The following is a 576,716-nucleotide window of genomic DNA, read 5'->3' on the forward strand; positions in this document are numbered from 1 at the left end:
CACTGTGTCTCTGTCTCCCCTTTCTCACTCTGGGGATGCCATGCTCTGTGGCCCATTAAATTATTTCTTCATTCCCTAAGTTTACGGTATATTTCTTTATTACTTCTAATTGTCAAAGTAAGCCTATGAGGTAGATGATGTCATTGCCATTTCACACCAGAAAGCTAAAATGGTTGAGTTTTTCCCAGGGTAATTCAGCAAATGATTGAGCTGGTATTTGAACCCATGTCAGTCAAACTCAGAAGTTCTGAAGCACTTTTCATACTAAAACACCTCCAGAGAAGCAGCCGGAGGTACAGATAAAGCGGGGAAGGTAGCCTGTTTCAGGAGAAAAAGCACCATGTTTTCATTATTGTCTTGTGTTTGAATCCCATTTTCTTCATTTTTAAGCTGTGTGCCATTTGGCAGTTAATCTTCCTGAAACTTAGTTTCTTCATCTGGAACATGAGCTAAAAATAAAATTTGTCATGCCTACATTATGATTTTGATTTGAGGTAATGGATATAAATACACCGAAAAATTTAAGGGACAATACAATGGAAGTTGTCCAATAATGCATTTTTAAGGGAACCAAAAGGGATCTTGGGGAGGGTGTGGATTGTCCAAATCAAATGCCACAGCATCATCACCTTTTTCTGAAATCAGCCATTCATTCAAGATAGGTCCAGAGGGTTAATTTGGGTCCTTTGGACTAGAAATATATTTATGTTATTACAAATGAAATGATCCCCAAATGTCAGAGGAATTTGAAGTTGTCACTTTTAAGATATGATTTGTTTCAAGAAGTTTTGCCCGGAAAAATAAATTTTGGAGTTATCAGCATGTAGATAATATTAAAAACTATCAGACCGTATAAGATTATCTGGAAAGTGAATGGACATAAAAAGAGAGAGAATAGTAATCCAGTACTGAACCATATGGTACTCCGTAATTAAGAGTCTGAGGAAATAAGGAGGACTCAGCAAAGAATACCAAACAGAAATGGCCAGTAAAACAAGAATGAAGAAGTAGAGGGATCAGAGTACCAAAAATAAAACATAGACCTAAATTCAGACATAATAACTCAGTTACATGTAAATGGTCGAAACTTCAAAAGCCAAATCCAGTCTACTATGTGTGGAATGCAATGGCGTGATCTCGACACACTGCAACCTCTGCCTCCAAGATTCAAGCGATTCTCCTGCCTTTGCCTCCCAACTAGCTGGGATTACAGGTTCCTGCCACCATGCCCGGCTAATTTTTGTATTTTTAGTAGCGACGGGGATTTCACTATGTTGGCCAGGCTGGTCTTGAACTCCTGACCTCAGGGGATCCTCCTGCCTCAGCCTCCCAAAGTGCTGGGATTACTGGCGTGAGCCACTGCCTCCAGCCCAGTCCACTATGTGTTTTAGTAAATAAAGTTTTATTGGAACACAACTATGCCCATTTGTTTACATGTTGTCTATGGCTGCTTTACCAATACAACAGACTTTAGTAATTGCTACACAGGATGTATGGCTTGCAAAGCCCAAAATATTTACTTTCTGCCTTTACAGAAAAAGATTGTCAGAAAAGATTTTTTTTTAATGACCCAACTATGTGCTGTCTACAATAAAGTCACTTTGGTGAAAAGTAAAAGGATGGGAAAAAATACAACATGCAAACATCAAACAAAAGAAAGATGGAGAGGCTATATTAATAACAAAATAGACTCCAGAGCAAAGAAAATTTCAAAAGATAGAGTCACTGCATAATAACAAAAGGGGTGACTTGTTACGACATTACAATCCAAAATGTGTACACATCTAAAAACCGTGAATCAGAATATGAAGCAAAAACTGGTAGAACTGAGGCAAGAAATAGACAAATTTACAATTATATTTGGTAACTTCAACACTCCTTTTTCTCAGTAATCCATACAACTAGTAGACGGAACAAATATATAGAAGAAGTGAGCAACACTATCAGTTAACTTGGTCTAATTGACATTTATTGAATATTCCTCAAACAAGAGTAGAATACACATTCTTTTTTTTCTTTCTTTCTTTTTTTTTTTTTTTTGAGATGGAGTCTCTCTGTCACCCTGGCTGGAGTGCAGTGGTGCAATCTCCACTCAATACAACCTCTGCCTCCTGGGTTCAAGCAATTCTCCTGCTTCAGCCTCCCGAGTAGCTGGCATTACAGGTGCCTGCCACCACACCTGGCTAATTTTTGTATTTTTAGTAGAGACAGGGTTTTGCCACATTGGCCAGGCTGGTCTCGAATTCCTGACCTCAGGTGATCCACTTGCCTCTGCCTCCTAAGGTACTGGGATTACAGGCATGAGCCACCTTGCCTGGCCAAATACACATTCTTTTCAAGTGCTCATGGAGCATTGACCAAGATAAACCATATCTTGGGTCATAAAATAAAACTTAACAAATTTAAAAGTATTGAAATAATTCAAAGTGTATTCTCTGTACATAATGGAATTAGATTAAAAATCAGTAAGAAGGCTGAGCACAGTGACTCATGCCTATAATCCCAGGACCTTGGGAGGCCAAGGCAAAAGGATCACTTAAGCCCAAGAATTTGAGACCAGCCTGGGAAACAGAGTGAGACCCCATCTTTACAATTTTTTTTAAAAAAATCCGCCGACCATGGTTGTGTGCACCTGTGGTTCCAGCTACTTGGGAGGCTGAGGTGGGAGGATCACTTGAGCCTGAGAGGTTGAGGCTGAAGTGAGTCGTGACTGTGCCACTGTACTCCAGTCTAGGAAACAGGGTGAGATCTTGTCCCAAAAAACACAGTCAATAAGAAAGATAATAGAAGACCAGACACAGTGGCTCACACCTGTAATCTCAGCACTTTGAGAGGCCAAGGGCAGGTAGATCGCTTGAGCCCAGGAGTTTGAGACCAGCCTGCCAACATGGCAAAACCCGGTCTCTATAAAAATTAGCTGTGGTGGTGTACATCTACAGTTGCAGCTACTTGGGAGCCTGAGGCACAAGAATTGCTTGAACCCAGGAATCTCAAGTAAATAATCTAAAATGGATTAGAGCTAGAAAAAGTATAGCAAAATAAATCCAAAGCAAAATGAATGAAGGAAGTGAAGACAACCATAGAGATCAATGAAATTGTAAACAGAAAAATAATAGAGAAAATCAATGAAACCAAAAGCTTTGTAAGTCAAAATCAATTTTAAAAAGTCGGTAAAACCAAGTTCTTTGTAAAGGTCAGTAAAATTGGTAAACTTTTAGGCAAACTGATAAGGAGCAAAAGAGAGATGACAAAAAATACCAGTGTTAGGGATGAAAATGGGAATAGTACCAGCAATCCTGCAAGAAATGAAAGAGATAAGAGAATACTACAAACAGCTATATGCACACAAATTTGAGATTATAGATGAAATACACCAACTCCTCTAAAATCACAAATGACTAAACCCACATAAGAGGAAGGAGATAACCTGAATTAGTCCTTGTAACTATTGAAGTCATAGTTTAAATTTTATACAAAAGAAATCTCCAGATTCAGATAGTTTCACTGACAAATTCTACCAAAATCTATAAAAAAAACACCACAAATTCTACACTGTCTCAACATTAGGAAGATGTCAATTCTCTCCAAATTAATTCAGATTTAACACAACTCTCATAAAAATCCCAAAAGAATTTTTTTGTACATATAGAAAAACTCATTCTAAAATTTATATGGAAAGGCAGAGGGAGTAGAATAGTCCAAATATATCTTTTAAAAGAATAAAATTTGAAGACTCATGCTAGCTGATTTTAAAAATTACTATAAGCTATAGTAATGAAGATAGAGTGATACTGGTGAAGTGATAGACAAACATATCAACTTAATGGATGAGAGATTCCAGAAATAGGTCCACACAAATATAAGCAACAGATTTAATTGGTGTATTTAGACTGTTATTTACATTTAATGTAATTATTGATATATCAAGACTTAAATTTGCCATTTTATTATTTGTTTTGTTCTTTGTTTTTTGTTCTTTTCTTCTTTTCCTGCTTTCCTGTGAGTTACTTGAACATTTTTTAGAATTCCATTTTTATTTCTGTATAGTATTTTGGAGTGCATCTCTTTGTGTAGTTTTTTTAGTAGTTACTCCATACATATATAAAATTTATGCATATGTAACAGTCCAAATACACTTAATATAATTGCTGGTAAGCTAGAATTTTATGTCTGACATTTTGTTATTGGTTTTCTGAGTGTCTTATGTCGTTTTTGTTTCTCTATTCCTCTATGAATGGCTTCTTTTGTGTTAAATATGTATTTTCTAGGCTATTTTAATTCCTTTGATATTTCTTTTACTACAGCCATTTGAGTTATTTTGTTAATGATTGCCCCAGGGATTATAGTTAACAATGTAAAACAATCTAGTTCAGATTGACACCAACTTAATTTCTATAGCAGACAATGAAAACCTGTTCCAATATGGCTTTTGTCCCTTTTCCCTCTTTTGTACTATTTTATTTATACCAATTAAATTTGTATACATTATAAACTCATCAATAAAGTTGTATAATTGTTGCTTTATGCAGTTGTCATTTAAATCAGGTAAAATTTAACAGTGTTATAAACCAAAAATTTTTTTATATTTACTTACGTAATTTCCTTTATTGGTGTTCTTTATTTCTTTGTGTGAATTCAAGTTACTCTCTAGTGTCCTTTTGTATCAGCCTAATGGACTCCCTTTAATATTTCTTATGGGGTATGTGTGCTAACAATACTTTTTCGCAATTTTTCTGTATTTGAGAATGCCTAAGTTTCTCTTTTCTTGAAGAAGAGTTTGGCTGATATCGAATTCTTGGTCAACAGCTTTTTTTCTTTGATCTCTTTGAATATGTCCTCCCACTGTCTTCTGGCTTCCATAGTTTCTGATGAGAAGTGACATGTTACTCTTATTGAGGCTCTCTTATACTTGAGGGCTTGTCTCTTACTGGTTTAAAAATTCTTTTTGAAACAAATGGAGGAACATACCATGCTCATGGATAGGAAGAATCAATATTGTGAAAATGGCCATACTGCCCAAGGTAAGTTATAGATTCAATGCCATCCCCATTAAGTTACCAATGACTTTCTTCACAGAATTGGAAAAAACTGCTTTAAAGTTCATATGGAACCAAAAAAGACCCCGCATTGCCAAGACTATCCTAAGCCAAAAGAATGAAGTGGAGGCATCACACCACCTGACTTCAAACTATGCTACAAGGCTACAGTAACCAAAATAGCATGGTACTGGTACCAAAACAGAGATATAGACCAATGGAACAGAACAGAGCCCTCAGAAATAATACCACACATCTACAGCCGTCTGATCTTTGACAAACCTGACAAAAACAAGAAACGGGGAAAGGATCCCCTATTTAATAAATGGTGCTGGGAAAATTGGCTAGCCATAAGTAGAAAGCTGAAACTGGATCCTTTCCTTACTCCTTACACGAAAATTAATTCAAGATGTATTAGAGACTTAAATGTTAGACCTAAAATCGTAAAAACCCTAGAAGAAAACCTAGGTAATACCATTCAGGACATAGGCATGGGCAAGGACTTCACCTCTAAAACACCAAAAGCAATGGCAACAAAAGCCAAAATTGACAAATGGGATCTAATTAAACTAAAGAGCTTCTGCACAGCAAAAGAAACTACCATCAGAGTGAACAGGTAACCTACAGAATGGGAGAAAATTTTTGCAATCTACTCATCTGACAAAAGGCTAATATCCAGAACCTACAAAGAACTCAAACAAATTTACAAGAAAAAAACAAACAACCCCATCAAAAAGTGGGCAAAGGATATGAACAGACACTTCTCAAAAGAAGACATTCATACAGCCAACAGACACTTGAAAAAATGCTCATCATCACTGGCCATCAGAGAAATGCAAATCAAAACCACAATGAGGTACCATCTCACACCAGTTAAAATGGCAATCATTAAAAAGTCAGGAAACAACAGGTGCTGGAGAGGATGTGGAGAAATAGGAACACTTTTACACTGTTGGTGGGACTGTAAACTAGTTCAACCATTGTGGAAAACAGTGTGGCGATTCCTCAAGGATCTAGAACTAAAAATACCATGTGACCCAGCCATCCCATTACTGGGTATATACCCAAAGGATTATAAATCATGCTGCTATAAAGACACATGAACACGTATGTTTATTGGAGCACTATTCACAATAGCAAAGACTTGGAATCAACCCAAATGTCCATCAGTGACAGACTGGATTAAGAAAATGTGGCACATATACACCATGGAATACTATGCAGCCATAAAAAAGGATGAGTTCGTGTCCTTTGTAGAGACATGGATGCAGCTGGAAACCATCATTCTCAGCAAACTATCGCAAGAACAGAAAACCAAACACTGCATGTTCTCACTCATAGGTGGGAATTGAACAATGAGATCACTTGGACACAGGAAGGGGACCATCATACACCGGGGCCTATTGTGGGGAGGGGGAGGGGGAGAGATAGCATTAGGAGACATACCTAATGTAAATGACGAGTTAATGGGTGCAGCACACCAACATGGCACATGTATACATATGTAACAAACCTGCATGTTGTGCACATGTACCCTAGAACTTAAAGTATAATAAAAAAAATTATTTTTGACTTTCAACAGTTTGATCATGATGGGTCTAAGTGTGGATCTTTTTGTCTTTATCCTGCTTGGAATTTTTTTAGCTTCTTGGATGTGCATATTAGTGTTTTTCATCAGATTTGGGGAGTTTCCTGCCTTATTTATGCAAATACCCTTTCTGTCTTTTCTTACTCTCTTCTCCTTCTGAGATGATCATTATACATATATTGATATGCTTGATGGTGACTTCACAAATATCTAAGGCTCAGATAATTTTTCTTTATTTTTTTCTTTTTTGTTCCTCAAGCTGGACAATATCAATGACCTATGTTTAAATTCACTGATTCTTTCTTCTGCCTGCTCAAATTGTCTCTTGATCCTTCTTGTGAATTTGTTATTTCAGTTATACTTTTCAATTTAATATTTCTATTTGGTTCTTTAAAAATAGTTTCTATCTCTTTATCAATATTCTCTATTTGATGAGACAGCCTCATACATTCCTTTAGACATGGTTTTTCTTTAGTTTTTTTGAAAATATTTATAATAGCTGATTTAAAGTCTTTCTCTAGTAAGCTGATATGGTTTGGCTGTATCCTCACCCAAATCTCATCTTAAATTGTACTCCCATAATTCCCACATGTTGTGCGAGGGACCTGGTGGGAGATCATTTGAATCATGGAGGTGGTTTCCCCCATACTGTTCTCGTGGTAGTGAATAAGTCTCAGGAGATCTGATGGGTTTATCAGGGGTGGGTTTTCACTTTTGCATCATCCTCATTTTCTCTTGCCACTGCCATGTAAGAAGTGCATTTTGCCTCCTGCCATGATTCTGAGGCCTCCCCAGCCATGTGGAACTGTAAGTCCAATTAAACATCTTGTTCTTCCCAGTCTCAGGTATGTCTTTATCAGCAGCACGAAAACGGACTAATACATAAGCTCTGAGCTTCCTTAGGGATAGTGTGTATTGACTGTTTATGCATGGGAGCATACTTCTTTGGGCCCCCTTTGTTTGGTAAGTTCATAACATTTTATTGGAAATTGGACATTTTAAACAATATAATTTGTCAACTTTGTAAATCATACTACTCCATCCGGCGTTTACTTTTTTCTGCTTATTGTCATTGCTGTTTGTTTAGTGTTTTTCCTGAACTAATTGTGTAAAGTTTGTATTTTTTTATTGTGTGTGACTATTAAAGTCAGCACTCAGTTAGCTTAATAGACAGCCCATGATTGGGCAGAGATTTTCTCAAATACCTGGAACATATGAGTCTTCCAGTATTCATAGAGGAACTCTGTGTGTGAGTTGGAACATACCTTCAATATTCTGGCTAAGAATTTACAACTCTGCCTTAGGCTTTACTTCCTGCATGAGGAGTACCTCAGGCTGGCCTGAGATGAGAACTTAGGACCCTTTCAGGTCTTTCTTGGGCATGTTCTCATCCCTGCACATGCATGGTCTTCTAGATTCCCAGGGATGTATCAGAACTTTTCAAAGCCCCCTATAGATATTTCGTTTCCCAGTTTTTTGTTTGTTTTTTGTTTTTGGTTTTGTTCTGTTTTGTTGTGATCAGCCTCTTGTTGGCTCTGGAGGTAACAACACCTCCAGCTGCAATATTAAACAATTGCTACTGATTGTTTTTGACAAATGTTAAGGTTGTTCACACAGAGTGAGCTCTTGAGTCTAAGCCTGGAGAAGGTAGCTTTTCAGTAAGCTGTGAGATCAAATAGTGAGTTTGGAAGGTGGGTGGAGGGGTGGAGATTTTGAGGAGCTCCAAACTTGTTCTACTCACTCCAGTGACTAGTAGGTACCAGTTTTCATAGCTATTAAGGTTGCAGGACTTTTAGGCTTCAAAGCTTGTTCTGTGGAGCTGGGGAGAGGAGAATGTATTAGAGAAGTTAAAATGCCACAGGCATTTCACCAAGATTCAGCTGTTCTACTTGAATAAATTATCTTCAAGTTGTTGCTAGCCTTCAGTTAATTTCCAAATTCTGAAAAAGTTTATTTTTGACTGTTTTCACAGTGTTTTTATGTCTTTCATAGAGGAGTGGATTTTTGAAGATTCTTACTCTGCTATTCCAGAGGTAGAAACCTTAACTCACTTTTAAGTATGGTTTGAAATCACAATATCTTTAAAAAAAAAACACCTTGCACTTTAAAATATATATATTTCTAAATATATTTCATATCTATGTATGTATATATAAGTAGAAGTATATATAAATAAACTATATATGTATTTATGACTGGTATGAAAATTGAACATGTCATCTTCTAGTACTTTTATTTCAAAATCCCCTTTCCCTGCCTGGCATGTCCAGGGACTCATCTTCCTGCGGGATGCAATTGCACTCAGAGGAATGAGACGGTAAACAATTGACAGATAAAAGTGCACATGGCTGTTAGCAGGAAGCTCCTAGTTCATAAGAATTTGGGACCTTTACTCCATGCTCCAAATTTTTAAGCTACCTTTTTAAGAGATTCCACAGAAGTGGTCTTCTTTACCATTCCCATAAGTCTTAAATAAATACAAGCTTTGTATCCCAGCTGTATCCTACATAAAAATACTTCAAATGTATTTGCCTGGATGTGTTGCTTGGCAGGTATATTTGTTACAGAATAATATAAACTAGACTTTAATCTTGGACTTCCTGAATGAATTTGTGATTCGGCCCCATATCTGCTGACACACCAGTTCTTTTCAGCCTCCCATATGCCCACAGACTGTACGCCAATTTAAACTTCCTCATGTAGCTGAACTCAGTTAGGTAAACCCGGAACCAACAGAAATGCTCCTTATTTCAGCCAAATACACATAAGACAGTCATTTCAGTCCATGAAGGAGGAAAGCCTGGTTGCTGTGAATTCCTTATTATCTCAGAGACTGAATGCCCGTCCTTGTGTAGCTGTGAAGGATTCTATGTTCTCCCTAGGTTGGGGAGATGATGTGAGTGGCCCCTCAGGAAACACAAACCTGCCCAGCCTCCTCTGGCTCCTGCCACTCTGGATTGCCTGGAGTTCTGGAGGGCTGTGTTCTTTGGGATGTGTCCTACACCTCATTCTGAACCGGGGGGAATAAAAAGAAGAGAAAAAACACTCTTGACTTTTAAAATAGGATGTGCAGGACTTCGGCCAAGGAGCTGGAACAGCAAGGCAGGGAACCGGGTACCCTGGAACAAATGGGAGACTTGGGAGATCTTCACCTGGGAAGACACCGCTGGGGTCTATGGCCTTTGTTCTGTTTCTGTTCAATCTTGGCAAGGACCTGTGACAAGTCTGCGGTGTGGGAGCTGCGTGATGGTCCATGAAACAGTCTTCTGGGCCCACCCATGAATGGGCTAAGGGTCTCTTGTTCAGAACTCTCCAGGTCAAATCACAGGATTTGTAAGGAGATTCAGGACAGCAGTAACTGGGTCCTGCCTCCTGCCTCAGAGGCCTCACTCACATTTCCTCTGTTTTCAGAGGCAGCCTTAGTGCCCCAGGCAAGAGTCCATCTTGCCTTCCACCCTCCTTTGATCTCAGCAACCCGCACACTCCTTGTCTCAAATTGTCCTCCCTGACATTCTGGAAGCCGTGGAAGGGCATTTCGTGTACCTGACCCTTCCAAAGCTGTATTCTCTGCAAGGATCAAGCACATAAAAGGCACTTGCTCAATATTCATTAAATCATTAAAATTTAAAACATTTAAATGGGTGCTGCTTTTTTTCTATCCAACAATATGAAAAATGGTGACCTTTAAGTGAAAGAGAATAAATAGGATTTTAAAAAACATTTAAGGCTGGGCGTGGTGGCTCACACCTGTAACGCCTATAATCGCAGTACTTTGGGAGGCCAAAGTGGGTGGATCACCTGAGCTCAGGAGTTCAAGACCAGCCTGGCTAATATGGTGAAACCCTGTCGTTACTAAAAATACAAATATTATGTGGGTGTGGTGGTGGGCATCTGTAATCCCAGCCACTTGTGAGGCTGAGGCAGGAGAATAGCTTGAATCTGGGAGGCAGAGGTTGCAGTGAGCCGAGATCGCACCAGTGCACTCCAGACTGGGGGGCAAAGTGAGACTCTGTCTAAAAACAAAACAAAACAAAAACAAACAAACAAAAATTTATGCCTTATCCATGAAACAACATAGATGGAGGTTATGTGTCCTTCTGCTCAGGTAATTCAAGAATTCCCCAGACAAAGGCAGAAATGAAGGAGAATGGCCAAGTATGCAGCTAGTGGTTCCTTATGCATAAGCCAGCTGCATACATGCCACCCCTTATGTGACATTCCCATGAACATCTGAGGTGTCCTCCATGGCTCTGCACAGTTCCTTCTGAGCAAGCCATACTCCTTTGTTATTTCCAAACTTGGGAATCTTAATTAGTACTAGCCACCAACTACCTAATAAACACTTCAAAACTGATCACCACACTCCAGTGGATCAGGGATTGCAGTTGAGGGCACTGGTTGCTTGAGTTGGGAGTTGATGTCTCTTAGTCAAAGACCACCAGAAATCCACATATAGTCAACAAAGTCAGGTTTACTATCTGCTGCAGCAAAAGAGATTGCATATGGGGCGGGGGCGGGGGAGGCGGTGTCTTTGTCTGTTTTCTGTTGCTATAACAGAATACTACAGACTGGGTAATTTATAAAGAAAATGTTTAGCTCATGGTTCTGGAGGCTGGGAAGTTCAAGAGCATGGCACTGGCATCTCGTGAGGCCCTCTTGCTGCCTCATACTACGGTGAAGGGCATCACATGGTAAGAGGGCAACAGCAGGAGAGCCAGAGAGAGCTCACTTCTATAATAAAGCCCTTCCCTCAATAATGAACCCACTTCTGTGATAGTGACATTAATCCATTTATGACTGCAGAGGCCTCATTAACCCATTAATCCATTCATGAAGACAGAGCTAACATTAATTCATTCATGAGGGCAGAGGGATTAATTTTCCAACACATGAACATTTGGGAGCACATTCAAACAACAGCAGAGAGGAACTGGGGAACATCTTAACAGGAGGGAGTCAGGGTCAGACAGGGCATTTGAGACCAGAGAAAGTCATAGGATGATCCTGGGAGGGATGGGTTAGATTTTGTAAACTAGAGAGTTGCTGGAAGAGTCAGTAGTACCCTTGTCTGGCTGTGTGAGTGAGTGGATGTTAGGAGAGTTTATGCTTAGATAATTTGTGACATTCATGTTCTGAATGGGTGTCATTTATGGGTTAGTTCTAGAGCAGCCATGTTGAAAAGTTGTGGCTTCTGTTTCAATTCTTAGTTCTCCCTGACAGCCTTGCTGCCAACAGAGCAATTTTTCACTCCGTTGCTGGAAAAGTGTAGCAAATGAGAGAAATGGACACCACCTTACAACTGTCTCTTACCATGCAGAGAGGGAGAGTTGCATGCAGGGATGCTAAAAGAGAAAAGACACCCTGGGCAATTTCTCAGATAGGGGGCTGCCTTGTCCTGGGAGGCATTTCTGTGGAATTCCTGTCCCTTTGTCTTTTGACTCACTTTTGATCTGGATTATAAATTTTTTCCCTTCTGTTTGTCTAAGAGGAAAAGGAAATGTAGGTCATGCATCCTGGTTCTTAGGGCAGAGCCTGACTTTAATCAGCATGCAGATGGAACCCACAGAGTCCTTCACTTGCTCTGTAATGTCACCTGAAGTCAATAAAAGCAGAGCTTCCAATTAGTTAGCCTGACTTACTGGTAGACTATAGAGGAGGGAGGCTTCCCTGACTTTACTGAGGGTGTATCTTAGTGCATTCAGGTTGCTATAATAAACTACCTTAGGCTGGGTGACTAATAAACAACAAAAATTTATTTCTCACAGTTCTGGAGGTTGGAAAGTCCAAGATCAAGGTTCCAGCAGGTTTGGTGTCTGGTGAGGACCTGTTTCATGACCAATAAATGGTGCCTTTTTGCTGTGTCCTCACATGATGAAAGGTAGCAGACACACTCTCTGGGTTTCTTTCTTTTCTTTCTTTTCTTTCTTTCTTTCTTCTTTCTTTCTTTTCTTTCTTTCTTTCTTCCTTCTTTCCTCCCCTCCCCTCCCCTCCCCTCCCCTCCCCTCCTCTCCTCTCCTCTCCTTTCCTTTCCTTTCCTTTTTTCTTTTCTTTCTTTTCTTTCTCCCTTTCTCCCTTTCTCCCTTTCTCTCTTTCTCTCTTTTCTTTTCTTTTCTTTCTTTTCTTTCCTTTCTTTCCTTTCTTTCCTTTCTCCCTTTCTCCCTTTCTCTCTTTCTCTCTTTCTGTCTTTCTTTTGAGACAGTCTCACTCTGTCACCCAGGCAGGAGTTCAGTGGTGCAATCTCAGCTCACTGTAACCTCCGCCTCCCAGGTTCAAGGGATTCTCCTGCCTCAGCCTCCCGAGTAGCTGGGATTACAGGTGTCTACCACCACACCTGGCTGATTTTTGTATTTTTAGTAGAGACGGGGGTTTCACCATGTTGGCCAGGCTGGTCTTGAACTCCTGACCTCAAGTAATCTGCCCACCTTGGTCTCCCAAAATGCTGGGATTATAGCATGAGCCACCACACTACGCCTCTGGGTTTCTTTTACAAGGGCACTAATCCCATTTATGAGAGCTCCACCTTTATAAACTAATCACCTCCCAAAAGCCCTACCCCTTAACACCATCACCTTAGAGATGAGGTTTCAACATATGAATTTGGGTGGTTGGGGGAGACATAAACATCCAGACCACAGAAAGGGGTAAGAGCTGAATCAGCTGCTGCAGGAATATTGTTAGGGAGGAGGGAGACAGCAGGCCTGGAAGAGGAGGTTTGGGAGAGGGAGTGTTTTGGATCCTGCAGATTCTGAGGAGAGAATGACTTTGATTTTGTTTGCAGTTCTCCAGGCAAATCCAGGGTTGGGATTAAGATTCCACAGTCCTTCCTATCCCTGGAGTCAATGAATCTCTTTATGAAATATGCTGATTGAGCCCCTTGTTTCGTCTTTTACTGCTGAAGTGAGTATAATCATGTCATTACTAGTTATAAAATTAGTCAATGTCTTTTTCAGAAATAGAAAAAGATTACAATGTTTGAAAATCAGCTCCCTGAATGTCCCAGTATGACCCTGCCCTCATTGCAAAATGGCTTTCCTCTCTGGCTCTAAATTTAGCTGCAATTACACTAATAAAGTCATCATCTTGCTCCAAGATTATTGGCAAAGAAAAGGATGGCTGAGCCGGGATGTGGACTTGAAGTGAAGTGACTTGTTGGCAGTTGGTGGCTGTCTATGTTCCCTAGGATGGGGATGACCCCTTTCAGCAGTGTCAGGGGACTGACCCTCAGCTGATGTTTCAAGGGGAGGTTGGGATACTACGTGTGTTCATTTCCTAGGGCTGCCAGAACAAAATACCACAAAGCAGGTGGCATTCTCTCACAGTTCCAGAGGCTACAAGTCTGAACTAAAGGTATATACAGGGCCACACTTCCTTCGAAGGCTGCAGGGAATGATCCTTCCTTACCTTTTCCTAGCTTTTGGTGATTGCCACCAATCTCAGCATCCCATTGCTGTGAAAGCATGACACCAAACTCTGCTTCCGTCTTTTCTCTCTCTCTGCATGTCTCTCTCTCTCTCTCTCTCTCTCTCTCTCTCTCTCTCTGTGTGTGTGTGTGTATGTGTGTGTGTGTTTTCACTTATGGATGCCAGTCATTGCACGATGACCCCATCTTAACTAATTACATCTGCAAAGACATTATTTCTAAATAATGTCATATTCATAAGTACTATGTTAGGTGTTAGGACATTGACTTGGTTTGGCTGTATCCCCACCCAAATCTTATCTTGAATTGTAGCTCCCACAATTCCCATATGTCACGGGAGGGACCTGGTGGGAGGTAATTGAATCATGGGGGCAGGTCTTCCCCGTGCTGTTCTCGTGATAGTAAATAAGTCTTATGATATCTGATGGTATTATAAAAAGGAGTTCCCCTGCACAAGTTTCCTCTTGTCTGCTGCCATGTAAGACATGCCTTTGCTTCACCTTTGCCTTCCGCTATGATTGTGAGGCCTTCCCAGCCATGCAGAACTGTGAGTCCATTGGACCTCTTTTTCTTTCTAATTACCCAGTCTTGGGTATGTCTTTATCAGCAGCATGAAAATGGACTAATACAGACATAAACATATCTTTTTGAGAGACACAGTTCAGCCTACAACACAAAGCCTATTAGGTTCCTCAGGCAAGAGGCTGGGACAGAGCTGAGGTTGGCCCTGCTGATTCTTCCATGATGCTGGAAAGGATATTCTAACCTCTGATGCAGGCCATTCTAGCCTGAGTTTTGCAATTTAAGAAATCAGGCTGGGCGCTGTGGCTCACGCCTGTAATCCCAGCACTTTGGGAGGCTGAGGTGGGAGGATCGCACAAGCCTGAGAGGTGGAAACTGAAGTGGCATGAGAATATGCCACTGCACTCCAGCTTGGGTGACAGAGCGAAACCCTGTCCCCCCGTCCAAAAAAAAAGGAAGAAGAAATTAATTTGGGGGGAGGGGTAAGGCAGGTGCAAGGAGTCAAATGTGACTATTCCTCAGTCCACTTCATAATCTTGCCATCCATGAGTGAGTGATCTTGTCATTTTATTTTCTCCCTTTCTGCCATGAGTCAGTCAGGATAGTTATGCTGGAGCAAAGGATAACCTTAAAATCGCTGTGACTTAAAACAACAAAGGACCATTTTTTGCTCATGCTTTTGAGGCTCATAGGTCAGCAATTCACTGTGATCACTCAGGCACCTGAGCTGACAGGGCCACCTCTACACTGAGTGGAGCCATTGGCCATATGAGAGGAGAGAGAACTCTGAGGGTCCCAGCATCTGTGAGTTCCTTGACCTGGAAGAGACTGGCACCATTTCTGAGCCAGCACTGGTCCCAGTGCCATGCGCTCCCATGAGGGCACAGAGTGCCATCCTGTCATGGGCCCAGAGGTGGGAGAGGAGGAAATATTAGGCCAAATTTGCCAATGTCTACCACAAATGCCAACTGTTTTGTGCCTTGTCCATCACCTTGCCCACAGGACAGGCTGGTACTGGAGCTGCCTCAGGGAGCATGCAGACAAGATGCCCGCTTTTGAGGAGCTGGGATCCCAACAGGTCAGGTCTGTAGGGATGCTTCTGGCTGCAAACAAGAACTCCATCTGAAACCTACTTCAATCATAACCACGTTATCTCACATAACAGGAAGTCCAGCATTGGTATGAGAAAGACTCCCCAGAGGGCACTGTTCTTATCTCCCACAGCTTTCAAGCCCAGTCTGGCACTCCCTGGGAGCTGAAGATAGGAATGAAGGAATGGGAGCAGTAAATTACCTTGCCACTCAGGGCCCCAGCAAGGCGCGAGGAGCGAACTCTTCCTATGATGGAGGTTGGCCTGGGTCAGGTGGGCAAATGAGTCTAAGAGGCAGAGATCTTTATCTGCAGAAACATGTCCGGCCACTCAGCCAACCATAAGAAAGGAAGGCAAGCTATTGTGTAAGTGCCACCCTGTGGCTGAGGTGAATCCTGGCATAAGTGAGCAAGGTATATGACAGAGCACACTTTCCCCCTAAAGAATGCATCTAAAGAGCTCCCTGAGTTAAGAAACTAGATTGCTAAGATCTAATTTTTCATTAAATGTGGTCAGATTCAGAAAATCCCATCAGCCCAAATCTAATTTTCATCATCATAGTCTCTTGTTTGCAAGTCAGCTAATATTTCTGTGGTCTGGCCAATGCTGTGTTTTGTTGGCAATCCTCTTTGTGACAAAGGGTGGCCTAAGTTTACCATTAGACTACCTCTAATAAGAACCAACTTCTCCATGAATCAAGTGCCAACTTCTCCATGAATTGGTCTTGACTCTTCCGGTGACCCCTTCCCCCCAGCCTCTGAGCTTGGTGAGCCTGCAGCACCACACGCATCGGATTTTTCACTCTGTTTCTACCACTGTTCAAAGTACCCCCTTGTGACAGATGTGGAGATCTTCTCAACTAGAGGGTAAGTTTTATTTTAGGTAGAAATCATTGGTTTGAAAAGAACACCCAAAAGAATGCATGCAAAGGAAGACTGAAAGGACACAGGGCTATCTGATGAAACCCACAGACTGGAAGCCAGGTTGCATGAGGCACTGGAAACCCGAACAGGAAACCAGGAGTGGCATGTTGAAAATACGGCCCTAAAATCCTTTGAAACCTCTCAGCTCAATTCAATTCAGTAAGTACTCATTGGCCTATGTCCACCTCCCAGGACTCAGTGGCTTCTTGAAACTGCTTTGACCAACAGAGTCTGGTGGAGGTAACAATATGTGATTGGGTCCTAAAAGGCCATGCAGCTTCCACTTTGTTCCCTGGAACACTCATGCTAGGAACACGAGCCACTGTGTTAGAAGTCCAACTACTCTGAGGCCACCTGGCTCAGAGGTGGGTTTATTGGGAGTCTAAACATGTGCCCAACGAGAGACATGAGGAAGTCAGACTCAAATGGATCACTTTCCACCAACCACTGCCTCAGCTTTACCAGGCTCTCCCTGCAGGGAGGGAAAGATGAACTTTTGTGACTCTTAGCTTGTACATATGAAATTCTCTACGTGTTTATGAGCTGCATAAATATTCCTGAATGTCTGCTGTGTTCTACACACTGTTCTAGGTGCTAAGCCACATGGAGAGCCCAAGGGTAGCTGTTCCAGTTATCAGTCCTAGTCTTTAGGTCACCCCAGCCCACATGTCACACGCAGACATGTGAGTGACCCTTAGGTAACCCCAGCCCCCAGGCATGGAGTCTTCCCAGCTGAGGGAAGCAAAGACATTGTGGAGCAAATAGAAACGATTCCCCTGTGCTCTCTCTGAACTCCTGGCCCACCGAATCCATGATAATTCATAATAAAATAATAGTTTTAAGCCACTAAGTGTTGGGATATTTTATGCAGCAATAATAAGCAGAACACAAAACTAAGTCCTATCCTTCCAAGCCCCATGGTCTATTGTTTCCTTCCTTCCCACATCAACATCATCGTTCTGTTTGTAGACAAGTTGTCTTTCCTTTGTGCCCATGAGCCCAATATGGCCATCTAAGGCTTTACATCACTACTTCATTCAAACACTCAGGAGTGATTCTGAGTCCTAAGGCCAAACTCCTATATGGGATCCAACTTTCACTGCACATGATTACAGTGTTTGCAACACCCAAGTGACGTGGATGATATACATTCGGTCCTCCATACCTGCAGGTTCTGCACAATCAACCAACTGCATATCAAAAATATTCAGAGGCTGGGCGCGGTGGCTCAAGCCTGTAATCCCAGCACTTTGGGAGGCCGAGACGGGCGGATCACGAGGTCAGGAGATCGAGACCATCCTGGCTAACACGGTGAAACCCCATCTCTACTAAAAAATACAAAAAACTAGCCGGGCGAGGTGGCGGGCGCCTGTAGTCCCAGCTACTCAGGAGGCTGAGGCAGGAGAATGGTATAAACCCGGGAGGCGGAGCTTGCAGTGAGCTGAGATCCGGCCACAGCACTCCAGCCTGGGCGACAGAACGAGACTCCGTCTCAAAAAAAAAAAAAAAAAAATCAGAAAAAAGGAATAAAAATAATATACATTTTAAAACATATACAACTATTTACACAGCATTTACATTGTATCAGATATTATAAGTAATCTATAGATTACTTAAATTACGCAAGAGAATGTGCATAGGCTCTCTTCAAATACTATGCCATTTCTGGTTTGTTTTTTTTTTTTTTTTTTTTGAGTACAGAGTCTTGCTGTGTCACCTAGGCTGGAGTGCAGCAGCGCTATCTCGGCTCACTGCAACCTCCACCTCCTGGGTTCAAGTGATTCTCCTGCCTCAGCCTCCCAAGTAGCTGGGATTACAGGTGTGTGCCACCACACCCAGCTAATTTTTGTATTTTTAGTAGAGATGGAGTTTCACCATGTTGGCCAGGCTGGTCTCAAACTCCTGAGCTCAGGTGATCCACCTGCCTTGGCCTCCCAAAGAGCTGGGATTACAGGTGTGACCCACTGCACCCAACCCTATGCCATTTTTCTATCAGGGACTTGAGCATCCATGGATTTCGGTATCCATGGGGGGTCCTGGAACCCATCCTCTGCAGATACCAAGGGATGACTCTAATTACATATATTACATATACATTTACTATATACTGACAAACCCCTTTCACTGCTTTTGTTTTTGTAGCTCTCATCCCTCTTTGACATTACATTTTTTCATTTACACATCTATTATCTATCCCCTTGCTGAAATGTAAGCTCCATGAAGTCAGTGTCCTCGGCAATCTTATCCATTGTAACTTCAGCAAGTAGAACAGCGCATGGAACACTGTAGAAATTCAGGAATATTCATGCAGCTCATAAACACTTGGAGATTTTCATACATACAAGCTAAGAGTCATAACAGTTTATCCTTCCATCCCTGCAGTAAGAGCTTGGTAAAGCTGAGGCAGCGGTTGGTGGAAAGTGAACGACCCATTTGAGTCTGACTTCCTCATGTCTCTCCTTGGGCACATGCTCAGACTCCCAATAAACACATCAAGTTTACTGTGACTCTGCAGTGGTATTTGGTTGTTGGCTTATTTTCCTTTTGGTTTGGTAGTGTTGTAGGAATAATAATTTTTTAAAAGTGATTTTTAAAACCCATCCAGAATCCTAGCTAACTTTCTACTGCTCAAGTGCCCGTGATCTATTCAGCTTTCCTCTTGTCTCTTCCTGGTGGCAGCTGACTGATACCCAGACACCCAAGTCAGGCAGGTGGGCTCACTGTAGAACACCCCTCCACTCAGGCCTCTCTGTCCTTCCAAAGGAGGGTTTGGTGGGTGGGGCAGATGGAAGAACCGGAGGTGTCACTGGGGCCTTCTTTGATTCAGGAACAAGAATGCTCATACACTGCTGTTGGGGGTGGAAAGTAACGTAATTCTTACAGAGGAAAATTGGTCCTAAAGATACAAAGGCAAAAATACCAAAAGACATATGCATACTGCTGCAATATTTTTAATAGCAAAGGGCGAGAAACAACCCAAATGTCAATTGGGAGTGACTGGTTGAATAAACAATGGTATGCTGTCATAATGGAGCATTTTATAATGGAAAACATACTATATGTTCTATGGAGTGATAGCCAATATTTTAAGCAAAATAGAAGGGTCCAGGAAAGTGTGAAATAGCATGCTGTCATTTATCATTTGTTTATGTTGCTTAAATGGAAGGATAAAAGGGGAAAATTTGGTTACAGCAGAAGGAGGAAGGGAATTGGTCAGAAGATAAACTCTGAATACATTTTGTTTTGTAGATTTGACTTTGGAACCATGTTAATAGTTTATATACTTATAGAACAAAGTTAAAATTAAAAAGCAATCTCTAAAAATTTCAGGAAAATGAAGGAGGTATAATCAGTAAATCCTGATTCTAGTTTGGAGCATGCCACAGAGAGGGGAACCATTCCAAGTAACTTTACAACAGCAAGTTGACTGTCTGTCCCTAATAGCATAAATGTTGAGGACACAAGAATCGAAGAAAAAAACAATTTTAACTGTTTTTAGTTATCACATTTGTGTGTTAAGCTTGGCATTGTTCTTATAATAATTTTTTAAAATATGTAGTTATTTTGGTGATGTTTAGAAGGAGGTTTTCAGAATGAGAGGAGGAGAACAGATAGAGGATCAACGAAGTTGCATTAAAAATGAAAACAAGGCCAGGCGTGGTGGCTACGCCTGTAATCCCAGCACTTTGGGAGACTGAGGCGGGCAGACCACTTGAGGACAGGAGTTTAAGACCAGCCTAGCCAACATGGCAAAACCCTGTCTCTACTAAAAATACAAAAATTAGCTGGGTGTGGTGGTGCATGCCTGTAATCCCAGCTACTCAGGAGACTGAGGTGTGAGAATCGCTTGAACCCGGGAGGTAGAGGTTGCAGTGAGCCAAGACTGTGCCACTGCACTCCAGCCTGGGCAACAGAGCTAGACTCTGTCTCAAAAATAAAATAAAATAAAATAAAAACACTATGAAAAATAAAAATTTGCTGGGTGTAATGGCATGGACCTGTAGTCCCAGCTACTCAGAGGCTGAGGTGGAAGGATTGCTTGAGTCCAGGACTTTGAGGTTGCAGTGAGCTATGATTGTACCACTGCACTCCACCCTGAGTGACACAGAGAGACCCTGTCCCTATGCCAATTCTCCCCTTAACACAACAAAAAACCCACAGTAGTCCTGAATTAAATTGGAAGTATCGGCATGAACTCATGTAGTGTTTTATCTTAAAAAAATACTAATAATACATATTTTCTAGCTCTAGCCACTAAAGCCAAGAAACGATGATGTAACCACTACCAATGAGCACTCTGAGCACCCAGATCTTGATATCTAATTACCATTCCCCACTAGAAAGAACGAGGGATTGTTGAGGGAAAACAGCTGATTTCAGGGCTGGGGCAGAAAATATACAAGATGAAAATCTTATCATACAAGATAATTAGGAAACTATTAAAGACTACTAGGGTCATGTCAAAAGGAATCAGCCACCTTGAAGCAGTTCCCAAGAACCAAAGATAGAACAATTGGAGCAAAAACAAAGACAGTAACTGTAATTACTATTAATACAGATGATAACACACATGATAACATCAGGTATGTTTCAACCATGAGTTCATAATGTACGCAAAGAAGAAAACAACTCTCACAGGGCATATTGGAAAGATGCCTGTGAACCACCTCATTTTGAAAACTGAAAAATAAAGGGAGGAAAGCCAAGAATCAATCCTACTTTTCTCATACAACCAAATCTCGGGGTAACCAAATAACTGATGAGAGTAAGTTTCTCCTTATAAAGTAGGTCAGCTAATAAACAAAGAAAAAATCAATAGCACTAGAATATTAATTGCAACCACTACAGAAGTAATGGATCTGTGCAATCAGTGGGTGCTAACCTCCTACTAGAAGGATCTGTCACCACCAATGAAGTAGTCTTGCCAAAATAAACCTAACTAGAATCTAACTCTCTAGATTTGTAAGAAATAGAGATGCACTCAGAAAGACTCATACTATGAGAAATTCTACAATATAAATGACCTAATATTTTGTCTTCCAACAAACCTTCAGATTATTCCAATATATGCTGAAGTGTAAATTCCACTGCTACAGATTTAAAAAAGATTTAAAAGGCGTATCAAAAAATTACAGTGCATAGACCTACTGCAAGTAAACAAAAAAATATAAGCCACTCAGAGAAATGTCAACAATGGCCGAATATTTAAAGGTATTAAGGAATTAATGTTTTAGATGTGAATGGTATTTTGGTTATCCTTTTTTTTAAAGTTATCTTTTAGAGATACATTCTAAAATATTTTCAGAGGAAATGATAGGATTGGATCTACTTCAACATCATCATGAGGTGGGGTGATAGTAAATAAAACAAGTTGGCCATGTGTTCACTGTCGAAGCCACTGATTCAGGCATGGAGTTCATTATACTATTCTCTCTACTTTTGCATATGTTTGCAACTTTGCATGATAAAAAGTCTTGAAGCCCCTCCCTCAAATAATATGAAACTATATTACCTGGAAAGGGGTACAAATGAATACTGGTTAACTACTAGCTACTCTTAGTATGGAGTGGAGCTCTGAAAGGACAAAAGAAAAGTTGATTCCATAGAGGAGAGTAGGGAGAGAGCAGATAGAGAACAAGACACTCTACAGGGAGAAGTGCCCAGCCATCATCCACAAGAGACCCATCATCCACATCATCCACAAGAAGTGCCCAGCCATCATTGTCCGCAGCCATCATCCACATCCTAAGCAGTCAGCCAATTATACTTTGGTGCTGTGGGGACCGGGGCTGGGTGCATGATTTCATCAGCGGGAAGCAGGTTTGATGATGACAGATCTTGGTGATAGAAATCGTTGCTTCAAACCGGGCTATCTGACATCAAAGTCATATCATTACTAGTTTAGAGGCTACCTGCTCCAGAGACTCCCCAAACACTCCTCACCTTCTGGGATGTGAGAGGCTTGTCCCCCTGAACTACCCCTGTCCCTAGCCCACAGCTGTGACATCTCCCATTCAGGAACCTGGCCAGACCCTTGGACTCTTCCGCCTGGTGTTGTACACATGGGACTGGGGGCTGTGCAAGCTTCTGGTCCAGCATAGCTACATTTAGAAACGGAAGTCTGTGGATAATGTTTCAACGAAGTCTTGTGACAGTAGTTTGGAGGTCCTTTTTCTGTTGTTAGAGATAGCAGCTGAGCGCATGGGAGAAGAAAAATTTCCAAAGCAACTCTTGACTGGGTCTCAATCTTTGTTCAAAAAATAGTACAAGAATAAACCATCTTAGAAACCATCTTGAGGTAGGGCTTGCTCATTGAACTAGTGACACACTTCTGGCTCCATCTCATACCAGGGCAAATACAAAGAAGATTTAAATAAAATACGTGTGACGAAATCTCACCAGCAGCTTGACATGTAATTAGATAATGACACTTTCTTACAGATTCTCTACCTCTTAAGTTTTAGCTTGAATGATCTTCCCCACCCTACCCTACACCCCTCCCTACCCCACCCCACTCAGCTCTGGCCAGTGTTTTCTCTCTTTGGTCACCTGGAGGGCGTCACCCTGTAGTGAATTCATCAGAAACAAAAGGCCATGGAATCCATGACAATTCAAGCATTTTCCTAAACTCTCCACGGCCAGGTATTGTCCTTACCCATCTCCCATGTGGTCAAAACAAATTTATATTGTGGAACAGTCCCAAACATCACCTCTGTGTTCTCTGACTCATTTATTCCAGTGTATCCAACCCAGACAGGAAGAGAGCCAGCCATCCCCTCCTAGAAGGAAGTGGGCTGTCTCATGCTCAGGGAGAAGTCAGGCGGGCAGGAAGGAGCAATTGCTTTTATTTTTCCAGTTATATTACCAGGTTATGTATTTGAGATATGATTTCTCAAAAGGGAAGTAACTCAGGCAGAATCCATGCTTTTAACAATGGGTCCTTGGTCTAGAAGGATCTGCGTGGGGGGTTTAAGGCCCTCCTGTGGCTCTCTGATGAGAAGGCAGGCAGGCATGTCACAGAGGAAAAGGCAGGTAAGAACAACGTGCTGTGGGTCACGGGAGGAGACTCCACTTCTTATGCTACATAGGCAGAGGCATGACTAGGCCCCCCGCACGACTAGAACGGCCTCATTCATAGCAAGCCTGGCTATAAAAATGCAGAAGGGCTGATAGTCATCCCACACACATTGCCAGCTTTTCTCTCCCCAGCCGTTCAAACTCACAAGGCCATTTGCACAGCATTTTGGAAAGCCCCCATCCCCTGAATGAAAAAGGTTTAAGAAAGTTAGTGCATAATCTAAGGGAAGGGCCTCAAAGCAGAAAAAAAAAAAAAAAAAAATGTGATGGCAGCAGGTTGAGTTTTGTGGCTGCTCTTCTGTGCTATTCCATGGGACACCGTGCAACGCCGGCCTAGAAGCCTGGGTGCACTGGCGAGAGGGCGGGAGCAGGCGGGAGGGTCCGCGCAGTCAGGGCCCGAAGCTGAGCCTTCGGGGAAGAGAAATGAGGTCAGATCTCCACACCCCGGTGCTCCTGTGTACCCTCAGAAGTCATAGGGGGACACAAAAATGGTGACCTTGGACACGTGGTTGGCCTGGAAGGAGCGGTCCAGGTATTCCGACATGTCGACGTCCACCTCCAGCGTCTGAGGCCCCGCCAGGGTCTGCACGAGGATGAGCTCCCCAGTCTGCCGGTCTGAGCGCTGCATCACAAAGTGGCCGCGGCTGTTGCCACCCACGATCCCAAAGCGCAGGCTGTTGGGCCCAGCTCGGCCGGGGGCAGAGGCGGTGGCCATGCGGAAGAGCGTGATGGGCGTCTTCAGGTTGGAAGGCAGAGAGAGGTAATGGAAGGAGATGGTCTTGGGCAGATGGCGGCAGGGCCTGCTGTCCATAGGGCAGGGGTTCCGCTCACACTGGCTGGAGCAGAGAGGCAAAATGGGGGCAGTCAGCCTTGGGGAGTCTCATGAGGGGCTGCTCTGACCCGGCTGCCCACCTGCCCTGTTGCAGAGGTCACCTAGATGGCCTTTCCCAGCGACGCGTCCTTCACCCAGGAGCTATGGAGCTGCAGGCGAGTGAATGTAGCTGGTGTCAGGCATGGCAAAGGAAGCGCTGCTGCTTCTGTTCCTGCTCATTGGTGCTCCCTGCCCACCTGTGTACGTGTGTATGTGTGTACATATATATTTATTTATGCTATTATCATTTTTACAGAAAAATGAAGCCTGGGAATATTAAATAACGATGGCAATGCTGATATTCAAACCAGGTGCCCTTTCTCCATGGGCTGCGACCTCCCTCAGTAATGGTAGAACCTCAGCAGTTAGTCAGCAACATCGTGTAATGCGGTGCTTCCCACACGGTATATGGTGAACTTCCTAAACACAGCAGCATGTATTTTATTTATTTATTTATTTATTTATTTTAGACAGAGTCTCACTCTGTCGCCCAGGCTGGAGCGTGGTGGCATGATCTCGGCTCTCTGCAACCACCGCCTCCCAGGTTCAAGTGATTCTCCCACCTCAGCCTCCTGGGTAGCTGGGATTACAGATGCCCGCCACCACGCCCAGCTAATTTTTGTATTTTTAGTAGAGACGGGGTTTTACCATGCTGGCCAGGCTGGTCTCGAACTCCCGATCTCAAGTGATCTACCCGCCTCGGCCTCCCAAAGTGCTGGAAATACAGGCGTAAGCCACCGCGCCTGGCCATCACGTGTATTCTGAAAGCAGGAAGCCCTGTTTTCCTTAATCATTTGGAAACAGGCTCTTGTGGAAATGCTTTTGATATTTCTCTATCTTGTTAAACATGAAAGACAAACGCAATCTAGCATATTTGGTGATTCTGTAGCATCATGATTATGTAGGTCAAATATCACATCCAGCTGTTGGTCGAATGCCCCGGAGGCCATAACAGACAGGTTCCCCATCCCTTCACCAAGTGACTCCATGAGGAAGGTTCTGATGTCTTCTCTCTCTCTCCAAACTGCCATGCTTCAGTCCCACTAACTTTCTTGCTGCTTCTAATCTGCTTTAACTCAACAGCAATTCAAATAATTAAGTTACCTTCTATGGCTGTTACTTCATTTTAAAGACAATGCTAGGGCTCTTGTGATCTCTTTTTGAGAGGAAAATGTATGTGCTTTGTGATAGTTGTAGTTATTCCCCTTAAAGGTCCATCTCTCAACTTAAAAAAAAAAAAAAAAGCTCTACTTGCTGTTTAAGAGTTGCAGTTACTAGATGTAGAATCGTCCAGTACTATTGGAAAAGCAGAGCGATATAATGCAGGTTGCATGGGATATGCAGGGTAACTCAAGGGAGTCTACAGTTCCTGGCTCTGTGAATGCTTTTACCTCCCAAATCCATGTGATCTATACCTGTCTCCTGGGCTGCTATGGGTTTATCAGGGTAATGTCACCAACAGTTTCTTCCCTCCAGTGGCCTGCCCTGGCTTTGCCATTCTGGGGTGGCAGCAACCCCATCATCCTCTATGTAGCAGGAGAGCACTTAGTACATTAGTCCCATGGGGAATGGGGTTCTTATTTCTCCAGAGCAGCAACGCATTAAATGCAACCACTGAGGGGAAACGGCAATTCAGAGAAGCCAGCCTCCCAGCCTCCGGCCTCTCATCTTTCTATGGCATAACTATACTGTCTCCCAAGGACCTCTAGGAGGCATCCAGCCCAGCCACACTTGGAGGCCTGGGTGAGGGTGTGCACGCCCTGGAGATACTCACAATGGAGACGTCTTCACGTAGCTCACATTGCCGCTGCCCTCGGGGCACTCAGGGCTGACACACTGGAAGCTTCCACCGGTGTTGATGCACGTGGTCCCCTGGGGGCACACCGGCTGCAGGCCCACGCATTCATCCACATCTGAGATATGGGACATACAACGGGTGAGCGTCTCCCTGACCTTCCCTCCATTGCAGACAGAACCACAGGAGATGCCCTGCAGGCCCTGCAACGTGGTGCTCCCTGCTCCCGGCACTTATTCCTAAAGCAGAAAGCCTGCCTTCCTGGACTGTGTGGAATCAAGGCCCTGAGGAAATGCCAGGGAGCGCCCCTCCCTGGGATCGTGTCCTCCTTCCCTGGGGCATGACAGGTGGCAGGGGTGGTGGAAAGCACCAGGTGAGTGTTACTGGTCACAACATTTCTCTCAGACCTGCCTGCTTCTCAGCCCAAATGCCCCATTACCCTCCATGGCTGCTATTTTTCATCTATATATACACACATATATTTTTTTAAATTTTTTTTACATTATAATCTTCCAGAAAGTCTCCCTCCCCAGCCTCACCCCATGCCGAATGCAGACACCTCAATATCATGATTTGTATGCGTTCTCTGCTCCCTTTGCAGACATCCAGAGAGTCTCCCCAGCTGGAGGCCATCCTTCCCAACCCCGAGCAACCCTAGGTGGCCCTTCGTGAGCACTGTGGGAGGGAGGGAGGTAGTGTGGGTGGCTATCTGGATGCCTTCTCCTGCTCCAGCCCCAGGTCACCCGCTCCTCAGAGCCCTGCAGCAGGGCCCCAAGGGGATGTCACCGGGGAGCCACCCCTCCCCTCACTTTCCCACGTCAGCCCATGGAGGAGCCCTCTGCCCCTCTCTTCTCCCATTCTCCCTTGGTGGGTCAGAGCTGTTGCCTGGAGCCAGTGGGGCTCCCCTCTGTGTCCTGTTTCCATGGGGGGAGTCCAGCTGAGGAGGTGGGCCTGTTCACCCTCCTGGTGTGAGGTGTGCCTGCAGGAGCAGAGCCAGTCCTCCCCCCGAAAGGCCCACTGCAGCACGGTGGTTTGAGGGTCAAGGGTCAGGATGATGCCGCTTGGGCTTCAGGCCTGAGATGTGTGCTCTGACTCAGCTCATGTGGAGATTCAGCATGTTTGCATCAACTGGCATCTGTATGTTCCCTAAGTGGAGGTGGGGAAACCCAGGAGGCTTCCTGTTAGGCACCCAGGGTCCCTGGGACTTGTCCTGTAGTGACGATGGTGACTGCTGCCAGGGTTCTCAGCCTCTCTGTTCTACAACCAATCCACTCTGCACACATCCTTCTTGCCCTCTTAGGTGCCTCCCACCCCTGCTGCAGACTTTCCTTGCCAACTTAAGATGCTCTTTCCCACTCTGCCAGGAATCAGCCTCAGAAACCTCAACCCGGTCCTCCAGGAAGCCACTGCTGATGGACAGGGTTCAGCACTGGGGTGCAACCTGAGCCAGTTATTTTCCATCTGCACCCCTGCCCCCCAACCCACTCTCTGCCCTCCCTGAGAGGCGGACTGGTTTTCAGCTGGGGTTGGCAAATGATAGTGACCCAGCCTGAGGAGTCCTGACCTGCCCGGATGTGGTTCTGATGGTGGCTGTGTCCTTGATGGCCACAATCTATCAGGTGCTGGTAAGCCCCCTCACTTCCTGTACCCCTCAAGCCAGGGGTAGTGATGCCCCCGACTCTTGTCCCTCCCTGGGTGCTCCGCCTCCCTTGTCCTCAGCTACCATCAAACAAGGCTGGTGCCGTAGACATAAGTGCCTGTAAGGTGCTGCCCCTTTCAGAGGTGGACTTACAGGGGGTCACACAGGGTCATGGAGCCTCATGGGTTCCTCCAGATTACATGACATGGGTGACCACCTGGCCACTCTGCCTTTAGGTCCAGCCCTAGCTGAAGGCATTGTTGAGTGGGTGGAAGTGACCAGACCTTGAACAAAAAAAAAAACCCAGTTACTGGAATAAAGTTGGAAAAGACTACTTGCCAGGATGGTTAAGGAATTCATTTTCCTATTTATGTAGATGATGATGTGGCCTGACCTTTGAGAAGCCCTTTGGTTGGTGGCTTTTTCAAAATCGAATGTATCTGAAACTGTGACTCTCCTAACCACCTCACTCCCGATTGTGAGGTCCTGAGGGTTCACCACAGCAGCAGGTGGCCGGGTGCAGGCGGCACTCTGTAGCCTCACTCACCCTCACAGCTCTTCCCGTCGGCCAGGGTTAGGTATCCGCTGGGGCAGGTGCAACGGTAAGAACCGGGGGTGTTCACGCAGGTGTGCATGCAGAGCCGGGGGCGCCCCTCCTGCCCGTAGAGCTCACACTCGTTCACATCTGCGGACAGAAGCGCTGTGACTCCACGAGCCATGTAGCAGGTGTTGCCTGCTGTGACCCAGAACAGTCATGCCTCAATTCCTGGAAGCAATGGCAGCTGCAGTTAAGTGGCTGGGCCTCCGGCAGCCGCCATGCCCTACCCCCAGCAAAGCACTCGCAAGAGGAGCAGGTGTACTTCCCTTTCTCCTAAGCCGAGGGCCCAGAGAGCTAAAAGGAGGAGTGAGAGGGAGTTCACGTGCTAGGCCCTAGAAGGGCATCTCTGTCTTAGGCTGAAGACACCTGGGGAGACTCTGCAGAGGCTGGCAAATCAAGCCTATTCCCTGAAAGCAGGGATGGGTTAACAGCCCCGTGTTAACTCTCTTTATCTTTGGGAATGGAGTAAGAGGGCCTCCTTTCTGCTGCTGTAAAATGAGGCCATTAGCACCAACTGACCAGATCTCAGATTTGAACTCCTGCTTTGCGTTGTTTGGGGAGAGAACTCTGGTAATCAGGAGAGCCCAGCAAAACTGAGCCGTCAGGAAAGCTAAGCCCAGAGAGGACCAAGGAATGAGTCCCACACCCCTACCCAGCTCCGGGCCCTCTCTACCAACACAACGACTTAAGTTCCTCCTTGCCACCCGTAGATGTGATTCCAGCCAGGACGGAGGGGATGGAGGGTCTCAAGCCTCTCCTGAACCAAGCGCGTGTGGCTTGGGCATAGGCTGGACCAGATTCTGAGGTGGGGCGAGCTCTGATTTCTATGAATTAGCAGCCTTCTAACAATCGTTAGGTCAGTACTTACCTATAATGCAAAGTGGCCAGGCCTTCTGAGACCGCGCCCAGGAAGCCACCCGTGCCGGCAGGAGGACGGTGGGTGAGAGCCCCTTCCCCGCCCCATGTCCTCCCGCTGCTGTCCCCAGTGTCCTGGCGGAGCCCGCGCCTACCCTCGCAGACGCTGTCGCCGGCGGCGCCGCTCAGGTGGAATCCGGCCTCGCAGCTGCAGTGCTGAGCCCGCTCCACCTGCGCACAGCGCGGCGCGCGGCTGAAGGCAGAGTCGCCGGCCACGCTGCCCTCGGGGGCGGCTGCGGGGAGAAGACACGCTCAGTGCCGGGCCCTGGCGCACCTGCCGTGGGCCCAACCTTGGGTAGGGGCCGGGAGCAGAACCAAGACGGAGGTACAGCCCCTTCTCAAAGAGCTTACTCTGGAGTAGGGAAAGGAAAGACAAGTAATTAACCACAAACCCAGACGACCCGTCCAGGGCCCACCCAAAGGGAACGCAGGACAGGAAGCGCACTCGAATAGAATGGTGCATGAAAATGCAGGTTACAGCTAGGGCAAGTCCACGTTTTCACTTAAAAATACTTGAATACCCCAAAATTCTAACAGTGATCACGAGTTTAAAACCGTGGGCCACTATTTTTTGTTTGTGTGTGTGTGTATTTTTTGTTTATTTTATTATTTTTAATTTTAGGTTTGAAGACCTTCAACATGTGAAGGTTACATAGATAAATACGTGTCACAGGGGATTGTATACATCACCCAGGTGTTAAGCCTAGGACCCAATAGTTACCTTTTCTGCTCCTCTCCCTCCTCCCCTACCCCTCAAGTAGACCCCCGTGTCTGTTGTTTCCTTCTTTGTGTTCATAAGTTCTTATCATTTAGCTCCCACTTATTAAGTGAGAACATGCAGTGTTTGGTTTTCTGTTCCTACGTTAGTTTGCTAAGGATGGTAGCCTCCAGCTCCATCCATGTTTCCACAAAAGACATGATCTCGTTCTTTTTTGTGGCTGCATAATATTCCATGGTGTATATGTACCACATTTTCTTTCTTTCTTTTTTTTTTTTTTTTTTTTTTTTTTTTGAGGTGGAGTCTCCCTGTGTTGCCCAGGCTGGAGTGCAGTGGTGGGATCTCGGCTCACTGCAAGCTCCGCCTCCAGGGTTCACGCCATTCTCCTGCCTCAGCCTCCAGAGTAGCTGGGATTACAGGCACCCGACACCATGCCCGGCTAATTTTTTTATATGTTTTTTAGTAGAGACGGGGTTTCACCGTGTTAGCCGGGATCATCTCGATCTCCTGACCTTGTGATCCGCCCGTCTCGGACTCCCAAAGTGCTGGAATTACAGGCGTGAGCCACCGCACCTGGCTCCATGTACCACATTTTCTTTATCCAGTCTGTTATTGAGGAGCATTTAGGTTGGTTCCATGTCTTTGCTATTTACTGCAATGAATATTCGAGTGCATGTGTCTTTATGGTAGAATGTTTAATGTTGTTCTGGGTATATACCCAGTAACAGGATTGCTGGGTCATGTGGTAGTTTTGCTTTTAGCTCTTTGAGGAATCACCATACTGCTTTCCACAATGGTTGAACTAATTTACACTCCCACCAACAGTGTATAAGGGTTTCCTTTTCTCCACAACCTCTCCAGGATCTGTTACTTTTTGACTGTTTAATAATAGCCATTCTGACTGGTGAGAGATGGTATCTCACACCAGATAGTTTTGATTTACATCTCTTTAATCATCAGCGATATGAAGCTTTTTTTCATATGTTTGTTGGCTGGATGTAGGTTTTCTTTTGAGAGGTGTCTGTTCATGTACGTTGCTCACTTTTTACTGGGGTGGTTTGTTTTCTCTTGTAAATTTAAGTTCCTTATAGATGCTGGATATTAGACCTTTGTCAGATGCAGAGTTTGCAAATATTTTCTCCCATTCTGTGGGTTGTCTGTTTACTCTTTGATAGTTTCTTTTGCTGTGCAGAAGCTCTTAAGTTTAATTAGATTCCATTTGTCAATTTTTGCTTTTGTTGCAATTGCTTTTGGTATCTTTGTCATGAAATCTTTTCCTATTCCTCTGTTAGGACGGTATTGCCTACGTTGTCTTCCAGGGTTTTGGTAGTTTTTGGTTTTACATTTAACTCTTTAATCCATTTTGAGTTGATTTTTGTCTATGGTGTAAGAAGTAGTTCAGCTTCAGCCTTCTGTATATGGCTAGCTAGTTATCCCAGCACCATTTATTGAATAGGAGTCTTTTCCCCATTCTTGTTTTTGTCAGCTTTGTCAAAGATCAGATGGTCATAGATGTGTGGCCTTATTTCTGTGCTCTCTATTCTGTTCCATTGGTCTATGTGCCTGTTTTTGTACCAGTACCATGCTGTTTTGGTCACTGTAGCCTTGCAGTATAGTTTGAAGTTGGGTAATGTGATTCCTTTAGCTTTGTTCTTTTTGCTTAGAATTGCCTTGGGTATTTGGGATCTTTTTGGGTTCCATATGCAAGTTAAAATAATTTTTTCTAGTTCTGTGAAGAATGTCTTTGGTAGTTTGATAGGAATAGCATTGAATCTATAAATTGTTTTGGGCAGTGTAGCCATTTTAATGATACTGATTATTTGTATCCATAAGCATGGAATGTTTTTTCATTTGTCTTCTCTGATATTTTTGAGCCATGTTTTGTAATTCTCATTGTAGAGATCTTTCACCTCCCTAGTTAGCTATATTCCTAGGTATTTTAGTTTTGTGTGTGTGGCAATTATGAATAGGATTGTCTTTCTGATTTGGCTCTCAGTTTGGTTGTTGGTGGTGTACAGGAATGCTAGTGATTTTTCTACATTGATTTTGTATCCTGAAACTTTGCTGAAGTTTTTATCAGCTGAAGGAACTTTTGGGCCGGCACTATGGGATTTTCTAGATATAGAATCATGTCATCTGCAAACAGAGATAGTTTGACTTCCTTTCTTCCTATTTGGATGCCTTTATTTCTTTCTCTTGCCTGATTGCTCTGGCCAGGACTTCCAATACTCTTCCAATACTACGCTGAATAGAAGTGGTGAGAGAGGGCATCCCTGTCTTGTGCCAATTTTCAAGGGGAATGCTTCCAGCTTTTGCCCATTCAGTATGATGTTGGCTGTGAGTTTGTCATAGATGGCTCTTATTATTTTGAGGTCTATTCCTTCAATATGTAGTTTGTTGAGAGTTTTTAACATGAAGGGATGTTGAATTTCATCAAAAGCCTTTTTGTATCTATTGAGATAATCATGTGGTTTTGCTTTTAGTTCTGTTTATGTGATGAATCACATTTATTGATATTTATATGTTGAATCAACCTTGTATCCTGGGGAGGAAGCCTACTTGATCATGGTGGATTAGCTTTTTGATGTGCTGCTGGATTTGGTTTGCAAGTATTTTGTTGAGGAGTTTTGTATCAATGTTCATCAAGGATGTTGGCCTGCAGTTTTCTTTTTTTGTTGTGTCTCTGCTAGGTTTTGGTATAGAGATAACTCTGGCCTCATAGAATGAGTTGGGGAGAAGTCCCTCCTCCTCAATTTTTTGGAATAGTTTCTATAGGAACGGTACCAGCTCTTCTTTGTACATCTGGTAGAATTCGGCTGTGAATCCATCAGGTCCTGGGCTTTTTTTGGTTGGTAGACTATTTATGACTAATTCAATTTCAGAACTCGTTATTGGTCTGTTCATGGACCACTATTTTTTGTTCCTGGTTTTGTTTGTTTCTTTTCTTTTCTTTTCTTTTTTGTATTTCTTCTACTTTTCTAAAGTGTTCACATATTTTATTTTTACCAAGAACATAAATTTCTCCTTCCTTCCTTCCTTCCTTCCTTCCTTCCTTCCCTCCCTCCCTCCCTCCCTCCTTCCTTCTTCCTTCCTTCCTTCCTTCCTTCCTTCCTTCCTTCCTTCCTTCCTTCAGTCTGGCTGTGTCACCCAACCTGGAGTGCAGCGGCACAATCTCGGCTCACTGCAACCTCTGTCTCCCGGGTTCAAGCGATTCTCCTGCCTCGGCCTTTGAGTAGCTGGGATTACAGGCGCGTGTCACCACACCCTGCTTTTTTTTTTTTTTTTTTTTTTTTTTTTTTTTTAAAGTAGAGATGGGGTTTCACCACGTTGGCCAGGCTGGTCTCAAACTCCTAACCTCAAATGATCCACCCACCTCAGCCTCCCAAAGTGCTGGGATTACAGGAATGAGTCAACGTGCTTGGCCAAATTATATTTCTAATCAGGAAAAAATGTTATTTTTCTGAAAGTTTTTCCAGGATTGGTGGGAATCAAACACAAGTGGACAAATCCTGCATGATTCTACTTAGATGAGGTCCCTCGAGCAGTCAGACTCACACAGACAGAAAGAAGAATGAATGGTGATTACCAGGGGCTGTGGGGAGGGCAATGGGGAGTTGTCCCATCACGGGTACAGAAGCTCAGTTTTGCAAGACAAAAAGAATTCCGGAGCTGGATGGTGGTGATGGCTGCACGACAATGTGAATGTGATTAATGCCACTGAGCTGTACAGTTACAAACGATTAAACTGGTACATTTTATGTTATATATATTTTATCATAATAAAAAATAGGGTGAATGGATTTTTAAAAAAGGAACTGGAGGGATGCTGAAAGGCATGGGCCAGCTGATGGGAAGGAAGGTGTCAGGCTGGGGGACAAAGTGAGCAAGAGCCTAGGTGTGTGATGGCTGTTCATGGAGACTATGAGGATAGGAGCTGGCTTTGGCTGTGCCTGCTTGCTTCCCCTCCTGCCCATTCCTGGGGAAGATTCTGGTCATGGGGACACTTTATAACAGGCCCCCCTGGACCTGAGCAACAATTGTCTAAAGATGCTTGGGCAGGCATGGTGGCTCACGCCTGTAATCCCAGCACTTTGGAAGGGCAAGGCAGGCAGATCACTTGAAGTCAGGAGTTCGAGACCAGCCTGGCCACCATGGTGAAACACCATCTCTACTGAAAATACAAAAATTAGCCAGGAGTGGTGGCAGACACCTGTAATCCCAGCTGCTCGGAAGGCTGAGGCAGGAGAATCACTTGAACCCAGGAGGCGGAGGTTGCAGTGAGCTAGCTGAGATGGTGCTACTGCATTCTAGCCTGGACAACAGAGTAAGACTCCATCTCAAAAAAAAAAAAAAAAAAAAAAATTCCCACAGTGGGAGGAAACCCTAAAGAGTGGGGTTTCGAACATTCAGTGACCAGGACTGGCGTATTTAGGGTGAAAGGGAACCTATTTCTTTTTCCCTCTTGTTTGTAAACAAGGGGAGGAGCCGTGAGGTATCTAAGAAGGCCCTGTCTCTGACCTCAGTTTCCATAGAAAGCAGTCCCAGGGACAGGAGCTATAAGGGGCCACTGAGCTCGGGGGGACAGCCTCATTCTGAGAAAGCGCCCAGCCAGCTGACTCAGCTGAACTGAATCAAGGCACATGAAGCAGCAAATCTCTTGGCACACTATTTAAACCTGACCTTGGGCTGGGTCCAGTGCCAGGATCACAAGTATTGATAAAGCTCTTGTCCACTGGACACTACACTGGCCCCAATGTCCCTTCCCCCCACAAATATTTCATACAGCAATAAAGACAAACAGACATCACACATCAGATTTTTTGGCGAAGGAATAGGACATCTTTGGGGCTGAATGAGATCTTGGTTGCAGCATGGTGCGGGAACCCCTGTCCATCCTCCACAGATTCCTTATCTTTGGATTTTCTTGCCATATGCAAAACCTGGCACCACGTGACTTCTTAGATCTTCTGGGTCAAGATAGGTTGAGACTCAAGATGTGAATAATCATCTCAAAACCAGTCAAATGTATAGTTATCCAGCTCTCAAAATACTTGGACCTGCATCAATAGCTGCTAATTTTGCAGGATGTGATGGGAACACTGGAAAGAAAAAGTGGTTCTGCTGGTAGAAGAAACGCTGACCAAGCAAAGGTGGCAGCAGTGAAACTTCTTGGGCCACATTCCCAGTCTAGGGGATTTTTAGGTTGGGAGTCAGTTCTTGCACTCGTGTTTTCTACTATAAGAAGGATCAGAACTCTGGTTGCATCAAAGAGCTAAGCTCTGTCAAGTGACCACCTTAGAAAACCAGAGGGATCGATGGATGTGAAACAGAGAGGAAAAGCTCCATCTTTGAGAGGGGGACCGAGCTCCCTACATGTCCGCATTCGGTGAGCTATGCCTAGGGTCCTCCTCTCCCCACAGCAGGATGTCCTCACCGAATCCCACGGTGGCTACGTACCAGTCTGGGCCTGATGCTGACAGCGGTTCCCGGTCCTTCCTGGAGGACAAATGCATCTGTACTGGTTGACTCCTTCTACACACGTACCACCATTTTGACAAGGCTGGCTGGAGCATTCACTGATATCTAGGAAGATAAATAATTTTCAAATATAAGGATGTGAGTTCTAGGTCTAAAACAAATACAATTTAAAAAAACCAATGAAGGGGTAACTTCCTTTACATTGTAGGATAACTCTCACTTTCTACCTGACGCCACCCACTCCTTCCACCCTCTGCACCTGCAAGAGCTGCCAGGGGGCCGATGGGGCTGATATGCAGCCGTGTTGCATCTCCATTCAGCAGGCCCTGCACCCAGGCACACACTGTCCACCTGAGGCTCTGCGTGCAGGAGCTGGCCTACGACCTGGCCATACTCCGCCCACAGGCACCATTTTCTAATTCGCAAAGGTGCAGTGTAGACAGCTGTAGCCAGACAGAGGTGGCATCTGCATTGCCTTTGAGTCAGGCCCTGCAACCCACGAACCCTTTGCTCCATCAGCCAGCACCTGGGAGAAACACTTTTAAACAGGAACAAAATTCAGTGCAGTTATAAAGGGGAGGGCTGGCCCACTGGAATGTCCAGGGTTGGGGAAAACGAATTCTCCGAATTCCCACCCAGAAGCCTGCATCAATACTGTGGACCTGCATCAATAGCTGCTAATTTTGCAGGATGTGATGGGAACACTGGAAAGAAAAGGTGGTTCTGCTGGCAGAAGAAATGCTGACCAAGCAAAGGTGGCAACAGTGAAACTTCTTGGGCCACATTCCCAATCTAGGGGATTTTTAGGTTGGGAGTCAGGTAAGAGTTTTTTGACATTTCTTTAACATTGGTAAAGGGAGATGTTCCTTGCTCATCTACACAGCATTTCTGTGGAAAAGGTCTTTGGAGAGAGAGACTGTTATTTTAAAAAGCTCAAAAGACTTTTCTTCTCTGAGTGGTAGGCTTACAGGCGATTTTTCTTTGCTCTTTTATAATTTTTTGTATTCTTTCCTTTTCCCATAATAATCACATATACATTTTTTAATTAGAAAAAAATGATTCTTTTAAAACCTAGAGGCCACATGTTAGCTGGGCATGGTGGTAGACGCCTGTAATCCCAGCTACTTGGGAGGCTGAGGCAGGAGAATCGCTTGAAGCCGGGAGGCGGAGGTTGCAGTGAACCGAGTTCGCGCCACTGCACTCCAGCCTGGGTGACAGAATGAGACTCTGTCTCAAAAACAAGACAAACCAACCAACCAAACAAACAAAACCCCATCGGCCACATGTGCTTGTTATGAATTCCCTAAGCCCAGTTTTAGTGCACAGAAATAGGCCATTTCCATCAGAGAGAGGCTTGTCAGTTCACTGACTTGACCATATCATCTTCAGAAAGACAACGGAAAACACTTCCTTGTTGGCATAAACGCAGCCTTTCCCGCATGTCTATCAAGAGGAAGAAACAGGTGCTTGGCTCCTAATGAGAACGACAGGCTTGTTTTGGGTGGAATGGGAAGGACTTAGGCTTTCCTTAAGCCTCCTGGAGTTTGGGATATCATTAGACTCTCACACAGTTTCTATTTGTTGCAAAAAGACAGACTGCCCGAATGCCGCTCATCCCTACAGAAGGAGTCATTTCAGCTTCTCAGTAACCTCAGCCTGGTTGCACTGTCCCTCGTACAGCCTGTTTGCAGATGACCAGTTTCTAGGAATGTGTCTGAAATGACTACACAAATGCTTGGGGTTGCTTAGGGCTCGGGGTTGCTGTTTCTTTCCATTGTTCAGCTCCATCATTACCCACCAACATAGTCTGGAGGTGGGCAGATCACGAGGCCGTGAAGTGAGCAGAGAGCCAGAAAATGTGAACACCAGTATCTTGTAGCTTGGCCCCAGTAGGGCCAGTGCTGTGGTCTCTCCTTTGCTGCCCGCCGGAAGAAGGCACTGAGCCTGACCTGTACCTGAACCGTGTGGATGGGGGTTGGGGATCATCGGCGCAGCAGAGAAACGCACAGGTGGCCCAGGACCGTGCACTCTGTCTGCCTCTCTGGATCCGCCCAGCATATTCATTTCTAGACAGGCTGCATTCAGACTGTCTTTATCTCTTATCATGATATGCAGTCAGAGGCATCCAATGGCCTGATGTCCAGCCCGGCACCCCCTGTGTGTCCTGATTGAAGTACAGTTGTCATCACACCCATGTGTGTCCCAGGCTGTGGCATTCAGTCAAGTGCATGGCAGGGGCTGGCAAGCCACAGCCCAGATGATAATCCTGCTTTCATCTGCTGTTTCGTGAGCACTTACTGTTTGCATGAAGCCTAGCTAAGGATCTTATATGTGTGACCGAACTTTTTGCTTTTATTTCTAATTCCTTCCTGACTTTTTTCTTTTATTTCTAATTCCTTCCTGGGTTCTGTCAACTCATTTCTAGTCTTCCATTTTTCCAGTCACCTCATTTTTTAGTGTTTTGTCATTTTTATCTAAACTGTTCTTTCCTTGCTTTTATCCTTTAAACATTTCTTTTGCCTGTGATACTCTAGGTTATAGTTTTTATCTGTTTTATGGGCATGCCTTTCCGGCATTTCTTTATTGCCTATAGAAATTTTACTGTTTTTTCTTATAATAGCTTCGATGGGATTTGTCAAGAATCCTTTCCATTACTCATAATTAAGTGAAATAAGTTTTCGCATATAGTTTTGCTAACTTCATGACTCTGAAATTCTCACTTCTGTTGTTTTTCCAATGTGAGCAAACACAGGGCCTCACGCTGTCTCAGCTTTGCCTCCTTCACACTTTTGTCTGGACGACCATCTCTTTCATTTGGACCTACTTTCCTTGTTGCGCCCAGTTTGGACTCTCCTCCCCTTAAAGTCTCCTTAATATTAAGACTTTGCCCTGGAAAATTTTGGAGGTTCCTATGGGGGCAGGCTATCCCAGAAACTGAAACTTCCTATTGAAAAGATGAACTTAGGGCCAGGTGCGGTGGCTCGCACCTGTAATCCCAGCATTTTGGGAGGTTGAGGCGGGTGGATCACTTGAGCTCAGGAGTTCAAGACCAGCCTGGCCAGCATGGCAAAACCTCATCTCTACTAAAAATACAAAAAATTAGCCAGGCATGGTGGTGGGCACCTGTAGTCCCAGCTAGTTGGGAGGCTGAGGCAGGAGAATCGCTTGAACCCAGGAGGCAGAGGTTGCATGAGCCAAGATGGCGCCACTGCACTCCAGCCTGGGCGACAGAGTGAGACTCCGCCTCAAAAAAAAAAAAAAAGAAAAAGAAAAAGTGAATTCTATACCTGAGAAAACTGACCCAGAAAGGCTGGCACTGAGACAGATCCTAATCAAATGACTGAATGTTAAAGAAAAAAATAAATATTTTGGGGGTGTTCAGGCAAAAAGACCAATATAATAGCACAACAGCATCAGTTTAAAACAGATGACACAGGGTGACATATTTAAGATACTCAAGAATAGAAAAATGTGAGATAGGTGTTTTATAGCCAATGAAACTAACAACCAGTAAAAAAGCTGCACACTTTTTGAAAGTGGGAAAACTCAGGAAATTGCTCTAACTAGACAGACATCAGAATGAGGATGTCAGTGACACTCGCTGAGGCAGAAGAGACGTTATCAACCAATTCTAAGTTATAAAACTGATTTGGACCCTGATTCAAAGAAAGTGTTAAAAAGTGTGAGACAATTGGGGGAATTTTTACTCTAATTAGATATTGATGATATTAAGGAATTTGCTGTGTTAATCACTGGATTTTAGGTACATAAGTTCATTCTACTATTCTCTGTAGTTTGGTGTGTTTGAAGCTTTCCATAGTGAAAAAATATTTTAAGATGCTTAACTTGGCATTATTTGTAATTATGAAAACCTGGAAACGGCCGGGCGCGGTGGCTCAAGCCTGTAATCCCAGCACTTTGGGAGGCTGAGACGGGCGGATCACGAGGTCAGGAGATCAAGACCATCCTGGCTAACACGGTGAAACCCCATCTCTACTAAAAAATGCAAAAAACTAGCCGGACGAGGTGGCAGGCACCTGTAGTCCCAGCTAATGTAGTCCCAGCTACTTGGGAGGCTGAGGCAGGAGAATGGTGTAAACCCGGGAGGCGGAGCTTGCAGTGAGCCGAGATACAGCCACTGCACTCCAGCCTGGGCAACAGAGCGAGACTCCATCTCAGAAAAAAAAAAAAAAGAAAGAAAACCTGGAAACAATAGAGAGGTCATTCAATAAGGCCTAGAATAGCCCTTACGAGGAAGTGTTTCCTAATCATAAAGAGTTAGGTTTAGAAAGAAGAGGTAATGGAGAGTTGCTCACGTTAATATGAAAGGTAATGGAGAATTGCTTGTGTTAATATCTATACACAGATGATACTAAATATGTGCGACTTGGATGTATGTGCTTAGATAAAAGACTAGAAGGAAATTCATCTTTTTTCATTCATTTAATCATTTAGTAAATCATCCAGCCAGTCAGTTACTCGGTAACTATTTATTGAGTGGCTACTATATATTTAAAAGGCAGCTCTTTCTACCCAAATCCTTTTTTTAAAGGTCTCAGGGGAAAGGCCTCATGATACAGAAGATAAGATGGACTGAAGCTCTGCTCCCTTCTCACTGCAAAATGCCCTTCCAAACACTCCATCCAGTGCCACTGGCCCTGCTTTCCTCAGCCTCCCCAAAGTCTGCCTCTCCGGGCCCTTCATGTCTCCTTTCGCCCTCCTCCTTCTCCATTTGGCTTCTCGGTGCCCTGCAGATCTCTGCCTGAGTCACATTTCTGTCTCCACCCTCTCCTTGCAGGTCCTCCTACCACTGCCCATGGGATTTCAGTACTATCTTATGCTAATAACTCCCAACTGGGTATCTCCAACCCTTCTGCTGCCTTGAGCTCCAGACGATGTCTACCCATCTAGGGTGGAATGAATGGATATCCACTAGGGTGTCTGTCGCACAGCCATTTTAACTTAATATGTCCAAAATGGAATTCTGATCCATGACCCACACACGAGTTGCTTAAAAACAAACCACATCCATCACTCAGTCTTCATTATCTCTGTAAATGATACCCTGCATGCCGTCATCCAAGCCTGAGTCTGGGAACCTTGATTTCTCCTCCTGGCTCACAACAGCAAATTCCATCAGTTCTGTCTCTAAAAATACCTAGAATCTCTGCTGCCACAATCCCCTGGACTTCTACAATAGCCACCTATGTGTCTTCCCAGCTTCCATTCTTATCATCTCCAATGCATTCTCTATGCAGCAGCGACACTTGTCTTAACCCTATTTATTTGGCTTAGAACTAAAATCCCATCACCTGCACCGCCCATGACTACAGTGCTGGCCTGCACATCTCTCCACCTCGCCTGGCTCACTCTCAGCTCATATAATCTCCAGCAACAAGGTTCTATAATTTGGTTTTTCATTTCCTCAAATGTGCCAAATTCTTCCCTTCCCTGGGGGTCTTTGCTCATGCTCCTTCCTTTTCTTTTCTTTTTTTTTTTTTTACTTTTGAGACAGGGTCTCACTCTCTCACCCAGGCTGGAGTGCAGTGGCATGATCTCGACTCACTGCATTCTCGACTCACTGCCCCCCGGGGTTCAAGTGATTCTCCCGGCTCAGCCTCCAGAGTAGCTGGGATTACAGGCACGTGCCACCACACCCGGCTAATTTTTGTATTTTTAGTACAGACGAGGTTTTGCCAAGTTGGCCAGGCTGGTCTCAAACTCCTGACTTCAGCTGATCCAGTCACCTTTTCTTTTCTTTACTGTTTTTTTAATTTGTTTTTTGTTTTTTTGAGATGGAGTTTTGTTCTTGTCACCCAGGCTGGAGTGCAATGGCGCAATCTCAGCTCACCGCAATCTCCGCCTCCCAGGTTCAAGCGATTCTCCGGCTTCAGCCTCCCGAGTAGCTGAGATTACAGGCGCCCGCCACCACGCCCAGATCACTTTTTGTATTTTTAGTAGAGACGGGGTTTCACCATGTTGGCCAGGCTGGTCTCAAACCCCTGACCTCACGTGATCCACCCTCCTCAGCCTCCCAAAGTGCTGGGATTACAGGTGTGAGCCACCGTGCCTGGCCCCTCCTTCCTTTTCTTAAAACAGTGTCTGCCTTGTGCTGTCCAACTACCTGCTCTTTGCCTGGCTAGATCCCATTCCTCTTTTCATCTCAGTGTCATTGTCCCCTGCTCAGAGGCCCTCAACTGCTCCTTGCCCCATGCTGTTGACTCTGTCCCTTGTTAGGTCATATGTGGCCCTCACCACAAACGTCAGCTCGCTTCCCTTGGTGTGTGGCTACCTGCTTTGCTTTGCCTCCTCTTAGCCTGTGCACCCCAGAGGCCGGCGTGGTGTCTGTGGGATTCGGCATTGGGTCCCTGGCATCTGGCACAGTGCTTTGTGCATGGCTGGTTCTCAGTAAAACTTGGCTGAATAAAATAATGAAGGTTAAAAATAAAGGATGGGGATGACTGACAAAGATTCCTTTTCACCAGCCTGATTATAAGTGACAACGGTATTTATATCTCTTAAATTTGTTTCTTTGGTTACCCACATTGTCAAAGGCACAAGATCTTCAGCTATGGTTCCCAGTTCAGAAAGCTTTACATCTTAAAAACATGGCCTTCAGAGAAAGAAGGAGGAAACAATGAAAATAATGGAGAAATGGAGAAAGCCAAGTGGCTGTTTTCCACTTTGGAGTTCTGGAGTCCACCTCTGCCTGCTGTTTTGTTTTTTTTCTCCCGAGACAGAGTCTTGCTGTATTGCCCAGGCTGCAGTGCAGTGGTGTGATTTCGGCTCACTGCAACTTCTGCCTCCCGGGTTCAAGCAATTCTTCTGCCTCAACCTCCCAAGTAGCTGGAATTACAGGTGCCCACGACCATGCCTAGCTAATTTTTGTATTTTTTAGTTGAGATGGGATTTCGCCATGTTGGCCAGGCTGGTCTTGAACTCCTGACCTCAGGTGATCCGCCTGCCTCGGCCTCACAGAGTGCTGGGATTACAGGTGTGAGCCACTGCTCCTGGCCTGCCTGCTGTTTTTTAATGGTGTGATTGTGTAATTTCCTTCCCTGCCAAGTTGGGTTCATCACTGTCTTTCCAAGTAGCTGACTAGGGTTGGAGTGAGGGACAATTATGACAGCACTGCCAAATTTGTCACTGGCACTGATATTTTGGGCCTTGAAATGAATTCTCTGTAATTAAGAAGATTATGCCCCCACTGTGGTCATAACACATGGTGACCACACGACTGGTGGTTTGGAACATGCAGTGGGTGTGCTCAGTGGTTGCTGGTAAGTTTCTAGGTTCGGTCACTAGACTGTTGAATTCCAGCCTGTGTCCCGTCCACACCCTTAATACTGTCACAATTGGTCATCAAACAGCAGTCAGGAGCACTATTTCTCCCTCCTGGCAGGTTTGGCTGGCACCACTTTGAGGCTCTTGCTGGAGACAACATCCATGAATCACATCAATTCCTACTGAGAACAGAAGTGTCGGCGCAGGCACCGTCTACTCACTTAGGAGGGGCCGTGGCCAGTAGCTGCTGGAGCAGCTTGATTGCAACACATGAGTATTTTTGTCCAATCACCACCATGGGGTCAATGCCCAGGCCCCATCTATGCTTCAGGAGAAGAAAAATCTCCATCTAAGATCTCATCCTGGACTGGCCACCACCTTGTTCCCTGGGTCAGTCCTTCCCAAGTTTTCAATAGCACATGCCGCCCGAGTAGACATTCCCAAGCTGGGCTGCACCATGCGGCTCTCTGGTGTGGAGGTCAGGGAAGAAGGAAAAACGGCTATGCAGGAGGCTACGGGGAGATAAGAGACAAGCACAAGGTGCATCTGGAATGGGCTGGTACATCCAAGGGCAAGACTCAGGACCATGGGAAAGGTCACTAGGCTTGCTGGCCGCCTGGCAAGTGGGACCGTCTGCCCTGCACCGTGGTCCTCCAGGCAGTCTGTCCTCTACATCTCAAGAAAGGGAAGTCTGCCCGGCAGGGCTGGGGGCTCTGATCTTTGTAAGAGTTGGGTTGGCCTTCCCAAAACATCGGGGCAAGTAGCAGTGAGCGTAACAGGTGTCTTCCCCGGACAGAGATGACACACGCACAGTCTACTGTTCTGCCTGTGGCTGGCAGTCATTCTGACTGATTTGGGCCCAAAATGCATCAGCACTTCAACATTTTCAATATATTTTCTGCTTCTGGCATTTGCAAGAACAAATCAAGTGGTACTGTTAACAGCAGTATTACTTAGGGAACATATGAAAAATGCAGATGTCTTGGGACTCATCTATAAAGGTCCTGACTTGGTAGGTCTTTTGAGACCTCAGAATCTGTCTTTTATGAGCTTCCTGGGTGACTCAGGAGCACTTGAATGTTTGAGATCACGGCACAAGCCACGATGCGGCAGAACCCTCTTTTCCATTGAGGGGGTCCCGCTGCAGCGATGGAGATGCAGAGGCATAACTAAACACCCAAGGTCAAGAAGGAAGCTGGCGGACATCCCCAGGAGCCTCTAGGAAGGTATTCGTGGCCAGTCGCTAGGATGGAGATGGACTGTGGGGAGGGCTTTGGGTCTCCACTTTTGTCAAGTAACTACTTGTTCCTTTGCTTGAGTCACTTCTTAAGACTATGTTCCTGGGCCTCCAGTGTTTTGTTATGTATCTGCCTAAAAAGGCCTTTCTGCTATCTTCTCTGATGAACTCATCTTTTGGTTTTAATCACACGATGTGCATTGTGGTATGTCGCCATTGAGGACAGAATATTTGGATAATACCTGAGCAAGCAAGAAAAAACAGCACACACATAAGTAAGATGTGCTTTCACTTGCAGCACCGCTTGGGGGCGCGTGGGCAGGTGCAGCCCTTCTGCCAGGGGGCAGGCAGTGCTCAGTTCAAAGCGAGCCGGAAGCCAGTAGGCCCCTCCAGCCACAGATACACAACCCAGAGACAGTATCGGGGGATAAGAAGGCCTTGTCGGCATTGTTTGTGGTGGCCAGGAGTTAACTGCAATCAGGTGTCCATGGCAGGGGGTGGACAGATCAGATGCGGGGGTGCACCCCAGAGAGGACGAGGCAGCTATCAGAAGCACCGGAGCGACTGCACGTGGCAATGCAGATGGGTCCTTAAAATGCTGAGGAGACCAAAAAGGAAACCAACCGGGATCTGTAACTCAATCTGTAAGTTAAAAATACTGACACCCAAAGCAATAAAAATGAAATATCTGTGTGTACCCACTTCCCCTTCCATGGCTTATCACCCAGGAGGTGCTTAACCTGGCTTGAGATCTTTCAGAGTCAAGTAAGTAAATACCAGATACTGGCATTTCCGCTGTTTTGTTTGCATGTTACATGACTTGTATTTCCTGGCTGGTTCCTAGGTGGGTCTAAGAGCTGGTCATCAACCTTTGAACCATCATCACTCTTTCCAGAGGTTAGGAAAGAGAAGCCTAAATTGTAAATGTGGTTCTGGTTGCCCTCAGCTTCTCATGGCAATCCATCCTCATCTTTAGGGATGGCATGCTTTCTGGAGTCCTTCTATATTTTCAAGTAATTTAAGCATCCAAAGTCCTCTGTTGGCCAAGTGCGGTGGATCACACCTGTAATCCCAGCACTTTGGGAGGCCAAGGCAGGCGGATCACTTGAGGCCAGGAGTTCGAGACCAGTCTGGCCAACATGGTGAAATCCCTTTTCTACTAAAAATACAAAAGTTAGCTGAACGTGGTGGTGGGCACCTGTAGTCCCAGCTACTCAGAAGTCTGAGGCAGGAGAATCACTGGAACCTGGGAGGCAGAGGTTGCAGTGAGCTGAGATTACGCCACTGCACTCCACCCTGGGCAACAGAGTGAGACTCTGTCTCAAACAAAAACAAAAACAAAAACAAAGTCCTCTCTTTACTCTGCTCTTCGCAATCTTCTTGTTTATATAATGTCCGTGTTGCTCCTTCAACTCTTTGGCTAGAACCATGGACATTCTGCCTCAGCAGATGTCCCACGAACCTTGCTCTGAAAATGACTGGTGACTGGTAGCCAAGATTTTTTTGACCATGGGTTTTTGAAAAGCCAACAGATTTTTTGTGCCAAGGCTGATTTTCCTCTATATCAAAAAAGTGCTGTTTTTAAACCTAGCACAGAGAGAAGCTTTTTCATGCCTCCCCCTCACAGTGGACTCTCCTGGAGCCTGTTGATACCAAGTCCCAGTGCAGACAGAAAGGACACCTGAGGAGTGTCTTCAGCTCCAGAGGATACCAGCAGCCTCACAGAAAGACTGCAGGCCCAGAATGGAGCAGCCACAGGAGCATCGTCCTTCAGTGCCTTCCTCTGGTCCCTTCCCCAACCCATGGACAGCTTCTTGCCCTCACATTGATAAGAACCAGTCACTGGTGTCCAAAGCAGAGAGTGGTGTGAAGGAGCGCAGACTCTGGGGTCAGAGTGTCCAAGTGTGAAGCATCTTAATAGTGCCCCCCACCCCCAGCTGTGTAACCTTGGGCAAGTTCTTTAACCTCTGTGTGCCTCAGTTTCGCCATATGCCAAACAAGACTACATTATTATGAAGATATAGTGAGCTCATATAGATAGATACCAGCGCCAACCCGGCATGGAGGTGAGTGATCGGGTACATTGGCTGCTGTTCGATGGTTGAGGAATGACTAAAGAACCAAGCAGAAAATATTCCAAGCAATGGCCCTTTCTATGCAGCAAACCCTTGCTATGCTGTGATGGGTCCAGCGCAGTGGGATGGGAAGGAGAGACGGTACCTCTACAGCGGGGCTGCTCCCCTGTCCAGGTGCCGTTGGGAAGACACACCACGCTGCTGGGCCCGACCAGCCGGAACCCAGGGTTGCAGGCAAAATGGACTTCGTGATCCACTAAGTACTTGCTTCCAAACTTTCTGCCATCTGCGGGGGCGTTCAGAGCCGGGCAGGAAACTGTAAGGAGAGATGGAAGGATTACACGCTCCTTGTCCTGGACCACTGCCCCTAGACATTACTGAGTTACAGGACTTCCCATCCTGAGGTGCCCTCTGTTGCATGCCTGCTGCAGGCTGTGCACCGTGCTGGTCACTCTGCATGCTGCGTCTCATCAAGTCCTCAAAGCTCTCTTGGGGATGAGTGGTACGATGGCTGCTTAGCAAAAGGTGACGAGACTGGGGCTCAGAGACACTAAGTGCTGTGTGCAAGGCCTGGAGGCATGGGAAGCCCGCCCTGCAAGGATCTGCCTCATCACTGCCGCCTACTCACTCTGATTTTCTGGAGCTCCAAGCTCACTGGGTTTCTTTAGGTCTCCTGAAGAGGCCGGGCTCAGCCCCAGCTCCAGGCCTGGGATTTTGCTCTTCTCTCTGCCTGGAATGTTCTTTCCTCAGAGCTTCCACAACTGGCTCCTTCTCACTCTCCAGGTCTCCACTCATATGCCACCACCTCCCGGCGTGTTCCCTGGCCACCGTGCCTAACCCAGACCTCCCCAGACACCCAGGCGCTCACTCTGCTCTCTTCTCAGTATTTGTAGCCATCCACATTTTCTTATTGACTTCTTTCTTTCTAGATGTGTTGTCAGTCCACTCCCTCAGAATACATCTGGCCTGTGTTCCTGTGTATCCCCAGCACCAGCCCACTGCCTGGCACATAGTGAATGCTCGATAAGTCATTCTTGAACAAATGAATGAATGGAGCCTTATTTATTGCATCTTTACTATATGCCAGGCACTATAGTAGGCACTTGGGCTATATCCATGAACAAAATAGACAAAACCCAACCCTCAGGAAGCCCGCCTTCTAGCAGGGGAGATAATAAGCAATGGTGGAGTGTGGGGCCGTGTAGACAATGAAAGCAGGGAATGGTTGGAGATGCCAGAGACAGGCCATCATTTTCAATACAGTGGTCAGGGCAGGCCTCACCAGAACGAGTTGAAGGTGAAGGCATAGCCAGGCAGATGTCTGGGGAGGGTGGAGGGACGACAGCTGGTCAAACATCCTGAGGTCGGGGTGTGCCTGGCAGGTCTGAGGAATGTCAAGGAGCCAACAGGGCTGGAGTAGAGTGGACGAGGTGGAAAGTAGTTAGACATGAGTCAGGCAACAGGAACAAGACGGCTCAGAGTGACACGGGGCATTGGAAAGAAAACAGAAAGGCCATGCAACTTGTTCTCTGTGTGAGATCGGGCCACTGGAGGTTTGAGCCCAGGCACGAAGCAGCCTGACTCCCAGCAGCACTCCTGCTGCGGTTTGACCATGAAGTGCCCAAACAAGAGGAAGGGGAGGGAAGCTGAGGCCAGGGTAGCAGCTGGGCGTGAAGGGCATGGTTTGAATCCTGGCTGCTCTGTGAAGATTTCCCGAAGGACTGACGTGGCTGGAGAGAGACGGGGTGAAGCTAGCCTGTTCCTCTTCTTTTTGCAACAGAGCATCATGCATGGGTGAAAAGCAAATGCCCAATGTGAGGATGGCTTGGATTTGGATTCAGTTCAGATGGAAATTCAGAGCCACTTCTAAAATGCATTTAAGGTAAATTCCAAGTGTCATTTGCCATGTTCCTATTTTAAACAGACAAAAACAGAACTGTTGCTTCAGCTGTGCAGGTCAAAGCAAGTGACAGAGTCACTGAGCATCCCCCATGAGGATGCACTGATCAGGGGTGTCCTGGACCTGAGGCCACTAAGGAGCGTGATGGACCTCCCTGTCTGGGAGGGCAGCTGGCAGGATGCTGTAGCTCTGCCTGAAATCCCACCTGGGCCGGACACAACCTGTGATCCTTCAAGGAGCAGCCATGGCAGCCTGAGCTAGGGAGGAGGGAGGTGCCGGACCCTCCGAGGGTGCTCGGTGGCCTTTGGTGATTGGGGAATATCTGCCCATTGCTGCATCGCTTTCCTTGAGTAAAGCTCCAAGTTGGTCCCCAGTGGTAATAACCTTGTGAGAAGGAAGAGAGTGAGAGCTCATGTCCCAGGACTCGGCTGCTCCCAGGGTGCTGCCTCAGCCTCTGAAATAAATTACTTTATAGTTTGTTTGTTTTTTATTTAAAAAAAAAACAACTAGTACTTTATTGTGTTAAAGGGTTTTAAAATGCATTGGGGGAAAATAGTAGGGTCTCTTTGGGGATGAAAAATCTTTAAAAACCTCAACAAAGGAAAACTACCTACAACTCACAAATACATCATACCTGAATAGATTGAACAGTATCCAGCACTTAGTAGATGCTCAATAAATGTGAATGGAGTGGATGAATGGATACAAATTAATTAAAAATCAATTTGTAGTCACATCCCAAACAGGAGCCGAAGGCCCTTCTCCAGTGACAGGAGGAGAACGTGTCCTTTGGTTCATTCTGTTCATGAGAAGCACATCCTACTGAGTGTGCAGAGCCACAGTGAAGCTCCCTGCGCCTTCCCAGGTTAAGTTAGCATGTAAGGAGTGGGATCCACAGGTAAGCAGTCTCAGCAACGTGGGAACATGAATCTGCTGAGGCTGCTCTGGAAGAGCCCTGAAGTGGATGGGTTGTGACGATGCACCCAGGAAAGAAAAACTAGGAAAATAGGAGGGAGATACTTCATATGGAAGCCAGAATGGAAGAACAAGAATTCTCCAGAACTAGAAATTATTCTTCCTGACTCGGAGCAAATTCCCTTACAAACAAACAAACAAAGGCAAAAGAGGCCTGGCACAGAGCACCTGCCTGTCATCCCAGCACTTTGGGAAGCTGAGGCTGGAGGATCACTTGAGCCTGGGAGTTCAAGACCAGCTTGAGCAACATAATGAGACCCCATCTTTACAAAAATTTTTAAAATCAGGTGCAGTGGTGTGCACCTGTAGTCCTAGCTACTTAGGAGGCTGAGGTGAGAGGATCACTTGAGCCTGGGAGGCTGCAGTGAACTAGGATCACTCCACTGCTCTCCAGCCTGGGCGACTCCGGAGCGAGACCTTGTCTCTCTTTCGAAAAGCAATAAAGTAATTTTCCCACTATGTGCCATTTGATCTGGGCAGGTGTCTGGCTTTCCTCCAGGTGCAGGCCCAACCCCCACCCCACCCTGAAAAGGGATCGTGACAGCTGCCTATGCTCTGCAGGATCAGCCTCTGCACACATAAAGTACCTATCACGGTGTCCCCCACACACTTAGAGATACGATACATGATGGCAATTTTTTAAAAAGAGAATTTGCCACTTTAAAAAATGTTGTACATTTCAGAGATGAAAGACCCTGACTCTTGGGAAGGAGGATGAATAATATAATAATAGCTGCCTTTCCATTTGTCTAGTGGGCACGGGCCTCTCACATGGGCAGGGGAATTGTATGACATTCCCTGTGGGCTCCACTGAAACTCCCAGGGACCGCAGGCAGCTCTGACCCCATGAAAACAAGGAAGGCTTTGTGGAGTCAAGCCTTGAGCAAGAAAAAAAAAAAAAAATCGCTAGATCAGGGACCTCTGACCGCTAGCTTACTTGTCTTGCTTGGCCTCAGTTTCCCCATCTGGAGCAGGAAGGAAAGATACCCTGCCTGCCCCGTGGAGTTGGGGTGTGTGGAGCCCCAGGGAGGGCTTGGGCCTCACAGTGCCTTGGAAAGTGTAAGGCTTGGCTGGTGGTTATTTCTGCAGCTGTGGCGCCAAGGAAAACAGGAACGGACTCTGTACCGTTGAGAGCTGGATTTGCCACCATCATCTCCGAGAAGGTAGGAAATCCAACGCCTTCCCCAGGAAACTTCAACTCACTCAACAAAGACAGCCCTTGATAAATGTGTCTGCAGTGAGTAAATGGTGTCAGATATTCCACAAGCTCCTGACTTCAAACAAACATGATGGCTGCCCCCTGCCCCCCAGCACCCTAAGAGACCGGAGGAAAACCAGCCGCCCATCTCTGGGCCTTGGCGGTGTGACAGCTGTTAAGGTACAAGCAGGAAAAAGTGCCCCTGTGTCTGTCAGAGTCCTGCCCTCATGGGAGGGAATCTGGGGTGCCTGCTGTAGCCTCACCAGACAAGTGGAGCTTGTCCTCAGCGGCCCTTCCCTCCCAACCGCCCTGGTACTGACGGGGACTCCCTGGAGGGTGCACTTTCACGCCTGAAGCACTGGAGCCAACCTTGTTCATGGACTGGAACCAGTGTATCGCACTGGTGCAGGCCAGGGATGTGTGTGTGTGCACGCACAGAGGGTGTGGAGGAGGTCGGTGCTTTCCACTCAACTCTGCTATGAACTTAAAAACTGCTCTAAAAAAGTATATAAAAGTCAAATCAAAAATGAAAACAAAACCAAAACTGGATCCAACTTGTGGATGGGGAAGGAAAAAGCAGTGTCTTGATCTAAAAGTGGCGCCTCGCAACAGTTTGGTCAGTACGACGACATGATAGTTGTTAAGGCCAGAATGAAAAGGCTTAAGAGGAAAAGGGGTGACATGCAGGCTGAGGGAGAAGAAAGAGGGCAGCTGCCTTTCCAATGTACTCACCCTACCCCCACTGCCACCAACCAGGGTTAAAAATGGGCCACAGATTGGCCAGGCGCAGTGGCTCACGCCTGTAATCCCAGCACTTTGGGAGGCTGAGGCAGGCGGATCACGAGGTCAAGAGATCAAGACCATTCTGGCTAACACAGTGAAACCCTGTCTCTACTAAAAATACAAAAAAATTAGCCAGGCATGGTGGCGGGCGCCTGTAGTCCCAGCTACTCGGGAGGCTGAGGCAGGAGAATGGCGTGAACCCGGGAGGCGGAGCTTGCAGTGAGCGGAGATCGGGCCACTGCACTCCAGCCTGGGCGACATAGTGAGACTCAGAAAAAAAAAAAAAAGTTGGGGGGCCACAGATGGAAGATGGAAGGTGAGGGGGGAAAGGTGAGGCGTGGCGCAGGGGCCTGCGGCTGGCAGCATCTCCAGCCGAGCGCTTGAGTGCTGCCCTGCCACCCCAGCAGTGCTGACTTGGACACCCACCTGGAGGGGCATCTGGGGCCACCCTGCTCACAGAGTTCTGCAGCGCGGCCAGCCGGCTCTTCATGTGGCGGATGCCCTCGGCGAAGCGTGTCTCCTGGCCTTTCAGCAGCTGCTGCAGCTGGCGGATGGCCGAGAGGAGCTGCTGTTTGCTGAGACAGTTCTGCGGAGAGAAGACATCGCCACCACCACCCATTGAGACTGACTCAGTCTCACATGCTCGTCTGAGCTTCCGAAATCACCAAAGCCACAGGGTCCAAACCGCGTTTGAGGCTCACTAAACACAACGTGAAAGTGACCTGCCGCTGGACAGCCCCAAGCACATGTATGGTAGCCCCAGTTCACCCCTTGACAAAAACAAAATGCAGGCAGGACGGATGACTAAATGACTGGGTGGATGAACAGTTATTTGACCCCGAAGAGCCTTATAATCACTACTCTGCCACTCTGAGAGACTCTAATTCTTCCCTCTAAGTTAATGCTCTGAAACCCCTGGGCCTTGGCAAACATTTTCTTTCTGTCACTCTTAGACATTTCTAAAAGCAAAGGGCCAATAATACATGTAAAACAGGCAAAACAGGAATGCCCAGTGGTTCCTATTCTTTAAAGACATATAACAGGGAAAATAGGAAAAACAACTGGCTAAAGTTAAAGAGACATTCAATAAAAGTCAATGTTGAGTTCTGATGATTTTTTTAAGTCATAGAAAGGCAGAAAATGGAGGATCATGCTTATCATGATAAAGGCTACCTAACTTAAAGCAGCACCCAGTATCATACGTTTTGTTTGCTTGTTTAGTTCTGGAGGCTAAAATTCCAAGATCAATGCATCGGCAGTGTTAGTTTCTAGTGAGGTCTTCTTCTGGATGGCAGATGGCCACTCTCCTGAGGTGCCAGCATTCTACTTAATGCTAAAATTCTCAAGGTTTCCTGGCTGGGTGCAGTGGCTCATGCCTGTAATCCCAGCACTTTGGGTGGTCAAGATGGGTGGACTGCTTGAGGCCAGAAGTTCGAGACCTACCTGTGCAATATAGTGAGACCTCATCTTTACAAAAAATTTAAAAATTCAGCCACGTGCGGTGGTTCATGCCTGTAATCCTAGCACTTTGGGAGGCTGAGCCGAGCGGATCATGTGAGGTCAGAAGTTCGACACCAGCCTGGCCAACATGGTGAAACCCAGACTCAAGTAAAAATATTTCAAAAAGTAGCCGGGCATGGTGGCAGGTGTCTGTAATCCCAGGTACTTGGGAGGCTGAGGCAGCAGAATCGCTTGAACCTGGGAGGCAGAGGTTGCAGTGAGCCGAGATGGCACCATTACACTCCAGCCTGGGCAACAGAGCAAGACTCTGTCTCAAAACAATACATAAAATAAAATAAAATAATTAAAAACAAAAAAACTAGCCAAGCCCGGTGGTATAGGCCTGTAGTGCCAACTACTTGGAAGGCTGAGGTAGGAGGATTGCCTGAGCCTGGGAGGGAGGTTGCAGTGAGCTGTAATCACATCACTGCACTCCAGCCTGGATAACAGTGAGACCCTATCTCGAAAACAACAACAACAACAAAACCAAACTAAATATTTCCCATCTCAATTGCCTTTAAGAATCAGGACAGGCTGGGTGCAGTGGCTCATACCTCTAATCCTGGCACTTTGGGATCACTTACATCCAGGAGTTCAAGACCACCCTGGGCAACAGACTGAGAGCCTGTCTCTACAAAAAATAAAAAATTAATTGGGCATGGTGGTGCACGCCTGTAGGCGGGAAGATCACTTGAGCCTGGGAGGTTGAGGCTGCAGTGAGTCATGATTGCACCACTGCACTCAGCTTTGGTGACAGAGTGAGACCCTGCCTCAAAAAAAAGTAATTGCCTAATTAAGAAAAAGAGCCAGAACATGAAAAGTAGTAAAGGAGGGGTGAATCAAGTGGGGAGAGATGGGACCTCGGCCTTGTGGAGCAAGGAGGTCTCTACGGAGGCCATTCACATTCACTGGGGGCTGTGTGTTGTAACAGCACAGCCTGGACTCTGCTGCCTGCAAAGGAGACAGGAGACACATCAAGACAATGATGATGGTTATCTTTAGGGATAGGCTTATGGATTATGTTTTAATTTAATTTGTTTTGTTTGTTTGTTTGTTTTTGAGATGGAGTCTCGCTCTGTCACCAGGCTGGAGGGCAGTGGCACAATCTCAACTCACTACAACTTCCACCTCTGGGGTTCAAGCGATTCTCATGCCTCAGCTTCCCTAGTAGCTGAGATTACAGGTGCCCGCCGCCATGCCCCACTAATTTTTGTATTTTTAGTGGAGATGGGGTTTCGCCATGTTGTCCAGGCTGGTCTCAAACTCCTGACCTCAGGTGATCTGCCTGCCTCAGCCTCTCAAAGTGCCAGGATTACAGGCGTGAGCCATCACGCCCAGCCTTAATTTTATTTTTTATACTTTTCTTTTTTTCTACTGAGTATCGGTTTTATAATTAAAAAAAAAAGAAAAACTGTCTAAAAGACATTGGGGCAGTAAAGCGGCAGGGAGGCGTGTGGCCCCCACAGCTGAGGTGGCTTCCAGCCTCACCAGCGAAGCACCACAACCACAACCACCACCACCATCTCGATGGGAACGGAGCCACTGCCGCTCTCCCAGGGAGACTGCCAGGCCTCTGCACCGTGGAGATTTCACCAAACAGATGACTCACTGGCCAGACTGAATGGATGCTTTTGACAAAGTTGAATCCCCAGTTGCCCCTGGAACTCGTTAATCCTGGGGGCTTCTGGGCCCCCACCATACCCAGGGCCTGAGGAGGCACAGCCCCAAACGCAATTGCTCGGAAGAGAAGTTTGGTTTGTTTTCCTTCCTCTCCCCCATTGTGGTTCCGCCCACGGAGGTCCTGGGGCACTCCGGAGCGACCTCCTGCAATCCCGTACCTGTCCAGCACCGTGCAGCCCTCCCACCCAAACCTGATTTCCCACACCCACGTTCCCTTCCTTAAAAAGGGGGGGCTCTGCTTTTATAGATGACTTCATGGCTTACATGTCAATTACATTTGTGTACAGTCTACAAAGAGCTTCTTTGCTGTAGGAAAGAATAGTTCAGCTACTGGCTGCAGCAACCCTGCGGAGAAATGGGGCTTGTCTCCATTTCATAGAGAAAGATATGGAGGCCGAAAGGCAAACACCTTGCCCCAAATCATGGGGCTTAGTAGCAGTAGAGCCAGGCGGGGAACTCTGACTCCCACCTAGCCCCACCAGCCACCCCAGTGGACTGCCTCCTTTGTTCTCACAGGCTCCTGTGTGGTGAATGATCTTAACGATGAATTTGCTCTAGGGATGGATAGGACTGAGCCCAAATGCCCTACAGTAGATTTCTAACTCCTGGGCAAAGTTCGGGTTGGCGCCTGGGCAGTGGGGGCAGGAAGCGTGAAGGGAAGGTGGAGGAGACGCCCTTGCCCACATCCAGCCGGCATGAGCTGACCAGACCCTGACAGCTGAAAGAGGGCTCTCGGAGCCGCAGCTGCCCCGGGTACATGGAGGGCTCAGTTTTGAAGCCGGGAGAAATCTGTGCCAAAGGCTGTGCTGGGAAGGCCAAGCATACTGCCAGGAACTGGGGTGATGGCCTGGGGCTCCAGGAAGTAAAGGAAGCAGGCGAGTGTGTGTGGAGGGACAGGGGCTTGTTTCCACTGGGTCGCTGGGCAGCCAAGTATTTCTAACCCCAGTGCTGCTGGCTCCAGGCACAACTGCCCTCTGCTTCCAGTGACGCTTCCTGCTCCGTGGGCAACAGGCGCCAGCTGCTTTCTCCCCGGTGCACGCTGGAGGTGAGATATGCCCAGCTTGCCAGCTGCCACTGAAAAACCTTAAACCTCTTCAAGACCAAGCAAACCAAGGCCGCATCTCCATCTCAGGCCGGGAGGGAGACCGAAAGGCTGCAGGCTGACTTGCCGAGGGAATGTCAGGAGGCTCTGGCCCATCCCAGCCTCTCTGGAGTGAGGCTAATGAAACAGAGCGTGGTACGAGGGAAGCTCCTTGCTGCTCTCGGCAAGCCAGCATGCCGGCGCTGGGGCCAGGGAGCCTGAGAAGCAGAGAGTATCCGTGCCTTTGACATGAGGTTTGAGGGTCTGAGCTGCAGCTGCTCCTAACAGGAAAGATCCTGGATGCCATGCTCATCTGTCCCCTGATTTGGCACAGGCACAGGCATCACCGAGCTCCTTTGCAAAGCTAGATGATGAAGCTGGAATCCTTACATACCAAGACAAGCACCCATGAGAGACCCGCATATGGGGACAAATGAGGTCACGTGAGGGGCCTGAGACCCCAGTGCCTCATTTTTCCAAGCTGAGAAAGCTTTATCATTTTGCTTGATCATAAAAAGAAAGCATCATATCTGCAAAACAATTCAAAATGCAGAAAAATGCATTCAAACAAAGAACAAGTCCCACAACCAGAGACAACCGCTGTTAACTTTTTGTTAGGTTTCAAGTCTCGGGTTAGACACAGGTGTTCCCTTGCACAGATGTCATCACGCAGCCCCACAGGATGCAGGTTCTGTCAGCTCTTTCCCCTCACCACTGACTGTGGCATCATTTTCACGTTAACGAGCAGAGCAACCTGTCTGTCTCTGCGTCTCAATTCTACTTCTGTTCCTCAATGCGCTCTTTTCAGTCTGGGCAGGGGCCTCCTTGTCCACAGCCACAGTTGTCTGCCATTCCCCTCCCAAACCCACCACCCTCCCCTGCTCTGAGCCATGCATAGAAGCAGGCCATTTCCTTCCATGCACACGTGGCCTTTGCCAAGGACAGGCCAAGGGTGCTGTGAGGGGCTGTGGGACGGACAGGAAGCCGGCCGGACGCTCAGGGGCTATCCACCTGCTGTTCAGTGAAGGCCTGGATTTTGGGCGGGGCTTTCCCATCTCAGGGTTCCAGGTTCCAACTGTGAAAGGAGCCCCAGGCTCTGCACAGCCCTCCAGAACTGACCTCCCGCTCACCAAGATGGGATTGGGTGAAGGTCAGATCCAGATAGGGTGGCAAGGGGAGGTCCCTGCACCCCAGGAAGGACAGAGCATGTTCCAGAGGCCATCCCCTTGAAGCTGAGGAAGCTGCCATGTCTGGGCCCTCACTTTCCCAGGCCTCTTCCCGGGCTCTTGAGGGGCCCCTGTTTTAAATCTTTTTCTTAGAGCGATCCCCTCAAATAGTGTAAATTTTCATCCCTTCAAAACCGGTCATGGCCCAGCTTATGCCACCGACAATAAATAATGACAAATAGTTTCCATTTCTTTGAGTTAATAACTTCTTGGAAATGCAACCAAGAGGAGACATTCAGTGAAACTCTTCCATCTTTGAAAAGGAGAAAAATATCACGGTTTACCGTTTTCGTTATGAAACTCTTTAAAGGGATGAGTACTTCATCTAACTTGAGACCAATGGCAATGTTTGCAGAGAACCAGTTAGAGAAGGAACAACAGATGTCACCCCAACCAGGTTTTTCCAAGGTGGAGTAGAGGCGGCATGGATGGTTCTGGAAGACGCAGGCCAGTGCTGAGAGCTGGGCGAGGGGAGGAGCTGGTTTTAAGGCTCTTGGGAGCAACAAGGCCCATGGAACGCTCCATCCACCCCTGCCCTTCTGTGGGAATTCTTGTCCATCTCCCTTCCAGCCCCTTCTCTCACAATGTTTACTCCAGCAGGTCCATGGAAGATTCCTGAGACCCCGAGATTTCCTTCCTCTGACAACCAACCAGCACTTCCAGGACTGCTGGGCCTCCCGAGACATTTCATACCCCCAGACCCCACCTCCTGGTCCAGGGGTGCACACAGCCAAAAATGGGTGTGTGTCCCCCGGCTTACCCAGTCCCCTGCCGGCAGGCCTGACCCCTCCCATCCCATCCAGACCCCCACGCTGTTTGGGTTCACCCAGAACCTGCTCTGAAGGCACCAGAGGGCACGGAGGAGCTTCAGGGGTGTGTATGAGAACATGGGGACTGGTCCTTGGGGCTTCTGTTCTCCTGTAACCTGGCTCTATGGTCTTCCTCACAGTGACAGTCTTGGTACTGTGACATCTTTTGAGAGCCTCTTTGGTGACAATAGAGCTCCGAGACCTCCAATGGCCACGGATGACCCCTAGACTTGGAGGGGCCGTCTCCCATGCTGGTTTCTCCCAAGCCACAGCTATGCGTCATGTCAGCATTTTGCTAATGGGAACACAGATGTTTTGATGCCTTAGGTCTCTGAAAGGACCGAGCAACTTGCCAAATGTGTGCCTGCTGGCCAAGGCTCGGAGCCTTCCGCGTCTGAGTCATGTCGAATTCGTGGATGTGCTTTCTCCAGAACTTATTTTTATTTTTCAACCGAGCCAGAGGCGGGTTATAAATCCTCGACTACTCTTCGTGCCAGGGACCTCTGCTCAGCACCCACATATACGAGGAAAGAAAGTGGGCGCTTCTGGGGGAAGTGAGAGAATTTCACTTGGGGAGTTGCCCGAGGCCTTTGGATTAGTCAGAACTCTTTACAGAAACAGAAGCAGTAAGAAAGAGATATATATTATATATACACACACACACACACACACGTATACATATGTAATATTGTAATATATAACATACTTATTAATATATGGAAAGAGAAAGAGAGATTTTAAGGGATTATCACGCAGTTGTGGGGGCTGGCAAGTCCAATTTTAAGGAATTTTAAGGAACCGTCACACAGTTGTAGGGGCTGGCAAGTCCAACCTCCGCAGGGCAGGAGCAGGCTGGAGACCCAGGGCCAGTTGCAGGTGATGCTACAGCTCAAGGTCAAAGGCAGAAGGCAGTGTGGAGGCAGAACTCCCTCCTGGGGGGACCTCAGTCTTTTGCATGAGGGCCACCCACATTAGGAGGCGAATCTGCTTTTCTCAAAGGCTGCTGATTTAAATGCTAGTCGTATCTAAACAATCGCTTCCCAGCAACATCTGGACTGGTGTTTGAGCAAATATCTGAAAACCATGTCTTAACTAAATTGACACATAACATTAACCACCCCAACCCTCCAGCTGGAGCCTCCCTTTGGGGCTCTGTACCCCAGGTTGCGCAGGGTACTTTGAGTTTGAACCCTGCTGGCTGCCTGTAATTCTACGTTTACACTCCATGTCCCATTCCAGTCTGGTTTTTAAAACAGCCACGGGAGCGATGACAACAACAGCGGGTGCCAAGAGCCGGCACTGTGACCACACTTCACACAGGAACCCGTGATAGCCCAGGACATGGCACCATTACAACACCCACTTGACAGGGGCAGAAGCCACATAAGTCTCTGAGCCACGGTGGCCTATCCAGGATTTAAAACCCAGCGTGCCTTCTCCAGCCCCTGTTGTGACAAGATGGCTGGACTCACCTTAGAGAGGGGTGCACAGAGAACCTTCGTGAGTCCTGCCTCGTTCATCCTCTCACTTCACAGCACCCCCTCGAAAGCCTTGGTGCCCACCTTTGGTCACCCTCCCAGTCACCGCTGCCCTGGCCCCTTGGCATTCTTGAGGACAGAAAACAAATTGTAGACAACTTGGAATCGTTGACACTGAGAATAGGATCTGAGTGTATACTAGATTCTCATCTGAATGAGGAAACGAGTGAATGAGTGAATGAGGAGTGAAGGAATGGCATAAGTATGAGCCAAAGACAATCTCTTGTTCATCTCACCACCCAAACCTATTTTCCCCATTTCACCTGCTTGCTACCCAGCTAACCTTTGTCCAGATGCCGCCTGCACCTGTGGACTGGGTTGTGCCTTTCACAGCCTCGGTATTATCTTCAGCAGGTCTCTGAGGCCCCCAGTGCCCAAGCCAAGCGAGGAGCTTGGGGTCCACACACATGGCGTCCAGAAGCTGCAATCCCCTCCTAGGTACGCAGGCCTGGAACATGAGCCTTCTCCTCACATCTCACAACCTGACCGCCTCCTACCAGCAAAAATGGTGGCACATTTTGTCTATTTCCTTTTGGGATTTAACACAATATGAATATAGAAGGGAGATAAAGTTTAGCAGATAAGAAGGAATCAAAGAAGGCAGCAATGAAAAACTAATACATTCTGTCAGTTCCATGGTGAGGAGTTTCCCTTTATTCTCAGGGGTGAGGAGACTTTTTGTGGGGTGTAGGCAGGGGCGTGATGCAGTCCGGCCTCTGACCTCTGTCTTTGGGAAATACAGATTTTACGAAAGCAAGTGAGGATGCAGGGAGGGGAGGTGGGACAGGACCGCTGTGGTACAGGAGAGGATAATTACTGTTGCACCATTGCCAGCCCACTCAGAAACCCTTGGGATTTTCCCCTAGAGAGAGTAGGAAAATCGGAAAACACACCCTACTTTTTATTTAGCCTTCATCACCATCCAGGTTAGTTACTTCAAGAATAAAGACTCCAAGGCCCAGGACCCTGACAATGTGCCCAGGCACACCACCGTCATTTGATCCTTCCCTTCCCATTTGCCCACACTGCCAGCGGGATCCAGGCCCTCTCACCGCGAACCTCCCCAAGCTATACCCACCTCGGGGCCTTAGCACTGGCTGGGTCCTCTGCCCAGGGAATCTGCCCCCAGGTCCTCTAGAGTTGAGTCCCCTAGAGGTGAATCCTCTAGATTTGTCTTTCCATTTCAACTTAGAAGTCCTCTCCTTAGACAGCCCCTGCCTGCTTGCTTAACCTGGAGTAGCCTCGTGGCCACCCTCCAATGCAGCACCCTGCTTAGGCAATTGCTGGTCCTCTGATACTTTTCCAATTTGTCTGGTTTTTCTCTTCCTGCTTGGTGAGCTAAGTGGCAGTGGGGACTGTGCCAGCTGCATCTTTCTCTCTCCTGTCACGTATTGAGCATTTGTGATGGACCTGGTCTTTGAATATGATTCATTTCCTTCAACTATGATCCCATGAGATGGGAATGTCTATTATCTCCACTGTTCAGAGGAAGAAACTGATTCACAAGGGGCAGGAACTTGGCCCACATCAGTCAACCAGGAAGGATCTGAGCCAAGACCGAGCTAGGCCTGGGAATCTTCACCACCTGCTACGCTGCCTCAGGCCCTGCTGTCTCCCAGAACAGCATCTTTCCTGTGCTAGCCTCTCAGGACATAGTTGTGGGATGACCACATTATCTTACTAGTTAGATTCTTTTGGTCATGCAATCAGAGAAAAGGCCTAAATTGCAGGAGCACTGAAGTGATACTGACCCATTCAGGTGATACTAACATGTTTGTATGTTTTTACACTGCAGTCTGATTCTTCTCTGTACGCATTTTTTTTTTTTCTTCTACTACTGCAGAGACCCCTCTCTTGGAGCTCAGTGGTCCTCTCTCTCTGTTCAAATCAGCCCAGGATTCATCTGATGCTCTCAGCTCCCCGAGGGCGGGTAAGGCTTTCTGGGCAATGCAACCAGTTGCTGGTCTTGCTCTCTGACCCCAGCCCCTCCTGCAGAGATGGGATAAGCATGGGGAAGGGCTGCTTCAGGGCTCACAGCACCCTCCCCTTCCATCTAAGGTCCAGAGGCAACTGATCTCCAGCAGGGGGGGAAATGTCTCAGACAGTGGCCAACCAGATGGCAAAAGCAGCGCCAAGGGTGGCTGGGGACTTTCCAGTTCCCTCCCAGTCACCACCAACATCCCCCATGCCTCCGGTCTTTGATTCGAAAAACTGTCATGTCTCAATCTTAGTACTTAGGAACCCAGCCCCATGCTGAGTTCCTTGGGTCTCACTTCCCATCGAGGCTGCCTCCTTTGAGAGATTCTGGTGCCCAGAGAGGAACATGTTTTCCTATGTACAGGAGGGGAGATGGTTATTTCCTTGAGATACACATTTTACTTACTTGAGTTACAAATTGTTCTTGAGACTTGTACAAATGGATGGGGTTTGGGTCCAGTCAAATTATGGGTGCTTATTTTTTCTTTAACAAAAATGTGTGTCATGTCCTTATTTTAGGTTTCAGGCAGTTACTGAAGAGCATGGGAAGTCCTGGCAGGGAGTTTGAAAGGATAAAGAAAGTTCAACCCACCCCGGGAGTCTTCCCTGGAGCCCCAGGGCTGCACAAACCTTTTCCCCTATGGATCAGGGGAGAGTGGCCGGCACAGTTAGGCCTTTGTCAACAGCTGTGCCCAAACAATGGACACTACTCCTGGCACAGCTGGCTGAGAGGCAGGTCTGAGCCAGCATATGGAGGGAGGGCTGGTACCTAAAAGGAAGGCAAGCAGCTTCAAAGGCATCTGGCTTGACCTACCTGGAATCAAGTCTAGTGCCAAATAGGATTCCCCAGGGTGAGCAGACCTGGGAGGACATCTGTTCCTGATTGAAAGACTCCAGGCTAGCCCAAGAAACCACTGAACTGGCTGGCCATGTTTGCTTTCCCAGTGAGCCATGGTGTGGACCCGGCCCTTTACACTCACTGCCCAATGCCCCCAGGGCCAGAAATGACCCCAAGAGAGCAAGGGGGCTTCTATTCTCCTCTGCAATCAGGGCTGCCCTTGACAGGACATAGATCACATTCTTGAATGTGCCAGGGAGAAGTGGAGGCTGCTAGAGAAAGCAGAAGATGCCAGGGGATCTTCTTGCTCCCCATCACCACCATGCCCTGATTCCACCCATTTGTCTAAACACAGGTGCCTGTGGGAGTAAGTCTCTGGGTCACTATGATGGAGGATTTGCAAAAATCACCCCAGATCTTCCTCCCTGTGCCAACACCATATCCAAGAAGACTGCTCTCTTCTCTCGATTTCAAAAGTTGTACTTGAAATCGAAAAGGAAGTCTGTTTTCCCATCTTTCATATCTGGGCTGGACTTGTCGCTTGCTTTGGCCAACAGGATGCAGTGGAAGTCATGCTCCAGTTCCAAGGCTGGATCTCAAGAAGTCTGCGAGCTTCTGCTCAGTCTTGGTGCTCTACGACCACCATCACCACCACCACAACCACCATGAGAAAAGCCCCAGCTAGCCTCCTGGAGGATGAGAGGCCTCATGGAGCAGAGCCTGCATGCACCAGATGAGCTGCCCTAGACCAACCAGCCCCAGCTAGCTTGGCAGCTGACCACAGACAAACAAGCAAGGCCAGTCCAGATGAGCTGAGTCTGGCCCTGACTAGCACAGCAGACCAGCTGAGCTCAACTCAAATTGCTACCCCGGCCTGCCAACTTCAGATCCAGAGCTGCTTTCTTAAAATCAAAGCAGGATCACTGTCTGTTTTGTTCCCAGTGCCTGGGCCATTGTAGGCACCAAATACCTGTTTTATGAAATACCTCATTTTAGACAGAGGTATTTATTTCCAATCAATAGATCTGAATGATTCACAAGCCCCTGCTGTTATAGCTCATCTTCATGTATTAGTATTAAAATCTCTGTTTCAGGAGGGTTAGTGAACACTCCTGGTGCTAGGACGAGGGCAGATACTCCTGTCAATCATGGTGTCCTTTCATGCCAAGCTCTAGAGTGACCGATGAGCCATCTCAACCTGGACTCGAGGCAGTCCCAGGCAATCGATCCGAATCGGCAGCTAAATTGACACTGATGGGGCGACTTCCCAGGCCACCCTAGGCCGGGAAGGAGCAAGCTTTTGTTTTCGTTTTTCCACCCTTCAGTTCATTTTTATTTTCTCAGACCAAGAAATAAGTCTTAAGTCCTGTTCCAGCGCGAGGTCTTGGTTTTCTCTGGGAAGTCAGCGGGGAGGAGAGCTGGCGGGCAGTGAGTCGGAGACAGCGCGGATCAGCTTTCCTCCTCTCACTTCCTCCTCTGGCCTTGCTCCCAACTGTAGGATTCAGCCGCCACTTTCTTGGCCACAGAAGACCCCCCACCTACAACCTGGGATCATGATGCTACTGTTGGCTGCTTTAAAGTTTCCATGTAGAAAAACCGTGATATCTACGGTAGGCAAGTGATTTGACAAGCCCAGCAATAATGAGTTAAAAATCATTTTCCTAAGGATGTGTTCAAAAAAATAAGGGAGTAAGCCAAAGAAAGAGGAAGACATGTGATCTCAAAAATGTAGACTCCAGCTAAGGATAGCAGAGAGACTCTCTCCCAAAGCCCCTGTGTAGCCGCAGGGCCACGAGCCCAGGGAGGGCAGCAGCAAGGCGGGAGTTGAATGCAGTGAGGCCTGGGGAGTCTGAGCTCCAGGGACAAGAAGCCCTGGCAGAACACTGACTGGGAAAGAGATCCTGGAAACAATTGTGCTTGTGTAGACGGCAGACTGAGGCAAAAGGGAATAAACTCTAGGAAAATTAAAAAGTTACACAAGAAAGGAAATTAATCATAGGGAACTCTTTGGCCCTGTAGTGGATTGTGGAACAAAGCACTCATCTGTCATTATAGGAAATCAATTGCGTAGAAATGCGGAGTGGTCCCTAGGGTATTTAGAAGTAGGTGCCTCAAGAGAGAGGTGCTATGGACCAGTTTCTTGAAAGATACAAACTACCAAAACTCACCCCAGGGAAGAAAAATTGCTAACCTAAATTGCTCTGTATCTAAGAAATTGAATTCATAGTTAAAACTTTCCAGAAGTCTCCAGGCCCACATGGTTTCATTGGTAAATTCTACTAGACATTGGTGCCAGAATAACTGGCACCAATTCTACACCATGTCTTCCAGAAGACAGAAAATCCACCTTATTAACAGACTAAAGAAAAACCACAGGACCATATCAAGTGAAGTAGAAAAAAAAAAGCACGTGAAAAAATTCAATGTCCATTCATAATAAGTATTGTATCAAACTAGGACAAGAAGGAAACCTTAGCCAGACAAGCGATACCTACAAAAAACCTACAGCCAGAACCATACTTAATATTGAAAAAACGAATCCTTTCTTCCTAAATTCTAGAACAAGGCAAGAATGTTCGCTCTCCTGTTAAAAATTGTATTTGAAATTTTAGTCCATGTAAAAAGGCTAAATACATAAATAAATGACACATACATTAAAAAGGAAGAAATAAAACTGCTCCAATAACATAGATGACGTGATTGTCCATGTAAAAAAAACCCCAGGAAATTTTTTTTTTTTAATTCCCTATAAATAATGACTGAGTTCCACAAGGTCACAAGATACAAGGTCAACGCAGAAAAGCCCATTGAATTTCTCCATACTGGGGATATCCACTTGGAAATGAATTCTTTAAAAAACTATTTAAAATCGCTTCAAAAATGAAATAATTAAGTATAAGTCTAACAGAGCATGTTTGTGTTGAAAACTAAAAAAATATGTACTGATGAAAGAAATCAAAGAACATCTAAATAAGTAGAAAGATATATTGTGTTCACAGATTGGAAGACTCAATACATTTAAGATGCCATTTCTCCTCTAATTGATCTATAGATTTAATGCAATTCCAATAAAAATTCCAGTAGTCGTAGTAGTTGTTGTTTTTGAGACAGAGTTTCGCTCTTGTTGCCCAGGCTGGAGTGCCATGGCGTAATCTCAGCTGATGGCTCACTGCAACCTCTGCCTCCCAGGTTCAAGCAATTCTCCTGCCTCAGCCCCCCGAGTAGCTGGGACTACAGGCATGTGCCACCACACCTTGTTAATTATGTATTTTTAGTAGAGACGGGGTTTTACCATGTTTGCCAGACTGGTCTCGAACTCCTGACCTCAGGTGGTCTGCCACCTTCTCCTCCCAAAGCGCTGGGATTACAGGCGTGAGCCACTGTGCCCGGCCCAGTAGAATTTCTTATAGGTATAGACAACTGACTCTGAAATTGTAATGGAAAGGCAAAGAAACTAGAATAGCCAAAGGAATTTTGAAAAGGGATAATGAAGTTGGAGGACTCACTTTACTCAATTTTAAGATTTACTGTAAAGCTACAGTAATCAAGATAAGTGTGTTATTGGCAGAAATTGCCCCCATACATGTATGATGAACTGATTTTTGACAAAGTTGCTACGGCAAGTTTGTGAATCAGTAGTCTTTCAACAACAAATGGTGTTGGAACAATTGGATATCCACACGAAAAAGTGGCCCTCAACATGAATCTCATGCCTTATTTTTAAAAAGTAACTCAACACGGATTATAATAAGAATGCAAAACTGGCCGGGCGCGGTGGCTCAAGCCTGTAATCCCAGCACTTTGGGAGCCGAGACAGGCGGATCACGAGGTCAGGAGATCGAGACCATCCTGGCTAACACGGTGAAACCCCGTCTCTACTAAAAAATACAAAAAACTAGCCGGGCGAGGTGGCGGGCCCTGTAGTCCCAGCTACTCGGGAGGCTGAGGCAGGAGAATGGCGGGAACCTGGGAGGCGGAGCTTGCAGTGAGCTGAGATCCGGCCACTGCACTCCAGCCTGGGCGACAGAGCGGGACTCCATCTCAAAACAGAAAAAAGAAAGAAAAAAGTAACTCAACACAGATTACAATAAAAATGCAAAACTGTAAAAATTTTAGAAGCAAATTTTCATGACCCAAGGTTAGGCCAAGAGTGCTTAGACTTGACACCCAACACACAATCCATTAAAATAAAAAATTGATAAACTAAACTTCATTAAAATTTAAAATTTTGCTCTGCAAAAGGCACTGTTAAGACAAGCTACAAACTGAGAGAAAATATTTATAACTCACATATCCAAAAAAGGCTTGTATTTAGAATACATAAAGAGTGCTCAAAATTTATTTAAAACAATCAGGATTCACCTGTAATCCCAAATACTCCAGAGGCTGAGGCAGGAGGGTCACTTGAGCTATGCTGCTGGCCTGGGCAACATAGCAAGACCTCGTCTCAAAAAATAAAAAGAAAGAAAAAGAAACAAACAATCCTTTTTTTAAATGGGCAGAAGGCTTGAACAGACGTTTTGCCCAAGAGACTATTTGGCAAATAAGCACATGAAGAGATGTTCAACATCATTAGTCATTAGGGCAATGGAAATTAAAACCACAATGAGGTACTATTACATAGTTACTAGAATGACTTGGAGAAAAACAAATTAATCTGAGAACTCTAAGTGCTGGTAAGGATGCAGTGTAGTGAGGTCTTTCATAAATGTAAAGTGATAAAACTAATACGGAATGTAGTTGGGCAGTTTCTTACAAAGTTAAACATATATTTACCATATGACCCAGCAATCCCCCTCCCAGGTATTTACTTGTAAGAAATGAAAATACATTCACATGAAAAGCACATGTGAATGCTTATACCAGCTGTATTCACAATTGCCCAAAACTGGAATGACAGCACGGGTGGGTGTTGTTCAGTGGGTGACCTGATAAACAAACAAGAGTACACTCACACCACGGAGCCCCACTCAGCAATAAAAAGGACCCTGGCCAGGCGCAGTGGCTCATACCTGTAATCCCAGCAGTTGGGGAAGCCGAGGCGGGTGGATCACCTGAGGTCAGGAGTTTGAGACCAGCCTGACCAACACGGTGAAACCCTGTCTCTAGTAAAAAACTACAAAAATTAGCCGGGCGTGGTGGCGAGCACCTGTAATCTCAGCTACTTGGGAGGCTAAGGCAGGGGAATCACTTGAACCCAGTAGGCGGAGGTGGCAGTGAGCCAAGATCACGCCACTGCACTCCAGCCTGGGTGACAGAGCAAGACTCCGTCTCAGAAAAACAAAACTAAAACAAAAAACAAAAAAATGAAAAACGAAAACAAAAACAAAAACTAAAACTAAAAGGAGCCTATGGCTTGGGTGATTCTTAGATGCATTATACGAAGCTAACCCTTTTCTCATTTAGAAAAAAAAAAAAAAAGTGCCCCTTACTGCCAGTGCTCATTTAATTTTACAGAAACATGCTCTTTGAGGCTGAAGCAAATCTGAATGGTTTTCAATGTGAAAATTAAATATAAAAACTGTTCTTGTAGTTATTTCTAAGTAGGACTAACATCAGCATTGTCTGAATCATCAGAATCATCTATTTTGGAAAAATCGGATGCATCAATTGAATCTTTGGCCAACAACTGCTCCAAAGCAATGTTAATATCACGCGTAGGAGTGCTATGTTTTCTAGGATTTGACATTTTCAGCATTCAAGAATTACTACATTTTGTAAATGGAAATACCACTACTAAGAACAGAATTCTATAAATAGAATGATGTCTGTTTTTTCCAAAGTTGATATACTAGAGCAATGTGAAAATAATAAAAGCGAGATATTTTGTGACAAAGTTATCTCGGGGTAAATGCTGCAGCCACAAGCACTGCCCAAAGCATATTCTCAGGGCAAATGAGATTAAAGAAACTAAACTCAAAAGGCCATGTACTCTTTTCCATTTATATGACATTGTGGAGGCCGGGTGCGGTGACTCACACCTATAATCCCAGCACTTTACAAGGCTGAGATGGGAGGATTGCTTGAGCCCAGGAGTTCGAGACCAGCCTAGGTAAGATGGCAAAACCCTGTCTCTAAAACTAAATAAAATAAAAAATTGTATGACATGATGGAGAAGGCAAACTTGTAATGATAAAGAATAGATAAGGGCTGCCAGGGCTGGGGTGGGTAGAGGGTGCGACTTCAAAGAGCAGCATGATGTAGTTTTGGGGACGGTAGAACTATTCTGTATCCTGATTGTGGTGGTGGTTGCCATACATAGAATATAGTTCCATGGTTAAAATCATGAAATTATACATGAACAACATTTATTTTTACTTAATTATAAAAAGCAATGTATCAAATGGGAGGAGGCAACTAAAAGAATGAACCTCTCATGGTGGAATTTGGAGACCTGTGACATCTGATCACAGGGAGAGGATCGGGGAGGGAAGCCTGCGGAAACACCATAGCAGCTCCCCACACAGACAAGGAGGTGGCTGGCAGCCTGTACCCCTTGCCCGCCCGGAGCTACTGTGGGCTGAAGGTGAGGTGAGATGATGGTTGGATATTTGTTCTGGTCTCCCCAACGAGGTGTTTCTCTTCCAGTGGGAAGGCCACAGGGTGGGCACAGTGTCCAGAAAAGGGCTCCCATTCTCTGCACACCCCACACTTCTCCACCTCCCTTCCTTCCCCATGACCACCTGCTCTTCATCAGCCAGTGACAAAACCCTGCAAAGTGACTTGGGACAGATGTGCTGACAAGAGGGACACAGTGGATAGCCACAGAGGAGAGCAGGAGAGAGATGAGACTCCATCCCCACAGGAGTGCTGCTCTGGACCCTGCAGCACACAGCCTCCCCTCCCCTGTAACACACACACAGTCACACAGACACAATCACGGGCACCCATACACAAAGACATGTGCATACCCAATCACACACACAGTACAGATAGGCACACACACATACACTTACCATCACACATACAGTCACTCACACAGACACACGCACACACAACCACAGGTACCAACGCAAAAAGGTGTGTGCACACAACTACACACAGAGACACATACATCCACTGACACATACACACACACACACACACGCTCATCATATTACCCTTGAGCTGTCTCCTAATACACAAAGCAAGCACATTTGCCAGTAAATAGGAACCCCAAACAGGGTTGTGGCCTGCCCCCATGAGGAGCACCGCAGCCTCCATCTAGAGCTCCTTGGAGTTGCTGTGTCCATGGGCCTCAGTCGAGGAAGCCTATCCTCAGTGCCTCCCACCTGACTCCTCCCATCTCCTCCATGGCAAGATATGATCCTGTGGGCACAGTTCATTCTCCAAACTTGCTGAATCTCCACCAGCCAACGGCTCTTACTGGTGGGTTCAGGAGTCCCAGGGCTCACGCTACTTTTAGGCCAGGTGTTTCCCTGCCCCTGGAGCCCTATAGTGGGAATACAGACCATAAACCTGAAACCTACCAAAAGATATCATTACAAATGACGATCGGTACTATGCCAGAGCCCTTCAGGGGGCCCAGACAGAAAATCCAGGGGCAGAGAGGACTTGTTTAGAGTAGAGAGAGGTCTGGAAGGTCTCTGCAGAGGATTGCTTATTTGAGCAGAGACCCAAAGCATGGAAGGACTCAGGTAATGCTTGTTCCAGCATGCGCCAGGCCCTGGGGCCTCCTTTGTAATTCACCCTTTAAGCTTGCCAGGACAGGGGTGAGGGTGGAGAAGGGGAGACCCCTGGCCACATAGGACTGTGGGTGAAAGAGAGTCTCACTAGATTTTTTAAATGAATATCTGTGGGCAATCTCTTTGGTTCCCTTTCCCCTCACAAAGCACCTAAGACAGGTGTTTTGTAGTTAAAGACAGTAAGGTTTAGAGGATAAGATACCTGAGAAAGCCTGGACATAGCAGGACAGGGATTGGACCCAGAAACTCCAGGTACAGAGTCCGAGTGGGCTCACTTTGCCTGTGCAGCAGCTGCAAATGTGTGACAAGTGCTTCGGTCTCACCTGGTTTCTGGGTAACCTCGGGAGGCAGGTGTTTGCCTCATTCCCTAAGCAGCAAAGGTCACACAATGGCAGGGCCTAGTTCTCAAGCATCTCATCACACATCCTGTCCACGCTGCCTCCTTGCAGCCTAGGCTGGGGAGCCGGCTTAGGGATGTAACCACCTGTGCTTCCGGCGTTGGGCTCAAGGTCTGAGGTGGGGTTTGATTTTGTTCTGTAACCCGCAAACGTGGTAGGAGACCCCATTGCTCTGTTGGGTGAGTCTAGCGTGGCCCCAAAACGGGTGTCTGCTGCCCGATCACTGAGTATCTCCCTGTGATGCCGCCTCACCACCTTCTGCACTAACATCACCAGTCTCCTCTGAGCCAAATTCTGCTGCCTGGAATCCCCTTCCTGCACCCCAGGGGCTTTTAGGTGGCCATGGGCATGCTCGCCTGGCCCGGGAAGTCCGTCTCGGGCCAGGGAGTATGGACAAGTGTCGGCAGGCAAGGAAGAAATCTTGAAGTCCCACAAGAGAGACTGGGTTTATTCCGCTCATTTCTGGTTGTGTGACCTTGAATACGTCCCATCCTCCCTGGGCCTCAGTTTCATTTATCTGCAAAATGGGGGTAGCAGTCCCCACCTCACAGGGTTGCTCCCAGAATGAAGTGACTGGAAGATACCCCGCAGGGGGCCTGAGATGCATCAGGCACTCAGGAAGCGTGCGCAGGCTCTCCGCTACCCACTGCTGTTGGCATTGTGCGGATAGGGGATTGGCAGTCCATGCCGGGCCCCTCACCCTGGCTGGCCAGGGCTACTCTGCTGGATGCGGGTTCTGGACTCGGCAATTCAAGTTCTCGCCTTAATTTTAAAAATCAGTTGCTAATGGTTAATATAAAAGCGAATCTGGTCAAGTATTAAATAAATAAATCCGGTGGGATTCGAACAAATGCCAATGGCAAGAAGAGAAAAATTAAACAGCAAGCAGCCTGTTGTATATGTGTTTAAGAAAATGTAGTCCCACATCCAAGGCCTCGCCGGCTCAGGAAGGGACTGCTTCAGAAACCTCCCGGGCCACCTCTGCCTCGGAAATGCCACAAACTGCTAAGAAGGTCTTGTGAGTGTTCTAATATTTCGGTTGGAAATTTAAATGTCGGAGTTTGGAGGGCGGGGACATTTTCTAAGCTAATTGGGTGATCCAGAGCTCTCATGGAAACCCAGGAAAGACCAATGTCTCATAAATCCCTGAGAAATCTTCTTCCTCCCGGCGGTTCTCACGCGGAGCCTCTCACCCAATGGACCGACGCTTTCGCACCCTAGCCTGGGTCCTCCCAGGCGCCCGGCCCGCGATGCATCTTAGATGACAGATGGGGGACCCTGCCCCTCTCTCTGAAAACTGAACCCCAGCCCAGGCATCGCTCCAAGCTCTCAACGCAGGCAACCGAGTGGAAAGTGGCAAGCCCAGGTCCCCCAGCCTTAGTGCTGCCTCCCCTGCGCGCGGGACAGGGGAGAGAGGCGGGAGGGACACTGACCTGGGAAGCCCGCGGCTCGGGGCAGGCGAGGATCAGGAGCAGAAGGAAGAGCGCGCGCGGAGAGCTGGGCACCATCTTGCCAATCGGAATCTTGCTGCTTGGGAGGGGGAAATAACTTTGTCTGCCTCCCCTGCCGAGTTTGTCCCAGCGATGCGGCAGCCGCCCCTGCAGGGTGCGGGGCGCCGCGCGGCCCCGGGGCGGCTGGGGCAGGGAAGGAGGCAGGAGGCCCCCGAGCGCAATGCGTCCCGCGGGGATCGGCGCCGCCCGGCCCTTGCTCAGGTCCAGGTGCGCCGTGCACCGGGTCCTGGAGCAGCGCGCCACGAGCGTCCGCAGCTGCCCGCACGAGACAGTCCGGGCGAGGCGGGGAGGCGCCAGCCCCTTGGCTAAGGCCGAGGGAGGAGGGGCTGCCCGGCCAGGAATGCGCCTGGGAGCGCGCCCAACCCGCGCGGCTCCCCGAGGAGGCCGGGCGCGACGCCGAGGACGAGCGCGGGCATCCTCAGGGCCTGGCAGGGATGGGCGGCCCGTGCCCCGCACATGTGCGGGTGACTGGAAGCCCACCCTGGGCAGGTTCGCTCCTGACTGTCCCATCTCCCAACCAAGTAGACTGAGGCTCAGTCACCAGGGACAAGTGGCCGAACAGAAACCCAAACCCAGATCTGTTCTACTTCAGAGCCAACGACACCCTCCTCCCTACAGTCCTAGAAGGGGACCAGGAGATGGGCTTCATAAGCTTGACACGGGGTGGACTGAGTTCTCCATCCAAATAAACTAGTGTCCCTTTAAATAATGCAACGGGGGTGTGAGAACAGGCACGCCCAGTGAGTAGATAGACACACAGTGATACAGTGAGTGGATCTACAGCCCTTCTAATTCACTGTCCTCCTTGCTCAAGGGAAGGAGAAACTCAGTTTAAATGGGAGGTCAGGTTCTAGAACATTGCATGCCTTGCTAAAGTCGAATCAGGAAGTGCCAGGCCGGCAGAGCAGTCTGAAGGCCCCTGCCATCAGGGCCGTGGTACAACCAGATGCTTCAGACCTGAGCTCCCGGAAGGCATGATTCACATTCTTTCTGGAAGGTTTTCTGAAGGCAGTCGCTGCAGATGTCCTGGGACACACAAGTCTGGTCAAGCCCCAGACCCCTTTTTCCTCTTCCACATTTCACTTCGTTGAGCCCACTCAGAGCTCAAGGAATGGAGAGCCCGGAAGACTACGACCGCAGAGCAGGAGCTGTTTCCCAGTGGCGGCCAGAAAGGAAAGTTGGAATCCTGGCTTAGTCCCTTCAAACTGCTATAGCAAAATACCATCAACTGAGTGACTTATAAACAATAGAAGGTATTTCTCACAGTTCTGGAGGCTGGGAGGTCCAAGATCAAGGTGCCAACAAATTAAGTGTTTGGCGAGGGCCGGAGTTCTGGTTCCCATGTCCTCACAGGGACAAGGCAGCTCTCTGGGGCCCCTTTTCTGAGGGCACTAATCCTATTTGTGAGCACTCTGCACTCATGACCTAGTCACCTCCCAAATGTCCCACCTCCTAATACCATCATCTTGGGAATGAGGTTTCCAACATATAAATTTAGGGGAGACACTAACATTCAGAACCTAGCCAGGGCCCCAAAAAGCAGGGGACATGGTTCAGGCTGGCCTCCTGGTCACTGGTTACGCAGGAAATCCTACAGTACTGCTCCCCCGACTTCCCCATGCAAAGGAGGTGGAACGGGACCCATCTAACCTTTTTTTTATTTCCGTTGAGACAGAGTCTTGCTCTGTTGCCCAGGCTGGAGTGCAGTGGCCTGATCTCAGCTCACTGCAGCCTTGCCTCCCTGGTTCAAGTGATTCTCCTGCCTCAGCCTCCCGAGTAGCTGGGGCTACAGGCATGCACCACCACGCCTGGCTAATTTTTGTATTTTTAGTAGAGACAGGTTTTCACCATGTTGGCCAGGCTTGTCTTGAACTCCTGACCTCAAATGACCCACCCGCCTCAGCCTCCCAAAGTGCTGGGATTATAGGTGTGAGCCACTGCAGCCGGTCAGGGATCCACGTAATCTTATTTGCATTCCTGGTTGAACATCCTGAAGCAAGACATGGTCATACCCCTGCTTCTCCCTGCCCAGGTGGAGAGGATGGGACAGCATGACCTGATCCAGGGCAGCCTGTGGAGATTGTGGTTCTCTGCCTCGATCTCTCATGTGTTTGCTGTCTGTACCAAAAGCCAGTGCCCTGCTCCCTCTCTGTCTCTCTGTTTTCTGCCCTATGCTTGAAAAGTTTCCTCCTGGTCAAATGCAGTCAGTGTGGCTGCATTTATTAATATTTTGTGTCCTGTCCCACCTTGTGTTTACATGACCTTCTCTGGAAGGCCAGCTCTTCTGGCTCTCAGCCTTGCTCTGGCTGTGCGCTGCGAACCAGACATTGGGCAGATGCAAGCAAGCCTTCTTTTCTCTTCTCCTGCCCTTTCTATGAAGTCATAAAGCTGGAAGAGATTCTTGATTTCACAGATGAAGAAGCTGAACTGGGGCACGGTTGACTGACTTGCCCAAGGAATGCAAACTCTGGTCTCAAGATCCCCCCTCCTAGAGCGGTGCTGTTTCTAGGACAGGCTACCTTTGACTTTATCCCACCTTTCATTTTAGGGCTACTGTGTTACTTATATTAAGTATATGATCACAGCATTTCAGGAATTTTATTTCCAGAAATAGGGGGGTTTTCTGTTTGTTTTTTCATGTGTTTTGTTTTCTTGGGCTTTTGCTTTTGTTTTTATTTTTCAAATATTTCTAAGTTTCAACAGGATTTTTTTTTTCCTATGTAATACTTTCTGTTTGTTAACCTTGCCCTATGGCTGCCTTCCCTCTAGTGTTCTGGCATCTGGTCTGAATGAACCTTCTAAGATCTGACTGCCCCAGCAGCACTGGCCTGTCTTTGTCCTCAGCTGCCCTGGATCTGCAGTAATCAAGGCAGAGCCTATCAAGTCCAGAACCTACCAAGGCTGTCTGCAAGCAGATAACCCATGAAATTCAGCTGGGTGCTCTACCTTTAAGCCCCCAACCCTCACTTAATACAATGGGCTTATCAGCCTTTTTTTTTTTTTTTTTTTTTTTTTTTTTTGAGAGAGAGAGTCTCACTCTATTGCCCAGGCTGGAGTGCAGTGGTGCGATCTCGGCTCACTGTAACCTCTGCTGCCTCACAGGGGCAAGCAATTCTCCTGCCTCAGCCTCTCGAGTAGCTGGAATTACAGCCACCTGCCACCACGCCCAGATGATTTCTGTATTTTTAGTAGAGACAGGGTTTCACCATCTTGGTCAGGCTGGTCTTGAACTCCTGACCTCATGATACACCCGCCTCGGCCTCACAAAGTGCTGGGATTACAGGCGTGAGCCACCATGCCCAGCCCTTATCAGCTATTTAATTCCTCTATTTCCCCTCTATTTAGTTTTCAAGGGAATATTCTTGAGTGTTGGGGGATTGGTTTGGTGGGGCTCAACACGTCTACAGAAAGTATTTTAAAAGTCTTTTGGTAAGATCAGTTGCCGTCCCCTGGGATCCATGCTCTGATACATTCATGTTCTCTGTGTGACATGGGCGTGCGACACAAAATGGGAAGATTTGTTGTAGAAATCTGTGTTTAAGATCCCAGCAAAGGCCAGGTGAGGTGGTTCGTGCCTATAATCCCAGCACTTTGGGAGGCCGAGGCAGGTGGATCACTTGAGGTCAGGAGTTCGAGACCAGCCTGGCCAAGATGGTGAAACGCCGTCTCTACTAAAAGTACAAAAATTAGCCGGCTGTGGTAGCAGGCACCTGTAATCCCAGCTACCTGGCAGGCTGAGGCAAGAGAATCACTTGAACATAGGAGGCGGAGGTTGCAGGGAGCTAAGATTGTACCACTGCACTCTGGCCTGGGCAACAGAGTGAGACTCCGTCTCAAAAAAAAAAAAAAAAAAAAAAAAAACAAGCAGAAGCAAGATTCAGTCTGAAATCATCCTTCCAGAGCTGTCCTGGGGGCTCCTCTGGGTCCCCCATGGTGCCCCATACCATGTTGCACACCATTTTGGGTTCGTGGACTTACTGATTCAGCTATGGCTGAGTCTTACTGTCTGCTCATTTGCAGCTGTTTCTCTCCCTTTTCATCCTTTACCCCACATTTCTCTGTGGTTCTAAATGTCATCAACCCCCATGAAGCACCTACAGAGGTCCCAGGAACAAAGCCCAGCATGTTAGCGTGACAGGATAATAGGGTAGAAACAGTGTAGGGAGAATGGTCTAGCAGGGGTGCAGTGACTTCATCCAATTCATTCATTACAAAAATATCTATCAAGTGCCAACTCTGGGCATGGCCCTGTGCCAGGCACTACATTACCACATTATATCTAGAGCTTTAGTCAGCAGAACTGTGCAGTCTTGTGCTGAACGCTGAAGACACTGTCTACTCATGTATGATATCAGGACTGCGAGTAGAAACCGTTCCCCCCAGAAAACCATTTCCAATTTTATAAGATGAAAGCCCGTGGAAAAGCAGATTTCATTGTGCTGTGATTAAAGACCAAACACCAGTTAACATCTGCCAAAAGAAGCAAAACATTGAACATCCACGAATGCCATTCCACATGCCTTTGGAAGCAGCAGAGTGGTGGATGCAGTCAGGCACACACAGCCTTTGAAATCAGACATGCCTGGGCCAAATCTTACCCCCTTCTTGCCGCCAGTTTGAACTTGTAACTCTCTTAATCTTTACAGGCCTCAGTTTCTTGATTTATATATGAGAATACAAGTATTTATCAAAGAGATTATGAGATTTCAAAATAATAAAGTGCCTAACACAATGCTGAGCATAAAGTAAGTGCTCAGTTAAAGGGACATTGCTTATACTGATGGTCCTTCATACAGGGACAACATAAGAAGGAAACAAACATGTCTCGAGCACCTACTGTAAACCGGTCACAAATGCTCTCATTTGTTCTCATGACAACCCAGTGAAATGGGTCCCATTTTTAATCCCATTTGTTCTTTTCTCTTTCCTAAGTGTCTCGGCTGGGTTGAGAAATAAAGGGAAAGAGCACAAGAGAGAGAAATTTAAAGCTGGGTGTCTGGGGGAGACATTACATGTCGGTAGGATCCGTGATGTTCCCCGAGCCGTAAAACCAGCAAGTTTTTATTAGCGATTTTCAAAAGGGGAGGGAGTGCACGAATAGGGTGTGGGTCACAGAGATCACATACTGCACAAGGTAATAAAACATCACAAGGCAAATGGAGGCAAGGTGAGATCACAGGACCACTGGATGAAGTGAAATTAAAATTGCTAATGAAGTTTTGGGCACACATTGTCATTGATAACATCTTATCCAGAAACGGGGTTTCAGAGCACACAACCTGTCTGACCAAAATTTATCAGGCGGGAATTTCCTTGTCCTAATAAGCCTGGGAGCGCTACAGGAGACCAGGGCTTATTTCATCCCTTCGGCTTCGACCATAAAAGATGGCACACCTTGAGGGGACTGTTCATAGACCCGCCCTCAGGGCGCATTCTCTTTCTCAGGGATGTTCCTTGCTGAGAAAAAGAATTCAGTAATATTTCTCCCATTTGCTTTTGAAAGAGGAGAAATATGGCTCTGTTCCGTCTGGCTCACCAGCAGCCAGTTCAAAGTTACTTCTCGTTCCCTGAACATTGCTGTTATCCTGTTCGTTTTTTAAGATGCCCAGATTTTCACAATTGCTTCAAAGAGAATAAAATACCTAGGAATCCAACTTACAAGGGATGTAAAGGACCTCTTCAAGAACTACAAACCAATGCTCAGTGAAATAAAAGAGGACACAAACAAATGGAAGAACATACCATGCTCATGGATAGGAAGAATCAATATCGTGAAAATGGCCATACTGCCCAAGGTAATTTATAGATTCAATGCCATCCCCATCAAGCTACCAATGACTTTCTTCACAGAATTGGAAAAAACTGCTTTAAAGTTCATATGGAACCAAAAAAGACCCTGCATTGCCAAGACAATCCTAAGCCAAAAGAACAAAGCTGGAGGCATCATGCTTACCTGACTTCAAACTATACTACAAGGCTACAGTAACCAAAACAGCATGGTACTAGTACCAAAACAGAGATATAGACCAATGGAACAGAACAGAGCCCTCAGAAAAAATACCACACATCTACAGCCATATGATCATTGACAAACCTGACAAAAACAAGAAATGGGGAAAGGATTCCCTATTTAATAAATGGTGCTGGGAAAACTGGCTAGCCATAAGCAGAAAGCTGAAACTGGATCCTTTCCTTACTCCTTATACGAAAATTAATTCAAGATGGATTAGAGACTTAAATGTTAGACCTAAAATCGTAAAAACCCTAGAAGAAAACCTAGGTAATACCATTCAGGACACAGGCATGGGCAAGGACTTCATGTCTAAAACACCAAAAGCAATGGCAACAAAAGCCAAAATTGACAAATGGGGTCTAATTAAACTAAAGAGCTTCTGCACAGCAAAAGAAACTACCATCAGAGTGAACAGGCAACCTACAGAATGGGAGAAAAATTTGGCAATCTACTTATCTGAAAAAGGGCTAATATCCAGAACCTACAAAGAACTCAAACAAATTTATGAGAAAAAAACAAACAACCCCATCAAAAAGTGGGCAAAGGATATGAATAGACATTTCTCAAAAGAAGACATGCATACAGCCAACAGGCACATGAAAAAATGCTCGTCATCACTGGCTATCAGAGAAATGCCAATCAAAACCACAATGAGATACCATCTCACACCAGTTAGAATGGCAATCATTAAAAAGTCAGGAAACAACAGGTGCTGGAGAGGATGTAGAGAAATAGGAACACTTTTACACTATTGGTGGGATTGTAAACTGGTTCAACCATTGTGGAAAACAGTATGGCGATTCTTCAAGGAACTAGAACTAGAAACACCATATGACCCAGCCATCCCATTACTGGGTATATACCCAAAGGATTATAAATCATGCTGCTATAAAGACACATGCACACGTATGCTTATTGTGGCACTATTCACAATAGCAAAGACTTGGAATCAACCCAAATGTCCATCAGTGACAGATTGGATTAAGAAAATGTGGCACATATACACCATGGAATACTATGCAGCCATAAAAAAGGATGAGTTCATGTCCTTTGTAGGGACATGGATGCAGCTGGAAACCATCATTCTCAGCAAACTATCACAAGAACAGAAAACCAAACACCGCATGTTCTCACTCATAGGTGGGAATTGAACAATGAGATCACTTGGACGCTGGAAGGGGAACATCACACACCGGGGCCTATTTTGGGGAGGGGGAAGGGGGGAGGGATGGCATTGGGAGTTATACCTGATGTAAATGACGAGTTGATGGGTGCAGCACATCAACATGGCACAAGTATACATATGTAACAAACCTGCACGTTGTGCACATGTACCCTAGAACTTAGTGAAGTATAAAAAAAAAAAAAAAAGATGCCCAGATTTCTTACTGTTCAAACATACATGCTCTACAAACAATTTGTGCAGTTGATACAATCATCACAGGGTCCTAAGGTGACATTCATCCTCCTCAGCTTATGAAGAAGATGATGGGATTAAGAGATTAAAGTAAAGACAGGCATAGGAAATCACAAGGGTATTTTTTGGGGAAGTGATAAGTGTCCATGAAATCTTCACAATTTATGTTCAGAGATTGCAGTAAAGACAGGTGTAAGAAATTATAAAAGTATTAATTTGGGGAACTAATAAATGTCCATGAAATCTTCACAATCTATGTTCTTCTGCCGCGGCTTCAGCCGGTCCCTCCGTTCGAGGTCCCTGGAACACCACTTTGGAAGCAGCAGAGTGGTGGATGCAGTCAGGCACACATAATCTTTGAAATCAGACATGCCTGGGCCAAATCTTACCCCCTTCTTGCCACCAGTTTGAACTTGTAACTCTCTTAATCTTTATAGGCCTCAGTTTCCTGATTTATATATGAGAATACAAGTATTTATCAAAGAGATTATGAGATTTCAAAATAATAAAGTGCCTAACACAATGCTGAGCATAAAGTAAGTGCTCAGTTAAAGGGACATTGCTTATACTGATGGTCCTTCATACAGGGATAACATAAGAAGGAAACAAACATGTCTCGAGCACCTACTGTAAACCGGTCACAAATGCTCTCATTTGTTCTCATGACAACCCAGTGAAATGGTTCCCATTGTTAATCCCATTTTATAGATTGTGCAACTGAGGCTTAGAATGCTTCAGTAGGTTGTCCAAGATCAAACTGAAATTGAGTAAATGCTAAGCAAAAAGAAAACCTGGATAAAAGGTGTAAGTGCTAATTTTGCAACTTTTAAGTCTAAAATTATCTTTAAATAAATGTGTATGTACAATTTAATGTTTTCTTTCACTTTGTCAGTTATACATTATAGTTTTCAAGGAATTTTAAAATTTTATCCAATTTGCCAAATTTAGTGGCATAAAATAGATTTATTCACTTGTCTTTTTAATGGCTGTAGGATCTGTAGTGGTAGCCCTTCTTTTATTCCTAATATTGATGATTTGTGCTCTTTCCCTTTTTTCTTAATTATTATAGCTAAACATTTATAAATTTTTTTTTCCTCTCAAAGGGCCAAATTTTTGCTTTACTAATTTTCTCAAGTGTTTGTTTGAAATTTCATTGGTTTCTGCTCATATCTTTATTTGTTTCAATACTACCTAGGATTTGTTTTAATCAGGTGTGGTAAGACACACAGACATGAAAATGATTTCCATGAAGAAAGAAGTTTTTATCATACTCACAGTCTCCTAAGAACAAGAGGGATGGTATATCAAACAGGATCACACAGGAAAATGCCAAGGTTAGATGAGCAGACAGAGAGAGAGGAAAAGAGAGAGAGAGGAATTTGGACAAGAGACTAAGGAACAACTGAAACAAGGTAAGCAAGCTAAGCAGGGTTAGGATTGGATAGTTTGAATAGTTTGGATGGGCTCTAGGCTCTAGGGGTGGTCCCTAGTTGTCCAGTACCCAGCTTTGTAGTGTTTAGGGCAAAAGGATATCATACCAGATAAAAGGAAGCAAGCAGGAGTATGGACTTGGAGTTATTTGGTTTGCATATAAAATGTATGCTCTAGAGCAAGTCATTTACTATCTTTCAGAATTTGCAAACTCCAGAGGAGCAGCCCTTTCAGGTCAGCAAGGCCCCAGATGCAAGAACATTGAAAATACAGAAAATAAGAAAATAAAGCTTATATTATTGTTTTATTGCTTTCTCTTTCTTTGGGTTTACTCACTCAGTTATATTTTTCCTAGATTATCAAAATTGAAATAATTGTAATTGACTTTATACCTTTCTTCTTTCCTAATATAAGTGCTTAAAGTTATAGCACTCCCTCTAAGTACTACTTTAGCTGCATACTGCAAATATTGATATATGGCTTTTTCATTTTCATGTAGTTCAGAATGCTTTCTAAATTTTCTCATAATTTTTTCTTTGATCCATGGGTTACTTAGAACTGTGTGGTTTAATTTCCACATATTTGGTTTCTTTCCAGACATCTTATTATTTATTTATAATTTAATTCCACTGTGGTCAGAGAAGACACTATATGTTTTCAGTTCTTTTTTTTTTTTTTTTTTTTTTTTTTTTTTTGAGATGGAGTCTGGCTCTGTCGCCCAGGCTGGAGTGCAGTGGCCGGATCTCAGCTCACTGCAAGCTCCGCCTCCCGGGTTTACGCCATTCTCCTGCCTCAGCCTCCCGAGTAGCTGGGACTACAGGCGCCCGCCACCTCGCCCAGCTAGTTTTTTTGTATTTTTTAGTAGAGACGGGGTTTCGCCGTGTTCGCCAGGATGGTCTCGATCTCCTGACCTCGTGATCCGCCCGTCTCGGCCTCCCAAAGTGCTGGGATTACAGGCTTGAGCCACCGCGCCCGGCCCAGTTCTTTCTTTTCTTTTCTTTTCTCTTTCTTTCTTTTCTTTTTCTTTCCTTTTCTTTTTCTTTCTTTCTTTCTTTCTTTCTTTCTTTCTTTCTTTCTTTCTTTCTTTCTTTCTTTCTTTCTTTCTTTCTGTCTTTCTTTCTTTCTTTCTGTCTTTCTTTCTCCTTCCTTCCTTCCTTCCTTCCTTCCTTTTCTTTTTCTCCACTGTATGTTTTCAGTTTCCTCTTCTTCTTCTCCTCCTCCTCCTCCTCTTTTTCTTCTTCTCCTCCTTCTTCTTCCTTGCCTGCCTGCCTGTCTTCCTTTCCTTTCCTTTCCTTTCTTTTTCTCCACTGTGTTTTCAGTCCTTCTTTCCTTCCCTCCTCCTCCTTCTTTCTTTCTTCTTTCTCTTTCTTTCTTTTTTTTCTTTTTCTTTTGTTCTTTCCTTCTTTTTTTTGAGACAGAGTCTCACTCTGTCACTGAGTGTGACTTTTTTACATAGCATATAATTGAGTCTTACCTTTTTATCCACTGTGAAAAATCTTTGCCTTTTAATCTGTTTGGTTTATTTAAATTTAATGTAATTATTGATATGGCTGAATTTAGGCCTACCATTTTGTCATTCGTTTTCTATTTGTTTCCTTTGTTTGTTTGTTTATTTATTTATTGAGACAGAATCTTGCTCTGCCTTCCAGACTGCAGTGCAGTGGTACGATCTTGGCTCACTGCAACCTCCGCCTCCCAGGTTCAAGTGATTTCTCCTGCCTCAGCCTCCTGAGTAGCTGGGATTACAGGTGCCTGCCACCACACCTGGCTAATTTTTGTATCTTTACTAGAGACGGGGTTTCACCATTTTGGTCAGGCTGGTCTCAAACTCCTGACCTCAGGTGATTCACCCACCTCGGCCTCCCAAAGTGCTGGGATTACAGGCATGAGCCACTGCACTCGGCCAGTTCCCTCTGTTTTTTATTCCTCTGTTTTCCTTTTCTGCCTTCTTTTAGATTAATATATTGAATTGTTTAAAATTTCATTTCAATTCTTTTATTGACTTTTAACGTATACCTCTGCATTATTGTTATAATTGTTTAATGTCTGCCACTGGATCACAATATACATTCTTAATTTATCATAGTGTTTTTTAGGGTTAACAGTGTATACAGCAGATAAAATGTAAGAAGGCCAGATGTGGTGACTCATGTCTGTAATCCCAGCACTTTGGGAGGCTGAGGCAGGTGGATCACTTGAGGCCAGGAGTTCTGGACCAGCCTAGGCAAGATAGTGAGACCCTGTCTCTACAAAAGTGAAATGAAAATTAGCCAGGCACGGTGGTGTGTGCCTGTAGTCCCAGCTACTTGGAAGGCTGAGGCCGGAGGATCACTTGAACCTGAACAGTTGAGAGGGCAGCGAGCCGTGATAGTGCCACTACACTCCAGTCTGGGCAACAGAACAAGACCCTGTCTCGAAAAAAAAAGAAGTAAATAAGTAAATTAAATAAAATGTAAAAAGCTTGCAATCAAATGGGCCAATTACCAACTCCTGTCATTTATGCTATGGTGGTCATACATATAGTATGTCCATATATTTTAAAACTCCATAGTGTAATATTATAATGTTTGCTTTAAATAGTCATATGGGTTTTTAACAAATTTTTAGCAAGAATACTCATATATTTACAGATATAGTTACAATTTCTGGTGCTGTTCATTTTGTTTTGAAGACACAAGTTCCCTTCTGATATCATTTTCCTTCAGCATGAAAAACATTCATTAGCATACTTTGTATTGTATGGTTGCTAGCAACAAATTTTTAAAAATATGATTTATCTGAAAATGTCTTTATTTTGACTTTGTCCTTGAAGACTATTTTTGATAGATACAGAATTCTGGGTTGACTGTTTTTACATTCAGCACTTTAACAATGTCACTGACCTGTTCTCTAGCATCCATTCTTTCTGATGAGAGGTCAGATTCATTTCTGTCATTGTTCATTTGTACATGATGTGCCATTTCTTCCCATTCATTGTGGTTTCAATATTATATTTGTGTCTTTGGATTTCTGCAGGTAAGGCATGCCTACAAGTACTTTTCTGCATATTCTGGTTGGAGTTCACTTAGCTTCTTGAATCTATACATTTGTGTCTTTCACCAAATTTAGGGAATTTGGGGCCATCATTTAATCATTTAATCTAGTAATTTTTCTCCTATGTTCTCTCCTTCCTGTCCTTTTAGGACTAGTTTTGCTTTAGAACTCTTACTGTTGTCCCACAAGTCCACAAGGCACTGTTTTTTCTTTTTTCTTTTTCTTTGTGTATTTAAGGTTGAATATTTTCTATTGGTCTAGCTTTAAGTTCACTGACTCTTCTGTCACCTCAATCTGTCACTAAACACATCCAGTGAATTTTTTATTCTATAAGTTGGTATCATATTTCCATTTTTTGTCATTGTTTTTGTTTTTTTAAAATATTGTTTTCTATTGAGATTTTCTATTTGGTTATTTATTATAAACTTTGCTTTCCCCTTTAGCTCCTTGGGCATAGTTATATCTGCAGTTTTAAAATCCTTTTTTTTTTTTTTTTGGTCATTTACCATCTTGTGTGCTCTGAGGCTCAATAGCTATTGCTTGTCTTCTGAGTAGGGGTCACTTTTTCTGGTTTACTAGTATGCCTAGTTATTTGGGATTGTATCCAGGGATTGTTAACGATATGTTGTAGATGCTCCTTATTCTGTTGTGTTACCCTGAATATAACTTTTCAAAATTGAGATATAATTCATTTACCACAAAATTCATCACATTATAGGGTATGACAGAGCGGCTTTTTAGTATATTCACAAAGTTGTGCCATCATCACAAATATTGAATTTAAGAACATTTTCATCATTCAAAAAAGATACCCTATGCCTATTAGCAGTCATTCCTCATTCTTTTATTCCTTTGGCACTATGAAACTGCTAATCTACTTTCTGTCTATGAATTTGCCTATTCTGGGCATTTTGTAAAAACAGAATAATAAAATATGGAGCTTTTGTGAGTGCTTTTCTTTCACTTAACGTGCTTCAAGAATCATCTATTTTGTCACATTTAACAGTATTTCATTGACTTTTACGGGTGAATAATATTCAATTGTATGGATATGTCATATTTGGGTTATCCATTCATCAACTGAATGGTTTGTTTACAATTTGTGGCTATTATGGTGAATCCTACAATGAGCATTCATGTACAAGTTTTTGTATAGACACATTTGCATTTCTGTTAGGTATATACCTAGGAATGGTATTGCTGAGTCATATGGTAACTCTTTAATCATTTGATTAACTGCCAGACTGTTTTCCAAAGGGGCTGTACCATTTTACTTCCCACCAGCAGTGTAGAAGAGTTTCAGTTTCTCCATATTCTCATGAACACTGTTATTTTCCTTTTTTGTTATTTTTATTATGACAGCTATCTTAGTGTGTGTAAAGTGGTATCTTACTAAGGTCGTGATTTTCATTTTCTTGATTAGTAATGTCTAGAACATCTTTTTATGTGCTTATTGGCCTGTCATATATCTTCCTAAAATGTGTATTCAGAACCTTTGCCATGTTTTGGTTAGATTACTTGTCCTTTTATTATTGAGTTGAAGGAGTTCTTCATACAGTCTAGCTACAACTCAGATACATGACTTGCAAATAGTTTCTCCCATTTTGTGGGTTGATTTTCATTTTTTGATAGTGTCCTTTGAAACACAGAAGTTCTTAATTTCGATGAAGTCCAATCTATCTGTTTCTTTCTCTTCTTGCTTATGCTTTTGGTGTGAACTCTAAGAATAGTTTGTCAAATCTAAGGTCATGAAGATTTACCCATATGTTTTCTTCTTAGAGATGTATGGATCTAGCTCTCACATTTATGTCTTTGGTCCATTTTGAGTTAATTTTTGTATATATTCTCAGGTAGGGGTCCAGCTTCATTCTTTTGCATGTGGCTATGCAGTTGTCCAAGCACCATTTGTTAAAGAGACTGTCCTTTCTCCATTGAATGGTCTTGGCACTCTTGTTGAAAATCAACTGACCATAGATGTATGGGTTTATTTCTAGACTCTGAATTCAATTCCATTGATCTATATATCTATCCTTGTGCAATTACTGAACCGTCTTGATTATAGTTGCTTTAAAGTAAGTTTTGAGATGTGTGAGTCCTCGTCTTAGTTCTTACTCAACATTATTTTGACTATTCTGGGTCCCTTGAAATTGCATATGAATTTTAAAGTCAGCTTCTCAATTTCTACAAAGAAGTTGGCGGGGATTCTCGTAAGGATTGCATTATCAGAATTAAGGTCAATTTGGGGAAGATTGCTATCTTAACAGTGTTAAGTCTTCTGATCTATGAACATGGAATTTTTTCAATTCATTTATAGCTTATTTATTTTTTCAACAATATTTTATGGTTTTTAGTGTATAAGTTTTGCACTTCCTTTGTCAGATTCATTCCTAAGTATTTTATTTTATTTTATTTTATGTATTTTAGAGATAGGATCTCACTCTATTGCCCAGGCTGGAGTGCTGTGGTGTGATCATCGCTCACTAAAACCTCCAAGTCCTAGGCTGAAGTGGTCCTCATGTCCTAGCCTCCTGAATAGGTAGGACCACAAATGTCTATCATCGTGCCTGGTTAATCTTTTCTTTTTCTTTTTTTTTTTTTTTGAGACAGAGTCTCTGTCACCCAGGCTGGAGTGCAGTGACGTGATCTTGGTTCACTGCAACCTCTGCTTTCAGCGTGCAAGTGATTCTCCTGCCTCAGCCTCCTGGGTAGCTTGGATTATAGGAGCCCACCACCATGCCCAGCTAATTTTTGTATTTTTAGTAGAGACAGGGTTTTGCGATGTTGGCCAGGCTGGTCTCAAATGCCTTACCTCAAGTAATCCACACACCTTGACTTCCCAAAGTGTCGAGTAATTCTTTTAATCTTTTAGTCTTTTGTAGGGTCTCCCTATGTTGTCCAGGCTGATCCTGAACTCCTGGCCTCAAGCGGTCCTCCTGCCTCAGCCTCCCAAAGTGTTAGGATTACAGGCATGAGCCATTGTATTTTATTCTTTTTGATGCTATTGTAAATGGGTTTCTTACTTTCATTTTTGGATTATTCATTGCAAGCTTAAGGAATATGATTGATTTTCATATGTCAATCTTGTATCCTGAAACCTTACAGAACTCATTATTGTTCTAATCGTTTTTTAGTGGTTTCCTTAGAGATTTTTATATACAAGATCATTAAATCTGCAAATAGAGATATTTTTATTTTTCCATTTCAATAACTTTTATTTTTTTCTTTCTTTCTTTCTTTTCTGATTTCCCTGGCTAGAAGCTCCAGTACAATGTTGAACAGAAGTGGTGAGAGATGACATTCCTGTCTTTTCCAGATCTTAGGGGGTATCTTAGTCTGTTCAGCCTGTTATAACAAAATATCTTGGACTGGGAAATTTATAAACAACACAAATTTATTGCTCACAGTTCTGGGGGCTAGGAAGTCCAAGATCAAGGTGCCAGTAGATTCAGTGTCTGGTAAGAGCTTGGTCTGTGCCTCATAGATGGCAACTTCTTGTTGAATTCTCACATGGTGGAAGGGGCAAACAAGCTCCCTTGGGCCTCTTTGATAAGGGCAGTAATCAAATTCATTAGGATGCTACCATCATGACATAATCACTTTCTATAGGTGGCACCTCTTTTTATTTTTAATCATACTTTAAGTTCTGGGATACATGTGCAGAACGTGCAGGTTTGTTACATAGGTAGGTCGCACCTCTTAATACTATTCCACTGGGGATTAGGTTTCAATATATGAACTTGCAGGGGATACAAACATTCAGACCATAACTGGGGGAAAGCTTCTAGTCTTTTGCCATTTAGTATGACATTAAGTATGGGGTTTTTTTTCTGTAGGTACCCTTTATAATGTTAAGGAGATCTCACTCTACCTCTAATTTGTTGGTAATTTTTTTTTTTAATCATGAAAGGGTATTTCATTTTGGCAAATGCTTTTTCTACAACTATTGAGATACTCATGGCATTTTTGAGTTTCTGTCCTATTCATATGATGTTTTATATTAATTAATTTTCAGGTGTTAAACCGTCTTTGCATTCCCAGGATAAATCCTGCTTGGTCCTGGTGTATAATTCGTTTCATATGTTGCTGGATTTGGTTTGCTAGTATTTTGTTGAGAACATTTGCTTCCATATTCATGAAAGATACTGGTCTGTAGTTTTCTTGTGTTGTCTTTGGCCAATTTGAGCATCAGGGTAATACTGACCTCATAAAATGAGATGGGAATACAATTTCTTTTATTTTGGGGAAGAATTCATTAAGAATTGGTACTAATTATTCTTATTCTTTTTCTTCTTTCTTCTCCTCCTCCTTTTCCGTCTTCTCCTCCTCCCTCCTTCCTCTTCCTCCTCCTTCTTTTCCTCCTCCTTCTCCTCTTCCTCTTCTCCCTCTTTCTCCCTTCTCCTTCTCCTCCCTTCTCCTTTTTTTTGAGACAGGGTCTCACTCTGTTGCCCAGGCAGGAGTGCAGTAGTGTGATCACGGCTCACTGCAGCCTTGACCTCCTGGGCTCAAGCGATCTTCCTGTCTCATCCTCCTGAGTAGCTGGGACTACAGGTGTACACCACCATGCCTGGCTAAGTTTTTAATTTTTTTGTAGAGAAGGGATTTCACCATGTTGCCCAGGCTGGTCTCGAACTCCTGAGCTCAAGTGATGCACTTGCCTTGGCCTCCCAAAGTGCTAGGATTGCAGGCATAAGCCACTGCACCCAGGCTAATTCTCCTTTAAATGTTTAGTAGAGTTCAATGGTGAAGTCATCTGGGCCTTGACTTTTCTTTGTAGGTAGTTTTTACAAATTACTAATGAATCTTATCACTTATTATGAGTCTATTCAGATTGCCTATTTATTCTTGAGTCAGTTTTGGTAGTTTTTATCTTCCTAGGAATTTGTCCATTTCATGTAAGTTGTTTTACTGACAGTGTTATTCATTATATTCCCATATTCCCTCTCTTTACTATTTGTTTTTTTTTTTTTTTTGCTCTTTGTTTTCTGTATGTCTTTTTTGTTCCTCCACTGTTGTCTCCTCTTTTGTTCAAAAAAATTAGTAGTTTACCATTTTAATTCCTTTCCCATTTCTTGTACTACATTTTTTAAAAGTTATTTTCTTAGTGTTGTCTTGCGGTTTACCAATAATGCCTTAATTTATTTTATTTTATTTTTTTGAGACAGAATTTCACTCTGTTGCCCAGGCTGAAGTGCCGTGGCACAGTCTCGGCTCACTGCAACCTCCACCTCCTGGATTCAAGCAATTCTCCTGCCTCAGCCTCCTGAGTAGCTGGGATTACAGGTGCCCACCACCACGCCTGGCTAATTTTTGTATATGTAGTAGAGACACGGTTTCACCATGTTGCCCAGGCTGGTCTCGAACTCGTGACCTCAGGTGATCTGCCCACCTCAGTCTCCCAAAGTACTCGGATTACAGACGTGAGCCACTGCACCTGGCCTACTTTAGTATTTCTTGCAGGGCAAAACTACTAACACATTCAGTTTTTATCTCAAGTGTCTATATTTTTATTCATGTTGAATAGTTTGCTTGGATATAGAATTCTTGACTGACATTTGGTTTTTCTTTCAGTACTTTAAATATATTATCCCATTGCCTTCTTACCGCCATGGTTTCTGAGGGGGAAAAAATTAGTTGTTAATGTCACAGAGGATTTTTACTATGCAATGAGTCACTTCTCTCTTGTTGCTTTCAAAACTCCATCTTTGGTTTTGGTTTTCCATCATTTGATTATGATGTTTCAGTACAAATCTCTCTGAGTTTATCTTATTTGGAGTTTGCTAATCTTTCTGCTTAGGTAGACTGTTTTTCTGTCAAGTTTCAAAAGTTTTCAACCACTATTTCTTCAAATATTTTTCTTCCTCTCTTTTCTTCTTTTGGTACTCTCACTATGTGTGTGTCTGTATGCTTGAGGTTGTTCCACAGGTATCTGAAACTCTGTTAATTTTTCTTCATTCTATCTTCTTTTTGTTCCTCACACTGAATAATCTCAATTGACCTATATTCAGATTCACTGATTTTCTTCTACCTGCTCAGATCTGCTCTTGAGCACCCTCTAATAAATTTTTTGTCTCAGTTATTGTACTTTTCAAGATAATAATTTTCATTTGGTTCATTTTTATCATTGCTATCTCTATTGACATTATTTGGTCAAACATCATTCTCATATTTTTGTTGTTTATACTTTTTTAGCTCATTGAATATTGATAAAACAGCTTACAGTTTTTGTCTAGTAAGTCAACCATCTGGTCTTTCTCAGAACATTTTGTTTTGATGCTTTTTTTTTTCTTGTGAGAGATACACTCTCATTTCTTCGCTTATGTCATCATTTTTTGGTAAAGACTAGACATTTTAAGTAATATAATGTGGTAACTCTGAAAACCAGTTCTTTCCCCTTCAATGGTTTGCTGTTGTTACTACTTGTTGTAGTGGTTGTTTAGTGACTTCTCTAAACCAATTCCGTAAAGGCCGTATATTTTGTAGTATGTGGTCACTAAAGTCTCTACTCAGTTATGTAATGCTTAGCCAATTATTGGACAGAGACTTTCTTAACTTCTTGGAACTAGTAAATCTCCCAGTCTTTGCCACGGTGCTTGTGTGTATGGTGGGGCACACCTTCAGCACTCATTCAGGCAGTTTACAACTAACTCTGCCTTAGCCTTCACTTCTTGTTTGTGGTCTTCACTGAGCATGCACAGAGGCCTATGCATGCATGTGACCTTTTAGATTCCCATAAGTATGTTGAAGGTTTTTCAATGGCCTTATAGTCACCTCATTCTTTACATTTTCCTTTTAAGGTTTTTGGTCAGTCTGTCGTCTGCTTTGAGTGTTTTTTTTTTTTTCTTTTTTTTTGCTTTAGGCAGCTGTGACATTAAAAAACATGCCTGTGAATACTTTTAATAAGCATTCCCTGGAAAGAGGCATTTAGCACTGGGAAAGCTGTGACTCAGGTCAAATAAGGACAAGCCTTTCTAGCAGACTCCACTGAACCCCAAGAAAATCTCCACTTATCAAATGAAGAAACAGAGAACTGGAATTATGACCATGTAGAGACAAGAATTTGGAAGCTGAAAAGACAGACAATGAAGTCAAATGAAATGACGTAGCAAGGGGTAACCAAAGCACATAAAATGTGTTTCAAGTTTTGATGCCCAGTCCAACTCTTCTGTGGCATCTTTTTCCCCGACAATAAGGACCAGTGGTGAGAAAAACAAACTAGGAGGCAGTCTTCGACCCTGGTGTGAGGGAACTGTAGCCAGTAAAGCTTTCCTGGTCCTCTATTTTCTCATTATAAAATGCTCTTAAAGGACATTTCCAGCGTTAAAGTTTTAAAGTATACCAAGATAACGGTTTTTCCAGGGCAGTGCTGTGTGAATTATTTTTAATTTTTTTTTCATCCCCAAGTTTGTTTCGTGGCATTTGGTAAGTAAATTTATAAAAACTGTAAAGGGAAGAATTAGAGAAAAAGATTAGAACACTTCAAGAGACATTACTTTGGCACCACCTGCTGGATAGCTTTCACATTTTTTCCTGTGCATAAACTTCCATTGCAGCTTCTTGTTACTTTTTCAAAATGATTTTAAGGAAATACTGTCAAAATTATTTACATCTGAATTCAGATATAAATGAGGTCAGCCTCTGACCAGATGTAAATATCAGGTCAGTCTCTGTTAATGTAGCTGTGAATTCCCTATCACTTAAGGGGCATAGAACTTGCCCTGGGTAACTTCATTTTAACACAAGTGAATCAATCCTGGAAGGTGTTTGAATTTCACATGCTGTTTGTTTCCGTTGAGTCTCAGTCACGCCTCAATCACTGCTGTACCTTTCACGTTAACCTTAGCTGTCTCCTGAAGGCTATGCACCAGGCACTGTAGATACATTATCTTACTTAACCTTCTCTAACAAGCAAACAGCACTTTGTCAACCAAACTCCTCTCTCCTCGGGACTTTGAGGACATTAATTCCAGGATGATTCCCACCAGTATTATACCAGCCTTGCCACCTGCCAAGAGGGTAAACTGTCAAATTATTTGACACCTCTCTCAGTTTTCTAATCTACAAACCAAGGGAAATTATACGTCATTGGCTACTGTGAGAATACAGTGGTTACCAAAGCCTGGCACTCTGCAAGTGCTCCCACGTCTCCCAAAATTGTCATCACTCTTATGACAACAGCCCTTCCTTTCCCTCTGGGACCACCCATCTTGTCCCTCTCACTCCTCATCTGTCAAAGCTGGGAGAATGTCCATGAAGAAAATTCCCCATGTCCCATCTACTAACAGCAAGATGGATTTTTTAATTAATAAGATTAAGCTGTGGCCCAAGAACACATTTCTCTAGATTTTCTGATATCTAGCCTAATTAAGGCACTATTATTTTTACATAGTTATGTTGAATATGCTTACCTTAGAAAATTAGGGGTAAAAATGAGGCCCCAGGGTATGGTGGGTCCACCAGATGGAAATAAATTCCGGGTGTCTGACGACCCTGTGGAGGAGGGTGGCCCTCCCCACCGCTATACCTACTGCAGAATGGTCACATGAGCAAGAAATAAACTATTTGTCTTATGTTTTTGAAAGGTTAAAATCAAGTTGTGACCACAGTGTAGCTAAGCCTCAACACTAACCATGTGTGCCACTCCAGTGCTTTTCTACTCAATCCTTTCCTTTTTTTTTTTTTTTTTGAGACGGTGGAGTACAGTGGCCGGATCTCAGCTCACTGCAAGCTCCGCCTCCCGGGTTCCCGCCATTCTCCTGCCTCAGCCTCCCGAGTAGCTGGGACTACAGGCGCCCGCCACCTCGCCCGGCTAGTTTTTTGTACTTTTTAGTAGAGACGGGGTTTCACTGTGTTAGCCAGGATAGTCTCGATCTGCTGACCTCGTGATCCGCCCGTCTCGGCCTCCCAAAGTGCTGGGATTACAGGCTTGAGCCACCGCGCCTGGCCTACTTTTTTTTTTTTAATTATCTTTATTTCAAAATAATAATTAAGTTACAGAAAAGTTGGAAGATATAATGCATTTTTTCTGAACCATGAGAGTAAGTTGCTCTACCTTATTTTTACATAGATAAGCATTCACATATGTGCCGCTGCATCAGTTCTTATAAGTATTTTTATTATAAATTCTTCATAATTTAACGGCTAGACAATATCCCATAAAGTAGCTGGTTAAACCATAATTCACTTAACTATGATATTGTTTATCTCTAATTTTATTTCTACTTTAATGTTATAATAAACACTTTTGTGCAGAAACTTTATTCTGTATTTTGAATCATTTTTTTAAAACATCACCAGAATTGACAGTATTCAAAGGTTATAAACACATTGTTGAACTTTTCACAAAAAAGGAATCAACTATATTACCATCATGAATAAGGGTGCTCATTTCATCAGACTTTGAAAGCAAAGGGATTTTACAAATATACCCCAGTATAAACTTAGGTTAATTTGATTTTTTAAACTATCCCCTATCTTTTGTTTTGCATTTCTTTACTACCACTGAGGTTGAACACTTTTCCATGTTTGATTAGCTGTGCCTCCTGTTTTAAGAATTTTATGTCCTGCCAGCTACTGGAGTCTATATATGTCTATATGTCCTACAGATTTATATAACCTAGCACCAATAAATACTATCAAGAATCATTCAAAATTTCAGAGCATTTTTATTAAAAGAACAAAATATTAAGGCACAAAATACATCAATTTTTCAAATGAAAACCCTTCAAATAGTTATGTCCTACATTCAACGAAACTTCTTTCAAATTACAGAATAATTTAACTTTTTAAAATAGAAAAATACAACTTCTTAAACTCCTAAAATTTCTCCCCAAATGAATGTTTCCTAGTTTTAAAGAAGTTTCTTCATGCAGTATTGAGCTCCAATATTATAATGTACGCTTCCTTAAAAATCTAGTTTTGCCACTTATATACATTCAATATGTTTAACCAGTATGTTAACCTTCTTCTAAGGCTTCGTATTTTGTATTGCTTATTACATGCTTTGATCATACAAAGACACAAGTACCAGAACTAATGATTATAAATCTAGCATAGCATCTGTCAACTTTAGTCATGTACAGCCTAGTGCAACAAACTCAATTTTTTTAAAAGGATATATAAATCAAAATGTATATGTACATTTTTTATACTTTCAGCTTGACAGTATAGTAGTGTAAACATTGTACTGTAATATAAGGGGAAAAGGTGGTATTTTCTACAGGATGTGTAAGTTAAAATACTATTTTCTTTACAAGAAAAATATGGGAACCTTCTATCATCTCTCAAGCTTAAAAAATTCACATATTCACGTTTTTCCTTATTTTTGCAATAAAATTAATTGCTGTCTAAAGAAGATATTTAAATACTAATCTAAATCAAATCATGAAAATTCCCTTTTAAGCAAATCTCACACATTATATAAACCTAATATGAATGGCATAACTAGAACACTTAGGCATTTTGCCTAGAAAAACATCAAACCAGACCCGTATCCTCAGATTCCCTCACTAACAGGGAGACCCATCCTGATGGGGGCATGCTAAAAGTAAACTGATTTGAGTGCCTCAGAGGACCTGATGGCCAGCTTCAGGAAACTTTGAGCAGAAGCAGGGATGATGAGCTGCTCAATACCCCTAGGTATAACTTCTCCTGATGTTCGTCCTGTGACCTATGGCACTAGAGCACCCCTCTTGCATATGTGAGGGGCCTAAGAAGGCCCTTCATAGAAATACTCGATCCAGGTCATCAGCCATCAAGAGGTGGCACAAATATTACTGAAGGTGACAAATAGCACATGCCCTTCTAGAAACAGTATTTGTGATGAGGCTACTAGGAGGGAATTCTGCTTTCTCTGGATGGAAGAAAAGTTTGCACGGCAGCCTGTGGCTGAGCTACAGAGGTAGCATCATTTATCCTACCAGCTGTAGAAAGACATGTTTTGGTAAACATTACTGAGGTTCTGTCAGACGCAGTTTCCCTTATTATCATACTCACCATTAACTCCTCACTCCCACTCTACCAGATTTGCAGCTCCTACTGCCTGCAAGCCCAGTATTCCACATCTTAAAATTCAACTAGAGCCACATAATGAATAGGGGGTCAATCTGTCTCAAAACTTGGGGAGTGGGGTATTAGATAATAATGTTACTGGGCTAAGGGGAGAATACAACAGAATATAAATGCTGGGAACTGTAGAGGGTGGGAACCCTTTACTGCAGCACCAACTGAAATAAGAAGCGGAATTCACAATTGTTAAATTACACTTTCTTTCTCCCTAGGAAGGACACCCCAAGGCAAGGGCATCTTGAAAAGCATGATTTTCTCAGTAATGTTTGCCAACGCTGTTCACTTTCCACATGGTCACGACTGAAAACACATTTGCCAATATCTCTCAAGAGATATGACTACCAGAAATATATCTTCTTTACTACCCTCTCTGAAATGAGTAAACAAGAGATAAATTCAGAAGGTAGGCTTTTGAAAAAAAAAAAAAAGAAAAAAATTTGCTTGCGGCTTCACAGTGAAAAAAATTGGAGTGCTTGTGCCGGTTAAGATTTTAATATTTTCTTAATCAAAATTCTCTGAAGTCATTCTCAATTTACAAGGTTAGAACTCCTTCAAAGACAAGACATACAAGATTCTAGATTTAATTACTATTCTATATGTCCACTAGCCCCTGTATCTTTGGTCATGAAAGCAGCAAAACATTCACATTTTCATCATACTACATTCAATTGCCTTTCAAGTTTAGAACATTCTACATTTTAAAAAAAGATATTAAAGTAAAAGATTTCATATTACACATTACAACTATACGATGTAACGAAATAAGGTACAAAACATGGTTGAAGGTTAAGAAACTATAAAATCAACAGTGATGTGGCATGCAAATAAATATGTTTTTATTATGAAATGTAATATGCCAAGATTATGTAAAAGATACAGTTCTAATTTCCACAAAGTTCACCAGTAATGGGTCTCCCAGCTTGCCAGGTAGGAAGTGCTTTGGGGGAGCCATGTGGCCACCACCCACCCCAGCAGACTCAGCAGCATCACACGTACACATGGCCTGAGTGAGGGACAATGAGGGTAATTCTTTGGTAGTGACCCTCAAGACATCTCTCTGTGCACTTATGTTCCCCTGAGCTCAGAGAAGACCTAACTCCATGATTTGATGTGCATGAGACTCTAACAAGGGCTTTGTACAGATTTTTATAAAGCGGGGGAGGGAGGAAACCTATAAATATGCCTATATTCAAACATTAACTGTTTTACTTAATATCAAATCACTTCAGTACAAATGTCAAAGAAAAGTACTATTGCATCTAGTAAACCCAAGACATAGAGACACGGATATACTATACTCCAGAAAATCACAATATCTACCTCAAAGGTGACTACAAAAAAGACCAAGGGTGTTCATTAAAAAACATTTTTCTGTAATCTGGAATTGTCATTTGTTCCAGAGAAAAGAGAGAGAACCCAAACCCACAGGCCTGCCACCTGTAAGCTAAGAGGCATCTGTGCAGATCTTTCTCATAATACTTTCCTCAGGTTATTTCCAAATCCAATTTATTAGATATTCAACTGACACTCAAGAGTCAGCTTTAAAGGGACTGCAGAACCCTCCTACCACCTGAATTCTTCATTTTGATACACAGACTTCCAAGATAACACAATAAAAATTCGTTATGCAATATCAAAACAAAGCTCGCTTTCAGTCTTGATGAAGGATAGTCCTTCAGACTTAACTACATTTCACTTATATGGGTTCCAATCACATTATCTTTTCTGAAGAGAACATTTTTTCAGCCATTTCAGATCTGGTCATGATTTCCTAAAGAAAAAAAAAAGAAGATATGTATCAACATGTTGATGCTACTTCCAGAATCCTAACAAAAAATTTCTAATCTTTCAACAGCCACATTTAGGGGAAGTAAATATATTCCATAATATACATGGAAATATCAGATACAGAAAATAAAAGGCCAAGTACAGTGACTTATGCCTGTAATCTCAGCACTTTGGGAGGCTGAGGCGGGAAGATTGCTTGATGCTAGGAGTTTGGGACCAGGTGAGACCTCATCCTTACAAAAAATTTAAAAATTAAAAAATAACCATATAATCTATACTCTCCAATAATGTAGAGTCAGTTATCTGCTGAGAAGTTCAGAAAACTTCAACTTCCTGCTATCTAGAAAACATGTCAAGTTCAGAATCTCCGGTGAGAGGCAGGAATGGAGCTAAAATGGATTTGTTAGGCCTAGCTCATCTAGAGATTTGCCTCACTTTACTAAATTAATGTATTATTGAAATTACAAATGAATTATTTACTAATACTTTAAATACTCTACAGAAAGATGTAGCATAAAATTACTTCTAAAGGGGCATTTAAATTACTTTTAATCTATATTCTACATCTTTCTGTAGAGTTACGAATCTTTCTGTAATGCTACATCTTTCTGTAGAGTTATAAATCTTGAAGTTTAACTGTTTTACAGTAAGGCCTTCTCAAACCTTCCTGTCCCAGTACAGTCAAATAACAGACTGATGCCAAAATCATTTCCCTTCTCTTTCAACGAATACGGCTCTGGCTCCTCTTATGTGCTACAGCCGCCATACAAGTTACTACTTAGCTACCACTGACTTCCCTCCACTCGTTCTTTTTGAAAGTTAATGTTCCGTGCATCCAGCCTTTAATTCTTACACTTCAGATTTCTTCCTGCCTTGTGCCACAACTCAACGTCCATGTGATCCACAGCTAATTTTTTCCCAAAAACTTTCCTAAATCCACATACTCTATCCAAATTTCCTGCTTAGTAAATGAAAATGAGATAGAAACTTTAATAGCTTAGCAAAAGGTCTACAAGTATCAGAGATTAGCTTAGACAAAATGCCATCTTAAAATCTTTTAAACTCCTATCTATATACAAGATTTTAGAAAGCCATAGAATCAAGATGTCATAAAATAATCCTTCATTTCTTTTATACCAATAAGTATTATCTTGTTCTTGTTTGAAATGGGGACTTTATCCATAAATCTTTCCAACTTTACCCACAAATCAATTCATAGCATCTTTCTGTCTCCTCAATTTATAATCTTAAAAAGTAGTTTTCAGAACTTCTTTCTGAAATACTTCTCTACTTTGTGAAAATATCAGCTCCAAGGAAATATGCAAAAATATATTTTACCTCATCTGAATCCACTAACACTGGAAGAGCTCTGAAATAAAAGGGGGAAAAAAGGTAATAATGTTAACAGTAAGGCCAGTGTATCCACAAAAGCCGAATACAGGCACATGCCATGGCTCACCAATTCTCACTCCTGGATATCCACAGGTGACAGAAGGGAGCACCTACGCTCGCAGACAGACATGCAGGCGAGTTTTCACAGCAGTGCTATTCTCAATAGCACTCAACTGAAAATAACCCCAATGGGTAAACCGTGGGTTATTCAGACAATGGAATACTATACAGCAAAGCAAATGGATGATCTCTTGAGGGATAAAATTTTAAAAACTGACACAAGTAATCTACAGTTGTAGACTTCAGGACAGCAGGACCTTTGGGAAAGTGGGCTCCTGATTTGAAAGGGAAATGGGAAATGGGCTTTTTAGGGCAGTAGCATTATTCTGTTTTTTGATCTGGGTGATGATTACACAAACGTGCTGATCCAAAAATTTTGTTGCAGACTTAACCCATTTATGAGTAAACACATTATGAAAGGTGGTATTTACAGAATCCAGCATTTGCTTAACTTCTGTGTCATTATGACCACTGTCTGGATGTCTGCCAGCAAAGGGTACTAGAGAGTGTCATACAACAGAACTTTTGCTCAACAAAGATAATATAGATAAAAAGAATGTAACGAATGTTAAGTAAGTTTAATCCAGCCTGAATGTGCAACAGAGATCTGAGGGAGGAGAACCTGAAGGAAATGTGCAAGTGCCAAAGTTCTGCCACAAAAGAGCCACGCACAACTCCAGAGGATGCTACCTACAGTGCGGTCCATGGTGAAGCCAGGAGGGCCAGGAGACTGACTAGGTGTGAGGAAGGAGCCAAGGCAGACTGTTTGGAGTAATACGATTAAGGAAAATATTGGGGAGAAGACGGCGTTAGAGAAAAGGTGAACCAGAAGGCAGTCTACTGCATGCCTGGTACTTTGTTTAGAGCTAAACACTAGCAACATCAACAATGGTCCCTGCTGTGACGTTAATGACTACTTAAAATTTATTAAGAATGATTCAGTGCATTAAAGAGGGAGATAAGCTAAGCTAATGTCACCTTCATGGGTTATCGAAGATGAGGAAATTCACAGCAAATATCATACCAATATCTCATAATACATATCAAATGGTTATTCATGATCTGTTTAAAATGTCCCATGACTTATAAAATTTTTGTTCCATTTCCACAGATGTATAAGGCGAACGCTTTTCTCTGTGTTTGAAGTCTAAATACTAAACTTGCTATGTAAATTGTACATTGATTTTGGATAGCACTGGGCTACATTTCTTGGGTTAAAGTTTTCGTAAGTGAAGAAGCAAAGGTTCCCAAGAACCTAAAATTTTGGAAATCATCTTAGATTATGCAGCTCTACTCATTTCACATAAATGGTTCATGAAGACATCAAATACAACAGTTTAATCTTCTACATTTCAAAGGATTTTTCATAACCAAGAAGATATTTCTATCTACAGAAAAAAAATAGTAGCGAATGGTGACTTTCTCACATGTAAAGAGAACTACCTAGGAGCCTTATTGGTTTCCAGCAAGAAGTGATGGCACAGTAGGAGGTAAGCCTGCTTACATAATTTCCTTCTAAAATGCTTAGTCATGAGTTTCCAAATCTGGAAAATAGTGGTGGCCACCTAATTTGAATCTCTCCATATAGTCTTGCTCAAAAAACCATAAAATTACTAAGGATCGCAAACAAAACCACAAAAGACACATACCTTCAGCATTACCAGAAAAACACCACAAACTTGAAATTATATGTAAATAGAGAAATAAATGTCAAATCCCAACAGATTCCCTGCTGTGACTGCAAGCTCATGGGTACCGACAGCAGGGGAAAGAGAGGTTGAGAGACTTTGGGAAAAACAGTAGAGGGGTAGGAGGACTCAGACAACCACAGACAAAAATCAACCCCTCCAAAAAAGCCCAACGCTTAGTACCAACAGATTGAATAAAACCAGTGACATGGAAGAAGTTCACAGCCCCTGCTACACGGAAGGGGCTCAAATCGAGCGGGACAAAAAGTAGCAGCTTTGAACGATCATTGTTTTCAGGAAAGGATCATACATAAAAAAGAGGACTATTCCTTGGAGATGTGATAGCATAGTTTAAAAAAAAAGAAGACAGTAAAAAGTGGGGGGGCGGGGAGTGGAAAGGTCTGCAGAAATAAAAGAAAAACAAAACAACACCAATCTCTCCTACTCCATACCATCAATGTCATCCACAAAAGAAACTACAATTCATGTGCACTGATGGAAAATGGCAATCAAACCAGGAACCTTCATCATAAAACCTCTCAGAATGGGAAAACCAAAATCAATTCCATATAATAGTGCAGGAAAGAAAAAAGAAGGAAAATGAAAATCACAACATTTTACAGTAGAAGAAAACTATAGTTATAACACACAACACTCCAGATCAAACACAGTAACTTAAAAAGAACATTTGGTAATATTAAAAACATTCTACTGTTGGGAGCAGGTCCCCCAAAATCTGGCCATAAACTGGCCCCAAGACTGGCCATAAACAAAATCTCTGCAGCCCTGTGATATGTTCATAACAGCCCTAACACCCAAGCTGGAAGGTTGTGTGTTTACAGGAATGAGGGCAAGGAACACCTGGCCCGCACAGCGGGGAAAACCGCTTGAAGGCATTCTTAAGGCACAAACAAAAGCATGAGTGATCTGTGTCTTTAAGGGCGTGTTCCTGCTGCAGTTAACTAGCCCAACCTTTTCATTTAATTCGGCCCATCTTGTCGTTTCCCATAAGGGATACTTTTAGTTAATTTAATATCTATAGAAACAATGCTAATGACTGGTTTGCTGTTAATAAATATGTGGGTCACTCTCTGTTTGGGGTTCTCAGTTCTAAAGGCTGTGAGACCCCTGATTTCCCACTTCACACCTCTATATTTCTGTGTGTGTGTTTAATTCCTCTAGCGCCGCTGGGTTAGGGTCTCCCTGACTGAGCTGGTCTCAGCATTCTACAGGAAGAAATCTAAAAACCAAGAGCAGACGTAGATAAAAACAAAGCACAAAGAAATTCAAAGAATCAATCATAATCAGAAAAAAAGTTAAAGAAAAAGACAAAAATTATTCCAGTGATGGAGAAAATTACAAGGCACCCAAGGGAGAATAAATTCAACAGAAATCTTAATGTGTGGTAGGAAAACAACAAAGAAAATGAAACAAAGAAAGAAGGAAAAAAGGGTCACAGAGAAAGTGATTGCAATACAAGACAGCAAGTAAAGGTGGACAGAAAAGGTCAGATGATTCCTTCCACAAAAAACACTGACAAAACCTGGTCAAAAATAAGTAGCTGGCTGGGTGCGGGGGCTCATGCCTGCAATCCTAGCACTCTGGAAGGCCGAGGCAGATAGATCACCTGAGGTCAGGAGTTCAAGGCCAGCCTGGCCAATATGGTGAAACCCCGTCTCTACTAAAAACACAAAATTAGCTGGGTGTGGTGGTGCCTGCCTGTAATCCCAGTTACCCAGGAGGCTGAGGCAGGAGAATCGCTGGAACCCAGGAGGCAGAGGCTGCAGTGAGCTGAGATTGTGCCACTGCACTGCACTCTAGCCTGGGTGACAGAGCAAGACTTTGTTTCAAAAAAAAAAAAAAAAAAAAGTAGGTGAAGGCACTGGAAAATGACCAAGGGACATGGATCTGAGAAGCTCAAAAAATCGCAAGGAGAATAGACAAAAAAAAAAAAAAAAAAAAAAAACAAGACCATATCTAGGTATATCATAAACACACTGCAGAAAGCCAAATATAAAGGAAAACTCAGAAAAACAGCAAAAGATAAATGTCACATCACACACATGAGAACAATACAATTAATGACTACTTTCTCCTCGAAAACAACAAAAGCCAGAAGATATTGGAAAGACATGTTGTAAGTGCTCAAACAAAAGTCAGTCAAGATTTCTACATCCAGCAAAACTATCCTTTACAAAGGAAGGCAAAGTAAATACCTTTTCACATAAATAAAATTGAGAGAATTTGTTGTCGGCAGACCTATCCTATAAGAAATACTAAAGAGAGACGTATAGGAGGAAGGTCTTAGCTCATATATAGAGGAAAGAAAGAAGAAATAGTAAACACATGGGTAAATATAAAAGAATATATACACCCATATTTTCCTTTTCTGACTGCTAAAATAAAGTATAACAGTGTATTGTTAGTTTCATAATGAATAGGCAGTTCTTACTTTGCATAGACTATTTATACATTAATTTCAGTTACCACAGTTTAAATAACACTAGTCCCCCAACAAGGCAGTTTGAATTCCAGTAACTCAAAAGCGCAATGACATATCACTTCACAGTCACTAAGAGCTAAAATCAAAAAGGTGGACAATAATAAGTGTTAACAAAAAATGTGGAGAAGTTGGAACCCTCATATATTGCTGATAGGATTGTAAAGTAATGCAGCTGCTTTGAAAAACAGCTTGGCACTTCCTCAAAATGTTAAACATAGAGTTACCACATTATCTAGCAATTCCACTTTAGGTATACAGCCAAGAGAAATGAAAATATATGCCCACGCATACCTAGAATCATCATATTCATAATGATGAAAACTAAAGATAAAGAGAAAATCCTGAAGGCAGCCAATTCCCCTGCCCTTGTCACCCAAAAAAACCTCAACCCACACAAATAAAATCCATATAACATGTGGTGGAACAAAGATAAGAACTAAAGCAGACATCTTTCTGAAACGATGAAAGCCAGAAGACATTCAAGTGACCAACCTTTTAAGTGTTGAAAGAAAAACAGGTCAACAAAGAATTCTATTCCCACAAAAGTATCTTCAATAAAGGTGAAACAAAGACTTTTTCAGACAAACAAAAATCTGACAGATCACGACCAGCATACCTGCACTACAAGAAGAAATGTAACAGCAATTCTTCAGGCAGAAGGAATATCATACTACACAGAAACTATCTAAACAGAAACCAGATGCGGGCTAGGAAGGGAAAGATCAATACGTAAAAAAAATGTTATCATACTTGGCTATTCTATTATTTACCATGGAAACAGCTATCTGGAATTCTTGTGTCAAACGGGACATAGATAAAAAGGATCCTGAATAGCTCAACGTTTCCAGAGGGGATTCCTATACTCATGTTTTTCCTCCAAAAGCTTCCTCACAATACATGGTACTGTGGTTACCTTAAAAAAAAAAAAAAAAAAAAAAAGTTTACATACGTTTGACGTTTTCCATAATAGATAAAAAATGAAATGATCCTGATAACGGCAGATCAGAAAAAGCTAGAGCTGGTTAGAGGCCACTAGTTTTAAAATGGTTGCTGTACAGTGAAAACCGAAACAAACCGGGGTTTTGTTTTCCTTGTAGTTCTGTAAGGGCCATGTACTGGTGGTAGGGGCTTACCCAGGGATATGGAAGTATGAGGTTTGAAAAGCACATGACAAAGGATGAGAACGATCCCTTTTAAACTACAGTCTAAAATTTAGAATCAAACTGTAACAGAAGATACTTACATATCTGTGAATGAAGAGGGAATATTCTCTTCTACCCACTTCAAATCTTCATCCTGTAGAAATATTTATACTTAGCATTTGCTTAATACCGCCTGACAGCAGAATTTTTAAAACAGAATATATGTAAAACTGAAGTGTTTAAATGTAAATATTTGACATTCTTTTAGTTTCTACATATGTCCTAAGTTGGCAATCATGCCATACAGAAATTATGCCACTGTTTTCTTATACACGCAAAAATTGGATTTCAGATTTTTACACTTCTTGGTTTTAGTTGCATGTATGAAGTATTATTTTTTTTGGCCTGAGAAATCACAGTAAAAACACAAAGTTCATTTGTCAGATAGAAAATACCAAGGATAATGATTTTTTGCTTTGCAACACTCATTATGCCTCCTAATTTGTTCAAGTTCTTATATAATGAGTTTATAAAAGAAAAAAAAGATGATAATACAAATATTCTCTTTTTTTTTTTTTTTTGAGACAGAGTCTGACTCTGTCACCCAGGCTGGAATGCAGCGGTGCAATCTTGGCTCACCGCAACCTCTGCCTCCAGGGTTCAAGCAATTCTCCTGCCTCAGCCTCCTGAGTAGCTGGGATTACAGGCGCCCGCCACCACATCCAGCTAATTTTTCTATTTTTAGTAGAGATGGGGTTTCACCATGTTGCCCAGGCTGGTCTCGAACTCCTGAGCTCAAGCGATCTGCCTGCCTCAGCCTCCCAAGTGCTGTGATTACAGGCATTAGCCACCGTGCCCGACCTCAAATATTCTAACTTTAGAAAAGCCTATTTATTTGTGTCACTCGTATTTATGCTTATCTCCCTACAGGAGGCAAAAAAAGGAAAGCAGGTTGGCTGAGGTAGCTATCTGTCTATCTTTATCTATCTATCTATCTATCTATCTATCTATCTATCTATCTATCTATCCATCCATCCATCCATCCATCCATCCTTTCTATACATCCCTCCAATTTATTTTATCTATCTAATCTATCTTGTTTAGCTATCCATCTGTCTAATCTATTAGAGAATTTGCCAAATCTAACAGATAAAAGTCTTCATATATTATCCTGTCAGAACTTATATATGCATACATAAATTTTTACATAGTATTAACCACAGCACATATAGCTGTAAGAAAGAACGTATAAAACTATACAATAGACATTTCCATTTTACATTGCTGTCTTCAAAAACATTCTTATGCATAAATAACATGCAGAAAATATTTTTTAGCTCATCTCTGCCCAATGTTTTACAATTTTATTCAAGCTTCCCACTTCAAACAAAAATCTGTTAATTTTGGTAACCGTGTAGGTAACACATAAAGTTCTTTACCAACAGATAACAAATGTTATTTAAAATGGCTTCAAAAATCACTTTCATATGCTGAAAAGTTAATTCAAGCTTTTATTGGAACAAAGCTTTCCCGTCTCGAATGTGCAGATGAACAGCTATGAAATCTTTTCAAAAAGCAGATTCCAATTCAGGAGCATCTGGGGTAGGCCTGAGACTCTGCATCCCTAACAAGTTCCCAGATGGGCCGGGCGCAGTGGCTCACGCCTACTGTAATCCCAGCACTTTGGGGGGCCGAGGTGGGCGGATCACGAGGTTAGGAGATGGAGACCATCCTGGCTAACATGGTGAAACTCCGTCTCTACTAAAAATACAAAAAGAATAAGCCAGGGGTGGTGGCGGGTACCTGTAGTCCCAGCTACTCAGGAGGCTGAGGCAGGAGAATGGTGTGAACCTGGGAGGCAGAGCTTGCAGTGAGCCGAGATCGCACCACTGCACTCCAGCCTGGGCGACACAGCGAGACTCCGTTTCAAACAAACAAACAAACAAACAAGTTCCCAGATGATGCTCATGCCGCTGGCCTAGGAACAGCAGGTGAGAAGTGAGACCTACAGCGAAGGTATTTCAGTGATGGACAACCAGGATTGCTACCTGGCAACGCTAATTTTTGTAACAACAAAAAAACCTTAGTAAAAACTGTTCTTCTGAGAGTCGATGAATATGACACTCGTATAGCTCTCTACAGTAGTGAAGACTAAGCAAGACTAAGATTGTACTAAATATATACCATACTCACAAAGTTCTCAGAAGTGGCAGGCTTAGCTGTTCCATTGGAAACTGATTTTGAGGCTCTTAATTTTATTCCTTCCGCTACGAGAGACATTATAAACATATATATAAAACCACAAAATAATATTTTCCTTTAGAAATTTAATAACCTATTAAGAAAAAAAATTACATCTTTTTAGAAATGGAGGGTTAATAATGGAAACTTTAGGCAGAATGCTGGATTTACCATTTGGGAATGTAGGAAAGATACATGAAAAAAGTTCACAGATTTTTGAAAACTATGTGTCAGAACCACCAGGTTCTCAAGTTTCTTGTTTGAATCCTAGTTTTAGAGGAGTTTAAACAAACAAGTATACATGCATACATATTTCCTTAATTGCAATTATTTTAAAGTTTATGGATTTAAAAATCTTCAGGATTCATGGTATATTCAAGAATAAAACACATCTTTGGGTATGCTTTACATCCCTGATGTACAAATTTTGAAATGCATGTATGGCATAAAGAAGATCGGAAAGAACAAGATTTCTTTCCTATTTGACCAAGGCTCTTCCGTATGTTTGCAGTTTCAGTGGAGCAAAGGTTAAGTGCCTGCATCCTGGAACTAGACTGCCTCACTGGAATCCTGGGCAAAACAATTAACTTCCTGTGACTTAGTGTTTCTGACTATAAACTGGGGATAGTAGTTTCTACCTCATAGAGTTCTAGTGACCACTGAACAAGTCAGCACATATAAAATGCCTGACACACAATCTATGCTCAGTAAAGTAGTCACTTTTGTTATTTAAATAATTTGCAAATATTGCTTCTCCATAAACTAGGACAATTATAACATAAGCTGTTGTAAAAAAACAAATTAGGTTCCTCAATCCAAAAATGTTTTCCTGGGACATTTGAAACCCCAACCTTTCTCTTAGAAGGGGAATACGGTGATTTTTAAACACTGAAGTGTGCACATATATATATACACACACACACACATATATATACATTACAAATTTTAAGTGTATAGTCTGAAGAAACCTGACAAATATATACACTTGAGTAACTGCCATGCCAATCAATACAGTTAACATTTCCATTATCACAGAAGGTTCTTTAGGTTCCTTTCCAGTCAATCCCTACATCACCAAAAGCAACCACTGCTCTGATTCAGATAATCATCATAGTTTGTTTTCCAGAACTTCATTTATAGAACCACAGTATATAGAGTCTACATACTTTTGTATTTGGCTACTTTTATGCAACATAAACATTTTTGAGATTCAGTCATGTTATAGAGTGTTGGTTACTTTTTATTACTGAAAAGTATTCCATTGTATGGATATACCACAATTTATCATTTCACCTGTTCATAGATAATTGTGTTATTTCCAGTTTGGGACTATTAAGAATAAAGCTGCTGTAAACATTAATGTGTTTCTGTAGACATCTGCTTCATTTTTCTGGCTAAAAACCTTAAGAGTGGAACAGCTGGACTGTATGGTAGGTATATGCTTAACTTTGTAAGAAGCTGTCACATTGCTTTCTAAAGAGGTTGTGCTATTTTACATTCCTTCAAGTACTGTATGAGAGAGCCAGCTGTTCCACATCCTCTCCAATAGTTCATGCTATCAGACTGTTTTTTATCTTTTTTTTTGGAGACAGAGTCTCATTCTGTCGCCCAGGCTGGAGTACAATGGTACTCACTATCTCCTGGGTTCAAGCGATTCTCCTGCCTCAGCCTCCCAAGTAGCTGGGATTACAGGTGTGCACCACCACACCCAGCTAATTTTTGTATTTTTAGTAGAGGCGGGGTTTCGTCATGTTGGCCAGGCTGGTCTCGAACTCCTGACCTCAGGTGATCCACCTGCCTCGGCCTCCCAAAGTGCTGGGATTACAGGTATGAGCCACCATGCCCGGCGCTATTAAGACTTTTTAATTTTAACCATTCTAGCGGATATGTGGTAGCAGCTCATTATGGTCTTAATTTGCATTTCCCTGATGACTGATTATATTGAGCACCTTTTTAATGGGTTTATTGGCCATTCCTATGTCTTCTTTGAAGTGTCTACACAAGTCTTCTGCTCATTTTTTGCAACACAGGTTATCATTTATTGATTTACAGGAATTCTACTTATATTCTGGATATAAGCCCTTTGTCAGATATATATGTATTGAGAATATTTTATCTCCCACTGTAGCTAGCCTTCTTATTTTCTTAAATTCTTCCTGATGAGCATAGATTTTTAATTCTGATAAAGTCTCATTTTTTAATTTAACGGTTAAAAAAAATGGTTTTTAATTTAATTTGTGTCCTAAGAAATTAGCCCGTCCCGTGTCATTAAAATATTTTCCCGTTTTCTTCTAGAAGAGTAACAGTTGAAGCTTTTCCATTAGGTCTGTAATCCATCTTGAATTAATGATTGTGAGATGTGCAACAAAAGTCTAGATGATTTTTTTTCTACACATTTATCCAGTTGTCCCAGTACTATTTATTAAAAAGACTATCCTTTCTTCATGTAAGCCTTGGTGCCTTTGTCAAAAATCAACTGACCACACATGCATGGGTTTATTCCTGGACTCTATTTTACTACCTTGATGGATTTCTCTATCCTTATGCCAATACCACACTGTCTGGATTGCTGTAATCTGAAATAATTATGTCTTGAAATCAGTAAAAATCAACGAATTTTATTTTATTGAGAGATAATTCACATACCATATTGAAGTACAGTTAGATTTTGAGATACTCACCACCATCCAATTTAGGGAAATTTTCATCACCGCACAACGAAACCCCAAACCCATTAGCAGTCAGTTCCTACTTTCCCCCTCCTCTAACCTCTGACAAACACTGATCTACTTTCCGCCTCTATGGACTTGTCTATTCTGGACCTTTCGTATAAACAAAATTATACAGTATGTGGTCTTTTGTGATCGGCTTCTTTCACTTAACATAATGCTTTCAAGGTTCATCCATGTTGTAACTACAAGAATGTTAAGGATCTTCTAGGTCTTTAGCTTTTCCATATACATTTTAGAATCAACTTAACTGTTGTATTTTTTAAAAGTCAGCTAGAATTATAATTGGGATTGCACTGAATCTATTTATCGGACTGGGAAACTGACAGCTGAATACTGAGAGTTCCAATTCAGACACATGTTCTATCTGTACATGTACTTATTCTACAATTTATTTCTGCGTTGTTTCATAGTCTTCATCACAGAGCTTTTACACATTTTTGATTAAACTTATTCTAAGTATTTTATTTTTGAAGGTATGGTAAATAACATTTTAAACTTCACCTTCAATTGTTTTCAGTTAATATGCAGAAAAACAACTGATTTCTGTACATTGGACCTACACCCTATGACTGTCACAGTCACTTGTTAGTTCTACTGTACTTTTTCTTTTCTGTAGACTCCTTGGGATTTTCCATACATAACCTTTTGCCTGCGAATAAACAGTTTTACTTCCTTCTTTCCACACGTTCTTTTACATTCTTTGGAGTTCTGTTTTGCCTCTCTGCACTGGGTAGGACCTCCCAAACAATGCAGAATCAAAGTGGTGTGTACATGCCCTCGTACTTTATCCCTAATCTTGAGAAGAAAGTGTTCACTATTTCACCATTAAATAGAATGTAACTGTGAAGTGTTTTCATACCATTTTAGAATTGGTTTGCTGAGGCTTTTTGTTATTTGTACCTACTTGAGATACTTAAGTCATTTTTTAATTCTTTCTTCTTTTATTTGCACTATTTTATTTATTTGTTTGTTTATTTATTTATTCATTCATTCATTCATTTAGAGATAGAGTCTTGTTCTGCTGTCCAGGCTGGAGTGCAGTGGCTTGGCTCACTGCAAACTCTGCCTCCTGGGTTCATGTGATTCTCCTGTCTCCACCTCCTGAGTAGCTGGGATTACACGCACATACCACCACGCCCGGATAATTTTTGTAGTTTTAGTCAAGAGGGGGTTTTGCCATGTTGGCCAGGCTGGTCTCGAACTCCTGACCTCAGGTGATCTGCCTGCCTTGGTCTCCCAAAGTGCTGGGATTACAGGCATGAGCCACGGCACCCAGCCTTATTTGTACTATTTTAATATGATGAATTATACTGAGTGATTTTCGGAATGTTAAAACAGCCTTGCAACCCTGGGATAAAGTCCACTGGATTATTATTGTCTTTCTGTTTTGCTAGATTTTATTTGCTAATATTTTTAAAGAATTTTTGTATGTCCAATCATTAATGATATATTGGTCTATAATTGGTCTATAAGTTTTGGTCTATAATTTTTTCTTGAATGTCTGTTAGACTTTGACATTTCAGTTGTATTGGCCTTTTAAGTACTCCCACCCCTTTCACATTCTAAAGATTTCGTGTAAAATTAGAATATTTCTTCCTTAAGTATTCGAAAGAACTCACTAGTGAATCCATTTGGGCCTGATACTTTATAGGAAGATTTTAAAATAAAATTTAAAAAAAAATTCTAATCAATCAGAGCTATTCAGACTTAGTGGCACAGAGTTAGAATTAAGATTGGGTTGTTATATGTATTTTTCAATGAACTTGTCTGTGTCATCCAGATTGCCCAATTTATTACTATAAAGTTGTTCATAATATTCCCTTATTTACCTTTTTTACCATAGTAATGTCCTATCATTTCCAACATTAGAAGTTTGTCTTACTGTACTACAGTTGACCTTTGAATAATATGGGTTTGAACTGCTCAGGTCCACCTACATGCAAGTTTTTTTTCAATAAAAGTTACACCATATATGTCTGCCTTTCCTGCCTCCCCTTTCCTTCCACCTAGTAACATTTACTTTGCTCTACCTACTTTATTGTAAGAATACAGTACAAAATACATATAACATACAAAATAGGTGATAACTATGTTAACGGTAAGGCTTCTGGTCAACAGTTGGCTATCAGTAGTGAAGTCTGGGAGAGTCAAAAGTGATAAGTAGATGTGGAACTGCTCAGGAGGTTGGCGCCCCTAACCCTACATTGTTCAAGGGTCCACTGTAGTTTCTCTTCATTTTTGGTTTAGTGTAGCTAGAGGTTGAGCCACTCTTCGCTAATCTTTTCAAAGTAATTACTTTCAGATTTGATGATTTTTTTTCTATTTATTTTCCTGTTTTCTATTTCATTGATATATTAGGGAACCAAAACAAAAAGTGAAAAAGAATGTTACTAAGAGAAGCAAAAGAGGACAAAAAAATGAAACAAAGATAAAATTACCCTCAACATCTGAGTTACTTATTGATGTTGCCTTAACAGATGCTTAATTAGATTATAATAAAATTAATAAAATGAGAAAATTCTATGTAGAATAGAAAGAATGAAAAATACCATTAAAACTAAGTAGAAATGCTTTGAGTGTGACCAGAAATTACAGGTGTGCATACTTTAAAAAGATCAAAAAGATGTAGCTCAAAGAAACTCAGCAATCAAGATGAACATTATTTAGCAGCTAAGCACAATATACATCAAACCATTCTTATGAAAAACAGTGTAACCATTTCAACACTTTACGAAATGCGTAACAAGCTCAAACGAGTAACAAAAGCTCAAACTACAATAGTCTTGAAAATTTCATCACTGACCTTTTTGTTACTGTCTACCAAAATAAGGTTTCTGAAGATAAAAGTTTTGAAAATATTTTACAGGAAGAAAACAATGTAGGTGACCATGCATCACTGGTAAGGGTACAATATTTCTGTTACAATATGTACAATGGTCATTTAAAAAGAAAACATATTACTCACTTAAATTTTCAGAAGTTACCATGAATTCTTCAATTTCATCATCAGAATCATCTATTAAGGGCATGAAGGCATATCTATAGCAAAAACAAGGAGTAGTTTTACTAGTATGTTTAAACTTGTTCAATTTTCAGTTTATATCTAAAAGCCATTGTATAAAAAATCTACATTTAAAAATTTTCTTATACTTTAAAATAATGAAAACGTGATTATTTTACTTTCAAATTAGCTAAAATCATTATGAAGAAATTGTGAAACTGGAGCTCTCAAACCCTGTTTGTAAAAGCCTAAGTGGGTAAAATCTTTCTGCAAAGCAATTTTGCAATATTTAATGTTGAGGGAAGGGAACTTTCTGCTGTTTCTTTCTCCACGTCAGGTTTACCTCTCTGCCCACCTCTTGTCAGTCTATTCCCTAAAAAAAGAAAAGTTGTCAATCTGATTGGCAAAAATAAAGCCCACTGAATGGGCCACATTTCCTATATGATAAGATCAAAATACTGCTGATGGAGCGTGAATCAAGACAACCTTTCTAGGGGGTCATTTGGCAATAGCCATTAAAGTAAAAATTCATTTACCTTACATTACACTAACAAAAGTTTGCCAAGATGATGTCCAACAGCATTCTGAAAACATTATTAACAGCAAAAAACTATTTTTTAAACAAAATGTCTAATAACCAGGGACTGCTTATATAAACTACATTACATTCATGTTATGAAATGCCATTAAACCTTTAAAAGTAATGTGGTAGATCTACATATGCTGATATGGAAAGACAGTTTTTTTTCTTTTTTGAGACAGTGTCTGGCTCTGTTGCCCAAAATGGAGTGCAGTAGCAATGGCATGATCTCAGTTCACTGCAACCTCCACCTCCTGGGCTCAGGCCATCCTCCCACCTCAGCCTCCCAAGTAGCTGGTAGTACAGGCACATACCACCACACCCAGGTAATTTTTGTATTGTTTTTGTAGAGACGGGGTGTTTCGCCTTGTTGCCCAGGCTGGTCTCGAATTCCTGGGCTCAAGTGATAACACCCGCCTTGGTCTCCCAAAGTGCTGGGATGATAGGCGTGACCTTAAACAGAAAGGTACAGAACAGTATGTACATGTATATGTACATGTATATGTATATGTATATGTATATGTATGTGTGTGTGTATATATATGTATCATTGCATAATTTTAAAAAGGACAGGAAAAACATATACTGATACAGGTTAAGTAGCCTTTATGCAAAATGCTTGAGACCAGAAGTATTTTTAGTTTTGGATGTTTTAGATTTTGGAATATTTGCATTATCCTTACCAGTTGAGCATCCCAAATCTGAAAATCTGAAATTCAGAATGTTCCAATGAGCACTTCCTTTGAGTATCCTGTTCGTACTCAAAAAGTTTTGGATTTTGGATGTGGAATCTGTACATACTTTTTCATTTTTTCCTAAAGGTTGCACAAGAACTTAAGTTCTTTCCTTGGCGCAAAGGGATAAAGCAAGGAAGCTGAGGCTTCCCATCACATGCAGGCTCAAGTACAACTTTCTGAACTTGACACTGAAGTCTTTTGTCATTTTGGCCATACTTCTCCCTTCCAGCTTGATCTCCCTCCAATATGAGTATGCGGTATTAACCAAACTGCCTGTCTCACTGGCCTCCAAAGCATCTCACGTCTTTCCCACCACCCCAGAAAATGGACATACTTTCCCAGTTCAGTCATTCACTATCCTATTCCTTTCCTCAAGGTGTAATATAAGCGCTGTCTTTTCAGGAAGTCTTCCTCAACCCTCTTCCATCTTCCCCTGGACTAGTCTATACATCTCTTTTTTCACTGTCTTGCATTTGTTTTGCTTATCTCCCTACTTGACTGTATACTCCTTAAAAGCAAGGACTACTCCCCCGGTTTCTATAAACGCGTTCTTGACACTAGAGAAAGTGATCAACAAATCCTTGCCGACCTGAAATGTCCTATGTTTGGTACCTCTGATTGTTTGCTGATGGTCTCCACAAAAACATGATTACAATAAGGATAAGCGAAAAAAGGAAGCTCCAAAATGCATCGTCAACCCAGCGTTCCATCCAGTCCTAAAATAAGGACAATTAAAGCATGAAAAGTTAATTTTCTGATAAGTATATAGGTTTCCCATTCAAATAGCGTGCAATGACAAGTACTAAAGAAATCTTTCCAACCAGTAAGTCTTCCAAACAAACAAGAATATATTTTTTCAGTAAACCTACATTGTTCAAAATGTTTCTAAAGGGCTTTTTAATGTTACAAATATTCCCTGCCACAAAATTTTGGGATTAACAGAAAGATTTCAAAATCGAAAAATGCAAAACATATACTTAGGATTTCAAGTGGCAAATACTAAGGTCAGAAGGCCCACCCTCTTCTTTTATCAAATTGTCTCTAAGGCAGCAAAAGCTCTCGATTATCAGACGGCTTTTTGTGATTATTTATGTAGCACTAGAGACTAGCTCCAAATCTCAAGAAATCCCCAAAAGAGGATCTTTCATATTCTAAGTCTAAGAAATATATCTTCTTCCAACATGGAAACCCACAGAAAACATGGCTTGACTTGGGTGGCTGAGGCAGAGAATTGCTTGAACCCGGGAGTCGGAGGTTGCAGTAAGCTGAGATCGCGTCACTGCACTCCAGACTGGGTGACAGAGCGAGACTCGTCTCAAAAAAAAAGAAAACATCACTCGAATGCCCATACTGAATACACGATCCTAGAAACATGACAGTCTTAAGATTTCCAGTCCCATCTAGATACAAACCACTCAATTTCATGGTGTGCAGGAAGAAAAGGATTCCTCTCAGGATATATAGGAAGAGAATTTATTTTCAAAATATATTTTTAAAACTTGAGAAAAGCGCATAATGGGAAAAGGAGATTTAGGAGGTACTTTTTCAGAATCACTTGGAGAGTTAAAAGTTGTTTTTTTTTTTTTGAGACGGAGTCTCGCTCTCTCGCCCAGGCTGGAGTGCAGTGGCGCAATCTCAGCTCACTGCAAGCTCCGCCTACCCGGTTCACGCCATTCTCCTGCCTCAGCCTCCCAAGTAGCTGGGACTACAGGCGCCGCCACCAGGCCCGGCTAGTTTTTTGTATTTTCAGTAGAGACGGGGTTTCACTGTGTTAGCCAGGATGGTCTCCATCTCCTGACCTCGCGATCCGCCCGCCTCGGCCTCCCAAAGTGCTGAGATTACAGGCGTGAGCCGCCGCGCCCGGCCAAAAGTTTTTATAACTCTGTAAAAAATAGTTCAAAGTAAAAAGAAAATCTCCATTAAAATCACCTCTATTTGCAAGCATAAACTAAATTCTTCAAAATTCTACAAAATAGTATAAATAAAAATAACAACTGTTTAAATAGGAAGGTTATACTTACTGACTGGCATTTTGCAATTCGAAATGTCTTAGTTGTCCACCCCATAAACACTATAGAAGCTGAAACACACACAAAAAGTCACCTTGAAGGAATATAACAATACTAAGATAATTTACTATGAGAAAAATTAAATAGCTTACCCAGCACAGCAAAGATCAGAGTATTTTTAAAGTGTCTATATAATGAAAATTTCACAGTGTTCTTTCTTAGCCTTAGAGTCTTCATAGTTTGTGCCAAACTAATAAAAATGTGAAAAAGTTAAGGAAAAACATTCCAAGTAATAATAAGTGGTTTAAAAAAAAAACAAAAAGAATCTTCTACTGTGTTTCCGAAGTCAGTACTGCTAAATACAGTTCCCAAAATTTGAAGCTAATAAAAACACAGAAAATGTTATCTTGGCCAATATTGTACAATCATTATACTTTATCACAACTTTTCTTTTACAATTTACCACTGTCTGAATTAAGAACAAACTCCAAGGAAAAAGCACGGAGGACCCATGATGCATTCCACCAATGCGACGCACCCGCAACACCAGATAGAGCAGTGCACGCGCTAAAACCCCTCCCAGTGAGACACTCTCTACAGATCACATTGTGACAGGCCATTTGGCTTGTGCTTTTCTGGCTCTATTTCTGTCTTATTTTGTTCTTTCTAGTCTATTCTCATTTTATTCTTTGAATAACCATAATTAAGAAGTTAGGTTATCTACCAATTCTATTTTATAAATTTTAAAACTGAAAAACGTCAGATAAAACAAATCTCGGCTTCGCTAAGGGCTTTATTTGAAAGACCACTGCAATGGGGGAGGATTATTGCAACAGGAAGAATACTACGACTGTAAGATCTGCAAGAGTCTCAGAGGTCGGGCAGAAAAGGGTTTTTCTTTTATACAGCACAGCAAACAAGGCTAGAAAGCAGTAGGTGTGGGGAGTGAGTGGTGGGACTAGACACATTGATCAGGGAATGTCTTTTCTTGAGGCCTACAGATTCTCGGGAGGGCTGTGTGTTGGCTCAGGCTGACAGTGTGTCAACGTTTATGGCCCCGGAGGAAGAATACTTACAGTTTGGTTCAGTCACTGTTTTGTTCAGATCGATCAGTGGATATAAAGAGTTCATCTAATCATTCATGATGCAAGGAATGGGAAATCGGAGGGTCTGTGCCCGGCCTTGTCACAGGTAGACAAGGGGGCCTCCAGGAGTCTTATCTAAGTCCGGTGGGGAAGGGGGTTCTCTGCGGTAAGTCTTTTCTCGGAACACAAATAGGGAAGGGGGTTTGGTGGGGGGTGTCTTAATCTTGGCTGTTTTCCAGGAGGACAGGGCTCAGGTAAAGTTCAACATTGCCAAGGATGAAGAAGCAAAAAGAGACTTTTCCACTGACTCCTCAGCAGTGAAACAGAATTCAAGTCAGCTCTCTCTGCTCTTAAATGAGAAATTCCTTCCTCTGGAGTAGACCAACAAGCTCGTTTACGAACCAAACACTAAAAATAACAGCGCTGAGCAACAGAATGGATGTGGCAAGTTTTAAAAATTATAAATGTCATTAATCAAAAACTTCATTTTACTATTGAAGCTACTTTAGTACTTCAGTACAAAACTGCTTTTTAATCTTCTAAATGACCAACAAATTACAAAAGAGGATCCATTTCTAAAGTAATACAATACAACCAATTCAGGTTACTATGAGAACTTTAAAAATGCAAATATACTTTATTCCTTAAACACATCAAAACATATACTTTTAAAACTTCCTGACTAAAACCAAATTTCTAGGATTAAAAAAAAATATCTGGTCTGGTTTAATAATTCAAAAAAAAATGTTTTTAAGCTAAGGAATAAAAAGCAAATTCGAAATTGCCTAAGCCTCCACTTACCAAGACACTGTTAAATTTAGGGAAAGTGTAAATATTCCTGCCATGGAAGGAAAGTAGTCATGAAAGCAAATAGCCCTTCTGATTTTGAAGTGAGAGCGCGCTGCTATGGTAGGAAAAGGATATCCACCAGCACAAGCCAGAGTCAAGGAGAGAGAGGGGGAGGCTGGCCAGAAGAACAAGATCAGAATCACGCGCCTGCAGCAAAACAGCAAAAGAAGAAAAAAAAACAAAACAAAAGAAAACAAAAGAAAAGAGAAACAAGAAGAAAAAAAAGGGGAGGAAGGGCCACAGGAGAAAGGCTAAGGCTATGGCTTTTGAATTTTTCAGCCTATTTTTTTTCCTATGACTTCAGAATTAGATTCTTAGAGGATTGGTTATATTAAGTTCATCAAAATCAAAGGAAGCAGGGTCATTTTCCAAAGCACTCAATTGTATATGTATTTAGTTCTGCTTTTTTTCCTTGTCATTTATACCATTTAGGAAATCTGCTATCTTTCTGTATAGAGAAAGCAGACGTTTCATTTTAGTGATAAAAATTACCAAACAGCAATCTGAAAGCAAACTTCACAAATTCAGGCTCATGCAGAAATAGATACTAGACTTCCCTTGTCTCACCATGAAACACTAAACAAGATCTTTTACATTCTAGATTTGACTATTTCTTGAAACATTTTCATTACAATATTCACAATTAAGCAAACTAAGTCTTTTATGTGTTTTCCTTATTTTCCTACCCCAATCTGGCTAATCAGATACTGGAATATGTGAAAGTCAGTGGTGTCCATAAAGGTAATAAATTACCCTCACTCAAATCCAGATGGATTAGAACCGTTAGAGCTGCTTTTCTTTGGAATTTTCTGCCAAGCTGCATTACTGAGTGTTTTTCCCAATGAACTACCTTGTGGATGGTTAAGAACAAGAAATTGGCAGGGCACGGTGGCTCATGCCTGTAATCCCAGCACTTTGGGAGGCTGAGGCAGGCGGATCATGAGATCAAGAGATCAAGACCGTCCTGGCCAACATGGTGAAACACCATCTCTACTAAAAATACAAAACATTAGCTGGGCGCGGTGGCACGCGCCTGTAGTCCCAGCTACTCAGGAGGCTGAAGCAGGAGAATCGCTTGAACCTGGGAGGTGAAGGTTGCAGTGAGTCGAGATTGCGCTACTGCACTCCAACCTGGCGACACAGCGAGACTCCGTTTAAAAAAAAAAAAAAAGGCCGGGCGCGGTGGCTCAAGCCTGTAATCCCAGCACTTTGGGAGGCGGAGACGGGTGGATCACGAGGTCAGGAGATCGAGACCATCCTGGCTAACACGGTGAAACCCCGTCTCTACTAAATATTACAAAAAACTAGCCGGGCGAGGTGGCGGGTGCCTGTAGTCCCAGCTACTCGGGAGGCTGAGGCAGGAGAATGGCGTAAACCCGGGAGGCGGAGCTTGCAGTGAGCCGAGATCTGGCCACTGCACTCCAGCCTGGGCGACAGAGCAAGACTCCGTCTCAAAAAAAAAAAAAAAAAAAAAAAAGAACAAGAAATCTTTGAAATAAGTATCTATAAATTGTCAGAAAAGATAGTTATTTTTTAGAAAAACACCGTCTGCAGCTTAATTAACTGAATGAAGGACCATACTCCCTAACTTGTTAACGTTCCAAGCATACACAGCTTTTAGAAACAAGACAATTCTAAATTGAATAGATATCATCAGCTCATTTTCTAAACATATAATGCCAGAAAATAAGACACTAAGGTCTAAAGATAATCTGAGGTCAACAGGCAGGTTCATCTCCACTGTAATTCTGCCTATCCCAACGCAAGGTATGTTGATACCTCCTGCCCGTTCTCAAGGCAGGAGGGCCCCCCTAACAAGCGGTCCTGTAGGACCTACAGCCTTTGTGGTGATTATTCTTACCACTGGAACACTGCTCACATGTAGAACTGAGGAACAGACATCACATATTTAGCAAATGAATGTCTTTAATTTTTTTAATATAGAAAATATGAAAATGACACCAGAGGAAGATATTTATATCACTTTCTGAGAAAATCAGATTTATTTAACTATAATTTTATTCAACAAACTTGGGATTCTAAACTAGTAGCTCTGAACAAAATAGAATATGCTTTTTTCAACAAGTTCAGTCGGAAACAACTCTTTAAATCAGTTATTATTCCCTAAGTAGGCTCCTCAGACTCCTAAGATGTCCACAGATATAATTTGGGGGTCTTTAACTGCCCTGTCATATGCAAAGCTCCTTGTGTGTGTCTGTGTTCTGTGGAGAGAGGCTCCACAGCTGTTAGCAGATTTTCCAAAGCATGTCTGATCCTAGTACCCAAACAAGGTTAAGAATCACTGCTTTGACGAGTAAGGATAATGAATTAGAAAATTTTGGTTTGTAGCACTCTTCATAGGCTTTTTAAGTTGGAAGCATATTGAGAATTCACAAACAGGGAATTCAAAGAATAGGCAGACCTGGCTTAGAAAACAACCCACAAGGGGCTCAGAAAAGCCCATGAGGAATGCTACATTTGCTAGCACACCTGAAAAATGGGAGACCTTCCTTCTAGGGCATAGTGATGAGATCCAAGCCCTCTGGCCCTTCCTATGAGACACATAGATGAGAAAATGGAAAAAGATACAAGAAAAACAATTTTTTAAAAAAATTGATGTCAAAAAGCTAAAGACACAAGTATCAAAAACAGTGGAAACAAAGAACTTGGCAAAAAATGAAACCTATCTAACAGGAAAGCATTTCCAAGAGGACATAAATATAATAGAAACAGGTCCAAAGAATGTTCTGGAAGATGCATAACCCTGCATTCCACTCTGGTCAGTCACATTTTCTCTTGAATTCCTCCCATTTCCACAAGTGCCCCCAAGGAGAAAAAAGCAATGGGGATTCCCCACACTCAACTTGAGTCATCGAATCAGAGAAGACCCTCGAGGATCCAGTCCCTACTGCCTCTAAAACTTCTCCTGCAATATGGCTGCAGCCCCTAAACCTTCTCTGAACCTGCTTCTTCCACCCATTTCCAGCAAGTCTATTGTGTGGGCTCTTCTTCCCATATCCCCTACCCTACTTCTGACCCTCACTATCTCTTCTTCGGACCACTGCAAAGGCAAAGGAATACTGACTCACCTTCCGGCCTCTAGACTCTCCTTTTCCATGTCATCTTCTTCTGTCACCAGAGTTCTCACTTACACAGGTTTCATCACATTACTCACCTGTGTAGCTTCAATTCCTCTCCAGCCCCTGCCTCCGGAAGGCACTCAGCTCTTGAGCGTGCCCTGCCACCCTTCCCTGAACCACCTGCCAAGGCTCTCCCATTGCACATCCACCCAGAGGCAGGCTTCCCTGGACATTCTGCCACTGTCCCCCGTTTCCCTGCTTCAACTATTTGCTCCCCTCCATTCTTCCTAGAATACCTCTTCCCTAATTACCTTCTTATTAATTGTAAACCCCTACTTGTCTTCCCAGTCTCAATTTAAATGCTGCCATCTCTGTTAAGTCTTTCCTGATTTTTATGCCAGCATTAACTTCTCTCTTCCTCTGTTGGCACAGCACCTCTCTAAGATGGCAACTACTACTGCTATATTGACGCTAGTTATGTATCTGTCTCCCCTACAAGACTGTGAATGCCTTAAATTTGGGGACATCTTTTTCACCTATGCCTCATCAGTATGGGGCACATACTGAGAATAAGCACTAACTGTATGCTAAACAATATAGAAAAAATAAAGATATTCCTTGTTTGGGGAGTTGCTACTTTTTTGCCTTCAAGTGAACCCTCGTATTAAGGTAACAAAAATGCATAACTATATTTCTTTCTATCGTTATTACAAATTACATGTAATCTGACTTTAATGATAAACAAACTATTTTGAAGGACACAGTAAAGGATATGAACCACACAAAAATGGAGTCAATAACTGCTAAAATAATGTCATCAAGAACAACAGCTAAATGGTTAGAACCCTGAAAGATAAAAATAGGGGAAGAAACCTGAATGTAAGAGTTTCATTGCACTATAGCAATTATCATTTGATGAAGAAAAATAATTTAGCTTATCTCTTCGATTTACAAAGCCACATAAAAGATTTAATTTCCTAAAAGGATTGTGTTTAAGCACATGGAAATGACCTGTTTTTTGATAGCAACAATTGCTAATTTATGTGATGACAGCAACATAAAACAGTATTACGTAATGGCAAATAAAAAGCATCATGTCCCCAACCTCACTAACACCAGCCATTTCAATCTCTCTCCTCCATACCAAACCGACAGCCAGGGCTATTAATGAAATGAACTCCTGATCTTTTCTGACTGTGTTGTGAAGGGACACAAAAAAAGTGAAGGGGGGATCCATGTTAGACATTTACTCTGACTAGTCATGTTTAAAAGTCACTAAGATGTTGGCTATGTAAATTTTTTTTTTTTTCTTTTGAGTCAGAGTTTTGTACTTGTCGCCCAGGCTGGAGTGCAATGGCGCGATCTCAGCTCACTGCAACCTCTGCCTCCCAGGTTCAAGCCATTCTCCTGCTTCAGCCTCCTAAGTAGCTAGGATTACAGGCGTGTGCCACCAAGCTATGTACGATTTTAAAGGAATACAATATATATAGCGTATTACATATGGGATATTTATCTTTTCTATTTCTTTCTGGCAAATATTTATTTATTATTATTATATGAATGCGGAGTTCTTCATAATTATACAAAGGTGAAAATAAATATACTCAAAGACTAAAAGAGCATCTAACACTGAATACGGGTGTATCAAAGACAACAAGGAGAAGAATGGGGCTTTTTAGCATTACTGGATAAATATTTATGATCTGATTTATACAGCTAATCCAAAAGATATTTTAGGTAAAATGACAAAGGTCTTTGGATTAGGTAAGACATAATAAGCTTCTTAATCACTCAGTCCTCAATCATTTATTCAAAAAACTGAAGCAACCATGCATGGTAACTCACATCTGTAATCCCAATACTTTGGGAGGCTGAGGTAAGAAGATCACTTGAGGCCAGCCAGGAACTCAAGACCAGCTTGGGCAACATAGTGAGACCCTGTCTCTACAAAAAATACAAAAATTAGCTGGGTGTGGTGGCCTGTACCTGTAGTCCCAGCTACTCAGGAGACTGAGGTGGGAGGATTGCTTAAGCCTAGGAGCTGGAGGCTGCAGTGAGCCATGATCATGCCACTGCACCACTGCACCACTGCACCACTGCACCCCAGCCTGGGCAACAGAGCAAGACCCTGTCTCCAAAACCAACCAACCAACCAACCAACCAACCAACCAACCAACCAACCAGACAACCAAACAAAAAACCGCACAAAATAAAAGTAAAAAAACTGAAGCTAGAAATCTAGGCGTCTTTGCAGACATAAATACTGACACTTCTCTAAGAGACTAAAGTGCTGCTGCCCACATCCAGAGTCATCTTCCCCTTGAACATCACTTCCTCTTGGCTCTTTCAATGGCGGGGTCTACAGAATCCTCAAAATAGCTAGTCCCCAAGAGTCAGAGAAAATGAATAAACAAATGAGACTTAAAAGAGTGATGAAATGTACTGTATATATACCTGAAGGGTGTAATTAACTTTCTGTTCACTGGATACATTTTAAAATCCAGGGTTAAGAATGACATTAAGGTATACCAGCTGCATAATGACAAAGACAAATGTTCTCTATGAAGAACAACCATGAACATTTCTGGGATGGGACTGATACCTGCAATGATATCAAGCGGTGCCTTCGCAATCAGTCATATCATTTTAAGAAGCACTCTGGCTAGCCTTTGCCTTTCAGGAAGTATTTTAAAAGGGAAACATTCCATAGAAGAAAAGTTCAAATTGGGCCTTTTTCACAAGTTTCTATCTAAAAATTCATCTCAGGAGATACAAAGTAAGACCACACTTCACAGCAATAACAAAAAGGGGTGGTAGAATTATGTAGTTTTTACCCCAATGACTCTCATCACGCCTTCAACAGCTGCAAAGATCAAGTAGAGAAGCCCCAATCCGATCACCCGGTGCATGACTGTTCCCAAACGAGGCCTGGAACCAGGAAGAGGAAACAGAGAAAGAAGAAAAAGCATGGGTGAGTAAAATGCACCTGAATACAGAAACCGGCACCATTTCCACCACCAGGAAGTCACTACCTAATCACATCACTCTGTTCCCAGCTCTGAGGTACTCTGTTTTAGGAAACAGGCCCAGGAACAAAGGGTCTCTTTCTCTAGGACCTGAAGCTATACTGATGCCTGTGAAGCAATATTTGCAGGCCACAAAGGTGCCAGAGGATTTTGCTGCTGAAATTCAAGCGATGGAATGAATATAATTCAGGTACTGTTTCTGTAGAATGGAAGAGTAGGTTTGATGAAATCTAGGAAGGTAAATGCCAACTTCTAAGTGCCACTGGCAGAGAGTCTAACTTAATTCTTCCCGAGGTCTGTCTTTTCAGAGATACTTATCTCATGACTTGGGCAGAGAAAGAGCAGGACATGAGGAGACACAACTCCATGACCTCCTTTCTGATCACCGGCCCTCAACCAGAACAGGAGTGCTAACAGAATTTAATTTTCATTCCTTAAACTGAAAGAGTTAAAATAACATTTTTGGGCCAGGCACAGTGGCTCATGCCTATAATCCTGGCACCTTGGGGGGCCAAGGTACACAGATCACTTGAGCTCAGGAGTTTGAGACCAAACTAGCCAACATGGTGAAACCCCGTCTCTACTAAAAAATACAAAAAATTAGCCAGGGGTAGTGGCTCCTACTCGGGAGGCTGAGGCACGAGAATCGCTTGAACTTGGGAGGCAGAGGTTGCAGTGAGCCAAGATCATACCACTGCACTCCAGCCTGAGCGACAGAGTAAGACTTTGTCTCCAAAAAATAAAAAAAAAAAATTTTTAAATACATTTTTGGCTCTTTCAAAATATAAATGAGTTGGGAAAATACAAAGATGGTGTTTTTTGCAATTAATAATTTAAAATAGAATAATTTCATGATATTTGCAAATCAGAATTTATTGCACATACATTTTAGGCTGCTCAAACCCCCCCTCTCAGAGTAATTAGAAGAAAAAAACTGGTTTAAGAAAAATATTTAAGATAGTCATTTCAAAACAAAATATAAGTAAAAAAATAAATTAATGGTCATAGCTCATATTTAATTAAGACTACTTACCTAATCTAAGGAATCTAAATTCTGACTCATTATAACCAACTAACCAGAACCTCCAAATAACCAGAACTGTTACTGCTCTCACTTTATGAGTTGAGCCAAGCAAGCTAACAGTGAAGGGATTCATTTAAAAAGGGTTTGTGTCTATACTCATTCATTTAATCTTCTGTTCCTTTCACAGTAACAACACTGCACCTGTTGGTATCTGATGTTCATAACCAGAGCTGTGAAAGGTACTGCAAGATTCCTCAGCAAAACGCCTTCGTTTCTTACACTGTACTAAGAACACAAAAGCATTTGAGAAAGAATCTCCAGTAAAAGTTCAGGGGGACAAAGGCTTCCAGGCTAAAATCCTGCTAACTCCCCAACTCCCAGCTCACAAGCAAATGGGCACACACACAGGAGGAGAGCCTAGGGGTGCGAGTCACAGAGCAGAGGCCTGAGCCTGGGCACCCGAGGGCTGGAGCTCAGGAACACAGGAGGCTGCAGCAGAGGAAGCTGGGGAGGAGTAGCCAGTGATGTGAGGGGATAGAAGATGAGCTCCCGGAAACCAGGCAAAGCTGGCACTCCTTAACTAAAGCTGCTCACGGGACAGCTGGACGAGGGCTGAGCGGGGCCATGTGATACAGCAGGGGAAGGTCATGATGGCCTTGACGAGAGCAGTCTCAATAGAGCAATACTGGGGAGGCTGAGGTACAGACTACTCATGTGAGAAGTTATGCCGCACAGGGGAAAGGTGAATGAGGCAGAAGCGGAGGAGAGGCCCATGTCGGGTGGAGGGAGGGCTTCACTTTAACAAAATGGTAGAAATAACGAGATGCTGACGGGGGTGACCCACCAGAGAGGAGAGCGGATGATGCAAGAAAAAACGAAACAGAGCACTAGGACAGTTTCCCTCACCACTGAGCGGGCACAAAGGCAGGGGCGGCCTGGGACTATCAAGAAGAGGAAAGCGGTAGATGCGGTCCAGATGTGGGGGAAACGACAAGGGCTGGGGGCACAGATGCGGTGGAATTCCCCTCTGATGGCTTCTACTTCCTCAGTGAAAAAAACCTAAGGTCAGCTGAGAGAAGGGTAGAGTCTGAGAGGTCTGAGAGAGAAGGGGTACAATGGTCTTCCGCAGACAGGAGAGTGAGAAAATAGTGGCGAGGGGATTTACTACAACTGCCAGCAGCACTGAGGGCGCACGTGAAGTTTACGGTCATGAATGGCAAGTGGGCCCCCTCAGTGTGGTCCGGGGCTCTTTTTGGGCAAATTCCCCTGCTCAGGTGGGAGCCTGAGGCAGAAGGAAAGCTGGACTTAGCAAGGCTGGAGTTCTGTCAAGAAGGTTGACAAAGAGAAAGGGATCTTTGGGTGTCAGTGTCCTACTGGACCAGGGAATCCAAGCAAAAGGAAGAAGGTAATGATACAAGATGGGGAAGGACAACGGAAGGTGCCAGGGTCAAAAGGCTGGAGGCCAAAGTACAGTCAAAAAAGACTGAAGCTGACATGTTAGAGAAAGTAACAGGAAACAGAGAAGGTGACAGTTGAAAAGTGGATTGCTTAAAATTGAGACTTTGAAGAGGGTACAGTTATACATATAATAAAGTCTAGAAAATGATACTGGGAATCAGTAGCTGAAACGTGGTGACAAACAAGAGCAGGAGAGGTGGGGAGGTGAGAGCAGCTTACTTAAAGGGTCATCCACATGGCTCCTGAGACCCCAGGGCCTTCTGACAGATGAAATGCTGAGGACGACACCTGTGAAGCCAGTGCCCACAGAGCTGAGGGATGAGGGAGGGTCTGGAAGCTCACAGTAACCACAGTAAGATGCAGCGGGTGATCCAGCCTGAAGAGTGAGCTTCTGGGAATCAGGGTTTTAGGAAAGAAGCAGGAAGAAAGTTCTGAAAAACGCAACAAGGATAGATATCAAGTTCTCCCCTAGTTGTGCCCAGTGATTCACAGGTGAGAGGAGGAAAAGACCCGCCAGAGAGGGTCCTCGGGGGACAGACAGGTTTCAGTCAGTTCTGCTGACTCAGTGTTTAATCCACTCTCTTCCAACACTCAAACAGGACCATAAAAACTTAATGGTACCATCTAAAAAACAGAAAAGGGTTGGAAAATGGTTTGAGTCACTTCAGATTTTCCATTATCCTTAAAGTTGATTATTTATTCATCTAACTATATAAAGTTATCGAAATACAAATTCAGGGTCTTTATTGGAAGATAACATAAAATAGCAAGTATGTGGAAATCTTTTAAAAATGTGTTCTTGTAGATTTTTCCCGAAGGGATTTGTACTACAATACTTAGAAGTTCCATTTTCACAAAGGTCGTAACGTAGACGGACTGAATCACTGGGCTAGGACCCAGCACCTCTCCACGCTCCCGTACTTACTTCACAATGCCATAGCCCAGGCTCACAATGATCACGAGCAGGCGAGCCAGCGTCCGCTTCATCGCAGAAATCAGCTCCGCACATATCAATAAGCCTTGGGCTGAGGAAGAAAAAAATAATTCGCTTCGTGTACATCTGGAAGCCTGCCAACCACGATTCTCAACAACATGTCCTGGGTATAACTACATTTGGACTTCAGACTAATCAGCCACATTTGATTTAAAAGTTATCGTATCCAACTGATGCTTGAAAACTTCAGTGAAAGATTCACACTCTCCTAAAGAATTCACTCCCTTTCTATCTAATCAGCTCCACTGGGCACGGCTTTCTTCTATCAGCCTGAACGCTGTCTCCCTGAGTTTCCCTCTGTTCTTGTTCTTTACAGAACTCTCTCTCTTCTTGTCCCGTAAATATTTAAAAACCATAACGTCCTCTAGAGTTCTCTTTTCTCCAGGGTCTCCTCCTCATGTATTCATTTAAAATGTACTGATATGCTCCTACTGCGTGGCTATAATAGTGAAAAAGACATCTTGATCCTTGCCTTCACAGAGCTTGTACTCCGGTTAGGCTAAGTAAACAGAACTCAGTGTGGTACGAGCTAGAGGTAACACAGCATCCCTCCAGACTTGGAAGAAGGCCAGTCTCATCTACACCGGGGGAAGCTAGAATTGGGTCCCGAAAAACTCAGAAAAAGTGACATCTAAATCAGAACGTGAAGGCTAAGTAGGAGTTAAGTTTTGGGGGGTGGGGAATGACAAAGCAAAGAACACAGCACGTGCAAAGGCAGAGAAGAAATAGAGGAAAACCAAACTATGTTGCAAGAAGTAAGTTCATTATGCCTGCAGCAGACAGTGTAATGGTAGATGTCAAGAAAAGAGGCTGGTCATAAAGGCAGGGACCAGTCATGCAGTTTGGAGCCCCTGTCATGGAGTCTGGACTCGATGTTAAGGGCAGTGGGAAGTCAACAACAATAAACAAAGGAACAAAGGAGGGACTGGTAAACTATGGCCCATGGGCCACATCTGGCCCTACATCTGATCTGTGTTTGAACATGAAGTTTTATGGGAACACAGCAATGCTCATTTGTTTGCATGTTGTCTACGGCTGATTTTATGCTTCGATGGCAAGGGTGAATAGTTACAACAGAGACCATATGACCTGCAAAGCCAAAAATACTTACTCTGTGGCCTTGACAGAAAAAACTCTGCTGACTGCTGGAATAAAATGGATGGCTTTATTTTATCAAGATTGCTCTACCTACAATGGTTTGGAGAGGAACAAAACTGCAGGCAAGGAAAATGCTCAAGAGACTATTCCAGAAAACTAAGACATGATGAGAGTACCGGCAGTGATGATGGAGAGAAGCAGAAAGATATTCAGAAAGATATTCAGAAAATATGGTGGCAAAACCAGTTGTGAATCCACCTGATGTTTTCAGTTCACATTGTTTTCAGCTCCAAAACACAAAAAACTAGCCGGGCGAGGTGGCGGGCGCCTGTAGTCCCAGCTACTCGGGAGGCTGAGGCAGGAGAATGGCGTAAACCCGGGAGGCGGAGCTTGCAGTGAGCTGAGATCCGGCCACTGCACTCCAGCCCGGGCGACAGAGCAAGACTCCGTCTCAAAAAAAAAAAAAAAAAAAAAAAAAAAAAGGAACCCACAAGAAACCTTGTCAAATGCCTCGAAGATAGATCTAGAACTACAGGCAGAGAAGGAAGCCAAGAAAGATGGCCCTGAGGTCTTTCCTGGTAGTATCATGCAGCAAGAGGAACACCTGGAAGGGCAGCAAGTGTGGACTGGGGCAAGGTCGCCATACAAAGGCAGAAAGGATGAGCTCCATTTTTGCCATACAGAGGCTGAGAAGACTGCAAGGCATTGAGCAGCTATTTAGTAGGTGACTGGATACACCTACTCTACACCTGGGGGAGCTAGAATTGGGTCCCGAAAAACTCAGAAAAAGTGACATCTAAGTCAGAAATTGAAGGCTAAGTAGGAGTTAAGTTTTGGGGGGTGGGGGATAACAAAGCAAAGAACACAGCACGTGCAAAGGCACAGAGAAGAAAAGAGGAAAACCAAACTATGTTGCAAGAAGTAAGTTCATTATGCCTACAGCAGACAGTGTAATGGTAGATGTCAAGAAAAGAGGCTGGTCATAAAGGCAGGGACCAGTTGTGCAGTTTGGAGCCCCCGTCATGGAGTCTGGACTCGATGTTAAGGGCAGTGGGAAGTCAACAACAATAAACAACGGAACAAAGGAGGGACTGGTAAACTATGTCTGTAGCTCAGGATAAGAGAGCTCCACGGGAGAGAAAGCTTCAGGAGGAAAACAATGGATGAGCTCTGCAAAAGAGTGCAGAATGTGAAGAAGGGGTTTATGATCACAAATGTTGAGGGATGCGTGTGCTGTCAATCCTTCCACAGGCTGTCTATACTCCTCTTGAGGTAATGTGACTACAACCTTTCTGGTACAGTGTGACCTGTACAGCAAGATTCTCAACTCCTTCCAGGCTCCCGCTGCAATATAAGGTTGTGGGAGCTTCTGGGAGGCAACCACCCTATTATTGCCTATGTTGAGTGTGCTTTTCATCAGCTTCAATTTTTAAATTCGTTTTAAAACTTTTCCATTGGTATTTTTGCAAGCTGTACTCTAAACCTAAGTTCAAGATCTTACCCATTAAATTTCACCGTTCTATTCATCATGTCAACTCTCTTGCCTCTCATCATGTATCTTCAAGTGAAAAAGGTCTATCTAAAATGATTCTCTATGCCTCAAAGTATTTACGACCCTGGCCGGCCTCACATCATCCACAAAATTTAAGAGAATGCTGTCTACATAGTCACACAATAAATGTTAGTTGAACAAACCAACAGATTCGCAACAAGAATAAACCAGCAACAAGGTCTAAAATCTGAGAGAGACGCCATTCAAAGCCTCCTAGCTCAATGGTTCTCAATCCTAGATGCATATTAGAATCACCTGGAAGCCTCTACACAGCCCCAATTCCTAGGTCTGCCCTAATCAGAATCTCTGGCACTGGTACCATTTTAAAGTTCTTCAAGTGATGCTGATGCAAAACTAGGGATGAGAACCATTGCTCCAGATGGGTGCTGTCCCACAGACCCTTTTGCAATGATGGAAGTGGTCTACCTCTGTGCTGTCCAATAATACAGCAGTCACTTGTCACCTGTGGTTACTGAGCACTTGAGATGCAGCCAGAATAACTGAGGAACTTAATTTTTAATTTAATTTAATTTTACTTAAGTACCCAGATGTGGCTTGTGGCTACCACAGAAAACAGCACAGGTCTAGACTGACCAGTGATTATTTCCATGAACTCTTTAGACATGGCTCCACCACCCATTTTCAGCTCATCTTGTCCACAAGAAGTCACGAGAGGCCTTGTCAAATGCCTTGAAGAAGTCAGCTATACCAAGTTCACAACATCTTCCTAACTGTCAATCTAGCATCCCAAAACAAAAAAATTAGTCTGACATGATCTATTCTTAATGTACCCATGTCGGGTCCTAACAATCAATGCTTCTCATCCTTCTAATGATTTTTCTAAATTTGATGCTTCAAGATCAATGCTAGGCAATAAAGCCCCTGTCCCAGAAATCCCACCTGGGAAAATTAGAAAGGACCTCAGTTCCTGCTCACCTCTCCGATTGGACAGGACTCCTCAAAGACCCTGACAGCGGTCTGGGTGTCTCTTCCAAGTCCTCCAGTGCCATCTTGGACAGCCTAGATTCCCTGAGGATGGCAAATGGCCTCTCATCTCTTCATGGATCTCAGGTTTTCGCTGCTCCACACTAAAGTGCATGCCACCCTTTACCCTCACCAAACAAGAGATCACCACCACTGACAGCAAAGCATCAGAACTGCCTTCTCTACGTTCCGGAATGCTTCAATTCTAAGCAGCAGACCTACCCTTCCTTCATCATCTGGTTTAGAGCATGCACACATGCACGCACGCACGCACGCGCACACAAACACCATAAAAAACTTCATACAGAGTAGCAATATTTCTAATATGCATCCTGGATGTCTGTCCTTTCTTTGTTCTTTGGTACCTGTCCTTTTAAACTTTTTATCTGGGGAAATTTCAAATATTCCCCAAAAGAGAGAAAGCAATATAATGATTTCCCATGTACCCATCATGCAGCTTCAATAATTAGCAACATTATGGCAAATTTGTTTCATCTATAGTTCAATTCCTTTTTTTTTCTAGAGTATTTTAAAATAAGTAACAGATACATAGTGCCAGCTACTCCAGAGGCTGAGGTGGGCAGATCATTTGGGCCTGGAGGTCAAGGCTGCAGTGAGCCAAAATCATACCCATGCACTCCAATCCGGGCAACAGACTGTCAATCAATCAGTGAATCAATCACAGACAAAACCATGCCCTTTGCAAATCTGCATCAAGACCATTTGTAACTGGTCACTCAGAAGTACACTCTCCAGCACCTTCAACCCCTTTGAGCACTCTCTTTCCAAGGGTTCGGTGGGAGAGTTGTACCTCTACTTCTCTGGCCTGAAATCTACTTTCTAGAAGTCTGGGGCACACATCTGAGGATGCCCAGCTGTACGGCCTCCCTGCTTCACATACTCCACTCTGTAAACTGTGATGGTGCCTCCACTGGTCATATGAAGATCTCTGCGGGAGTAACGAGGTGGGGAGAGCACAAGGAGGCTGCAGGCACCATCCATTCCAGCACCCCTGATTTTACTCCCTATGGCCAATTTCCTTTCTTTTCTTTTTTGAAGGAGAAGGAAAAGAAGATGTAGGGGGAAGGAGAAATATGTTAACAGGATTGACAGCACCTGAAGTCTCCCTGTCCAGAACTTTGTGCTGTTTTAATCCAAGTTGAACCTTAGGAAATGGGACTTTTATTTTTCCCAGGAGGAAAGTGAGGGGAAAGTTAGCAAGAAGGAAGACATAACAAAGAGAAGACACATGCTCGGCCAGATCAGAGGCCTACTCTGACATTCTTTTCTTGGCTTTCCTTCTCTTCATCTATAATATGCCTGTTTCCAAACCACTGTTCAGAGGGGGGCCTCCCACCGCTCTGCTCATAAATGCTGGGGAACTCTTAGATCATACTGTATTTACAGACAGTCAGAAAACTTACTTGACAGTCCAGTGTTGCTGATGTTTTGGTATTCACTATAAAAAACTGCTTTTTCAAGCATTCCCAGGAAAATAACAGCTGCAATCCAGAACTGGATTCTTAATATGTCTTTCCAATAACAGGCAGACCACATCAGCCAGAGTATGCCATAGAATATATAAACAATACACATCACCATGTAAAACTGCAGGGAGAGAAGCAATTTTAGTCAGTGAAGCCTTTTGATCATTTGGAAGCTGGCACTTCTACATTCAAGTAGCCAACCCTTCATTTTCCAGTCACTCTGGAACCAGAAAGAGAGGATATGTCAAAGCATTAACTACTGAGGAATTACTGCCACAAAGCTCTTAGGGTATAAAATTCATTTTTTAAAAATGAAAAAATGACGAGAAATACTCACAATCATTAGGGGCCAATCTGATGCAGAGATATATCCATGAGGCCCAATCATAGAAAGAGAAACTGGGATAGAGAAGAAGAGAGAGTTAATTGTCAGTCTTAAGTCTTTAAATGTAAGTTCATTTCCCAGAAGGCTCCAAGAATAACAAACCACACTAACAAATGTAGCACATACATGGTATTGGACAATTAGTAATTGTTTGATTATGTAACCTTACCAAGATACCTTCACTGTAAGACCAAAAACTCTAAAACTGCTAGAAGAAAACATAGGGAGAACACTACACAATACCGGTCTGAGCAATGATTTTTTGGATTTGATCCCAAAAGCACAGGCAACAAAAGCAAAAATAGACAAATGGGATTACATCAATATAAAAAGCTTCTTTGCAGCAAAGGAAACAACAGTAGACATAGACAACTTAAGACCGGGAGATAAAATTTGCAAGCCATATATCCAAGAAGGAGTTAATATCCAAAATATATAAGCTCAAACAACTCAATAGCAAGAAAACAAAAAACTCAGTTAAAAGAATGGGCAAGGGGCCAGGCGTGACAGCTCACACCTGTAATCCCAGCACTTTGGGAGGCCAAGGTGGGCGGATCACTTGAGGTCAGGAGATTGAGACCAGCCTGACCAACACGGTGAAACCCTGTCTCAACTAAAAACAGAAAAATTAGCCAGGTGTGGTGGCATGCACCTGTAATCCCAGCTACTTGAGAAGCTGAGGCAGGAGAATCACTTGAACCCGGGAGGTGGAGGTTGCAGTGAGCTGAGATCATGCCACTGTACTCCAGCCTGGGCAAGAGTGAGTTCTTGTCTCAAGGAAGGAAAAAAAAAAAAAAGGCAAGGGACCTAAATAGACATTTCTCAAAATAATACATATCAATGAGCAACAGATATTAATATATGAAAAATGCTCAACATCACTAGTCATTAGAGAAATGCAAATTAAAACCCTAATATCATTTCACACCTGTCAGAATGAGTTTTATCAAAAAGATGAAAGACAGTAAGTGCTGATGAAGATGTGGAGAAAAGGGATGCTTTGCACACTGTTGGTGAAAATGTCAATTAGTACAGCTATTATAAAAAACAGTATGGAAGGTTCTCAGAAAATAAAAACAGAATTACCATATAGTCCAGTAATCTCACTTTACTATTTATCCAAAAGATCTAAAATCAGTTTGTCAAAAAGCTGTCTGCACCCGCATGTTCACTGCAGCAGTATGAACAGCAGCTAAGTTATGGCATCAATGTAAGTGTCCATCAACAGATGACTGGATGAAGAAAATGTCTATACATACACAATGAAATACTATTCAGTCTTTAAAAAGAAGAAAATTCTGTCATTTGCAACAACATGGATGGAACTGGAAAACATCGTGCTGAGTGAAATGAGTCAGGCACAGAAAGACAAATACTGCACATTTTCACTTATATGTGGAATCTAAAGCAATCAAACTTGTAAAACGAGAGCAGAATGGTGGGTACAGAGGCTGGGGGGTAGGAGGCATGGGCAGATGATGGTCCAAGGATAAAAAAAAATCTCAGACAAGAGGAATAAGTTTTTTCTTTTGAGTTCCACTGCACAGCATGGTGAAGTTAATAGAGTACTGTATGTTTCAAAATTGCTAGGAGTACATTTCAAATGTTCTCACCACAAAAAATGTTAAGCATTTGGGGTGAAGAATATGTTAACTAGTTTGATTTAATTATTCCACACTGTATTTCTAGATTATAACATCACTTTGTACCCCATACATTTATATCATAATAATTGTCAATTTACAAAAAAAAGAATAAAAGAGATACCTTTATTTGTATCCACACTATTCTAAAAACTTGTGCCAAATCTGGTCACACACAAGAGCACAGTAGTCCCAGCTACCAAACAAGAACTCAGACTGGCCCCCTTGCTAATTCACTGATCTCACTGGGACCTTCTTCCTTGTCATAACTTGGAATAAATTACCAAACTCACAAATCTAGGTTGAGTTTTGTCTGAGACAGCAATAATAAACCAAGTGCCAAGTACAGTGCAAAACATGCAGTGCTCAGCAACAGCTCCAGCTACTAATTAGCGGGGACTCGAAACTGCCCGCTGGTGTCAGGGGAAAAGACACAATGCCTGGAAAAGAAGCAGGCACAAGGCTAGTTCTATGGTCTGAATGTCCTCAAAAATTCATTAAAGCTTCACACCCACTGAGGTGGTATTAAGAAGTGAGGACTTTTGGGAAGTGATTAAGTCATGAGGGCTCTGTCCTCAGCAATAGATTAATGCCTTACGAAAGGCCTGGAGGGAACTAGCTTAGGCCTTTCTTTGCTCTTCTGCCTCCACCCTGTGAGGGCAGACTGGTTGTCCCCTGTTGTGCTTCCTGCCCTTCCATCCTTTCTGCCATGTGAGAACACATCGTTTAAGCTGCCATCTTGGAAGCAGACACCGGGGCCCCTAACCAGACACCAAACTTGCTGGCACCTTAGTCTTAGACATCCCAGCCTCCAGAACTGTGGGGAAATAAATTTCTGTTCTTTATAAATTACCCAGTGTCAAGTATTCTATTATAGCAGCACAAACAGACTAAGACAGCTAGGTGACAGAATGGTATCAGGGTCCCTGCTCCCTCTAATTGGCACAGTCTGGCTCATGATGCCATCTCCAGAAGGAAGCCTTACCTCATACTCTTCCAGAGCAGCCACCTTGCCAGCTTCCCTCCAAGGGCCATGCAGTACACCAGACCGTGCCTCCTCTGCAGCAATGCCTACCTCACCTGATTGGTTTCTGCCTGCTGACTGGCTGAATCAGAACAGTATCAAATCCCCAGGGCCCTCACATGCTGATGGCCCAGCAGACACCCACTACGGAAAACATCAGCCAAAGTGATTCTAGAATACGTGAAAACATTCATTCTCTTGAAAACTGCTTATTGCTTTAAGTCTACTTTTGTGGCACTAAGGAACCACAGCTTAACAAGGCACAGAGGGTCTAACTTACAGTGGTGGGGGTGCCTCACAGACCATAGAAGCCACATGCTGGCAGATATGCTGCTTCTACTCCTGGGCTACAGACAGATCCTTTAAAATAAAATTTGTCAAATAATAAAAATCTTAAATCCCTGATGATGGCCATTTTCAAGAAACAGAGAACATAACCTACTTGAAATACAACTAAAATGTTGCCTACACATTTCTACATGTTAAAACATTTTTTTAATCTGAAAGAATGGGGAATTTTATATCCCACTATGAAGTTTGAAATTTTTTTTTTTTTTTGAGACAGAGGCTCTCTCTGTCGCCCAGGCTGGAGTGCAGTGGCCGGATCTCAGCTCACTGCAAGCTCCGCCTCCTGGGTTTACGCCATTCTCCTGCCTCAGCCTCCCGAGTAGCTGGGACTACAGGCGCCCGCCACCTCGCCTGGCTAGTTTTTTGTATTTTTTAGTAGAGACGGGGTTTCACCATGTTAGCCACGATGGTCTCGATCTCCTGACCTTGTGATCCGCCCGTCTCGGCCTCCCAAAGTGCTGGGATTACAGGCTTGAGCCACCACGCTCAGCCTGAAGTTTGAAATTTTAAAAATGTATCTTAACACGGTAAAAATTTCAATCTATTAAAAAATAAATAGTATCATTAAGAGAGCTTAATGTTACATTTTAAGTATCTAAAATAAATGTATGATTAACAGAAATTCATTTTTGAATGATGTATTTGAAACAGAGAATGTTGACTCAGGTCAGTGACAAAAATACAAAATACAGAAAATGCAGATAGTAAACATGCATGTAGTTTAACTATACCATTCAAATTCCAGCTTGCATCTGTATTCTCCGTTTTAATGGAAACAATAAAGATATGAAACCCATCTTTTTGTGTTCTGGCTACCACATCCTGAAATAGAGGTTAAAAAAATTCTTCATGTTATTTTCAACAAATTGCTATATAATATAGCCGAACAACTTTTTGCCATATTTTAAAATAATTGAATCGGGTTACTTTCTAAAAATTTTTTTTCTTTTTTTTTTTTTTCTTCGAGATTGGGGGTCTCACCATATTGCCCAGGCTGGTCTCAAACTCCTGACCTCATGTGATCCTCCTGCTTTGGCCTCCCAAAGTGCTGGGATTACAGGTGTGAGCCACTGTGCCCAGCTGTATTGGGTTTCTTTTAAACACACACACACACACACACACACACACACACACAACAGAAAAGGAATGGCAGGCAGTGGAAGGATAGCTATTTCTCTTATTTTTTAGACACCATCCTCCCAGACCTAAAAAGGTAAAGGAGGAAAGAAGCTTTTCTCATTCTTCAATGTTTTCTATCTTTTACATTTTTACAGGTTCCCTCTAATATTACCATTCTATATATTGTTTAATATTATCAATAAAAAACTTTTTCTAGGGTGAGCAGGGTGACTCACACCTGTAATCCCAGCACTTTGGGAGGCCAAAGCGGGTGGATCACTTGAGCACAGGAGTTTGAAACCAGCCTGGCGAATGTGGCAAAACCCTGTCTCTACTAAAAATACAAAAATTTGCCAGGCGTGGTGGTAGGCACCTGTAGTCCCAGCTACTTAGGAGGCTGAGGCAGAAGAATTGCTTGAACCCGGGAAGTGGAGGTTGCAGTGAGCTGAGATCATACCACTGCACACAAGCCTAGGTGACAGAGCGAGACTATGTCTCAAAAACAACCTTTCTTTTCTACTATTACTCTTCTCATATTTTATCCTAATATTATCAAACATTTTGTTTTATTTAAACGTGTGGTTTTTATTAATTTATTTATTGAGATGGAGTCTTGCTCTGTCGCCCAGGCTGGAGTGCAGTAGTGCGATCTTGGCTCACTGCAACCTCAGCCTCCTGGGTTCAAGCAATTCTTGTGCCTCAGCCTCTGAGTAGCTGGGATTCCAGGCACCCGCCACCACACCCCGCCTAATGTGTGGTTTTTAAATTGAATTGGGGGAAGAGGAAGTTAGATAACATTGTCAGAAATGACTCAGATTAAGTACATAAGCTAAATGATTCAAATTTCTTAAGGCACTATGTTACTTGCAATTCCACTAAGGAATAAAACTTCCCACTGTAATGCTTGTAAATTCTCCAATGCCCTCCCAAAACTGGACCACACTTTTTATACTCCACTTTCCTGAATATTTCCTATCCATTTCTTTCATTTCCTACTTCTCATCATATGACAGATTTTGTACAAAGTTTGTCCTGGCCACTGCAGAACAAGTGCCTTTCCATTATCAGACTTCTTAAAGATGGCTGAAGAGAAAACATGAAGAGTCATAGTATAAAAGCAAACATTAAGCTCTCCCAACCCTGCTTTCAGTCCCTACACATAACTCCCAACCCTTTCAACCTCTTACTCAGTCTTCTGACTTTTAGTAACTCCCCGAAATGCCAAAATTTCCCTCCCACATGCTACATTCATGGTTTCTATTTCTTTAAATCCTTAATGACAAGCACAGCCCATTGCTGTGCTGTCTTGACATTTAGAGGAAGAATTTCATTTTTTAAAGAAAAGAAAGGCTGCATAGAAATTCATCTTCAATTGCTTTAAGAATATTTTTAGACAAAGATAGAAACAGTATATACAAAATTCATAAAGACATATATAAGAAAACTTTTTTTTTGAGACAGAGTCTTGCTCTGTCACCCAGGCTGAAGTTTAGTGGTGCAATTTCAGCTCGCTGCAACCTCCACCTCCCAGGTTCAAGTGACTCTACTCTCATGCCTCAGCCTCCCAAGTAGCTGGGATTACAGGTATGTACCACCATGCCTGGCTAATTGTTATATTTTTAGTAGAGATGAGGCTTTGTCATGTTGGCCAGGCTGGTCTCAAACTCCTGGCCTTAAGCAATCTACCTGCCTCAGCCTCCAAAAGTGCTGGGATTGCAAGCAGGAGCCACTGCACCTGGCCTGAAAACATACGGTTTTAAATAATGTTTCCTTTTCCTTCTATAATTCTAATAACCCTACTATACATCACTGTCTAAGTGTTTATCCATTAGCAACCTTTTTCAGTCTTACAATAACTTAACGTATATTTGATTTAAAGACAAATCAAACTGCTTACCGTTGATCTTTCCTGGTTTGAAACATTTCTGATATTTATTAGTTCTTTATTCTGGAAAAAAGAGTAAATAATGCTATTTTACACTGCTGCATTTCTACGGAGAAAAGTTGTTTTAATAATTAAGAAAAAAAAATGTTAGAAGAAAAATGAAAAATTAAAAGCTAAACATCAAAGAACAAATCTCACTGTATCCCAGACACAAGTAACAAAGTTCTGCTTTTGAAAAATTACCCCTATTATATAAAGAGACTGAACCTATGACTCACTGATGCTCCTGAAAGAGATGGGAGAATGGAAGCAAGGTGAAAAACCTATTTCAGTGTATCATCCATGAGAACTTCCCCAACCTAGCCAGAGGGGCCAACATTCAAATTCAGGAAATGCAAAGAACCCCCACAAGACACTTTACAAGAAGATCATCCCCAAGACACATAAATCATCAGATTCTCCAAGGTCAAAATGAAGAAAAATGTTAAAGGCACCTAGAAAGAAAGGTCAGGTCACCCACAAAGGAAAGCCCATCAGATTAACACCAAGCCTCTTGACAGAAACCCTACAAGGAGAATTGGAGGCCTATACATTCTTAAAGAAAAGAAATTCCAACCAAGAATTTTATGTCCAGCCAAACTAAGCCTCATAAGTGAAGGGGAAATAAGACACTTTTTAGACAGGCAAATGCTGAGGGAATTCATTCAGACCTGCCTTACAAGAGCTCCTGAAAGAAGCACTAAATATGGAAAAAACATTACCAGCCATTTTATACTTTACCACTATAAAGTAACCACACAAATGAGTCTGCATAATAACCAGCTGACCACAATATCAATGCTAAAAGCCTCAATTAAAAGGCACAGAATATTAAGCTGGATAAAGAAGCAAGACCCAACGGTTTGCCATCTTCAAGAGACCCATCTTACATGCAATGACACCCAAAGGCTCAAAATAAAGGGTTGGAGAAAAATCTATCAAGCAAATGGAAAACAAAAAAAGCAGAGGTTGCAGGCCTAATTTCAGACAAAACAGACATTAAACCAACAAAGATCAAAAAAGACAAAGAAGGGCATTATGTAGTCATAAAGGGTTCAATTCAACGAGAAGACTTAACTATCTTAAATACATACACACCCAACACAGGGGTACCCAGATTCATAAAGCAAGTTCTTAGAGATGTTTAAAGAGACTTACACTCCCACACAATAACAGTGAGAGACTTCAACATCCAACTGAAAGTATTAGACAGATCACTGAGGCATAAAATTAACAAAGATATTCAGGACCTGAACTCAACACTGGATCAAATGGAGCTGATAGACATCTACAGAACTCTTCACCCAAAAATAACAGAATATACACTCTTCTCATCTCTTCATGGCACATACTCTAAAATCAGCCAATCAGAAATAAAACAATGCTCAGAAAATGCAAAAGAACCAAAATCATACCAACCACTCTCTCAGACCATAACAATAAAATTGGAAATCAAGATTAAGAAAATCTTTCAAAACCATACAATTGCATGGATATTAAACAACCTGCTCCTGAATGACTTGTGGGTGAATAATGAAATTAAGGCAAAAATCAAGAAGTTCTTTGAAACTAATGAGAACAAAGATACAACATACCAGAATCTCTGGGACATAGCTAAGGCAATGTGAAGAGGGAAATTTATACGCCCACATTGAAAAGTTAAAAAGATCTTGACTGGGCACGGTGGCTCACACCTGTAATGCCAGTACTTTGGGAGGCTGAGGCAGGTGGATCACCTGAGGTCAGGAGTTCGAGACCAGCCTGGCCAACATGGCGAAACCTCGTGTCTACTAAAAATACAAAACTTAGCTGGGTGTGGTGGTGAGTGCCTGTAATCCCAGCTACTCGGGAGGCTGAGGCAGGAGAACTGCTTGAACCTGGGAGGTGGAGTGAGCCGAGATCGCGCCACTGCCCTCCAGCCTGGGCAACAGAGTGAGACTCTGTCTCCAAAAAAAAAAAAAAAAAAAAAAAGAAGAGTTATAAAGATCTCAAATTAATTAACAACCTAACATCACAACTAAAAGAACTAGTGAAGCAAGAGCAAACCAACCTCAAAGCTAGCAGAAGACAAGAAATAACCAAAATCAGAGCTGAACTAAAGGAGACTGAGACATGAAAAACCATTCGAAAGATCAATGAATCCAGGAGCTGTTTTTTTGAAAAAATTAATAAGATAGACTGCCAGGTAGGCTAATAAAGAAGAAAAGACAGAGGATCCAATAAACTTAATTAGAAATGACAAAAGGAATGTTACCACTAACCCCACAGAAATACAAATAACCATCAGAAAATACTATCAACACCTCTATGCACACAAACTAGAAAATTTAGAATGGATAAATTACTGGACACATACACCCTCCCAAGACTAAACCAGGAAGAAATTGATTCCCTGAACAGACCAATAAGAAACTCTGAAATGGAAATAGCCTACACCAAAAAAAGGCCCAAGACCAGATGAATTCACAGCTAAATTCTACTAGAAGTACAAAGAAGAGCTGGTACCATTCCTACTGAAACTATTCCAAAAAATTGAGGAGGGACTCCTCCCCAACTCATTCTATAAGGCCAGTATTATTCTGATACCAAAACATAGCAGAGACATGACAAAAGAAGGCTTCAGGCCAATATCTTTGATGAACATTGATGCAAAAATCCTCAACAAAATACTAGCAAACCAAATCCAGCAGCACATCAAAAAGTTAATCTACCGTGATCAAGTAGGCTTTACCCCTGGAATGCAAGGTAGGTCCAACACATGCAAATCAATAAACACCATTTATTACATAAACAGAATTAAAGACAAAAACCACATGATCAGCTCAATAGATACAGAAAAGGCTTTCAATAAAATACAACATCCTTTCATGTTAAAAACTCTCAATAAACTAGGCATTGAGGGAACAGACCTCAAAATAGTAAGAGCCATCTATGACAAACTCATAGCCAACATCATACTGAATGGGCAAAAGCTGGAAGCATTTTCCTTGACATCAGGCACAAGACAAAGATGCCCTCTCTCACCACTCCTATTCAACATGGTATTGGAAGTCCTGGCCAGAGCAATCAAGTAAGAGAAAGAAATAAAGGGCACCCAAATAGGAAGAGAGGCAGTCAAACTATCCCTGTTTGCAGACAACATGATTATATATCTAGAAAACCCCATACTCTCTGCCTGAAAGCTCCTTGAGCTGATAAGCAACTTCAGCAAAGTTTCGGGATACAAAATCAACATATAAGAATCACTAGCAGCTGGGCATGGTGGCTTACTCCTGTAATTCCAGCACTTTGGGAGGCCAAGGTGGGAGGATCACTTAAGGTCAGGAGTTTGAGAGCAGCCTGGCCAACATGGTGAAACCCCACCTCTACTAAAAAAACATATATATAAAAATTAGCTGGACATGGTGGCAGGTGCCTGTAATCCCAGCTACTCAGGAGGCTGAGGCAGGAGAACTGCTTGAACCTGGAGGGCAGAGGTTGCAATAAGCCAAGACTGCACAACTGCACTCCAGCCTGGATGATGGAACGGGGTGGGGGGCGGGGGAACGGTGCAATCCCATAGGAATACAGCTAACCAGGGAGGTGAATGATCTCTACAATGAGAAAACACTGCTCAAAGAAATCAGAGATGACACAAACAAATGGAAAGATGTTCCATGTTCGGCCGGGCGCGGTGGCTCATGCATGTAATCCCAGCACTTTGGGTGGCCAAGGCGGGTGCATCATGAGGTCAGGAGATCGAGACCATCCTGGCTAGCACAGTGAAACCCCGTCTGTACTAAAAAAAAAAAAAATAGAAAACATTAGCCGGGTGTGGTGGCAAGCGCCTGTAGTCCCAGCTACTCAGGAAGCTGAGATAGGAGAATGGCATGAACCCGGGAGGCAGAGGTTGCAGTGAGTGGAGATTGCGCCACTGCACTCCACCCTGGGTGACAGAGCGAGACTCTGTCTCAAGAAACAAAAACAAAAAAGATGTTCAATGCTCATGGATATGAAGAATTAATACTGTTAAAATGGCCCTGCTGCCCAAAGCAGTTTACAGATTCAATGCTATTCTCATTAAGCTACCAATGACATTTTTCACAAAACTAAAAAATACTATTTTAAAATTCATATGGACCCAGAAGAGAGCCTGAGTAGCCAAGGCAATCCTAACCAAAATGCACAAAGCTGGAGGCTACCTGACTCCTATTGACTACCTGACTTCAAACTATACCACAGGGCTATAGTAACCAAAACAGCATGGTACTGGTAAAAAAACAGACAGACACACAAACCAGTGGAACAGAATAGAGAGCCCAGAAATATGGGTGAACACCTATAATAATTTGGCCTTTAATAAAGTTGACAAAAACAAACAATGGGGAAAGACTCCCTATTCAATAAATGGTGCTAGAATAACTGGCTAGCCATATGCAGAAGATTGAAACTGGACCCTACGCTTACATCATACACAAAAATCAACTCAAGATGGATTAAAGAGTTAAATGTAAAACTTAAAACTATGAAAACCCTGGAAGACAACCTAGACAATACCATTCTGGATGTAGGAACAGGTGACGATTTCATGACAAAGTTGCCAAAAGCAGTCGCAACAAAAGCAAAAATTGACAAATAGGATCTAACTAAACTAAAGAGTTTCCGCACAGCAAAAGAAACTATCAACAGAGTAAAAAGACAACCTATGGAATGGGAGAAAATACTTGCAAGCTATGCATCTGACAAAGGTCTATTATCTGGCGTCTATAAGGAACTTAAACAAATTTACAAGAAAAAAAACAAAAAAAAATTTTTAAGTGGGCAAAGGACATGACCAGACACTTTTCAAAGGAAGACATAATACGGCCAACGAGCATATTTTAAAAAGTTCAATATCACTGATCATCAGAGAAATGCAAATCAAAACCACAATGAGATACCATCTCACACCAGTCAGAATGGCTATTATTAAAAAGCCAAAAAATAACAGATGCTGGCAAGGTTGTGGAGAAAAAGGAATGCTTATACACTGCTGGTGGGAGTACAAATTGGTTCAACCATTGTGGAAAGCAGTGTGGCAATTCCTCCAAGAGCTGAAAACAGAACTACCACTTGACACAGCAATCCCACTACTGGGTATATACCCAAAGGAATATAAACCGTTCTGTCATAAACACACATGCACACAGATGTTCACTGCAGCACCATTCACATTGCCAAAGATATGGAATCAACCTAAATTCCCATCAATGGTAGACTGGATAAAGAAAATGTGGTAGATATACGTCATGGAGTAATATGCAGACATAAAAAAGGAGATCGTGTCCCTTGCAGGGACATGGATGGAGCTGGAAGACATTTTCCTTAGCAAACACAGGAACAGAAAACCAAATACCGCATATTCTCACTTATAAAGGGGAGCTAAATGATGAGAGAACGGACACAAAGAGGGGAACAGCGGATACAAAGAGGGGAACAGTGGACACAAAGAGGGGAACAGCGGATACAGAAGGGGGAACAGCAGACACAAAGAGGGGAACAGCAGACACAAAGAGGGGAACAGCAGACACAAAGAGGGGAACAGCAGACACAAAGAGGGGAACAGCAGACACAAAGAGGGGCCTACTTAAGGGTGAAGGTTGGGAGGAGGTAGAGGAGCAGAAAATATAACTATTGGGTACTAAATTTAGTACCTAGGTCACATAAATATGTACAACAAATTCCTGTGACATGAGTTTATGATATAACAAACCTGCACATGTACCCCTGAAAATAAAAGTTAAAAAATAAAAATAAAACTTACTCCTTAATGAGGATAATGTTGCCACTGGCAGGGAAAGTGTTAGGAACTAAAAGGGAGTTCTAGGTGCTAAAATGTTCTACAATTCATCAGGGTCTACACGACTGTGCTCAGTTTTTTGTTGTTTGTTCATTTTTTTGAGACATAGTCTCGCTCTGTCGCCCAGGCTGGAGTACAGTGTCGCGATCTCGGCTCACTGCAAGCTCCGCCTCCTGGGTTCACACCATTCTCCTGTCTCAAACTCCCAAGTAGCTGGGACTACAGGCGCCCGACACCAAGCCGGGCTAATTTTTTGTATGTGTAGTAGAGATGAAGTTTCACTGTGTTAGCCAGGATGCTCTCGATCTCCTGACCTCATGATCCACCCGCCTCGGCCTCCCAAAGTGCTGGGATTACGGGCATCAGCCACCGCGCCCAGCCTTTTAAAAATTCATTGAGGGGTACACTGATGTGTACTTTTCTGTGTTTATTATATTTCAACACATTTTAAAGAGAACTCCTTTAAAACTTTTACTAAAGACATTTTTACTTCAGAATGTACAAAAGAACAAAAAATAAATTTAAAGGCCCCATAATCTCACTACCCACGGCTGACTGCTGGGTTTTTTTTTTTGAGACCAAGTCTCACGCTTGTCCCCCAGTCTGGAGTGCAATGGTACGATCTCGGGTCACTGCAACCTCTGCCTCCTGGGTTCAAGTGATTCTCCTGCCTCAGGCTCCCGAGTAGCTGGGACTACAGGTGCACACCACCACGCCCAGCTAATTTTTTGCATTTTAAGTAGAGACGGGGTTTCACCATGTTGGCTAGGCTGGTCTAGAACTCCTGACCTCAAGTGATCCACCCACCTCAGCCTCCCAAAGTGCTGGGATTATAGGCTGAGCCACCACGCCCAGACGACTGCTGTTAATCATTTTAGAATCTAAGCTCCCACACTGGGAGGGAGAAAAGGCATAAAGGAGGAGGTAGTGTTGACGTGTGTCAAAAGCTGATAAGTCAAGACTTCTGGTAAGAGGAACAGACCATTGGATTTAACAACATGGAAGTCACTGTGAGCTGACTAGAGCTGTTTTGATGGGATGATGGATGCAAAGGTCTGACTGCAGCTGACAGAAGGAAGAGTGAGAGATAAATTGGAGGTAGCAGATATAAAAGACCCTTGCAAGGATGTTGCCAAAATAAGTTGCAAGGAAATGGAACGATGGTATCAGTATCCTATCTTTCTTTTTTTGAGATGGAGTCTCGCTCTGTCGCCCAGGCTGGAGTGCAGCGGCGCAATCATGGCTCAATGCAATCTCCTCCTCACAGGTTCAAGCAATTCTCATGCCTCAGCCACCCGAGTAGCTGGGACTATGGGCACACGCCACCACACCCAGCTAATTTTTGCATTTTTAGTAGAGATGGGCTTTCACCAGGCTGGTCTCAAACTCCTGACCTCAGGTAATCCACCCACCTCAGTCTCCCAAAGTGCTGGGATTACAGCTGTGAGTCACTGCGCCCAGCCAAGTATCTTACTTCTTACGTATACTATACACACAAACTAAACCTAAAAATTTACAAGTTAACCACCTTTATCAAAATCCCGAAAAACAGTACTTCCGTTGATACTTGTATTCACTGGGAATAAAATAAACTTTATTTTAACATGGCAAGTCAGATACCACCTTTATCAAAATTCTGATAAAACATTACTTCAGCTGATACTTGTATTCACTGGGAATAAAATAAACTTTATTTCAACATGGCAAGTCAGATACTCACATTCAAAGAGGGAAACACCTGTGAATCACTGTTGCAATCTAAATTCTCATTTTTTGTTGTCCAACAGTTGTCATTCTTCAAATAATGACAAAAGTCTTCATCAACACTAAGTTTATGTTTCTGGAGCAGCTCCTATATAAGGTAAAATTCTATGTTATAATTTATTCCCACACTTCTTATCCTAGAATATATATAAAAGTTAATGTCTAAATAATACCAAAAGTTATATTCAGTTTGAAATACCTGGAAATATGAGGTAGAATAAAATACCAAATAAAAACTGTTTTGAATATAATTTTAATATAATTGAGATAATCATAATCTTTTAGCCATTCCAGTGTGTTCAGATACAGTAACACACGACACAAGCATACTTACAGTAAGAAAATTGACAAAGATAGTACAAGGAAATAGTTCCCAGAGAAATAAAACATACTTTGTTCTGGGGCTACTTGTATTTTATCCCATGTGTAAGAGATTTTACAGAGAAAGAAAGCAGCATTCAACTACAAAAGAGAAAGCAAACAGTAAGATACAGCAAAGGTAGCTGAGTGCAGAGGAGGCGCTCATTTACACAACTACCTGAGGTTCCTGGCATCCTTGAAGGGATGAATGAACCAGGTTCCTTAATGGCAGCTCCCAGTCATCAAAAAAAAGTGGAGTTGGCTCCCACAGACCAAATATGGGACAATTTGAGCAAAATAAATAAAAACAGTAATAGATTATAACCTATATAACAAAGTAAAAATAATGAGTCCAACCTGATGACTGACAGGTAAGACAGATTGGTTAGGGGAGTACAGGGAGTGCATCCTTACAGTAGAATGTTAATAAATGAAGAAGAAAGTATGGAACTAGAAAATCACCATTCAGCAATCAGCATAGTAATGACTGACTCATCAGGCAAGAATCATGAAAGGATGCTAAAACAAGTGGCTGAAGGTTTGATGAAAACTACAAGATATTTACATAGTTTCAAAAGTATTTCCTCAAAAGTTGTTGTTAATAACAAAGAGAAAAGTAATAACTTTGGAATGGAAAAATCTTGCAGACACCTCCTTGACCAACTGACCAAATTAACATCACCAAAAATGAGACAAATCAGTATTCTGTGGTGTTCCTGCCAAAAATATGTAACTTGAATCTGATCATGAGTAAACATCAGAAATATTCAAATTGAGGGGCATTTTGCAAAAATAAATAGTTCGTACACTTCAAAACTATCAACGCCATGACACACCAAAAAGGGGGGAAAATCCAGATTATCAGGAACTAAAAACAAAAACAAGGAAAGGAAATGAAATGTGAACCTGAATTGGTTCCTGTATGGGGGGTGGGGTGTGTGTGTGCAGAGGGGCCTGCTAAAAAAGACAATATTGGGCCGGGCGCGGTGGTTCACACCTGTAATCCCAGCACCTTGGGAGGCGGAGGCGGGTGGATCACCTGAGGTCAGGAGTTCAAGACCAGCCTGGGAAACATGGTGACACCCCATCTCTACTACAAATACAAAAATTAGCTGGGAGTGGTGGCACGTGCTTGTAATCCCAGCTTCTCAGGAGGATGAGGCAGGAGAATCACTTGAGCCCGGGAGGCGGAGGTTGCAGTGAGCTGAGATCGCACCACTGCATTCCAGCCTGGGTGACAGAGCGAGACTCTGTCCCAAAAAAAAAAGAAAAAGACAATATTGGGACACTGGTGAATTTTTTTTTTTTTTTTTTTTTTTTTTGAAGACAAGGTCTCACTGTCTCCCACGCTGGAGTGCAGTGGTGCAATCACAGCACACTGCAACTTTGAACTCCCGGACTCAAGGGATCCTCTGGCCTGAGCCTCCCGAACAGCTGGGACTATAGGCACATGCCACTGTGCCTGGCTAATTTTTTAATTTTTTGTAGAGACAGGGTCTCACTTGTTGCCCAGGCTGGTCTTTAACTCCTGGGCTCAAGTAATCCTCTCACTTCAGCTTCCCAAAGTGCAGGAATTACAGGAGCGAGCCACCCTGCCCCGCTGCAAAATTTTAATAAGGTTTATATATAATAGCATCGTATCAGTGTTAAATTTGAATTCTATAATTATGCTGTGAAAAACATAAATGAGTATCTCTGTTCTTAGGAAATTTACACTGAAGTATTTAGTGTGAAGGTGTAAAATATTTAGAGATAAAGCCAAAAAGGCAGTGTTCAAGGAAAACGGCATGGTTCAATCCAAACAGAAATATAATACTAATGAAAATATAGAAAGCCAGCCACAATGGCTCACGTCTATAATCCCAGAGACTCTGGAGACTACCTGAGGCAACCTGCCAGGAGGGTCGCTTGAGCCCAGGAGTTCAAGGCTGGAGTGAGCCATGATTGCACCACTGTACTCCAGCCTGGGTGACAAAGAGAGATCTCATATGTATTTATATGTATATGCATATACATGTACAGGGATATGTACATATATATGTATAGGTATAGGTATATGCATATATACATATATAATTAAAAAAATAAAAATATGGAAACCCATATATTATTCAAGGTAGAAGCCAAACAGGTAACAGAGAATCTGAAAAGGAAACAATCCCAAGCAACCATCATGAGAATCATGAAGAGAAACACCTTGCTGAGAGCCCAGTGCACATCCCAGGAGGCAGAAACCCAGGCTCCAGAGCCAGGGGCAGGAAAAGCCTTCCTCGGCACAGCCACTTTCTCCTTCTCTCTCAGTCTCCTCTGCCTTTCCCCAGATACCTCTTTTCTTCTCCTCACCTCTTTCTGCGATCTACTTGTGCTCACTAAATCTACTTGTACTCAGTACAGTTCTAGGTTCCCTAGAATTTTTTTTAAAAGTGAAACATTTACACTTCTTTCGCAAATTAAGCATTTATTCGTATGTACAGCATCTTTATCAATGACTCCTACGAGCCTGAATTTAAACATTTACTAACATTTTTCATAACATACAAGGCAACTAAACGCTTGTAGTCTTCTCAGCACGTAACTTGGTTTATTGCCATAAGTCCCAAAATTGATCTGTGGCACTTCTAAAACTATAATCTCTATTTCTAGCTTCCTCACTTGATGAGCTAATAAATCTTCATACTCATAATTTTCCTTCATAGCTTTATATACATTAAAAACTTGTGTTTTACTTACTTCCAGATTAGAATACTCATTGTGACAGGTATGATACTTCAAATGCCACACTATGGTAAACTTCACAGGCCCCGAACAATGGAATGACTTAACTGTTTAGAAAAAGAAAGTCTCGTTTTACATGAATAATACATACACTCTAATATAAACTTAAGGTTTTGAGAATGCAATTAAAAACAGGCTACTTTAATGTAACAATGAGTAAAACATTACCTAATTTCTCCAAAAGGTCAGTGTAAAATGAGACAGATAAAATTCATTAAATTGTTATAGTTAACCAAAAGCTGCTGTAATTCTGCTCATTTCATCTATAAGTCTAATATTAAATAAACTGAGTGGCCTGATATGCTAAGTCACTGCTTATTTCACTCTCAAACATTTTTCTCGCTTACATATTCATTCAAAATATACTGAGTGAGCCCCATCCTGCGTGCCAGGAAGAGCTATGACAGTAAACGAGAACAATGCCTGTCTCTGACTTAAGAGGTACTGGAGCAGAGTTTTAACAACTAAACAGGCACTTTCAGTAGTCGCAGAGGCTGTGAACAGTCAAGGCAGCACTGAGCAGGTCACCTATCATAGCCCAGGAGAGCATGAAGAATGGGTTCTGGGTAAGCTAGGTGGAGGAGGAGACCTGTAACTTGAAGGAAGAGCAGGAGTTAGCCAGGTGAAGACAAGGGTGGACCATACATGTAAATGCCCAGGCTGAGTGAAGGCATGGCATGAGTGTGACCCCTGAAAATAGTCTGCTATGCTTAGAACACAGGCTGGGGAAAGGAGAAAGAGTTGAAGCTGGAGAAGAGGTGCCAGGGGAAATTCATGAGGTCTTACGCCCTGCTGAGGAGTTTGGCCTTTCTTTCGAATGATCCAGGTAAGAGGGTGATATGAATAGGCCGACTGAAAAGCATTAAGTCTGGAGTTAAGGAGAGCTCTGTTGGGAACGTCCTCACGACATGGCAGCCAGCTTACCCCAGAGTGAGTGATTAGAGAGAGAGCAAAGATGCAGCCACAGTATCTTTTATAACTTAGCCTCAGAAGGGATGTGCCATTATTTCCACCACGCTCTATCAGTCACTCAGACCAACTCTGATAAAATGTGTTAGAGGACTACACAAGATCATGAATAATAGGAAGCAAGGATCACTGGGAGTCATCTCAAAGGCTGATAATGACAAAGAGTGAAACCAAACTGAGACCAGAGATTCAAGTTCAAGAGACTGAGGCTGGTAGATTTTCTGGGGGACAGTACTCAAGAGATGGAAGCTACATAGAGAAAGAGAAAGAGAAGTCTGCTTAGTGATACCCTGGAGCTTCTGGCTGAAGGGCAGCCTGCTCATGTGTGGGAAGCCCAACAATTCTCAGAGCTCACACAGAGCTGGGAACTATTGGAGTTTCCACTAGTCAGATTGGAGAGGCCTCAGTAAATATACCAGGTATTTGGAAGACAAGCAGAAAGACCACACCACAGAAGTACTGCTAAGCTTGCCCTAGACAAAAGGCTACTGCAAAAGAACTTAACAAGAAAACTGGAAAGCATCAAACAGACCCACGAAGAACTTAAATGTCTGCTAGAACAAAGCTGTTAAAGGACTACAACGTCCTCTAGCACTCAAGAATGTAAAATTCACGATCTTGACCGACCAAACAAACAAGAGGCCTGCTTGGATTTTGATTGGGATTAAACTGAATTTATAGATCAATCTGGGGAGAACTGACAGTATGATGTTTGCTACAGATTTTTCATAGATGCCCTTTATCAGGTTGAGGAAGTTTCCTTCTATTTCTAACTTTCTTAGAGTTTCTATCATGAATGGGTGTTGAATTTTTTTCAAATGCTTTTTCTGTATACTTTGAGATGATCATATGGTACATTTCTTATATTCTGTTAATATGGTGAATTACACTGAGAGATTTTTTTAGCACAGGCTCCACATGACTTGAATGAGACAGCAGAAAAGAGGTTGCCTTTAAAAAGCCAGATATCTGATCTCCCATATGGCATGGACATATATCCAAGGGACCAGTCGTTACCTTTATAAGCACTAAAATCTGGCTCTGTGAAAACACAGATTCTCATCTCACCCTTTCCCGATGGCAGATGTACAAATAAGAATGCTCAATTACTCACTTCCAATGAACAGAAACTGTAAACTGGACTAGTAATGATCAACTCTTTCCCTTCAACATGCCTCCCTGGAGGCCCAATACGGATGAGAAGGTGATTTGGTGAGCATGGCACCAGAACAAAGAGGCTCAGGTGGATGCTATATCCACACCTGCCAGTCCCGTGTCATAGCTGTGGTCACGGTTCAAGAAAACCTCTCTCCCAACAATGCTGATGGACATGATCAGCATTTGCCTAACTCAACCCTAGTTTTATTATGCTCTTAAATCCCTCATGCTGTCCCATCCTTTCTCTAGATAAGTTAATAACAATGTCTTGATTGTAGTCTACCCATAGGTTGATCTCAGGCATGTATAATGATTTTTTAAAATCACATTCTGTGTCAGTGGCTGACATTACTTTTTTTTTCCCATATAACTTTTTGTCAGCACCAGACTGAGTTTCTTTTAAATCCTCTTTGTCTAGACTTTGAGACATGAATTCATTAAATAAACAGATGCCAAAATTTTTTTCTCACTCACCTTGGACTTCAGTTTCCTCTCACCAAGCTCTTATCACCTCTGATGATTGATATTACAGAGCTGCTTTAAACCACCTCTGCTTTCTAGCTGCTGGCTAGCCTGACTTCCCTCAGGAAAGACCCATAACAGGCAGAATCGCCCCCAACAAATGAGCAGAGCATGATCTGTTACGTGAAAGAGGAAAGAGGCATGGCTTTGGATCCTGTAGACGCCAGTTTGCTCTAGCCAGCAAAAAACTGCTCCTTATCCTGAGACTTTAACTCTGCAACCAATTTTCCTAGTTAGGTTACTGGAAACAATAAGAGGAATTGGGCCACAGGGAATACGATCCAATGTAAATCCAGTGAAATTCTTAAAAAACCTTGGTAGTTCTGGTATATCAGTACTGACACAGAAAAGACAGTCCCTACCTAATGAATATTCTAACTTTTATCAACCTTAAAACTCTAATTAAAATGTTATCTAGCAATTTTTACTTCTTACAAGGATATGTACATTTTGAAAATTTTCAAGGCCATAATGGGTTTATCATAATCATGACATTTCATATATTCATAAAAACAATTTATCCAGTTTTAAAAATCTGAGACTCAGTCAAATTTCACAAAAACCAAATGCTTTTTTGCTTATTAGACTTTAATTATAATTTTCATAAAATGATTCATATTACGTTTTCTGTAAGAGGATCAGAAAAATCCATTCTTGTGGGCCACGCACAGTGGCTCATGCCTGTAATCCCAGCACTTTGGGAGGCTGAGGTGGGTGGATTACCTGGGGTCAGCAGTTCGAGACCAGCCTGGCCAACACGGTGAAACCCCATCTCTACCAAAAATACAAAAATTAGCCGGGTGTGGTGGCGTTCAGCTGTAATCTCAGCTACTACGGAGGCTGAGGCAGGAGAATCACTTGAACCTGGGAGGCGGGGTTGCAGTGAGCCAAGATCGTGCCATTGCACTCCAGCCTGGGTGACAGAGAAAGACTCCGTCTCAAGCAAAAAAAAAGAAAAATCCATTATTGTATTTTGTTTTTGTTTTGTTTTGTTTTTTTGTGAGACAGAGTCTCACTGTTGCCCAGGCTGGAGTGCAGTGGCGTGATCTCGGCTCACCGCAAGCTCCGCCTCCTGGGTTCATACCATTCTCCTGCCTCAGCCTCCCAAGTAGCTGGGACTACAGGCACCCGCCACCACGCCTGGCTGATTTTTTATATTTTTAGTAGAGACGGGGTTTCACCATGTTAGCCAGGATGGTCTGGATCTCCTGACCTCGTGATCCGCCTGCCTCGGCCTCCCAAAGTGCTGGGATTACAGGCGTGAGCCACGGCGCCCGGCTTCCATTATTGTAAATAACCAAGTCCTGACTGAAACAAAACAAAACCTTAAAATGCTAGAACTACTTAAAAACAAAGCATTTGCTTAGTTTATTATATATGTTATATTCATTTACATGAATGCATTTGTTTATATTACATGTTATTTGTTTTTATATATATATATATATTTTATTATTCCATTTGTTTTTGAGACAGAGTCTCACCGTGTCACCCAGGCTGGAGTGCAGTGGTGCGATCTCAGTTCACTGCAACCTCTGCCTCCCAGGTTCAAGTGATTTTCCTGCCTCAGCCTCCCAAGTAGCTGGGACTACAGGCGCCCACCACCACGCCCGGCTAACTTTTTTTGTATTTTTAATAGAGACGGGTTTTCACTATGTTGGCCAGGCTGGTCCTGAACTCCTGACCTTGTGATCTGCCCGACTTGGCCTCCCAAAGTGCCAGGATTACAGGCGTGAGCCACCGCCCCCAGTCTAGTATTTTATTGTTTCATTATACTTACCAGATAACTTGATATCTGTAGAGTTAAACATAGTTTTCCTAAATATCAAAGGTCCTGATTTCTAAAATGAAAAACAAACACAGAAAGATCTTGTGAGAAAGTTTTTTTTGCAAGTGTTTTACCCCACAACATATAGAGTTCTAATCCTTGCACTCCTTTCTCTGACAAGAGTATTTTTTTAATGTAAATCTGATCACATCACTAACTTGCTTAAAACCTTGTCATGATTCTACTTTCTGCAGTTACCCTGAGGATCAGGAGAGCTCCGGCCTCTAGCAGACTTAGGGCCAGTGACACACAAGAGGTAAAAGATGCTGCCATTGCAGGATTAGTACTGCTCAGACATGACATGAACTGCCTGCATTTGCAAGCTGCTCTCCTGGTGTCAATTTGAATGTACTTTTGATAAGGAACTGTCCCCCTCTCCCAGCTCCAAGTCGTTATGGTTTACCAGTGCAATTACAACAGACCAGAATTCATACTGTAGCCTACAAGACCCTGAATAATCAAGGCCTGCCCACCTCTCAACTTTCCAGTTCCTGAAAAGCATGATATTCTTTCCTGCCCTCAGGATTAGTGGTCAACCTGAAAAACTTACTTAAAAATCCTTCCTTTCACTCTTTGTTCATCTAGTTGGATCCTTCTCACCCTTCAAAGCCCAGCTCAAAAGCCTGTTCTGCAGGAATTCTTCCATTGTGGCCCATATCAGGCCAGGCCCTCCCTTATATAATCTCCAGCACCCTTTCTTCTTCACAACCTTTCCACAACTTAAATCAAGTAATTGATTAGTTGTTTAATGTCTTCATGTCTTCTCTCCTCAAGAATAAAAATCCTGCAGTTACAGACTGTGTTAAATGTACAAGTGATTAGAAATTTAAAAAAAACAAAACACTGACAGGACAAGTGGTAACCCCTTCCCCCTGCCCAACACAGTTTCAACAACAACAATAAAATTCCCAACTTGCATCCCTCCTTTGAGCTCCAGATCCAAATACCCAACTGCCTAAAGGACATGTCCACTAGGGAACGTCCAACAGACAAGCCTGTTTTAAACCAGACACACTCCTCTCTGCTCACCAACTTTTCCTATGCTGTCCACCTTGTTTGGAGGTGGTACCATCTACAGTCACCCAAGCCATGGCTCCTTCCAGTTCCCCACTTCCATCACCCAATCCCCAAGGCATGCCTACTTTATCTCACAAACACTTATCAAATTCAGTTCTTCCTCTCCATCTCTGTCACTACTGCCCCAATTTAGGTTCTCTGCATTTCCTGCCTAATTTCCACAATAGCTTAATGGGTACTTCTACCTCTAGATCTGATCCTATAATTCATCTTTAGGTAGCAGCCATAGTGATTAGCATTATGTCTAAGATCTTTCAATGGCTCCCTCATTCACATCCTGAAGTAGCTACTGGGAGTCTGGAGGCCTAATCCAACCTATAAATAGGATTGATTGAGTCCACAAGAGGCCTTTTTTAAACTTTTTAATTGACATAATAAAAATATGGACTCCAGTTTCACTTAAAAAAACAAGGAGCTGTGGCAATTCTGTGCCCACTCTGCTAGAGCGTATGCACAGAGTAAGCTGAAGCCAAATGGCACTTGCCCTCTTCAGAATGGGCATGCAATCTGTAGTCCACAGCATTCCTCACTACCCCCTCCAGTCCTGAACCTAGCTCACTGTACTCAATGACATGACTTGCCTTGGCCAACACACGTCCTTGAGTTTGAGGCTTCTGGCCTCGGGCTCAGGGCCAAGCTCAGGCATGGAAGGTTTGTGGTGACCTAAGTCCCTCTAACAACCCTGCCAGAAGCTTCATGTAGCAGAAACACCACAAATTTCCTGCACTGCTGCTGCACTGCTCCCCTCCTCTTCTTCATCAAGGTAGTACTTACTCATCTTTCAAGACTGAGGTAGGTCTCTCCTCCGGGAAGCAGGGTTAGGTGACCCTCTTGGTGCTCCAGTAATATCTCAAGTACACCACAGTGTATATGACTATCTACTCATAAATCTGTTATTCCTATTACTGTATGAGCATCCTGGGAGAAGGCGCTATGGCTAAAATGTATCTTTGCAACAGCAATGACCAGTCTAACATATGACACACAGTGGTGCTTCAATCATTTGCTCCCTTGTACACTCAAAAGAACCATTTCTTGGCCAGGTGTAGTGGCTCATGCCTGTAATCCCAATACTTTGGGAGGCTGAGGCAGGAGGATGGCTTGAGGTCAGGAGTTCAAGACCAGCCTTGACAATATAGTGAGACCCCCCCCACCACCTCTACAAAAAATTTAAAAATTAGTTGGGTGTGTGGCATGTGCTTACAAGCCCTTGCTACTCGGGAGGCTGAGGCTAGAGGACTGCTTGAGCCCAGCAGTTTGAGGCTGCAGTGAGCTATGACTGTGCCACTGCACTCCAGCCTAGGTAACAGAGCAAGACTCTGTCCCAAACATACAAACAAAAACAAAGAAACAAAATTTCTTGATAAACCTGCAGTACAAATGAAAGAAAGCCCCACTCTCCTTTCCTGTTTCTGACAACCTGAAATGAGGAAAATAATAAGTCCACTCTCGGGAGAGAAGTGCTTTTAGACTTCTAGTGGCCCAGGGTCGCACAAGAGTAAAATGAGCCCAAAGATCATGCAGCACTCAAGGAGCAAACTTCTATTCCTCATACAGGAAGAAGTACACTTGGCAAAGGTCTTTGCAGGTATGTTCAAAGTACACTTGGCAAAGATCTATACAGATATGTTCAAGTAATCTAACAACATGTATGCAGCTGAGTCACTTCCAATATAGTTATATTGACTATTCACTATCGTCGCAGCAGGAAGCCATGAGAGCAGTTCACTGAGCTCTACTTTTTCCCGTTCAGGAAATTAAATAATGGAGATGTGCAGACTATATAACTGGCACACAAATTAGGTCACCAACCCAGAAGAATCCTGGAGGAAATGGCCGCAATAGGTCTTAATATACCTATGAAATATACACACTGGGTATATTTCTGGGTATAGGAAATATATCCAGCGTGTTCCTCCGAGTAGCTTTGCTGTTGTGGGAAGTATTTCTAGTCTTTGGAACTACTTTCTTTTTCTGGTTAAGGAAATCAAAATATAAGTCCATGCATGTGGAAAATACCCATCCCAAACAGTGCTGGATTAGTCATCTGACCCCAGAGAAGCCGGAGATAATGCCTCTTCCAGACTTCCTGTCTCTCTTTTGCAAGACTTTCCATAATTTTGCCCCTGTATCTCTCCCACATCATCTCCTCTAATTACTGGATGCCAAGTTTTCTAATAGCCTGCCTTGGAAAGAAGAGTTTCCACCCACTCATGCCTCCAGATTCGCCTTTCAAGCACTCCCTAATAACTAGTCCCGCCCCACCTACACACACACACACACACACACACACACACACACACACCCGGAACTGTGATAGGAACTGTAGAGAAATTCAGGAACTCAAGAAGAGAGAAAGAGAGATAGGGTGACTACTGCACATTTCCTCCTCATTTAAATTTCTTTAAAAAAACAAAAACAAAACAAAAAACAGGAAGCGGCAGACGCGCTTTCTAAGTTTATGCAGAAACTGAAGCGCTGGCAAGTCCTCCCTGCGGCCTCAGGGGTGTGGCCCACTGTGCCTGCATCCGGACAGGAAGAGTCGAATCCCAAAGATGCTGCTAGATGTGTAGAGATTCCTGATCCAGCCAAAACATGTCAGAGCAAAATGAGGGCCACGGCGTCGGGAATGGTGACCTTCAGTAACAGTCCGAGCGCTCGGACCGGAGGGCCGTCCCATGCGCAATCCTGACGGCTCTTCCCTGCAGCCTAGGTCGGGCCGGAGGAGGGGCCGCTCCCGGCTCCCCGCTCGTAACAGACAAAAGGCTCCGGGAGGGTATCAGGGGACCCGGTGCTGACCTGGCAGAGGCCAGGTGAACAAGCCCGGGGTCCAGCGAAGCCCCGTGACAGCCCTGAGGGCCCGAGACGTGCCACGCCTCGGTCCCGACACTCCACTTACGTCGTTGACAGTCTCTAACCAGAGCCCGAGCTCAGGGACCGCGCGCACAGCCGCCGGGGCCCAGCACAGAAGGCAGAGGGCGACGCGCAGCAGCGGGGCCCGGGCGGGAAGGCAGCGGAGGCGGCGGCACGGCAGGGGCCCCGCTACCGCGCGGCAGGAGGCGACCATCTTGACCCGGAAGCTGCACCTGGCGCTCCGAGACGCCTGCCACACCCGCACCTGGTGCAGCACCGCCCCAGGCAGGCGGGTCCGAATCCGGGACGCCGGGCTTGGACTCGGGTGTGGAGGAGGGGCTTGGGCTTGGGCTTGGGCTTGGGCCTGGGCGGAGAGGCGCGGTGCAGTTCTGGCAAACCGGGCCAGGACCGGGAGGCAGGGCTTAGGGCTCTGAGCCGGGCCCAAGCGTGCAGCAGGGGGAAGCCTGGAAGGCAGAGATAGGAGCCAGGACGTGGAGTTGGCGCCGAGACGTGGAGGCGGGGCTCAGGGCCTGGCGTGAGCGTGAGCGTGAAGATGGAGGAGGAGCCAGAGCGTGGAAGGGAGGGCTGGCAGCCGGAGCGCGGAGGCGGGGCCGGGTAGGGAGGTGCCTCCGGAGTGTGGAGACAAGGCGGGGCTCGGGATGGTGGGGGCGGGGCAGGGTGGAGGCAGGAGGGGAGGCTCGGGACCAGGTGGAGTGACGAGACAGAGCGGGGATGTAGGCGGGGCTCGGGAGTGTGAAGGCGGGGCGCGGTGGGAGGTGGGGCTCGGGGCCAGGCTGGGTGTGGGGACAGGGCGGGGTTGGAGGCGGGCTCCGGACTGGGGAGGCGGGGCGGGGCTCGGTACCAGGCCGGAGTGCTGAGACAGGGTGCCGCAGGAAGGAAGAGCTTGGGGCCAGGCCGAGCGTGGAGGCGGGGCCGTGTGGAGGCGTGGCGTGGGACAAGGCTGGAATTTGGAGGCCAGACCGGGCGGGGAGGCGGAGCCTGAGCATAAAAGCGGGGCTGGTCAAGGAGATGGGGTCGGAGTGGGGAGGTGGAGTTGAGGACCAGGCGGTAGTGTGGAGACGGGGCCGGACGAGGAGAAGGGCTTGGGGTTAGGCCGTAGTGGGGAGGCCAGGTTGGGCGAGGAAGCAGGGCTTGGAGCAAGCCCTAGTTCGGAGACTGGACTGGGCGGGGAGGCGTGTCCTAAATGTGGAGGCGTGGCCTGAGTGGGGAGGCGGGGCCTGAGTGGGGAGACGGGACCTGTCTGGTAGATGAGGCAGGGTGGGGAGGCGGGGCTGGGTTGGGGAGGTGGAGCCGGAATGGGGAGGCGGGGCTCGCCGCCAGCGAGTGCAAGTGTCAAGGTCCTGTACTCGAATGCCTAGTAAGTGCTAAGGTTGGAGTGCAGTCGAGAGTTCTTTTGCCCGGGGTGTCTCCATTTTTTGCATTCTCTACACTTGCCCCTGCCTCGACCCTCTCAGCTCTATGGAAACCGTTCTTTAAATTTAGGGAATGTGCCAGGAAAGTGCTTTGAGGCCAAGGCCAGTTGAACACAAGGCATTGTGTTGTGAAGGTTAACGTTAATAGGACAGTTAATACTTTTCAGAACAAATAGTTACCTGACTGCTTAAAGTTCGGAGGGGTCACGGCTTGGATCCGTCTTACTGTGTACCTTGCCTTGCATTTTCGACTGTAAGCTGAATACATGTTTTGCTGTCAAAGAGAATTAGTTCATTCATTATCAAATGTAAATAATATCCAACAGGGGAATAGAATCCTGTGCTAATATTGTTATTAACGTAGAGTAAGATCGATTTATATAGTCAAAAGGCCTTGGCTGCTTTACCAGTCACCAGTAATCATTGAGGACCTACTATATACACTAGAGATCACATGTGCATCTTCCCAGCAAGCAATGTGATCAGTTCTGTTTAGGTCAGAATAACATTGTAACAGGTCAACAGGGGAACGTCCACCAGAGATTTAGGAAGTGAGTCAGGGACAGAAGGAGAGAACAATACATGAAATTTAAGTTATACAAGAAGAGTTAAGGGCGAGTTACCGGTGGGAGTGAGGGTTAAGTCTGAAGTTGTTTTAGTTATGAGAGAAATGGAGGAATGGAAAGATCTTCCAGATGACTGGATGTTGGTGTGAAACAGGGAGTGGCAAAGCTGGGAATATTTAAGCAGTACCGAAACATACAGGCATTCCTAAATTAAGTTAGGCAGATGGCCCCTTTAGTGTAAGAACACTGGAGAGGCAATGATGGTTTTTTTGGTTTTTTTTTTTTTTTTTTTTTTTTTTTGGGACGGAGTCTCTCTCTGTCGCCCAGGCTGGAGTGCAGTGGCACGAACTCGGCTCACTGCAAGCTCCGCCTCCCGGGTTCAGGCCATTCTCCTGCCTCCGCCTCCGGAGTAGCTGGAACTACAGGCACCCGCCACCACGCCCGGCTAAATTTTTTATATTTTTTAGTAGAGACTGGGTTTCACCGTGTTAGCCAGGATGGTCTCGATGACCTCATGATCCGCCCGCGTCGGCCTCCCAAAGTGCTGGGATTAGGGGCGTGAGCCACCGCGCCCGGCCGGTTTTTAAGTAAGGACGAGCTAATCAGAAAGATCATGTTGGTTGTCAAATTGGGAAACAAGAGCATAGGAGAGCCAGGGTGACACCATTTTAAGAATAACTCCATCTTAAAACTAGTAAGGCACATTCTTGCCAGTCACTACCCATGGTCGTAAGATGTTTTCGGCGGCCGGGCACACCTGTAATCCCAGCACTTTGGGAGGTCAAGGCGGGCGGATAGTTCGAGCTCAGGAGTTCGAGACCAGCCTGGACAACGTGGCGAAATCCTGTCTCTACACAAAATACAAAAAATTAGCCAGGTGTGTTGGCGTGCCTGTGGTCCTGGCTACTCAGAGAAACTGAAGTGGAAGGATCACTTGGGCCTAGGAGGCGGAAGTTGCAGGGAGCCCTGCACTCCAGCCTATGTGACAGAGCAGACCCTGTCACAAACAAAAAAAAAAAAAAGGAAAATAAGGAAGGTTAGAATGAACCCTATAATGCTGGCTTGCAACTGAAGGTATCAGTGTGAACTCATTTTTAAAATTTAGATTTATAAATAGATGTAGATTGTGTGTGTGTGTGTGTGTGTGTGTGTGTGTGTGTATTTATATTTTCTTGCACTGATTCCCAGGAGGACCTAGAAGCAGCGACACCCCAGTAGTAATTGGTACATCTAGCACCAGATCTTGCTTATAAATATCATTCTCCACTAAAATAAACCAGGGATCCTTGGAGCAGTGACTGAACCCAGGAATGGAATAGAGAAATTCATGATGAACTTGAGAATCTTGTTTTGCCAGAAAGTAAGGAAATGGGTAAAAAATTATGAGGACATGTCAAAAAGGCATAGGAGCCAGTTTGAAGGAGCTCCCTCCCACTGACCAGATCTGGGACAATTTGGTCACCAAAATGATAGTAGTGGATTGTAACTCATTGACTTAAATAAGAATCCATGAGTCTATACTAACATAAATGAATACATGATTACATAAATAGGAAAGAAAGTCACTTTCTTACAGTTGGAAAACTAATAAATGCAGAAGGAATAACAAATTTAAAATATCACCATTTGGCAACTATCACAATTAAAATTGGTTCAGAAAGAATCATCAGTTCTGTTCTAAAGTTAGTTGACAAAAGTTTCATGAGGAAATATCTTCCAAAAATTACTTATTAATTTAAAGAGAAAAACAGTAGTTGTACAGTGGAGATACCTGGCAGACACCAACTTAATGATCAAGGTTAATCCCACAAGGATTGGGACAAACAGACATGATGTGTATCATGATTTGATTAACTGAAAAGAAACAGCATCACTTCTGTGATATTCCTGCCAAAAATGCATGCCCAAAATGCAAAAATGCATCTAATCAAGGTATTCAAGGAAATGAGGAAAAGATTCACATACTTAAATCTAATCACAAGGAAACATGAGACAAACCCAAATTGAGAGACATTCGACAAAGTAACTAGCTGGTATACTTTACCAAAAAAAATATATATATATACATATATATACACACATATATGCCAGGATCATGAAACAGCTGAGGAACAGTTAGAGGTTAAAGGAGACCCAAGGGACATGATAACTAAATGTGACATATAGGCCTAGCAATCTGGAGCCTATAGCAGAAAGATTGTTTTTGCTCTAAAAATTCTTTAGACATGGTCGAGCGTGGTGGCTCACGCCTGTAATCCCAGCACTTTGGGAGGCTGAGGCAGGTGGATCACCTGAGGTCAGGAGTTCGAGAGCAGCCTGACCAACATGGAGAAACCCCGTCTCTACTAAAAATACAAAATTAGCTGGGTGTGGTGGCACATGCCTATAATCCCAGCTACTAGGGAGGCTGAGGCAGGAGAATTGCTTGAACCTGGGAGGCAGAGGTTGCGGTGAGCCGAGATCGTGCCATTGCACTCCAGCCTGAGCAACAAGAGTGAAACTCTGTCTTAAAAAAAAAAAAAAAATTATTTAGACAATTGGTGAAATTTGAAGAAGGACATTACATAAGAAAATGGTATTGTCAATGTGAATTTCCTGAATGTAAAAACAGCACTGTTGTCACACTAAGAGAATGTCCTTTTTCTAGAGAAAAGCACACTGCGGCCGGGCGCGGTGGCTCAAGCCTGTAATCCCAGCACTTTGGGAGGCCGACATGGGTGGATCACGAGGTCAGGAGATCGAGACCATCCTGGCTAACACGGTGAAACCCCATCTCTACTAAAAATACAAAAAAAAATTAGCCGGGCGTGGTGGCAGGCACCTGTAGTCCCTGCTACTCGGGAGGCTGAGGCAGGAGAATGGCGTGAACCCAGGAGGCGGAGCTTGCAGTGAGCCGAGATAGTGCCACTGCACTCCAGCCTGGGCGACAGAGCAAGACTCCGCCTCAAAAAAAAAAAAGAGAAAAGCACACTGAAGTATTTAAAGGTAAATGGGCACCACATCTGAACTTACCCTTCGGTGGTTACAAAAAAGTTTTTATATATTATATATATATCAGGTTTATATATGTATAACATGTATATTATCTATCTATTAAGATAATCTAATAAAACTAATGTGAATGAAGAGTATGCAGGAGTTCTTTGTATTCTTCTTGCAACTTTTCTTTGAGTCTGAAATCATTTCTAAAGAAAAATTTCCAAAACTAAGAAGGAAGGAGGTAATCACTCTGTGGTTCTCCCTATATATATGTTAAGAAAATTTGTATGCCTTTCTAAGAAGGAGGAGGAGGAGGAAGGAAGAAGGAAGGGAGTATCTCACACCTCTCACATCGCACACAGGGATCCAACTTGGTGTCCTCCACAGCAGATGGAAAATTTATGATTACTTGGTAAAAATAGATTGATAGTTGACTGATTGCCAGAGAGCTTTTACTCATTCTCTTTTGAGTCTTACGGGATTTAGGTTAAAACAAAAACAAAAACAAAAAAAAACGCTCCCATATAATTTTTAATTTAAAACATTAAATTCTGGGGCAAACAAAAATTGCCCAAAGAACAAATAAGGAAAAATTTGTCAATAGCTGACTGTAAGCTAGAACTGAAAGACCCCCATCAATAGACCAGTCCTTCCTCTAGGGGAGTTTATTGCAGATGTTACAGAACTGAATCACAGTTTAGAGGTTGCTGTGCGGGGAAATGAAAAGGCATTTGAGAACATGAAGTGTCATAAGATCCTGAATTCAGTGCTATTAATGAGAGACTTTGGGGTATGGCTAACACCAAAAATGAATAGATGCTATTTTTGCATAAAAAGCTGTACATTGGATTTATTGCTTTTACTTAAAATATTGGATTGTATGAGAAATATTGAGAGAGTATCATATAAAGCACCTTTTCCACATACTTCCATTTGCCTTCATTTAACTTTTTCTTCCCTAAATCAAAACTAATTTTAGTTTCGAGTTGAGGCTTATGGATATGTAAACTTGAAAGTTGTTTTTCTGATAGTTCCTCTTCATGTGCAACTTATATATCACATAAATATTAATACTTTTTCTATTTGGTCGAATTCGTGTTTACTAATACTTCCTACAGAACATTTGTTATATAACCATCAAAATTCACGAGCACTAAGAAATGGATAGAATTGGCCGGGCACAGTGGCTCACGCCTGTAATCCCAGCACTTTGGGAGGCCGAGACCGGCGGATCACGAAGTCGGGAGATCGAGACCACCCTGGCTAACACGGTGAAACCCCGCTCAACTTAAAAAAATATATATATACAAAAAAATTAGCCAGGCGCGGTGGCGGGCGCCTGTAGTCCCGGCTACTCGGGAGACTGAGGCAGGAGAATGGCGTGAACCCGGGAGGCGGAGCTTGCAGTGAGTGGAGATCGTGCCACTGCACTCCAGCCTGGGCGACAGAGGGAGACTCCGAGACTCCGTCTCAAAAAAAAAAAAAAAGGATAGAATTGTTTCCACAGCAGTGGCCAATTTTCACCAGTAGGTGACACTAGCAGATTGATGATATTTTATATAAAAGTATCTTTCCTAAAGGTCTTTTAAATCTAGTCTTCAGTTTCTAACTTTAATTGGTGACACTGTATTTCTAATCTATTTATTTTCAAATTAATAAACTTTATTTTTCAAGCAGTTTTAGGTTCACAGCAAAATTGTGTGGAAAAGTACAGACAGTACCCATTTACTCCCTGTCCCCCTGCAACCTCTCCCCACTGTCAACATCCAACATCACAGTGAGTAGCCCTCATTTAAGCCATAAAAACTTTATTTGGAAGACACTATGTGCCTGAGTGCTAGGTATTGCACAGATAGCTAGTAATGCAGGCAGCAGGGGTTTTTACATTATTAAGGAGCAATTTTATTTGTTATTTAGGTTTGTTTGTTGTTTTTTTTTCTATTTGACTGTAACCAAGTTTCCAAGGAAGATTAGAACTCATGGCATTTAGTTAAGCAAATCAAGCAGCGTTTGGTATCTCCTACATCCAAGGAACTGCCTAGATAAGAAGATCCATAAAATGTAGTCCTTGCTGTCACTGGAGGGGATGTGCATGTAAACAGCACGGTGGGCAAGTCCTTAAGTGTGGATATGAGGAGTGCTTTTGGGGAAATGTGGTTCCTTTTTTCAAAAAAGTACTTACCTTTTAGAGGTTGCCTTCATTTGGATTTTCCTTAAAGTAGATCCTGAAATAAGGGCTTGAGTGGCAGTAGCTGATTTGGGAGGTAGAGTAAATGCCAGTAGGGGAGTATTATGGGCTACCCCTGTCCCTTCCACCTCCCAAGTTCATATGTTGGAGTCCTAACCTCCAGTACCTCTAAATGTGTATTTAGAGATAAGGCCTTTAAAGAGGTAATTACGGTAAAATGAGGTCATTAGGGTAGGCCCTAATCCAATGAGACTGGCATCCTTACAAGAAGAGGAGATTAGGACACAGAAATATGCAGAGGGGAGGGCCATGTGAAGATACAGGGAGAAAACAGCCATCTACAAGCCCGGGAGAGAGGAAACCAACCCTTATGACACCTTCATCTAGGACTTCTGGCCTCCAAAACTGTGAGAAAATACATTTCTATTGCCTAAATCAACCTATCTTCTGGTACTTTGTTTTGGCAGCACTAGCTAACGAATCCAAGGAAAGAGCAAATGTGACAGAGAAAGGAATGCAGACATAAAGGGGACATTATCAAGTCAGCTAGCACTGTGGGCGAATGGAACGCAATCCCACAGAGAAACTTAGGGAAAGGTGTGAGACAAATGCCAGAGTTATCTCACACAAGGGTGAGGGAGGTGGGATGTGGAGGGCTGCGCCGGGGAGAGCACCTATCACACCGGCGGTTCCAGCCCACCATCCTCAGGGCAGGGTGGCTTTTCTGAGCTTTAAGGAAAGCCTTTGAGCAAAGAGATGCAGATCATGACAACTAGAAGTCAGCTCAGGCACACTGAAATGAGAACGCAAGATAGACACAGGTGGAGCACTGGCAGGGACCCCTACAGAAACTCAACCTGAAATATTTACAGATGAGCTTACATGATGTCTGGGATTTCCTTCAAAATGCAAGAGAGAGGCTGGGCGCAGTGGCTCATGCCTGTTATCCCAGCACTTTGGGAGACCGAGGCAGGCAGATCACTTGAGGCCAGGAGTTCAAGACCAGCCTGGCCAATATGGAGAAACCCCGTCTCTACTAAAAATACAAACATTAGCCAGGTGTGATGGCACGCACTTGTAATCACAGCTACTCGAGAGACTTAGGCAGGAGAATTGCTTGAACCTGGGAGGTGGAGGTTGCAGTGAGCCAAGATTGTGCCACTGCACTCCAGCCTGGGTGACAGAGTGAGACTCTGTCTCAAAGGAAATAAATTAATAATAAATAAATAAAGCAAGAGGGAGATAAGTGAGTGGGAGATAAGTGAGTGGGAGCACAGATAAAACAAGATTGGCCCTGATTTGATCATTTTTTAAAGCTTAGAGATGAAGACATAGGCAGTCACACAACTATATAAGCTTGAAGTTTTCCCCAGTAAGACATTTGTTAACAAGTACATTCAAGACTTCTGCTAGATGTAATAATGGGGACCAAATTTACCATCCTGCCTAAAACGACAACACAAAACTAGATCAAATAGACGAAATGACAGTTCTCAAGACACCAGATATCAGGCCATGAAAAACAGTTACCCCTGAGTGAAGGGAAAAAAAAGAAAGTTGAGTCCTATGATTACCTCAACTTACTGGCTTGAGAGAATGTTCAGACCACAGCTTGTGGGGGAATAACTCTAGCAGAGCCGGGCAGATTCCCTGAGTTGAGAAGACAAAGCTGGGAGTTCAGTGAGAGCAAAGCAGCAGTGGTTCACAGGACAATATATATGGAGAGGCGAGAGTGGTACAGAGAGAGTTCCTGAGATCTGCAAAAGGTCCTCTTTAAGTCTTCAGCAGAGAAATTATCAGCCATTGTATGTGAAGAAACTACATGAAATAGAGGAAAGAGAGAAGAAGGAGGAGGAGGAGAGAAGAGAGAAGAGGAAGGAGGAGGAGAAGAAGAGGAAGGAGGAGGAGAAGAAGAGGAAGGAGGAGGAGAAGAGGAAGGAGGAGGAGGAGAAGAAGAGGAAGAAGAAGGAGGAGGAGGAGGAGAAGGAGAAACAGTATCAGAAAGGGCTGGAAAAATGGCCTTTTCTCACCAGCTAACCTAGAAAACTTCCTAATTCACAAGGCATTGGTAGAATACTCAAAAAGGTCTTGCCTCAATAGTACAGAGTAATTAGCTTTAGACTAAACAGGGCTTGAGTCTCTTTTTATTTTTTCACCTCCCTCCCAGATGAATTGAGCCTCAACAAACAAATATTTAAAGCAAAACCCAAATGAACCAAACAGTTGCCAAGTAACTTAATTATGCCCTAGAACAAAGCCCAAGAATATTTATAGGAGTACAAAAATCTCTAACACTCAACTAGTAAAATTGTAGTGTCTGACATCAGTTGGAGATTACTAGGCATGCAACGAATCAGGATACTGTGAGACATAAGGAGGAGAAAAATAATCAGTTGAAACTAACCAGAACTGACACGTATGTTAGAATGAACAAAAAAACATTAAAAATTATAACTGTATCCCATGTGTTCAAAAATTAAGTAGAAATATTAAAAGTAGAAAAAAACATGAAATCCAAATTTCTTTTTTTTTTTGAGACGGAGTCTCGCTCTGTCGCCCAGGCTGGAGTGCTGTGGCCGGATCTCAGCTCACTGCAAGCTCCGCCTCCCTGGTTCCCGCCATTCTCCTGCCTCAGCCTCCCGAGTAGCTGGGACTACAGGCGCCCGCCACCTCGCCCGGCTAGTTTTTTTTTGTATTTTTTAGTGGAGACGGGGTTTCACCATGTTAGCCAGGATGGTCTCGATCTCCTGACCTCGTGATCTGCCCGTCTCGGCCTCCCAAAGTGCTGGGATTACAGGCTTGAGCCACCGCGCCCGGCCCCAAATTTCTAAAGATGAAAAATGCAATGCCTGAAATAAATACACTGAATAGGCTTAATATAGCAGATTGGCTACTGCAGAAGATAAGATTAGTGAAACTGAAGACATAAGGATAGAAAATAACCAAAATCTTGGAAAAAAAACTTAAAAAATTAACAGACTATTAGTATTCAAATGGCCTAATATATGTGTAATTGGTGCCAAAAAAGAGTGGAGAAATAGAAAAAATATTTGAAGGAAGAATGGTTGAAATGTTTTGAAACTTAATGAAACAATAAAACCATAGATGCAAGAAGTTCAATTAAAGCTAAACAAAAGAAACATGAAGAAAACTACTTCAAAGCACATCATAAGCAAATTGCACAAATCAGTGAAAAGAGAAACTCCTAAAAGCAGTCAAAAGACATGTTTAGTACAAGGGAAAGAAAAAAGAGAAGGATGACATCAATTTGTTAGAAACAATGTAAACAAAGACGACAGTAGGGGGCCAGGCACAGTGTCTTATGCCTGTAATCCCAGCAGTTTGGAAGGCCAAGGCAGGGGGATCACTTGAGGCCAGGAGCTTCAGACCAGCCTGGCCAACACAGTAAAACTCTGTCTCTACCAAAACTACAAAAATTAGCCAGATGCGGTGACACTTGCCTGTAATCCCAGCTACTTGGGAGGCTGAGGTACAAGAATCACTTGAACTCGGGAGGCAGAGGTTGCAGTGAGCCAAGATTGTGCCACTGCACTCTAGCCTGAGTGACAGAGTTAGCCTCTGTTTCAAAAAAAAAAAAAAAAAAAGACAGTGTGGGGACATCTTTAAAGCATTGACATAGGCAACCCCCTTTGGGTCCCTTCCAATTTTATGGGAGCTCTTTCTTCACTCTATTAACTCTTGCAACTGCACACTCTTCTGGTCAGTGTTTGTTAAGGCTCAAGCTGAGCTTTCGCTTGCCATCCACCACTGCTGTTTGCTGCCATCACAGACCCACCATTGACTTCCACCCCTCTGGATCCAGCAGGCTGTCTGCTGCGCTTCTAATGCAGTGAGGTGCCCATTGCCACTCCTGATTGGGTTAAAGGCTCGCCATTGTTCCTGCACGGCTAAGTGCTTGGGTTTGTCCTAATTGAGCTGAACACTAGTCACTGGGTTCCACGGTTCTCTTCTGTGACCCACGGCTTCTAATAGAGCTATCACACTCACTGCGTGGCCCAAGGTTCCATTCCTTGGAATCCGTGAAGCCAAGAATCCCAGGTCAGAGAACCAGAGGCTTGCCACCATCTTGGAAGTGGCCTGCCGCCATTTTGGGAGCTCTAATTGAACAAGGACCCCCCACGACCCCGGTACCATTTTAGTGACCACGAAGGGACCTCCAAAGTGGTGACTAATATTGGACCACTTTCGCTTGCTATCCTTCCTTAGAATTGGAGGAAAATACCAGGCACCTGTTGACCGGTTAAAAACAATTGGCATGGCTGCTGGACTTAAGACTCAGGTGTGAGGCTGTCTGGGAAAGGGCTTTCTAACAACCCCCAACCCTTCTGGGCTAGGAGCATTGGTCTGCCTGGAACCAGCTTCCACTTTCAGTTTTCCTGGGAAAGCCGAGGGCTGACTAGAGGCAGAAAGCTGTCGTCCTGAACTCCTGGCATTAGCTGGTTGAGATCATGGCACAGCCAGAAGTCTGTATTCAACAGTCGCCCATGTGTGCACCCCTACCTTTCTTTCTGACCCATACCTCCTGGGTCCCAACCACAACTTTCTTGAAAGTGTAGCCCCAAAATTCTCCTTACCTCTGAATCTACTTCCTCTGATCCCTGCCTCCTAGATACTAATGGTTCAGACTTTCATTTCCTCTCCCAAGTATTAGAACAAGTTGTATCTCCAAAGGGATCTAAGGAAGCTCTACACTGTGTCCTTAGGCATCTAGGCTATGAACCCAGGGAGTCTTGTCCTTGGTGTCCCTCCCAATTTAGGCATATAGCTCTCGACATGGGCAGTTATGTCAGACCCATTCCCCACCACCCTTGCCAGGGCCCCAAGTTTGTAAATGGCTAGGAGGATTGCTCTCCCATTGTGTAAGATACTCTCTTCCCCCGATTTCTACCCAGCTTACCCCTCTGGAATACAATCTCCAAGCCTTGGCTCCTTGGCCAGGGCCTTAGAACTGATAACCCAGCACTTTAACTACTGGAACTGAGTCTATGGCAACATAATAGATCAGGATGAAAGTGAATTGAGTAAGTCAAGGAGAGAAGAGACAGAGAGAGAGAGAGACAGAGAAAAGAGAGGGAGAGAGAGAGAAAAGAGAGAAGTAGTAAAGAAAAAACAGTGTTCCCTATTCCCTTAAAAGCCAGGGTAAATTTAAAACCTATAATTGATCATTGAAGAGCTTCTCCATGACCCTATAACACTTCAATACTACCTTGTTGGGAGTGTAAACAAGGGCGTAGCCTGAAAACAGTGAGACCACTGACAACCAGTAACCTTCCTATCAAAAATCCTTAACCCAGGAACCCACGGATGGCCCAAATGCATTCAATCTGTAGCGGCAACTGCTTTGCTAACAGAAGAAAGTAGAAAAGTAACTTTTAGAGGAAACCTCATTGTGAGCACACCTCACCAATTCAGAATTATTCTAAGTCAAAAAAGAAAAAAGGTAGCTCACTAATTCAAAAATCTTAAAGTATAGGGCTGTTCTGTTAAAGAAAAAAACAAAAACAAAAACAAAAAAACATAATTTAACATTAACGACTGAAAATTCTCTTAACCCAGCAGATTTCCTAACAGGGGATTTAAATATTAATTACCATACAAAGGTCCAGCCAGACCTAGGAGGAACTCCCTTCAGGCCAGGACAATAGATGGTTCCTCCCCAGGGATGGAGGAAAAAAAAAACACAATGGATATTCAGTAATTGATAGGGAGACTCTTGTGGAAACAGTTAGGAATTGCCTAATAATTGGTCTGCTCGAACTTGCGAGCTGTTTGCACTCAGCCAAGCCTTAAAGTACTTACAGAATTAAAAAAAACTCTATCTCAATCCTGAACTCAAAAGGTTACCTACACCATCTGAAACGAATTTGCATAAGAACTATTGTTCATAGGAATGCATCTTGATGGGGCCGCTGGGTTGTTACGAAATACTCAGGAACCCAGTCCAGCTTTAGGACTCGCTCCTGAGCACAAAGGCAATGTTGGGCACGCTGGTAAAGGACCACTAGAATCCAGCAGCCTGGACCCCTTTCTTTGTGGTCAAGGAAGGCAGGAAAACAGGTGCAGGACTGCTACATTGGTGAGCGTAACTAATCTGATAAGCAGAAGTCCATGGGTGATTACGCACCCTGGAAAGGAATAAGCATTAGGACCATAGAGGATGCTCTAGGACTAATGCTTATCGGAAAATGAGTGGGGGTGCTGGCATCCCTATGTGTTTTTTTGTTTTGTTTTGTTTTTCAGATGGGAAACATTCCCCGCAAGGCAAAAACACCGGTAAGATGTATTCTGGAGAATTCAGCCCAGTCAGAGTATATGTACCTTTTTCCCTCAGACTTGAAGCAAATTAAAATAGACATAGGTAAATGATCGGATAACCCTGATGGCTATATTGATGTTTTACAAGGGTTAGGACAATCCTTTGATCTGACAGGGAGAGATATAATGTTACTGCTAGATCAGACACTAACCCCAAATGAGAGAAATGCCACCATAAGTGCCGCCCAAAAGTTTAACGATCTCTGGTATCTCAGTCAGGTCAATGATAGGATGACAACAGAGGAAAGAGAACAATTCCACACAGGCCAGCAGGCAGTTCCCAGTGTAGACCCTCATTGGGACACAGAATCAGAACATGGAGATTGGTGCCGCAGATATTTACTAACTTGAGTGCTAGAAGGACTAAGGAAAACTAGGAAGAAGCCTGTGAAGTATTCAATGATGTCCACTATAACACAGGCAAAGGAAGAAAATCCTACTGTCTTTCTGGAGAGACTAAGGGAGGCATTGAGGAAGCATACCTCTCTGTCACCTAACTCTATTGAAGGCCAACTAATCTTAAAGAATAAGTTTATCACTCAGTCAGCTGCAGACATTAGAAAAAAAAAAACTTCATAAGTTCGCCTGAGGCCCAGAGCAAAACTTAGAAACCCTATTGAACTTGGCAACCTTGGTTTTTTATAATAGAGATCAGGAGGAGCAGGCAGAACAGGACAAATGGGATAAGAAAAAGGCCACTTTAGTCATGGCCTCAGGCAAGCGGCTTTGGAGGCTCTGGAACACGGAAAGGCTGGGAAAAGCGAATGCCTAATAGGGCTTGCTTCCAGTGCGGTCTACAAGGACACTTGAAAAAAGATTGTCTGAATAGAAATAAGCCACCCCCTCATCCATGCCCCTTATGTCAAGGGAATCATGGAAGGACCAGTGCCCCAGGGGACTAAGGCCCTCTGAGTCAGAAGCCACTAACCAGAGGATCCAGCAGCAGGACTGAGGGTGCCTGAGGCAAGCACCAGCCCATGCCATCACCCTCACAGAGCCCCGGGTATGTTTGACCATTGATGGCCAGGAGGTTAACTGCCTCCTGGACACTGGCGTGGCCTTCTCAGTCTTACCCTCCTGTCCTAGACAAGTGTCCTCCAGATCTGTCACTATCTGAGGGGTCCTAGGACATGCAGTCACTAGATACTTCTCCCAGCTGCTAAGCTGCGACTGGGGACCTTTACTTTTTTCACATGGCTTTCTAATTATGCCTGAAAGCCCCACTCCTTTGTTAGGGAGAGACAGCCTAGCAAAAGCAGGGGCCATTATACAGTAGAATTAGGAGAAGGAAAAAGGGTAAATATATATGCAGACTCTACGTATGCTTACCTGGTCCTCCATGCCCATGCAGCAATATGGAAAGAAAGGAAATTCCTAACTTCTGCGGGAACACCAATCAAACATCAGGAAGCCATTAGGAGATTATTATTGGCTGTACTGAAACCTAAAGAGGTAGCAGTCTTACACTGTCGGGGTCATCAGAAAGGAAAGGAAAGGAAAGGGAAATAGAAGGGAACCGCCAAGTGGATATTGAAGCCAAAAGAGCCACAAGGCGGGACCCTCCATTAGAAATGCTTCTAGAAGGACCCCTAGTATGGGGTAATCACCTCTGGGAAACCAAGCCCCACTACTCAGCAGAAGAAATAGATGGTTTTCTTTTTTTTTTTTTTTTGAGACGGTGTCTCGCTCTGTCACCCAGGCTGGAATGCAGTGGCCGGATCTCTGCTCACTGCAAGCTCCGCCTCCCGGGTTTACGCCATTCTCCTGCCTCAGCCTCCCGAGTAGCTGGGACTACAGGTGCCCGCCCCCACACCTGGCTAATTTTCGGTATTTTTAGTAGAGACAGGGTTTCACCATGTTAGCCAGGATGGTCTTGATCTCCTGACCTCGTGATCTGCCCGCCTCGGCCTCCCAAAGTGCCGGGACCACGCCCGGCTATAGATGGTTTTCACTCATGTCTGTGAGAAGAGACCACCAAACAGGCTTTGTGTGAGCAACAAGGCTGTTTATTTCACCTGGGTGCAGGCGGGCTGAGTCCAAAAAGAGAGTCAGCAAAGGGAGATGGAGTGGGCTCATTTTTTAAGATTTGGGTAGGTAAAGGAAAATTACAGTCAAAGGGGGGTTGTTCTCTGGCAGACAGGGGTTGGGGGTCACAAGGAGCTCAGTGGGGGAGCTTTTGAGCCAGGATGAGCCAGGAGAAGGAATTTCACAAGGTAATGTCATGAGTTAAGGCAGGGACTGGCCATTTTCACTTCTTTTGTGGTGGAATGTCATCAGTTAAAGCAGGAACAGGCCATTTTCACTTCTTTTGTGATTCTTCACTTGCTTCGGGCCATCTGGATGTATACGTGCAGGTCACAGGGGATATGATGGCTTAGCTTGGGCTCAGAGGCCTGACAATGGGGAACCTCACGAGGACATAGTTTCCTCCCCTCAGAATGGCTAGCCAGCGAAGAAGGAAAAATACTTTTGCCTGCAGCTAACCAGTGAAAATTACTTAAAACTCTTCACCAAACCTTTCACTTAGGCATTGATGGCACCCATCAGATGGCTGAATCATTATTTACTGTACCAGGCCTTTTCAAAACTAGCAAGCAGATAGTCAGGGCCTGTGAAGTGTGCCAAAGAAATAATCCCCTGCACTGCAGGCCAAACATTTCAATCCCTGTATCTTTAACCTCCTCGTTAAGTTTGCCTCTTCCAGAATCGAAGCTGTAAAACTACAAATGGTTCTTCAAATGCGTCTCCAGATGCAGTCCATGACTAAGATCTACCGTGGACCCCTGGACTGGCCTGCTAGCCCATGCTCTGATGTTGATGACATCGAAGGCACCCCTCCTGAGGAAATCTCAACTGCACGACCCCTACTATGCCCCAATTCAGCAGGAAGCAGTTAGAGCGGTCATCAGCCAGCCTCCCCAGCAGCACTTGGATATTCCTGTTGAGAGGGGGGACTGAGAGACAGGAATAGCTGGATTTCCTAGGCCGACTAAGAATCCCTAAGCCTAGCTGGGAAGTGACTGCATCCATCTTTAAACATGGGACTTGCAACTTAGCTCACACCCAACCAATCAGGTAGTAAAGAGAGCTCACTAAAATGCTAATCAGGCAAAAACAGGAGGTACAGAAGTAGTCAATCATCTATCGCCTGAGAGCACAGGGGGAGGGACAATGATTGGGATATAAACCCAGGCATTCGAGCTGGCAACAGCAACCCCCTTTGCATCCCCTCCCATTTTGTGGGAGCTCTGTTTTCACTCTATTAAATCTTGCAACTACAAAAAAAAAAAAAAAAAAAAAAGAGCATTGACATAAAAAAATTATTTCAACCTGCAATTCTGTACCCAGCAGAAATATCTTTCTTTCTAAAGCAGATAGTGATGTCAACAAAATGGCAGACTAGAAAAATCGAAGATTTGTTCTTCACTTCAGAACATTGAAAAAACCAGCAGGAACTGTCTGAACAAACTTTGTTGGTGCTCTGGAAAACAACCCAATGTTAACAGCAATCAAGCAAATGCCCAATCAAGAAAAAGACATCTTGACTGGGCATGGTGGCTCATGCGTGTAATCCTAGCACTTTGGGAGGCCAAGATGGGAGGATCACTTGAGGCCAGGAGTTCAAGATAAGCCTGGTCAACATAGTGACACCCTATCTCATTTAAAAAAGGAAAAGAAAAGAAAAAGACATCTTCGAAGTGGTTGAAAAGTTTCGTAGTGATTTTATCTTTGCCCAGCATGACTCCATCCCCACCCACTGCTGCAGTGGCAGTCTCAGTCTTGAAACTGCAGAAGTTGGATTCCCAGTTATCTCTCTCAAAGCAGAGGGGACAAAGCAAACTTTATTTACAAATTTTTTTTTTGAGGTGGAGTCTTGCTCTGTCGCCCAGGCTGGAGTGCAGTGGCATGATCTCGGCTCACTGCAAGCTACGCCTCCCAGGTTCGTGCCATTCTTCTGCCTCAGCCTCCTGAGTGGCTGGGACTACAGGGTCCTGCCACCACGCCCAGCTAATTTTTTGTATTTTTAGTAGAGACAGGGTTTCACTGTGTTAGCCGGGATGGTCTCGATCTCCTGACTTCATGATCAATATCCTTCAGATATCCTGTAGAGAGGTTAGAACAGGTGTACATAATGAACACAAGGTGCTTCTTTCTGTTTTCCCTAACTTGGAACTCAGGAAGAAAAATGGTGGGTTTCACTCATAAAAACTGCAAGGTGACTACAGACCCATGGATGCCCAAGGCAAGAGATTATGGGTAGAGATGTACGATAGACCATCAAAGTCCTAAAGGAGAATCTGGGGTGAGATTTATTTTGGAACTTAGGACATGCAAAAGCAGCAATATATACCAAGGAATTTAGAAAGCCACATATACACCCAGGCAAAATCCATGCTTAGAAAAGACTTGAGAAGATACTAAGCATTCACTTAAGGCTGACCCTAGGCTCAGGGTGAGCCTTGCTAAGTGCTGAAGGCACGTCCCAGCATAGAGCTAACTTGCAAAGATTGCGAGAGGTGGTTGATTTTTGGTTTTGTTGTTTATTTTGGGTTTTATTTGTTCGTTTCAGCTCCAAGCATTAAAGGAACTCTCTGTCAAAACATATAAATTTAGGTTTGTGAGAATTTTTATTATGAATGAATGCTGATTTTTACAGAGATTTTTTCTGTATCTACTGAGATAATCATGTGGGTTCTTCTCCCTTTTATGCTATTTGTTTGGTGTGATCCATTATTTTTTACAATGACTTAATTAAGATATAATGCACATAAAATTCACTCTTTTTTATTTGTGGTAAAATATACACAACATAACATTTACCATCTTAGCGATTTTTAAGTGTACAGTTTTATAGCATTAAGGAAGTTCACATTGTGTGCAACTATAACCACTACTCATCTCCAGAACTTTTTCATCTTCCCCAGCGAAAAGTCTCTACTCATTAAACATTAGCTCCCCATTCCTTCCTCTCCACAGCCCCTGGCAGTCACCATTCTATGAATCTAATTACTCTGTGAACCTCATATATGTGGAATCATGCAATATTTACTCTTTCCTGACTGGCTTCTTTCACTTAGCATACTGTCTTCAAGGTTCATCCGCGTTGTAGCATGTGTCAGAACTTCCTTCCTCTTCAAGGCTGAATAATATTCCATTGTACATATATACCACATTTTGTTTTATCCATTCATCTGTTCGATGAATGCTTTATCCATTTCTATGTTTTGGCTATTGTGAATCGTGCTGCTATGAACATTTACATACAAGTTTTTGTTTAAAGACATGCTTCAATTCTTTTTTTTTTTTTTTTTTTTTTTGAGACGGAGTCTTGCTCTGTGCCCCAGGCTGGAGTGCAGTGGCGCGATCTCGGTTCACTGCAAGCTCCGCCTCCCGGGTTTACGCCATTCTCCTGCCTCAGCCTCCCGAGTAGCTGGGACCGCAGGCGCCCGCCACCTCGCCCGGCTAATTTTCTTGTATTTTTAGTAGAGACGGGGTTTCACCGTGTTAGCCAGGATGGTCTCGATCTCCTGACCTCGTGATCCGCCCGTCTCGGCCTCCCAAAGTGCTGGGATTACAGGCTTGAGCCACCGCGCCCGGCCTTAAGACATGCTTCAATTCTTTTGGCTATATAACTAACAGTGGAATTGCTGGGTCATATGGTAATTCTATGTTTAACTTTTTGAGGAACTGCCAAACTGTTTTGCAAAGCAGCTGTACCATTTTACATTCCCATGAGCTGCCTTAATAAAATAGCATAGACTAACTAGGTGGTGTAAACAACAGAAATGCAGTTCTGGAGACTGAAAGTCTAAGATCAAGGTGCCAGCAAGGTTGGTGTCTGGTGAGGGTTCTCTCCTTGGATTGCAGATGGCCACCTTCTCAGTGTGTGCTCTCATGACCTATTCTTTGTGCATGCATGCAGAAAGAATGCAATTGAGCTCTTTGGTGTTTCTTCTTATTAAGGACACTAATCCTATCAGATTGGAGCCCCACCCTTATGACCTTATTTAACCTTATTTATTTAGAGGTCCCATCTAATACAAATACAGCTGGGGTTCAGAGCTTCAAATGTAAATTTTGGAATTTAGCATAATTGGAATAATTATTCTAATTATAATTTGGAATAAACATTCAGTTCCTAATTCAGCCATGAATGAAGGATCCAATTATTCTACCTCCTTTCCAACCCTTGTTGTTGCCTGCCTTTTAGAGTATATCCATCCTAGTGGGTGTGAAGTGGTATCTTGTGGTTATAATTTGAATTTCCTTAATGACTAATGATGTTGAGCATCTTTTCATGTGCTTATTGGCAACTTATTTTTTTTTTTTTTTTGGAGACGGAGTCTCGCTCTGTCACCCAGGCTGGAGTGCAGTGGCTGGATCTCAGCTCACTGCAAGCTCCGCCTCCCGGGTTCATGCCATTCTCCTGCCTCAGCCTCCCAAGTAGCTGGGACTACAGGCACCCGCCACCACGCCCGGCTAGTTTTTTGTATTTTTTAGTAGAGACGGGGTTTCACCGTGTTAGCCAGGATGGTCTCGATCTCCTGACCTCGTGATCCGCCCGTCTCGGCCTCCCAAAGTGCTGGGATTACAGGCTTGAGCCACCGCGCCCGGCCTTATTGGCAACTTATAAACCTTTTTAGGAGAAACATATATTTGAATCCTTTGCCTATTTTTAAATTGGGTTATTTGTCCTTTCATTGTTGAGTTGCAAGTGTTCTTTATATATTCAGAAGATACATCTCTTTTTATCTAGCATGACAATCTCTGTCTTTTGACTAGAATGATTAATCCATTTACATTTACTGCATTATTTACTCCTGAATAAACAAGAAACTTCCAGAACTTGGACTATATTCTGCAAGCCATGGAAAGATCCATAAGCAAAATGTGGAAATCATACTGGCTCAAGATGTTTAAGCACAACATCTAACCAATCAATTGGCTTAGTACTAAGCTATGTTGATCCAGGGGTGCCTTGTTGAAAGTCAGGCTTAAACATTTAAAAAAGTATAATTTTTAAAAAGCAACTAAGCAGAGACATTAGTGTTGAAACACTACAGGAGAAACACAATCTATAGAATTAATTCAGGCAAATTGCTAAACAAACAACAAAAATAACCACCTCTGGGAGAGGGGTACTTTAGATTCCAGAGTTTCTGAAATCTATGATCTGAAATATCCAGTTTCAACAAAAACATACAAAATATGCAAGTAAACAAGAAAGTTATCTCATATGGAGGAAAAAAAGCCAATAGAAACTGTCTCTGGCAAGGCCTAGATATTGAACTTAGCAGATAAATACAGTAATGTGCTGCATAGCAAGGTTTTGGCCAAAGTTAAACCATATATCCAACCGTGTTGTGATAAGATTGTAACACAGTATTTTTACTGTAATTTTTCTATGTTTAGGTATATAAATACTTGCCATTGTGTCACAATTGTCTGTAGTATTCAGTAGAGTAACATGCTGTACAGGTTTGTATAGGAGCAATAGGCTATACCATATAGCCCAAGTGTGTAGTCGGCTATGCCAACTAGGTTTGTGTAAGTACCCTCTATGATGTTCTCACAATGATGGAATTGCCTAACAATGCATTTCTTAGAATGTATGCCTATCGTTAAGTGACACATGACTGTACTTCATTATAGAAAAGCATCTATTTGTAGGCCGGGCGCGGTGGCTCACGCCTGTAATCCCAGCACTTTGGGAAGCTGAGGCAGGCGGATCACCTGGGGTCGGGAGTTCGAGACCAGCCTGACCAACATGGAGAAACCCCAGCCTCACTAAAAATACAAAATTAGCTAGGCGTGGTGGCACATGCCTGTAATCCCCGCTATTCAGGAGGCTGAAGCAGGAGAATTGCTTGAACCCGGGAGGTGGAGGTTGTGGTGAGCTGAGATTGCACCACTGCACTCCAGCCAGGGCAACAAGAGCAAAACTCCGTCTCAAAAAAAAAAAAGAAAAAAAGGCCGGGCGCGGTGGCTCAAGCCTGTAATCCCAGCACTTTGGGAGGCCGAGACGGGCGGATCACGAGGTCAGGAGATCGAGACCATCCTGGCTAACACGGTGAAACCCCGTCTCTACTAAAAAGTACAAAAAACTAGCCGGGCGAGGTGGCGGGCGCCTGTAGTCCCAGCTACTTGGGAGGCTGAGGCAGGAGAATGGCGTAAACCCGGGAGGCGGAGCTTGCGGTGAGCAGAGATCCCGCCACTGCACTCCAGCCTGGGTGACAGAGCCAGACTCCGTCTCAAAAAAAAAAAAAAAAAAAAAAAAAAAAAAAAAAAAAAAGAAAAAAGAAAAGCATCTATTTGCAAATATGTTCAGAAAACTAAAGAACACCATGTTGTATGTTTTTGGATTTAAAATTAAACAGAGAATATCAATTAAGAGATAGAAGTGATTAAAATAACTGAATGGAATTTCTGGAGTTGAAAAAGTACAATAACTGAAATGAAAAACTCACTAGAGGGTTTCAATAGTAGCTGAGAGAAGAATAATAAGCAAACTTGAAGATAGATCATTAGAGATAATCTAATACAAAGTATGGATGAAAAAATTGGCAAATTACACATTTTTCTGATGAGAAACTATGTTTGTTACAACAAGCCATTAGTACTTGTGGAGTTAAATCAGCAGCCTGCATTCCCTTGAACTGCTCGGACTGTGGTATAATGGGATTTTGATTTTTAAGCCCCAGCTGATGGCCCTTTAATTTTAAGTCACATGGGGCAGGGCCTTGGAGCTTGCTTCCAGGAAAGGCATTCTGTCCCTTTTCTGGAAGTTTCTTGTAAAGTCTCTAAATAGCATCTGCAGGTGTGGCTGCTCTGCTTCACTATGCTACTAATGGACTTCAACAAAATAAGCGAGTCAGAGTATTCTGAAGAATATTCTTTAAAAGAAAATGATTCATTCAAAGCCACCTGTTCCCTCCTTTGGACTGTTATTCAAGACAGCAAGGCCTAGACTGCCTTTCTTTGCAAGATCCCAATGCCCAGAACAGGGCCTTCCTCTCAGTAAATATTTGCAAATGGATGAGTGGGTTACAGGTAACTGTATGACTGTATGACTCATATAACCTCATATGACTGTCGTTCAAAAACACTTTCTTCATTAGAATGTTTAAGTGTATAGTCTCAATAAATCCATTAATTAAAAATTATCATGTCCTTAAGAGGTAGAAAGAGTTAATATATATAATTCTCTAGTTTCTCTTTCATATATCTATACATGGAATCCCATTTAAATAAGAGAGATTGTATGTAAAAATATTCTAAAGTAGTGGTCCACAGGTTACAGTTTCTAGAAATAATTACATTTATTTTTTGAGACAGGGTCTCTGTTGCCCAGGCTGAAGTGTAGTGGCGTGATTATGACTCACTGCTGCCTCGACCTCTGTGGCTCAAGTGATCCTCCCACCTCAGCCTCTGAAGTTGCTGAGACTGCAGGCATGTGGCACCATGCCCAGCTAATTTTTGTGTTTTTTGTAGAGATGGGATTGCATCATGTTGCCCAGGCTGGTCTTGAACTCCTGGGCTCAAGCAGTCCTCCCACCTCTGCCTTCTAAAGTGCTGATATTACAGGCATGAGCCGCCATGCCCAGAATTATTGCATTTAATACCAAAAAATTAAGTAATTATACATGCCTTTTAAAGTTAAACAGAATGGGAGTTTTGCGGCTATTCTCACTTAGAGCTTTGAAAGAAAGAAAATAAAATCTAACGATAGGAAGTTGTGCATCACTGAGACATTTATTAAAGAAAACAAAACTTCCTGTTTTCTCATTTGTCACTCAGTTACTAAACATCTTTAGAGAAGTTAAGTTGCTGTTGTAGCTAGTTTATTATCGGGTCAGTTACTTTCCCATGGACTCAGCAGAAGTTCCAACTTGCTTTTGCCATTGACCAGGAAAAGTTACAAAAGTCTTGACTTTAATTAATCAGAACTGGTCTGGCTAGAATCAGCCTGCTCTGTAAAAGAAGAGACTGTGGTTTGGCCCATTTCCCAAGTGGGGAACCTCTGCTAGGTCTGGCAGACATGCAGGCAGAGAGGGAATCTCCCCTTCCTGGGATAGCGTTCTGACCCACCGCATGTCCCCAAATGCTCCTGATAAAGCAAGCCACCATTGCTTGTCATAACCACATATTGGGGAGAGGCGCACTGAGGCTTGTATCATCAGTAGCTAAACCCCAGGATAGACAGGAGGAAGGTAGTTCCAGCTCCTGAGCCCAATGGCTGTTTTAGGTGAGGACTGAGGGCCTCCTCCTCCTTCACTCTGAACTTCCCCAACTGTGCATTTCTGGCTAAGGTGAAACACTATCTCCTTCTCTTTTCAAATTATGAAGGAGTGTGTTTATTTTGGAGGGAGTTGATGAAACAATCAGGGAAAATGTGTCTTTTTCTTTTTTTTTGAGATGGAATCTTGCTCTGTCACCCCATCTAGAGTGCCATGGTGTGACTACAGCCCAGGGCAGCCTTGAGTTTCGAGGCTCAAGTGATCCTCCCACCTCAGCTTCCTGAGCAGCTGGGACCACGATTGCATGCCACCATCCCTGGCTAATTTCTTTTTGATTTTTTTATAGAGACAGGGTCTCCCTATGTTGCCCAGGCTGGTCTTGAACTACTGGGTTCAAGCAATCCTCTCTCCTCAGTCACCCAAAGTGCTGGGATTACAGGCGTGAGCCACCAGGCCTGGCTGAAAATATTTCGAATATGATAAATGTTGCTGGGTTTGCCCTGCCTAAGGAATGATGCCACGACTTCAGAACAGCCTCTTGTGAGCATAACATTCTTTCAAAGACCTTGCCTCCTCCCATTCTTACACAGGGTGTTGCAGAAAAAGGCAATGGTATGTTTACTGCACACTTGAGAAAACTGGGGCTCAGGGAAAGTCATGTGACCTGCCCCTGAGTGCCCAAGGAGATCTGGCAGGGTGAGCTCCTATCCAGCCCACCTCTGACCATACGGCCTGGCTCACAATGAAGAGTGCTTTGGTTTTTTTAGTTTTATTTTTTTCAAGAGTTGCCCTGATGCTTGAATCTCCTTTCTACTCATTAACAAAAGCAACAGAAAGGAAAAAAAAAAAAAAACCAAAACAACGAAAAAGAAAGAAAATCCTCACAAGGGAGGGCAAGTCTCAACGTGCCAGTCACGAGTGCTCCTGGCATGTCTGTTCCCTTGTCCTTTCGACCTCCTGATCCTGAGCCTCAGCATGGTTAAGACAATTACCCGACTTGTTTCTTCCTGTTTCCTCTCTCCCTCTGTTGCCTGTAAGAGCCACTTACAAAAGTAATTTGAGTTTCCATGAAAGAGAATTTGAAAGGCTGTTTTCAGTTTATGCTCAGAAGACAGTATGAGAGTTTGCCAATGATTGGATCATCTGAAAAAGTTCTTTCCGCCGGGTGCGGTGGCTCATGCCTGTAATCCCAGCACTTTGGGAGGCCGAGACGGGCGGATCACGAGGTCAGGAGATCGAGACCATCCTGGCTAACACGGTGAAACCCCGTCTCTACTAAAAATACAAAAAACTAGCCGGGCGAGGTGGCGGGCGCCTGTAGTCCCAGCTACTCGGGAGGCCGAGACAGGAGAATGGCGTAAACCCAGGAGGCGGAGCTTGCAGTGAGCTGAGATCCGGCCACTGCACTCCAGCCTGGGCGACAGAGTGAGACTCCGTCTCAAAAAAAAAAAAAAAAAAAAGTTCTTTCCAAATTTTCAAATATTCAAATGTGGCTGAGAAGAACACCAACATTCTCAGCGCGGAGATTTACATGTGAAGAACAGTATGGTAGCCCAGCTTCATTCTCATTCATCACACCACTTTTAACCAACACTTGGGTGCATCGCGCTGTGTGCTGAAGTGAATTTCTCTGCTATGTTTCTTAATGTCTCAAGAAAAGCCAGAAGCCACAGCTGGCTTAGCTTTCTACACTCTTCTGCGGCAGAACTGGCCCAGGCTCCCCAGCCCTGCTCAGACCACACAGAAGATACTGGACAGGATTTAGAGGGCTGTGGGGCATTTGATGAACAATTCATTGTACATTTTCTACATTATGCCATTAAAATTAGAAATATAAAATACAAAGTACTGTATATGAGCATAGATACTTAATATTAAGTTTATATTACACTTCCAAATAACATTTTTCAATGTTTATAATTACTTATTTTGCTCATAGCGATAAGCATACCTTTCTATATTGGCTTTTTTTGTTGTTGTTTGAACTAGTCACCATCAGGTCCTGATCCAGACTTTAATGATCAGTTCTTCAAATTCTTGCTACTTACCATCAATAAGAAACTGTTTGTACAAGTAGGGGATAAATATTTTTTATTTATTTTTTATTTTTATTTTTATTTATTTATTTTTGTTGAGACGGAGTCTCGCTTTGTCGCCCAGGTTAGAGTGCAGTGGCCGGATCTCAGCTCACTGCAAGCTCCGCCTCCCAGGTTTACGCCATTCTCCTGCCTCAGCCTCCCGAGTAACTGGGACTACAGGCGCCGGCCACCTCGCCTGGCTAGTTTTTTGTATTTTTTAGTAGAGACGGGTTTTCACCGTGTTAGCCAGGATGGTCTTGATCTCCTGACCTCGTGATCCGCCTGTCTCAGCCTCCCAAAGTGCTGGGATTACAGGCTTGAGCCACCGCTCCCGGCCAATCTTTTTTATTTTTTAAGGACAATTCAAAAATTTTCAACAGTATAAGTAATCTTCATAGGAGCTACAGCTTGTTTTATTTCATGAATAAAATGTAATGGTGGCATTTTACAGATTCTTTTCAAACCCTCAGAACTTTTTTTTAAATTTAATTGTTTAGAGATACAGTCTCGCTCTGTCACCCAGGCTAGAGTGCAGTGGCACAATCATATCTCAATGTAACCTCAAACTCCTGGGCTCAAGTGACCCTCCTGCCTCAGCCTCCAGAGTAGCTAGGACTGCAGGCACGCATCACCATTTCTGGCTACTTTTTTTCTTGTAGATATAGGGTCTCACTAGGTTGTCCAGGTTGGTCTTGAACTCCTGGGCTCAAGTGATCCTCCTGCCTTGCCTCCTGAAGTGTTGGGATTACAGGTGTGAATTCCCACATCTGGACAGAACTTTTTCATATGGAGCACTTCACAGTAACAGAGGAGCCGGCTCACCCTGGAGATTGGGTGCCTGGGTGGGCAGCTGGGACCAGAACCTGGGTGAGAGCCACACTGTTGGACCCCATGTAGATTCCGAGTCTCGAAGGCTGTGGGAGAGGCCTGGGTGAGGCTGCTCGCTGGTGGGGAGTAAACAGGCCTGAAGATGCCAGGGGCCTGCTCAGCTGCCCTGACGGCTGGGAAATCAACAAATTCAACTGACTGCATCAGTCTGCTGCCCTGACTAGCAGCATGTTAGCCTCTTCCTGCCTCAGTCTGCCCATCTGTGAAGTGGAGATAGTAGTAGTACCTATCTGGTGGGGTTGTTATGAACATTAAATGAGTGCCATGCCTGGCACAGAATAAGCGATACATGTTTATTAAATAAAGTACAAAGGTTGAGAAGCTCCGGAGTAGATCTCTAATATGGTTTGGATCTGTGTCCCCACCCACATTTCTTGTTCAGTTGTAATCTCCAGTGTTGAAGGCGGGGCCTGGAGGGAGGTGATTGGATCATGGGGGTGAATTTCTCATGAATGATTTAGCATCAACCCCTTGGTGCTGTTCTCATGACAGTGAGTGAGTTCTCGTGAGATCTGGTCGTTGAGAAGTGTGTAGTATCTCCCCTTTTCCTCTTGCTCCTGCTCCTGCATGTGAGACATCTGCTCCCCTTTTGCCTTCTGCCATGATGGGAAGCCTCCTGAGGCCTCCCCAGAAGCTGAGCAGATGCCAGCACTGTGCCTCCTATATGACCTGCAGAATCGTGAGCCAATTAAACTTCTTTATAAATTACACAGTCCCAAGTATTTCTTTATAGTGATGCAAGAATGGACTAATACAACCCCCAAATCACATTCATAGAACTAACCAGAATCAGATGTTCTAAATTCTGGCTCCCCCACTGTTTAGATGTGGGCTGCAAGCAGGGTTATTCAGCCTCTCTAAGCCTGGATTTCTTGGCTCATACATGATGATGGCACTGGTACCCATGTTATAATGACATAAAGATTAAATAGGACGGTTCACATAAAGTTCCTGAAAAATAACAAGTACTCTACAAATGATGGCTATTACGAAGTGGCAGAGGCAGGATGTGAGCTCAGCTCTGCCCTGTCCCACTGCCATGCCTACCTCCCATGAGCTACGCCTCCCAAACAGAAAAGTGCTTCACCTGCCAGATTCTCCTCTTCAGCTGATTTTAAATCTTTCCATTCAGGTTTGGATTTTTCAATCCTTTAATATTTTTTGTTCCTTATCTACAGACCCTGGTGTGGTTTTACCATATCTTTAGAAAGCAATGCCAAGAATGGTCAGAGCAATTGCCCCAAGAGCCAGGCATTAAGAGAATTCCATTGCAAAGGCCACCGCCGACCACTGTCTTTCAAGTCAAGTAAGTTCAACATATCCTTCCTTATTCATATTTTATTAGGAAGCCGTATCAGAAAATTAATCCGTTATAAAACTTTAAACATTGAATGAATCATTCTTATCAAATACATCAAGACCAGAAGCCAAGTTAAATATGGTATTTCATTTTACAAATATTTTTACATTTCATAGTCATGAAAAAGAAAAGAACTTGAAAAAGCAACTTCAACTCTGTACAAATGTTAATATCAAGGAGCAGCTGAAGCTTCATTTTAAGATATGCAAGATAAGTGAAATAAGTAATGTTTTATTAAAATATCCTTGTCTTTTTCCATGATATACACATATTTTTTTCTCTTTAAATAAATATATATTATGTATTTTTAATGACAGCTTACTTGACAACATTCATCTGGTGCTTTGGGGCCATGGAGTTCACTTGGTAAGGAAGACGAATACCAAAAACATCAGGTACAATTGGATTCTCCTAGAGCAGAAGCATTGGCTTGAGTTTTGGAATGTCTCCCCACACCTCTCCTCACATCGGGACTTCTGAGCTTTCGGAGGAGTCGTCAGCAAACAAAAGTTCATCAGGCAGTGAGCTTCCCAAGGGCAGCGTGCTCGAGTGGGACCAGGGGACCCCATTCCTAACAAGTCTCTCCCCCGGTAAAACGCTGTTCTTTTCAGCTGTGACTGCAGCAGAGGCGGCAGAAGTCAGATCTTCCCATTCCTCACTGCCCCCATTCAGGATGTACCGTCCTTCATGAGGTTTGCTGTCATGAATTTCTGCCGTGACCACGCTGATGGCAGCGCGGGGACTGCAGGAGGCAATTATAGAGTCAGGGTCAATGTTCAAGTCCAGTGGAGCAAGCGTGGAGCCCTCGGCCAGGCCCTCAGAGCTCTCCAGCAACTGTGTGTTGATGTAAATGACGTCTGCTTGGTTCCGAACGTTGGGCAAACTTTCTAAGAGTTTTTCTAGCTGCAGCCTCAATACTGAAAAGGTGGGGCGGTCCAGGGGATCGGTTCTCCAGCAAGAGTACATTATTTCATACCTGAAAGTTAAAAAGAAGTGGATTATCTCCCAGCACAGCACCCATCTCTTTGTGTAATCCATGCCTTTGTTTTTACAGAATCTTTATCATATTTTAATCAGCATTCATTCTACTTTTTATAAAAATTATTGAGACTTTTTTGGTGGCCTCATATTTATACAACTTTTGTAAATCTTCCATGGTATTTGACAAAAAAGTGACTCTGTTCCTAGGAAGAGAGCACATATGTGGCAATTATATCTAACTTTGCAGACAAGGAGTATTTAGGTCTCTTTCTTTATATAGTGGCTGGCTGGCAAACTATAGCTCACGAACCAAATCCACCCCACTGTCTGCTTTGTAAATAAAGTTTTATTGGAACACGGCTATCCTTATTTGTTTACACATTGTCTATGACTTCTTATGTCACAATGGCAGAGCTGAGCAGGTGCTAAAAGGCCTGCAAAGCCAAAAACATTTGCTCTTTGGCACTTTATAGGAAAAGCTTGCTGACCTCTGTCCTATGCCATCAAACTGAGTTGTTACCAGGACAGCTGAGTTAGTTGGGGCCCTGGGGCTAGGGCTAAGAAGGTCAGGAGTAGGGGTAAAGGCAGCGGGTAGTTGTGTGCTGTGTATCACTCCATCTAGTCTTCTCAACAACCCTCTTATTGTCACTTTGTAATAAAGATGACAGTGGGCTCAGGGACATTACAGAACGTGCCATGGCCATGTGGGTAGCCAGGGATTCAGATTCAGATTGGACAACTCCTGCATCCAAGTGCCCCTCACAACCCCCTCCACTTTGTTTTATAGAGGACAACTCTCTTCTGGGTGGTTTTTTCATCCCAGTGTCTAATATAGTTAATAATTCCAATGGAGGGACATTTAATGGAGCACAGTAAGACAGATGACAAATAGGAATCAATAGGCTGAGATGAAGAGTAAGTTATACCATCATTTCATTAAAAATGTTTCTTTTCTTAAAATTGATAGACCAATATGGGACACACACACATATATGGCATATATACACACACACACACACACACGGCATATATATACATACACACACATATACGGTGCATATATATACACATACACATATATGGCATATATATACACACACACACACGGCATATATATACACACACATATACGGTGCATATATATACACATACACATATATGGCATATACACACACACACACACACGGCATATATATACACACACATATACGGTGCATATATATACACATACACATATATGGCATATATATACACACACACATATATATGCATGCCAATTAATATGCCTGGCCCTGAAATGTCAGGTCTATCAATTATAATATATACATATACATATAGATACACACACACACACATACACATACATGCCAATTAATGTGCCTGGCCCTGAAATGTGTACGTGTGTGTGTACATATATATAGATGTATGTGTGTGTGCATATATATGTATATATATAAATGTGCATATATATACACACACATATGCATATATATAATTTTAAATATATATATATATATATTTTTTTTAATAAGACAAAGTCTTGCTATTTTGCCCAGGCTGGTTGAGAACCCCTGAACTCCTGGGCTCAAGTGATCTTCTGCCTCAGCCTCCAGAGTAGCTGGAATTACAGGTGCACACCAGCATGCCTAGGCATCATTTCATTTTGATTCCTTTCTGTTTTGAGAAACTGATAATTCATATGTCACTGGACAAAAAAATGACCCAAATTTAAATCATCTGACCCATGCAATAAATGACTGGCATCTCATGAACAGAAATATGCAACTTCCATATTGACATTTAGTTACAGCCTAAATGTCAGAACCTTTGGCTAATTCTACGAACATGGTAGTTCACACACAACATGCAGCTCTCATTCACGTAGATGTATAATATCTTTTCATCTGTCCACTGGACCAGCCTTTATCAACACTTGCACATGCATCCGGAAGGTGGAGGCTGGCAAAGTGCCATGCACGTAAAGAGCTTGATCCTGAATGTAGGCCGAGACAATGGCACGGCGCCCTTCCCTGCCTCACAATCCTTGTTCTCATCTCAGGCTTGGGGGTTCGTTTTTGTTTCCCTGTCTTACCTTCTTTAGATGGTCACTTAGACTTGACAGACAGTTTCTGTTTTTATTTTTGAGGTTTTCAGGCATAAGTCAATTTGCATGACTCTATTTTCCACAGAGCCTCCTTGATCGTTTGCCATCTGAGATGAGCTTTGAGACATTCTGTTCTCGGGGACATAATCTCCTTTTCATTATTTCATCAAGAGGCTGTGGTATTTAACTTACTTTCATTTATTTCATGTCTTAGGAGAAAGTGTTTAAATAATTTATCTTTATTTCCAAGTAGAATAGTATCAATATCACTTTGAAACTTCTTTTCCTTTTATATTCAATACCTTATCAAATGTATAAAAATATAAATATGACTTTTAAAGACATGGTGAACACGTATGCTGTCTAACCTACTCCCACAAAAGGGCAATTTTACAGTAGTAGACCAAGGAGATTAACAAGAAGCCCCCATCTGGTAAGTAATAGGAAGGCTGTGATATTTAGTGATTTAGATTTTATAAAATTTTATGGATGGAAAGAAAAATAAGTTTGGTAATTGCTTTTGTAAATGGTTATTTGTGTTTTTCTGTTGAGATTTTATAAAAGATGTGATCATATAGGTTGCCAGGGGCTGTGGGGAGGACAGAATGGGATTAGTTTAATGGGTAGAGAGTTTCAGTTTTACAAGATAAGAAGAGTTTTGGAGCTAGATGGTGGTGATGGTTATACAACAGTGTGAATGTACTTCACGCCACTGAGCTGTGCACACTGGTTAGGAGAGTCCATTTTATGTTATGTATATTTTATCACAATTAAATGCAATCATGTGAATTTACAAAATTTGTCAATGTATGACTTTACTTATATTTTTCAAGCATCTGCTTTGCTCCTGGCCCTGAGGATGGCCGAGTGCAGGGCTGCAAGTCTGCACAGGGAAATGATGCCCGTCTCCTATCAGCTGTGCTTCCACTGTGCTAGCCAGTATCTACCCAGCTCTGCCACTCAGCCCACCGTGACTCCCACCTTGTCCCTTCTCCAGACCTCAGATGCCTCAGGTGGCAGTGGAGGGAGGGATAGGTCAATGGATAGAAGAGGGTTTCTGAGATGGAGAAGGTGGGTGTAAGCTGGGGTCCTTGGGGCAGACAGGCAGCAGGCAAGAGGCAGGGCCAGCTCTGTGGCAGCCAACATGCCAGGTCCTGGGTGCCAGGATGAATAAGAGTACAAGGGCAATGCTAGGCTGGTCATGTGTGTGAAGCGCAAGGGTGATGCTGGGATGGGCATCAGGTGAGTCCTGGAGAGGAGCCCCTGAGTCTGCACAACTGCAGCTTCACGGTGGCTGATGCAGGTGGAACATGACCAGCAAAGCGCCAGCTGTGTGTGGGCTGATGGGCCCTAACCATTTACTCCTCACTGCAGCCCCACGAAGGAAGAGATGCAGTTCCACTCACAGACAGGGCAGCTGAGGCCTGGAGAGGAGAGGAACTGACTGAAGTCACGCCGACAGTCGGTGGCAGTGCCAGTCCATCTGACACATGGTCCCTGCTCTCATCTGTGACCTCTGCCTCCTTCACTAAGAAGAAGAGTCACTGACCTTTCCCTCACGCTTACTATTTCAGCCATCATGTGAAACACTTTAGATTTGTTTTTTGGGGTTTTTGTTGTTGTTGTTGTTGTTTCTTTTTTTTTGAGACAGGATCTTGCTCTGTTTCCCAGGCTGGAGTGTGGTGGCACAGTCATAGCTCACTGCAGCCTCCATCTCCTAAACTCAAGCGATCCTCCCACCTCCTGAGCAGCTGGTACTACAGGCATGCCCTGCAACACCCAGCTAATTGTGTTTACTTTTTGTAGAGATGGGGTCTCACTATGTTGCCCAGGCTGATTTCAAATTCCTGGCCTCAAGCAATCCTCCTGCCTTGGCCTCCCAAAGTGCTTAGGATTACAGGCATGAGTCACTGCACTCAGCCTGAGTTTATTTTTCTTTCTTTTTTTTTTTTTTTTGAGATGGAGTCTCACTCTGTCGCCCAGGCTGGAGTGCAGTGGTGCGATCTCCGCTCACCGCAAGCTCCGCTGCCTCCCAGGTTTACGCCATTCTCCTGCCTCAGCCTCCCGAGAAGCTGGGACTACAGGTGCCCGTCACCAAGCCCGGTGAATTTTTTTGTATTTTCAGTAGGGACGGTTTCACTGTGTTTGCCAGGATGGTCTCGATCTCCTGACCTCGTGATCTGCCCACCTCGGCCTCCCAAAGTGCTGGGATTACAGGCATGAGCCACTGCACTCAGCCTGAGTTCATTTTTCAAAGGAAATGTCTCAGGAATGGAACAGAGGCCTCTTTGGGGGATGCTGTTGTTACCCAGCATGTAGATTCGAGAGGAGATGGAAGAAAGCCTGGCTCTTGAGGGCCCGAGGCCACAGCACAGCCATAGCCCCCTTAGCACACCCAGTGCATGGGCCCCACAGGAGGCGGGAGTAGGGGCAGATTTGCCCCTTTCTGCCTGACTTCCCTAGCCACACGGCGTGTGCTGACTCTGCTGCTTTGTCCCCTTAAAATGTCTCACAGAAAACCTACTCAGCATTCCCTTGTTTTGGCTCTAAAAACCACAACGTGACACAGCTTAGACCTTGCTAAGACCCAACATAATCACTGCAAATATCAACTACTTTTTGGTGGGCAAGGAAAGCCAAGAAAGAAACTGCAACAAAACTCTTTCCATAGTCAATACTGTTTGACTGAAACGCTTCCTTATTTTCAGAAGCAGGCACTTCATAAACATGGCACTTTTAAAAACTACCATGAAACCCTAGAACTAATTTTATTAGCATTTCAGGATGTTTTAAAGGATTTACAGTGCTTGTTTCTCTTCTTAATGTTATACATCTACCATCACAATAAAAACCACCAACCACTACCAACAGCACGAGGCTCTGATTAAAACAGTTGCCTTCTTTTTGGCTTAGAAGGGACCTGGGAGGCCTGTGGGCAAATGGACCCAGGCTCTCTCCCCTATGTGAGGCAGCAGGGCCTGTGTGTGTATGTGTGTGTGTGTGTGTGTGTGTGTGTGTGTGTCTAGGGAGGGTGCTGCCATGGACCCAGGCTCTCTCTCCCATGTGAGGTAGCAGGGTGTGTGTGTGTGTGTGTGTGTGTGTGTGTGTGTGTGTGTGTGTGTGTAGGGAGGGTGCTGTCCACACTCACCGGTTCCAGCCCAGGCATGGCACTCTATGACAGAGCCAGCGCAGGCCCACAGTCCTGAAATGTTGTCACTAAATATGGTGAGAATGCCCCTCTCCAAGCCCATGGCCCTTATTATACAGGGAGGAGACTCTCCATTAGGAAGGTTCAAATCCCCATCACCAAGCTACCGGAATTGCCACAAGAAATTATTTTAATAAGGTCAGCAAAGTGCTTGGGGGAGATTAATTGCCATGGCCACTCACAGGGCCAGTTAGGAAGCAGAGCCTGCGGTGGCTCAAGCCTGTAATCCCAGCACTTTGGAAGGCCGAGACGGGCGGATCACAAGGTCAGGAGATCGAGACCATGCTGGCTAACACGGTGAAACCCTGTCTCTACTAAAAAATACAAAAAACTAGCTGGGCGAGGTGGCGGGCGCCTGTAGTCCCAGCTACTGGGGAGGCTGAGGCAGGAGAATGGCGTAAACCTGGGAGGCGGAGCTTGCAGTGAGCTGAGATCCGGCCACTGCACTCCAGCCTGGGCGACAGAGTGAGACTCCGTCTCAAAAAAGGAAAAAAAAAAAAAAAAAAAGGAAGCAGAGCCTGGCTTATTAGCTCCAAGGCCTGGGTCTCCTCCCCATACTGCCTGGCCTTGAAGATGGGGGCCCTGTTAGGATGGGATGTGTGCCGTGTGTGTGTCACAGCTGGTGGTTCTTTCTCCTGTCTAAACACACGATCTCTCAGGGACTATTTTATTTTATTATTTTTTAATAAAGACAGGGTCGGCCGGGCGCGGTGGCTCAAGCCTGTAATCCCAGCACTTTGGGAGGCCGAGGCGGGCGGATCACGAGGTCAGGAGATCGAGACCATCCTGGCGAACACGGTGAAACCCCGTCTCTACTAAAAAAGTACAAAAAAACTAGCCGGGCGTGGTGGCGGGCACCTGTAGTCCCAGCTACTCGGGAGGCTGAGGCAGGAGAATGGCGGGAACCCGGGAGGCGGAGCTTGCAGTGAGCTGAGATTTGGCCACTGCACTCCAGCCTGGGTGACAGAGCGAGACTCCGTCTCAAAAAAAAAAAAAAAAAAAAATAAAGACAGGGTCTCACTATGTTGCCCAGGCTGGTCTTGAACTCCTGGGCTCAAATGATCCTCTCTCTTTGGCCTCCCAAAGTGCTGGGATAACGGGCATGAGCCACTGTGCCCAGCCCCAGGGAGCATTCCAAAACACACACTTCTGGGCCCACTTTGTACCGAAAACATCATAATTTCCGGGAACAGGGCTGAGGAATTGTATTGTTAGAATATCTCCCAAGAGATTCTGATGAGCAGCCCGATCCCAAAGTCACTGGTTTAGATTTCTCAGTTTCCTGATGAAGGATACTACTGTGAGTGGAGTGTCTGAAATGCTACATAGAAGGAAAAGGATAACTGGACCAAAAGAGGGTGAGGAATCATTCAAGGACCTCAGGCACTATAAGGCAAACCTATTCTCTGTGGATATATTTCCTGGAGGTGTGGAAGGAATTTAAGGACCGGTGCCGTTGCCTTATCTTGACAGTGCCCGTCCTTCGAGGCTGAGGCCCTTTGGATGAGTGAGCCTCAGTGGGCTCACTGGAGATACCACACACCATCTCCCACATCAGGAATGGCTCCTGGCCTGGGGTGTCTGCGGGTGCCACCCCTCTGCACATGCCCATCTGGCTAACAGCAGTCCCGTTCCCCTCCCATGGCTGTGTTTCCGAGGTCACTGCAGAGCCAAGTGGCTGCCCCATGCAGAGTATGGAAGGGAGACAGAGAAGCCCACTCACAGTTCATCCAGGCAGTCCTCGGGCTGCTTCAGCCTGTGTCCATGGAGAAGATAGTCATACATCTCATGGTTCTGGACCCCGGGATAGGGAGTCATTCCCCGCGTAGCTATTTCCCACATGGTCACGCCAAATGCCCACTGGGAACAAAGCAACAAGTTAGGATGCAAGCCTTTCCACAAAGCCTGAATGGACCTTTTCACTGGCAAAGGCCATTTCCGTAAACACTGATGATCATGCACAAAGCTGGCAATTATGTGTGAGACGCACTGCTCTCCCAACGCTGCAATAACGTGGGGTTGGAGTGTCACAGTTCCCCACTTCTACAAAAGCTGTTCTGGGAAATCTGGCAAAGGCAGAAACAGCCTCGTCACACGTCTTCTTAATGCTCTCTTCCACTGTGGTTGTGAGGTGCTTTCTTTCCCTAATCTCGGGTCAAGGGCGTAATTACACAGCACCTTTCATATAGCATCTAGGTTCCAAGAGCCATCGGATGAACCCATTCAATTTAATGTGACTATGAAATATCCTCGTTGTGGGCAATGAGTCATCCTTCGATGGCAAGGAAAAATGGGAAGAAACTAACGGCTTTTGCAAAGCACACATCTTCTGAATGTCAGGACACTTCACCAGAACCTCCGTTTCACCTGCATTAAAGTATCTGGTAAGACATAAAAGACACGTCTGAGCAAGCTCCCAATCCTCAGTTTATCAAAGAGTAAAATGTCTTGCCACACCAGCCGAAGTCATTTCTTTCAACATGCTCTCCTCTTTGCACTGTGGGGCCCCTGAATCAAAGCTGTGTACGCACCACGTCACTTTTACTCGTGTAGACTCGGTCTGCAAGACTTTCTATGGCGATCCATTTAACAGGCATCTTAGCAATGCGGCCTTGGCGGTAGTAATCGCCACTGTAAATCTTCTTAGAAAGGCCGAAGTCCGCAACACAGACAGTCATGTCATCTCGCAACCTACAGAGAGCAGGTTATGTCTTCAGCAGCGTCAGAGGCAATGCCTTAAATTACTGGTCTGTATCAAACACAGGTGAAAACACTTATGATAACTGACCAAAAGAACACAGAGACACCACCAGCCTGTGAGCATGCTGCTTTGGGACCAATGGCAGAGCAAGAGCAGGAGCAAGAGTAAGAGCAAGTGATGCAATTGTTTCTTTTCTTTTCTTTTCTTTTCTTTTTTTGAGACTTTTGAGATAGAGTCTCGCTCTGTCACCCAGGCTGGAATGCAGTGGCACAACCTCGGCTCACAGCAACCTCCGCCTCCCGGGTTCAAGCGATTCTCCTGCCTCAGTCTCCCGAGTAGCTGGGATTACAGATACACACTACCAACACCAGGCAATTTTTTTTTTTTTTTTAAAGTAAAGACGGAGTTTCGGACTCCTGACCTCAAGTGATCTGCCCGCCTTGGCCTTCCAAAGTGCTGGGATTACAGGTGTGAGCCACCACGCCTGGCCTCAAGTGATGCAATCTGGCATCACTCTGATCTGTGTGGGATGCGGACCAGCAAGGGCACCTGTGCACAGTGGATAGAAACAGCTGGAGAACATGGAGACACAGCATAGCAGGAGCAGAAAGCAGTAGCTCAAAACCAGGGCCCTCTGGTGGACTGATGGAGGACCCCAGCAGCCTTCCTCCCAGAGGTCTGGAAGCGGCACTGACCCTGTGGACTAAGTAAGCCCCCTGAGAGTTTGGAGAAGATGGGGAATTACATGCAGTAAGAACAAGATGCTGGGCTTCTTGCTAAGATGGTCAGGTGGGTGCTTGAGGAACTAACTGAGAAATTAAAGGGCTACAATTGCATTTGTAGCCCAAGCTATTAAAACAGCTCCTACACAAGAAGAAGGAAGAGGAGAAGAAAGAATAAAAGCAAGAGAAGGAAAAGAAATAGACATAAAGTGGTCTGGGGAAGGTGACTAACTTGTCCCTGTTTGCTTGACACTGACTTTTTACACTGAAAATCCGTAGTCCTGAGAAACCCCTCAGGCCAGGGTAAACTTCAAAGCTGGTCACCCTGCCTGCTGGGAAAACATGAAGCAAATAGTAAGGGAAAAAGACTTTTCATGATTTTCCCTCCATGGTGGAAAAATTAAGTTAAATAAAAACAATAACGAAACCAAAACCCCTTTAGGGTTTTCAAAAATGAGGTGAAAGGGGTAGGAGCCCTAGGGGCAGGGCTGGCTGGGAGGCGGGAGGGGGCAGGCCCTATTGTCACATCTCTGACCAAGAAAAACAAATGACAAAATCCATTGAAGGACCACTCCCTCTTCTTGCAATAAAAAACTTAAAATCAAGACACAGTTACAGTTTTTGAAGATTTATAGCAGACAATGGCTCTGCTGAAGCAGGGCGAAGAAATGGGGAGAACTTAAGTCCACATTTCTTGTATAATGAAGCCATTGTCTGCTGTGAAAGGACAGCTTCCAGGTATTCAAAGTACAAAACTTCTTCCTAAGGAAGTGTTGTGTAAACGTAGGGAAAAGCCTTTACGATTTTCACTGCTGTCTTTTAAGAGGAGCTGATGTGCATATAACTCTAGGTCCAAAGCTACCTGATGGCATGGGGAAGGATCACAGGGGTCACACCTCACATTCCTACCTGAGTGAGAGTGAAGGTAAACTGGAGTCATAAGGGAAAGCTTTGGAAGCCAACCAGACTCGCAGATGCAGGGGCAGTGAAAACTCCCAAACACCCAGCCATATTTCCATCTTCAGAGAAAGCCACACCATACCCTTCTGACTGCAGCTTCCTTCCCTATCTAAACAGGAACAGGTCATCTCCTTATCCCTGCAAAGACCAGACACCATGAGGGCCCAATCCTTCCAGGATAGCCGAGGACTCTTACATGCAGTTTCGAGCAGCTAAATCTCGATGAAGAAAATTCCTGTTGCTCAGATACTCCATTCCCAGGGCAATATCCATCATGAACTTCAGTAGTGTCTGCAGAGGAATATGCTAGATGATAGAGGAGACAAGAAGAAAGACTACCTTTTAAAAAGGAAAACTTGCAAGCAGTTTCGCCTGAAGGGGAAAGGATGCTTTAATTTATGATGGTGTAGTGATGAAATAAGGAAACAAATCTTTTATTTCCATATCACTAATATCACAAATAAGGTTTCTAAAAAGGAATGAAAAAAACCTTAAACTTCTTGGCAAACATCATATTCTCTTTCCTCATCTTTAAAAGCATTTACAGTGAATGACATTGTTTCTTTTCATAAGGTATGAGGTCGAATGTGATCCTTCCCTGTGTCCTTCAGAGTGGGACAGAGCACACACGTTGCACAGAGGAGGGAAAGGGACAGGTGATTTGGCTTCAGCAGCGGTGAGGTGCGTGTGTGTGGCAGGGGTCTAATGTTTGGGAGGGGAAAAGTCCACTTAGGATGAGCTGTTTCCAATGAGGCACCCCTATCTGCTACCATTTTACTTTGAAATGTTTTGAAAGATACTTGTTTCTTCTAAACAGAAATTAGGAGAGTCTTCACCTCTTATCACAGGACCAAAGCACTACAAGTACACATTCAGGAATTTTCATTTTGTTCCTGTAGGGTCTGCCTATAAGTTTCAACAGTCTAGTATTTTCTCTAGCTTATAAAAATCAAACTAGATTGCTGTGTTAGAAAAACCAGTCACTGTTGGAATCAGTTATGAGGATGACTGCTGATAAAACTTCAAGGTAGTAATTAAGTGTTTTAGTGCAACCATGGCCCTGCAGAAAAGGATTTGCACAAGTCCCTGGCAGTCATGAATGGGTCCATCCATTATGTACCCTCCCCAAGGCACTGGATTTGCCATGGCTTGCTTTCCATACATGATAGTTTCACAAAATGGTACTCATGAAGACATTGCATTTTTAAATGACTTTTATTTTCCAACCATGACACATGCCAATTACATAGTGTATAAATAAATGAACTGTCTTAATCTTTATCTTTAAGTAAGGGAATTGTTTAAAAATCAGGCATGGACATTTTATGCCTCTATTCTGTATTATTTGGGTATTTGGTTTTCTGGATACTGATTTCTAGGAAAGGATTTGGGTCCTAAGAAATATTACATCTTACTGTCATTCACGAAGGTGCAATGAGTATCAGGTACTATTCATTTGTGCTGTTTTTTCCTAGAACACTTCTGTTATTCCTGGAGACTGTGACCAAAAGTCACTTAAAAAATAATTGTGTAGCACAATTAATAAATGAGTTCAGCAAGGTTGTAGGATACATGATGGACACACAAAAATCAACTGTATTTTTATGTACTGGTGATGAATAATCTGAAAATGAAATTAAGAAAATTTCATTTATAATAGAATTAAAATACTTAGAAATAAAGTTAACAAGGAATTGTAAAAATTGTATTTTGAAAACTGTAAAATATTGAAAGAAATTAAAGAAGATCTAAATAAATAGAAAGATATCTGTGTTCATGGATAGGAAGACTTAATATTGTTATGATAGCAATACTCCCCAAATTGATCTAGAGATTCAACATAAGCTCTATCAGAATACCAGATGGCTTCTTTGTAGAAATTGATAAGCTGATCCTAAAAGTCACATGGCAACTCAAGGAACTGAGAATAGCCAAAACTAGCTTGAATATGTACAAAGTTGGAGGACTCAAACTTACCAACTTAAAAACTTACTACAAAGCAACTATAATTACGATAGTATGGTACTGGGATAAAAATACAGATCAATGGAAAAAAATAGAAAGTTTAAGAATAAAGCCATGTATGGTCAACTGACTTTTAGGAAGGATGTCAAGACCATTGACAATAAGGGAAAAAATAGTCTTTTCAACAAATGTTCCTGAGACAAGTGAATGGCCACCTGCAAAGGAATGAAATTGAACCTCTACCTCAAACCATATACAGAAATTAACCCAAATGATCAAAAGATGAATCAAAGACCTAGATGTAAGATCACAAACTATAAAATTCTTAGGAGAAGACATAAGGGCAAATCTTTGCGACTTTAGATTAGGGAATGGTTTCTTAGATATGACACCAAAAGCACAAGCAACCAAAGGAAAAAAAGAAAACTGGACTTCACCAAAAATAAAAATGTTTGTGCCTCAAAGAATACCACAAAGAAAGTGAACAGGAAACCCACAAAACGAAGAAAACATTTACAAATCACCCATCTAATAGGAACTCATATCTAGAATACATACAGAACTCAGGCCAGGTGTGGTGGCTCACACCTGTAATCCTAGCACTTTGGAAGGCTAGGGCGGGTGGATCATCTGAGGTCAGGAGTTCGAGACCAGCCTGGCCAACATAGTGAAACCCAATCTCTATTAAAAATACAAAATTTGCCAGGAATGGTGGTGCATGCCTGTAATCCCAGCTATGTGGGAGGCTGAGGCAGAAGAATCACTTGAATTTGGGAAGCAGAGGTTGCAGTGAACCGAGATCACGCCAATGCACTCCAGCCTGGGTGACAGAGTGAGATTCCATCTCAAAAAAATAAACAAATAAATAAAAATAAATAGAATATATACAGAACTCTTATAGCCCAATAATAAAAAGACAGTCACATTAAAAATGGGTAAAAGGTCAGATAGACATTTCTTCAAAGAAGACATACAAATGGCCAATAAGCACATACAAATATGCTCAATGTTATTAGTCATTAGAGAAATGCAAATCAAAATCATAGTGAGATACCACTTCACACTCACTGGAATGGCTAGAATTTAAAAGTCAGATAATAAGAAGTGTTGGTGAGGACATGGAGAAACTAGAACCCTCACACGTTGCTGGTAAGAATGAAAAATGATGTGGTTACGTTAGAAAACTATCTGGTAGTTTCTCAGAAAGTTAAACATTGAAGTTAACATACAACCCAGCAATTCTACAATTAGTATATACCCAAGAAAATGTAAAGCATTTACACAAAAATTTGTACCAAATATTCATACAGCATTACTCATAAAAGCCCCAAAGTAAATAACCCAACTATCCATCAACAGATAAATAACCAAAACATGGTATATCTATTCAACAGACTATTATTCAATCATAAATAAGAATAAAATACTGTCACATGCTATCACATGGAAGAACCCTGAAAACATTAGGCTAAGTAGAAGAAGTGAGTCATAAAAGATTACAAATGTATATGATTCTATTAAAATGAAATGTCCAAAATAGGGAGAGAGAGAGACTGAGACAGAGAAGTTTAATGGTTCCTTAGGGCTGGGAACAAGGAGGGTAAAAGGGATACTTCAGCTGACAGCTGAAGAGTATGGGGTCGGTTTTGTTTTCTTTTTGTTTTTAGGTGATGAAAGTGTTCTAAAATTGATTGTGGTCATAGTTGCACAACCCTGTGACCGTACTGAAAACCACTGAATTGAATACTTTAAATGGGAGAATTGTATCTCAATAAAGCTGTCATCTTAAAAAAAAAAAAAAAAAAAGCACTGTTCCAGGAAAAGAGAGGGGAGAGAGAAAGAAGAGACAAAAGAGACAAAAGGCAGGCCTCTCTCTTTTATCTCTGGAGACGGGTGTGTGAGGACGTGATGCTGGAGAAGCTGCTATCTTGTAACCATGTGAAGCACCGGCTGCAGACGAACAGAAAAAGGTGGAACACTTTGGGGCACTTGATGATGTTGAGGACAAAATGGCCAACTCTGGAGCTGTGCTACCTCTGGCCTTTATTGCATGAGATTCTGTATCTCCGCTGAAAGTCGTTTTGAGTTGGGTTTTGTATTACATGCTGGTGAAGCCATTCTACTTGTTGTAGAACCTAAACATTGACTCCAACTTCTCTTTCCTGTTTTATCACCCCTCCTCCCATCCTTCCACTGCTTTGCTGTTGCCATGTGAGACAATCTACTTTTCTCAAAACATGGGTATGTTCCCAGAGCATTTGGTCTTTGCTCATTCTGATCCTGACTGTGTGCTTCTCTTAATTTTCCACTGTACTCCTCCTACCACTCTTTTGAGGAAATCCACGATGGCAGTGTGGAATTCATTTTTTATTTTGTGAGATGAAGTCTTGCTCTGTCACCCAGGCTGGAGTGGTGCAGTGACGCGATCTGAGCTCACTGCAACCTCTGCCTCCTGGGTTAAAGCGATTCTCCTGCCTCAGCCTCCCAAGTAGCTGGGATTACAGGCATGCACCACCATGTCCGGCTAATTTTTATGTTTTTAGTAGAGATGGGGTTTTGCCATGTTGGTCAGGCCAGTCTCAAACTCCTTGAGAGGTGAAGCCAGCTGGACTTCCTGGGTCGAGTGGGGACTTGGAGAACTCTTCGTCTAGCTACAGGATTGTAAACGCACCAGTCAGTGCTCCGTGTCTAGCTAAACGATTGTAAATGCACCAATCAGCACTCTGTAAAAATGCATCAATCAGGGCTCTGTGTCCAGCAAAAGGATTGTAAATGCACCAATCAGCACTCTGTAAAAATGCACCAATCAGCACTCTGTGTCTAGCTAGCAGATTGTAAATGCACCAATCAGCACTCTGTAAAATGGACCAATCAGCACGCTGTAAAATGGACTAATCAGCAGGATGTATGCGGGGACAAATCAGGGAATAAAAGCTGGCCACCCCCAGCCAGCAGTGGCAACCTTCTTGAGTCCCCTTCCGCGCTGTAGAAGCTTTGTTCTTTCGCTCTTCACAATAAATCTTGCTGCTGCTCACTCTTTGGGTCCGTGCCACCTTTAAGAGCTGTAACGCTCACTGCGAAGGTCTGTGGCTTCATTCTTGAAGTCAGCAAGACCAAGAACCCACCCGAAGGAACCAACTCCAGACACATCCTGACGTCAGGTGATCCACCCACTCTGGTGTCCCAAAGTGCTGGGATTACAGGAATGAGCCACCATGCCCGGTCAGCAGTGTGGAATATTTTAAACATTTCTCCAGTAAGAACTCGTTTCTTCCCTGAAGCTCTAGCAGGCTGCTCACATCGCTGTGTGATGCATATGTTATTACAGACTATCTCCCTTTGTGCTATCGATCTCCATGAGACCTGGGATCGTGTCTCATCATCTGCCTGTCTGCCCTGCACAGTTCCAGCGGTGGTGTCTGCCCTGGGTAGAGTGGCACTACGGGTCCAGCACCCAAGCCCTCCTGGAGAAGCACGTTTAAATACACTGATATTGGGCCATCACAGTATCAAATACACTGATAATAGTCTTGGGCTGCTCTAGCAGGAACATGAGATATTTGTTCCAGGCAGCAAAGAAAAGATCTGAATAAAAGCTTGATTTTTCTGTTTGTCTATGCACTTTGTGTCTTCTATCTTATCTGTGGCTACTAAGTAACAAAATAGGAAACTACATTCCTTTTTATCTTTTTAATACTTGAAAGTTATTTTCCATCATTGAAAATACACTTGTATTTTTTTGCAAATGGAAACTATTCATCAGTCAGTAAAGTCTGTGTACTTGTTTCCCTTACTTGTTATTTTGTTCAAAAGGATATAAGATTACAGCAGAACTTTTGCCAGACACAGATAAGCTGATTCTAAAGTTTCAGTGGAAGGGCAATGAAACCAGAATAGTTAAAACAATTCTGAAAAAGTAGAATGAAGTAGGAGGAATCACACTGGGTGATTTTAAGATTTATAACAAATCTTCAGTAATCAAGACAATGTGGTAGGGGCAAAGGATGGGAACACAGTTTAATGAAACAGAACATAGGACTCAGAAATGTACAACCAACTGCTTTTAGACAAAGGTACAAAAGCAACTCAATGGATTAAGGATAGTCTTTTCACAAATGCTATTGGTCATCTATATGCAAAAAAAGCAAACCTTAAACTAAATCTCAAACCCTACACAAAAAATAACTCAGAATTGGTCATATACTTAAATGTAAAATGTAAAACCACACTATCTTTAGAAAAGAAATAGGAGAAAATCTTTTTACTAGAGGTTAGGCAAAGAGTTCTTAGACATGAGAGCAAAAGCATGATTCATTAAAAAATAAAACTGATAAATTGGGCTTTATCAAAATTTACATTTTTTTGCCTGTGTTAAGAGAATGCAATGACAAGCTACAAACTTGGAAAACAAGCTCTGAAAATCACATATCCAACAAAAGAATTGTATTTGGAATACATAAAGAACTCTCAAAATTTGACAATAAGGAAATCAACAACTCAATTAAAAAATGAACAAAATACTTGAACAGCAGACACTCATCAAAGAGGATATAAGGATGGCAAATAAGCACATGGCAAGATGCTCAACATCATTAGTCATTCAGGAAATGCAAATAAAAACCACGATGAGATGTCACTCTACATCAATCAGGACAGCTATAAGCAAAAACCAGAAAAGCCACCAAAAATACCAAGTCTTAATAAGAATAAGGAGTACTGCATTTTTCACACACTGCTGGTGAGAATGTAAAATGGAAGGGCTTCTCTGGAAAACAGTTTCTTATAAGGTTAAATATGCCCTTACCATATGACCCAGCAACCTACTCTTGGGCATTTACTTTAGAAAAATGAAGACTTCATCCAAAAATCTGTATGTGACTTTTACAGCAGTCTCATTCATGATTGCTAAAACCTAGAAACAACCCATATGTCTCTAAACAGGTGAACAGATAAACTGTGGTATAAGCATACAATGGAATACTACACAGCAATGAAGAAGGAACGAACTATTGATATACACACCTTGGGTGGATTTCAAAGAAATAATGCTGAGTGAAGAAAGCCAGTCTCAAAAGGTTATAAACTGGCTGGGCGCAGTGGCTTACACCTGTAATCCCAGCACCTTGGGAGGCTGAGGCGGGTGGATCACTTAAGGTCAGGAGTTTGAGACCAGCCTGACCAACATGGTGAAACCCCATCTCTAGAACAATACAAAAAAAATTGGCCTGGTGCCTATAGTCCCAGATACTCAGGAGGCTAAGGCAGGAGAATCGCTTGAACCCAGGAGGCAGAGGTGGCGGTGAGCCAAGATTGGGCCCTTGCACTCCAGCCTGCGTGACAGAGCAAGACTCTGTCTCAAAAAGAAAAAAAAAAAAAAAAAAAAAGGTTATACACGTATGACTCCATTTATATAACATTCTTGAATAGACAAAACTATTGGGGGAGAAGAAAGATGAGTGGTTACCATGGGTCAGTCACGGGGGTAGAAGGTGTTATACAGGAGTAGCAGGAGGGAATTTTGTTGGGTGATAGAACTGTTCCATATCCTGATTAGGATTATGGGTACATTAAACTATATAAGTGTTAAAATTCCTAGACTTATGTAACAAAAAGGGAAAACAGGTCAATTTACTGTATGATAATTTAAAAGAATATACATTGTTCCGCTATTTCTCCTCTATAAAGATTCAAGAAAGAGATCCTATATGAGGCTCACCATATTTACACAGGTGTCCAAAACAGGGAGGAGAGTTAAGCTTCACAAATAAAGACAGGCAATTTTGGGCCACCAAATAGCCGTGTGTATTTTTAATATTTTTGCTACAAAATGCACTCTTGTACAATAACATGAAATTCCCAGACCCGCAATAAAATATTAGAAAAATTGTACAACGGACCAGCTAGGTGTGGTGGCCTGTAATCCCAGCACTTTGGGAGGCCAAGGCGGGCGGATCACCTGAGGTTGGGGACTTTGAGACCAGTCTGACCAACATGGAGAAACCTGTCTCTACTAAAAATACAAAATTTGCTGGGCATGGTAGCGCGTGCCTGTAATCCCAGCTACTCGAGAGGCTAACGCAGGAGAATCGCTTGAGGCGGAGGTTGTGGTGAGCTGAGATTGTGCCATTGCACTCCAGTCTGGGCAACAAGAGCGAAACTCCATCCATCTCTCTCTCTCTCTCTCTCTCTCTCTCTCTCACACACACACACACACACACACACACACAAACACACAAAATTATATGACACACCATAAATTAAATGTAAGTAAAATCACCCATCAACATGAAAACAAAACCCACTGAAGAAGATGTGGTGCCACCACTCATAGGGATCTGTCTGGGCGCTGCCCTGCTGGGGAGGGGTGCACACAGAATGGGGCAGTCAGAAGAGCATTGAAGGCACACAGTGTGCAGCCTGGGGGCCAATCCTGCTTTCACCATGGCCCCCTGTGCCTCAGTTTCCTCACCTTAGATTCCACTAGTAACTACTTGCTAGCGTTGTTGTGCCATTGGTGCATTAATGCATACAAAATACAGGCTGGCCTACGCTACATGCTTGAGAAAGGTTAGCCACTATCATCCCAGGGGCAGGAGTGTATGTAGTGACGTGAAGGCCATGAGAAATGTAGGCATGGAGTGAACAATGAGAGATGAATGTCTGAAATCACCAACAATTGTACTAAGGTGTTGGGAATTGTGGGTAATTTTTTAATCCCTTACAGACTTCCTATAATGCAACCATCTTTCTTTTTGGGGGTAAAAGAGGAGGAAAACACTCAGCCCTGTCTATAATATTTTCTGTGTTGGACTAGGCCCCTCACCTCTTTGGAAGAATCTCGGTGATTTTTTAACAGCTTCCTGTCTCTACGGTTAGTACTCATGCTAGTGAAGGACAAGTGCATTCTCATGGAAGAGAACAGGAGTACGTGTGGGCGTGGGGCCGGCGGGAACTGGAAAAAAGAAAGGGGGCCCCTCTCCTGGTCACTTAGACTGTCCCTAGGAAGAAGAGAAAGAGTAAAAGGGGGGAAAAAAAGCAAAAGTCCCCTCCCCTGCATCACACACAGGCAGAAGATACCAAGAACGTCAGCTGGAAGTAGAGAAGCAGGTTCCAGCATGCGCTGACCCTAAAGTGCATCTCACATTTTTGCCTGTTTGTTTCAGCTTTCCCAAATTTTAAACAGAGGGCTGTTTCTACACATTGACCTGTCTCTTGGGATGAGCACTAGTGTTTTTCTAAGCCGACTTCCCCCAGGAAGGCCCTCAGTTGTCATTCTTGTCATCACGGCTCACTGTAACTCCATCCGTCACCTGTGACCTGTGGTTATTAAGTTCATAAGTTACTGGAGGTCAGCGCACTTCAGTCTGAGGTTCAGATTCTCCCTAGTTTCTCCGTGCTGGAAGGATTCAGGGCAGGGGTTGCTGCCCCTCTTAGGGGCACTGCTGAGGCAAGCATGCTGGCCTACCAATTCCCAACACGTCTTCTGATCCTGAGGATGGACAGACTCATGATAAACAGAAGATGAATGGAGTGAGCAAGTTGACCCTCAGTGGACAACTAGAAAGCAACTCCACGCAGCCTCCACCGGGGAACTGAAAGGCACCCTGCATCCAGAGATGTTATAAGGAACAAGCCAAAAAGAGCGGACTCCAAAAACAAGAAGCTTCTCTGACAGCACACGGGGCCCAAACATCTTTTAGAAGGAATGTGGCTTCACTGACAAGAAGATGCTCAATGACCGGGTGTGGGGGGTGGCGGGTAAGGGAACTCACATTTCTCTTCGGCAATCCCTCCTCCTAAGCGGCAGAGCCCGCAGCATATTCCAATCACCATCTCTGATCTATCTGCCAACCTTCTCCAGGTTACTGAAACAAAGAAGTCCTGGTCCTGCCACCATGAGGTTCTGCATCTGTGCACGGACACCACACCCCCCAGTCTGGTTACCTTGCACACTTCCTGCCCCTATGCTCCCGCTGGGCTCTGCCTGGCCCACTGGGCATTTGAGCCCCTGTGCTCCTGGTGCCCACAGCTCCCTCACTGTGAATAACCAATTGTCTGTCTCCTGTTCTCCCCTCACTCACCACCAGCAGGTCAGCTCCATGGGGCAGGACCCACATCTGTCATGTTCCCTCCAGTGTCCTCAGAGCTCAGTGCCCACCTCAGAGTCAGCACTTGTTCACAGAGTGAACTAATGAACTTCATAAACCTTCTTTTTTTATTTTTTTCAGATGGAGTCTCACTCTGTCACCCAGGCTGGAGTGCAGTGGCACGATCTCGGCTCACTGCAACCTCCGCCTTCCTAGTTCAAGTGATTCTCCCGCTTCAGCCTCCCAAGTAGCTGGGATTACCGGTGCCTGCCACCACACCTGGCTAATTTTTGTATTTTTTCATTAGAGATGGGGTTTCACCATGTTGGTCAGGCTGGTCTCGAACTGACCTCAAGTGATCTGCCCCCCTCGGCCTCCCAATGTGCTGGGATTACAGGCGTGAGCCACCTGGGCAGAACTTAATAAGCCTTCTTTGGTTAAGAGTTTGTGAGTGAGTCCCATGGCACCGCTTCACTTGGAAAAGTGACCTGGCTGACCCTAGGCCACTGTCACCCCAGGTTTGTAGACACATTGGAGTGTGCAGAACTCCACCACACCGGTGCTGCCTGGGACATTTTCCCCTCTGTGTTTTGTCTGCAGAGCCAGTGGGAGTGAGTTTTCGTGGTCCCTAAGAACTAATTTCCTTGCACTTTCATCCTGTGGACTCAACAGACCATCAAGTAAGAGCAGCAAGAATTCTTTCCCGCAGCCATTGCTGATGCAGTGAAGGAAGCAGTTGTTTCTAACCGCCCTACTGCACTCAGCGGTCCTGATACTGATGGCAGCTAAAGGGACAAAGGTGGGGTGTGTCTGAGAATGCCAAGGTGTAGACTGGGTGGTACGGTTCCTTCCCAGGACCTGTGGTTTCTTACGGCTGTGATTAAGGGCAGTGATGATCTGGAGTGACCTTTGCCCTTTTGCGCAGTCAGAGAATGACTGTTGACAGAGGCCAGCCACACCCTGTTCCCACATGTGTCCCAACCAGAACGCTGCAGGATTGCTGCCTTTTGCAGCAGACCGAGAAGGTGCATGCAAGGCAGGAAGGGCGTCCTGCTTAGCCAGGCACGTAGTCAGGACACACTCACACTGCCTGCTCGCAGTCCACCGTTTGTCCACAAAACGTAACAGGATACTGTTTTTGTTTCAGATAAGGAGGCCTAGGAAATGAAAGACACAACGTCCCCAGTGGCTATAATTCCTTAATGCTATAACCCTCAAAGTCAATACTGAAAATTGACCCTGAAGAAAGGCGGGCGTGCCCATGGTCCTAAATTTCCTAGATGATCTATAACTGCCTCTACAGCTACATCCAAAATTCCCAGGGCGTCACAGTACTCACGGTGGGCAAGTCAACGTAGGAAGTAAAATGTTACAAACGTTTTTCAGAACATCGGTTGTGCAGTCCTCTTGGGTCACCAACACTTTTTCAAAGGTTGAAATCCAGAATGGGCTCTGTAAAATTTCTTTTAGGAGAGCCATCTTCAATGGCCTTCCCTTGGTCTGCGAGCTCTGGGGAGTATGCGGCCATGAGGGGTGTGAAGTGCAGAATCAGGAGCCTGGGCCACCCAACTCAAGTTGGTAAAGCTTTGTCCGTAAGACTGTGCACACAGCCACTTACCTCACCATAAAGCAGGATAATAATACCTGGAGCAGGCCTGCTGTGAGGATAGACCCCACATTTCAACCCCTGGACACACAGGGAGCACTGAACAAAGATCAGCGTCCTCTCCTTCCTGGCTTCACTTTCAAGGTTAGACGATTTGGTTGTCCTGACTAAGTCACATAAGCCCTGAGAAGCGTTCAGGGGTAACACAAAGAGATCATTACCTTTGGTCCTGTCTCCAATCGGGAATAAAGTAAGTAAGTATGCAGGTCCCCGTATTTCATGAAGGGTAAAATTACCATGGGCTTTGGGATGCCTTGAGAGCTCATTTCTATACATACACCTGAAATTACAAACACAGCATCAATTACAAAGAGCCCTTGTTACTGTGACCAGAAAAGCCCTGCAGGACCACTGGCCAAACTGAAGCCACGTGTTACCAAGTTAACAGTTTAAAAAACCCAAGAGCTCCTCACTCACACCTGTTCTAGAAAATGGAACACACACACAGGGTCCACTACTTTTTTTTTCTCCCCCTTTCAGATTAATGAGGGCATGAGGGCTCTCACAAATCAAACTGTAACAACGATAGCCATCTAGAAACCCAGGAACTGCTGTTAGACTGAGTCTGAGGGGTAGTGACCCCACAAGATTTAAGGGCGAACTAGTTTCATGTGATAGCTATTTAATCATGTGAAAATTACTTATTTTCTGCAAATGCTTAAACTAGTAAACTGCAAATGCTTAAACTAGTAAAGTAACTTTGAAGGGCTGTAGGTAAAATTCACATCCCTGAATTTTAACAGTTTTGTAGAGGAGAAGCTACAATATCATTTATCATGGAATCTGAGAGCCAGAGGCTGTCACCCGATCCCAGGCTTGCAAAGCTCCTGCCCTCTGTGGTGTGATCACAAAGTGAGATTGTTCCCATAGTCGGCTAAAGCCAATAGCAGTGAATGAATAACAGTAGTGTATTTGACATAATACTGTATACAAACATTGATTTTCACATCTCTCTGCAGTGTCAATCATATAAAACTTTGAAAGATCTCAAAAGAATTTAGCGTGTATCCAGTCACAGGATGGCAAAACAAAAACAAAAAACCAAGGCTAGCAGAAAATTCAATTATTTCCAGGTTACTCTTCTCTCTTGGGACAGAGTCACTTACACAGCATCCATTCCATACTTAATCTCCTCTTTTGTAATTTTTGGGTAACGGAGCTGCAAAGCCAAATTACATTAAATCACATTCTATGGAACTGCTAAATCATATTCCATGAAATCATCAATGTACCATAATCTTAAGAAATCAGTACTTTCTTTCTTTTTTTTTTTTTTTAAGACAAAGTGTCCCTCTTGTTCCCCAGGCTGCAGTGCAATGGTGCGATCTCGGCTCACTGCAACCTCCACCTCCTGGGTTCCAGCGATTCTCCTGCCTCAGCCTCCTGAGTAGCTGGGATTACAGGCACCTGCCACCATGCTTGGCTAATTTTTTTTGTATTTTTAGCAGGGACAGAGTTTCACCATGTTGGCCAGGCTGGTCTGGAAGTCCGGACCTCATGTGATCCACCTGCCTCGGCCTCCAAAAGTGCTGGGATTACAGGCGTGAGCCACCGCGCCTGGCCGGAAATCAGTACTTTCAAATAGGTTAATAAATTATTTCTCAAAGATAACCTGTGGAATTTGTCTACTTTTTCAGCTTTATCCCACTGCTGTCTAACTCATGTATAACCTTAAATTCATAAAAATGATAACATGGCCACCTTTGTGTCTTGCCTTTGAGTAACCGAGGATGATTTAATTCATACTCTCCAGAATTCTGTAGAAAACTCAAATCATTCCTGAGCCCATCAGTGTCCAGAAAATGCAAGCTCATGATGACTATCAGCCTCAGAAAACATCATTGTGAAGAGAAGTCTGGGTGGAAACCTCAATGTTATAGGTTATGTTGGGGTTATACAAAGTGTAAACGTATCTACACCAGAGATCTTTCCCTTTGGCACAGAGCAGATCAGCAGAGCCCCTGGGCCACCCACTCCCACATTTCTCAGAAGTACCTAGAAGTCGAATGACATTTGGGTGGCTGAAGTCTTTCATGCACGCTGCCTCACTGAGAAACTCCTCGATCTCCCGCTGTGAAAAGTTGTCCACTAAAGGAGAAAAAAGAAAAGGTTAAGTATGGATAATTCACTCAATTAAGGGGAGGGGGTGGGCAACAGCAATTCTGTTCTCTAAAATCCAGGCCAGGAAGAGATGAAACTAGAGAGACAGGAAACAGATGGGTGGTTGTCAGGGGCTAGTAGGGGTAGGGAAGAGAAGACGGGGGCAAGCAGGCAAAGCACAGGGGACTTTTACGGCCAAGAAATAATTCTGTAAGATACTGTGGTGGTGGATGCATGACACCACACATTTATCAAAACCCACAGAGTTGTACAACACCAAGAGTGAACCCCAATGTAAAATATGGACTCTGGTTAATAATAATGTATCAGTATGGGTTCATCAATTGCAAAAAATGCAGCTCAGTAATAAAAGACATTAATAATAGGAGAGATTGTGTGTGTCAGGAGGGGACCTATGGGCATTCTCTGTACTTTCTGCCCAACTTTTCTGCAAACCTGAAACTGCTCTAAAAAGTTAAAGTCTAATGGTAAAGAAAAAAAATTCCAAAAAAACCCCAAAAAACCCAAAACCAAGAACAATTCTAACTGATCTGTTGCAATTATATTTGCTTTTTTTTTTTTTTTTTCTTTTTTGAGACAGAGTCTTGCTCTGTCCCCCAGGCTGGAGTGCAGTGGCAGGATCTCGGCTCCACCTCCCGGGTTCACATCATTCTCCTACCTCAGCCTCCCAAGTAGCTGGGACTACAGGCGCCCGCCACCACACCTGGCAAATTTTTTTTTTTTTTTTTTTGTATTTTTTAGTAGAGACGGGGTTTCACCGTGTTAGCCAAGATGGTCTCGAGTTCCTGACCTCGTGATCTGCCCACCTCAGCCTCCCAAAGTGCTGGGATTACAGGCATGAGCCACCGTGCCCAGCCTGTTTTTTTAAAAAAGAAAGAACCCACACCTCTCCCTTTCTGTTGGTGTGTGTCCTGCAAGTCTGGTTGCTCAACCACACCTTATAAGCCGGATGCATTTTCACACCACGTTTTTTAAATTAAATTGGCTTAAGAGAGACATTTGAAATTCCGTATTACGCTAAGTGAAATAAGCCAGTCACAAAAGGATGAACATTGTATGAAGTACCTAGAGAGTCAAAATCAGAGACAGAAAATAGAATAGCGCTTGCTAGGGCTGGGGAGAGAGGGTACTGGGGAGTCATTGTTCAGTAGGTGTAGAGTTTCAGTTTTGCAAGATGAAAAGTTTTGGGGCTGGGCGCAGTGGATCACGCCTGTAATCTCAGCACTTTGGGAGGCCAAGGCGGGTGGATCACGAGGTCAGGAGATCGAGACCATCCTGGCTAACAGGGTGAAACCCCGTCTCTACTAAAAATACAAAAAATTAGCCGGGCGTGGTGGTGGGTGCCTGTAATCCCAGCTACTTGGGAGGCTGAGGCAGGAGAACGGCATGAACCCAGGAGGCAGAGCTTGCAGTGAGCTGAGATAGCACCACTGCACTCCAGCCTGGGCGACAGAGCGAGACTCTGTCTCAACATAAAAAAAAGAAAGAAAAGTTTTAGAGATGGATGGTAGTGATGGTTGTATAACATTATGAATATGGCTCTTAATACCACTGCACTGTATACTTAAAATGGTTAAGATGGTAAATTTTACATTATGTATATGTTGCCCCAATTAAAAACAAATAAATAAAACAAAAAGTCAGGTTTGCCTTCGGGAATTTGCATTAACAGTGTATAACTACTGATTAAAATCATGCACGAGGGCATCTAATGCAGTGTCTGTACCATCCTATGGGTTTAATATATATTATTATTCTTTCTACTGAAGCAAATTTAGAAAAATTCAAAAATTTTTTTAATTAAAAAAAAAATCTATACATCTGCAAAAACTTGCCCTCACCTATTCCTTTTGCCACAAACAGCCAGGTAGGGGACTAGAGGCGCAGGGCTCTGCCTGCAGACTCTTCCCTGGGGGATTCAACCTGCAAGTAAATGTAGCTGAGCCTGGGGATTTTGAAGCTAGAGATTATTCTCTCAATCTTTGACAATTAGCAGGGGTGTAATCCCTATGCAAGATACCCTAATGAAATTAAATAACTGCAGAGCCAAGCCAGAGAAAAAGGGGGTTCCAGGCCCAGCTCCTCCCACCAGGCCTCCTAATATGCGTGCCTATATCCCTAAATAGGGATTATGGAAGGATTCCCCACAGACACACTGTGAGGCTCAAATAAAATCACGGAAGAGCAGGAATGGTGCAGAATATGGCTCAGTGCTTGGTTCAGCTCCAGTTAGTATTCTGACTTCAGGGTGCTTTAGTTTCTGGGGGCTAGTTCCTGAACCTCTCTTTCAGTTATGTTCATTTTCTCTTCTTGTTGTCCTGATGAAATGCGGGAATAACTGCAATGTCCTTTGGCTAACAGTGAGTATTGCATAAATATTAGCCATTACGGTCTACTTAAAAAGCAAAAAGCATCAGTTCATGTGGCTTGTTGGTTATTGTGGTTCCTTTTCATAACTGAATTAAGCTTCAGCCTCCAGGCCAGGTGTGGTGGCTCACATCTGTAATCCCAGCACTTTGGGAGGCCAAAGTGGGCGGATTACTTGAGGCCAAGAGTTCAAGACCAGCCTGGCCAACATGGTGAAATCCCATGTCTACAAAAAATACAAAAATTAACCAGACATGGTGGTACATGCCTGTAATCCCAGCTACCTGGGAGGCCGAGGCGGGAGAATTACTCGAACCCAGAGGCAGAAGTTGCAGTGAGCCGAGATCATGCCACTGCACTCCAGCCTAGGCGACAGAGCAATACTCTGTCTCAAAAAGAAAAAAAAAAAATAAACTTCAGCCTTTTCATTTAAGTCTCGGAACATGCTTATAATCTAACTTATGCTTTAATGTCCAGTAACCAGTGGATTTAAATTTTAGGAAGAATCCAACTTTACTTTATTCCCTGATCAAAAATAGTATTGAATAGGTACAAGGGGTTAATAAGGAAGCAACACCAAGAATATTGACAAACTGAGCACCAAACAATCTCCATCCATGATTCGTGATGAAGACTGTGGGTGAAATGCCGTATGACCACGGTCTATTTTCTAAGTTCCCCAGTGATAGGCCATGACCAGCCAGACACCCATAGAATCAAACTTAGACAGCTCTGTGTCCTTTCTGGGAGAAGGACAAGGAGAGGAAATGCTACGTTGCTCTGCCAGTGAAATCTGGTCATCTTACGGTAATGAAGAAGCCCAGCACAACCTGCCCCCTTTCTAGCTATTTCAATTAGACAAATCAGCAAGTTACTATAGTTTCCTTACCTATATAGATTTTGGGACGGGTGTGGTGGCTTACGCCTGTTATCCCAGAACTTTGGGGGGCTGAGGCAGGTGGATTATTTGAGGTCAGGAGTTCGAGACCAGCCGGGCCAACATGGAGAAACCCCATGTTTACTAAAAATTCAAAAATTTAGCCAGGTGTGTTGGTGGGTACCTGTAATCCCAGCTACTCAGGAGACTGAGGTGGGAGAATCACTTGAACCCGGGAGGTGGAGGTTGCAGTAAGCCAAGATGGCGCCACTGCACGCCAGCCTGTGTGACACCGTGAGACTCCATCTCAATTTAAAAAAAAAAAAAAGGATTTGAGAGGGCCTAGACTGTATAGATTTTAGAGTGTCCTAACTGGCATCTAGCACTATTTTTTTTATTTATTTTTTTATTATTATACTTTAAGTTCTAGGGTACATGTGCACAACGTGCAGGTTTGTTACATATGTATACATGTGCCATGTTGGTGTGCTGCACCCATTAACTCGTCATTTACATTAGGTATATCTCCTAATGCTATCCCTCCCCCCTCCCCCCTCCCCGCAATAGGCCCCGGTGTGTGATGTTCCCCTTCCTGTGTCCAAGTGATCTCATTGTTCAATTCCCACCTATGAGTGAAAACATGCGGTATTTGGTTTTCTGTTCTTGCGATAGTTTGCTCAGAATGATGGTTTCCAGCTGCATCCATGTCTCTACAAAGGACACAAACTCATCCTTTTTTATGGCTGCATAGTATTCCATGGTGTATATGCGCCACATTTTCTTAATCCAGTCTGTTACTGATGGACATTTGGGTTGATGCCAAGTCTTTGCTATTGTGAATAGTGCTGCAATAAACATACGTGCATCTAGCACTATTTTTGTCAACACTGTAATTTGTTCTCCTCCACATCGACATCAAAGTGAACTTTCTGGAATGTAACCTGCTCTGTTCTTACTTGGTTAAGACACTTTTTTGTTTGAGACTTGAGTCTCACTCTGTCACCCAGGCTGGAGTACAGTGGCGTGATCTAGGTTCACTGCAACCTCTGCCTCCTGAGTTCAAGTGATTCTCCTGCCTCAGCCATCTGGGATTACAGGTGCGTGCCACCATGCCCAGCTAATTTTTGTATTTTTAGTGGAGACAGGGTTTCGCCATGTTGATCAGGCTCGTCTCAAACTCCTGACCTTGTGATCCACCCGCCTCAGCCTCCCAAAGTGCTGGGATTACAGGCCACCCCGCCCAGCTGGTTACGACTCTTAATAGCGCTCTACTCCTTGCAGGATAAAGCAGGTTCTTGGCTATGATTTACAAGACCCTCCCTGCCCCACTGCTGGCTCTCTTCCCATCTTGCTTGGAAGTTCTAGCTTATGATAGCAACTCTTCATATGCCTTGACCAAGTATTTCTCCTCTTTCTGGGGAACTTACTTTCCAGGCAGCCCACAGCTTCCTCAGGGCCATGCAATCATCCTCAAATGAGGAAGTGGCCCCACCACACTAGACAGGTCGGCCAGAACAACCCCTGGGGTCAGATGTTGCCATCAGATCACCACTGCCTCAGCAATTCATGCTCTCCTTTGGAGTTGTTAGCTCTACTAGATGAGAGAGAGTGAGAGAGAGAGACAGTGAGAGAAAGAGAGAGAGCAAGACAGAGAGTATGTATGCATAGGCATGCAGGAGTTAGTAAAACTTAAAAAAATGTTATTGCCTTGAGTATAAAGAATATGTAGGCCGGGCACGGTGGCTCATGTCTGTAATCCAGCACTTTGGGAGGCTGAGGTGGGCGGATCACAAGGTCAGGAGATCGAGACCATCCTGGTTAACACAGTGAAACCCCGTCTCTACTAAAAATACAAAAATTAGCCGGACGTGGTGGCAGGCGCTTGTAGTCCCAGCTACTTGGGAGGCTGAGGCAGGAGAATGGCGTGAACCCGGAAGGCAGAGCTTGCAGTGAGCTGAGATTGCACCACTGCACTCCAGCCTGGGTGACAAAGCAAGACTCTGTCTCAAAAAAAAAAAAAAAAAAAAAAGAAAGAAAAAAAACCCATAAAAGAATATGTAATGCATGCATGAAGAGCTCATTATAGTAATTCCCCCTTGGTGACCAGTGTTACTCATTGCCTTCTGACCCACTGGCAACTGAGATTGTGACATATGGCCTCATGGAGCACCCAATACTGAAGCAACTGCCCACCCCAGAAGAATGGGATTCATCATTGATAACTCACACTTCATGGTCTTCACTGCTACTTTCTGAGAGGTCCCATCTTCCTGCTTAAGATTTCCTTCCATTACAGACCCAAACTCTCCTGTGAAGTGAAAGAACGCTGTATGGACACTGTGCAAATTCTCCCCTGACCACAGAAATGCTACAGTGCCAGGGCTGCTGGCTTCACGTGGTATGAGAGCATCTCACCCACGGGTAGCCAGGCAGAGCCGGCCCAGGCCACCCGCATCGCAAACCAGGGCGATGCGCCGCACTCTAGTCTCCTGCTTGTCACGAGCTTGGGTAGCTTGGGCCTACCTTTGCTCATCACTTTATTAAGCATTATAACCGATCCAAGATACTTAGAAGAGAACATGAAAAATACAGTTGAAGTTTCTAAAGCACAAACTCTGAATACCATTATCATTCATCCTAAGAACAACTTAACAAGTTAAATATGTATTTTCATTTTTGTTCCTAATTAGAAAGATGCCAAGAACAATAAACTTAAGAACTAGAGGAATAATCTTAAAGTATGTAGGAAACTACAATGAATTACATGCTTTTCAATGAAGAATGAAAATTAATATTTTTCAAGGACCTGTATGTGCTAGGTATTGAAGAGAATCTTTTCATTTGCCAGATCTGAGTTTCAAAAATCAATAGTCTATCATTTTAAATAATAAAATATAACTATCCATAGTATAACTCAGAGTCCTAAGATGGTATTTTATTTCATAAATACATGTTACCGAACTATTCTAAACTGCTTACCTTCTTGTCCCACCATTTTATTAGAATTACTTTAAACTGCTTACCTTCGCCCAGAATTTTTCCAAGAATTAGAAGATTCCTGTCAATCACAACATCTTCTAGTTTATTTTGTAGTTCCTCGCTGACTCCCAAGCTATGTACTGAAAAAGGAGTAACTTAGTATGTATAAAAATTGTCAGCATGCTTTCTTTCACTTGATAATTAAAATGAAATAAAGTCCTGTATAATAAACATTCCTGCCGGGCGCGGTGGCTCAATCCTGTAATCCCAGCACTTTGGGAGGCCAAGACGGGCGGATCACGAGGTCAGGAGATCGAGACCATCGTGGCTAACATGGTGAAACCCCGTCTCTACTAATAAATACAAAAAAACTAGCCGGGTGAGGTGGCGGGCGCCTGTAGTCCCAGCTACTCGGGAGGCTGAGGCGGGAGAATGGCGTAAACCCAGGAGGCGGAGCTTGCAGTGAGCCGAGATCCGGCCACTGTACTCCAGCCTGGGCGACAGAGCGAGACTCCGTCTCAAAAAAAATAATAATAAAATAAAATAAATATTCCTTATTTATTTATTTATTGAGCCAGAGTCTAGCTCTGTTGCCCAGGCTGGAGTGCAATGGCACAGTCTTGGCTCACTGCAACCTCTGACTCCTAGGTTCAAGCGATTCTTGTGCCTCAGCCTCCCAAGTAGCTGGGACTGCAGGCGTGCACCACCACATCCAGCTAATTTATGTATTTTTAGTAGAGACAGGTTTCATAATGTGGGCCAGGCTGGTCTCGAACTTCTGACCTCAAGTAATCTGCCCACCTCGCCCTCCCAAAGTGCTGGGATTACGGGTGTGAGCCACCACGGCCAGCCCCTTTTCTCATTTTGTATCTATTATTTCTCTCCCCAAATTGCCAGTAATGAAACTTCATACTTTATTATGATTAAACTAAGTATAATGAATCCTGCAGGGCAAGGTTAATTCTGAAGAATTACAAAAATTAGAACCGTATTTCTCTTTCTGTAGTGTGGTAGCAGCAGCCGGCAATCAGATTCATGTAGGGGTGGTTTGCCTTTGACTTAAAGGGGTAAGGAAGATAAGTCAATAGGTACTTTCCAGTGAATTCTTTACTATTAATATTATACCCTTAACTACAGTATACAAAAGAACCACACTTCCCCTACCCTCCCATGCCATGGATGGAGTCTCACAAACCACAGAAAACATCTAGAGAACAAGCTCTTATTTTACACACTGTATATGAAACCTCATTATAACAGCATAGCTAGGGCTAAAATGAGCACTTTGAGGAATTGGAGAATAAGATTTTCTATAATAAAATATGTAATATAGTAAGGTATATAATAGATGTGTTGTGTTGGCAACAAGAAAAATTAACCAGAAGGAGACCAGTTCAACAACTCCTGGCAAATGATTCAGTCTGGACCATAGTTAAGGCATCAACAAGCTCTTGAAAGAACAACAACAACAACAAAAATGTGGATAATTAGGCCACATTAGTTCTCCGAGAAAAACTTTATCCAGTGGTTCTCCAATAAAGGAAAGAAAGTGGTCTAAATGACACATTTTAAAATTTTAAATTAACAAAAATTTGAGGATATCTAAAAGTCAGAACTTACAGACTAGAAACGTAAAGCAACTAATAATATTCTACACCAAACAAGTTTCTATTTCATAGCAATCTGTATTCCGTCATTTTCATAGATTTTCTTTACTGGGGGCAAACATCCAGAAGCATGAATTTGTTAATATTTGCATGTTCTTTCTCTACTTTTTCTGAAATTATTCAGGAACACTAGTATCTGTTTAGTTCCACTGTGTAAACCAGAAGCCCCCACTCTCTGATTCAGCAAAGCTCAAACCATAATTACTATAAAGCATGTTGGCAAATCATCCTCAGAGTTGGTTGCCAGGAGAATAGGAAATGAGGCTCGAGATTATGTCCGCTAGTTATAAGTTTTCTTTAAATCCCTGACCTCTACCCATCTTCTGTCACCCCAGAAGGTTCCTCTTTTCTGCCACATTTCATGACATTAGGAGTCCTTTTAACCCCAGGTTAAGCTCCTGATTCCAGTAAATTAGCCCGCAGAGCTGTGCATAGCAGTATCTATCTACTTGTGGCTTTTAAAGACATTTTGTACATTAAAAATATCCATTCGTCTTCGACACTTTTGGCTTTTGTTAGAAATCTGTCTGTTGTTCTTTCTTTGTTCTCAACTATTTTAACTTTTGCCAAGAAGGGAAATGAAAGCCAACTTACAGGTAAGTTCAATGGCTCGCCGACAGAAGGACTTCTTTGCTACATAATTCACCACTAATTCAGAATCCTCCTCTGTGAATGCATTCCTGGGTGAATGAAAACAAAGATACTTCACTATAAAAACAGGGCTACTGGGGCAGGTGCTGATTCCACAAGGATGCTACAGAGCTTCCCCTTTTCAACGGGCTCTTCTACAACAAAAACTTTCCCCCTAGAAGAAATGTGTTTCTTTCCTTTGATTTATTTTAGACTTACTTGGCCATATTGAAACTACTCTAGCTAGGTACCAATGAGAACAGAGAATAACAGACAAGCTCCCAGTGGCCAAAGCTGTAACAATCTGAGCAAGAAACTAAAGTAATACTAGACTATGAGTATAAAACGAATATTAATGAGTCCATACTTATGAAAATGTGATTGAATGAATGAATGGAAGAAAACACACCAATATCCTGTGGTGAAGAATTCCAAATATTTTACGTAGCTGGTAAGGGGTGGAGGGAGTTAAATCCTTACGCTGTGAGTATGGGCTTGTATAGGGACTTGCTTCCAAAGAACAGTAGGGAAAGGGAGAAAAAATAACTTCATGGTAGAGAAACCCAGCAAATACTACTTCTACCAGGTGATCCATGTCAACATTAGCAGTGAAAAATCATGTTAATACGCACCCTTGATAAGAAGTGATGACAATGGCACTTTAATTCTGTGGCTCTTCCTCTCAATCACCCATAACCCCTGCTCATTATCAGCAAAACATTCAACAAATTGCAACAGAGGGGCATCCTACAAAACCCCCAACTAACACTTCTGAAAACTGGCAAGATCATCAAAGATAAGAAAGGTCTAAGAAACGGCCACAGCCAAGAGGAGCCTAAGGAGATGTGACGACTGACTGTAAAATGTGGCGTCCTGGATGGGATCCCAGAACAGAAAAGGGACATTAGGTGAAAATTAAGGAAATCTCAAAGTAGAAATGTTAGCTAATGACAATGCATCAATATTGGCTCATTAACTGTAACAAATGTATTGTACGAATTGTCAGGACCCTGAGCCCAAGCTAAGCCATCATTTCCCCTGTGACCTGCATGTATACATCCAGATGGCCTGAAGCAACCGAAGATCCACAAAAGAAGTGAAAATAGTCAGTTCCTGCCTTAACTGATGACATTCCACCATTGTGATTTGTTCCTGCTCCACCCTAATTGATCAATTGACTTTGTGACAATACCCCCTCCCCGCCCTTGCAATAAGGCACTTTGTGATATTCCCCCCGTCCTTGTGAATGTAGTTTGTACGATACATCCTCTCCACCCTTGAGAAGGTACTTTGTAATATTCTCCCCACTCTTGAGAATGTACTCTGCAAGATCCACCCCCTGCCCGCAAAAAATTGGTCCTAACTCCACCACCTATCCCAAACCTATAAGAACTAACAATAATTCCACCACCCTTTGCTGACTCCTTTTTCGGACTCAGCCCGCCTGCACCCAGGTGATTAAAAAGCTTTATTGTGGCCGGGCGCGGTGGCTCACGCCTGTAATCCCAGCACTTTGGGAGGCCAAGGCGGGCGGATCACGAGGTCAGGAGATCGAGACCATCCTGGTTAACATGGTGAAACCCCATCTCTACTAAAAATACAAAAAATTAGCCGGGTGTGATGGCAAGCGCCTGTAGTCCCAGGTACTCGGGAGGCTGAGGCAGGGGAATGGCGTGTACCTGGGAGGCGGAGCTTGCAGTGAGCCGAGATAGTGCCACAGCACTCCAGCCTGGGTGATAGAGCAAGACCCTGTCCCCCCCCCCCGCAAAAAAAAAAGCTTTATTGCTCACACAAAGCCTGTTGATGGTCTCTTCACACGGACACGCATGACACTAACAATGTAAGCTGTTAATAATAGAGGAAACTAGGTATGGAGCATATGAGAAGTCACTGTATTATCTTCTCAATGTTTCTGTAAAATTAAAACTGTTCTAAAAAATAAGGCTGGGCGTGGTGATTCATGCCTGCAATCCCAGCACTTTGGGAGGCTGAGGCAGGAGGATCACTTGAGCCCAGGAGTTCAAGACCAGCCTGGGCAACAAAGTGAGATGCCTCATCTCTACAAAAAGTAAGAAAATTAGCCAGAAATGGTAGTATGTGACTGCAGTCCCAGCTAATCGGGAAGCTGAGATGGGAGAATCACTTGGGTTCTGGAGGATGAGGCTGCAGTGAGCCATGACTGCACCACTGCACTCCAGCCCGGACGACAGAGCAAGATCCTGTCTCAAAAAAATGAATTAATTTTAAAAATAAAAACTGAAGCCTATTTTAATAATCCATTTAGTCACTGTTTTAGACTAATTGGTGGGAAAGTATTATGAATTAGAAAGTACAGATTACAGATTTAATCTCAATTTATCTTAGGTACATAGGTTATTTTAAAGAGATACACAATTTAAAAAAATACTGATGTACAAAAAGCAAAGCACTTGGAAAGATGTACGCCAAAATAGCAACCAAGACCAATTATGGGCCTGAGATGGGTCTCACTTTCTCCTTTTGACTATTCTATGTAATCTGGTTTTTTTAAAAAAACCAGATGCCGGGCGCGGTGGCTCAAGCCTGTAATCCCAGCACTTTGGGAGGCCGAGATGGGCGGATCACGAGGTCAGGAGATCAAGACCATCCTGGCTAACACGGTGAAACCCCGTCTCTACTAAAACATACAAAAAACTAGCCGGGCGAGGTGGCGGGCGCCTGTAGTCCCAGCTACTTGGGAGGCTGAGGCAGGAGAATGGCGTAAACCCAGGAGGCGGAGCTTGCAGTGAGCTGAGATCCAGCCACTGCACTCCAGCCTGGGCGACAGAGCGAGACTCCGCCTCAAAAAAAAAAAAAAAAAAATATATATATATATATAAAATGTTATTTTTATAAGTAAAAATAAAAGTATTTTCATTTAAAAATGAGCTGGAAAGTGGTTTTACAAAAGGAACAAATGAATAGGTCTTGTAGTAAGGATCCATGGGAACTGACTTTGGCATAGATAAAAATAACCTGTTACAAGTCTTTGTTTTAAGCTTCTGCTGAGCTTAAGGGTTCCTGGAAATAGTTTTATTTTTAAATATTTGAAATAGTATTGTAATCTTGTTAATATATTTGCTGTACTCAGCAGCCCCACTTTTTGGTAATGTGGCATGTGCTGCTCTTTCTGGCTGGAATGCTCTTCTTCTCTCTCGTCTAATGAATACCTGCTCTTTCTTCAGATCTTAGCTCTGGTGTCAGCCACTTCTGTACGAAGGCCTTCCCTGACTTTCTTCACGCAGCCAGATTTTTCTGACACATTCTTACCCCTTTACATAGAATTTATTACAGTTGCCATTGTTAATCTATTCTGTGACTGCTTGACTACTGCCTGACTCCCCATGAACTGTGAACCCCATGAGGGCAGGATTTTGTTCACCACTGTATTCCAGGCTACTGTAGTGCCCAGTGCCTAGCAGGCCTTTAATACATATATATATATATATATATATTTTTTTTTTTTTTTTGAGACGGAGTCTCACTCTGTTGCCCAGGCTGGAGTGCAGTGGCATGATCTCTGCTCACCGCAAGCTCCGCCTCCTGGGTTCACGCCATTCTCCTGCCTCAGCCTCCCAAGTAGCTGGGACTACAGGGGCCCGCCACCACACCCAGCTAATTTTTTTGTATTTTTAGTAGAGACAGGGTTTCACCATGTTAGCCAGGATGGTCTCGAACTCCTGACCTCGTGATCCGCCCGCCTTGGCCTCCCAAAGTGCTGGGATTACAGGCATGAGCCACCGCGCCCGGCCTTTAATACATATTAATGAGCTACTCTTGCAGCTTCTGCAGAGGTTCTCTGTACTTGTTTTATGATGAGCCCACATGTCACACCAAGATCCATCCTGGGATGTATTTTAGTCAATTATATGTTCAAGATTTAGATCAGATTTTGTCCACTTCTTTAAAATAGTCATTCTTAGAATTCACATACTAAGATATAACAAATGTAAGAATAGGCTTGTAAAGACTAAAGTAACTGACCCCTAAGACTGGGATGAACACAAATAAAGGGCAGCCTGGCTGCCAATCTTAAGCCCTTCCCACGCCTATGGCAAGTCTTAGAGCGAGTGGGATGTTCTAGTAGTATTCTGAAGGTGGAGCAATGAAAGAGGGAGGTTCAGCCCCCTCCAAAGTATAGCCATACACTCCTCACTCAATCTGTCCCACTCCAACCTGCCAACAACCCTTCTGCGTTCAAGCGATTCCTGTGCCTCAGCCTCTCAAGTAGCTGGGATTACAGGCATGTGCCATCATGCCCAGCCAATTTTTGCATTTTCTGTAGAGATGACATTTTGCCCTGTTGGCCAGGCTGGTCTCAAACTCCTGACCTCAAGTGATCTGCCCGCCTTGACCTCCCAAAGTGCTGGGATTACAGGTGTGAGCCACCGCCCTCGGCCTATTTTTAAGGCTTCTAATAAAAGTCCTCACTGAACAGCAACCCAGTTTGAGTAGCAAAGGCCTACTGATACTCTTCTCTGTAAAGGAACCCTTTTCAGGGCTGGCTTTTGCTGGCAGCTGCTTCTGTAAGCCATGGCCTAAGTCAGGAAGCTGCCTGAGCCCAGGGTATGCATAAGGCAGGGCAGCCATCTGGGAGCAATGTGAGCAGCTGGCCCAACAGGAAAGGCATAATCACTTGGTATAACAACCTGGTCAATAGCAGTGAGCAAACATTTTTAGCTGGGAGACTTACCCAAACTTTGTCTCCTGAACTCTTTTTCTGACGGCCAAGGAGATGTATAAAACCAACCCAATCAAAATAAATCCACAAAAGCAGCCAAAGATGATGAGCACAGGATCTGCGTTGCCAGGTGCTGGAGTTGAAGAGGGGGCATGATCTACCCAACCTGGTAAAATACCAATAGACTAATCATGGGTTTGAAATATATGAGAAACATTGGCTTGTAACAGGGAAGAACAAATAGTCAAAGCTTTCAGAACTCAGTTAAATCTTTTGTAATCTACAAATACCGGCTGGCCTCACTTTGTGTAAGCTGACACCATGCAAAGAGATCTTAATAACTGATGGGAAACTAGCTTGATTTACTCATTCCACAACAAGTATATATAGATCAAAATGTCACGTTGTACTCCAGAGGTATATATAATTTTTCAATTGTTAATTAAAAATAGTAATTTAAAAATCAATGAGAAAACTCACATCAGTTATACATGTACAAGAAAAATTAAAAAATTACAACTAATATTTACTTGCACTGTAGTTTAAAAATGTGAGAAACATGAAAAATTAAAGTGTCATTTCTTTGTAAAAAACGATTGAGAGGCCGGGCGCTGTGGCTCAAGCCTGTAATCCCACTACTTTGGGAGGCCGAGACGGGCGGATCACGAGGTCAGGAGATCGAGACCATCCTGGCTAACATGGTGAAACCCCGTCTCTACTAAAACACAAAAAAAATTAGCCGGGCGAGGTGGCGGGCACCTGTAGTCCCAGCTACTCGAGAGGCTGAGGCAGGAGAATGGCGTGAACTTGGGAGGCGGGGCTTGCAGTGAGCTGAGATCCGGCCACTGCACTCCAGCCCGGGCCACAGAACCAGACTCCGTCTCAAAAAAAAAAAAAAAAAAAAAAAAAAAAAAAAAAAAAAACGATCGAGAGTAGGTTGAATAGTTTGCCTTCTAGTCATGTAACTTATGATACAGAGAAAACATAGTTTCTCTGTTTAGGAGAACTGTCACATTCCTAAGTTTGGACCCGCGGCTAATACTTTATCTTTTATTCTTTCAAGGTTGTAAAATATCTCTCAGTATTCCTTCAATGTTGTTTTTTGACGGGTTCGCTTTCTCTGGGACATTTTCAACATTTTTGTCACAACTTCTTCATGTATGTGCATAAGTTCACCTTCACTAAGGACCGCTGGTTCACATCTAATGTTTATCAGCGGGGGCAGTAACAACTTCCCATAGTCTTAACATTCAATTCAAATTTTACGTTGAACACTATCACTTTGCATTTCTTTGCTGTGCTTTTTTACCTGTGTTCACCAACTCCTTCTTTCGATTACCCATTTCTGTAAAATGGCATGTGGGTTTGTCCCTGGGAGACAAGGAGGCAACACCGCCACATGTCTCCGCTAGGTGAGCCCAAAAAGAATGACAGAGGCGCAGTGACCAATCACAACAGACTTTGAAAGAAATGACGCCATTGGTCCTGAGAGTGATGTGCATCTGTTATTTCTACAGTGATTGGTGGCCTGAAGAGCCAGCCGCCCGAGTTTATGCTTTCTGCCATTATAGTCAATATAGAATGGTGACTAAAATTTGAACTATATTGTTGGGGCATGGCTGTTATTTAACTGTGGTAATTGAAATTTGTGCATACTGGAGCCATGCAAGGTAAGGAATGCCTGCATAGCCAACATGGCTTCACCATGTTGGCCAGGTTGGTCTGGGACTCCTGACCTCAAGAGATCCGCCCGCCGCAGCCTCCCAAAGTGCTGGGATTATAGGCATGAGCCACCGCGCCCAGCCTAAACTCTGATTTTTTAAAGCTGTCCCTTTAGAATCAGAATTTCATTGTCTTTGTTCTTGTTTTGTTTTGTTTCGTTTCGGAGATGGGGTCTCACTCTGTCACCCAGGCAGAAATACAATGGCGTGATCTTGGCTCACTGCAACCTCCACCTGCGGGGCTCAAGCAATCCTCCCAAGTAGCTGGGACCACAGGCGCATGCCACCACACCCTGCTAATTTTTGTTGTTGTTGTTGTTTTTGATAGAGATGGGGTTTCACCATGTTGGCTAGGCTGGTCTTGAACTCCTGAGTTCAAGTGATCTGCCTGCCTTGGCCTCCCAAAGTGTTGGAATTACAGGTGTGAGTCACCATGTCCAGGCAGAATCTCACCGTCTTTGAATTTCTACCAGGTAGACACATCTTGCCTCCCCAACACCAGTTACTAGTGTTTCCCAGGAACTGTGCCTGTGGGCTGCAGGAACGTAATATGGTTCCATTTCAGCACCAAAAGGGAGAGCAAGTTTGAGGGTCCCTGGTAAGAGACAGGTGGGAACTCAGTCATCTGCTCACAAGTTCTGTCTGCTATTGGGTACAAAGGTCATTTCTGGCAAAAACTTAATGTATAAGCACACTGATCTAGATGCCTATGCATGGACTTTATGACAGTCATTTAACATTAAACAACCTAGGGAAGGTGAGAGTCAAACAAAATGGCTCCTGGGTTATGGAGTGAGCACAGCACTTGGTTCACTTGGGGTACCACGGTGCCACCGTGCCAAAGGACATTCCAGCAACATGCAAAAGCCAACACGCATGGCTGGGCATTTAGCTCAGTGCGCCCAGGACAGTCTGAGGATGGCTTCCATAGGAAATATTTCATATTCTGTGCAGACAAAGCACAAAGCATGTTACCCAAGGCTTGAATGGGTAAAAACACGGCAAAGCAGTACTGTTTGAAACACAGCAAAACAAGCACCAGGAAATAAATTGTCCCAATTATAGACAGCTAAGGATTAGCTATATCGTTTATCTAAAATTCAGTCATGTACAGTATACATCATTGCAACTAAGTTCAATAAGTAAAGCCAAAGTTGGCATCTGAAAAGACTGATCTCCCAAGTAAGTTATTATCATTAATAGTAACTATAGGAGGGACGTATGGGTATCTGCAGTTCTATAAAGCATGTTATCATATCATATCTTTATCATTGGAAAAAGTATTTTTGATTCTTATTTTTTCTTTTTTTTTTTTTTTGAGACAGGGTCTCGCTCTCTTACCTAGCTAGAGTACAGTGGTGTGATCATAGCTCACTGAAACCTCTGCCTCCTGGGTTCAAGCAATTCTCCCATCTCAGCCTCCCAAGTAGCTAGGACAACAGGTATGATCCACCATGCCCAGCAAATTTTAAAAATACATATTTTTTTGTAGAGACAGGGTCTCACTATGCTGTCCATTGCCCAGGTTGGTCTCAAACTCCTCCTGCTTTCGACTCCTGAAGTGTTGAGATAAGCCCAGCCTTATTTTTCATTCTTTAATCAGCCATCCACCCCCCAGGTTACTTTCTGGCAATCTGTGCACTGCTTGGACCATCACACCCTATCAGCCCTTACTGGGTATAGCTCTCACCGTGCGCAGGGATAAATATTTTCACGGGGTCACTGAAGGGCCCGACTCCCCCTTTTGTGACGGCTGCAATCCTCACTGTGCACGTAGCATTGTGGACTTGAACAGAGATCTGAGCTCGGCTGTTATTCTGGCCGACTTCCTCCAAGAGCTCCTTCTGGGGACAGAGAGGAAAAGAGGAAATGAAAACACTGACAGCCAGGCAAACTGCAGGCATGTCTATAGTTCCTTCTGAGGGAAGCCGTCCTGCCCACGTCTGGGGCCAGAAGCCACACTTTCACAGCGTTCCTTCCTCACTCAGGCCACGGCCAATGCAACCAAAAGGCGGGTAGGGACAGGATGCAACCTCAAATTTTGGGGGGTGTTGGCAAGCTAGGGCCATGAGGGCATGGCACTTACAGTGGTCCTAAAGAAGCTTCTGGAAGAGAGGGAGCACGTAGTAGATGCACCCAGATGGCAGACAAGACTGACTCCTCGAGCCCTCGATCCTCAGAACGACCCACAGCACAATACACCAGTCACACTGTCCCTTGACACTGTCCTGCCCTTGAACCGGCATGAGTGGCCTCCTGTTCTTTGAAATTATAAGAATTTTGACTAAAATCTACCTGGAAGAGGGCACTGACACTTTTTTTTTCTTTCAGTGTGACAAATGTACAACTTGCTCAATTTTCAAAACTCTGGTTTTACTTTTATTTGTATGTTATTTAAAAGTCAATGTCATTCAAACAAAGGGAAAAAACCAGAACTAAGGGTTTATAGGACACCTTTCTCCCCTTTTCCAAACCTCTATAATCATAATGTTCTCTGGTGTAGGAAACTAATTTTGCGTTTGGGCTGGCTTTTCAAATGGAAATTGTAGGGGTTGTGAAAGCTGAAACGAAGTTCTAGGAACATGTCTTTATCTCTGAATTTTGGAAATTTGATTTCAGAGACAGAAAGAAGTCTCAGGTCATGTAGGTCACAGATGTCACAGGTCATCAATGAACAGCAAAGGCAGTTCTATTGGTAACTGTATTCCCTGGCCACTCACTCTCAAGCCAGTCACTTTGCTAGTGATGGTGAAGGATAGAACCATCTCAACCCTTAAGGAGAGAGCAGTCCTTCATCCATGACCAAGGGGGCACCCGGGTTGGCCATGCAGAGACTGTTTCCAAATCTAAATAGGCAGTGGACATCAGGACCCAGACATGTCCCCTGCAGAAAAAAAAACAAGCTGTTTTTTCTGCTCCCGCACCACAACAGTCAACACAGAAGGCTTCTGTGACCTCTGGTCACCAAGAAGTGTATGAGAATTTTTTCCCTACCAACAACCAGTCAGCTCCACAGCAGACACCAGCTGGGCATTCTCCAACCCAGTTCAATTCTAACGCTATCACCTGGAGATAGTGTCAGATCCCACAGGGTGAGGGCTCAGCCCCCAAGAGCCCCCCAATTTCAGATGCAAATCACAAGCCCCAGGTAGTTTGACCTGTACTTCTGACCAGCTGGCTATAAATCAGGGACTCCATGACCCCCTCCTTGAGTTTGTTTAATTTGCTAGAGTGGCACACTCTAGGAAAAGACTTTCACTGGTTTATTATTTTTTTCCTTTTTCTTTTTGAGATGGAGTCTCGCTCTGTCACCCAGGCTGGAGTGCAGTGGTGCTATCTCAGCTCACTGCAACCTCCACCCCCCAGGTTCAAGCGATTCTCCTGCCTCAGCTGCCCAAGTAACTGGGACTACAGGTGCCCGCCACCATGCCCGGCTAATTTTTGTATTTTTAGTAGAGATAGGGTTTCACCACGTTGGTCAGGCTGGTCTCAAACTCCTAACCTCAGGTGATCCACCTGCCTCGGCCTCCCAAAGTGCTGAGATTATAGGCGTGAGCCACTGCGCCTGGTCTCACTGTTAAGGGTTTCATGAGTTCCTTTATGTAAAACACGTAGTACATGATCTGGCATGCTGCAAGTAATCAGTGGTGGCTATGATTATCCTTAGATTATGTTCAAGGTGGTGCTACAGTTGGGTCTTCTTTCCCTATAAATAAATACAAAACCTTACAGAATTGACTTTGTGGTATCTTTTAAGTCTTGGTGCGTTAGAGAAAATCATCAAGGCTGTCTAGTTCCCCAAACCAAGAAGCTTATTTGACCCATTCATGGAGTTTACCTCCATGGTAGGTTTCTCCTCCAGGCAAAATGTACCCTATTTGATCAGTCCCTGGGTTTCAGAAGTGGTTCAGATCCCTGGCTGGCCATGAGAACCTTGCCTATTCCTCATACTTTAAGATCACACCAGTTCAAATGCTCTGCTCTCCTTTGACAGTGAGAAAGAGGCAGAAAAGGAGAAAGGAGGAGGCGGTGGGCACATGCCAACATCCAGGCACACAGCTCAGCTCATTAGGGGAACTTGTTAGGAGCCCAGGGTCTTGGGCCAAGTACACTGCAGTTTCCCTGAGTCTTTAAAGAAGTTGGTTCTCTGGGAAGCAGATGTTGCAGTGAGCCGAGATTGTGCCACTGCAGTCCAGCCTGAACGACAGAGTGAGACTCCGTCTCAAAAAAAAAAAAGTCGGTTCTACATATCATGCTGTCTCAAGGCTATAAGAATCTCTGCTATGAGATTCCTTCTAAGATCTATACCCTTCGAAAACGAAGAGTAAACTAGCATTGGAGCAATAAACCCAAAGCAATGAGCTCCATAAAAACCGCACGTATAAAAATGTGTCTCTGCCTAACGTTTAGGCGATTCTGGGTCAAAGTTAAACAGATTTATTTTCTGTTGAACTTCAAAGAGCCTTGAACTTGCCAGTATACATGTTGGGCCTTCAAGGTGGTATAATATGCAATATTTTATAACTCTATTTGCTCACTGAACTCTTTTTTCACGGAAGATCCACAGACACTTTATGGGAATGAGGGTGGGGTGGGAAATACTAGTCCAACTTAATAAAAGACTGTCCCATTCACAGAGAGAAATTCTTCAGCTGGTTTAGATGGTGTAGCTAGGTCCACAGACCAAATCCATAGTGCCATAAGTGCCTACAAAGCAAGGTCAAGGCCCTGTGTTCAGACAGTACAAAGACGAGCAAAACCTGCCTCCAACTTCAAAGAGAACACATTGTATTTGCTCCTTATCTTTGGATTTTAAGCTCTGATTTGGAAGGCAAGTGATTGCAAGAAAAATAGAGCAAAAAAAGTAGGTATCATCATTGAGATATAATAAATATCCATACAGTAAAGATCAAAAGATTCTTAGTCTGAAAGTGACATGACCATTGTGGGAACACAAAGCTACAGACCTGTCTGCAGTGTAACTGCAATAAGCCAAGCAAAAATGACTGCCAAGAAAGTTCTGAAATTGCATGCACACGAAGAACCCCACCCTTAATTACAGTTATAAGTGAGAAATATCTTTCAAAAGTATCCAACTGCTCTGTCCTGCGTAAGGAAGTAGCTTTAGTATCAGTTATCTAAAAATGAAAATCAAAGGATAATTTTGAGACAAGGTTTTGTCTAAGCTTTGCCCTTCTGAGATGAAGGAAATTCAAGGAAATCAAAGTGACGGATGCCAAGATCATCCCAAACTTCCTTTTGGGTGTGGATTTCAGGGCACTCCCAGGGTCCGCCTTTCTTCTCTGTTCTTATTTGCCCCCAGTTTTGGATCATAAGCTTGACACTTGGCTGCATCAGAGAATGATTTCCAAAGTCAAGTGAGGCACTGGGTCTTTGTTGTCACAAGACTGTCATGATGCATAAAGTATAGTGCAAAGCCCAATAAATGATCTCACTGGCATGATCTGGCATCCCCAAGGAGGTAAGTGACTGGAAAGGTCACGGCCCTAACTGTGGCAGTTCTGTTCTCCCTGCAGAGGGGACCGTTCTGAACAAAGGGCAATGAGAACGCACAGCCTAGCTGAGTGCTAATGGCATTTAGTGCACAAGGCTCTCCAGCCACAGTCATTCATAAGGTTTTCATCATTGCTGCCCTTCAGAACGCCTCAGCTCAAGAGGCCCCCTTCAGAAAAGTAGCTTTCGCCCATGCCAGAAGTAGAAGGAGAAAGGATGACCTGCAGCTCTTTAAACAAACTAGCTTGTTTTAGACAGCCTAAGTGTCTGCTGGTAATCACTATTTTCTGCCAAATAGAGAAAGATAAAATTCCTGCTGAACCTTTATGTTTAGTACAGCTATACCAAGCATTCAGCATTGTGAACAAAAGCCTTTCTCTCAAAGAGGCGTTTGATTCCTGCAACTCAGCCAATGGAGAAATGCAGTTAATCCAGAGGCACCTCGCACAAATGCCTTGGGACAAAAGACAAAAGGAAAGGCTGCTTCTCTCGCAGCTGTGACTTTTAAGCAGGATTGCTATTTAAAATTAATTAATACCATGATCATTTACTATGAGGCAGAACAACATGGACTTCTAAGCCTTCTTTTTCTCTACTTCCATCACCCATTGCGTCCAACAGTCTGCTTCCTGATAGGTAAACTGAGGCACGGAAATCAAAATAAATTTTAAGTGTCCTTTCAGAAAATGGCAGTTTTGATAAATGCTGGATGATATGTGGCTAAAAATGATTAAAACAAAGCTTGGGCATCATTGGTGGGTGCATCCGCTCACCCACTCACCCTGTTCATCTCTATATGGAGCATCTGTATGTGATGCTCCATATAGATGCCATTAAGAAGCTAAAATTTGGATCTATGATATGGTTTGGCTGTGTCCCCACCCAAACCTCATTTTGACTTGTAGTGCCATAATCCCCACATGTCATGGGAGGGTCCTGGTGGGAGGTAATTGAGTCATGGGGGCAGGGTTTTCCTGTGCTGTTCTCTTGATAGTGAATGTCCCGTGAGATCCTATGGTTTTTATAAAGGGGAGTTCCCCTGCACACGCTCTCTTGCCTGCCACCATGTAAGGAGTGCCTTTGCTCCTTCTCTGTCTCCTGCCATTATTGTGAGGATTCCCCAGCTATGTGGAACTGTGAGTCCATTAAACTTATTTTTCTTTAGAATTACCTAGTCTCAGGTATGTCTTTATTAGCAGTGTGAGAACAGACTAACACAATTTGTTACCAGGGTTAGATTGATCAGGAATATGGCAACACAGAAGAAGCATGCTTTCCATGATCACAGTAAAGAAGAGACAGACTTGATAATGAAATCAGTGCATCTGCCCTTCTGTGGATGTTCTGTGTCACAAAAGGAGGCAGTATTACCCTACTCTATTCCTTTCCCAGGTGGGAAGGGAACCTGTCTAGAAGCTGCCCACCTAACCACACCCAGCCATCATCACCCAGCTGCCTTTCCTGCTGCTGTATTGGGTCCAGGGCTCACATCATAGCAGTGGTCTTTAGACTTCATAGAAATCAAAATCAAATGTCCCTCTAGGTTTGACTGGAGTCATACCTAACAAAGTCATTGGAAGGGCACTGGCTGGTACTTAGGGAGGGAGCCACTATTTCACAGGTAGATTCCCTTTGCCTTTTGTTTGCCACGGTGAAATGAAACCAGTGCTTATACTAGAGAGTCTTCACTGAACTTGCCAGCTTTACAAAAATCTAAAGGATCTTGCCAGCTTTAGATTGATTATAAGGCAGGAATTACCTGACATATTGATGCTCCCTCACCATACCCCTACCCAGTTCCAAGCACACACAAGGTTACTTATATCAGCAAACTCAATGTAATTATTCATAAAAGAAGAATCATCTAGGTCATCATCATGATCTGTAAGTCTCAAGTTGTGCTCCTGAGTTCATGCTTATCATTGGCTCCCTTGCTATCAACCAATTTCTACCTGCCTTGGCCTCACTTTCAGGGTCCTGCATTTTAGGGTCAGAACTACTCAATCCAGCTTCATCTCACACCTTGCTCTCACAAAAGGGTTATGTTCCAGACCTTCAAGTGAGTCAGAATTTAAAAGTAGCCGTATTGTGCCTTCTCTCATGTTATCTTTTCCCATCTGAGACTCCTCAAACTTCATCTGCCAAGATTACTCTAAGCTGTGATGGTTAATATTATGTGTCAACTTGACTGGGTGACAGAGGTGCCCAGCTATGTGGCTGAACATGATTTCTGGGTGTGTCTGTGAAGGTGTTTCCAGTGAGATTATTATTTGAAATGGGGACTCACTAATACAGACTGCCCTCTCCAGTGTGGCTGGGCCTCATCCAATCCATTGAGGGCCTAGAAAGAACAAAAGGTAAAGAAAGGAGGAATTCTCCCCTTTTCTTCTGCCTGAATGCTTGAGCTGAGACATCAGTATTCTCCTATCCTTGGACTGAGATCTACACCACTGCCCCTGTTCTCAGGCCTTCAGACTCGGACTGAACTACATCACTGGCTCCCAGGTCTCTAGCTTCCAGAGGGCAGATCGTGAGAAGTCTCAGTCTCCGTAATTGCATGAGTCAATTTCTCATCATAAATCTCCTTCTATACATATGTGTTCGATTAGCTGTTTCTTTAAAGAACTTTGACTGACACATAAGTCCAATTCAAGGACCACCTTTTCTGGGACAGGCAGTCTGCCACAGGTTCCAAGCATCTTTGTTCATCCTTGCTGAGCGTGACAAAGTGCAAGGCCTAACCATCCCCAGCCCTGAGCCATGCCGGGGCCGGTCACATGGGCAATGAAGTAGGTCAAGGTGGCCACAGCATGACGACCGTGCAACTGCACAGAGGATCAGCTTGTTTGCTGCTCACTACACAGGGTGCTGAGCCCTTGACCCTGGTACCCTCAGGTGCACAATCCACCAAGTGGGTACATCACATTGCCCAATGGGACTTGGTGGGGCAGGGAACCTGTGCCATCTGGCTGATGCACCTGGTTGTGTGCTATGCAGTGTCAGACTGCATGTCCTGATCCAGTAAGTCTCATGTCTAATTTCGGCTTGTCTGCAGCTGTGCCAGGCTGGCCAGCGAGCTTGCTTAGTCCCCTCCTTTGGTGTCTGCTTACTTCTTGTCATTCTCTATGAGGATGAGGTTATTCCCGGATCTTCTTCTTTTGCAAAGTCCCATGAAATTTCCAAAAGGCCATGAATTGCTGGACTGCTAAGTCCTGTAGCTCCCTGACCTAATGCTACAATTTAGGTAGTCCACATTGTCTTCTAAGAGCCTAAATTCCATGAGGGCAAAAGTCAGGTGATAACAGAGGATGAAATCTATATCTATCTCATGAATAAGTGAATGAATGAATGAGTGAGGAAAGTTCTAAAAGACTCCTTAGAATTTTGTAACTGTTCAGTCACCTCTAACATTTACTGTATTCTTTATGTTCCCCTGAAAGGTGCCTCGCCTAACTCAGTCACACCAGGTCTTTTCAAAACCAGATGAAAGCTTCTAAAACCGAAGTAAACCAGCAAGTTGAAAGGAGATGATCAATCGTGCTCTTCTAGGGTTTAGACTTACGGAAATCCCTGCACTCTGCCACACATGGGATATCCAGTAGCCCACCAGTTCTCCAGCCTGCCGCTCGGTCGGAGGCTTCATCCATCTGATGTCCACATTATCTCTAGATTCATTCAGAAACACAGTGACGTTTAAAGGTGCTACTGATGGGGCTGCAAAAGAAAAAGGAGAGAAGAATGAAGAACCACAAAGCACACACAGATGCATTCTCATCTGGGTTTTCAAGTGTTTGTTTTTCAAATGCTCTGTGAAAAGCACTCAAATGAGACCAAGACTTATAGCACATTTTCACCTTCTCAACTAAGATTTTCACTGAGAAATCAATGAGTTTTAAATCAGTGAGCCCTTTTAGGTTACTGAAGCCTAGAAATCCATTTCTTAAGTAGAAAATGTCAGCCAGAACATAGTGAGACCCTCTCTACAAAACGAAACAAAAAACTAAAAAATTAGCTGACTGCTTGGTGCACATCGGTAGTCCCAGTCCCTCCGGAGATAGAGGCAGGAGGATTCCTTGAGCCCAGGAGGTTGAGGCTACAGTTAGACAGGATCATGCCACTGCACTTCAGTCTGGGCAGAAAAAGCAAGCAAGGAAGAAAAGAAGGAAAGAAAGAGAAAGAGAAAACAAGAGAAAGAGAAAGAAAATCAGAAAACGTTGGCCAGGTATGGTGGCTCATGCCTATAATCCCAGCACTTTGGGAGGCCAGAGGGAGAGGATTGCTTGAGGTCAGGAGTTTGAGACAAGCCTGGGCAACATAGTGAGACCCCCATTGCCACTAAAAATAAAAAAAATTAGCTGGGTATGATAGCACAGGTCTGTAGTCCCAGCTACTTGGGAGGCTGAGGAAAGATCACTTGACCCTGGAAAGTCAAGGCTGCAGTGAGCTGTGATTGCACCACTGCACTCTAGCCTGGGCGACAGGGCAAGACCCCATCTCAAAAGGAAAAAAAAAGGAAATTTCATGAGCACCTACAGTAAAACAGCAAAGAAGAGGAAGGCAGGGAAGGAAGGGTGGGTGGTGCTCTGGACTCCTGGGGAAGTGAAGCAGACACAACTTGAACAATGTTCTCCACGACAAACCTGTGGGGCAGAAAGTCAACATGGCCAGTTGGAGATCAGCTTGGTGGCATTTGAGATGCTCAAGGTAGGAAACACTGCTGAGCTCAGAATGCAGCCACCATTTTAAAGTCCAGAGGCAAGTTATTGACGATCTGAACAGAGCTAATCTGTCAACACATTTAAAAAGTGCATGCATGTGTGTGTGTGTGTGAGTGTGCACATGTGTGTACGTGTATAAAATAATTTGGGAAACAAGATCATTACTACAGTCTTTTTTGGGAGAGAAGAACTTAACTATATCTATTAAAATTGAAAATAATATGCTCTCTGACCAAATATTTTACCATTTCTAGGAATTTAATCTATAGGTGATATTATATTTATTGCAGCATAATAATGACAAATAGAAATAAATGCAATGCTCGGTCAATAATTATGATATAACCTGGGAGGCGGAGGTTGCAGTGAGCCGAGATCATGCCACTGCACTCCAGTCTGGGCAACAGAGTGAGACTCTGTCTCAAGTAACAATAATAATAATAATAATATAAATTTTGATACATTTTCCAATGGAATACTTAATTACCTGGCCACTGGAAAGAATTAGGTATATCACATGTATTGACATGAAAAAAAAATCCAATGGGGGAAAAAATCAGATTGTGAAAAGTATGTAGATCCATTTTAGAAATTAAAAAAATAAATCTTCTATATCTAGAAAGAATAATAACAATTGGAATAATATACACCAAACCGTTGCATGTAGTTGAATGAGGGGAGGTTAAATTATATATTTCAGATATGTGTGAAAGGATACTATAACCCTCTTTTTCTCTGCTGATCCCAGAAACAGTAATCATGAAGTTAAAATGAATTTCAGCTTAGAAAATGCCACACCACTAAAGCTGCCTATGAAATCACATTTTCAAACCTGTTGTAGAATTTGTGGATAAATATGGCCAACACAACATGTCTGTAAGTCTGCCTGCTCCCAAAACTCCTCTATGATGGCAATACAGAATTTAAAAAGATATAAACTCACAAGGCAAAGGGGAGTCAACAGTAGAAGAGAGATTTCAACACATATTTGAAAGCTGAAAAAGAGATGAAGAAGGTATCATTAACTCAGCAAGCCAAGGTTCCCCCGAAGAACCACAGAACAGCTCAGAATCTGTGGGCCCAGGTAGTAAAACAGGGACTAAAACTGGAAAGAGTGATTGGAAGTCTGATTAAGAAATAGTTGCTTCTCAAAGTCTGTCTTCTCCATGCCTACACACCTGGCAAGTATGCCCTCAAATATCCATAGGTCACAGTGATTTCTTCTCTGAAGCAGAAAGCCACTAAACTTAGAGCACCTGTAGAATGGAGGCATGATAAGGAGCCAGGCTGAAACCTGGGAAAATAAGTGAAAGTTTATACACTAAATGGCAAGGACTCTACCTACTTTTCCTCCCCCACCTGGCTACTAGAATATCAGCAGCCACGTTTAATTTCTGGGGCAGGAGACTTCTTTTCTAGAGGAAGTCAGCGGCTACAGAGGAAAGAAACCAATTTTGACACTTGGGAGTATCTGGATCAAAACACTTAAGGCACCTGATAGTGAAGCCTACAAGCTCTGCCCACGTTCCAGTCAAATCAAGGACTCTTCACTCTTCCATAGGAGCAGACAGCAGAAATTGGCAGAGGTCTGGGGAAGCCCCCCCACTGAATGTTAGGGACCAAAAAAACCACACAGAACAGAGCGCTTTAGAGGAGACAAAGCCAGCATAGGGAACTAGAGAAAACTAAACACAAACAAACAAAAAAGAATTGAGATATCCAGAAAAGGCTCTCATGATTGAGAACCAGAAAACAATTTTCAATGAAAAAAACTTGAAATTAGCAACATGATAAGTAAAATAAAATATTTAACAGAAGAATTGGAAGACAAATCAAGTACATCTCCAAGAAGGTAGAATAAAACGGCAAAGAAAATAGGACAATTTGAAAAAAGAAAATTGAGGAAGCAATCAAAGAGGTCTAATTAACAATTGTCTAACACAATTTCTGGAAAAAACAGAGATTGGAACATTTCCAAAGGAAAAACAAAAGTTTAAGGACCAAAGGACTTTCCAGATTTCCAGATCAAAGGGGCCACTGAATGCCCTTGATAATGACCAAAACAAATTGCACATCACAGCTTATCACAGAACCAGGATTAAAAAGATATTTTAAAAACTAAAACTGAAAAACAGTTCACATAGAAAACTTAAGTATCAGAATTTTCCACAGCCACCCATGAAGCTAAAAAATGATATGAAAACACCTTTAAACTTCTGAGGGAAAATAATTTCCACCTAAAATTCTGTATTTGGAAAAATTACTAAGCCAGTATTACATAAGGACATGCAAGTTCCCACAATCTTTACTTTTTATGTATACATTCTGTGGAAGCTAATTGAGAATGGGCTCCATGAAAACGAGGGCATAAACTAAGAAAGGCAAATACCCAGGAGAAGGCACCAGAATCCTTAGGATGCCTCTAACGGAAAACAGAAAAAGAACCACATGAAACAATTAAAGGTAATGGTATCCAGGCCTTGCACGGGGCAAGGGAATAGTGCCTGTTCCTATCAATCAGATTGAAAATCTAATGATTCAAGAAGCACTGAGTAGGGCATACAGAATGGTCTTGTGTCAGCCGTGGGTAATAACTGAGTAGGGCATACAGAATGGTCTTGTGTCAGCCGTGGGTAATAACTGAGTAGGGCATACAGAATGGTCTTGTGTCAGCCGTGGGTAATAACTGAGTAGGGCATACAGAATGGTCTTGTGTCAGCAGTGGGTAATAACTGAGTAGGGCATACAGAATGGTCTTGTGTCAGCCGTGGGTAATAACTGAGTAGGGCATACAGAATGGTCTTATGTCAGCAGTGGGTAATAACTGACCTGAGACTGAGCCCTGCTTGGGTTCTGCCTAATAAATCTTAAAAGCAAGACCCTACAGGATTAAACTGTTTCCCACTAGCTTAGCTGTGTCTCAAAACAAAGCTCACTACTTATAGAAATACAAGAATATCTAGCATCTAACATTGTAAAATTCTCAATGTCTGATTATCAGGCACGCAACGAACCTGAAAAATACCACCTACAGTGGAAACATAAATGAATCAGTTGAAACCACCCACACATAACATACATGTTAGGACAGCAAACAAAGACATTGAAACAGTTATGAAAAGGCTGGGCACACGGTGGCTCATGCTTATAATCCCCACATTTTGGGAGGCTGAGGTGGGAAGATCATTTGAGGTGAGGAGTTTGAGAGCAGCCTGGGCAAAATAGTGAGACCCTGTTTCTACAAGCAAACAAACAACACGCCAGGTATGGTGGCTCATGCCTGTAATCTCAGCACTTTGGGAGGCCAAGGCAGGCGGATCACCTGAGGTCAGGAGTTCAAGACTAGCCTGACTAACATGGAGAAAACCCCATCTCTACTAAAAATATAAAATTAGCTGGGCGTGCTGGTGCATGCCTGTAATCCCAGCTACTCGGGAGGCTGAGGCATGAGAATTGCTTGAACCCGGGAGGCAGATGTTGCGATGAGTCGAGATTGCACCATTGCACTCCAGCCTGGGCAACAAGAGTGAAACTCCGTCTCAAAACAAAGAAACAAACAACAACAACAACAACAACAACCAAAAAATACCCAAAACACACACACACACACAAAAACAAAAACAAAAATTAGTTGGGTCTGGTGGCATGCGCCTGTAGTACCAGCTACGCAGAAGGTGAAGGCGAAGGTGGGAGAATTGCTTAAGCCAGCAGTTCAAGACTGCAGTGAGCTGATTGGCACTGCACTCCAGCCTGTGTGACTGAATGAGACTCTGTCTCAAAAAAGGAAGATAAAGAAAGAAAAAAGAAAAGAAAAGTAATTATAAGTGCATTCTGGATGGTCCAAAAGTTAGAGATAGAAAAATGCAAAAAAGAGATAAAAATTACAGTGTATGAGATGAAGTATAAACTGGATAGGACTAATGTCAGATTAGATACTGCACCAAAAAAGATGAGTGAAATTGAAGATATAGCAATAGAAACTATCCAAAATAAAATCAGACAGAAAAGAAGGAGAAAGCAATAATAGATCATCAGCGAGTTATGGGACAACTTCAAATGATGTAATATATATGTAACTGTAGTCCTTACAAAAGAGGATAGGTGGAAACGGAAAAAAATGTAAAGAAGCAATGGCCAAACTTTTTCCAAATTTGATGTAAACAACAAATACAGAGACCCCAGAAGTTCAATGAACTCCAAACACAAAGAATATAAATAAAATTACACCAAAGTATGTCACAATTAAATTGCTTAAAATCAGTGATGAGGGTGAAAATAGGGACAAAAGACACATTACATACAGAGGAACAAAGTTAGGGTGACCACAGATTTCTTGTGGGGAAACAATGCAAGCAAGAAGATAGTGGAGCAACTTCTTTTAATGTACTGAAAGTAAAAAAAAAAAAAAAAAAAAAAAAAACCAAAACCAAAAACTAAACTAAAACTGTGAACCTACAGTTCTATACCTCATAAAAATACTTTTCAAAAATGAAGGGTAAAAATAAAATTTTACTTCAAAGGTAAAATAAATATTTTTCCCCAGACAACAGGAGTTGAATACCACACCAGCAGATACACACTACAAGAAATGATTTTTTAAAAAGTTCTTCAGGAAGAAGGAGAATGATGCCAGATAAAATATAAAGACCAAAAAAGGAAGACCGCTAGAAATGGTAACTATAGGCATAAACATGTATTTTTCCTGGTTATGTAAATCTCTCTGTAAAAGATTATTGACTGAACAAAAATAACAACAGTGTAGCAATGGTTTTTAAGACACATTAAAATAAACTCTTTGACAACAGCCAAAAATATCTGAAGGAGAAAATGGAATACATGTGAAGTGGTATAAATCGAAGGTACACTGTGATAAGTTAAATATGTATACTGTGAATCCTAAAGCAACCATTAAAAGAACAGAAAAAAAGCTATGGCTAATAAGCCAAACAAAGAATAAAAAAAAAGAATCATAAAAATATTAGTATTAAAAATATAAAAATATTTTTAAATGAAGAAAAAGAAGAAAAGGAGAACAAATTACAGATAGAACAAATAGAAAATACGATGCAATTAAACCTATCCATTTGAATGATTCCATTACATTTTAATGGACTTGTGGGTTATTTTATATGTATATATGTGTGTATATGTACACATATATAATAACCTACACACACACACGCACACGCACACAGGTTTTTGTCATGGTTTCTGGCCTACAACTTCCATAGCCCTGGTTACAATCTTTTGCTATGACGTTGGGGGCTTTACGCCTCAGGGGCAGGCCTCAGGAAACAATCTCTCTGAGTTCTTCCTGTCCTCCTTTCACATGCCTCGATGCAGGACTCTAATCCTCCCCATCTCTCTGACTGTGGGTCATAAGACCCTTATTACAAAGGGGGTCCTGACCCATAAGCTGGAGGAAGGAATGCTGACATCATGAAACTTCCACCAAAAAAGCAAGACAGCAGGGTTCAGAGAGCTTCCAGATAACTCAACACGTGGAGGTTCCTGGAGGGTGGTGCGCCCAGGGAGGACATGGAAGCTCCACGCCCTTTCCCTCTATACCTCATCCTCCACATCTCTTCACTTGTATCCTTTGTCATATCCTTTATGATAAACTGGTAAATATAAGTACTTCCCTGAGGTCTGTGAACCGTTCCAGCAAATGAATGGGACACAAAGCTGAGGTCATGGGAAACACGTGGTCAGTCAGAAGTTCCAGAGGTCAAGATTTGTGATTGGCATCTCAAGGCTGGGGTCGGGGACGGGAGGGAGGGGAGGCCCGGGGATCGAGCCCTCAACCTGTGGGATCTGAAGCTATCTCCATGTAGTGTCAGACAGGAATTGGAGGACACTCAGCTGGTCTCCGCTACAGAGCTGCTTGCTTGCTGGTGGAGAGAAATCCTCACATATGTTGGCGTCACCGAAGGCTTCTGTATTGACTATTGTGTTGGTAACATGTATTGATTGTTGTGTTGTGAGAGAGCATGTTTTAAAGTGTGCTGCTATTATCTTCTTCTATGTACAAGAAGAGATTACCTATACATAACACGGCTAAGTTTTGTCACTAAATGCTTTTAAAGTATGGAGGAAATATCTTTCCCATTTTCGTCAGTCTCCTCAATAATTTTCTCCTCCACAGACAAAGTCCACACAAAGCAAAGTTTCAACTCTCAGTCAGGGCACTGGGAAGGGTTTGTTGAATCACATGCCATTGGGGGCATTATACATTCTGAACCCCAGGAATTACCTCCTTCAGTTGTGCTGGCTAGAATCCAAGGGCTCACTGCAGACCAGCCTATTTCATTCATGCAGGAAACGCCAATGCTGTAATTAGCCAGGGCTTGCAGCTGCTTGATTTGATACATGTGTGGTGAGGCAGAGGTGTTAAAACTCATGACTGAGCCATTACTCAGTGGATCAACTTCCTTAACCTAAACGAAGAGTAAACACGAGGACCGGGCGTTAGTAAGGAGGTGGGAATGTCAGGCACGGGGCATGTGTGTATTTGGTGCATGTGGCCCTTCCTCTACACTGAGGGGAAGGACCTGCTTCCTTTCTGGGCACACACACATTTTCCCGCCAGCATCACTGTGTGTTACTCACGCCACTTGGACAATAACTGAACACCTGAGGAAAACACTTAAAATAACAATAAACAATTCTCACTGTGGCAGGTAATGGAGCAAATAATTATGATGATTAGAATTCATATTATACTATAAAATAAAACCTCTCCTCTCTTAGAACTTCTTCGATTCTTGACTTCTTTCAGCTGCTTCATGGAATATGCAACAGAGATAATAGATATAATACGTGCTGACAAACCCTGAAATATTTAATATTTTGCCTTTTAAAGGAAATATTTCCCAAATTCTGCTTTTAGAGGATGGGTTTCTTTCTTTCTTTCTTTTTTTTTTTTGAGATGGAACTTCGCTCTCGTTGCCCAGGCTGGAGTGCAGTGGCGTGATGTCAGCTCACTGCAACCTCCGCCTCCTGGATTCAAGCAATTCTCCTGCCTCAGCCTCCTGAGTAGCTGGAATTACAGGAGTGTGCCACCATGCGCAGCTAATTTTGTATTTTTAGTAGAGACAGGGTTTCACCATGTTGGCCAGGCTGGTCTTGAACTGCTGACCTCAGGTGATCCGCCCGCCTTTGGCCTTCCAAAGTGCTGGGATTACAGTCGTGAGCCACCATGCCCAGTGTTTCTTAATCTTTCTTTTTATTATGTAACCTGAGGAACGCTGCTCTTGCCTTGAGGCTAACTTTATTTTATTTTATTGTTATTATTATTACTTTTCTTGAGATGGAGTCTCAATCTGTTGCCCAGGCTGGAGTGCAATGGTGCGATCTCAGCTCACTGCAACCTCCGTCTCCCAGGTTCAAGTGATTCTCCCACCTCAGCCTCCAGAGTAGCTGGGATCACAGGTGCCTGCCACCATGCCTGGCTTTTTTTTTTTTTTTTTCAAGTAGAGATGGGGTTTTACCATGTTGGTCAGGCTGGTCTTGAACTCCTGATTTAAGGGATCTGCCTGCCTTGGCCTCCCAAAGTGCTAGGATTACAGGCATGAGCCAATGCACCCATCCTGAGGCTAATTTTAGTGTGGCCTTTATTCTTAACCCCTTCGACCCCAACAGAAATTCAATTCCAGAAGCACACACAGGAAATGTAGATTCTTGGCTTTTTTTTCTTTTTTTTTGATGGGGAGATATAGGAAAGGGTCATTTGCCCCTCCTCCAGAAAACTTTTCTCCAAATCTCCTTTAAACGTACTGCCTTATCTTTCCCTCTATAACTCCACCAGTCTCTCCACATCCCTCTCCAAATCTCTGTATGCATAGGCAAGAGAGGGCGATTCCCAGCACAAATCTAGTCCTGGGTGAAACTTCCATCTCTTTCCTTGCATACCTCCTGTCTGGGTATGGGGATAAGGGAGAGTATGGGATTCTGTTTTCCACTACATGCTTTTTCAAAATTTCTATAATATGTGGCACTTATAAAATCAGAACAGACAAAATGATATTGGGTAAAACAAGCAACTGAGAGCAATTTGGGAAAAATCCTCAGGCCACAAAATGTATTGCTGTTAATAACGGGCTTGCAGTTCTGGGCTGTGGATATACAGTACTATAATTTCAGGCTATGTGTGTTTGCATCTTAGGTCAATGAACCAGAAATAAACATTCTGGAATTCCAAATCCCCTGGCGGATAGCAGGAGTATGGTGTAGGGGCTGAGTTTCTCCTCTGACTCAGACCCCGTGGGAGACAAGAAGGTATCATTTGACCTGAGGAGCCACCAGAGGAGAAACAAGAACCCGGACGCTTGTCTTGGTGGTGGCTGTTGGCAGACATCACTTTTTGTTTGTTTCACTTTAGAGTGTGCACCTACTTCCTGGTGACCAACCACCAAAGCGAAGGTGGAGGAAACCTTTGGCTCTCCTCCCTGCCCCACTTCCGGAGACACGTGGGGAGCATTTCTAGGCACAGGGATGCTCTCTGAGAGCACGTTCCTAGAGGAAAACAGGGTTTCTATAAAAGCCCTTCTCAGTCAGTGGGTCCTCAGGGAAAAGAGCGCATGAAGTGGCAAGAAGTACGTGGGAGAGCTCAAAATAGAAATGGAGTGTGTGGCCCAAAAATGGGTGAAGAAAAGAGCTAAGATCAGGACCAAAGGAAGTGAGAGGGTGTGTCCTGCTAGCGCATGGATCTGAATCTCATCCAAAACATTCATTTGGTCCCGAGTCAGAGTTTAAAATTATAATTTTACAAAGCCATACTTGGTCCCTTCAAAAAATGGGAATACACTGTTAATGACAGAATAGAAAAGATAACTTTTAGAGCTTGTGCCGTTTAACCCCAGTAGGACTGCCAGAGAATATAAAGGACACCTAATTAAACTTGAATTTCAAAGAAACAACAAGTAACTGTTCAGTATAGGTAGGTATGTCACGAGATTATTCGTATAGTTTAACTGGGTGTTCCGTATTCTTATTTGCTAAATCTGGAAAGCCTACCAGAGATGGAAAGGAGAAAGGATGAACGGAGGCTGAGCTAGCCAAGGGGGACAAGAACAGAATCACCATATCCAGCATCACAGAATCCAAGATGGGCAAGAAAGGACTGGAATTTGGCCGTCTCAGGATGCTTTTTCATCTGTACCATGAACACCCAAAACCATGGCAGAGACAGAGCAGGTAAAGTTTGTGTGTGATCATCTTCCATCATCAGGGGTGACCTGGTGTTTTCAGACTTTTCGACTACCCTGCCCACCTCAAGTCACCCTGAGACCTGCCATCTCAAGGTGGGGTGGTACTCTTCCTGAGAGTCTCCCTGAAGCTCACCATCCTCGTGTTTCATGTCCTCTCAGGCTCTTCAAACAGCTCAGCGCTTTGGTAACAGTTTTAAAAAAGGCTGGCCCATGCTTCAGTTATGTCCCTGTTATATAAACGTCTACCTCAGCTTGGCCAACATGATGAAACTACATCTCCACTAAAAACACAAAGATAGCCGGGCGTGGTGGCAGGTGCCTGTAGTCCCAGCTACTCAGGAGGCTGAAGCAGGAGAATTGCTTGAACCCGGGAGGCGGAGGTGGCAGTGAGTCGAGATCGCGCCATTGCACTCCAGCCTGGGCGACAAGAGCGAAACTCTGTCTCAAACAAACAAACAAATAAATAAATAAATGTCTACCTCTAGGGAAAGAGGCCTGGATATTTCTAAAAACAGAGCCCCAAAATAACATGAAGCAAAAACTGATAGAATGGAAGGGAGAAATAGACAATTCAAAATAAGAGTTGAGATCTCAATTCCCCACTTTCAATAACAGATGGAACCACGAGACAGAATATCAGCAAGGCAACAGAAGACCGAAGACTCTAAACCAACGAGACCTGAACAACATGCACAAAACACTTCCTCCAACAACAGCCAAATGTACATTCTTCTCAGGCGCACACAAAACTTTCTCCAGGATAGAACTTAGGTCATAAAACAAGCCTTAAGAAATTTAAAAGGATCACAGTCATATGAAGTATATTCTGCAAACACAGTAGAATAACATTAGAAATCAGTAAGGGAAGAAAATTTGGGAAATTCATAATTATGTGACAATTTAAATACACACTTCTAAATAATCAAGAGTACAAAAAAAAATTCACAAGGAAAATGACAGAAAACTTGAAATTAACAACAACAACAGGCTGGGCGCGGTGGCTCAAGCCTGTAATCCCAGCACTTTGGGAGGCCGAGACGGGCGGATCACACGGATCACAAGGTCACAAGATCAAGACCATCCTGGCTAACACGGTGAAACCCCATCTCTACTACAAAATACAAAAAACTAGCCAGGCGAGGTAGCGGGTGCCTGTAGTCCCAGCTACTCTGGAGGCTGAGGCAGGAGAATAGCCTGAACCCGGGAGGTGGAGCTTGCAGTGAGCTGAGATTGCGCCACTGCACTCCAGCCTGGGCGACAGAGCGAGACTCCGTCTCAAACAACAACAACAACAAAACCTTATGGGATGCAGCTAAAACAGTGCTTACAGGGAAATGTAGAATGTAAATGCCTATTTTTTTAAATAAAAGAACACAATCAATAACCTAACCTCTACCTTACAAAACTAGAAAGAGAGCAAACTAAACCAAACAGAAAAAAAAGAAACAAAAATTAAGGCAGAAATGAATAAAATAGATAATAGAAAATAGAAAAAATTTGCGAAATCAAAAGTTGGTTATTCAAAAAGATCAATAAACTTGACAAACTTTTAGCTGGACTGACTAAGAAAAATAAGAGGGAAAACAAATTACTAAAAGCTGGAGTGAAACAGGAGATCTTATTACTAACCTCAAAGAATAAAAAAGGTTATAACGGAATACTATGTACTATATTGCATACCAATAAATTAGATAACTAAGATGAAATGTTCAAATTCCTATAACATAGAAACTACCAAAGCTCATTCAAGAAGTAATAGAAAATCTGAATAGATGTATACCAAGTAAAAAGATTGAGCTAGTATTGAAAAAACTTTCCACAAAGAGAACAAATTTTATTAAATATTTAAAGATTTAACATCAGGGCCGGGCGCGGTGGCTCAAGCCTGTAATCCCAGCACTTTGGGAGGCCGAGACGGGCGGATCACGAGGTCAGGAGATCGAGACCATCCTGGCGAACACGGTGAAACCCCGTCTCTACTAAAAAATACAAAAAAAAACTAGCCGGGCGAGGCGGCGGGCGCCTGTAGTCCCAGCTACTCGGGAGGCTGAGGCAGGAGAATGGCGGGAACCCGGGAGGCGGAGCTTGCAGTGAGCTGCGATCCGGCCACTGCACTCCAGCCTGGGCGACAGAGCGAGACTCCGTCTCAAAAAAAAAAAAAAAAAAAAAAAAAAAGATTTAACATCAATCTTTCACAAACTCTTCCAAGAAAAGAAGGAGTAGGAGGAGGAGGAGGAGGAGAAGGAGGGGAAAGTGGGAGGAGGGGGAGGTGGAGGAGGAGGAGGGGGGAGGAGGGGAAAGTAGGAGGAGGGGGAGGTGGAGGAGGGGCAGGGGGAGGAAGAGGAGGAGGAGGACTTTCACACTTATTCTAGAAGGTCAATATTACACTGATGCCAAAACCAGAAAAAGCTACCACAAGAAAACTACAGACAAATTAGATACAGACACAATTAGACAGTGGTAATGGCTGCACAACTCTTGAATATACTAAACACCGTTAAATTGTACATTTTAAATAATGGGTGAATATTATGGTATATAAAATATATCTCAGCTGGGCATGGTGGCTCACACCTGTAACCCCCGCACTTTGGGAGGCTGAGGCTGGTGGATCACTCGAGGTGAGGAGTTCAAGACCAGCCTGGTCAACATGGTGAAACCCCATCTCTACTAAATGTACAAAAATTAGGTGGGTGTGGTGGCACTGGCCTGTAGTCCTAGCTACTCGGGAGGGTTAGGCAGGAGAATTGCTTGAACCCAGGAGGCAGAGGTTGCAGTGAGCCGAGATTGTGCCACTGCACTCCAGCTTGGGCAACAGAGTGCGACTACGTCTCAAATTTTTTTTAAAAAAAGTACACTATATCTCAAAAAAAGGTGTTAAAAAAATCAATCACAAAAAAGGCCATTCCTGGTGAGGAACTGTAGATGCAATAAGAATTCCTAACAGTTACCAGTGCTTGGGAGGCTTACAAAAAAAAAAAAAAAAAAAAAAAAACTGAGCAAGAATTAAGAAAGGCTGGAGGCGGTGGGTGAGGGTGGAGGCTATTTTAGGGATAAAACAGGCTTTTCCTGTTCAGGGAAGGAACAGCTGTTAGATAAGAGTTGGAGGCGTTAAGAACAGAGAAATTAATTTGACTACCAAGTAAAAACATCTAGTTGTCAACACAAAATTCTTTGAGCTGAGTTGGCCTGTGTCAAGTTAACATATTTTTAACTAATGAGACCAGATATTTAGTAAACTAATTCCTGACCCTACTGTATGATTAAGTACCAGGCAGAATGCTTTCATACTTCTAGCGGATAATTCCTGCATGTTCGGTAACCTGCTCCCAAATGCGATGTCTCTCCTGAGATGGAAGAGCTGATGGTTCTGAGCGCTGCTGTAGGCATTGGAACTTCCCGGGCTTGAGTTCTGGTTCTGCCACTCATAGGCTGTGTGAGTACTCTGAGCCTGCAGTGCTGGTGTGTTTTAAGTAAGATAATGTTTGCAAAGCCCCTGGGCCATTGTGGTCCCTTAGTAAACAGTTGTATTACTGCCACCATTCTCATTTTTATGAAGTGAACACTCAAGAGCAGAGCTTACATCATGGGCAAGGTATCATTTTAGGATAGCTAATAGCACTGTTTCATACCCATTCTAGGCAGCAGTGAAAAATGTCTGAAGACTCCACAAGGCCTGTAATGCCCAGGATCCCCAGGTGACACTGGCTAAGGTGCTACACTCAATAGCACAGACGATCTATCTTGTGCTGGCCCTTCTGTCCTTCATGGCCACCAGCCCAGGAGGAGCAACACTGGGGAGTGCCTGACTTCCTCAACTCCTGGTCACAAGCATGTGTTTTGGGACCTTAAAAATGAACTCTCCCTGGTCTTGACTGAGCACGGTGGCTCACGTCTGTCTGTAATCCCAGCACTTTGGGAGGCCGAGGAGAGCGGATCACCTGAGGCTGGGAGTTCAAGACCAGCTTGACCAACATGTAAAACCCCATCTCTACTAAAAATAAAAAAATATCCGGGCATGGTGGTGCATGTCTGTAATCTCAGCTACTCGGGAGGCTGAGGCAGGAGAATCGCTTGAACACAGTGGAGGTTGCGGTGAGCCAAGGTCACGCCATTGTACTCCAGCCTGGGCAACAGGAACAAAACTTTGTCTAAAAAAAAAAAAAACAAAAGAAGAAGAAGGACTCTCCCTGGCCTCATGATGTTCTCCCTTGGAAACACATTTTGCTTCCGGTTGGGCCCTGAAACCTGCACAGAAAGGACACACAGTGTCATGGGCAGAGCATGGACATGGAATGGTGCATGTATGCTGGACACTGAAGCAGGGAGGTCAGGGGATTCTGTACAGAGATGGAGAAATGCCCTCCGTGTCCATCCTTGGAAGGAAGAAAAATCCTTAGACCCACAGAGAGCGCCAAACAGCTACTTCCCCCTTCACCATGGAGCTTTACCTGAACGCTGCAATTCCTGAACGGGGAGTATCCATCAAAACCAGGGACCCAGGAGATCAGAATGCTGTGTGCAGTGCTGTTATGGACGCTGACTTCAGTTGGTGGGGAGGGAATTGCTGCATAAAACAAAACACACACACACAAACACAATTATAGATAATGAGAGGCTACAGCTACCAAACAAATGCATTAATAAACGGAATTATGTTTTCAAGGGGAGCCTCCCTATGCCTGAGGATAATTGTACCAGCCTGCGGATAAGTCTTCCAGTGAAGGGCCAAAGAAGTGGAACGTGGCCCCACTGATGAAATGAGGTGGCCTTTGAACTGGAAAAGATGCGGAATACTCATGTCCTTTACGGAGTACATGTTCATGGACTCTACTGTGTGTACCTGGCTGGGCACTAGTGCACTAAAGGGAGACACAGTCATAGCTCTGCCCTCGTGGAGCACACGGCCTGGTATAGGAGACCCACGTTAACCAAGAATAGGAGCGCCCTGTCACCAGAAGAAAGGGGTGCCACAGGAGGCTGTGTGCACGCATAAGTGTGCACGTGTATGTGTGCATGTGTATGTGTGCACGCATAAGTGTGCATGTGTATGTGTGCACGTGTATGTGTGCACGTGTATGTGTGCATGTGTATGTGTGCATGTGTATGTGTGCACACGTAAGTGTGCATGTGTATGTGTGCATGTGTATGTGTGCACGCATAAGTGTGCATGTGTATGTGTGCATGTGTATGTGTGCACGCATAAGTGTGCATGTGTATGTGTGCATGTGTATGTGTGCATGCATAAGTGTGCATGTGTATGTGTGCATGCATAAGTGTGCATGTGTATGTGTGCATGCGTAGGGGGAGAAGCTTTCCAGGCTGAGAAAACACTAAGAGTCGGTTCAATCAAAAGAGCCAACTGCATTGCTGGGGGAGGGGAGGAGGTGCGTGTCACGAAAGGGTGTCCTACACCCTTGGCTACAGGTGGGTAAAGGGTAGCTATTTCAATTAGAATCCAAAAAGGATCTTAAATTTGGGGAATCTTATTGCTTTGTGCTGAATTTAATTCATAATAATAATTACACTCGTAATTAAAAATGAAGGCTAACATTTTGTGTGCCAGACACTTTGAGGGCTTTCTTCTATCATTCCTAGAATCCTATTAGACAGATAGTCTTACAAGCCCCATTCACAGATAAGGAAACAGGATGAGAGAAGTTAAAAACTTGGCAAAGGTCACAGAGAGGTTGTAAGCCGTACAACGGGGACTTGAACTCTGGTCTGCCTGACCCTGGAGCTTGTGTCCCTCAACAGGACACTGGAGGCCTATTACCAAGGGCAGCAAGTAGATGGTGGGAACACCAGCAGGGACTGTAAGTCTGGTCTACCCCCTGTCCTGCTGTATGGCCCCAGGCACAGCTACACGCCCTGTCTACAACTACACACAGTTCTCTCCTCTATAAATGGGGAGAGTAACAGCACCGCTGCATGGAGCTGTGGTGAGGAATAAATGCAGGGAGCTGTGGATGAGGCCGGGTGGCGGGTGGTGTGGTGAGGATGAAGGTGATGATGGAATGAGCAGGAGAGAAGGAGGAAGGTATGTTAAGACCATATCAAGCGTGCCCTGAGGGCCACATTTAGGAGTTTGGGTTTTGCTAGTAGACGCACAGCATTGGGAGTGGGGAAGAGTCAGGTTTGACTCACTTTCCTCTGCAGATTATTTGTGGAACTGCCCTAAAGCATCTGCCTTTCCAGACCAAAAGTTGACCACATATACCATAGTAATTATACATTAGAAGAAGAGAGTCTTGGTAGCTTTGATATAAATTTTACAATAAAAGAAAGCCAAAAACAGAAGTTTGGAGAATGATCTAATAGAACAAAATCTTAGCAGAGATTCTGAAGCATAAAATTGAAGAAGTGCTTTTCATTTTATATATTTTTAAATTTTAAGAAGTTTATACTTTATGAAAAAGTCTTTATAAACTCACACCCACTCATGAATTTCTGACATTCCCAACATGTCTTTTGGAAATCGTAATAATGGGAATTGTGATGAAGGAAGGAAGTTATACACTTCCTCCAGTAATAACTTTTAGTTTGGTTATTTTTTTATCCCAGTGAACTTTTAGGATATTCCCTTTCATAGCCTTTGTCCGGTTGATTTGCTGAAACTAAAATTAGCATCTTTTTTGAGCATAATTTCTTTTGTAATTTTGAATTCTCCTTCCGTATGTACCCAACCTTTAATTCATTATTAAACAAGTTCTGCTTTTTCCTTGCACTGCTTCCCTAAGGACAAGAGGAAAGGAACATGAGCCAAATAATTACGTCTCAATATTTAAACTAAGATCAAATAGTAAAACATAAAATTTGCTTGAATTTCTATGACACACTAAGGAGGATGATTTAATACGAGATAAAAAGGTAGTATCTACTTGTAGGTTTTTCTTTTCTTTCAAATTTCAAGTTTAATACCTCTGATCACACAGAAGGAGAATAAGGTAGATTGGACTGAAATGTCTCCACGAGCCTGGAGGCCTTCGAATGTATGCTTTTAATTCTATTATCATAACTCACTGCCAAGCAAGCTCAGCCTAGTGAAATCCTAGCTCAGAGGAACCAAGAGGAAGAGGGAGTTTAGGAGGAAGAGGGATAGGAGCATTGGGCTCCAAAGAGTGATCTGCTCTCTGCTTTTCCTCTGTCTCCCTGAGTCATGTCAGGCCCTGCTGACCTGGGAAGGACAGGGTCCATTTCCTAGATCATGCCCCAAGCCAGCCCCATCCCCAGGGCTCTTCAAGGGTTAATGAGTAGTTCAGGGTGGAAGAGGGAAAAGTGAAAACAGGAACTAAGAAAGAGAAAACATTGTAGCTTATTTTCTTCTGGGAGTAAGCAGAGCTAAATGAGTGAATGTTTATCAAAGACCTATATGCCAGGCACTTCTGAGTAATTTTACTTGTATTCAATCAATAAGCCTCAACAACAGGTAGGTTCTGTAATTATCTCCACTTTTCAGAGGACAACACTGACACCAAAGAGGAGAAGTGAGTTGTCCAAGGTCACAAAGAACATCAGTGAGAAAGCCAGGACCCACACCCAGGCAGCCGGCTGCAAGCTCATGCTGCGTCCTCACCAGCTCCCAGAACATGCATGGGGAACCTAGTCTTGCTGCTTACCTTTGATGTTGATCTGCACTCCCTTGGATACGGTCAGCCCTTTGTCATTGTGGGCCTCACAACTGAAGACCGCCATCTCCGTCAGGCCTGGAATGGAAGGAAACTCATGAGACCAGCAGCAGAGAAACAGGCTGCTGTTCACCACAATTCTATGGTTGTCTTTGCATTATGTTATTTCTTGGTTCATGGCTTTTGGGCATTAGGGTAAAGTTAATTTAAAAGGTGTGCTAGCTACGGAGAAACAAACCTGGGATTAAACCCAAGGCACCAAGAGCAAGGCAGCCATGGGCCCAAAAGGCAGCTGCTTTCATTTATTCAGATCCTGAATAAATGAGACATTAGGTAATAAAACAGGATCATTTTGACTTTTACTGCAAATCGCTGGCCCCAATATTAAGGAAAGTGGGTTCTGAGGCTCACTGGATAGGATAGGCTGCCTATCCCCCCAGTACATACAGTGCCACTATGCTATGCATATTTTAGAATACCAGAAATAGCAAAATAAAAGCCACAGCTTAAAAATCTCAGAAGATGTGTTGCAATGAATCATTTTTTAATAGTAAAAACTGGTCAATTCACAAGGATGTATTACATAAATGCAAGGCGTTATAACTAATCGAAGAGAAGACACTAGTGCTAAATGAAAAATTCTATCATTTCAGAGGCTTGAAGACATCTTTTAAAAATTGATTTATTAATTTTAAATAGGAAGACAAGTTACCCAGATCTTGTTTTCTAATGCCATTCTCCAATAAATGGAACCAGGGCTCTTGGAGAAATGGCTGATTCTCAGATTGGGGCAGGAAATATATGAGTCTGGAGTAAAATGTAAAACAAACACAACACACAACACACACACACACACACACACACACACACACAGAGACAATGATGCAGCATGTCAAAGAGACACAGGAGCTAACTCAAAGAGTTCCCAATGGCCAAAGTTAGAACAATTTGAGCAAGAAAATAAAGTAGCTTTGGATTATAACCCAAAGAAGAAAAAAATATCCTGGAATCTCTACTGATATCAATAAATAATTAGATAAACTGGAGAGAATAGACAAATCTTCTTGCAGAATAATTCCAAATAGTTTATTGGATATTCTGCCCTCAAAGAGGTGGAGCATAACTCCCCACTCCTTAATGGGCTGCATACAGTGACTCCTTCCAACAAGTACATTATGGAAAAAGCAAAAAAAAAAAAAGAAAGAAAACTTTTGAGTGGAGAAACTGACGAACTACCTGAGCCAGATGATCAAGTGGTACATCATGTTGACAGAGTGTACTCTTGGTAACAGGTGATGAAAATGTCACTTCACCTCTATGGTCTTCCTCCCAAGGACCAAAAAAACCCAGGCTAATCATGAAAAAAATACCAGCCAGTTCTACATTGTGGGACATTCTACAAAACACCTGACCAGTAAGACCTAAAACCTGTCAAGGTCATTAAAAACAAGGAAAGTTTGAGAAATTGTCACAGCCAAGAGGAGCCTAATAAGACATAGATGACTAAATGCAATGTGGCGTCCTGGATGAGATCCTGGGACAGAAAAAGGGCAGGAGGTAAAAAGCTAAGGAAATATCACTAAAGTATGGACCTTAGTTAATGATGAGGTATCCATATTGGTTCATCAATTGTAGCAGATGCACCACACTAATGTAAAATGCTAACAATAGGGGAAAGTGGGGGTTGGGGTTTATGGGAAATCACTGTATTATCTCCAGTGTTTTTCTATAAATTTAAAACAATCCTAAAATTTGAATTTTTTTTTTTTTTTTTTTGAGATTGAGACTCACTCTGTCATCACCCAGACTGGAGTGCAATGGCGCAATCCTGGCTCACTGCAACCTCCACCTCCTCAGTTCAAGTGATTCTCCTGCCTCGGCCTCCCGAGTAGCTGGGATTACAGGCGTGCACCACTGCACCCAGCTAATTTTGCATTTTTAGTAGACACGGGGTTTCACTATGTTGTCCAGGCTGGTCTTGAACTCCCAACCTCAGGTAATCTGCCTGCCTTGTCCTCCCAAAATGCTAGGATTATAGGTGTGAGCCACGGCACCTGGCCTGAATGGTTATTTTTTAAAACTACAACTATACAGTATATACTATTTAGTTGAATCTGGAAACCTCTATATCTGTGGCACACAAAAACATCATCTGGCACACAGTAGTATCTTCATAAAATTGTTGAAAATATGCCACCATTTGCTTCTTAGAAGAAAAACTTATTTTGTTTTCTTCTGTCTATATATGTAGGAAATTTTCCATCAGATATTTTTAAACTCAAAGCTTGTCACTAATAGAGTAATCAAATATTTGAAGAATGAAAGGGAAAAAAACCTGCTGAGGGAAGCACAGCAGGCATCAGCCTAGAAAAGCTGTTCCTGGCCGGATGCCTGTGTGGCCTCGACTGTGCCTGGGCTGTAGTCAAGCGGCCACTATGTGGCAGAGTGCTGTGACTGGGAGAAGCTGTAGAAAAAATGCATATCTGATCCCTTTTATATTAGTACTTTTCCTGAGGGGTTAAATGTGCATAAAAAAGAAAATCAGTGCTGGTGGGTTTTTGATATTTTCCATCTAGGTGGAAGGTGTCGCCAGTGTCTGCGTTTTCCTGACTACACAGGGGTCCCTCAGGGAAAAGCAAACCCATGCATCCCTGTCCTATGATTCGGTGGTAACCTTTCATTTCTTCAAAAATAACATCGTATTATACAGAGAATTTGACAGATACTTCACAGCATCTTAATTTTCCAAGATGAGGAATATTTCCCTCAGACTGGAGGAAAACCCTAAGCTGGATTGCTTAATTAAATTCTCTTGAAAATTTCAAGTGCTAAGAAACTCAAACTTAGGTCACTTCCTCTCCAGTGAGAGATGAAACTGCTACTAGTTTGTGTAGTGAATTAGAAAATATTTACTGCACTGAGGAGGAATATTTCTCTCACACCCATGACACCCACATCTGTAAAAGGATCCCTGTGATACTCTGCCTCGGGGTCTTTATATCTTGTGCTTGTATTCCTCCCAGAGAATTTTGAAAAATGTATGTGACCTCTCACACATTTTGAAGTTTGCATCCTTAAATTTTTCATGATTTAAACTGTTTCAAAGAATGTAATTTGAGGTACCTTGAATATCTTGACACCAACACCCAGTGAAACGACTGTTCCCCAGCAGCAAGAAGTTTTCCTTCTACCACCTTCTACCATGACTCTTCTACCACCCCTAAGAATTTCATCCTAATGGTACACATTTGAAAGCGGAAATGGCACACATTTGAAAGTTTTTGCTTAAACCATAGGAACTTATTGGCAACAAAAATAGACATATACCTTGAAATTGCAAAAATATTTTCTTTTGAATTGATTATACTCACTATTAGGATGCAACTGATCAAGACAATATAAGTGATTCTTAAACATAAGTGCAACTTCATTGGAAGGGCAACTCCTTCGCTGGACAAAATTTGGAATTTTCTTTTCTTTTTTTTGAGACTGAGATTTGCTCTGTCACCCAGGCTGGAGTGCAATGGCATGATCTCGGCTCACTGCAACCTCCGCCTCTCAGGTTCAAGCGATTCTCCTGCCTTGGTCTCCCAAGTAGCTGGGATTACAGGCACGCACCACCATGCCCGACTAATTTTTGTATTTTTAGTGGAGACAGGCTTTCACCATGTTGGCCAGGCTGGTCTTGAACTCCTGACCTCAGATGATCTGCCCGCCTCAGCCTCCCATAGTGCTGGGATTACAGGCGTGAGCCACCGCTCCCTACCAAAATTTGGGATTTTCTGTCTATGTGACAGTTTGGAAATTTCTTAACCCCAAGACAATGCACCCAGCAGCCATTCTCAAAATGTGGTCAAGAGACTTCTGGGGATTCCAGAGACCCTTTCAGTAGTCCTCAGAGTCAAAACTATTTTCATAATAATAATAATATATTACTTGCTCTTTTAATTCTCATTATCTCAGGAATGTATGATGGAATTTTCCAAAAGAATTTTCCAGAGGCTATACGGTACATGATGATGCCATAGCATAGATGTATTAGCCAATGAAATGTATACTTGCATATTTTTGTGTTTTAAAAGTTTTCAGTTTTAATTTCTAATTCAGTAAATACAGATAGATATGACCCACATAAACAAGAACTCTGGTTCTTGATAATTTATGACTGTAAAAGGATCTTGAGGCTAAGCACAGTGGCTCATTCCTGTAATCCCAGCACTTTAGGAGGCTTAGGCAGGAGGATCACTTGAGTCCAGAAGTTTGAGAGTTACAGTCCAGAAGTTGCCCCAGCCTGGGGCAACATGGAGAAACCCCATCTCTACAAAAAATACAGAAACTAGCTGAGTGTTGTGACATGCGCCTGTAGTCCCAGCTACTTGGGAGGTTGAGATGGCTGAATCACCTGAGCCTATGAGGTTGAGGCTGCAGTAAGCACTCCAGCCTGGGTGACAGAGTGAGGCCCTGTCACACACACACACACACAAGGATCTTGAGACCAAAGCACTGAGAACTGATGCCTCATAGTGGTGATTCCAGATAGGTGAGAGAGGTCTTTTTTCTTTTGTAATGCAAGGAAGAGATGAAAGGAAAACAGGAGGTGGAAAGGGAGAACTGGCGAAGTATCTAGACTTTGGGCACTTTGTCAAGCATTGATGTTAAGAAAGAAGATAAATACAGGATGAAGATGAAGAGACAGTGATCCCTCTAAGGGGTCTGTGCTCTGCTGATCACTGTTTCATGGTGAGGCCTCTGACACTTTGATTTTCAAGCCTTGGCATCACTTTTAACCTTCCAGATCCTAAGCTCCCAAGTGAGATGCCCATTTCATCCACAAGGCTGCATGAACTTGCAAAACCTGGCTTATATTTAGAAAAACTGGCTTTGGCTCAATCAGAAGACACAGGAAGCTACTAACTTATCCTTTTTATATATTGGAGGAGACATCTGCAGGTTAAAATTAGTCATCTGACTTCAATTATTCTTAAAAATTCTTAGGAAACCCTTGAATATAAACTACAAAATCACATTGCAAACTTGTCACAAGGGGAAGAGCCAGCCCTATGGTAAAACAGGAGGTTTATTTCACTGAGATCCATTAACCAGTTATAGATCCTATAATAGGATCCTGTAGTAGCAGAATTCAGGCCCAGTGGTCTTCATTCCTATCAGGCTTATCAATGCTGAAAGGGAAACATTATGACAGAACATGACTTCAGGTCAAATGGACAGTCATTTCTCCTGTGTGCTTCTTTTCATAGTGCACACAAGGTCTAAAAACAATCTAGAGCAAATGTCCTAGCACAAGACACCTACACCAAGTCTGAACTGCCTGGCAGTAACCACACAATGTATTAAAACAGTTTACAAGGTCAGGTGGTTAGCGCCCATATGCCGGCAGAGAGAAGAGGAAACTGGTTCAAACCAAAGGTAACTTTCTCCAAAACTAGACGGCACTTAGGCCAAACATAGTCTTCTTTGCTTAATTTTTTCTGCTAAACTTCCATGGCTTAACGGCACTGGCTTCCCAGCTAGACACTCGTTTATAAGCCTTGACTGACCATAGCAATGAGTGTACACTAGGAGAAGACAGCTCCCTCTCACTTGCCAGTTCTCTCTCTGTGGATAAACAATAACTACCAGACTGGAATAGACCTTGACCTTTTATAGCCCCAAACCCTTGTGACTTTCCAGGGAGAAAAAGCATCCACCTCCTTAAGTCTCCACCCCACCACCCACTCTATCCTGAATGGTCCCGGGCACTGGAACCCCCACAATCTCCTGAGCCAGCTCCTCTTCTAGTGGGTAGGTCGTCCCCCTTATAGTAATTTCTCCTTTTCACCCAACTCCATTATGATGGTTCACGCCCCTCTTGCTTGGTCATCTGCTGGTTTGAGAAAAGATATTTATGACACGGCTCTGAAACATATTTTTAAGGAACATTCAGTAACAGAATGTTCCCTTGAGGGAAGGACAATCGGACTGCTGAGGGAGCAACTCTTCAGAGCACAGTTGAGCCAGTTCTTTGAGTTCTCAATTAAGCAATCCTGCAAATTAACTAGATAAACAATTCTGTCCCTGCTTTCTTTTTTTTTTTTTTTTCCCCTTGTGTCCATCTTTCTATCAAAGGAAGCAACAAATGGAAGATCATGCTGCGTAAGTGAGGTAGCTTCTTAACTTGGACCTCTCTATCTGCTCTGCGTTCATCCACTTGACAAATATTTACTGAGTATTTACTACAAGCCAGACATTTTTTCCAGAAACTTTGGATATATCCACGAATAAAACAAAGATCCCCTCCCTTACAGAGCTCACATTTTCAGGGAGGGAAATGGGCAATATATAATAACCTTGATAAAAAAAGCAAGATGTATGATATATTAGAAGGTGATAAGTACTATGGAAAAATAGAAGACCAACAGAGGGTCAGGATGGGTGGGGAAGCAAGCTGTAATTTTAAATGATGGGTGGGGGGCATCAGAGGTGGTTCCTTGAGAAAGGGCCTCTGAGGAAAGAGTTGGGGTGAGGAAAGGGGCCAAGTTGATACTTGGGGGCCTGGGGAGGTTCTAGGCAGAGGGAACATGTAGGAGAGGCCTTTGCCTGTTTCTCTTGTTGGGTGGCAAACCCAGAGCTCTGAGCAGAGAGCTGATATTATCTGACTTGTATCAGGATTGCTCCAGCTGCCATATGGAGAATAGACCTTAAGAAGACTGGTCTCTTAATAGTTCCAAACGTTTTTCTAATATGTCAGATGGGTATTTAAAAATGCCTAACTAGCCTGAGCAACATAGTGAGATCCTGTCTCCACAAAAAATTTGAAAAAAGCTGTTTATCCCTGTAGTCCTAGCTACTTGGGATGCTGAGGTGGGAGGATTTGCTTGAGTGCAGGAGTTTCGAGGTTACAATGAGTGGAGATGGCACCACTGCATATCAGCCTGGGTGACAAAGCAAGACAACAACAAAACTGCCTAATTATCACAGCTTGCTCTGTGATTCAAAGTAATTCTTTACAGAAAGTACTGTGGGCATTATGAACTAATTTGTATAAATTCTAGTTATTATTACTCTTTCTGTTATTACAAGGATAGTAATAATTATATCCAACTAACTAAAACAAAAGCTAGCTTAGCTGTTTCCTAGATGTGGATTTAATTATAAAATGAGTATTTTTTTTAAAAGAAAAGCCTGAAAGATCAACGCAAGCTCACCACTGTTAACAGAAAGGCAGGTTAAAATTGGCAATGAGTTAGTAACTTATTGCATATAAAAATAAAAACAAAATATAAAAAATTTAAAAATATATGCCAGAGCTGGAGCTCTTACCTGGGTTTTGCCCATGATAAAAATTCTTTAAAAAAGAAACCTTTTATTTTGAAATAACTTTAGACTTACAAGAAGTTGCAAAAATAGCAGAGTTACTGTGCACCCTTCACCCAGCTTTACCCAATGATAAGATCTTATGTAACCATAGTATAATGATCAAAACAGGAAAGTGACTTTGGTACAATAGTATTAACTAAAATACAGGCCTCACTAAGATTTTACCAGTTTCTGCTTTGTTTTATTTTGGGGGGAAGAATTAGTGTATAGGTTTATGAAATTTTATGACAGGTACAGATTTGTGGCTATACAACTGTTCCATCACCAAAAAGAAGCTTCCTCATTCTACCCCTTAAAGGAACATCCTATCCCCAAACCTAACCCCTGAAATTGTTCTGATAAGTTCTCCATTACCAAAATTTTGTCCTTTTGAGAATGTTATCTAAATGGAATCATACAGCACACAACCTTTGAGATTGGCTTTGTTCACTCAGAATAACATCCTTTAGACAAATTACTTCTTTGCTCATGTTCCTTAAAGAAAGCTCATACAACACAGAGGAAAAATAAAAACTTGTATCGAGAGAAAAGGCATACGACCTTCCCATTCATAAACAATGCTTGCTCAAAGCAGTCCAAACAATCAGCTATTTAAACCAATTAGCATTCCCTCAGTAGAAGGGCTCGGCAAAGTTTACTTAGAGGTCAATTTCAGATAGAATGGCGTGTCCCTGCCAACACTCACTGCTTTATTTACATCAGCATGTCAGGGGCGGCTGCTCAGCACAAAGCCCCCAAAAGCTGACCTCAGCACCCACCTCCTCACATGTGAATTACTGGGAGGGACTCAGGTGTCAAACTAAAGTTTCCTCAAAATTAAAAATATATTTAATTAAAAATAAGTTTCTACATAGTTCTTTTGTAACGTTACAAAATGCAGACACAAGGGAACAGTCAGCAACTAGCTGACTTGAGAGTAACTCCTGTGAGCCCAGCACAATCCCCCACATTCAGCAGCCTGGGCCCCACGCCCTTCCTCCCCGGACTTATTTTAGCCCTTTGGGTCTACAGAATGGTCATGAAAGATCCTGTTCTATTAATTTCACAGGACCGGCTGGAGATATAAATGAGAAAAGAGGTAAGAACTTAAATGTAAAAATAATTTTATAAATACAAGTTACTTCATTATCATGATGTCCCTTTGTCCCAGTGATAGGACCTAAAACTCAGGGACTATTTGTAATTAATTTGTTTGTTCATTGGTTCATTCATTCATTCACATAGTTCTTACGTGCCAGGTGCTATGCTGGGTGATGGGGCTAACCTAACCAATAAATCATACATAATAATCACCTGATTAGTAAGTCTTCTTGGAGGCCTGACAAATAGATAGAGGGTTTGTGCTTCAATGCAATGGGGAAGAGGCCTTGTGAATACACAGACAAGGGGGTGACCAGGAAGGTTTTCAGAGGAGAACCATGATCTGTGTGTCAGGTGAACGGGGGTTTGTCAGACAATGAGAAGGCAGCTTGACAAGAAGGCACAGTGCACTTATAGGCCTGCAGAAAGCTCATCAGGCCTCACAAGCAGGTGCCTTTGCAGGTGAGGCAGGCAGAGACCCTGGGAAAGTTAGGCTGAAGCCCCAGTGGGTCTCAGACTTCAGGGGAAAATGGTAGATTTTAACCTGCATGTAGTGGGGAGTCACGCCAGGAACGAGAAGCTCTGTATTTTAGGAGAACCTCTTTAATCACAAGGTGGAGCATCACTCACTATGGTGGTGGGGTAGGGGGATGAGAACAAGAAAGCTGGGACCATAGGTAAGAGGTGACAGCAACAGTCCTGGCGATGAACCAGGAAAGCCTGAATTAAGGCCATGGTGGTGGAAGTGCAGCACAACTGACATTTGAAAACAATGTACAGGGCCGGGCACAGTGGTTCACGCCTGTAGTCCCAGCACTTTGGGAGGCCAAGGTGGGTGGATCACCTGAGTTCAGGAGTTAAAGACTAGCCTGGCCAACATGGTGAAATCCCATCTCTACAAAAATACAAAAATGAGCTGGGCATGATGGTGGATGCCTGTAATCCCAGCTGCTTGAGAGGCTGAGGCAGGAGAATCGCTTGAATCCGGGAGGCGGAGGTTGCAGTGAGCACAGATCACACCATTGCACTGCAGCCTGAGTGACAGAGCAAAACTCCATCTTAAAAAAAAAAAAGAGAGAGAGAGAACAGTGTACAAATCTTGGTGATGATTGTTGGATGGGCAAGAGAAGAATCTGGGGAAGTTTCAGGTTTCTGGCTTGAATATATGATTACTCCTCCAGACCTTCATTTCACTGTATAGCACCAGTTAGACCATCTTCACTATCAAATAGGCATTTAATAAATACTGTCACTAAGAAAAATAAAGTCAGCAGCCCCACTTTCCAAACCCTTCACAAATAGGAAAACTGCCTGAGCACTGCAGTATACTGCGTATTCATTTAGAAACTAGAATTTCAACTCAGCAGTTTAAGTAAGAGTTCTTCATTTACAGACACATTTGGCGCTACTCTGAAAACTCTAGAAAAGCTGGTGAAGTGTTAGTGAGGATTTCCACTATCATGGTTCAGTTTTTGGTTTGTGGTACCTGATGGCCCCTGATGGAGAGTGAAGTCATCACACGCACCCACATTCGGAAGCACCTTCTGATGAATGCTGCCGCAGGTGCTCTCCTACTGGGCATTTCTACAACTACCACATTTCAGGCACTGAACCAGACCCCTGAATATGTGGCCAAAAAAACCTTCAGTTCCTGCCTTCTAGAGGCCCCCTGGTCTCATGGAAACAGGTGGAGGCGTAAATCAGATATTCTGACAGATAGAGTATTTGCCATCAGACTGACGAAAAGTCAAGACTGAGTACTGTGTGTATGTGATACAGGGCACATATTACCATATTCTGCTAAAAAGATTGCCAACTTGCAAGATCTTTTTGGAGGGAGATTAGAGTGTACTAAAATTTAAAATATGCTCACTTTTCCCTTCAACTCCCATTCAGATATCCCTCCTAAAGAAATCCTGATGGTGCTCGCTTTGGCAGCACATACACTAAAACTGGAACAATAACAGAGAAGATTCGTGTGGAGCCATTGCCCTGACGGCACGTGGTACTGTGGATTCCACGAGTGTGTACGGTGGGAAAGCGCCACACTCGGTACCACCACCCCGTGCACTGGTCAGCTGGACAAACTCAGGCAGGTATCTACCCTGGATAGCCTTTGAGTTTTAGAAGACCAAAATGAACATTTTTGGAGCCTAAGTTTTGGCTCATTTGTTGGATCGGTGCATGTAAGAATTTGGTGAGATGCAAATGAACAAATAGTTCTTGCTCCTGTGACCAACAGGCTGTATGCTACAGTTCTATTCTGACTGTTCAGATTTTTAAGGATGATTGGATTAGGCTTCCCTGCTGTCTGGGTCTGTCTCCTAAACTTTTCAGATCATCGTGTAATTCCAGTGACTCTTTTTAAGGGTGCTGATGATGTGAACACTGTCAGATTGATTCCAGCTAAACCTAGTAGTCCACCTTGAGAATTTTCATGTAACACCCTGGAAAAAAATGTGAGCCCAAATCTTCTCTACCAAAGGAAAAAAAAAAAAAACTTAAAATTTTAAAAAGTAAAATTAAATTGTAAAGAACTTGAAATGCAAAACAGGTGGCCGTTGTAAGGGTAGAACTGACCTTTTAGAAATAAATCAGATCTCCAAGCTAAGACTAACTATAGCCTTGCGTATTAAAATAATTTGCAGATCTTGTCGCACAAACACACTTCTAATTTCTGAGAAAATATACAGAAAAGTTATAAACAGAGATGGACAGATTTTGTCCCTATTTTTACAAAACATATGAAAATCTGGTTTCTATTTACTAATAGTAAACAATTGGAAAATAAAATCAAATATGCTCTTTATTAGTACATAAGTGCTAAATTAATGCATTCTGATTGACTGTACACTGTTGGTGAAAATGTAAATTGGCACAGCCATTAAGGAAAACAGTTTGGAGGTTCCTCAGAAAACTAAAAATATGATTCATCAATCACCATATGATTCATCAATTCCCATGCTGGGTATATGGTATGAGGATCTCAAAGAGGTATCTATCTGTGGTCCCATGTTCATTGCAGCATCATTCACAATAGCTTAGACATGAAAACAATGTAAGTGGGCATAAACAGATAAATGGATGAAAAAATTATGATATATATATATGGGAATACTATTCAGCCTGTACAAAAAAGAAAATCCTGGCATTTACGACAACATGAATGAAACTGCAAGACATTATGCTAAGTGAATAAACCAGACAAAGAAAAGAAAAACAACGGCATGGTCTCGCTTACATGTGCAATCTAAAAAAGTTAAACTCACAGAAACAAGAATAGAACCGTGGTTAAAAAGGGTGGGTGGAGGAGGGTGAGGACTGGGCAGATGTTGGTCAAAAGGTAGAAAATTTCAGTCCGTAGGATGAATAAGTTCTAGAGATCTAATGTACAGCATAGTTAACAAAATTGCACAGTATACTGGAAATTTGCTAGGAGGGTAGATCTTAGGTGTTCTCATCCTCCTACACTCCCTCCCCCACAGCCTCCCTCCCCACCCCCCAACCCCATCCCTCCCCACCCCCACCCCGCTGCCACAAATGGTAACTATGTGAAAAGATAGCTATATTAATTAGCTTGGTTGTAATAATTCGTTCACTATGTATTTCAAAACATTACACTGTATACCTTAAGTACATATAATTCCAATTTTAAAATTAAAAAAAATTTAACAAATGACTTGTAAGACCTCTACATCAAAAACTACAAAAATTGCTAAGAGAAATTAAAGAAGACGTAAATAAATGAAGAGATATAATGTATTCATTGATTGGAAGGCTCAATATTGTCAAGACATTACTTTCTTCTAAACTTATCTATAAAAACAATACAATTGCAGACAAAAATCACAGCAGGCATTTTTGTGTAAACAATGTCAAGTGGATTCTAGGATTTTTATAGAAATGGGCCAAAAACCTGAAGTGATGCTTCACCAAAAAAGAGACGTGACTGATTGATAAGCACATGAAAAGACACTAAAATCGGCCAGGCGCGGTGGCTCAAGCCTGTAATCCCAGCACTTTGGGAGGCCGAGACGGGCAGATCACAAGGTCAGGAGATCAAGACCATCCTGGCTAACACGGTGAAACCCCGTCTCTACTAAAAAATACAAAAAACTAGCCGGCCGAGGTGGCGGGTGCCTGTAGTCCCAGCCACTCGGGAGGCTGAGGCAGGAGAATGGCGTAAACCCGAGAGGCGGAGCTTGCAGTGAGCTGAGATCCAGCCACTGCACTCCAGCCTGGGCGACACAGTGAGACTCCATCTCAAAAAAAAAAAAAAAAAAAAAGACACTAAAATCTTCTCTAAGTCTTGTCTAAAATTAGGCATCAGGAAAATGAAATGTAAACTAAAACCACAATAATCTACTAGATTTCAAATCCACTAGAATGTCTACACTTAAGACGACTGACCAAATCAAATGTTGGTAAAGATATGGATGGAGCAACTGGAACCCTCTCATCCACTGTTGCTGGGAATGAAAAGACGGTACAATCACTTTGGGAAACCATTTGGTAGTTTCTTTAAAAGTTAAACATATGAAGCAGCAATTCCTCTCCTAGGCATTTATCCAAGACAAAATAAAACCATATGTCCTGCAAAAGACTCACCCTCAAATATTCATAGCTGCTTTATTCATAATAGCCAACTGCCATACATATCCAAAATGTTCACCAAACAAATGGATAAACCAAATTAACACATTAATACAACAGAGTACTATATCAGCAATGAAAGATGATGTACTGGCAGGGCACAGTGGCTCAAGCCCGTAATCCCAGCAATTCGGGAGATGGAGGCGGTCGGATCATTTAAGGTCAGGAATTCGAGACCAGCTTGACCAACATGGTGAAACACTGTCTCTACTTAAATACAAAAAGTAGCCAGACATGGTGGCAGGTGCCTGTAATTCGGCTACTCAGGAAGCTGAGGCAGGGGAATCGCTTGAACCCGGGAGGCGGAGGTTGCAGTGAGCCAAGATCACGCCACTGCACTCCAGCCTGGGCAGCAGAGCAAGACCCCTTCTGAAAAAAAATTTTTAAAAATAAATAAAAATGATGTTACTACTGATAAATAATAACATCGTGGATGAATCGCCAAAGATATCATGTTGAGTGGAAGAAGCCAGGGAAAGTACATATGACACAAAAAAGTACATACTTTATATTCCATTTTTTGAAGTTCCAGAACAGGCAAAATTAATCTATGATGATAGACATAAGAATAGAATTGCCTATGGGAGATGGTGACCCACTGGAAGGGACCATGAAGGACTTTCCGAAGTGATGGCAATATTCTATATCTCGATTGAGGAGGTAGCTACATGGGTGTCTACACTTAGGAAAACTCATTGGGTTGTACAACTAAATTCTATGCATTTAATCATATCTCAATTTTACCTCAATGAAAATAAGTCTTTCATTACGGGATTTCAGAGTGATCATCCTATAGAGGGTAGAGTCTATTTTTTAAAATTGATTTTGAACAAAAAGTTACTTAACTAATTCCCTAGAAAAACTGAAAGAAAACTCAGATGAAGGGGAGAAAACCATAACATTCCTCCTGAAGTCACAGGTTAGAAAAGTGATTCAGAGTTAATAGCTCGGGGCTGGCATTCACTTACTGATCCATTCTAGCCATAAATATTTACTGAGTACTACTAGGAGGCAGGCATCGCTTCAGCCACTGGCAGTGCAGAGGTGAATGGGAGAGAGAAAGCCCTCGTCCTTACTGAGCATATGTTCTCTAAGAAGCTAGATGGCCAGGCGCGGTGGCTCACGCATGTAATCCCAGCACTTTGGGAGGCCAAGGTGGGCGGATCACGAGGTCAGGAGATCGAGACCACAGTGAAACCCAGTCTGTATTAAAAAAACAAAAAAATTAGCCGGTCGCGGTGCTGTGCGCCTGTAGTCCCAGGTACTCAGGAGGCTGAGGCAGGAGAATGGTGTGAACCCAGGAGGCAGAGCTTGTAGTGATCCCAGATCACACCACTGCACTCCAGCCTGGGTGACAGAGCTAGACTCCGTCTCAGAAAAAAGAAAAAAAAAAAAAGAAGAAGCTAGACAAGAAGCCCAAGGAATAAACTGGATAATTATAGGTGACAAGTGCAACAGAGGAGTACAGAGCAATATGGGATTGAGGGGACCTAAAATAGTTAGGAGTGATCAGGGATGGCCTCTCTGAAGAAGTGATGTTTGAGTTGGGTCATGGGACAAAGGGCAGATGGAAGAACACTGGAATCAGATAGAAGAGATAGTGCAAAGGTCCTGAGGCAGGAAGGCACAGGATGTGCCTAGAGAAGAGAAAGACAATCAGTGTGACTCGTATCTAATACGCAGGGTGGAAAGCACGGGATGGGGCTGGGTTGGATGGATAGGAAGGAGCTGGGACACGCAGCCCCTAGGGAAAGGGCAGGAAGGACTGGGTGATAGTCTAAGACAGCGGGGAGCTACTGCAGAATTTTCAGCAGGCAGGTGATGTCATCTGCCACTGAGGAGGGTAGATAGGAGTAGGGACAAGGCTGGGAGCAAAAAGGCCCAGTTAGGAAGCTACTGCAGAGGCGATGGCAAGAGCTGGCAGTGACAAGGACCAGGGTGCTGGCAGCAGAATGGAGAAAAGACAGATTTCAGAAGTATTGTAGGAGCAGAACTGACAGAACTGCTGATGCCAACATGAAAAATGAGAAAAAGGAAGGGTGGGAAAACGGTGATATCATTCACTAAGATGGGGAATTCTGGAGTGGAACAAGTCTGGAGTTAAGAGTTTCATTCTGAGATGCGTATGTACCCAGCAAGTGGCAATGCCAAGAAGGCAGTTGGATACACGAGCCTGCAACTCAGGAGAGGGGTCTGGGCTGGAGATGTAAAGTTCAAGGTCATTTCTTATAGATGGTGTTAAAGCCAGGGGCCCAGAGAAACTCTCCCAAGAGGGAGCATCTCAGAGTAAAAGAAGGGGGCCCAGGATTGAGCCCTGCCATTTAAAACTCCAGTGGATGACAAAGGAGGAGCAATGAATTGGTGTCATTCAATGAAAAAGAAGCCAGGACAGTGTTTCCAAAAGTCCACGCTGTGTCCTGAAGGCCTAGAACAGCCTCAGGCATACAGCAGTCCCTGGAGAAAGGAAGGAGGGAGGGCGTGTGGTAACTGCTTGATGCTGCTGAAAGATATTGCGTAATGAGAGGAGCCACGGAAGAGCCCACCAACTTCAGTGCATGGGAAACGTCAGTGGTACTAACGAGCATCATCAGTGATGTGCGGGACTAAAACCCAGCCACTTTCATTTGGATGGAAATCACGATGACCGTGGAATGTCCTTTCAGCCACAATCCCACAAGGGCTCACACTTTCTGCAATAGCTCCTGGTGACCAATCCATGCTCTTGGTGTCAAACCCACTGAGGTCTTCACATCAGTGGTTCCATAAACGCAAGACCTGACAGGCCAGCAAGGCCACAGCTGCAATGGGAGATGTGAGCAGGGCTCCTGCTGCCTGGGCTCGGGGATTCTGGCCACTTCAACAATTTAACCCTATGTATCCTCAGAGGCCCTCACCTATTTCCCCACCTCGGCCTGGGAATTCTCACACCTGTGATTCCCATCTACCTTCTTGTCTACCTGGTCCCATAACCTTGCTGCCACACCTGCACTTTCATCTGTCTCCACTGCCTGCTAGTGGTGCACAGCAAGGGTCACCAAACTTTTGATCCCTTCCACTACTAGAGAATAAATCAATCAATAAACCTATGGCTCAGACTTACCTGGAACAGTTAGCACGGAGGGGGATTTTTCAGGCTGTTCGTTAACACGGCTACTGTTTTGAACCCAGAAAATGTTGACAGGCTCAGGCGGGCCCACAGCCTGACAGGTGAGGTTGAAGGCTGTGTTTCTGGTGACATTCATGCTCTCAGGCTGCTTAGTAAAGTGAGGAAGCCCTGCAGAGAAAACGTTACATGAAAGAATGTTTCAGATCTGAAAGCAGAGACAGAGCCCAAAGGGGAGTGGAAACTGGGCTAGAACTTGGCAATAGATTTCTTTTTTGCGGGGGGGATGGAGTCTCACTCTGTTGCCCAGGCTGGAGTGCAGTGGCTTAATGTCGGCTCACTGCAACCTCTGTCTCCTCGGTTCAAGTAATTCTCCTGCCTCAGCCTCCTGAGTAGCTGGGATTACAGGCGCACACCACCACGTCTGGCTAATTTTTGTATTTTTAGTAGAGATGGAGTTTCACCGTGTTGGTCAGGCTGGCCTCGAACTCCTGACCTCAAGTGATCCATCCCCCTTGGCCTCCCAAAGTGCTGGGATTACAGACATGAGACACCACACCCAGCCTTGGCAACAGATTTCTTTATCTACTGCGTCAGTCAGGTCTGTATTCATCAGTTTTCACCTCCTTAAGTTGGATAAGAAGGAGCACAGAGGCTAATTCCTGCCAGTCTACCTTAAGCCAGCTTTCTAGGACGCTTTGCCAAAGGGGCTATAAATAGTGATTCAGAACTGGTTTTACCAGAAGGCAGGCCACAGGCAGTTCTTACATCAGGTGTTGCTCAAACTCCTGGGACTGACCAGTTGGCAGGTTTTCAGTATTTCTTACCAAAATAAACACAGAGTAAAACATGGCTATGTAACAGATCTGTCCATGGTATGAAGACATTCTATTATGTGTGTGACTTTCAGATGGGTCATAATGAATTTTAAAATCCACAGCCTTGTATAAGGCTGAGTGCTTTTCAAAGCAAATTCTCATGAAAAAACAGTATAAACATAGTTGCAATTACAGTCCTTAGATCTACTGTAATTTCCAAAATCAAGGCCCCACAGAAGCTCAGAGAAAGCCAGTCAGTACAGTCAGTACTTATTTGGGGCAGGTGTTCAAAAATATAACAAGTCCGAAAAGTGTTCTTTGGGGACTGGGAACTCACAGATCTAGTTCCAGCAACAATGATGTGGCAGTTATGTGTAATGGAATTCTTTTGTCCTGTTTCAAGGTTTTTTGAAACCCTCTTTGGACTTAATATGTTCCTGCTCTGGGCATTTTTCTGGGATTCTGACGAATAAAATCTCCTCTAAATATCTTTTCCCCAAATTAGCTGCAAATGTAGGAAACCCCCTCTTTGGCTGATGGTGACATAACCCTGAGAAAGAGCTGTTCAGCCTGGGATAGGCCCAAAGCAAAGGTCATGAAGAGATGAAGAGACTCCTCTGAGGGAGTCTCTTCTGTCTTCCCCACTCACTCCTCCTCCTTCCTTCCATCTGTGCTCCGAGGCTTCTCTCCACATTGGTGGGCATCAATTTCAGAGTCGCAAAAGAATGGGTAGCACAGCAGCCTTTCAGTGGGAGATGTTTCTGATTAAAAAGCTAATCACCTGCTCTAAAGCCTGTGATGAGGAAGGTCAGGATGAAGCAGAAAAGGGAGGTGACCTAATGGCTCTGCTATGAGGGGCACCTCAGAGAGCAGGGGCACAAGGGCCCCGGAGGGAAGTCCCCGGGGGTAGTGAGGAGTGACCACTGGGGGTGACAATAAAGATGCTTCCTCCTTGCAACCCTGCCATTGCAGAACCAGGCATGCAAACCCCCAACTCAGGGCACCAAACCTAGGACCTGGGCTCACCTGTGCATCAGCTCACATTGCCCATTAGAGTTCAAGTTCCTTGAGGGCAGAGACTGCGTTTTCCTAACCTGATGTCTCATCGCTCACCCCCACGGACCTTCATATGATGTTATGGAATTTCTCTGAACCATGCACCTGACAGATACCAGTGCCCAAAAGAAGTCTCAGGCTGAGCTGTTGAGCCAGTCCAGGAAAACCACTCACCCCCCAGGGTTTCACTGTCTGCATAGGCAAGACAGGAAAAGATGCTGAATAATAAGCCAGTAGCCACTTGACCAGGTGAGTGGTATCTGGTACCAGCACTGGAAACTGGATAGTAGAACGCATTTTGCTTCTTAAAAAGAAGTCTCCAGTTTATTTTTATTATAAATAATCTGTGGACAAGGAAGTCTGAAATCTCTTTTTATCTCACCTTTAATGCCTAGAATAGAGCTCAAACTTCAGGAACTGAATTCATTTCATTATTACTTATAGACTACAAAGAGGAGTACCTTGTACAATTTCAGTGCTGATAGATTTGCAAGGTTTGCGTACAGAGTTATAAACGGGCAGGCAAAACTCTAGAGTATTATACACAAAACATTTAACACAGGATCTAAAACAAACAGCTCTCTGGCAATGGGACTCTGGTCTGTGGACTTACCTTGCACTTCGATGTAGATGGGATCAGACACGATCTCTTCATTGTTTATTTTCATCTTACAGATATACGACCCATTGTCTGAACGCTGCACACTGGTTATGCTGCAAAGAAAAACACATAAAGATATTTACGGTGACTACCCTTTGACTCCCTATTATAGGACTGGAAACTTCTTCAACTTCTTTGTCATATGCTGTGAGAATTAATTTTATATGTCAGCTTGGATAGGCCATTGTACTCAGTTGTTTGGTCAAATCTTAGCCTAGATGTTGCTGTGAAGGTACTTTTCACATGTCACTGATATTTAAAGCAGCAGCCTTTGAATAAAGCACATTACTCTTCATGATGGGGGTAGGCCCCATCCAAACAGTTGAGGGCCTTATAAGAAAAAGACAGAGGTCCCCAGCGAAAGAGAGGATTCTGTTTCCAAACTGCCTTAGGACTCAAGACTGCAACATCAAGCCTTTCATGGGTCTCCAGCCAACACCCTGCTGATTCCATATTTGTCAGCTTCCACTGTGTGTGAGCTAATTCCTTAAAATAAATCTCTTTCTCTCTCTTTCTAGATAAAGCTGTAGATACAGATCCTATAGGTTCGGTTTCTTGGAAAAACCCTGACTAATACGTGTGCTATCACCTGTCTTGATTTTTTTTTTTGAGACAGACTCTGTCTCACTTTGTTGCCCAGGCTAGAGTGCAATGGCATGATCTCAGCTCACTGCAACGTCTGCCTCCTGCGTTCAAGTGATTGTCCTGCCTCAGCCTCCTGCGTAGCTGGGATTACAGGCTTGCACCACCACGCCTGGTTAATTTTTGCATTTTTAGTAGAGACAGGGATTTGCCATATTGGCCAGGCTGGCCTTGAACTTCCAACCTCAGGTGATCCACCCACCCTGGCCTCCCAAAGTGCTAGGATTATAGGCATGAGCCACCACACCTGGCCACCTGTCTTGATTTCTGTGGTAGACTCTGCACCAGTGGTTCTCTGGTGTACTTTTGGGGTACTGCGCCCTCAAGGCATTTTGGAAATGTGTGGAGTTGTTTTTGGCGATCACAATGACTAGGGGGGCACCATAAGTTTTTAGGGGCCAAGGGCAACTGTTCCATATCCCAAATGACCTCCTGAGACTAGAACCTAACTCCATTTTATATACACACAAAGTCCTATATGGTTTCAATATTCACCTAATTTAACAGGACTGCAATGATTATAAAAATGGAGAGCTGGTAGCCTTTGTCCTATTTAGAACTTTCTGGGGCCCCAGCCATCATTTTGTAAGGTCCCTCACTGACAGCATGACTGTATTTGCAGCGGTCACAGGTCATATGCTTGAAGGTGCACCTAAGGTGCAAGTCCCTGGGTACTTAATGCTCTCTCCTGGGGTGAACATGCCCAGTGTTTACATATTGAAATCCACATTTTTATTTTATTTTATTTTATTTGAGATGGGGTCTCGCTCTGTCACCCAAGCTGGAGTGCAGCTGCACCATCACGGCTCACTGCAGCCTTGAACTCCTGGGCTCAAGCCATCTTCCCAGCTCAGCCTCCCAAAGTGCTGGGATTATAGCCATGAGCCACCCTTCTTAGCCCGGGAACATTTTTAAATACTTTCAGGTGCTCTCCAGAGGATTTGTTTATTGGCTCAAAGGCACTGCTCTTTAAACACAGCAAAGAAGACCATGACCGGGGGAAGGAAGAAAAAGAAGAAAACATAGAAGGTCCACCTTCCTTCCTAGAAGCTTGCTCCCCTGTATAACCTATTTATCTCTAAGCAAAATAAATCTCATCCCTCAACCTGTGAAGGGCTGAGGCTTAAGGCTTGAAAGAGACCGGGAAGCTGTCAAGGGTAGAGGGGGCTCTATCCTGACCCATGGCCCCATAGGCAGGGGTGGCAGCTGCCAGGGGATAGCACGGCCTGGTCAGCATCTGGAGCAGACATGTGGTAGTGAGTGAGGTCCCCAAGTCTGAATGAGACACAGTCTCCTCAGGTTGAATTCAGTTTTCTGAACACTAAACATTTTAAATTTACTTCTTCCCAACAATACCATGTTGCAGATCCTCATTAGCCTGTGAAAAATAGAGCAGCTAAGACACAGCTCAACAATGGCATCAGTCAGAACTCGGGGGGCCAGGGGTGGGGGTCAGAGCTGCTCAGGTTAACATTACTTCCTTATTGTTCCGAGGATCCAGGAGTTAACAGTCCCCTGCCATTGCATATCCTAATGTGTAAATGTGACTGGCATCCCTTTGACTTGAAATACTCTGTCTTCCCCTTTCCCCTCCGTAGGAGCAATATAATATTGGAATGCACCTGATGAATGAATGGTGGGCATGAGGGAGGTCCCAGGGACCAAGGAAAGGCCAGATCCTTTCATGTTTTGGGGCAGTGGCTGGATGTTACAATGCCTAGAGGTTCCCAGGAGAAGATGAAAAGAGAATACACGGGACAAATATCTCCAAATAAGGAGCTAGCTGATCCTCTCCTGGTAGACCCCTGGATGTCACGGTGACAGGAAGGGTTGAAGAAAGATGGGGGAGAATTCTGTGCCTAGCATGATGCCCTGCCCATCGTGGGCAATGTCTAGTGATTGAGTGGTGACTCTGGCTTTCAGCAGTCCCTGAAGATCCTGCACAACAGATGGGCCTAGTCTTTGGAGTTCTAAGGGAAATGAAGGCTACTGAAGAGGGGTGCTTCTACATATTTCGCAAATCTACTTTAGAAGAGGCATCGTGTTCTTGAGGCAAGACCCAGGGGCTCAACAGAGTGAACCACGAGATCGGACAGACTGAGGACACTTGTGCCTTTGAAGACTGGCTCTGCCTCAAGGTCTAGGACCCGGGAGTGGCAGCAAGCTTGCAGTTGGACTCAGGGAGACAGGGACCAGAGAGAAAGTGAAGGCCAGGAGGGAGGTGGGGCACAGCCCCAGGAAGGCAGCCTGAGGGGACTGTACCCAGACCAGAGGTGCGAAGCACACCTGGGCAGAGCCCCCAGCAGCTGAGAAACTACAAGGCACAAAGGACGGTTTGGCGACACACCCTAGACTGTAGAAATCAGACTGCATAAGATGCCCAGGAGAACCTTAAGCCAACCAGCAAGGAGGATACAGACCAGAAATAGAAAAGAAACATGCAGAACACAAAGGGAACTCAATCAGAATTTTGTCTTTAGTCATTCATGGCAGGAAAGTTAGCAGTTGTCTGGTAACAATAGGCGCCTGCATTAATTAGCAAGGCCAGACCCATGCCACCTATATTACAGCAAAGATTTTCCATAAATCATTATACTTGTCGCTTTCTAGACATCCAAGCGAAAGGCTCCCACTGGGAGGGTGGGGTGTGGGGTGGGGCTGGAGACAGGAGGAGTGGCTGTTCCTGGCTCTCCTCCCTCTCCCCAGAAAAACAGGAGGCTCGGTCTCCATGGAGGCTCAGCCAGAAAGGCTCTGGGCTCAGAAGAGCAATCTAGGCATCCCAACAACCATGTAAGAGGAGCTCCAGAGGGAACACGAAGAGTGGATGCGGAAGGGGAGAAGTTCAAGAAAGTGCCCCAGCACTGAAGATATGGATCTTTCCTAACTGGGCCCCCAGCTGGGCAGCACAGTAGGAGAAAAAAGACCCACGATGGGGCTTCATCAGGGAACGCTACAACTCTAAGATGAGGTGAAGATCCTAAAAGCTTCCAGAGAGAAAAAAAGCAGATCACTTATGAATGAATCAGAATAGCATCCTGCTTCTCTAGAGCAACCCAGAACTCAAAGGGAAATATATCAATGACTTCAAAGTTAAAACAAAAAATATTTTCTTTTCGAACTCTGTACCCAGCCAAACTACCTCGAGGTGAAGGTAAAGAGAATGGCATTTTCAGGCATGCAAGTCCCAGGAAGTTAGTGAAGGATGGGCTCCTTGCCAAAGTAAAAGAGTAAAAGCCAAAGAGTGCAAGAAGCGGGGAGCATGTTGCGATGCAAGCTGATGGCTCTCGACTCCCACAACCCCGCCAGCTTCAACTGCAAAGATGAAACGGAATTTAGAAACTTCATTGTTTGGTTTGAAGACCAGAAAATCAGACACTACAAGATTGAAGACAGAGGTAACCTAAGAAACATCCACAGCAGTGACTGGCCCAAGTTCTTTGAAAAGTATCTCAGAGATGTTAACTGTTCTTTCAAGATTCAAGATCAACAAGAAGCTATTGACTGGCTTCTTGGTTTAGATGTTAGACTTGAATATGGAGATAATGCTGAAAAATACAAGGACTTAGTACCTGATAATGCAAAAACTGCTGACAATGCAACTAAAAATGTAGAACCATTGATACATTTGGATGTAAATAATCCTGATTTTAAGCCTGGTGTGATGGCTATGGCTAACCTGCTTCAGGTTCAATGTCAAGATGATTACTTGGTAATGCTTAAGGCAATTCAAATTTTGGTTCAGGAGCACCTGACACAGGAGGCAGTTGCTAAAGCAAATCAAACAAAAGAGGGCTTGCCTGTTGCTTTAGACAAACATATTCTTGGTTTTGACACAGGAGATGCAGTTCTTAATGAAGCTACTCAAATTCTGTGATTGCTGCATAGAGAAGAGCTCAGAGAGCTACAAACAAAAAATAATGAAGCCATAGTAGCTGTTCAGGCAATTATTGCTGACGCAAGGACAGACCACAGACTGGGAAAAGTTGGAAGACGAACACTTTAGGACTTCAGCTTCTCACCTATTTAGTACAAGTGGGAACGACGTACACTTCTGACACGTTTGGAAATCAATATATCACATTCTTGGGGGAGGAATCTCAGAAAATTGAGTATGTTCTAGAGGTTTACCACCATTACTTTTTTCTTTAACAAAGTTTAGGAAAGTAGAAAAAAACAAAAACAAAAACAAAAACAACAAGTAAAAGCCAAGAAAGATGACCTGGGCTCTAGGAATCAGGAGCTGGACCACAGGAGGAATAGGGGGTTCTCAGAATAGTAGTAAAGACAGCTGGACCCCAGACCCGGAGGGCAACCTGATTAGACAGAGGCAGAAGGAGGGAGCCAGGACAGGCATCTCCTAAATAAATAAATAAATAAATAAATATCAGTACTGATAATTTTGTCATGGTGGGAGAAGATGCATACATGATGCATACATTCCTTTAGAGTTTAGAGAAGAATGAGTGATTGATACTTAGGAAATTATTAAATTCAAGATAATCAAAAAGCTACTCAAGAATTGCTATGGGACTGGGCGCAGAGGCTCATGCCTGTAATCCCAGTACTTTGGGAGGCTAAGGTGAGAGAGTCGTTTGAGGCCAGGAGTTTGAGATCAGCCTGGGCAACATAACGAGAACTCATCTCTTACCAAAAAAAAATAAAAAATAAAAAATAAAAATTAGCTGGTCATGGTGGCACATGCCTGTAGCCCCCAGCTACTTGGGAGGCTAAAGTGGGAGGATTGTTTAAGCCCAAGAGTTTGAGGCTGCAGTGAGCTATGATCTCACACTGCAATCCAGCATGGAAGACAGAGACCCAGTCTCAAATAAACAAACAATTAATTAAGCGCTAAGTCCTTAAGTGCTACGGCTTGAATATTCCCTTCAAAACCTGTATTAAAACTTAATCCCCAATATGGCAGTATGGAGAGGTGAGGCTTTTAAGAGGTGATTAATCCATTAATGGATTAATAATGGGATCAAGGATGAATGGGAGGGGAACTGGCAGCTTTGTAAGAAGAGGAAGAGAGACCTGAGCCAGCACACTCAGCCCCCTCACCATGTGATGCCCTGCGCTGCCTTCCGACCCTGCAGAGTCGCATCAGCAAGAAGACCATCATCAGCTGAGGGTCCTTGACCTTAAATGTCCCGGCCTCCTTAACTGTGAGAAATAAATTTCCTTTCTTTATAATTTACTCAGTTTCAAGTATTCGTTTATAAGCAACAGAAAACAGACTAAGATAAGTAGTAAAATATAATTATAGCATATTACATGATTCAGCTGAAAACAGAATTTCCATAGCCACAAAAAAACACCATGGGTATTGATTTAACCACAGCTATGAGTAGCATTCTATTCGATTAACACACCATGCTGGAGACAAGCACACACATACAGACATACATAGGATTACATACAGATTGAATATATCTGGAAAGATACCCAAGAGATGGGTAACCTCCATTCCCCACAGGGAGAGGGCTGGAGGCTGGAGTGGAAAAAAAGACTTTTTGAATAGTCAGAATGTTTTACCACTGCTTAAGAAAAATGGCACAAAAAATCTCATCAGATTTTGGTCAAATACAAACATCTGAACGAGGGAAGACAAAAGAAATGGCACGGCCGGGCACGGTGGCTCAAGCCTGTAATCCCAGCACTTTGGGAGGCCGAGACGGGCGGATCACGAGGTCCGGAGATCGAGACCATCCTGGCTAACACGGTGAAACCCCGTCTCTACTAAAAAATACAAAAAACTAGCCGGGCGTGGTGGCAGGCGCCTGTAGTCCCAGCTACTCAGGAGGCTGAGGCAGGAGAATGGCGTGAACCCGGGAGGCGGAGCTTGCAGTGAGCTGAGATCTGGCCACTGCACCCCAGCCTGGGCGACAGAGCAAGACTCCGTTCCAAAAAAAAAAAAGAAATGGCACATACTCAGCTGCAGTGTCTAGACAGGAACCACCTGGGCACAGCTGCATGGCCAGCAGCTGCAGAAGCCCATCACCCCAGGCCAGCACAGGCTGGGTTAGCTCAGGCACATCTTACACACACACAGTATGTCTCTAACCCTCAGTCCTTACCACTGCTAGTCTGGCCTGCTCAGAAATGACTTGGAAGTAGCAGTTATGCTCTAGAGTCTTTTCAAAAGAAATACAAAAAAGGACAAATATTGTATGATGCCACCTATATGCAGTAGTTGGAGTAGTCAGACTCACAGAGAAAGAAAGTAGACTGCGGGAGGCTGAGGCAGAAGGATCAGCTGAGCCCAGGAGTTCAAGACCAGCCTAGACAACATGGCGAAACGTACAAATACAAAAAAAAAAAAAAAAAATAGCTAGGTGCAGTGGCTCATGCCTGTGGTCTAAGCTACTGGGGAAGCTGAGGTGGGAGGGTTTCTTGAGCCTGAGAGGTCGAGGCTGCAATAAGCCGTGATCGCACCACTGCGCTCTAGCCTGGGCAACAGAGTGAGACCGTCTCAAGAAAAATAAATAAATACAATACAATAAAATAAAAACAAAGTAGAGTAGTGGTTACTAGGGGTGGGGAGAGTGAGGAATGGGGGGATTATTGTTTCATGGTACAGAGTTTCAGCTTAGGATGACTAAAAAGTTCTGGAGATGGATACACAACACGTGGTGATGGTTGCACAAAAACATGAATTCCACTGAATTGTACACTCAAAACGGGCTGAAATGGGGGACTTTATGTTATGTATATTTTACCATGTCAAAAAAATTAAAAATGAAAAAAAATTATTTGAAGAAATAGGTCCACTGTAAGCGCCCTGTTTTCACCTGCCGCCGTTCACATGGTGCTGACAGGGTAACCCAAGGGCAAGGAACTCCCAGCTGAAAGGAAGTCTCGTGAACAGGACGCAAGTCAGAAAGTATCAGACATCTGTGGTTAATAACAGCTTTTCCAGCAGATGGTTAGGTTAAATAAATTAGGTTTTTATTTTCTAGATTCTGTTCTCGTTGCCACCAAGAACAGCAGAATAAAGAACCGGCAACAGGCATCGGTCAACCCCAAGGAAGGCAAGATGGGAGGGAAAAGCCCAGCACAGAGAGCCCATGGGGGCCCCAAAAACACAGCATCCCAGTGCCAAGAGCCCTGGGATGATGGGGACATCCCAGCACACAGAGATGGGGACCCCAAAAACACAGCATCCACACTGCCAGGAGCCGACACGGAGATGGGGGCCCCAAAGACACAGCATCCCAGTGCCAGGAGCCTGCACGGAGACGGGGACCCCAGAAACACAGCATCCCAGTGCCAGGAGTCTGCACGGAGACGGGGACCCCAAAAACACAGCATCCCAGTGCCAGGAGCCGACACAGAGACGGGGCCCCAAGACACAGCACCCAAGTGCCAGGAGCCTGCACGGAGATGGGGACCCCAAAAACACAGCATTCTAGTGTCAGGAGCCCACACAGAGACGGGGACCCCAAAGAACACAGGATGTCAGGAGACCCAAACTACCCACTTTTTTTTATTTTCAAGGCAGTGTTGCTCTGTTGCCCAGGCTGGAGTGGATCATGGCTCACTGCAGCTTCAAACTCCTGGGCTCAAGGGATCTTCCCACCTCAGCCTCCTGAGTAGCTGGGACCACAAGTGTGCACCACCACGTCTGCCTAATTTTTTTTTATTATTATTTTTTGTAGCAATGGGGTCCTACTGCATTGCTCGGACTGGTCTCGAACTCCTGGGCTCAAATAATCCTCCCTCCTTGGCTTCCCAAAGTGCTGGGATTACAGGCGTAAGCCACCGTGCCTGGCCCCAACTTAACATTTTTACAAAGAAAATTTAATGAAACAGTAAAATCTTTCCAGCTTTAGCCACTGGGAACTATGCCAGAATTTAAAAAGCAGTGGGAATCCCTAGACTAAACAGAAAACAAACAACAAATACCTTCCCCTCACCACAAGTCTCCCACCAGTGTTCGGTTTTTCCTGGGAGCTGGGCTTCCCTGTCTTCTGGTCTGGTGGCTGCTCCTCTTCCGGAGCGCTGCGCCGGACCAGGGCACATTTCCACCCAAGCTAGAGGGCTGTTTACATGCTATCCCAGACATCAGAGCTAATTATAATAAATACCCCAAATTACACCCTTCTTTGGAGACTCCAGTGAAAGGTCTTGGCCGAGCAGTGTCCTGGAGCCTGGACAAACGGATGTGCTAGTTTCGAGCTGATATTGGATACAGGTGAGGCAGGTTAGTGGCTACAGCACCAAGGAGGAGGCCCAGCCCAGTGACTCAAGTCCCATAAAGGAGGCCAGGTGAACGCTCTTGAGGGACCTCAACCTGTAGCAGATACTGAATGTTTTCTACACCTGTTAATCAAAGATGACTCCTGGCTCCATCAACAATAACAGACATCCAAGTGAAACAGGAAAAAAAAAGGGGGATGATTAGCATAGAACAGGCCTAGCTCAAGAGGGCACCTAGGCTAGGAGCAGAACATCAGTTATTTCTTTCCTCGTATATGCCCCAAACTCAGCATTTTAAAAAGAATTTTTCACTTATAAAAATTAAAATTATAAAATTTTTAACTTGATAATTTCATTTGCATCCTTCTATATTTGCTTTTATTTCACAACAGCAGATTACAGTGGCATGTATCAGCCTTAAAATATTTTGAAGACTTTTGGTAATATACAGAAATGTTCATAATATAAAGTGAATGAAACAGAATACGTAATCATCTATGCAATAAAAGACCTTAAAATATTTTGAAGACTTGCCGGGCGCGGTGGCTCACGCCTATAATCCCAGCACTTTGGGAGGCCAAGGTGGGCGGGTCACGAGGTCAGGAGATCAAGACCATCCTGGCTAACACAATGAAACTCTGTCTCTACTAACAATACAAAAAATTATTTATATATACTTGGAAAATTTTTCTCAGAGTTGTGATTATAAGCCATTGTTTCTTTATTTGTACTTGTTTGGTATTTTCCAAGTTTTTGACAAAATACATATATTACTATTAAAATAATTTAAACACACACGCACACACACACGAGCTAAGACCAAGTAGTTTCAAAAATCTTTCAGGGACATTCTCATGCATGATGCCAAATCTCCCTTAGTCTTTCCAGAGTACATGGGACTCGTACTTACATGTCCATGAGCTCCTCTGATTTCCATCTTTCTTCACCAAGTTTCAATTAACTGAGGTTTGATTGCTGAGATGTGGTTGCTCCTGAGTGGCAGAAGTGTACCTCCCCCAGTCCTGATGCCAGTTCCTCCTCCTCTAAATCAATACTTCAAGGACAAATCTAAAATCTGAAGGCAACAGTACCTTAGCACTGCTGCACCTGATGCTTGATTTGGCCCTTCCCCTCCACTCTGTTCACAACCACAAGCAGGAGGACACAGACCAATTCTGTCCAACTTGCCTCAATGTTCGGCCATCCATTCAGTTAACTATGCCGCCAACAAACAACGAATTGCCGGAAAACAACTTCATATGCAAGGAAGGCCATTTTGATAACTAGCGTGTACTTGCCTATGTGTATTGATTTTTATAATAGCTCTATTTCTTGGTGTCTAAAATGACATTGCCAGTGAATGTTACAGCTTTCCTTAGAGTAAATGATTTTATCACAGTCCTTTCTTCCTTTGGAAGGGAGAGAGCTATATGACAGCAGGGGCCACTATGGCAAAGAGGGTGTCAGAGCAATGGAAGGTGTGAGGAGTAACCAAAGCTCTGGGCCATTAGATACTCTAAACCACATCTTCAACTTGGACAGGTGCTGTTTTAGGACCAAAAACCAGATGCTTTCCCTTCTCTTCCCCTTAAATGTAAGACCTGAAACCATAAAAACTCTAGAAGAAAACCTAGACAGTACCATTCAGGACATAGGCATGGGCAAAGACTTCATGACTAAAACACCAAAAGCAATGGCAGCAAAAGCCAAAATTGACAAATGGGATCTAATTAAACTAAAGAGCTTCTGCACAGCAAAAGAAACTATCATCAGAGTGAACAGACAACCTACAGAATGCAACAAATTTTTGCAATCAATCCATCTGACAAAGGGCTAATATCCAGAATCTACAAAGAACTTAAACAAATTTATAAGAAAAAAACAAACAACCCCATCAAACAGTGGGCAAAGGATATGAACAGACACTTCTCAAAAGAAGACATTTATGCGTACAACAAACATATGAAAAAAAGCTCATCATTATTGGTCATTGGAGAAAGGCAAATCAAAACCACAATGAGATACCATCTCACACCAGTTTAAATGGTGATCATTAAAAAGTCACGAAGCAACAGATGCTGGAGAGGATGTGGAGAAATACGAACATTCTTACACTGTTGATGGGAGTGTACATTAGTTCAACCATTGTGGAAGACAGTGTGGCAATTCCTCAAGGATCTAGAACCAGAAATACCATTTGACCCAGCAATCCCATTACTGGGTATATACCCAAAGGACTATAAATCATTCTGCTATAAAGACATATGCACATATATGTTTATTACAGCACCATTCGCAATAGCAAAGACTTGGAATCAAACCAAATGTCCATTAATGATAGACTGGATTAAGAAAATGTGGCACATATATGCCATGGAATACTATGCAGCCATAAAAAAAGGATGAGTTCATGTCCTTTGCAGGGACATGAATGAAGCTGGAAACCATCATTCTCAGCAAACTAACACAGGAACAGAAAATCAAATATTGCATGTTCTGTCACTCATAAGTGGGAACTGAACAATGAGAACACATGGACACAGGGAGGGGAACTTTTGCACATCGGGGCCTGTCAGAGGTGGGGGCTAGGGGAGGGATAGCATTAGGAGAAATACCTAAGGTAGATGATGGGTTGATGGGTGTAGCAAAGCACTATGGCACGTGTATACCTATGTAACAAACCTGCACATTCTGCACATGTATCCCAGAACTCAAAGTATAATGAAAAGAAAGATAAACACAGGGTCAGTCTCTAGTAACTCACAATTGTGTCATATTTAAAGAATGAGTTCTGATACAAAGTATGGGGTCCTCCTCAATCTAGAGACCTCATCATTTTAAAAATTCACATAAATTCTGCCTGTTCTTTTTTTTTTTTTTTTGAGACGGAGTCTCGCTCTGTCGCCCAGGCTGGAATGCAGTGACTTGATGTCAGCTCACTGCAAACTCCACCTCCCAGGTTCATGCCATTCTCCTGCCTCAGCCTCCCGAGTACTGGGACTACAGGAGCCCACCACCACGCCCAGCTAATTTTTTGTATTTTTAATAGAGATGGGGTTTCACCGTGTTAGCCAGGATGGTCTTGATCTCCTGACCTCATGATCCACCCACCTCGGCCTCCCAAAGTGCTGGGATTACAGGCGTGAGCCACCGCACACGGCCAAATTCTTATGGGAATTTCTGTGTGTGATCCTAATACCTTTTAGAAAAAAAAGGTCCCACGACCAAACTGAAAATACCAGGTGTTTCTCTCTAGAGTCCTTTTGACGCCTGCCAATATACATCCATGTTCTCTTCCCCTAGTGATTTTAATTGCCTATTCTCTTGAATAAACATAGTCCATACAGATGTTGCTAATGGCAACTCCAGCAAAATTGCAGGCTAATGAATTTCTAATAAAATTACATATATTGAAAGCCTAAAACTATCTTTTAACTCTTCACTGTTCCTGGGAGCCACAGTAGATTTCCTTAGGGCCCAGGAGATGTGAGAAGAGAGGTCACTACAGGTGTGCAAATCAGGCTCCCTGTTTAAGTAAGACTAGCTCACTGCCTAGTGACCCTGCTCACAGGGCTCTATGTCCTCACCTAAAAAACACTGCACGTTTAGGGTCTCCAACATCATCCTCTCTTGCCAAGAAATTATATAAATATTTGTCATCTTGATTAAGTAACTATTGACAGAGCAGGAGTATTGCAATCTTGGACAAGCACTGTCATTCTAAAGTTCACCTTGATTAAAAACCGCCTAAATCTAAAGGGCATCAGCCTAATGGCTAAGGTCAGCACGACCATAAACCACAAATAACATCTCCAACCAAAAACATTCCAAACCCCTCCCCGACCAGAGACATGCCAGCCCCAAGATAAAGTCCCCTTCAGCCCAGAGAGATATCAGCCCCAAGATAACCTCCCCTCTGACCAGAGACATTCCAACCCTGCCATAAACTTCTCCCCAACATACAAACATTCCAAGCTTGTGATAAGCCGCTTACCCTAAAACTAATATATGCTTTTAGGCTATAAAAGATAATGCTCATCACTGAAATCGGCCAGAAGCCCCTCTCAGGTTTATTTCTCTAAAATAAACCCATCTTTGACTGTTAAGCTGCATTTCGTGTTTATTTCCTCTTTCTTTAACTCTTACAACTATAATTTATTTCACTGAATCGCTCTACAGTTACTGTGCCCCTGAACATTACCTTAATAAAGTTGAAGAATCATACACAGGCAAATTTGGTATCATCCTGTATGCTACCTAATTCAATGAAATGCTCATCATTTGCAAAAATTCTGATCACTAAATTTGCTTTCAGGCTTAGTTTGGAGGTCAAATAAGATTTTTCTCCTTTAGAATGAGTTTATATGTAATAAGCTGAATACAAACAGTAGAATAAATTCTACTCCAAATTTGTAAAGTTCTCAAAATAACACCCAGGTCATCTTCTGCACTCTAAAGACATGGGTCCAAAACAAGAAACTGACTAATCAAAATTTTAAAACTCTACAATTTAAGTCCTCTGAACAGCTCATGGCATCTGAGAGCAGAAGTAGAGCTGGCAGTCACATGGTCCAAGTTCATCTCTTCCTTTGGAAAATAGACCAGGGAAGATGAGGCAGCTCACCCACAGTCATGCACTGGCCAAGTCCAGAGAGACAGCAGGGTAGGGCTATGCTCCCCTCCTAGGTGACACCCAATGAGACCGATGTGCCAGCTTGCTGTTCCCGAAATCTTTAAACTACTCCTCATTCACTTCTTCTTTTTTTTTTTTTTTTTCTTTTGAGATGGAGCCTTGCTTTGTTGCCAGGCTGGAGTGCAGTGGTGCAATCTCAGCTCACTGCAACCTCCACCTCCCAGGTGTAAGCGATTCTCCTGCCTCAGCCTCCCGACTATTTGGGACTATAGGCGTGTGCCACCATGCCTGGCAAATTTTTGCATCTTTAGTAGAGACGGGGTTTCACCATGTTGGCCAGGATGGTATTGATCTCTTGACCTCGTGATTTGCCCGCCTCAGTCATTCACTTATTATTAAATGATAGTTTTACTTCTCTCTTCAGAAGCTATGTCTATATAATTGTAAGAAACCTGCTTTTTATAGTTGATGTAGAAAAAATATAGTCAAATCTCCTAAGCAGTCTTAGCCACTGGCTGAGAATGGCTGCGGAGAGACCCAGCCAGAGGAATGTGGAAGTTGCATTCTTTGCCTGGAGGCTAAGGGGTTATCCACTAACCAAGCCTACAACCTGGGGGAAAAATGTGAAAAAAAGGGCACATCTTGTGGAAGTGTTGGCACACTAACCCAAGCAGTTAGGTCTGTGGTAATTGTGAGGTGGTTTTCTGAAAAGGAAACAAAATGATTCACTAAAAGGCATGACACAGGGTGGGACGGTGCCAAGTATCATGTCAGAGAAAGTGAAAATGTAACAGATCAAAGAAGGCTCCACTCCAAAGTGGAAGAATTGCAGGAAAAAGGTTCTCCCTTCCACGCTGTGTGGCTCTGACCTCATTCTGTGCTTTTAACAACCACAGGCCAACCCAATTCTAAAACTATGTATGCAACAAAGTCCTGATGCAAAAAACAAAAACAGAAAAGCAAAACACCTCCTGGCTAAGACGAAAGGGTGGAGAATACAAAAGGGGTGGCAACAAGAGAAGCATCTACCTGCCCATCTGCAGCATTCTGAGACATGACAGCTGGATCTCTAGGAAAACAGAGTATTCCAGATACAAGTCCTGGCTTAGCTTATCCCTGTCACACACAACACCCCACCTCATCTAGCTTGCTCTTAAAAAACAAAGTGGAGTACTGAGATGATGGTCTGAGGCTTAGGGCCTCATTTCCAGAGACAGACTTTCCATCTCTTCCTGCCCCACAGTGCACGGGGCATACATCAGCACTGGGAGGCGGTGGGGAGAGGTGGAAGGCAGGGGCGGCAGGGTAACTGAAGGGATGAGAAAGCTACACTGGTTTTTATTTTTCGGGCTTTTTTTTTGAGACAGGGTCTCACTATGTTGCCCAGGCTGGGATGCAGCGGCTAGTCACGGGTGCAATCCCACTACTGATCAGCGCAGGAGTTTTGACCTGCTCCATTTCTGACGTGGGCCAGTTCACTCCTCCTTAGGCAACCTGATGGTCCCCTGCTTTTGGTGGCGGTGGGGGGGTCCCCATATTGATGCAGACACCCAACTGGCATAGCACACTGCAGCCCAGAACTCTCAAGCTGAAGTAATTGCTCTGTTTAAAAAGCCCCACGTGGCCAGGGTGATTTTGACGTCTACTCCTACCCGGTAAGAAACACGGTTCCCACTCACTGGTAGAGCTCTTGGGTCCAGCTGTACTTGATATGATATGTAGGTCAGGTGGGAAGTAGCATCCCAGGCCCAGCCCCTGAGTATCTGCTAACCAACAGTTCCGACACTGCCAAGCTCAGATTGAACACATAGTCAGCTATCCTTCAACTCTCTAAAGCGACCAGTGGGTTGCTTAAACAGAAAACAAAAGGCTTTTGCTTTTGAGGCAGCATTAGCATAACGACATTTAAAAAGAAAGGGGCTGGGCGAGGTGACTCATGCTTGTAATCCCAGCACTTTGGGAGGCCAAGGTGGGCGGATCACGAGGTCAGAAGATCATCCTGGCTAACACGGTGAAACCCCATCTCTACTAAAAATACAAAAAATTAGCTGGGCATGGAGGCAGGCGCCTGTAGTCCCAGTTACTCGGGAGGCTGAGGCAGGAGAATGGCATGAACCCAGGAAGCGGAGCTTGCAGTTAGCCGAGATTGCGCCACTGCACTCCAGCCTGGGCGACAGAACGAGACTCTGCCTCAAAATAAAAATAAAAAATAAAAAGAAAGGAAGAGGCCTGGTAAGGTGGCTCATGCCTCTAATCCCAGCACTTTGGGAGGCCGAGGTGGGCGGATCAGCTGAGGTCTGGAGTTTGAGACCAGCCTGGGCATCATGGTGAAACCTCATCTCTACTAAGAATACAACAACAACAAAAATTAGCTGGACGTGGTGGTCAGCCTGTAATCCCAGCTATGCTGGAGGCTGAGGCAGGAGAATTGTTTGAACTCAGGAGGTGGAGGTTGCAATGAGCTGAGATCGCGCCACTGCACTCCAGCCTGAGCTACAGAGTGAGACTCTGTCTCTAAATAAATAAGTAAAAATTAAAACTAAAAAAATTAAAAAGGAAGAAAGAACACATACCTGAAGGAAGCAATTATTGCTGTAACTTCATCATCTGGATAAAACTGTGTAATTGCATGATGCGCCCCAAGCAATTCCTTCCCATCTTTCCACCAAGAAATTGTGGTGTCCTGGTATATATTAGGTACACTGATTGAGCAATTAAATTTGACATCTTTATGTTCAGAAAGTATTATGTGTCCAACTGTGTGTTTGAAGGCAAGAGGTGGTAGGAGCTTTGACCCGGCAGAGGTCACCCGGGGAACGGCTACATTTCCTGTATGTGGTCTTCCAGGCTGGGTTGGTGAAAACATCAAGGCAGGCTGGTACCCACTGGCGTGAGGAAGGGATAACAACGATGTGTGGTCAGTTTGCAGGCTCCCTGGCAAAGGTCCTGGGAATAGCGGGTAAGGCTTGGCTTCTTCCCTTGCCTCAGTGATCACTGTAAAACAGAACATCCAAAATTTAGCCTTTTAAATAAGAAGAGTTTCCCAAGTAGGTTCCCAACTTCTTAGGCCATGAAGACAGAGCACTGGGGTGTCCTCTGTGCCCCAGGAAAAGATGAGCAGAATTCATTAAAACACATGCCTGGACATATTCTCATTCACCAGTTCATTCATTTGTAAACTCGCCTCTAGAAGAGTACTGAAGAAATATAACTCCTCCTACCAAAAACAAAATTTTTCTTCTTACTGACTCATTCCAAGTCCTTCATGACCAACTCAGCAGTATAAGAAGAAGGTGATGACACAGCAGGGTTCAAGGTCACTTTTCTTGGCCAGGCGTGGTGCCTCACACCTGTAATCTTGGCACTTGGGAGGTGGAGACGGGAGGGTCACTTGAGGTCAGGAGTTTGAGACCAGCCTGGACGACATGGCAAAAACCTGTCTCTACTAAAAATACAAAAATTAGCTGGGCATGGTGGCACATTCCTATAATCCCAGCTACTTGGGAGGCTGAGGCAGGAGAATAGCTTGAACCTGGGAGGCGGAGGTTACAGTGAGCCAAGGTGGCACCACAGCACTCCAGCCTGGGCGACAGAGCGAGACCCTGTCTCAAAATAAATAACTTGTCTGCTCTGTCAGAGACTATGCTGCAAATTTGGCTAATAGTCTTTAAAAAGCTGCTTTGAGAGGCCGAGATGGGCGGATCACGAGGTCAGGAGATCGAGACCATCCTGGCTAACACGGTGAAACCCCGTCTCTACTAAAAAATACAAAAAACTAGCCGGGCGAGGTGGCGGGCGCCTGTAGTCCCAGCTACTCGGGAGGCTGAGACAGGAGAATGGTGTAAATCCAGGAGGCGGAGCTTGCAGTGAGCTGAGATCCGGCCACTGCACTGCAGCCCGGGCGACAGAGCTAGACTCCGTCTCAAAAAAAAAAAAAAAAAAAAAAAAGCTGCTCAAGGTTAAAAAACAAAAAACAAAAAACAAAAAACCCAAAATTAGCCGGCTGTGTTGGCATGCACCTGTAGTCCCAGCTACTTGGGGGGTTGAGGCAGGAGGATCGCTTGAGCCCAGGAGATCAAGGCTGTGGTGAGCCAAGATCGTGCCACTGCACTCCAGCCTGGGTGACAGAGTGAGACCCTGTCTCAAAAAAAAAAGAAAAAAAAAAGTGCTGCTCAAGATCACAAAGAGATGAGTTTACAATTGCTGTGCCTTAACAACAAAAAAAGTGTGCTTAAGTTACCAGCTATGGAATACTGAAGCTTCCGGGAAAATGCTTGCTTGCTGGAATAAACCTGGAAATGTTTTCATTTCATCTGGTCCACAAGTATTTTTAGATGGTTTCTGAGCAAGGGAAGGCTCATAATAGCTGTACTTTTAGCTTTCTGAGTGGCATTTTGGACGTAAGACTCCACACTGGTTGTTATCTATTCAAATACGTTGGCAGGGAGTGCGTGAGACAGACGGGTGAGAGAGATATAGGCCAGCATTCTACATTATGGGTTGGTGGCTGGAGGTACACGGCGGGGGGCTCCATCCTTGCTCAAGGGCTGGCCTCCTGCCATGCTCAGGACATCATGCCCTCCTGGGCTCCTGAGTGTGTGTGCAGGGAGTAGGGTGTTCTCTGCTCAGAGTTGTGCCCGATTTAGCAACTAACACAGGAAGCCCAGTTAAGCTTGAATTTCAGATGAATAACAAATAATTGTTTTTTAAAGAGACAGGGCCTTCATGCTCTGTCACCCAGGCTGGAGAGCAGGGGCGCAGTAACTCACTGCAACCTCAATCTCCTAGGCTCAAGCGATCCTCCTACCTCAGCCTCCCGAGCAGGATGGACTATAGGCTCATGCTACCACGTCCAGCTAGTTTAAAATTTTTTCTTGCAGGGAGGGAGTCTGGCTATGTGCCCAGGCTGGAATTTCTTAAATTTAAGTGTTCAATTAAGTATTTAATTGGCTAATGGGAGATATAAGCAGGAAATCGTGGGCAGAAGAGAAGAGATCTGGGAATTTTCCCTCTAGCTTCCTCTCTGCCAATCCACTCTGGTCAGCACATGTGCCTCAACTGAAGGGTATACCTGTGTCTGGGGGCCCTCGCCATGCAGCTCCCTCTCCCATTCCAGCAACTGCTCCCTCCCAGGCCCCTTTGATGTTGGAGGCCAACTCTCATGGCTGTTGCCTTTGGGAACTGCCTCCTTAGTGAGTCAGGATCAATGCGAGATACGAGAGAAGAGATTTTCCTACAAGAACACAGGAAGACTTTTCCTTATCCTGAGGTCTTGGTGAGTGTGGGAGTGTAGGGCCTTCTGTGTGCTTTAGGGGAGGGCTATGTGGGTCAGCTGTGGACTGGCCTGGAGCCCAGCTCTCCAGACAGATGAATGTGCTGTCACGGGAGTGTTCACTTATGCCAGGGAGTGAAGATCAGAATGACAACAGACAGGGACCATTGCCTCTCCAGTCACCCACAGCCCACAGGCCAGGCAAACCTTCACAAGGCTGGGCCTATGCTCTTGGTGGAGGAGCTCCTTTTCCTCTGACGTGTGGATGCTTTCTGCAGCAATGCATGTTCTGGCTGTTTGTCTCATGCCTGCAGAGCTCCCTCAAGGGTGCTCTACTTACTCATGTAGGCTTTGTTTTTGTTTGTTTTCTGAGACGGTGTCTCGCTCTGTCACCAGACTGGAGTGGAGGGCAGTGGCACGATCTCAGTTCTCTGCAACCTCCGCCACCTGGATTCAAGTGATTTTCCTGCCTCAGCCTCTTGAGTAGCTGGGACTACAGGCGCACGCCACCACGCCCGGCTAATTTTTGTATTTTTAGTAGCGACGGGGTTTCACCATGTTGGCCAGGATGGTCTCAATTTCTTGACCTCATGATCCACCCACCTCGGCCTCCCAAAGTGCTGGGATTACAGGCATGAGCCACCGCGCCTGACCCTTTACTCGTACTTTGAAGCCTTGACAATTCACCTTTGCCACTTGGATGGGCACACTCATCCGTGGTTCTTCCTATTCACTGAGCTACAGAGGACTCAGGAGTCAGGGGTTTAATCCAAATTGCTTTTTTCCCCCTTTAAATATAGGTCCCTTTCTTAGAAGGCAAAAATGGGAAGTGGGAGAAGCAAATAATACCTTCGTTGGTTTAATTTATTTAAGAATATTTTAAATTTTTAATTAGAAAGCTAACAAATTCGTTGTGAAAAAATTCAAATATTTACTGAAGCATATACAATATAAAATGAAAGCCTGGGGCTGGGTGCATTGGCTCATGGGACCTTTTTTTTTCTAAAAGGTATTAGGATCACACATAGAAATTCCCATAAGAATTTGGCCGTGTGCGGTGGCTCACGCCTGTAATCCCAGCACTTTGGGAGGCCCAGGTGGACGGATCATGAGGTCAGTAGATCAAGATCATCCTGGTTAACACGGTGAAACCCCGTCTCTACTAAAAATGCAAAAAATTAGCTGGGTGCGGTGGTCGGTGCCTGTAGTCCCAGCTACTTGGATGGCTGAGGCAGGAGAATGGCAGAACCCAGGAGGCAGAGCTTGCAGTGAGCCAAGATCACGCCACTGTACTCCAGCCTAGGGAACACAGCGAGACTCCGTCCCAAAAAAAAAAAGAAAAAAAGAAAGTCTGTTTTGTAAGCCCAACCCTGCAAGATAGTAACATCTGATTACAACTTGGGGTATAATCTTCAGTTTTCCATGAGCCAAGCTGTTCACTAAACAAAGTGTTAACTTGGTTATGAGCAAGGCCACCCACTAAGGTGACACCACTGAAGTCAGAGAGCCACTAAACCCACCCTGAAATCACTCAACACTCTAGATGGTTTAAAAGATATCTGGGCCAGGTGAAGTGGCTCACACCTGTAATCCCAGCACTTTGGGAGGCCAAGGCGGGTGGATCACCTGAGGTCAGGAGTTCGAGACCAGCCTGGCCAACATGGTGAAACCCCATCTCTACTAAAAATACTAAAATGTAGCCAGGCGTAGTGGCAGGTGCCTGTAATCCCAGCTACTCAGGAGGCTGAGACAGGAGAATCACTTGAACCTGGGAGGCGGAGGTTGCAGTAAGCCAAGATTGTGCCGTTGCACTCCAGCCTGGGCAACAAGAATGAAACTCTGTCTCAAAAAAAAAAAAAAAAAAAAAAAGGCTGGGCGCGGTGGCTCATGCCTGTAATCCCAGCACTTTGGGAGGCCGAAGTGGGCGGATCATGAGGTCAGGAGATCGAGACCATCCTGGCTAACACGGTGAAACCCCGTCTCTACTAAAAATACAAAAGATTAGCCGGGCGTGGTGGCGGGCGCCTGTAGTCCCAGCTACTTGGGAGGCTGAGGCAGGAGAATGGCATGAATCCGGGAGGCGGAGCTTGCAGTGAGCTGAGATCGTGCCACTGCACTCCAGTCTGGGCAACAGAGCCAGACTCCATCTCAAAAAAAAAAAAAAAAAAAATCTGATCTGCACAATTTGATTTACCAGAAGTTGACAGAATGATTTGATTGTCAACAGGTATTTGTATAGCACCTCCTGGGTTCAAGATTTGCTACGACAGTCATATAGGATAAAGAAAGAGATTTCTTTCAGGAACAGAGCCGCAGTGGGTCCCAGGAGCTAAAGGGGAGATAGACATGGCTAACTGGGGGTGGGGAGGGGAGGCTGCCCATAGCATCAGGGAGGCCTTCTCTGACTAACCTCCTATGGTCAGCACCCCCAGGTTAGGCGCTAGGACCCTTTTGTAATACATCTTACGATTACTCATCCAGTTCTTTCTCCACAGCCAGACTAAAAGCTCCATGATACTTACCACCTACACTACAGCCAGTACATAGGAGGTGCTCAAAATAGGTTTGCTGAATGAGTGAGTAAAGGATGGATCTGAGGAGGGATGGAGAAGGTGCCTGGGGCTGCTAGGGTCAAAGGTGGTGGGAAACTGAAGAGACAGGAAGTAGCCCAACCAGTTTGCAAACAGCAATTTAGCTGAAGAATAGAGCTACTCTGCTAGAACACAAACGGGAGATAAACCAAAATTAGGCAGAATGTGGAGAGCCCTGAATCCCAGCCCAGGCAGGAGAAGTTCCTGGAAGGCGTCTGAGCAAGGGAGGGCAAGGCTCAGAGCTGGGCTTGATGAAGGGCATTCTGGCACCAGCAACTGGCTGAGTAGGAGGAAGAAGAGCAGCAAGCGGGAACCTTCCAGGAAGGCAGTGAAGACCTGACTACAGGGGCAGTCAGCAAGGAGCAGGAAGGATGCAGGAGACAGAGAAGAGGGAGCTGACAGCAACAGCATCCTCACTACCGCCAGTGTTCCACAAAGGAAAGTCAGTCTGACACCAAATATTGAGGAAAGACGCGATCCTGGCATAAAGGAGTGTTCTCAGGAGTGGACAGCTGGTGGCTCGAGGCTGCTCAGGCTCAGTTTGCTCGTAGGGAAAGTGGGGATGGTAACCACGGCGCCTCATAGGGTTGCCAATGGGAATAAAGGAGTTATGACTGTCTGGATCACAGTAAGCCCTCAATGTTAGCTATTATTTTAATTATTTTCTGATTTTATTATGAGTTAATAAAAATCTTCCATGGTCTAACCCTTGAGAACTGTTGGGACTGAGGCTGGACCCCCATGTGGCTGGTGAGATTGGTGAGGCTCGTACTGCCCAATTTTAGGGGGGGTAGTATTGCCATTCACATCGTTGTTGGGTATATAAATTGTTCTCTAGAGCTGTGCAATGCATAACCTCACCAGCCCTATGTGGGGGCCCTGGGTGATTATACAAAATGTGAAGAAAAAAAAAAAGCCAAAACAAAAACCGTTCCAAGGTTTTGGACGCAAGGGTTGGGGCAATGGTTAATTAGAAATTATATTTTAAGTTGCTAATTTTTCCATTGTTTCTATTACTTTGGTTGTATAATGTATCTTTTCCCTCTGTTTTTCCCCCACAAAAGTGGAATACTCTCAAAATTATTTTTGGGGAGTGATTACAGATGAGTTCAGACTGAAAGCCTTACCCACATCAAAGACTTAATGCAAATGTGGTCCTTTCTACACAGCACATGGAAAAGTGGGGTGCCTCTGGTTGTAATTTGGGTAGAATTCACAAGAAATCTCCACCTGATCCTCCCACCTTCTTCCAGCGTTGCTTCCTCATGTGGACAGCATAAACAGCTAGAGTGGAATTGTAACTTCACATCAACGAGTGCTGCTAAGCTGCCTTGATCACCAGCCTCTCACTCAGGTCTGAGAGTAGCCGCCCAGCTGCTCCAGCAGCTGCATTTACCAACTCCAGAGGCCACTCCATCCAGTCCTGGACTTGTGTGGTGCAGCACCCCTGCCCTGTGCCCATGTGTTTCCAATCACCATGCAGCTCTCGACCAGAGCCCTAACATCTGATTCTTAAAGTCAGCGCTTTTGTCTCCATCATCTTTCTCCAGCCCCCAGCACAGGACATGCCCAAGGGACATGATTAATGAATGTGTATTGACACACTGCCCATTTTTCTGTGTGAGTTTGCCCTGCTTTTCTGAACATACTTGTCTGTAACTTCCTTGAAGGCTGGAGGTGGCATCGTCTAAACCCACCATGATGACGGGCATGGAGTCACAGGCGGCAAACATTTCCAGAATAAACGGGTGCGACGTGCAGAGGGTCCTGAAGGGTGGGCAGGGAAGAGAGGTGGTCCAGGCAAGGACACTGCTGTGGCTGGAGGCAGAACTTGGAGAGACTGTCAGCATGCCTATGACACACAGTGACAGGGGCTCAGACATTTAGGGGCTTTGTGAATAGTCTCTTAGACTCAAAATTGGTTGGTTAGGGCATGCCAGTAAAGAACGCTGTTTTCCATGGGATCAACTAGTGAATCCTATCCTCAAATCCATGGATCCCTGCTAAGCACTTGTGAAGTGCAGTGTGCAATGGCAGACGGGCTGGCGGGCAGTGCTGCTCAGAGGTTAGCTAGCAGCTCTGCAGTCAGAGGGCTGAGGCCCACCCAGTTCCTCACCACCTCAAAGGATGGCCTCAGGAAAGCTCTATAACTTCTTTGAACTCTCATGAGGACAAGAGGATCTCAGCAGTAGGAGCTGATAGACATCCAGTCCACCAGCACACTCCAAAGATAATGGCTGACATGGCTGGTACCGGCTTGCATCTGAACCCTGGCCTGCTGGCCACCTAAAGTAGGAATTTCTAAAGCCAAGTCTGGGCCCTGCGGGGATAAGGGCTGAGTTTCATCAGTGATGTCTGTCTTGGACAATGCATGGGGAAGGGCAATACTAGAGTAGTATAATTGCCAGTCATGAGTGAGAGGAAAAAATATACATCGGGCTGGGGATGCGAAGGGCTGTCGGCCCTAAAGCATCTCTCAGTCTCTCTAGGGATGGTCTCCACAAGCCTTTCCTAACATGAGCTCCTTTGATTTTCTTGAAGCCTGGTGATCACAGCCCAAGGTGATCACCAAGGTGCATAAAGAAAGCAGCAGCAACTAAAACTGCAGGTCCCATGGTGGTAGGTGGGGATGTGGCAGCAAACAGCGTCCCTGGCCCTGGAGTCCCTCCATGCTGTGGGAAGAGGGTTGAGCAGGGCAGGTGGCAGCCCTGTGGGACTGAGGGTGCTGGCTGGTGAACCTGTTCAGTTCCACCCCACCCCAGCACTCCACCCCAGGATGCTGTGTGCCATCAGCCTGCTTTATGATCCCAGGCACCTGGGAAGAGAGGGGAATAGCTCCTCTACCGGAGTTAGAGTAACGGCAGGAGTGAGTACCAACTTGTGGGACCCATTACTCCTGCTGTTTCTATTCCTTCCCCAACAATAAAATGGGCAGAAGTATCAGCTGAGCTCTCTAAAGTTCAGCCTTAAACTCAAGAGGCCCAGGCTAGGCATGGTGGCTGCCAGCACTTTGGGAGGCCGAAGCAGGAGGATTGCCTGAGCCCAGGAGTTCAAGATCAGCCTGGGCAACAGAGTGAGACAAGTCTCTACCAAAAATAAAAATAAAATAAAAACGAGGCCCAGAGGAGGCTGCAAGAGAGTGAGGGCTTATCTTTCAGCCCCTAGAGGTTCTTTGCTTCCCACCTCAAGCACACATGGACATATGGCACATAAATGCACGGCCAAGAGGCCAAGAGGATGTACCTTATTCCAGAGGTGCACTGTTTCCTTGCCAGTCGTGCTGTCTGCTGAAGGCATTTGCTATCAGACAGCCCTACAGTCCTTCTGCAGGTGGGTTTGTGATTTAGAGAAAGGCTTTTTTTTTTTTTTTTTTTTTTTTTTTTGAGATCGAGTCTCACTCTGTCACAGCCCAGGCTGGAGTGCAGCGGTGCGATCTCAGCTCACTGCAACCCTCGCCTCCCGGGTTCAAGCAATTCTCCTGCCTCAGCCTCCTGAGTAGCTAGGATTACAGGCAGATGCCACCACGCCCAGCTAATTTTTGTGTTTTTAGTAGAGACTGAGTTTCACTATGTTGGTCAGGCTGGTCTCAAACTCCTGACTTCAGGTGATCCGCCTGTCTCCGCCTCCCAAAGTTCAGAGAAAGGCTTTTGCATCTGGAATCCTGTAAACGCTGGTATCCCTGTTTCCCTACCCTCTCTAGGAGAAAAGGCAGAACCTACACCGGTGCCCCCAACCCCCATTCTGTGCGCACACATCAGGCTGATATTTGAATCATGTCCTGAGCAGCTGCTCTGTCACCCAGGTTAAGAACTCCACCCTACTCCCTTTACCCCCACAGCTAGCTGAGGCCAAACATAGCACAAAAGGAAATTTTCTATTTAGTACCATTTATGCAATACCCAAAGGATTCCTGATTGATAAAGTGTGGCGGCCAGGTGCAATCGCTCACGCCTGTAATCCCAGCACTTTGGGAAGCCGAGGCAGACAGATCACCTGAGGTCAGGAGTTCAAGACCAGCCTGGCCAATATGGCAAAACCCCATCTCTACTAAAAAATACGAAAAGTAGCCAGGCATGGTGGCAGGTGCCTGTAATCCCAGCTACTCAGACGGGTGAGGCAGGGAGAATTGCTTGAACCCAGGAGGCAGAAGTTGCAGTGAGCTGAGAACATGCCACTGCACTCCAGCCTGGGCAACACAGTGAGACTCCGTTTCGGGGGGGTGGGGGGGAAAGAGTAGCAATACTTCATTAGAAGAGAAAAAAAAAAAAAAAAAAGAAACCTTCAACCAGAACTCACTTGACCTGAAGGATCAGTCCTAAATTTCAAATGGTAATTATTAACTTCACTGGAGTGACCCTTGGGCCACTTGGAGAATGTTAAAGGAGGAAGAAGCGATTATGCCGCCCATTTGCCCTAAGTGTAGCAAAGCCCTGCAAGCGAAAAAGGTGGCTAGCCCTGAGTCAGTGCTGGAGAGAACAGGCCTGGGGCTTGCAGGAAGGAAAGGAAGTAAATGGCTGGGCAGTGTGTGCCCCAAGAGGTCACAGCCCAGCCACAGGAGGAGAAAAGCCCAAGTGCCAGTGAAAGCCCAGAAATGCCTGTACGGTGGAAGGAACGTGAAGTTGCCTATAAAACAAGGTGTTGGCATTGGGTTGCCAGATAAAAAACAGGACAGCCCTTTACACCTGAATTTCAGATAAGCAACGAATATGGGAACACCCTGGATTTACTTAGTGGAACACATAAAACTTAGTGTCATTTAGTCAAAACCAGCCGGAGCCATAGCACCAGGGATTTCACTGTTGCCCGTCCCACAGGCTGCTTCCTGGGGCTTAGAGCAGCATGGAGAGTGGGTCTGGAGGAGCAAGCAGGGACCTGGCACACCAGGAAAGCTATCCAACCTCTCCGAGCCAAGGCTTGCAGCATGAAGGGGCTGGGACCTCTGAGCAAAAGCACCAGGGGCTTATCAGTGGGGTGACCTTCCTACTGCCCCTGGCCCCATACATTCCTTTTGGATCAAAAAAACAAAAAAAAAAACATACACACCAAAAAAATGAAATGAGCGGAGGTACCTCTCCGCTTGGCCTTGAGCACACACATTAGCAGGGCACGTGCCAAGGGCCCCAAAGGGTTTTAGGTACACTCTCATGATCCGCTTCAGCCTGTCCCCCACTTTTTCACTGGGGCAATTGCCTTTTTCTTGGTGGTGCTTCGCAAAAGAAGCTTCCCAAACAGACTGCAATGCCCATGTCCCCCAAGGGGGGCACCAATGCAACCAGAAAAGAGCCTTCCAGAATCTGACAGTGACTTTTCACTATCTGCTTCCAACTCTCCCACCATGCTCTCAAACCCAGCATAACATCAGAAGCTTCCAGGAAATGTTTTTAAGCTTTTGATGGCCATGTCCCGCCCAGGGCTCAAATGTATTGGTTCAGGGTGCAGCTTGGGCACTGGGATTTTTTAAAAAATCTCCTCTTATGATTCTAACGTGCAGCCAGGGTCAGATCCCTGCTTTAGGGAATAGATTCAGTGGCACACATCCCTCTACGGTGGGGTCAGGGGGCTGCGGAAGGCCAGGGATGGGGGGCACTGAGTGGCCTGGATGGAGCTCACAAATCCTCATGCAGAGGGCCCAGGTTTGACTGCACGTGCTTTAGGAGATGAGAAGGCTGCAGGAGGGGTAGGGTGAGAACAAGAACCCTGGTGAGAACAAGAACCCTGAAGTCAGAGGGACAAGGCATAGCCCCAGCTCAGTCACGTAAAGGCCAGGGGACCTTGTGCAAGTCACCTGTCCATCCAAAACTCACTCGCCTCATTCTGAAAAATGAGACAGTTTCCCTCCAGTCTTTGGGGCTCTGGGGTTGATTCTCCCCAAGACTCAGCTGTGTCTCCATCATGCCACTCCCAAAACATATCCTCCAGCTCACCAGTACCTGAATTCTCTGCTTCAGTACCTGTTTTCTCTCCAAGAGTGGAAAGTTGCACGTGAAATAATGCACAGTGTCTGGCATCCACAGACACGCAATAAATGGTAGCTATTATTTTCCTAACATGAAACATCGGATCTGTCTTGTATCAAAGGTGCAACTAGTCATGCCTGGACTATGAATGCCAAACATATGGAACTGATTATGCTGACTCAGACCATTCAACTCTTGCAATGAAATATGAATACTGTATACAATATCATGTTTACTTAACCAAGGGTTTCCCTCTGCTTTCTCCAGTGGCAGCATGCCAAGTGTCACAGAAAGGCTCTGAGGCAACACTTTCTGGCCAGGGTCTGAAAGCAGCTTTCCCCTCTGGGGGTCTGGGGTTGATACTGCCTGAGGCCCAACCGTGGCTTTCACAAGACCCAGATGAGATGCTCAGTTCACGTTTAACTTTTCCATCATGCCACTCCCAAAACATACTCCAGCCTACCAGTACCTGAATCCCTATTACTAAAACGCCGATCCTTAAGGAAAAAAATCATTTTCTTTTAAAATGTGAGTGTCTCTGGGAGACCAGACCCATTAGCAAGAATAGTTTAAGTCCTCCCTAAGTAACAGAGAACGAAGAATCCCCTCCCAAAACAGACTAGATGTACTTTTCCCTATTCTTCCCACTAAGTACATCCCAAAACACTAGATGTTAAAAAAGTATTTTTCAAAACGCTGACTTAGAGTAGTCAAAATCACATAGAACAGAACAAGGATGGTGACTGCCAGGGACTAAGGGGAGAAGAAATCAGGAGTTAGTGTTTAATGGTTACAGAGTTTCAGTTTTACAGGGTGAAATATTATGAATATATTTAATTCCACTGAGCTATACACTGAGAAACGGTTAAGACGGTAAATTATATGTTATGTATCTTTTAGCTAATTTCTTCTTCTTTTTTTTAGACAGAGTCTCACTCTGTCACCAGGTTGGAGTGCAGTGGTGTGATCTCAGCTCACTGCAACCTCTACCTCCCAGGTTCAAGCGATTCTCCTACCTCAGCCTCCTGAGTAGCTGGGACTATAGGTGCCCACCACCACACCCAGCTAATTTTTGTATTTTTAGTAGAGACAGGGTTTCACCAAGTTGACCACTAAAATGAAAGGGGAACAAAAGAAAGAATCGGTATACTAAAATCAAAGCAATAGAAAAGTATTCAATTTGACCAAAAATGAGAAGAGACTGAAAAAAATGAATACAGTCTCTGGGACTACGATTAAATATCTAAAATCCATATCACTGAAGTCCTGAAAGAAGAGAAGATAGAAAGCAAGGGTAAAAGAGAACTTGAAGGGCCGGGCACGGTGGCTCACGCCTGTAATCTCAGCACTTTGCGAGGCTGAGGTGGATGGATCATAAGGTCGGGAGATCAAGACCATCTTGGCTAACATGGTGAAACCCCCATCTCTACTAAAAATATACAAAAAAATTAGCCAGGCGTGGTGGCGGGCGCCTATAGTCCCAGCTACTCGGGAGGCTGAGGCAGGAGAATGGCATGAACCCGGGAGGCAGAGCTTGCATGAGCTGAGATCGCGCCATTGCACTCCAGCCTGGGTAATGGAGTGAGACTCCATCTAAAAAAAAAAAAAAAAATCAACACCTAACATAGCATTATCATATCATACATTAAATGTAAATAATCTAAATACACCTAGTAAAGGACAGAGATTGGCAGAATAGAATAAAAAATATGACCTATCTGCTATTTATTAAAAATTCACTCCAAATATAATAATATACACAAATTGAAAGCAAAAGGATAGAAAAAGATGTATCATGTAATGAATAATCAAGAGAGAACAGAATGGCTACATTAATATCAGATAAAATAGACTTCAAGTCAAAGAAAATTACCAGAGACAGAGAGGTACATTATCTAATAATAAAACAATTTGCCAAGAAGATACAGAAATTCTACATAAGCATGCACCAAAGCAAAGAGCTATAAAATGTGTGACATAAAAAGTGAAAGAACAGGGCCAGGCGTGGTGGCTCATGCCCGTAATCCCAGCACTTTGGGAGGCTAAGGAGGGTGGATCACCTGAGGTCAGGAGTTCGAGACCAGCCTGACCAACACGGTGAAATCCCATGTCTACTAAAAATACAAAAATTAGCTGAGTGTGGTGGTGCATGTCTGTAATCCCAGCAACTCGGGAGGATCACTCGAACCTGGGAGGCGGAGGTTGCAGTGAGGTGAGATCTCGCCATTGCACTCCAGCCTTGGCAATAAGAGCGAAACTCTGTCTCAAAAGAGAGAGAGAGAGAGAGAGAGAGAGACAGAGAGAGAGAGAGAGAGAGAGAGAGAGAGAAAGAAAGAGAAAGAAAGAAACTGATAGAACTGAAAGGTAAACACATAAACAATTATAGTTGGGGACTTTAACACCTCTCTCTCTCTCTCTCTCTCTCCCTTCCTCTCCCAATAATGGACAGAACAACTAGACAAAAAATAATCAAGGATATAAAAGGACTTAACACTGCTTATGAAAATAATCTAATTGGCCAGGTGTGGTGACTTACACCTGTAATCCTAGCACTTTTGAGAGGCTGAGGCAGGCAGATCACCTGAGCCCAGGAATTTGAGACCAGCCTGGGCAACATGGGAAAACCCTGTCTCTAACAAAAAGTATAAAAATTAGCCAGGTGTAGTGGCACATGGCTGTAGTACCAGCTACTAAGGAGCCTGAAGTGGGAGGATCGCTTGAGCCTGGGAGGTCAAACTGCAGTGAGCCATCAGAGTGCCACTGCACTCCAGCCTGGGTGACAGAACGAGACCCTGTTTCAAAAAAATAAAGAAAAGAAAAATATATAATCTATATTTATAGAACACTTTTCCCAATAATAGAATACACATGCTTTCGAAAATCAATGATATCCTTATAAAGCAAATCCCAACAGACTAAAAATAACTGAAATCATATAGTTTGTGTTCTCTACAATGGAAAAACCAGATATTAATAACAGAAACACAATAGAAATTCTCAATACTTGCAAACTAAACTATTTATTATTATTATTTTTTCATTTTTTGAGATGGAGTTTTTGCTCTTGTTGCCCAGGCTAGAATGCAATAGCGCAATCTCAGCTTACTACAACCTCCACCTCCCAGGTTCAAGTGATTCTCCTGCCTCAGCCTTCCAAGTAGCTGGGATTACAGGCATGCACCACCAAGCCTAGCTAATTTTTTGTATTTAGTAGAGATGGGATTTCACCATGTTGGTCAGGCTGATCTCGAACTACTGACCTCAGGTGATCCACCCGCCTCAGCTTTCCAAAGTGCTGGGATTACAGGCGTGAGCCACCACGCCCAGTGGAAACTAAACTTCTAAATAGTCCATGAGTCAAAGAAAAAGTGTTGCCCGGGCACGGTAGTCCCAGCTACTCGGGAGGCTGAGGCAAGAGAATGGCGTGAACCCGGGGGACGGAGCTTGCAGTGAGCCGAGATTGCACCACTGCACTCCAGCCTGGGGCACAGAGCAAGACTCCGTCTCAAAAAAAAAAAAAAAAAAAAAGGAAAGAAAAAGTGTCAAGAAAAGAAAATTTTTTAAATACATTGAACTAAATGAAAATAAAAACACAACATGTCAAAATTTGTGGGATACAGCTAAAGCAGTGCTGGGGGAAATTTATAGTATTAAAAATCCATCATTTAAGTTTAGAACACAGGGAAAGAGCAAAATAAACCCAAAACAAGCAGAGAGAAGAAAATAATCGATAAAAAAAGAAAATGAAAAAAAGCAATACAGAACCAATGAAACAACAAATTATTTGAAAAGAACAATAAAATTAACAAACCTCTAGCAAGACCAACAAAGAAAAAAATGAGAAGACAAATTGCTAATATCAGGAATAAAACAGGGGAAATCACTATAGACTCTGTAAACATCAAAAGGATAATAAGTGAATACTACAAATAACCACACACAAATTTGGTAGCATAGAGGAAGTGAATTAAATCTTCAAAAAACATAAACTATCACAACGTACTCCACATGAAATAGATAATTTGAACAGGGCCATAACTATTAAGGAAACTGAATTCATAATTTTTTAAACTACCGAAAAACAAATCTCCAGGCCCAGATGGTTTCATTGGAGAATTATGCCAAATGCTTAAAGAAGAATTAACATCAATTCTACATAATCTTCAGAAATTAGAAGAGACGGTGGCACTTTCCAATATATTTTATGAAGCTAGTATTGCTCTGATACCAAAACCAGACAAAAACAATACAGAAAAAACCAGATCAACATTCTTCATGAACATAAATGCAAAAAAAATTTTAACAAAATATCAACAAATAGAATTCACCAATATATAAAAATAATTATATACCACAATCAAGTGGAATTTATGCCATGGATAGAAAGTCAGATCAATATTTGAAAATCAGTCAACGTCAGCCAGGCACAGTGGCTCAAGTCTGTAATCCCAGCACTTTGGGAGGCTGAGGAAGGCGGATCACGAGGTCAGGAAATCAAGACCACCCTAGCTAACACGGTGAAACCCCATCTCTACTAAAATACAAAAAAAAAAAAAAAATTAGCCAGGCATGGTGGTGGGCACCTGTAGTCCCAGCTACTCGGGAGGCTGAGGCAGGAGAATGGCGTGAACCCAGGAGGCGGAGCTTAAGCCAAGATCGCGCCACTGCACTCCAGCCTGGACAACAGAGCAAGACTCCATCTCAAAAAAAAAAAAAAAAATCAGTCAATGTCATCCAGCATACTAACAGGCTAAAAGGAATAAAAATCACATGATCATATTGATCATTTAACAAAATTCAATATTTGTTCATGGGGGAAAAAAACCCTCTAAGAAAATTAGGAAGAAGCCAGGCATGGTGGCTTACACCTGTAATCCCAGCAGTTTGGGAGGCCAAGGCAGGTGGATCACCTGAGGTCAGGAGTTCAAGACCAGTGTGGCCAACATGGTGAAACCCCGTCTCTATTTAAAATACAAAAATTAGGCTGGGTGCGGTGGCTCATGCCTGTAGTCCCAGCTACTCGGGAGGCTGAGGCGGGAGAATGGCGTGAACCTGGGAGGCACAACTTGCAGTGAGCCGAGATTGTGCCACTGTACTCCAGCCTGGGCCACAGAGCAAGACTCCATCTCAAACAAACAAGCAAACAAAAATACAAAAATTAGCCAAGCATGGTGGTGTGTGCCTGTAGTCCTGGTTACTCGGAGGCTGAGAAAGGAATCACTTGAACCTGGGAGGTGGAGGTTGCAGTGAGCCAAGATTGTGCCACTGCACTCCAGCCTGGGTGACAGAGGAGACTTCATCTCAAAAAAAAAAAAAAAGAAAAAAGAAAGAAAAGAGGGGCACATCCTCAACTTAATAAAGATCTTAAAAAAAAAAAAAAAAAAATGAATGGGAACAAGGCAAGGATATCTGCTTTCCCCATTCTTTCTGTGCTGAAAGTTGTAGGCAATGCAATAAAGCAAGTAAAAGAAATAAGACACATCAGAAATAAAAGATCGGAAAAGAAGAAAAAAAAGGATTGCTATTTGCAGATATTATTATATTCAAAGAAAATTCCAAGGAAGGCTAGGCACGGTGGCTCATGCTATAATCCTAGCACTCTGGGAGGCTGAGGTGGGTGGATAACCTGAAGTCAGGAGTTCAAGACCAGCCTGGCCAACATGGCGAAATCCCGTCTCTATCAAAAATGCAAAAAAATTAGCCAGGCATGGTGGTGGCATGTGCTAGTAATCCCAGCTACTTGGGAGGCACAAGAATCACTTGAGCCCTGGAGGTGGAGGTTGCAGTGAGCTGAGATTGCGCCACTGTACTCCAACCTCGGTGACAGAGTGAGACTCCATCTCAACAATAAAAAAAGAAAAAAAAGAAAATTCCAAGGAATCTATAAGAAAGTATCCTTGGAACAAATAACTTATTTCATCAAGGTTGCAAGATACAAATTAATGTATTTCTACATATTAAGCAATAAACACATAGAAATCGAAATTAAAATACGAGGTCAAGAGATCGAGACCATTCTGGCCAACATGGTGAAACTCTGCCTCTACTAAAAACACAAAAATTAGCTGGATGTGGTGGTGCGTGCCTGTAGTCCCAGCTACTCAGGAGGCTGAGGCAGGAGAATCACTTGAACCTGGGAGGTGGAGGTTGCAGTGAGCCAAGATCGTGCCACTGCACTCCAGCCTGGCAACAGAGCGAGACTCCATCTCAAAAAAAAAAAAAAAAAAAAGCAAGCTGAAGAAGAAAGCACACTATATGAAATTTTATAACATTTATGAGGTAAGCTGCTGCTAGTGTCCTGCCCAGCACCCATTTCCCCTTCTTTCCACAAAGGGGACCCAATCTCATTCAGGGTGGCAACTTCCCAGTTAGCACACTTCATTCGCCACTCTTCCTGGCAGCTTGGAGGAACCAGGGAAAGGTTAGCAGAAATCCACAGCATGGGGCCTCACATCAAGTTATCACCTTTTTTAAAAACTGCTTTAATCGGCCAGGCATGGTGGCTCACGCCTGTAATCCCAGCACTTTGGGAGGCCGAGGCGGGCAGATCACGGTCGGGAGATCGAGACCATCCTGGCTAACACAGTGAAATCCCGTCCGTACTAAAAAAAAAAAAAAAAAAAAAAAAAACAAAAAAAAAATTAGCCACGGGTGGTGACGGGCACCTGTAGTCCCAGCCACTCTGGAGGCTAAGGCAGGAGAATGCTGTGAACCCGGGGGGCGGAGCTTGCAGTGAGCTGAGATGGCGCCACTGCACTCCAGCCTGGGCGACAGAGCTAGACTCCGTCTCAAAAATAAATAAATAAATAAATAAATAATTTTTAAAAACCTGCTTTAATCCACATAACTGTATATATCTATGGAGCACACAGTGATGTTGTGACACATATATAGTGATCAGATCAGAGTAATTAGCATATCCATCATCTCAAATGTCTATCATTTCTTTGTTTTAGGAATATTCAATATCCTCCTTCTAGCTATTCGAAACTATACACTATTGTTGGCTGGGCGCAATGGCTCACACCTGTAATCGCAGCACTATTTGGGAGGCTGAGACAGGTGAATCACCTGAGGTCAGGAGTTCAAAACCACCCTGACCAACATGGTGAAACTCCTTCTCTACTAAAAATACAAAAATTAGCTGGAACGGTGGCAGGTGCCTGTAATCCCAGCTACTTGGGAGGGTGAGGCAGGAGAATCGCTTGAACCCAGGAAGTAGAGGTTGCAGTGAGCGGAGATGGCGCCATTTAGATCGCACCATTGCACTCCAGCCTGGGCAACAGAGCAATACTCCTTCTCAAAAACAAACAAACAAACAAAAACTATATATTATTGTTATCTATAGTAATCCTACAGTGCTCTAGAACACTAACCTTATCCCTCCTATCTTGCTGTAATTTTGAATTTTTTAACGAATCTATTCCTATCCTCCCCTTCCTCCTACCTTTTCTAGGCTCTAGTATCCTTTGTTCTACTTTTTCCTTCTACAAAAATCAACTGTTTTGTTTAGCTTCCACCTGTGAGTGAGGACATGTGGTGTTTAACTTTGTTTCTGGCTTGTTTTAATTAATCTAATGTCTTCTAGTTCTATCCATGTTGCCACCAAGGACAGGATTTATTTTATGACTAAATATTTAATAGTATTCCATTGTGTGTGTGTGTGTGTTTGTGTATGTGTATATTTATACAAACACATATATACAGTGGTTTTTTTTGGTTTTTTTTTGAGAGACAGGGTCTCACTCTGTTGCCCAGGCTGGAGTGCAGTAAGGCAATCACAGCTCACTGCAGTCTCAAACTCCTGGGCTCAAAGAGTCTTCCCACCTCAGCCTGCTGAGCAGCTATGACTATAAGCAAGCACCACCATGTCCAGCTATTTTTTTTATTTCTGGTAGAGACTAGGTCTCGCCATGTTGCCAAGGCTTATACCACATTTTCTTTATCCGTTCATCCATGGATGATACCTAGACTGATTCCTTAGCTTGGCTATTATGAATAGTGCTGCAATAAACATGAGGGTGCAGAAATCGCTTTGACATACTGATTTCCTTTCTTTTGGATGAATGACCCGTAAAGTGCAATTGCAGGATCTATATGGTAGTTCTATCTGTAGTTTTTTGAGGAACCTCCATACCATTCTCCATAGCGTTCCTGGACCAAACCGAGGGTTGGGCTGCTTATTCTCATGGCCCAATAACGAGATGCAGATGGACTGGGAAAGAAGGGAGTTTATTTCTGTAACTGGGTACAGTGAGAAGGCCTGGAAAATATCCCCAGACCAACTCAAAATTATAAAGTTTTCCAGGGCTTATATACCTTCTAAGCTGTATGTCTACACGTAAGTGTGCATTCATTTAAAGACATAAGTGATTAACTTCTTCTAATCTATAACTAAGATCTGAGTGCTGAGGACCTTCTTCTGGAGCCTCAGTAAATGTACTTAATCTAAGTAAATCCAGGCGCTGGGGTGATTACCCTTATTATCTTGTCTCCTGCTAAATTATGGAGGTTTGAGGAGTTCCTTCAGACCCCCAATAAACTTGTTTGTGGAGGTCTGGGGAGTTTCTTCAGATCCCCAGTAAAACTTGCTGAATCCTAAAAGGGGCCTGTTAAGAATTCCTTCATTATCTTGTCATGATTCAAGGCCTAGGAAAGGCCTGGGCAAAACTTCCGGTGGGTTTTTATTACATTCCAGCCTTTGTATGGGGGCACTGGCTCCATTACTCAGTGCTGGAACAGTTGTTACAGAGGCCTGCATTAGTGAGACCTGGCCTGCCACAATAGTGGTTGTGCTAGTTTAAATCCCCACCAGCAGTGTATGAGTTCCCTTTTCTCTGCACCTTTGCCAGCATTTGTTATTTTTTGCTTTTTTGACATAGCCATCCCAAATGCAATGAGATGAAACCTGGTTGTAATTTTGATTTGCATTTCCCTGATGATTAGTGATGTGAAGCATTTTTTCATATATTTATCTGTTAGCCATTTGTATGTCTTCTTTTGAGAAATATGTTTAGATCACTTGTTCATTTTTTAATCGGATGGCTTGTTTTTTGCTGTTGAGATGTTCCAGTCACCTTCTTGATAAAAAGGACAGACTCAGCTGGTATGAGACTTTTTGTCCTTTGCCCTTCTGCTTTTTTCTGCCCGGAAAGCAAATGAAATGCCCAGAAGCACAGCAGCCATTTAAGGAACAATGTGTTCTAAAAGCATACACTACAGATGTCAGAGCAAGGAGCCAGGTCATTGACTTTATCATGGAGCCACTGTCTAATCCCAACCTGGTTGCCGTCGGACTGCTTGTTGTATGAGAAAAATACTCCCCTTTTGGTTACACCACTGAAGTAAGATTTTCTGTTACATGCAATCAAATGTAAACCCCAACTGATATGGTGCAAAACAACACTATAGAGTGTTACCAACATAATCATGTCAATCATGGTCGAAGGATAAAGAGATGCATGGGAATTGAAACACCCAGTGTGGGATAATGGTTTTCTCTGGGTGGGAGTGAGGGGATGACACTGGAGAGAGGAATGACCGGGGACTTCCACTGTGGTGCTAATGTCTGACTTCTTATGCCAAGTAGTGAGTACAGGTGAGTTTTATTACTTGTTACATCCTTTTGCGTATTCTAAATATTGTATAATAAGATGTGAGTATAAAGAGTAGGTGAGAGGAAAAAATGTAATGGTAAAAAGGGAAAGGCCTTACTATTTACTGGTTGGCCCACCTGATTAGCTGTATCTTCTTCCACCAATAGGTCCTAAAATCCTAAGGGCACTTAGCTTAATGAATCATCCAGCTCAACATTCTCACTTCGTCCAGGACTTGCTGCCTTCCTTCGATAAGCATAATTACTTATTCTTACCCTCAATGGCCAGGTTCTGATACATACCCCTCCTGGGAGGGGGTAATAGAGAAAGGCTCCCCACCACTCCCCAAGAATCAGGCATCAGACATACTGCCTCAGTGGAGTGTAATGAAAGAGGTGGCACAGAATGGCTTGGCCATACACAAGGCAGGGCCGCAGTCCCAAAGATTGAGTTCACAGGTCCTGGGAACCTGAGCTTCTACACTGTGGAAACGCTTCTAGGTGGTTCTGAAGCATACTTCTTGTTGAGAACCCCTGTCACGAATCATTGTCCTTATCCTTATCTTCCCAGCCAGAATATTTAAGAGCGTTACATTCTACCGTTTATATCACAAAATATTTTTTAAATTTCCAAATATAAAATGACATAAGATCGAATGAATAAACTTTTGAAAATGACATCATTCTCTCTGATCCTGAATATTCTGCTGTTCCCCCTCGGGAGGATATGTCCCACTCCATCCAGTTCAGAAAAAGCTTAGTCCACACCTCTGTCTCTCAGAACCCAAGAGCCCATGCTCCCAGAAGATTTAGCAGGAAGAGGTCATATGCGTTTGGGGAGATCCAGTATTCTCAGAAATATTCCTCCGTGTTTCCAGACTATTCTACTGCCCCAGATAGAATTGGAGAGGGTACTTCCTGGAGGAACAGACAGCCCAGGGGGCAGGGAATGGCAGCTGTCAACAGCAAAGAACCCACTAGCATCACTCTTTTTTTTTTTTTTTTTCCTTTTGATACAGAGTTTTGCTGTTGTTGCCCAGGCTGGAGTGCAGTGGCACAATCTTGGCTCACAGCAACCTCCGCCTCCTGGGTTCAAGTGATTCTCCTGCCTCAGCCCCCCAAGCTGCTGGGATTACAGGCATGTGCCACCACGCTCGGCTAATTCTTTGTTATTTAGTAGAGACAGGGTTTACCATGTTGGTCAGGCTGGTCTCAAACTCCTGACCTCAGGTGATCCACCCACCTCGACCTCCGAAAGTGCTGGGATTACAGGCATGAGCCACCGCGCCCGGCTGCGTCACTCATCTTTAATGAAACTCTTCACACAGCCTCCATCTCCATTTCTAGGCTGATGCCTAAGAATGTTCACACCCAGAGTCAGGCACAGGGCTGAGGGTCAAACTCAGGCTGAGACTCTGTGTCCCAAACTGCATGGGAGAAAGTATCCCTTCCCATCCTCTCCCCTTTAGATGGAATCAGTGTTCGGCCCCAAAGGGGCCCAGAATCATCTATCTGCTTTCTCATTTGACAAGTGAGGATGTGGAGTTTTAGAAGGAGGAGACACTATACCCCAGCTGTCCCTGTAGGTTCCTATCAAAGCTGGGATGCGAACTTCCATCTTTCAACTCCCAAAGTGGTTATTTTTTAAACTAAGAGTGAATCTAAAAAGCTGTTTTTTTTTTCTTTGCTCCAAAACTTTCAAAGAACATTGTTTTCATCACCAAATCTTCAAATCATGTGCCAGAATTGCAAAAAGGCTTAAAGGCTGGTTTCACTTCCTGTGTGGAGGCAGCCTGCCATTAATTGGAACAAGTGAAAAACTGGCCTCCAGGCACACACAACACTTGGGGAGTCCATGAATATTTATCACCTCACTGAGAATTCCCTAAGCAGCGCAGTGACAGAAAACAACTTTCAGTTAAGTTTGAATATTCTGTTCTAATATTCTCCACTAAGACAGCCCGTTCTTACTTGTGAAAGTGATCATTTTCAAAACCATAATGAAGCCAATCTACTATTGGTAGCTCTAACAACAAGGCCCTAAGGCTTAAAATAACAAAACAATTCCTTCTCCAAAATAAACAAGGCTTTCCTTTGTGTATCTAATGAGAGGCAAGACCACAGCTAAGGCAAGTTCTAAGATGTTTACTGTCCCTGAATGCTGAGATACCTAGATCCTCAAGGAAAAAGCAGATTACACAAAAAAAGGGATCTGTCAGGAAGCATTTGTGTAAGTGCCAACCTGAGATCTAAATCCAGAGGATGGACCCCTCCCGGAGTGACCTAGGGCAGAGCACTAACCCTGTGAGGATCGGATCTTGTTTTGAAGGAACCCACAGAAATACATGGAAGGCACAGAGTACAAGGAGAAACATGCAAGTGGAAAATGTGCTGGCACAAAAATCCAGGCATTGAGCTTCTGAAATGAAATGGGGTTTCTCTAAGCACAAATATAAATGTTCTTAGCTTTTGGTGTAATTTTGTTCCAAACATAAAGCCAACATCTGTTCTCTCTCACTCCCTCTGCCCCTTCTCCCTGCCACCTCCAAGATACATGGAAAATCCATTTACCATTGAGTGAAAGAAGCACTGATAGTTGAAGATCTAGGCAAGAAGGACGAAATAAAATGCTTTAAAATTGAGTGTAGGTTTCTGGCTGGGCACATTGGCTCATGCCTATCTAAATCCAGAGGATGGACCCCTCCCGGAGTGACCTAGGGCAGAGCAGATCCCAGATCCCAGAACTTTGGGAAGCCAAGGTGGGCCAATCATCTGAGGTCAGGGGTTCAAGACCAACAAAGCCTACACATGAAACGTTGTTTCCACCAAAAAATATGAAAATTAGCCGGCCGTGGTAATGGGTGCCTGTAATCCCAGCTACTTGGGAGGCTGAGGCACGAGAATCGCTTGAACCCAGGAATGGAGGCTGCAGTGAGCTGAGATCGCGCCACTGCACTCCAATCTGGGTGACAGAGTGAGCCTCCATGTCAAAAAAAAAAAAAAAAAAAAAAAAAAAAAGAACTGAGTGTAGGTTTCTCAATGAAATGTTCAAGACATAATCACCCTTTCTTCCTTTATCACTCTGAAACACCAGGACCTGAGGAGGTGACTTGGCCATAGCAGCCCAGGGTTTCACATGCAGGCCATGTCCCCAGATCCTGCTGCCTGACAGTGGCCCCGAGAGTGAAAATGTGGCAGCTCCCACGAAGGGAGGGTTGTCCAGCCGCAGAGTCTCACAAAACTAGGGAAGATCTAGGCCCTCCCTTCCTGTGGTTAAGAATCTTTCACCCAGTTCAACAGCCATGGTTCAGACAGAGAAAACTAAGGCCTAGGAGGGAGGAAGTGCCAGGATGGCAGGTATTCTTAGTATCCTTGTTCTCCAAAAGGGGCCTGCTGATCCTAATGGAATTCTCTGCCCCTGCCAGGCTGCATTTTTAGTATTTCAGCTGGAGGCAGGAATGGGGGACATAGAATAAAAAGAGATGGAATTGGTTTAACTCTGGTCAAGGGTTAGCCAATGCCCAGAGTGTCAGAGGGAGAGTAATCAGGGTTCCCTCCAGGGTACCTGGGGGCTGGCTCACCCATGCCATCAAGCAGGAAGCACCAGGAGCCAGGAGTGCACCTGGGGCTCATGGCCCTTTCCATTTCCTACAAGACCACCCTGCGCACATACTCACACCTGTACATGGAATCTACTCTGAGAACCAAAGACTCATTTTCTCTATGTTGCAGCCAACCGACCTCATTGGGAACACCTAGCTCGATGTGGTAAGAAGGAAAAGAATTTTCTGAGCCGGGCACGGTGGCTCATGTCTGTAATCCCAGCACTTTGAGAGGCCGAGGCAGGTGGATCACAAGGTCAGAAGTTCAAGACCAGCCTGCCCAACATAGTGAAACCCCATCTCTACTAAAAATACAAAAATTAGCCGGGTGTGGTGGCAGGCGCCTGTAATCCCAGCTACTCATGAGGCTGAGGCAGAGAACTGCTTGAACCCGGGAGGTGGAGGATGCAGTGAGCCGAGATTGTGCCACCTGCACTCCAGCCTGTGTGACAGAGCAAGACTCTATCTCAAAAAACAAAACAAAACAAAACAAAAGAATTTTCTGGATGTTCACACTCAAAAACCCTAAAACAAAACAAATACCAAAAAAAAAAAAAAAAAGAAGAAAGAAACTACACTCACTTTGGAAAAGAGTTATGTGGGAAAAGTTGAACAGGAACTGAACTTCATTTTTATACCTTCCTGAGAGGCACATGACAGGAAGCTATTCCTGTACTATGTCAAGTCTGAACGCCATCAGGGAAGGTATGGGGGCAGGGGGAGGAGGGGAGTGGCAGTCAGGGCGGGCCCTGCTTCTTTGGAGAACTGCTTGGTCCTGGGTGGGTTTTGCTCAAACTACTAGTAAACAAAACCCTAGAGAGCTGCAGCAAAGGACTTGGGCACTCTAGGGCGACACCCCAGGGCCCCTTCACCAAAGCATTCTGAACAATGGAGGGTGGACCATTCAGGAAACGCTTCAGTAAGAAAAGAACCCTCCTCCCAACACCTTTTGTCTAGGAAAAACATTTCCCCCAAACTTGAGTTCAGAAGAATGGAGGAGAGCCATTGGTAATAATGGCAAGTATATTTTAAGCACGTATCACCTACCGTTAGCTCATTACGTCCTCCTAACTATTCTATGCAATAGAGCCTCCCACTGTACCCAAAAAGGAAGAGAGGTCCTGAAAGTTAACCACCACCCCCAAAGCCCCAGAGGCCAGTCCCAGTTAACACTTTCATTCCCGTCCCCAGAGGCATAGTGTGCTTCACATAGTGTGAGCCCCCTTTCAGTTTTTCTAATAATTAACCTCTTGCTGAGACACATACCAATTCAAAGCCATATGCTTTGGGTTAAGATTAAACTAATGACAAGGGCCAAAGTCAAGGCACCAAGGGCTACCTGCCCCTGAGCAAGGAGTTGTTAGAACTGTGTTTAACATGAAAAATTACCTTCTGACATTTTTTTTTTTTCTAGTTGGGAAAGTTAGGAAAATATAAAATATGTCTGGGGTTAACACAATCCAAAAATCTCTCTTGTGTTAATTGACTAGCTCCTCCAGTAATGAAATCACGTTGGCATCACAGCAAAATAAAAGACTGTTTTCTATTAACCAAGCCCCAAATGTGAGGGCATGGGAGCTCCAGCCATTCTGTCTCTGGAAAAGCCAGTAGGAAAAGAGAAGGGTGAGGAGCACCTGGCAAGACATGCAGGGGCTTGGTTCTTTCATGCTGTGCTCTGATACTCACTGAGCACCCTATGACCTCCATGCAGTGTTAGCAGTGAAAAAGACAGCAGCCCTGCCACCAGGAGCTTACCTTGTAGTGGGGGGACAGTGGAGGAAAACGAGCAAAGAAAAAGGTAAGGCCGGGTGTAGTGGCTCACGCCTGTAATCTCAGCACTTTGGGAGGCCGAGGTAGGCAGATCACCTGAGGTCAGGAGTTCGAGACCAGCCTGACCAACATGGTGAAACCCCGTCTCTACTAAAAATACAAAAACTGGCCAGCTGTGGTGGCAGGTGCCTGTAGTCCCAGCTACTGGGGAGGCTGAGGCAGGAGAATCACTTGAACCTGGGAGGCGGAGGTTGCAGTGAGCCAAGAATGTGCCATTGTACTTCAGCCTGGGTGACAGAGCAAGACTCTGGAAAGAAAGAAAGAAAAGAAAAGAAAAGAAAAGAAAAGGAAAGGAAAGGAAAGGAAAGGAAAGGAAAGGAAAGGAAAGGAAAGGAAGAAGGAAGGAAGGAAGGAAGGAAGGCAGGCAAGCAAGCAGGGAGGGAGGGAGGGAGGGAGGGAGGGAAGGACTGATCAGGTTGTGAGAAGCATTATCAGGAAATTAAATTTAAGGGATAGTGGGCTGTATGCGTATGACACTTTGGCAGGTGGTGGTTACTGGGGAAGGCCTCTCAAGGAGAACCTCTGAACTGAAACCCAAAGGATGGGAAGAAGCCAGCATGCTGAGATCTTGGGGAAAAGGTTCCAGCCAGAGGGAACAGTCAGTGCAAAGGCTGCTCAGGCCCTAGAAAGAAGACACAGGTGGCTGGAGTAGTGGGAACAAGTGGGAAGTGAATGGAAATGGGTCAAAGAGGTTCGCTGTGAGTCTCTGCAAATTCTAGTAGGGAACAGGAAGCCACTGGAAGATTTTCAAGTGGAAAACACAATCAGATTCATTTCCAAAATCTCATTCTGGCCATGACATGGAAAGCGGCTGTTTCACATGTGTGTTCAAGGTCCCAGCTCAGTTTTTCTACCCGGCAGCATGTTCCCAATTCACAGGCATAAAAAGATTGAACCTCTTCTTGACTGATGCTGACTAGTAACTCACTGGCCCTTCACCTACAATTATCTGAAAATTCTTTCAAAAATTAAGATTTAAAAATATAATTATTGGCTGGGCGTGGTGGCTCATACTTGTAATCCCAGCACTTTGGGAGGCCAAGGCGGGCAGATCACCTGAGGTTGGGAGTTCGAGACTAACCTAACCAACATGGAGAAACCCTATCTCTACTAAAAATGCAAAATTAGCCAGGCATGGTGGCGCATGCCTGTAATCCCAGCCACTCGGGAGGCTGAGGCAGGAGAATTGCTTGAACCCGGGAGGCGGGAAGTTGCGGTGAGCCGAGATTGCGCCATTGCACTCTAGCCTGGACAGCAAGAGCGAAACTCTGTCTCAAAAACAAACAAAAAAAATTATTGTTAATTTTTAAAAAATTGTATTCAGCTGTGCATGGTGGCTCATGTCTATAATCCCCACATGTTGAGGGGCTAAGGTGGGAAGATCGCTTGAGCCCAGGAGTTCAAGACCAGCCTGGGCAACATAGTGAGACCCTGTCTCTACAAAAAATAAAAAATTAGCCAGGCGTGGTGATACGTGCCTGTGGTCATAGCTACTTGGGAGGCTGAGGTGGGAGGATCACTTGAGCCCAGGAGGTTGAGGTTACAGTGAGCCGTGATCATGCCATAGGACTCTAGCCTGGGTGGCAGAATGAGACCCTGCCAAAAAAAGAAAGAAAAGAAAAGCAAAGCAAAGCATTCCACTTAGCACTTTAATGGGTCAGAATAATTATCTAAAAAGTATTCATTTTTAAAATATGCACCACGTACTTTCAAAAAGCATTTGAAGCCTTTGTAATAAAGCCCAAAAGCAACACAACAACTTAAAAGTTCCCTCTAGGAAGATGTTTCCCATATACTGGAATACATGTTACAATATCAGTTTGGAAGAGACATATTAACATTAAAGAATCTCAAAAGCCTAATTTACTCTAAGGGTTGAGTTTAGCTACACACATAGCCTCATCATGAGCTAAGTCCTCATAATGCGTTCATTGTTATCCACATCTATATTTATCTTACTTATCTTACTCCATCCTCTCCCTGGCCCTTCAGAGAGCCACCGCTTGCCTCATTTTGCTGCTCAATGGCACCCCCATCAGAGACTGAGCAGAAAGACTGGAAAGTCTCAAAATGCTCCTGGTTTGGCAGTTCCAGTTTCTGTGTGTGCATGTCTTTGTCAGATGTGTGGTGTGTATGTGTGTTGGGGGGCAGAGGGGAATTCCTGGGTTAAAGTGATGCTTACATTTTATTTATCCATTCCTCTATACTTCTACAGTGTAGAATCTACACACACATTCTCATTAGCTCTCTCTTTCTTTCTCTGTCTCTCCTGTGTGGTCAGCAAAGCACTCAGACCCACAATGTGTAATAGGAAAATCTTAAAATTAGATGGAGCGTCCAATTTCCATTTTTAATTTCTTCATACAGCACTCCTTTGTGCTGTACTTCTGCCAGTGAGAATCCCATTCTTTAAGCTTTTCACAAGGTGAGACAGAATACTGTCAGACATCTCACAGGTAAAGTTCAAAACAAAAAGCAAAAAGTGCAAGAAGAACAATTGGTGAAACTTTTCATTCTTCCAGCTGGGTGGATTTTAAAAGGTCTTTTTATGATTGTCTGATTAAAGTTGATTGTCAGCTACAAACTTTTTTTTACAGCCTTTTAAAAATTTAGGAAAACAAAAGCACTCCAATCTTTAAGTATTTAACACAAAACTATCGTTCCCATTACTTTCTCCATAGTTCTCACCACATTCACTACCTCCAAGACTATTCATGGCCAGCCCTCACTAGTAGCAACATACAACAGATTTGCAGCAGATTATGAAAAATGGGTCTGGCAGAAATGCTGAGGAATTTTTGAAGGTTTGGTGGAGGGCGGGGGGGCCGTGGAGAACAGGACTGCTTTCGTTCTTTGCCTGGTTTTTGGCTCTTAAAGTTTGTTTCAAATTGCTGTGTTGCCCCAAATTATAATTGCTTATGTAATTTAACGTGGAAAAAGGGGTGCATTGTTTAAGAATTTTTCATTTGAGTAAATGAGCTTTCAAAGGAAAATCTCAAAGGAAAAACTTTTAAGTAACTTACTTGACTATAAATTAAGCTTTCCAGGTATTCCTAAAAAACATCTTTGACTATAATAGGTGAAGGCTAGTCAAGTGCATTCACGACCAAAAGAGATAAAATCTGCATTCTGAATGGAAACAGAAATCTTTTAGCTAAGAGAAAATACTTGGAATGTGTTTGTTTAGCATTTTCCCCCTTTCTCTTTCGGGTAAAGCCTGGTAAGTTTATTCCAGCTTCCTCAAGAAGTGCATCAGTGATCAAACTTGAAATCTGTTCATCACTCACTCCCCAAATAAGCTCTTCATGCAGAATGAAACCGGCCTTCCTTGCCTCCACTTATCAATCCAGCAACTTGTATTAAAATGCCTGGAACAAGCCGGGCGCGGTGGCTCAGGACTGTAATCCCAGAACTTTGGGAGGCCGAGGCGGGCGGATCACGAGGTCATGAGATCGAGACCATCCTGGCCAACATGGTGAAACCCCGTCTCTACCAAAAATACAAAAATTAGCCGGGCGTGGTAGCGCGCGTCTATAGTCCCAGCTACTCGGGAGCTCGGGAGGCTGAGGCAGGAGAATCGCTTGAACCCGGGAGGCGGAGATTGCAGTGAGCCGAGATCGCGCCACTGCACTCCAGCCTGGCGACAGAGCGAGACTCGGTCTCAGAAGGAAAAAAAAAAAAAAAAAAAGCCTGTAACAACACTTGGTTGCGTCCAGATAAACGTAAACGCTGTCGAGCACCGTAAGTTCTGTTCTGCCGTAACAGGAGTGAAAAGAACGCTCCCCTTTTCCAGGTCCCCACACTCTCTGGGTGCCCCTACAGAGGGATGCTAATAGTGTCCGTAAGGGCCCGGTGGGAGCAGCCAGGACTGCCGTCCCTCCCTGGCCGGACGCTCGGCCTCAGTCTATCGCGGCTCCTGGACTGCAGCTCCGACTCCCGCAGCCCGTTCGTTCGCCCCACGCCGGTCCCTCGGGAGACCGGATCTGTGGCCCCCGGAACTCCCGCCAGATCGGGGCTCCACCATGCAACTCTGTCTAGTGGAAAGTTCTCGTCGCATTCCAGACCAGACCTGCTACCTACGTTCCACTCGTAGGAACTTTGGGACTTGTAGCGCGCCCAGCGGAGCTCGATTTCCTCCTCGGCGGTGAAGAAGGAAGGCTGCAGCCCCAACCCCGACCCGGCTTCACCACGACGCGCACCCACAAGCCGGGCTGGGTGCCCTCGTGACGCTTGAGGGACCGCGGTCAGTGGACGGAAGGTTCGCCTGCGCCCCCTTCTCTGGCACCGCAGTGGGTGGAGGGTGTTTGCAAACTTGTCCAGCAGCCAGGCGCGCCCCTGTGGACGCGCTCACTCCCCGGAGCCCCCTGCTTCCTCCTGGGAGCCCCCACCCCCTCGCCTGGCCCCCAGCCGGGCGCACTCACCTCTACTCCAGAGCGCGGGGAGGAAGAGGCCCAGCAGCAGCGGCAGCGGGGCCGGCCCCATCCCGGGGCTGCGGATCTGTAATTTCTCTCCGGACGGACGGACAGATGGACGTCCCGAACCTGCCCTGTCGCCGGCTAAGCGCGCCAGCGAAGCTCCCTGTCCAGGCGGCCCCGGCAGCGAGTGGAGAGTGGTGGAGCCCAGAGGCCGGCGGGTGGTGCCGAGGGCTGGAAGGGGCGGGCCGGGGGCCGAGCCGAGGCCGACCAGGGCTAGAGGAGAGGGGCGGGCAGGGGGGCGAGTCCCGGCGGGCGCCGCAGGTTGGAGTGGGAGGGGGCGGGAGGACGAGGGGGAGGAGGGGCGTAAAGGGGAAAGGGAGGGGGTTGGAGAGGAGGGGCGGGCCGAAGGCCTTCGTGGGGCGCATGGCGGGGAGCTGGGAGGAGAGGAAGGGGAGGGGGCTGAGAGACCGAGAGGGAGCTGGAGAGAGAAGTGAAGGGGAGGTCCAGAGGAGACGGCTCTGGCCGCTGCGCGGGTCCGGTGCCCCACACCTGTGGGTGGGAGATAGGGAAGGACAGAAAGTGGCAGAGGAGTGGAGGATGCCCGAGGCAGCCCCCAGACCCAAGAGGAGGGTCCAGAGGCGCCCCCGCATTCCAGGCTTGGCTGACACAGAAAACCCTGGCAGCGCCGCTCCCAGAGGCCAAGGCCACGGCGGCAGCGCTCCCTGCCGAGCGCTCCTCCACATCCATTCCACTGGCCGCCGAGCGCCTCCTGGGTACCTGGCCCGAGGTGCGCTACACGGCCCTGGCGTCGAGGAGCTCACCGCCCCTGGGGGAGGGGTTCCTGGGGAAGGACACTTTGCTGTGGCTCCTTGACGAGCCAGAGAGAGGTGACACTCAAGGAGGGAGATGAAAGTGAATGACAAAGTGCAGAGCAGGAGTTGGGAGAGGGGAAACCACAGCACGTTACTCTCATGGACCTCCACAAGGTGTGCAGGGTCCAAGAGGCAGTAGCAGAGAGTGAATCGTAAGAGAAATGTAACTACTTATACTAATAATGGCAACAGCAACTTAATTTATATACATAGTTTCTTAAAGGTAACACTTTTAGAATGAATGTATTTTAAGGTGGTCCCTTTAACAACGTAACATGAGCCAAATCATGTCCCTCTGCTCAAATCTCCCCAAACCTATCAGTGGTTCCTGCTGTCTCTCCGCATAAGCCACGGTTCTGCAGTGATCTCCGAGGTTCTGTGTCACCTGGTCCCCTTTCCTCTTTGGCCTCACCTCCTTACGCCTCTTCCATTTACTTTGGTCTCTTGTCAAGCAGTCCCTTGACCCCTACACTGGCTAGACAATTCCCGTAGATTTGGCTACGGGAAGGAGACAAGCAGCCCAGATGGATTTAGACAGGTTATTACTTACACCGACAGCAAAAGCAAAATCAGTGTGGTGTCAACTCCATGCATCTTTAGGCCCACAGGATAACACCAAACTGGAAGGGCGATTGTTATCCTATGGGTCCACATGATTAAAAAAAAAAAAAAAAGGACAACATGAGCCCTGCGGCTGAGTAGCCAAGTCTAAACCACACCAAGCAGTTTTATAGACTTCACAGCAGCCTGGTGCTGTATGCTTGGAGGGAAGGGGGCTGGGAGGTGGAGGGAAGGATATGGGAAGTCCTGCAGTCAACTGAAACATTGGAGAAGGAAGAGAAATGGCCTTGCAGCAGTCTCCCGCAAGGTAGGGATAGGAAACTGCCTCCCAGTGGCTCCTCACCAGGCTTACCTATCCCTGCTTTAGGGGAAATCGCAGGGCAGTCCCACAAGACTTGGCTCAGACCATAGTCATACCTTGCCTACATGGCCTCTAGAGATGTGCAAGATTGCCAGGAGCACCTCAGCAGAGCTGTTCTCCTGCAATTTCCTTGCTATTGCTCACATATACCAAGTACTCCTCTGCCGAAAGGTTTTGCACTGGCTGTTCCCTCTGCCTGAAATGCTCTTCCCCCAGACACACAGCTTCCCAGTTGACTCTCCTCCAAGTCAGCTCAAATCTCACTTTCTTGTTGAAGCCTGCCTTGTACAATATTCTTCAGCTATCTACCGGTGTTTGACATACCACCCCAAACATCGTGGTGTAAAATGTCAGCCATTTTATTAGATTCCTGGATTCTGTGGATCGGAGGTTTGGACAGAGCACAGGGGAAATAGCTTGTCTTTGCTCCTCCATATCTGGCTGGGACCTTAGGCTCAAATAGTGGGGATTAGAATCATGTAAAGCAAATTATAGCCTGCGGGCCCATGGCCTCTTTTTGCAAATAAATGTTATCGGAACACAGTCATTCATGTTGGTAATTGTGACAGAGATTACGTGGCCCACAAAGCTATGCAGTATGGCCCTTTAGATAAAAAGTTGGCTAACCCCGATCTCAAGGCTCGTTCACTCACATAGCTGCCATCTGCACTGGGATGACTTGGGCACTAGGGCTGCAGACTAACTGGAGCACCTAAAGGAGGCTTCTCCATGGTGGCCTTGGAGTAGCTAGAAGTCTTGCATGGCAGCTCAGGGCTCCAAGAGCAAGCATTCCAGTAAACAAAGAGGAAGCTTCATGGGCTTTTATGTCCTAGCCTCCAAGGTCACATAACTCCACCCTACTCTCCTGATGGAAGCAGTCACAACCCCACCCTCATGGGGAGCAGCCATAGAGGTTCAAGCCCAACCTCTTGAAGAAGAAGTGTCAAAGAAGTTGCAGTTATGCTTTTAAAAATCCACAAATGCCAAAACTTAGCTAAACTGTGGGATGTCTGCTCTGCAATGTTAATTTTGTACTTGGTGTGCATCCAAATGATACTGCAATTTAATGTCCTAATTATTCAAGTGATCAGACTATGTGTAGGGAAATATGAGCAACAGACAAACAAACAAACAAAAAACAACCTGGACCCCATATTACTTAACTATTTCCAAGGCTGTTGTGCAACTTCAACAAGAAGACACTTACCTGGAACCCATTCTCCATGCCCACTGTGTCTCCTGTGTCAGCTAAGGCTCTGTGTTACAAGTAGGAGCCCCTACTGTTTAATACCTAGGAAAAAGAGAGAATGTTAAAGGCCTGCAGCAGTGTTCATCCAAGGGCTAGGGAAGATTACCCCCACTGATTCAAGTGTGAAAGAGCTGTAGCCAAGGTAAAGTGGCATTGTGGTCACAATCTATGTGTCAAACATGTTCAACATATCAGTGACAGGACTTGAGGCTTCCAATTGAAGGTCCCATAGGGGCGTGCCAGGCCACACACAAATGAAATGTGTGAAGATGTAGTCCTCAATGACCCTATTTCTAAACCCACACCTTGCTTCTCTTTGCCCTCTTACCTCTGTCCCCTACCCCTTTCAGCTCTGTCTACAGCTATACCTGTAATTTATTTCCCCCTCCTGCCTCTAGTCTACCATGTAAATCTCCCAGTTCACCTCCCTCAGAAAGCTTCTATCCCATCAGCTGGGTACAGTGGCTAACGCCTGTAATCTCAACACTTTGGGAGGCTGAGGTGGGCAGATTACTTGAGGTCAGGAGTTCGAGACCAGCCTGGTCAACACGGTGAAACACTGTCTCTACTAAAAATACAAAAATTAGCTAGGTGTGGTGGCACATGCCTGTAATCCCAGCTAAGGTAGGAGAATTGTTTGAACCTGGGAGGCAGAGGTTGCAGTGAGCTAAGATGGTGCCACTGCACTCCAGCCTAGGCAACAGGTTAAAAAAAAAAAAAAAAAAAAAAAGCGAGCTTCAGACCACTTTGGCACTTCGGATCACTTTGGTACTCACTCACCCAGCACTTAGCATCCATACCAGAATACTCTAGTAACAGCACCCTGGTTTTCCTTCGGTGAACCATGCTTCCCACACTCACTTCCCTGTCCCTGGGTCTGGATGTGAGATTCTCTTTGCCGTCTTAAGACCATTATCTGTCCCTACTCTCTAAAGTCTCTGGCTTTGACTCTGATGTCATCAGACTAGACCAGCCCTGCTTGCTGCAGCCTTGTAGAGACGCCTGAGACTCTCCTAATTCTCTGAAGATGCAGTGCCTGCATCACGGTCACTCCCTTTACACTATCCCTGCCATAACTTTTGGTAGTTTCAGTACCTTATAAATGATATTTCAACACCACAGCTTCTAAACCCCTTGACCTCTTGTCCTCCATTCAGTATTCTGAGCAATATATTAGAAATGTAAGTGCCAAGTTCTTAAAATTTGCTGGATAACTGGAATGGTGCCCATAAGAAAGTCAACTCATAATGCCGAAAATCTTGAGGGAAGTACAAGCATCTTGTAGTTTCTTGGATAACACAGATAGTGAGTGGAAGAGACCCTGTTCAGTGTGCTGAACAACATAATGGGAGTATAGGTTTATGGCCTTTGGGGGCATATATTTTAGGTAATGTAAAACATTTGAAATATTGAATCAAACACACATATACAAGTGCAGTTGTATAATTTTTTTTTGGGATGGAGTCTCGCTCTGTCGCCCAGACTGGAGTGCAATGGCGCAATCTCGGCTCACTGCAAGCTCTGCCTCCCGGGTTCACGCCATTCTTCTGCCTCAGTCTCCCGAGTAGCTGGGACTACAGGCGCCTGCCACCATGCCCGGCTAATTTTTTGTATTTTTAGTAGAGACGGGGTTTCACTGTGTTAGCCGGGATGGTCTCGATCTCCTGACCTTGTGATCCGCCCGCCTCGGCCTCCCAAAGTGCTGGGATTACAGGTGTGAGCCTCCGCGCCCGGCTTTTTTTTTTTTTTTTTTTTTTTTTTGAGACCAAGTCTCGCTCTGTCACCAGGCTGGAGTGCAGTGGCGCGATCTTAGCTCACTGCAACCTCCGCCTCCCAGGTTCAAGTGATTCTCCTGCCTCAGCCTCCTGAGTAGCTGGGACTATAGGTGTGCACCACCACACCCAGCTAATTTTTGTATTTTTAGTAGAGACGTGGTTTCACTATGTTGGCCAGGATGGTCTCCATCTCTTGACTTCATGATCCACCCACCTCAGCATCCTAAAGTCCTGGGATTACAGGCGTGAGTCACTGCGCCTGGCCAGCTGTGTAATCATTAAGTGGAAGTTAAACTGGGTTTCACCGCTAAAAAATTACTGAACAGATCCAACATCTAGAGTTTGTTACAGCAAGAGGACACAATATAGCAAAAAGCAGTAAAGTAAGAATAAGCATCTCAGTCAAAGGCTATTCATGACCAGATAGGCCAGGTGCCAGCTCCTTTGTCCTAGTTTCTGTAAGGAACATGGCAGGATGCACTTTCTCTGTTGGATCAAAAACCATTGATGTGTGCATGGAATACCTCGGAAACAGGGGCGTCCAAAATGGAGGCTCAGTTGGGGATTTTTATATTTTGCTGGTCATAGACATAGTCTTAAGGCATAACCAGCCTCAACAGCAGAACCCTGTGGCAGGGGATGGAGGGGTCTCACTGAGACCAGGTGCAAATCATTTATGTCATTGTTTTCAAAAAGCAAAGTTGATGCTAGTACAAGTTTCCCTGAAGCTCCTCAGAAAAAAGCAACGTTATTAATCAGTATGCTTCATGCCCTTGGCCAGGGGTCATTGCCACGCAGGAACGTCAGAACAGTTCAAGCTAATTTCAGGCCTGCTGGAATTAATCCTCACAGTACAATAGCTTTTATAGTTGTTGCAAAGCGAAATGGTAGAAGTAAAACACGCCATTCAGGACAGTGAACACGATAGTGGAATGAAGCATTTCCTTTAGTGGTTTCTTGGAGTGTCTTTCAAGATAATCCATCCAATAGGCTGAAAAACTCATTGGAAGTAAAATCTCACTCTCATCCCATTGGAAATGGGGCAGCACCATTTAAAGATGCTCCTCATTGAGTTGAACAAGGTACAGAACGCCAATTGTTGAGCTTTTATAGTTAGTGGGTAAGTGATAACCCATTTAGCATCCTGGAAGAGGCATGAGAAGCGTATTTAAGTGTTACAGTTTGTTAGAAAGATGAGCTAGGGTCAGGTGCGGTGGCTCACGCCTATAATCCCAGCAGTTTGGGAGGCCAAGGCAGGCAGATCACGAGGTCAGGAGATGGAGACCATCCTAGCTAACACGGTGAAACCCCATCTCCACTAAAAATACCAAAAAAATTAGCCAGGCCTGGTGGCACATGCCTGTAGTCCCAGCTATTCAAGAGGCAGAGACAGGAGAATCACTGGAACCTGGGAAGCGAAGGTTTCAGTGAGCTGAGATCGCGCCACTGCACTCCAGCCTGGGCAACAGAGTGAGACTCCATCTCAAAAAAAAAAAAAGAAAAAAAGAAAATAAAAGAAAAATGAGCTAGTGGGCTAGGCATGGTGACTAATGCCTGTAATCCCAGCACTCTGGGAGGCCGAGGAGGGCTGATCACCTGAGCTCAGGAGTTAGAGACCGGCCTGGCTAACATGGTGAAACCCTGTCTCTACCAAAAAAAATAACAAAAATTAGCTGGGCATGGTGATGTGTGCCTGTAGTTCCAGCTACTCAGGAGACTGAGGCAGGAGAATCACTTGAACCTGGGAGGTGAGGTTGCAGTGGGCTGAGATGGCGCCACTGCACTCCACCCTGGACCACAGAGCGAGACTGTATCTCAAAAAAAAAAAAAAAAAAAAAAAAGAAAAGAAAAGAGAAAATGAGATAGTGTGTTTTCTCTGTGCTGAAAAGTACAATGGAAGTTGCCTTGTCTGGCACTTGTATCTGTTACGGAATTGGGAGTTCTGTTATGATACTTCCTTTAACATGCTCACTCACATACTAGGAGGCCGAGAGCCCAGTTTTTGAAATTGTTGGGGTGTAATGATGGAGAAACTAGGACATTTCATTCCATGTGCTGAACAACAGACTGGAAATACTAGTATCCAGCTTATGTAATTTGTTGGGGGGAGGTTTCGGAGGCAAAGTCAGGTTCTGTGTTTAAAAGGCTCAAATCACCACAGTCAACTGCATATGGCAAGTACAATTATTAGAGCATGTAGCGGTTGCATTGCGAGAGGTGAACAACAAAGTGGAAGGATCTGGGTCTAGCCCTTGTAGCTTTTGGAAACTTAGTATAGGTACGAAACTCCTTTCGCTACGCTGAACAATATCTATGATATGCAAATATGTAAACATTAGGGTTCACTGGGGCACTGAAATGATGCTTAGAGGGGTCTCAAGTCAGCATAAAACCATACTGGAAATACAAAGTCTAGCACTTGAAGTTTGGGGAAAGTGAGATGGTGGATGTAGGCCAGGCACAGCGGCTCATGCCTATAATCCCAGCACTATGGGAGGCTGAGCCAGGCAGATGGCTTAAGCCCAGGAGTTCGAGACCAGCCCAGGCAACATGGTGAAACTCTGTCTCTACAAAAAATACAAAAATTAGCCAGGCATGGTGGTGCATACCTGTGGTCCCAGCTACTCAGGAGGCTGAGGTGGGAGGATCGCTTGAGCCCATGAAGTCGAGGTTGCAGTGAGCCAAGATTGTGCCACTGTACTCCAGCCTGGGCAATAAAGCGAGACTCTGTCTTTAAAAAAAACAAAAACAAAAAGAGAGAGAGAGAGAGAGAGATGGCTGCTGAGACCAGCTCGGTTGTGGAGACCCCAACTCAGCTGGGCTAGAGGAATTAGAGACACACACACAGAAATATAGGTTGTGGAGTGGGAAATTAGGGGTCCCACAGCCTTCAGACCTGAGAGCCCCAAACAGTTTGACCCACATATTTGCTGACAGCAAGCCAGGGATAAGCATTATTTCTATAGATTATAGATTAACTATAAAAGTATTCCTTCCGGGAAACAGGGATGGGTCGAAATAAAGGGATGGGTCTGGCTAGTTATCTGCAGCTTGAACATGTGCTCAAGGAACAGATCGCTCATGCTATTGTTTGTGGTTTCAGTAAGTGATTTTCCGCCCTGGGTGGGCCAAGTGTTCCTTGCCCTCATTCCAGTAAAATGACAACCTTCCAGCGTGGGTGTCAAGGCCATCACAAGCATGTCACAGTGTTTACGGCCAGTTTTGGGGCCAGTTTATGGCCAGATTTGGGGGCCTGCTCCCAACAGATGGCAGATGTAGAAGACTCCATTCAGCGTGCTGAAGAACATACCAGAAGCACAGAGGTCTAGGTTTTGTAGTTTATTGGGAAACTGCACTTATAATTTATTGGGAAACCACATAATGCTTGTAAGCAACTCCATTTAGCTTCTTGAGCAAAATACAGTAGTCTAAGTGCTTTGTCTTTGTAGTTTTAGAGGAATTGCGATGGCGCATACAAAAGGATTCCATTCTACTTGCCGAAACCATCCTGAAAATAAGTTTCTTCTTCTTGTAGTTTGTTGGAGGAATGGAGATGGTACATATAAGAGATTCCATTTGCTGCACAACATGCTGAAATTAGAGGTCTGGCTCTTGTAGTTTCCTGGGAAAGGCTGGTGATTTGGTGATCTGTCAGGTAGCAGACAACAGGAAATCAACTGATTTTTTATATATATATGTGTGTGTATATATATATATATATATATATATATATTGAGACAGAGTCTTGCTCTGCCCAGGCTGGAGTGCAGTGGCACAATCTCAGCTCACTGCAACCTCTGCCACCTGGGTTCAAGTGATACTCCTGCCTCAGTCTCCCGAGCAGCTGGGACTACAGGCACGAGCCACCATGTCTGGCTAATTTTTGTAGTTTTAGCAGAGACGGGGCTTCACCATGTTGGCCAGGCTGGTCTCAAACTCCTAACCTCAGGTGATCTGCCCACCTTGGCCTCCCAAAGTGCTGGGATTACAGCTGTGAGCCAACGCACTGAGCTCAATAATGATTTCTTTTCTTTTTTTTTTTTTTTTGAGATGGAGTCTCACTCTATCACCCAGGCTGGAGTGCAGTGGCATGATATTGGTTCGCTGCAACCTCTGCCTCCTGGGTTCAAGCGATTCTCCTGCCTCAGTCCCTCAAGTAGCTGGATTACAGGCGTTCACCACCATGCCCGGCTATTTTTTTTGTATTTTTTAGTAGAGACGTGGTTTCACCATGTTGGCGAGGCTGGTCTCAAACTTCTTTTTTTTTTTTTTTTTTTTTTTTTTTGAGACGGAGTCTTGCTCTGTAGTCCGGGCTGGACTGCAGTGGCCGGATCTCAGCTCACTGCAAGCTCCGCCTCCCGGGTTTACGCCATTCTCCTGCCTCAGCCTCCGGAGTAGCTGGGACTACAGGCGCCCGCCACCTCGCCCGGCTAGTTTTTTGTATTTTTAGTAGAGATGGGGTTTCACCGTGTTAGCCAGGATGGTCTCGATCTCCTGACCTCGTGATCCGCCCGTCTCGGCCTCCCAAAGTGCTGGGATTACAGGCTTGAGCCACCGCGCCCGGCCGGTCTCAAACTTCTGACCTCAAGTGATCCGCCCGGCTTGGCCTCCCAAAGTGCTGGGATTAGAGATGTGAACCACTGCACCCAGTCCAATAATAATTTTTGATTGTCTGTCTTGGGGGCTCTATTATCTCCTGGCATTCTTTATGGTATTTTTATTTGCTTGCCACTAGGAGCACAATTGTGTCAAAGAAAGAAAGGAGAAAAGGAAGCCAGGAAGGAAGGGAGGAAGGGGAGAAAATTTTTTAAAAATGTGGGTGCCTGTGTGTGTGTGCATGATGGAGTTGCTGTTAGACTGGTGAGTTTTTGAGTTCTGAATTTCCTTTGGACCTGTGCCTGAAGTTGTAAAACCTAAGCTTGTGGTACTTTTTGTGTGCAAAAATTAAAAATAAAAAGCCTTTTCCCTTCCTCACAAAAGCAAGGTATAGTAATTAATCTTTTATAATAGCTTGTTTGTAACTCTGTCTGTTTCTCAACTTTGGGGATAGATGACAGGTCACAAACTTTTTTTATTATGTGTGCCATCTAACGGTATCTAGTGTAGACACACAGATTTTATTTTTTTTTTTTTTGCGATGAAGTCTTGCTCTTGTCCCCCAGGCTGGAGTGCAAGGGCACCGTCTTGGCTCACTGTAACCTCTGCCTCCCAGGTTCAAGAGATTCTCCTGCCTCAGCCTCCGGAGTAGCTGGGATTACAGGCGCCTGCCACCATGCCCGGCTAATTTTTTTTTTTTTTTTGTACTTTTAGTAGAGACGGGGTTTCACCATGTTGGCCAGGCTTGTCTCGAACTCCTGACCTCAGGTGATCCACCCGCCTCAGCCTCCCAAAGTGCTAGGATTACAGGCGTGAGCCACCGTGCCCAGCACTGCACTCCAGCCTGGGCAACAGAGCAACACTCTGTCTCAAAAAACAAAAAAAACCCCCAAAAAACAAAGAACAAAAAACAAAACAGTGTGTGGATATCATTTTTACTGGAGTGACCCTGTATTGTAACCATTGCTGAATGATTGCTTTTTCTTCTGCAGTACTCCCCAGGAAATATTCTTTGTTAGCTTGCTTGATGAGATGAGCTGCTATAGTAGTCAATCCCGTTAGACTTGGACCATTGTTTGTTTGAAAAACCGGAATCTGTCACACGCCCTGAGCCCTTTATTTATTATTCCCCTTATTCAGTTCCAGGGACTTCTCCAGTAGTGACAACTTGGCGGCCGCCGCCATCTTCTGGCAGAGAAGAGCCAGCGTTAAATACAGAGACCAGCGTGTAACTTTTTGAGAACCTGTCAAACTGTTTTACCAAGTGGCTGCACCATTTTACATTCCCATCAATTATGTACAAGGGGTCAAATAACTCTAAATCTTCATCAACACTTGTTATTGTCTCTCTTTTTGATGATAGCTATCCTACTGGGTGAGAAGTGGTTTTGGCTTTTATTTCTCTAATGACTAATGATGTTGGTCATCTTTTATTGTCCTTTTTGGCCACTCGTATAATATATTTTTGGGAAAATGTATATTCAAATCCTCTGCCTATTTTTAGATTGGGTTGTCTTTTTATGTTGAGTTGTAAGACTTCTTCACATATTTTGTATAATAGACTCTTATCAGATTATTTGCAAATCTTTTCTCCCATTCTGTGAGTTCTTTTCACTTCCTTGACCATACTTTTGAAGCACAAAATTTAAAACTTTTCTCCAATTTATCAATTATTTTCCTAGGTTCCTTGTGCTTTAGGTACCATATTTAAGATATCATTGCCTAATCCAAGGTTATGAAGATTTATATCTATGTTTTCTTGTAAGTGTATAGCTTTACTCTTCATTTTTTTTTTTGAAATGAAGTCTCGCTCTTGTCCCCCAGGCTGGAGTGCAATGGCATGATCTCAACTCACTGCAACCGCCGCCTCCTGGGTTCAAGTGATTCTCCTGCCTCAGCCTCCCGAGTAGCTGGGATTACAGATGACTGTCAGCACACCTGGCTATTATTATTATTATTTTTTGTATTTTTAGTAGAGATGGGGTTTCACCATGTTGGTCAGGCTGGTCTTGAACTCCTGACCTCAGGTGATCCGCCTGCCTCGGCCTCCCAAAGTGCTGAGATTACAGGTGTGAGCCACCGCGCCCGGCAGCTTTACTCTCATATTTGGGTCTTCGATGCACTTTAATTGTTGTATATGGTATGTAGTGCAAATCAAGATTCATTTTTGCCATATGAATATCCAAATATTGCAACACTAAGTGTTGAAAAGATGCTTCCCTCCTTCATTGGCTTTTGCAAGTTTGTAAAACAACAACAACAAAATCACTGGCCTCACTCTGTAACTGAGGGCTGCACATACAGTCTTCCTTCCAAAGAGTACAGTATGGAAAGTGGGGAAATGGTAACATCACAGTAGAGAAATCTGACAAACACTATCTCAGTTAGGTGACCAAGGTTGACATCAGCAGCGATAAGCGATGCTGTTGATAAGTACCTTTGATATGATGTGATGAAAATGACACTTTATCTCTATGATCTTCCTTCCCCAAATCCATATCCCCAGGCTAATCATGAAGAAACATCAGACGAATTCCAGTTAAGGGATATTCTACAACTAATACAGTGGCTTACGCCTAGAATCTCATCTACTTGGGGGGTTGAAGCAGGAGGACTGCTTGAGCACAGGAGTTCAAGGCTACAGTGAGCTGTGCTTGTGCCAATGCACTCTAGCCTAGGCAACACAGCAAGACTCTAAAAAAATTGAACAAAGTATGAATTTTAATTACTAATGTGTTGATATTTCATTAATTTTAACAAATGCACTATACTAATGTAAAATACTAATAATAGGGAAACTGGATGTAGAAACCGGGTATAGGGTATGTGGGAAATTTTGGAACTATCTGAAATTTTTCTGTAAATCTAAACTTTTTTTAAAAAAAATTTTTAAAATATTGGCTGGGCCCAGTGGCTCACACTTGTAATCCCAGCACTTTGGGAGGATGAAGCGGGAGGATCACGAGGACAGGAGTTTGAGACCAGCCTGGCCAACGTGGTGAAACCCAGTCTCTACTAAAAATACAAAAATTAGCTGGACGTGGTAGCGGGCGCCTGTAATCCCAGCTTCTCAGAGGGCTGACGCAGGAGAATCGCTTGAACCAGGGAGGCGGAGGTTGCAGTGAGCCGAGATCGCGCCACGGCACTCCAGCCTGGGTGACAGAGCGAGACTCCGTCTCAAGAAAAACCACACACAAAAGTTTAAAATATCAATTAGGTATATTTGTATTTATTTAACTGTTTCACGAATCTTTGTTTCTATCCTTTCTCCTATAACCCATTCTTTTTTTTTTTTTTTTGGAGACAAGGTTTTGCTCTGTTGCCCGGGCTGGAGTGCAGTGACGCGATCATAGCTCACTGTGGCCTCAAACTCCCGGCTCAAGAGATCCTCCAGACTCCCAAGCAGCTGGGACTACAGGTGCGCGCCACGACGCCAGGCTAATTTTAAAAATTTTTCTTTTGTGCAGACAGGGTATCGCTATATTGCCCAGGCTAGTTTCAAACTCTTGGGCTCCAGCAATCCTCTAGCCTCGCCTCCCAAAGCGCTGGGATTACAGGCGCGAGTGGTCGCTGGGGTTCTTAACTTGGGTCTTTGAATTGCCTCAAGAAGTATCTCTGAATCTGGGAATTGCAAGCAACGTTTCTGTGAGGACCTTCACACCGTTCATCGACTATTCGAAGAAGAGCATGGACCGAAAAAGGCCTAGAGCACTGCACGTAGAGAAAATCAGCAACCCCTGCTCCCCGCCATCAACCTAGCGGTGCCTACCTCCACGTGGGTCAGGAGGCGGAAGCGAAACCAGACAGAAAAAACCTTTAGATCTATAAGGCAGTTCAGGTCCCTAGTGACATGAGCTAAAGAGAACTTGGACGCCAGGAGGATCCCATCACTGTACGGACTCTAGCAGACAGAATCCAGCTTAGGGGTTCAGATCAATCGCACGGAGGAAAGAGCCCGCCAAGTTCTAGCCTAACGCGGTCTTCCCGCAACGGCGCAGGCGCTAGGACTGCTAGGACGCCGCGCGCCTACCGCGATGCCCCGCCCTGGCGCGAGGCAGGACGGGAAAGTCAAGATGGACGCGTCCATTTGAACGTCTCGCATGCCTTCCTGCCATTAGCACTGGCGCCCGGTGCTGTTGCCCATTCTTCCTCCGGAATAGGGGAGGGAGAGGGAATGAGAAGCTGCCGCGGCCGAGGAGTCACTGTGACGGACCCCGCCGCTGCCCTAGGGCCTACTCGGCCCCTGCGCCTCCGGGGAGCAGCCGGGGCTCGCCGCGCCTGACGCGTCCCGAGTTATACAGGTGCGGGCCCTGTACCGCAGCACTTGGTGGTCTGTCGCGCGCCGCGTGACTCTTGCATCCGCCCCGAGGCCTATCCTCCTCTCGTGGCCGTAGGTCTGGGAACCCGGGGGACTGGGAACCTGAGGGAGGGCCCTGAGCGTGCCCCGGGGCTGAGGGGACTCCCGGCCTGGGGGCTGGGGTGCTCCTTCCAGCTCATTGGTTGCCAACCTCTTTTCTGAGCTGCCCGCAACATCCCATGTACAGCCTTAGCTTCTAGATTGCCCCCCAGTCCCTCTGAGCTGATTTTCTCAGGCCCGGGCTCTTAGCCTGTTTTCACCGTCCTCTAGAACGGCTGGCAAAGCTCTTCCTTTTTTGTGGAGACTGGAGACTTAAGCTCCCCTTAGTGTGCATTTGGGCCTTTTTTTTTTTTTTTTTTTTTTTTTGGCAGGGTAGTGTTTGTCTGTAGGAATCGTTGCTGAGACTGTTATTTATAGCATATGAATTTAATAGTATTTTTATATATAGCTGTTTATATTGTCCCTAATAAGTGAAAACATGTCTAAAAGTTTGGGGTACTGTAAAAGTATTAAATATGTGGCTTGGTACAAAATGATAAATAATTCTTTAACCATTCTGTGATTTTCTCTCAGTTATAAGAAAATAACATTATAAAATTACAGAACTAAAGTTTCATAAAGTCAAAAGTTTGTTGATGTTGGTTGTCCTATTGAATAAAATATAGGAAAACCAGCTCAATTTTGTTGTTTTCTTTTAAGTTTTTTTTTTTTTTTTGAAATAGAGTCTTGTTCTGTCGCCCAGCCTGGAGTGCAGCGGTGTGATCTCGGCTCACTGTAACCTCCGGCTCCCGTGTTGAAGCAGTTCTCTGCTTCAGCCTCCCAAGTAGCTGGGATTACAGGTGCCCACCACCACGTCTGGCTAATTTTTGTATTTTTAGTAGAGATGGGGTTTCACCATCTTGGCCAGGCTGATCTTGAACTCCTGACCTCGTGATCCTCCGGCCTCGGCCTCCCAAAGTGCTGGGATTTACAGGCATGAGCCACCGCGCCCGGCCCCTTGTAAGTTTTTTAAGGCACTTTTTGGTTGTGTTCCAAGTTCAAGTGTTCCCAGTACTCATTTATTTCTAGCAGGAGGAAAAACAAAACTTGTATCATGTTTTGTGACATAATTATATCAAGAATAACTTTTTTTTTCAAGATGGATTTTCTCTCTTGTCCCGCAGGCTGGAGTGCAATGGCGCCATCTCAGCGCACTGCAACCTCTGCCTCCCAGGTTCAAGCGATTCTCTTGCCTCAGCCTCCCAAGTAGCTGGGATTACAGGCGCCCACCACCATGCCTGAGTAATTTTATTTTTTTTTGGATTTTTAGTAGAGTTGGGGTTTCACCATGTTGGCCAGGCTTGTCTCGAACTCCTGACCTCAGGTGATCCGCCTGCCTTGGCCTCCCACAGTGCTGGGATTACAGGCATGAGCCATGGCGCCCAGCCAAGAATAACATTTAATTCACAGTAAAAATAACTTGTGGCTTTGGAGGAGCTGCAAAAGAACTACATAGGCTTTGGGCAGTTTGTGTAACCATATAGGTCTCTTGCCCTATAAGCAGCAAGTCAATACACGGAAACAACGGGGATTGCAGCAGATAAAGTGTTTTACTTGCAGGGCCACTGAACTAAGAGACAGGAAACTTCAAGTCAGCCTCCCCAAAGAGTTTTTTTATTTTTTTTCTGAGACAGAGTCTTGTTCTGTCACCCAGGCTGGAGTTGGAGTGCAGTGGTGTGATCTTGGCTCACTGCAAGCTCTGCCTCCCGGGTTCACCCCATTCTCCTGCCTCAGCCTCCCCAGTATCTGCCCGCCTCGGCCTCCCACAGTGCTGGGATTACAGGCGTGAGCCACCGCGCCTGGCCACCAGTCTCGAGGTTTTAAAGAGTTTGGAGGGTAGTGGGCTAAGGTATTGATTGGTCAGAGAATGAAGGATGAAGTCATAGGACAGAGAGATAAACCACATTCTCATGCTAATGTGGTTCCTTGATGGGGTCTTAAGACTAGCTTTTATCAGCTCAAAAGTCTTAGGCTCCTAACATTAAAAATACTGTCTATAGGAACATGGTATATATAAGCAGGTACAGGAAAGTGGGTCAAAGGGTAGTCTAATTATGCTTATCTGTACTTTTGTCTAAAGCCTGACTTCTTCCTAACCTTATGATGAAGGCTTTAACAGTTTATCTACTTTTTTTTTTAGTAATGTACTGTAATCGATTAATAATTAGATTAGTTAGATATAATAATTAATTAAAACCTAGTACCCTTAAATCTACAAGCATAACTGTTCCATGGCTAGAGTTATTCATGCCTCAGTTCTTTGGGTTTTGACCAATAATTGAAATTGATTGTAGTTATATATTTAGGTGGGATTGGGGGTATCACAGCTACTTACGACAATTGATAACTTATGTCTTTTGTAGATTGGTCACCTGAAAGCAGTTCAGCCTCTGATGAATTAGAGTAATATGTGATTTTTTATTGTTTTATTCCAACATGACAGTGATCCCTTAGATGTACTTTTCAGATGAGGTTCTGGCATCTAACCAGAAATGACCTTAAATGTTGAGAAGCCATGTAGTTATGGGACTATAGAATACAACTTGTCTGAATACTTCATATGTAAAGTATGGAAAAATTAGCATATAGTAGTAGGAAGCATGGGATAGGTGGTGCGGGACATAATTACTTGTCACATCTCAGTGGTTTCCTATAGTGGTAACTGTCAGTCTGTACTAAAATGTGATAATTGCAGTTGTCTGAAAGAATCAGATCTAAAACACCCTTTTATGTTATGACCACTTATGTACTTACCAATCTGATGTAATTACTTGACACTCTTGTAAGGATTAATGACTTATGTGTTTATGGTATTTTTATTCTAGTTTTGAGTCTGGAAGCTGACCAGAATGTGTTTGAATTCATACAGAAATAATGTTGATATTTGGAACCCATGTCGAACTTCTATGAAGAAAGGGCAACGATGATTGCAGCCAGGGATTTGCAGGAATTTGTTCCTTTTGGTCGAGACCACTGCAAGCACCACCCTAATGCTTTGAACCTTCAACTTCGCCAGCTGCAGCCAGCCTCTGAATTATGGTCTTCTGATGGTGCTGCTGGCTTGGTGGGATCCCTTCAGGAGGTTACAATCCACGAGAAACAGAAGGTTCCATTGAGTTTCCCATTGCGTTTTTGAAATGTAGAGTGATATAATCTACTTGTAATTTAAGGCTACTGAGAGGCAACTGAGAGATCAGTGTGATGCCACTTCTAGGGTAGAGTTAAGGTGTGGTAATTTCAGTACATGTTGAAAATAATGACTTTATTATATTGTCATAGCAACTTATTTAGATATCCTCTATAACTTGTGATTTTGTAATGTGAGGTTCAGTAGTATGATTGTCCATTTTAAACCTTTTTCTTTTCTCTTAGTATGTGGGGACCAGATTTCATGTTATTTAATGATTAAATGGTAGAGATTAGAAATAGTCCCTGCTGCAGAAGATTTACATGTTTCTAAAGGAGAGAAGAAATGCCACAAAACTAGGTAATCATTTTTTTTTTTTTTTCTTTTCTGAGATGGAGTTTCACTCTTGTTGCCCAGGCTGGAGTGCAATGGCACAATCTCAGCTCACCGCAACCTCTGCCTCCTGGGTTCAAGCGATTCTCCTGCCTCAGCCTCCCGAGTAGCTGAGATTACAGGCATGCGCCACCATGCCCAGCTGCTTTTGTGTTTTTTTAGTAGAGGTGGGATTTCTCCATGTTGGTCAGGCTGGTCTCAAACTCCAGACCTCAGGTGATCCGCCCCCCTCGGCCTCCCAAAGTGCTGGGATTACAGGCGTGAGCCACCGCGCCTGGCCGAGGCATGAGTAGTAAGTAGGGGAATGAGATGTAAGTGTGTGTCAGAAAATGTATACCTCCTGCCTTATTCCATTTTCATATCCCTTTGGGATACTAACATCTCAGGAAGGGAAAGCCTTCCTGAGTAGTTAAAAATGGAAACAACTTCTTATCCATTCATTTTGGTGGGTGGGACAAAGGAAAAGAAGGTGAATATATATGTGGCTGTGAAGCAGGAAGTCTGCCTTGTTCATAAATTTGCCGAGTGATTCCCATGTGCACCTCACTGTCCTTTATCTGCCCTACCTCATGTACTTAATATGTCCTTTTAGTCTCCCAAACATGTGATTTGACTTTTGAAACGGTAGAGAAGGTGTACTTTTTGTTCATTTTTGTTTTTGGCAGAGTAATGCAGAGGAATAATATAAAACATTCAATATAGAGAATTACTGAGTAAATTCTTCATGAAATTCTGTAATGTAATGCCTGTATCCACATCCTCTGTTAATCAGTATACGAAACTTTCTAGTTGTGCTTACTCCATGGGCAAATAAATTTTGTTCCAGATTTTTGAAAAACAGAGTGCTTGAATATGTTTTACATGTGTTAATTTTTAAGGAAAGCTGGCAGTTAAGGAAAGGAGTGAGTGAAATTGGAGAAGACGTGGACTATGATGAGGAACTGTATGTTGCCGGAAATATGGTGATATGGAGCAAAGGAAGTAAAAGCCAGGCACTGGCAGTTTATAAAGCATTTACAGTTGACAGTCCTGTTCAGCAGGTGAGTTGATTTGAATTTTAGCATTTGATTCACTATTTAATGCAATTTAAAAACATTTTTGTCTTAAAATTTAACAGAAATGGTAAAACCAGCATAATGATCTCAACAGCTGGATGTACATTGTAACATGGCATAATGTAATGTGAAGATAATGGCAGGAAAAAAAAAATTAATTTTATATATCATTACTTTTTTTACACTCTCCTTTGTCACTTTAATGATAATCTTTAAACACTCTGCCCTCAAGTAATTCAATTTGTTATTGCCAGCAAAAACTTATAAAACATTAAGGCTACAGAAATATTTTAACACATGATTACTATAATTGATTGCAAAGATTTGAATAAATAAAAATTGTGGGGTTCATAATGTTACAGAGAAAGGAAAACATCTGTTTTGCAACCATTGCAGTTGGCTATTATAACTGTTCTGAAAGTTGATAATGAAAGGGAAAGAATTAAGCGTTTGCCATATTTTTTCAGGAAGACATGCAGTTCATCTCCATTTGATGAAGGAAAACACTTACAGAAGAATGCTAGCTAATAAATGTAAAAGGAATTGTAGAATTAGAAAATCACCATTTTGTAACTTCCAGTGCAATAATTGTTTCAAACAAGGATTGTAAATGGATACTAACACTGTTGGTTGAAAGGATATTACCATGGCACCAACATACTACCCTGTGGATTACTTGGTAAATGTGAAGGAACAAATGTACCTCTACTTTGGAGTTATTTGTCACTCTCCACCTCAATCAAGTGATTGAGTTTAGCATAGTTAATAGTGACATGAAGGGATATTATGTTCTTCTAGCTGTAATGTGGAATGAAGTACATGATGTCATCTACTAAGTTTTCTTCCCCAAAATATGAATATTTAGACCTAACTTCCTGTTTAAGGAAATATAGGCACTAGAGGATTATATTTTAAAATATCATGAGATAAGGAAATAGATGAGATAGGAATGGCTAAAGCTTTAGTATTATTTATTTATTTATTTTTTGAGATGCAGTCTTGCTCTGTTGCCCAGGCTGGAGTGCAGTGGCGCGATCTCGGCTCACTGCAAGCTCCGCCTCCCGGGTTCACGCCATTCTCCTGCCTCACCCTCCCAAGTAGCTTGGACTACAGGTGCCCGCCATCACGCCCGGCTAATTTTGTTTTTGTATTTTTAGTAGAGCTGGGGTTTTACTGTGTTAGCCATGGTGGTCTCGATCTCCTGACCTCGTGATGTACCCACCTTGGCCTCCCAAAGTGCTGGGATTACAGGCGTGAACCACCATGCCCTGCCAAGCTTGATAATTATTAAAACTGGCTGATGGGGATTCATTATCCTATTCTGTTTACTTTGTATTTATTTGAAATTTTTCACTATAAAAAGCTTATAGTCTACATTTTGATTTCTTTTAAAAAGTCATGGAGAAAGAGAAAAAGGTGGGGACTGTTCTACATTGAAAGAGACTAAAGAGACATCACCAAATGCAGTATTTTTTGAACCTTGTTAAATGAACTTTGATTGAGTCCTGGTTTTAGAAAACTAGCTAAAAAGATATTTTTGGGGAAAATTTGGGAAGGTTGAAAATTACTGGCCAGTAGCTGATGTTAGAGAAGTGTTATTTTTTTCTTAGGGATGATGGTTTTATGGTTTTATAGGAGAACATCTTTATTTTTAGAAAAGGCATGGTGAAGTATTTAGGGGTGAAATGTCATGATGTGTGTGCAATTTGTTTTTAGACAGTCAGCATTCCTGTTCCAAAAATCCCATATGTACACAAATGCACACACATAAACAAATATGGCAAAATTTTCATGACTGTTGGATTTAGGTGAAATATGTTTGCTGCATTATTTCAACTTTTCTTACTCAAATTTTTATAACAAAAAGTTGGAGGAAAAACTAATGCATTTATAGTAGTTGAATTAGGATTGACAAGAGGTTTTGGAGGCTTTAACTAATGTTAAGTTTCAGTTTTGTAAATACTGAAATCTTTGTATCTGGACACTGCTTCCTTCCACTCCTCCCACCTGCCATTAACTATTTCCTGATGAGCATTGTATTCTAACTGTTTATTGGAAAGGATAAACTGAATCATTATTCCAACATTTGAGGGCGTATGTAAAAGCATTTGTCTCCTGGAGTGTTGAAGCCAGTGATCTTTTTGATAGTAATTTTTTCCCCATATAATTCATATAGTTAGTATAGATGTGAAAAGTGCATTTGATGATATCCAAGTAGTTCTTTGCTTCTATATTTTCATGTTAATTTCTCCAAGAACAGTTGCCTATTTACTAGATTCTATGGAAGTACAGTTAGATGTATTATCTCCTTTATCTTAAGATCACTTGTAAGTGTAATTGTAAGATTTGGAATTTCAGTCTTTTTATCTGGAAAATATATTGTTATTTAATCTTCTTGCTAATATGGAGAAAGATAATTTTCTATTTTGTTTGTGAAATAATACCAGGTATATGTGACTCAGATTTTATCTATTCATTGTTTTACTTATCCTGCAAGTATTTTTTTTTTTGGTTGTTCTTTTTATTTTTTCATTTATTCTTTTTACTTTTTAATAGAGATAGGAGTCTCACTATGTTGTCCAGGCTGGTCTTGAACCCCTGGGCTCTAGCGATCCTCCTGCCTTGGCCTCCTAAAGTGCTGGAATTACAGGCGTGAGCCACTGTGCCTGACCTTCTGCAAGTATTTAGTCTCACTCTGTTTCAGATTATGCTGGGGCTACAAAGGTGAATGTAGTTTCTGCCATTGAAGGACTCATAGCCTAGAAAGGAGAACAGACAGATCAACCGAAATGCTGTATTCTGAATGCTCTATAATAACTGCATGTCCACAGAGTGATGAGAGCCCAAAGGACTGCACGCCAAAGGGAGGGTTTTTCAAAGAAGATGCTATTTGTATTATAAAATGGTGGCAGAAGGGCATTCTAGGCAGAGGAAATCGCAGCAAAAAGAATTATGGAAAAAGATGACTTTTTAAACTTCAGAATGGCTGTACACAAAGTGTGGGTGTGGAGAGATGCAAGTGGATGCTGGCAGTATACAGACCAAAGGGTCTTGTATATAAACCAAGGAATTTGGATTTTAAACTGTATGCTGAAGGGAGCCTGCTAAGGATTTTAAAATGGAAGTGATCAATTTTGTGTTTTGAGAAGAGATTGCTTTGTTAGCAATATATATATAGGATTGACTGGAGAGTAGGGAGACTGCTGTCAGGGGCATTATTTTGTGATCGTTCAGGTAAAAGATTGGTGCCTTGGCAAAGTAGAGGTGATAAAGCAGAGGGAGATGTGGAAGGGGTTAGTGATCTCTTAGATATCAGGGATAAAAGAGATGTTAAAATACTTACTTTTAGAGGCTGAGAGGATGGGATTTCATGAAAGGAAGTTGAGACTGTAATAGGTGCATTGTAGATTTTGGACATTTCAGGTTGGAGCACAGCTCTCATGCATGGTTTTCTTCATGAATTTTCATTTCTTAACCATTAAAATCTCCCACGACTCAACAATAAAACAAACTACCCAATTAAAAAATTGGGCAGAAGGACTTAAATGGACATTTTTCTAAAGAAGGTGCACACATGGTCAATAAGCACATGAAAAGATGCTGAACTTCACTAATCATTAGGCAAATGCAAATTACAGCCACAGTGAGATACCACTTTACTAGGTTGGCTATTATTAAAGAAACATAACAAATATTGGTGAGGATGTCCAGAAGTTGGAACTTCTTTGCATTGCCGATGGGAATGTAACAAAGCTGCTGTGGAAAAATTTGGCGATTTCTCAAAAAGTTATACATGTAGCCAGACGTGGTGCATGCCTGTACTCCCAGCTGTTCAGGAGACTGAGGCAGGAGGGTCACGTGAACCCAGGAGTTCTAGGCTGCTGTGAGCTAGAATCATGCCTTGCACTGCAGTTTGGGTGACAGGGTGAGACCCTGTCTCTTAAAAAAAACTTATACATAGAATTACCATTATGATCCAGCAGTTCCACTTCTAGATATATGCACAATTGAATTGAGAACAGGGACTCACAGATACTTGTACACCAGTGTTTACAGCAGCATTATTTATGATAGCCAAAAGGTAGAAACAACCCATGTCCATTGACAGAGGAATGTATAAATAAATGTGGTATATGCTAACAGTGGAATATTGTTTAGCTTTAAAAAGGGATAAAATTCTGATACATGCCATAACATGGATGAACCTTGAAAACATTATGTTAAGTGAAATAAAACAGATACAAAAGGACAAATGTTGTACAGTTTCTCTTACTTGAGATACCTAGCACAGGTCCTTTCATAGGGAAGGTAGAATAGAGGTTACCAGAGCTCAGGGCTTTGGGAAATGGGGAGTTATTGTTCAGTGGGCCTGGAGTTTGTGTTTGAGATGAGGAAAAAGTTCTGGAAATGTACAGTATTTTACAGGCTCACAAGTTGTACTAAACTCGTCAATTTAATGTTGTTAATGCCACTGAATTGTCTACTTAAAAATTGTTAAAATGCTAATTTTCATATTGTGTATATTTGACCACAGTTAAAAAAAAAAAACCAAAGTGCTATTAAATAATTTAATAAGTGATTGTCAAGTATGTCAGTTAAAGTTTAATAGCTTTTCCTAGTTTATATTTTGTAAGATGGGCTTTTAAGAAAGGGAGGAGTTAGTTTTTCTAAATACTTTTTCCAAAGTCAGTCTAGAGAGAGTCTAAGAGCAATTGTTTAATCTAGAGATTATAAAGTTTGAATAATCTTTAGTTTTGTATAGGACATAGGGTTTAGTATGGTTTGAGCCACTATTTGAATTTTTGCTGGAAGGTTTCTCTCTGGCGGGTTTTTTGATTTTTCTCTTTTTGTAAAATTTATTTTTTGAATTTGAAATTTTAATTCTTAGGGATCTTTTCATAAAATTTAATTGTAAACATATTTTGTCTTTCCTTATTATATTTATCATTTATTACTGTAATTTATTTTTTCTTCTTCTTTTTGTTCCCATGATTGTACAAGTTGAGCTGAGGAGGCAAAGTTACTGCGTAGATGCTATTATTATTATTCGGATGCCATTAGTTAATAGATGATTATTTAGATATAATTTTCTTAGGTAAGCATTTTGTTTTGATTTTAGGCATTGTGGTGTGACTTCATTATATCACAGGATAAGTCTGAAAAGGCCTACAGTAAGTTTCTTTTTGAAATTTTATTTTTCTTATGATGATTCCAAATGTTTATCTCATTGTATTTTTCATTCAAATGAAGGAGCCACTAGTAATAGTGGTTTACCATAAGCATCTTTATATTGTGCATTAAATAATTTGTGCTGTAAGGATTGAACTCCTTTGGGGGAAAAAACATAAGTCTTGTTGTACCCTTTCTTTTCAGGTAGCAATGAAGTAGAAAAATGCATATGTATATTGCAAAGCTCATGTATTAACATGCATAGCATAGAAGGAAAGGATTACATAGCTTCCTTACCATTTCAGGTAAACAAGTGTTTCAAATTTTGGGGGGGTTTTGTTGGAGAACATTTTTGAATTAATTGGTTTTAGAGGGATGTCTTATGTTTCATGTTTCGTAGTAGTCAAAAATGTTATTTTTACTCAAAATAACTAAATTTTGGCAGCTTTAGTGGCTTACCATTTTTCTGTACTTCACAAAAAAATAAGTTATTTAATGAAGTGAATTAGGAAGCCTTCTGTGGTATGTGTTTGTCGGTTTAAATGATATGTAAGAACTTTTGGTTATATTAAATAAGGCATATGAATAATATTAGTCTTTTTTTGTTACTTGTCGTCTTTTTAATGCCTAGTGCTATTGTTAACACATTGTCATTTTGTTACTGATACTGGCCAGTGGCAGGAATTTCACGTTGAGCAACTCTTTATTAGATTTGATTTTATCTTAGGGTTGCTTGTTTGAATTACTTTTTAAGAAAATGCTGTATTTAATGATTATGTTACTTTGTAAAGCTATAGTGAATTGGAAAATAAAACATTCTGTAATGTTTCTTTAAAATATTTTATAAAGGGGTAGGTTCTCTTACTTCTGTCTTTTCCCACCCTTTTACCTGAAAGGTTGCCAATGTTTGGCCCACTAAATATGGATTGTTGTTTGAGCGAAGCACTTCTTCACATGAAGTACCTCCAGGTTCACCCAGGTATTCATTTTATTCACTTCAGAATATTACTGCTTGGGATTTGTGTGTGTGTGTTGGTTCTGAGGTTTATCTAAAAGTTTGAGATGATGATAATTTTCGTGCTAACAGTGTAGATATATGCCATTTTCTCTCATCTCAGTACAAGTTGAGTATCCCTGATCCAAAAATCTGAAATTCTCCAAAATCTGCACCTTGTTGAGCTCCAGCATGACACTCAAAGGAAATGCTTATTGGAGCATTTCAGGTTTTGGATTCTCAAATTAGGGTTGCTCTCATCAAAAAGATAATACATCATGATCAAGTGGGTTTCGTCTCAGGGATGTAGGGATACACAAGTCAATAAATGTGACACTTCACATAAACAGAATTAAAAACCATGTGATCATCTCAATAGATGCAGAAAAAAGCATTGGATAAAGTTCAGCATCCCTTGATGATAAAAACAAACTAGGCATAGAAGGGATTTACTACAAATTAATAAAAGTCATATACAACAAACCCACAGCCAACATCATACTGAATGGGGAAAAGTTGAAAGCATTCCCCCTGAGAACTGGAAGAAGAGAAAGATGCCTACTTTCACCACTTCTGTTCAGCATAGTACTGGAAGTTCTGGCCAGAGCAATCAGGCAAGAGGAAGAAATAAAGGACATCTAGATTTGAAAAGAGAAAGTCATACTATCACTATTTGCTGGTGATATGATTATATACCTAGAAAACCCTACAGACTCCTCCAAAAGACTCCTAGATTTGATAAATAAATTCAGTAAAGTCTCAGATTACAAAATCAATGTACACAAATCAGTAGCACTGCTATACACCAACAGTGACAAAGCTGAAAATCAAGTGAAGAACGCAAGTCTTCCTTTTTTTTTTTTTTTGAGACGGAGTTTTGCTGTTGTTGCCAAGTCTGGAGTATAATGGCGTGATCTTGGCTCACCACAACCTCCGCCTCCCAGGTTCAAGCAATTCTGCTGCTTCAGCCTCCTGAGTAACTGGGATTACAGGCATGAACCACCACGCCTGGCTAATTTTTTGTATTTTTAGTAGAGACGGGGTTTCTCCATGTTAGTCATGCTGGTCTTGAACTCCCAACCTCAGGTGATCCGCCCGCCTTGGCCTCCCAAAGTGCTGGGATTATAGGCATGAGCCACTGCGCCTGGCCAAAAATTCAGTCCCTTTCACAAGAACTGCAAAAAACCAAAACCAAAAAACCTGTAAATATACTTAACCAAGGAGTTGAATGATCTCTATAAGGAGAACTACAACACACTGCTGAAAGAAATCATAGATGACACAAACACACGGTAACACATCCCATGATCATGGATTTGAAGAATAATATTGTGAAAATGACCATACTGCCAAAAGCAATCTATAGATTTCACCGTAATTCTCATCAAAATAAGATCATTTTTCATAGAATTAGAAAAAACAATTCTAAAATTCATATGGAACCAAAAGAGCCCAAATAGCCAAAACAGTCCTAAGCAAAAAGAACAAATATGTAGCCATCACATATACTACAAGTCTATAATTTCCAAAACAGCATGGTACTGGTATAAAAGTAGGCACATAGACCAGTGGAACAGAATGGAGAACCCAGAAATAAAGCCAAATACTTGTAATCAACTGATCTTCGACAAACAAGCCTACAAAAACATAAATTGGGGGAAGGACATCATCTTGTTTAGTAAATGATGCTAGGAAAACTGACACCTTTTTTAGAAGAATGAAACTGGATTTTTTATCTCTCACCTTATACAAAAGTCAGGTCAAGAGGGATCAAAGACTTTAACAGCCCTGAAACCATAATTCTAGAAGATGGCCGGGCGCGGTGGCTCAAGCCTGTAATTCCAGCACTTTGGGAGGCCGAGACGGGCAGATCACGAGGTCAGGAGATCGAGACCATCCTGGCTAACATGGTGAAACCCCGTCTCTACTAAAAAATACAAAAAACTAGCCGGGCGAGGTGGCGGGCGCCTGTAGTCCCAGCTACTCCGGAGGCTGAGGCAGGAGAATGGCGTGAACCCGGGAGGCGGAGCTTGCAGTGAGCCGAGATCCGGCCACTGCACTCCAGCCTGGGCCACAGAGTGAGACTCCATCTCAAAAAAAAAAAAAAAAAAAAATTCTAGAAGATAACCTTGGAAAAACTCTTCTGGACATTGGCCTAGGCAAGGAATTTATGACTAAAACACCAGAAGCAAATGCAACAAAAACAATAAATAAATGGGACCTGATTAAAATAAAAAGCTTCTGCACAGCAAAAGAAATGTCAGAATAGACAGATAACTCACACAGTGGGAGAAAATATTTGCAAACTCTGCATCCAACAAAGCACTAGTATCCAGAATATATAAGGAACTCAGATCAGCAAGAAAAAAACTCAAAAAGTGGGTAAAGGACGTGAGTAGACAGTTCTCAAAAGAAGATACACAAATGACCAGCAAACATGAAACTGCTCAGCATTAGTAATCATTAGAGAAATGCAAATTAAAACCATAGTGAGATATCACCTTACTCTTTCAGGAATGGCCATTATTAAAGAGTCAGAAAAACAATAGATGTTGGCATGGATGTGGTGGAAGGGGAGTGCTTATACATGGCTGGTGGGAATGTAATCAATATGAGATCTGTGGAAAACAGTATGGAGATTCCTTAATGAACTAAAAGTAGATCTACCATTCAATCTAGCAGTCCCGAATCTAGCAGTCCCGTTACTAGGTATCTACCCAAAGGGAAAAAAAAGTCATTATATGAAAAAGACACATGCACATGTATGTTTATTGCAACACAATTCACAATTGCAAAGATAGGGAATCAGCCTAAGTGCCCATCGACCAATGAGTGAATAAAGAAAATGTATATAGTTGGGCGCGGTGGCTCAAGACTGTAATCTCAGCACTTTGGGAGGCTGAGACGGGCGGATCACGAGGTCAGGAAATCGAGACCATCCTGGCTAACACGGTGAAACCGCGTCTCTACTAAAAAATACAAAAAAACTAGCCGGGCGAGGTGGCGGGCGTCTGTAGTCCCAGCTACTCGGGAGGCTGAGGCAGGAGAATGGCGTGAACCCGGGAGGCGGAACTTGCAGTGAGCCGAGATCCTTCCACTGCACTCCAGCCTGGGCGACAGAGCAAGACTCCGTCTAAAAAACAAAACAAAACAAAAAAAAAGAAAATGTATATATACACCATGGAATACTAATCAGCCATAATGAGGAAATGAACTAATGTCTTTTGCAGCAAGTTGGATGGAATTGGAGGCCATGATTCTGAGTGAAGTAACCCAGGAATGGAAAACCAGATAACTGCATGTTCTCACTTAGAAGTGAGAGCTAAGCAAGGAGTATGCAACAGCTGTATGCAGAGTGTTATAATGGACTTTGGAGACTCAGAAGGAGGAGGGTGGGAAGAAGGTGTGGGATAAAAAAACTACATATTGCGTACAACATACACTAGTCAGGTGACGGGTGCACTAAAATATCAGAATCCACCACTATATAATTCTATGTCACCAAAAGCCACTTGTACCCCCAAAAGAATTAGGGTTGCTCAACTGTTAATGTAAGGCAAATAATCCAAAACACTTCTGGTCCCAAGTATTTCAGATAAGGGATACTCAACCTGTATGTACACTCATGAGCTCTACGCACTTGGCACTTAATTAGCCTTTTTTCCAATCCAAGTGGTAAAGTTGAACATGCAAATAAATGGCTTAAAAAAAGATTTGGACAGGTGCGATGGCACACACCTGTAATCCCACCACTTTGGGAGGCTGAGGCGGGTGGATCACCTGAGTTCAGGAGTTCGAGACCAGCCTGCCCAACATGGTGAAACCCTGTCTCTACTAAAAATACAAAAAAATTAGCCAAGCGTGGTGGCGGGCACCTGTAATCCCAGTTACTTGGGAGGCTGAGACAGGAGAATTGCTTGAACCTCGGAGACGGAGGTTGCAGTGAGCCAAGATTGCACCACTGCACTCCAGCTGGGTGATGAACGAAACTCCATCTCAAAAAAAAAAAAAAAAAGTAACAAGATTCAATTCTTAGCTCTGCCATTTTCTCATTGTGCTGGTTTGAGCAGATCATTAGTGCTTTCTTCGCTATAGTTTTCTTATATATTACAGGAATATTATCATGTACCTCTTAGGACTATCATGTACCTCTTAGGACTTATGCAAAGTTAAACTAGCTAAATGTGTATAAGCTTTGACACAGGGCCTAGTAGGTATTAAGTATGCAATAAATGGTAGATGTTTATTAGCAGTGTGTTTATCTTGTCCTGTGAATTGTGAGCACACCGAAGGGCAGCAACATACAGCACCTGTCATGTTGTGGTGCAAGAGGTAGACACTTGCTAAGTCTTAAATAAATTGCTTATAGATTTTAATCTCTTTCTGCTTTGAAAGAAAGCCTCTCTTCACTCTAAAAAATATCATTCCTTAAAAAGTGTAGGCTTTTGGCCAGGTGCAGTGGCTCACACCCGTAATCCTAGCACTTTGGGAGGCCAAGGCAGGTGGGTCACCTGAGGTCAGGAGTTCAAGACCAGCCTGGCCAACATGGTGAAACCCCATCTCTACTAAAAATCCAAAAAGCTAGCTGGGCGTGGTGGTGTGTGCCTGTAATCCCAGCTACTTGGGAGGCTGAGACAAGAGAATCGCTTGAACCTGGGAGGTGGAGGTTGCAGTCAGCCGATATCATGCCCCTGCACTCTAGCCTGGGCAACAGAGTGAGACTCTGTCTCAAAAAAAAAAAAAAAAAAAAAACAGACTTTTAATTTACTTGAAGTAGTTTTTTTCTTCCTTTTTTAAAAAAATGCACTCCTTTATCAGCAGGTGTGGGAGAATAAATTTCTTTCTTAGCTGCCAAAGAAACACTGCCAGTAAGAGAGGAATAAAAAAAAGACTGCTTTATGTACGTTACTCCATTTGTTCTGTACTGTGATGACTGCTGTTTGCAGAAATTCCCTGGGCTATATTGATTTCCCTCTGTTCGTGCATTGATAGAATTATTCTAAGGGGAGAGATTTCTAGGAGTGAAATAGAAGAGAATGTGAAAAATAGTATGTACAAAGTTTAGAAGATTGCCTTTTGAGATAGTAGGTTTCTAGTTGCTTGTGTAATCTGGAGAAGACACTTCTTTGCAAGAGAAGTGCAAAATTTGTGCACAGACATATTCATATTGTATTGGTAATTAATTGATTATTTGTTTATTGCTAGAGAACCTTTACCCACTATGTTCAGCATGCTGCACCCACTAGATGAAATAACTCCACTTGTTTGTAAATCTGGAAGTAAGTGTATTTTTATATTCTTTTAGATAAGCTCTTTTTTTTGACTTTGGTGAGGGAGATTATAAAGACGCTTATATGAAAACTGACTTATAAAAATAATGCAATGTAAACATTTTACAAAAGTAACTTCTATTTTGAATTTCTTGAGTATCATAGTATTAACTGCTCAACAGTTATTTTGAGTAAAAATAAGACATGTAAATCAATGAGGAATACTGATATATTTATTAACCTACCTGTAGATCACTTTGTTCTTTAATAATTAATAAGTAAATAAATGATACTTGGATGAAGTAAAGTTTTTTGTTGTTGTTGTTTTGGTTTTTTTTTTTTTTTTTTTTGAGAGGGGTCTTGCTCTGTGGCCCAGGCTGGAGTGCAATGGTGCGATCTTGGCTCACTTGCAACCTCTGCCTCCCAGGTTCAAGAGATCCTGCCATGTCAGCTTCCCAAGTAGCTGGGACTACAGGTGCGCTTCATCTCACCTAATTTTTTTGTATTGTTTGGTAGAGATGAGGTTTCCCCATGTTGCTCAGGCGGGTCTCAACCACCTAGGCTCAAACGATCCACCTGTTTCGGCATCCCAAAGTGTTGGGATTACAGGTGTGAGCCACTGCGCCTGGCTCAAGTTTTTTTCTGAGGGAAAAAAAAAAAATAGAGCCTTACATGTATGCGGTGTAATTTTTTTTTTTTTTTTTTTTTTTTTTTTTTGAGACGGAGTCTCGCTCTGTTGCCAGCCTGGAGTGCAATGGTGCGATCTTGGCTCACTGCAACCTCTGCCTCCCGGGTTCAAGGGATTCTTGTGCCTCATCCAAGTAGCTGTCTGTAGTCATGTGCCACCATGCTGGCTAATTTTTGTATTTTTAGTAGAGACATGATTTTGCCATGTTGGCCAGTCTGATCTTGAACTCCTGACCTCAAGTGAACCGTCTGCCTCAGCCTCCTACAAATATTTCTACATGCTTATCCCTAAATTTTTAAGTTTGGCCAAATGTAGGACAATGAGGACTTGAAGGCTGAAAAAAAATTATATTCTTTGACATTTTTATTTTAGGACTTTATTCTAAGTACATACTCTGAAATTTCACTAGGGCTTTTTATCTTTTTTTTTTTTTTTTTTTCTCCCCCGAGACGGAATCTTGCTCTGTCACCCAGGCTGGAGTGCAGTGGTGTGATCTCAGCTCATTGTAACCCCTGCCTCCCGGGTTCAAGTGATTATCCTGCCTCAGCCTCCCGAGTAGCTGGGATTACAGGCACATGCCACCGCGCCTGGCTAATGTTTTATATTTTTGGTAGAGACGGGTTTCATCATGTTAGCCAGACTGGTCTCGAACTCCTGACTTCAGGTGATCCACCTGCCTCGGCCTCCCAAAGTGCTGGGATTACAGGCGTGAGCCACTGTGACCAACCAGCTGCTTTTTATCTTCTATACTATATCTGGGCAAACTGCAGGCCATGGGCTAAATCTGGCCTGCAGCATATTTTTGTAAAGCTTGTGAACTAAGAATGGTTTTTTTTGAGATGGAGTTTTGTTCTTGTCGCCCAGGCCAGAATACAATGGCACGATCTTGGCTCACTGCAACCTCCGCCTCCCGGGTTCAAGCGATTCTCTTGCTTCAGCCTCCCAAATAGCTGGAATTACAGGCATGTGCCCCCACACTCAGCTAATTTTGTATTTTTAATAGAGACGTAGTTTCACCATGTTGGTCAGGCTGGTCTTGAACTCCTGACCTCAGGTGATCCACCCGCCTCGGCCTCCCAAAGTGCTGGGATTACATCGTGAGCCACCGCACCCAACATAAGAATGCTTTTTACCTTTTAAAGGGTTGTAGAAAATAACAAAGATTATGTGATAGAGTCAATACGTGGACAGCAAACTAAACTAGGGCCTGGGATTAAATGGCATGCAGCCTTTTTTTTTTTTTTTTTTTTTAAGTACAATTTCCCTTTTACTCTTTCCTCTGGAGAATAGTCTGTCTTCAGTCTTTTTTTTTTCCTTTTTTTTTTTTTGAGATGGAGTCTTGCTTTGTCACCCAGGCTGGAGTGCAATGGCATGATCTCAGCTCACTGCAGCCTCCGCCTCCCAGGTTCAAGCGATTCTCCTGTCTCAGCCTCCCTAGTAGCTGGGATTAGGCACATGCCATCATGCCTGGCTAATTTTTTGTGTTTTAGTAGAGACGGGGTTTCATCATGTTGCCCAGGCTGGTCTCGAACTCCTGAGCTCAGGCAATCCACCCACCTCAGCCCCCGAAAGTGCTAGGATTACAGGCATGAGCCGCCGCGCCTGGCCTTGTCTTCAGTCTTTAAGGACTCAGCTCCTTACATGGACTTTGGTGGGGGTTGTGGGGCAGCACCAGAAGATCTAAATCAGGGTGGGCGTTGTTTGGTCCTTGTGGGCTTTACGAGATGGATTCTTGACTACTTTTCTGTGAATTGCACATCTCACACAGTAATTTAGCTTCACATACAGCTTGGGGCACATAGGCATTGAAGACACTTGCTTCAGAAATGTCCCTGACTACTGCAGCCTCCACTACGTTTCGAATGATGAATTTCTTTTTTTTTTTTTTTTTTTTTTTGCGACAGAGTGTTGCTCTGTTGCCCAGGCTGGAGTGCAGTGGGCGATCTCAGCTCACTGCAAGCTTCACCTACCGGGTTCACGCCGTTCTCCTGCCTCAGCCTCCTGCGTAGCTGGAACTACAGGCACCTGCCACCACGCCCCACTAATTTATTTTTAGTGGAGACGGGGTTTCACTGTGTTAGCCAGGATGGTCTTGATCTCCTGACCTCGTGATCCGCCTGCCTCGGCCTCCCAAAGTGCTGGGATTGCAGGCGTGAGCCACCGTGCCCAGCCTCGAATGATGGATTTCTTAATGACCTTGTCCTTGGGCATGCGTCGGGTATAGTTTGTGCAATGAATAGACTGCACGTGGCTGAGCCCCTTTTTGGCACAATTATTGTTCCTTCTTTTCTTTGTCATCTTGGAGGCATGGACTGGAGAGAGGAGTGCAGCCATTATTGATCATATTTTTGAATAGCATTTAGTTAACTGGAAGTTGCTTATTTGTAATGTCAAGTAGGATACCAAACTTTAACACAGTGTGATTATAATTTTGTAAAAATGTATAAAGTGTGTATATATGTATGAAGAAAACAAAAAATTCTCTGATGTATTAATAGTAGATATTTTGATATGGTGGCATGATTTTTATTTATAAAGTATTTCTTATGATTATAAAATCATATTTTTAAATTTTTCAATATTTTAACTGAGTGGGAAACATTTCCTGTTAAATAAGGATATGGAGACCAGTCCATGGTACTTTAGATTAAAAGCTGAACTCACTGGGAAAAACCTTGTTTTACATGTGTAACTAGTAAAGCAGAAACAACAGTGTACTGTTCAGCACTGTCTGAATAGTAATTATAGAGTACAGCTTTCATACAGAAGAACAGAACCAATAAGGAAGTCAAACTTGACAGAATAGTTGAATGCAATTTATAAATAAGTAAGTTGTTGAAGAAGTCATCGACCTTTTACTTGTGGCTGATTCATTTAATGGTGAGAGTCAGCACAAGTCTTAACATTTAACAGCGTGTATGTAAAGCTGAAACTTGTAATGCTCTCATCTTTAATGTATTTTAAGGAAGTTGATGCCTAAAGTAAATTTATTAAAAATTCAGAGTTAATTATTTAAGATATTAATAGATTTTGTGCTCTCTTTGGCTTGGTTGTTAACAATTTTAAGAGCTCTGTTCATCAATATCAGTCTTGTAAAGCCCACTGTTTTATACCTGATTTTTCTATTTTATTTTTAAGGTATTTTTGGTTCATCACGGGTGCAATATGTTGTAGATCATGCAATGAAAATTGTTTTCCTCAATACTGACCCCTCTATTGTAATGACTTACGATGCCGTTCAAAATGTGCATTCTGTGTGGACTCTCCGGAGAGTCAAATCAGAGGTAAGGAGAAAGGCAAGTCACTTCTCCTTAATAGGAAGGGGTAGGCCGGGTGTATTGGCTCACACCTGTAGTGCCAGCACTTTGGGAGGCCAAGGTGAGCTGATCACTTGAGGTCAGGAGTTCAAGACCAGCCTGGCCAACATGGTGAAACCCCATCTCTACCAAAAATATAAAAAATTAGCCAGGTGTGGTGGCTCCTGTAATCCCATCTACTCGGGAGGCTGAGGCAGGAGAATCACTTGAACCTGGGAGGTGGAGGTTGCAGTGAGCCAAGATCGTGCCACTGCACTCCAGCCTGGGTGACAGAACGAGACTCCATATCAAAAAAAAAAAAAAAAAAAAAAAATATATATATATATATATGAAAGAATAGTTAATACTTCATACCCTCACTTTTTTTTTTTTTTTTTTGAAAAATCACTTGTGAATAGTTGTTTTATTATCATCATCATCATCATCACATCATCATCTTTAGAGATGGGGTCTCACTCTGTCACCCAGGCTGAAGTATAATGGCACAATTGTAGTTCACTGCAGCCTTGAACTCCTGGGCTCAAGTGATCCTCCTGCCTCAGCTTTCTGAGTAGCTAGGACTACAAGTGTGTACCACCACTCCCAGCTAATTTTTAATTTTTTGTAGAAATGGCATCTTGCTATGTTGCCCAGGCTGGTCTTGAACTCCTTGGCTCAAGCTATCCTCTTGCCTCACCCTCCCAAAGTGCTGGAATTATAGATGTAAGCCACTGCACCTGGCCTCATTTGAGAAACAGATTGAGCTGCTTAGGAAAGAAGAAATACTGTATCTTTAGTAACTGACTTCAGCTTGCATCCTTACAAGGAAATTGCTATTTTATTCTAATTATTGTCTTTTTTCTCCTTTTTCTCTTTATTTTGACTTAAGGAAGAGAATGTTGTTTTAAAGTTCTCTGAACAGGGGGGAACCCCACAGAATGTGGCCACTAGCAGCTCCCTCACAGCACATCTCAGAAGCCTCTCCAAAGGAGATTCCCCTGTGACTTCACCTTTCCAGAATTACTCCTCCATTCACAGTCAAAGTCGCTCAACCTCATCACCCAGTCTACATTCTCGCTCACCTTCTATTTCCAACATGGCAGCTCTAAGGTAGAAGGGTTTCCTGGTTTTTCTTTGTAAGCTTTCTCTTTTGTTTTGAAGGATTTAGAATTTCTGTTGACAGCTTTTTTTAGGGGAAATATATTTAGGGGAGATATTTTTTAGGGGAAATAGCCATTATCCCAATTGAACCACTTTTTTTTTTTTTTTCTTTCGAGGTGGAGTCTCGCTCTGTCACCCAGGCTGGAGTGCAGTGGCGCGATCTCGGCTCGCTGCAAGCCCCGCCTCCCGGCTTCACGCCGTTCTCCTGCCTCAGCCTCCAGCTGGGACTACAGGCGCCAGCCACCATGCCTGGCCTATTTGTTTTTTGTATTTTTAGTGGAGACGGAGTTTCAGTGTGTTAGCCAGGATGGTCTCGATCTCCTGAGTTTGTGATCCGCCCGCCTCGGCTTCCCGAAGTGCTGAGATTACAGGCGTGAGCCACCGCACCCGGCCCTGAGCCACTTTTACTAAGATAGCTAAGTTTACCATGCCACATTCTTTCAAATGTGTCTTTCCTGAGTCGTATTTGAAGCTGCCACATTCTTTCCTGAGTCATATTTTGAAGCTGCCTATGCTCGTCCTAAGATTAGTTGCCTCGTTTCTACCACTATGTGGGCAACAGTTTGATGAATATTAATTCCCAAAATATTGTGGCACTATTTTACTTTTGCCTTAATTTATGTTCGTTTTTCTTTTTTCTTTTTCTTTGTTATTTGGTACCTAAATGTATCTATCCTCTATATAGATATATATTTAAATCACCGGCTATCTATGTCTGGTGCTACAGGGACATTGTTTTGTTGATATATATATGTCTGACTATACAGGGACATAGTTTAGAGCTTTTTGAATAATCAGTTCATTTTCTGAAAAAGAAGATGATCTAAGTTTTAGTTTTAAAAGATGAGTTCTAATAAGAATTCTAAATCTTTGGAATATAGTAAAGCACATTGACATAAACCATTTAAATAGCTACTCCTTTTTGAAAAATTTTAATTTCTGACCTGGATTATGCCATGAATGCTCTTCTGTCTGTGGAATTTTGGGAAGTGTCATTGGAGTGTGTATCATATAAGCCTGCCCTGCTAACTGTGATGTACTCTCTCCTCTGTTTATTTTGCAGTCGTGCTCATTCTCCTGCCTTAGGAGTGCACTCTTTTTCAGGGGTGCAAAGGTTCAACATTTCAAGCCATAATCAGTCTCCAAAGAGACACAGTATTTCTCATTCTCCAAACAGTAATTCTAATGGCTCCTTTCTTGCACCAGAAACTGAGCCAATTGTTCCTGAACTGTGTATTGACCATTTGTGGACAGAAACGATGACTAATATAAGGTTTGTTGTATATATTATTGTATTCAAAGAAAAATCTTGCTATAAGTCTTGGGAAATATATGGCATTTTGTTTAAAGTTTCCTTTTAATATGATCAGTTGTTTTTTTTTTTTTTTTTTTTTTTTTGAGACGGAGTCTTGCTCTGTCGCCCAGGCTGGAGTCCAGTGGGGCGATCTAGGCTCACTGCAAGCTCCACCTCTTAGGTTCAAGCCATTCTCCTGCTTAAGCCTCCGGAGTAGCTGGGACTACAGGTGCCGCCACCATACCCGGCTAATTTTTTTTTTATTTTTTTATTTTTAGTAGAGATGGAGTTTCACCATGTTAGCCAGGATGGTCTTGATCTCCTGACCTGGTGATCCACCCGCCTCGGCCTTCCAAAGTGCTGGGATTACAGGCGTGAGCCACTGCGCCCCGGCCATGATCAGTTATTAATATATGTAAAAATAAATAGAAATATGTATTAAGGCCACCTCAGTTTCAACAGAGGATATTAATGATATTAAAGTGATCATAGGCTGGACGCAGTGGCTCATGCCTGTAATCCTAGCACTTTGGGAGGCTGAAGCAGGTGGATCACTTGAGCCTAGGAGTTCGAGGCCAGCCTGGCCAACATTGTGAAACCCTGTCTCTACTAAAAATACAAAAATTAGCTGGATGTAGTGGTGCACACTCGTAATCCCAGCTACTCAGGTGGCTGAGACAGAATTGCTTGAACCAAGGAGGTGGAGGTTGCAGTGAGCTGAGATCGTGCCACTGCACTCCAGCCTGGGTGACAGAGTGACACTCTATCTCAAAAAAAAAAATAGTCATCATAAAAATATTATTTTGTCATCTGATATTTCTTCCTTTATAGTAATAATCTCTCAGATTTCAGGTGTTTTTTGTTCTAGGGAGAAACAATTTCTTTTTTTTTTTTTTTTTTTTTGAGACAGAGTCTGGCTCTGTCGCCCAGGCTGGAGTGTAGTGGCCAGATCTCAGCTCACTGCAAGCTCCACCTCCCGGGTTTACGCCATTCTCCTGCCTCAGCCTCCCGAGTAGCTGGGACTACAGGTGCCCACCACCTCGCCTGGCTAGTTTTTTGTATTTTTTAGTAGAGACGGGGTTTCACTGGGTTAGCCAGGATGGTCTCGATCTCCTGACCTTGTGATCTGCCCGTCTCGGCCTCCCAAAGTGCTGGGATTACAGGCTTGAGCCACCGCACCCGGCCGGGAGAAACAATTTCTATCAATGAGGAAATTTTAGCATGTTTCCTAAGTTTTATGTTCATATTAGTTGAGTTTTTGGGAAACATAGCTTAGATCTCTGTTCTGGGTGACCTTTCTTCTTTTATATTCTCTTTAATAATTTATGTGTTAATTTATATGCCAATCAATGCATATGCTAGTTAACATAACTCACTGTCCCTGTCCTCAAAAGAGGCTGAAGGATGGTGACACCGGAGGGACTACTTTTGCTGGTAGGGCCTTGAAAGATGAATACGTATTTCTAGGCAGGTAAGTTGGGAAAGGCCACAGATGGCAGCTGAGATCAGAACAAAAGTTCTGGTGAATGCGTGGTGTGTTTAGGGAATTGTAAGTACTCCTACTCTGGTTTGTGCAGAGGGAGGGAAAAGGCTAATGAAGAGGAGGCTTCCTAAGCGCAGTGGCCCACACCTATAATCACTCACTTTGGGAGGCTGAGGCGGATGGATCACTTGAGCTCAGGAGTTCAAGACCAACCTGGTCAACGTGGTGAAACCACATGTCTACTACAAATACAAAAATTAGGTGTGATGGTGTGCATCTGTAGTCCCAGCTACTCTGGAGTCTGAGGTGAAAGAATCATTTGAACCCAGGAGTTGGAGGTTGCAGTGAGCCAAGATCATACCACTGCACTCCATCTTGGGCGACAGAGTGAGACAGTCTGGGGGGGAAAAAAAAAGGAGGCTTCAGAGATTACTGATTGTCCATTAGGCCTCTGGTCTATTTGATGACAGCGGTAAGAAGGCACTTTATAAGTGTGTTGGAAGTTTGAGAAAGAGCAGAACAATAAATGTGGAATTGTCAGCTCATAAGTGGTGATTGAGGTAAGAGAATTGGACTAGAATTGAAGAATTATTGTATTCAATAATTGTGTGTACATGTAGTATATAGACCTTTTCCCAAGGAGAGGGTTTTAACATTCCTTAGATTCTCAAAGGGATTTTAAATAGTTAAAATCCAGTGGTGTAGAATTCGAAGAGGGCTAGGAACTGAAGTCCTGGAAACTTAAGATTTGGGGAATGGAAAGAGACAAAACTGGCACAGAGAGACAAAGCAAAAGAGGTCAGATGGGAGAAGGAGCAGGAAATACAGAACACATAAAAGAGAGAGCATTTCAAGAATAAAGAGATGCCACTACTGCCAGGTACTGGTGAAGTGTGGCCCTGAGAGTTGAGCCCAGAGAGGAGGTGCCTGGGTGGCAGTGGGTTCCTTGGTGACCTTGGCCAGAGCATTTTAAGCTGGGAGGATGGCGGGGGAAAGTGGGGTAGAAAAAGTAAATGGGGACGGAGAAAATGAACATAGGCATACAGACTATTTTAAGGAGTTTGCCTTTGAGTGGGATTGAAGATACAAAATTAGAGGGAGTCTCGGTCAAGGAGAGTTTTGTTTTTGCTGAACTATAATAGAATTAGTTTTCATGACATCTTGCCCCAGTATTTTCTTTTTCTCTTGTTTTGAGACAAGGTCTCACTCTGTCGCTTAGGCTGGAGTGCAGTGACTCAATCACAGCTCACTGCAGCCTTGGCCTTCTGGGCTCAGGTGATTCCCCCACCTCAGCCTCCCAGGTAGCTGGGACTATAGGCACACACCACCATGCCAAACTACTTTTTGTAATTTTTGTAGAGAAGGGATTTTGCCGTGATGCCCAGGCTGGTCTCAAACTCCTGGGCTCAAGCAATCTGCTTGCCTCCGCCTCCCAAATTAATGGGATTACAGGTGTGAGCCACTGTGCCCCCGACCCCCAATATTTTCTTACTTAACCACAATACAAGTTTTATATCCAGTCAAATTGACAAGGTCTTTTATATACTCTAATGTTGAGTCCATTTTATATTTTAAGACTTTTAATGTGAACTAGTAGGCAAATGGACTATACTCAAGGGAAAGCACTGAAAATGCAGATGAGAGGAAATGATTGATGGAACAAGTAACCAGAAAGGTGCACAAGTGGTGAGATTAGCCTTGGGATAAAGAAGTGAAGGTTGATCAGATACGTAAGGCGGGAGGTTGAGCTCAGCTCAGAGCCTCGTTTTATCTGAAATATAAGGCAAATGCACACTCTTAGAGAGAGTGGAATCGGGGATAGGTAGTCTGAAGAAAGTAAAGATGTGGATACAACGTTGAAGTAGTCTCTGGATTGTTTCTCATATATAAAATAAAAGTATCCTACAATTAAAAATCATTTTTCTTTAAACTTATTTGTAAGTTGAATATATTATAGATTCTTATTTTTTAGATTTATGGGTCTTCTGTAGCACTTTATTTGTTTATTTTTTGAGACGGAGTTTCACTCTTGTTGCCGAGGCTGGAGCGCAATGGCACGATCTTCTCAGCTCAACACAACCCTCCCAGGTTCAAGTGATTCTTCTGCCTCAGCCTCCCGAGTAGCTGGGATTACAAGCATGTGCCACCACACCTGGCTAATTTTGTATTTTTAGGAGAGACGGGGTTTCTCCATGTTGGTCAGACTGGTCTCGAACTCCTGACCTCAGGTGATCCACCCACCTTGGCCTCCCAAAGTGCTGGGATTACAGGTGTGAGCCACCACACCTGGCCTTCTGTAGCACTTTAGAAGGAAAGGTTTGGGAATTAGAGATATGATTTCAAAAAGAGATGTGAATGAGGCCTAATCTGAGAAGGAGAGAGGGGTAGACAGGAGAAATAGCATTATGAAAGATCTGACCCTTTGAGGGATAGGAATTCAAGTTTGCATGCATTACTTTACAAGTAGTAGCTTAGTTTGCATTACTTTACAGGTAGCTAGCTTACATAGTATGTAATTTAAAAGTTCATCAGTAATTGTTAAATTTATTGTAGATTTCCCCAACAAAGCTGTCTAATGAGCTCATAATCAAAGAACTGAAAGGATCTTAGAACATGATTAGAACATAATCAAAGAACTGAAAAGATCATGAAGTTTAATTCTTAGAAATGTTTGTGTCTTCAAGATTATTGCTTGACCTAAGTAGTTTTTAGATTTCTTGCAGAATATTTTCAAAGCCTTTTTTTTTTGAGATGGAGTCTTGCTCTGTCGCCCAGGCTGGAATGCAGTGGCGTGATCTCGGCTCACTGTAAGCCCTGCCTCGTGGGTTCACACCATTCTCCTGCCTCAGCCTCCTGAGTAGCTGGGACCACAGGTGCCCGCCACCATGCCTTGCTAATTTATTTTGTATTTTTAGTAGAGACGGGGTTTCACCGTGTTAGCCAGTACAGTCTGGATCTCCTGACCTCGTGATCCCCCTGCCTCGGTCTCCCAAAGTGCTGGGGTTACAGGCGTGAGCCGCCACGCCCGGCCTCAAAGACTTTTAGTAGTTACTGTGGTAGATTCTTGGACCAGTGCTGACAGTTACTTTATTAATGTATCTATAGAGAGAAAAATTCACAAGCCTCAAAAGTGTTTATTACATCTGACCTATGTGGACAAAAGTTCCTGTGCTTTTTAGTGGAGTCCCAGCTCCAGTTACGGTAAGTGTATGTGTTTCCCATTGTTTCTGTGTAAATAACTCAGCACTGCTTTTTCTTCTTTTCTTTCGTTTTTTGTGGCTAAGTAGTTTTATTTAGAAATAATTTACATGTCATTAAATTAACATGTTTTAACTGTACAAATAAATGATTTTTAGTAAATTACAGTGTTACACAACCATTACCACAACCCCAATTTTACAAGATTTATATCACCATACAAAGATTTCCTTGTGCTTGTTTGCAGTCAGTCTTGTTCGCATTTCCAGTGTCAGGCAACTATGCTAGGCTTCGACCTTTATAGGTTAGTTTTTTCTGGACATTTATATATATATAATGTATGTACACACAGTGTATGTAGCTTTTTGTGTTTAGCTTTCACTTAGCGTGATGTTTTTAGGATCCACCATTTAGTAACATGTACCATTATTTCATACCTATTGCTATGTAATAGTCCGTTGTATAGATCTACCATGTTTTGTTTATCTGTTCATCAGTTGATGGACTTTTGGTTTATTTCCACCTCTTGACTACTGAGAATTATGACAGTATGAACAGTTGAGCAAAAGTCTTGAGCAAAAATGTGGACATACGTGATTTTATTTTTCTTGAGTAAATACCTAGGGTTGGGTCGTTGGGTTGAATGGTAAATTCATGTTTAACTTTTTAAGAAATCACCAAACTGTTTTCCAAATAGCCTGTATCATATTATTTTCCCACCAGCAAAATACGAAGGTTAATGTCTCTTTATCCTTGACAGGATTGGATAGCATCACGCTCTTTGATTGTAGCCATTTTCTAGTGGTTGTGGAGTGGTTTTTATTTGCTTTTCTCTAATGCATTCTGATGTTGATCATCTCTTAAAGTTATTAGCCATTCATTTATCTTCTTAGGTAAAATATCTATTCAGATCTTTTGCCCATTTATTTACCTTCATATTTTGAAATATGATAGATCACAGCAAGTTACAAAATAGTAAACAAGTCCTGTACACCTTGCATTCTTTTTCCCTCATAGGTAACGTCGTATATAACTATATAATACATTATCATAACCAGGAAATAGATGATCTACACACTTTATTTCAAATTGCATCAATTTGACTGTGCTCATTTATGTGTATATATGGTTCTATGCAGTTTTTTCACATGTGTAGATGTGAGTAAATACCACCACCATCAAGATACAAAACATCTTTATCTCTCTTACGTTAACTCCTTATATTCACATACACCATTACCCACCGATCCTGGCAACCACTAATTCTCTATGTTGATAATTTGACGTTTGTGAATGTTACATAAATGGGCTGATACAGTATATAAACTTTTGAGACTGTCTTTTTCTGTTCAGCATAATACTTTTAATACCCATACAGGTTGTTGCATGTATCAAGTTTCTTTTTTATTTTGTTATTTAGCTGTGTAAAGTTTCAAGAGAGTAATGATAAAACCCAGCTCATCTTTGGTTCAGTGACCAACATACCAGCAAAGGATGCAGCACCAGTGGAGGTAATGTAGGCACATTTGAAAAGTTGAAAATTATTATGCCTCATCAGATTTTTCAGTCAAAAAATCTGTTAATTTGCTCAGATTGGGAAATAAATTTTTTGTCTTTTTTTTTTTTTTTAGAAAATAGACACCATGCTGGTCTTGGAAGGCAGTGGAAACCTGGTGCTATACACAGGAGTGGTTCGGGTAAGCAAAAAATAACACTCCATGCATTTAGTAGGACTTCAGACTGCCTCTATGAATATTTTTAATGTTACTTTAGATTGATATTTTAAATTTGTTATGTTCCTGCCTGCACAATTTGGCAGAAGATTTTTGTTAATAATTCTCAGTGAAGCTTCCCATTCAGGTGGGTCCTTATTTGGAGGGTTATGGCTCACTGCTCTTAAATGCATTGGCACTCTAAACCTGTCACAGATAGGAAACCTTCAATGAGTATAGGTAGATTTTTTTTTTTTTTTAAGTTAAACTAGTTTTGAAATTGAAGCATGGGTACCTTTGGTAAGTACTAAAGTTCTGGTAAAGTTTCATTATATTAAATGTGGTATATGTTAGCTCTATTTTTTTAACATTTGTGAAATATACACAGAGAATGTACATTTTACAAATTTAAATTATGAAATTTAAATACACACATACAATTTGAATAGTAATGAAGTGAATATTCATATACCCAGTATGCTGGTTGAGAAATAGAATATTGCCAGTATCCTTATTTTTATTATGTTCTTTTCTCATTGCGTCCCATCTTCCCCTGCCCTCGAGATAGAAGAATCCTGATTTTGTGATAAATCAGTTGTTTATATTACTAGTTTTTACAGTTATGTATGTATCACTAAAAGATGAATTATTTAGTTTTCCTTGTTTTTGAATTTTTATATAGAAAAGATACCGTGTATTCTCCTCTGATGTACTTATTTTGCTCAACATTATATTTGTTTTAGATTTGTCTGTTGATGCGTAGTGTTGTTTACTCATTCAGTGTTATGTATATATTTAATAGTGTTCCATTGTACCTCGTTTTGTGCTTTGTTTTATTGTACTTCACAGATACTGCATATTGTTTTTACAGAATGAAGGTTTGTGGCAACTTTGTGTTGAACAAGTCTGTTGGTCCCAGTTTTCCAGCAGCATGTGCTCATTTTGTGTCTCTATTTCATATTTTGATAATTCTTGTAATGTCTCAAACCTTTTTGTTATTAGCTTATCTGTTATGATGATCTGTGATCAATGGTCTTTGATGTTACTATTGGAATTGCTTTGGAGCACCATGAACTGTACCCATATAAGATGAGGAACTTAATTGATAAATGTTTTGTGTGGTCTGCCTGATCATTTGACCCCTTTCCTGTCTCTGTCCCTCTCCTCCTGTCTCCCTATATCCTGAGACAAAACAATATTGCAATTAGACTAATTGGCCGGGCGCGGAGGCTCACGCCTGTAATCCCAGCACTTTGGGAGGCCGAGGTGGGTGGATCACGAGGTCAGGAGATCGAGACCATCCTGGCTAACACGGTGAAACACCGTCTCTATTAAAAAATACAAAAAATTAGCCGGGCGTGGTGACAGGTGCCTGTAGTCCCAGCTACTTGGGAGGCTAAGGCAAGAGAATGACCTGAACCCGGGAGGCGGAGGTTGCAGTGAGCTGAGATCGTGCCACGGCACTCCAGCCTGGGCGACAGAGCCAGACTCTGTCTCAAAAAAAAAAAAAAAAAAAGAAATTAGACTAATTAGTAACCCTGTAATGGCCTCTAAGTTTTCAAATGAAAGGAGGAATCACAAGTTTCTCACTTTAAATCAAAAACTAGAAATGATTAAGCTTAGTGAGGAAGGCATGTTGAAAGCCGAGATAGGTTGAGAGCCAGACTACTTGTGCGCAAGAGCCAACTTATTCATGCAAAGGAAAAGCTCTTGAAGGAAATTAAAAGTGCTATTTCAGTGAACATGGCAACTGATAAAGCGAAGCAGCCTTTTCACCGATACGAAGAAAGTTTTAGTGTCTGGACAGAAGATCAAACAAGCCATAACGTTCCCTTATGCTGAAGTTGAATCCGCAGCAAGACCCTAACTTTCTTCAATTCTGTGATGGCCGAGAAAGGTGAAGAAGATGCAGACGAAAAGTTGTAAGCTAACAGAGATTGATTCTTGAGGTTTAAGGAAAAAAGCCCTCCCCATAACACAAAAGTGCAAGGTGAAGCAGCATGTGCTGATGTAGAAGGTGCTAAGATAATTGACGCAAGTGACTACACTAAACAGATTTTCAGTGTGAATGCAACAGCTTTCTTTTGGAAGAAGATGCCATCTAGGACTTTCATAACCTGAGAGAAGTTAGTCCCTGGCTTCAAAGGACAGTCTTACCCTGTTGTTAGGGGCTGATGCAGCTGGTGACTTTAAGTTGAAGCCAGTGCTCATGTACCATTCCAAAAATCTTAGGGCCCTTAAGAATTAGGCCAAGTCTGCTCTGCCTGGGCTCTATAAATGGAGCAACAAAGACTGGTTGGCAGCATGCCTGTTTATAGCATGGTTTACTGAATATGTTAAGCCCACTGTTGAGACTATTGTTCCGAAAAAAGTTTCCTTTCAAAATATCACCGCTCATTGATAGTGCACCTGGTCATCTGAGATCTCTGAGGGAGATGTACAGGAAATGAATGTTGTTTTCATGCCTGCTGACACATCTGTTCTGCATCCTGTGAAGGAGTAGTTTTGACTTTCAAGTCTTACTATGAAATACATTATTTAACTAGAATAGCCATAGATAGTGATTCCTTCAAGGGATCTGGCAAAGTCCATTGAAAACCTTCTGAGCTGGGTTCAGTGGCTCATGCCTGTAATCCCAGCACTTTGGGAGGCCGAGGCAGGCGGATCACAAGGTCAGGAGATTGAGACCATCCTGGCTAACAGTGAAACCCTGTCTCTACTAAAAATACAAAAAATTAGCCGGGGGTAGTGGTGGGAGCCTATATATAGTCCCAGCTACTCGCGAGGCTGAGGTAGGAGAATGGCGTGAACCCGGGAGGCGGGGCTTGCAGTGAGCCAAGTTCGCGCCACTGCACTCCAGCCTGGGTGACAGAGCGAGACTCCGTCTCAAAAAAAAAAAAAAAAAGAAAACCTTCTGGAAAGGATTTACCTTACCTTTCTAGATGCCATTAAGAATCTTCATGATTCATGGGAGGAGGACGAAATATCAACATAAACAGGAATTTGGAAGAAGTTGATTCCCATGACTTTGAGGGGCTCAAAACTTCAGTGGAGGAAGTCACTGCAGATGTGGTGGAAATAGCAAGATAATTAGAATTAGAAGTAGAGCCTTAAGATGTGACTAAACTGCCAAAATCTTGTGATTAAACCTGAACACAATTGCCAGACTTGAACAGAATTGCCAGAATCTTATGATCAGACTTGAAGAGTTGCTTCTTCTGGATGAGCAAAGAAAGTGGGCATATACAGAAAACAAATATTAAATGGCAGATTTCAATCCCACTAGGCCACTAGTTAAATACAATGGTCTAACACAAATAACAGAGACTAGCAGAAGGGATTAGAAAATACAGCCCAACTATATATGTTGGTTATAAGAAACTTTCTTCAAATACAATGACATAGGTAAGTTAAAGGATGGAAAAAAGATATATTATGCAAACAATAATCAAAAGATAGCTGGAGTCACTATAAAGTGGGAAAAAAAAATGACCAGGAACAAAGAGAGACTTTAGTTAAAGGGCCAAATCACCAAGAAGGCACCCTTGAATATTTTATAAATGTCAGTTCATTCCATTTGGTTGATAATGTTGTTCATGTCCTCTCCATCCTTGGCAATTTCTTTTCTTTTCTTTTTTTTTGATACAGTGTCTCGCTCTGTCACTCACGTTGGAGTTCAGTGGTCAGATCACAGCTCACTGCACCCATGACCTTGTGACTCATACGATCCTCCCACCTCAGCCTCCCAAAGTGCTGGGATATTACAGACATGGGCCACCGCACCCAGCCTGGCAAACTTTTTATGTAGGAGTTCAGACAAGTATCTTAGCCTCTATGGGCCACACGCAGTCTCTGTTACATATTTGTCTTTTGTTTTTTTTTCCTTAACCATTTAAGTACGTAAAACCTATTCTTAGCTCACAGACTGTACAAAAACAGGATACAAGCCAGATTTGGTCATGGAACATAGTTTGCTGACCAAGGATCTAAATAGATGCAGAGAAATCGTTTGATGAAATCAAATATCTGTGATAAAAAAAATTCTCAGCAAACTAGAAATAGAAGGGGACTTCCTCAAATAGATGAGGGACATTCAAAATTTTCACTGTGCCTCCTGGTGAGGAGGAAGGGAGGGCCGTGACTTTTTTCTTGGTGTTTGCAAAGAGTAGGGCAGGTATAGTGAAAAGTTTCTGTCCTGATTGGTCACTCTTTTCCCAACACTTTGGCTGGAAAGAGTAAGAGTTTCTTAGGGCCTGTTTTGTCTGTGAACATTGGAATGTCTGTGTTGCAGACACTTTGAAAGCCTGAGCTTGAGTCAAAAAAATCAAAAACCTAGGGAATTCCTCATTAGGCCATTCCTGGGTCTCAGGTTACTAGCCAGTTGGTCTTCTTTTCTTTACTTTTTCAGAATCTTCTGTTAGTTGCATTATAAATTTTATTCAGTTTTTTTTTTCTTTTTGATGATTAATGGGGGAAATAGCATGGTATGTGCTTATCCCATCTTTTCATAAATTAGGGGTTTGAGATAGCTTTTTAAAAATTATGCATAACTAGTTCTCATTGTTATTTTTTTTTTTTTGAAGCCGAAGGATTTTATTGGTGCAACTCCTATTATTTTGTTAGCTTTTGAGTAGTGTAGTAACATGAATATATATATTGTTAAGATCTCATTTTAGTTCTGAGCATCTCCTTTTTAGTCTTATCACGTTTTCAGCCTGTACAGATGTGAATTTCTGTTTTTCCTAAGTACCCTACAGATAGCCAAAATAAGGAGTGGTTAGCATGAATTGTCAACTCATTCTTTTTTTTTTGAGATGGAGTTTCGCTCTTGTTGCCCAGGCTGGAGTGCAATGGCACAGTCTCGTCTCACTGCAACCTCCGCCTCCTGGGTTCAAGCAGTTCTCGTGCCTCAGCCTCCCAAGTAGCTGGGACTACAGGTGTATGCCACCATGCCCAGCTAATTTTTGTATTTTTAGTAGAGATGGGATTTCACCATGTTGGCCAGGCTGGTCTTGGACTCCTGACCTCAGGCGATCCACCTACCTTAGCCTCCCATAGTGCTGGCATTACAGGCATGAGCCATCGTGCCCTGCCAACTCATTTTTTTTAAGATCAAATAATTTATTCTAATTTATATAGAGTATTTTTGAGGAAGAAATAATTGAGAGTTTATTATTGAAGACAGATTGTGTACGGGAGAGCAATTTGAATTAGGTTGGATTTAATTTCTTGAGCATTACCTGACCTTATTTTTTAAGCCCCTGGGGGATAATTGGTACTCTTTCTCTCAAGGTTTGAGATTTCTAAGATTGTTGCCTATAGTCTGTGAAAGCTTAGTGTTCTTACTGTCTTTATGACCAAAAGGTAGAAGAGTGCATAGTGTACAGATTTTTATAGAATGTGTTGACTATATTAAACATTCCCCTCCTTGCCTGCACAAAAAAGTCTTCAGTAATGAAGAGAAGGAATCCAACCAAGAGAAATTACACCAAGTTGTGGGAGACCTAGGTGGGCAGATCGCTTCAGCCCAGAAGTTCAAGACCAGCCCGCATAACATGGTGATACCCTGTCTCTACTAAAAAATACAAAGTTAACCAAGTGTAGTGACATGTGCCTGTAGTTCCAGCTACTCTGGAGGCTGCGGTGGGAGGATCACTTGAGCCTGGTAGGTTGAGGTTGCAGTGAGCTGAGATCATGCCACTGTACTCCAGCCAGGGTGAAAGAGTGAGATCTTGTCTCAAAAAAACAAAAACGAAAACAAAAACCCAAAATTATACCAAAATATTTGCAGCTGGATGGTGGAATTGGATAGATTATTGACATTTGAATTGTTTCTTTGTTGTGTTTGGTGAGCATAAACTTAGAAATATCAAAAGAAATATATGTTTACATTCCTTAACATTTTATTTAAGGATATGTTGCATTAAAAACAATATTTTTTTTCCACATGTTTTTATTGCTTAAAGGTGGGAAAGGTGTTTATTCCTGGACTGCCAGCTCCTTCTCTGACGATGTCCAACACAATGCCTCGGCCCAGTACTCCACTTGATGGCGTTAGTACTCCAAAGCCTCTTAGTAAACTCCTTGGATCATTGGATGAGGTAAGAAATGGACTAGGTATTGTCAGAAAGTTAACGTTTTTTAAAGAAGCTTGGTCAAATATTAGTTCTTTCCATGGTTAACTTAATTTTAAGTTAGTACTTGAAGAATAAATGTTTTCAAACAGAAGTGATTCAGTTAACATACATTGACCTCCCCCGTGATGTGTGTGATACTTTTTGAAGGTGCTAGAGAGATGGAAATGATACATTCTTTTCCATCTAGGGGTCTCACAATTGTGTGGAGTCGATATACTGTCTGCATAAGAAATTAGAAATTAAGAAAGACTCATGACTTACGAATGAGGAAAAGAGAGTACCATCGTTGATTGACTGATGGGAAGAGAACATCCAATGGGAGGACATGGCAAAATCAAAGCCTCATCTCTGAGGCTGTCAGTCTTGGTTTGGACCTTGGGGATGAGTAGGATATCTGTAGGTAGAAAGGAACATTCAGGGCAAGGAGGAATCACACAGGCACAGGCAGGAAGGCCAGATAATGCGGAACATTTTTTAATGGATATTTGTATCTTCATCTCCTAATCATTAGTTAAGGACTCAATAAATCTGTAGAATAAATACTGATAAAAGTACAAGTAGGGTGCGGCAGGATAGAGTTTGGATAACAATAATCTTTTTTGAGCATTTTCTATGTGCTAGGCGTTGTTCTCAGTGCTTTATTAGTATTATTTCCTTAGAACAGCTTTATTGAGAAGATACTACTATGAATCTTTTTTTTTTTTTTTTTACAAATGAGAGGTTACAAATGAAATAAACCTAATAAGTGGTAAAACTGGGATTTATACTCTTACTAATGTGCTCTTAAAGGAAGAAAGGATGAAAAGGTGGTTTTATTCTGAATGCAATTGCCAGGGCCTTACAGGATTTTGAGAAAGGAGTTACGAGGTTTTGGATCTGTGTTGTAGATAGGTGTATTTTGGGATTAAAGATAAGGAGACCAGTTAGCCTCCAAGTGAGGTTGTCTGTGTCAGTGTAAGAAGTATGAAGAGGGTCTGAATATGTGTGGAAAGGAGGGAATAACATGAGAGACCTTGAGACGTAGAAATGAGTTTGACAGCTGATTGGTTTTGTGCTCCTGGGCTGGGGAAAGGTTATGTGACATGAGGCTCCGAATTCTCTGAATGACCTGGGAAGGTACCTGGATTTACTAAGTTAGGAAGCCTGGAGAAAAGTGGTTTGTATTTAAAGAACATGTGAGTGTGGATGTTTAGGGACAGTTCAAAGGGAAGGTTATTGTTATCAATTGTATTCGATAATGTCTGTGTCTTCATTATATTTTTAAACATGTGCAACATTGAATTTTTTCCTTTACACCAGCACATTTGCAGAACATTCAAAGGGGAACTGGAGAAGTGTCAGAGTGTTTTGTGTGATTCGGAAGAATTTCTTTTATAATGGAAAATGGTTTCCAACTTTTTTAGAATTCTGTAAGCCTAGCAACAATTAGTGCCTTTTTGATAGGTGTAAGGTCATGGAAATAATAGTCTAACACATTGGCTGATGGCTTTTCCACTTCTCTGGAAGATTTTGCTGGTAGACTTAGAGCCAGGACCAGTGGAGCTGAATTTTTCCTGGTGACTTTTAGAGTAGAATCTGGAATAGAATAAATACATTTTAGTCTTGATTGTCAGTGTTGACAAGATACTCACTTAGAGATATATAAATTGAATTAAAGGAACCAAAAAAGGATCAGTGGTCATAACTGGAGATGAAGATTGGAAGCATCTGCATGTAGATAATAACTAAGATCGTTTAAATTTTTTGTTTGCATATCTGCAGTAAAGCAAATACATACTGTTCCTGTATTTTTGAGTAAATAATTGCCTATAAGGGAAATGCCACGAAATACTGGTCTCATTTGCTGGCTTTTTCATTATTGTCCTTTCTTCCTGGGCTCTTAGTGCCTCAGCTGCCTCAAATCACAGTTTAGTGTTTTTTTTTTTTTGTTTTGTTTTTGAGATAGAGTCTTGCTCTGTCGCCCGGGCTGGAGTACAGTGGTGCAATCTCACCGCACTGCAGCCTCCACCTCCTGGGTTCAAGCAATTCTCCTGCCTCAGCCTCCCATATAGCTGGGACTACAGGTGCCTGCCACCATGCCTGGCTAAATTTTGTATTTTTAGTAGAGGTGGGGTTTCACCATGTTGGCCAGGCTGGTCTTGAACTCCTGACCTCAAGTGATCTGCCTGCCTCGGCCTCCCAAAGTGCTGGGATTATAGGCATGAGCCACCGTGCCTGGCCCACAGTTTAGTCTTTAGCCTTGTAAGGTTGTAACGGTGCTGCTGGCTTCTCTCCCTCTTAGCTATGACTTTCCTTGCATATTGTCAGCCTTTCCATATATTCCTCTTACCACCAAGATTTGCAGATGGCCAGAGCAGGAAAAGCAAGGTTCCCCAAGAACGCTGGCCTCCTTCCCTGCAGTTGCTTTCTTTAGGTGAGAATGTTGGCCCCCTTCCCTGCAGTTGCCTTCTGTCCTAGATCTTGGTCCCTCAAGTCCAGGTTGCTTCCACAGTTTTCCCACAGCCATCAATTAGACGTTTTCCTTTTACCTACCTTTTCTAGTTGTTTTCTGTGAGGACCTTGGTTTGCTGGTACTTCATTGTATCTGGAACCAAATTTTTTAAAGAGCCAGGGTCTTGTTATGTCACCCAGGCTGGAGGGCAGTGGCTATTCACAAGCTCACTACAGCCTCAAATTCCTAGGCTCAAGTGATTCTTCTGCCTCAGTCTTCGCAGTAGCTGGGACTCTACAGGTGTGCACTAGCATGCTTGGCTTGGAGCAGAATGTTTTTAAATCATTACATCTTATTGTTTGTTAGACCATATGCAAAAAAGAAATAGTTGTTTCCTTGTCCTTAATTTCTCAGAAGACAATTCATTTGTGTTATGTTTATGACTTTTTACAGGTTGTTCTGTTGTCGCCAGTTCCAGAACTGAGGGATTCTTCAAAACTTCATGATTCTCTCTATAATGAGGATTGTACTTTCCAACAACTTGGAACTTACATTCATTCTATCAGAGATCCTGTCCATAACAGAGTCACCCTAGTAAGTATAAACATTTGGTAGCTTTCCAAGAGGTGGGCTGGCATTTCAAATTTGACAGAATAGAAAATTTTGTCTGAAAAATGACAAACATTTCTCATGATTTAAAAAAATATTGTGTCATTTTTTGGCACTATTTTACTTTTTACTATACAGTAATTCTGCTTGTTTTCTACAGTTTCTGTATTTTTAAAAACAGTGAAAATGAAAGCTTGTTGGGTCAGTTGAATTGTATGTTGATACGATTTTTTGTCTTTTCATTAAAAGTAAATGTCCTTTTGATGATGGTGACTGACTATATAAAGACTAGACACTTTTTATTAAAACAAGCATTTTGGAAAGCATTTTGCAAATAATTACATTTAAAGTTTCTGAAATTTGGAAGTGTTCATTTCTGTTTGAAAATTGTTTTTCATTTATTTTATTGCTTTGATAGGCAAAGTCTTGTACCAGCTATTTTTAAGACATTCAAAGACTTAGAATGCACAGATTTTATTTACTTTCTCATTTGTTTTCATCTAGGAACTGAGTAACGGCTCCATGGTTAGGATCACTATTCCTGAAATTGCCACCTCTGAGTTAGGTACGACTGAGAAGTTTCATTTCTAAGACATGAAGTAATTGTGATTTACATTAATAATTGGGGTTTTAAACATTATTTTGCCATTTTTGAAGCCGCTGGATCAAGTTCTTAGCTTTGTAGAGGAGCTTTAAAGAGCTAGGGAGTGCTTTGTGATGTCTACTCTGTGTGTGCTCTAAGGCTGGAGTACAGGTGAAGGATGTGCTAGTTCTCTTCCTCTGAGATTCTTCTGTTGAGGAATATAATGCAGTGTAATAATATATGGACATGCCGACTGGGCATGGTGGCTCACACCTGTAATCGTAACACTTTGTGAGACTGAGGTGGGCGGATTGCTTGAGGTCGGTAGTTCGAGACTAGCCTGGCCAACATGGTGAAACCCTGTCTCTATTAAAAATACAAAAATTAGCTGGGTGTGGTGGCGCACTTCTGTAATCCCAGCTACTCGAGAGTCCGAGGCAGGAGAATCGCTTGAACCTGGAATGCCGTGGTTGCAGTGAGCCGAGATCGTGCCCCTGCACTCCAGCCTGGGTGATAGAGTAAAACTCTGTCTCAAAAAAAAAAAAAAAAAAAAAAAAAAATATATATATATATATATATGTATATACACACACCACATATGGACATGCCTCTTGCAAGAACATCTGGGAAACAAAGCCTAAGCAACTAGGATATTTCTTGGCATATTTAATGTTTTTTGTTTTTTTTTTTCTGTAATGTATTAGTGATATTTTTAATCTTAAATGTCTCAATTTTCAGATAAGTTGTGAAATTAGCATAATTGCCTTAATTGAATAAAACTTAGTATTATTGTCAAAATACAATCAGAATTATCTTAATAAATATTGGATTCTGCTTGAATTATTCCTGAAATGCAGTTTCAAAATGCTAGAGGAGAGTATTTCTGAACATAGAATAGTAAACAAAATATTAGAATTCAAGGGATTTGCCAACAAATGTAGGTTAAGAAAAGAATGCCTGTATGATATAAGGAACTTCGTGACATCTGTTGGTTTCAAAATCTAACTGTCAAAGCAGGACATTGGCAGACTGTAGACTAGAATGACTTTTTCATTTTCGGAATTTTCACTGGGTGGTAAATGGTATTCCAAGTTGATATACAGATTCCTTGTCTTTTAAAAGGTATTTTGTAATCACAAGGCCAGGTACCTATAAGTATTATAAGCCTAAGCAAAATGTATAAAAACAGATAATAATGGAGGAAATTAAATAAGTAAAAACAAAAAAATTTCCCCCTTTATAGCCAAATAAGCCCCATAGCTTATGTACATACGTTTATGTATTTTACCTACAAAGGGTTCTCACACACTCATGCAGCATTGGATTTACACTTATTTTGGATTCAGCTACGACATACTTGGTTATTTGGTATTTTAATATTATTTGCTTCCAATCTGTGCTGTGTGAGTGTGGATGTGTTGCTGAGGATGGGCCCAGTGGCATGACAGTGGAAAGGGAAAAAAGAATCCTGGAAGAGAGGATATGTGAATACAAAAACATTGCAGTTTGGGATTATTTACTACTAAAAGTAGATTTGGGTCTCTTCACAGTGGTAGCCCTGGCCGCTCTGAGGGGCTCATTGTATGCCAGTGTAGTGCTATAATTGACGTGGAGCCATTGAGAATGGTATAAAGCCAGGTGTGGTGGGCTCGTGCTTGTAATCCCTCCCCTTTGGAAGGCTGAGGTGAGGGGATTGCTTGAGTCCAGGCGTTTGAGACTAGCCTGGACAACATAGACTCTGTCTCTACAAAAAGAAAAATAGAATTAGCCAGGCCTGCTGGCATGTATCTGTAGTCCTTGCTACTTGGGAGGCTTGACCTGATGGACCACTTGAGCCCAGGAGTTGGAGGTTACAGTGAGCTATGATTGCACCACTGCACTCCAGCCTGGGGACAGAGGAAGACCCCGTTTCTCTTTACCAAAAACAGAATGGTGTAAATTATGTGGTATTAACTCTTAACCCTTTTAAGGCAGAGAGCATGTGAAACATTTTAGAAACTGAACAATGTCAGAAATGAAAGTTATAAAGCTTTGGTTCATAGGCATTTAGAACTCATTTAGAACATCATGTAATGCTAGCTAAGCATTGCTATTTGTGATGCATATATTGAATATTATGTATTTACTGAAGTATTTAAGCAGTATTTATATAAATGTATAAACATAGAAGTTGTATGTTTTTCATAGTGACTTTTTTTTTTTTTGGAGACAGTTTCACTCTAGTCACCCCGGCTGAAATGCAATGGCGTGATCTTGGCTCACTGCAACCTCCGCCTCTCAGGTTCAAGCGATTCTCCTGCCTCAGCCTCCCAAAAAGCTAGGATTTCAGGTGCCCACCACAATGCCCAACTAATTTTTGTTATTTTTAGTAGAAACAGGGTTTCACCATGTTGGTCAGGCTGGTCTCGAACTCCTGACCTCAGGTGATCCACCCGCCTCGACCTCGCAAAGTGCTTGGATTACAGGCATGAGTCACCGCGCCTGGCGCATAGGGACCTTTAATTTGTCACCTGAGCTAGAACATCTTTAGAGTGAAAGGGGGAGCAGTTAGTAATTGCTGAGGCAATGGATGTAAATCAGTACTGTCTCTGGCAAACTGGGCTATTTGGTCACTTTATTTCTGATTCAAAATTAATGATGGAAAAGCTGTCCTCAGCTGGGCACAGTGGCTCACACCTGTAATCCCAGTGCTTTGGGAGGCCAAGGCAGGCGGATCACGAGGTCAGGAGTTCGAGACCAGCCTGGCTAACATGTGAAACCCCGTCTCTACTAAAAATACAAAAAATTAGCCTGGCGCAGTGGCAGACACTTGTAATCCCAGCTACTTGGTGGCTGAGGGAGGAGAATTGCTTGAGCCCAGGAGGCAGAGGTTGCAGTGAGCTGAGACTGCACCACAGAACTCCAGTCTGGGCAACAGACAAGACTCCATCTCAAAAAAAAAGAAAAAAAAAAAGAAAAAAAAGCTGTCTTGAGACCTCTTTCAAGCCTTGTTGAATTCAATAGTTGGTTTTGGTTTCAGATGATTGGTTAGGTAATGTTTGCATCTCATTGGCTCTTTAGTGACAATTTTCTTTTCATAATAATTGGCCTTTACATAGTAGAAATTTAAAAACTTGATTATTGAAAGGGAAAAGAAATGCATGCAGAGTAAGAATACTAAAATTAATCTTTGCTTTTAATAGTACAAACGTGTTTGCAAGCAATTAAGTGTATCCTGCCAAAAGAAATAGCAGTTCAGATGCTTGTCAAGTGGTACAATGTCCACAGTGCTCCAGGAGGACCCAGCTATCACTCAGAGTGGAACTTATTTGTGACTTGTCTCATGAACATGATGGGTTATAACACAGACCGCTTAGCATGGACTAGAAATGTAAGTAAATACAATTGTTTTCTTTATGAGTTATTCTGTTAATGTAATGGTTGGATCATTGGTAATGTAACATTGGCATACTTCTATCATTCTATCAATGTAACATTCTATCAAAATAATAGAATAATATTAAGGTTTATTGTATCTATATATTGTAAATCAAATCTCATTTAATATTTAATATTAACGTTTTACTAGTAATTATAATTACTGAGCTTTAGAATGTTAAAGCATATATGACTATTTCTTATTTCACCTTTGTAAGATGACTGCAAGTTATGCTAGGATTAGTGATAGTCTTGGTTTTATTGATGAAGAAACTGGATCACAAAGAAATCACAGATCTGTGATTTTTTAAAAAACTATGACTAGACTGCACCTTCTGACTCCTTGTTTAACGTTGTTTTCTGAAGACAAGATTGTCTGCTTACACACATGTTGTTTGGGATGTGAGGAGGAAGGTTTGATTTGAGGGGGATTTAAAGTACTTCAGCCTGAGTATCTACTCTGTTAATGGTATAAAGCCTTATCTCTCACCCTCTTCCCCCAGAAACATCCTTACAGGCCCTTATTAGATTATTTACAAAATCAGCAGAGCGGTGTCTTCAGTATTGGTGATCTCTTTCTAGCTCTGGAGATCCCTCGCAGGACGACCTTGCCTGGGTCACTCTGAAAAAAATCACTCTAGATTGTAATTATCCTTTTTCTAGGTAACTCAGCTGTTCCATTCTATACATTTTAGCCTTGTACAGCAAATCCATTTTTAAAACTTGCTTTTGTCTCAGTTATGAAAGGAAAATGTGGAAAATGGAGGAATTAAGAAAATAATTATACTACTCAGAGATAACCACTCTAAACATTTTTGAAGTTACCTTCTGTATAAAAATATCAATGAAAATTTCCCATCTCATTAAAAAATTTTTCTAAAAAACCTCCATCATTTCATCATAGTGTAGTTTTGTCATAGTTAACCCATAGCTAATAATAGTACCTTGTGAATCTTTTGTTTTCCTTATTGTGAGTAATTTATAAACATCCTTTTTCACGAATCTTTTTTTTTTTTTTTTGAGATGGAGTCTCTCTCAGTCGCCCAGGCTGGAGTGCAGTGGCGCAATCTTGGCTCACTGCAAGCTCCGCCTCCCGGGTTCATGCCATTCTCCTGCCTCAGCCTCCCGAGTAGCTGGGACTACAGGCGCCCACCACCATGCCCGGCTAATTTTTTGTACTTTTAGTAGAGATGGGATTTCACCTTGTTAACCAGGATGGTCTCGATCTCCTGACCTTGTGATCTGCCCACCTTGGCCTCCCAAAGCGCCTGGCCTTCTTTTTCATGGCTCTTTAACCACATCTCTAGTTACTTCCCAAGAACGAATCTTAAAAGAGAGACTGTTGGGTCAAGTAATGTTTGGAAAGGGGTTCCCAGGTAACATTCTCACCAGCATCATTTACAAGTGCCATTTCCCCATAGTGTTTATTTGTGGTGTGGTGGACCTTTGCTAGCTTACTGAGAAATTTTATCTTATTTCTGTATAAGTGAATGGGAATTTTTTTTCAAAATTTCATCAGTTATTTATAGTTCTTATTTTTTGATTTGTATTTCATGTCCTTTGTCTATGCTCCAGTCTCTTCTCAGTCCAGTGGCCAAAGTAATCCTGTTTGATGAAGTCAGGTTACATTAGTCACGCGTCTGCGTAGGATCCCCCAGTGACTTCCCATGCCACTCATAGTAAAGACCATAGGCTTACAAGATGCCATGTGACCTAACCCTTGCTTACCTTCCTGGTCTCATTTTTTAATGGTTTGCACACATCATCCCAGCCACATTAGCCTCAGCTCTGTTCCCTGAGCACTGCCAGCATGTTTCTGCCTCTGAGTGTTTGCACTTGCTGTTACCTCTGTGGAGAATGCTTCCCCGCCTCTCTGACAAGACGTGCTTAGGTCTTTATTGAGATGTCACCTCAGTGCTGCCTCCTGTCTCTCTGTGTAGCGTTACACCTGCCTCCATACCTTTAGTGCCATTTACCTGTTTTTTTTTTCTTCTCACTTAAATATAATATAGTATATATTTTACTTGTTTTGTTTTGTGTCCCTCCTCCTCCAGCTGGAATGTAAATTCTAGGAAGGCAAAGATTTTTGCTTAGTTTTGTTTACTACTTTCTTTCTCCAGGACCTGTGGTATTGCCTGGCATAGAAGGATACTGAGTGAACATTTGTTGAGTGAATGCCATTTTCCATCTGAGTGAGATACTGTTTTTAAGAGTTTGTGTCTATTTCAGCACATGAAGGAATTGCCCTCTGTAATTTCCTTGAGAAAAATCTTACGAGACAATAGGGACAATTTTCTTTTCTTTTTTTTTCCTTTTTTAAGATGGGGTTTCGCTCTGTCGCCCAGGCTGGAATGCAGTGATGCTATCTTGGTTCACTACAACCTCTGCCTCCTAAGTTGAAGCGATTCTTGTGCCTTAGCTACTCACTACCTGCATAGCTGGGATTACAGGCATGCACCTCCACGCCTGGCTAATTTCTGTATTTTTAGTAGAGACGGGGTTTCGCCATGTTGGCTATGCTGGTTTCAAGCTCCTGAGCTCAAGTGATCCTCCCACCTTGGCCTCCCAAAGTGCTAGGATTCCAAGTGTGAACCACGGCACCTGGCCTTCTTTTCTTATTTTAAACAATTGTATCAACGTGACATTATCCTCAATTTTTCTGTTCTTTATTACATGTGAAAGATTAAGCCTCATAGAAACTGTAGATTTCTACATTATGTAAAAGCACGTCAGCTGTCTGTAGTTTTGTATATCATTGTCCTTGGAACTTGTTGATGACTACAGATTGTTGTGTCCTAGTCTCTGGCAGAGAACCTATGCCCCCTCGCGTTTCCATGTTTTGGGGAGGACTGAGCACCTACCTATTTTTTCCTTTGCAAAGCAGGACATGGCTCTTTGACTTACTTATTGCATGATAATTATAAAGGAAGGAATAAGGAAATCAATTCTTGAGGCCAAGTTGCTTTGCCATTTATTTATAGGACTGCATGGTTAAACCCTTGCTATCTTTTGTCCTCATAGTCAAAGCTTAGGATGAAATGGTTCTCATTGGCAAATGGTTTTCATTTTGCTCTGTTCAGATTTATTCTTTTTGTTTTTGTGGAATACAGAATTTCTGCCAACGACTAGTTATACAATTTTTGGCATTTCTTTGTGCTTTCTTTAATTTGCTGATGTGTTAAATGAGTGCATTGGACTGTACATAGTAGGAACAGTTGCATTTGGGGTTAACTTTTTGTAGCTTTTGGGCTGCTCTTTTTTTCATTAGCTAAATATTGAATCCCTGCTGTGGGCCAGGCATGATGCCAGGTTTCTCACATATACCCTAAACAAAACAGACTGTTCCTCTGGAATTGACTGTGCTCGGGGAAACAAATAATATTTGATACATGTGTTACGATAGATGAAGGGTAGGGGTCCATAGGAGCATATAACAGGGTTGGCTAACCTGAGACACATTGAAAGAATGAAGATTAAGCAGATCCATGTATGGTACAAAGAGCCATCCTTATCAGGCAGTTTCAACTTTCTTATAACTCCGGGCCTTACGAATCTGATAATTATAGCAGGGACATTCTTTTTGACTGTGGGACTTTGTGTGTGTTGTATTTTGGTTGAAGTTTTAGGTAAGATAGCTACTGTTTTATTTGTTGCTTTGATATCACTGTTATTACCAGGTTTTTTATAATATGTACGAGTTGGGCTGTTTTTTATTTGAATGCTTCACAAGCAAACCTCTCTCAATAACATTCAGTTTTAAAAATCACTTTATTGCTACCTATGTTTAGTTTTTATATAGAAATCAACTCCGTTTAGGTGAGTGAGTTGATAAATATGTAAGTTTTTTAGCATAGGAAAATAGCCATTGCCATTTATAGAGTTACAGTTTATTAGTTGATAGTGCCCATGTGAAGTAGCTGGGGCAGCAAAGATTATGCCAGGGGAAATTGAAGAAGAACAACTTGTAGAAAACTGCTTTTATGTAGTTGTATTAGTTAGAAGATAGGCTCACTATTGTAATAGAAAGGCCTCAAAAGATACAATGGCTGAAACAAAATGTCTGCCTTGCTTACATAACAGGGCGTAGCAGATAAACAAGCCACATAGTTATTCAGGAACCCAGGTTGATGGAGGATCTTTTGTCTTCGGTTCAAAGATTGCCATTGGTTGACTGCGTTCCAGTCAGGTGGAAGGGGCAAAGAGCCTGGAGGAGCAGGTATAGGACTGGACTGGTCCTGGAAGTGGTGACAGTGACTTCCATCTATAACTCTGTCAAAGGGTCACACCTAAGGAGGAGGCAGGGGTATGTGTGTAGTCTGGCTGTGGGTTCAGGAGAAAGAGGAGAACAAAGATTTTCCAGAGTAGCTGCTTGTCTCTACCATAGAATTGTTAGGTAGTTTACTGTATATGGACTATAAATAAATGTTTGCTTAGTTCTAACATTTGACTGATATTGGGCTGATCCTTTGAGACTTCTATATATATATATAGTGGATATGCCTAAAGTTTCTTTTTCTACCAAAGATGTGATGTGATCTGTGTCGTTACAGAAGTAGGAGAGGGAAGGGGAAACTACCATTAAAATCAGTACTTAGGAGCCCAGGCACCGTTCTAGATGTTTGCACATATTAATATGATTTCATTTCATCTTCACAGTAATCTAGAAGAGAGGTATTTAAATAATGACTTTCCAGTTAAAAAATGAGTTTTGATGGCTTTCCTCAGTTTCCATAATTGGCAGAATTGATTTCTGAATCCTTTAAGTTGATCAATTGACAGGAATGAGTTTATGATTTTTATCTTTTCTTTTGGGGTTGCTTTTCAGTTTGACTTTGAAGGATCACTTTCCCCCGTCATTGCGCCCAAAAAAGCAAGGCCTTCCGAGACTGGATCTGATGATGTAAGCATTTTTATTTCTTGCTAATACAAATTAATTTGTGGATGTTCATACTAGTCTCCCACTTCTTGGTATTCCTGTCAATTCCTCTATCTTTCCAACACCTTTCACTTTATTTATTTTAATACTGAGTAACAATTATTTTGAAGAGTAGGCTCTGTTACATTTTCTGTGGCCTTTAATGATTATCTAAAAATTAATGTATGTATTACTGCATGATTTCAGTTTGGGTTTGTAGACATTTTATTATCAACTGATCACCTGAAATGACAGCATTTACCTTTTTTATGCAGTGTAAATTTTTAAATTAAAGTTCTCAATCATATCAGGTTCCGTGGTATATTCTTTTTTTTTTTTTTTTTTTGAGACAGAGTATTGCTCACGTCGCCCAGGCTGGAGTGCAGTGGCGCGATCTGAGCTCACTGCAACCTCCACCTCCCAGGTTCAAGCAGTTCTCCTACCTCAGCCTCCTGAACAGCTGGGATTATAGGTGTCCACCTCCATGCCCAGCTAATTTTTGTAGTTTTGGTAGAGACGGCATTTCACCATCTTGGCCAGGCTGGTCTCGAACTCCTGACCTCAAGTGATCCGCCCGCCTCGGCTTCCCAAAGTGCTAGGATTACAGGTATGAGCCACCGCACCCGGCCTCCATGGTATATTCTTAAGTGGCCAAAATGTATTTTTAAAAATTATAGTATAATTTACAAAAATGAAATACATCTTGAGTTTACAATTTGATCAGTTTTAATATATGCACACTCAGGTAACCCACAGTCCTATAAAGACATAGAATATTGTTATAACTCCATAAAATTTCCTTATTTGGTTTTTTTTTTTTTTTGAGACAGAGTCTCGCTTTGTCACCCAGGCTGGAGTGCAGTGGCACGATGTCGGCTCACTCTAACCTCTTGACTCCCGAGTTCAGGCAATTCTCATGCCTCAGCCTCCCCAGTAGCTAGAATTACAGGCGTGTGCTGTGATGCCTGGCTAATTTTTGTATTTTTAGTAGAGATGGGGTTTTGCCATATTGGCCAGTCTGGTCTCAAACTCCTGGCCTCAAGTAATCCACCCACCTTGGTCTCCCAAAGTGCTGAGATTACAGGTGTGAGCCACCATGCCCGGCCCATGGACGTGTGTGTGTGTGTGTGTGTGTGTATTTTTTTCTCCTTCCTTCCTTCCTTCCTTCCTTCCTTCCTTCCTTCCTTCCTTCCTTCCTTCCTTCCTTCCTTCCTTCTTTCCTTCCTTCCTTCTTTCCCTCCCTCCCTCCCTCCCTCTCTCCTCTCTTTTCTTTTCTTTTCTTTTCTTTCTTTCTTCTTTCTTTTTGCTTGCTTGCTTTCTTTCTTTCTTTCTTTCTTTCTTTCTTTCTTTCTTTCTTTCTTTCTTTCTTTCTTCTTCTTTCTTTTTGCTTTTCTTTTCTTTTCTTTCTTTCTTTTCTTTTCTTTTCTTTTCTTTTCTTTTCTTTTCTTTCTTTTTTGAGACAGGGTCTCACTTTGTTGGCTGCACTGCAGTTATGCTATTGTAGCTGACTGAATCTCGAACTCCTAGGCCCAAGCCATCCTTCTACCTCAGCCTCCGAGTAGCTAGGACTACTGGTATGCACCATCATGCCTGGCTAATTTTTAAATTTTTTTGGTAGAGACAAGGTCTTACCATAATATGTTCCCCGGGCTGGTCTCAAACTCCTGGGCTTCAGCAGTCCTCCTGCCTCTATCTCCCAAAGTGCTGCGATTATGGGTGTGAATTTTAATTTAATTTCTTTTAAATTAAAATTCACATCTGTAATTTTAATTTCTTTTAATTTAATTTCTTTTAAATTAAAATTCATGCCTGTAATCGCAGCACTTTGAGGGATAGGGGCAGGAGGACTGCTTCAGCCCAGGAGTTTGAGACCAGCCTGGACAACAGATTATAGTAAGACCAGTTATCTACCAAAACAATTTAAAAATTAGGCAGGCATGATGGCGTATACCTGTAGTCCTAGCTACTCGGAGGCTGAGGTAGGAGGATGTTAAACATTCTTTCATGTGCTCATTAGCTACTTATGTATCTTTCTGTGAAGTTTCTGTTCAAATCTTTACCTACTTTTAAACTAGATTTTAAAAAATATGTAAGCTGTTGAAGTTCTTACCTGTTCTAGACATGAGTTCTTGACCATATTTTCCCTTAGAATGTGGTTTTGACATTGTCTTTGATGAGTGGAATTTTTTATTTTAGTTATCCAATTTATTAGTTTTTTCTTTTATGGTTGATTCTTTCTGTATCCAGTCCAAGAATTTTTAAGTTGGAATAACACACTATATTAAGCCTTGTAAAAACACCAGTAAGTTCCAAGGTCTGGAAATAGCATAAACCACATTCTCTGAACCAAATGCAGTAAATCACAAGTAGAACCAAAATAGATTGAATATTTGGAAAATGTAGTCTAATCAGTCTGAATGTAAAAACCAGTTGATTATTAGATTATATTACTAGCCCTGGCATCTTATACATGTGGAAAGATGAATACATCAGCTGAATGCAGGTGGACCTTCCCTCTTACCAAAACACAGTTCAGTGTAGTGGCCCACTAACCTGCCATCTACTTTTCCTATAAAACCTAGCCTGAGATAATCTTAAATTTTCTCTCTCAATCTCTACCTAAATAGTATAATTCTTCTCCCAATGTCTTTCCTAAAAGGGCATAGTAAGATTTTCTTTTAATGGATTTTAAAGGTGGCTTGCCTTAACATTTATAATTGGCATCTGGAAGTTGCTTGCTATTTTATAGTTACTTCATTCTTAGCATTGTCTTTTTTTTTTTTTTTTAATATATTCTTAGATCAGCTTAATGTGAAAATGAAACTTGAATTAAGTGAATTAATTATTAATTTTCTTTGCTAATGATACTATAAGGAGGTATTATTTTAAAAAATTAATATTCTTTTTATTCTTCTCAGGACTGGGAATATTTACTAAATTCAGACTACCACCAGAATGTTGAGTCTCATCTTTTGAACAGATCTTTATGTTTGAGTCCTTCAGAAGCTTCACAGATGAAGGATGAGGATTTTTCACAGAATCTCAGTCTGGATTCTTCTACACTTCTCTTTACTCACATACCTGCAATTTTTTTCGTTCTTCACCTTGTGTATGAGGAGCTTAAGTTGAATACTCTAATGGGAGAAGGAATTTGTTCACTTGTTGACCTTCTTGTTCAGTTGGCAAGGTAAATTTGTTTGTAGGTTAGAAACTGCCAGGAAGTCCTTAGATGACTGTCTTTTCCATGATATCATATGGGGACCTTGTAAATAAGTTTCTGAAATCTACCTTCTCAGAAAACTAGGGCATCTCCTGTAAACCACAGAGTTGTTTGAAAATACTGGTTTTATAAGGGCCTGTGAGCCATGCAGGGATTTTTAGTCTCTGTCCTGAGATTAGTGGAAGGTCACGAGAAAATGGAGATGACCTGCTCAGATTTTCGTTTTGACAGGATGGCTAGCTGTACTGTGGTGGGAGTTCTAGAATAACATCTGCTGTTTTGTATTAATATCCACATTCAAATTGTGCTTTATAGTTGACAAAATCATAATTTACATATCAAGTCTCAAACAAGGTAAGTTTCCTATTTTAGTGATGAGGAAATTTGCCTAAATTTGTTTCCAGGGATATTTGTTTGATAGTTGCAGACTCATTTTGTTATGCTATCCTTGCTGCAATCTGAGGTTGTCCCTGTCTTTGAGGCACTCAGTAGATCCACAGAATAATATGTTTCAACACCTTTCAACAGCTTTGAAGTACCTCGTGTATGGCTCAGAATTCTAGGGTCATATTTATGTGTTGTTTGACCTTTGTGACCTTTGGTGATAAAGAAGTTGAATTTGAATTGAAATGTCAACCTCTGAGTTAAGACATAGTACGTTTTCTAATATCTGTTGTCTTTTTTGAGATCTTGAAATTCATTCCTGAGACATGGCAATTTTAATCAATGGTAAATATCTCTTAGGATGTCATTACTATCATGAAAATTCTTTTGTAATTAATTTCCAAACCATAATCATGGCCCTCTGAAATAAGTAATGTGTATGTTGTTTTATATTTTATCAGTTTTTTTTTTTTTTTAACATATTTTATCTTATTTAATCTTTAAAATTTCAGAGTAAGTTAGCTGGTATTGCCCCATTTTCTAGAAGAAAATACTGAGTTTTATAAGCATGACTTATAGAAGGTCACACAGCTAGTAAATAGCAGAGGAAGAGCTAGATCACGGTGCTTTTACTGTAGTTTTACTTCCACAAAATTTAACTGGCAAGAAGAGATTGGGTTGCATTTGTCACACTGGGCACTTTAAAGTCCAAAAATATAATAAAGAGACTCTAGATTTGGTTATCTTCTTTCTCATAAGTAAGTTTTTAAATTGAAAGATTCAAGTAATGAGTCCTTCCAGCTCTGTTGGGAGAAAGTGCTGTAATACCTTCTTTTTTACATGCTCTTACTGTTTTAGGGACTTAAAATTGGGACCTTATGTAGATCATTACTATAGAGACTACCCAACACTTGTCAGAACTACTGGACAAGTGTGCACAATTGATCCAGGTAAGTGGTTGTGCTTTTAAAGATTTTCTATACAGTGCAGTGACATTTCCTTGTATCTTTCTCAATGAATAGCTGAGGATGTATTTCTTACCATTAGCTTCTAAGTCAGGGGGAATGTCTTTCCACCAAGCAGATTTTAGTTTGTAGTGCTTGTTTTCTGACACATAGTAAGCCATAATATCTACAGTGTATGGGGAAAATTTTACCCATCCCTAAGGTTCTGACATGCAAAAGCTTAGAAAGAGCTTCCAGTGCCAAGGATGCTTTTTTTTTCTTTTTTTTTTGAGACGGAGTCTCGCTCTGGCGCCCAGTCTGGAGTGCAGTGGTGCGATCTCGGCTTACTGCAAGCTCCGCCTCCTGGGTTCCTGCCATTCTCCTGCCTCAGCCTCCTGAGTAGCTGGGACTACAGGCACCCGCCACCACCCCTGGCTCATTTTTTTGTATTTTTAGTAGAGATGGGGTTTCACCATGTTAGCCAGGATGGTCTCGATCTCCTGACCTTGTGATCCGCCTGCCTCGGCCTCCCAAAGTGCTGTGATTACAGGTGTGAGCCACTGTGTCTGGCCGCCGAGGATACTTTTAACTTAGACTTGTACTGTCCAGTTAGTACCACTAACCATATGTTACTTAAATTAAATAAAGCATGTATTTCCTCAGTGCACTAGCTGCATTTTGAGAACTCAGTAGCCACATGGGGCTAGTGCTACCATACTAGACAGTGCAGATACAGACATAGAACATTTCCATCACCACTGTACCATCCTAGACGCTGAGCGAAAGGTACTGAACGTTGGGGCCCAGTTGTTGGAACAGAGTTGAATCCTGGATGATTCTTTTGTTTTTTTTCACCTTTAGGGTTAGGACAAAAATTTTGGTTGGATTCCTTTTTTTTTTTTTTTTGGGAGACAGAGTCGCACTCTGTCGCCCAGATGGGAGTATAGTGGTACGATCTCGGCTCACCGCATCCTCTGCCTTCCAGGCTCAAGCAAGTCTCCTGCCTCAGCCTCCCAAGTACCTGGGATTACAGGTGTATGCCACCACGCCTGGCTAATTTTTGTAATTTTAGTAGTGATGGGGTTTCACCATGTTGGCCAGGCTGGCCTTGAACTCCTGACCTCAAGTGATTCACCTGTCTCAGCCTCTGAAAGGACTGGGATTACAGGTGTTAGCCACCGCACCCAGCCTTTAGTTAGATTCTTTATATGCCTTGGGAACAAGAGTTTGCTAAATTTCCATCCAGGATGAGATAAAATATAAGTCATTTAAATTCTGTGTTTAATAACATAGTCACTTTTTTTACTGTGGCAGAAAATATGAAGCATTTTGGAGAATATGGAAAAATATTATTATTATTATTTTTTTGTTGTTGTTGAGACAGAGTCTCCCAGGCATGATCTCGGCTCACTGCAACCTCCACCTCCCGGGTTCAAGCGATTCTTCTGCCTCAGCCTCCCAAGTAGCTGGGACTACAGGTGTGCACCACCGGGCCCAGCTAATTTTTTTTTGTATTTTTAGTAGAGACGGTGTTTCACCATTTTGGCCAGGCTGTCCTCTTAACTCCTGACCTCGTGATCCACCTGCCTTGGCCTCCCAAAGTACTGGGATTACAGGCGTGAGCCACCGCACCCGGCTGGAAAAATATTATTCTAGTTGTTTCAGAATGACAGGTAACTGTTGATCTTCTGTTTAAAATAAAATAATGTTGTCTTAATGTATTTTTGTGTCTTTTTGAATATTTATCTAATTTTAAAGGTCAAACAGGATTTATGCATCATCCATCATTTTTTACTTCTGAGCCACCAAGCATTTATCAGTGGGTGAGTTCTTGTCTGAAGGGTGAAGGAATGCCACCTTATCCTTACCTCCCTGGAATCTGTGAAAGAAGCAAACTCGTAGTCTTGGTATGTATGAGGAGTGTTACTACCTATCTCCTTTTTCTTTTAAAATTTAGTTTTAAAAAGTGCACCTAATATTAAGTTTTTCTTCCTGTGTATAGTATTAAGTTTTTCTTCCTGTGTATAGTTCTGTGAATTTCAGTATGTGTATAGATTCATGTGATTACTGCAATTAGAATATGGAACATTTACATCACCCTCAGAAATTTCTCTCATGATTTTGAGATTCGTCCAAGTTGTTTCCTGTATCAACAGTTCGTTGCATTCTGTGACCAATTAGTAGTTTATTGCATGAATGTGCCATGTTGGTTTTCTATTCAAGATAATTGGGTTGATTTCAGTTTTTAGTAATTGTAAATGTAGATGCTGTCAGTATTCATGTTCAGGGTTTTATGTGAACGTAAGTTTTGCTTTCTTTAGGACAGGTACCTAGGAGTAGGATCGATGGGTCATATAGCTAAGTTTATGTTTTGTTTTTAAAGAAACTGTCAGCTGTTTTTGAGTGGCTCTTCCATTTTACATTTTTACCAGCAATATTTAAGAGGTCATTTACCTGCATTCTTGTTGGTGTTTGGTATTGTCACTCTTTTTTGTTTTTTTCTTTCTGAGAGATGTGTAGTTATACCTCATTGTGGCTTTAATTTGCATTTTCCTAATGGCTAATGATGTTTTGAGGGTTCTTGATATGATGTCTTGTCAGATATGTGTCTTGCAGATATTTTCGTTTAGTTTCTACCTTGTCTTGTCTCCTCATTCTCTTAATACGTCGAAGAGCAAAAGTGTTTAATTTTGATGAAGCTAGTTTATCTGTATTTTTCTTTAACGGATGTTGCTTTTAGTGTCATGTCTAATAATTCTTTGTTTAACATCAGGTTTTGAAGATTTTCTCTTGGGTTTCTTTATATGTTTTACATTTAGATCTTTAATCCATTTTGTTAATTTTTTATAACGTGTCAGGTTTTAAGTCAAGGTTTTTATTATTTCATTTGGATATCCAGCTCTTTCAGCACAATTTTTTGAAAACACTATCCTTTCTCTATTGCATTTGCACTTTTGTCAAAAGTCAGTTTGGCCACATTCTTGTGCGTCTATTTCTGGACTTTCTATTCTGGTTCATTGATCTTTGTGACTGTCTATGCTGTAATTACTGTAGCTTTGTAGTAAGTCTTAAAATTGATTAGCATTACTCCTCCCTTCATTACTCTTCTTGCCTTTTCATACTGATTTTATTTTTATTTTTATTTTTGAGACAGAGTCTCGCTCTGTCACCCAGGCTAGAGTGCCGTGGCGTGATCTCAGCTCACTGCAACCTCCAACTTCCAGGTTCCAGCAGTTCTCCTGCCTCAGCCTCCCAAATAGCTGGGATTACAGGATCCCGCCACCACGCCCGGCTAATTTTTTGTGTTTTTAGTAGAGAGAGGGTTTCACCATATTGTCCAGGCTGGTCTCGAACTTTCAACTTCAAGTGATCCACCTGGCTCAGCCTCCCAAAGTGCTGGGATTACAGGTGTGAGCCACCGCGTCTGACCCATACTGCTTTTATAATCAGCTTGTCTATAGCTACAAAAAAAATCCTGCTGAAATCTTTTTCAAAGAAACGCATCTTTATTTATTTTAATTATTTTTTGTTTACTTTGAGCTGTAAATCTCATTATTTATTTATTTTCAGAAGTTAGTTTGTTGTTACTGGTTAATACATGTCCAACATCAAACCTTCATATAGATCCAAAGGACTGTAACAGCAGGTAAGGAAAGTTTCTTGGCATACCTGTTCCTCAGTCCCCCCGTCGTGGAGCAGCCTGCTCGTAGCCCCTTGTGGGCCTTTCTAGGTGGAATCTTCCCAGGCTTGCAGGAGAACCACATGCTTTTGTCCCTTCTCTCAAATGTTGGCAGACTGTAAATGTCTTTGCCCCCTGCCCTTCTTTTTCTTTACGTTTTGCTCTGCTTCATGGTGAGAAGCACTTCAGAGTCTCCCGATGGCTCCAAAACATACAGAATGGTGGTTCTGTTTAAAAAACACAGATTTTTTAAAATGACAGCAAAATATATATAACGTAATATTTGTTGTTGAAATTGTTATTATTATTTTTTGAGACGGAGTCACTCCGTTGCCCACACTGGAGTGCAGTGGCACAATCTCGGCTCACTGCAACCTCCGCCGCTCAGGTTCAAGCGATACTCCTGCCTCAGCCTCCCGAGTAGCTGGGATTACAGGCGTGAGTCACCAAGTCTGGCTAGTTTTAGTAGAGATAGGGGTTCACCATGTTGGCCAGGCTGGTCTTGAACTCCTGACCTCAGGTGATCTGCCCACCTTGGCCTCCCAAAGTGCAGGGGTTACAGGCGTGAGCCACTGTGCCTAGCCTGAAATTATTTTTTAGTGTGTAATCCAGTGGCATTGAATACATTCACATTGTTATGTAGCCATCACCACTGTCCATACCCAAGACTTTTTCATCATCCGCAACATAAATTCTGTACCTATTAAACAGTGACTCCCCATTCACCTTCCTCCCAGGCCCTAGTAATTCTGTTCTGTTTCTTATGAATTTGTGTCTTGTAAGTACCTCGTATTATGGGAATCATACAGTGTTTGTCTCTCTGTGTCTGGCTTATTTCAGTTAGCATAATGTTTTCAGTGTTCATCCATATTGTAGCATCTATCAAAATTGACATTGTTTTAAAGGCAGTATTCTGTATACTACTCCATTGTATGGATATACCACAATGTATCATTTTATCTGATGATGGACACTTGGGTTGTTTCCACTTTTTGGCTATTATGAATAGTGCTGCTGTGAACCATGGGTGCGCAAATATCTGTTCAAGTCTCTGCTTTCAATTCTTTTTAATATATACCTGGTGGTGGAATTGCTGGGTCATATGGTAGGTAGTTCGATGTTTAACTTTTTGAGGAACTGCTAGACTCATTTTCGTAGTGGCTATACCATTTTGCATCCTTACCAGTAGTGCAAGAAGAAGGGTTCCAGTTTCTCCACAGTCTTGCCAACACATATTATTATTTCCTATTTGTTTTTTAAAAATTATAGCCATCCTAGTATTTATGAAGTGATATCTTGTCATTTTGATTTGCATCCTTAATGATTTAGTGATGTTGAACAATTTTCATGTGTTTATTGGCTATTTATGTATCTTCTTTGAAGAAATATCTACGCAAATCTTTTGTGTATTTGAAAATTGGATTTTTATTTTTGAGTTTAGGCATTTTTATGCTCTAGATATTAATGTATCAGATACATGATTTGCAAATATTTTCTCCCATTCTATAGGTTTTTCTCTGAATGTCTTTTCTGTAAAACTGGCATGAGTACTCCGTTTTTCTCTCTGGCCTTTCATCTTAGTTTTATCCTCTTGGTATTCCTTTATAACTTGTCAGCTCAGAGATCTATTTATAAAAATATGAATTGATTTTTATTTATGAAAATAACTTTTTATTTATAAAAATATGAACTTTTTTATTTTTATTTTTTTAACTTCTGTTCTTTTTTTTTTTTTTTTGGAAATGGAGTCTTGCACTGTTGCCCAGGCTGGAATGCAGTGGCATGATCTCCACTTACTGTAAGCCCCGCCCCCCAGGTTCATGCCATTCTCCTGCCTCAGCCTCCCGAGTAGCTGAGATTACAGGTGCCCGGCTAATTTTTTGTATTTTTAGTAGAGACGGGGTTTCACTGTGTTAGCCAGGATGGGCTCAATCTCCTTACCTCGTGATGCACCCGCCTTAGCCTCCCAAAAGTGCTGGGATTACAGGTGTGAGCCACCATGCCTGGCTGAATTTATTTTTGTTTATAAAAATATTCTGAAAATATCAATGGAAGCCCTTGTTGATAGGTTTTTGTTTTCATCATTATATGTTTTATTGGACTTTTTTTTTTTTTTTTTTTTCCCTAGGCAAGATCTTACTCTGTCACCCAGGCTGGAGTGCAGTGACACAATCATGGCTCAGTGCAGCCTCAGCCTCCCTGGGCTTAAGCAATCCTTCCACCTCAGCCTCCTGCGTAGCTGGTACCACAGGTGCATACCATCACACCTGGCTAATTTTTATATTTTTAGTAGGGATGGGGTTTTGCCATGTTGCCCAGGCTGGTCTTGAACTCCTGACCTCAAGTGATAAATTTGTTTTTATGTGATGTTTAGCTAATGAGACATTTGTAGTAACCTTCTAGCTTGTGGTGGCTCTTTTCTATTGAATCACTTGTATATGTGTATATGGGAGGCTGAGGCAGAAGGATTGCTCGAGGTCATGAGTTTGACACAGTGAGACTCCGTCTTTACAAAAAATAAAAATAATAAATAAAAGAATTAGCTGGGCATAGTGGTGCATGCCTGTAGTCCTAGCTACTCTGGAGGCTAAGGCAGGAGGATTGCTTGAGTCAAGGAGTTTGAGGCTGCAGTGAGCTCTGATTGTGTCACTGCACTCCAGCCTGGGTGACAAAGAGAGATGCTGTCACTGAAAAGAGAAAAATAATGTTAATTTTCTTCTTTTGCAGAGTATTGCACTGTACATACTTGGTGATGAGAGCTCAGTTTCTGATGAATCCTCACAGTATTTAACCAGAATAACTATAGGTAAGTTGGTGTAATGTTAGGCCTTTGGAAACAAATTTTTGTAAATGTCAATATCAGAATTGAAAAAAGAATTGAATTTTCCCTGTTTGCTTTAGCAGCCATGTCATACCTTTTTAGTACTGTTCTGGTCTGTTGTGGTCTGTTGTCCACAACTGATTTTCAGGTATCAGGATTACTTAAAAATCTAACAAATCTTGTATTTTCAGTGTGGGTAAAAAGGCCTATTTGAGCCTCAAGGAAATTATTATACCATTGACTCTTGAACAACATGAGTTTGAACTGTGTGAGTCCACTTACAATGAAATTCTTTTCAGCCAAATGCAGATAGAAAATGCAGTATTCTCTGATGTGAAACCCATATGCAGGTTCCGCAGGGCCTATTGCAGGACTTGAGCGTGCATGGATTTGGGTACACATAGCGTGTCCTAACCAGTCCCCTGAGTATTCTGAAGGCCTTGACTGTAGTTTTCAGCCTGCCATAGTATTGCTTATTTTATTATTTTTTTAGATGTTGTTTGCTAATGGATTCTTATTTTCAAATGTCTTTTGCATGTTACATGTTTTCTTTACCAGGATGACTATCAAAATTAAGTTTCATTTTGTTGCCTTTTAGCCCCCCAGAAGTTGCAAGTAGAACAAGAGGAAAACAGGTGACTTTTATTTAGACTGTGCTTTTATGTCAAACACTTAAAACAATATTATTTACTGTTCTGCTTAATAGCTTTATGTTTTATTATCTTATAGGTTTAGTTTCAGGCATTCTACGTCTGTTTCTAGTCTAGCTGAAAGATTGGTTGTCTGGATGACTAATGTAGGTAAGAGCGTCTTTGTTACCTCCTAACTAGGCTCTGCTTCCTCCAGACTAGCTAGAACTGGAAGGCATGAGGAGAGAGGGGCTCTGGCTTTGTGAAGAGGCCTCACAAGATTGAGATTATGGTTCTTCAAACCGTATTCTTCTTTTCTCGACAATCTCAGAAGTTCCATATAATAATATTTGGGATACCAGCTTTTTATCTTGGTGCATAAGGTATCTTTATTTGCCATTACATTGGACCATTTGAGGCTGTGGCTATGTAAGCCGGTCTCTGTGAATGGAGAACTCTAATCACCCTACATACACACCTGAAATCATTGTGATACTCAGATATCAGAAATGGGTGGTTTTGGCAAAGTCTAAAAGCAATAATATATACATTTCAGGGTATACTTTTGAAGGATAAATGCACTTTTGACGGGATTTCAGGCACCAAGATGAACATTAAACTGGGAAGAGGAAGAGGGAGGAAAAGAGTTCTATATTCCCTATTCCCCAAACCTATGCTCCTCGGTTTTAAATTAAGTAAAATCCCAAAGAAATTCTTCTTCACAAAGAACTGAAAAACACAATTAAAAATTACTGCCACAAAGACATGATTTTAAAAATGAGGATGCTATATGGGATGTATGTTAAAAAGTAAAGTTTTAATGAATATTAAAAGATGTTTTTGAAGTCTTATCTAAAGTATGTTCTAAATGACGTTTCTGACAGTTTTTTTTTCTTTCATTTCACCTTAAGAATGACAATAACTGTTGCATACTGTACATACAGGATACCTATGCTGAAAAATACTGGATGAGTTCTGTCCATTTGTATATTGCATAATATTTAATAAGTGTTATTCTCATATAAGGAACATTTTTTGCCTCAATAGTTAATCAACTTTTTAAATTATAAATAATGCATAATATTATAAAATTTAGAAAGTCATTATAAGAAAAACATGATTTAATTAACCTGAAGATAAAAAAATTTTAAATATGAAATATGGTGTACTTACAAAATAATATGTCAAACGTATATGTTTGTTTTAGAGAATGGTACAAAAGTGAGTATTGATGTACTGGTCACCCACCTCTAGAAAGAGGACATTACCCACATAGTAGAAGGTCCTTACATATCTGTTCTTGGATGGTCCCCTCCTGTCATATACCCCAGTATTATAGGGAACCACTGCCCTACCTACATTTTGTGTTACCTTACTTTTGTTTTTTTTTATAGTTTTACATCTTTATAAGTTGCTAGGTTTTATGTAGTTTTGAACATACATGGATGGAAATATATGTTCCTTTTTCTTCACTCAACTTTATTTTTTTAAAGAGTCATCTATGTTGACTCATGTAGCAGTAGCAGTGGGTCATTCATTTTCTCTGATATATAGATTACTTTGTTTGAACATATCACAATTTAATTGCTCATTCTATTGATGATAGACAATGGGACTTGCCCCTTTCTCCATCTCTTTTTTTTTCCGTAACAAAACAGTATTGCTAATGAATATTTTCATACCTGTGTCTTAGTGTACATGGGTATAAATTTCTGTATGGCTGTTGACAGATCAAATGGGTGGACCTACCTATACATATCAACTGTTTTCCAAAGTGGTTGTACCAGTTTACACTACCGTTGACTATTTATAAGAATTATTATTGTTTGGGCCAGGTGCGGTGGCTCACACCTGTAATCCCAGTACTTTGGGAGGCTGAGGCAGGTGGATCATGAGGTCAGGAGCTCGAGACCATCCTGGCTAACACGGTGAAACCCTGTCTCTACTAAAAAAATACAAAAAAATTAGCCGGGCGTGGTGGCGGGCACCTGTAGTCCCAGCTACTCAGGAGGCTGAGGCAGGAGAATGGCGTGAACCCAGGAGGCGGAGCTTGCAGTGAGCCCGAGATTGCGCCACTGCACTTCCAGCCTAGGTGACAGAGTGAGACTCCGTCTCAAAAAAAAAAAAAAAAAGAGAAAAAAGAATTATTGTTGCTCTACATAGTTGCCAACACTTGGTATTGATTGGCTTTGACATTTATATTTCTCAGTGGCTTTAATTTGCATTTTCCTGATCACTAATTAGGTAGAGCATCTTTTCATATGCATTTTGCCCATTTATGTTTCCCTTTCTAGGAAATGTCTTTTTGTCCTTTGTATTTTTCTATTAGATTGTCTTTTTTTCTTTAGGTTTTTACAAGTTCTTTCAAAGAGGCTGCTTATACTAATCCCTGATGTCAAGACATTAGTCTGGTAGTAAGATGAATAAAATGAATTTATTTGTCAGGATAGATATTGTTGCCAACTTTAGTCAGGATAATTGCGATAGTGGCAAATCTAAATTAAAATTGTTTCTCCTTTCCTTTAACTATAAAGGATTCACTTTAAGAGATTTGGAAACTCTTCCCTTTGGAATTGCTCTTCCCATCAGAGATGCAATTTATCACTGTCGTGAGCAGCCTGCCTCAGACTGGCCAGAAGCTGTCTGTCTCTTGATTGGACGTCAGGATCTTTCCAAGCAGGCCTGCGAAGGAAACTTACCCAAAGGGAAGTCTGTGAGTATCAACATGGAAAGTTCAGAGTTCCAATTTTAGCCTTAAATAAAATCATAAAGTAGAAATGTTCTTCATTTTCCTTTAAGACTTTTTCTAAGTATATATATCAGCTTGTCTTTTATATTGTATGCCAGATGGGGTTTGTAATTGTACACGTCTTATTAATTGTAAGTCGAGCATAGGAGCAGGAGATTTTGTGAATGTTCTATCTTGTGCCTGGATCTTTCTTTGCCTTGAATCAGGACAAGTCCTGAGTGTAGTCGTGGAGACTACCATGGCTATTTCTCTACTTGTACCACATTAGTAACTAACCACTTTGTAATTATTACATAAGAAAAGGGAGAGCACATATATCCTGAATTTGGATGGGTAATTATATATAAACATTTTCTACTGCATATTTTTTGATGTGTTGAATTTTTTGAATTTAACCTTTTAAATAGGTGTAAACATACTTGTTTAACCACATGAAACTATAGCCCCGGGGAAAAAATGTGTTTTTTTTTACTAGAGTTGTTTAAAAAGATGTCTTAAGCTATCCCTCCTGAAATACTGTCTTTCATCAATCTTCAAGTCTGTTTTTTTTTAAATGAGTTCTAGGAATCCTGCAAGTAGAAAGTAAAGTTATTTCATTACTCTACAATTACCTTTTTAAATCATCCTCTCTTAAAAGTTGAAAATGAAACTTTTAAAACTTATTCTAGAATTCTAGGTAACTTTAAAAAATAAACAGTAGAATCTCATCAAGGAGGATTCAGGAATAATAATTGCACTCGTGGTGACTCTTTTATGTTCATGTCCCTGAGAAGACAGTGTGGGAGTTTGGCCTTACCTCTTAGTAGCTTTTGAATCAATACATAATAATCAGTATATTGTAACTATGAGTCACCTTAGGTCTTATTACTGCTTCTTCAGAGCCTATATCAAAACTTATTCCTAACCTCATAGTTGTCTAATGAGTACCCATGCTGGAGTCAGTTTCCATGGGCATCTGATTCTCCAGCAGGGTCATCCCAGCACATCTCTCCTTTAATCTGCGTCTCAATCACAGCTCTTTGTTGAATTAGTATTTATATCCTGTTTTAAACAGAAAACAAATCTTTTTGCTTATAATACGGCTTTCCTGTGAGAGAGAGCAGTTCAGCACCATTAGCATGAAAACATTAATCTGTATTTGAATGTCATTTTAAGTAATTCTGTCTAAATACAGTTTGTTCAGTTATTTGAGGCTACATTTTATGACTAATCCCATCTAAATTTATTTTGTCACTATTTGAGACTATATTTTATAGCTAACTCACCCATTAGAATATAGTTTTTTTAAAAAATTAGATATTTTATAGGAACCAAAATGAATTTTTAGGAACTAAAAGTGATTATTTGGTCATATCTACCTTTTTTTTTTTTTCAGGCTAACCTTGTTGTTTTCATATTAAATGTTGCAAAACTTTAACATTTCAACTCGGAGTTAATCTTTTGTTAAAAGAGTATAATACTGTTTTTGAGGGAATATGATATGATTCCATGCAGTTCACATCTGTGTTGCAGTTAGGTTTAATTATTTGGACTGGGAAGCGCCATATTAAAGCACATGCTGGGCTTATGAGAACATGATGACAGTCAAGGAATTTACCCTCTTACTTGTTTTGCTGCAGTTCAGTACTTTTCCTTCTAAGAAATTTTTATTGGAAACACATTTTAAAAAAATAGTGAAAACTGGCTTGGTGAGGTGGCTCGTGCCTGTGATCTCAGCACTTTGGGGTGGCCAAGGTGGAGGACTGCTTGAGCCCAGGAGTTTGAGACCAGCCTAGGCAACATAGTGAGACCTCATCTCTACTTAAACAATTTTTAAAAAAAATTTAGCCAGGTGTGGTGGTATGTGCCTATAGTCCTGGCTATTTGGGAGGCTGAGATGGGTGGATCTCCTTGAGGTCAGGAGTTCAAGACCAGCCTGGTCAACAGGGCAAGACTCTGTCTCTACAAAAAAACAAAAAAAATTTGGATGGGTGGTACACATACATAGTCCCAGCTACTCGGGAGGCTAAGGGGGAAAGATCGCTTGAGCCCAAGAGGTGGAGGTTGCAGGGAGCCATGATCCCACCACTGCACTTCCGGCCTGAGTGACAGAGTAAGACCCTGTCTCAAAAAAAAAAAAAAGAAAAAAAAAAGAAAAAATAATGAAATCCAACTATGATCCTATCTATTTAAAGTGTAAAGTAAGAAAGTATTTTATTGTGTGACTTCCCCCAACCCTTGGTGTATATCCTTTCAGGCTTTTTTCCTTCTCCTTCTATTAATGAACAGACAGTAAATTAGCATTATTAGCAGTGACTAGTATTCATACTCTACTTGCAATAATTTGTTTCTTTTTTAAAATGATCAGGATGTAGTTTTTTTTATAGTTTATTCAGAATATTTCTCTGCTTGTGTCCAGCCTCTTGACTGTTGTCCTAAATTTAAATTTTCCCCCTCATTTCACGTAACAAATATTTCCAAGTAGGGAATATAGTACTTTTGTTTGTTTGTTTTGATTTTTGTTTGTTTGTTTGAGACAGAGTCTCACCCTGTCACCCAGGCTGGAGTACAGTGGCGTGATCTTGGTTCACTGCAACCTCTGCCTCCCGTGTTCAAGTGATTCTTCAACCTCAGCTTCCCCAGTAACTGGGACTACAGGCGCGCGCCACTGCATCTGGCAAGCTAATTTTTGTATTTTCAGTAGAGACCAGGTTTCACTGTGTTGGCCAGGCTGCTCTGGAACTCCTGACCTCAGGTGATCCACCCGCCTCGGCCTCCCAAAGTGCTGGGATTACAGGCGTGAGCCAGCAATATAGTACTTTTTAAAAAGATTTGTAGAGTCGAGTCCTGGTATACATTGCGGCCCCAACCCATCCCTGCTTTGGAAAACGTATTTTCTCTGTGCTTACTGTAGTCATGGAACATCAGCCTATATATTTTCATGTTCAGTAAGTGCATGTTGACTGCTTTTTAAATTATTATTACAATGAAGTCTGTTACTCAGGTGCTCTCATCAGATGTTCCTTCAGGAACAGAAACTGAGGAGGAAGATGACGGGATGAATGACATGAATCACGAGGTCATGTCATTAATATGGAGTGAAGATTTAAGGGTACAGGATGTGCGAAGGCTTCTTCAGAGTGCGCATCCTGTCCGCGTCAACGTAGTGCAGTACCCGGAGCTCAGCGACCACGAGTTCATTGAAGAAAAGGAAAACAGGTGAAAGAAAACACGGTGCACTATCTTTTGTCACGTTTTATTGTTACATTTGGGTCTTATTTATATTTGTTTTTCCTTCAAGTTTTTAGCATTTAAAACCCTAAAGAGATTTAAAAGATACTTTCAAGTTAAAATGTGCCCTCTGTTTTAAGCTTTCATCCAACTTCAACAAACCACGTGTGTTAGCAAAATATCTTTGGCTTTTGAGGACATAATGGTTGTATTTCAGATCTTCCTCCTCTTGAAATACATATAACAATTTACTCTTTAGAAAAAGGTGAATGTAAAACCATTTTGCCTGGTAGTTCCCTTAAGAATTTACAAACAAGGAAAACACTGGCCTTGTTTTTCTGTGTCTTGATCAGGAATAGATTTTGAGGTTAGTGGGATTTTTAGTGTAGTTTAAACTTACATCAGTATTTTTTTTGATATGATAGATAATACTCCAAATAAATAGATAAGGCAAACTAGATAAGCCTTTCTTCCGCCACTCCCCTGCACAGGATACATCCCTTGATACATTTTAAGACTCAGTGGTAAACGACATCACATGCCTGTGACATTCCAGAGCTATTCTCTTGGGACACTTCTATTTTAAAATTCTCTCCTGTTCTTTTATCTGCTTGTGTCTATTATCTGTCATTCATCTGCCACTGTTTTCTAGTTCTCCTTACTTTTTTTATGGTACTGCTTTGAGGGGAAGGGTCACCCACATTCAGCCACAGGCTGCTGAAGATCTGAATTAGTTGTGATTTCCCTATCAACTGTTTCTTCCCCACATGTCCCCAGTTATTAGTCGCCTGTGAATAAGGAGATGGAGTGACAGAAGTTGAGTTTAGAGCTAGGATTTATGAGCATGACCTCTAGAGCCAGGCGTGGCCATTCTGTGCTGGGTGACTTTGGTTAAATTACTTTACCTCTTGTTGCCTCAGTTGCCTCATCTGTAAAAATAGGCATTCTTCATGGGATGGTGCTATGTATCAAGTGAATTATTTTTACATAGCACTTAGAATACTGCCCAGTACATAGTAAAGCTCAGTGCAGTCAGCCAGTATTAGTAGTAGAGTGCATTGATTCTAAGATGCAAATTTTTTCACTTTTTAATCTCTCTGAAATCAGATGTGTATTTCAGTGAATAGGTGTAATACTTTAATTGGCAGTGCTTTTTCTTTCTTAGTATCTCATGAAATAATGATACATCTTATCAGTGGCATCTTATATTCAGGGGATATAATATTGTTCTCATTATAATTGTGTTACTTCTGCAAAGTTGAAGTGAATTATGTATATGATTTCCTCTAAAAAAATTCTATGGGCTGCAGCAGCCTCTTGACTTTGAATTTTCCTGATCCCAAATTAATGTGGCGGTTGTGTTCCCAGAGAATCTTTAAGACAGAAAAATTTTTCTTTCCAGTTAGCTAGAAAAGCAGTTATGTGTGTCCAGTTAAGGAGGGTGTATGCTTATGAATAGCTTTGTCTGCAGAGAAAATGTTCGTCACTTGTCAGCCTCTAAAGGGATGTTTCTGTGCCTTCAGATATAACTTGTGTAAGCATTTCTTAGTTATAAATGCCCTACTTCCAAAATTTCTGTTAGTTTTTTTTAAGTAGCTATATGGAACGTTAAGCTGTTTTAACATAGGAACAAGTTGAAGAGTGGTATATTAATTTCACAGTAGAGCCCACAGAAACCATTTTAACCTTGAATATACCTGATATATAATGGTATTAGTCCTATAAATCTAGTCATCATGTGAGTGAAACCAATCTGTATTTCCTGTGGAGACACCATGAAATCCATTCACCTCTAATATAGGGACCTTGTTTCTTTTCTTGTGTACAGGCCACAGAAATGGCACTTCTGAGGCTGTATTGGCAAAAGGGATGGGAGGAGGATCCCACATGTACTGAGGACAGCTAGACTGAAATTAACACAGTGATAAAAACCCCAAAAGTACTGTATTTTCCTTTGAGAAGGTTAGCATCCATCAGAGTGGAATTTTAAATTTCTTTTTTTTGAATGCCTAGAGACAGTTGGCTTGGTTTATAGGCCAGGTGGTTTTCATTCAATGTAAATATGAAACAAAACAAAGGAAATATGTCTCTCCCTTAGAGTGTAATAGGAACAAGAATATTAAAATGAAAATAATCATGTTTGGGTAGTTTACTCACATCTTTGTGTTAATTTACTTTGAGACAATTCATCTTACATAGAATACCTTTTGAAATATTTACAGATGATATTTCAATTGTGCTTTGCTTTAAAAATTTTCACATGTTGGTTTTTACTTTAATTACAGATTGCTCCAATTGTGTCAGCGAACTATGGCTCTTCCTGTAGGACGAGGAATGTTTACCTTGTTTTCGTACCATCCTGTTCCCACAGAGCCATTGCCTATTCCTAAATTGAATCTGACTGGTATGTTAAATTCTGGACTCAATGAGAAAGGAAAATGATTAAGTACATGCGTTAAGTGTAGTTCTTTAAATTAGTTAAGATGAAAGAAATGCTCCCTGTATTCCCAGTGATTTTAAATATTCCTAATAGCTGCTATAGTGGTTATCAAAGCTCAAATACCTCGTCAAACTAAATCTCGAGAGAAGCAGATTATAGCTCATTACTCATTTTTGCTTTTTAATGAGGTGATTTCAAGATATAAAAAGTCACTTGGAGAAGTTCAGAAAGATATTATTGATAATGACGAGTATTAAATTTTGAATAATCTTAAGTATAATATATAAAAATATTTAGTCTTAAAATGTCTTATGTCATAGTTTGAACAGATGATCATTGTATAAATCAAGGAATGTACTAAGCAAAAAGAGAAAAAAATGGTTACTTACAGTATTCCCACTCTTCTGCATCACTCCTTTTAACATTTTAGTATATATGTTTCCCAAGTTTATTTCCACATATTTATAATTTTGTATTTGTTTAATTATCAGAAAATTTAAATCTATTTTAGTTATTTTTCTTAAAATTTACAGTGAACATCCTTTTATATTTAACAAATGTATGTGTTTATAATTATGTGTATGTATTGTATACATACACGTGTTTTTAATTGATGCATTCATTTTTATTTGCTTCCGAGTATTTCATTCAGTGGATATACCATAGTTTACAGAAGCAGCCTGGTATTATTGAAAATTACAGTTTGTTGATATTATAAACATTGTTGGGGCATATTTGTCCTATGTACTTAGACTCAGTGCTTAGAAGTAGAACTCTTAGGACACCAAGATGAATGGTTTTAAGGAACATGTCAAATTGCTTTTCTGGTTGGCATGAGTTTTTATTTCTACCATATATAACTGTAGTTGTAGTCTTGATTACAGTGAGTTTTATAGTGCATGTCCACCTAATGCTGATTTGAATGTGTTCTGAAGGTGACAATTGCATAGTTGAAATTATCATTGAAACTCTATTATAGTATATATGGTTTTGTGAAACCTGTACAAAACGTATGTATAATGTATGTAGTAGTGTATAATATATAGTAGTATATAAAGTATAATGTAATGTATAATAGTATATAATATATGCGAACATAATCGTACAGTATTTTAAATTGCATACTTTAAAAAATCCAGAGTTCCACTCAGGTTTGTGAAAAGTGTGTGCTTTGAGCAGCATGCAGGAAATAAGACTGACTAAGTGAAGAACACATTCCCATCTCCATATCATGCTTATTCTGAGCCCTAATCTCATAAAGGGACACAGTGAGCAGAGTTGCTTTTAATATTTAAATTGTCTCAGAGGTAAAGCACCTGTGGCAAAATCGTAACAGTTATTGATTCTTGATGGAAGGCATGGTATATAGATGTTCATTTTAGTACTCTTTCCAACTGTTTATATGAAAGATTTCATAGAATAAATGTGGGTTAAAAAGAAAATCTCATGCAAAATTGGCAGATGTTAAAATGTATTCAATCTGGGTGATTTAGTACTCAAGTGATGCTTGGGTGGGTTCTAAAAAATAGATACATGCATCTTTTTTTCTGAATACATTTAATTGAATTTGCATGTTTAAAATGTGCTTATGACATTAATCCAATGTTTTATTCTTTTAGTCATTCTGGTAGGCCAAAAAGAAAGGTTATCCTGTTAATTTAGGAAAAAATATTTTCTTAAATAGTTGCTTAACCCACACTGACGTGACCTGTTGTACTTTTGTATGTTGTCATTCTCACAGAAGGAAATTTACTTCACCCTTTGCATTTTATTTTCTCTCGTGTGTGAGTGTTATGTCTTATGCATATGATGAATGAAAGTTTTAGAAAGGTTATTCAGTTTTTCCATATTGATATGTCTGCCTTTTTTGAGAAAGTGCAAGTGTAACTTGCGAACTTATCACTCATTGTGGTGCTGTCTAACACTAGCAGTTGAGTTAGCTTTTAGGTACAAAAAACGTTTAGTGAAGACAAATTAGTCTTACTTTGTGCTTTATGTGTATATGTATACATGCTACAAATAAGACACTCTACATCTACTTAAAATTTATTTTACATAACATCTTAGAACTCTTTTAAAATGGTATTTTCAAAGCTCCAGTGAACTGGATAACTTTATGCAGTAGTTAAAATATTTATGTTAATTAAGACAATATTCAAAATATATATAAAAAGATTCAATATTTGCTGTATATAATGTAGATCAAAAAGAAAAGAATCAAGAAAAAATTCATAGAGAACATATAGCATTGTGAACATATAATTTACATTGCTTTTAAATAAATGGACCGTAAAAGTAAATCTAGTGAATGCCCTTTTGAAGTTCACTGGGTGACTCAAGTCTATAAAAGGATGCTTTTTACAAAGCTATCTCTAAACATTTTAAACAATAGCATATAATTAGATGTCTGTATCTGTATGTATATATAGAGAGAGAGAAAGAAAAAGAGAGGGGGGCATATATAGGTAAGAGCTGTAGCAGATTTATTTAGGTTCGTTTTTTTTTTTTTTTTTTTTGAGATGCAGTTGTCTGTTGCCCAGGTGGGAGTGCAGTGGCATGATCTTGGCTCACTGCAACCTCCACCTCCAAGGTTCAAGTGATTCTCGTGCCTCAGCCTCCCAAGTAGCTGGGACTACAGGCGCACATCACCAGGCCTGGCTTTTGTCTCTTCTTAAGATGTCATTTTTCCTTAATGTCCATGGAAAAATATGGGATAGAACATTCGAAATTAACACCAATGTCATCAGATGTTGGGATTTATAACTTGTATAGTTTAGCAGTGATGTTAGTCTTCATTTTGGTTTCTAAGCTCTCTACTGTTTGAAAGAAAGATTTCAAAGCAGTGATTATCCCAATCAGCTCTGTGTAATGTTAAATTGGTATCAGTTATCTCATTATATAGCCTCATACATTTTAACAAAAAGGACCATGAACTGTTTAGACAGTGAAGGTTTTTCCAGTTTGCATTAAGTTTGACTCACATGTACAAAAGTTGTAAGTGGTCATAGAGACCTAACATTCTAGGCATTGATGGTTTTGAATGTATAAAATGTAAGTAATCTTGGTCTCAAAGATCTAGTCTTGGTTTTGTGAATTTTTGTTCTCTCAATGTTAAATTTTGTTTGGCTGGATAGGGCGTGCCCCTCCTCGGAACACAACAGTCGACCTTAATAGTGGAAACATCGATGTGCCTCCCAACATGACAAGCTGGGCCAGCTTTCATAATGGCGTGGCTGCTGGCCTGAAGATAGCTCCTGCCTCCCAGATCGACTCAGCTTGGATTGTTTACAATAAGCCCAAGCATGCGGAGTTAGCCAATGAGTATGCTGGCTTCCTCATGGCTCTGGGGCTGAATGGACACCTCACCAAGCTGGCGACTCTCAATATCCATGACTACTTGACCAAGGTGAGAGCCTGTGCTCCCAGTGCCTGGCTAGTCGTAGCTCCTAATTGCTCTGTTTGCTCTTCTTTCTTCATTCTTGTACTTCTAAGTCCATTTGTCTCACAGTACATGGAATGATCTTTCTAAAGCGTGAATCAGAGCATGTCACTTCCTTGGTCAAAGCCATTTAATTAATGATCTCCTATTGCTTTTTTTTTTGTTTTGAGTAAGGCGGAGTAGAATTTAATGAGTGACAGAAAAGCTCTCAACAGCGAGAGGGGACCCAAAGGTGGGTTGCCGGCCACAAGGCTGAATCTAGGGGTTCTTATAGGCGTGAAATGAGCATGCATGCTGATTGGTCTGTGGGTATGCTTGAGAAAGCACCATTTAGAAATAGGCACGATAGTGTAGAGGACCAACTGGGGAAGGACAGGTATATGTAAAGTAGGTGAAGGATAAGGACCAATCAGGAGAGAGCATGCCAAACGGGAATGAGAACCCTCTAGTCCATGGATTTATCCAGAACTTGTAGCTTGGTTTTCTGGCTTTTGACTGTCTTTGGCTTGAAGGTTGAGTTTCACCTGAGAACTTACCTGCCTCCTATCGCTATCAATCCCTGCTCTGAAGAAGTACATCTAACTGCCATTCGGATAGGTGTGATGACTGTTCTAACTGCTTCATGCTGACAGAGGATGTTGTTTTGGGAAGCAGCAGTCAGGTCTCTCTTAGAGGCCTATCTAAGGGTCCCTGGTAAAAGGGAGCCATCAACCGAGGTTCCATTTGCATGGCCATTTGGAGTTTGATGGCCTCTAGGCGAGAAAAACACATTTTACAAGGAGGTTAAGTACACATGAACCAAATGTGAGTATTATAATGAGAACACAAAGAGGAACTAAAAGGGGGAAAATCCATGCCCGTATATTAGGGAAACCTGGAAAGGACAAAAAGAAAACCTCTGAAAATGGAGTGTTCTATTCCAGGATTTTGCAAAATAGGGTTGTCATGGGCAAGCCCCCCTAGATCATTAGATATGCTACAATTAGGCATTGCAATGCCTTTAATTAGATTTCTGATCCATAGGCTGCAGAATCCAGTAATGCCCAATAATCCCCTTAGTTAGCTGAGGGTCTTGGGGAGAGGGGAAGGAGAAAGTGGGTCCAATTCTCTTCTTGCCCAGTGCCCTAGTCCCTTCTGACAAGACCAGGCCTAGGTTCTTCACTGAAGTCTGATGGAATTGAGCCTTGGACTTTGAGACTTTATGTCCTCCGTCAGTTAGAAATTTAAGAAGAGCCGTACTGCCTTTCTGAGAAATTTCCTCAGTTGGAGCACAGAGGAGAGTGTCATCTACATATTAAGACTTTAACTTGAGTTTGAAAGAACTCAGAGAGATCTTTTGACAATGCCTGCCCAAACAGGTGGGGCTGTCTTGGAATCCCTGCGGTAACACCACCCAGGTTAGCTGGGTAGTCTGGTTGGAGGGATCCCTGAATGCAAACAAGTTTTGGGAGTTAGGGTGTAATGGTATGCAGAAAAAAGCATCTTTTAATTCCAAGAATGCAAACCATTTAGTTTCCTCTGGTATCTAAGTTAACAAAGTATAGGGATTGGGAACCACTGGGTAAATTGGTTCATTACACCAGTTACTCATTAAGGAGGTAGAGATCCTGGACCAGTCTCCATTCCCTGTTGGGTTTCTGTACTTCCGATATTGGGGTGTTACAAGGACTGTTCAGGGTTTAACAAGGCCCTGCATCCTTAGGTTATTAATGATGGCTTCTAGCCCTTTCCTAGCTCCTGTTTTTGAGGGATATTGTCTTTGATTAGGGAAGGAGATGGGATCCCTGAGATGGATTTGGACTGGTAAGACTGTTGTAGCTCAGCCAGTTTTCCCCTGAATTGCCCAAACCTCTGGATTAATACCAGTCTCCACCAGAGGGAGGCAAAGAGTCTGTCCTGGAGCCATAAGGATGGTGGTTCCCTTGTGAGCTAAAATATCCCTACCTCAGAGGAGTTGGGCTTTCAGGTATGATTAAAAAGCCGTAGGTAAACAAAAGGTCTCCCTAGGTACAGCTAAGGGTTTGAGAAAAATACCTGGTCAGAGGCTTTCCTGAGACACCCCTCACAGTCGTGCTAAGGGAGGAGGGGAAGCCCGGTTTGGAGAGGAGAACAGGAATGGCTGCTCTGGTATTGAGGAGGAAGTCCATCGTCTGAGTCCCTTTGACCTCTGGAATCACCCGGGACTGGTGGATGATAATACAGCCTGAGCTGTCAGAGCTGGGGAGGAGAGAGCCCTGGGACCCAGCAGTCCTGTTGGACCATTTGAGAAGCTGGCTCTGAACCTGGAGACGTATGTCTCTGGAGGCAGTTCATCTTCCAGTGGTCTCCCTTACAGATTGGACAGGGCCGTGGGGGCTGCTTCTGATATCAAGGGCCGTCTCTCTTTTAGTACCCCCACACTGATAACAGCTGGTCATAGAAGGAGAAGCTCCCCGGGGATCCAGAGGTTTATATGCCTGTATGGCAGCTAGTAGTGCCTCTGCCTTTTTTTTGTTCCTTTTCTTCCTTTTTCTTGGGCTTCCTCATGGTCCTGATTATAAAAGACCAAGGTGGTGACTTTCAGGAGATTGTCTAGGGTACTGTCTGGTCCAATAGCTAACTTTTTGCAGCATTCTTCTAATATCTGGGGCTGCTTGGGTTATACACTTGTCTTTCAAAATTAACTGTCCTTTTATAGAGTCAGGAGAGAGATGTTTGTTTAATTAAAGCCTGTCTCAGTTTTTCCAGGAAAACAGAAGGGTTCTCTTCAGACCCGTGGTTTATGGTTGATAATGTAATTGAGAGACTTGGCTCTAGTTCTCAGTCCTTCCACTATGCATGCCTGAAAATGTTTTCTCTGCCACTTTCCTAGAGCAGTGTCTGAGTCCCATTGAGGATCTTTGGTGGGTACAGCCTGCTTGACTGTCAGAAAGGGCTCCCTAATTTCTTCCCCTTTTTGGTAGGTGCTGTAATAAGATGCAAACATTTTATCTCCAAATGTCTCAGCGACCTGTAAAGCCGTCTGCTTCTCTGAAGCTCTAAAAGTCTGGTTGAGAAGTAACATGATACCCTTCCATGAAAGCTCAAACACTTGAGTAAGGTTCTGAAAGGCTTCAATATACCTATCAAGTTTGACAAAATTTTCCTAGATTTCCTTTTATCTGCCTCAAATCTTGTGAAGAAAAGGGGACTTGTACTTTGATAGGACCATATTCACTAGGCCTTTCCTGTAAAGGAACAAGTGATGCTGGAGTGTATCCAGATAGAACTCTTCTAACAGGATGAGGGTCAAAAGGGGGCCTGGATAAGGCGGACGAGATGATCCAAGAGGAGCTGGGACCTGGGCTGGTGCAGGGGCCTCTGCCTCCTTATCTAAGGAGGCAGACTGTTGGAATAAGTCTGCCTTGCTGGATATCACTGCTATAAGTGCAGGGTCTGTTGTACATTGCTGACAGCGCTTGGGGTTATCCCGCAGGGCAAAAAAGGCCTATACATATGGAGTTTTTGAACATTTTCCTTCTCTGTGGTAGAAGAGATCTAGCTATTGGATAGTATTATAATTAATATTTTCCCCAACTGACTAGGTCTCCCCATCTTCCAACTTCTAGCTGGGCCAAGCCTTGGTACTGATAAATGCCAGGCATTTTTTCTTCAGAGTCTGAGGATCGAAGGAGTCCTAGTGTCTCAAGATGCACTTGAGAGGAGTGCAGGCTACCCATTTAGAAAGAGAGAGGGGAGAAAAACGCATCCTTAGTCTTTCCCTCTGCCGTCCTGGAGTCCAAGGCATCTCTCAGGCTTGCCTTGGTCGTGGATGTGCACGCAACCGCCATTCATGACCAGGGGAGGATCAAGCCAGCAGGAACCGTCCCGTTCACTTGCACTCAGCCTTGACCCTCCTTGTTGACTGCCTTTGATTTCTCTGTCTGAATTCTATATAAGCTTGAGACTAAGATGAATCTAGGGGGTTCCTGCATATTATTTGTCTATAATGTTCATTTGGCTGGCAGTTTATTTAGCTTCATCAGGCATAACCCAGCATCCTGCCATGAAAAGAAGCAATTTATCAAAGAGACACATAACTAAGTAACATTTCTCAGAAAAGCAGTAGGGAAAACATGATAGGAAAGATTGGAAGTCTTTGTCTGACACCGGAACAGGCTGTTGGGGACTGGGGGCCAGTCTAGGGTCCTTCGGATAACACCGAGGTACCCTTGGCCAGATACCTTTAGTTGACCCAGGACCTTATTCTGATCCCATACAATGACTGAACTTCTGTGAAGGGAAACTGGTTTAAAACAAGGCCAACATTCCCAACACCAGAGGAGAAAGAGGGATCAACCATTGCTCTTAATATACATTCTAGGAGCTGGTGTGATCCTATACACTTCTGCAGCCCTAGTTGGTACCACTGTTCTTTTTTTTTTTTGAGACGGAGTCTTGCTCTGTCACCTAGGCTAGAGTGCAGTGGTGTGATCTCGTCTCACTGCAACCTCCGCCTCCGCCGTTCAAGCGATTCTCCTTCCTCAGCCTCCTAAGTAGCTGGGGTTACAGCTGCGCACTACCACACCTGGGTAATTTTTGTATTTTTGATGGAATCGGGGTTTCACCATGTTGGCCAGGCTGGTCTTGAACTCCTGACCTCAGGTGATCTGCCTGCCTCGGGCTTCCAAAGTGCTGGGATTATAGGCGTAAGCCTCTGCACCTAGCCCCACTCTTCTTCCTGCTCCCCGACTCTCTAACCGTACAGATTGGCTATTTTAGCTCCCTGGCAAACTAAACTCTTTCACTTCACAGCCTTATTTTTTTTTTAAGGCATCTTTATTTATATAAATATATAAAATTCACATACCAAACAATTCACTGTTTAAAGTGTATAGGACAGTGGTTTTTAGTATATTCACAGAGTTGTGCATCCATCACCGCTGTTAATCTTAGAACATTTTCTTCACCCCATAAAGGAACCTTGTACCCACTAGCATTCCTCTTGTACCCACTAGCATTCCTCTTGTACCCACTCCCCATTCCTCCACCCCACCCCCACCTTCACTTCAGCTCCTGCCAACCATTTATCTTCCGTCTCTATGGGTTTGCCTTTTCTGGACCTTTCGTATAGATGGAGTCATACAAAATGTGGTCTTTTAGAATGGGCTTCTTTCACTTAGCCTGATAATTTCAGCGTTCATCTGTGTTGTACCATGTATCAGCAATTCATTCCTCTTTATCGTTGAATAAATGTTTTATTTCATGAATGTACATTTTATTCATAAGTTGATGGATATTTGGGTTATTTGTACTTTTTAGCTATTACGAATAATACTGCTATGAACATTTGTATACATGTTGTTGTGCGGATGTATGTTTTCATTACTCTTGGGTACATACTTAGGAGTGGAATTGCTGGGTTATATGGTAACTCTGTTTAACTTTTTGAGGAACTGTAAACTGTTTTGCATAATGACTGCACCATTTTACAACCCCGTCAGCTCTACATGAGAGTTCCAGTCTCTCCATATTTTTGCCAACACTTGTGTTGAGTCCAGCCTCATTCTTTTGCGTGTGTCTTTCCACTTGTCCCAGCACTGTTTTTGAAGACTGCCCTTTACCTATTGAATTGTCTTGGCACCCTTGTGGTCAGTTGATGTCAATGTGAGGGTTTATTTCTGAATCACCTCAGAACCATTTACATGCTGTTTTATCACCTGAAACAATCTTCCTCACCTTCTAAACTTGAGTGTCCCCTTTCCTGCTACTGTTCCTGGCTAATTTGTTTTCATCCTTCAGGTCCTAATATAAATTTCTTTGTATAATCTTCAGAGATTTCATCCCTAATAATCCTCTAGTCCCTCCCAATCTAAATTAAGCTCTTTTAAAATACTCTTTCATAATACTTTGTACTTTCGTATTGTACTACTTTTTACTAATATATTTGTTTATATTTTTAAATTTAACACTTTTTTTCCTATTAAGACATTAGGTCCATGAGAGCAAGGACCATGTTTGTTTAGTTTACCACTATATTCTCGGTGCCTCTCATTGTGCCTGTCAACATAAAAGTACTTCTTGAAAGTGGCAGGCAGTATTTTATTTTAAACTACATATTTGTTTTGTTTCTATCTTAGGGCCATGAAATGACAAGCATCGGACTGCTGCTTGGTGTTTCTGCTGCAAAACTAGGCACCATGGATATGTCTATTACTCGGCTTCTTAGCATTCACATTCCTGCTCTCTTACCCCCAACATCCACAGAGCTGGATGTTCCTCACAATGTCCAAGTGGCTGCAGTGGTTGGCATTGGCCTTGTGTATCAAGGGACAGCTCACAGACATACTGCAGAGGTCCTGTTGGCTGAGATAGGTATGGGATTAATAGTGCTGAATCTTCATAGGCATGCACTTTCCACTCCACATAAATCCAAGTAAAAATGATAGTAAAATTATAAAAAGTAAGGAAAGACAATAGTAGCTTTTGTGAGCAAAGAATGATCTAGTACTAATTAAAAAAAAAATTCTCTAATGTTATCCAAGGCTAATGTAACTGCAGGTTATTAACCTCCATATTTATTTGCTAGCTTATTACTGAATTCCAGTGGTCACATTTAATGAGGTACCTGTGGTTTTAATCACATATGAGTGTGCTGTTTATCCTGCTATGTCTTTACCAGCAATGTCTAGCAGTGGCCTGCACTTAAAACTCAAAGAGTAGATTGTTTTGGTCTCTGAGAGACACTAAACTAAACACATCACAGTGTTTACTGTATTGGATACAGCACTTCCAATAGAAGCCAAGTAATTGACTCCTGCTTTCCTCCTTTACATGCTGGTGGGTATGTTGGTGATGAACCTGGAAATGGTAAGGTCCACACACTCACTTTAGTGAACAGTGTCTCTGTTTCTTACTGGGTCCAAACTTTTTGGAAATCTGTATTATGTGTTGTCATCTTTTTCTGCCAAATGGAAATGTTAATGGCATTATTAATATGCTCAACAATTTCGTTACATACTTATATGTCCTATTCAAGATCTTTTCTATATGCATTTCTGAATATATTGTTAAAGATGTATTGTTTAGTATAATGGTATCAGATAGCTATTGCCACAGTGATGCTTCATACATACAGGCATAACATTGGCCCAGGCAGCTCTGCTTTAGGCTGTAGCTGTAGCCGGCTGCTCCGCTGCTGTTCTGCCTCGCCTGCCTTATTCTGGGACCCAGGCTGGAGGGTGTGTTTCTTTCGTGGTGTTGACAGAAATCTAAGAGAGAACCAGTGAAGACCGGGACCCATAATTTAGTCTACTGTAATGATAGATGAAATTATTCCCACAGTTGAAATGTTTCTGCTGTCAAAATACATAGTAGCATAAGTTAGAGATCTGAAAAACACTTATTCAGAAAATATTCAGCACTGGTTGTTAAAGCATGTTCGTCTAGAAAGTAGTTTACCATTCCTTGGCTACATCATGATGATGTCTGATGATGTCACTGCACAGTCTCACAGCTGTGGCATACTTCTTTTATAATGTATATAGAAGATTTCATCTTTAATTCATATGTATGTGCCTTTTCATAGGATTACTGTCAGAATGTACATTAAAAATTCTGCTTGTATAGATCATAGTTGTAAGTGGTTTTTAAAACAAATTTTGTATAATACTCATTGAGTTGATGGTCTGTAAAATGCTTTTTTTGGTTAACTTTTAGAACTTTTTAGATTGTTTTAATAATCCTTTATTGTTATATATAAGCATTACACTGATTACCTTTGTGTGATTTTTTTTTTTCTTTAATTTTTATTGTTTATTTATTTATTTTGAGACAGAGTCTTGCTCTGTCGCCCAGGCTGGTGTGCAGTGGCGCGATCTCGGCTCACTGCAGCCTCTGCCTCCCAGGTTCAAGCAATTCTCATGCCTCAGCCTACCAAGTAGCTGGGATTACATGTGTCTGCCAGCATGCCTGGCTACTTTTGTAGTTTTAGTAGAGATGAGATTTCTCCATGTCGGCCAGACTTGTCTTGAACTCCTGATCTCAAGTAATCCTCCTGTCTTGGCCTCCCTAAGTGCTGGGATTATAGGCAAGGGCCATCACGCCCAGCCTTTTTTCTTTTTTTTTTTAATTGCATTTTTTTCTGTCGGGATAAAATTTCAGGAGTGTGAAAATTTTTTTCAGAGGGAAGGGTTTTAATACATAGTACATTTTGTCATTTTCAACAAGGTAGCATTAGGGTTATAGGGTGCTTTTCAAAAGTATGAATTTTATATCCAGTCAGACTTCTGAGATCAATGCACAGAAATTCTGCCATAGTAGGGCTCATTATTATATAGACTCGAAGTAAATGTTGAAACATAACATTCAACAACAGTATAAACAAGTGACCTCCTTATTCATTATCATCATTTGAACATGTTTCACCACATGTGATGAGTGAATTTGAAAGTAATGAAAGCAAAATGTAAGATATTTTGTTGTAGTTGTTGTTGCGACGCTGTCTCACTCTGTCGCCCAGACTGGAGTGCAGTGACTTGATCTCGGCTCACTGCAACCTCTGCCTCCCGGGTTCATGTGATTCTCCTGCCTCAGCCTCCCGAGTAGCTGGGATTATAGGCACCTGCCACCCTGGCTAATTTTTGTATTTTTAGTAGAGACAGGGTTTCACCATGTTGGCCAGGCTGGTCTCGAACTCCTGACCTCAAGTGATCCACCTGCCTCGGCCTCCCAAAGTGCTGGGATTACAGGCATGAGCCAGCACACCCAGCCGAGATGTTTTTTAAAAAAATAAAACTTTTTTTTGAATACTCTTCCCTTTAAAAATGTTTTCTACTACTTGGTAATTTTTTTTGGTAAGACTCAAAGTTTCACAGTATTTGAATATCATTGCTTATAACGACTTAAATTGGCAAATTAAAAAGAACTATTTTGGACCCCCCCTTTTTTGTTTTTTAGGTTGGTAAACCTATATTTGTGGACACCATAGTGTCATAACTTTCTGAATGGAGTTATATTCCATTCGTATCGCCAGCGCAACTTGCTAGAAAGTTAATTCTAAGATTTTTATGAGTTGCGATTTTGAGAGGCTAGTTTGAACTGTGTCGCTTTTCTTTTTACAGGACGGCCTCCGGGTCCTGAAATGGAATACTGCACTGACAGAGAGTCATACTCCTTAGCTGCTGGCTTGGCCCTGGGCATGGTCTGCTTGGGGGTAAGCATAGTCTGTGCCTTCCCATGCTTCAGTTAGGACATCTACATGTTGAAACAAATAACCTTGACACCTAAACCTGAATACTGTCCCTTACTATGACTTAATCTGCTGCCCAGCTCTCTTGTCTTTTTGGATATTTTTCAAAGTACCAGATTTGCAAATGGAGAGAAACTGTGGTCAAGAGTGGGACTTTAAGATTTATTTTCCTCCAGCTTACAGTGTTCATGAACAAACTAAAGGGAATGAAGTTTTTTTTTTTCCCCCAAGTGTTCAAGACATACAATGAATAAGTGACAGCCCACTACGATTGGAAACAGAAAACAGTGAAAACATATATGATCGGGAGCCTTAAGAGTCTATAGTAGCTGCCTGAAACAAACCCTAACCCCCTTTTGCCAAGGGTTTTGTTCACTGTGTATCCCAGAATGTTGTCCCAGTAACATCTTCCTTGTGACAGAATGCAATATCAGATTGACCCATCTTTAACTGCATCCAAGAGATGTGTACAGAATTACCAGAAACATTTCATTAAATGATTGTTTCACTTGAAATGTGGTTCCCCTTGAAAAACCACCAATACATTGTTATGGTCAAACTAAATGATATAAAGAAAGTTATAAGGCCGAGGCAGTCGGGTCACCTGAGATCGGAAGTTTGAGACCAACCTGACCAACATGGGGAAACCCCGTCTCTACTAAAAATACAAAATGAGCCAGGTGTGGTGACACGTGCCTGTAATCCCAGCTACTCAGGAGGCTGAGGCAGGACAATCACTTGAACACAGGAGGCAGAGGTTGCGGTGAGCCGAGATCACACCATTGCACTCCAGCCTGGGCAACAAGAGCGAGACTCCATCTCAAAAGAAAAAAAAAATGTTGTAGTGGAAGGAATTTTTTCTCATGTGTGTTCTGAAAATCCACCTTGTGGTTGACCATCTGTTGGGGCCTTGAATTCACACTGGCACATGAGCTAAAGACGCTGGTAGTATAATGGAAAAGAATTGGCTGGGTGCGGTGGCTCACACCTGTAATCCAGGCACTTTGGGAAGCCGAGGCGGGTGGATCACGAGGTCAGGAGTTCGAGACCATCCTGGCTAACACAGTGAAACCCTGTCTCTACTAAAAATATAAAAAAATTAGCCGGGCATGGTGGCGGGCACCTGTAGTTCCAGCTACTTGGAAGACTGAGGCAGGAGAATGATGGGAATCCAGGAGGCAGAGCTTGCAGTGAGTCATGATCATGCCACTGCACTCCAGTCTGGGCGACAGAGCGAGACTCTCTCAAAAAAAAAAAGTAATCACACAGGAATTGCAACTTAAATTCTGGTCCTAACTAGTGAGTCAAGTCATTTAACTACATTATTGTCTATTGCTTGATCAGCTTCATGGATTGTTGATGGCCATGTTTTATATGTAGCCCTGCAACTTACTATAATAGCTGTATAACCTTGGGCTTAATCCCTCTGTGCCACACTTTCCTTATTTATAAAATGGGGTTTTAATAGTAGCTATTTAATATGGCTGTTCATTCATGTTAAACACACAGAATAGTACCTGACACAGAGCATACATTCAATGAATTACTATCATTATCATAGTTATTGTTGTTGGAAAAATTCTTACGTACAATAATGAAAGTATTCAGGTATTTACAGTTCAAGTTTCAATTATATAACTCATATTTTTCTTTATTGTTAAATGTAACTAACTCTAAAGCTCTTACGTATTTTAAGACAGTACTTAAAGTTGAACATTCATGTATTAAAACTTTTGTGAGAATTATTAAACGTTAATAACTCATGATTTATTAACTCATGATTAATGTTTGCTTTAAATTGGAAATAAAAAAACCCAAAACCTGAAATAACCTGCTTTGAGGTAAGTTAGTTCATTTTTATATTTGTTATGGGTATATGTTGTGGATCTTCCTCCATAAGATTTCTTTTGACTTGTCTCTTGTGGTCTTTTCCAGCATGGCAGCAATTTGATAGGTATGTCTGATCTCAACGTGCCTGAGCAGCTCTATCAGTACATGGTTGGAGGACATAGGCGCTTTCAAACAGGAATGCATAGGGAAAAACATAAATCGCCAAGTTATCAAATCAAAGTAAGTACACATCAAAGTAACAGATCAAAAGTCTGGAAGCTAGGAAGTTAATTGGGAAATACTGGTGTTCATACTAACACTGGTAAATATGTTAATTTTAAGCATAGCTAGTATTCAGAGGAATTTTATAATAATTCAGAACTCTTTTACATGCATAAACTCTTCTTTCAATAGGAGGGAGATACCATAAATGTGGATGTGACTTGTCCAGGTGCTACTCTAGCTTTGGCTATGATCTACTTGAAAACCAATAACAGGTATTTCTACCCACCCACCCTTCCTTCCGCCATGATAGTGTGGTATCCTCTCTCACCTTGGTTGTAAAATTCAGTTCTCTCATGTGTTTATTTCTCCTGTACTGGATTAAGCTGATTTTCCTTCTTTCAAATACTGTAAGTTTTTGAAAGGGAGGAAAACTTGCAGTATTTGAAGTTATAAAGATTTTACCTAGAAATAATATATTTGGCTATTTTAATGGTATTTGACAATATAGTTTTCAGTTTCTGTTCATTTCTGTTTTGTAGTTGATGTCAGTAACACCTAAACAATGCCCCTGTTTGTTTTCATCAGTTTAGCATATTGCTGTGAGGACTGGTTAAGTCAGAAGTCCTTATTATTAGTCTGATCTTGGTTACTTGTAAAACAATGGTTTTTGCCTACTTCAAGAGCTTTTGTAATTACCAAACCATCTACCCTCCCAACTTGCTATATTAGTGCTGACGCTTGAAAGTAGACCTTTGGCATTTATGCTTACACTTTGCATAGAAGAGTAAGTTGAGTACAGGACATTATGCCATGTATTAAGTCTACTAATTAAAAAAAAGTTCTAAGATTCAAGGAACTTTTCAGTGTTCTACATTTCTCCCTTTAGAAAAAGTAAATGTGTGCAGAATTAACAAAGTGTTTAAAAATAGGTATTTATCATTTACTGTTTGGATGAATGTATAGGGCAATGCTTCCTTGGCACTGGGGATATTTCATTGAGCAAAACTAAAAGTATCTGCCCTCATGGAGCTTATGTTATAGTAAGACATACATGTATATCTATAATAACTATTACGTTAGAAGGTGTAAAGTATTGTGAAAAATGTGTAGAGCAGTAGTGGAGTGGGAAGAAATGTTTTGAAACAGATCTTGAGATTCTTGATTGTCTTGCTCTCTACTTGAGCAGTGTCCCTTACTGTTTTCCTCCACCACCAGATCTATTGCAGATTGGCTGCGAGCCCCTGACACCATGTATTTGTTGGACTTCGTGAAGCCAGAATTTCTCTTGCTTAGGGTATGCTTTGTCATTTTTCATTTGTGTTAACATGAGAAGTCTGTTTATGGTTCTTAAACTTAGCTTGTAAGCCAGGCACAGTGGCTTATGCCTGTAATCCCAGCACTTCAGAAGGCTGAGACAGGAGGATTGCTTGAGCCCAGGAGTTTGAGACCAACCTGGGCAACATAGGCTGGTCTCCATGAATGAATGAATGAATGATTAAATAAATAGCAAACACAAATGTCTTTACAAGAGAGCCTTTTATTTTAAATTTGTTATGCATATCTAATTGGCAGTATTCATTTGAAATTTTGCAAATAGGACTTTGGGAATCCCAAGAAAGGTAACCACATTGATATATAATACTTGGAGTGACGTTTCACTTTCTCACATTATCATTCACAACTTCCTAAAAAGCAACAAATGATTAGGACTTTTTTACTGCTTTATTTTACATTTTTGGATTACTATCAGGGATGTAATAATACTGTTAAGGTTGAGTCTAAAGAAAATAACAATTTGACTTAATTGTCTAAAATTTTCCCTCTAATTCTTTTTTTTCTGATGTTTAAACTGAGCATATGGAAGCTTTTAAATTATGATGTAGATAGAGCTATGATTCTTTCCTTTGTGATTTTTTTCTTTTCCAGAGTACGTTTTAAAAAGTAGCCCCCAAGCCCTCTAAACGTTGATGATGTTCAACTCAATTTTAGTTTTTCTTTGTTCAAATTTAAATCTTTATTTTAATGAGTAGTTTAGGTTGATACTACAGATGGTTCCCAACTTAGGATTTTTAACTTAACCATAGTATGAAAGTGGTACTCATTCAGTAGAAACTATATTTCCAATTTTGAATTTTAATTTTTTCTCGTACTCTTGGTGGTATGACGCTCTCCTGGCGCTGGGTAATGGCAGCAAGCTGCAGCTCCCAGTCAGCCATGCAGTCGTGAGGATCAACGACCCATCCTCCACAGTTTACTATGCTGACAGAGAATTTCACTCAATTATAGGCTCATGTGAGTGTTCGGAGCATGTTTAAGATAGGCTAGGTCGAGCTGTGATGTTTGGCAGGCAAGGTGTATTAAATGTGTTTTGTTTTTCCTTTTTTTTTTCTTTTTTTTTTTAATAAGATGGAGTCTCGCTCTGTTGCCCAGGCTGGAGTGCAGTGACACCATCTTGGCTCACTGCAACCTTCGCCTCCTGGATTCAAGCTATTCTTGTGCCTCAGCCTCCTGAGTAGCTGGGACTACTAGCATGTGCTACCATGCTCGGCTAATTTTTGTATTTTTAGTAGAGATGGGGTTTCACCATGTTGGCCAGGGTGGTCTCAAACTCCTGACCTTCAGTGATCTGCCCGCTATGGTCTCCCAAAGTGCTGGGATTATAGGCATGAGCCACTGAGCCTGGCCTAAATGTATTTTCAGCTTAAGGTATTTTCGACTTACAATAGGTTTATTAGTGCCTGTAAGCATTAGGGCACTAATGCTTAGTGCCCTAAGCATTTGCATATACTTATTTTTCCTGTATTTGCATATACTTATTTTTCAAAATTCTCATCAGTTGGGAACTGATTCTTAAATTGTTCTGTTTATTATTATCATTGTTATAAAGTCTGTGAACTTTACCTGCTCTAATTAATTTTATCTCTGTTGCATTTTTAAGACACTTGCTCGATGCCTGATTTTGTGGGATGATATTTTACCAAATTCCAAGTGGGTTGACAGCAATGTTCCTCAAGTAAGTACATATAATAAATATTATATCTTTAGTAGCATAAAATTGTGATCTTACGGGATTTTTCAAAATTCTGTAAAATATTTTTTCTTATGAAGGCAATATTGATTATCAGGATACTTCTTAAAGACCTAAGAACTTTCAAGATTCTGTGCTGCACAGACTGCAGTCTTCTCTTTTAGCCTCAGGTCCCTAGAAATTATAGTTTTTAAAAATTAAATATGAGTATCAGTGTCGTGTGGCAGTTAAAAAATGAAAGAAAAAAACTAAACGTTTGCCAAAATACTCTAAAAAAGTGTTCTTGATGTTTTCATCATAATTAAATACACATTTCTTTTATTTATTTTTTTTTTTGAGATGGAGTCTCACTCCGTTGCCCAGGCTGGAGTGCAGTGGTGTGATCTCGGCTCACTACAAGCTCTGCCTCCCGGGTTCCCGCCATTCTCCTGCCTCAGCCTCCGAGTAGCTGGGACTACAGGTGCCCGCCACCACGTCCAGCTAATTTTTTGTATTTTTAGTAGAGACAGGGTTTCACCGTGTTAGCCGGGATGGTCTCGATCTCCTGACCTCGTGATCCGCCCGCCTCGGCCTCCCAAAGTGCTGGGATTACAGGCGTGAGCCACCATGCCCGGCCTAAATACACATTTCTAAGATGCTCTTTTACTTCATGACAATTTTAGATCTCCTAATATAATAACTCTTTTAATTACTTTATATCATGTTTATTCGATAAGCCAAGTATACTAGTTAAAAATAAATGGATTTTTTTGGTAAAAACTCAAAATTGAATATTGTAACTAACCACTGCCCTTAGTCAACTGTCCATGCCCAGTGGTCTCAGTTTCTTTATGTAGATTGTTTGTTTCAGTATTTTCAGAAGAAGAAAAATCTCAAAGGTTGAAAGAAGTTTATATGAACATCCACATCACCAATAGACTCTACAATAATATTTTATGGTATAAACATGTTTAATCACTTATCCACTTATCTATTCCTCTACCTAATCCAACATTTTTTGATGAATTTCAATGTTAGTTCCAAACAGTAATATACTCCATCCTGAAATTGTACCATACTGTAATTGATATTTACATTTTTTCCTTTTAAGATAAAATTTATATATCCTGAAATGCACCAATTTTAAGTATCCTATTGAATAAGATTTGACTAACACATAGGCCTGTGGAAACCAGCCTCTGTCCCTTGTGCCCCTTCCCGCTTTGTGCGTTCATCCCTACCCCCAGGGTAACCAATATGAATTTTGTTTTTCCCCAAAAATGTATTAATTTCCTGATGTAGAACTTTATATTAATGAAGTCACATATAGCATATACCCTTTTGTATAAGACTTCTTTCAGCATTTTCAAGATATTGAGTATATTAATAGTTCATTCTCGTTTTTATTATTAGGTGATACAGATTGAGTATTTCTTATCTGAAATGGTTGGGACCAGAAGCGTTGTTGAATTTTGGAATACTTGAAATTATACTTACTGGTTGAGCATCCCTAATCTGAAACTCTGACGTCCGAAATACTCCAATGAGCATTTCCTTTGGGCATCATGTTAATGTTCAAAAAGGTTCGGATTTTGAGCGTTTTGGATTTTGGATTTTCAGATTAGGGATCCTCAACCTGTGTATTCCATTTGCGACCCTGTTAGGTAGGGTTGGAATGACTGAGGCATAGGGTGGATGGTATATTTAGTTTTGTTAGAACTAATAAATCTTTTCCCAAAGCGGCTGTACCATTTGACACATTGACCAGCAGTGTTTGAGAGTGTTGGCTGTTGCACATCTCACTGATATGTAGTGATGTTAGTTTCTTAAATTTTAGTGCTGCTGATGGATATGTAATGATATCTCGTTGTTTAAATTTGCATTTCTCTGCTGGCTATTGATGTTGATAACTTTTTTGTTGGTTTATTGGTCCTCCATCTGTCTTTTTGTGAAGTGTCTGTGCATGTCCTTTGCTTATTTTTAAAAAAATTTTGTATTTTTATTACTGCATTGCTGGAGTTTTTTATGCATTCTGGAAACCTGTTCTTTGTCAGATTTCTTTTGCAAATATCCCTCCCAGTCTGTGGCTTGCATATTCATTTTCTTAGTTTTGAGCAGAAGATTTTACAATGTTAAATAATGTCTGATTTGTCAGTTTTTTTCTTTTATGGTTATTCTCTATTGCTATAAAAAAACCATTTGTCTAACCCCATCATGAAGATAATCTCTTCTACTTCTCTCTAAAAGCCTCCGAAGTTTTAGTTTTTATGTATACTTACATAATTCATTTCAAAGTAATTTTGATTATGATATGAGGTACAGGTTGAGGTTGCCTACCAGGGAAGCTCATCAGAGACTCAGTGCCCAAGTTTTTAATTGGGAGCTGACATGTAGGTAAGGTACCCTCTGCCTTGCATGTACTGAAGTTCCAGATTCTCAGGAGAATGTGTGTTAGCTTAAACCACGTTGTTTGTAGTTCAGGCACAGTAAACCCAGATATATACCTTTTGTTTTAAAGCAACCAATTAATTTACTTGGAATCAGATTGTCACTCTCTCTTGGTTGCTAGCTCTAATCTCGGTGCACGTCTTTATCCTGTGGGCTGTTGGAGTCTGCCCTGTGCACACATTGTTCATGGATCAGGCAGACATTTGCACAGAATTTATATACACAGAGCTTGGGGCCCTGTCTCTGTGGCTGTCTCCTTTGTAGTATTCTGTTCTCACCTCCCAATGGGTGTGGTATTTTCCTGTATCCTGGTTGTTAAGGCCAAGAAGGTTGTGAGCTTTTAATTGCAGCTTTTGTCATCTTTCTTGGCCCAGACAGACCTGCTTTCAGAGCGGAAACCATGGAAAGGAAGATGTACCTAGTGGTGTTTCTCTCTTCCATGAAGCAACTCTCCCCTCTAGAATCTGCTTGCTTTTGTTCTCACTCCAGTGCCTTGAGGTCAGGAGTTGGTGAATTAAGCCCACTTGATTTTTAGAAAGAAAATTTAATTGGATTATGGCCATGCCCATTTGTTTACTTATTGTCTGTAGCTGTTTTTTGTTACAAATGCATAGATCAGTAGTTGCTGATACTTACTATTTGACCCTTTTAGAAATAGTTTACTGACTCCTGCCATAGATAGTTTGGATTTTATATTTTGTCTAGGGTTTATACTTGTTGTATGAGTTGAATTGATAGGAGTTTATTCATCTATTATTTGAGGAAGTAGAACTCCTAGGTTTGTTTTTATTTGTTTAGTTCTTCCAGTTTTGTTAATCACTGATATGAAAGAGGTGAGGAAGAATTGTTTTAAATGACTCGCTCATTTGTTACCATAATTTTAACTGCTAGCCTATTCAGATGTCAGAGCTTTTAGTTTGTTGGAAAGTGCTCTTTAAAATGTATATTGTAGGATGAAATGCTTTTTCTTTCACTCCTTCATTCAGCACATACTCATTAATCCTCTGTAAATGCAAGGCACATGCTAAGTTCTGTAATACATTAAAGATACACCAGACATGTAGAGTGTTCTCAAAAAACTTTATTAAATGTACTAGGTTTAGCTTACTGAGATTAAACACGTATACAAGTAACTGTAATTCCAAAGTGGAAAGTATAAATTCATGTCAGAGAGTGGTCTTTTTTGTGGCCTGGTGTGGTGGCTCATGCCTGTAATCCCAGCACTTTGGGAAGCCAACGTGGGCACGTCACTTGAGGCCAGGAGTTCGAGACCAGCCTGGCCAATGTGGCGAAACCCTGTCTCTACTTAAAAAAAAAAAAAAACCCGCGAAAAACAGTGGTCGTTTTTCATTTTTATGAAAATATGGTTTTTGGACTTTTAGTATAGAATAATGTCTTTTTTTACTTTGGACTTTATAATGTTATATTTGATCTTTATTACAACAGGGATACTACAAATAGGAGAGAGAACAATTTCACAGTTTTCCTCCTTGATATTTCCTATCAGCCTCCACTTTTCTTTGGGTTCTCATCTGGAGCTACATTGATTCTGGAGCAGGGTTCCTTGTAGTGAGCCACCTAGCGTTAAAAGGAGGATTTTTTTTTTTCTTTTTAATGAAAGGTCGCTTGTAAACCGCTTGTCTGTTTGAACTTAGGGCATATGTAAAATAACAACTAGCATCTTCATAGCAATTTTTCTTTCATAAAAAACTTTACAGATAGGGTGTGGTGACTCACGCCTATAATCCTAGCACTTGGGGAGGCCAAGGAGGGTGGATTGCTTAAGCCCGGGAGTTCAAGACCAGCCTGGGCAATATAGTGAGATCCCATCTCTACAAAAAAATACGAAAATTAGCCAAGCATGGTGGTGTGCACCTGTAGTCCTAGCTACTTGGGAAGCTGAGATGGGAGGATTGCTTGGGTCTGGGAGGTAGGGCTGCAGTGAGCCGTGATTGCACCACTGTGCTCCAGAGGGAGTACGGTGACAGAGGGAGACCCTGTCTCAAGGCGACAAAAAAAAAAAAAGAGGAAAGATATTTTAAGTCTTTGATTTGGTGATATTCAGTACCTAACAAGACTGTATTGTAAGTGCCTTCTGAATATTTTTTTACTTTATTTTATTTATTTATTTTTTTTAGACTGAGACAGGGTCTCACTCTGTTTCCCAGACTGGAGTGCAGTGGTGCGATCTAGGCTCCCTGCAACCTCCACTTACCGGGCTCAAGTGATTCTCGTCCCTCAGCCTCCTGAGTAACTGGGATTACAGGCCCAGCTAATTTTTTGTTTTTTGTTTTTTTTTCAGTAGAAACGGGGTTTCACCATGTTGGCCAGGCAGGTCTCGAACTCTAGACTTCAAGTGATCTGCCTACGTTGGCCTCCCAGAGTGCTGGGATTACAGGTGTGAGCCACTGCGTTCGGCCAATATTTATTGTTGTATTGAAGAAAGCATCCTGAAATGTTAAGAAATCTAAGAAATCTCAAAAGATTAAACGAATAAATCTGAAATGCATTCGTATATTTACCAAATATATAGCTTTTATCTTTTTTGGCTTTTTTTCTTTTAGGAGAAAAGGATCAGATTTGTTCTTGGTTGTTACAGCTAGATATTCTGTATATGTTTTTTGATAAATTGTTCATTACCTATACTAAAAGGAAAAGGATGTCTTTTCTAAACAATAGTTGTAACATAGCTGATAAACACATTGACAGTTTAGCTTAGCTTGGGTAGTTAGCCTAGTGAATAACCTCACCTGTGGTAGGTATGTTGGGTTAATGCTGGAAACCTCCTGTAAAGAAGAATACATCTGATTAGAGTTCTTTCCTATTTCTCTTTTCCCACTTTTTCCCCTCACCCCTGCCCCAATTCTAAAGCCATCATCTTTGTATTTCAGTTGACTGGTATGCAATATTATGACAGTGTTATTGATTCAGAATATACTAACGTCTTCCTGTTTATATTTGTTCAGCCCTATTTAATTCTTCTTCTTCTTCTTCTTTTTTTTTTTTTTGAGATGGAGTCTCACTCTGTCGCCCAGGCTGGAGTGCAGTGGTGAGATCTCTGCTCACTGCAACCTCCGCCTCCCTGGTTCAAGTGATTCTCCTGCCTCAGCCTCCTGAGTAGCTGGAATTACAGGCATGCACCACCATGCCTGGCTAATTTTTGTATTTTTAGTTGAGACGGGGTTTCATCATGTTGGTCAGATTGGTCTCAAACTCCTGACCTGGTGATCCGCCTGCCTAGGCTTCCCAAAGTGCTGGGATTACAGGTGTGAGCTGCCGCACCCAGCCTTAATTATTATTCTTACTTAGCCCATCTTAGATTTGAAATTTGATTGCATTCAATGTGGTTAAAATACAGGCTTTTGAGTGAAATGGTTTGGTAAAGCTTACTTTATATAAATACAGCCATGATAAGCTGTGTGTTATTCTTCAGATTATTAAATATTTGCAATGAGAACGTTGATATCTAAGTATTCTTGCTTTCTATATTGACAGATTATAAGAGAAAATAGTATCTCTCTCAGTGAAATCGAATTGCCTTGCTCAGAGGATTTGAATTTGGAAACTTTGTCGTAAGTGATGTATAATGCAAATTATCTATCCTAGCATCTATCAGATAAATAAATTGAAGTATACTATGTAGGAGTCATATTGTCCTTGATTTAAGTAATTCTGAATCCCAGGCGTTTCTAACCATTTTTTATCAGATGTTCATGACGTTGGTTAAAACTCTCTGAAGTATAGAGCTCTTGCCCTCAAAAAATAATATTGGAGATTTAACTTGTACGTATTTCTCTTTTATCCTCTCCATTAAAACAAATTGGCAACAATTTTAAAAATTGTTTTTGCTGCATATGAAACTGTAGGCAAGGGGCAAAATTCACGAGTAAGGGTGACCCGATGCTTCTGAAAAAAAAAAAAAGATCTGGAAAAAAAAAAAAAAAAAAAGAAATCTGCTGACTGAGTAGAGGCACACTTGATCATTCCCAGAAAGACGTAAACTAGCTTAGAGAACTGGAATATTTATTGTTACTTATTTCAAGTTAATTTTAAGGTAAAATAATGACTGTTAAATTTCTTGTCACCTGTTTTCAGGCAAGCACATGTCTACATAATTGCAGGAGCCTGTTTGTCTCTGGGTTTTCGATTTGCTGGCTCAGAAAACTTATCAGCATTTAACTGTTTGGTAAGAAGTATTTTAGTTTACTGTATTCTTTTTTTTTTGTTTTGTTTTAACAAAGCCTTAAGATCTTCTTTTAACTTTGAATTTTTTCTTTTGTTTTTCTAGCATAAATTTGCAAAAGATTTTATGACTTATTTGTCTGCACCTAATGCTTCTGTTGTAAGTCTTTTTATCATTCTCCTTGGGAATAAAATTAAACTTGAAAAAAATCTACTGATAATCCAGTTACTTATATGTTATCAGATATTGCTGCTGTTTGTTTGAATGTAGAATGAGAGATTTGAAGAACCATTAGCTCATCTTTTTATTTTTGTTTTGGAATATTAGTGAGAATATGATTACACTGGAAGGACGCACAGGTATCTAGTTCTTGTGACAAGAGAATAAGAAAGGCCATAATATTCATGGATTGTTGTACCTCATGTAATTCTGTCTCAGTATTAAATACTGGGAATTTCCTTTTAAAAAAATATTAGTACTTAGTAAGGATTCAGTTGCTTTTGAGGCATTGCTTCTCTGATGACAAGACTAAGATATTTTATTTCCTGGTGAAAACTACATAGATTTTTGCAACACTGTTTATAATATGGAAAAGTTGGAAACATCAAAAACGTCTAAAAGTAGTTAATTAAATTTGATTATGGCATATATATGCATTCTTATACAGTAGAGCTACCAAAATTATGTTATACAAGAATTTTTTATGGCTGGGTGCAGTGGCTCACTCCTATAATCCTAGCAACTTTGAGAGGCTGAAGCAGGAGGATCATTTGAGCCCAGGAGGTTGAGATCAGTCTGGGCAACATAGGGAGACCCCATCTCTACAAAAAATAAAAAATTAGCCGGGTGTGGTGACACACACGTAGTCCCAGCTACTTGGGAGGCTGAGGTAGGTGGATCCTTTGGCCCCAGGAAGTTGAGGCTGCAGTGAGCTGAGACTGTGCCACTACACTTCAGTCTGGGTGGCAAAGTGAGAGACCCTATCTCAAAAAAAAAAAAAAAAAAAAAAAACCAAAAAACCCCCACTTTTTTTGTGTGTGAAGCTTGCTTCTAATAGGTTATTTAAAAGGTTAAAAATATTGTGTAGAGTAACATCTCCATTTCATTTGGAAAAAATATGTGTAGATAAAGGAAAAATTCAGGGAAAAAGCCAAAATGTTAACACCAGTTACCTTTGGGTGTGACATTCCAAGTGGTTTTTGTCTTCTTGATATTCAGTATTTGAAATTATCTCCGTTGAGCTTACATAATTGGGGAAAATATTTGTATTTACAGATTATTTTTTTAGTTCCAAACGTTTGTAGTCTTCTTATGATGGCTAAGTTAGCTCTGATAATAAAGAAATGTAACACAACAGTTACAGTGACGTCATCTCTTCACCTTACAGACAGGTCCTTACAACCTGGAAACTTGTCTGAGCGTGGTGCTGCTGTCTCTCGCCATGGTCATGGCTGGCTCGGGAAACCTAAAGGTTTTGCAGCTTTGTCGCTTCTTACACATGAAAACGGGTGGTGAAATGAACTATGGTTTTCACTTAGCCCACCACATGGCCCTTGGACTTCTGTTTTTGGGAGGAGGAAGGTAAGTGAATATGTATTTTTTCCAATGAAAAGATCTCATTGGTGAGATCTATAAGGGTGACTTGCTTTAATCTTGAAGATACATGAAAAATTTCCATTCTGACTCGCTCTTAGCTTATCTAGCAGCATTATTCCACTTGATGGGCTTCCTTGTAGTTTAACCATCAGCTTATGGTCTAGTCAGTAGAATTACCTTCCTCCCTGACACACTGAGCATCACTGTTATTTCTCAGAATACTCTGTGCTCAGTGCTTCAGTACATCACTGCTTGTGCCCAACTGGTTAAAAATTTTATCGCTCCACTAAACTACTTTCACAGAAAGGTCACAAACAAAATCATATACAGATCCTGTGACATTTTCTTAGTTTTCAACTTTCTTGATCTTTTTCCAACATCTGTCATTCCTGACTATGTCCTTTATAAGACTGCCCTGGCTTTAGATGATCCGTAATGATTAAAAACACATACAAAAAAGTCTACACATCATAGGTCAAAGAGCTGTCTACCATAGAAAAATCTCTTTGTTATCGTGTACATCAAGATTCCGTATAGCACTTGCAACTTACGACACCTGTCTCTGCTTCTGCCATGCACCCCTCTCAATCACTATTATCTTCCTTTCCCCAAAGATAGCCACTGTCTAGTCTTACAACACCTTAGATTGGTTTTGCCTGTTTTTGACATTTAAATTGAATTATACATGATGCATCCTTTTGCACTTTACTTTTGCTCAACATTATGTTTGTAAGATTCATGTTGTATGTAGCAATGGATTATTCAAGTTTCAGTTTCTTGTATTACAAGTTTCAAGTTGTAATACAAGTTGTATTTCAAGTTGTAATTGTAATTCGAGTTGTATTACATTTCATTGTATGATTGTACCACATTTTATTGATCTCCCCCATTGATGGATCTGCTTCTTGCTTCTAGTTTGAGGCTGTTGTGAACAATGCTGTTAGGGAAAGTTGTACGTGTCTTTGATTTTGTTGTATATAGATCTCTGTGTGGAATTGGATCATAGGTTATAGGTGTGTATTCACCTTCAGTGAATAATACCATCAGTGCTGCAGTGCACTTGTACCATTTTACATACTCATGGGCAGGATGTGATATTCCAGTTGTTCCATATCCTTGTCAACTCTTATTATTGTTATAGTCTTTTTAGTTTTAGCCAACTAGTAGGTATATAACAGGGTCTCATGGTAGCTTTAATTTCTGTATTTCTGAATCATGTTCTTGAGTACCATTTTATACTTTTAATAGCCAACGGCAAAACCTCTTTTGTGATGTCCAAGTCTCTTGCTACCCAGTTTTTGTATTTATTTTAAAATTTTTATTTGTGGTAAAATACATATAAAATTTATCAAATTTTAAGTATGCAATTAAGTAGTGTTAAGTATATTCACATTGTTGTGCAACTAATCTCCAGAAATTTTTCATTTTGCAAAACTGACACTCTATACCCATTAACAACTCCCTGTTTGCCCCTCCCACTAGCCTCTGGCAGCCACCATTCTACTTTCTGTTTTGATGAGGTTGACTGCTCCGCATTGGTTTAGCTTTGTATTGATTTCTGTGGATTCTTTAAACTATGTCCTAAGCCCTTGGTCGGTTTTGTTTGTTGCAGTTATCTTTGCCACCCCAGGGCTTGTTTGCCTTTTAACTCTCTCATTGGTGTCTTTTGATGACGTAATTATTAATGTTTTTCTTTTATAGTTTTTACTTTTTTGTCCTGCTTATGAAATATTTTCTTGCCCAGAGAAAAGGAGATATTCTCCTATTTTATCTTCTAAAAGTTTTTAGCTTTTCCATTCACATTTGGATCTAAAATCTACCTGGTACGGATTTTTCTCCGTGTTTTTTTTCCCACTGCTATTGAAAAGTTTATCCTTCTCCACTGCTCTGCAGTACCACCTCTATTATATAAGTTAAGTGTCTATACACCTGTGTTTATTTCTGGGCTATTAGGGTCTACTGGTCTGTTTTTCTGTACTTGCACCAGTACTATACTGTCTTATGAGTCCTTGGTATCCAGTTGAGTAACTCCTTCAACCTGAGTTTTCTTCTTCAAAAGTGTGTTTTTCTCTTGGCTCCTTGCATTTTCATATAAATATTGGCATCTGTTCCATGCTATATAACCTGATAAAATATTGATCAGAATTGCCTTGATTCTATGTGTCTGTGTTAAGATTCTATGTGTCTGAGATTAGAACCTGTTACAGTATTGTCTTCCATTCTGTGAATATGGTATACCCCTGCATATATTTAGCTCTAGTGTGTGTGACCTTGATCAATGGCCACAATGTCTACATAGGCTAATTTTCCCCTCTTCTTTAAGACTGAGCTCACCATTGGAACTCATCTTTTCAGAAGTACAAAAAGTAAAGATGATCAGAAAGGTGTGCATTTCCTCTCAACATGTTTTGTGGAATTGTCTTTCTTTAATTGTCTAGAATTAATAATGGTTAAAGAAATATTACTATGAAAATTCTTACTTATTTTATTCTATGATTTTTGAAATTTTTTTCCTTTCAAAATGAGCCTCTCCATGTCTCTTACTCCACATCTTTCATTGTTCCAAACTGTATGACTCTCATTGCTCTTCTTTCATATCGAATAGATTTTTCTACCATTCTGCTACTGCTTTGCTAGTGATTTTTGGTTTTTAGATGGTCATGTATGTTCTCTAACAACATTTAAACTTAGCATAGCTACACCATTATGTTTCTACCCACAATTTCTCACATTAATATCTTAATGTTTATCTTTGAATTTTGGTTTACCAAAATGGTACAAAGAAAATGGCTTATTCCATGTACATGCCAAAATAGATGTATTTCTTTGCTTAAAATTTGAAATCTCTTCTCTCTAATCCATTAAATACATAAGCATATATAATGAATTATAAGTTCTTATTTAATACTCCAATTATTTTAAAAGACAGGGAAAGAGATTTGGGTATATGTGTGTACATGTTTGTGTGTAATAAAAATATTTATATTTAATAGTTAGAAGTGGTTTTATGTGATGTCTTACACCATCTTTATTTCAAAATACTTTTTTAGAAAAACTCTGGGACTTTAGATTAATTTGCCAGTTTGCTATACTGAATTTGAGCAACAATAAAGTAATTTAAGGAAAATTTTAATAGACCCTTTACCAAGAGAATATTTTAAAAGTCTATAAAACTTTATCTTAAAAGTGTATCATATTGGTGAGAAAAGAATTTGCATTCAGAGGAATAGTTGTTTATACAGTCACTGTGTTTTTAGTGATAACTTTTGCCTTTTCATTTAGTCAGTCATTCTAAAGGAATCCTCATGCTTTACAGAAATAAAAAAAAAACTGTTTACATACCAACTAAAACATCCTGTATTTTTAAAAATGAGATTTATAATTGTATAAATAGGCATATATATTAATAAAATTGGATAAGAAAGTGGCATACTTGGTACATGAGTCTTCAATATTTATCATTTCTAGGACTGCATTCATGGTCTTCACTACTGTGCTATTGTATGTTAAAACCTTGCTTCAAGGGTTGAAATTTAACATTTATGGGATATTACTTTGGCTTTAAATAGTGATGATCTTGAAATGGCCTAAGGACTAAATGAAAAGTGGAATGTTCACACCACTGACACTCTTGTATTATGAGGGCATCTCATCAGTATGCCTTACTATACCCCAGTTTCCTGATTCTCAAGAATGCCTTGAAAGTATGTGCAATGTAATCGATAACATCTGTCCCCACCAAACTTGCTTTGCAGGTACTCTTTGAGCACATCAAATTCTTCCATTGCTGCTCTTCTCTGTGCCCTTTACCCACACTTCCCAGCTCACAGCACTGACAACCGGTGAGTCTAGTGATTCTGTCATCAATGTGATACTTATTAAGTTCTCTAAGGGGATCATTTGGTTGTATTTTGGTTTCATGGAATTATTTCCAAATTAGCCTTGTTCTGTTCTTCAACTTATATTCATGGCTAAATCTTTTAAGAAAATCATCTCACGAAGTATTAGACCAGAGGATAACTTGAGACACCTGATGACTGACCAGTGTTCCGCCATTCTCAGATCTGTAGAACTGCTCTCAATCCAGAAGGAGATTAAGTAAAGTTGTCTTTAGGGAAAAAATCATCAGGTAAAGGATAGTTGCCAAAGGAAGTTCAAGATACTTTTTTGTGCTGTAATTATTTAATTCCAAGAGAAAAGTTTGTCTGATTTAGTGGCAATGTCTGTATGAGTTCCTTTTTTCCCCTCTTTCACATAAATGATGAGAAATATTGTATAAATGACATAGAAGGGACAAGAAAAGCAAAATACAGCAAAAAGCCAGAGACAATTTAGAAGTGGCAGTGAGCAGTAGAACTTCAAACCATGTAGAAGCAGTTAAAAGCTCTGCATTTTAGGGTACGAGGAACCACCAACACCTCAGTTTCCCTAGATATAGTTTGAGATATAGCAGATCTCTTGCATATGGGGGAAGGGAAGAAAATAGCCCCTTGTAAGACACCTGAGCACTGTGCTCAACTGAGGGCATTCTCTGTTGTCTCCCCAGAGACAGGTCAAGAGCCCTTTATTGTTTATGAGAGAAGGGTCAGGAGCACTTATCACAGTAACATAATTCATCATTTTAAACTGCACTATAATGTATAATGAATGACAGAAGAAAGATAGCTGTTTTACAAAAGTACCCTAATCTGAAAACCACACTCTGATGGTAGGTGCAGCACAAGAATATTGTTGTGAATACACCTCTGACATGTGGCCTCATGTCTGTCATTTAGGAAAGATTTTTTGAGTTGTTTAAAGCCAGTTATTGGCTAGGGTACAGTGGAGAGCTGCACTCCCATGCTGCTGGTCATAGCTATTTGGCTTAGCTGTTGTAAACAAAGCCGTTTGGTGACAAGAATCTTTTTTTTTTTTTGGCGGGGGATGGAGTCTCGCTCTGTCGCCCAGGCTGGAGTGCAGTGGTGCGATCTCGGCTCACTGCAAGCTCTGCCTCCTGGGTTCACGCCATTCTCCTGCCTCAGCCTCCCAAGTAGCTGGGGCTGCAGGTGCCCGCCACCACGCCCGGCTAGTTTTTTGTATGTTTTAGTAGAGATGGGGTTTCACTGTGTTAGCCAGGATGGTCTCTATCTCCTGACCTTGTGATCTGCCCACCTCGGCCTCCCAAAGTGCTGGGATTACAGGCGTGAGCCACCATGCCCTGCTGGTGACAAGAATCTTTATGTAATTTATTAGTGTCAGTTTTTTCTGATCTTTATTTTTACTTTTAATAGATATATAGAAGTGAATGTATTTGTGTAAGAAGAGGGAAATTATTGTCTATAAAGCTTTTTAAAATTGAAGTCTCATTTTATCCTTTTTTTTTTTTCTTTTTTTTTTTTTTTAATTAGAGTCTTGCTCTGTTGCTCAGGCTGGAGTGCAGTGGCGTGATCTCGGCTCACTGCAAGCTCTGCCTCCCGGGTTCACACCATTCTCTTACCTCAGCCTCCTGAGTAGCTGGGACTACAGGTGCCCGCCACAGCGCCTGGCTAATTGTTTTGTGTTTTTAGTAGAGACGGGGTTTCACCATGTTAGCCAGGATGGTCTCGATCTCCTGACCTCATGATCCACCCATCTTGGGCCCCAAAGTGCTGGGATTACAGGTGTGAGCCACTGCGCCTGGCCAATTTTTTTGTTTTTTCTTCTGAGAGGGAGTCTTGCTCTGTTGCCCAGGCTGCAGTGCAGTGACATGATCTCAGCTCACTGCAACCTCTGACTCCTGGGTTTAAGTGATTCTCCTCCCTCAACCCCCCGAGTAGCTGCGATTCCAGGCATGTGCCATCAGGCCTGGCTAACTTTTGTATTTTTAGTAGAGATGGGGTTTCATCATGTTGGCCAGGCTCATCTCGAACTCCTGACGTCAGGTGATCCACCTGCCTCGGCCTCCCAAAGTGCTGGGATTACAGGAGTGAGCCACTGTGCCCAGCCTGTCCTTCTTTTATGAGATCTTAAAATATGAAAACTTTTTTGCTTTTACATTCTAAAATAGAAATCTTAAAGTTTAAAAAACTTTTTGAGAACCCCAAAGAAAAATATTGCCATAGCCACATAGATGTTTGATGTACTGTATTTCAAGGACGTGTGTGTGTATGTATGTGCAAGTTTGTACATGTAGAAGAACTTTGCTGTCTGAGATGAATTGACATCCTGTCTTTCCCCTTCTTCCCTATCAATCCTTAAGGAAAAAGAAAAAAAAAAAAGAACTGGAAATAAATCTCTGAGAAGATAAAAACAGATGCCTGTGTTGAGTAGAAAGAGTTTTTTGAGAGTGATTGATTTTATAAGTGGTCAGTTTGATAGTAAATATTTTCATGTTATGACACTTTTTACCTCCCTGTAAAACCTCTTCACTGTGAAGACTAAAGTAAAGAATTATTGGGTCAAAGATCAGTTGTATAAAATGTTTAAAAGATAGTTTCTCCACTACTTTTTACTAGAATCTTATCGGCTTTTAAGATTTCTGTTCATCTGAAGATATTACCTGAGCTTTTGTCCTGTCTTAGCTCATAGGCAACAGCAGATTGCAGAGCTCATATTGTCACAGTCGTTTGTTACCCACTCTCTGTCTTTTTTATGACCAGGTATCATCTCCAGGCTCTCCGGCACCTCTATGTGCTGGCCGCGGAGCCCAGGCTTCTCGTGCCTGTGGATGTGGACACAAACACGCCCTGCTATGCCCTCTTAGAAGTTACCTACAAGGTATCTCTCCCTATCATTTACTTGTAATTTTATTACCACTCATCCGTCTTTGCAGGTCATAATATTTCAAATGTGTTGTCCAGTAAAAGGTGACAAGTAGTCAGTTGAACTTTCATAAAAATGGAAGCTTCCAAAGTTATTGTATATCCTGCCAGGCCATTCATGTTTGTTTGTATTCTCTGGGTGTCACTTTTTGGGGATCATCAGCTACTCTTTTGTCCTTAGAGCTTATAGTTTGAAAATGTCCCTGTTAACTTTACATCACTGACAGTAGTGTTCTATAAAACGAATTGAGTTAGACCCATTCTTAGATTTGTTAACTGAATACTTGAAAACCCAAAATTGTGTATTTGATGACAGCTTTCATTTAGATGAACAAATAGATTACAAGTTTTATATCCTTCTTTCATTCAGCAAATTGTTAAGTACCTTCTGTGAATCAGAACTGTACTAGGCTCTGGGGTACAAAATGAGATGACATTGTCATTTTCCTTAAGGAACCTCTATCCCCTGGGGAGCCAGGCATGGATACAGTGAGAATAGAGTGTGATAATTGGAGATGTGTGTGGATTGCAGGGGAAGCAGCAAAGCACCCTCACTTAGCTGTTAGCTGTGGGGTTGAGGGGCCTGTCACAGTGGACGGTGTTTGGGCTAGGCCTGGCCCGCTGCGTGGAGCTCCTTCCGAACGGAGAAGGCAACATGCAGAAACCCAGCGGCACTGGAGCATGGCCTTTGGTCCTGCTGGCCTGTGGGGAGCAAGGCTTGAAGTGGTGGGAATGACACATACCCTGTGGGGAATTTCGACATCAGTCCTTCAAGATTTGAGTACCAGAGAGGATTTTATGGCATTTTAAGGTCTCTGTATGAACTGCAGGGTTGGAGGGAGGTAGAGCGTGGAGATGTTTCTTCTTTGTTGTTTCCACTGACTACCTAGTGAACTGTAGCTGGACTTTTACGTTTGTAAAGGGCACTCAGTGGTATGAACAAACGAAAGAAGAATTGATGGCTCCTACCCTGCTTCCAGAACTCCATCTTTTAAAGCAGGTAAGTTGGGCATGGTTGGGAGATGGGTCCAAGGGATCAATTCAGTAGAACAGCATAGCGTTAAAGACAGCTAAATAAAAGCCTCTGCTTTCTTCATGTATTGTAGCAGATAAGAAAGCTGGAGCAAAAGGAAAAGTCAGAAAGAACAGAGCAAGTCTTGTCTTAGAGATCTTTATTGATAGCTTAGGTGGCCTCAGATTTACATTAATTTTTTTGTCTGGAAATGGAGCTTGTTAACCTCCAGATGCCTCTTTCTGGCTGTTACTGTTTCCTCTGAGAAACATAGGGTCCAGTTTGTCAAATGAATATATTTTTCAGCTTTGGGTTGACTATGTTTACGTTTATCTTGGCAGATTAAAGTTAAAGGCCCAAGATACTGGGAACTGCTCATAGATTTAAGCAAAGGAACACAACACTTGAAGTAAGTACATTAAATTTCTCCGATTTACCTTTTAGGAAGTGAATAGAAGTATATAGGAAGGTATAAATTATAAATTATTATCTGGAATGTGACTCATCACCCTTTAATCTCATTCAAGACAATATGTAGGGTATGTCTTCTGTAAAACAGTCTGTATTTTTGAAACAGGACTTGTGTTAGAAAATGAAAGTTTTGGCCGGGTGCGGTGGCTCACGCCTGTAATCCCAGCACTTTGGGAAGCCGAGGCAGGCGGACCATGACGTCAGGAGATCGAGACCATCCTGGCTAACACGGTGAAACCCCGACTCTACTAAAAATACAAAAAATTAGTCGGATGTTGTGACTGGCACCTGTAGTCCCAGCTACTCGAGAGGCTGAGGCAGGAGAATGGTGTGAACTCGGGAGGCGGAGCTTGCAGTGAGCCGATATTGCGCTACTGCACTGCAGCCTGGGCGACAAAGTGAGACTCCGTCTCAGAAAAAAAAAAAAAAAAAAAAGAAAGAAAATGAAAGTTTTAATTTTAAACTCCATCCCTAAATATTTATATTCATTTATTGAGAAACTTGCACTGACTTCCTTGTGACAGTAATGGACTTGTCTCTTCGTATATTAACATAAGATTTAGTTTAAGAAAGTGTGTTAGTCCATTTTCACACTGCTATAAAGAACTACCTGAGATTGGGTAATTTGTAAAGAAAAGTAGTTAAATTGACTCATAGTTTCGCCTGGCTGGGGAGGCCTCAGGAAACTTACAATCGTGGCAGAAAGCGAAGGAGAGGCAAGATATGTCTTGTACGGCGGCAAGAGAGAGTGAGAGAGGAGCTACACTTTTTAAACCATCAGATCTCCTGAAAACTCACTATCATGAGAACAGCATGAGGGAAATCCGCCCCCACGACCCAATCACCCCCAACCAGGTCCCTCCCGTGACACGTGGGGATTACAGTTTGACATGAGATTTGGGTGGGGACACAGAGCCTAACCAGGTCAGAAAGTAAAGCTGATTTGTACATCCACAAAAGGAACTTTATTATATCAATTAGTGTTTGTCACACCACATCTTTTGTTGCATCTCTTTACCATTCTTCTGTTAGAAAGTTCTCCTAAATTTAAGATTATTGTAGATAATATATACTACTCACCCAGTTTATTTTGGGTGGAAATAATCACATGCAATTATTTTAGAGTGTTGATAATTTTATACTGAAAGTAGCATGTCAATTAAGTCTTTAAATTTCAAGGAAGTTTAACAAGCATGTAAAAGTTTCTATAATTTGGTCCCAATGTGAATTTTTCCAGACTATCTGTATATTAGCTGCTTTCTGTATTGTTCTGTCCTTAGATTTGCAGCATTATGTTCTTTCTGCTGCAAACCAATTAATAGATATTTAGTACCTCATGTACCCCAGACATAGAGCTAGGGGATATAGGGAATACAAAGAAATGTTAGGTAAAATGCTACCATTGAAACTCATAATTGAGCCAGTAGTCAAAGTGACTTCTCATTTAACAAGTTCCATGAATCTAGACACCAAAGAAAAACAGAACTTTATTCTAGGCTGTCTCATAGGGACTGATTTAATCTTAGACACAGTAAATAATCTTTTACCTTAATGGAAAATGGTAAAGGCTTCATCTCCCGTGAACATGGTATTAGAAGATACTATGTTTCCAGCCAAGAACTGCCAGTAATACCTTATATTAAATTCATTCATTTTTCTTTCAGGTCCATCCTTTCCAAGGATGGGGTTTTATATGTTAAACTCAGGGCAGGTCAGCTCTCCTACAAAGAAGATCCAATGGGATGGCAAAGTTTGTTGGCGCAGACTGTTGCTAACAGGAACTCTGAAGCCCGGGCTTTCAAGGTAGTATTATTAATTGGTAAAAACGGAAAGAAATAATTCTAAATTTGCGGGCTTCCTTGCCCATTTCTGTAAACTTTAAAGGTGGATCTGCTTCCTTTTTTATTGATGCAGATTGTAAAGACTGCATGCCCGTGACTCCGTTTGCTTTTTATGTGATGGGCATAATAAAATATAAATACAAAATACTCTATATAATAAATAATACATATATATAATAATATATATAATAAAGTAAAATACTCTAAGATTTACATTCAGCAGCAAGGACAGTCACACCATATCCTGACACTACAACAAATACTTTAGTAATTTTATTATTAATCCTCAAATCGGTGAAGATTTACTTAATTTCATAGCAAAAATAGAAAAGGAGTTTTGCAAGCTAGCAATTATTAGCTCCATTTAAAAACCACCATTTGTTTCCTTCATCTTGGTGAGGATAAACTAATGACAGATTGAGACTTCTTTTATTAGTTTGCTTTATTATTTGCACTGTACTTGACTGCCAGTACAGTAGTGTTTGAAATAAGCAAATAGTTACGATAAATGAGGGTGGGAAACAATCTCATTCCCATGGCGGGGTCAGCACATATTTTGCTCGATATTCTTGACTCAGGTAAGTTTCCAACACTAGAAATTTGTTCCATAATCAGGCATTAAGACTTCTGAATTTAACTTCAGTTTTCTGTAATTCCATGAGCAAATGTGTCCCTGTTGGTGATACATAGTAGAGTAGTCTGAAGTAGTGAGGACCCTAAAGGATAATTAGACAGCAAAAGTGGGCCAGGCGGACCGGATGAGTGGCAGCCAAGGACTGAGTTAGCATCCTTTGTTCTTCCAAGTACGGAGACAGCAGTTTATTTTAATTCAACTCATATTTCATTTTAGGTCAGTTACTCATGACCAAGCCTTTATCATGGTTCCCAGGATTGAAATGAATAAATAGTTCTCAGGGTTGACATTGGTGAATTTTGTTTGGCAGTATTCAGTAAGTTGTTTATGAAATATTTTTGAAAGATTTTTTGGACACGGTTTAACTTAAATTTGTAGTATTGCTTCTTCTAAAAATCAGAGCATATCCCAAAGACTCTAACCCAATTTGTAAAGAAAATAGGTAACTTTAGACTTGAGTTCGAATGAAGAAAATATATAAAAATTAAAAGCTATCTCAATTTCCTGCCTACTGGAAGTTCAGAAATAAAATATAAACCTCAGTGGAAAATAGTAATACCTTCATATTTCATTTTCAGTCTTGAACCTTGAATGATACTGTTTTTTCCCAAGTTTAAAAAATTGTAGGCCGGGCGCGGTGGCTCAAGCCTGTAATCCCAGCACTTTGGGAGGCCGAGACGGGTGGATCACGAGGTCAGGAGATCGAGACCATCCTGGCTAACACAGTGAAACCCCGTCTCTACTAAAAAATACAAAAAAAATAGCCGGGCGAGGTGGCGGGCGCCTATAGTCCCAGCTACTCGGGAGGCTGAGGCAGGAGAATGGCGAAAACCCGGGAGGCGGAGCTTGCAGTGAGCTGAGATCCGGCCACTGCACTCCAGCCTGGGTGACAGAGCGAGACTCCGTCTCCAAAAAAAAAAATAAAAATAAAAAAAATAAAAAAAAATAAAAAGTTGTGGTAAAATGCACACAATTTATTGTCTTAACCTTTTGCAAGTTACAGTTCAGTAATATTAAGTGCATTCATATTGTTGCGCAACCATCACCACCATCCGTCTCTAGAACTGTTTTATCTTGCAGACCTGCAATCTATACTTGTAACAATAACCCCTCATTCTACTTCCCCTAGTCCCTGGCAACCACCATTCTATTTTATGTCTCTGATTTTGATTATACTAAGTACCTTATATATATGGTTTCATACACTGTTTATCTTTTTGTGGCTGGCTTGAGTGATATTCTTTTTTCCTTACCATTTCAGTAACAATTCTAGTTTCTGGTAGGCTTTTTAGTTAGTCAGTGAAGGAGGGAAAAGCCTTTTGTGGATGAGTTGTGTAAACAGGAAGACCTGTTTGTTATTGGCCTTTTGATAATTAGTAGCTCATGTTAACTTGTGCAAAAGCTTATTGTAACTTCTTAGCAGAACAGGTTGATGAGGCAAGTTTGCACCATCTGGGTTTTTTTGGGAATGTTGTGTGACAAAGGGGAGGTAGAGTTGTTAGAACTGCATGTATTACAGTTTGAGCAATAAGGAAAATACTGTTTTTTTAATCTTATACTGTTGTGGTTGTTTGGTTTTTTTTAGCCAGAAACAATCTCAGCATTCACTTCTGATCCAGCACTTCTGTCATTTGCTGACTATTTCTGCAAACCGACTGTGAACATGGGTCAGGTATATATTCTATGGTTTGCTGAGCCCCAGGACCAGCATTCGTTATTATGTCTATGTATGGGTCACCCAAAACATCTGTACTATCTATATCTGTCTTTGAGATTGATGACATACGTGAGTCACATGGGATGACTTTTGCTTGGCACGTGTAGATTTGCATAGTCTAAAACTATTACATTTAGCAACTTTCTATCTTGATAGAAGAAACAACATTTGTAAGACATTAATTTTGACGGATGATAGTTTCTGTCACCTACAAGAATGATGCCCATTTATATTCTGCTTTGTTTTCAGTGTTTACTGCCTTTCTCTTATTTTTTTGTAATTGCATTAACTGTTTCATCTGTATATTATAACCCTTCTTTTTCTTGTTTATATACCTGTTGCCTTCAAGATTCCAAGGCTGCTTAGCAGATTTTTCTTTATTTTTTTTGTTTTTGTTTTTTGAGATAGGGCCGATTTTTTCTGTTGCCCAGGCTGGAGTGCAGTGATGTGATCATGGTTCACTACATCCTTGACCTCCTGGACTGAAGCCATCCTTCCACCTCAGGCTCCTGAGTAGCTGAGACTACAGGCGTGTAACCACCATGGCTAATTTTTTTTTTTTTTTAAATTTTTGTAGAGATGGAGTCTCAATATATTGCCCAGGTTGGTCTTGAACTCCTGGGCTCAAATGATCCTCCCACCTTGGACTCCCAAAGTGCTGGGATTATAGGCTTGAGCCATTGTGCCTGGCCCAGATCTTTGTTTTAATCCGCCATACAGAGAAGGAAAGATTGGATATAGAATTAGATATCTAGGATTGATAGCCTATTGTCTACAAGTGTATATGGCCTTCAGAAAATTTCTCAACCTCTCCAAAGTGTAGTTTCCTCATTTCTAAAAGTGATAATAATACTTTACAGTATTGTTTTGAGGATTAAGTAAAATAACCTTCCCCTCTCTTACTTATTGAATCTTTACTATATATTGGATAGTCTGCTAATACTTAAATGTCATTTAATTATGACCCTGAGGATAGGTATTTTATCATTCTGGGCTTACAGATGAGGAAACTGCCACTGAGAGATGTTACATGCCCAAGATCACACAGCTAGTAAGAGCTGGGCTGTGCACTCAAGGTCATGGGTCTCTAATAAAGCCCATGCCTGCCCTTAACCCCAGCTGGACTTGGCTCTGCTGCCTCCCCTAAACTTGTTCTGGTCAGTGTTTTTTTCTTGCAGCTTTGTTACTCTGTTTCCTTTCTGGATTCTACTCTTCCCAGCCCAACCCAAGGCATAGCTCTGTGATGTCCTATCTACTCATTTTATCCTAGTTTGGTCCATTCCTCTCTTCTGTAGCACTTACTATCCTTAACTGTCTCTTGGGACTTAATTTTTTTAATTGTTTAATGTTACATGTGCTATGGCTTTTTAAAAAGATTGTAGTGTTACTTTTATGTGATTCATTATAGAACTTAAGAATGAGCCATAGTAGTACTATACAATTGGTTTTTGAATTGATTTTGGAATATACTTTGTGCTACAAAAAGCTTCTGATTTTCTGCAGAAACAGGAAATTCTGGATCTCTTTTCTTCAGTACTCTATGAATGTGTTACCCAGGAGACCCCGGAGATGTTGCCTGCATACATAGCAATGGATCAGGTACGGATCCAAAAACCTATACCGATTCTGGTGAAATTTGTCCTGTAGTTCAAGTAACTCACTGAATAGTGTGGTAAGGTTCCTAGTGTCCTTCCTTTTAGTTTCCCATTTGCTTTTGGAAATTTAAGAAAGGAAACCATATAAAATTTGAAAGCTCTCAAAAATCCAAAAAGCTTGGGCTTTATGTTGACAGGAGTGCCCCTTGGGAAGCTGTCTTCCTCTAAGGGTTCCCCTTCCTCCCTTTTATCTCCCCTGACTGAGAGAGGAGGAGAGCACTCCCTCCCTCTCTCCCATTTTATTTTTGCCTTCCTCCTTGCACTGCCTCTTTGTAGAAGTCTGCATGTGAGTAGTTAGTGGACAAACAGAGCCCTAGCGATGGCAGTACTATGAAATTAGACCTATGTGATGGGAAGCTTGCAAGAGGTTACAGAGTGTATATGTAGTTATCTAGGGCATTGGAGTTCATTTTTAAATTTCTCTTGTTATTGATGTTTTAAAAGAGCCTAAAGGGGTAATGCAGAAAGTAATGCTTAATACTGTTCTTAAAGGATCAGACCAATTTATTCACTTTAGGCAAATTAGTAATACATATGCCTTTTCATTATCATCATATCTTTCAGACCCAGATTTGCAGTTAAGCCAAGCCAGTAGTTTTCTAACCTGGCAAAAATTTGCCTTGGTATCTTAAAAATACAGATCCTCTAATTCCATGCCTCATCTATTGAATCAGAATTTCTGGGGTGAGATCCAGAATCTAGTTTTAAACAGCTGTTTAAGTGAATATAATAAGGTCACAGCTGAGCATCTGAGACTCAGTGTCTAAGAGAAATTACCTTTAGTGGTAAAATAATTTGCTAGAAAGCTGAATGGAGAAACATTCTTAGTCAGAGGATAATTCCCCCAAACCAGAAAACACACAGTGTTAAGTAACATTGTTAATTAAAAGCCAAGTTCCAGTATAACTAAATAGGCCCAGAATGCTATTATTGTCTGGAATCCACCCTTTTTTGGTTGGAAAATATGGATATGTGGCATCCGCGCTGGCACTGCTTCTCACAGTACTTCTCTGTACAGCAGCCAAATAACAAGTCGTGTTTTTAAGTTGCTGGCTGAGAATGTGTCTTTTTACTCTCTGAACCCTCACACCTTCGCAGTCATGGGTGGCAGGTCTTTATGCATGAATGTCTCCTCTGGTTGCAGCTGTAGTGACTTGCAGATGGATCCCAAGGGCTCTATTATTAGTAGTGTTCCTTTGCCCTCTGCCCCCCTGGATCCCTGCCATGTCATTGTACCCGGCTTGAGTTTTCCAGAGGTGACTGGCTGTGACCTTTTGGGTCTTGGTTATTCGGAGCTGTTGAGCCAAGAATGAGCTCATTCACCTTTGTTACTTTTCCCTGCAAGCTGCTCATGTAGGGCCATATTGAAGGAGGTGAGCCGCGCACCTGTACCCAGTGACGGCTCCTCTGTGGGCAGACCGCCTCAAAACACAGAATGGATCCCCCACCACCCTTTATAATTACGAGCCACATTTAAAGAATACTCAGTCTACAACTCTGATGAAGAGACAGAGAACTCTTTGATTAAATGGATTGTTGTCCTCTTTCCTCTTCAAGGCAATAAGAAGACTTGGGAGAAGAGAAATGTCTGAGACTTCTGAACTTTGGCAGATAAAGTTAGTGTTAGAGTTTTTCAGCTCCCGAAGCCATCAGGAGCGGCTGCAGAACCACCCTAAGCGGGGGCTCTTTATGAACTCGGAATTCCTCCCTGTTGTGAAGTGCACCATCGATAATACCCTGGACCAGTGGCTACAAGGTAATAGTAGCATCGTAGCATGGCGCTCCTGTGCTTTTGAGATACATTCGGTTCAGGCTTTTCTGTTGTCACTTTTTTTTTCGTTGATAAGCAAGATAAATCTGAGTATAAGCAAGAATGGCTATAGATTTAATGTTTCCAGCTAGATGAATTAGGCTTTGATATCTGCTTCAGCTTCTTTGGAAAAATACATCTGACCCAGGCAGAGAATATTTATAGCATTTTAAATACCACTTGGTGCTCAGGACCTTGTTCTCTCTTCCCTAGCATCAGATCACATTTCCTTTCCGGTGCCTCTGTCTCCCGTTTCCTAGGTGTGTGGCCTGTCGCCTACCTGAGGCCAGCAGCCATCCCGTTTTTGTACTGGCACCCTAGGTACATGTAGAACTTGACGTGTGCTTGCTGAGTGAGCTTGTTGTACCAACTCAGTTTTGAAAACCTGGGACGGCACGGCTGTGTGGTGTCACAGTGGTGGCTTTCCGTCAGCAGGATTTGTGATTGCAAGGAAATGGTAGTTACTCGTTAACAGTGTGGAAGTGGTTCTGACTTACATGAGGCGAGTGATGAGGCCTTTAGATTTACGGAAATGTATCTTATGTGTTCGATACACCGGAAACTGATTTTCAGGAGTAGACTTCTTGATCTTTTCATTCTTTTTAGTTCATCCAAATGCTCCCAGTAAATATCTGACACTTGCTTGCTTTGGGTTAATACTAACCTTAGTAATAGTAGTAGAAACAATTCTTGCTTTGATTAGTGAAAGCTATTAGTAATCAATAGACACCAAGTGTTTGAATATAATTCAGTTTATCCACCTGTAACGCTAGGAAATAAACTTCTGAAAAAAATTAAATTGTAAACCAGGTTGTGAGGGATATACTTGGAAAGCCTAATTTCAGACTCTCCATGTTTATATTTAACAGCTGCATTCTATTTGTCATTTCCTGTTCAGATTCAAAGATCATATAGCTTCAAAATTTTTTTGGTAGTCATTTTTATCCTCACTTTTGGGGAAAAACATGTTATTTCATAGGTTTTAGTGTTTCGTTTTTATTTAATTTAACATTTGATCACCTATGGCAGACCTTTGCTATTGATAAAAAATACTTCCTTCAATCTTTGCAGATTCCCTTATTTGCACATTTCATATAATGTATGGAACTTTGGCAGTGACTAGAACATTCTCTAAAACAGGGCCCTGATTGTCTTGTTGCTCTTTAGTGCATTTGGTGGTTTCTATTATTGCTGTGAGCCTCCATTGAATTTGACTTGCCACTCAGATTTATCAAAAATGTGTTTATTTTCTAGTGAAAAACTAGAATTTTTTTTAAAAACACCTCTTAAATATATGATCTCCTCTCTTACAAGCGCTAGCAGTGGCATTGGGGTAGAGAACAATCAATTAAGTGAAAATTGGAAATTGCATTCGTATTTGTGTGTGAGTAAAAATCACAGATGCATATGTGGACTTTCAGGGTCATTCACTAATAACTCATTAGATCTGAGATAACCCATGAAATCACAACACTAATCTGAAAATGCAGCCAATTAATATTACATAAATGTCAGGTTTTTGTTTTGATATGGAGTCTTGCTCTGTCGCCAGGGTGGAGTGCAGTGGCGCGATCTCAGCTCACTGCACGCTCCGCCTCCTGGGTTCAAGTGAGTGTCCTGCCTCAGCCTCCTGAGTAGCTGGGATTACAGGCGCCTGTCACCACACCTGGCTAATTTTTATATTTTTAGTAGAGATGGGGCTTCACCAAGTTGGTCAGGCTGGTCTCAAACTCCTGACCTTGTGATCCATGTGCCTTGGCCTCCCAAAGTGCTGGGATTACAGGCGTGAGCCACTGCACCTGGCCTGTATAAATGTTTTGTACAGTATTTATCTCCTCAAATTACAGTCTTGGGCAAAGAAAGCGGGTTTCAAGTTTAAAAACTTTAAAAAGTTTTATTAACTTTTTCATATTTTGTTACGGAAATTTAAAGAATATACAAAGTAAGTAGACTAGTGTAATAAACCTCAACACCAATTTTAGTAGTTCAGCATTCTCCTGTTTTTGCATCATCTGTACCTTCCCCCACTGCCACGCTCAGTTTTCCCAATTGTGCCATTTTACTTTCCCACCAGCAGTGGAATGCAATGCAATTTTTGGTATTGTCCTTTTTTTTTTTTTAAGACTTGTCAAGTGCAGTAGGAAAGCAAAATAAACCCAAAGCAAGCAAATAAAAGCAGAAACCAATGAAACCAAAAACAAAAACAATAGAGAAGAAAATCAGTGAAACAAAATGCTAGTAGGCTTGAGAAAGTCATTGAAGAGAGGCTGAACCATGATGCTCTCCTTCACGATGAGCTGCTCAAAGAAGAATCTCATCTGTTCTCCTTTGATCTTTCTCCCTCTGCTGCCTCCCCCAAACCTAAACGTTTCCCCCCTCCCAGTAGACTGACATCCTCGCAACTGTATTCAGTGGAGTCTACAGTTTTCATCTCACTCCATCTCTATAATGGTGAGGCTTTTAGCTACATTTTGCTTCTTGAGATGGGCCTTCCTTGACTTCGTCACAGCACACTTTCCCGATTTTTAAAATAATCCTATTTTAAAATTCTTTCTCAGTATTTGTCACCATTTCACTGTCATTCCTTTGTTGACCCTTTTGGAAGTCATCCTTGCTCCTTTCCCTCCTTCCCTTCTCCCCTCCTTTGCCATGACTGACCCATTGCTGAAGCCTTCAATCCTCATCATAGGTATTTCTTGAATTTGTCCACATTTTACTGCTTCTGCCTAGAACAGAATGATTATTTTGTGCCTGGACCACTGTTATAGCCTCCTAAATAGCCTCCTTGCTTTTCCTCATCTCCAGTCTAATCATCTCAAGTTAACTGACAGAACAGTCTTTTAAAGAATAAACTGATCTAACACTCCTGCTTAAAGCTTTTCAAAGGCTCCTGATTCAGCTATGAAAGAAATCCCCACTGTGTGGCACCAGGACCTGTGTGACCTGCAAGGCACCTGTTTTCCTCAACAAAGCCTCTTTTACACCACTTGCTCCTCACACCACCCTGGCCCCTTCCACTTCCTCAAAAACACTGAGCTCCTTTTCACTGTGGGGCCATTGAATATGCTGTTTTCCCTCCCTAGAAGCTTTTCCTCTCATTCTTCACCTGTCCAACTCATATTTATCCTTGCAGCTTCAGTTTTAATGACCTTTCCTCCCAGGCCTTCCAAGGCCACTCTACCTCAGGCAGCTTTCCTGCCATCTTTTGCCTGCCCGCTCTCGCTCTCAACTTTTTTTCTACATCTAAATGCCTTTGTTTGCAAGTAACAGAAGACCTGACTTAAGCTGTCTTTGAACGGTAAGGACACAAATATGCTTATGTTATTAGAAGTCCACAGGTAGGGCATGTAAAGGGTCATCTTATTCCATTGTCTTCAACTCCGTTTCTCTGAGGTTCCATCAGCTACATTCTGTGCCATGACTTTATCTTCAGTGCTTTTTTTGGATGGTAATCAAATGGCTATGACATGTTCACCTCTAGCTCAGTATGATGCCCAGAGGAAGAATAAGAGTTGCTTCTAGGAGCTTTGTGATGAGGATGAGGGGATTTCTTTCCCTAGAGCCTCCAGCAAGCATGTCATTAAGTACCTCCTCAGGTTTCTGGCTCGAGTTGCATCTCATGCACACCCTCAATCTATCCCTGTGGCAGAGACTGTCTCTTATTGAAAAAATGGCCTGGGTCTGCCTGTCTCTGAACTAACACTGTATCAGGGGAATGGGATTGCCTTGATCACCCAAGACCAGTGATTCTCAAAGTGTGGTTCGTGGAGCAGCATGACCTGGGAACTTGTTAGAAATGGAGTTTTTCTGGCCGCACCGCAGACCTACTGAATCAGAAACTCTGTGCTCTGTGCTCTGGTTAGGGGGAGTGGGGCCCACTCATCTGTGATTTAACAAGCCCTCCAGGGGATTGTGATACATGGGAAAGCTTGAGAACCCCTGGCCAAGACTAATAAGGATCTAGTTCTGGAGCTGAAGTCTGTCCTATCAAATATTCTAATACATGGTGGAGGGTGGGGTGTGACAAGGGGTATTTTGGGGAGACAACCACAGTGACCACTGCACCTTTATAGCACTCTCACAGTTTGTAATTATGCATTCGTTTGTGTCATTATTTGTGTAATATCTGTCTTCCCCAACAACACTCTAAACTCTACAATGACAGGGATTCAGTCTAGCTTGTCACCGTAGCCTCAGTACCAGCTGTAGAACCTGCTTATAAGTTCTTGATGAAAAAGTAATAGAAAGAAGATATTTCTTGTGCCTCTCAGTTCTGTCATCAGTTGGTTCAGTTCCGTTTGTTTCTCTCCCAGCCGGGGGTGATATGTGTGTGCATGCCTACCTCAGCGGGCAGCCCTTGGAGGAATCGCAGCTGAGCATGCTGGCCTGCTTCCTCGTCTACCACTCTGTGCCAGCCCCACGGCACCTGCCGCCTATAGGACTAGAAGGTAATCGCGTATCTGAGTCCTCTCTTCAGTACCTCTCTTACCTACCCCTTTATGTTCTAGTTTCTTGGTAGGAAGAGTTTCTAATTAGTTATTGTCCCTAGTTTGACTTTCCTCTTCATTAATGTTGCAGTGTCATTGCTAGGAACTGTTTTGGAGCAAAAAAGAAAAAAATTAGCAACTTTTTACATGAATAATTTGCATTTTTATTCAGAAAAGGATGGATTCTTCTTCACAGAGCCCCAAACACTGGTCTAAAAATTTTTTTAGTATATACTAAAATATATGCAAAAAAAATTTTTTTTTTTGAGAAAGGCAGAGATTGTTCCATTTAATCATTTAAACTTGAAGTTTAATTACATTACTAGTTTTTTGCTGTTTTGAAAGCCTCTGATAAAAGTTTACTATCTAGGGACTTCTAGTTATGGCCATGATGGAATTGCTTGTATTGGACTCACTTGCCCTCCAAAACAAGTATAAAAGCTAAAAAAAAAAAAAAAAAGCAAAAACACAAACAAACAAACAAAAACCTTAAGAAAAGGGAAGTACAACAGGGAGAGCTTTCTGTTCACTCTAGCTTCTCCCCCAAAGGCATTTGCCAGTTCATAGCACAAGAAGTAGAGTCCCAGCAAAAAGCAGCAGTGCTGCAGGGCTGAGGAGCCAGAGGCTGGGTTTGTGATTGCCCAAGAGCCTAGAACTTGAGGAACAAAATCTCAGGCAGGAGAGAACAATAGGAATCATAACTCAAAATCTGGATGTACCTTTCCCTTGAGTTACTTATGACATTTTAGCCTTCATATATATGGGATAAGACTTCAAGAGATCTAGCAGAAGCCACAAGGCCAAAAATGTAAGCAAAAGTGTCCGCAGCAGCATAGGACCAAGGAGACAAAGGGTGGAATTCAAGACTTGTTGAAGTGAAGTGGCTCTGATCAGCATCCCAGCTCCTCAGGTGAATTAATAGCTTGGCCAGGCCCTAAGCCTGCTCTAGCCTATTTTTAGACATGGTCTGCTTCAGTTTCACTCCAAGCAGACTAGACCTACAATTAACCTTGAGGAGAACTGAGGTGATCTGCATGCTTTGTCCGCACCTAGCAGAAGAAAACGTAACCTTCATAGGAGAAAGAAAACATACCCAGAGCCTCTGCAATTTCTGGTCTACAGGATTCAGTGTTGAATAAAAAATTACGAGACATAATAAGAAAAAAAAAAAACAGATAATAATAGAAACAGACCTATGTGTGATTCAGATATTGGGGTTATCATACTGGGACTTAAAATAACTATGACTAATATTTCCAGGAAAATAGAGGGAAGGATAGGGAGTCACCAGAAACCTGGAATCAATAAAAGAGAGTTAAATGGAAAGTCTAGAACTGAAAAATGTAATAACTGAAATGAAGATCTCAGTGTTGGGTTATTTGAAGTGAACTGGAAGACACTTGTCTTCTGGAAGACGAGTAGAAAGTAAACAGACTGAAGCACAGAGGGAAGAATGGGTAGGAAATACAGAGAAGAGTACAAGAGATGTGTGGAAACCGTGGGAAAAAAAAATCAAACCTGTATGGAGTTGGAATAAGAGAATAAGAGGAGAGAGAAAATGAGTTAGAAGCAATATTTGAAGAGACAGAAGCTAAGAATTTTGAAAAATGGTGTTAAATATTAACCCACAGTGAACCCTAAGCAGGATGAATACAAAGAAAACCATACCTAGTCACATTAATAGTCAAACTGCTAAAAGTAAAAGGAAGACATTTTAAAGCACAGACTTTCTCTTCAGGCCAGGATGGACAAACAAGGTTGTTCAGTGGTCAAGTGCACTAGAACCAGTAAAATACCACTTAGATAGTAATTGAAGGTAGACAGGCACTTTTGCTCATTATATTTGAAGAATTATATATATATATATATACACACACACACTTAAACAATATTAGTAGTTTCACATATAGTTATAGGTCACTTTCTGAAGTCTAGAATGGGTAAATTCTTTCAAATTATATTCAGGTTGAGTATCCTTAATCTGAAATCTGAAGTGTTTGAAATCGAAAACATTTTGAGCGCCAACATGATGCTCAGAGGAAATGCTCATTCCAGCATTTTGGATTTGGGATTTTCGGATTAAGAATGCTCAGCTGGTAGGTGTAATGCAGATATTCCAAAATCCAGAAAAATCCAGAATCCAAAACACCTCTCTTCCCAAGCATTTTGGAAAAGGGATATTCAACTTACATTACAGTGTATTAGGGAATTATATGATTTTAAATATTGTCTTTGGATAATCATTTTCAAAGGGGAAAAATGCCTGTTTTCAACGTGACTGTGTTTCTGAAGCTTCCTTGAAAGGAGAGGTACGGCTGAATTCATTTAGAGATGTGACCCTCCCACCCATTTCCGTTTTAGGGAGCACGAGCTTTGCTGAACTGCTCTTCAAATTTAAGCAGCTAAAAATGCCAGTGCGAGCTTTGCTGAGATTGGCTCCTTTGCTTCTTGGAAATCCACAGCCAATGGTGATGTGACCGTGTCTGGTGGTGAACCTACCCTGAGACGTGACTTCTGCACAAAAACGTGACCAAACATCAAAGCTAAAGCAATGTTTATAAAGTTTTATGGTATAACTAGGGGGAAGTGAGCTGCACAAACCTCAGTGTATTTTAAATCTGTTGCTGCCATCATTAACATTATATGATACATAAAAGCAAGTTACAATTTACTTTTGTAAATAAAGTTTTTGGTTTGTTTTCAAAACTCGATGATTGCTTTAGTTTTGGACTTAGAGAATAGAGCAGTGGGTGCTGGAGTGAATATTGATTTTTAAAGTCTTTGAACTGTGGTGGTACAGGTGAAGTGACTATGTTCAAAAATGCAGTTTTAAAAGAAGCCATATCATAAAGTTGTACTTTCTGTGGCAAAAGTGCGTGTTAGCATTTCCTCAGATGTCACAGTTGTCCCATCTAAAATAAGTTTGTACTTCCGGTGACAATGCCAGACATTCTCATGATGTGATCACCTTAAGCAGGAGAAGGAGATTTTTGCCCTCAGTTGCTCAACATGAAGTACTATGGACTGAATTGTGTCCTCTCAGAACTGTATATTGAGGCCCTAATCCCCGTGTGGCTGTATTTGGCAATGGGGCATTTAGGAGATACTGAGGTTAAGTGAGGTCATCATAAGGGTGGGGTCTTAATTCAATAGAATTGGTGGTCTCCTAAGCAGAGGAAGAGAGATTTTTCTTTCTCTCTCTGCCACGTGAAGATGCAGTGAGAAGTCGGCCATTCTGCAAGCCAAGAAGAGCTCTTACCAGGAACAGACTTGACTAGCACCTTGATCATGGACCTCCAGCCTCCAGAATTGTGAGAAATACATTTCCCCTGTTGAAACCACCCAGTCTGTGGTGTTTTGTTATGGCAGCCTAGGCAGACTAATACATGAAGCCTGCTCTAAATAGATAAAATAAGAAATTACTACAGAGGGCTCTTTAGAAATTGTATTTAAAAACAAAACAATCCATATTTACCCAAGATATACAGAATGTACGTCTGTACACGGGAGGGATTTCTGGACTAGTGGATCATGAAAAATGTTCATATAAAGGCACCTCCAGCTTCGAGTTGCCAACACAGGAGGAAGAATGCTCTCTGTTGTTCAGATGCTGATGTGTGTCCTCTGCTTCCTGGACGGCCAGTGGGATCATAAGCTGGTAGAAGCAAGATCTTCATCCACTGACTTCATATTTCTTCCACATCCTGAGCTGTGTTGTCTGACTTTAAAAATAAATTAAAGCAAATAGAAATGTTTCCATTGAGATTTTGGCAAAACCCCACGTGGCATTTGTCTCTGCGGGCTAGACTTGGAAGGCATGCTCCTGGAGGCCAAGCGGTTTTCTCTGGCCTCTCCGTGTCCTCCCATTTGCGTGCCTGCCCCAAGGACTCGCTTATTCCCGGATGTGAAGCGGAGGCACGAAAGGGCTAACTGAGAGGCTGAAATGTGCTTCTCTTCACACTTACATAGTTTTCTTCTAATTAAAAATAAATTTTAAGTGGTAGATTATGAAAATTCCTTTTGAATCCAGATTTTAAAAATTCAATATCAAACCAGTTGTTACTGTCTTCACTCTCCATTGTTTACGATTGTGCGCTTTTCCCTGAATAAAGAATGACTGGAGAGACATCTAGTTGTTTGCACACATATTAACTCATACTTAAGGGAGAACAGCTTTTAGAACATTGTCGACGAAAGCAAATATCGGCTTTAAAAGAGAGAGGACAGAAAGACTGCAGATGGTCTGGAAGCAGCGTTTTTAGGCCATCTGATTAGCTGGGAGGTCAGCCCTTGAGTAGGCCTGCTGGATCATCAGATAAATCAATTTCAGCTATTTCTGGGCCCTCAAAAAATCCTGAGGGTATGGCTCTCACCATCCAGAACCTGCAGCCTCCTTAGAGCCATGGCTGTGAGGGAAGAGCTGCAGAAAAACATTTGGCTGTTAAGTGTTTTGGCCCAGAAATGGCACAAATCATTTCCTGTTAAAGCCTGTTGGCTGGAAGTAGTCACACTGCTCTATTTCGTGTGCCCAGGACTGGGAGGAGAGGCAGATGCTGGTGAGGATGTTATGCCAGTTACAGCCCGGTTCCGAACTTACTAATTCCCTGTGTCCATCTTTTCTACTTAGATAGATAGAAGTAGGTATCACTGCTTCCATAGACAGAATTAAAGAAACCATACAATTTACACATACGCTCAGAGCGCTTGTTCTTTCCCCAGTAGACGCTGACATCTGTGCTCCTCCCTTGTGGGTCTTCTGAAGGACCTAGCAGGAGACCCAGGTTGAAACCCTACAGAACCTTGCCGTGTGCTGCCCAGTCTTCCTTGAATAAGGCCATTTTCTCACCCTCTGTCTAGTAACTAGCTGACTCCACAGCTCATGGTGAGGGGCATGTCTCAGCTCAGGGGGTCCCCTGACATCCCAGAGGAAGCAAGAAGGTGGGGGTCTTTCCCCTCTCAGCCTGATGATCTGTGCACACCCACTCGGTGGGAGGCCAGGGTGCCTGTGGGCAGATGGGTGAGAGTGTGGGCCAGGATTTGGAGTAGAAGCCAGAACATATGAAAGTCCAAACCAGGAAGACTTTGTTGCCTCCCCCATGTGGGGTTGAAGGCCTCTCTTCTGAGGTCCCCCATCCTCATGCTGACCAGATTTGGGGGGAAATGTCTCACTGTGTGAGGATCATCCCAATTAAGCTGTAGGGGAGGACAGAAGATCTGATCCCCTCTGTATCCTTAGCGCATGCTATCTCCAGCCAGCAGGGGAAGGAAGCAGAGGTGAGGTGGGAGAGGTGGCCACTCTGGACAGTGTACCTGGGCTGGCTGCCTCTCAGCGCCCACGAGCACCCCACAGATATCCACGCCCGTGTACAAAGTTTCCCAAGTGGTGGCCTTTTCCTGCTTTCAAGGGCTGCCCGGGTTCCCCCCTCTCTGAAATAACATTGGTTGCTTCTCATTACGTCACAAGCTGCAGGAAAAAAAAATTGAAATAAAAACCCTCTACAACTGTATTCTTAACTCTTACCTGTGGATAAGGATGGACTTGCCTGCCCAGCATCCTCTGTCTTATGTCTTTGGGTGAAAGGGAAGCTGGAATGGGCAGGAGGGGCTGCTCAGGGCAGTCAGGACCTTTAGGTTTCAGGCAGGGAGACCCACTGATCAGACACTTGCATCAAATGTCAGTGCTGACAGATCCCTTAGATGGCACCGGTCCTGCCCCTCCTCGAGTGAGATCCCTGTGGCTCAGGGAGGGAGGTTGACTGCCCCAAAGCACCCTTCACAACTGTGATGAAGCTGGCTTTCAACCATGCTTTCTATACCCCACCCTGAACCTGGTCCAGTACTGCCTGCATTTCCAGTCCAACAGACTCTTAGGAGGAAGCAATGATTAAATGTAAGTGAAAAGGACTTGGCACCAGGAAGAGTTTACGAACACATTTGAAAAGCAGACATACTAACTCTTCTTTACACCTTTGGAAAAACAAAGGCTTTGTGTATCTTGGAATTTGATTAACTGAATTAATCTGTGTGTTGCTTTCTTGGTCACATAACAAGCACCTTGATTTAAATTTTTTTTCTCATAGCTAAAAAGATTTCTTCCTAATTCGTATGGTACATTATTATAATATGAACTCTTAAAATAAGTTATTGATTGATTGAGACAGTCTCCTTCTGTTGCCCAGGCTAGAGTCAGTGACATGACCATAACTCATTCCAGCTCACTGCAGGCTCAACTTTCTGGATTCAAGCAATCCTCCAGCCTCAGCCTCCTGAGTGAATGGGACTGCAGGTGCATACCACCACACCGAGCTAAATTTTTAAAATTTCTGTAGAGATGAAGTATTGCTATGGTGCCGTCTGGTCTCAGACTCCTGGCCTCAAGTGATCCTCCTGCCTCAGCCTCCCAAAGTGCTGGGATTACAGGTATGAGCCACTGCACCCAGCCTAAAATAAAAATTTTATACTGAATTCAATACAATTTATAAATAACTGGAAAGTCTTAATTCTCAGTGCTTGTCTTGTCTCTGTAGTTAAGGGATCTGTCACACCCAGGCACTCTTCCTTGTGACGCGCTAGGCCACGTGCTTCAAGAACTCAGGCGCACTAGCTCGTGATCCACATGGTTACATCATTAGGGGAGCTTAACATAGGGTGGAGGTTGGAAGTCACTCGGGTTTCTTTCATTTGTCTTATGTTCACTTTTGTGTGTATCAAGAATATTTTAGGCCAGGCATGGTGGCTCACGCCTGTAATCCCAGCACTTTGGAAGGCCAAGGCAGGCGGATCACCTGAGGTCAGGAGTTTGAGACCAGCCTGGCCAACATGGTGAAACCCCATCCCTACTAAAAAAAAAAAAAAGTTAGCCAGGTGTGGCGGCACATGCCTATAATCTCAGCTACTCAGGAGGCTAAGGCAGCAGAATCTTGAACCAGGGAGGCAGAGGTTGCAGTGAGCTGAGATTGCGCCATTGCACTTCAGCCTAGGCAATAGAGCAAGACTGCATCTCAAAAAATAAAAATAAAAGTAAGAATATTGTAAGTGCTGCTTATTGTACCAGTTCAGAAATTAAGGCAGTTTCATCAGCTGGAAACCTTTCTCACTCCATGTTCTGTGCAAATTTCTGCAAATCCACAGAGCAGGGCAGAGGTGGTGTCTCCAGCGTCACTTCCCTCCAAACTCCCTGCTGTCTTGCACTAATTCATTTGTGGCTCATCTCACTGCGCCCCATGGGTGGGCTGGATGTCAGTCAGCTTGGCGTCTTCACTGCCTCCTTTTGTCTCTCCTCAGCTTCCAGCTGTTTTTCACATGTAGTGCCAGATGAGAGTGTTCCAGTGGCAGGTGCCTGTGCAGGGCCTGGAGGATAGAGGAGGAGGTAAAGCCTTTACTCTCCTGCACTGGCTACAGCAGACACAGGGCAGATGGCACACTCCTGGCTGCAGGAAGCTAATACCAGCTGTGGCAAGTGTCACCACTCCTGAGTTTCTGGAGGTTTACAGGAGCTTCTCTGTCCTCTGCCTCCTTCATTTCCTGTTTGGATCTCTGAACAAATGCCATGATCCCTTGAGGGATGCAATGACTCAGATGTAAACTCGTTCCCATCCCTGAGTCCCACCAAAACCACCCACTGCCACTCAGGGACTAGGCTTTGCTTCTAGAATTTCTAGCCCCCTGGTTACCTCCCCCAAGCTTCCAGTGCTGTTCACTTTTCTTTTCCAGTCTCAAATCCTCAGTTGCTCTCTAAAATGCCAAAATTTCTTTGCAATTTCCTAACCCCTGCACAGACTCACCTGGGTGGCACTGATCTCACAGCTGCAGCGGTGGGTCTCACTGTGCTTTCAGTACAGCCTTACATAAGTGTTCAGAGAAAGCCTGGACCGAGGAAATGAAAACCTGCCTTGCTACTTATCAGGCTGGTAATTCTTTATACAATCCACCAGTGGCGGGCCCCTGGGTTTATTCCATGTCTTTGCTATTGTGAATCGTGCTGGGATGAACACGAGTGCATGTGTCTTTTTGATAGAACAATTTCTTTTCCGTTCGATAGATACACTCAGTAATGGGATTGCTGGGTCAAATGGCAGTACTCTTACGTTCTCTGAGAAATCTCCACACTGCTTTCCACAGTGGCTGACCTGATTGACATTCCCACCAGCAGTGTGTAAGTGATCCCTTTTCTCTGCAGCCTTCCCAGCATGTGTCCTTGTTTGACTTTTTTTTTTTTTTTAAACAATAGCCAATCTAACTGGGGTGAGATGGTCTTTCATTGTGGTTTTGGTTTGTATTTCATGGATGATTAGTGATTAGTGATATTGAGCATATTTTCGTATGTTTGTTGACTGCTTGTATGTCTTCTTTTGAGAAGTGTCTGTGCCTGTCCTTTGCTCACTTTTTAATGGGGTTGTTTTTTGACTTGTTGATTTAAGTTTGCCGCTTCTTTGTCAGGGGAGGGGGGAGATGGGGGGAGGGCGGGAGCTACAAGAAAAGAGAAGATCAGAGCACAGTGAAGGCAGACTCTTGAGCATGGCATCCCCTAGTGCCCGTCAGAGGAGAGCTTAGGTCAGCTGTCTCTGCCCACTGCTCTTACAAGCAATGAGACCCATGGGGGGGCCAACAACTGCTGTTTTTCTTTGGAGTTTTGAGATCTCAAATGAAAAGCATGTGGATGAATTGAACGTTATACCCAACTTGGTTTATCTCAGAGCACACTTTATCTGCCTTCTTCTCTCCCCATTTCTTTTCTCCTGGGGACAGAATAGGTTCCATCACAGCCTGCAGTGTGGCAGGCTGTTCACAAGATTATTCTTTTTTTTTTTTTTTTTGAGACGGAGGCTCTCTCTGTCGCCCAGGCTGGAGTGCAGTGGCCGGATCTCAGCTCACTGCAAGCTCCGCCTCCCGGGTTTACGCCATTCTCCTGCCTCAGCCTCCCGAGTAGCTGGGACTACAGGCGCCGCCACCACGCCCGGCTAGTTTTGTGTGTTTTTTTTTTTAAGTAGAGATTTCACTGTGTTAGCCAGGATGGTCTCGATCTCCTGACCTCATGATCCACCCGTCTCAGCCTCCCAAAGTGCTGGGATTACAGGCTTGAGCCACCGTGCCCGGCCAACAGGATTATTCTAATACAACCGTGTGCCCAGGCAGAGTGTTCCTTATGCATTTCACTAGAGGTCTCCCCTCCACTTCAAGTAAATCCAAAGATTAAAAACTAAATTTAAACCAAAGGAATCAGGTGGGCACGGGTGGCTCACACCTGTAATCCCAGCACTATGGGAGGCTCAGGCGGGTGGGTCATTGAGGTCAGGAGTTTAAGACTAGCCTGGCCAACATGGCGAAACCCCGTCTCTACTAAAAATACAAAAATTAGCTGGATGTTGTGGTGCACGCCTGTAATCCCAGCTACTCAGGAGGCTGAGGCAGGAGAATCACTTGAACCCAGGAGGCGGAGGTTGCAGTGAGCCAGGATCACACCACTGCACTCCAGCCTGGGTGACAGAGTGAGACTGTGTCCCCAAAAAAAAGAAAAGAAAGAAGGAAAAGAAATCACTTCTAAAGGGTGTGATGCTAGACAGTGGGTGATTGGTTTCTATAAATGCCTCATCTTTTGTGTCTATCCTCACAGTTTGGTATGTGTGCTTTCTTCCATTTTGTTGCTAGTGATCCAATTTTTTCAGAGACCAGAGAGCCCTGGTTGTTCCTTCGGCCCATGAGAAGTGAGATCCTTCAAGGGCCTGGCTCAGCGTAGCTTGCTTCCCTGGGAGCAGCACACACACAACAGAGCAGGGAGTGCCGGCGTTCATCTTTCTCTTTCCTCCCCAGAACCACCGTGGTGATGGTCCCTTTCCCGCAAAGGATGCATCTCAGTGTGTTTCATGTATTTATGTTTGAAAGTTTAACCTCAGATCAAAACCCTGCAGAGGTTATTACCAAGAACAGCATTTACAAGAGTTTTTCCCTAAAAAATTGACCTGCAGGTTGAGACCTGGTATTGCAGAGCACATGATTCCATAATCAAATTCATTCGGAGAATATAACCCTTTCTTACCGCAGGAGTTCTCAAAGCCCTCTCTGTGCTAATATGCACGAAGAAACTCTACAATAGGATACAGGAGGGCCTCTGCATGCCCCCTAGCCCAGGAGAGGCCTTCAGGAGTACAGAGGAAGGAGCTGGCTCGACTCTGCGCAGCCCCAGGCCAGGGCTCACACGCACCTGGACCGTCTGCAGACCCGTCCACGCCCCGCTGGTCATTCCCTGGGAACCTAGGGGGCGTGCTGGCACACCCAACTCCAGACCCAGTGATGTGGATTCTGGTCCCGGATCTGAAAGAGAGATGCAGGGGAGTGAGCACTGGATGGGGGACCCAGACCTGCTCTCATCCCTCCACCTCCCCAGCTGGCCAGCATCCCCTACACACCTCGCACACCACTGGGGTAACCCAGGCTCGGAGCCCCATTGCATGGAAGAACTCTGTCTTCAGCGGCAGGAACTCCTTGTAGAGGTCTGGCCAGTGCTCCTTGCCCAGCAGGAACTAGAAGATGCTCTGCTTGGACGTGGGGTTGTCCTCCTCCATGTGGGAGGCGATGTAGCTGTTACAGGAAAAGACGGGAAGCTCACCTGCCCCTTGAGTCATGGCTGCCAGCCTCAGGTGGGACAGGAGGGAGAGGTGACATAGGAAGAACCATGAGCCCAGGCAGAGTGCATAGAGGAGAGAGGGTCTGGGGGAGCCTTCTCTGCCAGGTGACCCGGATCTATAGGGGCCCCAGGGTGTCCTCAATACCGAGCCTGTGGGGCCCGTGCTGTGCCCAGCCCGAGACAAGGTCCTGGGATTGTCAAGGTCATTTCCTAGCGACTTTTGTCTTCAGGTAACTCAGTCTCTGGGCAGCAAGTGGTGTTTTCCCCACTGCTTCCATTATCTCAGGACCTTACTCATTGCCTTTCCTTCCCCACCACCTTCACGTGGCCTCTGAAGGTCTCGTCTGCTCTGTGACCAAGAAGAACAAGTGCAACCCAAGCACATGGGCATGGCTGAGCTGCCCGGACAGGCTGAGGGAAACACGGGATTCGGGGATCTGGGAAGGTTTCAGAGCAGGTCCCTGAGGAGGTGCTCACAGGGCCAGGAAGAAGTGGATCCGGTTGTAGCAGTGCCCAGGCAGCCCGACGCAACTGAAGTACTTCACCACCGTGGACAGCAGGTACTGCCGGAGACAGAGGCTGGTGAGGGAGGCCAGGGAGGAGCAGCGGGGGGTGTGTGTGGCATGGGCCATGGGACCTTCCCCACCCGAAGGACAGGGTGCAAAACAGCTCAGGGCGGGACTTGCTGTGGGTCTCACATATCTGTGCCACATTGAGATGAGCAATGGGAAGGCAGGGAGGGGTTCCCAGTAACTCCAGGCAGGGCAGAGACGGGCAGCGTGCTCTTCCTTCTGGCATTGAGCGTGCATTTCTCCAGGGCTTCTCCTGCCCAGATGGAAATTCGACTCTCTCTGCCTGTCCCCCATGGGGCGGTGACTCTGCAGACCCCTTGTCCCTGTCACTTCAGTGCTGTTGGTACCTTGTCAGACACTTTGAGGAAAATGTCAGCTTCCAAGAAGCTGTGGATAACGGGATCCTCTGCAAAGGAAGGAAGAAGTCATGAGGCCTTGGAGAGGCCCTTCAAGGAGGACTGAGTGTGTGGCTGTGGGATGTTTCAGAGGAAAGGAGGAAAACCTGAACCTCCTCTGAGTTCCTCTGTCATGGTAGGGGACCCAGCTGCCTTTCCTCCAGGAAGTGCTGGGCTTTGCCTCAGCAACAGCTGCTACTCCCCGCATTGACACACACAGGTTCGGTTTCAACTGCAGACGTGAATGTTGCTACTGTTACTTAACCCTCAATAGGGTCACGATGGGATGTGATAAATTCGTTCACTGCACAGATGTGACTTGGGTCTCAAAGTGTAACACATTTGCCTCAACTGAAAAGCTTGGATGTGGCCTTGGGTCTCTGTTACCCCACGACCTTTCACTGCATCATACTGTGGCTATGTCAAGCTCCCTGTCCCACTGCCACTGAGCACTGGGGCTGTGGTGGGGAAGTTCATGGCCCCTGGGCTCACTGGACTTTGCTGCCTTCCGGAAGATGTGACCTGGCCTCTGCTCCTCTGCAGGAGGCCCATCTTTGATTCGAGGTCTCCCCTGGAGGGGCCATTTCCTAGAGAAGACCTGAGAATGCCAGGTCCCGTCTGTCCCTGCCCCAGGATGATGACCCTGGCACAGCAGGGAGGGTGGGTGGCTCACCGTCATCCTCTCCCTGCCTCTTCTCCAGTAAGCCTGGCCCTCGGAAGAGCCCTGTCCAGCAGCACTGTCTGTGATGATGGAGATCCTCTCTACCTGGGCTGTCCTCTGTGGCAGCCGCCAGCCTCATGTGGTTGTTGAGCTCTTGAAATGTGGCGAGCGAAACTGATAAACTGGATGTTAAAAGTGTGTTTAACTCATCTAAAATTAAACATAAGTAGCTACATGTGGCTGGTGATGCTGTAGTGAATGGCATGACATCCATGTTGTCCCCAACCCTGCCACACTCATCCCGCCTCTGGTCCTGATGCCACCTTCTCGGACAGACCGTCTCTGAGTTTCCCATTTCATTAATGTCTCTGGCCTTACTCATGCTCCATCTGCAGTCGTCATGGCCTTGAAATAAATTTCCTTCTCTGCCTGTATCACTGGCTGAGATCAACTGATTTTTCTATATGCTGTTTGCTTTTTGTCTCCTCCCACTCTGAGCACAAAGTGAGCATGATCTCGTCTGGCCTTTCCTCACTAATCTCTAAAATCTTGACCGGTGGGGAATCACTGACTGGGTTTCTGTGGGAAGGGGGTGCAGCCCTTGGTGTTTCAGCCATGAGCCTCTTTTCCTTCCCTCCAAGAACCTGGAGGAAGGAAACCCCCATCACACCGCATTGGAAGAGGGGCGGCTCTGTGTACCGGCCTCCTGGGCTTCTCGGAGCCCCCGGAGGTTTGCGCATGCGCCCAGGGCCCTGGGCGCTCCACCATCTTGGAGAACACACCAAGCAGTCGATAGAAGGCTTCTTGGTCCTCAGGGCGGTAGCTGGGTCTTCTCCTCTTGTTCATCCTGACTTTTGTTTCCTCAATATAGTTGACAGTGCATATGTTCCTTTTGTGGTCCCTCCTCCGCCTGGACTTCAGCTGGGTGACAGCTCCTGAGGAGGCTGAGCCGGAGGCGGGAGGGCTGCCATCAGGCGGAGCTGTGGAAACGACAGACTCCATTGAGCACACACGTGACCCAGCCGGGCACCCCTGGGCCTTCTGTACTGCTCACCCTGAAGACCAGCCCCTGCCTCGTGTGGACAAGGGGACAAGTGCTTACACACCGGTAATTGACCCTTCGTGTAGGGAAGGTGCAAGGAAGTGGAGGGATGACGGAGGACACACACCTGCCTTGATAGCCCCCACATTCCTCATCTTCTGGCTCCTCTTTCCCTGGGTTCTCTGCTCAGGAACAGCCACTGATGAGGCAGAAATGGCAGCCAGAGGACCTGAAGAGAGAGAGGACCCCATGTGATCATGGATGGGACCCACGTGGTAAACGCTGGGCTCCTCCCTTCTCACTCACCTTCGGAAGTTTGAACGTGACATGTGAGGGGATAAGGGGAATGACCCTCGTCCCCTTTGCATTTATCTACACATAATGGTAGGAATCAAGTTACCTACTTACCTTTCTCTGCCAGACAAAAGCTGCTCTCCTCTGCCTCTTTCCGTGTCTTTTTCTGCCTGGAGGACTCCTCTATGGAGACAAATGTGGAATTATCTGGTCTTCTGTCTTCCATAACTACAAAAGTGAGCAGGAAAGTGACCTCCTGACTCCCCTGACACCCTTCCCCCTGTGGAATCTGACTAAGGAGAGTTGAAGGAAGAAGGAGATATGATGCTGGGGCCATGGTGGTCCATCGTCCTTCATTCATTCGGGGACCATGGGCTAAGGGCAAACCACCGCACACACCTGCCTTCCCTTCCACGCATGCCCTTTCTTCCAGCCCTTCTTTGCTGGGTCTTGTGGGCTTGGAGCAGTCTCTGAGCAGCTGATGTGCACCTCACAAAGATCCTGTCTTCTCTGGCTACCAAAAAATGTAAGGAACCTAACATGATTCCAACCAGGCCATGTCTTTCTGCTTAACCTGCTTTTTGTGAAACATAATAATAATGAAAAATTGCAATAATAGTAACTAACCGTTATTGATTGCTTACTAAACACTAGATGTTGATCTGTGCACTAAGAATTGCCTCAACTTAATCTTTATAATCTATGAGGTAAGGTTGATAATGTACCTGATTCATAGATGAGAAAATGATGCCTTAACTTGTCTAGAGCTTCTTCTGTGACCTTGGTTAGTGCACTTCGGATTTGGGATTAGGACTTGTGTTTGACAAATACTTATGGTGGTGACACTTGAGCCTTGGTCTCATTTCCAGTAGGATCAAACTGATGACCTGACATACTTATTTTCTATGCTCTCAGCTCTGCCTACATATCCCTGTGAACCACTGAAAATTCATGGGCAATCAAGCCTGGCCCAAAAATATGACCAGAGTGGCACAGACCTTCCTACAATAGCCCTTGAAGCTGACTGAGGCAGTGCCTAGTGCCCCGCAAGAAGGCTGGTGACACCTACCCCAGTCTGAGGCGTCTTCCTCATGTCTGGTAGATGCTCTGTTCCTGCTCCTCCCGCATTGTCCCTGTGGCTCCCCATGGCTCTCAAGGCAGCCACTGATGGCCAGGTTCTCTGTGGGAGTTGGCTCTCCTTTCAGCCCTCCTTCCTTCTGTCTTTTGCCCACATGCCCTCCTCTCGTGTCTTCCCCCAAAATTCAAAAACTGTTTTTGTTCCTGCTGCATCCCCAGTCATTCATCTGGAGACTCACAGGTGGCCCCTTCCCCATCCCCTGAGACTCCTTGGGAGAAGATAGTTCAGGATCCGAGGCTTGGTCTGTTACAGGAATGAGTGATAGCTGTCCTGAGTGAGTGCCTTCATGGCTTTCTGGAGTTCCAGGCCCTTGAAGCGGAGCTTACACTTCCCCAGATCACAGCCCCATGATAGTGTGAAAGAGCATTGGCTATAGCCAAGCGTTAGGGACCAAATGCTTCCAAGATTCCAGAGCATTGGTCTAGATTCACTGATGACATCACATCATTCCACCAGGAATGGCTCTTTGATTTATAAAAGGCACTCAAGAAAAAAGTGGTGAGCCTCACAGGGAAGGGGGTTACTGTCCCAGCCTGAACACTGGAGTCACCTGCTCTTACCGCAACATGACCTTCATGTGGGTGTTCAATCAAATCCGTTAATGATTTCAAATGAAAATGTTACATTCACATAGCAGAAAATTGAGACTATGCAAAATTAAAAGTTGATTAATCTCTCATCTATACTAAAAAATTATGAATATTATTTTTATTGCCTTGTGTTTAGTATCATATTAAAATTTAAAAATGTAAGCTTTAATATTTTGAGATAATCACAGATTGACATGTAATTGTAAGAAGTAATACAGAGAGGTTCTAGATAACCTTCGTCAAAATTTCTCCAATGGTAACAACTTGCGTAACTATAGTTCAATATCACAATAGGAAATTGAGTTTGGTACAATCCACTGACCTTGTTCAGATTTCATCAGTCTTACGTACACTTGCTAGTGTGTGTGCATTTTGTTCTATGCAGTTTTATCTCACGTGTACACTTGTGTGACCACTACCAAGATACAGAACAGTTCTATTATAAGAATCCTTCCTATTACTTTTTTATAGTATTTCCTCTTCCCTAATCCCTGGCAACCATTAATCTCTACAACTTTATAATTTTGTTATTTCAACACTATTGACCAGGCATGGTGACTCACACCTCTAATCCCAGCACTTTGGGAGGCCAAGGCGGGTGGATCACTTGAGCTCAGGGGTTTGAGACCAGCCTGGGCAACATGGTGAAACCCCATCTCTACGAAAAATACAAAAATTAGCCAGGTGTGGTGGTGTGCACCTGTAGTCCAAGCTACTTGTAGGGTTGAGTTGGGAGGATCTCTTGAGCCCAGGAGGTCAAGCCTGTAGTGAACCATGTTTGTACCTTTACTGGTGGTGAATCCACCTGGGTCTGCAGCAACCTCAGTTCTTGCCTTCTCAGAAAAAAGAATTTGACTGGAGAGCATAAGGCAGAAGAAGAGACTGGGGCAAGTTTTAGAGCAGGAGTAAAAGTTTATTAAAAAACTTTAGAGAAGGAAGAAAAGGAAGGACAGTACACTTGGAAAGGGCTTCAAGTGAGCGACTTGAAGGACAGAAGTGCAGGGTTTGACCTTTTAACTTGGGAATTTATATGCTGGTATACTTCTGGGGTTTTGTGTTCCGTCTCCCCTGATTCTTCCCTTGGGATGGGCTGTCTGCAGCACAGTATGCTGACTGGAGCTGTATGCATGCTCACCTGAGGCATTCTTCCCTTACCAGCCGAATGCCCCTAGGAGGTCATACACCAGTTAAACTCTGCCATCTTGCCCTTAGTCTGTGTGTGTGAATCTACTTGTTCAACTCCTGAGATTTTAATGGGAAGTTGCTGATCACCAGGTTCAGGTGTTTTCTATTTATCAGGAAAACTGCCTTTCCCTGGCGCTGGCTCTAACCAATTACTATTTTAGAGAGACAGTTAACAACTGCTTGACCATCACCTGATGGTCGCTTGACATTCCTGGTTTGGGGTTGTGGGGGGCCCTCTCCTGCCCTGCTCAGACCTGACCAGCTACTTACTGTAACAGCACCACTGCACTCCACCCTGAGTGACAAAGTAATCCTGTCTCAAAAAAACAAAAACAAAAACAAAAACCCCCCATACCTGCCATACTTTGTACTAGAGTGGTCCTGCCATTGTATATGCCTGCCAGCAGTGTCTGAGTGATCCATTTTCTTTGCATTGCCAGTGTTTGGTGCTATCATTATTTTCGACTTTAACCATATAAGACTTGGTTTTAACTGAAATATACTTTCAATAACATCACACAGATGGCAAATAATGTGTTTATCCTTTGCCCATGTCTTCTAATTATTGAGCCATCTTTTTTTTATAGTAAATGATATTTTATTGGGTAAACGTGTTTACATAACAATAAATGCCTTGTCTTTGTATATTCTAAATATAACTTCTTTATCATTTATATGGCTTGCAAATATTTTCTCCCATTCTGTGTTTGTGGTTTTTTTTTTTTTTTTTTGAGATGGAGTCTTGCTGCCTGGGCTGGAGTACAGTGGTGCAATCTCAGCTCACTGCAACCTCCGCCTCTGGAGTTCAAGCAATTCTCCTGCCTCAGTCTCCTAAGCAGCTGTGATTACAGGTGCATGCCACTACATCCAGCTAATTTTTGTATTTTCGGTAGAGACGGGGTTTCACCATGTTGGCCAGGCTGGTCTTAAACTTCTGACCTCAAGTGATCTGCCTGCCTTGGTCTCCCAAAGTGCTGGGATTACAGGCATGAGCCACTGCACCCGGCCCTGTATGTTGCTTTTTCTCTTGATTTTTGCGATTATGATCATGAGAGAGATGTGTGGAGGTTTTACTTTGTCTCAAAAAGGCTTTCTAACTCTGAGGTGCTGTGTTTTGGGGGGATGGTGGTAGGAATCCATGTCTGTGTGTGAGTCAAGTTGAATAAGGGGGCCAAATTGCCTTTCTCTCTCATTTCAAGCAGACCAGCTTTGTTTGTGTCATTTTATTCCCTGGAGATCAGTGGAGAAATTTGTTTGAAAAAAGGAATAATTTAGTCATGGTGTATAATTAAGAAAAAATATATATTGCTGGATTCTATTTGTTGACATTTTGTTAAAGATTTTTATACCTATTTTCATAACAAATATTGGTCTGTAATTTTAAAAATACTGTCTTTATCTGGTTTTGGTATGAGGGTAATATTAGTTTCATAAAATAGGAAGTATTCTCTGATTTTTTTTTGTAAGAGATTTTGTAAAATTGGTGTTTAAACTTTTAAAAACATTTTTTAGAATTCTTGAGGGAAATTATCTGAACCTAGAGATTTCTTTTTTGTGAGTTTTAAAATTACAGATTTCTTTAATTCAAATTATTTCATCTTGAATGAGTTGTGGCAGTTTGTTTCAAGGAATTGGTCCATGTTATCTAAGTTGACAAATTTATGTTTGTAGAGTTGTTTCTAGTATTCCCTTATTATTTTAATGTTTGAAATATCTATATCTTTATCCCCTCTTCCATTCATGATATTGGTAATTTGTGTCTTTCTGTTTTCTTTTTAGACTTGCTAGAAGTTTATTAATTTTATTACTCTTTTAAAATAATAAACTGTGTTTCATTGATTCTCTACTGTGTTTCTGGTTGCAATTTTATTAATTTCTGCTCTTTACTATTTCCTTCCTTCTTTCTGTTTTGGTTTTCTTATATTTATTTATTTTAGAGACAGAGTTTGCTCTGTCATCCAGGCTGGAGTGCATGATTATAGCTCTTCATAACCTTGAACTCCTGGGCTGAAGCAATCCTCCCACCTCATCCTCCTGAGTAGCTAGGACTCCAGGTGCATGCTGCCACACCTGACTAATGTTCTTTATTTTTTGTAGAGTTGGAGTCTTGCTATGTTGCCCAGTCTGATCTCAAACTCCTGGACTCAAGCAATTGTCCCAGTTCTGCCTCCCAAATCACTGGGATTATAGGTGTGAGGCACTCTGTTTTGGTTTTATTTTTATCTTTTTCTAATTTTTAAAGGTGGAAACTTAGATTATTGATTTGAGACTTTTCTGATACAAGCATTTAATGCTGTGAATTTTCCTCTTAGCACTGCTTTAGGTACATTTCACAAAATTTTATGTGATAGTTTCATTTTCATTCAATTCTATGTATTTTAAAATTTTCTGAGAAATTGAGGACTTTCTTTTTGACCCAGGGATTACTTATAATTGTGTTGTATAGTTTTAAAGTGTTTGAAGATTTTTCATATGTCTTTCTGTTATTGATTTCTAGTTTGATTTCATTATGGCAAGAAAATATACTTTGTATGATTTCAATTTTAATTTTGTTGATTTGTTTTATGGCCCCGGATATGGTCTATCTTGATAAATGTTTTGTGGACATTTGAAAAGATAATGTGTGCTGTCTGATGTCATTGGGGGAATGTTCTACAAATCTCAATTAGATTCTTTTCATTGGCACTGTTTTTGTGTTCCTCTAAATCCTTGCTGATTTTCTGCCTAGTTGTTCTTTTTTTAATTATTTTTTTATTTCTTTATTTGATGGTTTTGCCTAGTTGTTCTATCAGTTGTTGAGAGAGAGTGTTGAAATTTCCAGCTATAATGTGATTTCTCTCTTTCTCCTTTTGGTTCTATCAGTTTTTGCTTTACATATTTTGCAGCTCTGTTATTTGTTGCATATACATTTAAGATTGCTATGTCTTCCTGGTAGATTGACTCTTATCATTATGTAATATTCCTTTATGTCTCTGATAATCTTTTTGCTCTGAAGTCTTCTTTATCTGATATTAATGTAGCCACTCCTCCTTTGTTTTGACTGATGCTTACATGGTAACATGGTATATATTTTTCTGATCCATGTACGTTCAACCTACTTATATTCTTATATTTGAAGTTAATTTCATATAGATAGCATATAGCTAGGTCATGATTTTTAATCCACTCTGCCAGTTTTTTAATAGGTCTATTTAGACAATTTACATTTAATATTAATATTGATATATAAAGGCTAAGTCTGCCATTTTATCTGTCTGTGCTTGTTTGTGTGTTTATCTCTTTGTTTTTTTTCTCTCTTTTATCTTCCTTGTTTTCCTGTGGATTGTTTGAAAATATTTTATAATTTCATTTTGACTTAGTGTTTTTCGAGTGTATTTATTTGTATCAATTTTTTAGTGGTTGCTCTAGGTGTTACATTCTGTGCATGTAACTCAGGAAAGTCTATTTGAGTTGATGTTTTATCAGTTTGAAAAGTGTAGAAACTTCATCTCCCTTAAGGTACATTTACCCTGTCACATTTATAATATAATTATCTTAAATAGTTTCTCTCTATATCTTGAGAAGTGTATTAGACAATGTTATAATTTTTGCATCAACCATCATAGTTTAGAAAACTTGAGAAGCTAAGTGTAGCATATATTTACCCATATTTTTTCTCTTTGTGTCCTTTCTTCCTTTCTGCTGTTAGAAGATTCTGTTATTTTCTTTCCATCTCAAGAAATTTCCTTAGTTATTCTTTTAGGGTAGGTCTGCTGGCAATAAATCCTGTTTGTTTTCCTTTATTTAACAATATGTTGATTTCCCCTGCATTCCTAAAGGATATTTGTACTAGATATAGAATTAGGGGTTGACAGGTCTTTTCTTTCATTACTTGAAAAAAATCTGTCACCTCCTCTGCTCTCTGTTGTTTCTGATGAGAAACACATTGTCATTTGAATTGTTTTCCTTTTATAGGTAAAATGTCATTTCATTGTTTTCAAGATTTCTTCCTTTAGTTTCAGAATTGTGATTATAATATGTCTTAGCACGGATTCTTTTGAGTTTGGGGTTTGGAATTTGCTCAGCTACTCGAATCTGTAGCTCTTTGCCAAATTTGTCATTTTTCAACCATTGTTTCTTTGAATACTTTTTAAGCCCCATACTCTTTCTCCTCTTTTTCTTGGTCTTTGATCATGCAAATGCTAGACCTTTTAAAAGTAGTCCCAGGGATCCCTGAAGCTGTTTCCCCCTGCCTTAGTATATATTCTTTTTCTGACTCAGATTGGGTACCTTCTATTTTTCTATATTCAAGTCCATTAATTCTTTTCTCTATCCTCTACTTTCTGCTCTTCAGCCATATTGCTAAAATATTTATTTTGTTTATTGTATTTTTTTCAATTCTAAAATTTCTATGTGGTTCTTTTCAGTATCTTTTTTGCTGAGACATTTTTATTCTTTCGTTTGTTTCAAGCATTTTCATAACTGCTTACTGAAGCTTTTCTATTTCAGCGAGTGTTCTCTGACATTGTGTTGGCAGAGGGGAAAAGGGCATTGCCTTCTTAGTGCCAGATGGGAGTGGAAGTCCAGGTTTACCCACATGGCACCAGTGACACCTATACTGGGAAGGGGTTCCTTGCTACTGTTAGGTGGAGATCAGAGTCTAAGATTTCCGTGTAGCTTTCACCAACACTACTGAGGGGGAAGGGCATGCTTCATTAATGCCAGGCATGAATGAAATTCCTGGATCTCATTTGACTTGGTCCAACACCATTCTGGCTGGCATGGGATGAAGTAGGGTGCTTTGTTACAGCCAGGAGAGGTTGCAAGTCTAGATTCTCCACTCAGCCTTTGCTAACAAGTTTGGGGCTGGAGTCACATTTTTTTCATGGTGTTTGACTGGGGTGCTTATTTTATAGACAAAAGTTTTCTGTGTTGTTAGGCTGACCTTTTTCTGGTCCTTTGGCTAGGGAGAGCAAGCTTTTCTTGGGCCTTTCTTTTTGTCTGTGCCTGTTGGTATTTCTAGGTTGTTGGTTTCTCTGGCACCCAGTTTGAGACATAAGAAGCCAAAAAGAGGCCAGGCACAATGGCTCACACCTGTAATCCCAGCACTTTGGGAGACCAAGGTGGGCTGATCACTTGAGGTCAGGAGTTCAAGACCAGCCTGGCTAACATGGTAAAACCCCATCTCTACTATAGACACAAAAATTAGCCAGGCATGGTGGCAGGCACCTGTAATCTCAGCTACTTGAGAGGCTGAGGCAGGAGAATCACTTGAATTCAGAAGGCAGAGATTGGAGTGAGCTGAGATCATACCACTGCTGCACTCCAACCTGGGCCAGGGAGTGAGTGAGACTCTGTCTAAAAAAAAGGAGCCAATCAGAGAACTTATGACCATATCATTCATTTCTTATGTCCTGGGATCCTTATTCAGTTTGTCGTCTTCTTTCCGTATTTCAAAGTCTTTCATGCTTCATATATAATGTCCAGTGTTTTCACAACACTTAGAAGGAGGAATAGAAATTTATCTACTCCATCTTGTCCATAACCAGAGGTTCAAGAGAGTAATTTTATTTTACCATTAAATTTTGAGTGTCTAGAGGCCATTACTGTTAGCAAACTTTCTTCAACAGAGGGAGTGTTTACCCTGAAAGCTGCATTTATATAAAAAATAAGGTACCAACAAATCAGGAAGAAAAATGCAAACTGAGAGTATATGAGAACTTCATGTACACCTCTTTTCTCTTTTATTTGTTCACTTTTATACTTAAAAGTTATGAGAATAGAGAATAACATTAATAACGTTCTGACAATCCTTGAAATTGTAAGAGAATATAAGACATCCCTCTCTCTTTTAAGAAAGCATGGAATACTGATCAGCAAAAAAAGAAATGACTTGGGTGGATCTCAAGGGAATTATTCTGAGTGAAGAAATCTCTGAGGGTTATATGCTGCATGATTCCATTTATATAGCATCATTGAAGTGACACATTTATGGAGATAGAGAACAGATGTGTAGTTGCCAGTTTAGGGAAGAGGGTAGGGAGAGGGATGGCTGTGGCTATGAAAGAAATAGCGTGAGGATTCCTTGCGCTATGTTATCTGTGGTCGTGTTCATACAAATCTACACATAATAAAACCGCATAGACACACACACACACACTGGAGTGCATGTAAAAGTGGTGAAATATCAATAGAGAAAAGGATTGTATCAATGTCAATTTTGTAGTTGAGGCCAGACACTACCCAGAGACTTCAGTGACCCTCCCCTGCTGGTGATATTGTCCTATAGTCCTGCAAGTTTTCACCACTGGGGAAACTGGGTGAAGGGTGGATGGGAGTCTCTCTAGTATTTCTTATAACTGTATGTGTCAGTCTACAATGAATTCAAAAGAAAAAAGTTTTAAAAAACAAAGCAAAGCATTTTGCTATTTTGTACTTTCTTCCTCTGCAGACTGCCCTACTCACTTCCCTGGTGCAAACAAAGAGGAAATGGACAGTCTAATGTGGCTTCTGCTTAATCATCTCTTGTGTGAACAGAGAACCTGTTTTTCCCAATTGTATAAGAGTCAGTTGTTCTTTTCTCCATGAGCTGTTGTTTGGGCTTTGAGTGAGTAAGGGGCGATTTGGTCCTCTTCTGGAGTTACAAGAGGGAGACTCTGACTTATGTAGGCACAATTGCTTTCCACTACTGTCCTTAATGGCCTTCTGAATAATCCAGGTGATTTTCTCTGCACAGTCCTGAGGCTACATCCACTGAGACTGGCTCTGTACAAAGACGCTAAACGCCAGACACTCCCCAGAGAACTCTGTGTCCCCTCCCCCATTGATGGAGAGCAGAAGCGATACGAGGCTTTCATGGAGGCTGACATTGCATGCAGACTTTGGCCTCAAGTCTTTGTCCCGTGCCAAGGACAGAAGAAATACTGTGAGCTAGAAACCTTTTGTGAGTATAAGGAGGAGAGAAAAATTAAGCCAGAGTTGCAAGATGCTTTGTGTTGTTTCAAGTATGTTCCCTTCTCTAAAGGTAAACTATAGGAACCACCTGCTGGGGCAGGTAGGTGAGATAATCCTGCATTAGTGAACTATAGCATCTGACTTTCATAGAGAATGGTTTTCATAGTAGAAATTTAGGTGCAAAAAATGCAGTTATGGGAACTTTGCGATGAGATGCAAAATATCTGGGTAGAAAGCAGATAAATTACCCTCATTATGTATTTTAGTGTAAAGCAGACCTGATTACTAGGTAAAATGCACAGAATTTCTCCATTTTCATTGACTGTATGAAATGTCTCACACTCAAATGTCAGCAAGGGCCACAAAAAAAGTGTAAATATAAGGAGTTAGTGGATAAATAATAATAGAAAGTATGGGGCACTTTCAGTAAACTGGAGATCTTGGATTCAATATGAGTGTTTTCAAATTCAAATTTTTAAACATTGTGATGGCTGGATAATCACATCTGACCACAAATGGTCAGCAGCCGCTTCAGTGTAAGTTGTGCTTGGCTTTTCTACATTATGAACCCAGAAATTAAGCTTTTCTGTATATAACAAAAGCACAAATATCAATGGCTTAAACAAGATTAGGTCACCTGCTTCTCGTTAGGATGTAGAAAGACACGAATGCTTTCCTCCCATGGTGATGACAAGAATGAACCATATAAAAATCATATGTTCATGGGGCTTTCAACGATTGGAAGATGTAAGGAAGCTCTGATGAACTGAATTGCAGAGGGTGCACCCTGTGTAGGTGAGCAGAGATCCTGGAGCTCTCTGGGGCAAGTGCCTGAATGAGTTCAGGTGGGAAAAGTAGCAGCTGCCTCCAGGCAGGAGGCTTTGCAGGGTAAGAAGGAGCATCCTGCATCAGGGGCAACATGTGGGTCTGGAGGAATTCCAAATGCAAAAATTCATCTCTCAGCCCAGCAACTCTCTTCCTTCCCTGGAATTTTGCTGGGAAAGTGGTTTGGAGACGGGGTTGGTAACAGGGAGAATACAGACAGCCTCATACATCTCTGTGAGGCTTGGGTTCTGGAGCCCAGCAGGTGGTGAACCTGAAGGTGAATCCAAACTGTCTGAAACAACAGCCACTCCCCAGCTTCCGAACACAAAGAAAAGGTAAGAGTCCTTTAGTTACAGCAATGCAAGAGGCTGGGGTTGGGCTACCAGCGTTTCTCACATTAGATGTAAAGTGGTATGATGTGAATTCAAGGTAGAGATTGCCAGACTGGATAAAAAAGCAAGATCCAACCATATAGAATTTACAAAGACACACTTTAAATATGACACAGATACACTGAAAGTAAATGGATGGAAAAGGAAAAACATGGTAATGTCCAGACTCAATGTGAGAGGGAACTTACACAGAGGCGTGGTTGATTCTGGTATTGGGGGCTGTGACTCATTGGCATTGGGAGACATGGGCCATTGGCACTGGGAGGTATGGCCCATTGGTACTGGAAGGCATGGACCATTAGGACTGGGAGGTATGGCTCAATGGCACTGAGAAGCATGGGCCATTGCTGGGAACCATGGCTCACTGCACTGGGAGACATGGATCATTGGCTGGGAGGTGCAGCTCGTTGCCCTGGGAGGTGTGGATCACTGCACTGTGTGGGCGGGGTGGGGGGGGGTGCAGCTTATTGCCTGGAAGGTGTGGATCACTGCACCGGGAGGTGTGGATCATTGCACTAGGAAGCATGGACCATTACACTGGGAGGTGCAGCTCATTGCCCTGGGAGGTATGGGCCACTGCACTGGGAGGTATGGGCCACTGCACTGGGAGGTATGGACCACTGCACTGGGAGGTGCAGCTCATTGCCCTGGCAGGTGTGGACCACTGCACTGGGAGGTATGGACCACTGCACTGGGAGGTATGGACCACTGCACTGGGAGGTATGGGCCACTGCACTGGGAGGTGTGGACCATTGCCCTGGGAGGTATGAACCACTGCACTGGGAGGTATGGACCACTGCACTGGGAGGTATGGACCACTGCACTGGGATGTATGGACCACCGCACTGGAAGGTGTAGACCATTGCCTTGGGAGGTGCAGCTTATTGCCCTGGGAGGCATGGATCCTTGAACTGGGATGCATGGACCATTGCACTGGGAGATGTGGGCTATGGAGGCCATGTGGCATTTGAGTTATGGCAGAATGGGTCTGGGGAAGAGAATTCTGGGCTCAGAGAGTCTTCTGTTCTTTCTTGCTTTCTCCTCTGGAAATGGCTGCCTGTTCTTCCCCAAAGGAAGCTGAGGAATGTCTGCAGCAGGCGGGCTGTGTGGGGACCTCTAGACCACAAATGCCTGTCTCTTTCTGTGAACGCTTAGGCCTGGCGGGGTGTTCTAGCCAGCGGAGAGAACATGGCTGTGGTCTTTACCAGCCCTCCATTCCTCTTCCCCTCATAGATCTGTGAGAGAAAAGGAAAACGGATGTGTTCCTTCGTTTTAGATGGAAGGGCTTTGAGGACTGGAGAATACCCAGGGAGAAAGGGGTGATCAAAATATACCATTGTTCCGGGATGTAATTATAAAAAACTTGGGCACCGAATATGAATTCGGGAATCCTTGGTCCCCGTGCCAATGCAGCCAAACGCCTGCACAACGCGGGAGCAACTCCTGGGGTTGGTGGGAGGCCTGGCTGATGCATGATGGGTCTGAAAAACGCTCAGGCTTTGCCAGGTGTGTATCAGGCACTGATTGCAGCGATCGGATCGGCGTAGGCTGGCTTAGCGCGCCCTCTAGTGGCAGAAGGTCTAAAGAGCAAAATGCGAGCGTCCTTGCCACAGGGCAGATGATGCTGAACATGCACGCCACAGAAATGATGCTGGACATACATGCTTAAGAGACTTGTACTTAGCAATTATTGTGATTAGTCCGTTCTCACGCTGCTCTAAGGACACACCTGAGACTGGGTAATTTATAAAGGAGTTTTAATAGACTCACAATTTCACATGGCTGGGGAGCCCTTATAATCATGGCTGAAGGTGAAGAAGCAAAGGCACGTCTTACATGGTTCGTGCAGGGGAACTGCCCTTTATAAAACCATCAGATCTCGTGAGACTTATTCACTATCATGAGAAGAGCGTGGGAAAACCCCGCCCCCATGATTCAATTACCTCCCCCCCGGGTCCCTCCCATGACATGGGATTGTGGGAGCTACAATTCAAGAGGAGACTTGGGTGGGGATTCAGCAAAACCATATCAGTCACCATCTTAAATTGTTAATACATTGGAATTTATTTATGTCTGTAGTAAAAAAGGCCAGTCGCTTAGCTATTTCATGGGGGTTTTGAGGAATTACCACCATAACTTATGGGAGAGTGTTTTGGTAAATGGTTACATAAGTATGAGGAGTTTTAATGTTTTCATTAGAAATAATGGGTGGAATTTATAGGACAATTTATTAAGAAGCTTAAATGTATGTATGATCATTGATTAATCTAGGGCCATTTCTCACTTAGAGAAGTTGCTAAGCATTTTTGATTGCTGTCAATAGAGATTGAGTCTGTGGTAAAGCTTCCTCCTTGGTGGGCCTTTTGGTGATAGGATGGTCAGGGGAGGAAGGGCTGTGCTCCTGCAGCTTCTAATTCTGAATTACATTTATCAGGCCATGCAGTCTGGTTAGTGCCTGAGTTTACGTATAGGAAATGAATTCCATTTCTACATGCTGGGTTCTTATCAGAGCAGAAAAAAGAACCCACGCTATGCAGAAACATAAATGTCACCCATATGAACAAGGCACTGTCTTCAATATGGCAGGAAGGGGGCAGTGGTAGACGGGCAACTGGAGAGGGGAGTGTGTTCAGATGAGGCAGGCTGGTGCAGACATCTGGGGTCGACCACAGCGGATACTAAAATTCAGTGGGGGCTGTGGTGAGGGGGATGGAGGGGATGTGGGAGGTGAGTGGGAGCTGAGGCAAGAGGAGTGGCTCAGAGTGCAGCGGGGGGTCTTCGAGAGGACCAGAGAGGGAGGAAGCCTCTCCTTGGGAAGAATTGGGGGCAGGTCAGGAGAGGTTCCAGGCAGAGGCAGAGGTGGCTGGGCTGGGGTGGGGAAAGCTGCCCTTATCCTCCTTGTGACTCTCAGGGTCCTTGCACTGCTTTTCTGCTTCCAGATGAGATGGAGTAGCAGGGACGGCGTTTATTCTTCCACCTGACATAATTAACACAGGACAAAATAGACGAGGAAAAAAACAACAAAGCGAAACAGTTGCCACCAGACAGTGCAGAGCTGTGGTCCCTGAGAGGGAGAGACAGACGAGAGGAGCACTAGGATTTCCCCAGACAGTGTGGCCTGGACACCTTCCAAGCTGTGGCCCATGGATGTGGCTGCTGACATGGTGGGGTCCCTTCTGGGAAAGCACTGTATCAGTGAACAGCGACGTCCTTTTCTGATTGTTCTAGTACCACGCATTGTTTTCTCCCACTGTCCAACAAAGGAGGCAAGAATGCAGCGTGCCGCGTTCCTCTTACAGCAGCGCTCGGGGGGCACACCTGAACCTCGCTTTGGTTTCTCATGTGTTGGCTGAGTCAGCGAGTGTGCTGTGCTGTACCTCTGCCATTTGTAGCTCCTCAAATCTTTTCAGCACCCTCTTCACAGTTTGATGGTTCCCCACGGTGTACATCCTACCTTCTGATGAATCTCCAAATATTCCATTTCACAGCCATCCTTGCTTTTGAGGTGCAAACATATGATTTAGGTCCAGTGATCATAGGCACCTACTGAAGGCTTTGATCCCAAAGATCTCCTACAGCTGGGGCAGATTGCGGTGGAGGGGCAGGGGCAGGGGCTGACAGCTGTGACAGTGACGTCCTGATTCAGCAGCCTCCAGATGGGGCTGGAGCGGCTGCCCCTCACTGCATTAGTTCTATGGTGTGGCACTGGGGGTCTCTTTCTCCAGCATTCGATTTGGTTTTTTTTTTTTTTTAATCAGCTTTTCGTTATCTCTATTCACAAGTCATTATGATATTACTATTTATCAGTTTAATGTAACACATATGATAAAAAGTATCATATTAACAATGAGAACATTATTGGCTGGGCGCAGTGGCTTATGCCTGTAATCCCAGCACTTTGAGAGGCTGAGGCGGGCGGATCACCTGAGGTCAGGAATTCGAGACCAGCCTGACCATCATGGAGAAACCCAGTCTCTACTAAAAATACAAAATTAGCCAGGCGTGGTGGTGCATGCCTGTAATCCCAGCTAATTCAGCAGAATTGCTTGAACCCAGGAGGCGGAGGTTGAGGTGAGCCAAGATCACGCCATTGCTCTCCAGCCTGGGTAACAAGATCGAAACTCTGTCTCAAAATAAAAAAAAAGACATTATTTTATATAACCAATTTGCTGAATATGCAACCTTTTGCAACAGTAACTTAGTGGACCCAACTCTACCCTCTGAACCGACCAATTTTATGATTCTCCTAAAAAGTTTTGAGTTGGATATAGTTTCTTGTTGCTTCTTTCTGTGATCTGAGACTTAAGAATGAATCCCTGGAAACCAGCAATTGGAACCAGACCTCCCCAGGATCAGAGAGGACAGGAGTGGGAGAAAGGACACGGGACACGACTCCCACCATCTCCAGTACTGCGCCGTATGCTTGACCTCAGAGCATCCAGGCACTCAAAGTCACGTGTGCAGCCATGTCTATATCCTGCATCTCAGTGCCTGCAACTGTGACAATTAGCAGGATATGGGAGAGAGGACGCATGTCGTGGAGGAATGAGTCAGTCCCCAAAATTACATGAACATTTCTGAAATTTCAATACCAAGGGTTAACTTCTAAAACCCAAGTGTATAAACAGAAGCCATATAGCTAGCCATGAACTGAAATGCATGTGCAATACAGTGAAGGAGCTCGTGTGCATACAAAACCACACACATCTCATTCATCTCTCATTTTCACATAATTCGTTGTCTTGCTGGGTATGCAAGTGAGTGGTGGGGAAAGTGGTGCATCTGCAAGGCCGGCTGGGGCGAAGGATTTCAATGCTTCCAAAAGACGTGGGCTACAGAACTTTATTCCTCACTAAAGGGGATTCTCCCTTCTCAGCCAAGATGGTCCCATTTAAATCACTTTTTGAATTTCCTTTCAAGCTTTGATTGTGCAAATTCTAGTTTTTTGAGTTATTCCTTGGATTCTTCCTTTTTCTACTATGTCTTCATGAATAATTCTTGAATCCATGTTTACATCCAGCCCAAGGCTTCTTTCCTGTAGAGGTTTGTGAGTTTCAAAGATCTGATCATACTGTTTAAAAACAATAGCCTTGGGAGTCCACATGTCAGCTTCTCAGATCCATTTTCACAGTCTGATGGTGTCTGCTAGCAATGACCAGCGCCTGATCCAGAAGCAGTCTATTGCACCTCAGCTTGGAGGAAGAAGTGAAGGTACATGCAGTCTGGGAAAAAAAGAAAGAAAGAGAAAGGAAGGAAAAGGCAGGCAGGCAGGCAGGCAGGAAGGAAGGAGAGAGAAAGGTGATAGGTTTGTATGTGCTGGGTTGGATTTGTGTACTGTGTTCCCCAGGCAATTCTAATCCAGACTGCATTCCCCTCAATGTCTCTAAAGCTGTCACCTTTTAAAATGCTTGCTGTAGAATTTTCTTTTTCTTTTTTCTTTTTTTGAGATGGAGTCTCACTCTGTCACCCAGGCTGGAATGCAGTGGCATGATTTCAGCTCACTGCAACCTCCACCCCGAGGGTTCAAGTGATTCTCCTGCCTCAGCCTCCCGAGTAGCTGGGATTACAGGTACCTGCCACTGCACCCGGCTAATTTTTGTATTTTTTTAGTAGAGACAGGGTTTTACCGTCTTGGCCAGGCTGGTCCTGAACTTGTGGCCTTGTGATCCACCTGCCTCGGCCTCCCGAAGTGTTAGGATTATAGGCATGAGCTACCGCACCTGGCCCAAAGAATTTTCTTAAATGAATTTTTAAGTTGTTTCATATCAAAAAGGTCAACATCTTCACTTGGTCCTTTACTCATCTGAAAAGCATCCCAAACTTTCTTGTGCTGATGAAATTGAGTATAAACTGTGTTTCAAAGGGCTGCGTCATAGGAATTTGCATGCTTCTCCTCACACAGCAGAACCAAGTGCTGAGCGAGAGAGTCCTTTCTGTGCTGGAAATTTACAGTCTGCAGTTGATTTTTAGACAACAAATCCAAGGCTTTTAGGATTGTTGTCATTTCTATCATGAGGATTTTCTTTCTCTCTCTTTCTTTTCTTTTCTTCCTTTCTTCCTTTTCCTTCCTTCCTTCCTTCCTTCCTTCCTTCCGTCTTTCTTTCTTTCTTTCTCTTTCTTTCTTTCTTTCTTTCTTTCTTTCTTTCTTTCTTTCTTTCTTTCTTTCTTTCTTTCTCCTTTCTTTTTCTTTCTTTCTCTTTCTTTCTTTCTTCCTTCCTTCCTTCCTTCCTTCCTTCCTTCCTCTCTTTCTTTCTCTTTCTTTCTCTTCTTTCTTTCTCTCTCTCTTTCCTTTCTTTCTTTCTTTCTTTCTTTCTTTCTTTCTTTCTTTCTTTCTTTCTTTTCTTTCTTTCTTTCTCCTTTCTTTTTCTTTCTTTCTCTTTCTTTCTTTCTTTCTTCCTTTCTTTCTCTTTCTTTCTCTTCTTTCTCTCTCTCTTTCTTTCTTTCTTTCTTTCTTTCTTTCTTTCTTTCTTTCTTTCTTTCTTTCTTTCTTTCTTTCTTTCTTTTTCTTTCTTTCCCTTTTTCTCTCTCTCTCTCTTTCTTTCCCTCCCTCCTCCCTCCCTGTCCGTCCTTCCGTCCGTCCTTCCTTCCTTCCTTCCTTCCTTCCTTCCTTCCTTCCTTCCTTCCTTTTTCCTTTCCTCCCCTCCCCTCCCCTCCCGTCCCCTCCCCTCCCCTCCCCTTCCCTTCCCTTCCCTCTTTCACAGGGTCTTGTTCTGTCACTCAGGCTGCAGCACAGTGGTGCGCTCTCAGCTCCCTGCAACCTCGACCTTGCGGACTCAATCGATCCTCTCACCTCAGCCTTCTGAGTAGCTGGGTCTACAGCATGTGCCACCATGCCTGGCTAATTTCATTTTTTGTAGAGATGGAGTCTCACTATGTTGCCCAGGCTGGCCTTGAACTCCTGGGCTCAAACAATCTTCCTGCCTTGGCCTCCCAAAGTGCTGGGATTACAGGAGTGAGCCATGGCACCCGGCCCTGAGGACGTTTGGGATGATCCTCTTAAACTCAGCAACAGTCTCATCCATCTCTCTGTCACGGCCCACATCTTCCGCCACCTCTCTCCTCCTGTGTGCTACCTTTGTCCTATAATAAATTGTTTACTCCTTAAACCTGGTAGAGGGGATTCTGTAGTCTATAACCCCCACCAATGCATTTCTATCTAGCTGTTAGGAAAACCTTGACCGGGCACAGTAGCTCACACCTGTAATCCCAGCACTTTGGGAGGCCGAGGCAGGCAGATCACTTGAGGCCAGGAGTTTGAGACCAGCCTGACCAACATGGTGAAACCTTGTCTCTACTAAAAATACAAAAAAATGTAGTCGACTGTGGTGGCGTGTGTCTATAATCCCAGCTACTTGGGAGGCTGAGGCAGGAGAATTGCTTGAACCTGGGAGGTGGAAGTTGTAGTGAACTGAGATCACACCATTGCACTCCAGCCTGGGCGACACAGTAAGACTCTGTCTCAAAAAAAAAAAAAAAAAAAAAAAAAAGTAAAGAAAAGAAAGGAAAGCTCCCAGCTAAACACTCAACACATGCTCATAACAGGAGACACAGGGGAGGTGGTCCAGGGTGGGCAAGTCAGCCGTTCAGCAGCGACGTGAAGAAGCCAGTTCCTTCCACCTTCTACTCCTTGTTCTGTGGCTTCTTCCCCTTTGCAGTCTGGAGCTGCATTCCATTTCTAGTCTTCCAGGATCACTACTTTTCCCCATGGTGCTCAACAGGCCGTACAGGGCAGCTCTGATGTTGGCCAAGAATGGAACTGATGAGGTTAGGAGACACAAATCCATTCAGAGGAGGAAGCTTCTCCTTGGAAGCAGAATCTCCCTTTTTATATCCCTGAAAAACAGCCAGGAGAGCAGGAAGTCAAAGGCTTTCTCCTTTTCTGTGGCATGCCAGCGCCTGCTTTGGCTATGAACAGCAGGTCTCTCTCCCTTCACCACTGCGTTTGGATGAGACTCAGAGGCTGCTTTTGCTGTCATCTATTTGGCTTAGTTGGTAAGTTTCTGTGATTTGAGGCTTGTCACCACTTGTAAAGTTTTTGCTTGATCGTGTATTGTTTGTCCAGCTTTGGTTAAGGCCGCTTAAAACCCCGACTGTTGGAGACTTTGTGTGCAGGTTTCCCGTTTCATCATCATCGTGTTTTGTTGCAGAGTCAGGTTTGCATCTTGGAGAGTTCTGGTCCCTCTTCCTGAGTTTTGTGCCCAGTTCTGTTGATGGTTTCATCATAAATCTTATGGATGGAATCTTCTAGTTGCTTCTGGACTTTTCTGTTCTTTTGCTTTGCCTGCGCAGGGAGAGAGGGAGAAGTCCAATATTAAATGAGCCCTATTTTTACTCAATGTCTCTTTCTCCCTGACCACTCTATGTAAAATGTAATCATAACTCCTCCTTCCTGACAGGCACTTCTAGTCCTCTTTATCCTATTTTTCCTTTTGTCATAGCACTTGTCACCCTTTCCTATGTCATCTCTGCCTCAAGCTCTGGAATATAAAGTCCTCAATGGGAAATACCTTTATCTCTTTTGTTCACTGAGGTATTCTAATTGCTCAGAATGGTACTTAACACATATTAGGTGCCCAATAAATACTTTGTGAATAAATACTCAGGATTTTTAACAAAAGCCACCAAAGAAAACCTGCTTAACTTATTCAGAAGTGGAAATCTTGGGTGGGATTAATTCCTTATGAGACCTGAGGGAAGTGCAGGTGATAGTTTGTGTGTGTGTTCATTGTGCATTTTTATTGATACAAGACAGAAGCACTGGGAAGTGCACATGTCATGAGGATGCAGGTCCTTTGCTGGCTTGTTTATTTCAGGGGTGGTTAGGCATTATCACCCTGGGGTGGAGGGGTCAGCGATGAGCCCTCTGAGGCCATCCTGTGACATCCCGGGGGCACCTCCTAGTGTTTGTCATTCCCGACACCCCAGTGCCAGTGTCCTTGGCCTTGGAGACCTCAAGCTCTGCTGGTTTTCCCACCTCCCTAGCTGTCCCCTTCTAGTCTTTTCCCACCTCCTGACCAGACACTGAACGTCCTTGGGGCTGGTCTCCTTCATTTCTTGCTATATTCTCTCTCTCGCTCTTTCTTTCTTTCTTTCTTTTTTTTTTTTTTTTTTTATGGAGTCTCGCTCTGTCACGCAGGCTGGAGTGCAGTGGCGTGATCTCAGCTCACTACAACCTCCACCTCCTAGGGTCAAGTGAGTCTCCTGGCTCAGCCTCCCAAGTAATTGGGATTACAGGTACGAGCCACCATGCCCGGCTAATTTTTGTATTTTTTAGTATAGATGGGGTTTCGCCATATTGGCCAGGGTGGTCTTGAACTCCTGACCTCAAGTGATCCTCCCGCCTCAGCCTCCCAAAGTGTTGGGATTATAGACGTGAGCCACCCGTGCCCAACCGCTATATTCTCTTTCGATTCAATGTCATTCTTCCCTGTGCCTCTGCTTACCGTGGGGCACCCACTTGCAGAGGATGCCTGATTCCATGCCCTGGCTCCCTCCTTGGTGGTCTCATGCATCTCAAACTCACTATGCCCAACGCTGTGCTCAGACCTTCCAGCTCAAATGCGCCCTGTCTCAGACATGCTGCAACCATCCTCCTGGGAGTTGACACCTCTCCCCCGTGTCCCCTCACATCCAGTCTCTCAGCATGTTCCCTTGATCCTAACTTCTAAAGAGTCCTTGAAACTGCTCATTTCTACCTCCCGTGTGCCCACCAGACCCAGCCCCCACCACTTTTCCCTGAGGTAACCTCAGTAGAATTTACGCTAGTCTCCCTTCATTCTCTCATGCACACGACAAACCATTCTCTACCCCGAGGCTCGTGTGGTTTTTGGAAAGCTCAAATTTGATTGTGTCTATAATGAGTTCCCATTGCTCTGAGCTCAGTGTGGCATCTTTCATGGAGAAGGTCATGGCCAGCCCCCTTCCCCTTCTCTTCCTATCTTCCGGCCACCATGACCTACTGTCCAGTGGTCATGAGCTGAGTCTCTCATACCCAAGGCTTTTCCAGATGCTTTTTCTCTGCCGGAACACTCTTCTTGCCTTGCATCACTAGCAAAGATCCGCATGTTCATCAAGTACCTCTTAAATGTGACCTCTCCAGGGAAGCCTCCTCCACTCCCATTGCCCATTGCCCTGGCTCAGTCAGACCTCTCTGTGTCCTCCTTGTTGGTGCTCTCTCCTCTTGTCGTTGAATCGCTCCATGTTTAATGTCTGGATCCTCCACTTGACTGTGTGCTCTACAAGGGCAGGGTCTAGGCTGGCTGGGATGTTATGCTGCTGAATCTACAGGGCGAAGCATAGGAGGTGCTCAATAAACTCTGAATAGATTCTGAATAGATGTTTCACTGAGGGTAATACTGAGGAGTGGGTTGTTCTCAATCCTTACTGTAGACTCCAAATGCCAGTACTGTTGGGTGTTGCTTCCTCTGAAACACTCCTTGAAGCTCTGAGTGTCCTTTGGATGGTTTTATCCAACTCCACTCATGCCTCCATCCCTTGCTGCCTCTCCAAACACCTGCCTTCCCTGTGACTCTCAGGCCGTCAGCTGCAGTGACTGGGAGTGTGTGCCGCTTGGCTCTCACACTCGCCTCTCACTGTCCTTTCTCTCTCATGGGAGTTTATCATCTACTCTTCTCATTTCCTTGCCTTCGTCTCTGCAGCACCAATAAATGATCAATTTGACCTGAACTTCAGAAAGAAGCCATTCCTTAATTTTGGCAGAAGCACGATGGAGTAGAAAGTGACCAAGGAGATTGACTTCTGATCACGTCTCTATTGTGGCATGCCTTCACGGGCTCCCATTGTTCTTGTGGTTAAGGCCTTTACTATACGTTACAAGGGGTTGGAATCACTCTGGGGAAATGACCGAAACTCCCTGAGCTTTGTTTCCTCAAGAGGAATGTGAAGGGGATTGGATTAGATTCCACCCACAAGCATTTCCGTCTCTTACATTGCCGGAATTTGTCCCAGAATCGTAGAAGCAAACCTTGTTCAGAGAGGCCATATCCAGCTTTACAAAGAAAAAAAAAAAATCACTGTGCTGGTGAGGTAGGCCTCAGTCCTGGTCACATTTCTCTCTTGCCTCCAGATACCTGTGCTTCCTCCCTCTCCTGCCTCTCCGGAACATAAACAGCCCCCTGAAGGTTGAGGATGTTCCTTCTCCCCACTCCCAACCTGTCACCCCAACTTCCAGATTTCTTTAAAAGTCAAAGAAAAAGGAAATTTTCAGGAAGGAGATCATGTCTAAGAGCTTTTTATTAGTCTCATCTTCCAATTTCCTGTAGATTCAAGCTTCTTTCTTTCTGTCGTGCGGGGCTTAATATCCAGTGGCTGTTTGACAACAGCACCAGGAAATGGAATTTCCATCCTGATTCTGCCTGGAACCTTGGGCAAACTGCCCAAACCTGCCTCGCTGTCCTCCTGAGAGTAGCAGTCCCCACCCTACAGGCTTCTGGGGCGAGCAACAGAGACCTAATATGAAAATGGAACCAGAGAGCTCTGAGATGGATGTAAAGTGCTCAATAAATGTATGCAGGTATTGTTTATTAATTTCTGCCGTAGGCAGATTGCAGCCCCCAGGCAAACTCTGAGTAGAAGGATCCTATAAAAACAAGCCTCCTGCTTCTCTCTCTCTCTGGTTTTTTTTTTTTTTTTTTTTTTTGAGACAGAGTCTCACTCTGTTGCCCAGGCTGGAGTGCAGTGGCGTGATCTCGGCTCTTTGCAAGCTCTGCCTCCCGAGTTCACGCCATTCTCCTGCCTCAGCCTCCCGAGTAGCTGGGACTACAGGCACGCACCACCATGCCTGGCTAATATTTTTGTATTTTTAGTAGAGACAGCGTTTCACTGTGTTAGCCAGGATGGTCTTGATCTCCTGACCTCATGATCTGCCTGCCTCAGCGTCCCAAAGTACTGGGATTACAAGCGTGAGCCACCGCGCCCGGCCGCCTCCTGCTTCTCTCGTGAAGCCTGGGTTCTGCTCTGGTGTCTCCCCAGCTCATTGCTGGTGGACTGCACACTGGGCCCTGTCTCAGCCAGGTTGGCCATGTGAGGAGGAGTCAGTGTGGCACTGCTTCCTGCCAAACTGAGGCTGCCCTTCTTGTAATAAGGAGGTGAGCCTGTCTCAGGGAAGCTTCTTTTCCTAAATTTCAGGGAGGGATTCTGAACAGGATGCCACTGATTTTTAAAAAAATGAACCTAACAAGACATGCATTTTCGTGGGTGTAATCCTGTTTGAAGTGGTCACATTTGGGGTTTTTACGTACTTGCACCTATTACTGGTGAAACTTCTGTGAATGGGCTTCAGAACATGAATAGCCTCAGTGGTGGCAGAGTCTCATGATTTAAAGTTACCTTATAGTTGAGAAATGGCCCCGCAGCGTAGGTGATGGCGTAGTCCCCACTTGCCATTCTATCTGGAACCTGGAAGGTGGTCAATCCATATTCACTGAAATGAACCAAGAAACGAGACTGTGGCTATAAGGTAGAGGATATTCATTTGCTTGTGAAGCTTCTAAACAAGATCTTCCAAACGGTTAAGAGAACACTTGGATATCTTTATGATGGCGTGTTTGCTTTGAAAAATAAACACGAAAGAGATCCATTATGTTATAGTTCTCTTTCTAGCGAGTACCCCATCAAGGCATCATATCCCTCTGTGTAGCAATGGAAAGGCATTTAACCCATTGATTGAACCTCTGTGCCTCAGTTTCCTCATCTCTAAAATAATAATAGAACCTAGCTCATATAACTGTTAAGGAGGACCAAAGGAGGCAAAATGTTGTGACAAAAGTTGCAGAACACAGTGGAGTGTATTTCATTCATTCCCAAGTCTGAGCTCACGTATAGAATAATGCCACAGTCTATGGCCCTGTGTCCTGAAATGCTCTTCCTCCAGGTCTTTTTGGAGCAAGAGCTCCAAGGGGCTGTTCCCTCAGACAATAGCCTAGGTGATTGGAGCCCTTGGCTAGGGAGAACAGACCTGGAGGTCGGTTCCAGTGTGGGACAGTTGGTCATATTTCCCAGTCACCCTCTGCCAAGCAAAGTGGGTGAGCCAGTGGCAGTCTTTGGCATTGGGTGTGTGATACCATCTGTGGCCAGTAGGTGGCACAAGTTGCCCATCACTGCCGCCAGCTTCACTCCATTGGGTGCTTTCTCAGAAGGGGAAGATCTATTTCTAATCCAGTCCTGGCTTTATGGCAATGCTTAATCACATGGCAGGGAACATGCAGTAACTACTGGTATTTCTGTAAACATGCATGCTAAGAAGCAGCTGCCAGTTGGAAATGAGGATGGAGGGAACACTCACTGAGAGGTCTCCCGAGGACAATCTAAAAAAGGAAAACCCTGAGGGTTTTAAAATTGTAGAGCCAGTTAACCTTTGTGACTCATGGAGAGAAACGTTTAGAACCCAGAAGGACAATGAGACTACATCCTGTGGATTGTAACCTGGTCCAAGGTCCACCCTGTCCCCTCCACCTTCCTTCAGCTATGAAGTTGAGGAAGGAGAGACAAGATCACCTTGCACGGAGCCAGCTTATCCACCTCACGACCCCCAGCAGGGCCAGGCTGCACCTTCTGGGCTGTTTGCTTATTTTTTTACTCTTTTGTCCTGGCAAGTTGCCTGCTTCTTGGGTTTGTCGTTTCCCTGGAGGAATGTTTATTTGAATCTCATTCTACCATTAATAAAATTGGCACCAGATAAATACGAAGCGGATGAAGAGACACATCACGGCAAAACAAAAAGTGGAATGTGGTCAACAATGGGGCGATGAGAATTTTAACACATGTGGACACTTTTTAAATAAAAATTTTCATTGTAGTAAAATACACATAACATAAAATTTACCATCTTAGCCATTTCTAAGTGTACAGTTCAGTGGTGTCAAATACGTTCACACTGTTGGGCAGCTAATCTCCAGGACTCTTCATGTTGTAAAACAGAAACTCTCTACCCGTTATACAACAACTCCCTATTCTTCTCTCCCCCAACCACTGACAGCCACCATTCTACTTCCTGTCTCTATGAATTTGATTACTGTAGTGTCAATGAAAATAAACTCTGTAAGATATTTGAAGAGATTTATTCTGAGCCAAATATGAGTGACCATGGCCCCTGACACAGCCCTCAGGAGATCCTGAGAACGTGTGCCCAAGGTGTTTGGGGCGCAGCTTAGTTTTATACATTTTAGAGAGGCATGAAACATCAATCAAATACATTTAAGAAATATATTGGTTTGGTCCAGAAAGACGGGACAACTCAAAGCTGGGTTGGGTGGGGAGTGGGGCTTCCAGCTTATAGGTAGATTAAACAATTTTCTGGTTTACAATTGGTTGAGTTTATCTAAAGACCTGGGATCAATGGAAAGAAATGTCTGGGTTGAGATAAAGGATTATGGAGACCCCAGTTTTTGTTTTCCAGAGGAAGCCTTCAGGTGGTAGGCTTCAGAGGGAACAGGCTGTGAAATATTCCTTATCAGACTTAAAGTCTGTATTGACGTCAATGCTGGAGAGGTATCATGAGGCTTGTCTGAACCCTGCTTTCCATCATGGCCTGAAACAGTCTCTCAGGTTAAATATTAAAAGAGCCCTGGCTGAGAAGGAAGCCCTTTCAGATGATTGTGGGGGCATGGGGGGATGGTTAGAATTTTATTTTTTGTTTACACTAGGTACCTCGTATAAGTGGAATCACACTATTTTGTCTTTTAGTGACTGGGATATTTCAGCATAATGTCCACAAAGTTCATCCATGTTGTAGCACGTGTCAGAATTTCCTTCCTGTTTAAGCTGAATAATATTCTATTGCGTGTGTGACGGTTAATTTTACGTATCAACTTGACTGGGCTAAGAGGTGTCCAGATAGCTGGTACAACATTATCTTTGGATTTGTCCGTGAGGGCGTTTCCAGAAGAGATGAGCATTTGAATCAGTAGGCTGAGTAAAGAAGGCCCGCCTTCGCCAGTAGGTGGGCATCAACCAATCTGTTGAGGGCCCAAGTAGAATTAAAAAAGGCAGAGGAAGGGTGAATCCTCTCTTTCTCTTCTTAGCTGGAGTATCCATCTTCTCCTGCCCTGGGGAATTGGAGCTCCTGGTTCTTGGGCTTTCTGACTCAGGAACTCATCACCCTTAGCCCTCCAGGTTCCCAGGCCTTCAGCTGAGTAGTGGTCACTCCAGTGGCTCCCCTGGTTCCCAGGCCTTCAGATTCAGCCTGAATGACACCACGGCTTTCCTAGTTTTCCAGCTTGCAGATGGCACAGGGTGGGCCCCTTTGGCCTCCTTAATTGGATGAGCCAATGCCTGCAATAAATCTCCTCTTATGTATCTGTATATATTCTACTGGTTTTGTTTTTCTGGAGTACCCCGGCTAATAGCGTATGTACATACCACATTTTGTTTATCCACCCATTCACCAACGGACACTCCAGCTGCTGCCTTCTGGCCATTGTGCATAATACTGCCGTGAACATGTTGTAAAATGCCTCTTCAAGACCCTGCTTCCAATTCCTTTGGGTATATGCCCAGAAGTTGAATTGCTTTTTCATACAGAAATTATTGTTAATTTTTTGTGTGGAACAGCCATACTGTTTTCCATGGTGATTGCATCATTTTGCATGCCCGTCAGCAGTGCACAAGGGTTCCCGTTTATCCACATCCTTGCCAACATTTGTTATTTTCTGTTTTTCTTTTTTCTTGATGGTAGCCATCCTAATGAATGTGAGATGGTGTGTGGACACTTTAAGTTTGCTCTTTCTAGGACTTCTTCTGGAGCGGGCAAGGCTCCCTGATATCTTCCTATGAAAGTAGTGTTACTGTAAAGATGGCATTTTCCTGCTGGTCACGGTGGCATGCACCTGGAATCCCAGCTATTCGGGTGACTGAGGCGGAAGGATTGCTTGAGTTGAGGAGTTTGAGGCTGCAGTGCACTATGATTGCTCCTGGAAATAGTCACTGCACTGGAGCCTGGGTGACATAGTGAGACCTTGTCTCAAAACAAACAAGCAAACAAACAAACCCACCCAGACATTTCCCCTTCTGCCCTCCCCTCAGAGCTCTGCCTAGAGAGCCTGCTGAGTGTGGTTACTTCTGGGTTGGTCTCTCCACCCTGGGAACCCACTTGAGAGTGACTTTATTTGGAACAATCTTCAGTCACAGGAATCTTCTGGGATGTCACCAGACCATTGTTTTGAAGAGTACACAGCCTCGAACCCTCTGTGGACAGAAGCAAGGCAAGCTGATTCATTAACCACACTGCGTCACCCTTTTGCCCTAGAGGTTAGATGGTCCCAGGAGCCCCCCTCCCCAAGACGCTCCTCAGCGTGGGGGTAGGAGAGTGGGAAGTTCTAGATCCTCAGCTTGGCCTTCAAATATTCCATTACATTGCCAGGGTCATGGCACACCCACGTTTATCCAAAGGGGACAGGGGTCTTCAGAAATGTCTGCCCATAGTATCCTTTGGTTACCTCAAACACATTCTCTTGAAGCTGTTTAACTGCCATACATGGTTGTGGGCTGACCTTTTCTTCCCAGATTCACGTATTTAAACAAAACAAAACTCTCGAGCATCTCTGAAGAGAGAGGTTATATGGCAGAGGCAAGTCAGCAAAAGGCAGAGATCTGAGAGTGATGGGGAGGGAGACACAGGGCTCACGGTGTGACAAGCTTCTTGGTGAGTGGTCAAGTGCGTAATGGCCAGGTAGGCGGGTGGTGGGATGTGCTCAGGCAGATCTGCGTCTGAGTCCCAGGCTGGTCACTAGTTTGCTCCGTGTCCTTGGGCAAGCTCCTTCCCTTCTCTGTGCCTCGGCTTCCTCATATACTAAATGACAGTAGTGAGAGCTAGCTCAGAGCTGTCGGGAGGTTTCAGTGAGTGGATGATGTAAGTAGAAGTGTCTGGAATAGCGTAGGTGCTCTTTAGTGTTCACTCACTGCTGTGGTTTGAGTGTGTCCAAAGTTCGTGTTGGAAACCTAATTCTCAACGCCAAAAGTATTGAGATGGGGGACCTTCAGGAGGTGATTACGTCATGAGGGCTCTGCCGTCGTGAATGGATTAATGGTGTTACCTCGGGAGTGGGTTAATCATTGAGGGAATGGTTTCCTGATTAATGGATAAGTTCAGTCCCCTTTCTGTATTGTTCCCTCCTGCTATTTTGTCCTTCCACCTTCCCCCATGGGATGACACAGCAAGAGAAAGTCCTTGCCAGATACAGTCTCCTTAACCTTGGACTTCCCAGCCTTCAGAGCTGTAAGAAATAATTTTTTTTTGTTGTTGTTTTTAAAATAAACCACCAGTATGTGGTATTCTGTTATAGGCTAAGACACTTTCTTTCTCCACTAGCCACTTGCTCAGTACAAGTTGAGAGAAGAGTGCTGTGAAACTCAAGTTTAGGAAGAGAGGAGAAGGTTAGGGCAAGTGAGCAGGCAGGGCTTGTCTTTCACCCACCTGCGTTTAGCCAACAGCCAACAGTGGCAGCTGCCGGACTGGTGGACATGTTCCCTGCCATGGAGAGAGGGGGGTGGTCCTGCTGTAAGACTCTGGTTATGGGATCCTTTCCTCTCCCTGGCAAAGGGATAAGTCCCACACAGTAGCTGCCATGGTGATTCTGACTCCAGAGGGCTCATCTTTGCAAGTGAAGGCCCTACCCAGATTTTTTATTTTTTTGAAATGGAGTCTCGCTCTGTTGCCCAGGCTGCAGTACAGTGGTGTGATCTTGGCTCACTGCAACCTCCACCTGCCAGGTTCAAGTGATTCTCCTGCCTCAGCCTCCCAAGTAGCTGGGACTACAGGTGCCCACCACCATGCCCGGCTGATTTTTGTATTTTTAGTAGAGACGGGGTTTCCCCATGTTGGCCAGGCTGATCTGGAACTCCTGACCTCAGGTGATCTGCCTGCCTTAGCCTCCCAAAGTCCTGGGATTACAGGTATGAGCCACTGTGCCTGACCTTTTTCTTTTGTCCAGATTTCATTTCTTTTCTTTCTTTCTTTCTTTTTTTTTTTTTTTGGAGCCGAGTTTTGCTTTTGTTGCCCTGGGTGGAGTACAATGGGGCAATCTCGGCTCACTGCAAGCTCCACCTCCTGGGTTCGAGCAATTCTCCTGCCTCAGCCTCCCGAGTAGCTGGGATTACAGGCGCCTGCTACCACGCCCTGCTGATTTTTTGTATTTTTAGTAGAGACAGGGTTTCACTGTGTTGGCCAGGCTGGTCTCGAACTCCAGACCTCAGGCGATCCACCTGCCTCGGCCTCCCAAAGTGCTGGGATTACAGGCGTGAACCACCATGCCCAGCCGAAATTTCTATTTTATTCTTGCACTCAACCAACAGCCTGGCTGCCCAGAGGCAGGTACAACTTATTCAAGAGCAGGAGAATTCCAATTTTATTATTTAAAAAGTCACATAATTAACTGAGTATCATAAGCTTTGAGAAGTTTGTTGGTTAATAAAGATGAATGGGCTATTTGAGGTAATGGCTTTTGATTAAATGGAATGACTTTGGTAAGGTTGTCCGAGTAGTAATCTTGGCTAACAGTTTGAAATTTTGTACAATAATCTTGGCTAACAATCCATAGCTTACCTTTCACTGATTTCATAGCATTCATTCTTTACAACATGCAGAACACCCACTTTACAGATAGGAAAATGGAGGCTGAGGTTAAGGGCACAGGAAGGCTGCTGGGGGATTGCAGTCCACAGCAGCCCTGGGGGTGTCAAGGGCATATTCCTTTTAATCATGGCTTCCCACACAACATGCATCCCTAATTCTGTTCAGTTGGCCCCTGACTAAAGCTCAGCTTTAGGGCAGGAGATTGAAAATACCTCATCTGCTGGTGTGGGCTGCAGGGAAGACTTGGAGATGTAAAATGCTCCTTTGATGCCATGTAGAGAGAGGACAGACTGCATGCAGACCTGGCTCTGCTACTCACAGCCTGTACAACCCTGCACATTTTATCCCTGCACATTTTATTCCAGAGTTTAAATCTTTTCCCTTCTCACAGCTCTTCTTCTGTTAATGGACCTAGAGCAGGACATAATCGTCTGTTCTGATGGAGGGGCTAAGGAACAAGAAAAATGATAAGGAGCAAAAAATGGGGCCAGGTCATTTGACAAGGAACCCTGGGAAATGCAAAAGTTGTATATTCTTTGCTGAGCTGGAGCATTAGTGACCTTTCTCTATTTTCCTGTGAATTTACAGGAGTTGCAAAGGCCTGGTACCTCCCTGTGGCTTTTAAAACCAGGTATGTGGGCAATGCTTAGCAGAGATGAGGGCCATGGCCGGGGTGCCCTGCAGCCCTTTGGTGCCGGGCAGCTGCAGCCTTTAATTTGGGGACTATTGTGGTATTGTTGGTGTTATTCAGAGTTTGGGCTTCAAGAGAACCTGTGATGATTTGTTTGTTATTTCACAGAAATTGGTCTAAACGGTTGGCATGTAATGTGGTGGCACTGGTTCTCCTGTGTTTGCCCAATACCTTGCCAGGCGAACCAGGCAGTGGACGGGTGTGTGGTCAGCGTGGTAACCTGCAAACACCACTGTCCACACCTCATGTTCTTGCTCAAGAATTTTCCCAGGCTCCGTGCATGTGTAAATTTGCAAAAATAACAAAACCAACCTTCATTGTTTGTCCTCTAAATGAGAAGAAGCTTTGTGGTTTGTTTTCGAGTGAATTTTGATCCTGTGGAATCTGGCCAGACCTTACAGGGATGAGGGGTCTCTGCACTCACATTTACCGTGTTCCTGTCCCTCTGCCTCTCACCTTTGAATGTCTCCCTGGGGCAGATGCTCCCAGCTCCTCCTCAGATCCTTCGTGTGATTTCTCGCAAATTTCTTTTTTTTTTTCTTTTTTCTTTTTTTTTTTTTCAGACTGAGTTTCGCTCCTGTTGCCCAGGATGGAGTGCAATGGCGCGATCTCGACTCACTGCAACCCCCACCTCCCGGGTTCAAGCGATTCTCCTGCCTCAGCCTCCCGAGTAGCTGGGACCACGCCCGGCTAATTTTGTATTTTTGTAGCGACGGGGTTTCTCCATGTTGGTCAGTCTGGTCTCGAACTCCCGACCTCAGGTGATCTGCCCTCTTTGGCCTCCCAAAGTGCTGGGATTACAGGTGTGAGCCACCGCTCTTGGCCGATTTCTTGCAAATTTCTAAAGCTCACATAGACCTTCCTTTCACGGTCCAGGAACCCACAGGGTTGATCCTCAAGGCCTGGGCCACTCTCCGGCGCCCGTAACACCCTGCACCGTCTTTGCTTCACCTTGGAGTGATTGCTTACCTCACCTCATTGTCTTCAGGGGCTTATGTTTTGTGGGTGATGGAGCACATCATCTATGAGGTAAAATCTTTTATGTGTGTTTGCTTATTCCGGGATGCGTTGGTGGCCAGGCTGTGCTCATTCTGGCTCGCTGAAGGTATGTTATCCTGCCAGGGACCAACCTGTTCTAGAAGGAACAGAACATCAGGGACTCCCTCCCAGCCCCCTGTTCCAGGTAACCACAGCATTCTGCAGAAGCAAAAGTGCAGACCGAAAGTAAGGTAAAGGATAGGGCCGGGACCTATACATAGATTTTTCAGAGTAAGGCAGTGGGCGCTTTTGAATATATTGAGATATAATTTACATAATAAAATTTATGGCTGGGCAAGGTGGCTCACACCTGTATTTCCAGCACTTTGGGAGGCCGAGGTGGGTGGATCACCTGAGGTTGGGGGTTCAAGACCAGCCCAACATGAAACCCCGTCTATTAAAAATACAAAAATTAGCCAGGCGTGGTGGTGTGTGCCTGTAATCCCAGCTACTTGGGAGGCTGAGGCAGGAGAATTGCTTGAACTCGGGAGGCAGAGGTTGCAGTGAGCCAAGATCGCGCCACTGTACTCCAGCCTGGGTGACAAGAGCGAGAGTTTTGAAACTCTGTCTCAAAAAAAAAAAGAAAAAAAAGATAAAATTTACCTATTTTAAGTGCACACAATGAATTTTGATAACCGTAGGCATTTGTATAACCACCCGACAATGAGATGCATAACACTCCATCACCCCCAATAGTTCCCTTGAGCCTCTTTGCAGTTGCTCGCCTCCCTTTGGCCTCTATAAATCTAGTTTTGTCTTTCTAGTCTTTCATATAAATGGAATCAATAAGTGTGTACTCTTCTATGTCTGGCTTCTTGCATTCAGCATATTTTGGAGCCTTGTCCATGTCACTGTGTGATTCTTCTTTATTACTGAGTAGTAATGCGTCGTACAGAGGTAGCACAATTTGGTTTTTCATTATCAGTCGGTGAGTATTTGAGTTGTTTCCCGTTTTGGGCAACTAGGAATAAAGTTGCTGTAAACATTCATGTACAGGTCTTTGTGGGGAGTTCTATATTCATTTCTTTTTGATTCGTATTCAGGAGTGGGTTTGCTAGGTCACAGGATAAACATACGTTAAAACTTTGTAAGATACTGCAAAACTGTTTTCCAAGGTGGCTATACCATTTGTATTCAAAATCAACACTTTAAGCCTAGAGCATGTAACTGGCCTTCCTGAAATCCATGGATATCTATCTGTGCAATGGTTTTAGAGATGTTTTATTGACTCCCACATGTAATTAAGTTACTTGGCTTTTAGGCAAAAGATGATACCATGCCTGTGGATGAGATGACGCGAGTGTTGAACTCTGGGTTTTGTAGAAGAGTTTGCGTTGTCTTCCTCCTGATACATCCGCCACGACGCATGTGAGTCAGGCCTCCTGCATGTCCTCTGAATCAGTTTTGCGTATGTGCCTCTAATGGCAGTTTCGAGTTCATCCTGTGTGGAGATGGTGCCTGAAGGCGAGAGGAAAAAGTATCTGTGGTTGTCCAATCGGGTGGAAAGTGATTAATCATGGAGACATTTACGGCATGCTGAACTGTTTCGTTTCCTGACCTTTATCCCACATGCATCAGGGGCAGGTGAGGTCAAGTTTAAATCCAGGATGACAAGTGTCTGAGGCTAAGGAAGGTTTCAGCTGAATACTTGGCTTAGAGTCAATGGCTCTGTGTCTCACACCTGGTGAAAACCGACTCTCAATTTAAAGAAACAGCATTAGAGTGAAACACTTGCTGACTTGGCCTTGGGCTAGAGCTTCTTGCAAGGGTTTTAGAACTGACACATCCTTTGGATGTGTTGGGGGCATCCTGGTTTTTGGCAGTCCCTGGGTCACAAATCCTGGAATACGTTTGCCTACAGTGTTTCTGTACCATTGGAAGTGCATTATGACTGCTTCTCTCAGAGTCCATTAACCTCTTCCTCAAGAGTCAGCTTTGTCAACTTGATATATCTCATGGCAGGCATGGACTCATGCCTGTGTGTCCAAGGTGGCTATACCATTTGTATTCAAGGGCCTCTATTTTTTCATTTAGAGAAGTGACTAAACACTAGAAAATGTCACAGAATAAACGTGTGGACTACAGCTTGTTTTCTGAAAAGGTCTGGGGATCCCGTATTAGTGTTGGAAGACCCTTTGAGGCCTCGTCCCCTCCACTCCAGCCTGGGGACAGAGCAAGACTCCATCTTTAAAAAAAAAAAAAAAAATCCATCTCTCGAAATCCCTACAAGAGAGCAGCCTGCAATATTACCTAATTTGTCTTTAATCTGGTATTCCTAGGATAATCCCAGAGAACAGAGCGGCTTACTATACACACCCTGGATTACTCAGTAAAGAACATGATGGGAAACGGCAGTATTTTTCTCTTCTAAAATAAGTAGGTTTGGAGAGAGCTGGGAAACTGCGGGCTTTAGTTACAAAATGACTATCATTGTGGGAGATATATTTTCTTCCAATGTTGAAATGCATTGGACAGGATATATAACTTAGAAATAATTTACAGTTAGAGAAGGGCTGTTTCATCTGAGAGGGGTCGCATCTCCTGGTTGGAAAGGATGGTCCCAGGGAATGAGGGATCAGGCCTCAGGTGAGCTTAGTCTTTTTCTCTTCCAACTTCAATGTGGCCAAACAGAGTGGAAAGTCATCACGTACGAGGACAAAGTTCGTGTTTTTTTTCTCTCACGAGAAGCAGGCAAGTGCTGCCTGAGAAGGTGAAGGCTCACCCGTGGCAGGCTTGCTTCAAGCTGGCTGCAGACCAAAGGCCACACGGGGGCTTTGATCACTGAGGGTGGCACGAGGGGTGGCCTTCTCCTTGCTCATGCAGCACTCATCCGCAAATTTCTACCGAATGCCCGCTCCGTGCAGGATACTGTGCCAAGCACGAGGGATGCCGGGACCCAGAAGAAAGAGTCCTGTTAGAGAACCACAGCTGATAGCTGCCAGCCAGCAGTAAAGGTCCAAAGCTTGGCCTGGCCTAGGAGGAGCTATCATCGAGGGCTCTGTGGTGCAGGGTCTTGGATGGCGTAGTGGGAGTGTGTCAGTGGAGTGGAGGGGTTGGGAGAGTGGGCCCAGGTATGCGGGGGAATGGGTGGCCCAGGAGCCTTGGGCCTGGCCTGGCTGAAGGCTGTCCTGATGAGGCACTGGCAAGTGGGCTCTGGAGCCAGAGGGATGACCGAACATGGCCCCACAGAGATCAGCCCAGAGTGCGTGGACCCAGGGCATCTGGGATGGTTCTTGAGGTGAGTGCATGAAGCCTTCTTTCAGACATATGTGCTAGAGGGCTCCAGCCTCCCCGCAAGCCCTGCTCCTCTCTCTCTCCTCACTGTTGAGGCAAGTGCTGTGTCTGCCTTAGGTTCCTTCTGCAGGCTTCTGTCTGTCTGCCAGCAGATGCCTCTATGTCTGTCAGCTCTCAGTGTGTCGGGCACATGCACTACCCCCTGTGTGTGTGGGGTGTGTGTGTTTGTGAACATGTCAGATACCCAAGGCAGGCTCTCCACTGTTCAGTGTGTCTTCAGCCCGGGACCTGAAAGTGCAAATAGTCACCGCCTACCTCCATCTTCTTCTGCTTCTCCCTTAGGCATCCCCAACTCGACATACACCAGCCTGAACTCTTTATCCACATCTCTTTCCAGCATGCTCTTCCTCCAGCCCCTACTGACCCCATCACAGGAAAAAGCCATTCCATTCTCCCAGTTACTCAGGGCGATGGCCTCGATGTCTTTTTCCTCTCACACCTGACACCTGACCTGTGGCCATCCTGTTGACTCTCCCTTTGAAATTCATCCAGAATCCAGCCCCTTGTCCCCACTCCAGCACTCACAGTCACAGTGCACCTGGTCTGGACCCTGGCAAGTGCTGCCCAGTAGGACATCCTGCTTCTCCCCTTGCTCCACACTGTCTATTCTCTGTGGCCTTTAAGAACAAGTCAGGCCATTTCACTGTACTGCTCAAAACCATCAAATCGTTTCCCGTTTCCTTCAGAACGCCATTCAAAGCCCTTTCCATCACAGCTCTGCGTGGCCTGTGGTACCTCTGTATCTTCATCTCTGACTTAGTTTACTCCACCCCATTCTCCTCCTTCACCAGACTCCCGGGTACTCCTTCACCAGCAGCATACACCTGCCCCAGGACCTTGGCACCAGCTGCTTTCCCTACCCAGAACACTCTCCTTCCCACATCTTCACGGCCAGCTCTTTCCTTCCCTCCAAGTCCCTTATCAGAGAGGCTTTTTCAGTCACTTTGAATAAAACAGAAACCTACCTTTCCATCATTCTTGACCCCTTAACTAAACCCGCTTGAGTTTTTGTTGTTGTTGTTTGTTTGTTTTTTACTTATTTAAAACTTCTGTGGGATTCCCCTTGTTTTTATGGAAATATGTAAGTGTAAAGAACTTCGTCTTATTTTCTGATTATCCCCAGGTCCTAGAACAGTGCTGGTATTTGGAAGCTGTTCAGTAAGTATTTACTGAATCAATGAAATGCATTATGCTGTGATTCATTTTGTGTTTGGAGGTGTTTGGAGGGACTGGCATGGGAGGATTGGATTTTATGGTGGTAATAGTGACATGGCATGATAAAGGCATGGAGTAGAGAGGCGGCCACAGAAATGCAAAGGAAGGATGACTGAGAGAGAGGCCTGTAGCTCAGTTGTTGCAGAACAGGGATGCTTGCCTGGCAAGGCTTTGGATGACTCATTATAAGAGCGATCCTCCAGACTCAGGATCTGCTTTAACCATAGGTTTTCAGATTCCTCCTGGGGTCCAGTCAACTCCCATGCCAGTCCCTTGTTCCATGATCCCAGGCCCTGCCCCAATTCCTTAACTCTCATTCTAGAACTGTAACCCAAATGGCTAAACCTGAGGTTGCAGGCTGACCTTTAGAGAAAAAGTTGAACTTTCTCTTTAAAGCTAAGTGGGAAAAAAACAATGATGGATAAAATGTAAAGATGTACAAAGGTACCAGTTTGTACCTGGGTGTTCGAATTTCTTTAAATTTTGCTCTCTGTGGTACATGGCCGTTTGAAATGAGTAATTTAATAGTCTGCTTGGTTTTAAATACGTAGATCATTTTCACGGCACTACATAGTAAATCTGTGCTTTGCTTGTCTGCATGTGTTTAGGTTCACATCAGTTTTGGTCATGAAGCTATAGCTCAGGCATTTATCATGGACTTCCTAGAAGCTGCCTTGCCAGCAAGGAGCCTAAGAAGTGTTTGGAAAAATTATCCAAAACTTGGAAATAAGGAAAGAGGATGACTCTATGTCCTTTAAAGTCCAGATCAGAGCATTGCCTATTAGATCCACTCAAGGATTATTTAAATCTCAAGGGGAATGTAGCTTTGCTTCACATACTGTTTGCTAGTAATTCGCTGCCTGTCAACTTGTGGGAGATAAACTGGATACAATTTTGTCCAGTACAGATTCAAATGATTTCCTTCCTTCCCTTCCCTTTCCCTCCCTTCCTTCCTCCCTCCCTCACCCTTTCCTCTCTCTTTTCTTTTTCTTTCTTTCTTTCTTTCTTTCTTTCTTTCTTTCTTTCTTTCTTTCTTTCTTTCTTTCTTTCTTTCTTTCTTTCTTTCTTTCTCTCTCTCTCTCTCTCTTTCTTTCTTTCTCTCTCTCTCTTTCTTTCTTTCTTTCCTTTCTCTCTCCTTCCTTCCTCCCTCCCTCTTTCTCTTTCCTTCCTTCCTTTCTTTCCTTCTTTCTCTCTCCTTTCTCTCTCTCTCTCTCTCTTTCTTTCTTTCTTTCTTTCTTTTCTCCTCCCTTCCTTCCTTCCTTCCTTCCTTCCTTCCTTCCTTCCTTCCTTCCTTCCTTCCTTTCTTTCTTTCTTTCTTTCCTTCCTTCCTTCCTTCCTTCCTTCCTTCCTTCCTTCCTTCCTTCCTTCCTTCCTTCCTTCCTTCCTTCCTTCTCTCTCCTTCCTCCCTCCCTCCCTCTCTCTCTTTCTTTCTCTTTCCTTTCCTCTCCTCTCCTCTCCTCTCTCCTCTCCCCTCCCCTTCCCTCCCTCCCTCCCTCCCTCCCTCCCTTCCTTCCTTCCTTCCCTCCTTCCTTCCTTCCCTCCCTCCCTCTCTCCCTCCCTCCCTCCTTCCTTCCTTCTCTCTCCTTTCTTTCCTTTCTTCTTTCTTTTCTGGGTCTTACTTTGTCACCCAGGCTGGAGTGCAGTGGTTTGATCTCAGCTCACTGCAACCTCTGCCTTCCGGATTCAAATGATTCTCCTGCCTCAGCTTCCCAAGTGGCTGGCACCACTGGTGTGCACCACCACGCCTAGCTAATTTTTGTGTTTTTAATAGAGGTGGGGTTCTGTTATGTTGCCCAGGTTGGTCTTGAACTCCTGAGCTCAAGCAATCCACCCACCTCAGCCTCCCAAAGTGCTGGGATTATAGACATGAGCCACCACATCCAGCCAGCTCTTTTATGTTTAAATCGGCCAAGTGTGGTCGATTTCCTTCAGGTTCAGAAGATTACCCAAACATTACAGAGTATTGTGCCATAGAACATTAACCAGTTTTGAATGTAACTTAGCAAACTTTTTTCAGCATTCTTTCTGACATACGATACATCTGTGTTCCTCAAATGCTTTGTGAATCAGCTTTTCCATCCTATGGGTTCACTCAGTAATGAGTTAAAGAATTGTGCTTGCTACCTGTATGAGGGTATGAGACCCAAGTTCCTAATATTTTGAAAATGATGTTTTGACAGAGGAGATAAAAAGTCTTCTATGTTACCTATATAAACCCAAACCTACAAAATGATGTCGAGTACCATAGAATGTATACAAAAGACATAACCTACTCCCCCCACCAATTTCTATTTTATTAGCGTGCATTTCTCAGGAAAGACTGTTCATTCTACCATTCTACCATTCTGCCAATTCAAGTTAAACCAGCCATTTATCTCTGCTTATTCATTTCCTGTTTTCTCTTAATAAATGTATTTGAAGACAATTTATTAGAGAAAAAGTTGTCTTACAAATGCAAATTGTAAGTTGTCTTACTGATGTGATCCAGCACTACGTCCTGGCCGGCACCCTGCCAGGTCTGTAATTAAGACTGGGGGTTTGCTCTGCAGGGACATGTTCTCCACCTTTGTCTGGGGGGTCTGTACTCAATCTTGCGGTTTGTCTTGGGGCTGAGGTGCTGATTGGGAATCAGGAGACATCAGTTCCGGTCTCAGCAAAACTGCTGCGAGGTGCGAGGCAGAGGCCTGGTTTACCTGGTATACCACATGCCCTTGACTTCCCTGTGGTGGGTGCCCCTAATTCCGCTCCAGCCCTTGCTTTGTGTGCAATTTACACTGAGGTTGCAAACAACTGCTTATTCCTGTGGGACTTAGTTTATTCCTTAGGGCCAATCTGAAAAACTTACCTGCTTAGTTATGTCCTACAGATTTGCAGACAAATAGGAGAAATAAATGGAAGAAATAAGGGAGAATGTTACTCAAAGTTGGAAATAAGAATAGAAGATGACTCTGTGTGCTTTCAATGTCATACTAGAAGGAGCTGCTTTATGTAGCACTATTATTCTGGATGGAGAAATCTGGTGGCTTTGGTCGTGGAGACTACATCACAACTAGGGTTGTCCTTTTACTTTTGAGATGGGTGTGATGGGGGAGGATGAGGGTACATCATTCTAGAAATGGCCTCATTTTGCATTTCCTCAGATCCAAAGTTGAAACAATTTTCTGTTCTAAGAACCTTCAAAAGTGGTTCATGGGCCGGGCGCGATGGCTCACACCTGTAATCCCAGCACTTTGAGAGGCCGAGGCAGGCGAATCACCTGAGGTCCAGAGATTGAGACCATGCTGGCCAACATGGTGAAACCCCGTCTCTACAAAATATACAAAAAGATCATCTGGGCATGGTGGTATGTGCCTGTAATCCCAGCTACTTGGGAGGCTGAGGCAGGAGAATCACTTCAACCCGGGAGGCAGAGGTTGCAGTGAGCCGAGATTGTACCACTGCACTCCAGCCTGGTGACAGAGAGAGATTCCATCTCAAAAAAAAAAAAAAAAAAAAAAAAAAAAGGGTTCATTTCTTTCTAAAATCATTAATTGAACATTAAAAACATCGATAGGAAAAATTGAACCAAGAAGGTTTTGGGTTATACTCTAGGTCAGTGAGCTTTATGTTTCTGTGGCTCTGAAGCTGCATGGGTGGACGACAGCAGAAGTCAGTGCTCTGAGTGAAGCTTGAAGAGGAGCTGACGGATTTTTCTGGTGAGGAAGGACTGCGGCTGCACTCAGAGAGAGCTGGGCCAGGCCGGGTGAGGCACAGTCACCCTGAGTTCACAGACCCACTCAGATCCTTGAATGAGTCTGTCCTGAAATAATGGGGAATCCTGGAACTTGCTGCTTTGCGTAGACCCCTTTTTCCTTTTTAACTTGTAAAGGTATTTGTCTCCTGGGTTTCATTTTGAAATGCCTTTTTTTTTTTTTGGCCAGATGCTTTCACTAGGAGCAATATCCAGAAAGTTATGTTTCTTGTAATCCCAGCACTTTGGGAGGCCGAGGCGGGCGGATCACAAGGTCAGGAGATCGAGACCATGGTGAAACCCTGTCTCTACTAAAAATAGAAAAAATTAGCCGGGCGCAGTGGTGGGCGCCTGTAGTCCCAGCTACTCGGGAGGCTGAGGCAGGAGAATGGCGTGAACCCGGGAGGCGGAGCTTGCAGTGAGCCGAGATTGCGCCACTGCACTCCAGCCTGGGCGACAGAGCGAGACTCCGTCTCAAAAAAAAAAAAAAAAAAGAAAGTTATGTTTCTAGCCTACCTTATTGTTTGCCTCCTGGGCAAATGGGTTTGTTTACATTATTGACTCAGTTCAGTGGAAAATATTACCCTGATTGGGATGGAGATGGGGCTGCCGTTCTGAAATAACTACGCAAGTTTACCTGTTCAGGTGGGACACGGCTTCTTGTGTTAGCCACAGATGAATTTTGAACATTTATACGTAGTGCAATAAATGCTGGTTTCTTTCTCCTTCCTCACTCCTTCCTGGGGCCTATATGTGTGTATCTCTTAACACACATACACAAGCAGGCACATACATGTGCACACACACATAAGAGGATACGTTGCATATACAACTCAATGCTACAAAGAAGCCCTTTTAACAGAAGAGCACACAGGAACCCCGCTGACGTTTGACAGTGTGATTGTCTTGTGGCTACTCTACCCTGAGACCACTGTCTGAGCACAGTGAGGGCCTCCCTCCTGCCCCCAGCCACACCAGAGAGCGGGCAGGGGGTCACAGGGAGCAGAAGAGGAGCTTTTTGCCATCACCGTGAGAGGGTGACCACAGAAACATGGCTCGAAGGTGAGGGTGAGGTGGTGACTCGTGCCTGCGGATTCCGGAGGGGTCGGCATACACAGCCTATTGGGAAGTAGAGCATGGTCCCTGTGGACTCCGAGTGCGCACCATGGTTTGGAAGGTCCACTGAAGGCAGAGTGCTCAGCGACATTGCCAGCCAGCTGGATGCGTGTAAACAGCATTGTGAATGGAGAACATCCTTTCACCTTACTCTAGCACATTCTTCTCTCCTACTTAGCTTCTTATCCTTCCTATCTACTCATCTATCTAGCAATCCCTAAAATTAAATCCTTTATAAATGAGTCCGATGAGGGTCTTTTCTTGAAAACTGGATTTAATGAATAAGGCAGACCCCTGTGTTTGGACAGGGCTTTGCTTCTTGTTATTCTGAAGGAATAACTTGTTTCCAGGTTGGTTGATGACTCCAGCTGAGGAGGAACGAGTGGCAGATGAGTCCCAGGGAAGACCCCTAGGGGGAATGACTGGAGGTGGCTGTACCAGGGATGAAAAGAGGGGGGTGGTGACGAGGGGAACGCAGCCCCTCATGCAAAGAAGTGGGTGTTTGAAATCAGTGGGTGACTTTTTTTTTTTTTTTTTTTGGGCAATGTTGACTCCTTAGGTCATACACAGTGGCCTTAGAAAGCCAGCCCTGCCTCTCTTCCCTCAACTGATTGTGGATTTGTGTAATGAGAACACAGTCTTCTTGAAAAGCATTTCCAGGGTAGCTCATTACAAAGCTTCGTGCGGTCTTCAGAGCAGGGCGAGCTGCAAGGCCCCGGGCTTTCCATTCTGAAAGAGCTGTGGGTGTCGGGGTGGCTGCCAGTTGTGAGCGCTCCGTGGGTGGGGACTCTGTCCCTCAAAGCCACGCACTCAGGCTTGCCCATTCTGGTGTCTCTGTGGGAGACACAAAGCTGAGGTCTCTCCAGGAATGGGGAGCTCCAGCTGGAAGGACATGGAATTTGAACGCAGGATCTGCCTTTAACTCAGCCCTGAAGGGAGTCAGACAGACTGTGGTGAGAAGGAGGCCACTGAGTGATCTGACGTCCCCTCATCTGGCCTGGATCATTTTTAAAGTGAAACTCAGCCCAGCCCTCAGGTTCATCCCCCAGCATCCCAGTCACCTGTGAACTGTGATTCCCTCTCAGGGCTTCAGGTAAGTGATTCAGTGGAGACAGCCAGCAATTAAAAGAAGCAATTAAAGATCTTTTATTAAAAGATCTTTATGACAGGCTGCGCAAGGTGGCTCACGCCTGTAATCCCAGAGCTTTGGGAGGCTGAGGAGGGAGGATCACTTGGGCTCAGGAATTAGAGACCAGCATAAGCAACATACTGAGACCCTCTCTCTACAAAAAATGAAAAAAAATTAGCCAGGTATGGCTAAAAAAAAAATTTATGACAAGTTGTTACGTAAAGAATGTAAGTGATGGAATGATATATGTAGCAGATTTTTATCTATATGTATGCAAATATATAAAGTTCTGTAAGTTTGCACACTAAACCGTTGACACAGATGGAGAGTAAAGAACTGTAATGTTTTACTCTATAGGCTTTCCCTCCACAACATTTCAGATATTCTTTTTTTATTTTTTGAGACAGGGGCTCGCTCTGTTGCCCAAGCTGGATTGCAGTGGTACCGTCGTAACTCACTGTAGGCTTCACCTCCCAGGTTCAAGCAATTCTCCCACCTCAGCCTCCCAACTAGCTGGGACTATAGGTGGGCAGTCACCAGGTCTGGCTAATATTTTATTTTTTGTGGACAGAGGGTCTCACTATGTTGTCCATGCTGGTCTCAAACTCCTGGCCTCAAGCGATCCTCCTACCTCGGTCTCCCAAAGTGCTGGGATTACAGGCGTGTGCCACTATGCCCAGCCAGCAGATACCCTTGAAAACGTGATTTATCATATAATACAAGCAATATATGCTCTCCTTGCTATTTGAAATGCCTCTGAAAATGAAAACCTAATTCTACACTAAAAAATTCTGTTGCGGCCGGGCGTGGTGGCTCATGCCTGTAATCCCAGCACTTTGGGAAGCTGAGGTGGGCAGATCACGAGGTCAGGAAATTGAGACCACCCTGGCTAACATGGTGAAACCCCATCTCTACTAAAAATACAAAAAATTAGCTGGGTGTGGTGGTGGGCACCTGTAGTCCCAGCTACTCGGGAGGCTGAGGCAGAAGAATCGCTTGAACCCAGGAGTCGGAGGTTGCAGTGAGCCGAGATCATGCCATTGCACTCCAGCCCAGGAGACAGTGCAAGACTCTGTCTCAAAAAAAACCACAAAAAACAAAAACAAAAAAAACCAAGAATAACAAAAATAACAACAAACAACAATAACAAAAATAACAACAAAAACCCAATAAACAATAAAAAACCCAAAAACCAATAACAAACAACAACAACAAAAATAACAACAAAAAAACGCAAAAAACAACAAAAACAAAAACAAAAATTTCTATTGCATCTGACATGAAAAGGGCACATAGTCTTCAAATGTCAAGGTTTCTCCGTAGCCTCCCACTCTTCCTTGGGCTGTAACTCCTTATTCCAACCATCTCTCTTTGCTAATTCCTTCAGTCATCATGGGCTTCATTATTGTCAATTCTTAAGTTTCAATTTTACAAACCCAGCCTTTACATTTTGGTGAAGCAATTTTGGGAAATTTCCCACAATTCAGGAGAAAGCATCTGGAACAATTCAAACTCGAAGAACAAAGAACACCAGAGGAGTCTCATGATGTTTTTGATTTTTTCTTATTTCTTTTCTTTGTCACGATAAGCTTTTTTGTTTGTTTGTTTTCGACTGTGCATTGCCTTATTCTCATATACTTGGATTACAAAAATATCAAGTTACTAGATTTGTGTAAGACTGTCCTGACTGCAGAGATTCTCTTGAAGTAGTTTCACTACTTAACCATTCTGTGTTGATAAACTCATCACAGCCAAGTTCTTCTATCAGAGGACTGGTAGCTTCAGATGCAGTCAGAGCTGTAGTCAGTGTTAAAACATCAGAATCCATCCTCCGAGGATTTCTGTGTTGTTCGGCATCAAACGCCGCTTCCCTTGCTCTGCAGGCCTCCGCTAATCGCCTGCGGCCTTCTGCAAGTTCCTGCATTCTGCTCGGGGCAATTGGGTAATTAATTCCTAAGACGATGACAAGTGGGTGTTGGAGTTCAGGGGCCCAGACTTGGGCGTGGCCTCTGCACCCTCCTCTTTGGCTGCTCTGATAACAATCGGATGGCCCCGTCCTTGTCATCGGGCCTTCCCTGGCCTCCTCACGCTCTACCACCTGGGCTCCCACCTTCCTTGGCCTCACTCTACCTGCCTGCCCAATGTTAGACCACGGGGTCAGCTGAGCCTCTCCTAGGAAAACTGGAATAACAACAGCACAGCTGAGTGTGCACACACCCTCACATATCCTGCAGACTGTTGTCCCCATGTAGACATGTTCCCATGAGTAAGGTCTTATTATCTGAATACTTAATACATTTATAAAAAGAAAACAATAGTGCAAGAAGAAAGAGAGAGTGTGTAGCAGGCCCCAGATGCCTCTTCCCAGCCTGGTCTCTGGCATCTGGGAAGGCTACTCTGCCTTAACTCCTACTGGAGACACTTGGCTCACAGCTGCTGACAATTTGATGCTCAGTTTTCACTGTGACTGTGGCAGATGTCCTGGATCTCACTGAGGAGTCAGAGGAGGGTTGTTCCCTAAGGCATCTCTCCTTTTCTTCCCCAACTCATCCACCAAAGCAGGGGTGGCCACTCTGAGAACGCAGTGAAAGCATTGGACCTGCTACCAATGCCCACGCAGATACTGCACACCTTGCATGACATCCTAGGGCCAGGGGGTCTGGGTTGGGAGCTTGTGCCATAGGGACGTGCTTGCTCCTTTAGCAATGAGTTCTATTCCCTGCCCTCCTTCATCTGGGGGCATGCAACCGTGAGCTGCCAGCAGCCAGCAAATGCAGGACTAATGTTCAGGGGGAAGGCAAGATGGTCCTGGGGCTTGAAGGTGTCAGGGGCTGCAGGTGGCTGCTACGGTAGGACTCTAGGAGACCGCTCAGTCATGGGGGAGCCAAGAGCATAGCTGGGGGCTCTGCGTGTCCAGGCATTTCCTAAATACACTAGTCACTGTTGCGAAATCTCCCACACCTGAAGGGGCAACCAGTCGACTTACCCTGGGCAAATCACAGCTAGGGGCAGACTAGAGATAATGTCTGCCCTGTCCTCACCACCCTTTCCCCTCTCCTTCTCCATTTTCTCTCTCTCCTGCCTAACTGTGGTTGCATCGCAGGAGTTATAGCTACTGTTTGTTTTGCCCTTAACAAAGTCCATGAGGGTCTCTGTTGACATTTTGGCAAGAGGGGCCTGGAATGCACCTTGCGCGGTCCACCTCCATCCTCAGCCATGTCACTGACATTTTGGAGTGAAGAAGCCCTTTGGTGAGATGCCAGTCCAACTTGGATTTTGCACAGTGTTGAGCCTGGGCACCGGGCCCATTCCTGCATTCACTGCACATTAGGATGTGGCTGTCGGCTGAGACATTTCAGGAGAGTAGGGGTGATCCTGAATGGAGTTGGCCTGCCTGGGCTCAAATTCCAGCCCTGCCATTGACCTGCTGGGTGACCATGGGCAGGTTTCTTTTCTTTTCTTTTTTTTTTTTTTGGGATGGAGTCTCGCTCTCTTCCCCAGGCTGGAGTGCAGTGGCTCGATCTTGGCTCACTGCAACCTCCACCTCCCGGGTTCACGCCATTCTCCTGCCTCAGCCTCCCGAGTAGCTGAGACTACAGGCGCCCACCACCACGCCTGGCTAATTTTTGTGTTTTTAGTAGAGACAGGGTTTCACTGTGTTCGCCAGGATGGTCTCCATCTCCTGACCTCATGATCTGCCCGCCTCGGCCTCCCAAAGTGCTGGGATTACAGGCGTGAGCCACCGCGCCCGGCCTAACCATGGGAAGGTTTCTTAACCTTTTTGGCACACAGATTCCTCGGCCATCAGTGGGGATAACAGTGGAAACCATGTTATGAAGTCACTGAGAATGAAATGAGATCTTTCTTACAGAGTTTTGTTTGCATTATTATGCCAGGCACATGAGAAGTACTTGGGAGTCATGACTTTCTATCGTGTTTGGCACCAGAGAGAGGGATTGTGGTTCTGAACCACTTCTCTGAGTAAAATAATCTCTCAGTGTCTCTCCTTCTTCCACATCACTGTGCACATAGTTTTTCTTTAAAACTTTGAATATAAAATTAGCTTGGCATGGTGGTGCACACCTGTAGTCCTAGCTACGCAGGAGGCTGAGGCAGGAGAATCGCTTGAACTTGGGAGGTGGAGGTTGAGTGAGCTGAGATCCGAGATCACACCACTACTCCAGCCTGGGTGACAGAGCAAGACCCTGTCTCAAAACAAAACAAAACAAAACAAAAAAAACCCCAAAAAACTTTGAGATGTGTTTTTTGCTATTAGGGACTTGAGTCCAATGGATCAGTAGATGTCTTTGTGACACACAGTGATGGAGATGAACCATGGTGGTTCATTCATTCATTCATTCATTCATTCATCCATTCTTTCAGCAATGACTTCTCTAACTGCACATTGCTGGCTGGGCCTTCACTTCTGCACAGAGTGTGCAGGGGAGCAGATATTTCAGTCCTGAGTGAAACAGGCCTGAGACTTGTGCTCCCTCTGGGGAGAAGTTTGCCTGCCCTTTTCAGCCCCGGGAAGGGGTGGGGTGAGTGGTCGCTGCCAAAGGGCCATGTTAGGACTCATTTAGGACTCATGTGGCCTGGATGGCTGCCCACTCACCTGGGGTATGAGCTTTTCCTTTTCCTGGAAAGTTCTTTTCAAGTGTGAGGGGTGGGATGAAGACTTTGTCCACATGTTTTCTCCCTGCCCTGACTCACTTGTGGTTTTCGTTCCCAGAATCTCCTCTGCCGTGTTTTGGTTTTGAGGGAGTTGTGTGTGTGCCTTGCTTCTCTCCACTGGTCTCGCCCCCTTCACCACACCAGACCTTCCAAGGAAACATTCTGGATGTGCAGTTTTCTAGCAGTTGAGAGAAGAAATGGTGAGGGACATGCTCTTTTGCACCATTTTGTTCTTGAACATTTTTCGTTCAAGAAAAACAATAGTGCCACACCCAAACTAGCGTTCCATTGCACTCACCTTTTGGAAACATGAGAGAACCTCTTGAGCTTAGCTGTTGTGGTCCACCTCCAGCCTCTGCCCAAGCAAGCTCTGCTCTCGCCTGGCCCTCAGCCGGTCTTACCTGCACTGTTGCATCCTCCCCAAGCTGCCAGGCCACAGGGCTTATTTTCTTCCTGTGTGGCGCTTCTTCCTGTGAAAAAAGGTGAAAAGGGTGGGCTTTTCACCTTTTCCTTTTCATTAGCTTCTGGCACATCACCCCAACTTGATGGTGAACCCCTGAGGACAGGGATTAAGCCCTGACTTTTACAAAAGGTTTCTGTAAAATCAAATCATAATCACTGTAAATTAAAATCATGCAAACAAAACAAAGGTACAAGGAAGAAAGTCAGTGTCAGTTACAATCCAGCCCCCCAGAGACATCCGCTGCCCATGCTGGCTGCAGCGTCCCTCTGGCTAGCTCTCTCTACACCTATGTCAGGTGCTGATTACGGAGGATGTAACAAGAGTGGGATGGTAAGAGGCATTGCTGCTGTGGGGCTGACCAGCACTACACTGCTTTGTTATTTATTTATTTATTTATTATTTATTTATTTATTTATTTTTGAGACGGAGTCTCACTCTGTCACCCAGGCTGGAGTGCAGTGGTGCGATCTCAGTTCACTGCAACCTCCGCCTCCCGGGTTCAAGCGATTCTCCTGCCTCAGCCTCCCGAGTAGCTGGGATTACAAGCACACGCCACCACGCCCAGCTAATTTTTTGTATTTTTAGTAGAGACAGGGTTTCACCATGTTGGCTAGGCTGGTCTTGAACTCCTGACCTTGTGATTCGCCTGCCTTGGCCTCACAAAGTGCTGGGATTACAGGCGTGAGTCACCGCACCTGGCCTGCTTTGTCATTTTTTGCCCTTTGTCATCTCTTTCCCTTCCTAACCCAGGGGACCCATTTTTAGCATAATATTATGTAAGAAATAGGTCTAACAAATCTCGATTGATGGCCTTGACTGATTATTCAACACACATTTCTTAAGAGATGGAATGACACATGGTCAAGAACACAGCCCAGTAGCCAAACTGCCAGGTTTCGAGGCCTGCCTATATCTGGCTGATCCTGGACAAGTGACATAAATTCTCCATGCCTCAGTTTCCATATCTCTAAAATGGGGATTAGAATAGGATCTACCTCATATGTTTATACTAGTACTTGATTGTGTTCTAAACAGCACCTGCCTTGTGGCAAGTATTTGGTGAGAGTTCTATTGACCGTCTATTAATGTGCAAAGTCCTGGGAATATGGGGAGTGAAGGCTACAGCAGCTCTCACGAGCCGTGCCATGCATGCAGTGAATGACACCATAAGGGCCGCTGGAGGGCAGTCAACTTGGGATCTCTATCCACGGCAGCATTGAGGAAGGGTGCTTAAGTCATCCTGGGAGGGGCAGGAGAGCATCCTCCTGCAAGGGTGCCCTGGCCTTCCTCACCTCCCTGCCCATGCAGAGAGTAACATTTGCATCACTTACACTGGGGGGTGCTGGTGGGACAAGGCTGCTCATGGCTGAAGGGGACCTGCAGGGCTCTGCATGCTCTGAGCATCCTGGTCTCCCCTGCACAGCCTCCGTGGCAGGGGTGAAGGACTCTGATGGTGTTTGTCACACCTGAGCAGCTTGGGTGGTGAGACAGGGTTTCTTGGCCTCGTCTCTTCTCTTCTGTTGCTGTGTCCTTGATTTCAGTCCAGCGATCCTATGGGCCCTGTGTCCCCTCCTCCTGTGTTCTTCACCTCAGTGGCTGGTGATCTCCAGCTTGAGGACCACTGCAGAAGCAACAAGGAGCTTGGAAGTTTATTTCTATCCAACAAGAAAAGATCATGACTCTCTTTGTTTTCTGGTCTGGCTAGTAGAAATGAGAGATCAGGGAGAGGAGAGGCTACAAAGACTTTAATTATTCTCAGGCAAATTTCTAAAAAACATTTACACTAACCTGCTGTCTTCTGAGGGTGCTAAACAAACCCCTCTCATCTGAGGCTTGCCCTTGGCCCTGGGCTGCAGCGGGAGTTCACTCACATCCCCAGTTGTAGGGCTGCCTGAGTCTTGCTGTGAGCCAGGGGTGTGATTGATCTAGGGTTTTGTGAGATGGGAGCGAGAAGAGATTCTGCAGGGGTTTCCCAAGTCCACTGTTTTGGTTAGATTCTCTTGTTCTTTCAGTTCCCCAACAGACTGCACCATCACATAAATCAATGCTGAAGTGAGCTGAGGCATGAGTAGTTCCAAGCAATCCATGATCAATATGAACCTTTAGCACCGGGGCAAGTGACTCAGTTTCCATTACAAAATTGACCTTCAATCATGCCAGTTTGGGGTGATATGAAAAGGCAGTCTAACTGAAGAGAGCATAGTTGGGGTGTTGGTGTAACTGCCTAGTGGGTTCTCCTTGCCCCCTGCCCAGATACAGCCAATTTATCAAGACAGAGGAATTGCAATAGAGAAAGAGTTGAGTTCACACAGAGCCAGCTGAACAGGAGACCAGAGTTTTATAACTCAAGTCAGTCTCCCTGAGAATTTGGAGGCTAGAGTTTTTCAAGGATAGTTTGGTGGGCAGGGGCTAGGGGAATGGGTGCTGCTGATTGGTTGGGGATGCACTCATAGAGGTGTGGAAAATGGTTCTCATGCTCTGAATTCACTTCTGGGTGGGGGCTTCAGGAGCACTGGAGCCAAAAGTCATGGGTCTGGGTGGGCCCACTTGGTCATAAGAAATGCAAAAGCCTGAAAGGACATCCCAAAAGGCCGATCCTAGGCTCCCAAGAGTTGTGTTATCTGTGGGACTTGGTAATCATTTATGCCTACATCTTAGCAGAATTCATCCTCCCCTCATCCCCTAACTTTGTGGTCTCTCATCAGTTTTACAAAGGTGGTTTAGTTTTGGGGAAGGGCTATCATCATTGAAACTATAAACTAAATTTCTCCCAAAGGTAGCTTGCTCCAGGTCCAGGAATGACCAAGAAGAGTCTGGAGGTTAAAAGCAAGATGCGGGTGGTTAAATCAGATCACTTTCACTGTCATAATTTTCTCACTGTTAGAATTTTTGCAAAGGCAGTTTCATTGGGAGGTTACCCAGAGGTGGCAGGACACCTGTGCACAGGTGAGTCTGCAGGGGACTAGGCGTTGGTCTGGAACTGCTTCTGACCTTGCGTACGCAGGTCACGTGACCTCAGGCAAATCCCTTGACGTCTTAACTTTTCTTTTTTCTTTTAAACTAAGAGCAGTAAATTGTGTTCCAGATGCTAGTGGGTGTCTCACCGAGAAGGTTCCATAGGCAAGTACGTCTGGAAAAAGCTGGTCTTCCACGTCCTCTCAATTACAACTTCATTAGCATATTAAAGGCTCTGCCAATACCTGCAGGAAGAAAACTGTTTGGTGTTCAGCAAGCACTTTCTCCTTGTTTTCTGACCACAAAACCTCCTCTCTGTGGTGATGGTGGTGATGGGGGGATACATTTTGGGAAATATTGGTCTAGGGGTTCTTCCTGCTCTCGAACCTTGTGATGTAAAAATGTTTGCCTGCAAAGTGCATGTTGTTGACCTTGGCCTTGGCAGCCTCCGCTGAGGCCTACTTTAGGAGGGAAAGGCTCGGGCAGCAGAATGATAGAGCTCAGCCCTACCACCAGCTTCCAAAGCATGGCATCCAGAAGAGCTTCAGTTCAAAACCAAACCTCACTGTAAACTTGCAACTGAAATTGTTGTAAGTTCCCTGTGGGTGAGGAACACAGGGCAGCGTGTCTGCATTCTCCCCTGTCATGGAACCTGCCATGTCCCAGCAGCCACCAAGGTGCTGGCCCTCCCCTCTCGTTTCCCCTGGGCCACTGTCATTAGCCCAGCTGACTCCCAGCCCCCTCCCTTCCTCTGTGCCTTGTGACCTGGTTCTGCTTTTAGAGGAGCCAGGCTTGGCTGAGCAGGTGGCCAGCACTGGGAGGGAGCAGAATAGCTCCTGTTATTCCCTCCCTTCCTCAGCTTGGAGCAGGAAGCATCCACCTCTTGCCTGTAAGAGTCACCAGTGACTATATCTAGAGACTTATGGCTTTCTGTGGCTTGAAAACAGCTTTTTAAAACATGAAAATCACTTGCATTTACATAGCTTTTTCACTCTTCGAAGGCTTCACTCATGATCTGGTTTAGTTGTCTTCAAGCCCCATGTCTGGAAAAGCAGTGGGCAGAGACATATTTTATAGACCCCGCAGCCCACAGAGCAGAAGAGGCTGAGGGAGTCCTTCACGTTATCCTGGCAGTGGCAGGAGTTCGAAGCAGTCTCCCTCAGGACTCCCTGAGCTGTGATGGCCTGGCTCACTCTGTAGATGGAAGCTTACAGGCCGGCTGGAATGCTGCCCCTTCCCGTGGATTTGGGTTGATTCCTGGGCTGACCACAGAAAGAAACGTCCCTTACCTCCAGAAGCTCAGGAGTGAGGGGTGCAGAACACCCTTCCTGGGGGCTTCTGTAGCAGCAACAGGGGCTTTCGTGCACTGTTTTGTCAGGATATTTGGGGGCATGCATGAGTCTAAGGCCAAATTCCTTGGCCTGCATTGGAGAAGCCATTTCCTTATCTAAACTTGTGAAGGGCAAGTGGAAGCGCCAGGTGGGAGAGCTCTAGGGGCATGCGCACGATTTTGTAGAGTCAAAAGCACCCATGTCAGGGACGTGTTGGCAGTGCTGCTGGGCTTCTTACTAGGGAGCACACTCTTTTTTTTTTTTTAAGTTTTTAATTTAATTTAATTTACTTATTTTTATTATACTTTAAATTCTAGGGTACATGTGCACAACATGCAGGTTTGCTACGTATGTATACATGTGTGCCCTGTTGGTGGGGAGCACACTCTTTGCTGCCTCCATCAGGGACGTGCTGACCAGTCCCTGGCCTCCTGTCTGCCGCAGCCATGGGGCTTCAGAAGCCTCAACCAGTGCCCCCGGGTGGCCAGAGATGTCCTGTGAGACGGCAGCTGTTGCTTTCCTCAGGCTCCACACTGGGTGGATGAACCATCAGTAACTTTATGTATCCTGTGGCTTATACCTGACACTTTTTGTTTTCAATCTCTCAGTGTAAACAGAGTAATTATATAACCCTTTCCTGCAACCCATTACAGTGGTTAAAAAAAAAAAAATCTCAAAAGAGGCTGTCCTAAGTCAGGTGTACTGAGATATTTTGTTTTGAGTTTCCAGAATTATTGCCATCCTTTGCTGTTCACCCTTGGCCCCTGCCCCATTTTGCTCTTGGGAACAGGAACCAGAGGCTGGCACTGGGTACCAGGCTCAACTCTGCAAGAGCAAAGCCAGACCAGGACAAGAGCTGTTGATTTTTACAGCCATGTTGAACTGAAATTCCACATAGAACATTTTCTAAAAATCCAAACTTTGAACCATTGACTATGGAACATTTTTTTTTCTTATAATTTTTGGTAGAAATTTCTTTTCAGTAGCTTTTTAAAATTATAAAGTCAATATATAGAAAATAATAAAGGGGCAAAGAGAAGATAAAAATGAACCATAATCTCACCATCCAGAGATACCCACTTTTGATATTTTGTTGTATTTCTTCCCAGTTCTCTGTATATATGTGTACATATATGTGTAATTTTATTGTTGTTTTGGAATCGGCTGTGTTTAAATTTTGTACTATAGCTTTTCACTTTGCATCATATAACTATGTTTCTGCATTATTAAATAGTCTTGGAAAACACCATCTTGAAGTTGCTACAATAGATTCCATCTTCTAGCAGTGCCATAATTATTTAACTGTTCCCATATTGTGGGACAAATACACCGTTGCCATTTTTTTTACAACTATATATAAAGCTTCAATGAACATCTTTGCAAAGAAGACCAAGTTTCTGATTCCTTCCTTTCCATGGTTTGCCAGAAGGGTTATTGCCAGGTGGAGGGATATAAACTCCTTTACTATAAAGGCCTCAAATCCAGATTGCCAAATTGTTTTCCAGAATAGTTCTTCCAAAGACAGATGCCCGAGGCTGCCAGCAACTGCCAGCAACCTCAGCTGGGAGCCGTGGAGGTGAGAGGAGGCCATTTATTCATTGCACATTCTTTCTGTGATTTCTGAGATGAAGAGAGAGGTTGAGATTTGACTTGTTGCTTACAGAGCCGTAGGCCAAAATGGAGGAGTGGAATGAATGAGTGCTGAGAAAGCACCTGTGTGAGATCCGGTGGGAGCCATAATGACCCAATGCCTGTCACCCAAGCTGTGGTGAGCCGTAGCGTCCAGCAGGTGTGTGGACTCCTGAATTCCCGATGTTTCTTCTGACTTTTCTCTGTAACTAGTTAACAGCCGGCACGTTCCGGGCACGCTCAGGTCAGACTGGACTCTCTCTCTGAAGTACATCAAAATTGTCACTTTGCACATAATTCTAAGTACACAGACTCTGGGAAGGCAGTCCTTAAGGTGTCCCAAGAGGAAGTGCTGGCTTTCTGCAGTAACGTTTCTCTTTTGTTCGGGTTCAGAGGCTACTTCTCTTGCTAACTGCTGAGTTCAGAGCCTCTTGAGTGAAGTAGATTCTGAGTGCCAGAGAAGCAGAACAATGATCCTCAAATTTAGGTTTTTTTGTTTGTTTGTTTGTTTTTTAAATAACCAAAAAAAAAAAAAAAAAAAAAAAAGATTTGTAGAAAGGTCTTAGCTAAAAACACAATGCCTGGAGCCAGCCATACACTCAGCCAATGTTCGTGATGCTGAAATGGAATGAAGTGACGAATGTTACCCCAGGAGGTGTCCAAAGAGCACCCTCCAGGGGTCAAAACCTCCGCCAGGCATCCACTGCCACCTCTTCCCAAGACAGCTGAGGGGCCTGGGACCACCAGGACCAGGGCAGAAGGTCAAGCATTAGACCTTCCAGGCGCCTTCTCCCCCCAGGCTGGCATCTGCCCGGTGCCAGGTGCCAGTAGGAATGTGAGAAACAGTGTCCTGCTGCAGGTGTGTGATGACACCACAGAGCCATGGGCTGTCATGGCTGATGTCCATGGGCTTGAATCTGGGCTCCAGTGGCTCTGCAGACATTGCTTAATCTCACTCATCATCACATCCTTCATCTATAGAATGGGCTAACAGGCTGTCTGCCTTTTGAATGGTTGGGATCACTGATGGAAAAGTCGATATTGGAAGTGTACCGAAAAACTTAGGAGGGCTGGGCATGGTGGGTCACGCCTGTAATACCAGCACTTTAGGAGGCTGAGGAGGGCAGATCACTTGAGGCCAGGAGTTCAAGACCAGCCTGGCCAATATGGCGAAACTCCATCTCTACTAAAAATACAAAAATTAGCTGTGCATTGTGGCACACGCCTGTAATCCCAGCTACTCAGGAGGCTGAGGCAGGAGAATTGCTTGAACCCAGGAGGTCGAGGTTGTAGTGAGCCGAGACTGAGCCACTGCATTCCAAACTGGATGACAGAGCAAGATTTGGTCTCAAAAAAAAAAAAAAGCTGGGGAGGTGCTAAATGAATGTTACCTTCCATGTGCCTCTTCCCACAGACTCAGCAATCCAGGAGCAGAGGCAGCGACCCAGAATCACTAGGGGTGATTCTCTTTTTTTTTTTTTTGAGATGCAGCCTCGTTCTGTCACCCAGGCTGGAGTGCAGTGGCCGGATCTCGGCTCACTGCAAGCTCCGCCTCCCGGGTTCACACCATTCTCCTGCCTCAGCCTCCCGTGTAGCTGGGACTACAGGGGCCCGCCACTACGCCCGGCTAATTCTTCTGTATTTTTAGTAGAGACGGGGTTTCACCGTGTTAGCCAGGATGGTCTCGATTTCCTGACCTCATGATCCGCCCGCCTCGGCCTCCCAAAGTGCTGGGATTACAGGCATGAGCTACCCCGCCAGGCCTAGGGGTGATTCTCATAAGAGATTTTCAGTATGCAGGGGGGATCCTGGGGGAGATATTTTCCCTCGAACCGAGGGAGGTCTTCTTGTGTCTTCAGGTGGCGTTTGTCCCAGGGGCAGGATGCACAGGATCCTACACATGCGGTTTGGCAACCCTGTCTCTCCTCACCCTGGTGCCCTGGCAGTTCCTTCATATTTCTGTCCTTTGCATCTTCTCTGAATTCCTGAATTCCTAGCTGCTGCCTTGGCAGCATGGCCTGAACACTGTGCCCATTGGCGGGCATTTAGGGGGCAGAGGTGTTCCCTGGACTCATAGGGAGTCCAGTCAGGCTCAGGGCACAGCACTTGCAGGTGGATGGAGGCTCAGGAGGCACAAGGGTATTGCGGGCAGATGAGGTGGGGCTGCCCCTCTCCTGCCCTTGCTGAGAAGGAGACACTGGTGGGGCAGAGGGTCCCAGTCCCCAGCAGGGCAGCCTAGTGGGTACCATTTGGGAACAGGCAACTCATAGCCCACTGGCGCCTGTGCGTGGTTCAGCCTATAGAAGGCAGCCTTGGCTTGCAGCCCAGTCCCAGTTCTTTCCAGGTGTGACCACAAGACCTGAGTTATGTGACACAGAGCGTGACAACTTTCACGCGGGCCACCTCTTCCAGAATGGCTATGGGGCCTGGCAGGTCCCTGTGCCCCTTGGACAGCTAGACTTGTGACAATAAGGGACAGGGACAGGGCCTGGTGTGTGACCATCCCTCTGCCCATAGGAGGTTACCAGGTCTAGGCTGAGCTGGAGCCCCATAGCACTGGTTTCTAGAATAGTGCAGATGCTGGGCCTATCCTGGAGACTACACTTAAAATGAAAAAAGAACAAAAAATCTTTCTTAGGGTGTAACTCTTCACAGTTATTCCTAGTTCATAGGGGAGCAACCGTTTGCGACGTTTTCTGGAGGCTTCTTAAAGGAAACCTCTCACCCTCTCGGGTGTGGCACTTGGCTGCTGGGAACAGACAGTTTATCTTGCAGAGAAAACTGTTTTGCAAGAGGTTTCCCACCATTATGGTCTTAGGGAGGGTCCCTGCCAGCTTTTCTTAGTCACTTGGGCTTAGAGGGAAGGTGGTTTTCGTTTTTTTTTTTCTCTGTTCTTTTTTTTTTTTTTTCTGAAGGCAAGAGCCATCTGGGGGCAGGGCACACATGGGTAATTACCCTGACTTAGGGAGACAAAAGGACTGCTGATCAGCAGTTCTCAGGGCCGCTGCAGGTGGCTGATGCTTTTGGTGGAATGTCACAAAGTACCCAAGCTGGGGGTGAGTCAGAAATCCTTAGGTCACTTGTGGTTTTCTTTCATGGTTTTGCTGTGACTATTAACTTGTTTTGACTTAACAAGAAAAACAGGTGTTTGGGTGTCTGTTTGAAACAGTGCTGCCCTGCTGTTAGCAACTCACTATAGTCATGAGGCTGTCCTGGCTTGGCGACACTGAATACCTACCTGGAATAAGGAGTGAACCCTGGAGGAAGCCGGAAGCCAGTCCCCTGAGAGGGATGGGGCATCCCTGAGCGCAAATACAGAACCTGGTTGTTGTGAATTTAAATCGAACTTGGAGTCAATCGACCAATTCATTAATCTGAATTGTTTACTTACTGCGCCAGCCCCCAGCACCCTCCCGGACACCTTTGGAGATGAACTTCCACCTTGGAAGGAGCGTGTGTGCTTGGACCGTGGCTTTGCTTTTATACATGTAGCCAGGTGAGCCGGCAGCTCTCACCTGAGTTCTGTTGCTTTCTGGAGGGGAATAGAGGTAGTGCATTTGTCCACATGCTGCTGTGGGTTTTCTTTCCACCTGGCCAGGCAACCAGATGCTGCAGCTTTTTAAGTCTCACTAACGTCAATGTGTGCACTGCCCGTTACCAGCACCAAGACACTGACAAGAACGCTTGCCTCCAGCTGCAGGTGCTGCAGGCTTCCCTCAAGTCCTCAGGCCTTAAAGGATGAGTTTCAGGCTTTTTTGCAAAGAATATCAGAAATGAGAATCTGGCTCAAAGCCAGTCTGCGCAATTCTGCACAGGGATCAAAGGAAATGGAGGCGCCGGTTTGAGTCCTGGGTCTTGGGCCTGGACATGGCTGGGATCTGCCAGAAAAACAGACCAGGAGCTCTTTTATTTTCTTTTTTGTTTTGAGACAGTTTCTTGCTCTGTCACCCAGGCTGGAGTGCAGCAGTACGAACGCACTAGCTCACTGCAGCCTTGACTTCCTGGGCTCAAGTGATTCTCCCACCCCAGCCTCCCAAGTAGCTGAGACTACAGGCATGTACCGGCTAATTTTTCAATTGTTTGTGGAGATGGGATCACACTATGTTGCCCAGGCTGATCTCTGACTCCTTGGCTCAAGTGATCCTCCTGCCTCGGCCTCCCAAAGTGCTGGGATTACAGGCATGAGCCACCACGCCCAGCCTGCTGTTTTTTTTTTTTTCTTTTAAAAAATTTTTAAAAAGAAAATTGGGTGGAGAAAACCAAAGTGTTTAAAAAAAAACCCAGGAGTTAAAAGTGACCCAAATGTCCTCCTTTAACCCCGTGCTTATTGTACTTGCATCACGACTTATGTCTGTGACCTGTAGACACACGGCTCTGCAGGATTGGGGCTGTATTCTGCAGCTTGGAGCACAGGTGACTGGAATGCTGAATAGCGATTGCTCAGGGCATAGCCTTCCCCATCCCCTGCCCCCAAACCAGACCCCAGGATTGTGGGAATTCCTAGAAATCATGAGGTGCTTGAGCTCCGTCCTGTATGGCCGGGAGCTCCAAAGATTTTCTGCCTTGCTGTGCCACTGTGGCTGGCAGGGAAGAACCAGAGCAGCCCGTGAGTCAGACACTCCGGGTTACTGTCGCTGAAGTCATTTCTGAGGGAGATGGCCAGCACCTCGCTGCAACCAGTTGCTCTCCAGGAGGCACCAGTCGCAGAGGTGGGAGAACGCAGTCGTTGCGGGTAGACTTTGCTCTGTATCTTGCTGTGTCCGCTGTACCATGGACATGCCCAGATCCCAGCAGACAGTTCATCTGTTGGATTAATCTGTTTTATTCTTTTTGAAGAAGAGGCAGTCCAGGGTGGGAAGCCTGTCAGTGCATCACCCATCACTTCAGGAAACATTTTCGCCTCCTATTCCTTATGGATATCAGATGGGGTGTTCGTGGGCCCTTGCCTGGGCCTCCCTGAGGTGTGGATTGCCTGTAGGAAGGGAAGTTGAAACTGATGGCTTGTAGGTCCCCTCACAATGGCTGCAGGTGACCCCTGAGCCATCTGGGCAAAGCCAGCTGTCATAAATGACCAAGCAAGTCGGCTTGTGGCTAACGTGAGGTCTTCACCAGCATGTCCTTGCCAGAAGGGTGAAACATCATCAGGGCAGGCTGCACGCCAGTCGCAAGCTGCCCTCGAGGCAAATGAGAGACTCCTTCCATCTCTGCAATTCCCACACTTGGGGAGTGCCTGTGCTTTGCAGAGGCCCGTGGTGAAGAGATGAGGGTGGCTTACTGCCTGGCTGAGGAAGCCCAGGGCTCAGGGCTCCTGGCACAGGGAAGGTGCTGGGAGCCCATAGGCTTCCAAGGGCCTGAATGAGGATGGCTGGCGGATGTCTGCCCTGCTGGCCACGCTCATCACTCACCGAGGCAGAGTTGGCTCTGCTCAGCCTCTGAATGCCTAGGAGGCATTTGTTGCCTGTGCAGGGACAATGAGAATCCAGGATTAGAAGGGGACAAGGGTCCTAAAATCCACACAGGCCACTCCTAAGGTTTCTTGATTTGATTAGCATGAATTGAGTGCCTACTGTACACAGGGAACTGTGCCAGGTCCACAGGGATGTATCTGTGGCTGGTAGTGGATGAAATGAGGCATCGTCACAGGAGCTACTGTCAAGCTTCCTGGAGCCTGAAGGTTCTTAGGGAAGTGGAGATGGGGATGACAGGGGCATTCAGGAACTACCAACAGAAGAGAAGCATTTGCTCTTTTTTCTCTCTCTTTTCTCTCTCTCTGTCTTTTTTTTCTTTCTTTCTTTCTTTCTGTCTTTCTTTCTTTCTTTCTTTCTTTCTTTCTTTCTTTCTTTCTTTCTTTCTTTCTTTCTTTCTTTCTTTCTTTCTTTCTTTCTTCTTTCTTTCTCTTTCTTTTTCTTTCTTTCTTTTCTTCCTTTCTTCCTTTTCTCCTTTCTTTTCCTTTGCTTTCCTTTATCTCTTTCCCTCTTTCTTTCTCTCTCTCTCTCCCTCCCTCCCTCCCTCCTTTCCTTCCTTCCTTCCCTCCCTCCCTCCTTTCCTTCCTTCCTTCCTTCCTTCCTTCCTTCCTTCCTTCCTTCCTTCCTTCCTTCCTTCCTTCCTTCCTCTCTCTCTTTCTCTCTCTCTTTCTTTCTTTCTTTTGACAGGGTCTCACTCTGTGGCCCAGGCTACAGTGCAGTGGTGTAATCATAGCTCACTGCAGCCTCAGTCTCCCAGGTTCAAGTGATCCTCCCACCTCAGCCTCCCGAATAGCTGGGACTACAGATGCACACCACCACACCCGGTGAGTTTTTGTATTTTTTGTAGAGACAGGGTCTTGCCATGTTGCCCAGGCTGATCTCGAATTCCTGGGCTCAAGCGATTTGCTCACCTCAGCCTCCCAAAGTGTTGGGATTACAGGTGTGAGCACTGCTCCCTGCCAGCTTTTATATGTTTAAAATCCAGTCCTTGGTTTTTGTTTATCCATCTGGCTGTGGCTCCAGGAAGACAATCACCCCAGCATGTCTGCCATTTACTTGCCCAGTCCGATCTTCCCATCTATCAGACGTGGGCACAAAGTGTTGCGGGGTGGTGCCCAGAAGAGAGACCAGGAGGAGGGGAGACCACACAGAGCAGTCTGGTGCCCCTCCTCCTCTGCTTACCGGCTTCCTTGGAAACCAGGACCATGCTTTACTGCCTGTGCTCCATTGTCCTCTCACTTCCTGGAGATGGACACTGAGTCCCTTTTTCTCTCTCCCGACATCGAATGACCCTGACCTTTCCTTCCTTCACAGTCCGCACTTCACCAGAACATGATCTCGCTCTGTGCGAGGATGCATGTGGTCCGGGGATGGGGAGCCCGGCCCGGCCTGTCCTCCAAGTCTGCCTTCGGGAGAGAGCGAGAAGTCCGTGGGCTCAAGCTGAGCGCCTCTCCCCGAAGCCACTGGGAGTCCCCCAGCCGTGGACACGTGGGAAGCGTTCTTCATTCTTGGCGCCTCCCTTCCTTTGTGCTCACTCTCTGAGGAGAGAGGGAGCTGTGAAAACTGCTCTAACACAAGTGCCTGGGAGAGAAGGTGGACCCACCGCACCTTTCGCCTGGTGTGGGTGGGGCATTGTCTTTCCTTGCCCTCAGTTCACGTGGAGGGCATTTCCTCTCCCCTACCACGGAGGGGCAGTGTTGGGCTGAACAGTTTGTTTTTCTCCACCCGATTTTCTGACTTGCTCCACCCCAGGGAGGAGCTGTGTCTTGTCTGACCAGGGAGACTGCTGAGGGCCTGATGCATGTTGGCTCAACTCATGAGCATCCGTGGCCACCATGTTGCTGTCGTGAACTTTTCCCCCTTCTCTCTCCTCCTCTCTGTCTCTCTCACCTACCACGCATCTCACCACCGGGAAGAAGTGCCAGGGCCCTTCTCTCTTTTCTTTCTGAGGGAAAAGGACATCTGTGGCAGAACCAGTCTCTTTTGACAGCCTATTTCTTGCCTGCCGTCTGCTGGACCTTTGGGCCGGGGCATAACCTTCCAAACGGGACTTGGCAGACCCCATTCTCCCCCTTGGCAGTTCCAAGTCCTAGACTTGAGGGTGATATTAGGAGCCTCCAGTTCGCCCTCTGGGACCAACCACGTTCTCGAATCCAGCTTTTCCACAGAGTGGTGAGCTTTGCAAGTCTGGGCCTATCTAGTCCTCATGTTCACCAAGTGTTTCACATGAGTTGTAAGATTTCAGGGAAATGTAAGTTTTCTTGAGCACTGGCTAATCACAAATACTCTTACAAGTGTCTCCACTCATTCATGAGTGTCATCCATGTCCTTATTGCAGTCACATTTTACAAGCTGCCCTGATCTCATTGGCCAGTCTCTGCTCCATGGTGTCCAGGACCTCATCTGGTAAGGCGCAAAGTGTCAGGTGAGGTGCAAAGGCTGAGGCCTGGAGTCCTCCAAGGCTGCCTTGCACCTGTGGTCCTTCATGCTGGTTATCAGCTGGGACTTCGGTTGGAGCAGTCTGCCAGCACACCCGCGTGTGGCCTGAGTTTTCTCTCAGCACCGTAGCCCCAGGGCGGGAGTGGGTGTCAGATTTCTTTCTTTCTTTTTTTTTTTTTTTGAGATGGAGTCTTGCTCTGTCACCCAGGCTGGAGTGCAGTGGCGGAATCTTGGCTCACTGTAAACTCCACCTCACGCCATTCTCCTCCCTCAGCCTCCTGAGTAGCTGAGACTACAGGCGCCCGCCATCAGGCCTGGCTAATTTTGTTTTTGTATTTTTTAGTAGAAATGGGGTTTCACCATGTTAGCCAGGATGGTCTCGATCTCCTGACCTCATGATCTGCCCGCCTTGGCCTCCCAAAGTGCTGGGATGACACGCATGAACCTCCGCACCTGGCTGGGTGACAGATTTCTTACTTGGGGCTCAAGATTGCAACTATCAAGGAGGAGACTGCATTTCATTTTATGACCCAACTGTGGAAGACATACATTCTTTTGGTTGCAAGCAAGTCCCAAACCTTTCCAGATTCAAGACAGGGAATTAGATTGTAGCTCTTGGTGGAGGAATGTGAGTTTCTAGAAGAGCATGTGGGATGGGAGGTATTCTGAGGTTACCTTTGGAAACACAATCTGTCATAGACAGACAGGGAGAAGGAAACGATAATGCTTCCTCTTTCATCTGCCCAGTCTTATTGGTAGACACATGGTTGAGAAGGGCAGAGCCTAGGCCAGGTGCGGTGGCTCACACCTGTAATCCCAGCACTTTAGGAGGCCGAGGTGTGCAGATCACTTGAGGTCAGGAGTTCGAGACCAGCCTGGCCAACATGGTGAAACCCTGTCTCTACTGAAAAGACAAAAATTAGCCAGGCATCATGGCGGGCACCTGTAATCCCAGCTACTTGGGAGGCTGAGGTGAGAGAATGGCTTGAACCCCGGAGGCAGAGGTTGCAGTGAGCCAAGATCACACCACTGCACTCCAACCTGGGCAACAGAGCAAGACTCCATCTCTAAATAAATAAATGAATAAAGCAAAACCTGGCAGGAAAGCTCCCATGAACAACCAGTAATGGAAACGGTTGCAGATTTCTCATGCATTTGACCAGGAAACAGCCACATGGAGGACAGGGCACCTCTACGTGGTTGTCCAGCTCCACGGGCTCTTCTGTGCCTTTGAATCTGAGCTCTTGCATTATGCAGTGAAGCAGCTATTTCCTTGTCATTTTGGGCCAAAAATACTACCACAAAGCAGGGATGATAGCTTTCTGTAAACGTGCTTTATGCGGTGCCTGGGACCTAGCACATGCTCAACAAACAAGAATATTATGATTCTTGTCTGGCTTTCTCATAATCATTAATGCATGCTCCGGGAGGAATAGTGTATCCTTTCTCTCCTCCTCCTCCTCCTTCTTCCTTCTCTCTTCTTCTTCTTCTTCTTTTTTTTTTTTTGAAATGGAGTCTCGCTCTGTTGTCCAGGCTGGAGTGCAGTGGCATGATCTCTGCTCAGTGCAACCTCTGCCTCCCGGGTTCAAGTGATTCTCCTGTCTCAGCCTCCCGAATAGCTGGGATTATAGGCGCCAACCACCACACCCAGCTAACTTTTTTGTATTTTTAGTAGAGACGGGGTTTCATCATGTTGGTCAGGCTGGTCTCAAACTCCTGACCTCAGGTGCTCCACCCACCTTGGCCTCCCAAAGTGCTGGGATTACAGGCGTGAGCCACTGCACCCAGCCTCTCTTCTTTAGTCCAGAAGATGGACTGTGTGAAGAAGGTCTCCATCTAGCCACTGCCCTGAGGGTTTATAAAAGTCCACCTCACCCTTACCAGCTCGAGTTCCCAAGAGGTAAGGAACTCTGTGGTAATAATTTGAACATTACAGTATCTATTCAAATAGGTAGAAAACTGCCTTATTCTATTTATTTTTTATTTTTTTTTTAGATGGAGTCTTGCTGTGTCACCCAGGCTGGAGTGCAGTGGCACTATCTCGGCTCACTGCGACCTCTGCCTCCCGAGTTAAAGCCTCCCAAGTAGCTGGGTCTACAGGCACCATATTAGCCAGGATGGTCTTGATCTCATGACCTCGTGATCCACCCCACCTGCCTCAGTCTCCCAATGTGCTGGAATTACAGGTGTGAGCCACCTCACCCGGCCTAAACTGCCTTATTTTAAAGCTTTTAGATTGTTATGTGTTTTGGGCATCTAGTGCCTATTGAATGAGTCTTATGTGTGGTGAACATAATTATTTCAAAACATCTGTGATCCAATAATTCTTTAATATTATCTCCTTGAACTTGCATGGTGGCTGTCTATCACTGTTCAGGTGGAAAAGAAAGTAAATTTCTTCTTTAAATAAGAAAGGATCACAGTAACGTTTGTTGTAGGGCTGTGTGTGTGTGTGTGTGTGTGTGTGTGTGTCTATCTATCATGTTTTGATATTTAGATGCCTAGACTCAGAGCAGTAGCTCTGCTGGGGACGTAGTGAGTGACGGAATACCAGCAAATGGCCACACGTGGGTGTGCGTTCTCCACGTATGGATCAGAGACCCAGAGCACACAGAGGTTCTGCCAGCTCACACACCAGCATCCGGCAAGCAGATGGTCCTGGCAATATTCGCAGCCATTGAAAATCATGTTTTCCAAGAATATTTAATGACAGAGAGAAATATGATCTAACGTGAAGTGAATTGCATCAAGACTCTGAACTGTGTACCCAGGATGGCCTGATGACTCAGCTATAATAACCACAGGCAGGAAGTGGAGCCAACCAAACCCTGCTGACTTATTACCATGGAGGGGGAGAAGGGAGGGAAGCTCCTGTAGAAGGTGCCGAGTCCTGGGAAGGTCGGTTAACGCCTGACTGACAGGGTCAGAGGAGGTCAGCCAGGCAAGCAAAGGGGCGAGGCTGCTGGGAACAGGACAGGGCAGCACCCATGCAAAGGTCATCATGTGGACCATTTTCCCAGGAGCCAACTCCAAACTGTCCTACCCTTTTCACTAAAGAGTGTTGGCTGACGAGCTCTTGTTTGGCAGTTCCTTGAGGGTCAGTCCCTTAAAGTCACCTCTACATGGTCTTTAAATTTTAATTTTACAGTACCACTTGAAAGGCAACTTGAATGTGGTCTAGTCCCGTAACTAGAGGTCTGCTGAAATGAATCTATGTGGCTTCAAAAATAAATTGCAAATGCATCTTTCAGTTGTCAACCCTAATAGTTATCAATAACTTGCTTTGGGAAAGATCTTTCATCTCTGTGTACTTAATATGGTTAGACTCTATTAATACAGATCTATGTGGCCTTTGCAAAGAGTGGTGTTTATCTATTTGTAACTACTGGTTCAGATAGAACTGAAAAGGAGGGAAAGTGGTTTGTCTTAAGAACGTGAGGAGATGGAAAAGAACACCTTCTGGTTCTGAAGTGACCATTTTCCCTGTGCCATTTTCCCAGCCCTGCTGCCCCGTGACCTCTCCCAGGATCACCTAAGGAGAGAAAGAGGAGCTCAGACTTCCCTTCAGGGGCCTGACACCCTGGGGGCTTGGCTGCCACAGGAGTTTCTTGGCATTCAGGCTGGGGACAACTTAATTCTTGCACCTCAGAGGCCCTGTCTCTCACTTCCTCCAACAGTTACTGATGGGCGTCATGGGGTTAAATTGCTGTGTGTCCAAGTTCCTTCCAAGGGAAAAGTTATGTACATCCTTGTTAAGAGGAAAAGGGAAAAGGGAAAAAAGGGCTTGTTTTTCTTCAGGAGGTGTACATGTTTACTGTTGAAAATGTGTACATTGACTCTCTGCTGTGTATCTTCCTGTTTTTTAAAATTTTTATTTTGAAATAATTATAGACTCAACATGAAGTTGTAAACATAGTACAGACAGGTCCTGGGCACCCTCCACCCAGGTTCCCTCATTGGTTATCTCTTACGTAATTATAGTACAGTACCCAAACCAGGAAGCTGGCATTGGTGTATTGTGTGTATATAGTTTTATGACATTTTATTACACGTGGAGAGCCCCGAAACCACTACCGCAATCAGGACACAGAACTGTTTCATCGCCACAAAGGGACCCTGCGCTTCTCCTCTGCAGTCACACCCCCTCCGCCCCCATCATCCCCCACCCCCGGTAACCACTAATCTCTTCTCTATGTCTATATGTTATATAAATGGAATCACACAATGTATGACCTTTTGAGGCTGGATTTTATTTTATTTATTTATTTATTTGAGACAGAGTCTGGCTCTGTCGCCCAGGTTGGAGTGCAGTGGCGTGATCTCGGCTCACTGCAACCTCTGCCTCCTGGGTTAAAGCAATTCTCTTCCTCAGCCTCCCAAGTAGCTGGGATTACAGGCATGCACCACCACTCCTGGCTAATTTTTGTATAGTTTTTTTCAGTAGAGACGGGGTTTCACCATGTTGGCCAGGCTGATCTCAAACTCCTGGCCTCAAGTGATCTGCCTGCCTTGGCCTCCCAAAGTGCTTGAATTACAGGTGTGAGCCACCATGCCCAGCTGGAGACTGGGTTTTTTGTTTTTCTGTTTTTTTCACTCAGCAGGATTCCTTAGAGGCCCATCCAAGTTGTGGCATATATCAATAGTCCATTCTTTTTTTGTTGCTGAGTAGTACTCCATGGTAGTCATTAATTTTATGCGCCAACTTGGCTGGGTCATGGTACCCAGTTATTTGGTCATGCATTATTCTGGATGTTTCTGGGAAAATATTTTTTTTTTTTTTTTTTTTTTTTTTTTTTTTTGAGACAGTCTCGCTCTGTGGCCCGGCTGGAATGCAGTGGCACAATCTCGGCTCACTGCAAGCTCCGCCTCCCGGGTTCACGCCATTCTCCTGCCTCAGCCTCCCAAGGTAGCTGGGACTACAGGCTCCAACCACCACGTCTGGCTAATTTTTTGTGTTTTTAGTAGAGATGGGGTTTTACCCTGTGAGCCAGGATGGTCTCGATCTCCTGACCTTGTGATCTGACTGCCCTGGCTTCCCAAAGTGCTGGGATTACAGGTGTGAACCACCGTGCCTGTCCTCTGTGAAAGTATTTTTAAGATGAGATTAACATTTACGTCGGTAGATTTTGAGTAAAGCAGATTATTCTCTATAATGTGGGTGGGCCTCATCCAAACATTTGAAGGCCTTAATAGAAAAAAGACTGATGTTACCCAAGGAAGAGGGAATTCTGCCAACTGACTGCTTTGAGACTCGAGCTGCAACCTCAACTCATTCCCGCCTGGCAGCCTACCCTGCAGATTTTGGGTTTGCCAGCCTCCATAATCATGTGAGCCAATTCTTAAAATAAATCTCTCTCTCTCTTTACACATACACACACACACGCACGCACATACACGCACATGCACACCCTGTTGGTTCTGTTTCTCTGGAGAACCCTGACTAATATACATCTATGGCATGGATGTACTACAGTTTGCTCAACTATTCACTCACTGAAGGATATTTTGGTTGTCTCCAGTTTTTGGCTATTATAAACAAAGTAACAATGAATGTTTGTATAAAGGTTTTTGTGCAGATGTAAGTTTTTATTTCTCTGGGATAAATACCCAGAATTGCAGTTACTGGGTTATAAGGTAAGGGTATGTTTAGCTTTTTCAGAAACTGCCAAACTATTCCCCAGAGTGGCTGTAGATTTTTACATTCCTACCAGCAATGTGGGAGACATCCAGTTTCTCCACATCTTTATCAGCATTTGCCATTGTTGCTACTTTTATTTTAGAGGTTCTAATAGGTGCGTCGTGATATGACATCATCATTGGTTTTAATGTGAATTTCCCTGATGGCTTGTGTGTTAGTTAGTTTGCATTGCTATAAAGGACTACCTGGGGCTGGGTAATTTGTAAAGAAAAGAGGTTTATTTTAGCTCATGGTTCTCTGCAGGCTGTACAGGAAGTATGGTGTGGCATTTTCTTCTGGTGAGGCTCTAGGAAGCTTTTAGCCATGGCAGAAAGTGAAAAGGGAGTTAGTGGGTCACATGGCAAGAGAGGAAGCAAGAGAGATGCCAGCCTCTTTTAAACAACCAGCTCTTGTGTGAACTCACAAAACAAGAACTCACCCATCACCCAGCCATTTATGAGGGATCCGCCCCCCTGACCCAAACACCTCCCACCAGGCCCTACCTCCATGAGGAATTGCCCTTCAACATGAGATTTCGAGTAAACAAATATCTAAACCCTATCAGCATGTAATGTGGAACATGTTTTCACGTGCTTATTCGGAATGTGTAAATTGTCCTGCAGTAAAATTTCTCTTCAACTCTTTGCCTGTTTTCTAATTGAATTTTTATCCTGTTTTTCAAGAGTTAAAAAACGTATTTTAGATATTAGCTTTTTGTCACAAATATGGTTTGCAAATTATTTCTCCAAGTCTGTGATAGGAGGAAGTTTTAAATGTTCCCCAAGATTCTTATCCCCTATTCAATCAAACACGAATCTACTGCTGTGAGGGATTTTCAGATGCAATTAAAGTTACTAAGCAGCTGACTTCAAAATAGGAAGATTTTCCTGAATTACCTGAATGAGGAAAACAGGAGAGATGAGGCAGAAGAGGAGGTCAGAGTGATTCCAAGTGTGAGAAAGGACTCAACCCACCACTGATGACTTCAAGATGGAGGAAGTGAGGCAGGAACCAAGGAATGCAGGAAGAGCCTAGAAGCTCAGAATAAGCCTGGGCTGCCAGCCAGTAGGAAAATGGGAACCTCAATCCTATAACTGCATGGAGCTGAACTCTGCCAACAACCAGAATGAGCCTGAAAGTGTATTAATCATCAGAGCCTCCAGAAAGGCACACAACCTTCCTGCTATGGAAGATGAGGAACAAAGAAACCGGTTGAGCCTGCCAGATTTCTGACCTACAGAAATGTGAGATAATAAATGGGTGTTTCAAGCTGCCAAACTTGTGGTAATTTGTTATGGAAGCAACAGAGCACTAATACATAGACTGTGGTTTGTCTTTTCATCTTTTTACCAAGGTCTTTGACAGAGCAATAGCTTTAACTTTGATAAAGTCTAATTTGTCATTTATTTCCCTTTATGGGTTATGCTTTGGTGTCAAGTTTAAGGACTGTTTACCAAGCCCTGTGTTCTGAAGATCTCCCCCTAGGTATTCTTCTAAAGGTTTCATAATTTACATTTTATTTATTTATTTTATTATTTATGTGTCTATTTTTTTGAGATGGAGTCTCGCTCTGTTACCCAGGTTGGAGTGCAGTGGCATGATCTCGGCTCACTGCAACCTCTGGCTCTCGGGTTCAAGCAATTCTCCTGCCTCAGCCTCCTGAGTAGAGTAGCTGGGACTACAGGTGCACACCATCACACCTGGCTAATTTTTGTATTTTTAGTAGAGATGGGGTGTTGCCATATTGGCCAGGCTGGTCTCGAACTCCTGACTTCAGGGGATCCACCTGCCTCAGCCTCCCAAAGTGCTGCGATTACAGGCATGAGCCACCATGCCTGGCCCATAGTTTACACTTTATGTTCAAATATATGATCTCTTTTTGAGTTAATTTTTGTGTAAGAAGTGAGGTGTAAGTCAAAAATTTTCCTTCCTTCTTTCTTTCCTTCCTTCCTTCCTTTCTTCCTTCCTTCCTTCTTCCTTCTTCCTTCCTTCCTTCCTTTTACCATTGAACATCCACTTACTCCAGCATCATTTGTTGAAAAGACTACTCTTCTTCCATAGAATTGCTTTTGAACCATTGTCAAAAATCAGTTGGCTTTCTCTTCTGTTTCATTGGTCTGTGCATTTATTTTCCTGCCAATGCCACATAGTCTTCATTACTGAACTATATAATAACTCTTAAAAGTGGGCCAAGGGACTCCTCCCATTTTATTTTTTGAAATTGTTTTAGCTATTCTGGTTTATTTGATTTTCCATATAAGTCTTAGAATAACTGTATTTATATTTAAAAATATCTTTGTAGGATTTCAATAGAAATTATTTAAACCTATACATGGAGAACTGGCAACTTTACTATGTTGTTCATTACAATTCATGAACATAGTATATCTATTTGTTTAGTTCTTTGATTTCTTTCATCACCATTTTTTGGATCTAGGAGTTTTAATTTTTTCGTAGATTTCATAGAGTTTTCCATGGACATCATCAGGTCATCTGCAAAGAGCAACACTTTACTTTTTTCCTTTCTGATCTGTACGCCTTTTCCTTTTATTTACTTTTTTTTTGCCTTATGGTGCTACTAAAACTTCCAGTACTAAGTTGATAATAGCATGACAGCAGACATCCTTACCTTGTTCTTGATCTTAGGAGGAAAATGTTCACTTTCATCAAGTTCGGTGTTAGCCATAGTTTTTGTAGATGTTGTTTATCAAGTTGAGGATATTCTCACCTATTCCTAGTTTTCTGAGAGATTTTGTCATGAATGGGTATTGAATTCTGTCAAATGTTTTCTCCAGATCAGTTGATATGATCACGTGATTTGTGTTCTTTCTCCTGTTGATGGTGGACTACGCTGATTGACTTTCAAGTACTGCACCACCCTTGCATCCCTGAAATAAACCCCACTTGGTCATGTGGTATAATTCTTTTTATATATTACTAAATTTTATTTATTAATATTTTGTTAAAAATCTTAGCATCTATATTTATGAAAGATACTGGTTTCTAAGTTTTTCTTTGTACTGTCTTTGGTTTTCTATCAGGTGATACTAGATTCATAAAATAAATTGAGAAGTATTCCGTTCTTTTATTTCCTGGAAGAAATTGCATAAAATTGGTGTTTTAAACATATTTGTTAGTATTTCCTTCTGTGAAACCATCTAGGCCTGGAGATTTTTTTTAGAGAGTTTTAAAATTCTTAGTTATTTATGAGTTTCAGGGCTATTGATAGTCTCTGTTTCATCTTGGTGAGTTGTGGTAGTTTCTACTTCTCAAGAAATTGGGTTATTTCACTGAAGTTGTCAAATTTATGCATGTGGTGTTGTTTGCAGTATTTCCTTATTATCTATGCAGTGTTTGCAACAGCTATGGCTTTGTCTCTGATTTCATTTGTGATGCTGGTAATTTGTGTTCTCCCTTTCTTTTTTCTTGCCAGGCTTGCTAGAGATTTGTCAGTTTCATTGATCTTTTCAAAGAAGCAGCTTTTGGTTTCACTGATTTTCTGTATTAATTTTTCTGTTTTCAGTTTTATTGATTTTTGCTTTGTTCTGATTTCTGGTGTTCTTCCTCCGCTCTCCAGCAGGAGAAGCTTGACCTGGGCTTAGGAGAAGTGAGTGGGGTGAGGAAGCTATCTCCACTTTAGGGGGTTGCTGATGGGAGTGGATGAAAGTGGTGGCCAACAGCCTAAGTAGCTGAGAGGGGGCACTAGAGTAGGTGTTGTTGATTCACTCTCTTTCTGACTCCAGGTTGCACTGCAGAATGAGCTGAAGGCGGTGAGGAGGCAGCCCCCACCAGCACTTCCTGACCTCTCTTTAAGGGGACTCTGGCTCTGGCAGGGCTTTGGGTGCTTGAAGGGTACTCTGTAGTTTAAACCTCATAAGCCCTGTCAGGAAGAAACGGATGAGGAAGCTGAGACTCCCTAAGCTTCTATGTGGGGAGTGTGTCCATTCTTCCCTGCAGATCCTGAGAATTCTGAACTCTTCACTTGCGCTTAAGGAAAGTGAATCCTTAAGCGCTTAAGGAAAGAATCCTCAGGAGGATTCTCTGTGAAAACGTTTGCACTGGACATCCTAGTCTCCTCCCTGGGTCCAAGAGGACTTTCTTGAGTGTGGAGGTGAGGTGGACTGGGTGGTGTCCAGTCTGCCCTCCTGCCCTGAAATGGCCTGAGTTGTGTCTGTGCTTTAGTTACCCCAGGTTGTCATGGGGCAGTCAGGGGCAAGAAGAGTGAGTGGGGCCTGGTGGCACAGCAGGGCCTCCATTTAACGGGAGAACCCAGGCTGCTCTCCACATGTAAATATAGGAGGGGAAAGTTTCCCAGGCCTTTTGGAGTTTAGACAGCTCTTATAAAATGGCATTTTGATGAGCTGAGCATAAATGAATTGGAAACATTCAGATAACATTTCCCTGGGGTGTATAAACTGAGGACAAAAGTGCTTGGCAAAGAGTTTGAGGGACTGGGCCAAGAGTTTGAAAAATGATTTGAGATGTTGTGATGAACCCAAACTACCACCAGCTTCTCCTGGCTCAACTGCTTCAGAGAGCCTGGGAGAAGGGGCCTCAGGCAGGAGAGGAGGGATGCTTTCTTTCCCTGGAAACAGAGACAGCCGCTTTGAAACCATGCTCACCTACATGTAGCTTCCTACCTGGGCTGTGTTTGCTGCTAGCGACCATCCATCCATCTATCCATTCATTTGTCCATCTGTCCATCCATCCAACCATCCATCCATCCATCCATCCAGCCAGCCAGCCGTCCATTCGTCCATCCATCTATCCAACTATTCACTGTTTGTCCATCCATCTACCATTTATCTGTCCCTTCATCGGTCTGTCCATTCAACCATCCATTCATCCGACCAACACTTGTTAAACACCTACTGTGTGGATGACTCTGGGAAGACAGAAGGTAACAAGACTTAGCCCTTTCTCTTGCAGAGCTCAGTGTCATGGTGGGAGAATCTTATAAATGAAGATTTGAGGACAGGCAAGTGCTGCAGAATCCCAGGGAGGAGTCACATACCTGTAAAGCTATGAGGGTGACAAGCTTGCCAAATCTTCCACTGTTACCCCGGCGGAGTGTTAGGATGCCTCTAAGTTGGACCAGGGACCCTCAGGATGAGATACTATTTGGGATAGAAGGTAAAGGAAGGGGTTCAGCTTGCCCCTGAGCTCAGAGCTGCACCAAACTGACTGTAAGACAGTGGAATTTAGACATCACAGCAATGGGATGGTCATCGTTGGTAAGGGAGAGATCTCTTTCTCTTAACATTGACCCCGGGACCACTGCTTTACCCCATGCAGCTCCTAACCCAATCCTATGGGGAAGATACTGCTGTTCTCTCAGGAAGTGAAAGCTAAGGGTGAGGACTCAGTTCGGGACCACCTGGCTGGCAAGTGGAGAACGCAGACTTGAATCTGGGCCCATTGACTCCTGTACTGGGCAATGGGGCTTCTCCTCAGCAGGTGAGAGAAGAACTAGGGGTATACTGGTTACTGCCAAATCCAGGCTCTGTCACTGGGCTATGGGTGTAGTGTTTGACCTTAGTCAGGTAGGGAAGTTGCTGAGAATGGCAAGGCTGTAAGCTGCAAGGATATGCAGGCCCAGGGAGGTCTCTTGTTGAGCCTAGGTTTTTCTTGGTGCAGGAGACAGAATCTTGGAATAGATTTGGAGGTCATATGACCTGATTGCTGATTACACAAATCATTCTGTCCCAAAAGGTGACTTTTATATCATGGGCTTTTTTTTGCTCTTAGATGCAATTATGCTCTGTGTCAGTGGTATACATTTAAGTGTTGGAGAACCTAGGATGAATATTTCAGTCTTCTTTTCCTCACTTAGATCTCTAAGTCACTACCCCAAGAAGCCCCTTGACAATGTGCCCTGCTGGTGAGAGGATTCTCTGAACGATGTCTGCACACTGACTTGCTCCTAAACATGGAATCACTGTCACTGACAAATGCAGGCTGGAACTGGGGTGTGGTGCTGGCAACCGAAATACCTGGAAAGCAATGCTGTTTGTAATCAGATTGTCCAGTCTGGAAAACGGCTCTTAGAAGAGTTCTAAACAAATCGAAATACAGACTTCTCTTGATGGGTGCAATGGTTGCATTCCTGGGAAATTCAGTGCATTTTAAGCTGTGTAAAAAACACCCCATACAATATTTATATATAAAAGGGAATTAGGTTCCAGGCTCGGGTAATTAATAGATTTTTACCCAAGTGGATGTCAACAAGGATGTTTGAAAATCATCTGGGATGTGGGATGATTCTTTGTTGTGAGGGATTGTTCTGGAGTTCTTACTGCATCTGCCAAATTCTGTCAGTGTCCCTTCCCTGGCATGGTGATGACAGAAAAGACCCTACTGATTTTCCAAGTTTCTCTGAGGGGGCCTCTCCGACCCCTTCCCCGAGAAAGCCCACTTGCATAAATGAAACATTTTGTAGAGCATCAGAAAGCAGACTGTACCTGCCATGGTCTCTGTTTGCTAAAGAGGTGCTTCTCTCTTTCCCACTGAGAACACCTGACCATGGTAGAAGTCCAGAAACTTCTGAGGGTCATCCAAAATTAGCCCTCTGAAACACAACACGTTACAATGGTTTTTCTGGACAGGTGATTTTTTCCCCTATGTGGCTTGAAATGACCAAAACAACCACCATTAAAAATATTCTCTAAAAAATTAATGGGTTCTTTAGAAGGCCCTCTGGTCTTAACCATAGCAACGGCACTGGGAGCATCGTTTGCATACACATTGCCAATTAGTAAATATGGGGGTGTGAAGTATCACATGGTTTACAAGGAGCCCCAATTACCATGGGGACTAAAGGCAGAATTCTGTCTTCCGTACCCTTTGTCCACTGTCTCTGGTCATCAAGCTCCTGGGCACAGCTTCTGGTGGGACATGCCCCCACTGGATTGCCAGGGGCTTGAGCCACGGCGTGGGAAATCACTCAGGCTCCTTTGCTGGGTGGCAGAACTTGGAGGCTCTTGGATCCATAGCTGGGACCTGAGTGTGATGTGGTCAGGAGGGCCTGTCCTCAGCCAGGCTGGGATGTCCAGCTGTTGCTGGTGTCCCCAGCTGGGGCTTGGAGTGAAGCTGGGAGGCATACAGCACTTACTGTCCCAAACTCAGTTCCATCCATGATAGGAGCCCCAGTGAAGAATCCGAACCGGCCCATGTCAGGAAGTTCGTTCGTAAAATAAAAGTTCAGAGCTGCCCCTTATGCACACAGCACAGTGATAGGAACCCTGGAGAATAAGAAAGAACTTGAAAGCTAGTTCCTCACGTAGGGGCGGAGGGGGGGAACAAAACAAAACAAAAAACAAACAAACAAAAAACAAACCTTAAAGTAACCAACAGTTTCTCGTTGTGACTCCATCAGCGGCGACCGTGCTTTGGAAGTTCGCTCACTAGTTAGTAGCAGCTGCGTACGCTCGGGGCCAGGCAGGGTTCAGAGCACGTCACAGACACAGGCAGCACACGTGCAGGCCTGCCCCGTTTCCCATGCAGAACAGGGCGTGCCAGTTTGGACAGGGAGGAATACCGGCTCCCCCCGAAAAACTGCATCCCGATCTATCACTTCCCGAGATGTGACAGCCAGAGTTCTTATGATGAGAGTTTCCGTGGCAAAGGTGGTGCCTTGAGTCCCCCAACTGTTCAGTTTTCTAATCCTTTCAATCCTCTGATGCTTCGAACCCTCCCCACTGCTCTATGACGGAGATGCTGTTAAGGCCCTTTCATGAAACTGAGGACCAATAAGTGAACCTTTTGGTCACTTTAAGGTCGTGTAACTTGCTCACAGTCACACGACTGTGAGTAAAAGGGACTAGAATGCAGGCTGCCCAGCCTCAAAGCCTGCAGCAGAGCTGGTGTTCTGACAGATGACAAACTGAGCAGCCAGGCTCTGGGACTTCTTGGCCCAGGGAGGCCCCTCACCAGCATGACAGATCTGTGTTCTGTTAGGGAAGCCCCATCTCCTTACAGGGTGAGAGAATAGGAAACCCGAGGGCCGATGCAGGCCCCGCTGCACCGCAGGTGTGGGGGCGAGCCTGGAGACTTCGAGATCGGTCTGTGCTCACCCCGAGAACTGAGTCCACACACACCCCTGCCCCCTGATTATCTGTCAGAAAATGTGCTGTTAGAGAGAGGGCTCCAGGGCGCCTCAGATTGTGTCCTGCCATCTCAGAATGCTTTGAGAACATGGGAGGCCAAAAGGGGGGTTTTGGAGGCCTTGAGGCCACCCTCACATTCTCCATCAATGATGGGCAGTGCTCCCTGGACAGTCTACACTTCCTAGAGTGGCAGCTGGCACCTCCCGCTCCTCATGGCTGGCTGGAGAGTGTGACCAGTCCTGGCCAATTCGCTGTGAGCTGAAGTGACACCGTTGAGTGCTGATCTGAGACCACTGAGAGTGTTCCTCTATTAGTCAGTGTCCCTGAGTGACCCCAGTGAGCACCAGAAGTTGGGGCTGCAGTTGAAAACCAAGGCCCTCCTAGCCCTGGGCAGTGGTGGCCACCTGGCAGAGAAAGCCAAACCAAGAAAGTTAGGTGCCCAAGGAAAATATCCATCAGAGAGCTTTAGCACTACGCCAAAACTGTCACATGGCTGGAAAGTGGGGAGGCAGGATTTGAACCCAGGACTGCTTCCAGAGTGCAGGTATCCTGCCTCCCAGTAATGGACCTGTGGTTCCTGATGCAGACAGCTGTGGAGTAACGATGACAGGCCCAAGGGGTCAGTGACAGAGGCTGCTTCCCAGAGTACCCGGTTCTCTGGACACATGGTGGGTCCTAGAATTCACTGGGGGCGGAAGATGTCCTGGAAAGAGGAGCTGAATACCAGCCTCAGATGACTTGGAAAGCTGGCAAGGTGGCCTTGCCATACTCTCCTTTCTCTCTCTGCCCTGCACTGGGCACTGATTCCATGCCAGCTGCCTCACCTATGACCCTGTGAGGGCAGTGCTTATTATGCCAGGTCACAGAGAAGGTCCCTAAACAGCCCACTGGCCACTGGGTCAGCTCTGTACTCGCCTCACCTCAGTCACCAGCTTCAGCCCTGCAACACAGGACATGGGAACGATTTTAGGGAACTATCGCCTAAGTTAAGGGAGTCCTCTAGCTTGGCTAGATGTCCTAGTTTAGGCCACAGAAATACCACAGACTGGGTAAGTTATAGGTAATAGAAGTTTATTTCTCACAGTCCTGGAGACTGGGAAGTCCAAGATCAAGGTGTCAGCAGGTTCAGTGTCTGGTGAAAGCCTCTTTCTCAGAGATGGCGGCATCTTGGTGTCCGTACAGGGTAGAGGGGCAGAAGAGGGGTGACAGCTGTCTGAGGCCTCGTTTAGAAGGGCATAATCCCATTCATTAGAGTGGAGCCCTCCTGGCCTAATCATCTCCCAAGGACCTCACTTCTTAATACCATCACCTTGGGGATCAGGTTCCAACATATGAATTGTGAAGGGACACATGCATTTAAACCATAACACTAGATATAGGATGGACCTAATCCATTACCAAGGCTTGGCCTGGGCAGGGGTGAATGTGAGTTGTGTGGAGGAGGGGGTGACATGCTGTTTAATCTTCACCGCATCTTCAGTGCATTTTCCAGAGAAAAATGACTTATTTCTGGTCCTTGGGCATGTGGTTAACACCAATGCTTCTCAAACCTGAAAGTGCACAGGCATGCATGTTTATAGCGGCACAATTCACGGTTGCAAAAACGTGTTACCAACCCAAGTGCCCATCAATCAATGAGTGGATAGAGAAACTGTGGTGTATATATATATACAGTGGAATACTACTCAGCCATAAAATGAATGAATTAATGGCATTTGCAACAACCTGGATGACATTGGAGACTATTATTCCAAGCAAAGTAATTCAGGTATGGAAAACCAAACATCATATGTTCTCACTCATAAGCGGGAGCTAAACTATGAGGACGCAAAGGCCTAAGAATGACACAATGGACTTTAGGGACTCAGGGGGAAAGGCTGGGAAGGGAGTGAGGGATAAAAGACTACAAATCGGGTGCAGTGTACACTGCTTGGGTGAGGGGTGCACTAATTTCTCACAAATCACCGCTAATGAACTTACTCATGTAACCAAACACCACCTGTTCCCCAATAACCTATGGAAATAAAAAATTAAGAAACCCCCCCCCCCAAAACCCTTGAAAGTGCATACGAATGATCAGGAAATTTGTTGACAGGCAGATTCTGGAACAGCAGGTCTGGAATGGGGCCTGAATTCTCTGGAGGTGCCCTGCTATTCTGATGATAGCAATAACTGATAAGATACTTTAATATCAGGCCCTGTGCAAACAGGTTTCAGAATAGGCCAGATCTTACTTGGTCTCTGAAATTTTGCCAATTTGGCCACAGAATAGATTGTCAGCTCCAAAATAAGTTTCATTTTCTAGCATATTGAAAGAATTAGAAGAAAGGGAACCTTTCCTGCTCTTTTGGAATAAAGAAGACAATGAGACCTGTGAACCAAGGCTAAACCACTACGGTAGGTGGAATTCTAAGATGGTGCCCAAGATGCCTGCCACCCTGGCTTAGACACAGCTTCTCCCAGCTGTTCAGTCAAACATGGATTGAGATGCTGCCATGAAGGGATTTTGCAGATGTAGTTAAGGTCCCAAATAAGTTGACCGTAAGGAAAAGAGACTATCCTGGGTGAGCCTGACCTAATTGGGTGAGCCCTTAGAAAGGCCTGGGCTCTTGTTGGTGCAAGAGTTTTGGACCATAAGAGGGGTGGATGTGAGGGAGATTCTCAATTGCTGGGGTAGAAGAAATGGCAGGGAATATGGATGGCTGCCAACAAGGAGCGTTCAGTTTCCTGGTGGTCCTGTAGGGACTTCCGTCCTACAATTCATTCATCCAACAACTTAAATGAGTTTGGAAGAATCTTCCCTTGAGCTTCTTAGAAAAAAACAACACTGCTCATCTGATGCTTTGAGTTCAGTCCCATGAGACCCTGACGGGAGACTTCAGGCACACCACACCCAGACTTCTGGCCTAATAAACTGTGCGTAGCAAACGGGTGATGTGTGAAGTTAAGTTTGTGATAATTTGACAGGCACCAACATAAAACAAATACAGTCACAAGAGGGGAACTTTGCAGCCTTAGCAGCACTTGTGGAGGTGCAGCCCTGTGCACGTGGGTTAGCAGGATTCATCTTTTATATTGACATGGTGGGTCGGAATTGTCACAGATAGGGTACTTGGAACCTGAAAGGCATAGGTTTTGTATCTAAAATTCGGTTTCTTCCATTTTTCTTGTAGAAAAAAAGACTGTGTGTTAAGGGAAGAACTATTATTTCCTTAAAACAGTTGTGCCTGGTAAAGACAATGGTAGTGTTTTAAGTATGATATTTATGTTTTTCTGGCCAGCTCAGTAGGAAAATTATGGTTTGAAAATATTTGGCTAAACACTTAAGCTCACCAAGGGAGGTGAGGGTAGGGAGTGGGGTAGGAGCACTGAAGCGGCGTCTGAATGGTATCATATGTTGCATGTTTACTTTCCTTTTGGTTACATGTTATTTCTGTTGCTAAAGATCTCAGTTGCTTAGCTAAGAGGTGTATGATATTCAGCTTTATTGCCTAGACAGGTTGGAGGTAGCCCTTCTTAGAAGAGTTCTGAAGAAAGACTCCTCAGGGGCACATTCCATTCCTCTGTGCTCCCCAACTCTAGCCACTAGGGGACTCCCACCTGGATGAGATCGGCCTTTATTTTATTTATTTATTTAGTTTTTGAGATGGAGTCTCACTCTGCTGCCCAGGCAGGAGTGCAATGGCATGAACTCGGCTCACTGCAACCTCCGTCTCCCAGGTTCAAGTAATTCTCATGCCTCAGCCTCCCAAATAGCTTGGACTACAGACGTGCACCATCACACCCCGCTAATCTTTGTATTTTTAGTAAGACAGGGTTTCTCCATGTTGGCCAGGCTGGTCTCGAACTCATGACCTCAAGTTGATCTGCCCACCTCGGCCTCCCAAAGTGCTAGGATTACAGGCATGAGCCACTGCACCCAGCTGAGAACCGGCTTTAAAGACTGAAGAGATCTCAGTGATGATACTTTCCATGGATGATCTTGTAAACCTGCAAGGCTTAACCTCATTTTCAAATAACCCAACATCATTCATTGTTATTATTATGCCATAATCATTATGATGAACTTAGTATTTTAACAGGGGAACAGATCTCTGACTTCTGGGAGAATTCATGTCTTATTCTGCACAACAGAACTAGCTAAATTTGGAGGCACAGTTCACCTCAAGTTGTTTGTAACTTCATCTTTCCTCGCTCTTGCCTATTAGATGGGTTAATGCCTGGACCTAACTTTAGAGTGGATTTAATGGGGCAATTTAAGTGACCCAAGTCACGTTCTTGACTTGTATGTCCTTGGGGGGTCTAGACTTTAACACATTGGTAGGTTAGGGGGTAGTTGGGGAAGGGGTGAGCAGACATGTCTAAGCTGGGGTATATATTCCCATTGGAGGTGTAGCACACACGGTCTGTGGGGGCGTGCAAGAACCATTGCCAAGTGAGAGACCAGACAGCAGGGACCATGTGGAGGTGATTGCTAAGGCCCACATCAGAGAAGGGAACCCGGAGGCAGAGGTGAGGACTGGGTGATGGGTGTGATGTGGGAGGTGTGAGGGAAAGAGGAGGTGAGCTTGACTATAAGGCTTCCAGCCTGGACATGTGAGCAGATGGAGAAACAGGAAGGAGGGCTCACAGAGACCGTGGTTGGAGGAGGCATGAGAAGGGTTCTAAACTTGATGTATTTGACATGCTTGAAGACAATTGGTTGGGGAGACTTGCAGTCTGTTGGAAAAATATCCAGTGCTAAGGAGAGATGTGGGGATAGACTGGGAAGAGCCACTGATAGCTATGCTTTCTTCCATACTCATTTTTATTAACTTTGCCTTCTGAACCTCCCCTACTGTATGAGGATTTGTAACCAAGCAGCCCTAGGAAGCAAACTGGGTGGCTTATACCAACAGGCATTTATTCTTACACAGTTCTGGAGGCCAGAAATCTGAAATCAAGGTCTTGGCAGAGCTATGCTCCCTCTGAAGGCTGTAAGGGAGGATCCTTCCTTGCCTCTTTTAGCTGCTGCTGGCAATTCTTGGTGTTCCTTGGCTTGTAGCTACATCACTCCGATCTCTCTGCCTTGGTCTTCACAAAGTCTTCTTCCCTGTGTGTCGCTCTACTTCTTATAAAGACACCAGTCATATTGCATTTTAGGGCTCACCCTATTCCAGTAGGATCTCATCTGAATGAATTATATCTGTAAAGACCCTATTTCCAAATGAGGACACATTCTGAGGTTCCAGATAGAGGAACAGCTGTGAACTCAGTACACCTTTCTTACAATGTAGATTTCAAACTTCAGATGTGCAAAATGTGGATACTAATTTTAGGACCACAATTGCAAGATACATGATAGTATTGAAATTTGCATGCATAGCATCAGGCTATCTTGAAGTTGGGGTTGTCCATTCATGTAATAAGTTTGATGCAGGCTAGCTCCAGTATTTGTAGTTTTCTTCATGTAAGAGCTAAGACAGAACTCAGTGCCTTTCTAGCTATCCCCCATAAAACATCACTGAGAGTTTTCTAGGGAGGATGTAAAGGAGGTTGCCCTCATATCATCACAGCCACCGGCTGACACATCCTCACCGGACTCTGGAGGGCTCTCTTTCTGACGCCTTCCCAGCCCAGCCTAGCCTCAGTGGCTCCTCTCATCCTCCAGGGCTTCCTTCATCCCCACCAGAGGAGGCTGTTGCTCCTCTCCTGTTGTATGGAGTTGTGATGGTTGCAGCTCCCTCGGCAAGGGTCATGTCCCCAGTCTCCCTTCCCTCTAGATGGGGCCCCTTGACCAGTTCCCCCCAGTGAGATGGGATTGGATGTGATGTGGGTTGCCTTACTTAAGTGGTTGTCTACTGGCCAGAGGCCACCACGAGTTGGAAGGATCCTGGATCCCTGAAACACTGTGTGGAAGGCTGCCTGCTGAACACTCACCTTGGACTGCCTGTGAGCAAGAAAGAACTTTCATCGGGAGAAGTCTCCGAGCGTGGAGGTTTATCAGTCACAGCACTCATGTCCCTGCCCAGACCACCCTCAGCACAGCTGGGAAGTCTCCATCCTTGACTACCAGGTGCCGTTCAGCCCTGCCCCTGCTCCTATTCCCACCTCACATCCCAGGCCTGCCGTGGGGCTCAGTGGAACCCACTGCTGCCCAGGGTGCAAGGCCCTCTTCATAGAGGGTAGCAGGGATGATAAACAACTCAGAATTGTTCAGGTGGGGTGAGGTATGGGGCTCACGCCTATAATCCCAACACTTTGTGAGGTCAAGGCAGGAGATTCGCTTGAGAACAGGAGTTCAAGACCAGCCTGGGAAACATAGTGAGACCCCATCTCTACAAAAATAAAAAAAAAAAAAATAGCTAGACACGGTAGCAGCTGCCTTTGGTCCCAGCTACTTGGGAGGCTGAGGTGGGAGGATTGTTTGAGCCCAGGAGTCTGAGGCTGCAGTGAGCTATGATCGTGCCATGCACTCCAGTCTGGGTGACAGAGTGAGACCCTGTCTCTAAAAAATTAAAAAAGAATCCTCTGCTGAAGGTTAAACTTAAGCAAATACAGTGCTTGCTGCGGTATTTTTTGGGGGGAGAATTTAATTTTTTTCATCTGCTCACCTGAAAAATTCAGTTCTCGGTGCAAGACTAGAACAGCATTGGCGTGACCGATGCATTCTACACCACTGCCATCTCATCTGATACAGGATATACGTCCCGGTGGTTACTGTCACCAAGAAGCCTCTCGTCGGCAATGAATCATCACAAATGCACATGGCAGCACTCATTTCAACAGATATCTGTGATTTTTAAAATGATGATGCAAGTCTGTGGCTTTTGAGCTTTGTGTCCTTTTCATTTAATGTCTTCTTGAGTGTGATGCTTTCCTTTTGAGACCTGGGGACCCAGAGTAAATGAAACAGACAAAGCTCACTAGTCTCATGAACTGATAGTTAACTTTAAGCCCAAAATTTGGTTTTTGTTCTGCAATCAGTTTTATGCTATTTTTTTTTTTCTTATCTTCATGTTAACGTTCTGCAGCTGCATATAGAGCTGTGACAAGGGGATTGCTTTGGAACCTGGCAGACGTGGGCTGGAATGGTCCCTCTGCCCCCACCCTGGGCTTTCCTGGGGGTGTCGTGGGGCTGCTGCTGCCTGCTGGCTGAGCTACTCTAAGGAATCAAGGTGTCCTTGTAAGCTTGGTGCCTGATCCTGGGGAACCAGTTGGTGGATGACTCATTTTGCATGAGTAATGCATGGCTTTTGCATTTTACAAATCATCAAATGTAGTGCACATGGATCACATTGTTTCTGGTTTATCAAATACCTAGAAAATCACTCCATTTCCCAAGGCAACCTTACCCTGGTCCTTCCACCCCTGATGTTGCTTTCTCCTATTCCTCATCTGCTTACTCCCCTGACTCAGCATCATTAGATCAAAGGAAAACACAGGCTTCCTCAGGGCACTTGAAAATGAGCCGTGACTGGGAGAAGGGAAGCAAAAGACTAGATTCAGGGAGGAGGTGGGGGAGGCAGGGCAGTTCTGGCTGTTAAGCCCCCACCCAGGAGAATCTTCTGTTTGTCTCCTTTTCAGCGCAGAACTACAATCATGACTTTTCTTGAGGCCCATCCTGACTGTTACCAAGCTGCGGCGTGGACAGGCTGGCGTTTTACGTTTGCATCTGCTGATTTAAAACAGGAAAAGCTGCGTCTTTTTAAAGCAATCAGAATGTGACTCTTCTAGCTGTGATTGCTATGCACAGCTGAAAACACTTCTTCCCTCGTGGTTCAGGTTCTGTCACGGGGTGCCCCGGTCTGTGGAATGCTTTCTGTAACCTTGAACTGGCCTGGTTTAATTTGCTGCACATAATGATATCCCCCAAGTGCAGTTTTGGAGGCACCTGGTTCTATGCGGTTAATGAGGGTTCCAATCCCTATTCTGTGTCAAACTGTTGTGAATGAAAAACAGGTGAAATCTGATCACCACAATTCACTTTGAATGGATAGGCTTTTTAAACCTATATTTTCTAAAGATAAAGGTAATATAAGCTCACATTTGAAAAAAAAAAGAAAATCAGCAAAGTACCAAGAAGGAGGTGTACATATATATATGTAAAATCCTACTCAGGATATACATTCTTGCTGGTTTTATTTTGGATTTCCTTAATTTGCTTGTCATTTTCTACCGTCTCCCTCTATCACTTTTAAGTCAATGATTCTCTGTGGTCTTCTTTCTTTGAAATTTTCCTGAATACATCTGTGATCTCTCTTAGGATGTTTTTGTTGTTGAAACTCAGATGGAAGTGAGCCCTGGACTTTCCCTTAGAGGTGAGCTTGGGGCCGAGGCTGCTACGTGGAAGCGACTCCAAACCCCCAGGGAGGGCAGACCTTGTTAAAAAAGGGGCATTCAGGGTAGCTCCCAAGGACAGGACAAGGACAAGGACAGGGTCCGTGGGGACAGGCCCATAGTAGTAGTTGGGGGCTTCTGTGGGGCAAGCACTGGTCTAAGGGCTTGAAGATAATTAGCTGGCTCTCCCTCCTCAGGTGCTCTGATCACCCCATTTGCAGATAACGGGGGAGGGGTGGGGATAGGAGGGCACCCAGGTGGGGCTCCTATTGCCGGCTTTGGCTGGCTAGGATGATGCCCAGCTGTGTAGCTTGGTATCCGCCACTCTTATGTGGGACCTGAATGCGTGGTAAGGAGCAGACACTTGCTAAATAGTTATTGAATGGCTAAACGTATGGAGCTTTTAAATAACAATCGATAATCAATGATATTGAAGGAAATGAGCCTATTCCTAAAGAAGAAAGTCCCCATACCAGCCCAGCTTTAGACACTTGACTACGAAACCCGTTGTTCAGGTCTGTGGAGGTTGACCAGCCGTCCAGGTTTCTCTCCATTTGTCAAACGTGGCCATATATATTCGTATGTGGTTTGGTGTCCCCAGAGTGCTCCCAAGGCCGTGGTACTCCAGCAGTTAGTGTGGCCAAAGCCACAGTTGCCTGTGTGACCAAATGCTGAGTTTCTGGGCCTTCCTGGTGAGCAACTCCATGAGCCAAGCGGGTCCCACATCCTTGGCTCCAGGGGCTCTATCTTCCCATGGTTGCATAAGCTCTTGTTTCATCTTCCTGGTGCCTTCTGTTTTGAACTTATTTTATTTTGAAAAACTAAAGTGATACACAGAAGCACAGAGAACACACCAGTCCCTGTGCTTGTACTGTCTCGTCATTCTTGCCTTGGGTCTTTGTTTTAATGCCATATTAAGGCATTGTATAGAGGTGGGAGTCTCACTGGCTCTCCCCACTCCCCGGGCTCCTGCCCCAGAGGCAGCCTACTCACTACAGGTTTGTGCCCCTCCAGCCCATTTCCTACACTTGTCCATACGGTTCACACACACAGCCAAAGCAGAGTAGTTTATGCCTACCACTCAGCATCTGTGGTTCTTAGGATGTTACCACATTTGCTTACTTTCCTCCTATCCTCTTTGCTGAAGTGTTTTATCACAGATCCTAGTCATCTTGTCATTTCATCCTAACAGCTGTGTGCAATGCTATAATGTTTACTTTTTTTTTTTTTACATAGCCACAAAGCTACTATCAAATGTAACAAAAACAGTGAGAATTTCTTACCATCTGTAGTCAGATTTCCCTAACTGTCTTAAAAATAACTTTTTTGGTTGGTCTGTGTGAATTGGAGTCCAAATGCTGTGTGTGGAGCATCCTTCCCTCCCCTGTTTTATTTTTATTCCATGAAAGCAAAGGAACCAATCACCTGCCTGGAAAACAGCCCCCATTCAGGGGTCTCCTTTTGCTCTTGGAGTGTCGTAGAGCCCTGATCCTGCATTTCTTTAACTCTAAGAAATAGATATTTATCTAAAGCCTGGACTAGAAGCTGGTTCAACTTGTGGGACAGGACTTCTTTGCAGGTGCAGAAGTTTCTCTTATTTGTGTATTTTAGTTCATCACTGTCATCTGTATCTTCCTGGAGTTTGAACTAGCTTGTTCCCTTTAACTGCTGACCAAGGCGTATTCTACTTCTCCATTCTGCCTGTCTCAATCCATTTGGGCTTCTGTAACAGAATGCCATCCGGGGTGGCTTATAAACAACAGAAGTTTATTCTTCACAGTTCCGGAGGTTGGGAAGTCCAAGATCAAGGTGCTGGCAGATTTGATGACTGGCGAGGGCCCGCTTCCTGGTTCACAGTTGACGCCTTCTTGCTGTGTGCTCACGTGGTGGAAGGAGTGAGCGAGCTCTCTGCGGCCTGTTTTATAACGGCACTAATCCCTTGTATGAGGATCTTAGTCTCGCGACCTGATCCCCTCCAAAAGGCCCCACCTCCTAAATACCATCACATTGGGGATTGGGTTTCAACACATGAATTCTTGGGGGACACACGTGTTCAGCCTATTGCACTGCTGTCAGTGGATATTCAGTTGTCTCCACCGTTCTGCCGTCCATGTGGAACTGCAGGGCACACCCTGCCTTAGGGACCATGTGTAAGACGATCTCTAGGGGTTTGGTCCAGGTATGTAGTTACTATGTATAACCTTTTTTGGGAGGAAATAGAAATACCTCGCTGCTGATGGTAAATATCTGAGCCCACAGCACTGAGTCCAAACATTGATATATATATAATTTAGAGTTTAGGCTTGCATTTAAACTGGTTTCAGTTTATCTCTTGTTTTTCAGACAATGGATTTTGTGTGTGTGTGTTTTTGCCTTTGGGTTTTTTTTTTTTAATTACTCAAAAAAGTTTTATTTATTCATTATTTATTTTAAATTTAGCTCTCTGGTTCTGTATTTGGGCCTTTGGGATGTTCCCAGTGATTTTCGGCTCCTCAATAAGGAAAGCACACTTGGTACGGTCACAGACACATTCAGCATTCACGGTATCATGATAGGCCTTGCTGACATGGTTTTTTTTTTTTTTTTTTTTCATTCTAGACAATCTCCTAAGAACTTTGGTTTCACAGCATGAATCCATTTGCCTGGGCACAGGTCACATGCAGATAGGAGTGTCTTCCCAGCCTTCTTGGTATAAAGGTAAGCAGTTCTATTATCAGGAGTTCGGGAAAGTCTAGTTTTGTTAGAGGCTGTAGGAAAGCATATGCCCAATGCAGGACCATTCTGAGTGCTTCCAGACACCATCCCTGGAAGAGCACAGTGGAGAAGTTTTAAGTTTCACTTTCAAATAAAATATACTAGTTACAAAAATAATGAGTCAATCACTTAACTTGTAAAGTAAAAATCACCCTATAACCTACTCTTTCCATAAGCATGGTTCATAATTTGTTGACCTTCCAGATTTTTTTACATTTGTACACAAACATGCAAATATTCGAGCATTCCATTTAACACAACAGGGGCCCCCATATGCATATTCTTCTGTGGCTAGTTTAACAAAAACATTCCATGGACATCTTTTCATGTCAATGTGCTCAGATCTGAGCCTTTTTTTTTTTTTTTTTTTTTTTGACATGGAGTCTCACTCTGTCACTCAGGCTGGAGCGCAGTGGCACGATCTTGGCTCACTGCAACCTTCACCTCCCAGGATCAAGTGATTCTCCTCCCTCAGCCTCCTGAGTAGCTGGGCCTACAGACATGCACCACCACGCCTGGCTAATTTTTTGCATTTTTAGTAGAGACGGGGTTTCACCATGTTGGCCAGGCTGGTCTTGAACTCCCGCCCACCCTTGGCCTCCCAAAGTGTTGGGATAACAGGCGTCAGCCACTGTGCCTGGCACAAGTCATTTCATTTAATGGCTGGGTAGCCTTTGATGGCCCAGGGATAGCAGGATTTATTTAAACATCCTTTTATTGAAGGGTGTTTAAATTGGTTTATTTTTTTCCAATTTTTAATTTCAAAAAACAAACCCGCGGATCATTCTGTGTGTCTATATCTTTGTACCCTTGAGGAAGTGTGTCTTTAGCATAGATTTCCAGGAGTGAGATGGACGGATAGAAAGATATTTCAGATTTTGATAAATGCTGCCAAACTGTCCTCCCCCAAAAAGTGATGCCAACGTATGGCTCTGCCAGAAGTGTACCAGAGCCAAGCGTGATTCTTAGAAAAACAAAATTATCTGACCTCAACTAGAAATAGCACAGAGGTTTAGAATACAGGGTGCAAACGGGGAAAGAGAGGAGCTGCTGGACAAATCTGCCTCTAGATGTGTTCTATTTGGCCAGCAGTGTTTAAATGCTGGAAAAAGTTAGTTGTTAATATTTCAAAGCAGGAGATTTAAAATCTGGGTCTCCTGCCTCTCTTGGAAATTTGCAAGTGGACGAGAGGTGAGTGGTGGCTGCCCCTGGCACATGGGGCAGGGGTCTCTGGGACTGCCAGGCCTCTGTATTTGTCCCTTGAACCACCAGCCCCTGCCTGCGTTTGGGTTTGTGACCTCCAGCAGAGCATACCTAGAATGTTTGCAGGGCTGGGGGTGGAATGGCATAATTTGCTTAGACATGGTAACAGTAGGTTTCTATTTTTATCTTGATCTTTTTTATCTTGCAGTGTTTAAACTGTTGCAGAATGAAATAGAACCACCAGATTTTTCATAATTTACAGCTTCCTTTCATGTGTGTCTCAGTTGTTTTTATGTTTCTCACTTTTACAAAAGTTTTTTTTCCCTTCTGGGAAGTTGGGGCTATCCCACTCCGCAAAGGCCTCCCACAAAGGACAGGTCCCCAAGAGAGAAGGGGGTCGCCATCCAGGTGCCAAGTCTGATTCCTGTGCCTCCTCACCTAGGACCATGCCGATTCCTCCAGGCAGAGGTGCCAGTTGGTCAGAGGAGGTGGGGAGGGCCTGATGCCAAAGAGTTTCCTGGGTAAACTGAGGCTCACTGCCATTTTTTTTTTTTTTGGTGGGGGCGGGGACTTGCCTGCCAGGGCAGAAGCCTTCTAGTGGCCCTGAACTGAGAGTGGAGGCAGCTGGGCCTCTCCTTTCTTGCCCTGTCACCCCTCCCTCCAGCCTGCGTTGCAATCGTGTGAGGGACAGGTTGGCGAGGGGATGGTGAAGGTTTGATGTCACCAACCCAGGGAGCATTTGACCGTTACCACGGGGAGGTCAGGCCAGGGCCAGCTCTTCTCGTATTGACTTTGGTTTCCTTCCTCTTGGGTGTCTTTCACTGATCATCCCACTCTTGTTATTCGGGGCTGTCCTCAAGTTTTAATTTACTTACGCTCAAATATCTCGGCTCTGTATTCTTATTTGAATAAGAGACACTCATGGGCCCCCACCCTTCACTTCTCCATGGCATGTCTAGGTCTTGGAACATTTTGAAACATGACGGTTATTCCATGAATTAAAAAAAGAGGAAGGAATAGCTGCCACATATTACACTCTGCTTCACAAATGAGTCCGTGGAGAAGAGAATGGTATCTTCCAGCCCAGGCAGAGTAATTCTCTCCTACAGCTGACACAAGGGCCAGCACTGAAGGTCAGCAAGGCGAGCCACTCTGACTGGCAGGCAGGTGGCCCCTTCCCTCCGTCCATAGCAGGCCTGAGAGTCACACTGTGGAGGAGAGGGATAACCTGCCTGCCCTCGTCATCGCCAGTATCACCACTGCTGCTTTCTTTAGCCAAGTTTCTCCCCGTGCCCTGCCTTATGGAGATCTTCCAATGCGTCCTAAGTCTCTTCCCCAGGAAGACGATGTTGGCTGTTAGCTGCCAAGAGGTGGGGGCTGGGAGCTGGGGGCTGGGGTTAGTGTCTGTGCATAAGGCCACAGCTGCGTTGTGCAGGTGGCTGGGACCTCCAGTTTAAAGAGTTTATTTATAGATCCCTGTGTCGAGTTCAGACTCATCTATAAATGCGAAACGCTCATTCCATGCCCAGGCCCATGCCTGGTTTAGAGCAATTGAAATGAAAAACAAATTTAAAAAATTAATTTAAAAATGTCAGCTTTACTTAAAATTATTGACACGCACAATTTTTAAAAAATAGAGGTACTCTGGGCACGCTGTCCCAGTTAGCTGTTGGGTTAAGTTGTACTAATGCATAGCTGTTTACCTTTTGGGGTGTGAAAAGGTGGATTAGAGAAGCTGCCCCCATAGGTCTGCTAGCCACCTTTGCTCCTGTTAAATTAGATCTCTTCGGAAAATGTTTAGTTCTCAGCACAGGGCCTGGCCTGCAATGTCAGCCCAGGGTACAGTATCTGCTTTATCATATACTATTATTCATGCCACACAGGCAGGCCCGCCTCTCTGAAGCTGTGTTGTTGAGGATGAAAGGTCAGAATTGAGGCTGCACTGAAGCCAGACCATATTTCCTGGGTGCTCCGTGTTCACAAATATCAGTGTCCGTCAAGTCACAGAGCATTTCTTGACAGTCACCTCAATGGCCTGCTGTGCTGGAGGTGGACATGACCTGAAGGCCCTGCTGCAGCCTCATATGGGCTGTCCCTCCCAGGGAGGACCCACACCCCAAGACCCCTCCTCTGGCCACAGCCTTTGAGCTGAAGGAAAGTGGTGATGCAGCAGGAGGCATTTTTGTGGGGCTCGTGGTGGTTTTTCAGTGGCTTGATCTGTTGACCAAAACTCTGGAGATATCTTCGATCCCCTTCTGTTACCACAAGAGGGTGTTTTAAAACTGCCTTGCAAGTTCTCATAACTAAATACACTTAAATCTCCATTTGCTCTAAAACCAAGGCAGCATGTCACATGCAGAGTGGGCACAGTGCATTTGAAAGGCTGACCTGACAGAGGGTGACCAGCAGCCGCGCACGCAGGACATTTGCCCTCTGTGTGTTCTTGGCTCCCCGACTCAGCCCTCCCGTGGTTTATGGTGAGTGTTTAATGCCCACCTTCACCTCTAGACGTACGGGTGGGACTTCTCTCTCTTGTTTACCTCTGTGTCCCCAGCCGGTGCCTGACAACTAGTAGGTGCTCCACACAAAGTTGTAACAGACTAAATGGATGGGTACTATTTTATATTTAATGGTTTAGAAATGCTTGTGAATGGAGTTTAAATAAAAAATCAAAATTGATTTAGAGAAGTTGAGCTTGATTATGAAAAAAAAAATGCAACTCTCCTCATACCCCTCATCAAGCCCACATACCCTCAAAAAGGGCGGGAATGCCAAGATGTTAACTGGGCTTGTTTACTGATGGTCAGATTAGGGATGACTTTTTTCCATGTTTTCTGAAAATAAGTTTTAATTTTTCCAAACTGTCATCAATATGTATGTGTTGCCTTTATTCCATGGCAAATAAATGCAAAGTAAACAGAAAAATCAAATATTTCACTTTTGCTTTTCTGAATCACAAAAATCCAGTAAGTCGGGTGGGAGAGCAGGGCCTTCAATGGCGGGGAGCACCTGTCCTAGGTTACCTGTGTTATGTGACTTAGTGGCTGGAGGTGACTTAGGGGATGAATAAATGTATTTTGTTGTGTTTGTTTTTGGTCATGCTCTGTAATCAAGTGTGCAGCTTGGAGCAGGCCAGTAAGAAACTCAGCAATGTCAAAAGCGGGCACAGGGATTCCACCAGTGCTGCCTGGCCATGCACTTGGTCTACTCCATTCATGCAAGTTTGGTTCTTTGTTGTCACGATGGTTAGTTTTACATGGTTGTGTGGGTCACGGGACACTCCTGGATGTGTCTGTGGGGTGTTTCAGGATGAGGTTGGTATTTGAATCAGTGACTCTCTCAGGGAGACCTCCCTCCCCAGTGTGGGTGGTGTCATTCAATCCACTGCGGGCCTGAACAGAACACAAGGCAGAGGAAGGAGGAACTTGCCTCTTTTCCTACCTCACCACTTTAGCTGGGGCATCTCAGCTCATTTTCTCCACCCCTTGGTCTGGGATGTATATCATTAGCTCTCTGGGTTCTTAGGCCTTGGGACTCAGTCTGAATTATACCACTGGCTTCTCTGGTTCTCCAGCTTGTTGATGGCAGATTATGGAGTTTCTCAGGTTCCATAATGTGTGAGCCAATACCTCAGAATAATCACACATACACGTACACGCACATGCGTACATGCACATGTACACGTATTTACTGTTTCTTTGCGTAGCCTCAGATTTGCAATAGAACATAATGATACACTTGGTGTCTTAGCCACAATCCATTTGGAGTGAAAACCTAAGGCAGATGTAGGGCAAGCAAGGCTCCAAGTTGGGCCAGGAGGGTTCTTGGTGTCACCCAGGAAAGAATTCATATGTGAGCTGGAGGTGTTAGTTAGCAACTTTTATTGAAGCGGTAGTACACAGCAGCAGCAGAGGGACTGCTCCTTGCAGAGCACGGCTACCCATAGGCAGTGTGCCTAGAGTAGCAGCTCAGGGGCAGTTCAGCAGTCATATTTCGATCCACTTTTAATTATATGCAAATTAAGGGGAGGATTATGCAGAAATGTCTAGAAAAAGGGTGGCAACTTCCAGGTTATTGACCTGGAAAGGAATGATAACTTCCAGGTGTTGCCATGGCAATGGTAAACTGACATGGCAGTGGTGGGCGTGTCTTGTGGAGAGGTGTTTAGTCTCTTCCCTGTCTCAGCCAGTCTTTAATCTGGTCTGGAATCCGAGCCCTGCCTTCAGAGTCAAGTCCCACTGCCTACCTCAAAACTGGATGATGAAGTTTCAAAAATCTGAAGAGAAACAGCCGCTGTCAGACATATTTCATGAATGCCATCAACAGGACCACATTGGATACTACAGCTAAAGTCTTATGCTAAAGTCCTCAGGGCTTCATGCGCTTCCAAAAGGGTTGTTCCATGGAATTCCTTGGTTCCTCAGGCAGATGGTCTAGAGCTGGTAGTGGAGACAGCTGGGCAGGCTGGCACCCCGTGGGCCTGGGGCTGTGACTTCTGCAGCGCCTTGGCCTCTGCCTATATGAGCCTTGCTTCTCCTCTGTGGAATGCAGGTCGCAGAACCTGCCCTGCAAGACTGTTAAGAGTCAGCAAGGGGCTCCGCACTCCATGTTTTTCTTACTTCCTTTTTCTTCCTGGATAGGGCGGTATCCACCTCCCTGATTTTAAGAGGTTTCCTTGTCCCCTCTCCTCTGCTCTCTTTTCCTTTCATTTTGAAGTACCTTTATACCTTTTCAGCAAGTTTTCTTATCACCTCCTAATTTTATCCTGTTAGGCTTAGGGATATCTTAACAGAATTCCCTGGATCAGCTGTTTCTTTTAAGACATAAAAATGGCAAATTAAATTACATTTATTTAGTACCTACTGTGTGCCTTTGCCTGTAATATGTATACCAGTGAGAAATAGAAAAGGATTAGAAGCTGATGCTGATGTGGTTTGGCTCTCTGTCCCCACCCAGATCTTATCGTGCAGCTCCCATAAATCCCACTGTTGTGGGAGGGACCTGGTGGTAGATGATTGAATTACGAGGGTGGGTCTTTCCTGTGCTGTTCTCGTGAGAGTGAATGGGTCTCACGAGATCTGATGGTTTAAAAACAGGAGTTTCCCTGCACAGTTTCTCCATTTGCCTGCTGCCATTCATGTAAGACGTGACTTGCTCCTCCTTGTCTTCTGCCATGATTGTGAGGCTTCCCCTGCCATGTGGAACCCATAAGTCCAATTAAATCTCTTTCTTTTGTAAATTGCCCAGTCTTGGGTATGTCTTTATCAGCAGTGTGAAAATGGACCAATACAGATGCTTTGCAAAAAAAGGGTTTACTTTTTTATTTTCTTTACCATAGTGCCTGAAATTAATAACATTTTAATAAACCTTTGTTTCAATAGAATCTTGTCTATACCTAATACTGTTACCATTATAACCACCACCACCACCACCATCACCACCACCATCAGCTCCACCATCATCACCACTGGTACTGCTAAAGCTGCTGTCACCACCACTGCTGCCACTATCACCAGTACTGCCAGCACTACCACTAACACCACCGTCACTACCACCGTCACTACCACCATGACTACTAATATCACTGTTACTGCTGTCACTACCAATGACACCACCATCACCACTACCATGAATACTGACAGCACCATCATGGCCACTGCTACCAGTACTACCACATCACCATCACCACCATCATTACAATTATATCACCATCAATGGTCATCACCACTACTGTTACCATCATCAGCACCATCACCTATATCAACATTACCATCACCTCCATCACCACCACCAACACCATCAGCGTAACATTACTACTATCACTACCACCACCACCAAGATCACTGCCATCACCATCACTACCACCACTACCACTATCACCACTACCACCACCACCACTACCACTAACACCACTGTCACCACTGTCACCTTTACCTCAGTCCCAACCTCGCCATCACCATCATCATCTCTGCTACAGTCACTCACCACCACCGCAATGATCATCACCACCTCTGTTGCCATCACAACCACTACCATCACCTCCATCATAATCTCCATCACCACCACCAGCAGCATCCTCACCAGCCTCATCCCACATGTGGGCCACACTCGGAGCAGAGGTTTTCAGATTACACTTGTGAAACCCTCTTCAGTCTGGGGCATGCCTCATGATTTGTTTCTCATATTGCAGTTTCTCATAAAATTCCACCTGAAGAAAGAGTTCCAGACCTTAAAGAGTCCTTTAAAACCCTGCCTGCACAGTGCTTCATCACACTTTCTCCCACTTGTACATGGGGAGCATTTGTGAAGATGTAAATGTGCTGTCTGAGGAGGGTGCACAGTGAAGGGGGAAGCACCGCAGATTTGTTTCATTAGAGGGCAGGGTCACCTTGGGTGCCATGGGGAGAGGCCGAGCTCCACACTCCTGGGCTGGCTTCACAGAAGGAAGCTGGAAGGAAGTGAAAGGGGGAGAGAAACTTGAAGGCAGCAGAGTCAAATATTCTTTTTATTTCCAAGGCACATTAAGGATGAGATGGGTTAGTCTAAGTTTAGGAAGAGCAGTAGAGGAGGCTGTGAGAGTTTTGCAGGGCTCAGTGTGAGGACAGGCATTCCCCACCAGCCTGCAGCCCCTGCCGGGTCGCTCCACCTGATGCCAGGGCCAGGCGGGCTCTCCTGGGAGACTTCTGTTTCCACATTTATTTCTCGCCCACCTCATCTTTGCAGGCAATGGCATGAGTTTTGTCTTTTTCGGATCAGAAGTGTCGGAGAGCATTATTGGGTAATTCTGTCCCTTTAGATTTTACTCTCTGGGGAAGAAGACATATTAATACTTTCACTAGATACATATCATGCTTTGATAAATCCAGCACCGAAACAGGCCTGAGATGTACAAACAGGTCCAGTACTAATGACACTTGCTTCATTTATTTACTCAGCAAAGATTTCTTTGCCCGACTATGTCAGATGTGGGGACACCGTGAGGTCAGGTTGGCTTTTCCAATGTTCCAGAAGCTAGCTGAAGTTTGCTTCTCTTTTCTGCTCTGAGGGGCAACTAGATGGGAGTAGGGGTAGGAATGGGGAACCTGAGGCAGGAGAGGGGTGTGTTATGAGAGATCCAGGCTCCAAGGTAGACTTCTGGGGTGTGAGCTGACATGCCTGCTGGTGGGCAGGTGGTGCTGGGCACAGAGGGCCAGCTGTGAGGTAGAGGGGAGTGGGGGCTGCAGGGAATGTGGAACACATGCCCATCTCAATGGAACAAAGCACTGAGGTCCAGCCAGATTTTGCCATGAGAAAAGTTGGGCCTATTGTTGCCAGATTTTCTGATCGTCTTTTTTCCAAGAGAAGCTGGAATCTAAACTTTATAAATGCAAAAATGCCTCATTTTTAAATGTCAATAACTCTTTGCATTAATAAAAATTATAATGCCATGAGGTCAAACAAACACATTTGGGAACAGTATCTGGTCTCCAGATAGCCAGTTTGCTTTATCTGTTCTATCCGGTAAAGGATTTCCAGTCTCCAAGTGAACATACAGAAAAAAATATTGGAATATCTATGGCTAAAGAAGACTTATTTAGCAAAGAACCGTTTTCCCTCCATTGGCATAGTTTTGAGAATCTGTTGGGGAAGAGCCCTGGTTTGAGATGGTTCTGGTGGGCTGGGAAGTTCAAGGCCCCTTTCCTGGGGCCAGGAAGCAGTTTGTGGTCAGATCACTGGTAGTGAGGTGAGGGGACCTGGATTTTAAGCATGACCAATGCTAATCAATCATTCCTTCCCCAGCCACCCGTTTATTACCTGTGAAATGAGAGAAATGAATTGGGCTTGGAATTTCAAAATGAGTATGTGTGTGTGTGTTTTTAATATTCTTACTCAAAACTACTCAAAGCTCAAAAAAAAAAAAAAATGCAGCGAAAGAAGCAGATGACAGAAGATCATCTGCAGTTTAGGGGAAGGGAGGGTCTGCAGCCTCGTGCCTCCACCTCCCCAGGCCCTGGAAGAGTGTGCCAACCCTTGGCCTGTCTTTTCCAGATCCTTTGTGCTGAATCTATTTTTCTTCATGCTCGTCTCAGAGCCAAACTTTTGGGGACATAAATTTGGTCAGATGCCTTTAAGGAGGAGAACTTGGCCAGAGCAGATTCTCACTTTAAAAAAGTATAGTGGAAAATCCAGACCTCAAGGCATTTTATGCGCCAAAACATAAAGCGTATTTTTCTGGTGAGTTGGAACTCCCACTTCTACTAAGAAAAGAAATATAGCCTAAAGGAATCTTCAGAAATAGGAGATACTGTCTTGAAGTAAGCATGGGTCCAGGTACTGCTTGGCTACCATTAGTGAAAGATCACAATTTCAGTCCTTAGGACGCTGATGGAAAAATCGAGATGGATTACGTCCTGCCCAGCGCATGGGACCCTAGGGAGTGATGGATGTCATCTGTCTAGTTCCTCCTGCTCTGTGTTTGGCCTTCATAAGAGCCGCGACCACCAACAATGATGTGGAGTGTGGAGACTACACTTTGGAAGGGTGGAAAGAGCCAGCAGAGGGAGACGGCATTTGGAATCACTTAATGCCGTGTTCTTTCTTTTTTTTTTTTTTTTTTTTTGAGACGGAGTCTCGCTCTGTCGCCCAGGCTGGAGTGCAGTGGCGGGATCTCGGCTCACTGCAAGCTCCGCCTCCCGGGTTCCCGCCATTCTCCTGTCTCAGCCTCCCGAGTAGCTGGGACTACAGGCGCCCACCACCTCGCGCGGCTAGTTTTTTGTACTTTTTAGTAGAGACGGGGTTTTACCGTGTTAGCCAGGATGGTCTCGATCTCCTGACCTCGTGATCTGCCCGTCTTGGCCTCCCAAAGTGCTGGGATTACAGGCTTGAGCCACTGCGCCCGTAATGCGGTGTTCTGAGGCAGCATTCTCACAAGGGTGCTGTCACTCAGTAAACATGCACGTTTGTGGAACTAAAATCCAAGCAAAGAGCCCCTGAACAATTGTAATGGAGATAATAACAGCTATCTTGAGCTGCAGATATATTATCTCATTGAGTCTTCATAACGACCCTTTGAACAAATAATTTGACAAACGTCACAGATGAGACTCTAGGATCACAGAGCAGCAGAAGTGGCGGGGTTGGAACCCTTCACCCCTGTCTGTTTTCCAGACCATGCTTAACCCTATTGATGTTCGAAAGAAGCCAATTCCTGCCTGTCCCACTGATGTAGAATTTGCGAAGGGCCCTGGGGATCCTTGTCCTTAGTGCTGCCTACAGAAGCCTTGTTTCCTTGGGGATGAATGTGGAGTCAAAGCATAGCTGAGCTGGCCTCCAAGGTGGCTGCCCTGCCCTTGCTGCTGGTTCTAGGAGAGTCTGTGGTTTGCTCCGTTCCTGGCTGAGATTCATAGAGGTTCCTGGTTTGGCCTCTCGGTTTCACCTTCTCTGGCAGGTTCTGGGTTGACTCAGAAGCTGAGTGTCAGGCTGTGAGCAATGGTCTAACTGCCCGGGTGCTGTTCTGCAGGAGAAAAATGCAAAAATGCAAAACAGAGTCCACCCTTTGCTTCCTAAGGAACCTGGGACCTGGCATGTCTTGGAGCTGCAGGAGGTAGCCATATGAGCGACATGGGCTCTCTAGGTGCCAGAGCCGACAGGAAGGAGAGCCAGGCACTGGTGGGGAGAGGGCCTGGGTCCTACTGGGGGCTCCTGGCACCCACAGTCTGCCTGGGATGTGAGGAAAGGAAGAAGCTCTGGACAGGGCAAGAAGGGGTTTCCTGGGGCAAGAGGAACCCAAGAAAGGAAGCCAGAGGGCAGGAGGGCCGGTAGCTTGGGGCCTTATCACAGCCTGGATTTGGGGGATGGGTGCACAGCACAAGTCCCATCCAGCAGCTTGTGTCTGCAATTCAAAGCTGGTCCTGGTTTAAGCCTCAGATGTTGCTCTCAGGCCAAAAATATATAATGATTTTCACAAATGAAATAAAGCGAGGCTTAGGCATTATTATCTTTGAAAAGAGATGTTTTTCTCTCCCTCTTCATCCCTTCTTCAGGCACCCTTCCCAAATTACAGTGAAAATCATCTCTGTCCAGGGCTTTGCAGAGGTTCTATGCATTGCCAGGAAGTGCAGTGTGAATCACATCTACTGACAAAATCTGAGTCTCCGGCCCTGTGATTTTTTTTTTTTTTTTTTTTTTTTTGTAGAATGCATGCCACTGACAGAACTCTAGAGAGGACTGCAGGGTTTCTGAGTTGAGACAGGCCTTGGAGATCACCACCTCAATTCCCTTATTTTATAGAAGAGCCCTGGGAGACTGGCAGGGTGGGGATAATGGCTATTGCCGCTTAGTCAGCTACTGGTGCAGACCAGGCAAGGTCTGCGACTGGAGTCATGGCTGTGCTATTTACTAGTTATGCCATCTTGGGAAACCCACCTGACCGCTCTAAAACTCGTCTCTCTCAAGTGCAAAATGAGAACAAGAATGTCATCTACTGTAGCATTTTGGTGAGAATTAAGTGAGTAGAAGCAAGTTCAATCTGTCTGACTCTTCTATCATTAGTGGTTTCCATGCCTTACTCATGTAAACCATTAGTTACTTCTATTTCTAGGTTTATGATTCAATTAAACGAATGTTTATTTCACCCATACTATGCTTCCAGTAATTAGGCGAACATATGACAAATTGAAGGCCTTAACTCTACCCTCTGGAAACCTCCACATGGAGGGAGTGGTTGAAGGGATGGCAGGGGTGTGGCACTGAGTGTTGAGGGCTGGAGAACGACTGCACCTCAGGGCACAGGAGGTGCCAGGGAAGGAGGCTGGGAAGGAATCATCCTCGCGGCGGGAGACCCAGGAGAAGGGAGTGGGCGTGAAAGCAGGAGAGAGATTTGAGATGCAGGAGGTGCTAGGGGTCTGAGGAGTGAGTAGATGTGTGGGTTTTCTGTCCATTGACTTTGACTCCATCAACTTCATAAGCGAGAATATTAGTAGGAAGGGATTGGGGGAGGAAGAAGCTGAAAGAGACAGGGCACATGTGCCCTCATGCCACTGGGTCAAGATCTATTGGATTATCCCAGGGGAACAAGGCCTGGTGGGGCTAGCCTGGATGCTTACACCCTAGACAGGCACCCGGTGGTAAGAAGACCCAGGCAGGGAACCCACAGAGGTGGCCTTGTATACTCAGGAGTAAGAAGTTGGCTCTGCCACTCACTCTCTGTATGGCCCTAAGTAATCTCTTTGCCTTCTTTGAATCCAGTTTCCTCCTCTGTAAACTGGGCCACTAATAGCACTGGTCTCATAGGGTGCTGAAAGGATCAATGGGGAAATATATGGAACTGACTTAGGCCCATGCAGAAGAAATGTTGAATACATGCTTGCCATTAGTTTTGAGGCTTTGGTCTTCTTACATTTAAAAAGGAAGATGGCAATAGCTTTTCTGCTCTGGAAAAAAAATGAGACAGGGTAATGTGTGTGAAAGTAATTTGGAAATGAAAATGTGTAATGTAGTATTATTGTTGGAGGAGCCTTCAGTTCACTTTCATTGAGGAGGTCAAGGGAACATTTGGGACATGGGGAATTTTATGTGTTGAGTTAGGAGAACAAGCTAGGGAATCACATGCTGGGTTTCAAAAGGAAAAATGGTCTTAAATAAAACTGTATGTTTTCCCAGTGAATTTGTGGAAAGAACATAAAATCCCCCATTACTGGTCTCCGTTTTAATGCAAGAAAGGGAAACTTTATTGAAAGGACCTGTCGACCATATCAACAATGTGTGGGTAACATCAGTGAGCATAGGAGGGAATCATCTAGGGCAAACTTAACTTTCAAAATGGGCCTGGTGTGGTGGCTCACGACTGTAATCCCAGTGCTTTGGGAGGCTGAGGTGGGAGGATCGCTTGAGCCCAAGAGTTTGAGGCTGCAGTGAGGCACAGTTGTGCCACTGCAGTCCAGCCTGGGTGACAGAGCAAGACTCTCGAGAAAAAAAATAAATAAATAAAAAAAAAGGAGAGTAGGCCCTTTGAGTCCCAAATCAATTGCCTAAGTATGCTTACCTTATAAGGTGGTCTATTAAACCTTTGTGAAACGATCATACTAGCACTGTTGGTCCGGCACATACTGCTAAGGGGGTTCCCACGTGTTCTGCCCCATATATTATTGATGATTGGCTTTTCGGAATTGTGTTTCAAAATATTTCCATTTGAGCATGATGCCTTATGCTGGCTGTGTGAACCCTTTATTTAGGGGAAGGAGAGAGAAGTGCATTTTGAGTTTCTCATCATGTATTTTCAACCCGCTGCAGGCTAGATTATCTGCCCCTCAGTATTAAAATTACGAGGTTTCAACCCCTCTTGATGAGGATTGATCTATTAACAATCCGGTACCATGTGAAACACAATCAGGAAGCCTCTGAGCTGGAGAAAGTGTGTGGTTATTGTTACTGATTGCATCAAAAGACGGGCATGTGATCAGGGAGAAGCTGGTGAGGAAGAAAGGCGAGGCTCCTTCTAGGGCCTGGGAGGGGTGAAGGGCATGTCCATCCGGCACGGATTCTCTGGCACCAACTGGGTGTCCCACACCTCAGTTCAATTCTGATGTTAACTACCCAGAGTTGGCGCAGACCCCACAGGTGAAGGGGCTTGACAAGATTGCCCTCACTTCAGGCACCAGTTGTAAGTCCCGGGTCTCCAGGCTACTCACACTTCTGTCTGACTTGGCTACAAATTTGAGGGTTCCCATGACCTCCATTCTGGCTGGATGATTTGCTTGAATGACTCACAGCGCTCAGGAATGTGCTACAGGTTACAATTACAGCTTTAATATAATGGATACAAATGAGCAGCCAGGTGGAGAGAGGCAGGGCAGCCAGGTCTGGGGCAGGGGTGGGGGCGGGGACAGTGGCAGGTGCAGGAGCTTCTGCCCCGCTGGAGTCAGGGTGCTGCATCCTCCCAGAGCATCAGTTATGTTCACCAGCCTGGAAGCCCCCAAGCCTCACTGTTGCAGTGTTTGTCTGGGGTTTCGCTAAGTAGGCATGCGTGATGAAATCCTTGGCATGTGATTGAACTCAATTTTCAGCTCCCTCTGCTCCCTGGAGATCAGGGCGTGGGGCTGAAATCTCCAACTCTCTAATCACATGCTTGGCCTTTCTGACATGGCCAGCCTCTCCCTTGAAACTATGCGAGGGCCACCTCCTTCGTGCAAACTCAGGGGAGTTATATAAGGGGCTGTTTCTGAATAACAAAGCACACTGGAATCACTCAGGAAATGCGAAGGGTTTGTGAAGCTCTGTGCCAGAAACCAGGGGCAAAGACAAACAGGTATTTTGATGAGATCACAGCCCAACTTTGCTCATCTCAGAGTCCTGGCTTCAGATCCTGGCTTCTCCTTGCTGCGAGAGGCTCTGCCCTCTCAGAACCTGATATGCTTCCTGAGTAAGGTGAGGGGACTGACAGGACCTGCCTCTCAGGGTTGTTGTCCAAATTCAGTGGATAAGGCTGAGAAAGGCTTGATGGGAGACCAAGAAATGGCAGGATTCAGGATGGCAGTGATGCTGCGGTGAGGGGTACACACAAACGCCGCACCGTGGATACAGACCCCAGACAGTCCTTAAAGCTCTCAACACATAAGGCTAGGACAGATACCTTGGTCAACATTTGGAATTTACTGTTGTTGTTGTTGTTTTGTTTTGTTTTTGAATCAGAGTCTTGCTCTGTTGCCCAGGCTGGAGTGCAGTGGCACAATCTTGGCTCACTGCAGCCTCCACCTCCTGGGCTCAAGAGATTCTCCTGCCTCAGCTTCCTGAGTAGCTGGGATTACAGGTGCATGCCACCATGCTCCGCTAATTTTTGTATTTTTAGTAGAGACGAGGTTTCACCATGTTGGCCAGGCTGGTCTTGAACTCCTGACCTCATGTGGTCCAACCGCCTTGGCCTCCCAAAGTGCTGGGATTACAGGCATGAGCCACTGTGCCTGGCCTTGGAATTTACTGTTTTGAGAGAAGGTCTTGGTTGAAAATCCAAATAGTTTGAAAATTGATGAGAAGGATAGTTGCTGATGCTAAGACTGAGCCCTAATTAGCTATGGAGGAAACATGGGCATTTTAGGGGTCACTCTCTTGAAGGTTAGTGGTCAGAACCACTAATCTTTCGGTTCTGAGAGGAAAGGCCTCTCCAAACACCTCCTCTCCACGACTGTGAGTGATACATCCTAGTCTGAACAGCCCATGGGTTTGACCTGATGGCCTTTCTTTTTTTATATTTTTTATTTTTTGAAAGAGGGTCTTGCTCTGTTGCCCAGGCTGGAGTGCAGTGGTGCAATCATGGCTTGCTTCAGCTTCAACTTCCTGGGCTCAGATTACCCTCCCACCCCAACCTCCCGAGTAGCTGGGATTACAAGGCATGCACCACCATGCCTGGCTAATTTTTGTATTCTTTTTGTAGAGATAGGGTTTCACCATGTCGCCCAGGATGGTCTCAAACTCCTGAACCTGAGCCGTCCGCCCACCTCGGCCTCCCAAAGTTGATGGCTCTTCTTGAGCCATCAACTTGATTTTAATTGTCTTTATTATACTCATTGTTTCTCAGGAAAAGAAATGAGCTGTGAAAACACTTTACCATATTGCAATCTTAGAAGCTTGGTTGGTAATTGTGATCAGAAGTATCTCTTGGATATAAAGTATATGCCGAGTTGAACCAGGTTTCCTTCCGCTTCACTATCTGGAGTGTTCCAGAAACAGGCTGACAGATGGGGGTTCCCGTGAGTATTCCTGGGCAGTCTCACTGCTGAGACCCTCGGTATGAGACCTCCAGCTGTTGAAAGTGAGGCAGAGTGACAGGCCTTAGGCAGCCTGGTCACAGGGAGAGCATGGGGCATGAGGAGGTACGACTTCCAATCCCAGCTGTGCCTACACGTGTCTGAGCACCCTTGGGAAACTCATTTCCAATTCCTGGGCCTTGGTTTCCTCATTATAAAGTGAAAAGATTCGACCAGATTCCATGCATCTTTTTGCCCCCAGCTGTCACTGTGCATAGCATCGATGGTCCTAGCACAGCCAGCACCTCTGGAGCTGTTACTGAGCATTGACTACGTGGCAGGTCCTGTACTAACACTTTCCACACTCTGTCTCACTGCCCCCTCCCAGGAAGTAGGACCTGTATCATCCTTATTTGTCGGGTGGGAAAATCGAGGCTCAGAGGTTGAGTGACTTGTTTTAGGGTCTCAGCTGGTCTCTCGGGAGCTGGGTTAGAATCCGGTTGTGCCTGAGTCCACCGAATGAAAGCGTTATTGGGAAGTGACTTTATTAACACTGAGCCCCAGGGGAAAGGTCAGAATGGATATGGTGTAAGACACCTGGAAAGCTTAAGGAGCAAGAGCTAGAGAGACAGAGAGAAACTAGACACACACACACACACACAGAAAGAGAGAGAGAGAGAAATCTCCGATTTCCTGCGTAACGGTCCCACATCCTTCTCTGCCCTGGCTCAGGGCTAGCCATGGCTGTCGTGGCTGCTTTCTGGCCAGCAGAAATGGATAACCTTGTCACCCGGGAGCGGCAGTGGCTGAGGGCACTCCATAAAGAAACCTTTGCCCTCTGGCTGGTAATAAAATAAGGAAAGCTTCAAGTAAGGTGACACAGAACAGAAGTAAGAATCGCGGCAAGGTTATCCTGAGAAAGGCAGAGCAGGTCTGTGTGTCAGCTGTGGGAGGACGGAGTCCTGGCGCTTGCTAACCTGCCCGGCTTGTCCGCCTGGAGTTATCACGAAGGCAGGAGGGAGGATGTTGAGCGGGAGGGGAATTGAAACCATTTGGTCTTGGGGCTGAGATTGTGTTTTACGTATTTGGCAAAGACATTTTCAGTCATTACCTGGATTAACCCTTGCAGAGAGCACAAAGAACAAACCCACGAATGTGGTCCTTTGCTGTGGAAAGATGAGGCACTCAAGGAGCAGGCACACTCCCTTTGCACGCCGACCCCAGCGGAAGAGTGGAGAGCCTACTTGAGGCCCAGGGCCTCACAGAGCTCCGTTAAGGACACCCAGACATCGTCTTGCCTTTTCAACAGATGACAATACTGTGTCCCCGCAGCTGGAAGGTGGGCTGCAAGTGTGATAGTTGCAGAAGAGGCTGCTCTCCTGTTTGCCTCTCTGACTGGCTTTCTGCCTTGTCTTGTGTTTCCCCAAAACAGAACCCCCTTTCTGCCCCCACACATATTCTACCTCCTCACCAACAATAAAAACAAACCCAACTGGGAATGGTTGTACTTTGAGGCTGTGTAGGAAGGTTTGGGTCAGAACTCGCTACTCCATGCGGAACTCTGAGTGCCTTCATGGAGGTGGCAGGCCCAGGGTGTCCTAGCTGTGGCAGGGCTGAGAATATCAAGCCCATTGCGGGGACACTAGTAATGCCAGCAGCACACACCATAGCAATTGACAGTGACTTAAAAGGTGAAAAATGGAAATAATACGTTCCCAGAGCAAGACTCTTGGGAGAGTGATTTATCCATAGCATTGTCAATAAGCATCAATAGAAGAAAGGGAAAATTTTGGGTAGAGTTTTTTTTTTTTAATTTTAATCTTAATTATTTTCTATTTTTAATTTTTGTTAAAGAAATCTGATGTTTAATACAATCTGTAAAACTCTTCAACTGAAGACCCTCTGGGACTGAGGGGCTTGCAAAACTCTGTTAAGAGTCTCCCCAGTTACATTCTCGGATTTTCTTTTTTCTTTTCTCTCTTTTGGAACAAAGCCTTTAAAGTTTTTATGATTTGTAACATATATTGATCAGATGTGGGTAAAAATCTCAAAACCGTTCCCTCGGGTTAACTGTCTTGCTTATCTTTCCTTTCTGAAAAATGAAACTTGTGCATACCAAAAGGTTGGGGCAAAATAAATAAGAGTGATATTTCAGAGAAAAACCCAATGACGAATGAAAAACCCAAGGCTGACAGCCAGTGTCTGCAGAGGAGGAAACAGAGCAGATACTGACCATGAAGTAGCATCTGTGGCCTGTGGGCTGTTCTAGAAATTGAGTGGAGTGGTCTGAGGCCGGTCACCAAGGGTGTTGCGGCTGGATTAGCAGAGAGCACATCTGTGTGTGTTCTGGGCATTATTTTCTTTTAATTAAGCTGAGGAATTACCTGCACCTTTTTTTTTTTTTTTTTTTTTTTGAGACGGAGTCTCGCTCTGTCGCCCAGGCTGGAGTGCAGTGGCCGGATCTCAGCTCACTGCAAGCTCCGCCTCCCGGGTTCATGCCATTCTCCTGCCTCGGCCTCCGGAGTAGCTGGGACTACAGGCGCCCGCCACCTCGCCCGGCTAGTTTTTTGTATTTTTTAGTAGAGACGGGGTTTCACCGTGTTAGCCAGGATGGTCTCGATCTCCTGACCTTGTGATCCGCCCGTCTCGGCCTCCCAAAGTGCTGGGATTACAGGCTTGAGCCACCGCGCCCGGCCTTTACCTGCATCTTTATTGACAGAGAAACACTGAAACATTATCGTCGAACAGAAATAAACACCAGAGCTCTGGTCTCTTTCTTTGGAGGTGGTGGGGTTGGTGGGTGAGAGGCAGCTGAGGGTGGGCTGTGCAGGCTTGTTAATAGGGAGAAGCATCACCCGGTAGGCGCCTTCTTCCCACAGCACAGCCATCTGATGCCATTTCTTGGCTACACACTAAAATGTATGACTGGTGCTCTGCGCTAGTCACTGAGCTAGGCTTGGTGTGTGAATTTATTTAAACCTCACAACAGCCCCGTAAATAGATCTAACGATCCTGGCGCTACAGGTGAGAAAAATGAAGTTCAGAAATGCTGACCAGCCTCTTTGAGGCCCTGCAGCCTGTGATCAGTGAAGGCGGGATGAGGCTCAGGTGGGCTCTCTATTCCCCTGCTGGGGTTGGCCTGCACAGAGCTCCCCTATCCACAACCTCTCTGTTTTTAAGGCAGGGTCTTCGAAGCCAAACTGAGCGCAGGCAGCCAAGCAGCTGTTCAGCCCTCAGGCTGTGATTCCGCAGTTGTCTCAAGAACTTGATGTGTGCCTGGGTCACCAATACCAGAACAGAGGATGTGGGCAGAAGGCCCAAGGGTGAGAATGCAACTTGCCTTCCTTTTCTTTTTTTAGGATTCAAGGGGGTGGGGGGCTAGAGTTTTTCCAGTGTGGGAGGAAGGTGTTGGGCTCTAAACTAGATTACGAGCATGGAAACTCTGTAGGAGTATGAACATCAGAGTGAAATATCATGATTAATAGAACTATTAGAAACCGGAACAATTATTTTGTCCTTGGCTTGCATTTTTTGGACAACATTTTCCATTTACACAAAAGTTTGTATTGCAATGGATGAGACCTGAAATTTTGTAGAATGATCTGGAAAGAAGTATGCAGAGCCGTATTCCCTTCCCTGGAAGGCGATCCTTGAGGCAACGGCATCCTTCCACTTAGGCACGGCACCAACAGGCCCACACACTTAGCAACCACATTATCCATTTGTTATTTCTTTTTAGTCTCAGCGGTATTGGTATAGTTTTTGAAGGAGTTGACTCCATCGGTTGTAAACAGAGAGGGGACTGTGGATGACTTGAGAGGGGCATGAATAGATTGTGTGCTAGAAAATAATGGGCTTGTTAACCGTGACCCAGCTGATCTATAACACATTCCAAATTGTGCATTCACTTCTTTGCCAAGATTGGAAGCTGATATTTACAAATCCCCATAAATGATAAAGATGTGGTTCAAAAGAAGCAGCCATGCTATACCTCAATGCAGACCTTCCCAGCGTGGACCAGTTCAGGGTCCAGTGCGTTAGGATGGGATCACTGGGCCAGTGTACATCTGTGCTCCCACATTCCAGCCCTCAGACGCAGCAAGGAATACTCACGGGAACCCCCATCTGTCAGCCTGCTTCTGGAACACTCCAGATAGTGAGGAGGGAGGACAGAGGGAAGGATCTCAGCAGTTCCAGCTCAGGGTACAGCTCTCCTGAAGTGCTGATGTGCTGCTTCTGAAGGCGAGTGCCAAGTGACTTCCAGGGGCTGTGGCATCATTGGGAGGCCACCATCCTACAGGCACTGCCTGGAGTAATGGCTAGAAACCCAATACAGATGGTTTCCTTGACTGACAAGTGTGCCCTTGAGACATTGTCACTAAAGGGAAAACCTTTTTGCTAGGGCCCATTGTCATTCAGTTTTATAGAATAAAGAGCAGGACTTGAGCCTGGGATTGAATCAGACTTTCCATAGCACGTGTGGACCTCTTGAAAAGAACATCATTTATAGTTGAAATTTTGTGTTGTCATTTCTGTAAAAATTTGAGGTTAGTCTTTTTATTAGCCATGTGATATCTCTGGGTTGGAATCAAACAGCGTCCCAGTGTTTTCCTCTGGAAGGCACATTTTACCTTCTAGGTGCATGGATTTTGTGCATTGGATTTGAATTCCCTAAGAATATTTCTCCAGAAATGAACCCAGTCTTGCAGAAGCTGCCTTTGGTAATATGCAGAGGCAGTCTGGGTCTGTGTTAGTAGGAGGTGGTATCTTGCAGAGGTGGAGAGCACAGGCCAAATGCCAGCTCCACTACTAACTAGCAGTGGGAGCTTTTCAAGGTGTCTAGTTTTGTACTTTAATATCCTCATCTGTCAAATGGAATGATGACACTAAACTACGCTTCATAGGCTTGTTGTGAGGATTAAACAAGTTAATACATATCAAGGGCATAGAGCACATCCTGACACGTGGCATGCACTCAACTGTGCTTGTTAGCAGTGCTGCTGAAGGAGCTATGAGTTCTGACATACAGGAGAATTGTGTGCTGGACTTCCAGTACTGCACACTTGCCTTCTGAAATCTGCCTAATATTGTTCCCTGGTCATCTTCAGAGACACTTTTTTTTCCCAGACAGCTCTGTACAAGCACATTTCTTCCTTTTGTGCTATCAGGAAGGAATTGAAAATGGTTCAAAACTATGAGAGGAGGCAAGTGTGATAAAGTTTTCCATGAGGACCAAGTCAGCCTTTCTAAATGTCTCTCTCTCATACTCAGAATAGCAGCTGCTCCATTTCAGCAAGACAAAGCACTTGATTCCTGGAAAATGTGATAAGAGAGTAATCCGGTCTTGCTTTTTGACTTTGCTTGCAGATTCTGCTCAGACTCACTCTCACCTGGACTGCTTTTTATGTACACTTCTTCTGGCAGTTTCTGGATGACCTCTCTTGCCTTGCCTTCCAAATGCCTTCTTTGGTAAAACTTTTGACATACACAATGAACAGTGCACACACCATGATGAATTATTACAGAATCAACATGCTTGTCTATATCCCACCTAAATACAGATATTGAACATTGCAAGCACTCAATACGCTTCCTCATGCCTCCTCATAAGCATTACTTCCTTCAACGTTAGCCAGTATCCTGACTTTTCTCACAGTAGATTAATTTTTGGGTGTTTTAAAACTATGTATAAATGTAACTGCATGGTTTCATTCTTTTGAGCTTGGCTTCTTTTGCTTAATATTCTGCCTGTGAGGTTCCTCCACATTGTTGACAGTGGTAGTGCTTTCTTTTCCATTGTTGTATAGGGCTCCATTGTGTAAATTTTATCCATACATTTGATTTATTCATCCACTCTTTTTTAATGGACATTCGGGTTGTTTTCAGTTTTTGACTACCATGAATAATGCTACTATGAACATGCCTTTTGGTGACCACATGTAGGCATTTCTGTTGAGTCTGTGCCTAGGAGTGGAACTGAGTCATAAGGCATGCAACTGTTCAGCTTCAGTAAATGCTGTCTAATAGTTGTCAAAAGTGCTTGAACCAACTTATATTCTACCAGCAGTATATGAGTATTCCTTTGCTGAACATCCTCACCAACACTTGGTATTATTAGTTTATTTCCTGGAGTGTGTGTAGTAGTATCTCATTGTGGCTTCAATTGTATTTCTTTGATGATTAATAATGTCTTGTACGTTTTCATATTTTTTTGCCATTTGGATATCTCCTTTTTTGAAGGGCCTGTTTACATTATTTGCTCAATTTTTAAATTGGGTTATCAGACCTTGTCTGACTTATAGATGTTCTTTATATATCCTGTATAGGAGTCCCTTGTGGGATACCTATGCTATGGTTACTTTGTCCTACTAGATTATTTGCTTTTTTGCTTTCTGAATAGTGTCTTTTTTCTTCCCCCAACCTCATCAATAACCTCTAATTTATCTTCTGTCTCTATAAATTTACCTATTATTTGTCCTTTTGTTCCTGTTTTTTTTTTTTTTTTTTTTTTTTTTTTTCTGAGATGGAGTTTTGCTGTTGTTGCCCAGGCTGGAGTGCAATGGCATGATCTCAGCTCACCACAACCTCCACCTCCCAGGTTCAAGCAATTCTCCTGCCTCAGCCTCCCAAATAGCTGGGATTACAGAGATGCACCACCATACCCGGCTAATTCTGTATTTTTAGTAGAGACAGGGTTTCTCCATGTTGGTCAGGCTGCTCTCGAATTCCAGACGTCAGGTGATCCGCCTGCCTCGGCCTCCCAAAGTGCTGGGTTTACAGGTGTGAGCCACCACACCTGGCCTTGTTTCTGTTTTTTAAACTTAGTATCATGTCTTCAAGGTTCACCCATGTTGTACCATGTATTAAAACTTCATTCCTTTTTGTGGCTGAATAATATTCCATTGTATGTGTACAACTTATTCACTCATTTGTCTGTTGATGAGCAATTAAGTTGTTTGTAACTTTTGGCTATTGTGAATAATGCTGCAATGAACATTGACATAAAAATATCTGTTCGAGTTTCTGTTTTTAATTCCTTTTGATTTATACCTAGGATTGAATTGCTGGATCATATGGTAATTTAATGTTTAGCTTTTTGAGAAACTGCCAAACTGCTTTTATAGTAGCTGGAGCTCTTTACAGTCCCACCAGAAATGTATGAGAGTTCCAACTCTCCACAGCTTCACCAATGATTATCTTCCTTAGCATTTTTTTAAAAATAAAAGCCATCTTAAAGGTTGTAAAGTGGTATCTCATTGTGGTTTTGATATGCATATCTCTGATGATATTCAACATTTTTTCATGTGCTTATTGGCATTTGTATATCTTCCTTGGAAAAATTTTTATTCAAATCATTTTTTTCACTTTAAAATTGTGTGACTTGTCTTTTTAGCTATATAAGTGTTATATATTCTAAATAATAGACTTATTAGATATATAATTTTTTCCTACTATGTGCATTGTTTTTCATTTTCTTGATAGTGTACTTTAACACACAAAATTTTTAATTTTAATAAACTCTGATTAATTTATTTTTTCTTCAGTTGCTTGTGTTTTCAGTGTCATAGTCAATAAGCTATTGCTTAATCCAATATTATGAAGACTTGCACCTATGTTTTTGTCTAGTTTTATCGTTCATTTCTTATATTCAAGTTGATACATTTTGAATTAATTTTTTTATATTGAGTGAGGAAAGGGTCCAACTTTATTCTTTTGCATGTGTATATCTTGCTATCCCAATACAATTTGATGAAGGGAGTATTCTTTTTTTTTTTTTAATTGAGATGGAGTCTTACTCTGTTGCCCAGGCTGGAGTGCAATGGCATGATCTCAGCTCACTGTAACCTCTGCTTCCTGAGTCTAAGCAATTCTCCTACCTCAGTCCCTCCCAGGGATTACAGGCACCTGCCACCATGCCTGGCTAATGTTTGTATTTTTAGTAGAGATCGGGTTTCACCATGTTGGTCAGACTGGTCTCAAACTCCTGACCTCAGGTGATCCACCTGCTTTGGCCTCCCAAAGTGCTGGGATTATAGGCGTAAGCCACTGCACCCAGCTGAAGGGAGTATTCTTTAGTTATTGAATGCATGGAGTGCTTTATAGACATAAGACTAGTTTGCTTATACCATTGTTAAAGTCTTATATTTCTTTGAAGATCTTCTGTCTGGTTTTCTACACATTATTGAAACTGGATTTTAAAAAAAATTCGGGTTGAAATATATATAGATTCAGGTTGAAATATACATAGTTCTACCTCATTGTAAGCTATTGTTGGATCTTGAATCTTACTGTGATTGGAAAAAAAAAGAAAGTGGAGCATTGAACTTTCTATTATTATTGAATTGTCTATTTCTCCTTTCAATTCAATCATTTCTTCATGTATTTTATGGGTATATTGTTAGATGCATATACGTATATAATTGTTATATCTTCTTGGTTGATTGACATTTTTATCTTTCTAAATGTTCTATCACTACAGTAACAACAATTTTTTTCTTAAAGATTATTTAAAAAATATTAGTATAGCCACTCAGCTTTCTTTTGGTTACTGTTTGCATGGTGTATCTTTTTCCATTCTTTTATTTTCAACCTATTTGTGTCTTTAACTCTAAAGAATGGATCTTGTATTCAACATATATTTGGTTCATTGAAAAAACAGTTCTGCCAATCTCAACCTGATAGGAGAGATTAACCCATTTATATTTAATATAATTGCTAATAAGATAGTATTTAGGTTTGCCGTTTTTTTCCTATTTGTTTTCTATATGTCTTATGTACTTTTGCCCCTCAGTTTCTCCATTGCTGCATTCCCTTCTTGTTACATAAATATTTTCTAGAGTACCAATTTAACACACTTGTTATTTCTTTTAATATGTGTGTGTGTTTCTAGTGAACATATATACATATGTATTTACAAATGCATACTGGGAGTCCCACAAATATACATAAATACATATTTATATATAAAATATTTGTTTATATATACACATATATAATTATATGTATAAATATATAATATATAGACTTATTTATAAATATATATAATTTTATATATATGCACTATATATATCTATATAATTTTCTTAGTGGTTGTCCTGGGGATTAACATTAATATCTTAATTTATAACAGTCTAATTTATAAAAATTAGATTAATAACTACTCAATTTCAATGGTACGCAAAACCTTTGCACCTATATAGTTTCATTTACTGCTTTGTGCTCTTATTGCCACAAATTACATCTTTATACATTGTATGTCCATCAACTTAGATTTATAATTATTGCATTATGCAGTTGTTTCTCAAGTCAGATAGAAAAAAGGAATTATCTGCAAGCATTCAATTATACTCTCTTTTACATTTATCTGTGTATTTACCTTTGCCAGTGCTCTTTATTTCTGCTTGTGGACTCAAGCTACTTTAATTTCATTTCAGCCTGTAGAACTCCCTTTAATATTTCTTATAGAGCAGGCGCACTGGGCACAAGCCTTGTCAGTTTTGGTTTATGTTGGATATCTTAATTTCTTCTTTTTTAAAGGATAGTTTTGCTAGATATATAATTCTTGGTTGCCAATTTTTTTCTTTCAGCTCTTTGAACATGTAATCTCACTGCCTTCTGGCTTCCATGGTTTCTGATGAGAAATTAGCTGTTATTCTTACTGGCAAATCTTTGTCTATGATAAGTCACTTCTCTCTTGCTTTTAAGATTTCTCTCTGTCTTGAGCTTTCAACCATGTCTTGGTTGGGGTATATTTGAGTTTATCTTTTTTGTAGTTCTTGTAGCTTCTCATATGTGTAGATTAAAATTTTTCATAAAATTTGGGAGGCCTTTGGCCTGTTTGTTTACATATTGTTTTTACACATTCTCTTTATCCTGTCCTTCTGGGGCACCCACTGTACATTTGATAGTATGCTTCATGGTGTCCCAGAAGTCACTGCACTCTGTTCATTTTTCTTTATTCTTTTCTCCTTCTGTTCCTCATATTGGATTATCTCAATTGACATGTCTTCAAATTTGCAGATTCTTTTTTTCTGCCTGCTCATTTTGCTCTTTATTTCTTGTAATCATTTTTCATTTCAGTTATTGTACTTTTCAACTCCAGTGTTTCTATTTAATTTCTTTTAATAATTAATAATAAAATAATCTCTTTATTGATATTATCTATTTGTTAAAGCATTGTTTTTATACTTTCCTTTAGTTATTTAACCATAGCTATTTTGGTTTTTAAGAGAGGATAGCTGATTTAAAATAGCTGATTGTCTAGTAATTCCAATGCCTGGGTTTCCACGTGGACAGTCTGTATTAATTTCTATTTTTTCTGCATACCAGTTATTCTTGTGTGTTTTTGAATGTCTCTCCCCCCTCCTTTTTTTGTTTTGAAAATTGGACATTTCAAATGATACAGTGTGGTAACTCTGGAAATAATATTTTCTTTTGTTTTGTTGTTGTTGCTTCTTGTCTTAGTAGTTGTTGTTTGTTTAGTGATTTTTATGAACTGATTAGTTAAAGTCTGTGCTTTGAAGTATGTGGCCACTGAAGTCTCTACTTGCTTTACATGGTGGCTGGCTAATAACTTGACAAAGATTTCTTTAAATGATTAACCAGTAAGTCTCCCAGTCTTTGTGTTTCTGCCGAGCATTTCTCTGTGGGTGCTGGGATGCTGCTTAACGGTCAGCCAGCTAGTTGACCACTATGCCTTAGCCTTCACTTCTTGCTTGGAGAGTCTCAAGGTCAGTTAGAGGTAAGAGACTGGAGCTTTCTCAGGTATTTTCCTGAGCACACTCACACTCCTTGTAGATTCCCAGGACTGTGCGGGAGCTCTTCAAAGCCCATGTAGATATCTCGCTTCTCAGCTTTTCCTTTTAAGTGTTTTGCTTAGCCTATTGTTTGACCCAACTATTATGTATTACCTCAGGTAGCTGTAATTAAAAAATACTCAACAGAGACCTCTGAAGAGAAGAAAGTTAGAGTGACACCTTTCCAGTATCTGCCAGGGAAACACCAAATAGGCCAAATAATAACTTTTTGTTGGGATTAAGGCTTTTAAAAGTACTCTAGACCCATAATACTCTGTCAGGCACTGGGAATGTGGCTGTTAATCTTCCCAGCCACAGAGCTGGGAAGTCAAGGATGAGACTAGAGTATGTTCAGTTGCCACAAAGCTGGCTTTTGGCTTTTCTTTATGAGATTCAGCAGTGTTTCTTGATTAAATTCTCCCTGGGTTGCTGGGAGCTTTTGATCAATTTTCAGACTTCTGGAAAAAGTTGATTTTGAGAATTTTTACCCATTTTTTATTGCTTTTATGGAGGGGAAGTTTTTGGAATTCATTACTCTTTTGTTTTTGCTGATGTCTTCTCAGTATTTTAATTGATTTATTTTATTTATCTCCTATATAATTATGTCTATTCTTATACACACACACACACACACACACACATATATATATATATATATTTTTTTTTTGAGATGGAGTCTCTCACTCTGTCACCCAGGCTGGAGTGCAGTGGCACGATCTTGGCTCACTGTAACCTCCGCCTCCCAGGTTCAAGTGATGCTCCTGCCTCAGCCTCCCAAGTAGCTGGGACTACAGGTGCGTGCCACCATGCCTGGCTAATTTTTATATTTTTAATGGAGATGAGGTTTTGCCATGTTGGCCAGGCTGGTCTTGAACTCCTGATCTCAGATGATCCACCCACCTTGGCTGCCCAAAGTTCTGGGATTATAGGCATGAGCCACCGCCTAGAATAGATAAATTCTATTATGTTTTTATCTCTATAACAAAAGGACCTAGGATTCATATGAAAATGAGCTTCATTACTGCTATTTCAAATGTACAAGTCATCAAAAGTGTTGCAATGTTTTTGTCACGTGGTATTTCCCTGCTTTGATCTCAATATAACTACCTACTGTCAAAAGGATCCAAGAGAATACACATGAAACACAGACACATGTCTTATTTTCCTATGCATATAATCTGTTTTACATTTCTTTTTCTCTCTCTTCCTGCCTCTTTTTGTATTAATAAAGTGTTTTTATCATTTGATTTCCACTTTGCATTAAGTCATTAGTTTTTTAAATCTTGGCCAGTTACATCCAAATACAAATGAATATTTTTACCATTTCTCAGTCAATGTTATAACCTTAGAACACTTTAACTCTATTTACCCCCTCATGCCTTTGTGCTCTTACAGTAATCATAAATTTTAATTCTACATATATTTTAGTTTCTGTAAGCCATCATCATCATCGTTTTGTACAACCAATATTTGTCTACATTTACCCAATATACAATGTTTTCCTATGTTGTGAGCTATTTTCTTTCAGCCTTAAAGAAAAACCATTCCATTGTTCCTACTGGAAAGTTAACCATAAGACTCACTGTTGCTCCTTTGAAGATAATATCGCTTCCTCCCTCTAGGTACTTTTAATATTTTCTTTTGTCTTTAGTTTTCTCTGATTTTATTATAGTACACTGCAGAAGGTGCTGTCTGTGTTCCACGTGCATTCCCTTGGATCCTTTTGACAATAGGTAGTTGTATTGAGATCAAAGCAGGGAAATACCAAGTGACAAAAAATTGCAACACTTTTGATGTTTTATAAATTTGAAATAGCAGTAATGAAGTTCATTTCCATATGAACTTCAGGTCTTTTTGTTATGCAGATAAAAATACAAAGCAAGCCTAATTCTCAGCATATCATGTGTACTCTGTAAATGTTACAAATAAATATTTCAGTAATCTTTTCAATGAGGGAATAAATGAATGAATCAGCCCAAATTAATGACCAGGCCAAATTAAAGATATATGGGCCTCAGTTTTGATCTGGCACTCATTTCATTTTGTTGAACACACCCCTGAAACTCTCTTGGGGCCACTTTCTTCAGTTTATTTATTCATCTGTAACAGGAGGGTACTGGTGTGGAACATCTTTAGGTTATCTTTTAGCTCTACTAGTCTGTGCAATATCTGAAACAAAGTATCTCTATGCACTGCAGCCAACCCCCTGGTGGCTTCTCAGTCTGTCCCAGGGCTTCCACACAAAATGGACTTGCCTAACTCATACATTTTTCTCTGTGGGTGCCTCACTTCAGTGCAGGAATAAGATGATGATGAGGGTTGCTCTGTTCTACCCCAGATCAGACATTTCCTGTGCTCCCTCTAGCTCTGTGTCACCACCTTTGCTTTGCTTCGTGCCTGCACATCCATCTTTATGTCTGCTACCTTCTTCCTGTCTGTGTGTCTACCCAGTGCCTGGTGTAACATCTGACCCATGGCAGGCTCTCACTGAATCACGAAGGGGGTTCCTCTGCTTCTAATGGCACAGTCTTCTTCCTATCAAGTGGAAACATTTTTTTCCTCCTCCGGATGAAATTTATATTTAATGGTGGGAAAGAGATTGTTTTAAAAAAAGTGTGAACCAGAACTGCTCAGAAGCTTTTCCTTCAGTGCAAGTTACTCACCTGTGGGAAGAGCAAATTAGGAGAAGGAGGAAGGTGCTTGACTCAGCTTCCCTCTTCTGGCTGTGCTTCCCGTTTCCCCTGCTCACCCTTCATTGCCCACTAACAGAGGCACCTTGGGACAGAAACCTGTCTTGGTCTCTGCTTCTCCTTCTGCATGTTAGGGGCTTATGACATCTCTGTGAGAAATATCAGATGAGATGATGCTTGTAATAGCCATAGCAGAGTTTCTAACTGAATATGTGTTCATGATTGTTTCTTCCACAGCCTCTGAGACATGGTAAATAGTCAAGATCAATTTCCTCCTTTCTTCTTGGCTCAGCGGTGTTTGAGCACCAAGTCAAATCCTGACTTCTCTCTCTACTTCAGGAATCATCGGAAGAATGTAAAGTGGGAATGTTGCCTCTTCTGATGCTTTATGGTTCCCAGCTGAGGTTGCAGATGTGGGCTTCCTGGAAAACACTGTTGTACTCTTGAAGGAACTCTTTCCCAGTTAGTTGTTTGCTGAACTGAATGGTCCTTCATTCATGGGCTTGCCTACATTTCACAAAATTGCAGATTTACTTCTTTTCAATAAAAAGAGGAGTTTCCTTTGGAGACGTCAGCAAAGTCCTGTGAGAAGGCATAAATCTGCCAGGGATGACACATGGGTGCCCACCCTGGGTCACGATTGCTCTGTCATAACTGCTCTTTGCAAATAGAGGCAATAACATCAGATACAAAAGAAAGAAAAGTCATTGAGGGGTTAACATTGGGTGAAACCCCTCTAGTAATTCAATAAGTCACAGTCCACAAAACCACAGTTTATTGTGATGATTGTTGTTCCATGTTAGAATTCTGAGAATTAGCAACAGAGAAATGTCAGATATTGTGCCTCCTTAGTGTGAATTCACTATTTTTATAACATTCATCATCTTGACCTTCATCAGATAGTAAAAGAAACCACATCATCTGTTGAGGATTCGTTTTTTTCTCCCTTTATTAACCAAAGTCTTTTATTCTAGATTTATATCTGGTTTCCTCGACTTTTAACAAAAGGATTCTTAAGATGATTAATTTTGTTGAAGTCTCTGGGTTTGATTTTCTATGGTAGGGAGTGGCAGGGGTGTGGACTTTGGTTCTCACCCTTTCTTAAGCAGCACACCAACCTTCCACATGATGTTTTTTCCTGTTGGAGTAGCTGTTGAACTTGGAAACTCTCTTTTCTAGTTTATGTCAAGTGTTATAAGAACCTAGACAACAAAAAGTTCTGAGTGATTTTATAATCAAACAACACAAGCAGACATTCCTGTGAAAAGGCACCTGGATCAGCACGGCAATGGAGTAGGAAAAGATGGCCGGGATGTTACTACTGTGTGTGTGTGCATGCATGCCTGTGTGTGCTTCAGGGAACTAGGAGTTATTCAGGGGCTCTGTACTGGGACCTGGGACCTGGGGAGGCATCATTGCATAGTGGCTAATGGACAACCTCTGGGGTCCAACCAATTTGGGATCCCATCCCTACTTTCCATTTAGGGACTGTGGCTGTATGACCTTGCAAAAGGGACACAGCTTCTCTATGATGCTGTATCCCTGTTATGGGCTGAATTGTATCCTCCCAAATCTATATGTTAAAGTTGTAACCTCCAGTACCTCAGAATGTAGCTATACTTGGAGACAAGGTCTGCAGTCGTTTGCTATGGCAGCCCTAGCAAATGAATACACTCCCATTCCATATAATGGAGATGATAACACTAATAGTTACCTAACAGGACTGTAGAGAAGATTGAACAAGACCAGGCATGTAAAGCTCTCAGCAGAGGCCTGATGCAATGCATGCATTATGACCGTATGTATTACTTTCTATTGTTGCAGTAACAAATCATCACAAACTCTGTGACATAAAACAACACAGATCTACCATCTTACCATTCTGGAGGTCAGAAGTACAACATGGATCTCACTATGTGAAAATCAAGGTGTTGACAGACCTGTGTTTCTTTCTGGAGACTCTAGGGGAGAATCTCTTTCCTTGTTTATCTGGGTTATTTGCAGAACTCAGTTCCAAGTGGTTGTGGGACTGAATTCTCCATTTTCTTGCTGGCTGTAGACTAAGGGCCATTCCTAGCTTCTGGAGGCCATCACATTTCTTGGCTTGTGGCTTCCTTCCCCCATCTTCAAAGCCAGCAATGGTGGGTTGAACCCTACTCATCACATCTCTGACTAACTCTTCTGCTGCTCTATCTTTTTTTTATTTTTTATTTTTTTCATAGAGATGGGGTCTTGCTATGGGGTTGCCTAGACTGGCCTTGAATTCCTGGCCTCAAGGAATTCTTCTGCCTTGGCCTCCCTTGGCCCTGGGATTACAGGCAGGAGCCACCATGACTGACCCCTCTTTTGTTTTTAATTGCTCAGATGATTCAATTGGGCCCACTAGATAATCCAGGATAATCACTTTAGCAGCTGTTTAACAACCTTAATTCCTTCTGCAACCTTAATTCCTTTTTGCCATATAACCAGTAACCTGTAATCCTGGAACCTGTCACATCTTTATACTCAGGTTCCAGGAATTATTAGGCAGACATCTTCGTAGGGCAGCTATTCTTCCTACCATACTATCACAGTCATCATCCTCATTCAGAATGCATTGGACTTGGGTTTGAGAGCCCCCTTTCTTGAGGAAAGCCTTGCCCCAAAGGTGAAGAGAAAGACAGGGGAGAGGCTGGCTGAAATTCTCCTCCTTCAGCACTAGCCAAGAGGGAGTTTCTGGATGTTTAGGTGGTGAGATGTGGAGAGATGTGGGTCCTCGAGGTGGCTGAAATTATGCTAATCTGTGCCCTCAGACAGACTGGTTCTGACAGCATGGCCCTGCATCTCAGCTCTGAGACAGCCTGTGGAAGGAAGAGAGAATGGACGCCTCAGCCGGCATCTCTGTGTGAAAGTGGCTCAGTGGCAACACACACATGTGTCCATGCACACACACACACACACACACATACCCCTGGGGGCTTGATTAGAAAACTGGAAGAGTTCAAAGAACTTAGATTAAGTACAGAAGATTCATAACTTTTAAATCTATAAAACATGCTTCTTTCCATGTGATACCAATATTGCACCCCTACTGTGTGTCAGGCCCAGGGCCAGGTGCTGTCGGTGCATTAGCTCTCTTAGGATTGCCCAAAGCTCTGCGAGGATTTCCCCTTTTACCGATGACAGAACTAAGGTGTAGAAAGGTGGAGGGCGAAGGCTATTGCTCAAGGCCCTCAACTGGTAAGTGGTGGAGCCAGGCAGAGCCTTCAGTGAACACAAGGAATAGACGGCCTTACGACACAACACGGAGGACTTAGGTTAGACATGGGACTAACTTGGGGAAAACAAAGCTTACTGCAAGGCTTTGCAATGAATTACTAGGAGCCTGTGGAATCCTCTGAATGCCATGGGAAATAGGATGGTTTCTTAATAGCCAGAAGGTGGAAGCAACACAAGTGTCCATAGAAGGATAAATGGCTAAACAATGTGGTATGTCCATAAAATGGAAAACAATTAAGCTTTAAAAAGAAAAGACTTTTTGACATATGCAACAACATGGATGAACCTTGAGGATATTATGCTGAGTGAGATAAACCAGTCACAAAAAGACAAACACTGTATGCTTCCGCGTATTTGAGGTATCTAGAGTTGTCAAATTCATAGAGACAGAAAGTAGAATGGTGGTTGCCAGGGGCAGGCAGGGAGAGGGGAGCAGGGAGCCAATGTTTAATGGGTATGGAGTTTCAAACGAGATGATGAAACTCATCATAGATGGTGGTGATAGTTACACAATAATGTGAATGTACTTCATGCCACTGAACAGTACACTTATGGTGAATTTTAGGTTACGTGTATTTTACCACAATTAAAACAATAGGATGGTTAAATGTGGTAATTCATGAAGGTGAGTGCTCGTCTCTAAGACAGGCTGTCATGCCCTTGGGTGCCATGTGACTTGCTGTGAATACCGCTATAATTATCGTGTCATCCCCCATCCTGGTCCATGTTCCCTGATGTTCTCTTGATTGTTAGCTGGTAATTCTGCCCCTTATGCTTAGCTTTTAATGCATCACATGGTTGAGAGCTCTCCACCAGGGCTCTATGGCTTGGGCCCCCGGGGTGGTGTTTTTGTGGGTAAGCCTGGGTTTGTGGTTTCTAAGACATTGACTAGGTTTTATGTTGCATGCCTGGGAAGAAGACCTGGGTGCTTTTTGCAAGAAAAAAGCCTTGTGCCTGATTCACAGGTGGGTGAGTTTTGAAGAGTATTAGGTATACTTACGTATACCTAGGAATCTTAGGTAGATTGACTGCGGAATATGTGATCCTAAAAGGAAAACAACGTGTGATCTTGTTTTTGGTGCATATGGAAACATAAAAGAATTTGTGCTTCTCTCAAAGTTCCAGAAATTTTGAGGCACAACTTTTGGTAAATC

The 576,716-nt window shown here is 43.3% G+C and overlaps 4 protein-coding genes and 2 pseudogenes across 16 annotated transcripts; 2 read left to right on the plus strand and 4 right to left on the minus strand.

Moving 5' to 3' along the window:
• Positions 1–23,407: 23,407 nt before the first annotated feature.
• On the minus strand, positions 23,408–71,669 carry FBLN7 (fibulin 7). Of its 3 annotated transcripts, none has more exons than XM_008008385.3 (8): positions 71,288–71,669; positions 51,549–51,708; positions 46,412–46,582; positions 35,650–35,775; positions 29,570–29,707; positions 28,509–28,646; positions 26,302–26,440; positions 23,408–24,492 (listed from the first exon to the last, which is right to left on the minus strand). In XM_008008385.3, exons 1-8 carry the CDS (start codon positions 71,360–71,362, stop codon positions 24,120–24,122), a joined length of 1,320 nt encoding a protein of 439 aa, XP_008006576.2. In that variant the 5' UTR covers positions 71,363–71,669; the 3' UTR covers positions 23,408–24,119. The 3 variants fall into 3 exon arrangements, with proteins under 3 accessions (XP_008006576.2, XP_008006577.2, XP_072879258.1); XM_073023157.1 differs by lacking the exon at positions 23,408–24,492 and adding an exon at positions 24,535–24,637; XM_008008386.3 differs by lacking the exon at positions 46,412–46,582.
• A 23,468-nt stretch (positions 71,670–95,137) lies between these two features.
• Positions 95,138–156,941, minus strand: TMEM87B (transmembrane protein 87B). 5 transcript variants are annotated; one of them, XM_008008379.3, is made up of 19 exons: positions 156,447–156,939; positions 152,423–152,483; positions 147,949–148,040; positions 144,815–144,946; positions 137,250–137,300; positions 134,965–135,055; positions 131,171–131,232; positions 130,771–130,954; positions 125,644–125,743; positions 122,045–122,138; positions 116,206–116,277; positions 114,349–114,457; positions 114,209–114,267; positions 112,800–112,903; positions 110,835–110,908; positions 105,090–105,163; positions 102,998–103,050; positions 97,450–97,480; positions 95,138–96,094 (listed from the first exon to the last, which is right to left on the minus strand). In XM_008008379.3, the coding sequence occupies exons 1-19, from the start codon at positions 156,612–156,614 to the stop codon at positions 96,035–96,037; spliced, it is 1,671 nt and encodes a 556-aa protein (XP_008006570.1). In that variant the 5' UTR covers positions 156,615–156,939; the 3' UTR covers positions 95,138–96,034. The 5 variants fall into 5 exon arrangements, with proteins under 5 accessions (XP_008006570.1, XP_072879259.1, XP_072879260.1 ...); XM_073023158.1 differs by lacking the exon at positions 116,206–116,277 and adding an exon at positions 119,983–120,056 and having other exon boundaries at positions 114,349–114,455; positions 156,447–156,937; XM_073023159.1 differs by lacking the exon at positions 116,206–116,277 and adding an exon at positions 119,983–120,056 and having other exon boundaries at positions 114,349–114,455; positions 154,322–156,557.
• Positions 156,942–184,426: 27,485 nt separating this feature from the next.
• Positions 184,427–316,760, minus strand: MERTK (MER proto-oncogene, tyrosine kinase). 2 transcript variants are annotated; one of them, XM_037994306.2, is made up of 19 exons: positions 316,478–316,760; positions 285,783–286,203; positions 269,691–269,791; positions 267,201–267,374; positions 250,982–251,068; positions 247,814–247,929; positions 240,407–240,590; positions 232,998–233,149; positions 225,612–225,762; positions 222,213–222,366; positions 217,466–217,551; positions 215,249–215,344; positions 214,453–214,533; positions 208,856–208,948; positions 207,022–207,140; positions 195,339–195,448; positions 193,291–193,450; positions 192,483–192,619; positions 184,427–185,442 (listed from the first exon to the last, which is right to left on the minus strand). In XM_037994306.2, the coding sequence occupies exons 1-19, from the start codon at positions 316,536–316,538 to the stop codon at positions 184,929–184,931; spliced, it is 2,997 nt and encodes a 998-aa protein (XP_037850234.2). In that variant the 5' UTR covers positions 316,539–316,760; the 3' UTR covers positions 184,427–184,928. The 2 variants fall into 2 exon arrangements, with proteins under 2 accessions (XP_037850234.2, XP_037850233.2); XM_037994305.2 differs by having other exon boundaries at positions 225,612–225,765; positions 316,478–316,759.
• LOC103241261 (RNA transcription, translation and transport factor protein pseudogene) lies at positions 273,612–274,665 on the plus strand (annotated as a pseudogene).
• A 13,161-nt stretch (positions 316,761–329,921) lies between the features above and the next one.
• On the plus strand, positions 329,922–447,382 carry ANAPC1 (anaphase promoting complex subunit 1). 6 transcript variants are annotated; one of them, XM_037994280.2, is made up of 48 exons: positions 329,922–330,186; positions 333,151–333,387; positions 334,680–334,841; positions 339,976–340,027; positions 340,230–340,330; positions 340,922–341,004; positions 346,225–346,298; positions 350,116–350,261; positions 351,163–351,383; positions 352,498–352,707; positions 357,317–357,412; positions 358,830–358,920; positions 359,041–359,106; positions 365,088–365,222; positions 368,143–368,283; positions 368,803–368,863; positions 372,064–372,251; positions 377,124–377,198; positions 380,132–380,400; positions 381,676–381,767; positions 383,520–383,668; positions 388,168–388,246; positions 388,860–388,896; positions 388,991–389,061; positions 391,425–391,603; positions 394,611–394,837; positions 397,135–397,253; positions 400,424–400,695; positions 406,827–407,061; positions 409,809–409,900; positions 411,872–412,006; positions 412,181–412,263; positions 413,207–413,285; positions 414,930–415,004; positions 420,942–421,018; positions 421,542–421,632; positions 421,735–421,788; positions 423,017–423,210; positions 426,981–427,067; positions 429,843–429,960; positions 430,927–431,004; positions 431,358–431,425; positions 433,152–433,290; positions 435,548–435,634; positions 437,183–437,278; positions 438,892–439,090; positions 443,458–443,592; positions 445,993–447,382. In XM_037994280.2, the coding sequence occupies exons 2-48, from the start codon at positions 333,175–333,177 to the stop codon at positions 446,106–446,108; spliced, it is 5,847 nt and encodes a 1,948-aa protein (XP_037850208.1). In that variant the 5' UTR covers positions 329,922–330,186; positions 333,151–333,174; the 3' UTR covers positions 446,109–447,382. The 6 variants fall into 6 exon arrangements, with proteins under 6 accessions (XP_037850208.1, XP_008006563.1, XP_037850209.1 ...); XM_008008372.3 differs by having other exon boundaries at positions 394,623–394,837; XM_037994281.2 differs by having other exon boundaries at positions 330,186–330,275.
• A 25,608-nt stretch (positions 447,383–472,990) lies between these two features.
• Positions 472,991–475,304, minus strand: LOC119622379 (centromere protein N-like; annotated as a pseudogene).
• Positions 475,305–576,716: the final 101,412 nt, after the last annotated feature.

The sequence above is a fragment of the Chlorocebus sabaeus genome, chromosome 14, assembly GCF_047675955.1.
Source record: "Chlorocebus sabaeus isolate Y175 chromosome 14, mChlSab1.0.hap1, whole genome shotgun sequence".
Taxonomy (NCBI): Eukaryota; Metazoa; Chordata; class Mammalia; order Primates; family Cercopithecidae; genus Chlorocebus; species Chlorocebus sabaeus.

Coding starts and splice junctions, on each gene's coding strand:
- FBLN7 (XM_008008385.3), bottom strand. CDS start 71,362: ATGGTGCCCAGCTCTCCGCGCGCGCTCTTCCTTCTGCTCCTGATCCTC. Junction 51,709..71,287: donor CCGAGCCGCGGGCTTCCCAG/GTCAGTGTCCCT, acceptor TTCTCTCCGCAG/AACTGTCTCAGCAAACAGCA. Junction 29,708..35,649: donor TCAGCATCAGGCCCAGACTG/GTACGTAGCCAC, acceptor TTCTCCCCGCAG/CCGCCCCCGAGGGCAGCGTG.
- MERTK (XM_037994305.2), bottom strand. CDS start 316,538: ATGGGGCCGGCCCCGCTGCCGCTGCTGCTGGGCCTCTTCCTCCCCGCG. Junction 217,552..222,212: donor GTTCAGGAGACAAAGTTTGG/GTAAGTCTCCCA, acceptor TCATTCACCCAG/GAATGCATTCACAGAGGAGG. Junction 192,620..193,290: donor ACACGAGTAAAAGTGACGTG/GTGCGTACACAG, acceptor CTTTGTTCCCAG/TGGGCATTTGGCGTGACCAT.
- TMEM87B (XM_008008379.3), bottom strand. CDS start 156,614: ATGGTCGCCTCCTGCCGCGCGGTAGCGGGGCCCCTGCCGTGCCGCCGC. Junction 114,458..116,205: donor ACTCTGGCTTGTGCTGGTGG/ATATCCTTTTCC, acceptor TAACTTTTTCAC/ATTTTTATTAGTTTGGCACA. Junction 97,481..102,997: donor CCCTCTTCATTCACAGATAT/GTAAGTATCTTC, acceptor CTTTTATTTCAG/AGCTCTTCCAGTGTTAGTGG.
- ANAPC1 (XM_037994280.2), top strand. CDS start 333,175: ATGTCGAACTTCTATGAAGAAAGGGCAACGATGATTGCAGCCAGGGAT. Junction 341,005..346,224: donor GTACCTCCAGGTTCACCCAG/GTATTCATTTTA, acceptor GTTTATTGCTAG/AGAACCTTTACCCACTATGT. Junction 397,254..400,423: donor TCCTAAATTGAATCTGACTG/GTATGTTAAATT, acceptor TTGGCTGGATAG/GGCGTGCCCCTCCTCGGAAC.